The sequence below is a fragment of the Acomys russatus genome, chromosome 16, assembly GCF_903995435.1.
Source record: "Acomys russatus chromosome 16, mAcoRus1.1, whole genome shotgun sequence".
In the NCBI taxonomy this organism is placed as follows: domain Eukaryota; kingdom Metazoa; phylum Chordata; class Mammalia; order Rodentia; family Muridae; genus Acomys; species Acomys russatus.
Window position 1 is genome coordinate 45,291,586 of NC_067152.1, and position 565,663 is coordinate 45,857,248.

Here is a 565,663-nt window from a genome sequence, read left to right on the forward strand (position 1 = left end):
GTGCTCTTAACCTCTGAGCCACCTCTCCAGCCCCAAGATAATAAACTCAAAACCACCCACCAATATCCATTTGCCCACTGACCCACACGTCAACCCACTCACAACATACCCCCGCCCCCCACCATTCAACCATCCGTCAACCCAGAAGAGAAGCTGTTTCTGACCCGGCAGGAGAAGCAGGGTTGTGAGCCCAGCAGCGAGGTGAGAGGACAGACCTGGCTGGTATCAAGAACAGCAGGTCCCCTTGACGGGATCCAGACCTTCCGTGATTTAGTTAGTATGCCTGATACATCCTTGGGCCTGGTTTTCCTGAAATGATTGTCATATCCCCATGTACTCAGCCAGCCTGTGTCCCGTGGGGTGGCTCCTTTTCTTCTCTTGGGAATAAGCCATTATCAGTCTGTGCTGCCTCAGTGGTGCCAGGTAGAGAGTGTTGCCTGGACCTCCACCCTGGGGCACAGTAACTCTCCACCTTCAACATGGATGGAAAAGCTGCTTATAGCCAGGCAAGGTGGTGCACACCTTTAATCCCAGCACTGGGGAGGCAGAGGCAGATGGATCTCTGAGTGTGAGGCCAGAGGTCTACAGAGGGAGTTCTAGAACAGCCAGGGCAACACAGAGAAACCCTGTATTGAAAAGCCAAAACCAAAACAAAACAAAACAAAAATGGCATCTCCCAGGGCAAGACACAATCTAAAAAACCACCTGCTGCGCATGACACAGGGCAGGACAGGCTAAGCTCGACACCACACAGGACAGGACAGGCTAAGCTCGACACTGCACAGGGCAGGACAGGCTAAGCTCGACACCGCACAGGGCAGGACAGGCTAAGCTCGACACCGCACAGGGCAGGACAGGCTGAGCTCAACAGCCATCTATTTTCTCACAAAACTTTATTGGTTCTGAAAAAAATGTTCTGCTTTTTGACCAGAATCTATTTGTTCATTCATCCATGGACACGTTTTACCCATCCACTCCCCGTTCACCCACTCACATCTATCAACGTCCATTTATCCATTTACCCATCCACCTATCCACAACTGAACATCTAGACCCCTACCCACCCACCTACCCATCCACCCACCCATCCATCCATCCATCCATCTATCCATCCACCCATCCATCCATCCATCATCCATCCATCCACCCGTCTACTGTCCCACCTATCCACACACCAAGTGCTCTAACTACCCACCCATCCACCCATCCATCCACCCACCCATCCATCCATCCATCCATCCATCCACCCATCCATCCATCCATCATCCATCCATCCACCCGTCTACTGTCCCACCTATCCACACACCAAGTGCTCTAACTACCCACCCATCCACCCATCCACCCATCCACCCATCCACCCATCCACCCATCCACCCATCCACCCATCCACCCATCCATCCATCCACCCGTCTACTGTCCCACCTATCCACACACTAAGTGCTCTAACTACCCATCACCCACCCATCTATCACACACACACACACACACACACACACACACACACACACACACACCCCTTCCACATCCATGCTGAATTCTCTTTTCAGGCCTGCAGCTAAGTGCTGGAGGGTAGAGGTGGTCCCAGCTTTCCCAAGTCTCCAGCTCTGGAAGGTACTGTGTGTTGTCATGGCAACTCAATTTCTCCTGTAAAATCCAGTCAGCTTCTTCTCCAAAAACAATGTGGGGACAGGCAAAGGCCAGAGCACCTGACATCAAATTCCTTGGCTTCCTTGGCCTAGTTTTGGGGTGGTGTGCAGCAGGGACCGAGACTGCCAAGATGTGCTGCAGGTGGTGCCTGGGCTCCCACACCAGGGAGTCAAGTCCGTCTCTCTATGAGGTGGTACAGACCGCCTTGATGGATTAATGGGTCTAAATGTCGCAAGGCCCCTGATCTATGGCCCATATTCCCTGTACTCTGCATCAGGCCCGACTCTCAGAGGGAAGCAGGGTAAAATGAAAGCCGCTATTTTAAAACAAGAGGAGATCACTGTGACAAAACAGGGATGGCAGGAAGAGTCGGGTGTGGCAGCGCTCAGTAGCTGAGAGGGCAACACCACCCTCTGCCCTTCAGAGCCCAGACACAGGGGACTCAGCTCATAAACCCAAGCCATAGCACTCGGGAGGCAGAGGCAGGCGGATCACTGTGAGTTCGAGGCCAGCCTGGTCTACAAAGTGAGTCCAGGACAGCCAAGGCTACACAGGAAAACCTTGTCTCAACCCCCCCCCCCCAAAAAAGCACATATGCTCTCTTCTAGATACAGATGCTGGGGTTCTAAATAAGGCCACTGTGGCTCAGAGAGAGTGAGCAGACTGCTCAAGGACACACAGCCAACGCTGAGCCGACAAGGCCGACAGCAAATCCAGCATTGCTGCACTCAGCAACTTAGTGCCATTGGCTCAAAGCCGCCCTGAGTTCCACGTCACTGGCCACTCTGTGGAGCATGTGAGGCCTGGAGCTGTGTCCTGTCCCCTGCAGGCTGGCTCTGGCTGCGCCCAGCCCCCACGCTGCCCCACCATCTTTGTTCGTCTGTTCCCCAGCTGTTTCCACCAGCAGCACCCAAACAAGCCCCACCTGCTCTGCTTCCAACCTTCCTGTAGGCTGTCAGCCAGTACAGCACGTCCCTGAGCATGTACACTTGGCGGCCCTCTCTCTGCATCTGCCATGCAAGCTGGGCCGTGGGGGAAAGGGCGTCCGGGGAGACATTGACAAAGGGGTCTTAGTGTTGGCTGAGTCATTTGTGTCACTGTCACATGCTCCCTCTCTCCCTAACACAACCACTTCCCTGAGGGCCCAGGACCGTGGTGTCTTTTTAACCTTTCCAAGGAGACAGACAGATTCCAAGGGATCTCTAAGCTGTGAAGAGAGCTGACGGGACCCTGAATCCAGAGCTACTTCTGTGTCATTAAAGAACCTGGCTGCACGCCAGGCGGTGGTGACATATGCCTTTAATCCCAACACACGGGAGGCAGAGGCAGGTGGATCTCTGTGAGTTCGAGGCCAGCCTGGTCTACAAAGTGAGTCCAGGACAGCCAAGGCTACACAGAGAAACCCTGTCATAAAAAAACAAAAAATAAATAAATAATAAAAAAAATAAAAAAGGAATCTGGCTGCTCGGGGCTCTGGAGGAAAGAGACAAATGCTGGCACGATAAAACAAACCCACTAACCTGAAATGAACAAAGTGGCACATTGCTGGTAGTGAGGAGGAGAAGTGCAAGTTCAAGACCAGTTGGGCTGTATGTAGAAAAATTTGCAACACACACACACACACACACACTCCATATCTATATACCTTGTGACATAGAACATTCTCCATCTGTCAGCTGCTTCTGTGTAACAAATACCCCACCAAAGAGGCTGCCTTCACGGCATGATTAGCCATTGTCAGTGACTGGCATATTATTGATGCATTGTGAGCCAGCTCCCTGCACAGGACTGGGGTAGTGTCCACACACCAGGACACCTGAGTCGGGTAATCGGCTCTGTTTAACTCCAGGTGGAGTCCCATTTTTCTTGGGAAGATGATGGCAGAGGCACCTTGCAAGCCTACCTGTAGGCTGCACTGACTGCCAAGTGAATCTGAAGTTCTAGTTTCTAGTCCCAGGACAGAGAGCAGGAACGCAGGGAAGAAAAGAGGACAACTCTACTGCTTTCTGGAACAGTCCAAAAGAAGCTGGGTGCTTGTTGCTACCCCCAGGGAAGGAAGCATTGCTTTCTTCACACTTGGGGGTACCCTGACCCTGTCTCCCACACCCACCATCACAACTGACAAACACAAAGGAGCACACAAAATCTGTCCTGTGTGAGGTGATCCTCATAGCATCTTCAGCCCCGCCCTCCCCCAGCCTTCCTAGGGAATGAGAGCTTCTGTCTGGAGCTAATGGGTATTACCAGAGCGCCACAGGCCTGAGGGGAAACTCAAGTGTTTGTGGATGGGAAGCCATGCTGACAGTTCTGGGAGGAAATCTCGAGCTGCTGAAACGATGCCCAGGTTGTGGCTGTCAGCTGCCTCCACTGCCAGGCTTGCTCTTTCAGGATGTGTGTGCAAGTGCAAACGTGTGTGCATGTGTGGGTTGTGTGCAAGTGCACTTGTGTTGCTTATGTTGGAGGGTGCTGCAAGGTCTCCTTGCACCTTGTTTTCTAGGTAAAGGGCCCCGATCACTGAAGAAAATCCATCTTACTGTGTAGGGACACCAGAAGCCTGTTTATCTAATTTTCACACACTGCGTGATCTCCCATCTTGACTCTAAGTAGGATTTATATGTCCCCAGACGAAGGTGAAGCCAAGAGGCTGCTTCACTCACAGGAGGCGGTGCAGCCTGCCCAGGGCTCAACACACACTTAACACAGAGGCAGAAGACAAAGGGTTGTTTTCAGTTTAAAATCTTTAAGCTGGGGAAGCTTGGGAGATGGCTCGGTGGGCAAGAGCACTTGCCGTGCAAGCTTGAGGACATGAGAGCAAGTCCTCAGAAGCCACATAAAGTCTAGACACATAGTGTGCACATCTGTAATCCAATGGCGGTGAAATCAGGCTCTATCTCAAATAAAGTGGAAGGCGAGGTTGTCCTCCGACCATACATGTGCCATGGGCTCATACATTCACACGTGCACACACAGACACATTTACACACACAGAGAGACCACAAAACACACACACACACACACACACACACACACACACACACACACACACACACACACACACACTTCTAATGCTTGGCTACATGAAAATCTGTTTGTGCTGGATAGTTTTATGTCAATAAGCTAAAATCATCTGAGAAGAGACCTCAGTTAGAAAAATGCCTCCAAGCTGGGTGTTGGTGGCTCACACCTGTAATCCCAGCTCTCAGGAGGCAGAGGCAGGCAGATCTCTGTGAGTTCAAGGCCAGCCTGGTCTACAAATCGAGTCCAGGACAGCCAAAGCTACACAGAGAAACCCTGTCTCGAAAAACAAAACAAAAACAAACAAAAAAAGAAGTAGATACCAGCCCAGTGCGCCAGTGTGGTGGCAGAGGCAGGTGGATCCCTGTGAGTTGGAGGCCAACCAGAACTATTACCGGGGGCAGGGGGGGGGGAGGGGATACCCATGGCAATCACTTTTACTTAAAGAATGTTAAACATAAAACTAGATGTGCAGCTGTGCTCCTTACTGCCACCTCAGGAGGCGTGCCCAGGAGACGGCAGGGCGCTGGGCTTCACTCTTGACACGTCCCTCTGATTAAAAAGTGGAGAAGAGAAAATATGGGAGGAAGATGGAGCGTTACAGGGGAAATAATGGCTGCAACTGTGGCAGAAACCGAGAACACAGATTACATTTACAAATTTCTCCCCAGTTGACAAGACTCCCAGCCTAGAAGGAATGTGGCACCGGGGAAGGTGGCTGCATGAATAATTCACAAGGGCGGGAATCTGGCCTGGGCACAGAGTGTTCCAGTGGCTAGGGCTTGAGGAGCGGCGGCGAACACGGGTTTTCACTACATCCTGTGCGGTCCTACAGCCATCAGACAGAGCCTGCGGCGAGACAGACAGACAGACCAGACTCCAGTCAGCCTTAACAGCTGGGCTGTCTGCAGCCACCAAGCTGCCTCGCTGCAAATGGTAATTCCAGACAGAGAAACGGAAATTTTTTTGTCCTCTTTAATTTTTTTTTTCCTTCTGATAGTTGCTTTCTGCAGGAGGAGAACCGTGATTTGGGTGGCTGACTACCAGCACGCACCTGTCCCCGAAGCTCCTGTCGGTTATGTCCTGTGGTCGCTGTGCATTGTCTAACAAGTACCTTATAATTCCTGGGGGGGGGGGGCGCGGGTCTGGGGTCCAGGGAAATAGTTCACTGGTAGTGCTCACCACATGAACATGAAGATCTGAGTTCAAGCCCCAGAACACATTCTCTCTCTCTCTCACTCACACACACACACACACACACACACACACACACACCAACGACAGGTGATGTGCACCCGTGATCTCTGTGCTGGGGGTCGGGGAAGGAAGGGGAGACAGGTGAATCTTTGGCTGCCTGGCGGCCAGGGAGGGACTCCATGTCAAAGGAGATGGACAACATCCTTGAAGACGATGCTGGAGGTTGTCTTCTGGCCTCAGTCTGCACCAGCATGCGCGCTCGCACCCCCCTCCCCCGATACACGTGTATATGCATATACACCAACACGCATACACACGCACATGCACCCTCAAACCATGCTACAGTGTTCAGCGCGCATTAGCCCGTAGCCCTGGCCCGGTCCTCTGTGCACACTGCGCCTTCCTTCAGCTGTGAAGAAGACATGACTCTTAAAGCTTTTCACTCTTGCCCAGCCTTTCCTAAGAAGTGCACCCCAAAACAGAAATGAGTAGTTTGGTTTCAAACCCAGGACGAAGGGCTGGGGTGCCTATTTAACACACCAAAGTGGACCTGGCTGTCAGCTTCTCCCAGCATCCCTCAGTCCCTACTTGTTACTGCGCCTGCTGGCAAACCCACCCCCACCCCCACCCTCTACCCTGAACTCTGCAGCCCAGCGGATGGGCTGCGCTTCCCCCAGAGGCTCCTCCCTGTATAATTCAGATATCTTGGTTACCCACCCTTTTTGTACCGTTGGCCCCCAGCTCGGCCTGGTCACATCTACTCTGGGCATTTTGTTGATTGGTCACTGAAGTAGAAGGGCCCAGCCCACTGTGGGCGGAGCTATCCCTAGGCAGGTAGGCCTGGGCTGATTAAGAAAGGCAGCTGAACGTGAGCCAGGGAGCAGCGTCCAGCTGTTTCCGTTTTCAGTCTGCCCTCCAGCCTTGGGTTCCTACATTGGCACCCCTCAATGACGGACTAACCCCTGTGAGGTAAAATAAACCCTTTCCTCCCCAGGTTGCCTTCGGACATGGTGTTTATCATAGCAACAGGAAGCAAATCAAGACACCGTGACAGAAAGCCACGATTTATGCAGTGCTGGGGTCCTAACCCATGGCTTAGTGTACGCGAGGCGAGAACTCTGTCCACTGAGCTACACGTTCCTAGCACCCACTCCTCTGTCCTTTTTATGTACAGTGCTGGGAATCGAACCTAAGGTCTCACATATGCTAGACATGCTTTGCACTGCTGAATCACAAGCTCAGCCTGCGGCATTTTTTATTTTCTCTTAATTCTGCGACGGCAGCGGGCATAGGTCCTCTGTCTATGATTCAACCTTCAGGGACCTAGGAGAGGGAGGAGGGCTGTCAGGGTCAGCAGCAAGCGCCTTTACTCGCTGGATCACGTGGGCGTCTATGTCTATGAGTGTGTGTCCACAAGCGAAGTGCTTATGCATGCACATAGACCATGAAAGAGGCCATTGGACCGTCAGAGCTGGAGCCACAGGGTTTGCAGGGTGCCCAGCTTGTTTCACGAACGCTGGGATTACACAGCAAGTGCTATTAGACACTGAGCTATCTCTCCATATAGCTCTAGCTCCTCCCTCCTTCTTCCTCTCCCCCTTTCCTCTTTGTTTAAAAATTTATTTTGTGAGCCATGCGCGGTGGTGGCGCACACCTTTAATCCCAGCGCTTGGGAGGCAGAGGCAGGTGGATCTCTGTGAGTTTGAGGCCAGCCTGGTCTACAAAGTGAGTGATAGGACAGCCAGGGCTATTACACAGAGACACCCTGTCTTGAAAAACAAACAAACAAACAAACAAACAAAGAAAATAATACTCTTGAGTGTGGTGATACCATTCAGGAGACAGAGGATCTCCATGAGTTTAAGGCCAACCTAGTCAACATGAGTTCCAGGACAATTAGGACTACATAGAGAGACACCATCTCAAAAAAGCAAAAGAAAAAAAATTGAGTCAGGCTGTCTTGTGACACGCAGGCTGGTGACACACTGTGTAGCTGAAGTCACCCTGAGCTCTGACTCTTCCATTTCCATCCGCTGGGTGCTGGGGTTATAGGGGTGCTTTGCCACACCTGGGTTGGGCTGTCATGTCATGGCTCTGTGATTGCTAGGGTTATGTGCAACTCTTCAAGGCAATGTGGACAGTGGGTGAAATTACCCAATAACAGGGATTTTTCACTGTAGTCCCCATGCTCGATAAGAACGAACCCTTAATAAAAATGAGAATAATGTTATTTCTGTTTATCAAGACCTACATGGTCATTGCTAAAACAACAAGTAGATCCATCACCGAGGGTGAGAAACACAGGCATAAATGTCCTTGCATTTTTACAGGGGTGGTAGGGAGAGAAGGGGCAGACACACCCGCCTCAGAGCCTGTGCTTTCCACTGAAGGTGATGCGGAGCCTGTCACCCACTTCCCTTCCACTTCTCACTTCGCTGTCAACAGAACATCTGACCTGCAGAGGGAGGTGGCTTGGATTCTGCTAAAAACAGTAATGATGCTCAGAGAAAAGCAAAGTACCTTGTATCTATTTTAGTTTCCGTTAAACTAAGCATAGATTTCTCTGCAAAGCCCCGGAGCTGGCTGGCCTCCCGTGTGGAAAACAAGAGCTCAGCGAAGCACCAGGTCTCCTCGACTTTCCTGACCTCCAGTCTTGCTCCTGATTTTTGATGACAAAACACATTCTCTGCCCTTGATTGATTCAGTGGAGCATCTGCAATACCGGCGGATGACTTGGCCTGGCCTGCCTGCTGGCCTGAGCACAGGCTTTCTTTGTTGGGATGGCCTTTTAACTTGAGGGAAGGGTCTCCCTGTTGGAGCAGGCCCAACTAAAAGGTGCTGAAGAGACAGACACGTCAGTTCTTTCTGAGCCTCTTACCGAGACTGCCTGTCCTGTGTGCCCTCTCCCCTTTCCCAGAAGCTGCTGTTACACATGATTAACGTTCTCTGAGGCCCGTGTTTGTCCTCTGTATCTTTGGCAGCAGGTTGTCAAGGATTCAAGGATGTGTATGTGTGTGTCCATGTGTGTGTGCACGTATATGTTCATGTGTATACATGTCTCTCTCTCTCTCTCTCTCTCTCTCTCTCTCTGTGTGTGTGTGTGTGTGTGTGTGTGTAAGGTATGGATGCTAGGGGCCAGAGGGCAAAGGTGTTGAGGTAGGGTCTCTTGTTGGCCAGTAGCTGGACAAATATAGGGGGGCTTGCTGCCCATCAAGCCCCAGAGATTTGCCTGTTTCTACCACCCCAGGCACCAGGGTTACAGTGACATACCACCTTCCCTGCAGTTTTCTCTTTCTGTTTGCTTTTGAGACAAGGTTTCTCTGTGTAGCCTTGGCTGCCCTAGAATCTCTTTGTAGACCAGGCTGGCCTCGAACTCACAGAGATACACCTGCCTCTGCCTCCTGAGTGCTGAGATTAAAAGTGTACACCACCACTGCCCAGCCAGCTTTCTTTTTTTTTTTTAAATTATTTATTTTCATTTTATGTGCATTGATGGTTTGCTTGCATGCATGTCTGTGTGAGGGTGTCAGATCTTGGAGTTATAGACAGTGTGAGCAGCCATATGGATGTTGGGAATTGAACCCCAATCCTTTGGAAGAGCAGGCAGTGCTCTCAGCTGCTGATCCATCTCTCCAGTCGCTCCCCCCCCCCCCCCAGTTTTCTTTTTTGAGATAGAGTTTTATTATGTGTGTCTGTCTGGCCTGGAACTGACAGAGAGTGCTGAGATTAAAGACATGTGTTACTGTGTCTGGCACATTTAAAACAAAACAAAACAAAACACATGAGTTGCTGGGGTTTGTGCTTGTAGGAGAAGCTCTTGACTGTCTGAGGTGTCTCTTCAGCATGTCCGTAGAAATGAGCTGCTGCATATGCATCTTCTTAGTCATCATTTATTTATTAAGTATACAGTGTTTTGCCTGCATGTTCCCCTGCAGGCCAGAAGAGGGCACCAGATCTCATTATAGACGGTTGTGAGCCACCATGTGGTTGCTGGACCCTTGGAAGAGCCGCCAATGCTCTTAACCTCTGAGCCATCTCTCCGGTGCGCACCCCGTTCCCACCCCCACTCCGTCCTTCTTCTCTCGCTGGCCAGGTCAGCAGTATTTCTGCTAGTTTGAGATCAGAGCTGGGCCTAGAGCCCTCCCTCCCTTCCTGCCTAACTCTGAGCCCGGTGCTGTCTGTCAGCTCTGGGATTCAGAGGCCCTCAGTTTCTCAGCGCCCTTTATTCATACAGGCAGAGACTGGAATAGACTGTGGGTGAGGAGGTTGTCTCAATGCCACCTCCATCTCCGTAGCCTGTCTCAGACCAGATTTTACACATTTCTGGGAACGTGTAACACATGTTTTGTTATTAATGGTTTCTGTGAGCGGCTTAATGGAAGCTGGTGTCCTTGCTCATGAATGAAGGGACAATGAAATGGGAATCACAGGCCCAGGTGTCCAATTGATCACACGCTGTGGAGGCTGGATGGCCCTGGCAGAAATAGTACCTTTTGCTTTTCCTCAGCCTGTCATTGGCTACATAGGCGCCCTGCATTCTGATAGCCCGGCAGCACTCTTCCAAGGCCTTGTCTGGGCCTGAACAGAATCGTCCAGGACACAATGGAAGATGCTTTCTCTCTCTCTCTCTCTCTCTCTCTCTCTCTCTCTCTCTCTCTTCTTTTTCTTTTTCTTTTTTTTTGGAGGGGATTTAGACAGCAAGTCTCTGTTACATGGAGCTCTGGCTGTCCTGGGCTTTTTGTAGACCAGGCCACAGAGATCTGCTTGCCTCTGCCTCCCGAGTGCTGGGATTAAAGGCTTGCGCTGCCACGCCTAGCTCAGGCTGGTCTTGAATTTACCCTGTAGCCAAGGATGGCTTTGAACTTCTGGACCTTCTGTCTCTACCTCCCACGTACTAAAATTCCATAATAAGCCAGAATACCTACTTCTGTGTTTTGTATGTGTGGTATGCATGCGTTTGTGTGTTTTTGTGGGATGTGTGTGTGTGTGGATGGTATGTGTGATGTGTCTGGTGTGTATTGTGTGTGCTATGTGTGTGCGTATATGTGTGCAGTGTGTGTGGGATGAGACCCAGACATTGAAGGAGATTTCGAGAGAGTGCTATCCCTGTCCATAGCTCTGACTGCCTCTCTGCTCTTAGTAGGCTCGCCTGAGTGAAAACCCACACACTCCACGCCTCTGTCCTCCTGCACCCCATGACTCAGGGGTCTAGGGCAAAGGTACCCTTGCTACCTGACCTCTTTTTTATTTTTGTGTGAATCTTACGTGTGTGTGTGTGAGTTTGTGCAGATACCACCTCTCTTGCACAGTTTTATTTTTGGGGGGGGGGTTGTTTTTGTTTTGTTTTTTGAAACAGGGTTTCTCTGTGTAGCTTTGGCTGTCCTGGACTCATTTTGTAGACCAGGCTGGCCTCAAACTCACAGCGATCCGCCAGCCTCTGCCTCTGGGATTAAAGTAGTGCATCACGACACCCGGCCACAGTTTTCTTTTTTGAGACAGAGTTTCATCATGTGGGTCAACCTCAGGTATTGTTCCTAAAGATATGCCCACCTTGATTTTCTTTTTTTTAAAAAATGCTTTATTTTGTTTATGTGTGTGTTAAGAGCGTGTGGATATACATGTGTGTGGATACCCATAGTGTCCAGAAGAGGGTGTCAGAGCCCCTCAGCTGGAGTTCCATATGATGGTACGTAGCCTGATGTGCGTGCTGGGAACTGAGCTCTGGTCCTCTACAGAATCATCCAGTGTTCTTAACTGCTGAGCTGTGGCTCCAGTCACAACTTGTTTTTCTTTGTGTGTAGGGTCTCTCACAGGCTTGAAACCTGCTAATTTAGCTAGGCATGCCTGTGTGTGTGTGTGTGTGTGTGTGTGTGTTGTTGTACAGGTGCATGCATACCATGCACATATGTAAAGGTCAGAGGACAACCTAGGGCGCTTGGCTCTTGCCTTCCAGCTGGATACGAGGGTCTCTTGGTATTTACCAGACTCCAGCTTCCAGCAGATCTCTGCAGCCTAGGCTTGGAGGAAGAACCCTGTGGGCATGTGTAGAAATACTGTACAGTTTGGGGGCCTTTTCTAATCAAATAATTGATACGGAGACCTATTAGATTTATTCAACAAGCTTTAAAGCACTAGATCTGGGCAGCTAGTCACGTGTTCTAATCCTCTGTGCGAGTCTCTGTTTAGAGTGTAAGACTGAGACCTTCAGAGAGATCTCTAGTCTATGCTCGGAGTCCCCAGAGGGAAACGGAGTCTGATGTCAATGCAATACACACAGGAATTTTATTGAGCCAGCGCGTCGGGGTCTTTCAAGCTGCAGACCTTGAAAAGCAGGAGCAAGTGCTTTTATATATATTTTTGCAAAAGCAGAATTTAGCAGGCTAGCAGGGAGGGGTTAGTACATTTCAGGGGCAGTGGAATAGTTTTAGACACAGCTGGTTGTCCTTGGACCCTGGGCACAGACTGAGACCTTGAGTCAAGTTGGACTTTTTGTTATCTTTAAACATAAGCTAGCTGTCCTTGGGACAAGCTGGACTCCACAAGGGGGCCAGGTAGCTTTCCCAGACACACAGTGATCAGTGATTTGATATTGGTACCTTGGTTTAATATTGATATTGTTTCCTGGACCCTCCAAGAGAACTACATGAAACGCTTCCTACATGCTGGTGAGAAAGACCTGGGACTGCAGCGTGGACTCTCGGGCCAGAAGGAGATTAGACGCTACTGGGACTGTGGTAGGGACTGCCACGCTGTGTTCAAGCTGGGGCCTACTCTGAGGAAGGTGTCTGCAGGAGACGAACCCAGGCTGTAGTGGTAAGGCTACACAACAGTGGTGCTCTCTCACTCAGGGGAAGCTCGCTATACCTTGGCATCTTTTTTGTTTGTTTGTTTTTCAAGACAGGGTTTCTTTGTGTGGCCCTGGCTGTCCTGGAACGACTAGTTCTGTAGACTGTGCTGGGCCACCAGGTCCAGTTTTCATACCTGCTCTTAAAGGCATTTTTTTTTTTTTTTTTTTTTAAAGACAGGGTCTTATACCTGGCATGGTGGGGCACGGCTTTAATCCCAGTGCTCAGGAGGCAGAGGCAGAAGGATTGCTGTGAGTTTGAGGCCAGCCTGGTCTACAAAGCAAGTCCAGGACAGCCAAGGCTAACACAGAGAGACTCTGTCTCAGGAAAAGAAGAAGAAGAAGAAGAAGAAGAAGAAGAAGAAGAAGAGGAGGAGGAGGAGGAGGAGGAGGAGGAGGAGGAGGAGGAGGAGGAAGAAAAAGGTCTTACTCTGTAACCTAGGCTGGCTTAGGCATCTTCATAAGCTAATTTTCTCCTTTCAGTAATAGCCTTTGATATTATCATCCAAGCTTTGCGGTTCAGGATCCTAAGACTGAGATGGGCTCTTTCGTGTGCTTGGACTCTAGCTAAAGGTTAAGCGTGCCTCACGAGCAGCCTGGTTACACAAGGCTGGCTCCGCTTGTCACATTTAGTTTATATTCTCATTGCGCCAACACAGTTCTCAGTGTATATGACAATAACCGAGAGCTGCTGAATTGAAACAGAGAAGCAACGCGGGAGGCTTGCTTCCCTGGGCAGACGCAGCAGCTTTAGTCGTTTGCACCCGAAGCCGTAGCAAATAATATAATTATCAGGAAATGTGGTAGATCTGTCAAAAAATTCATACTCGTTGAAATCTTCCTTTTTTTTTTAAACGGAAGTATTAAAAAGAAAGCCCCAACAGTCTTATGTGTCTAATATCAATGGTTCTTTTTTAAGGCTTAAAAAAAAAAAAAAAACTACCTTTAAAAAAAATCAGGATGAAACAAAGTGGTCTTTTTCTTCAACGTAAAGGCTGGAAGCTTTGTAGTAGCAAAAAGCTTTTAAAAAAAATAGCTGAGCGGACATAGTTTCAATCGCCGGATTGATTTTTGCAACACGTCTACTTTATTAGTGGAGATCCACTGAGGAGAAAGGACACGGTAACCCCGGCAACGAAGCAGGGGGAAGGGGTACTAGCCTGGGTAGAGCGATGAAAACGCTTGAAGAGGTTTGGCTTATTGGACACGCCGTAGACAGCGGTGCATGCTGGGTCCTGGCAATATGGCGTCCTCCTTGGTGTGCTGATGAGAGGAGTTTCACTGTGTCTCCAGAGCAGAGGGCAAACGTCCCCTGACCAGTTAAGCCCAGCGTCCCGGCGTGGTCCGCAGGCCCGTGGGGCCGGTGTCTCGGGACTCGTTCCCGGGCAGGGGAGGGCCAGCGCCGGCCGGGCCGCGCGGACGGGCACGATGGGTCGGTCCCGGCTTGGTTTGCAGCCCCTCGGGCGAGCGCGGGGCCCGCAGGGCTGAGAGCCGCCGGGCAGCCCCGCAGCGGCCCCAGCCCGGCCGGAGACCCGGCGCTGCGAGCGGGGATCCTCCGAGGCGTGGAAGGCCGGGAGCGGGGCCATCGCAGGCCTCGGGTCTCTCCCGGTGGACGGTCCGGCTCGCCGCGCTCCCGACGGCCGCCGGGGCCGAGGGTGGCCTGCGACAGCGGCGCGCGTGTGCCGGCGCCGCCCCGGGGGCTGCGGGCTTGCTCAGCCCCGCCGCGCCCCCTCCGACTTCCCGCTCCCAGTGAGTTTTTGCCTCAAGGATCTTCGGACGGCCCTCCCCACACAGCCCCCGATTTCTTCTCCTCCCAGCTTCCCGTTTCCCTGTATTTTATTTCATTTTATTTTTTTACCAGTACTGGCACACACTAGTTTTTAAGGCTGGAGGTTCTCGAGCGCTTGCTGCCCAGGACTCCCCCTCCCCCCCCTCCCCTGATGGAGTCGGAGATGCTGCAGTCGCCTCTTCTCGGACTCGGGGAGGAAGATGAGGCCGACCTTACAGATTGGAACCTGCCTTTGGCTTTTATGAAAAAAAGACACTGCGAGAAGATTGAAGGCTCCAAGTCCCTAGCGCAGAGCTGGAGGATGAAGGACCGGGTAAGTGGGTTCCCGTGGCACCGTTTGGACTTGGTAGTTTTTCCAACTAAGAAAGTTCTGAGCAAGAACAGCCTCGCAGGGAAAATGCTGGTGTTTCGAAGCCACATGTTGCACGTTAACTAAAAATCAAAAGCTGTCCCATACTCTGCTTTTGGTTGAAAATAGATAGGGCTGGTATGGCTAATGGCTAGTCGTTACTCAGCGGGTAGCATCAGTTCAAACGAAGTTTTTTTAATTCAGAAAACAAAACAAAACAAAAAACCAAACAACAAATTAGGAACTATTGCTCCACAGATACTTACATGCCTTTTAATACACTTAATAGCACTTAGAGGAAGACAGTTTGGGAAATAATACTTTCACCTATATGATTACTTTTGTAGTCTTTTTTTTTTTTCCCCCCCTTTCAAATAGCCAAGTTGATTGAAGGACACACAGATGTCTGGTCCAGTATGTTGGGAAACAGGATCTTGGAAATGTTTAGCCAATAACAGATTCAGGCAAAGTTATTTTAAAGTTGCAGCAGGTTTCATATCCATGTATGTGACTTCTTGTTGCTGTAACTTGGAGACAAAATTTCTTCAGTGGAAATTATTGAGCAAGGGGTAGATGATAGGTTGGCGCTTGGGTCCAGGGTTAGCAGCTCTCACGGTGTGGGATGGAGTGTCATGGGCGCAAAGACACCGTCCAGCCGGTTTCCTGGCCTAACAAAAGGGTGGCCCAGCACTATCTCTTGTCTGCGCATGGGCACTCAAGTTTTGTTTTGTTTTTAATTGTTTTCTCCTTGTAGGCTTCTTTCATTTGTGTGAACTTTTCAGTATAAAAGAGAAAATTGGTGTTATAATGAATCACTTTTTTATAGATAGTGTGTGTTTTCAGGAAATGGTTGTTTTAGAAAGGTTATGTTGTTGAACACTTAACATAGTTCTAGCAGTGACCAGTGTTTCAATTGTTGATGTGGCCAAATTTTAGAAGGTTTTTGGATAGTTTCGTTTTGTTTTTCAAGACACAGTTTCTCTGTGTAGCCTTGGCAGTCCTGGAACTCATTCTGTAGACCAGGCTGGCCGGGAACTCAGAGGCTAGGATTAAAGGTATGTGCTGCCACACCCAGTTATGGAAACTTGTTTCAGTCAAAAGCAGTTTAGGCTGGGCATGGTAGATCATGCCAGTAATCCCAGCACTCTTGGGGCATTAAGTAGGAGGATCACCAGTCAGTTCCAGGCCAGCCTGGATTACAGCCTGAAATCCCGTCTCAAACGAGAAGAGTAAAAGCAATGTAATGAGTAAAACTGATGGTTGAGAGAGGCTGCATAAAGTCTGTTTTATGGACATCTCCAGTACTAATGAACTAAAAGGGTTTTGAATTTTGTTTTGTTTTGTTTTGTTTTTTGAGACAGGGTGTCTCTGTAGCCCTGGCTGTCCTGGACTCCCTCTTTAGTCCAGGGTGGCCTTGAACTCACACAGATTCACCCACCTCTGCCTGCTGAGTAATGGGATTACAGGAGCGCGCCACTACGCCTGGCTGAAATAAAAGGTTTTTGGTTGTAATGTTTAAATAAAAATTTGTTTTAAACTGGGCGATGGTGGCGCACGCCTTTAATCCCAGCACTCTGGAGGCAGAGGCAGGTGAAGCTCTGTGAGTTCGAGGCCAGCCTGGTCTACAAAGTGAGTTCCAGGACAGCCAAGGCTACACAGAGAAACCCTGTCTCAAAAAACAAAAACAAAAACAAAACCCAAAAACCTCAAAACAAAAAATACATTAATGGATATCTTTTGAACTTTTAATTTTGGCATGACTTTGGTTTTGGAGACAGGGTTTCATGTAGACCAGGCTGGGTTGCTGCCCAGTCAGAATGACCTTGAACTTCTTCTGGTCCTCAGGCATCTACCTCCCTAGTATGGGGTTTACAGGTGTGTGCCAGCTTTATGTGGTGCTAGGGATCAAGCTCACGGTGCGTGCCAAGCCACACTCCACTATTCAGTGCTTTTTTTTTTCTTTTTCATTTCCTGTTTTTTTTTTTGCTGGGGATGGTGGTGGGGTGTGATCTCAGCACTCAGGAGACAGAGTTGGATTGAGGCCAGTCTGCTCTACAGAGTGAGTTCCAGAACAGCCAGGGCTATACAGAGAAACCCCTGGGGGGCGGGGGATAAAAATGGAAGCTCTAAGAATCTTAGTAACTCCTGAGTTTTCTTTTCTTTTCTTTTTTTTTTTTTTTTAGCCCCTTGAGTTTTCTATTTAGATGATCAGGGAGGAAAACTTGCTGCCTCTGGCCTTTTCAAACTGTTCAATGAAGAAAGAAATCATCACTTAACATACTCATAAGTCTGTGAGACTTGGGTGTCTTAGAGTCTTTGTTGACTCTGTTTCTCAGGTGGCCTTTGAGGGGCCTTTTCAGCACGCCGTTCCTGACCATGGGCTGTAAAGTCAAGTGGTGGGAAGAGTTAGAAGGTAGCAGGAGTGAACGAAGCGGCCAGATTGCAGAGGAGTGGGCCAGGCAGCAGCTGTATGAGCCCCTGGCTGCTGGTGTCCCTGGAAGGGTGTGTAGGCCGCAGGTGATGAGGCAGTTGGGCCTTAGTGAGCTCTCTTGTCTGCTCTTTTTGGGTAGCTAGAGAGTTTCCCTTTTGGGGGTGGGGGTGGGACAGGGCTTCCTTGTGTAGTCCTGGCTGTCCTGGAACTCACTGTGTCGACCAGGCTGTGAACACCTGGGATGAAATGTGGTCACCATGCCACCCAGTTTGAAAGGCTTTTTTTTTTTTTTTTTTTTTTTTTTTTTTTTTTTTAGCTGGTCTTGTTTTATAACTGTGGCTGCTGCCTTGGTATTTGCTACATAACCCTGGCTGGCACTGGCCTTGCAGCACACCTCCTGCTTTAGCCTCCGTGAGTGCTAGGATTACAGGCTTAAGACGTCTTTCACCATGGCTAGTTGTTTTTTTTTTTTTTTTTGAAAAAAATTTAAGATTATAGAAGAGATTTTTAATTAACTAATTAATTAGTTAATTAATTTTTTTGGTTTTTAAGACAGGGTTTCTCTGTGTAATAGCCCTGGCTGTCCTGGAACTCTCTTTGTAGACCTGGCTGGCCTGAAACTCACATAAATAAATCGTGTGTGTGTGTGTGTGTGTGTGTGTATGTATTTGTGTTCTATTTGCATGTACACCTGCATGGCAGAAGAGGGTATCAGATCCCATTTTAGATGGTTGTGAGCCACCATGTGGTTGCTGGGAATTGATCTCAGGACCTCTGGAAGGGCAGCCAGTGTTCTTAACCTCTGAGCCATCTCTCTAGCCCCTTTAAAAAATATTTTTAAGGCCGGGCGTGGTGGTGCATGCCTTTAATCCCAGGACTTGGGAGGCAGAGGCAGGCGGATCTCTGAGTTTGAGGCTAGCCTGGCCTACAAAGCGAGTCCAGGACAGTCAAGGCTACACAGACAGGCTTTCACTCTATGTCCCTGGCTAGCCTGATAATCACTATGTAGACCAGGCTGGCCTTGAACTCACAGCTGGCTCTCCACTTGCTTCCGCCTCCAAATGCTGGGATTAAATGCATGTGCCTGGATTATAAATTTATTTAAAAATGTATTTTATTAACAATTACCTATCAGTGTTCTATCTAGTACCCTTATTGCTGATTTCTAAAATTGACATCACCAAAGTTGACTGAGAACTCCTTTGTTTTAAAAAGTTTTTCGAGACAGGGTTTCTCTGTGTAACAGCTCTGGCTGTCCTGGAACTTGCGCTATAGTCCAGGCTGGCCTCGAACTCATGGAGGTCTGCCTGCCTCTGCCTCCCAAGTGCTGGGATTAGAGGCGCGCGCCACCATGCCCAGCTGAAACATATATTTTATTTTTAAAAAATCTGTTCATTTTTATTTTATGTGCATTGGTGTTTTGCTTGCATGTGTGTCTGAATGAGGGTGTCAGGTCCCTAGGACTGGAGTTACAGACAGCTGTGAGCTGCCACATGGGTGTTGGGGACTGAACCGAGGTCCTCTGGAGGAGCAGCTCTTAACCACTGAGCCATCTCTATTATTGTCTAGTGAACCAATAAGTCAGTGAGGGCCTGAGTGTGGGGGTGTAGTTCGGGTGTCTTCATAGCCGCAGGCTACAGTATTCAGTGAGGGCCTGAGTGCGGGGGTGTAGTTCGGGTGTCTTCATAGCCGCAGGCTACAGTATTCAGTGAGGGCCTGAGCGTGGGGGTGTAGTTCGGGTGTCTTCATAGCCGCAGGGCTACAGTATTCAGTGAGGGCCTGAGCGTGGGGGTGTAGTTCGGGTGTCTTCATAGCCGCAGGCTACAGTATTCAGTGAGGGCCTGAGCGTGGGGGTGTAGTTCGGGTGTCTTCATAGCCGCAGGCTACAGTATTCAGTGAGGGCCTGAGCGTGGGGGTGTAGTTCGGGTGTCTTCATAGCCGCAGGCTACAGTATTCAGTGAGGGCCTGAGTGTGGGGGTGTAGTTCGGTTGTTCTTCATAGCCGCAGGCTACAGTATTCAGTGAGGGCCTGAGTGTGGGGGTGTAGTTCGGGTGTCTTCATAGCCGCAGGGCTACAGTATTCAGTGAGGGCCTGAGCGTGGGGGTGTAGTTCGGGTGTCTTCATAGCCGCAGGCTACAGTATTCAGTGAGGGCCTGAGCGTGGGGGTGTAGTTCGGGTGTCTTCATAGCCGCAGGCTACAGTATTCAGTGAGGGCCTTAGTGTGGGGGTGTAGTTCGGGTGTCTTCATAGCCACAGGGCTACAGTATTCAGATAGGGCCTCAGTGTGGGGGTGTAGTTCGGGTGTCTTCATAGCCGCAGGCTACAGTATTCAGTGAGGGCCTGAGTGTGGGGGTGTAGTTCGGGTGTCTTCATAGCCGCAGGGCTACAGTATTCAGTGAGGGCCTGAGTGTGGGGGTGTAGTTCGGGTGTCTTCATAGCCGCAGGCTACAGTATTCAGTGAGGGCCTGAGTGTGGGGGTGTAGTTCGGGTGTCTTCATAGCCGCAGGGCTACAGTATTCAGTGAGGGCCTGAGCATGGGGGTGTAGTTCGGGTGTCTTCATAGCCGCAGGCTACAGTATTCAGTGAGGGCCTGAGCGTGGGGGTGTAGTTCGGGTGTCTTCATAGCCACAGGGCTACAGTATTCAGTTAGGGCCTGAGCGTGGGGTGTAGTTTCGGGTTGTCTTCATAGCCGCAGGCTACAGTATTCAGTGAGGGCCTGAGTGTGGGGGTGTAGTTCGGGTGTCTTCATAGCCGCAGGGCTACAGTATTCAGTGAGGGCCTGAGTGTGGGGGTGTATTTCGGGTGTCTTCATAGCCGCAGGCTACAGTATTCAGTGAGGGCCTGAGCGTGGGGGTGTAGTTCGGGTGTCTTCATAGCCACAGGGCTACAGTATTCAGTTAGGGCCTGAGTGTGGGGGTGTAGCTCGGGTGTCTTCATAGCCGCAGGCTACAGTATTCAGTGAGGGCCTGAGCGTGGGGGTGTAGTTCGGGTGTCTTCATAGCCGCAGGCTACAGTATTCAGTGAGGGCCTGAGCGTGGGGGTGTAGTTCGGGTGTCTTCATAGCCGCAGGGCTACAGTATTCAGTGAGGGCCTGAGTGTGGGGGTGTATTTCGGGTGTCTTCATAGCCGCAGGCTACAGTATTCAGTGAGGGCCTGAGCGTGGGGGTGTAGTTTCGGGTGTCTTCATAGCCGCAGGCTACAGTATTCAGTGAGGCCTGAGCGTGGGGGTGTAGTTCGGGTGTCTTCATAGCCGCAGGCTACAGTATTCAGTGAGGGCCTGAGTGTGGAGGTGTAGTTCGGGTGTCTTCATAGCCACAGGGCTACAGTATTCAGTGAGGGCCTGAGCGTGGGGGTGTAGTTCGGGTGTCTTCATAGCCGCAGGCTACAGTATTCAGTGAGGGCCTGAGCGTGGGGGTGTAGTTCGGGTGTCTTCATAGCCGCAGGCTACAGTATTCAGTGAGGGCCTGAGTGGGGAGGTGTAGTTCGGGTGTCTTCATAGCCGCAGGCTACAGTATTCAGTGAGGGCCTGAGTGTGGGGGTGTAGTTCGGGTGTCTTCATAGCCGCAGGCTACAGTATTCAGTGAGGGCCTGAGCGTGGGGGTGTAGTTCGGGTGTCTTCATAGCCGCAGGCTACAGTATTCAGTGAGGGCCTGAGCGTGGGGGGTGTAGTTCGGGTGTCTTCATAGCCGCAGGCTACAGTATTCAGTGAGGGCCTGAGTGTGGGGGTGTAGTTCGGGTGTCTTCATAGCCGCAGGGCTACAGTATTCAGGTGGATTCAACACTGCATGAGTGCACTTAGTGAGCAGCCGCTTGTCCGCTGCTGGAGTCCTCGGCTCCTCCTGCCCTCTCTGGCTATCGGGAAGAGGCCGACACAGGTTAGAGTGCAGCTGTCCTTTCTGAAGCTGCATGATGAGGAGACTTACAAGGATGTAGAATACAACCACTTGTCTCACTCGTGGTTTTTGAAAATAAACTTATTTTTCATAGAAATGTTAGTTGTTTGCATAAATAATGAGTTTGTAATTACTTTTAAATTAATTCATAATATATTACACTTTAAAATGTTTTACTCTTTAATGCAGAAAGTATTGATGAATGTAACTCATTAGAAAAACTCTTTGGGGGCCTCAGAGACTCTTTAAGAGCATAAAGGGGGATGCTGGCAAAGGTTAGGAGGAGCGCTGGGGAGATCAGGTGATCAACTGACGTCATTGTAGACCAAAGGCCTCACCTAGGCTGTGCTGCTCACTCTACTACCTTCTGTCCGTGTGTCTGCCTGTCTATCTGTCTGTCTACCTACTGATCCACCCCTCCACCCCTCTACCCCTCATCTATATCTACTTCTCAAGACAAGGTCTCTCTGTGTAGCCCTGGCTGTCCTGGAACTTGCTCAGTAGACCAGGCTGGTTTCGAACTCACAGAGATCCTCCTGCCTCCCAGGCGTGATTACCACTGCCCAGCTACCACTCTTAATATCTTGTACAAGGACATTTGGCGTCTCTGAATGGAGCTGACGTGTGCCTGCGAAGCGTATGTGCTTGTGCAGCCAATGCCTGGCACGTAGCCTCATAGCAACCACCAAAGCCCTCCCTTCATAGTTCTAGACTTGTCTTCTTTTGGTGTGTGTGTGTGTGTGTGTGTGTGTGTGTGTGTGTGTGTGTTAGTTACACGGCATAGCTTACTTGCCTAGGAGGATCTTGTAAGGAGACCGCAGTTGGCCTTCAGTATGCAGGAGGCTCTGCTAGCTGTCTTGAGTAATTTCAGAAGGGTTTAGTATGTTCTGCTTTCTGGGCCTTGCTGCCTACGATGCTACAAGAGCACCTAATTATGGCACCGATGTGTGTGTCATTCATGATGTTTATAGGTGAGAGTGACTCTGTTGCCAGGAATACTTGGATTTCAGATCAGATAAGTCACCTGTGTTGGATCCTTGTTATGAAGCAGGAACCTTTCACACTGATAAACATTAACATGGAGGCTGGGAATGTCAGACCTGGGTTTGTGCTTGAGGCTCTGGTAAAGGGCTTGGGAAGGCTGGCAACGGAGGTGGAGGGCCAGTGGAGGGGGCCGGTAAGGGTGCAGAGTCAGGTAACTGCAGCAGAGAGGAGCATGCTAGTGACTTCAGCTGACCTGAGGGAGGTCTGGTCCAGGAATCCGGCTGGGATATGTCTGTATGTGCTGGCTGTCCAGGAGTCACTTCCTCTCTTTCCTTGGCCCTGGAACTCATGCGGTTGGCCCAAGTGTCTCATGGGAGTCTCAGGAGTCAGAGTATCATCCACAAGAGTTAAAAGAATCTGCTTTAAAAAAAAGTGCCATGTTTATTTTCAACAGTGTGCTGTGAATGAATCCCAAAATGGATTGAAGCGTTTCCTCCTCATTATCACCTGGTAGAGATGAACTAGAGACTGAGCATGGGAGCTCGTGGCTCCTGTGTGTGTGTGTGTGTGTGTGTGTGCGTGCGCATTCTAGGCTGCCCACTCACCGGAAGGCTTTTTGGTGGCCAGAGATACTTGTTTCAATACAGCAGGAATTTGACATCTTTTTAAATAAGTGGAAATGCCATTTCAGTAACTCTTTGGCATTTTATGTTAATGCTGTAGCATGTTCTTAGGCCTTGAACCTGTCAGGCCTGGGTGGTGTGACTGCAGAGAACTTGATTCCTTTAGAGGTAGAACAGGAAGGAGCTCACAGGAGATAGCCACTGATAACTGGTGTTAATTTTACCCAGATATTGTTACTTTTTTCAGATGTGTCTTTGTTTCCAGCTAATGACATTTTGTATTTTTAAATTGTGACATAAATTTTAGACTTACAGAATTGGAGACCAATGCCACATACTGTTACCTCAGACTCTGGGCTGTTCTTTCTTTTCCCATGTACCTGGGGATTCTGTACGGGTGGGGCACATGGTTTGGTGCCCTGCATCATTGAAGGGCCAGTTGATAACGCTGTCCCCTTTCCTCTCAGTGTGTCCTAAGAGCAAGGACCCTCTCGTGTAACTGTAGTTACAAACCCAGGCCATTTGTCACAGGGATTTAATACTAGCTTGTGGTGGTTTGGATGAGAACAGCTCTTGTAGGCTCATATGTTTGCATACAAGGTCCCCAGTTGGTGGAGCTGTTTGGAAAGGCCTAGGAGGTGTCGCCTTGTTGGAGGAGGTGTGTCCTTGTTGGAGGAGGTGTGTCCTTGTTGGAGGGGGTGTGTCCTTGTTGGAGGAGGTGTGTCCTTGTTGGAGGGGGTGTGTCCTTGTTGGAGGGGGTGTGTCCTTGTTGGAGGAGGTGTGTCCTTGAAGTGGCCTAAGTTGGTCATGGTGAGGTTTTTTTTTCTTCTTTTTTATTTTTCTGGTTTTTCAAGACAGGGTTTCTCTGTGTAGCCCTGGCTGCCCTGGACTCACTTTGTAGACCAGGCTGGCCTCGAACTCACAGTGATCCACCTGCCTCTGCCTCCCGAGTGCGGGGATTAAAGATGTGCACCACCATGCCCAGCTCTGGCGATGGTGTTTTATCACAGCACTAGAAAAAGGAGCCAGTGCCTACCATTCCCTCACAGTTCACACCTGCGTGTCTGGCTGTGTCGGGGATTACCTTTATTAGCATCCTGTCCCTCCCCAGTCCAGCCTTCCTTACAGAGGAGGGAATTCAAAAGGACATTACTCTTTAGCATGTGTACTTGACTCTAGCGGAGCTTTTCCTTTAGATTTAGACAACTACACTACAGTTACACACACTGAGAGTAAAGGGGACAGCTTTTCCCAGCCTCTGAGTCTTTCTTTCTTTTCTTTTTCTCTTTACTATGGTAAGATTGTGGCTCTATCTAGATACACAGGGACACTGAGAATGTTTGCACTGTTGTGTGTGATGGACTTTAGTTACTGTAGCACATATCAGGAGCAGTAACTGAGGAAGAGAAGGGTTTCTTTTGGCTCCTGGCGCTGGCCTCTCAGTCTGTTACCCACAGCTGGCTTGCTCTGATGCCTGTGATAGGAGAGCAGCCGCATGGAGCCGTAGTCTGCCCCTGGGCAGAGAAAAGAGGGCACAGGGGCTGAGGTCTGTTGCCCTGCAAGTACAAGGCCGTGCCCCACTAACCAGAAGACCTCTTATTAGCTTCTGCCTCTAAAATCTTTCTTCCCAAAGTGTCAAGTGGAGGACAAATCTTCAACACGTGAGCCTTGGAAGGACCCGAAGCTCCAAACTTTGGTGTTATGCTGTCATCACCACCCGCACCTGGAGAGCTGTTTGTTCCACTCTCCGGATTGAAAGCCATAGTGAAGATTTCAACTGCTGTTTTCTTCTCTGCTGGCTCCTAGGCCTCTGCTGGCCGTCCCTCTGTCCACTTGTCTGTACCGCCTTGCTGCCCAGGCCCCTCCTGCTTCTCCAGCTTCAGCCTCCTGGGAACCAGCTGTGTGCCCTGCGTGGCCTGCGTGGCCTGCATGCCCTGCGTGGCCTGTGTGGTCTGCCTTTGCTGCTGTGCTCTGTCTATGAGTTTGTGGACTTTGACATTTCTTTTTTTTTTTTTTTTTTTTTTTTTTTTTTTTGGTTTTTCGAGACAGGGTTTCTCTGTGTAGCCTTGGCCATCCTGGACTCACTTTGTAGACCAGGCTGGCCTCGAACTCACAGCGATCCGCCTGCCTCTGCCTCCCGAGTGCTGGGATTAAAGGCGTGCGCCACCACGCCCGGCTGACTTTGACATTTCTAACGAGTGCATTTTAGTGCCTGTGTCTGTGTCTTTGTCCATATCTCCTTGTGCTTGGGCCAGGCTGTGTCTTTCTCAGAGCATGGTGCTCTGTCCTGCTTGTCTCACGCTGCTCTTTTTTTTTACCTGTTGCTGTGATTTTGACTGGTTTATCGAGGGCTCTTCTCCATTGCTCCTTCGCTGCTTTTCTGACCTTTGTGGATCCTTCTTTCCTCTCCTGCACAGCAGCAGGTTCCGGACTCACCCTGCACACTTCCCGCTTGATCTTAGAAGCTCCCCTTCCCTCCCGGGCCCCTAGTTTCTGTTAGAATGGAGTTGAGAAGCCAAGAGCTGGGTGCTGGGTGTGCACATAGAGGTCTGTGTCGCCGGTGTTTATTTTACATGGACAACTATGGATGCCCAGAGATGCCTCCTGTGCCCCTCTCTACCTCAGGGTACAGTCTGCCCTTCCCTCTGCTAGTGGGGAGCTGGCTCCTGTTCAACATTTGCTTAGACCTGGAATGTGGAGAGTACAAGTTGCCAGTGTGTGTCACTCAGGAAGGCAGCCCACTGAAGAGTTGCTCTTTACCTTGTGATTTGTTTTCATGTGTGTGTCTAGGTTTGAGCTGCCATAGGTGCCCTCTATTGCTCTTTGCCTTGTCTTTTGAGACAGGGTCTCACAGGACTTGGAGTTCACTGATTGGCTTGACTGGCTGAGCAGTGAGCTCCCAGGATTTAACTGTCTGCCTTCCTAGTGCTGGGGTTGCAAGTGTACAGCCACACCCTACTCTTTTATGTGGGTGCTGGGGTCAGAACTCAGGCCCCATGCTTGTGAGGAAGGTGCTTGTTTTACTCTCTGAGCTGTCTCAGGCTCTTGATCTTGCTTTTTGAGCAAACGCATTCAGTGAAACGCAAACGCATGCAGTTAGCTCCATGTTAGTGTCTATATGGGAGGAGCTCTACTGCGTCTGTGACGGATACCGTAGGGCTGTGCTAATGTTTTGTTGGCCCTTCCTGATTTCAGATAGCAGACTCTAGTTGGTAATATGTTTATTACTGGGAGTTACTGATAATTTTCTCATAGTTAAATCTTTCAGAAACTTTGGTCAGATTGTCCCTGATGGGGAAGAATTTTATGCAAGTAGATTATAGTTGATTGTGTAGATGATTTTCCTTTATTTGGTGACTTATGCATAGAGATGTATTTTGAAAGTAGCATGAATATTTTCATAAGTGGAATGACTTTATACAATTGTCTTTATTCAATTGTGAGCTTATTTTAAAGTCTAGGAGTAATGAATCTAAGAAAATATGAAAACTAGTTTTTACCCCAGTCTTTTATAGGAATGTTTATTGCAGCATTCCTTCTCTTTGCTTGGTGTTTGCTGAATTCCAATAACCTGCTGCTCTTTCTCAGAGAAGGCACTGTGTGAATAGAGTGCATTACATAGTAGAGAGTGCAGTGGTGAGGACAGTAGGGATGTGTTTTCCATGTGCTGTTGTGGGAACTTCTCAAATTAGGCTTTTAGTTAAAAACAAACAAGACTTAGAAGAGACTGACACACTGTGATTCCATTTATGTCTTTTAGAAGGTGTGTATACACTAGATTTTTTTTTTTTTTTAAGATAGGGTCTCTCTGTGTAACAGCTCTGGCTGTCATGGAACTCACTTCATAGACCAGGCTGGCCTCGAACTCAGAGAGATCCTTCTGCCTCCTGAATGCTAGGATTCAAGGTGTGCACCACTTGTCTGCCTTATTTATGGAGTTTTATGTTTTTGCTTTCCCTGTACTGTAAGTTTGTTATTATTATTTCAACATAGGACAAAGGGCCTAGCAGACACGAGGTGAGTGCTCTGCCCCTCACATCCCAGCCCCTGGGATTATCTTCATATTGATTAGTTGTAAACGAAAAGGTTACCCTGTATCAGGTCCTCTGTTACTTCCTGTCTCATGTAAGCAGCACCAGCTGCTGAGGTTAAGACTTCTAGTGACATGAGCGCAGGACAGTGACAGGCTTCTCTCCCTCCATCTTTCTGCTGAGGATGTTGTATTTTTTAACTCTGAACTTTTTCTTTTTTAAATATTTATTTATTTTTTTGAGACAGGGTTTCTCTTTGTAGCCTTGGCTGTCCTAGACTCACTTTGTAGACTAGGCTGGCCTCGAACTCACAGTGATCTGCCTGCCTCTGCTGGGATTAAAGGTGTGCACCATCATGCTTGGCTTAAAGATTTATTTATTTGTTATGTATGTATGTTCTGCCTGCATGTACTCCTGCACAGCAGAAAGAGGGCGCCAGCTCTTATTATAGATGGTTGTGAGCACCATGTGGTTGCTGGGAATTGAACTCAGGACCTCTGGAAGAGCAGCCAGTGCTCTTAACCTCAGAGCCATCTCTCCAGCCCCCAACTCTGCACATTTTAAGCCCTACACAAATGTTATTATTATTATTATTTTGAATGTTATTATTTTATTATTAAGCAGTTGATTACTTTTAAACACATTTAAAAAATCAGAAAGTGCCTTTAATTTCCTGTATATTTCTGTTTTCAGTTTATTTCTCTTTGTGTAGCTGAGTTTGAATGTAGGTCATCCTTCAGCCGGGGTCTGCTGCAGTGTGTTACCAGCCTTCTGGTTGGCTGAGGACGTGTTTACTCTGCTTTCTTCCTCCTCTTGCTCCTCTGCTCTATCCTGCTCTTCTCCTCCTCCCTCTCCGCCTTTTCTAATTCTTTTGGTTGGTGCTTTGAGATGGGCTCTTGCTATGTAGCCTAGGCTGTCTTTGCCTTCATGGTCATTCCCCTTGGCTAGCCTCCCGATGCTGGGATTGCAGGTGTGTCCCCTGCTCCATTGTTTTTGTAAGGAGTTTTTGGTTGGATTAAGGACACAGGTTACAGCACTTACCGTTATGTAGATGAGCGGCAATAGTTGATTGTCTAATAAGCTGTGGTGGGCTTCCTTGGACCTAACTTTTCCTCAGTAGTGCTTCACTTTTGAAAAAATTTATTTATTTTTTTGCTTTTTTTGGAGACAGGGTTTCTCTGTGTAGCCCTGGCTGTCCTGGAACTTTGTTTGTAGACCAGGCTGGCCTTGAACTTACAGCGACTGCCTGCCTCTGCCTCCCCAGTGCTGGGTTTAAAGGCGTGTGCTACCACGCCCAGTCTCCCCACCCCCACCCGTCTTTTGAAAAAAAGACATGTCTCGATCTGTAGCCTTAGGCTGGCCTGGACTCCCCGATGCATGCTAGCCTCACTTCAAACTTATGGAGATCTTGCCCTAGTGATGTGTCCCACTCATGCAGGGTTGTGGCTGTTCATTTCAGATTATCTTGCTTTTCACTTTGAATTAATTAATTTGTTATTTGAAAGTATTTTGTTGTTGTGTTTTTTGAGATGGGGTTTGTCTGTGCTGCTGTCAGTCCCAGAACACTCTTGCCTGTCTCCTGTGTATTGGGATTTTCAGTGACCACAGGCACACTTAGCCTGATCTGTAATTTGTAGCATAGCGAGCCTTTCTAGGTCCTCCTCCTCCTCCTCTTCTTCTTTTTCTTCTTCAGATTTATTTACTTTCATGTGCATTGTCATTTGGCCTGCACATATGTCTGTGAGGGTGCCAGATCCCCTGGAACTGGAGTTACAAACAGTTGTGAACTGCCACGTGGGTGCTGGGAATTGAACCTGGGTCCTATGGGAGAGCAGCCAGTGCTCTTAGCAGCTGAGCCATTTTTCCAGTCCCTGAGTTTTGACTTCTTAATTGCTTGTGATTGCTGCAGGGTCATCTTTGGTAGGGGCAACTGTAGATGACACTGCCACATGCGCGTGGCTCCCCCTAGTGCTGTGAGTCATACAGCTTTCTCTACAGACCATTGACATTGAAATTCACTGCATGGACTTGTATAGATTGTTTTTTAATTCTTCACCCTCCCACAGATTATTTATTTATTTTTGTCAGTGTTCCTGCTTCTTCCTGCTGTGGTTTTATTTTGAGGCTGTGCTATCAGGTTATATACACAGGACTTCTTGGAGAGTTGGGAGTCGGGTCATTTGCAAGTGTTTCTCTTCACCCCTAACAGCGCTCCTTACTTCCAATCTCTCTGGCCTCCTTGACACTAGGCCTCAGTTCTCTGTCGTCTGCTTTATGTAGGTCAGCGTTTCTGTAAACAGCTATTAGTTCAGCCTGCTGGTTTTTATTATCTGCCTGCCTATCTGTCTGTCTGTCTGTCTATCTACAAGGTTTCTCTGTGTAGCCTTGGCTTTTCTGAACTCCCTCTGTAGACCAGGCTGGCCTCAACTTAGAAATCTGTCTGTCTCTGCTTCTCTAGCGCTGGGACTAAAGGTGTGTGCCACAAGTGCCTGGCTTGATTTTTTTATCTTTTAGTTGGAGCAATTACTCTCTTTATTTAGTCCTAAATCTGATGTCTTATTTCTACTTTAAAGATGCATTGGAAGTATGTAGTCTTGCTCCTTCACTCTTTCTGAAGTGGCCTTGCCTTCTGTAACAGCTGTCTGGGCAGCACAGAGGAGCGCTGAGAACAGTTACAGCACAAGGCCCAGAAGTCATTTCCTTTGTTTCTTTTTGATCTTTTTCCTCTGCCCCCACTTTGACTTTCAGGACTTTTGGATAGGATTCTTTATTTTAATGGAAAGATTTTTAGAATTTCGTTTCTTTCTTTTATTACTTGGAAAATATCTTTGTTTAGTCCTGATTCTTGAGGGATATTTCCTTAGCATGGGAATGTAGACTGATGTTTCTTACAGACTTGTAGACCCTGTATCACTAAGGGCTTCTAGCTAGGGATGAAGGGCCTGGCAGACTGGCGGGGCAGTGTCCTTCATGCTGGCTGGATCAACTTCTCTCACTGCTTTCAACACATTCCCTGTGTTTTCTCAGGGTGAGTGGGCATTTCTGCCCATTTTACCTTTGGACTTACAGGATTTCTTGAGTCTGTGAGTTAGGACCTTCATCGGTTAAAAAAAAAAAAAAAAGGCAAAAACAAAAACAAAACCCTGGTCTGGAGATGTAGCTCATTTGGTAGTGTTTTCCTAGCAAGCTTCAAGTACTGGGTTTGGTCCCCGAGCATGGTAGAACCGCTGTGGTGTTGTACGCCTCCTATGTCAGCACTCAGAAGTGGAGTTGGGAGGGTCAGGCGCTCAGGATCATCCGTAGGTTACAGGTACATAGACAGTTAGGGGTTAGCCTGGGCTACAGGAGACTGTCTTAAACTCTCCATCCCATCACCCCCAAAGGCCTCAACCACTGATTTTGAAATTCTAGTTGGAAGTATGCCTGTGTGTTTATCTCTGTGCTGTCCTTTGTCCCATGCCTTCTCTCTTGACTGTCTAAGCTACTGCTAGTCTTTTGAATTCCCTTCTGATCTAGGTAATGCTTAGTCGGCTCGGTTTTTATTCGTTTTCACAAATTCTGCTTATTACTAGTTTGCTTAAACATGTGTAGGTGTGCGCAGCCTTGTGGTCCCGGGGTCCTTTAGTTTCAGGGGCTCAGCAATACGACAGGCTTCAGAGGTCGTATTGATTACTTGGTGATTCTGTCCTCTGTCCCTTGGTCCTTTGCTTATGTTGAGCATCGTCCCTGCAGTCATTTATTTCTGTGCTTTTCTGTTTCTTCATCTTTTTTTTTCCTCCTTTGGAGACAAGGTGTCACTATGTAGTTCTTGATGGCCTTGAACTCACAGCAATCCACCTGCCTCTGCCTCTCAAGTGCTGGGATTGAAGGTGTGTGCCAAGATGCTCAGCCTGTGTTTATTCTTTTTTTTTTTTTCGAGACAAGGTTTCTCTGTGTAGCCCTGGCTGTCCTGGACTTGCATTGTAGTCCAGGCTGGCCTTGAACTCACAGCGATCTGCCTGCCTCTGCGGCTCAAGTGCTGGGATTGAAGGTGTGTGCCACCACGCCCACACGCCCGGCGCCTGTGTTTATTCTTATTCATTGTGTCTGTTGTTGTAAGTTATTCCTGTCAGTTTGAAGGAGCCTGAGAAGAAGGGTGTCTGCTTCCTCGTGGGGCCCCTGTTGGCTTCTGCAGGCAGTTGATTCCAGTTTGGGTCACTGTCACTGTCACTATTCTCCTGCTGTGAAAGGCCACCATGACCAAGGCGATTCTTATAAAAGAAAGTATTTACTGGGGAGTTTGCTTACAGTTCAGAGGGTTAGTTTGTTGCCATCGTGATGGAGAGCATGGCGTGATGCAGGCAGACATGGTGAGAGTTCTGAATCCCGAGCCGTAGGCAGCAGGAACGGAGGAGAGAGAGAGACTGGGCTGGTGAGGGGTTTGAAGCCCACCCTTCCACACCCTTCATCCATCCACACCTCTTAGTCCTTCTCATCCTTTCACATAGTTCTGCTCCCTGGTGACTAAGCATTCAGATATGTGAGCCTATTAGGGCCAGTCTTTTTTTTTTTTTTTTGAGACAGGGTTTCTCTGTGTAGCCCTGGCTGTCCTAGACTCACTTTGTAGACCAGGCTGGCCTCTCTCTGTGTAGCCCTGACTGTCCTAGACTCACTTTGTAGACCAGGCTGGCCTCGAACTCACAGTGATCCGCCTGCCTCTGCCTCCTGAGTGCTGAGATTAAAGGCGTGCGCCACCACCGAGGGCTCTAAGGGCCATTCTTATTCAGATCACCGTGGTCCCTTTAATCCTAGTTCATAGCAGGGGTGGTGGTGGGGTTCTTCTAGGACAGGGTCTGGCTGTCCTGGAATTTACTTTGTGGTCCAGGCTAGCCTCTGCCCCCTGCGCACTGAGATTATAGGTGTGCGCTGGCACTCCTGCTGCCCATGGGAGTGCCCTTTTACAGTAAGGGCAGGAATTAAGATATTTCAAAGAGGTCTGTGGTCACGCAGTTGAGAAATGTTCAGTATGTCTCCCTCTACTATGTTCTCCCTACACTAGGCTGGGTTTTCAGTACTTTAAATATTTTTATGAGTGGCTGTGGTGTAGCTCAGTGAGAGCATTTGCCCTACCATGCCAAAGCCCTGGGCACTGCAAAAGAAAAAGACAGCAACTTGGGGCTGGAGAGATGGCTCAGCAGTTAAGAGCACTGGCTGCTCTTCCAGAGGACCTGGGTTTGATTTCTAGCTACCACATGGCGGTTTACAGCCACCTGTATGTTACTCCAGTCCCAGGTATCCAGTGTCCTCTTTAGTCTTTTGTCATTCCTGTGGGCAAGAATTTGAAAGTGTGCTGATCAAGTTCGTTGATGACAGGGAATTGGAAAGTCCAGGAACTGAGGGGTGTGAACACCAGGACCAGCCTGATTCTGAGGATGAAGGGGCAGGGGTGTGGTGGAGTGCGATGGTGTGTTATATCACAGGCTGCCTGTAGAGCACAGTCCCTCATGCTGTGCTGATCCCCAACCACAAAATTATATTTGTTGCTACTTTATAACTGTAATTTTGCTACTATTAAGAATTTAATGTAAGCCAGGCCCGGTAGCACACACCTATGATCTCAGCACTTAGGGAGGCAGAGGCAAGTGGATCTCTGTGAGTTCAAAGCCAGCCTGGTCCAAGAGTCTAGGACAACAAAGGCTGCACGCAGAAACCCTGTCTCAAAAATAACAACAACAACAACAACACAAAAACAAAAAAAGAGAGAGAGAGAAAGAAAGAAAGAAAAGAAAAAGGTAAATATCTGTGTTTTCTGGTGGTCTTAGGTGGCTCTGTGAAAGGGTCGTTCAACCCCCTCCCCGAGGACATTTCAGCCCACAGGTTGAGAACCACTGCTGTAACCCCTCTTCCTCCTCTCTTCACACTTGCCCCTTCCTGCCTTTAGCAGCGTCCTCAGGTGGGCAGAGCCCCTGCTGCACATGCTGCTTCTTCTGCACCTGAAGCTGAGGGTGGAGAATCTTCTTTTTTTCTCCACCCTCTGCTTGAGCAGTATCCTCAGAACTGAGCATATAAGGCTGTTTCTAAGCGGTCGGGAAGTGATCCAGAGCCAAGTGGCAGAGACTGGGAAGGCTCTGAGAAAATCTGCTGGTGCACTCCTAGGCTAGAAAAGCAGCTTCTGAGCCTTTAAGAGGCAGGAGGATCGCTGTGAGCTCGAGGCCAGCCTGGTCTATAAAGCGAGTCCAGGACAGCCAAGGCTACACAGAGAAACCCTGTCTCGAGAAAACAAAAACAAACAAACAAAAAAAGATTTCACTTGGGCACGGTTGCTGAAGCTGCTGCAGCCCCCCCCCCCCCCCCTCAGCGGGCAGACTTGGCTGTTAGTGTTAGAGCCTGTTCTAGGAGATTCGGAGTTTCTGTGTCAGGCAGAGAATGCCTGATGCACGGCAAATGGACAGCAAACAAAGCCCATCTGAGGAGAGGATAGCTGGCTCGCGGGCTCGTGGCCTTGAGGTAGCCATATAGTTTACTACAAAACAGGCTGTCCCGCTACCATTGCTTACCATGACGATGGGCACTTCTCAAGAGGCAGTGTCATCACATTGTTGCCTCCCTCCGCCCGGTGCAGTTTCCAGCACCTTGGAGTTGCTTCTTTTCCATCATTGGGAGTTTAGCCTTGTGGGTCTGGTATCCTCACCTGCTCCGACCTCTGCTCCCTCTTGGCTCTGGGCATGCAGGAGGATGGGTGCTTGAAGTCTGCCTTTATCTTTTTTTTTTTAGAGAATGCATCAGGATTTTCAAAACATCATGGTGCCTGCAGTCTGTATCCACAGTGTTCTGCCAGTGCAGGAGGCTCTGGGTGTGCCCACCTGTCCTGCAGGGTCCCGCTGCTGTAAAGCTGGGTGGTGGCGTTGGCCTCTGCTCAGGGTGGGGTGGCACAAAGAATGACTTGGACCCTGTTCTCTAGAAGCGCTGAGTTCCTTGGCAGAAGGGTTTTGTCACGCGCTCTCTTGGGATTGTCTCTCCTGGAGTGCCTGGGCCTGTCCGGATAAGGAGGGTTAGCTTTTCCTTCTTGGACCTTGGTGGGTAAGAAACTAGACTCCCGATGGAGGCCGCGTGCTCCCCAGCCTCTCTGCTGTTTCCTGTAGGACTCGGCTCCAGCTGGGGTGATGTTTGGGATGGAACTGGGCAGTGCCTAGTGGACCAGGTCCTCTGAGTGCGTTTCATCTTCAGATTCATACTGTTTTGACCTGGGGTCTTCTCAGTCATGGAGGGACTAGGTTAGCATCTTGGTTGTGCTTTGATGAAGTTTACTTTTCATTTGTTAGGACTTTACTGAGAGCTGCTTAAAACTACTCATCTGGGAGTTGCTCGGGAGGGTTGTGACATGTAAACTTTTAATTTGAAAATTTTTCTTTTCTTTTTCTTCTTTGAGGCAAGGTTTCTCTGTATAATAGCCCTGACTGTCCTGGACTCGCTTTGTAGACCAGGCTAGCCTCGGACTCACAGAGATCTGCCTGCTTCTGCCTCCTGAGTGCTGGGATTAAAGGCGTGCGCCACCATGCCTGGCTTTTTCTTTTGAATGTTTAAGGTCAGAACTCAGAGGAACTAAAGTAAAAAAGTAAGGAAATGACTAACTTTGATAAGGTGAGCCAAAGAGTCTGGTGCAGGCTCTCTTGCACTCATGGGAGAGGCGGCTGCTCAGGCACCTGTGTGGTCATGGTGGGTGACAGAGTGAGGCAGCTGGGAGTCGCTGTCCTTTACGGTGGCGGAGCCCTCCCTTCCCAGTGCTCTGTTCTTGCAGAGGCAGCTGACGGCAGCGTTTGGCCTGCCGTGTCTCTGTAGTTTGGAAAATGGATGTCATCATTGTGCTGTTACTTTGATCTAGTATTTATTTAGAAAAAAATTTATCCTGAGAAAATGGGAATTATGTTCTGAACTTTGAATTAAATCAAGGCTTTGGTAGCTGGTGACTCATGAAACTTTATTAAAATAAATGATCTCAGACATGTTGGATATTTACTGACAAGATGTTACCAGAGTTCAGACATTCAAAACGAGCCACATATTATTTATATGGATTCATAAAATACCAAGCAGGCATGAGGCCATGGTGGCTAGATTCTGTACCCTCCTTCAGCCTGCCCATTTTCCTGTGAACACATGCTGAAGCTGGAGAAGGAATGCGCCTGGCAGCGCAAAGAGACCAGGCTGGGGAAGACCTGCTTTCCCTCACCGGCCTGTGCAGTGCTTTAGCTCACTGTTTCTCTCCTCAACAGTCGGATGCACCTGGGGCTGTGTGTGCAGGCTGGATCAGGCTGCACAACCTGGGGTCCCTGTATATTATCCTTGACAAGGTGCCCTGTTTTTGGCATTTGTGTGTGCACGCGGGTGCACGTGCAACTGTGTTTATTAAAGTAAATTCTAGTCAGAGCGGTTTGCTTATTGCAGAAATGAGACATTTTATGTATAATGATTTTTTGGTTTAGATTTCAGAGCATTAGAGTGTGTGTGGGACAAGATCTGTGGTGAGCAGAGGTTTAAGGTTTGTAGTGTTTCTCAAAGCCCTCGACTGAGCCCGTATTCTGGTGCATGTGCAGTGCACTGCTCGTCCTTCACAGGAGCGCAGTGTTGTCTGGAGCCATCTGAGGCGTCCTCAGTTGAGGCTGTGAGTCGACGTGCCAGCACACACATCATTCTGCTGTTTGTGGTGTGTCAGCAGTGCTCGGCACCCAGGCAGACGGAGGGCCTGGCGAGGGCGTGCAGGGACTGTGAGGGCATCAATCCTCTGTCTCTGGCACGGGTTTAATTGTGTGGTTCGATTGGGAAGCCATACTTTAACTTCTGCTTCACCCAGCTTGCTCTCCCCGCACACGCCAGCTTTACACAGGCCTATGTTTCTCAGAAATAGAGCCTGAGAGACAGAAATCCACACTTGACTTGTCACAGACTTTGCTAAATTGAGACTTGCTGAACTGATTGGCTGCCTTTTACCTGTCCAGGTGATTCCCTGTGTAGATGCTGTCATCGTCTCAGGTAACACATTGGGCAGCATTGCCTCCAGGATGTGCCTGTCTTATTTTTCATTTCACTTTCTATATGACCAGACTCCAGCCCAATGCTCCCTTGTCAGAAAGCAGTGAGAATTACTCAGTGTGCACATGGGCACCCCCACTCCCCACTTCCAGGGCTTTGCTTCACACTCTGAATGGGGTCTGCAGGGCTGTTTAAGGTGACACTTGGCCTTCCTGTATTTCTTCTTCTTGGTGCCCCCCTCTCCCCCCAGTGTACACTTGTGTAGTCCTGTTTTAGGACACCTGGGCTGTGTTCACAGATTGCAGGCTCCAGTATTGAAGTGCTGCGTGCTCTTTGGTGGTCTGCTGGAAGGTTTCTTCTGTTGACATTGATGTTCCTAAAGTCTGCCTCACATTTTGGTGCATGACTAGACTTCCTCATGCCTCATATCAGCTCTTAGCAGTTGTCGTAAGCACCATGGTGTGAGAGACCCTAGTAAAATGCTTTGCAAGGAGCTGTCCTCCGAAATGTCTGTTGGATGAAAGCGTTAAGTTGTTAGAGACAGCTTCATCTGTTTTTAACCTTCATGGGTTTAAAATAATGTGGAAAGACGCACACAGCAGCACACAGTGAGATGAGGGTTGGCACAGCGGCTGCTGACTGCCTGCTGCCCTGGTCACACCTGGCTTTGCTTTGCCTCAGTTCCCTCCAGTTACACCAGTTCTTCTCTGAGTGTGACAGGTAGTTTGCCTGCTGTGGGTAGGGCTTTATTCATTTTATATGTTTGCGAGTTTTGCCTGCGTGGATGTCTGTACCACACGTGTGCACTGTCAGTGGAGGCAAGTAGGGGCCACTGGGTCACTAGGACTAGAGTTACAAATGGTTGTGAGCCACTCTCTGGGTGATAGGAATTGAACCTGGGTCCCCAGAAAGAGCAGCCAGTAGTCTCAACTGCTGAGGAGGACTCTTTCTTGTCCCTGCTGTGGAGTTCCATCTTGTCCTGCAGACCCACCGAAGGTGTAAGCCATACCATACTGTCCACTGCCCCACAGTGTTGGAGGCTTTGAGTGCGATCAGCAATGCTGATAGAAACCTTTTCCTGTAATCTTTGCTTAGGACACAGATTTGAGGGCATTCGCCAGGGACGGAGTTTGAGGTGCGCAGGGCTTGGTTTTGGTTGGCTCCTAGCCTTACTTTCTCTACCTACAGTGTCGGTTCTGGGCTCCTGCTTCAGGGCTCCTGCTTCAGCAGCATTCTGACTGTCACTGTGCTTTTGGTGATTCTTAAATTTTTTTCTTTTAAATAATTGTATTCCTTTATGGGGCATAATGTTTGATGTGTATACCCTGGAGTGATCGAGTCACTCTGGTAAATACCTGTCATCCAAAGACACTGAAGATCTCCTGTAGGCTGGGATGCAGCTCAGGTAGGACTCTTGCCTAGCATTGCACAACAGCACAAGTGCAGCAAACCCAGGTGCCGATTGGTTCTTCTGACTGCAGCCGCCACACGGCACTGCGGTGCAGAGCTCACCCACCCTTCCACGGTCTCCCTAGCTCCCCAGGTCCAGCCTCTGTCACCACCACAGTTCTACATAAAAGTGGGGTTCTGTGGTGGTTATGCTTACCTTCCGGTGCCTGGCTTATTGCACTGAACAACTGTGTCCTTGCAATTGGAGTTCCTCTGTGTGGCTCAGTGGTATCTGGTGTCTGTACACGCCCTCTCCTTCATCTGTTTGCCTGCTAATGGGCACTTGGGTCAGCCCCATAGCTTGGCTGTTGTAAAGATGAGTGAGCGGGCACGGGGATATAGGTGTCTCTGACTCAGTCTCAGACGGCTGGCTCCTAGCGAGCCTTGCCCTTCTTCATTGTGGCTGTAGTGACGTGAATGCTCTCTTTCAGGCTTTGTGGCCATTGGCCTGTGCTGTCTGTGATGCGGTCATCCAGAACCTACGCTTTTCTTGCTCTGACATATTCTGTAGCGTGTTCTTCTGACGAAGTGTTGTGCTGTGGCTTTCTCTCACTGTGGGATGTGAGTTTTCAGTCTTTGCACGATCTTTTGATTAAACAGAACAAGCTCTGCTGCTATGGCTCTGATGCATATACGTAGTTTTTTCTGGGATTCATGGATTTGCTGAGCTCTCTTCCTACTTTGAGGTCAGGATTTTGTCCTCTGTCTGTCTGTCTTTCTTAAGAAGCAAGCTTGCTTGCCTTCCTTCTTTCCTTCCTTCCTTAAAAAAAGACTTATTTATTATACATATGAGTGTTCTATCTGCAGGTACGCCTGCAGGCCAGAAGAGGACATCAGATCCCAGTGTAGATGGTTGTGAGCCACCATGTGGTTGCTGGGAATTGAAGTCAGGACCTCTGGAAGAACAGACAGTGCTTTTAGCCATTGATTAATGCTTGATAGTTGTTTTGCATTTTTGGACAGGGTCTTTCTATGCAGCCCTGGCTGGCTTGGACTGGCTGGTCTGGAACCCAGAGAAATCTGCCTGCTCTGTCTTACAAATGCTGGGGAGCTTCATAGTTTGCTGCTTGCATTTAGCCCCCTAATCAGGGTGACAGCAAGTCTCGGTGGGCTCAGGAAATCCGTGTTTCATGTGACATCCTTGTCACTCTCAAAAGTGTCCACCCAGCTTGGAGGATGAGTCACAGAGCCGGACTGTTGGCTTTGGGTGTGGGCAAGACAGCGGCCCAGCCTTCTTTTGCCCCAGAGAAGAGCATGTGTTAGACGCCTTCGCTTCATTCTGCAGCCATGTCTGGCACCAGCCTGGCGTGGCCTCTAGCCTACCAGGTTGTTCTGGAAGTCTCATTTCCCCTAATCTCTGTGGCTTCCTGAAACCTGAAAAAGATAGTTCCATCACCATACGTTCCCCTTTGAATTTAATTTCTGCACAAATCCTAAGTCAGTGGTTAAATCACTGAAAGGCTCCTCGACCCCACCTGAGTTTTGAGTAAATCTGTTTGCTCATGCCTTTGCCTCCACCTCCTCACATTTTCAAGCTTTTAATTTCCACACACAGGCCCTTCACATCTTTTATTTGGATAATTCCTAGATGTTTTACCTCTTTTGCTTGTTTTGTTCTTTAGCAATATAGCTTCTCTTTATATGCAGTGTTTGAGTGTTTGTCTACATATTTATTTGGATTTCTGTAAACAGAGTCACAGTGTTCTGCAGGAATGGCAGCTTTCTTCACTCCATACCTTTCCCCTCCCTTCTTTTCTGAGGCTCTCTATCAGTCTCAACTGGCAATAGTGTTGCAGAATTAGGCCTCCTTAACTTGCACTGTTTACTCTTTCCCATTTGCTGCCATAGCATCTTACTCTATAGCTCAGGCTGGTATGACAGGCATGTACCACCACAGAGTTGTTTTCAAGATAACAAGAACTGTTTTCGTTGGATTTGCGTTCTGGAACTGTGTGCCTTTTGCCCTTGCTGATTTGGTGCAGGGCAGGCACGGCTAGATGGTCCGTTTGTAGGTCACAGGGCACCTGTTCCTTGTGACTGGGCTGGCCTACACTTCAGGAATCGCTTGGCCCCTAGCTAAAGGTTTTGCTGCAGTACTGAAGTCTGCCCTCCTGTCCTCTGGGGGTTTTCTGGCTGGGCAGCCCAGCCAGCGCCTTGGCAGCTGCCATGTTTGAATAGCAAGGCTGTGCTACTCTAGGGCAGGGGCCGGGAAGCTGTCTTCTCTGTTCCTTCTGCCTTTAGGTTTTCAACAATGCTTGTAGAACTTGTCATCTGGGTCTTGGTTTATCCTGTGGGGTGAATTTTTATAATTATGATTTGCTTTTAAATAGTTATCTCTGCTATGGTCTCAAGATTCAGTTTTGGTTATGTTTCTCTAGAATTTTGTCCTTTTTAAGTATTAGCTGAAAAATTTAGTGCCTATAGTTGAACACACTTTAGAAAAACCTGTATTCTTCTTCTTTTTTTTTTTAAACCTGTATTCTTTTGCAGATTTAATTGCTTATTTATCTTGGTGTCTCTGAGACAGGCTTTCATGTGTCACACACCTGCTCGAAGCCTAATGATCAGTCTGCTGAGGGAGAAGGCTGAAGACTGTGGGTGTGGGGATGGGGAGGAGTCAGCGAGGAGGCTAGAGAGCGGCCAGGGAAGACGGGCGCCTTGCCGACCTTTTGTGTGTCTACTTTCTCCTCTGCCAGTCTCTGGTCTTCATTTCCTCCCCAGGTTGGTTTTACTCGTCCTCAGCCTTGCATCTTCTCTCTTGTGTTGCCTCCATAGCTGTCCTTTCACTCCCAAGGCAGATCTGTATGGTCCGACCAGGTTTTGTTCATCTCTTTCCACGGAAATGCCTTGAGGCCAAGAAGGCTGGCACAGCTGCAGCTGTGAGTGACTGAGCAGCTGAGTGAGTGCTGCTTGGGCTGCAGACCCACCAGAGCCCAGCCTTGTGCCATGTCAGGAGCAGGTAGTGGGGCCACAGCTGCTCTATGGTTCAGAGAGGAGGAGCATGTGTGTACACCAGGCCACCCTAGTGACAGACAGGAGAGTCTTGGAAACTTGTGCCTACCATTGTGAACTTGCTGGCTCCCAGTACCTGGAGCCCTTTTTGTTTTTTGTTTTTGTGTTTTGGTTTTTCAAGACAGGGTTTCTCTGTGTAGCCTTGGCCATCCTGGACTCACTTTGTAGACCAGGCTGGCCTCGAACTCACAGCGATCCGCCTGCCTCTGCCTCCCGAGTGCTGGGATTAAAGGCGTGCGCCACCACGCCCGGCTCTGGAGCCCTTTTTGATCGGTAGCTGGTGACAGTGGTGAATGTTTGACATTGTAGTGACATCCGTCAGCCTTGGGCGATCCCTTCGACTCAGTGGCTTCCAGATGATCGATCAGTGCAGCGTCTTCGGGGAGGGGTGAGCAGCAGATGGAGCTGTGCCACAGTGAAGGGGACTGACTCTGCACTGTGGGTGGCCCTCGAGGACTGCTTGCTGAGGTTTTGGTAAGGTCAGAAAGGGCCACCTCCATGTTGAGGGTGGCTTTGCTGTACACTTGAGCTGAAATAGCGGACTGTGACAAATTGAGATAGATTGGCTGCAGAAGCAAAGGTGGCACTGTGGTGACGCCTGTTAGGCCAGCTAGAGAAGAGCGTCACAGAAAATGAGAAACAGCCATTCTTATCAGAGACAAGTTTTATTTGGCAAAATAGAGAGTTTTGAAAAACATGTCATTTAAGTTAACGATAGACTATTTGTTATTAATTTAAAATGAATTAATGAAATTGAAAAACTTCATTTTGATTTCTACTACACTGAATCCTGGTAGCTATAATTTGCAGAAGTGTTTAGGATCCTGTATAGTTTTTAGAAATAAAAATCACACACCGGGATGGTGGCACACCCATCTGTAACCCAACACTCAGGGAAGCAAAGGCAGGCAGATCTCTGTGAGTTCGAGGCCAGTGTGGTCTACAAAGTGAGTCCAGGACAGCCAGGGCTACACAAGGAAACCCTGTCTTGAAACCCCTCTCCCCCAAAATAAAGATTAAAAAATCACTTTATTGTAAGAACTTGCAGAGTCTGGAGAGATGGCTCAGCAGTTAAGAGCACTGGCTGCTTTTCCGAAGGACCCTGGTTCAATTCCTAGCACCACGTGGCAGCTCACTACTGTCTGTAACTCTAGTTCCAGGGGAGCTGACATCCTCACACAGATATACATGTAGGCAAAACACCAGTGCATATGAAATAAGTAAAAAGGTATCATTTAAAAAAAAAAAAAAGAAAAGAACTTGCAAGCAAACTATACTGTGCAGCTAGATGGATGTAGTCACCTAAGCTCTTGCCCAGACACTGGGGCTGTGCTGTGCACCAGCAAGCTCGAATGTAGTGACAGCGGAGGCTGGGAAGGTCTGTGCCTTTGCTCTTCCATCAAAACAAACAAACAAACAAAAAACACCATAAAATTTGAGACAATAAAACTATAAAAACCATTAGTTTTATATCCTCTTCCACAGCTTACGTATTTTCCTTGCATGCTGTCCTTCCTTGTCACCTGACACATCCTTTCTTGTTCTCCCTTCTTATGCAGCACCCACACGTGCGTTTGTTCCCTTATGTACCTTATAGGCTGGAAACCACAAGTGGGACAGGACACGGGTGTTTTCTTGTGAGATTGTGTTCCTCACTTATTCATTCTCAGTCCATCTATTTTCCTTTAAATGTGTGTGTGTGTGCACGCACGTGTGTTTATTTTAGAGCAGGGGTAGTCTGTTCAGTCATGTGTAATTGTTAGAGGCATAAGGGATGTTAAGACAAAAGTTGCTGAGGAATTTGGTTCATGGACAAGATGACAATGCCTTGTAGCTGGTTTTAGAGGCACTAACAGTCTGGTTGGATATTAGCATTATTTATTTATTTATTTATTTTTATTTTTAAAGATTTATTTATTTATTGTTATGGATACAGTGTTCTGCCTGCACATACTCCTGCACACCAGAAGAGGGCATCAGATCTCATTACAGATGGTTATGAACCACCATATAGTTGCTAGGAATTGAACTCAACCTTTGGAAGAGCAGGTAGGGCTCTTAACCACTAAGCCACTTCTCCAGCCCTGGATATTGGCATTTTTGGCCAGCAGAGGTAGACTTGTTTCTGTGTCAGTGTTGGCTACTGATAACTGAGGAAGTGCTTGTTTGGGGCAGAACCTTGTGTTTTCCTGGGTCAAACCTGGTCCACTGCAGTATCTTTATTTCTAATATTAGAAGTCTTAGAAATCCAGATGCTGAGGGAAGAGATGTTTAAGGACAGTGAACAGTGCACAGTGAACTGAAAATTGAAGATTTTAATTAAAAATATCTATCACCCAGTGGCACTTTCCCTTATTGCTCATGTGTGGCAGCTCTGAGACAGTGGCTGCATTGTGCTCCATGGTAACTCTGGGTGGGGAGCGGGGTCCCTCCTGAAGCTCTGAGATGCAAGCCCCGCAGCAGCTGTCCTGTGAGGGCCATCCCTTTGTTTAAGCTTAGGCTTTTGCATATTTTAGAAGTTAGGCACTTGTGAGAACCTTCAGGAAGTGCTCATTCAATGCCTGGCTGCTGTATGTGTCTGAGGGAGCCGGGGGGGGGGGGGGGGGGGGGGGGGTGATAAAAGAGAGAGAGGGAGGAGTGGGGGGGGAAGCAGGGAAGGGACCCACAGGGCCAGCAAGATGGAGGAAACATATCTAGTACACATCAGCAGCAGCCTTCCTCCTCCTCTTTTCACCCTCACTAACTGATGGGTGTGCGAGGTGTCCGGGAGCACTTGGTTCTAAGTTGTTACTGATGGTCATGTGCCCAGGGCTCACATGTTAGGCATGCTCTCAGCTGCTGTTATCAACCTTATACAGGACCTGAAGCTCCCCTCTTCTCAGATTGTCTTCAGGTAGGCAGAGGATTCTGCATTTCTGCTGCTGTGTTGGTTCAGTGCAGATGGGTGTTCTGATTGTGTAAAAGAAAACTCACCCTTTTGCCAGCCCCAGGGTTAGTTCTTTAAGTGGAGATAAAGTCATAGCCAAGCAGATAGAAAGCACAGGTTCCCTGAGCAGGGGGATTGCAAGCACTGTGCCAGCTCTGGGCTTCCAGGAAAAGGAACACGCATGCTAACCGTAGCCCCCTCATGCCCCTTTGGCTGGATCTAGGAACCCATTTATGTCCCTTTGAGACAACAAACTAGGAGTGGCCAGGCGATTGGGTGTCTAGACTCCAGTGCGGAGTTGCCAAGAGATACTGAGAAGGTGGGAGCTGGTGGGAGCTAGAGCTGCCTCAGCACTCTAGTCAGGCCCCCTGCAGCCTGGCTGGGGGCTCCCAGGCTCAGGGCCCTTTGGCAGGGAGCTGTGTGGGAAGGCAGGCCAAACGGCCTTTATGCCACGGCAGCTCCATTGCTGCCTCAGCATAGCAGACCCATCTGGCCAGTTTTGCCTTAACTCCCAGCAGCAGTTGGGGTGCAGTGCTTGGGGGATGCCTTATTGGAGACTTTGTGAAATATGACTTAAGATGTTTTGCTTTTGGAACCATCGTGTAAGTTTCAGCTTGGATAATGATGTCACTCGTTTTCATTCTGAAGCTTAGGGTTGGGGTGTGCAAGGAAGCAGCTTGTACTAGGAGAAGTGATGGTGACTGTGGGTGTGACCATGGCAGCTTTGTTTACATCTCCTACAGTAACATTTGCACCTTATTTCAAGGAAGTGGCTTTCTGCTATGTGCTCGTTCTTACATCCTGCCTAGGTGAGGTCCGGCGGCTATCAGCATGTGCAGTGTGGAGACCGGAGACAGGCTTGGTGCGGTGTCTTCAACCCTCTCTCCCCTCGCTTCCCTCAGCACCACGAGGCTCCACTGCTCTTTTTGTTTCAGATATTTGCCTTCATGTCTTGTTCTCGGATGGGGGCCCAGGTAGGTCTGTGCCTGGGAGTGGCGCAGTAGGACTGGGCCGTCAGTGCCGGGAGGAGGGTGCCGGGTCTGCGCCCCGCCAGCGTCTCAGTCATCCATGCCCTTCTCTGTCTTTCAGTCCTTCACAGTCATGTTGGTGGGCAGGAGCTTCATTTCAAACTCATCTGAGAGGGACACTTCCAGCATTTTAATCCTGGTAGCACTGATAGTGCTTTCTCATATTTGAGTAGACTCAAATGGAGGTTTGAATGCAGCAGAGACTTGGCCTGTTTGCCCAGTTTCACCAAAGGGACATATACTTTACTCTTTTAAAGAATAGTATGTAAATGTATGTTTATATATGATTTACTTTTTTTTTTCAAGATTTATTCATTAATACATATACAGTTCTCTACCTACAGGACAGAAGAGGGCATCAGATCTCATTATAGATGGTTGTGAGCCACCATGTGGTTGCTGGGAATTGAACTCAGGACCTCTGGAAGAGCAGACGGTGCTCTTAACCTCTGAGCCATCTCTCCAGCCCGTGATTTACTTTTAAAAGGTAAAAGTGCTGGCAGTTTAGAGCTGTAAACTGTAGAGACTTTTGTCCTGACGCTTTGGGGTGGCAGTGTGAAGCGGTTGTTTCATTCACTTGGGACCAAGTGTAAGATGCGTCCATTCAAACAGATCAGCAGAAAAGCACGAGGCCTGTGACCTGACTCTGAAGCTGTCCAGCCCTTGGCAACAGAGAAATGCAGAGGCAGTTGTTGACAGGGACCTAGTGGAGGGGTGGGGCTTGCTAAGAGAGGCGAGCATGGGTCTAGGTGTGGGAGGACAGTGATCATAACGTTTGGAAGGAAATGGAGTTCAGAGAGTGGAGGCGGATGGGATGGGGTGACATGGTGGGAGCCCACAGTTGGAAGCACTGAGCATTCAGAGCTGGTGGCGCTGCCTTCACCTGAGTGTAGCATGTGCCAGTAGACGGTACTAATCCAAGTGCCAGCTGGTCTAGCTTAAAGTGAGATAGAGTACTGAAAGAGGAGTAAAGCCGAGTGTACTCTAAGGCATCTCAAAAGAAATAGGCTCATACTTTAGGGGCTTTAGGGGAGTCCAAGGTTACCACTGTGCACACCCCCATCTGTCTCTTGGTGGTGGTGATGGGGATGGAATCCTGGGCCTTGAACATGCTAGTCAAATAATTTGCTGCTAAGTCTTCTTCCCAGCCCTCAGGTTTCTGAGACAGCTGCTCTCAACGTAGGCAATGTAGGCTGGTCTCAAACTTGCTATGAAGCCTAGGGTGGCTTCTAGGCCGTGATGCTTCTGCCTCAGCCACCAAGAGCTGACATCATAGGTGTGCTCTACGGTGCTGGGCTTGAGCTAGAGACAGAGAGAGACAGAGAGACAGACAGACAGACAGACAGAGAGAGAGGGGGAGAGAGGGAGAGAGGAAGAGAAGACACATCCTCTGTGTCGATCTTCAGGTGTTATATTCTTTCTGTCTCTGTCTCTGTCTCTCTCCCGCCTTACTGAACTGGGACTTGCCAAGTGGTTTAGGGTATCTGGCCCATGAGATCCAGGGCTCTGCCTGTCTCCAGCTCCCCAGCACTGGATACAAACACACTCCACCTGCCTGGCCTTTCTTTGTGAGCTCTGCTGACTGAACTCAGCCTGTGCAGCACTTCGCTGACTGGTCACCTCCCCAGCCTTTGAGCTATTTTTGATGCTGTGTATTCTTTCATTGCTTCTTACTTGGAGACAAAAAAGGAATTAAAAGCTAGAAGGTCACACAGCTTATTGGAGTGTGAGAATCCTCACTCAGATTCTGGTCTGAAGATGCTGAGGACAGCAGTGGCTGTTTGCATTCTGTGGGAGGTGCTCTGCATGCCCTGTGGCCTGCCATCCTGGAGACTCCTTACGTTTCAGCTCCGTGGTCATGCACACTTTGTTCAGCAGCTGTTTTCGCTCAGTCATGAAGGATGAGTCTGTAGTGTGTGGATCTACACAGAAGGTCTCATCCATCTCACAGGAAGGGAGGAGCTTTCCAGTGTGGCCCCAGGTATCAAGGTGTGGGAGGGCATGGGGGCTAGAGACCCCTGCAGCTACTGCTGCCTCAGGAGGAATTTTGTCAGCAGCAGGACGGCCCAGCACAGTCCACACTGCACAGCTCAGCAGCAGGACCGTAAGTAGCTGCACACCAGTGAGTAGGGTTTTGCTGTCCGGCACTGAACTCGGAGCCTGTGTTGCTGTCTGCCGGGCCACTGGGCTCCTCTACTGGATATGCTGCTGGCCTGCTGCATCCAGAAGCTTCCATTTATGTGATTGGCTTTCCTTCACTGTCCTTGGTAGCTCACCCTGATTTTGTGACGGTGCTGCCTCCTTCCCTCATCACCTGCTTTGTTCTGTTCTGCATTTCCTAAGACAGGTCCAATGCAGCCCAATCTGAGCGTGTTATGCAGCTGAGGCCGAGCTAGAATCCGTTTCTTTCTTTTCTCTCTTTTGGTTTTTTGACGCAGGGTGTCTCTGTGTAGCCTTGGCTGTCCTGGAGCTTGTTGTGTAGACCAGGCTTGACTGGAACTCACAGAGATCTGCCTGCCTCTACCTCCCAAGTGCTGGGATTAAAGGTGTGCGCCACCACCGCCCAGCTGAGCTTGACTTTCTGATTCTCCTGTATCCACCTCTTGGTGCTGGGATAGCAGGTGTCTGCCGTCACACCTGGCTACTGTGGTGCTGGGATTGAACCCAGGGTCTCCCACAAACCAGGCTAGCCGGTGTTCTTCAGTTTAGCTGCATCCCCACTTCTACACTGTTATTATTATCGTGAAAACATCTCATTCCACAAGAGTAATTTCACTTTTCCCCAGACTATCTGACCTATGGACTTTGTTGAGTAAAATTGAAAATAATTTAAAATCTAATTTGTCTTCTTGTCAAGCCAAGAGAAACCTATCAAGGAAGCGCTAAAGTGGATGAGGGCGTCTGTGCAGCTGTGGGTTATTCGGAGCGTCAGATCCCGCGGCAGGTGTGGTTTGTGATGAAGCGTTAACTTGCACTAAGTGGGAAGCTGGTAATTGCTGGGGTTGATGCCTCTTTGAAGAGTTTTAGGAAGGCTGGGGAGAAAGTTGATTGGTTGTTGTACAGTTATGGTGTTGGACCGAAGGCTCCAAGCCTCCCTTCCCCTATATCCCTGACTTGATGATTCACCAAAGACACAGTGGGCTGGCTTACTGCAGTGAAAGGACACGGGGTAAAGCCAGCCTGGGGACAGGTGTGTGTGGTGGGTCGCAGTGAACTTTGAGGGGCGCTCCTCCAGGCCAGTCACCTATGGCTTCCCCAGCAGTATGTTAGGACAATACATGAAGCGGTTGCACCCTAAAGGCTCCGTAGAGACTTGGGTGCCCATCATGAGTATACCTCTGCCTGCCATGCTCCAGAACCCCAGGCTTCAGAAGGCAGCAAGGCCTCAGCACTGTCCATGGTGCGTACAGTAAAGCCAGCCTGACTGTTGGGAGGTGAGCTGTCCGCAAGCCCCAGCACCTGTACGCGGGCGCTCTCCCGGCAGCTGCTGACTTGACTTTCCCTCTCTTAAGATACAGGACAGAGGAGTCAGAGGTGTAAACAAGGGAATACAAGTGTGTGTGTCACCCCGTCAGACAGGCTCATTAGTTCACACGCGTGTGTGGTGAGTCATGTTCACTAAGAGAAGTAGCAGATATTGGGGCAGAAAAGACTTATTGTTTCTTTAGACTTTTGTGGGAAGTAGTGGCGGGAGCTGAGCTTCTGAGCTGACACTCTGTGCAGACACTGAGTGCTGCCTGGGAGTTGCTTCAATGAGAGCGCCATTGAATTGTAATTAATTATTAAGAACCTATAAAATATATTTGCATTACAAAAGTGGTTAAAGTAATTTTCTCAGTCTTCATAAATTTAGATAATAGTTGTTAAACAAAATAATGAGCTAGTCTTTGGATAGAAGAGGCAAAGATGCAGAAAATTGCCCCAGGAGCTGAGTTGCTAATAACACTGTTCTCTGTGGTTCCAGAATAAAATCCTGCAGGATTGAACACTTGCTTGATGTCTGACTGTGTGCTGCCTACTGCCACACACCTGTCATGATTAGGTTGGGGCAGTTAGGCAGGTGTGTTAAGTTGGCTCTGTGTGAGTTCTCCTGTCACTCTCAGCAAAGCTTCCTAATCTGTTCCTGGTCCATTCTTGGATGAGTGCCCAGCAAAGCACCAATTGAGTGGGTGGCTTTCTATTTTTTTTTTATTTTTTGGAAGGAGCCTTTTTTTTTTTTTTTTTAATTAAAAAATTAAAAAAAAAAATTTACTGCATTGGTGTTTTGCCTGCCTGTTGCCTGTTTGTCAGTGTGAGGGTGTTAGATCCTGGAGCTATAGATAGGTGTGAACTACCATGTGGGTACCAGGAATTGAACATGAATCCTCTGCAAGAGCAGCCAGTGTTCCTATCAGCTGAGCCATGTCTCCATCCCCTGAAGGAATCACCCCATTTCTGTCTCTCAAAAGATTTCATTATTTATTTTATGTGTGTGACTGCTCTATCTGCATGTACACCTGCAGGCCAGTAGAGGGCATCAGATCATAGTGTAGATGGTTGTGAGCTACTGTGTGGTTGCTGGGAATTGAACTCAGGACCTCTGGGAGAGCAGACAGTGCTCTTAACCATTGAGCCATCTCTCCAGCCCTGAAGGAATCTTTTTAATGTTATCTAAACTGCCATCATTTTGCCACAGCCTCTCCAGTGCTGCTATTCTAGTCAGCAGTACCTGGCCTAATGGCTTTAAGAAAAAGTATCTGGGTGAAAGGTTGCTGGTGTGGTTAGTACAATTCATGGTCTTGTGGTGTGGTCCTTACTTCACTGATGGTGCCAGATGCACTGAAGCTGGGAGGCTGAGCCTCAGTCACTAACGCGGCTCCAGTCTTCAGCTATGCAAACAGGAAAGACCAGCCACCTCTCTACTTTAAATTAAGCTTTTTATTTTAAGGTGATGATCAGAGAGTCAGAGTTCAGTGAGAGTGGAAACCCTGTGTGCCTTCCCACCAGTTCCCTCCACTGAAGAACTGCTGTAGCAGCGGTGCAGTGGCACCTGTGAGGCTGAGGCAGGAAGACTGCGGTCCAGGCCAATCTGAGCTATACAGTGAGGCCTGTCTCAAACCAGAACCTTACGCCAAAGCTGTTTCATAGCATCACGGCCCAGATGCTGACACAGACGTTGGCCTTTCACTGTATCACCCCCTCCTTGCTCCCAACGGCATGCACTTGTCAGCCTGGGAGTCATCGGATCCAGTGTCTCTGAAGTTCTGTCATTTCAAGAGTGTTGTATAGATGAGTCATAAAGCAGCTCGCTTTTTGCAGTTGGCTTTTTTCACTCATGAATTTCGAAACATTCATCCACATTGTCCATCACTTGTTCCTATTTATTGCAGGCGCTGTCTGTGGTGTAGATGAACTGCCGTTGCCTAACCACTTACTCACGGAAGGTGCTGCTGTGCACCTACACACTTTTCTCTCTGAGCATTAGTTTTCATTTCTCTGTGATAAGTGCCCAAAAGTGCAGTAGCCTGGCTTGCTGGTGCATGTTTAATTTTCCCAGAAGCCATTGCACCGAGCAGCTGCACGTTGCTGACAAGCTCTCGGTACGTGGCTGCTGTTCCTTGAGTCGGGCTGTGCAGTGAGCCATACTGTTCTGGGCCATACTGCTGCTCACAAGATTCCAGCCTCGGCATCAGAAGCTGTTGGTTCATGCTCAAGCACTCGTGCTCCCCCGGCGCCTGCCGGTCCGCGAGGTCACGTGGGAAGGCTCTTCCTATCCTTCAAGGAGGATGAGAGCTTGTGCTTTCCCCAGGAGCAGTGGGGCAGGCCTGTGTGTACTGCCCACATGAGCTCTTAACCGCTGAGCCAACTCTCTTGGAAATCTCTCTCCAACTCTTGGAAACCACTCGTTTGTATTTTGTTCTGTTTTCTATGGATTTTGCCTTTTGCTTTTTATTTTTCTTCCTTTTAAAATAATAGGTTACCACAAATTGGTGGTATATAAAACACATTTTATCCTAAATGTGCATGTCTTGGTCTTATAAAAGCTTGAAGCTTCAGTGCAGTCAACTTTGTCATTATTTCTTTCATGTACTGTTTTAGTATTTTATAGTACATTTCAGGTGTCCCCCTTCCCCTCCCCTCATTTCTCCATTGCTTTGGATCTTTAGGTCATGAGGAGGTTTTAAAGAGTTTGGGGTTGCTCCTCCCAGTGGGGTCCTGGCCCACCTGCAGTATCAGGTAGATGTAGGTTACTTCACCGTCCGTCGTCACTTCTGGCTAGTTTTTGAAGCACTTTTGTCTGTGTGGCGTTGGTTTCTCTCACTGCTGTTCTAGAACATAACCAGGGTTAGGGTAGGTGGTGTGCAAGTGCAGAATTACTTCCTTTCTGGACGCATCACACAGCCTGAGATATGGACACAATGCAGGCTGTTCCGCCTAGCCCGGCAACTCTTCTCTGCCAAGGCGTGTGTTGTGTGACTCCTCACGGCTTCTACTGGAGTTGGAGACAGTGCTGTTGCTCTTGTGTGCCTGTGTGTCTCACAGTCTCTGCAGAGTGGGCTTGGGGTCTGTATGTCTGTTTGCACTTAGGGACTCAGTCTCTGCACATGAGTCTCATGGAGTTCAGGGTGGGTCACATGGTGTGCCAGAGCTTCTGGTAGCATCCATGCTTTAGAAGACTAGGCTGTGGGGCAGGGGACTGGGCTTGGTTCAGGTTTTAGGAAGCAGTGAGGCAGATGTGACGTGAAGGCTGCATGTTTTGGGAGCTGAGTGTAGCGGTGCTCTTTGTGTTTGAGGTATTTGAGAAGTGAGCAGTGCACACCCTGATTCCTCGCACACGTTGCCATGCAGCTCCTGAGAAGGGCTGTCGGTCCTACAGGGTTTCTCTGTAGATGCCCAGGCTATCCTGGAACTCACTCTGTAGACCAGACTTTCCCAGAACTCACAGAGATCTGCCTGCTTCTGCCTCCCATACGCTGGCTTTGTTTCGTTTTGTTTTTAAAGCAAGAACTATTTAATTTTGTATGTCTTTAATTTTTTCCCCCTAAATCAGAAAACTCATTGTTTGTTTGTGAATGGTGGTGGTGAGATGGCTTGGAAGGTCAGTGTGTTTGTCACCAAGCCTGATGGCCTAAGTTTCGCTGAGACCCCATATGGTGAAAGGCCAGAACCAGCTCACCTGGATCGTGCCCCATGCCTCTCTGCCTCTGTTTCTGTCTCTGCTCTTCCCTCTCTTTGTGTGCCCCTGGCTGTTTCTCACACTCTTCCCCCCTCCCTCTTCCTCTCTCTGGCTGTTTCTCTCTTTCTCCCCTTCCCCAGCCCCCTCCCCTCCCCCCTTTAAATTTATGTATATATGCACATCCTGCTTCTTCAATGATGTTGCTTACCTGGGGAGGTTCCAGGCTGGCTGCTCATGATGCCATCTGGTTTGTTTCTCTGCTCACTAGGTTTCCTTTAGACTAGCCTCACTTGGGAGGGTGCTTGTTCTAGGTGGTTAGACTAGGCTCCCTTTGGAGGGGTGCTTGTTCTAGGTGGTTAGGCCTGTTGTGTAGGGCTGAGGACCGTGGTTTACCAGCTGCTTCTCATTGTAACAGGAGAGCCAGGAATCTACCAAAGAGTTGGCTGTCTGCAGAGCCAGCGTTCATATCCTTGTTTCCGTTGCTCAGCTGAGGGAGTGTAGCTTCCGTAGCTTAGTGCTGAGGAGCTAGAGCCGTTCGGATCCTAGCTTCTCTTTGTGACTGTGTTAGTGAGCCTTGTGGTACTCTAATGAAACAAGCAGAGAGTTTTGTGATCACAGTTCTAGAGTCCAGTCCAAGGGTGAGTGAACCTGGTGCCTTGGGCCACAGTTAACAGAAGCCAACGGCAGAGAACTCACCTTTAATCTTGTGCCAGAGAGAAGAGAGATGACCACGGTCACATAGTACCTCTTTGAGGGCATTCCCCAGCGACAGCGGGCTCTACAGGGTCACAGCACCTCTCCATACCACCGCTCAGAAACAGTGGGCCCTCGGGGCATTCAGCATCTAAGCCATAGTGGTGACTTGATTTATTTTTCTTTTCCCTCTCTCCCTCCTTCCTTCCCTCCCCGCCCCCTCTTTTTCAAGACAGGGTTTCTGATTTGATGTTTCTTTGAAGCCTGTGCCTCCCTACAGAGTAAAGTGAAGTAGCACTACTTTTCTCTGAATTTTTAATTGAAGCTGATTTGAAAATCACTTGTCAAACACGTAAGGTTCTGTATGAGTAGAAATCTGAAAGAGAAATTGTGTGTGTGTGCACGTGCACTTACACACAGCATCTCAGCGTTGGCTGTCTGTGAGGATGGAGCCCTCCCCGGTGTGCTGTCGACCTTCAGTGCACTCCTTCCTGGGGTGTAGCTGTCATCACTGCTCACCTGAGAGTTTCTCGCTGCACACTAGCCTCTATTCCTGGTGGCCCTTGCCCCATTGCTTTCTGTTGGCCTGTGGACTCTGTCCACACTGAAAGTCCACTTTTCCTTTCTAAATGTTCTTCAGTTCTGTCAGGCAGGCCGAGTTCTGAACCTTTATTGGGGCATCATGGGACGTTGGGCATTTCTGGGAGGAAATCTTGTCTGGAACAGGAAGGATGATAACTTGTGCCTGTAGGACCCACAGTGTCTCTAATGAGTCTACTCAGGTAGGAGCTGTGAGTGTGGGTGAGCTCGGTGATTGCCGGCATCCCTGGTCCTTGAGTGCCAGTGACTGAGGGCTGGCTTTGGAGGTCCAGTGGCTTACAGCTCTGAGCCCCGACAGCTAGGGACCTCTTGGCAAGACAGCCTCTTTAGTGTTGTCAGTGCTCAGCTTGGGGGCTCATTGCTCCAGCTAAAGATAGCAGACAGCTCGGCACTTGGCACCTTTTGCAGTCCTTAGCTTCTTTCAGGGAATGTACAGCAGCATCAGGCAGCACTTGCTGGTGCCATAACTTCCCAGAACGCAAGTCAAAAGCATTAGAGTTGTCCACAGTCAGCAGCAGTGGCCCTGTACGCTGATCACGCAGTTCCCGAGGCATCTGCAATGCCTTCACCTTCCCAAAGGCCGTGTTGCTGTCATCCACTCTTAACTTGCAGATGGAGAGTGGGAACCACTGGTGTCTGGTCCAGTGTTTGTCATGGACTAGATCCGAGGATCTCCATACTTCAGGCTGAAGTTTTCATTCTTAGACTTCTCTTTATAGTTGAACTTGCCACCAGTGCCATTATTGTGTGTGAAGTCATCTCCCTGGCACAGGAATCCTGGAATAAATAATTCCGTGAAAAGAGGAACCATTATAGCGACATCTTTTACTTGCAGTGCTCAGAGCGCGATTGTTTTCTGCTGTCTTTGGAACTTGTCTGCAAACAGCAAGAAAGAGAAGTGGCCCAGGGGTTCACCATCAGCCATGAAGCCAACGAACACAATGGGAAGCTGGGCGGTGGTGGTGCACACCTTTAATCCCCGCACTTGGGAGGCAGAGGCAGGTGGGTTTTTGTGAGTTCAAGGCCAGCCTGGTCTACCCAGGGAGTACCAGGACAGCCAGGGCTGCACAGAGAATCTTTGTTTTGAACCCCCCTGTCAGAGAGAGAGAGAGAGAGAGAGAGAGAAAGAGAGAGAGAGCGCGCGCACAGCAGGGTTGACCATGGCTGCCAGCAAGAGGTTGCAGGGGACTACAGTCTCTGCAAAATCTGTCGTGCATAATTCTCGGAAGAGGCTGGCCAGATTGCTCAATAGGTAAAGGGACTTGCCACTTAAGAAAGCTGAGTTCAGTACCTGGAACTATAAAGATGAGAAGGACAGAGCTGACTCCACAAATTATTCTCTGACCTCCTCATGCGGGCTGTGGCATTTGTCCCCTACGCATCTGTGGCTGGCCTAGAACTTCCTATGTATATGTAGACCAGGCTGACCTCAAGCTCACAGAGATCCTCTTGCCTCTTTCCTGAGTGCTGACATGAAAACTGTGTACCAAATTTTTTTTAAGTGAGGAAGAACTAAAATGTCTTTGAGGTGCAGTTTTGAAATAGTGTTGAGATTTCTGCTAGACGTGCGTGTGTTGATGTGGGTGAGGCGAAGTGTCCTCCTCAGCCGTCACCTCTGCTGCACTGAAGGGGCTCCTACCCAGAGCTGTGGGAGGACTGGAGAGCCCCCTCCTTTGTTATGGAGGCTTTTCCCAGAGACACTGCTCTAGTGTGGCTCTGTCACCTTTTTCCTGAAAAGTCTTGCCTCATGCTCTGCCCTCCTGTCAGCAAGGATCTCAGCCAGTGAGAGTCAAAGTCAGGCAAGGCCTGGGGGATGTGCCCGAGCTGAGGAGGTACGGGTCTACCCCAAGCAGCACTCAGGGAGCAGGTTGTGTCTGAACAGGGCATGTGTGGGCTGCTGTGTGGGAACAGGGCAGTGGCCACCCTGAGAAGGGTCAGCAGCAGCCTTCAGGGTTTCAGATGCCTGCCTTGTTTGTGCTGAACTGTTCCTGAAGAGTGCTGGACTGAAGTTCAGTTTGTGTTTGAAGAAAGATGCTCAATCTTGGTATCTCTAAACATGGGGTGCTCAGTCAGTAAGGTGTTGTGAACCTGAGTTTGATTTTTTAAAAAAGATTTATTTATTATGTATATAGTGCACATTAGATCACGTTATAGATGGTTGTGAGCCAACATGTGGTTGCTGGGAATTGAACTCAGGTCCTCTGGAAAAGCAGTCAGTGCTCTTAACCATTGAGCCATCTCTCCAGCCCCCTGAATTTGACTTTAGCACCCATGTATAAAGTTGGATGTAATCATGTGGGCTTATATTATAATCCCTGCACTGGGTAGGCAGACAAGGAGATCCCTGGGGCTTGCTGGCCAGCCAGCCTAGCCTAATTGGTGAGCTGTGGATCAAGGAGAGACAACACATAAGGTTATCCTCTGACCACACAAACACATGCTTATGAAGACCCACACATATGAGCACACACATATGCACGCGCACGCACACACACACTTTTTTTGTCTGTCTGTCTCTTTCACACCTTCAACACTTCCATGAATACACACATCTCTAGATGCCCCCTCCCTTCTTTTTTTTAAGTATATAAATTCAGGTTTATTGGGAGCAGCTCTCGGTAGGGTCACTGATCCCAAAGAACAGTGTTAGGGAAGTCGCCATACCGGGAGAGATAGATAAGTGGGGTGGGGGGGGGGGAGACACACACACACGCACACACACACAGAGTTCTCTAGATGCTTTTGAGACACTGAAAAAAAATTTTTTTAACTACTGTTTGAGGAAGATTGATTTCTTTTTTCTTTCAAAGCCAGGGTCTTGTTGCACAGCCTTGGCATTGTTAACAGTCTTCCTGCCTCAGCCTCTTGAGTGCTGGGATTGCAAGTGTGCACCGCCATGCTTGTCAGGAAACTTCTTTATGATTTATTTTTGTGGATCCCTCTGGAATGTTTGCCTCTTATGCTTGGTTGTCCTTGCAGGTTTGCTGGTGAGGAATGGCTGTATTCAGTCAGCCGAGGCACTGAGGTGTGGATAAAATACAGCCTTTCAATTTGTGTACGACGAGGCCACTTTGAGATGGGACTAACTTAGACTTGTAAGCACGCTAGGAAGAAATTCACAAAAAAGAGCAGCTGTTGAAGTGCCTTCAAGTGTTGGCTGAGGGAAACTGCCTTTGTGACGTTCTGGGCCACAGACCTGATCATGTGCCATGCTTTGCTGCCCATGTTTGGCTTAGTGGTCCATAATCTCCAAAGGATATTCATGTGGGCTATCGGCTTTATCTCCAGGACTTTGAAAGAAATTGAAATGTTGCCATTTTCTATTTCCTGTTTATAATCCTTCCCACCCTTGCTCTATACTGAGGATTTCTCATTTGGAATTCCCTTTGAGCAACTCAGGCAGGGGGTGGTGTTCTGACATTGTTTTCCTGAGATTCACTAAGCCATGGATTTTATGCTGGAGGCAAAATCCACTCCTAGGAGGCTATGCAGAAAGGACCGGCTTCTCAGGCCTTCGGAGGATCCTGGAAGCTGCATCTCCTGGAGAGTCAGTGAATATTGACTCCTTATGACTCAGTGTCCTGATGAGGAGAGTGCGGAACCTGATTTCTGGTCCGTATTGGGAGGGGAGGGACCTATAGCGAGGGAAGCTCACCACGGAGAGGAAGCTCAACCAGGAGCTGCAGCGCAGTGCCCACCTGCCCATCTTGATGGTGTCACCTTTATACTGCTGTGCCTGGGGTTCTCTCTCTGGGGGCCCCACCCTCTCACCACCATGAGGCTACTGTAGCTGATTTCTGCTTGGTTCTTGAGCACCTGATTTGGTGATGTTCTCTACTCTCTCTTTCTCTGTCTCTCTCCTTCTCTTCCTTCTCCTTCCCTTTTGATTCGGCTGGGTATTTCCTAAATTCACTAGGTCAAAACCAAAGCATGGCCATTGCAGGTCATTTTCCGGACCCCGTCTCATAGAACAGTTACCAGCTAGAGCCGTCCACTGCACGCTGGCGCCTTCTAAGCTAACCTCATCCATGCTGGTGCTGTCTTCTAAAAGCATGCGTCCTGCCACGGATGCAGACTTTTTTCTCACTCTGTGGGTGCTGGGACCTTGGAGTCCCTTTGTGAGTCCTGTGGGCCCAGCCAGGGTGCGGCTAGTGAAGCAGCCTCCTTAGCCCCCCGAAATTCATGTTGTTTTTCTGAGTGTGTACGGTGGATGGCACAGCACTGGCTGTGATGGGGAGAGGGAAATGCTCCCCTTTGGATGAAGGACTGGCGCTAAGGAAAGCTGCTAATTCTAATTTGTCAGTAGCACTAAAGCTGCCAATGAACATGTATCAGAAAAAAGCAGTCTCTCAGTAACCTTGGAACCAATCCAGGTTTTAATGAGAGCTTTCCTCAGGAAAGTCAGTTTTGCTTAACTTGACTACAGGGCTCACATTCTCAAGTGAGGGCCCCATCTTTAAAGGCACCCCATCTTCCTAAGCTAGGCTTCAGCCAAAGAGGTTATCTTCTGTGTCTTTCCAGTAGTAAAAGTTGGATTGCATACATACATGCTTGTAAGAAAGCCTATGGTTACTGTGGTAAAAATCATTTTTTAAATCCCCCTTTGAAGTAACATGTGCTTATAGTTGTAATTTGACAGCAGATTTCCTGAAGGACCAGGAACAAAGAAGAAAAAGGAGGCACCCACCTTTCTTTTTCAAACAGTTTTGTGAAATCTTGCATTTTTAATATTACATTGATTGGGGTGTGTGTGTGTGTGTGTGTGTGAATTAGGAAGGACATTTTTTTTTACTAGGTTTAAGTAATTATGATCTCTAGAATAAAATGAGCTGTTTTTTAAAAAAAGGTTTTGTATACAGTTCTTTATTTTGACTCTTAGAAAACAAATGTCTTAAGGCTTCTTGTGTTGGAAGCAAGCTCAGCCAGCAGTCTGTCTCCTGAGTGCTGTGCACAGGGAGGCCTTTGAGGCAGCAGCTGAGTTTCTCACTGGCTGACTTTGATGTTGCAAATTTCCCCTTTGCCTTTTGCTTTCTATTAGACCATGGAAATAGATTTTACAATCAGTGTAATATGAACAGAATTTGGCCTTTCAAAACAGGCACATTTAAAATTAAGTTAGGATTCTGACGTAGAGTAACAAGCAAAACTTGTGAGTTCCAGCATCTTTCCCTTTGTACTCCAGTTCCCACGGAAGGAACAGAGGAATATGAAAAACAAAACAAAAGCCCAGGGGTCTGCTGCTGCTGCTGCTGCTGCTGCTGCTGCTGCTGCTGCTGGAGGGAGCTCCGTCGTGTGCCTCTCTCCTGCTGTCTTTGGATGAGAGTTGGGGGCAAGCTTGCTTCTCCATTCCCCTTCCTTTCTCCTCCCCTCTTCACCGTGCATTCCGGTTCCTGGCTTTCTTTATAAATTATGCACCTCTGTTGCCTCAGCTCACCTCAGGTTTTCCTGATGCTCCAAATCCTAATGAGGACTCTTGAGAGTAGGTGGTTCTGCCCCCAGACAGGTGGGTGGATGGTGTTTTGTGACGTCAGTGTTGCCCCTCAGGCTGGCTGTCTGTCCAGTGTTGCCCCTCAGGCTGGCTGTCTGTCCAGTGTTGCCCCTCAGGCTGGCTGTCTGTCCAGTGTTGCCCCTCAGGCTGGCTGTCTGTCCAGTGTTGCCCCTCAGGCTGGCTGTCTGTCCAGTGTTGCCCCTCAGGCTGGCTGTCTGTCCAGTGTTGCCCCTCAGGCTGGCTGTCTGTCCAGTGTTGCCCCTCAGGCTGGCTGTCTGTCTGTCCAGTGTTGCCCCTCAGGCTGGCTGTCTGTCCTGGTGCTCGGCTGTTTATGTAGGAGCAGCACCCAGTGTGGGCCCAGACCACACGGGCCTGAAGGCTTCGCTTACCCTTGTTGCTTATCTGCACAGTAGTCGTCTGGATTTTAGGTATGGCTCACCCATGCCTTGCAAACAGTAGATGGCTTTGTCAGTCACCAGGGAGGAAGGCATGACTAGGCCCCTGTGACGCCGCCTGAATCCTTTGAATGGCAACAGACGTCCATATGCCTCAGACAGCAAGGTCTGTATTTGGGCCAAGCCTGTGGGTGAAGTCATCACAGTGGAGACTTCACTGTGTAAGTGTTAGTGCTCTTCACCACACGCGTGTGCTCTCGCCGTGTCTGTCATAGTGTCTGACTGTGCCACGAGATGGAGTTGTAGGGACCAAATATCTGAAATTTGAAAAATTCTGAGTTTCAGAACATACCCAGCACCTCCTGCTTTCCACGCCTAGAATCTAAATTTTCCCTGAGGCTTTTGATTGGGATCCAGCCTCCAAGGGTGGCCCAGGGCGGGCAGGTCATGAGGCAGCACTGCAGGGCCTGGGCAGCAAGAGCTTTCTGGACCTTCCCCTGACTCGTGGAGAAATTGAAACTGACTTTCGCTTGAAGTTGCAGACTAGGAGTAACCACTGAAAATCTTAAGTTTCTTTCCTTCCCTCCCTCTTTTTGGATTTATTTTTTGGGACAAGGTCTCTCTAAGTAGCCTTGGTTGTCCTAGAACTCTATGTAGACCAGGCTGCCCTTGAACTCACAGAGATCTTCTTGTCTTTGCCTCCTGAGTGCTGGAATTAAAGGTGTGCACTACCACACTGATTTATACAGCTTCTTGAAATGATATTCTTTTTTATTTTTTGTGATAGAGTCTCATATAGTCCAAGCTGTCCTGGAATTCACTGTATAACTCAGGCTGGCCTTGAGCTCATGGCTATCCTCCTGCCTCAACATCCCAAGTCCTGAGACTACAGGCTTGAGCCATCCTGCTTGGATTTCAAGTGACATTCTTTTTAAATTCAAAATTAACCTCTGGAGATATAACTGTGCCATCTTTCATTATATTCCACGCAGAAAAAGTATTTTATGTCTGAAATGATTATTTTATGTAATATGTTGCAAGTTTTGGTACATTAAATTTGATAGCCCATTTCTATAATTGTATTACTAAAACTATTAGTCTAGAGGTTTTGGAGTAAGGTTGGCATATAAATGAAATAAAATACCAAAAAGACATTTTAGGTATAGTTGAACACGAGAGTCTATACAGTTTATGCCAACATGGTTAACATTTGCAGACTAAAATATGCTTGATTTGATTAAGAATACTTTGTAGTAATCTGTTGTTCAGACGTGAAATCAGTAGCTAGGCATTAGACTAAAACCCATTTGTCTAGTTTGTGTGCTAGTGTACTTGAGGTTTGTGTTATTTTTTATAGAAAGCATAATTCACAGTGTTAGTTAGATATGCATCATGTGATGTGCCTGCTGTTAGCCCCACATGTGTCTGTTCACACTTCCTGCCCAGGCCAGGAGACGGACTCCTGAGTGATGCTCCGTGAGTGCAGGAGGTGCGTGCACTGTTGACAGGTGTGCTGGGCGTGTCACAGGACGGAGAGGGAGCATCATGTTTCCATTCTAAGACTGCACACATGGAGCCAGAGTGAGTGCTGAGTGTCTTCTGTGCCGCTCTCCATCACTCTGTGAGCTGGCAGTCCTGCAGCATGGCTGCACGGGATGGCCTTCCCAGTGCTGGGGCCATAGGCACACCAAGCCACCAAGCCTGAACTCAGGTCCTTGTGTCACTGACTGATCTGCCTGCCGCGCTCTTGAGGGGTTGTTTTCTTTTTATAATTAACTCAGAATATATTTACTGAGAACTGCAATAAATAAATAAGTCAGATTGAATGCTTCATCAGTGTTCTGCCCTCGGCGTGGGAAAGAAGCGGGGGCACACATCATGGAGCTTGCTGCCGAGGGAGCTGGGCAGGCCCAGCCTTTTCCTCCTCCTTCACCTGTGCCTTTGTAAGGTGAGCTCAAGTCGTAATTGAGATGCCCACTAGCACCACGTAATATGCAGGTGCCATTACTGATGAGCTGTGCAGAGTCCAGACTGGTGACTGTGAACTTCCTGGGGTTTGAGCAAAAGAATGTGTCAAGTCACCTAGCCAGCACCTGCCAGAGAAGCTTCTGCCTTCCTCCATGGGTGCACAGGGCTGTAGGGTGAGGTGCTGGGAACACCCAAAGCAGGCTGAGCTTGGCCTGGGAGTTCCATTCCTCAGGTATGCCATAGATACTATGTTTCGCTTTGGACTTGGGGTGGGAGGGGGAGGAGGTTAGTGTAAGGGGTCCTCTCTTTGTAGGCTGATGGCACAAGGAACCAATAGGTAGAGTTCAGCTGTGGTAAATCAGGCAGTCTGTGGCAGTCCCGTGGCTTACTAGGGACATGTGCTGAGATCCTGTGGCTGCCAGAAGCTTAGGCCAGCGTGCGGCCCTCAGCCACTGTTTGCTTATGTGTGAGTGCCTGGTGTGAGATGTGTTTGTCAAGGAGACACAGGGAGTGTGAAGACAGTAAGGTGACAGAACAGTGGAGCAGTCCTGTCAGGAAGGCTCTGCAATGGAGGCCTCCCCTCCACAGGACCCATGAATGTGTGTGTGCATGCCATGCCACAGTGTAGAGTCAGCACTTGGCAGGGGTGATGTGCCCTGGGGAGCAAATGCAGGTAGGTCCCTTGGCTTGGCAGCAAGCACCTCAACCTTGTCCGGAGCGGAGGGGGGGGGGGGGGGGGGGGGAGGGGGCACTCTGTGGTTTCTCTCCGTCTAGTCTGACTGGCAGTTTGCTCTTCCTTTGCTTTGGAACTGTTTCTAAGTCAACAAGCGTTGCTTGGACATAGGCATGGTCATGCCAGGCTGCTAGTGGGGGGCTATGCACCCGAAGTACAGCATGTAGACATTCTAGGTAGAGTCCAGTTAGCGCTTGTGGGCTGCTTATTTCTGGAATTTTCCATGTACTGTTCTGACTGTAGATGGTTTTAAGTAAGGAGCACCGAAGCAGGGAATCACTCTACGTTAGAGAACCTGAGCTGATGGATTGCTGTGTCTGTGGAGAGAGAGAGGGCTGTGATGACTGAGCCAAGCCGTGTTTCTTCAGGAGCCAAGATCTTGTTCCGTAGTTTACGGAGACCTTGTGTGCTCTTTGTTATAGCAGTGGAAGAGACTTAAAACTCTCAGGCAGGACGACAGATGTTTGCATGAAACTCTCATTTTAGCCAGCATGTCCCCTGAGTCTGAAGCACAGTAACTGATCAGCTCTGTAGTCAGGCATGTGTTGGACACTACCTAGAATTGCAGTCGGTATTACTCGCTGATTGATTTTCTTCTTCCCCTCTCACAATGGGGAAAGAGCCTGTTTTCAGGTTTGCAGCAGGATGCTTCTGGACAGCTCCATGGAAAATGCTTTTGGAGGTGGGTGTGCAGGGGAGAGAGGAAGGGCGGAGCATCCTTTTCCCTGAGACCTTTGAGTTCTGTGCTAACGAGCGGGCATTTCTCTAGAACCACGTGGCCGTCTCTAGAAGAGGCCACTGCTGTCCTCTTGTGCTGCTTTAGGAGCGTCATTCTAGACGTGTGCACCACACGGCACGGCTCCACACGCAGCGGGAGGCCGTCTGTGAGGGGGGAAGCGCAGCACAGCGACAGGGTCTGCACACTCAGGAGAACCAGCAGGGAGCCTGTGCAGTCATAGTTAGCACAGTGACGCCCCCAACACACAAACGCACACACACACAGAGTCATGGACAGTGAATCTGCCCTCCAGATGTTCATGAAACAGATAGTCATGGTCTTGATGAGATCGCAGGACTCACTGGGGAAGGAGACCGTAATGCCTCCTTCACTTTTCATGTCATTGGCAGAGTTCAAAGGAAGCGTGGCCACATGGGGAGATGCTGCGTTATCTGTGAGAGGAGAGTATGTGAAAATGTTGCTTCATGTTAAATTTTATTGAAATATTAGTGCAGTTTTAGTTGAAATCCCAGTGGGATTTAAAAGGTGAGTAAGAGGCTGGCGGGCTGGGTCATTGATTAAAAGCATTGGCTGCTCTTCCAGAGGATGCAGGTTAGAGTCCCAGCACCTACATGGTGCTCACAACCACTTGTAACTCTGGCTTTAGGTCAGTGCACACACGTAGCACAACACACACACACACACACACACACACACACACAGGCAAACACCTGCACATGTAAAATTTAAAAATTAAGTGACTGAGTAGTTTGCAGAGCAGGTGAGGACTGAGTAGCCGAGCAACAGAACCTGGCCATCAGTTACCCTACGAGGTGCAGCGGCTCCTCCTCGTTGCCAACTTGAAAGGATTTAGAGCCATCGTGGAAACACGCCTCTGGGTGTGTCTCTGAAGAGGCTTCCTGAGCTGTTCAACTGAGGAGTGGAGACACATCCTGAATGCCGGTAGCACAGTTCCCTGAGCTGGCTTCCCAGGCTGAGTAGAGAGAGGAAGCGCTCTGTGCTTTCTGGCTGTGGATGCCGTGTGACCAGCTGCGTTATGCTTCTGCAGACAGGGCGGACCGCGCCCTCAAACTGTGCGCCAGAGTAAAACCTTCCCATCCTTGAGCTGACTGTGTCAGGCACTTGGTCACAGCGGTAAGGAACTGACTGACACACAGGTGGAGATAAGGTGCTTGAGCATGGCCCGGGCAGAGGCCATTCACCTCCTGCAGACTTGCTGCTCAAGGGTTCTGGGCATGGGTGAGATCAGGAGCACAGTGGGTGGAACTGGGACAAGTGACTAGCTTTTCTGAGGGGAAAGAAGGAGAGTCCTTATCTTGTATCGTTTGTCAGAGCACTATCCAGAAGAGCTAACAGGCAAAATGTGGAACAAATGAAGTGCTGGGGTGAAGCGTTCACCATTCACCATCCACCTAGGAGGGAGGAGCCGAGCCCCGCTTTGATGGAAGGGTGTGCAGGGAGTCTCTGAGACCCAAGGACCAAGTTAGAGAGTAGCTGGGACTGCAGATGGTGTGTCCCCAGCTGGAGATGGGTGCCCCAGGCTTTGAGTACCCGGAGGTGGAGGCTATCAGGTAGCAGTGTGGCTCTGCCCCGTGGAGAGCTGAGCTTGACCTTCTGAAAAGCATAGGGAGCTGCCGCGTGGGAAGTACAGTTCCGACGTGCAGCCTGCAGTTGGCCCGTGTGTGCGCTACATGCATGCAGGGCGTGAGTTGATGGTGGTTTGGAGTGAACACACTAGGAGACATTTCAACCAGGATGCAAAATGAGCGGGGGCTGCTGACTGTAGGTGCTGGCGCCTGTAAGGATGGTAGAGGACGAGAAGGGCTGGTGCTGTGTGCAGACGCTCACCCCCCCCCCCCAGCTTTCCTTTTCCCAGGCTCAAATTCTCAGTCTTCCTCTAGTGGTGGGCGTGCAGGTATGTGTCATACGGTGCTTGATGCAGGGTCCTGATCTCGTAGGTTTCTAGAGACGTTCCCAGCACCTGTGCGCAGTGATGGGCACCGTGTGTGAACAGAGGAAGGATTGGGCTAAGATCTGTGGGGTGGGTGGGGCTGTTTCTTAAAGTCGGAGCCGTGGGAAACAGTAGTTATGGGGCAATGTCGGTCTGTCAGAAAACAGGAAGTGCCAGGTGTGGTGGTGTGCGCCTTTAATCCTGACAGAGTCAGGCTATGCTCTGTGAGTTCCAGGACAGCCAGGGCTACATAGAGATCCTGTCTCAAAAAACAAAAAACCAAACAACAAATGAGCAAAAGCACAGAAAGTACTCAAACAGCAATTGCAAGTGGAGAGAAACATACAGTGATGTGGTGTGGCTGTGTGGAGACAGAGCCCGAGGCGGCTGGACTCTGAGGAGCCCAATGGCGTGTATGTCCAGAGTGCTGAGCCCTGCTAAGAAGAGCCAAGCTATCCTGCCCCTCACCGTGTGAACGGGCTGAGAATAGTGTGCCGAGTGCTTTAAGATGTGTTGGGTTTTGATCACTTGCTTCTGTCCTCTAGGACGGGCTAACCTGGGGTACAGGAGCAGTGCTGCAAGAGTGAGCAGGGCAGTGCAGGGAGCGGAGCATCCTGCTGATGTATCTGGAGTCCATTTTGAAACACTGTCTCTGTTGTGCTTCCAGATGAAGACAGTCAGCGTGGCCTTGGTCCTGTGCCTGAATGTGGGTGTGGATCCTCCAGATGTGGTGAAGACCACACCCTGTGCCCGGCTGGAGTGCTGGATCGGTAAGTGCCACCACCCCCACCCCACGCCCCCGCCACAGGCACCTGACACGTAAGGTGTTGTTTTAGATGTGCTAACCTTTATTTTGTAGTAGAGAAATTTCAAGGACAATTAATAAAATAACAGCTATTGCTGTCTGTATTTTTTCTTTTAAACTTTGTTGGTATGTGGCTTGTGCCTATACGTGGTGTATAATGGTGGCTATTTACACTTTTGAACAATTGAGCAACCCACTTGTATGTAAAGATACTTATAGAAAAGGTAAATTGAGCCATTAGTAACATAAGCACCCTGCCATGTGTTATAGGGGACAGCAGCCGTGTCCGTGCTCGCAGTGTGTGCTCAGGATGGCTTAAAGCAGTTCTAGTTAATAAGGTCATTTAGTCTCCACCAAAGTCCCATCTTAACAGTTCTATTGTATTTATATGTGTGCACACGCCTGTGCGTAGAGCAGTGTGAAGGTGGGGGTCCGTGCTCTCCTTTGGCCCCGTGGGTCCTAGGGACTGAACTCAGGTTGCCAGGCTTGGGCTTTCCTGATGAGCCCTCTTAGTAGCCCCCTGCCTGGTCTTTGAAGCTGAGGAAAATGAGATACACACGAGGGATTTGCCCTAAGTTGTCCTGTGAGCACATGGAAACCTACATAAAGTATGGAAACTGTTCATTTTTAAAAACTGAAGCTGGGCGGTAGTGTCGCACTTGGGAGGCAGAGGCTGGTGGATGGCTGTGAGTTTGAGGCCAGCCTGGTCCATATAGTTAAGTTCTAGGCCAGCCATGTACATTGTCTTTAATAGATGGGGAGAGATGTACAGAAGCCCTCCTTCATGGGCGCTTTCCAGGGTAGGCACACGGCATTGAGCAGCCGGCACCACTGTTTCTATCAGCTTCTTACGTCACAGCTGCAGCTGCCTCACTTCCTAGCCCCTATAAGCACGTTCCACTGTCAGTCTCTATTAGGGGTTTCTTGTTTGAGACCAGTATTGCTATGTAGTTCAGACTGGCCTCAACTTTTTGTCCCCCCACCTCCACCTGCTCTGTATGGGATCACAGGTGGGCACTGCCACACCTGCTAGTTCCTTCAGAAGGCTGCAGGCTTCTCCTAAGTTGAGAACTTTATATTTGGTCTTACTGAGAGGTGGGCCTGGGCTGGGCTGGTGTTTGGACTTGCTTCACCTGCTGCTTGGTGTTTATTGTTTCACACTTTATTAAAAAAAAAAAAAAAGAAAGGAAAAAGAAAAAAAGATTCCCAAAGATGCAGGCAGAGCAGTGAGTGCTTCCCTGATTCTGAGATGAGGTTACCGCTGCCTCCTGAGGGGAGGGACATGGAGATTGCTCGGTCTCTCTAGCACCTCTGACTAGTTCTGCATCGACTGTGGCTCCCACTGGTAAGCCCTCAACATTTGGAGGTTCAGCCCTGGCTCTCTAGTGCCCCCAATGTCTGCCTGGAGGACTGCAGAGGACGACAGCTGCTGTCCTCAGGCTGCAGTGCTTTGTGAGGCATGTTAGGTGCCATGCCCGTCATCGGCTGACACATCCTTTGTGGCTCTGTTCTCGACAAGAGGTGCCTGGGGACCATCCAATCCGGTGTGGGCAGCAAGTGCTTCAGGGTTCAGGCATAGCCAAGTCAGCTGGGCAGAGGTGGCGAGGTGCTTTTGAAGTCTCCAGAGTGGGACTGGCCGCAACCAGAGAGCTGGAAAGGCAGGTCTTGGTGGAGAAGGCCGTGTAGGCTGGGGACACGTGTGGCCGTGTGCATGTCATGAGCAGTGACCGGAGGGAGACAGTAGAACTACGACTTAGGAGGTGTGGGGAGGAAGATGGATGTGAGAACAGAGAAGGGTTGGCCAGTGTGGTGATAGGAGGTGGTGGGGGTGCTGGTGACAGCATCCAGGCTGGCTTGCACCATCTGAGCAGGTCACCAGCAGTACAGTGGGGAAGCGGCACTCGTATGCGGCTAGTTGCCACCCATCCAGTGACTTTCAAATATGTGGCCACCTAGAAGGCTGCAAACTTGTGTTCTCTGTTTGGTCTCAGCATTTTGTGCTGCCACCAGATATCAAAGAAGTGTGCAGTCATCAAGATCCTAGCTTTGTTCATCCCAGCTTCACTCTACCCACCTGCTCAGCGGCTTTGAGCCTTGTTTCTCCTGAGAGGAGCTAACGGTGCCACCTCCTGGCTCAGGGGCCCTGGGGTCGGCTCCATGTGGAGACTGGCTCTTGAGAGCAGCTAACGGTGCCACCTCCTGGCTCAGGGGCTCTGGGGTTGGTCAGCTCCATGGAGAGACTGGCCCTTGACGTCATGCCTCAGCTCCAACACCAGCATTGCACGTAAAACTGCTCTCGTTTGTTTGTGCTGCTATAACAAAATACAGGAGACCAGGCGCTTAGTTAATGATGGAGGTTTATGGTTTACAGTTCTGTAGACTTTAAAACTCAAGGTCAAGATGATGGTAGATGCCTTGTCTGGTGTCTGTTTTCTGCTTCCGAGATGATGCCTTGAGCATTGTCCTCAGTTGGTGGGACAGGGCAAAGGGGTCAAGCTAATTGTTTGCAGCCCAATCCCTCCTTTAATTAAAAACATTTTTTGGTTTGTTTTTGTTTTTTGAGACAGGGTTTCTTTGTGTAACCCTGGCTGCCCTATAACTCAATCTGTTGTCCAGGCTGGCCTCAAGCTCACAGAGATCGACCTGCCTCTGCCCTGAGAGGTGTGTGCCCTCACTGCCAGTGTGTAGCCCTTTTGTGAGGTCTCTGCTCCTGGTGACTTAATCTCTTCCTGTATGTCTACCTCTTGGCACTGTCATGCTGGGGAATTTTGAGGGGCATATTTATGTCTAGTATCAACTGGCGCTTTCCCTTCTACAGGACCCCCCCCCCCCCGCCTTTCTGTCAACATAAAAGGATGCCAAGGGCCCCTTGTGCCCACCTGTGTGGCTGAAGGAGGGCCATAGCAATGTGCCTCCTTTGCTGTTCTTGAGCGTGCTGGCCTCTGGGCTTGCCATGTTCTCAGGGCTGATGTAGAGCAGACGCCAGGTAGTAGAATGCACAGTGTTCTTATTCCACCTAACAAATAGGCCTTTAGCGTAGTCAGTAGATGTTGAAGCACAGCCCAGCGCGCTGCTGGAAGTTGGTGAGTATGGCTGTGGAGCTGCCTGTCCTCTGGAGACGGCTCGGATCTCAGAGATGCGGGCTCAGGAGCCTGAAGAATACCAGGACCTGTATATGCTGGGCTTTGTATTTGCACCACCTGACCTCAAGAGACAGGGAGAATCCCAAGACTGCCTGGAGAGCGTGTCAGTCCATGGCTCTGAGGGAAAAGTGAGGAGACACAGACAGGCCTTTTGCCACTTTCCCCAGATGATCAGGCATGAGCCGCAAATGTCACAGTGAAAGCATCGTTGGCTGGACCCCAGGTGTTATAAGCTCCTAGGGAGCCCTTGCTTTTCCCACCCCTGTTTCTCATTCCTCTGCTTTGAAAACGCTGTTTTGCTTTCTGGAAATGACTCCTGTCTCTTTTCAGAAAAGCAGTGAGAGGCTGTTTGGTTTTATGGCTGACATTAAATGCTATGGCAGTAATACTAACAACAGTCCACTAACCAGTGTGCCCTGTGCATGTTGGGACTGTCTGCCTGAGAGACATGCAGAGCTGCCTGCTGAGCAGAAGCAAGGGCAATGCTGTTTCTGTGTGCTAGCTGGCAGTAGTTTGGGTGTCAAAGGCATGGGGATCCTGTTACTCCACGGAATGGTTTGGGGGACACTTGGCCCTGTTGCTCAGAGGCTCTGTGGATGTAGTGCATCTGGCTTTGATTGCGGAGCACTGCTACTAGCTGGGAGAGGAGGCTGGAACCCCAGATCAAAGCCAGCAAGAGGCCACCCTGAGTGACCTGGGCCTTGGAGAGTGCTGTGGTGAAGGTCACGTGGGCATGTTTGCACAGCAGAACAGTGATTTTGGCAGGCTGAGCTCGGAGTCCCAGGTGGGCACTGGGGTTAGCTGTGACCAGTGGCTCCTTAGGCTGTGGCATCATAGCTCTAGAAGCAGTGGAGCCTCCGCTTTTTGGGACTCGTGGGTTAGAACACTGCGTTCTCTGCCCTGTTGTGCTCGTGGCTTAAGGTAGTATTGCTGTTCCCCTTTGAGGGAGGATCGCACAACCACTGCCGTCTGCTCCCTCACTCCTTTTCAGGGGACATAAACCTTGAGGCTGTATTTTAAGTCTGAGATTTCAACCAACCCTCAGACCCCCTCCAACAGGTTGTAAAGTATTGCAGCTCCTGGTTTTGATCATAGCATAGACAGCACAAGGATGTGATTTGTTCTGTAGGCATGTGGGATATTATGCTTTGGGGGAGGACAAGGCCAGCTGTGGATGGTAGCTTTTGCTCTAGGATCCTATCCATCCCAGTGTGAAGGTCCCAGCACTAGCCAGACCCTGGGAGTGGACCTGCTCAGCTCTCCCTAGCCTTGTGGCCAGGTTTCCCCTGAAGCCCAGTGAGGAGACAGGCACTGCACTGTGGGCACGAAGTATAAAACGGAGGGATGACATTATGATTAATAAGATACAGTCATCAAGAGTGATCCCTAATTTCAAAGTAGTCCTTTTGCTATTATATATTTTCTCAATCAAAAATTAGCCATTCAAGGTTCCACAACTAATTAATGGTGGGGTCCTTGAAAGGCACTCTCTGATTTACACTCCATCCAGTAGGCAGTACTCAGCTAATAAGTCAATTAGCAAATGTTTAAGTGTCTGCTGACACAAGGGCTCTTAGAGCAGCGAGCTTACGAGTCCCTTCTGCTTTTGTATTTTTATTGTGTGCAGGTCGCATACAGGATGCTGGGTGTGGCCTGGACACAGGAGGCTTCACCGAATCAGATTCAGATAGCACCTTCCAAACCCGGGCACCCATGACATCCTTCTCAGAACCTAGAAGCCCACATTCCCGCGGCTGCCATGGCTCCTGGCAGCATGTGTTCTTAGCTGGTACTCATCTGAGTGGGAGTGTCAGGTGGCTCAGCCAGCGTCTTCTCTCCTTTTGGGTGACCTTGCTTTTCAGATCAGGACCTTACAGGAGTCCTGATGGCAAGTCCTGTGGAGAGTCTCTCAGAGTCTTCATGGCGTGTGGTCAGGAATGACAGTGCTTGGTGGAAGAATGCAGTTCTTTGGAAGGAAAGTGTGGCGGGGCGTTGCATCAAGGTATATATGTGTGCAGGGGACAATAAGTAAAGGGAAGGAGAACAGAAAGTCTGCGGTTGCCTGCCTGCCTGGCAGGACTGCAGTGCCCGACCGTGAGCCAGTCAGCAGAGAGCTTCAGTTGTCCTGGGCTAGGGGTGCTCAGCAGCACCCTCTTCTACACGAGGTTAGATGGTGTGTGCTTCAGAGGGTTTCTGTTGAAGGTCTGCAGACTAAAGCGAAGTCAGTGACGCCGACCAGCGGCTCCTCCATCCCCTCCACTGTCCACCTTCACTTCCTCCTCAGTGACGCCGACCAGCGGCTCCTCCATCCCCTCCACTGTCCACCTTCACTTCCTCCTCAGTGACGCCGACCAGCGGCTCCTCCATCCCCTCCACTGTCCACCTTCACTTCCTCCTCAGTGACACCGACCAGCGGCTCCTCCATCCCCTCCACTGTCCACCTTCACCTCCTCCTCAGTGACGCCGACCAGCGGCTCCTCCATCCCCTCCACTGTCCACCTTTGTCATTTTCTTCTCAGCTAGTTCACAAACCAAGTCATACAAGCTTGGGCAACAGTGTTTATCAAGAGAGGATTTGAGCCATGAAGCTGTGACCCTGGGCCTGGCACTGTCCCGCACACCCAGGGTTAATCATGTCCATGATGACGTCAGGTGATCCTAGCACTGCGCTGCTCCCTCCCCCCACTCATTTCTCCTCCCACTCATTGGCACGTTTTTTGGGAGGAAACAAAACTGACTGCAGGGATTTCTAGTAGATCAGAGGTGACAGCCTGTTATGTGACAGCCTTTTTCTGGGGAGGTGCAAACACACACACACACACCCCTACACACACACACACACACACACACACCTACACACACACACACACACCCCTACACCCCCCCACACACCCCTACACACACACACACACACACACACACACACACACACACACACACACACACACACACACACACACCCACACCCTACACACACCCTACACACACCCTACTCATCCCTGATAGGGAGCCCTAACAACTTGATGAATCTGTGAGTTTTATAGGAGTTACAGGAACAGGGGTGAAGGTCACTTATGGGAGCAGAATCGACTCAAAGGCAGCTGCATTACCCAGTCCCAGGGCAGTGTGGGTGAGGGCTCCCAGAAGCTGGGGACCCAGGTGGCTCAGTTGGGCTGAGCCTCTTTCAAGCAGCCATGCTGATCTCTTCTTTCCTTCACTAGCTTGCTCTGGGTTTCCCTCCCTCCCTTTGTTTGTAGCCCTGGCTGTCTTGGAACTCATTCTGTAGAGCAGGCCGGCCTGGAACTCAGAGACCCTGCTATGTGCTGGGATCAAGAGCTTGTGCCACCATGCCAGCTATCTGTTTTCCTAACAGCTAGACTGCTCTGAGAGCGACTTTCCCCAGCCTTTGCTGGTTACTCCTGGGGAAGGAAGGGCCTAGAGAAACTGGACCATTTTAGGGACTTTGGCGCTGTTTCCAGTTGTTTATGCTCTATCTTAAGCTTCCCTGAGGTATGCAATGTTTCACCCAGCAGACTCACTCAGCTGGTCCTTGCCTGTGTGTCAGTGGGTGCCCTGATTGAAGCCACTGGAGGGAGGATAGGTAGCTGACAGGCTACCTCTACTGCACAGCCCTGTGGAGGGAGGATAGGTAGCTGACAGCTACCTCTACTGCACAGCCCTGTGGAGGGAGGATAGGCAGCTGACAGCTACCTCTACTGCACAGCGCTGTGGAGGGAGGATAGGCAGCTGACAGCTACCTCTACTGCACAGCCCTGTGGAGGGAGACCCTTTTGAAGATCACATGTCAGATATTGACAGGATTCATAACAGCCATGAAGTAGCAACGAGAATTTATGGTTGGGAGGTCACCATAGCATGAGGAACTGTATTAAACTACACGAGGAAGCTGAGAACCACTGCAGTATACTGTGAGGCGAACTGAAGGGGCAACCGCAGCCTTAGTTTGAAAGAAGGTGTGGGGTGAAGTTGAAGAGAGGATACTGTCAGTCCTTCCTCCTTAAGAACTAATGCCTTTCTGACCTCCTGACCGCCATAGATGGCTTACTAGAACCACATGCACTGACAAGAGAGGCCAGGCCGACCTCTCTTTCCAAGGGGGAAACCACTTCCTTTTTCTTGCCCCAGATTATCACTCACTGTCGCTGCACGGTTACTGCGGGCAGATGAACTTTGTGCTTCCTCCTATGTCTGTGGTTTGCTCTGTTCACCACAGACAGTGTGGCCTGCCGGTTGAAAGCTTTCTCTTTGTTAGTCTGCACAGGTGCCTTCTGGTGGGAATCCTCAGGCTGTAGCTACAGCTCAGTTGGCGCAGTTCCAGTGTAGCATGTACCAATCTTGAATTTGATTCCCAGCACTACATGGACTGGGTGTGCTGCCATATGTCTCTAATCCTAGAGCTGGGGTAGTGGAGTAGGAGGGTCAGAAAGTCAAGGTTGTTATCAGCTACCTAACGAAGGTCAGGACACTGCATGTCATGAGACCCCATCTCATAAAACTGTTTTAATTTTGAAGGATGTGGTCAGTCCCTGCCTCTTGCCAGCCCTGTGCTTTAGTCATGGCCTATGCGTTGTTTTCAGATGCTAGGATTGTCTTCCCACTGATGTCACATCATGTGTTGGTCAAAGCAGATCTCTCATCATAGTCCTTCCAGGCAGGCCGGGTAGCAATGGCCTCGCACAGCTTCCCTCAGCAGCATGGTGCTGGGGCCTTCTGGTACTTGAATTGGCATTTCCAGAGGCAGAAGGTCCAGCCTGCACTTGAGGCATCCTGTGAGGGTGTTGACACACTTGTGCATAAAGATCCCTTCCAGATACAGATTGTCACTAAGTTTTGGGATTCATCTTATTTTCAAAACTTCAAAGCAAAGCGTGCACACAGAGTCAAATAGTGCTGAGAGCCCTGTTCAGAAAAGCCGCCCTCCCTTAGCAGGGAGGTTCCTTCTTTCTCATGGTTATTCTGGGGCTCCAGTTTACTCACAGGAACGGCACTGGTAGCAAGTCTCTCTGGGGAAGAAGTCTGAGGATGAGACCCTGAAGGTTCCAGGGCCTGGGATCTTGTCTGTGGCAAATGCTGGACCAGATACCAGCGGTCACGTATTTTCATTTGCAAGATGGAGTGGGTTCCATGTTTTCCTTATTCCCCACAAATCTAGCTGGACTGTAGAGTTAAGTTCATGATTATGAATAAAAACTAAGTAAGAAAAAAATTCTGGCTTTTAAAAGATGGTAAACCAGAAATGCATAACAGTTTTCTTAAATTTCAGAGTCCAAGAACACTCTTAATATTTTGTAGAAGGAAGTACAGTCTGTGGGAGCCCGGACAGCACTGACCGTGCATGGCGGCTTCTAGGAATGCCTGCAGCAGTAGGAGCTGAGTGCTGCTGTTCGCATGGCACGTGTATTCTAGAAAGTGAATGAAGTGGGGTTGTCACTTTAAGGAAATCAGCTGACAGAGATAATATTTGAGATTTCAAATAAAACAGTAGGATTTAGAAACTTGTATCTGCCACTATAAGTTGGTGCTGTCTTGATGCAGAAAGCATTCTCTGATATGAGAGGTGTTATGTCAGCAAGTGTGGATCTGTTTTAAACACCAGGGAATGAAATGTGATTTGTATCACTCGGTGAGCCAGTGTTTCCTGGCACAAAGCCACGTGTGGGGGAAACACCCGCCTTGAGTGCCACAGGCCAGCCCCAGCTCACTGCCATGCCTCATCAGGGCAAGTGGTCATAAGGAGATGCCACGGCAGAGGGAAGAGCCACGGCAGAGGGAAGAGCCACGGCCACTGGCTCACTGCTGAAGGGCGGTGAGCGCCACGATCGTCTCCATATGATCAACCGCGACCACAGATGTCAGGGGCAGAGACAGACCAGGCAGAGTCCAGCCCCCATCTGCTTACTAAATACCAAAGACATTTACTGCAGTCACATTCTTCTCACTAAACCTAGGCTGGCTGAACTTGCTGTATAGCTGAGATTGACCTTGAACTTGTGATCTTCCTGCCTCTACCTCATTGAGTGCTGAGATTTCAGGCATATGCTTCCGTGTGTTGAAGATGGAACCCAGGGCTTTATCCCTGCAAACGCTCTGCCTATTGAGCTACGTTTTAAGCCCCTTCTCACTAAATTTTTGAAGCGATCACAATTATTTTTCATCATAAATATTCCTGTTAAAACATAGTGGGTTTAGCTGGGCGTGGTGGCGCACACCTTTAATCCCAGCGCTCAGGAGCCAGAGACAGGCAGATCGCTGTGAGTTCGAGGCCAGCCTGGTCTGCAAAGCAAGTCCAGGACAGCCAAGGCTACACAGAGAAACCCTGTCTTGAAAAACCAAAAACCAAAAACCAAAGCCAAAACCAACCAAACAAAAAACAAAAACCAACCAACCAGACAAACAAAAATAAACCAAAACCAAAAACATAGTGGGTTTATCATAGTTAGTTTAGAAAGTAGTTTATGTATGTGAGTGTTTTGCTGACGAGTGTGTTTGTGTGCTGTGTGAATGCTAGAGGGCATTGGATCGCCTAGAACTGCAGCTCTGGACGGTTGTGAGCTGCGATGAGAGTGCTGGGGAGTGAACCAGGTCCTGCAAGAACAGCAAACACACTTACCTGGTGAGCCATCTTTCCAGCTCCAGTTTGTCATATTTAAATGAGTAAAGGTAAAATAAATTTTCCTATATGAATTAAATATAAATGCTCTTTTTCTTCCCTACCTGCTCATTCTTCATGTAGCCCTGGCTGCCTTGAGCTTGTGGTCTTCCTGCCTGCCCTCATACTTTAATATAGTACATGTCAATAGACAGACGCTCTTGGGGTCATCAGCTGTTTAAAGACTGGCAAGGGGTCCTGAGACAGACAGGTGTGAGCACTGCAGGCCTGGCGTTGTTAGCCTAGAGGCTGCTTCGTCACTAAGCAGCAAACCAGGGATGTCTTTGTGTTTTTGTGCAAGTGGCATTTCCTGTGTTTGTAGTAGCGTCATAGTCTATGTGTAAATTACTCTGTGTTGCTCTTGGCCCCTTCCCCCGTCTCCCCTCCTCTCCAGTCCACCTCTGCACAGGAGGGCTGTAGTTTTACTGTGGAATCCCTGTAGAAGCACAGCTGGGCCTTTCTGATAGTCTGAGCAGAGCAGAGCTGAAGAGAGGGAAGGAGGCAGGTGCCCCCCCAGGAGGGGAGGGGTTACCCTGCCACCGGGCAGGAGCAGCCAGTCCTCCTGTGTTTTGGAGCCTGCTCAGTGTGTTATCAGGGCTGCTTCTGGTTAAGCACTTGGAGGCCTGGATGTGTGTCTTGTCGAAGACAGTTCTGCACCTTGGAAGAGAAAGCTCCATGCAAGTGCTTTCCCAGAGGAAGGTGTGCACATTTACTGAACGCTCTCTTTGTTGCTTCTACAGATCCTCTGTCCATGGGTCCTCAGAAAGCTCTGGAAACCATCGGAGCGAGCCTGCAGAAGCAGTATGAGAACTGGCAGCCAAGGGTGAGCCGCTCTGTTTGCCCCACAGCCCAGCGCGGGGAGCTTGAGCGAGAAGCTCGGCTTCTCTTAGATCACCCAGCAAGTGCCTGCTCCCTGAGGCCTCCTGCCTCCTGTCACCTCCTGCCACCTGCGATGCAGCCTCTTCAGCCTTCCCACTGTAGCGTGTCAGTGGGGCGTCCAGTGGTCTGGTTATCGGGTATAACTTTCCCCTAGAAAGTTTTAGAAAAAAAAAAAAAAACTCTTCCCATCCCACCCTGAGATAGGGTTTCTCTGTGTGGCCCTGGCTGTTCTGAAACTTACGATAGACCAGGCTGGCTTCGAACTGAGGGGTCCGCCTGCTTCTACCTCCCAAGTGCTGGGTCGAAGGTGTGTACCACCACCATCCTGCCTTTATGTTACTCTTAAATCAAGGCTTTAATTTTGCACAGAAAATGAATTTTCAATAATTTTTCTACATCAGCTAGATAGAGCTTTTTTGCCTCAAGTGTTCCAATGTGGGGAAGGAGCATGCAGTACTCACAGGTGCATCTGTTAATGCGCTTAGCTTTAATACAGAAGGCGAGGTTCCTCTTAGGGAGTCAGCTACCAATTAATGCGGCTTTGTTGCTTATCACTTAACAGTTTTTTATTTTTAAAGAAAAATGGTGTGGAATTTAACTGTGCCACATTGCGCATGAGATCTTAGCTGTTTGTCAGCAACCCGAAGACCTTTCTTTTACCTTCCTCACTCACTAGTTTGAAGGTTTAATAAATTTAACAGGAAATTAGAACTTTGAGGTGTTGATAGAAATGTCTTTCTATCCAGCCTTGTTCGTGTGATTCTGGAATCATCTACAAGTGTGTTAGGAGGCGGGCATAGTGAGTGAGCAGGTGGCCCCAGCCGTGTCCTACTTGAGGGTCTGATTTGTTTGACTCGCATTTTGATACAAGCAGGAGGGAAGCAAGGGCTGGTTCTTAGTCCTCTCCACGGAACCCTTGCCCAGGCTCGGTTCTTAGTCCTCACCACGGAACCCTTGCCCAGGCTCGGTTCTTAGTTCTCTCCACGGAACCCTTGCCCAGGCTCGGTTCTTAGTCCTCACCACGAAACCCTTGCCCAGGCTCGGTTCTTAGTCCTCTCCACGGAACCCTTGCCCAGGCTCGGTTCTTAGCCCTCTCCACGGAACCCTTGCCCAGGCTCGGTTCTTAGTCCTCTCCACGGAACCCTTGCCCAGGCTCGGTTCTTAGTCCTCTCCACGGAACCCTTGCCGACCTAGGCGGCTGAGTTGTGAATTACCCACCGACATGGACTCCAGGACTCTCTTGCACGTTATTTCCATATTCTTCAAGTGAGAGAGACTCACACACACTTAGTCTGGTCTCTAGCAGTGCTCTTGGGTAGTCTGTGCTGTAGCTTTTGCCAGTGAGGTGCCTACTGAGGTGCCTTGCTGAGGACTGGAGAGATATTTTGGTGGTATAGTCCTCTAAAAGTAGTTGAGATGCCAGGGTCCCGGTGAAAGAACACCTTCTTTGAAGTTTTTGCAGGGTTCCAGTGTGTCAGCTAGTGGGCAGCACTGCCGGGCGAGCATGGCTGGGGTGGCATTGCTGGCTTCTGTGCTGTGTGCGTGTGGAGAGCGCATCCCTCTGCTCAGCTGCTCCAGCCTTCGCTAGGTCTTCTTTACACCTTTGCTAATTTGTTTATGGTAGAATGTAGTGTAACCACATAATTCAGTTCTTCCAGTTGTATGTTTATAGAATGTTACTAAATGAAAAAAAGAAATAAAAAGGAAAGGACACGTCTGGTCCTGGATTTTGGAGCCAAATGAATGAATAAAAGAAATGAACAAAAGGCAGACCTGAGTGTTTCGAGGAGGAGGGCACAGTCTATTATGGGTGTGTGGGAGAGCATGGGCAAAGGCCAGAGTGGACATGACCAGAATGAGGGGCGAGGGAAGCTGGTGCAGCAGCCAAGGGAGCCTATAGCAGGCTGGGACTGAGGAACGCAGGGAGAGCTTGCTGGCCACTTTTGGCTTTGATGTGCTAAATGGCACCTTAGTCATTTGTTGCAGCTTTGAAACCTAATAGTTGCCAGATTCTTCATGTCTTTTGGTGTCTCGGTGAGTCTCTCTGCTTCTCTAATTGTTGCTTTCTTCTTTTAGAGAATTAGTCCAAGGGGGGTGACCTTTCTGGTAACACATGTAAGGTTTTAGCACATTAGTAATGTTCAGCCCATGTGTGTGTGTGTGTGTGTGTGTGTGTGTGTTGATGGTTATTCACACAGCTTGGCATGAGATAATGTTCATCGTGTGTATGTGTGTGTGTCTGTCTGTCTTGTGTTTATTTACATAGCTTGGCATGAGATTGGGTGTTACCTAGTGTACACTAGCAGGCAGTGAGCAGAGTCTCCAACTCCTCAGGATCTTCTTCTAGGAGCCTTTATTTCTAGGCAGGGTTTCTCTGTGTAGCCCTGGCTGTCCTGGAACTTACTTTGTAGACCTGGCCTCGAACTCATTGAGATCTACCTGCCTCTGTCTGCCAAATATTTATATTAAAGGAATGTGCCACCACACCCAGCTTGTTTCTTTTTTCCTAAACTATTTTTTGTATACGGGTATTTTGTCTGCATGTGTGTGTTTTTTTTAAAAAAAGATTTATTTGTTTGTTTGTTTATTTATTTATTTATTTAATGTTTACAGTGTTCTATCTGCACGTACACCTGCAGACCAGAGGAGGGCACCAGATCTCATTATAGATGGTTGTGAGCCACCATGTGGTTGCTGGGAATTGAACTCAGGACCTTTGGAAGAGCAGCCAGTGCTCTTAACTTCTGAGCCATCTCTCCAGCCCGCCTGCATGTGTTTAACATGCATGTAGTACCCTCTGAGGCTGGGAGAGGGCATTGGATCCCCTAGACCTGGAGTTACAGATGGTTGTGAGCAGCCACGTGGGTACTGGGGTCAAACCTCAGTCTTCTGGAAGAGCAGCCAAGTGCCATCTCCCCAGCACTCTTGTAATCTAAGTCTCTGTAACTCTGCTCCTTGGCAGTGTGACTTAAGGCAGGTCACATTCACATGTGGTCTATGATTCCGACAGAATTAGTGTGAGCCTCGTGCAGGCCGAGGCAGTCAGTGGAGGAGCTGCACTGGAAAAGCTGAGTCTTCCGGTGGTTTCAGGTCAGGGAGAATTGGTTAAAGACAGCAGAGAGTTTAAGGTGGGCATAGTTTCAAGACTAGAGGCTGCTTAGGAAAAGATGTTGGTAAGAACACAGGTAGGATTCTAGTTGGCTTGGTACCTACAGTGGGACTGCAGCTTAGTGAGAGGCTGTGTGTCAGACAGATTTCATATTTTTCCACACCCAGGAAGCCACACTACAGCCATAAATACTAATTTCTTGAATGCCAGAACTGATGCATTTGTTTTATATGTGCCAAAAATGTCTCAGAATTTCCTGACGTGGGCCATTAGTGGGGTTCCTCCATTTTAGAAACAAGCTTAAGGTAACAGATGTCACCATGATGCCTCTACTGGCTGGAGAATATCAAATGCAGGGACGGGCTGTAGAGAGCCTGGTGTGCGTGGCGTGCTTTTCTGCCTAGATACCTGCATATGAGCTGAGGGGTGCAAAGGCCTCTCAGTAGGTGCAGACTTGATGCTGCAGGGGAATTGCAGAGACCATGAGCAGTTACCCAGCTCAGATGTGTGGTGTCAGGTTCCTGGTCCCCACCTGTAGGTAAGTGCCTTTGAGACATTGCAAAGCTATTGTGCACTGCTTCACTGTGCTCTGCAGTGAGGAAGCGAGGTTCATGTGCCGTCTGCAAGACAACAACGGGATGCTGTTACAGTCCAAGCCTCGATGGAGAGACCCCTGGGTTCAGCTTGCTCTTCCTCCCTGTGCTGTATTGCAGCAGCCACAGGGGCAGGCAATCTGCAGTGAGGTCATTTCATTCATGTTTGCTGAAATCACAGCAGCCTCCACGGTGGTGTGGGCGGGAACACAGGGCTCTGTTAATCTCTGTAGCAGGAGGAGCAGAAAACTGACCACAACCTACAGTGCCAGGAGTGCAGGCACATTGCCCGTTTCCTTGCTAGTGCCAAAGCTCCCACATTTCCTCCTTATTTTGTAGCTGCGATGATTCAGAGTCAGATACTTTGATAAAAGTGAACTTGGTTCAGCAGAGAATTTAGAGAAGCCACTGTGACTTTATTTCCAGAAGCTGCCAGGTTCTGTATTGGGCTGTGTTTTCTTGCCTGCCTGATTGAGCCCCTTCCTAAATAATTGATTGGTTTGCCACTGGTAGAATATTTGTTTCTAGTTAAATTTAAGACTTTGCCTTTAGGTAATAAACTTTAGTTTTGCAGGAGAGTGAAGGGAAAACGCTTTTTCATTTGAAAATTCAGCAGCAAAGCCCCCTTGTGTCGTGATGAGCCTCAAGTAGACGTTTTATTGGGAGCTGAGAGCAGGGGCTTTTGGGCAGTTAGGAGTTTGACTGACAGATCGGGTGCTGGAAGTTAGGAGCTGAGGCAGCTCACATGGCCCCCTGTGAGCCTCCTTTCCCTAGAGCCTGAGTGGGAGGGACCATGCTTTGCTTGGGGAGGTCCCAGGCCTTCCAAGTCAGTTACTATTTCCTGTGGGAAGTACAGAGCTTTGGTGCACCTGGCATGGTTGACAGGGAGCTGAAGTGACCACTGAATGGGCTGGACTTCAGTGCACGTGGATGCAATCTCCTGAGCAGCGGGGGTGGCAAAGGTTGTGTGCAGTCACTGAGGGTTCTTCAGGGAGCTGACTGGTCAGTAGGAGCCACACAAGCCATGTTCTGTGGTTGTGTCGAGCAGGTTTTAAGTCCTGTATCTGTTACAGTGGATTTGTAGTCAAGGAATGAAACATGTTTTTATAGATCTTCCTGCCAAGCAGTGGACTTGGGAAGGGGTGTGTGTGTGTGTGTCTCCAACAAACAAGGCTCCTGGGCTCATTCCTCCTCTGAAGAGCAGCCATTGCTACCTTGGTGACAGCACTGTATGCTTGGACGGTACACATGCCTCATGAACTGCTTCTGCCAAGCCGGAGCCCATGAACTGCAGGGACATACATGCTTCTGTCTGTTGGGGTTTCATGCTTGTCTTGTGGGGGTTTAGGCACAGGTGTTGTTTGTAGCGCCCTGTGTTTATGTGTACTTCCTGTTTATGGGTTGCAGGGACCTGGACTTCTGTGCCTCCTCCCTGTTGGGCTGTTGGGAAAAGCACAGCGTACTGCCCAGTGAGCCATGACTTCTGGGCTTGGAGAAAGCCCTCTCCTCCCCAGAGCCCCGAGGGTGGGCACACAGGTCCTACCAGCCTCTCTTTTGGGCTGCTGCTTGTCTGTGCCTGCCTCTGCCCTGAGGGAGGAGAGGGGCCAAGTGGATGGTGCTAGTGCCCCTCCCTAGCCCCAGCCTGAGTTTTGCACTGGATTTATAATGAGATGTGTGCAACTTCTGGCACGGGTCAGTGTGCTCTACCTTACTTGGGATCTTCAGAGTCATGTGTGGATGATCTGAGAAGAACCTAATGTGGCTCAGGGCCTGGGGGGAGCTCAGAGATCATTGTGGAATAGACTGACGTGGGCTGCCTCAGTCTGCAGTGACCACCAGCGGTCACGTCTTGATACGCCATCTGCTCATCTGGGCACAGTCTTGCCATGACATCACTGCCATCCCTTGGTATGCTGCCCTTATGCCATGACTGCACATCCTCCTGGCTTAGTTGGCTTCCTCTGCTAGCAGCCTTCTCTGATTCTCTGTGGAGCCAGAGGTTGGGCATCATCCACCTGTTTGCGTTTCTGTGAAAAACGGCAAATGAGGACTGCTAGCCACAGGCAGCATTGCAGCTGGCTCACTATTGACATGACTCAAAATGTTGTGTGATGCGCTTTGCCCCTGTCCTCATTAAATCTGTAAGATGGCATCTTCTGGCTACCTTGGGGTTAACCATTGTGCTGTGATAGTTTCCCTGAGCTGCTTCCTGCCCAGATGTTAGTAACTGTACCCATGACAAACATTTTGCTTATATTTTTGCTTTGGCCTTAATCATGCTCCATCCTGCACTTTCTCTTTATTTTCTCTCCTCTTGCCCGCCAGCTGAACAGCTTCTTAGTCAGCCCCACCCACACACTTCCTGTCTTCCCTGTCCCTAAAGGCCACGGTGTTGCAACAGCCTTCAGGACGTGGAGCTTAGATCTAAAAACCAGTTCCAAACTCACAGGCCTGAGCTGCCGCTGTAGCTGATGAGAGCACGCAGGTCACCATCTCTGAAGGCTTACACACGCCTCAGAGGAAGGCAGGTTGTGGAAAGCATTCTGCGCTCCTCTGCAGAACACGTCATGCTCCACGGGACTCCAGCCTCCTGGACATGCACTGGCATGACTTGCAGCCCGTGTGTCAAAGGCTCGCTCACGGAGGCAGGTGGAAGAGTTGACACGCGTCCATTTGTGGCTTGGAGTGGGTCCAGCCATCTGCTCTCTGCTCCTCTCCCTTGCCGTCTGCATCAGGTTCTGAGGATTTGCCCTCTGCCCTCTGCATGTGCACTGGCCTTTCTGTCTTTGCCCTGGTACAGAAGGCAGATAGCTTAGTGGCTGTGGGGACCTTCGGACTCATGGCTTTGCTCTGGCCAGGTGTAACGGTGACTCTAACCCTTTACCCAGCCCTCACTGTCACTACTTCATTCTTTTAAGATTGAAAATAGAAGTGGAAGCTGGGGTGGGCATGGTGGCACACACCCTTAATCCCAGCACTCGGGAGGCAGAGGCAGGCAGATCTGTGTGAGTTTGAGACCACCCTGGTCTACAGAGTCAGTCTAGGGTAGCCAAGGCTACACAGAGGGACCCTGTCTAGAAAAACAAACAAATGAGCAAACAGACAAACGGTACATGGGAGGCTAATGGGAAGAGGAGGCAGCTAGTCCTTTTGGAAGCTAGTTGGCCCCAGAGCCCAGCAGATCCTTGATGCTCACTCAGCCCTCTCTCCTTGACTTCAAGGTGCACTCACTGGCGCTCCAGAACTTTCTGCCCCAGAGAATTCCTTCATACTCACCCTCCTGCTTCCTGTCTCTTTGTCTCTAGTGTTGTCTGGAGAGCAAGCACCTTCCCATCTCTGCTGTTAAGTGACTTGCTCAAGATATATTATTTTTACAGCGAAAGAGGGCTTGATTCTTTTCCTCAGAAGCCTCTCCGAGACCCTTCTTTGATCACTTTGCTCCTACTGATAAGGTCAGTGTTTCTGTGTATACAGATTTGACAAAGACACCAAGCGTGTGAAAGACCGAAACCATAGCTCACTCAGCCTTCTGGGATGAACCTGCCTCTCTGGTCCAGAGCGCCTGGTCTCATGGCCCTGAGGAACAGGTGCCGTGGAACAGCTGGAGGTGCTGACAGTTAGGAAGCAGAAGGCGTGGAAGGCCGAGTTTGAGAGGGCCAAGGGGGTCCCCATGTGCTAACTGCACACCCATGTGAACGCTGTAAAATTAGTCCCCAGCTGAATGAGAAAGGGCTGATAGAGGGAGGTCGGCAATGAGGGAATGGATCAGACACTTCCTGGGGTGTCTGAGTTTATTTTGTGAGGACCCATGTGTCATGGAAGTGTGCAAACACCTGAATGTTCACCATAGCATCAGGACAATGCCTTACATGGTGGAACCCAAGGGAGATGTTAAAAAATTGGAATAAAATTTGTATATTATAAAATCTACATTGTGTGCGTGCGTGTGTGTGTGTGTGTGTGTGTGTGTGTGTGTGTGTGTGTGTGTGTGTTCGTTCCGTGTTCTTTATTCATTTTCCACTTCATTTTTAAAGTTTGGGAAGATTGCTCAGTGCCTGCGGCATTCTCTGTGCCAGTGTGGATCTGACTTTAAACTCCTGGAACCCAGGTGGAAGCTGAGAGTGTCGGTGGGTTTTGTAAGAAGCGGAGGCAGCAGCATGGTGGGCGCTGGAGAGACCCTGCTTCCAGGCCTGAGGCAGAGAGTGGCAGAGCAGGACATCTGTGTGCACGCACGAGCGCACATGGACTGCGTATGTGCGTGCACACACACACACCACACACAGGTACATGAGCTTCTGCTGCTGTCTGCCTGGTGCAGTGCCTGGAGGCACGTCATGTTGCTGTGTGGCTCCCCTGCCGCAGGCTGTAGCTCTGTGTCTAGTTGACCTGGAAGGCAGGGCTAGTGAAGCGGGCAGCAGACCACTCCATACCTGACTCAGACTCTGCCCCCGCGGTGTCTGCCTGACCTAGACTCACGGTCCGCCCTGCAACTTGAAAATGTTTTTTGGAACTTTAAAAAAACTTTTTGAAAAATACTCCTTTTAGGGTGAGGCTGTTATTGGTTGTTTGGAAAATGTTGTGTTTTGTTTCTGTTTAACTCTGAAAGGCCATTTTGCTGCGTGTAGACTTTGATGTCCTTGACTTTTCTCAGTCCCGAGGTGTTTCATCTGCAGAGCTTTGTCCTTGTTGGTGAAGCGTTAGCTGTGGGTCTGTGCATTCCGCCACCACGAGCTGTATCCGGCCCCAGCAGTGTGTCCTAGCTCTGCCTTGAAGGTGTGCTGCCTCTGCCTCCTCCCTGGGCTCATCTCAAAGCCTTTCCTTTGGTTTTCTCCATTTGGTAAGATGATGATATTAGGTGCAGTTCATCCCGTCCCTTTGGTCTTTTCGCTGGCGTTGCTTCCCCTGCTGATTCTGTGCAGCCGTCTTGCCTCGTCCTCTCCGTCTCTAGCTGATGTCTGAGAGGCTGCTCAGGCCTACACGACTCTCCTTTTTTCAGTATCTTTTCTGTCTGGGCTTCTGATCTGCGTTATAGTGAGTGTGGTTCTTCCCTGCCTTGGTGTTAATTCTGCTGCATGCTGGGAGACTGTTCCTCCACTGGGCCGTGTCCTTAGGTCACACAAACACTTCTGAGATCTGGATACTGTTAACATTCGGTCTGACTGACATCCTCACACTGTGGTCATGGCGTGCATGGTGGATAGTTAGTTGGCCACAAGGCACATTGGAGAGGGACTGAGTCCTGAGTTCCAGTGTGATCTTTGGAACCTGTGACACAGAAGAGCCCAGAGATCAGGGCACACGGAGGAGACACTACTCCGTTCACACCTGTGCCCACAGCACAGCCCAGGGTGACAGGACACAGAGGGAAGCTGGCTCAGCAAAGTGGCTTCTGTGCTTTTCAGGAAGTGGCAGAATGGCCAGGCAGCACAGGGAGCTGCGTCTTCTCAGACCTGGAAGGATTATGGACATCTGAGTTTAGCTTTTATTGAGGAGCTTTCAGTGAGTGCCAGGTGGAAATCCCATATGAGAAAGCTGCTGGCAGCATTTGCTCCCTTAGCACTACATAAAACAATGGCTCCTTGCATGACATAAGGCATCTTAGATTCTGTGGGAAAACAGCATATATTTTATTGAAAGTATAGGCATAACTTTACTGGGACAGATTTAGGGACAGTATATAAAAATTTTCTTTAGGTCTGCCCAGAGCCCCTTGTGTCACCCCACGGCTGACCCCTGCCTCCACTTCCCAGTTCTTTTTTTTTTTTTCCTGCCCCTGAATGTTATAGATGAATAACTTCTTGGGGTAGAAAGAATAGCTTTGGATGGTGGTACAGGTGCTTCAAGGGACCCATGTGGCTTCCTGTGTTGGAGTCAGGTGTCCAGGGAGCGTACCTGGGCAGGCAGTTCCCACAGGTGCTCAACTGGCGATGGTGGAGCCCCAGAATGCAATGTCCCTTGCTCCCGCCACGCCCCAGCATAGCCACCTCCTCACTGTGTGGGGCCCGACTTCTTACTGGGCTGAAAAGAACTGCACATTTGCCGCTGTCTCTGGGGCAGGCTTCTTCCCGTGCAGGCCCTTCAGTCAGGCCTGGGACTTTCTCCTCAGAGCTAGTGTCTGGCAGGGCGCTGCTGCCGCGGGGAGGGCGCCCTCCTCGTTGCCTGTTGCCCTTCTCGTAGAGAGCTGGCTCGTCAGCACAGGCTTGTATTCCGTGTGTGCTGGGCATGCTGTGGCATCTGCCTGTGCCTGTCTGTCCTGGGACTCAGCCCTTGACACCAGGGCTCCGTGGCCCACAGTCGGAGCCCGGGGCCGCGGCTCACAGAAGCCTGCTCTGTGCTTGCTCCTGCGTGTGCCACATCTTCTGAAAATTTAGCTCGTCTCTTTTTTTCTTAGTGCTACTCTACATTTTTTCCCCTAAGTAGTTTTTAGATGCCATTTACACACAGTAAAATGCCAAGCTAGAGTGTTTAGCTTGATGAGTTTGACGGTTGTGTGCTCCTGTTTAATCAGTACCCAGAACAAGAGCATGAAAACCCACAGACAGTTCCCCACGCCCTTTGCTGTTCTCCCCTCCCAGTGATGCTGGGAACCGAACCCAAGGCCTTGGGCATGGTCGGCCACCCCGAAGCCGTGTTCCCAGCCTTTCTTGGTCTTCCACTGCCTGTCACACGGTTGTTTGCCCACCCTTGACCGCCACACTCTGCCCTTGGCTCTGCTCTCAGCACATTTCTGGCTCCCTCCTGCTTTTGCCTGCATCAGCAGTTCATTCTTTTCATTCTGCTACTGTATGGACTCTGTCCGTGTGCATGAGCCCAATTCATTACTGCCCTCAGATGTGGATTTGGATCAGTCTCGCTGTTTGGTGTTATGAATAAAAAGCCTTTGTGTGGGTATACAGTTTCATTTCTCTGTGTAAATACTGGACATGAGATTGTAGGTCATGAGTGGTTGTATGCTTTCATTTGTGCTTTACAAGCCCATGAAACTGACAAAATGACAGTGATTTTGTTTCCCTTCTGCAAAGGCGGGCTCTGGGGAGCGCCTTGCCCACCTCTCTGTCCTGCACACTGGAGATGTGAGGACATAAACGCCAGGTGCTTGGCTGTCGTTGTGCGAGTTCTCAGGAGATGCATGGATGCTATTCTCACCTCAAGCAGGACACGTCATCACGTTGGGAGTGAGTGTGGGGTGTGTGTGTCAGTGTCTAGTTCAGAAGTGTGTCCACAAATGGATGCACAGTTCAGAAAAGGACTCCATTAACTGCTTTTGCCTGTCACTAGGCTTGGGGAACTAAAGTGTGTGCTATGTTTAACCCTGCCCCATCCATCCTGGCCGAGACACACAGAGGGACAGCCATCCTGGCCACATCCATCCTGGCAGAGGGACACACAGAGGGACAGCCATCCTGGCCACATCCATCCTGGCAGAGGGACACACAGAGAGACAGCCATCCTGCCCACATCCATCCCGGCAGAGGGACATACAGAGGGACAGCCATCTTGGCCACATCCATCCCGGCAGAGGGACACACGGAGGGACAGCTATCTTGGCCACATCCATCCCAGCAGAGGGACACACGGAGGGACAGCCATCCTGGCCACATGCTGTTTGGGTGCTTCTGCGCTTCTTGCCCAGTCCTGCTTAGAGTTTCATGCTGGCCCCTTTGGGTTTCTGGCTCTTATGGGTCTGGATGGAATTCCCCAGTGATGATTCTTGTGGAGCTGGAGTTACCAGTGGCTGGGGACTGTCTGATGTGGGTGCTGGGAACCAAACTTGGGTCTCCTGGGGACTGTCTGACATGGGTGCTGGGAACCAAATGTGGGTCCTCTGGGAACTGTCTGACTTGGGTGCTGGGAACCAAACTTGGGTCCTCTGCAACATCAGTATTTCTCTTGACTACTGAGCCACCTCTCTTTTCTTGGGATGTGATTTGGAATTCCCCATTGAAACACACCTGTTGATGTCAGTGAGAATGTTCCGACTTAACTTAGAACGTGGGACCTGCCCTGAGTGGGTGACACCACACCAGAGGACGGGACCAGGCTGGCTGAGTGTCTTCATTCTTTGCTCCGTGACTCATGCTGCTGTTGCCGTGCCTCCTCTGCTCTGCTGTATCCTCACACAGTGAGTGAGTCAGAGAAAACCTTTTTCACCTCAGGCTGCTTTTGTTAGGTGTGTTGAGCTGCCCCATTGCTGGGGTGAGGAGGGAGGGCATGTGTCTCATTTCTGGTGACTTCCTTGAGAAGAGCTGTTTCTCCTGTGTCTTCCAGTATTAAAAACTTTGCCATTTGGTATTATCTGAGCAGCTATCCTACCTTGAAGTTGGCTGTGAAATAGATTGTATCTTTATGTCTCCTTGCTCTGGGACTTTGGGAAGACTTCCTCCCCAGTATGTAACCTATCAGAGATATAAACGGTGGCGAAGAGAAAGATGCTGGGGCCAATTACCAGTGTCTTGAAGACAAATGCAAAGGCCAGGTGTGCACAGGTATAAGCTAGGTTCCTTTGGCGCCCAACACCCTAGACAAAACACAGAAGGGGCAGAAGATAGACATTCTGCCACGCATCCAGCACAGAAAAATATCCTGGATTCTTACCAAAAGCACCTTGCTAGGTGCTGCAGTTAGTTAAGTGAGAGCTGCTCCTTACATGCAGAGAACCCCAGACGAGCTGGTCACTGGTACTTGCTTTTGCTCTAGAAGCAAAGCCAGGTGAGGTTCCCCAACTGCCACAGACCTGACAGAAAACAGACTGGCAAGCTATCTGGACTTGTGGGAAACAACCTGAGAGCAGCATTTCAGAATGAGAGGCAGTCACACAGTCGCCAGAAGGCCACACTGAATCACTGTCATGCCCTTGATCAGATGCCTGATGGGGCACTGCCTTGTTCCAGGGGAGGCATTGCACTGCTGGAAACACATGTGCCATTTGTACACTTGAGAGTATAGAGCCTCGGGAGCTGTTTACTTACTGTGTGCCTCCTCTGTGATGCATGTCCTCCCCCATGGTGGGAAGGCTGCCAGCTCCTCACCCACTATTGTGGGGTCCTAGGTGCCTGTTGGTCCTGCCAGGACTGCTGCCCCTTGCCTCCAGGCCGCAGAAGATAAAGAGCTGCTGGTGTTGGGAGACAAAAGGGAAGCAGCTGCTCTCTGGGCTGGTCGGTGGCTAGGAATGGCCGCAGGCACCACAGGGCTCCCTCTGCCTCGTAAGAGCTGGTCCTGGAGCACATAGTGAAGGAGCACGGGGCGGACAGAACGTGCATCCTGGAAGACCACCTGAGCCGGGCAGACGCTCTTCCAGACCGGGAGGCCCTCCTCCTTGCCTGCTCAGAGCTAGAAACAGGCCCTTCCTGTCTGGAGTGCAGCCTTCCCACCCATGGCCTTTGTAGGCTCAGACTCTTGGGCCCAGGTGCAGCTGTTGACAAATGAAAGGATGTTTGTGTTTTCTCAGCAACTGACATGGAACTGCTGTGCTGGTTGCTGTTTGGCATCATGGCACAGAGGTGGTGGGAAGGGTATTGGTGGAACTCTGGTGTGAGTGGTTATAACAATAAAAGTAGAAAGCAGCCATGCTTCGTCTGCAAAGTCATTGCTGTTTAGTGAACTCTCCAGGAGTTGCCTTTTGCAAAACAACCAAACAACCAAACAACCAAAACCCTGCTTTGTTCTCCAGTGCAGATTTTAGACCATGTAGAACAGTCGACCCTGATAATGCAGCTTGTAATCCCAACACTCTGAGTGTGGACGCCAGGGTGTCAGGAGTTCAGGGCAGCCTGGGCAACAAGACCCAGTCTCAAACACACAAACAAAACACCACACCAGGCCAGTGCTCCTTGTGCTCTCCCAGGCCTGGCGGGCCTTACACGGTGTGATGGAGTGTATGGGGCAAAGTGGTGTGTGGGTGTGGTATGTGTGTGGATGTGCTGGGGTGTGCAGTGGGGGAGGGAGTGCATGGGTGGGGGTGTATGGGGCTGTGGGGGTGAGTGTGCATATACGATATGGAGGGGGTGTTTGTGTTGTCTGTCTGACCATCTGCAGCATCGGTGTTCAGTCTTGGGTGTTTTTCAGCATGATTTCCTCCTCTCTCCCTCCCAGGAGGGTGAGGCGCTCTTGCTTCCTCTGCCTAGTCTTCCCTTATCGCCTTCATGTGGGCAGAGGTTGGCACCCGAGGACCACTCTGTTCTGCTTTCTCCTGGGCGCGCTCCTATTCCCCCAGTGTGTGTCCTCCCTTGTCTTTCCCTAGCTGGACCTCCGAGACGTGCTCTGGCTGTCCCCTCCCTCTCTCTCTTGCTCCTTGCCTGGAGCTGCTCCCTCTGGTTTGCTTTTGGTTTTTTTTTTTTTGGCCGGGGGGGGGGGGGGGGGTTGTTTGTTTTTGTTTTGTTCTGTTTTTTCAAGGAAGAGCTCCTCCTGATTCTTGCAATCATATTTATAAATGTTAGGTGGGGAATGTTTCTTCCTGCCTGTCATCTTGGCAGGTCAGAATGCTCTCTAAATATTACTGGGTTCTTGTCCCCTTTCCTCCATAGCGGATGTGTCTGCCTCCCTGTCAATAGCTCTGAGTAAAGACTAGCTTTAAGGGATGTGTGCAGTGACTCACACAGGTTATGAGGGATGGCTGGCCCAGGGCGTGCTGGGATAGGAAGGGGTCTTTATGGAGAGCTTTGAGAGCACAAGGTGGAGATGGGGCAGGGGAGCTTTTCGTGCCTGTGCCTGAGCTTTCCACTCTCCCCGAGACTCACCATTACTGTCCTGTGGTCTTCAGTTTTGCCTTTGTCCCCAGAGGGTGTCATGTGGTGGTGGAGGATGGTAGGTGGTGTGAAGAACGGAGGCCCTGCCCCCTGCTTCAGTCCTGACTACAGGCGAGGTTGCAGAGTTGCTGCTGTGGTGCTAAATGGCCTTGGCAGAGCGCCAGCAATTATCCATTTGTATGTGGGATCCTTTTTTTAATTTTAAAATACAACCATTAGTAGGTTGATTTATTGTTCCTTTTTAAAAAGGGCTGATACCACAAAATAGGTTTTTGAGTAAATACTTAATAATTAAGGAGTCTTCCTCCAGATTCAGACACTGTGGAGGAAGTAGGGCCCTGAATTTTCCCTCCTGGCTCTGCTAAGATTGCCTCATCCTGCTGTATGGAAACAGGGTTTGGCTGAGGCCTCTAGGGAAGAGAACAGTAGTGTAATAAGAAGAGCTTCTCAGTCACAGCGAGCGCTCCATGGCGATCATGGGCTTGAGCCTGAGCTCAGTGGGCTGGAGCCCCATGTGTGCCTAAGCCCTGGGATGCAGAGAGGGCCTGTCCCTGAGCTCATTGGCTAGCCAGCTAACAGATCAGTGCCAGGTTCAGTGAGAGACTGTGCGTCAAAACCTAAACCAAGAAGCGAAGTGGAGAGCGGTGGAGGGGGGCATCTGACTCCGACTGGCTCCTACTCAGGCACGTGTGTGCAGGGCACACCCCACCCCCAATAACGACAAGATCTTCAAGAACGATCCCCTCGGAGCGTCGTGTTAGGTCTCCAGCATAGGGGGCAGCTGGCTGCTACCACATGTGCGATGTTGTCAGTGGGTTCTGTCTTACTAACCTCACTGTCCAGGATGGCTGCGAGAGTGCGGATCTTTGCAAACTCCTTCTGTCTCATAGGGAGGCAGGGCCCATGATGTCCACAACTCATCCTTTGAGGAAGGAAGTCTACACTGCTAGATAAGGGCGGGGTGGCGGCCCGGCGGCCACAGGGTTAGGAACGCAGGATCTGTTCTCAGGCAGGTGGGGAGTTAGGCGGTGCTACCTGACCTAGCCCCGTGCTGCCTGAGCTCCTCTGCTGCCCAGGGTCAGCTGTGATCATGCCGCCACACTGACAGGGGATGTCTTGTTTGGGTGGCTCCTTTAATCGTTCTGAATTGGCTGTAAGTGCAGAATCTCTCCAGATGGGAACAGATACGTGGGCTGCCCACTTGAGGCAGGTCACCCTGCACCCCGACCCACCCACCCACCCACCTACCTACCCACTTCCACTTGAAATGAGGAATGACCACCTGGCTTTGAAACGGGGACCAGGCTCTGCGTTGAAAGCATGGAGGAGCGTGGGGGATGGCGACGAAAGTGACTGCAGCCCAGTCTGAAGTGCAGCGTGAGTCCTTGCTACCTATCTCTGTACGATTTCTGATTTATGGCCCCTCAAGGGTTCTGTTTGTTTGTTTGTTTTGCCTGTAGTCACTTTGTACTATGTTGCAAATTTTGGAAAATTACCTTTGTCTTGACTTTATTTATTGCATTCCAGAGAAGAATTTAATTGGAGGAGACTGCTCGGAGGCTCATAGACTTTTGTAGATTAGATACATAAATACTCAGTTTTCTCCCCAGTTGAAGGAAGTGCCCTGGCCCTGAGCACTGCTTGGCAGTGTTCTTCAGAGTAAAAGAAAATCCTTTTTTATTGTGGAAAGGTACTGTGCCTGTCTAAGAGTGGGCCCCTCTCATGCCATGGACATGCTTTCCCTTTACTGGGACAGGTATTATGTGACTAAGAGTAGGCCCTCACCTGTCATGGCCCTGGTGTCACCTCACCTCCTCCAATCTGTGCAGCTCAGGCTACACGCTTGCCTCAGAGGCCACTGCAAGCAGTGAGAACGCGCATGCAAAGCAGCCACGTGCGGCTCTGAGTGCTTTCAGCCATACTGCTTAAGATAGAAGCTTTTAGTCTTTTATTTTTCATTTATTGTATTTAATTTTTATATAAAATATAAAATTATCCATATTACAGAGTACCATGTAATATCTTCTCAACACACACACACACACACACACACACACACACACACACACACAAATAATTTATGTTTTGTTGAGACAGTGACTCACTCCTCTAGTCCATACTGGCCTTGAACTTGAGGGTTTTTTTTTTTGTTTTTTTTTTTAGTATTTATTTTTATCGGTGTTCTGTCTGTATGTCTACATGGCAGTGTTGGATCCTGGAGTTTTAGACAGTTGTGAGCTGCCATGTGGCTGCTTGGAATTGAACCTGGGTCCTCTGAAAGAGCAGTCAGTGCTCTTAACCTCTGAGCCGTCTCTCCAGCCTGAACTTGAGGGTTTTTTGTTTGTTTGTTTGTTTAAATCATCCAACAAGAAGCCATAACTTTATTAGTGATAGACCCAGTACAAGTGTCAAGCCAAGCTGCAGCTCCACTTCTCAAACACCATTGCGGGGCATGGGGTTGTCTTGCTGTCAAATAGTTATATTGTTAATTCCATAGTAGCATTTACGGTACCATTGCTGTTGTCTTTCGGGGCTCAGACCACTTTTGCTCTGGAGACGTTCGCTTGTGACATGACTGATTCTATGTCCTTAACTTCCATGTCTGTTTCGTCAACCTCTTCCTCTTCACTCTCCACTTGTACAGTTGGAATCTGAGTATTTTCTTGAATGTTTGAAATAGCTTCACTCTGAACTTTGAACTTCTCAGCAGCTGCTAACTGTGCTTGCTGAGACAAATCTTCAATCTTGGCTTCCCCCAAAACTATGTAGCTATCTGAAGCTCAGCTCCTGCAGACGTCTGGTTTTTTTAGATTTCTGGGTAGTGACTCTGGTCACCCCATGACCTGTGGAAGACCCGGCTTGGGCATTGCCTTCCTGGCCGTCTTTTCACCCCGAGTCTGCTCTGCTTTACTGACTGGGTCTTCATCCATTTCAGCAGCTGCCGCCAGCTGGGCTGGCTGTGTGGTTGTCTCTGTGGAGCCTTCTTCCTCAAGCTCTGGCACTGACTTGTCACTGTCAGATTCTGTCCCCAACCCTGTCTCAGCCTGAGGCTGTGGCAACTCCTGCTCCATAGCAGGGATGGTTTCTGTGGCTTCACCAGGCATTTCGAGCGGAGGACGCAGAACTAAGATGGCGGCCGAACTTGAGATTTTTTTTTTTTTGAAGATTTATTTTTGTTATTTACACAGTATTCTGCCTGAATGTGCCTGTACGCCGGAAGAGGGCACCTGATCTCATTATAGATGGTTGTGAGCCACCATGTGGTTGCTGGGAATTGAACTCAGGACCTTTGGAAGAGCAGACAGTGCTCTTAACCTCTGAGCCATCTCTCCAGCCTGAACTTGAGATTTTGATACTCAAACTCACCATTTTAAAGATCTAGTCTTGCCATTCTCCACAGTTGTGTGGAGAGCAGGGACTGACTCTGACATGAACTCTGGTGTCCCATATTTGACCACTTCCCCTTGGTGGGGAGGCCTGGTGGCACTCAGAGAAAGGATAAGCAGGCTACCAAGATGAGACTGGATAGCCTATTGCCATATAGTGGGGGAGGAGGTCCCCCTTGACCTAGGGGAGGGGAATAGGGTGAAAGAGGGAGGGAGGGAGGAAAGGGAGGATACAAGTGATGGGAAAACAATTGAGTTATAATCTGAATAAATTAATTTTAAAAATCCAGTCTTGCATCCTTGGCTTAATGCTTCTTTCATAATGTAAAGCAGTCCAGCTTCACAAGGCCAAGGTCTCCACTGTGTCTGTAAAGACTTCACCACTCAAGACCCAGAGCCAACAGTCACAGCAGCTCCAGCTGGAGTCCTCCAGAGATGTGACAGGTCTTGCCACTCTGCACCACTAGAGCTTGTGATATACTCCTGTGGGCTCTAGAAAGGCCTTGGTGTCCCGACCCTCCGGGTCTGCGCCTGTAGGACAGCTCGGTTTAGGCTGAAGCTGACTCTACCGCATGCCCACAGTCCCCATGTCTCTAATACTCTGGGCTCTTTGCTGTGGTTTAGACTTCAGCTGTATGCAGCAGCCTCCATGTCTGCAGGGCTCTGACCCAGCCACACTGAGCCTGGCCTCAGCTTCTCTCCCTGACCCCCAAATCTTGTATCTTCTATGTCTTCAAACTAGTAGTATGGATGGTGCTTACAGTACTGTCTAGTTTTGTTCCCAGCTTGAGAGGCAGTCGGCTCTCCTTGGCCACAGCTGTGTCAGCTTTTGCGTGCTGACCCAGAGGAAGTGATCAGGTTTCCTCTGACAGTGCTGATCCCTTTAGCAAGCAGAGCTAGCTGCTTGGCTCCCTGAACTCTCTTTGTCCGAAACGTGAAACTTGTCACACACCTTTTCCTCCATCAAACAAATTAGTTTGTTAGCTGCTGTTGGACTCAACATCATCCGGGGAGGTCTCAAGACACAGGCGGAACGATCCAGACTCTTGGCCACAGCATCACACCATGACCCCAGCGAAGTTCCTCTCAACGCCTGAAAGGTCACGGCCAGGCCTCCACTGTCCATGCTTCTCCCAGCACCTAATCTTCTCTCTTCTCGGCTGCCCTTTAGGTTCTACCCACAGCACTCAGCTGATTTGCCAGCACAAAGTTCTAGACTCTTCTACATTCCTCACACAAAGCAGTTCCAGAGGCCTTAGAGCCACTTGGACAGATTCGTCACAGCAGTGACCTCACTTCTTGGTACCAATTTCTGTTTTAGTGTCATTTCTTATGGTTTTGATAAAGTGCTCTAACAGAAGCAGCCGTGTCTCTGCTGTTGACTGTGGCTGTGAAGTGACTATGTGCCTCGAGTTCTTGCTGCCTTGACTTCCATGCAATGATGTTCTCCTTTCCCCTGTGGGTCACATTGTCAGGATTTTGTCGCAGCAGAAGAGACGGGGCAGGAGTCGTGTCCCCCTCGCCTCTCCGTCCCTGTCCTCATTCCCTCAGTTCCATAACTGTAGCCAGGCCCTTTGTGTTCATGCACGTTTTTTCTTCAACCCTAACTGCAGCCTTTTCTTTTGCTTATTGATTGATTTTGATTGATTGATTGATTGATTGATTGATTGATTCAAGAAAGGGACTTGTGATGTTGCCCAAGCTGGCCTGGTACCTGGGACTCAAGTGATGCTCTTAGTTGGTTGGGCCTTCTGAGCAGCCGTACTGCAGCCACACATCCTCACACCCGCTGCTTGACGACCACATCATCTCTAACATTTGTCATTTCTTTATGGTGAGTGTGATACTTTGAATAAGAATGGTCTCTTGGGGCTGGAGAGATGGCTTAGAGGTTAAGAGCACTGACTGCTCTTCCAGAGGTCCAGAGTTCAATTCCCAGCACCCACATGGTGGCTCACAACCATTTATAGTGAGATCTAGTGCCCTCTTCTGGCATGCAGGTGTTACATGCAGGCAGAACACTGTGTACATAATAAATAGATAAATCTCTTTAAAAAAAAAAAAAAGAAGAATTGCTCTATGGGGTCATATGTTTGAATGTTTGATCATCGGGAAGTGGCACAGTTAGAAAGGCTCAGAAGGATCAGGAGTTGTGGCCTTGTTGGAGGAAGTGTGTCCGTGGAGCAGGGAGGGGTTGTGGTTTTAAACGCTCATACTAGACCTGGTGTTTCTCTGCTTTGTATGGATCATGATGTAGCTCTCAGCTAGTTCTCCAGCACCATGGCTTCCTGCTGTCGCACTCCTGCCGTGCTGGACGTGTACTCGCCCTCTGAAACTGTGAACAACCTCCAACTGAATGTTTCTGTGCCTTGGCTGTGGTGTGTTTTCACAGCAGTAGAACTGGGACTAAGACCATAAGCCTAGTTGAAATCTTTCTTTTCTTGTTTTTGAGGTCATGGTACCAGGCAGTGGTACCATCGCAAGAGTATAGCACACTGCTATATCTATTCGCCCTGCTGTGCACAGCCGGAAGCCCACACAGCCCACACAGCCCACACAGCCCGCAGCCCACACAGCCCACACAGCCCACAGCCCCCAGCCCACACAGCCCACACAGCCCACACAGCCCGCAGCCCACAGAGCCCACACAGCCCGCAGCCCCCAGCCCACACAGCCCACACAGCCCACACAGCCCACAGCCCACAGCCCACACAGCCCACACAGCCCACACAGCCCACACAGCCCACAGCCCACACAGCCCACACAGCCCACACAGCCCACACAGCCCGCAGCCCGCAGCCCACACAGCCCACACAGCCTGCAGCCCACAGCCCACATAGCCCACACAGCCTGCAGCCCACACAGCCCGCAGCCCACAGCCCACACAGCCCGCAGCCCACACAGCCCGCAGCCCACAGCCCACAGCCCACACAGCCCGCAGCCCACAGCCCACACAGCCCGCAGCCCACAGCCCACACAGCCTGCAGCCCACAGCCCACATAGCCCACACAGCCCGCAGCCCACACAGCCCGCAGCCCACAGCCCACACAGCCCGCAGCCCGTAGCCCACACAGCCCACAGCCAGCAGCCCACAGCCCACACAGCCCGCAGCCCACACAGCCCGCAGCCCACAGCCCACACAGCCCGCAGCCCACACAGCCTGCAGCCCACACAGCCTGCAGCCCACAAAACCCGCAGCCCACAGCCCACACAGCCCGCAGCCCACACAGCCTGCAGCCCACACAGCCTGCAGCCCACAGCCCACACAGCCTGCAGCCCACAGCCCACACAGCCTGCAGCCCACAGCCCACACAGCCTGCAGCCCACAGCCCACACAGCCCGCAGCCCACAGCCCACACAGCCTGCAGCCCACAGCCCACACAGCCTGCAGCCCACAGCCCACAGCCAGCAGCCCACACAGCCCACAGCCCACACAGCCCGCAGCCCACACAGCCCACGCAGCCCACACAGCCCGCAGCCCACGCAGCCCGCAGCCCGCAGCCCACAGCCCACACAACCCGCAGCCCACAGCCCACAAAACCCGCAGCCCACAGCCCACACAGCCCGCAGCCCACACAGCCCGCAGCCCACAGCTCACACAGCCCACACCCACACAGCCCACAGCCCACACAGCCCGCAGCCCACACAGCCTGCAGCCCACACAGCCCACACAGCCTGCAGCCCACACAGCCCACACAGCCCGCAGCCCACACAGCCCACAGCCCACAGCCCACACAGCCCACAGCCCACAACCCACAGCCCACACAGCCCACAGCCCACAGCCCACAGCCCACACAGCCCGCAGCCCACAGCCCACAGCCCACAGCCCACAGCCCACACAGCCCACAGCCCACAGCCCACAGCCCACAGCCCACAGCCCACACAGCCCGCAGCCCACAGCCCACAGCCCACAGCCCACACAGCCCACAGCCCACAGCCCACAGCCCACACAGCCCACAGCCCACAGCCCACAGCCCACAACCCACACAGCCCACACCCACACAGCCCACAGCCCACACAGCCCGCAGCCCACAGCCCACACAGCCCACACCCACACAGCCCACAGCCCACAGCCCACAGCCCACAGCCCACAGCCCACACAGCCCACAGCCCACACAGCCCGCAGCCCACAGCCCACACAGCCCACACCCACACAGCCCACAGCCCACACAGCCCGCAGCCCACACAGCCCACAGCCCACACAGCCCACACCCACACAGCCCACAGCCCACACAACCCGCAGCCCACACAGCCCACAGCCCACAACCCACAGCCCACACAGCCCACACAGCCCACACAGCCCACACAGCCCGCAGCCCACACAGCCCACACAGCCCACAGCCCACACAGCCCGCAGCCCACACAGCCCACAGCCCACACAGCCCACAGCGCGCAGCCCACAGCCCACACAGCCCACAGCCCGCAGCCCACACAGCCCACAGCCAGCAGCCCACAGCGCGCAGCCCGCAGCCCACACAGCCCACAGCCCGCAGCCCACACAGCCCGCAGCCCACAGCTCACACAGCCCACACCCACACAGCCCACACCCACACAGCCCACACCCACACAGCCCACAGCCCACACAGCCCAAGCCCGCAGCCCACAGCCCACACAGCCCACAGCGCGCAGCCCACGCAGCCCGCAGCCCACACAGCCCGCAGCCCGCAGCCCACGCAGCCCACAGCCCGCAGCCCACAGCCCACACAGCCCGCAGCCTGCAGCCCACACAGCCCACAGCCCACAGCCCGCAGCCCCACAGCCCACACAGCCCACAGCCCGCAGCCCACAGCCTGCAGCCCACACAGCCCGCAGCCCACACAGCCCGCAGCCCACACAGCCTGCAGCCCACAGCCCACAGCCCACACAGCCTGCAGCCCACAGCCCACAGCCAGCAGCCCACACAGCCCACAGCCCACACAGCCCGCAGCCCACGCAGCCCGCAGCCCGCAGCCCACAGCCCACACAGCCCGCAGCCCACAGCTCACACAGCCCGCAGCCCACACAGCCCGCAGCCCACAGCTCACACAGCCCACACCCACACAGCCCACAGCCCACACAGCCCACAGCGCGCAGCCCACGCAGCCCGCAGCCCACACAGCCCGCAGCCCGCAGCCCACGCAGCCCACAGCCTGCAGCCCACACAGCCCACAGCCCACAGCCCGCAGCCCCACAGCCCACACAGCCCACAGCCCACACAGCCCGCAGCCTGCAGCCCACACAGCCCCAGCCCACAGCCCGCAGCCCCACAGCCCACACAGCCCACAGCCCACAGCCCGCAGCCCACAGCCCACGCAGCCCGCAGCCCACAGCCTGCAGCCCACACAGCCCGCAGCCCACACAGCCCACAGCCCACACAGCCCACACAGCCTGCAGCCCACACAGCCCGCAGCCCACACAGCCCACAGCCCACAGCCCACACAGCCCACACAGCCCACAGCCCACAGCCCACAGCCCACAGCCCACACAGCCCACAGCCCACACAGCCCGCAGCCCACAGCCCACACAGCCCACAGCCCACACAGCCCACAGCCCACAGCCCACACAGCCCACAGCCCACAGCCCGCAGCCCACACAGCCCACAGCCCACACAGCCCACAGCCCACACAGCCCACAGCCCACACAGCCCACAGCCCACAGCCCGCAGCCCACACAGCCCGCAGCCCACAGCCCACAGCCCACACAGCCCACAGCCCACACAGCCCGCAGCCCACACAGCCCACAGCCCACACAGCCCACAGCCCACACAGCCCGCAGCCCCAGCCCACACAGCCCACACAGCCCACAGCCCACAGCCCACAGCCCACAGCCCACACAGCCCACAGCCCACACAGCCCGCAGCCCACAGCCCACACAGCCCACAGCCCACAGCCCCAGCCCACAGCCCACACAGCCCACACCCACAGCCCCAGCCCACAGCCCACACAGCCCACAGCCCACCCCACAGCCCACAGCCCACACAGCCCACAGCCCAGCCCCAGCCCACACAGCCCACAGCCCACAGCCCACACCCCACACAGCCCAGCCCAGCCCACAGCCCACAGCCCACACAGCCCACAGCCCACAGCCCACACAGCCCGCAGCCCACAGCCCACAGCCCACAGCCCACACAGCCCGCAGCCCACAGCCCACACAGCCCGCAGCCCACACAGCCCGCAGCCCACAGCCCACAGCCCACAGCCCACACAGCCCGCAGCCCACAGCCCACACATCCCACAGCCCACACATCCCGCAGCCCACAGCCCAGCCCACAGCCCACAGCCCACAGCCCCAGCCCACAGCCCACACAGCCCGCAGCCCACAGCCCACAGCCCACAGCCCACACAGCCCACACAGCCCGCAGCCCACACAGCCTGCAGCCCACACAGCCCACAGCCCACACAGCCCACAGCCCACACAGCCCGCAGCCCACACAGCCTGCAGCCCACACAGCCCGCAGCCCACACAGCCCACACAGCCCGCAGCCCACAAAACCCGCAGCCCACAGCCCACACAGCCCGCAGCCCACACAGCCTGCAGCCCACACAGCCCACAGCCCACACAGCCCACACAGCCCGCAGCCCACAAAACCCGCAGCCCACAGCCCACACAGCCCGCAGCCCACACAGCCTGCAGCCCACACAGCCCGCAGCCCACACAGCCCACAGCCCACAGCCCACACAGCCCACAGCCCACAACCCACAGCCCACACAGCCCACAGCCCACACAGCCTGCAGCCCACACAGTCCACAGGATGTCTCACTCCTGTCTGTCAGGTCCTTGTCATTGCTACTCGGTTAGTTTTCCTCAGGGGTTTAAGAAAGCTGTCAAAAAGGAAATGGAGGTTTGGGCCACAATGCAATTCCATATCTGAAATTTTTTTTTTTTAAACAAAGTGGGGAAATTTTCTTTCTTTCTTTCTTTCTTTCTTTCTTTCTTTTTTTTAAAAAATATTTGTTTATTTATTATGTATACAGTATTCTGCATGCATGTACACCTGCTTGCCAGAAGAGGGCACCAGATCTCATTGTGGATGGCTGTGAGCCACCATGTGGTTGCTGGGAATTGAACTCAGGACCTCTGGAAGAGCAGCCAGTGCTCTTAACCGCTGAGCCATCTCTCCAGCCCTGAAATTTTTATTATTTGGGGATAGTTTTATTAGGATGGAACCAAGGGCTTCATGCAGCTGAGACACATGGTCCACCACTGAGCTAAACCCTCAGCCCTGCCACACGAGATACAAAATTTCTGGAAACGTAAAGTTTTTCGTAATTTGCTGCCAAAACTCACGTAGTATCTAAGGCAGCCCCAACGGGCATAAAGCTATTTTAGAAGAACAGCAAAAGCTGACTGAGCCATTATGATGGCACACACCTGTTGTCCCGGTGGTCAGGCGGCACAGCTGAGGATTGCCCTTCTATGCTAGCCTAGGCTACATAAGATATTCTGTCTCAAAAAGTCAAAAGAAAAACTCAGCTGACGTGACAATTCATAATTTTATGCATAGAAATTTTCATGTGTTTTTGTTTATTTACCATCACTATCTGAAAATAAAATTCCAAGCCTTAGAGCCAGGACAGGTGATGACCTAGTTTGCACACTTGTTTGCATCTTCTGGTGGAAGTCAGCACTGTGGCAGGGCTGGAAAACCCTGGTGTGCAGAGACTCGAGGCCTGCACTGAAGCTGGCCACACACTCGGCTGACAGCTGGGAGGTGCCCCCCACACACAGTGTTGATCATGGTGTGCTGTGCTGTGAGCTTACTGTGCTGAGAGTGATTTTCCTATCTTAGCAGTGCTGTCCTGCCCTTTGCAGCCGTGCTGCCTGCTTCACGCCGGGCTTTGCTTGCCAGGACGCAGTGCCTTGCAAGCTCTCGGAGCTTATCTCTCCTCTTTTAAAATCTGGCAAAGTTACTCTAAAACTGTAGTTTTCCCACTTCTTCTCCCTCTGGGGACATTGTGGGCTTCACTTCAGAGAACTCTTGGTCAGCTTAGAGCATTTTAATGGCTATTTTGGGGGCAGGGTCTAGTACAAAGTCTCAACTCTTCAAGTGAGCACAAAGCTTCCTTTTTGTCTGGTCCTGCTCCCCATGTCTGCGTGGCTTCTCACAGTCCCTATCCTCAGCCCTGCTTTGAGCTTTCTGGTGTCCTTGACCTTTCCTGTAGCTTTGCCGGGTGGGCCTCTTTTGCCTCTTTGACATGTGTTTACACTTCCAGTCTCACCTTTGATGTCATTTTCTTTAGAAGCTGCCCCTGAATCTGTAATCTTGATTACCTTAAAAACAGCAGCCGCAGCAGCAGCAGCAGCAGCAGCACCCAAGCTAGGTGTGGTGGTGTAGGACTTTAATCCCAGCACCCAGGAGGCAGAGGCAGGAGAAACTGATTTGAGGCCAGCCTGGTCTACAGAGTGAGTCCAGGACAGCCAGGGCTACACAGAGAAACCCTGTCTCAGAAAAATTAAAGAATACCCAAATAAGCCCTAGGAAAGATGCCTGCTGCTTTGTTCCCCATAGCGGCTGTTCTTGCTCTATAAGGAAATTGCATTGTGTTTTAGTCACTTCTTTATTGCTGTGAAGAAACACTATTACCAAGACAACTTATAAAAGAAAGCATTTAATTGGGTCTTGCTTATAGTTTCAGAGGTTGAATCCATGGCCATCACAGCAGGGAGCAAGGCAGCAGATAGGCATGGTGCTGATGCACTGACTCAGAGCTTGTGTCCTGATCTGAGAGTAGGGGTGGGGCAGAGAAAGCAGGCTGGGTCTGGCATGCCGGCCCTAGTGGCACACCTCCTCCAACAAGGCCACACCTCCTAGTCCTTCCCAAACAGTCCTACCCATTAGAGACCAAACATTCAAATGTATGAGCCTGTGGGGCACTCTCTCTCAAACTGCCACCTTGTCTGGCTCTACTTTAGTTTTAGAGTCAGGGTCTCTCACGTTCAGTTGAGATCTCACTGACTTTTCAAAACTAGGTGGTCACTGAGCCCCAGGGATCCTCTTTTCTTTACCCCAAGCTCTACAGACTGTGGGCATGGGCCATCACACCTGGCCTTAGCAAATAGCCCATGGCCCTAAGGGTGTGAGCCGAGGTTCTTGTGTTTGTGCAGCAATCCCTTTACTGACTGAACCATCCCCACCACTCAGTTGATGCCACCTGTAAGTGTGCATGCTTCCGCAGGTGAGAGGGATGGGCGAATTCCATTTGGGAATCTGTACTAGATTTGCCGTGTTTCTGAATATTGAAAATTACTTCAAAATTAAAAGTAAGATGTCGGGGAGATGGCCACTGTGTGTCCAAACCTGGCCTGACTTCAGCCTGTGCTTAGGAGTACCTCATACCTGGACCAGAGTATTGGCTGCAGTGCCCAGCCTTGGTTTCTTCCTCTGCTGCCGTGCTCATGCTGCTCCCTGGCGGGCTGTGAGGAGGTTTGAGATAGGGTTTTACTCTGTGGCCTGCTCTGGACTCCGCGCTCTTGAGGATTCTCCTGTCTCAGTCTCCTCAGTGCTAGGGATTCTGTGTGAATTGGCTTCTCTGGTGTGTGTCATTTGCTTTCTTTTGTATTCTGGTTTGTGGCTCCCTCCCTCTCCCTTATTTTCAATTATATATACCTACCTACCTTCCTTTCTTCCTTCCTTCCTTTCTTCCTTCCTTTCTTTCTTTCTTTCTTTCTTTCTTTCTTTCTTTCTTTCTTTCTTTCTTTCTTTCTTTCTTTCTTTCTTATAGAATTGAGATGGGCATGCTGGATAAGGATTGTACCCCCAGTCCAAATTATATATTTTTAATTTATAAAATATTGATAGAGATTTGCACATCAAGCATGTGTAACAGTTGCCTCGCTCTCCACCATCTCCACTGTGTCCACACGCTCTAGGAATGTCGTCTTTCCTGTGTTTGTTTAGTCTTTTTTCTTTGGATCATTTTTACACACGGACATCACCCTGCGCACACCCCTGTGTACTCTGCTTTTCCTGGGAGCCATTCATACCTCTTCTGGGGACTTTAGTACTCACATTTAGAGTTGGACACTCCATCAGTATCAACCACTGTCCTGCACAGGCCCCTAAGCATGCTGGGAACACTCCACATTCAGGTCCCTGTTGTTAAGGGTTGCCTCTGAGGTGAACCATAGTGTCACTGGGCCATCTGTTATTTCGTGTTAGTCCCCCCCCCATTTGTATTAATAATTTTGTTTACATTCTCTGAGTTCCTGGGTGATAGCGCCAATATCCTTGTATTCCTCGCTACCTCACACTGAGAACAGAGCTGGGGGTTCTAGGTGTGGAGTGGGTTTGCATTCCTCTCAGGATGACTGAGCCGCCCTGTGAGCATCTCAGGGACAAATAAAGGCTAGAAGTTCATTCAGAGTAACTCAATCAAACCTTTACAGTTCCTCATGACATCACATCCACACGTGCTGTACACGTCTGACACCACATGACTCAGTGAGTTGATGCAGAGCCAGACGTGGTGTCACACACCCGGAATCCCAGCATTCAATGTGGCGGCAGCAGGTGGATCCCTAGAGTTCCAGGCCAGTCAAGGTTACATAATGAGACCTTGTATCAACAAAAGAAAAGAAAACAAAATCCACCAAACAAAATATGCAGCTACTACAGAGATGTGATTTAGCTTGTTTGTATTTGGAGTGTCTCATGCCTAGATGTGAGGTCAGCGCCTGCTGCAAGAACACGGCATAGCCCCACAGCAGCCTCTCGAGCTGGGCACTCTGTGGCCCCAGTCTGTAGGTTAGGGTCAGTGTAACCGTGTTTTGTGCCATGGAGTGAAGACAGTAGTAAGACCTGGGCTCACACTCTGAATTCACTTCTGCAGAGTCAGACTTTCCCCAGGTGTGTCCACCTCCTAGAAAGTGTTCTCCCTGGCCAGGTTGGAAAGACTCCAGCTGAGTGATGAGTGAGGTGCGGGTCTGCTACGCTTGGCCTTACCAAACCAGACCGCTGCAGTTGAGCCTTAGACTGTTCTACTTTGGATCCTTAAATGTAATTTATTTTGAATCTTGAATGAAATTTATTTTAACTTTAAAAGCAGGGCTGCAAGGGCCAAAATCACATGGCTTATTGCACCTGCCAATTCTAGTTAGTTCTGATGGCCGCTCTTCTGCTCTTCTACCTCAGTAAAGAGAAACAATCAACTTCTGAGCCTGTCACCTCAGCCGCCTCTCAGTGCTGAGACAGAGTCTTGTGGTCTTCTTCTTCCAAAGGCCTCAGGACAGGCACTGTCTCGGCACATGGGTCATTTAGCACCCTTGCCAAATGTCGCCTCCTGCCTTGGATCCGCACTCCAGCCTCCCTTCAGAGCCTCACTCAGGTCCCTGTGCAGCCTTTGCTTCCCCTCTCAGCCATGTCTCCCAGCCTGGCGGCTGCGCCACTCCCTGAAAATCCCATTCCTTCATCCTGCAGGCGCCTTCTCAGGAGGCAGCACTTCTTCTGTACTGCTTTCTGTAGACCTAGGTTCCACCCATGCTGGCTTTCTCTGTGCATGCGTTATGTGTTCTGCATTGTCGGTACTTTATCGTTGGTGGAGCAAGGTGGGGTATCCATGTCAGTGGTGTTAGGTATTTGGCACATTTCTTCCTGCTCATGTGTGCTCAAGTGACGCACCATACCAATTTTAGAGGAAAGGAAAGTGGAGGGTCAGTGCAGGTCATGTGATGTCCTGTGACTGGAGGCGCAGGGCTGCCGTGCAGTGTTGCTGTGTTAGCATGTAGCACACACTGAGGATGGCAACTCAGAAATGTGTTCTACATAAGCACAGCTGCTGTGGCTTCTGAAGCACCAGGTCACCCATTCTGTTCAGATTAGGGGTCCCCTCTACCCAGAGCCCAGTGCTTCTGGACTAGGGGCTCATAAGTTTCAGATCTGAGTTCAAGTCACTGTAAAGTACTTTCTAAATGTTCTTGGCTCTTAGCGTTGAGTTTTGAAAGTTGTCAGTTCATGGTGATTGCAGATGTGTTCGAGGTTTTCTGATACAGGCAGGAACATTCATTCATCTGCTCATCTCCATTCCCTCCTACTCTTTTCTATGTGAGTCAGTGTGTTCAGTGTCTGTGTTGGGGGAAACGGAATTCAGAAGGGTGCCCCAGACTGGAGGAGCATGAGGTGGGAACGGTACTGGAAGGTGAACCTGGCAGGTGACTCTCAAAGGCCCTGAAAGCACAAGATCGCAGCTCAGGAGAGGCCAGGCTATAGGAAAAGCACAGAGAGAAAGAGGCCCCGGAGCTGTGTCCCCTGGGGGAAGAAGCAGGGCCACTGGGCTGCACAGGCCTACAGGGTCACGGTGCCTGCCAGCTGCGCACTAAGCACTCACTGCCCAAGAAAGTGCTGTTGGCGCACCAGCTGCTGCGTGGAGTGGTTTCTTTGTTACTTCCTTCAGCTGTCACAAAGGCTGTGCTGTGCTTACACCCTTCCCCTCCTCCAGTCTCGCAGAGGAAGATGTACAGGTACAGAGGAACTAAACAGTTGCTAAGGTCACAGGCTGTCATGAGGTTTCGCCTTGCTGCCTGCTCTCCCTGGATCAGCAGCAGTGGCTGTGGTTCCCACATGGCTGTTTCAACAGCTGCCGTTCAGGGTTCTGAATGAGCGATCTGTTTTCTTGTTTTGTTTTGTTTCTCTCGTAATGGTGAGGCAGCTATAGTGCCACACATTACACCCTGGCAACTGCCCAAAGCGAGAAGGAAGGCGGAACAGCCACCCTTTTCTTATGGAAGAGAACTTTGCTCCAGAAACATTACTTCTTCTGGCCGTTGTGGTCTCACTGGTCAGATCTGATGCCTGAGGGCCTGCCAGCCTTTCTTGAGAAAGCCCAGGAAGTTACTAGGGTGATTCCTCTGCTGATTTGTCACTCTCATTTTCTGCATTAGTAGTTCTAGGGCAGGGGCACAGATGGTCTCTGCTGAGTAAGCTCATGCGTGGAAGCTCAAGTCAGCTGCTGTCCCCAGCCATGGCACCGTGGGGAGTCAGTATGTGGGGTAGAAATGACACGTGATATGTAAAACACAAGACCTTTTCTGGCTCTCATCTGCTACAAATAAATGGGCACTTTGGGTTTTGGATATGGCCTGGCCTAAAAATAGTGCTTACAGTGCTTCCACGCATTTATCAGTTGTCCCTGTGTGCTGAGAGCATGTCTGCAGCATTTTCAAGGCCGTAGGCTGACCTTAGGAGTCAGTAAATGTCCTGTCCTCAGACACCTAGCAGCTGGTCAGGGACACCGTGCACTTTATGTCCCCATTGGCAGCAGTGTCCCCCTGAGTCTGTGCAGCCCTGTAGGGAGAATGCTCTGCTCTGCAGCGGCAGGCAGCGCCCATTTTGTCTTCCAGCCACTGGGGCCCAGGGCGAGCAGAGGAGGAGACGATGGGCCAGTCTGCATTGTTGCTTAGGTGACGCTGACTTCCAGGATCCTGCCTGCATTTCAGCTGGGACTCAGAGGGGCCCTGGGTGTTTTCCATGTTGTTGTGCAGAGAAACCAAAGATGCTCACACACTTGACACTTTCTCTTTGTGTGTGGCCCTGGAGATGATTGTTAAGCCCCCGAGTAGCAGTTTGCATGCATGAAATGTGTTTTCTGGAATGTGTCTGTGTCTTGCATTCCTATCACAGTGATAAAATGCCGTGACCAAAAGCAACCTGGGGAGGAAAGGTTTTATTTCATCGTGGACTCCCGTCCCTGGGGAACATCAGGCTAGGCCTTCCAGTCAGGAAGATAAGGGGCAGGACCTGGAGCTCAAGCTGTGGAGGAGTGCTGCTCACGGCCTGCTGCTCATGGCTTGCTCAGCCTGCTTTCTGATACACTCAGGACCCCTTTCCCACAGTGGCCGGGGCTTCCTACATCAGCCAGTAATGCAGAAAGCGGCAGACCCCGAGCAGCGTGGTTGGGCATTCTCTCAGCTGTGGTCCTCTCTTCCCAGACGACTCTACATGATGTGCAGTTGCCGTGCCAGCCAGCACAGCCTGCTTTTGCTAAATGCACTGTAAAGATTTTTACCCAACTGGATGCCTCCCTCATATATCTGGCTGCTCCTGGGAAGGCGCCTCATGTGAGCATGTTTGGTCTGGCCATGCTTTGTCCCTGTTGAGAAATGTCTGCTCATTTGCCTGTTTACTTGTGGTTGTGTATATTTGTAAACTTTTTGTCTTGAGTAATTTCTCTGTGTCCATCCTCAACCGCCTCTCACCCACCTGTTTGCCATCTTCTCATCTGGCTCGTGTCATTCCATCTGTAGTGTAAGTATTTCCATCCATGCCTAAAGGTAAGGGGCTCTTTAAACATGCACATCTGTTTGCATCGGTTACAGATGAGGGCATCGCCGACTGAGTGGTCTGCTCTGCTGATCGCAGCCTTAATCTTTTAGTCAGTCTGTCCTGTGGCCTGTTCCACGTTCTGTCCTTTCCTTAAGTGAACTGATCAAAGAAACGGGCTTCTGTGCGTCCTGTAGAACTTAATGTGTGTGGGGGTCTGTTGACCCCAATGGTAAGCCGCACTGGCACCTGCCCCTGGGATTCCTCTGTGTGACAGGTAAACCTGGAAGCTTGTGCAGACTCTGGTGGGCAGGAGTGACACTGCAAACTTCTCATGGTGTGTGCTTGTGTTGTGAGAAGCTAGCACAGTGATTGACTGGCTGAGGGCGTGGGGCATGCGTGATAAGGACACAGTGCTTCTGTCCTCACTCCTTGCTAGGTAACCAGGTAGTTTCTGTACACCTCCTCGCCTCTTACTGCATAGCTTGAAGTCACTACATACAGGGAAGCCAGTGCTTACTGCCCTTTCCATGCTAACTTCAAAGTAGCAGGAGGTTTCTCATAGGTAGCCGGCGAGGGGTGAGGGCATGTGTGCGGCCTAGCCCTGCAGTGTGTAGTCGTCGGCATTCACTGTGTGTTGCCCCTGACAAATGGGCCCTAGGCCTTTTGATGCAGGCCCAGGAGTCTGTGACTGCTCCTGTCCTGTTAGGTCTCACAATCAGAGCACTCTGCTCATTCTGTGCATCTTCTGTCCCAGGCCCTGAGGAGTCCCTATCTCTGAGGAGTCCCTGGTTTTCTGTTCGCTTGTTTGTTTGTTATTTGTTTCTGGTTTTTTCTTTTCTTTCTTTCTTTCTTTCTTTCTTTCTTTCTTTCTTTCTTTCTTTCTTTCTTTCTTTCTTGTTTGTTTCTTACTGAAATGTGATATTTACAGAACTTAATCCCCAGCCCCAGGGGTGCTTTAGAGATAAAGCCCACTATGAGCCCTTCCAACTCAGGATTAGGACTCCAAGACTTCTTTTTGATCTGTGGTTTCTTCTTCCTTCTCTCTCTCTTTTTTTTATTTTTTTTTATTTTTTGGTTTTCGAGACAGGCTTCTCTGTGTAGACAAGGTTGGCCTTGGAACTCACAGCGATCCGCCTGCCTCTCCCTCCTGACGCTGTGATCAGAGATGTGCAATAGCACCTGCCAATCCTGGGGCTGGGTTTGTTTGTTTGTTGTTTGGTTTTTCAAGACAGGTGTTCTCTGTGTAGCCTTGGCTGTCCTGGACTCACTTTGTAAACCAGACTGGCCTCGAACTCACAGTGATCCACCTGCCTCTGCCTCCCAAATTCTAGGATTAAACCGGCAATCCTATGGTTCTTGAAGCTGTGCTTTCCCTACCTGTGAACGTTCCGGTCTCTCATGGACCCCAGCATCCCAGTCCTCCCTTAACCCTGCGCTGTACTCAACAATGTCAGAAATGATGGCAACCGTCCCACTGGTGGCCTTTGAGAGCTGTCCTCAGCTGTGTGCTCGCCTCTGATGCCAGGGGGCAGGTGTGGGCACTTTACCTTGTGTTATGGTCCCCAGGGAGAACTCTGTCTTTTCAACAGCTACCTGGGTGTGGAATCAAATCTGTTGTGAGGGTCCAAGAATCGCTGAGGGAAGACCCAGGCTCGAATGCAAAAGCAAAGAGCGTTTATTCTGCAGAAGCAGCTGGTGTGTAGGGTCAGCAATCCATACAAAATGGCGGCAACCCTGAGAGGAGCTTGCAGGCTCCTTTTAAAGCCAAGTAGGGGATTTCCAGCAGTGGTCATCCAACCTTTGTTAGGCTTGGTTGGGTTCATGTAAAGGGTACATGTATGCTCCCGATGTTCCAGCCTTGGGGAAGGAACGATCACCTCATATCTAGGCCAGATGTTGGGGTAGTCATTGATTGGTTGCCCCTTTCCTGAGGCTTTTTCGAGAAGTCTAATGAGGCTTTCTGGGAAACCAAAAGCTAATGCTCAACTTGGTGGCCTGATTCAAAATGGAATAGGCTTGGTCTTCTCGCTATTTGTTTGATTTTGCTTACAACTTAAGAAAAATTATTTTCTTAATTTATTCTTAACCTCTGGAGAGATGACTCAGTGGTTAATCCTTTTTGCTGTTTTTGCTGCAGAGGAACTGAATTTGGTTCTCAGCACTCACACGGGAGCTCACAACCACCTGTAACTCCAGTGGGTAACTCTGCGGGTGCCAGGCGTGCTCATTTAGACTAACATTCATTCATAAGCCTTTTTAAAAATTAAAATTTCCTCTTTTTCTGTGTATGTGTTTCCATCTGAATGTACTTGTGTGCATCATGTGTGTTCAGTGCCCACAGAGGCCACAAGAGTGCATCAGATCCCCTGAAAATGGAGTTGCAGTCAGCTCTGAACCACCTGACAGGAGTGCGCTCAGAACCAAGCTTAGGTCCTCTGCGGGAAAGGCAAGTGGGCCGAACTGCTTAGCTACCTCTCAAACTTTTAAGGTCTTTAATAGCAAAATTAGGTTTGCTTTGTAGTTATGAAAAGTTTATCTCAACTCCAAAGTTGAGATAGTCAAAGACGTTAGGAAAATCTGGTTGCTAGTCCTGTTTTCTAGCTACCCCCCCCACTTCCCCCAGCAGGCAACACTTAAATATTTTAGTCATGTGTGATGTGTACATAAGACTTGTTTCCTTCTGTCTTAAATAAACGGTGGACATTGTGCACATGGCTTTCTTCTCAGTGTTTCTCTCTATATCAGATTAGAATTCAGGTCCTCATTAGAATTAAAACTCTGTTCTTTGTTTGTAGGTTGGTTTGGTTTTTTGAGACAGGGTTTCTCTGTGTAGCCTTGGCTGTCCTAGACTCGCTTTGTAGACCAGGCTGGCCTCGAACTCACATCAGTCTGCCTGCCTCTGCCTCCTGAGTGCTGGGATCACAGGCGTGCGCCACCACGCCCGGCTTAAAGCTCTGTTCTTTTTCAAACTCAGAGCTGTTCATTTGGGCTTGTGCTTTGTTGTGGAGGTGGACACACCCCTGCATGTTGTAGGGATAGTTGCAGGCTGGCCTGTACTTTTTAGTTGGTGGTTGTGACAACCAAGCACACTACAGATGTCACCGAAGTTCCAGGGTGGGGCTGCAACTAAGAACAGTATTTCCAGTGTCTACATGGGGCCTTCCCTGTAAGTAGGTCCCAGGAAGTGAAGGGAACCCTTTATTGTGCAGTAGCCTGATTTACAAGCTGGAGTTTCTCTTTTGGGGGCTTCTGTTTCTTTTTCAAATCAAGGAGGATAGAATTGTTGCTGAGTAATGCCTAGAGGGAAGAGAGACACTTACAGATCCTCTCCCTTCTGCATCAGTGTTGCTAACAGCTGGATGTTCCTGCCAGGCTCACAGGGCAGAGCCCCTCTGTGTGGCCCCTTTCTTCCTTGTGTCCTGTGTACTGGAGGCGTAGAGCCTAGGGCCAGGCTGAGTGGGGTGGATGGACCATAAGCAGGTAGGCCTGCCTGGCAGATGTGCCTTTGTTCTGCTTGTTCCTGCTTCCTCCCATTTGCACAATATAAAAACTCTGCACCGGTCTACTCTGGTGCCAGAGCTGTAAGGCTGGAACCTACCTTTTGGCTTTGAAATTGCTTTGCCATCTGTGTGCTGTGAGACCTCCTGTCTGTAAAGCAGGGAGTGCCACAGTCTCTGTCCTGTAGTGTGGCGGCAAGAGAAAAGGGGGGATGGGAAGAAAGCCCCCGAACGTACCTTGCCACTGGCTGCCCACCTGCCCAGGGAAAGCACTGCCACACTAGTAGGCTGTCCTGTGCTCTTCAGGGGTTTCAAAGAGAAAGTTTGTAGGTTGGATGGTGCGTAGGTCACTGGCCTGGGGCTGAGCGGAAGCCGGAAGCCGGAAGCCTTTCATGGAAGTGGCTCCTCGCCTTGGGTGCACCTGCTCCTCTCCTCTGGAACTCTCCATGGCATACACAGTGCAGCAGAAAGAGCTGTCACATTCACACAAGGGGAACAAAAGGGGGCATCTCTGGTGCTTTTGGAACCAGGGTCATCTTTAGCAGTCATTTCAAACGAAACACATAGCTGAATGGTGGTGGCACACACCCTTTAATCCCACAGTTGAGAGGCAGAGGCAGGTGGATCTCTGTGAGTTGGAGGCCGTCCTGGTCTACAAAGCGAGTACTAGGACAGCCAAGGCTACACAGAGAAAGCCTATCTCGGCGGGTGGGTGGGAGGAGGAGTCACATGAAATACGAAGACCAGATGCACGTTCCAAAGAACGATGCATGAGGCTGGGACCAGCCGAAGAGTGGCCTGTTTCCTCTGAACTCAATCATTCTAAAGGCTCATTGGAAGTCCAGGGACTCCGGCCGCAGAGGTGTCTGGCCAAGGCTAGCAGGTGAGCTGGAGGGAAGGTGGCTCAGGGATGCTGAAGATGCCATGTCCATCCTCTGTTGCTGTGTGAGCAGCTTTGCTTGGTGGTTTGTCCAGCACCATTTCCCCACACCCCAATCAGGCTATTGGCTGAGCTGTAGCCAGCTGCCATGGGCCTTGCTACTGTCCCAGCAGCCTGGGGTCTTCAGGCCTCTGGGTGCAGCCCAGGCCATTGCTCACATTGCAGAGCCCCAAGGGGTCCATGTACAAAGCATGAGCTAGTTTGTTTGTTTTCTATGAAGGCATTGAGGTGGGAGACTGGGCTTGTGGTGATGGTACCAGAGGAAAGGGCACACAGAACAGCACCTCCACGGGAGTCTTGTTCTGAGAGTGGACATAGTGCCTGAGTTACGTAATATCTGCTCTACAGTCAACTCCAAGGTCTACGTAGAGACTTCTGAGCACTGGCAGAACACCCAGCTAATTCAAGGCAAAGGGTTGGTATAAAGTAAAGGTAGTCTAGGTGTGATTCACCCACACATGTGACATGTGCATCGATCCAGAGACAGGATCCGAGGGCGCATGTGTGCATGGGTTCTGCTTGCGTTTTCCTGTCTCTCCCCCCTGCTGCCACATCCCCCCTACACCCTCACCCCCCCCCCCCCCAGTGGCAAGTCTGTGCTGTGGAGGTCCAGCCTATTATAGTATTCCTGGGTGTATGAAAGGTAGGCGTGCAAGCACCAAACAGCGCTCCTCTGTGCTATCTGCCTTAGTGTCTGCCTGCAGGTTCCTTCCTTGAGCCTTGTCCTGACTTCCCTTCCTGATGGATAGTGAGCTCTAAGAAGAAACAAACCCTTTTCTCTCTGCTTGCCTTTGGCCATGGTGTTTACCACAGCAATAGAACGCAAACTAGCACAGCAGGAAAGCCAGAGGAAGGACCAATGGCACGGAACTGCTTTTCACGGGAGAGATCTGCCTCTGCTGGACTTGGTTGGGAAGATCTCTTTGACCATCGGGATTGGGCTGAGTGCTGCTGGGATTCCAGGAAACAGCCTGAAGACCGGCGAGGCCAGAGCAAGGAGACAGGGAATCTTGCTGTGTGCACTTGTGTGTGTTGGTGTGCTCCCTGCAGGAGTGCTGTGTGGCTCTGGATCTTCATGGCTGTCTCTCTCCAAAGGGAAAGGAAGCGATTAACAGAAGACAGCCATGTCGCTAGCCGAGAGGCTCTTTACTCACCTGCTCAGCTCTGCTTGCTCTGCCACCATGTTTTCCCCTTTGTTTTTTTTCTCCTCACTTTCCACTCTTGAAGAGAAATCTAAAGGTTATGTTCTGACATATGGAATGCACTGTGAGCCCTAGCCTTTGCAGGAAAGAACTGTCCTGATGGCTTTATACCCAGGTTCCTGTTGGCTTTATACCCAGGTTCCCCTTTTAAGGGAGCCCTCTCCTCTGCCTGCTTACTTAAGGCCTTCCTGGGTCTCCCCAGAGACACACAGTGTGTCTGGTATAGGAACCCATCCTCTGGGTACTGCCTAGGGCTGGAGAGCTGCCGCTGAGGTAGTGGCTTAGCTGATGGCTGTCTGATGAGTGGGTGAGCTGGGTGCTTCGGGATGCGTGCGGGGGCCTGTGCTTCTTACGGCATTCACTTTGAGCACATGGGCTTGGAGCAGAGGGCAGCTGTCAGGGAGCAGAGGCCTTGTTGCATTTACTGCTGCTCTCCAGCTCAGCTGGACTGACTGGTTAAGACAACTCCCAACAAGGAGGAAACGGGAGGCTCTGAGCCCTGCTTCAGCCTTCCACCTGCAAAGGCTGGTGCCGCTACACTGCATGGTCTATTTATTTAAGAGAACCATTCCCACAGTCCTGGTTGAACAGGACAGTGGTGCTAGACAGTGGTGCTAGAAGCCCTACAGCAGCAGAAGACACACTGCCATGCTGCGTGCGGTTTCCAAGCCCAGCGTGGGGTTTGTCAAGAGGAAACTTACTTGAGTGGAGCCCTGCCCTCTTTCTCTTCCCTCATGGCTGTGTCTCTCCTTCAGGCTACACAGCTGTCTACATGGTTGGAGGCAATAGCCTCCTCACACCTGGCACCTAGTCTCTGAAGTCTGCCCTGTGAGAGCAGGAGTCAGGGAGCAGTGAAGGCACGGGAGGCACTGCAGAGGTGCGCCTCGGGAGTCCTTCCTAGACCTCACTAGCATGTGGAGCCCCGCCGTGTCTGTCAGAGCCGGCCCTGGGAAAGAGATGGAGGCCAGAGCACCAGGCTTTCTTTGCACCGTCCTAAGTTCCTCAGGGTTAGATTCTTTTCTTCTGTTGCAGACTCCAAAATCCCCATGAGCTGTTTTATTTCATCTTGAGCTGTGCTTTTCAGGAGGAATACCTAACTCGATAGGTAATGTTTTAGAGACTTGTTTTGTCATTTTGTGTGCCAAAAGAAAATGCCCATAAACTCCCCAAACTACTGCATGTTTCCCCTGCTGCGGTGTCTTTCACTCCATGGAGCCGTTTTCCAGGCATCCTCATTTTGAAACAAAGCCTTATGTGGTGTGGTGACATTTAATTTAGTGTTTCTCATTTCAAAGCCCTTAAAAATATTAATTAATTCCTGTCAACCCCCAGGAGGCACATTATTAATATCCGAAGTGCCTTTCATGCTGGTCCATTAATGTGTCCTCTCAGTGTGATAGGTAAGAAAGGAGGTTGAATCTTTTTTTTTTTTTTGCAGTTGCACAATATAAGACCTTGTTAGAGCCAAGGTCAGAAATAACGAATCCCTAATTTTACTAAGATGCTGGAGTGATTCCAGCTCTGTGGCTTTGGGTATGCTGTGGAGAGCAACACTTCTGTTGAGGGGTGCTGTCTGGAGGCAGGGGCTGAGTTTTCAGTGGAGCTTTACAAATCCAGCTCGATAGCTGTGCAGAGGTGCACAGGGTTGAGAAAAACTGCTCGGCAGAAAAGAGATAAGTGAGAGCAGGGGGCTCCGCATGTCCATGGCCGTCTCCACCAGTAACTGACGGTCCACATGTGAACCCAGACACTGCCTAACACATGGGCATTGCTCCTGGGGGGCAGGGAGTGTCTCATTCTGCAGTGCTCTCTACTTTATGTGGGGTCTTTCCCTCCCTCTGTCCCTCCCTCCCTGTCCTACCTTCTATTTTTGAGACAGTGTCTGTCGTCCTGGCTGTCCTGGACCTGGCTCTGTGGACCTGGGTGGCCTCAGACTCACAGAACCCGCCTGCTTCTGCAGGCCCCACCACTGCATGCCTGGCTTTGTGCAGGGGTGCTTCTGTAGTTTACCACAAGGCCGTGTCCCGCTGAGCCGCTCGCCCTGCCCTCCTCATCGCTCTGACAGCTGAAGTTCTGAAGCTCTTTGGTCCATTACGATGAGTGAGTGTGCTGTGCAGGAGCGGGAGGCATACATCTACCCTCTGAAGGCTGGGACCAGAATCTGGTGACACTCAGGGGAAATGTGAATGCTGGGGACAGGATTCCCTTGGAGCTGTGACCATGAGGCGTTGGCCCTCCTGTGTGAAAACTGAGGAAGTTAAGAGTTTCTCTGTGGAAGAGAGTGCTGCGAGAGCATCCTCATGAGCAGTGATGGCATCCGGGCCCTTCGGTCCACACACTTAGAGGACTCAGGGATAAACAGGAGAGTGAGCACATGCATTAAGATTAATTGAACCCCCACCCCCATGTTTTCCAATAAGATTTTGAGGGAGGAGAAAGCTTTTAAAGTAAGTCAGTCTTTGTACCCTCCTGGCTGGAGAGGAGGCATGGCCCCGGTTGCTGCGACCTGAGAGTCAGCCTCTGCCTTCTCTGGGAGCTTCCTTCCCTGCATTCCTGCTCTGCTGGTCTCTCTCAGGGTTCCCCCCACCTGAAGATGCCTCGTCTCCAGGGACAACAGCCCCTTTGCATTAACAGGAGGAGGCAGCTCTGCTGTGGAGACCTGGCCACCTCCAGGGCTTGCAAACCACTAAGATTGAATTTGGTTTATGATTTCCCTGTTATTTCTCTTGGTAGTAAATAGAAACGTTTTATAGAGACATAAATAGCAAATTCTGAGGCCCTTTGACTCCTCTTTCTCAGGCCCCAAAGAAGCCTAGGACAGATGGCCTCTGTGGTGCCTATTAGCATACCAAAGCACACTCTGGCAGCCAGGCTTGCCCAGCCTGAGGCCCCTCTGACCCCCTTCTCCCTACGTGGCCTGCCCTAACCTCTCCATCCCAGGGCTTCACTCTGCTCCCCAGTTTCTCTGCCCAGCCATGCACTCTTGGTCATACGCCCCCCCGCACGCCCCCAGCCCCGCTCTCTTTATACTGCCATGAAATCACCATGCACTGTTGGCCCCTTCTGCACCCCCCCCCCCCCCCCATGCTCTCTTTATACTGCCACTTCTGCCATGCACTCTTGGTCTGTGTGTCCACCCTACACACACACACACACACACACACACACACACACACACACACACACACACACTCCTTTTTGTTTCTATTTATGAGAGTATTTTCCTCTCTATTCTGTTTAGGATTATGTAAGTATATTCATTGGGGAAAAAAGGGGCAGGGCTGGAGAGATGGCTCAGGGGTTAAGAGCACTGTCTGCTCTTCCAGAGGTCCTGAGTTCAATTCCCAGCCACCACATGGTGGCTCACAACCACCTATAATGAGATCTGGTGCCCTCTTCTGGCCTGCAGGTGTACATGCAGATAGAGCACTCTGACATTTTAACAGAAGTATATCCATTGCTTTCCGGATTTGGTTGATTGGTGTAGTAGTGTATTGAGATTTCTTTATTAATAATTTAAGTCAATTTTCCTCCGGTGCGCCACCGACGATCCAGTTTTCATTATGGGCCGCCGCCCTGCCCGGTGTTACCGGTATTGTAAGAACAAGCCATATCCAAAGTCTCCCTTCTGCCGGGGTGTCCCTGATGCTAAAATCCGCATCTTTGACTTGGGACAAAAAAAGGCAAAAGTTGATGTATTCCCACTTTGTGGCCACGTGGTATCAGATGAATATGAACAATCTCTTCTGAAGCGCTGGAAGCTGCCCGTATCTGTGCCAACAAATACATGGTGAGGAGTTCTGGCAAGGATGCCTTTCATATTCCAGTGAGGCTCCACCCTTTCCATGTCATCCGAATCAACAAGATGTTGTCCTGTGCTGGGGCTGACAGGCTCCAGACAGGTGTGCGTGGTGCCTTTGGGAAACCCCAGGGCACAGTGGCCAGGGTTCACATTGGCCAGGTCATCACGTCCATCCGCACTGAGCTGCAGAATAAGGAGCATGTGATTGAGGCTCTGCGTAGAGCCAAGTTCAAGTTCCCTGGCCGCCAGAAGACCCACACCTCAAAGAAGTGGGGCTTCACCAAGTGTAATGCAGATGAGTCTGAAGACATGGTTGCTGAGAAGCGGCTCATCCCTGATGGCTGTGGGGTCAAATATGTCCCCCATCGTGGTCCCCTGGACAGGTGGAGAGCCCTGCCTTCCTGAGGAGGCCTTCCACTGTGATGATCTTCTGTACCCTACCAAATCATGTTCAGTAATAAATCTCACAGCCAGTTTAAAAAAAAAAAAAGTAATAATTTAAGGCAATATCAGAATTAGAATTGATTCCCCAAATAATGGAACTACTGATTTTTTAAAAAAATAATTAATTAAATTTACATCCTGATTGCAGCTTCTCTTCCCTCCTCTCCCCCCTTTCTCCTCAGAAAAGGGGAGGCCTCCCTTGGATATCACCTGGCCTTGACGTATCACGCTGGAGCAGGACTAGGTGCACCTGCTACTGAGGGCAGATGAGGCCTCTCAGCTGGGGACAGGGACCCAAGGCAGGCAGTGCAATCAGAGAAGGAGTCCACATGGAGACCCCGCTGCACAGGTGTTACACGTGTGCGGAGGGCCTGGTCCCATCCCACATGTGCTCTCTGGTGCTTCAGTCTCTGTGGGGCCCTATGAACCCAGGCTCGTTGATTCTGTAGGGTTTTGGGGGTGTCTTTGACTCCTCTAGCTCCTTCAATACTTCCCCCTCTTCCACAGGACTCCCCGAGCTCTGCCTGATGTTTGGCTGTGGGTCTCTGCATCTGTTTCCATCAGTTGCTGGGTAAAGCCTCTCAGATGACAGTTACGTTAGGCTCCTGTCTGCAAATATAGCAAAATATCATTCATAGTGCCGGTGGTGGGCTCTTATGGCCCAGTTCAGTCTGGACCCTTCCAGATGCTTCTGGCTGTACTTTCCCTCATAGCTACAGTAAAAACCTTCTCCTTAACCAAAGTGATTATGTAATTGCTCCTAGGTATGGTGTTAATTTCAAAGATTGGAGGAGAAAGACCACTGACCTAAATCATCACAGCCAAATTACTAATTAAAGCAAGCTCTTTTATTTGCATACACAGGCTGCCTTCCCCAAAGTTGGGTTTTGGAGGTAAGCATTGGATGTGAGGAAGATAAGGTTTTTATAACTCAGGGGTAGGGGATTTCCAAATGGATTTAGTGGCAAAACAGTAGGGGTTACAGGAGCAGAACCAGTTAGTCATAGCAGCAGCCTCCCGACACAAGGACAGGCTTGCAAGGTGGCCTACCACAGCAACAGAGACACGGCTGCCATTCCTGAAACAGGCAGTGCGGAACCATTTGTGGATAAGGTTACAGGTGGGGCAGAGCCCAATCCTTGAGAAATAGATTTAATCATAAACAGGAGTGAACTTAGTTTGTCTCTTCTGTAAGGTGGTTTTTGAGCCTAAGATGGAGGCAGAGTGGTTCTTCGGTGCCCGAGGAGGAGACGGCAGAGAACTACCACAGGCATCTGGGCGAGTCCAGAGCAGGGAGAGCAAACAAAGACGGAACCAGGCCGTGAGAGGAAAGAGAGTGGAGGAGAGAGAGAGGGACTGAGGAACAAGAGAACAGTTTGCTCCGATTTCTTTGGGACCTAACACACTTGATAACCTGTCTTGAGGGAGGCCTGCCTTTCCATGTCCATACTCCCTGTGTGTCACCTGAGAGCCTTCCTGGAATAGGAAATGTCCACCCTGACTCTGAGTATTATCTCCCCACCTTCACCTTCCCTGTCTTGCAGCCTCTGATGGAGTCTTGGGGATGGTCTTGTCCATCTTGTTCTGCTCTGGGGTGTAATTCTGAGGTGAAATGTTCTATACCTCTCCTTTCTGTCTACTCAGATGTGACTCACACCAAAACACAGTCATATGTAGATACAGCTTTTTTCTTTCCTTTCCTTCTTTCTTTTTCCATCACAGACAGCCGGAAGAAGGATCTGCTAAGATGGGATGTCGTGTGTTATTCAGTTTGACCAAAATAGCAACAGTGACTCAGAGGGAACTCCCAGTGTGGGCTCATTCAGAGCCCCTTGTCCAGTGCTCTGTTTGCATGGCAGGTGGGAGCCACACCTCTGAGAGGAGGCGACTGAGAGATGAAAATCAACTCTGGAGCCAGAGGAAAACCTGCTAGCTCAGAGAGGCAGAGAAAGCACCTAGCTGCCCTTCCTACTCCGTTCACATCCCAGAAGAAACCCAAAACCCCCAAAGCCAAAGAGCTTGCTAGCTCAAAGCTCAAAAGCCTCTTCTTATCTACACTGTCTTAAAAAACACCCTTCAACTCTAAGACCCTTTTATACTTTAATCCCTATCACCTGGTTTCTTGCTCTGCCTCTTGACCTAGGGTTAACTTTATCAAATCCTGTATACAGAAAACTCTAGGATTAAAGGCGTGGGCCAGGGCTGAGCCACACCATAATTATCTGTTTACAATAAACAGAAATTTCTTGGATTAAAGGTATGTTCTAGGGCTGAGCCCTAGACAAAAACAAAAAACAAGTTTTTACAGCTCACAATCTTGGGGTTCACAGTGGGATCAAATATCCTGCAACAGGTGACGTCTTGCTGTAGAGTCTGAAGCAGTCTCCAGGGCTGCCATTTGAAGTTCTCCACCCATTTTCACTTCGCATTGATTCTGTGATTTCAGAATGCACTTCTTGTTTGGATGTAGCTGTGGAGAGCATGTAACCAGCACAATTAAAATGATAAACGCTGGCAGCAGGTAGAAGAAGCAGGACCCAGGTTCAGTTCCCAGCACTCACATGGCAACTTGAAACCATTTTTAACTCTAGTTCCAGGGTTCTGGCCTCTGTAGGCATTGTACATACGCAGTGTTTAAAAAAAAAAAATCTGGCTCTGCTGGTGCATTTGGTTCCAGCACTCAAGAGGAAGGGGCAGACAGATCTCTTGAGTTCAAGGCCAGCTTAGTTTACATAATGAGACCTTGTTTTATTTTCTCAGATTTGTATTATATCTGTCTACCCTCTTAAAATTATTTATTAGATTTATCTATTATATATATATATATATATGAATGTTTTCTTGCATGTATGTCTTTGCACCATGTACATGTAGCAGGTATTCTTGGAGGTCAGGAGAGGGCATCAGAACTCTAGTTGTGGATGGTTTTTAACCACCATGTAGGACCTGGGGAATCGAACCTGGTATCTCTGGTAGAGCAGCCAATGCCATTAACTCCTGAACCATCTCTCCAGCCCCATTTCTCTCTTTGAGACAGGGCCTTGCTAGGCAGCCCGTGCTGCCTTAGCCTGCCTGTTGCTGGGGTTACAGACATGTATTGGCACACCTGCCTCAGAGCTGTGGTCTCACTGATCACACTCACACCTTGCTTTGTGGGATTAGGCAGGGTCCCAGTCCACAGTACTGAGTCTGTGTCCTGGGCAGCATCCCTCAGGACACAAAGGAAACTGTCAGGTGACCCAAGGGTGACTACCGCTTTTTAAATTCTCTTGAGAGTGGAGGCTGTGCGTGGCAAACACTGGCTCTACTGTACTGTAGCCCCTTTCAGATCGCCTGGTGTGCAGGCTACTGATGGACGCTGCAGTGCCCAGTCGGCACCCACGTGTCGCTCCCACAGCGCTTTACAGAGTTGTGTTGACATTCGCTTGTGTCACTTTGATGTCAGATAGTATTTCATCATTTGATTTGTTCCTTTACTAATTGCTATAATTAATGTCACTAGCAATCTGGTGTCACTCACAGACTGGCTGTTGTTAGTGTGCCATCAGGATGTAGAGAGGACAAGTGTGCACCCCGTACTGGAGGGCACACCAGAATTGTAAGCAGTGCTGCCCTCGCAGTTCCCTTTAGATGTTTGCACACGGTGGACAGTGAGCAGCATTGGTTCCTCAGACATCAGAGCAGCTCAGGGAAGAGCCAGGCCCCACGCAGGCTGCTCCCTCATCAGCACCCCTGCCTTCCATACAGTGGAGGCGGGCCTCAGAGGGTTGACATGGGCTTTGCACCTCGCACGCTCGGGCCCTCGTGATAGCATCCTGCTTTTTTTATGAGCTACATTCTGATCCTGAGTGAGGAGACCCCGAGAGGAATTTCACTTTGCTGAACCCTGACTGCTCCCTCAAGGCAGGTACCCCAGATTGCCCAGCCCTGCAAGCAGCCCTTCCCAGTGCTCCGTGTGTGGCTCTAATGTGCTTTGCCCACAGGACTTAGGGAACCTGGAGGGACCTTTTAAATCTCGGCTTTCTAAAGCTTTCATATACTGACGTGGACTCTCATGGACTGGCATCCAGAATTGTCACCTTGTTTATTTCTCTTGTTAAGAACTGGTTAAGTCAATTAATTAAAGTAGTTAACACAATCATCTGCAGTCGTGACTTTAGCCTCCATCGTGGCTCCATCCTGATGGAAGTAGTCAGTGAGGCTCTGGCAGATTCCCATCCAGGAATCTAGTAATGAGTCTCAGGTTTGGGGCCTGCAAAGCCCCACTCCTCCAGAGACCTCACATTATGGCTGGAGAAGGGATTCGTATTTGGTTTCATGAACATCTTTCTGTTGTCTTTAAAGACCATGACCACTTGTTCCTTGGTGGGTGCAGATAAGCAGTGTCCCACAGCGCCCACACCACATCTCAGTCCTCTGCTTCCTCACTTGTGGTGCTCACATGTGTAGGTGTCCGTGAGGTGGGCCAGGCTGGGTTCCATTTCCTGCTGTGTCACCTTTTCTTGGCTGGGTGACTTTTGCCTCCCCTTCCTGTTCTGGCCTCTTGTCTGCTGTTCTCTGGACATTCTCAGTGGGTGCTGGCTAACCCTAGCTCATAGCCACATCCTGGGTCACAGGCGCCTTAGATTTCACTTGTGGCTCTCTTGTCTGCTTATATTCCAGACACTTGCTGTGTCTTCCTCAAGTAGTGTTAAGGCATGTCCTTTATTTTGTTTTATTTCCTTATTTGTTTTGACACGGGGTCTTGTTGTGTAGCCTGGGCTGGCCTTGAACTTGAGATCCCTTTACCTAAGTCTCCTGAGTGCTGGGATGAAGGAGCAACCCCGAATGCCCAGTTCTCATTGCTACATTCACCTAGACACGCATATAATGTGCTTTGATCAAATATGCCTGCCACCGTTCCTTCCCCCCATCCCCTCCCCCCTCTTTCCTTATCCCCTCCCCCCTCCCTCCTCCCCCATCCCCTCTTCTCTTCCCCATCCCCTTCCCCCAACACCCACTGCGTTCAGCTGGTGTTTCCTGTATGTGCATGAGTTTGAGACAATCCACTGGAGAGTGGGTAGCCTCCCCAGCAGTCATTCACTCCCCTTCGCTTCTCAGATGGGCCGGGTCTTTCTGAGTGCCTCCCGCATTCATGGTTGGACTTCGGCTGGCCTGATCTTGCAGGTCATGTCCTGCAGCCCCAGACCCTGTGAGCTTACGTGTACAACTTTATTGTCGTGCCTAGCAAATACTTTTTGCTTCAGATATCTATTTCTTCTGCCTGTTAAGATTTTCCCTCAATGACCCTAGTGCTCTGGTCCACTTGGCGCTGAGCATGCCATAGTCTCTAACTCCCCAACTGAGTTTTTCTACTGCAAAAAGAAACTTTTCTGGCCATCGTTGAAAATACACTGATCTATGGTGTAAAGATAAGAGCTCAGGGGACATTTAGCACTTACTACATTCTCTCGAGCAGAATAATAGCATTAGGCTCTTCATTAGGGCCTATGACCTAGCCAGGCAGCCATGGGGTTTTGGCCCAACTAATGGTACCAAGATGGTTTCTGTCTTGTAAAATAGATGATATTATTAATGTTGTTGTTTGTGTGTTTGTTTGTTTTGGTTTTGTTTTTCCAGATAAGGTTTCTTTGTGTAGCCCTGGCTGTCCTGGAACTCACTCTATAGACCAGGCTGTCCTTAAACTCCGTGATCTGTCTGCCCCGACCTCCTAAGTGCTGGGATTTAAGATGTGTTCCCCCACCATCTGGATTGGATTTAAAATCCAACCAGAGGGCTGGAGAGATGGCTCAGAGATTAAGAGCACTGGCTGTTCTTCCAAAGATCCTGAGTTCTATTCCCAGCAACCACATGGTGGCTCACAACCATCTATAATGAGATCTGGTGTGCAGATGTGCAGGCAGAACACTGTATACATAATAAATAAATAAATTTAAAAAAAAATCCAATATCATAAACATAACATCCACAACACTGTTGCACCAGAGTGCATAACATAACATAACATCCATGACACTGTGGCACCAGTGTGCATAACATAACATGACACTGTGACACCAGTGTGTATAACATAACATCCATGACACTGTGGCGCCAGAGTGCATAACATAACATAACATCCATGACACTGTGGCACCAGAGTGTATAACATAACATAACATAACATAACATAACATAACATAACATAACATAACATCCATGACACTGTGGCACCAGAGTGCATAACATAACATAACATCCATGACACTGTGGCGCCAGTGTGCATAACATAACATAACATAACATAACATAACATAACATAACATCCATGACACTGTGGCACCAGTGTGTATAACATAACATAACATAACATAACATAACATAACATAACATAACATAACATAACATAACATAACATAACATAACATCCATGACACTGTGGCACCAGTGTATAACATCCATGACACTGTGCCACCAGTGTGCATGTCTTACCAGGTGAGCTGCCTTTAGGGTTTACAGCTGCATAAGACTGATGATAATTTCTCTTGCTCCTTAGTATGCTTAGCGCCTTTCTACGGTGAATGTTAGACAGTAGGGATGAAGCAAGCAGCTTGACCTCTCCATGTTCTGTGACGCAAGTGTTGTGCTGTGTGCAGTAAGGCCTTGCCTTTAAGTTCTAAAGGTAACCGGGAGTGACAGGAAAATATCTTCAGCAACATGGCAGGATGGAAAATCAGCACACACTACTCAGTAGCCTTCCTAAATGCCAAGAACAAACACAGTGGGAAAGAAATCAAGGAAACAGTCTCGTTCACTGTAGAATTTAAGAAACAAACAACCTTGGGCTACATCTAACTGAGGAGATGAAAACTACACGGCATTGAGAGTCTGCTGGAGAGTAGAAGGTCCTCCGTGCTGACGGATTGGAGGGCAGTACTGTGAACATGGCTGTCCTGCCCAAAGCAGCACAGACTCAGTGCAGTCCTCACCCAAATTCCAGTGCACCAAATTGGAGAGGCAGTCTCAGTTCGTATGGAAACACCAAGACCCAGGGTAGCCAAAACTTACCCTTTAAAAAACAACAACAACAACAACAAAACCACTGTAGGAATCACTCGGGTTTTTTTTTTTTTTTTTTAATTTCTTTTAAAAATCAAATGTCGGTTTAATAAACTGTGTTATACAGAAACATCCACATTACTTTAAAGATCAGGTCCTAATGTCCACATACAGGCAAAGCCTTGCACTGTTTTTCTGTAGGTTCTGCCATAGTTTTGGAGACCATGGCTCTGGCGCCTGGACTGTTTGTGGTGTTCACACCATGCTCTGCTCTGTAATCTTCTTCACTGGGAATTTCCTATTGGAAGTCAGGGTAAAGCACAGAATAAATGCAAGTAAACCCCTTTCCCCATCATTGGCGTCAGCATCCTTGGGACGTTGCCAGGCTCAGCGCTGCCCTGTTGCCCAACTCGTTTCATCTGCAGGTTAGCCCAAGTTTTAACAAAGGAGCCTTCAGAACATTTAGCTGTCAGCTCTGCTCCTGGGAAGCCCGGGTGTGTGGCTGCCTCTGGTAGAGGTAGGATTGTGGTTCCCTGGGCTCATGAGCCCCAACTTTATTATCTTTTTTTTATTGTGTCCACGAAAGGGTGGCCTTTGGTTAATATCCCCTGAAAAGGTGACAACAAACAGGCATGCATGACAACTTAATTAGATACCCTGCAGGACTTGGGGTGTCTGGGAGGCTTTCCCACAGTAATGGTGTTTTCTTAGTTTTTTTGCATGTCCCTTCCCCCTTTTCCTCAGCAGCTTGTTTCATTTCCCAGCAGAGCTTGCTGGTTGTTTGCTGGGGTTGTCCTGACTGTGGGACTCTGGGAGCTGGGTGTCTGCTGAAGGAGGGTGTGTGCTTGTTCAAGTCCCACGCTTCTGCGTTTTCTTGGTGTGCTGGCCAGTTCCCACAGTGGGGTTCCACACAGTTCCTTCTGAGCTAGCTCTCACCTGTTTAACCGTTGTTGTTTTGTTTTGGGGGTTTTCTTAGTCATCTCTATTTGTTGTCTGTGTGTGTGAAGACCCTGATGTTTCTCTCTGGCCTCACCCCTGACATAGCCGTGTCCTGTACGTGTAGGCAGGACTGAGCACCTGGCGCTTCCTTCTCTTTGTAATTCCTCTGTTGCTGCCGTGCACAGGCAGATTTTGTATGCTTCATGTTCTAAGAAGTTTTCAGGGCAGAAGGGTCCCCCATGTCACCATGTGACAGGCTGTCCTTATTAATGTCCTGTGTTATAGTTAAATGTACCGCATGACCACACTCTGTAGCCTGTGTTCACTTTCTAGGGCCAAAGCCTGGGACTACCTGTGCAAGACCAACTGCTGCTCCTTGTGGGTCAGTGTGCAGGAGGACGCTCTCGGGCCTTCCCCTGTGCGTGACAAATATCTCCTTTCTTTTTCCACCACAGGCTCGGTACAAGCAGAGCCTCGACCCCACTGTGGATGAAGTCAAGAAGCTTTGTACATCTCTGCGCCGGAACGCCAAGGAGGAGCGGGTCCTCTTCCACTATAATGGCCACGGGGTGCCCAGGCCTACAGTGAATGGAGAGGTCTGGGTCTTCAACAAGGTGGGCCTGCCTTCCGCCTCCACTTTCCTTCCCCAGAAAGCCTATCAGTGCACAGCTTTGGCTGTACCCTGAGTGTTTCACGCGTGTGTGTTGTATATTATCATGTACATAAACTTTGTATGTGTGTGTTTGGGGTGTGTGTGATATATTATCATGTACACAAACTTTGTATGTGTGTGTTTGGGGTATGTGTGTCCTTGAATGGTCAACGTGGTGTGTCTTCTGTATTGCTCGGGGTCTTTTCTGAGTCTAGAGCTTCCTGTGTTGGCTGGGTTGCCTGGCCAGCAAGCCCCCAGAGACGTCAGTCTGGCCTGCCCACAGTGCTGGCTTCTGCATGGCTGCCAGGACCCCGCGCTCAGCTCCATATGCTTGTGCAGCCAGCGCCTTATGCACCTAGTTCCCGCAGGGAGATGTGCCTCTGTGGTGGTTGATGTGTTCAGCAGCTGTTTGCTACATAGTACCACCTAGCAGCAAAAAGCTAGGGACAGAAGTGGCACTGCGCTGTAACCCCAAGCCCAGTCCAATGGCCACAAGTCACTCAGCTGGTCCCCATGTCACAGCCTCCTAAAACACCAGTACCAGTTGGGGGCCAGTTTTTGAAACACGTGAGCCTCTGATGGGCATTTCAAATTCAAGCCATAATGTGAGTCCCAGGTGGTTTTAAGTTGATGCATTGGGACCACCCTATGGGTGAAGACACGGGGTCTTGGTTCTGCCTGCCCCCTCCTCAGCCCTGGTGCGCACGGCAGCAGTGCAGAGATCTTCCTCAGTGTACTGTGTTGGCCACATTTGGAAAAGGTGCATTTGCAACACTTCAGCTTCCCTGGAACCTGTTGAACATGAGCCCTGCTGACTGGCTGCTGCCACATAGCCTGTCTTCCTTGCTTGTGCCCTGTTGTCTCTCCCAGGGTTTGGTGGAATTCTTTATATTCTAGACAGAAACTCTTCATCATCATCGAATGAACTTTGGGTGTCGTCCCTAAATTCATGGCTTGCTTTCTACTCTGTTGGCAGTGTCCTGTGATGGAGAGGACTTTTTATGCTGAACTTAGCCGGGCAGTGGTGGCACACACCTTTAAGCTCAGGACTCAGTGAGGCCGAGGCCGAGGCAGGCAGAGCTCTGAGTTGGAGGACAGCCAGGGATACACAGAGAGACCCTGTCTTAGGGAAAAAAACCACCCACCTAAACAAACAAACAATAAGTTTTGTGCTTTAATCAACTGTCACTAGGTCTTTAATGTACTCTGAAGAGCCTTTTTCATATATAGCATGAGGTGGAGCTTCTGTCTGTCCTTACAGCTCATGCTGCCTCAGCGCTCATGCCAGCTTTGTTCCCCGGTCAGCTGCCTTGGCTTTCAGGGTTTCCTAGTCTGGGGGACATAAGCACCTTTTGTTCTTCTTGTTGGTGTTTTGCTTAGTCTTGGCCTTTTGATATAATAAGAAAATACTGAATCCATTCGTCTATTTCCATAAGACGTGTGGGGTGGGAGGGGTGGCTCAGCAGTTAGAGCACTTGCTGCTCTTCCAGAGGACCTGAGTTCAGTTCCCAGCACCACACGTTGGCTCACAGCCACCTGTAACTTTAGCTTTAGGGATCCACTATGCACTTCTGGTCTCTACAGGCACCTGCATGCATGTGGCATATATACATATGTATTCCCCCACACACACTCACACACACACACTCACACACTCATACACACATGCTCACACACTCATACACACATGCTCACACACACTCACACACTCACACACACATGCTCACACACACTCACACACACATGCTCACACACACTCACACACACTCACTCACACTCACACACTCATACACACATGCTCACACACACTCACACACACTCACACACACATGCTCACACACACACGCTCACACACGCTCACACTCACACACACACTCACACTCTCACACACACAGTACATAAGAACAAAAGAGCACTTGTTGGCATATGTCATTGCAGTGTTAAATCTTTCAGGCTGTGATCTTCTAAAGTGCCTGTCAATATATGATACCATTTTCTCCATAAGAGTTAAAGTTTCTTAATCTCCTCACTGTGGTATATGGGAAGGATGTTCTCCAAACTCTTAGGGATTCTAATAGTTTCCTGTACTGTCGTTTTTCTTTATTAGTTATGTTATTTGTAGGTCTTTTCTCCTCTGTACCTTGCATGTGTTGTACTTGTTTCCCAATGCTGGCCTTCAAAGGAAGGAAACGGTGACTGGGGCGTTTTGTTTCTTTTGTGGCTCCTTGGGGAAGGTCTGCAGGAGGGTGTTTGCGGGGACAGGGAGGATGGAGACAATCATCAGATTAAGAACTATTCCTACTGTGATTTCAGCTAATCATTAATGGGTGGGCATTGGGCCTTCTGAAGCCTTTGAGTTGGTGTGTGTTGATTAAGAAAGATCTATTCCTACTTGTTTTTGTTTTAATTATGCATGGATGTTGACTTTTGTACAGTCATTGTTTTGATGTGTTTTTGTTCAGCTGGTAGAATGTTTTTCGTCCTGAACCTGAGAAGGTCCTGCGTGCTGCTGTGTGTGTGATTCTATTAAGTGCCACACACCTGCCCTCAGGGCGGCTGCTTGGTCTCTCAGTGCCGCACACCTGTCTGCCCTCAGGACGGCTGCTTGGTCGCTCAGGGCCGCACTCCTGTCCTCAGGACGGCTGCTTGGTCTCTCAGGGCCGCACTTCTGTCCTCAGGACGGCTGCTTAGTCGCTCAGGGCCGCACTCCTGTCCTCAGGATAGCTGCTTGGTCACTCAGGGCCGCACTCCTGTCCTCAGGATGGCTGCTTGGTGGCTCAGGGCCGCACTCCTGTCCTCAGGGCGGCTGCTTGGTGGCTCAGGGCCGCACTCCTGTCCTCAGGGCGGCTGCTTGGTCTCTCAGGGCCACACGCCTGTCCTCAGGACGGCTGCTTGGTCGCTCAGGGCCGCACTCCTGTCCTCAGGGCGGCTGCTTGGTCGCTCAGGGCCGCACTCCTGTCCTCAGGACGGCTGCTTGGTCGCTCAGGGCCGCACTCCTGTCCTCAGGGCGGCTGCTTGGTCGCTCAGGGCCGCACTCCTGTCCTCAGGGCGGCTGCTTGGTCTCTCAGGGCCGCACTCCTGTCCTCAGGACGGCTGCTTGGTGGCTCAGGGCCGCACTCCTGTCCTCAGGGCGGCTGCTTGGTGGCTCAGGGCCGCACTCCTGTCCTCAGGACGGCTGCTTGGTCGCTCAGGGCCGCACTCCTGTCCTCAGGGCGGCTGCTTGGTCGCTGTGCACCGTCTGCTTCACACATGGTTCATTCGGCTGCTGTTTGTTTTAAATCCGTGTTCCCTGGGAAGATTTTCCTTATTCCTGTCTTTCTCTGGCCCAAGTAATCAATATTCTGTGGCCTGAGAAAATGAATAGGGAATTTTCCTTCCTATCAGACTCCTGTAGTATTTGTAAGATCTGAAGCAGCTGACTGCCCGGGGCCAGGCTGTTGTGGCGGCTGGTCTAGGGGTCTGTTGTTGTTAGGAGTAGGTGTCCTTGGCACTTGTGTGTCCAGGGAGTGGCAGTGGTGTGCATTGTTATTGGGGCTGAACACAAGCCCTCTTTCTGTTCTCATTCTAGTAAGAGGCGTAGGTGCCTTTTATCAGTCTTGTCAGGAGCCTAGCTTTTACCTCTGAGGTCCTCCAGAAGGCAGACAGAATGGTGACACATCTCATACACTGTGTGTGCTCTGTGGACCACAGTGGCCCCTGCACACTTGATGCAGAACTCCCGCCCCTGGGAACATGGGTGTTCTCTACCTAAGCACATGGTTAATTGCCAGCAAATGTTACCACCTGCTCCATGCGAGTGTCACACAGAGCCCATGCACACAGCTCCTTCCAGCTGCCCCACAGAGTCTGCCAAGGCTGGCTCCTGGGCCCGCTCTCACTGTGCGCTAGTCTCCCTGACCCTGGGTGCTCCCCCCCCCTTTTTTTTTTTTTAAAAGATTTGTTGTTTATTTGTTTGTTTATTACATATACAGTGTTCTGCTTGCGTGTGTGTGTGTGTGTGTGTGTGTGTGTGTGTGTGTATGTGTGTGTGTATGCACACCAGAAGAGGGCACCAGATCTCATTATAGGTAGTTATGAGCCACCATGTGATTGCTGGGAATTGAACTCAAGACAGTGCTCTTAACCTCTGAGCCATCTCTCCAGCCTTTAAGGAAACAAGACGTTTTTGGTTTGGTTTGGTTTTGGTTTTGGTTTTTCAAAGCAGTGTTTCTCTATGTAGCCTTGACTTTCATGGGCTTACTTTGTGGACCAGGCTGGCCTTGAACTCACAGGAGATCCCCCTGCTCTGCCTCCCAGAATGCTGAGATCACAGGTGTGCACCACTGCACCCAGTGATTCTGGCTGCTGTTAAGGTGAAGTTTTGCTGACCGTTGGCTGTGTCTGTGTGTGGGGCCTCGGTCTGGTCCATGCGTGGTTTGTTGGTGCCTCAGCCTGAGCAAGCCCAACCAGCCCCTGGTTAGTTGATTCTGGTGGTCTTCTTGTAGACTTTCTGTCACCTCTAGGTCCTTTTATCTCCCCCCCCCCCGCCCCGCTGCCCTCACTTTTCCACTAGACTCCCTATGCTTCACCCAGTGTTTGGCTCTGAGTCCCAGCATCTGTTTGAAACCGGAATCGCTGCCGGATGGAGCCTCTCAGAGGACAACTCTGCTAGGCTCCTGTCTGCAAGCATAGCAGAGCATTGTTAATAGTGTCAGGGTTGGCTGTCTCCCATGGGTGGGTCTTGGGTTGGGCCAGGCGTTGGTGGGACATTTTCTCAGTCTCTGCTCTGTCTGCTACACCTTTATCCCTGCACATCTTGTAGGCAGGGTGAATTTTGGATTGAGGTTTTTGTGGGTGGGCTGGTGTCTCCTCCTTCCACTAGGAGTCCTGTCTAGTTAGAGGGTGTCTTCTTCAGTCTCCATGGCCCCTGCTGCTAGGAGACTCAGCTAGGGTCCCCTCATATCCTCCCAGAAGCCTATCCTGACTTAGGTCTCTAGCTTATCACTGAGATGCTCCTGCCCACAGTTTCTCTTTTCTCTACAGACCTCTGTCTCCCCCACATCCCCAGGTCTGATCTCCACCCTTATCTCTCCTTGTGCTCCCTCTCGTCACCCACTGCCTCTGTCTGTTTTATTTCTCTGATGACTGAGTGAGGTTTAAGCCTCTCCCTTGAGTCCTCCTTGTTACTATCCTTGGATCTGTGCATTGCAGTGTGTTTATCCTGTACTATATGACTGAACTCCTTTTACAAGTGTGTACGTACCATGTGTGTCTTTATGGGTCTGAGTTACCTTGATTTGCTTGCAAATCACAGATGTAGCCAATGGGCAGCTTAGCTTCATGTGGGTCCTCCAGTCAGGGGGGCGGGAGCTGTCTAGCAGGGACTCTGTTGCCTGCTTTTTGATCACTTCCCCATGGTGGCACTGCCTTGCCAGGCCACAGGGGAAGAGGATGAGCTCAGTCCTGATGAGACTTGATGAGCTGGTGGGGGGGAGGGGAGCAGGGACGCACTCCTCTTTTATGAGGAATCCGGGAGGGGAGAGGGGGCTACAGCTGGGATATAAAATGAATAAATAAGTTAATTAATTTTTTAAAAAGTTGAAAGCGTGTCAGTGCTGGCACCCTATGGATCAGATGAGATGGACACATACTGTGGTGGAGAGGGAAATTTTTAAAATAAATAAAGAAGTTTTTAACTTATTGGTTTCCTTTGGTAAGTTACCACAGTTGTATCAGTCTTTAAAGATATTAATAGGCCTTTGTTTGCAGAATGCTTTATTGACTACACAGACAGTGAATAGTCTAGAGCCCTTTGTCAGAGACTAGCTCTTGTCTGCAGTTGCCAGGATTGATGAGCAACGATGGAATGCTCTTACTAGCTATGTCCTCGTTTGTGCTGGGTTCCTGTTTGTGTTGGGCCGTCTGTGGTCCTCACTGGTGTGTCTGCCATCCCCAGCATCAGTGTCCTGCAGGTGCTCCTCACTGGTGTGTGTGCCATCCCCAGCATCAGTGTCCTGCAGGTGGTCCTCACTGGTGTGTGTGCCATCCCCAGCATCAGTGTCCTGCAGGTGGTCCTCACTGGTGTGTGTGCCATCCCCAGCATCAGTGTCCTGCAGGTGGTCCTCACTGGTGTGTCTGCCATCCCCAGCATCAGTGTCCTGCAGGTGGTCCTCACTGGTGTGTGTGCCATCCCCAGCATCAGTGTCCTGCATGGTGGTCCTCACTGGTGTGTCTGCCATCCCCAGCATCAGTGTCCTGCAGGTGGTCCTCACTGGTGTGTCTGCCATCCCCAGCATCAGTGTCCTGCTGGTGGTCCTCACTGGTGTGTCTGCCATCCCCAGCATCAGTGTCCTGCAGGTGGTCCTCACTGGTGTGTCTGCCATCCCCAGCATCAGTGTCCTGCAGGTGGTCCTCACTGGTGTGTGTGCCATCCCCAGCATCAGTGTCCTGCAGGTGGTCCTCACTGGTGTGTGTGCCATCCCCAGCATCAGTGTCCTGCTGGTGGTCCTCACTGGTGTGTGTGCCATCCCCAGCATCAGTGTCCTGCAGGTGGTCCTCACTGGTGTGTGTGCCATCCCCAGCATCAGTGTCCTGCAGGTGGTCCTCACTGGTGTGTGTGCCATCCCCAGCATCAGTGTCCTGCAGGTGGTCCTCACTGGTGTGTCTGCCATCCCCAGCATCAGTGTCCTGCAGGTGGTCTCACTGGTGTGTCTGCCATCCCCAGCATCAGTGTCCTGCTGGTGGTCCTCACTGGTGTGTTGCCATCCCCAGCATCAGTGTCCTGCAGGTGGGTCCTCACTGGTGTGTGTGCCATCCCAGCATCAGTGTCCTGCAGGTGGTCCTCACTGGTGTGTGTGCCATCCCCAGCATCAGTGTCCTGCAGGTGGTCCTCACTGGTGTGTCTGCCATCCCCAGCATCAGTGTCCTGCAGGTGGTCCTCACTGGTGTGTCTGCCATCCCCAGCATCAGTGTCCTGCTGGTGGTACCTCACTGGTGTGTCTGCCATCCCCCAGCATCAGTGTCCTGCAGGTGGTCCTCACTGGTGTGCTGCCATCCCCAGCATCAGTGTCCTGCAGGTGGTCCTCACTGGTGTGTGTGCCATCCCCAGCATCAGTGTCCTGCAGGTGGTCCTCACTGGTGTGTGCTGCCATCCCAGCATCAGTGTCCTGCTGGTGGTCCTCACTGGTGGTCTGCCATCCCCAGCATCAGTGTCCTGCTGGTGGTCCTCACGGTGTGTGCTGCCATCCCCAGCATCAGTGTCCTGCAGGTGGTCCTCACTGGTGTGTGTGCCATCCCCAGCATCAGTGTCCTGCAGGTTGGTTCCTCACTGGGTGTGTGAAATTCCCCAGCATCCGTGTCATTGCAGGTGGTCCATGTGTGTGTGCCATCCCCAGCATCAGTGTCCTGCAGGTGGTCCTCACTGGTGTGTCTGCCATCCCCAGCATGTATCCTGCAGGATTCACTTATTGTCCACCTCTCCACTGCTCTTTTCTTCTACCCTTTCCATTTCTTCCTTTCCTTTTTAGTTTTATCTTTTCCGGAATGCATTGTAGTTGGTGTCGTCTAGTATGCAAATATTCTTTCAGAATGGCCTCCCTGCCTAGCCAGTTGTATTTAAGGCTCTCTGTGGCTAGTTAGCTCCGTTCTTTCTCTTTGACCAGTAGCTAGTTCTCCATTGCACTTTCAGCACTGAAAATAGCTTAGTGCCTCCTGATTATTTTCTCAGTTATGAATAATACTCTTCACATGTCTGCTCAGGGGTTACTTATTTTGTGACAGGTTTCCATGCAGCCCAGGCTAGCCTTGAACTCATGGGTCTTTCTGCTTCCTGACTTGGCATTGATTTTTGAAGTTTAATATGAACTTAAGGGTTCAGCTCATGATTGCTGGTGCCATGGTCAGAGCATATTTAGCTTTGTAAGAACTGCCAAACTTTGTGCAAGATGTCTGTGTTACTTGGATTTCCACTGGTGCTGTCTGTGTTGGCGTTACCCGCACTCTGGATTTTAGTCATTCTGCAAACTGTGCAGTGGTGTCTTGTTGCTGGTGAGTTTATAGTTCCTAGTAGTCCGGCCTGTGACAGGGCCTGCTCAGCACATCTTCATGCAGCTGGTTGTGGTACAGACACCTTGTTAAGGTATCTGCTCAGGTCCGGTTTACCCCGCTCAGTGGAAGCACAGCCTGTGTGTGCTGAGCAGCTGCCCCACGAGCCACATCCCGGCCCGCCACTTTAGAAAGAGCAGCTTCTTGGCTTGTTGACCTTTACTAGTTCCCTGCACCTCTTAGATCTTGGTCCTTAGTCAGGTATGTGCTGTGTAGGCATTTTCAGCTGGTGGCTCGGTGTCCTTATTCACAGTGGACATTGTTTTTTTTTTTTTTTTTTTTTTTTTTTTTATCACTGAAGAGTTAGAACAGTTACTCTACAGTGTCCTGGTTCTGATTTAGACTCTTTGCTTCTTTGTGAGTTTTTGTCAGAATCAAGAAAGCAGGTGGAAACCTGTCTTTCAGAGATGCAGCTTTAACTGAAGTCTGGTCCAAGTAAAGAGAGTGGTTGGTTGTTCATTGCAAAGTCGTGCATAGAAATCCGTGGTTGTATTAACACTCACCATGAGAAGAGCTGTGGAGACAGAGGGAGGCATTTCCTGATGGCACGCAGGCACCCTGCCTGTGTCCACACTATCAGTTGAAAGTACAGCAGAACGGGCAGCGAAGAAGACGGAAATCACTTTCTGCTTAATTGGACATCTGAAATCTTTCCAGGGTTTCTTTACTTTAAAACAGATGCTGAATATTGATAGTTAAGCTTTTTCAAAAAGAAAACCTAGGTAGAACTTATTTTTTCCTATTTAAACAGTCTTAGTAGGAACGCTCTGAGCCGCGCTGTTGGTCATCCTGACTTACTAAGGGTGTTAGAGCATTCACCCAACAAGTAGAGCAGTGCATGTTGGCTGGCTGCGCTGAATTCTAGCACTCTGGAGGCGGGGACAAAAAGATTGAGTTTGAGACCAGCCTGGACTGTATATAGCAAGGTCATGCCTCAAAAGCTTAACCCTAACCCCAATCAGAGCCGGCATTGTTGTGGACTGCATGTAGAAATAGACAAGGAGCATGTGTGTGGCTGACCCTAACCTAACCTCCTGTCATTTTGTCCGTCATGGGCTTTCTGGTTGCTGAGGAGGGCCAAACACCAGCTCCTTCTCTGTAGCCCTCTGTCATGTCTCTGTGGTCCTGTGCTGCGTCCGGTTCTCCGTGTTCAGAGACACTGGACCCCTAGGGTCTGAGAAGGCTCATCTCTGGTGTACAATTCTTTTTGTTTTGCCCTTCCCCGTCCCCCTTTCACTGCATTGCCCTGTTGGTTCTTTGGTCCTTTGGTGAATTTTTCTGTTTTCGCGTGATTATCCACCAGAGACAGACTAGTATTTGTCTAGGTTCAGATAACATAAAACTTCAATGATACGGAACAGGCCTTAAAATCTACTGAAATTACCACAGAAAGTGTGTGCTATTATAAATAATACACTGTTGCAGAGAGGTAATACATAGAGGCACTTTGAGCATATTTGTCTTAATTCTATACTTTTCTCCTATAAATTACCAATTATCTACTCCTAGTTTTTCCATGGCTTCAGCAGAAAACCCAAGTTCAGGACTTGAGCGTGTCCTTGGCTTCCACATGTGTCTGTCAGGCAGTTGGTAGCCACAGCTGTAGCCATTGGGAGTTCATGAAATATTCCCAGTGGAGAAGAATCCATCTTCTTGAATATTTCCAACTAGTGTTTAGACCTCTCATTCCTTCTGCGTTGTAGAGAAGGGCTTTTTCTCTGCTTTCAAGTCCAACATGACAGAAGCGGTTCCTGATCTTTGCTTGTGCGCCCACTGTCTTGCCTGCAAAGCCAGGGCCATTTCATATAGAAGGGCAGGCCGTGTCGCAGCTCACCTCTCTCGGTGCGCTGAGTTCTGGAGTTTTCATGGCTTCGCAGTTTAGTTTAGGACACTTTTAGAGTGTTTGTTTGTTTACATCCAGATTGTACCTCCTGCAAGAAATGCCGTCTGAGACTGGCTCTGCTCTTCACGGTGTCTGTGTCACACAGCGTCCCTCAGTGTCTGGCTGCTCTGGAAATAAGGAGTTAAAGCATTGTGAAAACTACTCCAAAGCAGAGATTGTTTCCTGCTGGTTACTGGTTGTAACTCAGGTTAAAGAAAAACTGCTGATTGTGTTGTGACAAGCCAGGATGGCGCAGGGGAAGTGAATGGGCCCCTTCAGACAGGAACAGAGCCCAGGTTAGCAGTGAGCTCTCCTCCTTCCCAAAGACACTCCTGCATAGGTGAGTCAGCAACCAAGTCTTGAACAGTGAGAACCAAGAGGTGGATGTGCATGAAGGCGGAGCACTCTGGGCTGTCACACAAGACCAAAAGGAAGGCACCTCAGCAGGTGCCAGCTGCAAGAAAGTCCATTTCTTTATCAGTTACCTGGCTAATAACACTCTGTCACAACAGCAGAAAACCCTGAGCCAGAGACGGGAGAGACACCGCTCCTATCCGCCTGTAGTTTGGCATTCAGCAGGGAGAGAGAGCTGCCCTGTTGTAAAGCTGGGACTCTGAGTGCCTCCAGCACTGCTCAGGGGCCGCCTCTCAGGCTGCTTCCTTTTCTGCACCTCAGGACAGGAACTGGCCTCTGCTGTGTTTGCATACCTGCTCTCTGAGGATGCCCTCCCACGGTTCTTCCCTGGGTGCTCAGTAGCCTGAGGTAGGAAAGGATGGCTCAGAAATGCTGGGCATTGTGAAGTGGGGCTGGTAAGCCAGACGTGGCTTTCAGTGACTTCCAGGGCGTGGTCACAAGTGAGCTGGAGTGCCTTAGAGTCTGTAAGGCTGAAGGTGCTTACACTGTTGTTTCTGCTTCTGCCTTTCCTTTCTTACAGTTAAGTTACCGTGCACTCTGCAAGTGGCCTATAGATACTGTAAGATCACACACACACACACACACGCGCGTGCACACACAGGCAATATAGTGTGTGGGTGTTTTTGTTTGTTTGTTTGTTTGTTTGTTTGTTTCTTGAGACAGGTTCTCTCTGTGTAGCCTTGACTGTCCTGGACTCGCTTTGTAGACCAGGCTGGCCTCGAACTCACAGAGATCCACCTGCCTCTGCCTCCCGAGTGCTGGGATTAAAGGTGCGCGCCACCACGCCCGGCCCCATGTGGGAGTTTTTAAATATGACATTGTCCCTACAGGTAAGAAGATACCCTCTCTCCTTCTGGTATGGAGCAGGTAGCTGCTGCTTCTGTTGAAACGCAGCTCATAGAGGGATTTAAATGTGTATTTGTTGGAAAATTTATTTGTGATTTTTATGATTGCATTATGCACACCAGACATCATCATTTGTTGAAATTGATACTTTGTGGGAGCGCAGTAGAGTTCAAGACAAAAGCCTTAATTTTACCATGAACTTGACCCCTCTTTTTAGAATGCATTTTCTTACAATGGCAGAAGGCCATCAGCAAAAATTCTACTTCTTTAGAGAAAGCCTTGGAAACTTCAGACTTTTTATTTTCTTTATACATTTATAAAGAAATTCCTTGGTACTGAAAGGTATAGTTACCTTCACCTACATTTTAAGCTTTTTAAAAAAAGATGTTTCTAGAGCCACTAAAAACTGATCATTTGTAAAACAGCTAATGCAGCGTCCCTCTGATTGTATGAGAAAGGAGTGAGGGACTGGGTAGATGCTGTGTGTGCTTACGCTGCCCCCGCAGCCTCTCCTGTTTCCTTCAGCAGACCTCACCTCCTCACCTCTTTCCACTTTGCTCCCTCCTCTCACTTTCTGGTCTGAAGAAGGGTCCTTTCCTGTTCATTTTGACTTCATGTTCACCCCGCAGGTTTAGCTGACAGCCTCACCGTCTCCCCAGGTGCAGCGGGCCTTCCTGATGGGCATCTTAGCCACGGGGGCCGTTTGCAGGTGCCGTGGGCCTGTTCTCTGTGAATGGCGCCACTGGTCACGTCTTAGGAAGCTCACTTTTTCCATTCCTATTTATGCTTGTAAGTGCGGCCATCCCAATGGAACGCGTTCCCTTCCCTGCTGAAGGCAAAACTGGTACTGGCATTTGATTCTGAGTTTCTTTTGCACAGCTCTCAGATGTGACCCAAGCCCTTGTGCGGTGGCATTGTGTGTGGTAAGGAGGGCTGGAGCCGTGAACGCCCTGAGCTTCCGTTACTTGTGCTTGTGAGCTGATTAGCCAGGTGTGTAGCTAGCTGCACTGTAATGGCTCTTAAATTTTTAATTGTGCATACTGATTTCACATAGCTTCATTATAACATTTATTTTTCTTGGGATTCCTGAATATGTGGATAGAAGCACATCCTCACCCTTCGTTGGTTCTCGGAGAGCCCCAGCTGTGTTTATGTGGAACACGTGCTTACATGGGAGCAGTGCATAAGAAAACATAAATCTGATGCTTGGGAGTTTCAGCTTGGTCTCTGTGACAGGCCCCTGAGGCAAGCAGCTTGTGTATTTGGGCCTGTGGCAGAACAGTGCACCAGGGCAGGGCCAGTAACAGCAGAAGTCATTCACCTCACACCCAGGCCTGAGGAAAAGAGCAGGAGCACACTGTCTCCCACTGGCCCAAGGCGTCACACACTGGGGAGCAGGTGTTTAGCATGTGGGGAGCGTTCTCTATCCAAACTCTAGCAGTTTGAACATGGCAGACCTGTGACCTTGTTCCTCGACGTTGGAGCTAAACATGTATTTCCTTTTTGTCAAAGGTTATTTCCTGAGAAAACCATCCCTTGGAGCTACAGTTCTCAATGTCACTCATGGAAAATCACTTTGGCATGGACAGGCTTGTCTCAAATCCACTATTCCCCTGCCTCAGCCTCTCAAGTCCTAGAGTTGTAGGCAAGAGACACCATACCTCACTAGCTTTGTGTGGTTTTGCATTTATACAGATGTTACCAAGTGCTGAACAGCTGACTTTTCCATCCAGGTTTGTGTCTCTGCTGAGGTTGATTCGGTCTGGCTGATGTCTGCTGTTCATGACGCAGGTCCCTTGCTCCTGACATCCGGATGGTTTCTGGTCTATTTTCTTTATAAAGAATCTTTCTGACAGTATATTTATGCTGAAAGTAAAAAACAAAAACACCAAAACAACAACAGCAGCAACAGCAAAAGGACAGAAAACAAGTGCATTTATTCCATGTCAGGCCATGGTGGCTTCTCTGTGCTGTGTAAGGCTGTCAGTTGAACTGTGGGTGGCCTGACACATGCTCCCAGGCACATGCCAGAGCAGGCATCTGGGAACCACACGGCAACATGCTGTTTTCCTGAGGTTGGAGAGATGGCTCAGTGATTAAGAGTACTGACTGCTCTGTGAGAAAACCAGCCTTTGATTCCTAGCACCAACACAGCGGCTAACAATGGTTTGTAACCCATTTTCAGGTGGGATCTGATGCCCTCTTCTGTTGTCTGTGGGTACTGCAGACGTGCATGTAGACAAAACACCCCTACAACATAATTTTTTTTTTTTTTTTTTTTTAAGTTCTCAAAAAAAAGAAAAATTGGGCCTTTCTTTAGCCAGGAATTTTCTTTAAGTAAAAGCCATGTGTTTAAGAACTATCTGTCTTGCTTGTGGATGGCAGCACTCACAGTTTCTGCAGCAAATTGGCATTTTCTACCTTATAAGTGCTATAGAAGATGTTAACAGTCTTGAATGAGACTGGAACTGATAAGACAAGCTCAGTCAGGTCCAGGATGGTTTGAGCCCACATGATGGAGAACAGTCTGCCTTCGGCTGCAGGTCCAGCCGACTGAGCTCTACTGAACTCTGGCACTTCTGTGTCACATTTATGGGGATGCTGGGGAGCATCATTCTGGCTGCTGTGGAACCCTGGCTCTGACAGTGTGGTATTTCCCACTGTAGCCCCGCTGGGAACTGGACAGTAAGTGGGTCCTGATCTGACATAGGTACAGGCCATTCGTGTGCAGTGTGAGCCGAGGGACCGCCTGAAAGTTCAGGGAAGAAATAAATCATCATGTGCCCCATGGTAGCAGGTGCAGCCTGGTTTCTGGCACAGAGGGGACCAGGGCCTTACGCTCTCACTTATGTGTAGAAGCTAAAGGTTTGACCTGGAAGAAATAGAAAGAACTGTGATCACTAGAGCATGGGGCGGGGGGTGGAGTTAGGAGGGACGGGGGGGGGGGGGGCAGTAGGGAAGTCACTTCTGATGTCCCACGGCCCAGCAGAGTACCTGTGCTTGACAGCAAGTCAGCAAACACATCAAACAGCAGCTGGAAAGATTTTTTAATGCTCCCAACATAAAGAGATGCATTGCCTCTGGGGATGCTGAGCCAGTTTAGTGATTGGCGACCACGCACTGCATGCAAGTGTGAAGTGCTGAACTGTGTCCCAAGAGCAGACACACACACTTGTTGGTTAAAGTTATATTTTAAAAGGTAACATAAAAAATATTATTCAGAGTGGGCAAGAATAATCAATAGAGCTGGGCATGGTGGTGCACACCTGTAGTCCCAGCACTCAGGGAGGCAGAGGCAGGTAGATCTCTGTGAGTTCGAGGCCAGCGTGGTCTACAGAGTGAGTCCAGGACAGCCAAGGCTACACAGAGAAACTCTGTCTCAAACAAACAAACAAAACAAAGCAAGCAAAAAAGAATAACCAGTGGGTAAGTGTGCTTGTTACTACTGTGGTAAGCTGAGCTGGATCGCCAGGACCAGCATGGTAGAAGAGAAATGACTCCCAGCAGTGAGCTTGTGGTGCTCGCTGTTCCTAGTGGTGCCACCGCGTGGCCTGGCCACTTGCTGCTTTGGCTTCTCTGTGGTCATCAGGGAACATTTTGGAGCCATGCACAAGCCGCATGTCCTCCAGCAGGGTCTCCTTCCTCGTCTGCAGTCCAGCTGGGACCCCACTGCCTTCTGCTCCACCAGCTGGGCTCATCTGCCTTCCATTTCCCACAGGTGGCTCGTAGTGGCGCGTGCGTGGCTTGCTGTCTGTGTTATGTCTAATAGTATGGGTTTTCTATTATGAAATTATTCCACCTTGGGCCCCCAGCAACAGGATGACTCTAGTATCTGATATGGCCGCCTCCTCCTCCTCGTCGTCGTCATCCTCCTCCTCCTCTCCTTCTTCTTTCTTATAGTTTAAGGGACTTTGAGGCTCCCATTATACCACATGTGGTCTTTCTGATGTGTGCATCATCATTCTTTGCCTTCTTTACAGCTCTTGCAGAGGCTGCAAGTTCCTACAGAAGTCCCTGTGAAATCAACTCTGACTGAGGACATTTCCACACAGATCCTAGGTCCACCCAACATACATACTTAGAAACTAAGACGTGAGCCCTTGCCATGCTCATGACGGGTGTCAGTGTAGTTGGTTGTGGTGGGTAGAGTTGGATACAGTTTTGCAAGGGCTAGCCTGTGCTATGTGGGTCTGTATTTGAGCCCTGGTGTTGTAGAGAATCCAACTTTAATGAGCAAATGGGGAGTGAGAGACTTGAGGCTAGACTAGGCTAGACTTGCAAGGACCTTGCTGGTGCTCTAGAATGGCGCAGGCCCCGCACAGTGTAGAAGAAGGCGGGATTCGGGGAAGCAGATGGACGGTGCTTGAAGAGGTGGCAGGAGCGGTTTCTGTCCCAGGAGAAAGTAACTCTGCTCTGTAGATCGGTCAGAGAGGCCGAAGAAGAGAATCTGCCCATTGGTGCAGTGAAACATGAGGCGGGGTTGGTGCTGAGGGCCCTTGGCAAACCCAAGGAACCCTGCTTCCTCTGAGATAACGGAGCTAGGGAAAGGGGAGGAAGAGAGGGAAAAGAGGGAAGCAGAGGCTGCAGCTGCTCACATGTGAGTCCCCAGAGGCTTGGGGGCGGGGGCAGAACATCACCATGCCTCTCCCCATAGGAACTGCCTCTGACGTAAGACGCTGTGTGTCGAGAAAAGCACCACTACCACAGAGTGTTTGCAGGTGTCAAAAAGGCCAGTAGCAGTCTGTTGGTGTTTCTGAGTTTAGTGCAAGGCCTAGGCCTGGGGGAGGCTACCCAGCCCCATGTCATCAGCTAATGTTTCTCAGCACACCCACTGTCCACATCTGGGAGAAGGTGTGGCAAGTGTGACATGGTAGGACGCACCAATTCCAGCAGCCGTATCTCAGTAACTTGTGGGCCAGTGGCATGTATGGGTTCAGTACTCCCTAAGGGACTTGATGGCACTCCTTTGCTGCATGGGTCCAGGTTTGCCTGTCTAGGGTGCAGCAGTGGGAATGCCACTGTGCTGTCCTGACTGTCCTGCTCTGGACACATGCTTCATGAGGCTGGATCCCAGCGATCCACTGCAGTCCTGCCTGGCCCTCCCTGCATGGTGGCGTGTTGGTTGGTCACCTTTGCCCTCTTCTCTGCTCATTGTTTTTGGCAGTGCCAGCACAGGAGGTGTTTGGCGTTGCCATCTGCTGCATAGTTGAAATTAGAGGTTAGTTTCACTCTTGGCAGAAGTCTCACCAGGGGTACAGTGCATGGGTTCCCAAGGTTGACCTGGCCTTTTGGGGGGTATTCTCTACACTGTTACAGCTGGGATTTCCCCAGCTGTAGCTGCTGATACAGTTGACGCAGTCTTCAGTGACAGTCTGATAAAACAAGTGGACTTTCCCTCTGGGCTTAATATAATCTGTCAGAGAAAGTGGATTTTAATGAATACATTATGTACAACCTATTTCTGGCTCTTTGACTAGGGCTTCCCTGCTCTTTCAGTCCAGGCAGACATGAGGCCCGCCCTCTGCTCATAGGCCCCAGCTGTTCCCCAATCTCTGCTGCACCCAGGTCTTCTGAGTGCTGGGCTGTGCCGCTGCCTGCCATACTGGTCAGGAACAGAGGCATGTTCCCAGTAAGTGTGTGGCTTCTTTGGGTTTTGTTCCTGCTGCCACTGGGTGTTGGTCCCCTAGACACCAAGGCTGTGCTTGCAGGGCCTTAGTTCTGGCCTTGACAGACCCTTGGTGGTCTTTCCGAGATGGTCCTGGGAGCCCCACGTGCCTGTTAGTGAGGAGTAGCTCTCAAAGGCCGTTCTCCTCCTGGTGAGGGGATTGCAGTCTTCTGAATTTGTTGTCTCACGTAAGCCACACAGCTGATGGTTCTGATGCAATTGTCTCCCTTTGCAGCCACCGCAGTTTTCCTTGGGGGCATTTGGCGACATCTGGAGAACTTTGGATGGTGAGGGCTGAGTGGTTCTGGCCTGGGTGGGTTAAAGCCAGGGAGCTGCTGCGCATGCTGCAGTGCACAGTTCTGCACAGTGTATGGGAGTGGAGAAATGCTGCTGTGGGAAATGCCCCTGAGGAATCTGCTTATAGACAGTCTTCAGGTACCACTCCCCACGCGGCAGCCCATTCTGTAGAGGTGCATTAGCCGTCCTAAATAACTAAAGGTGTGGGCCAACAAACACCCATGCAGAAGTTCTAGGGCTCGGTGCCGCGCTGCCTTGTGGGAGGGCCCCAGCACATAGGGAAGGCTCCTAGGGTGTGGTTGGCAGTACCCTGCACCTTCCATGGGTCATGGAAAACAGAAGGGAAGATGGAAGTTGTTAAGGATTTTCCTAATATGTCTGGCCTTCATTATTTTAATAAATCAACACTAACTTGGTGATTTAGAAATTTAAATGTAACTTTGGATTTGGACAAAAGTAAAAAACAGACGTACTTCATCTTATGCTTGTTTGCTGCTTGTGGGACCTGTGTACTTGTACCCGGAACACAAGAAAGATGTCAGTGTCTCGTCGTCAGCAGCTGCACAGACTTGACGAGCTGCGTTGCCATTCCATGGGGCCGGAGTGTGTGGGACATGGGGACAGCTGGCTGCAGCTGCCACAGTCCTTACTGCTTGTGCTGCTCTGCATGCTGCAGGCTTACCTTTGACCCCAGCCAGGGAGAGTTGGGGAGACTTTTCCTGCATCTTTCATGAAGCCTCATTCATATCCTGCAGCTTGGGAGGGACATGAAGGCCTTCACTGAGATCCCAGGACATGCCCACGTCCTCCCTCCTAGCGGTCTGTGTGCACCCTGTCCTGTAAAGAGTCTTACAGAACACACACATTAAAGGAGGAGCTGTGGTGTGCCCTTTCTGAGTACAGAGCCGGTCACAGAGTGGTGCTGTCCTTGATGCACGGTCAGCTCGTGGGTGCTTTGTTGACTTGGTGTGCAAAGCAGTGCTGACGTGGCAAGTGTGCGGCTTCACATCCACGTCCACAACGTTTTTTGGCGGTGGAGGAACACATAAACTGGGGTCGTGTGTGTGTGTGTGTGTGTGTGTGTGTGTGTGTGTGTGTGTGTGTGTGTGTAAAACATCATATATATATATGTATATATATATATGTAGAAAGTACATTTCAAAAATCATTAAGAAGCCATCCATACCTTTCCATGTGACTATTTAGAAAAACAAATTGCACTTACAGTGAGGCACAGCACTCTAGAGTGTGGAAGAACACATTCTACTCTGCTTTTGTGTCAGGTTTGTTCATGTAGTCCTCCTGCCTCAGCCTCTCAAGTAGCTAGGACCATCGGCCCGCCTCCATGACCCCCATGTCTTTTGATTCTTCTGTCTGAACTCTGTGAAGATCCAGGTGAGCTGTACCCTAAGCCTCTTTATTTGAAGGTTTGCAAAGTGTAGGCAGACTTCTGTTTGTCTCTGCATGAAGCCCCTGTGGGCTCTGTTCCCCCTTGACCTCTTATCCTGAGACTGGCCAGCATCCACATCCCAAGGTGAGCATCGAGAACACCAGTTGGGATTGGATGCGGGATGCTGAACTCCAGTCGTTGGCCCGGTTCTGGGAGGATAGTCTTAGCAGCTGAGGAAGCTTGCCGTGTCCTCACCCAGTGTTCTCCTGCATAATGGAAGCCAGAAAACAGATCCCAGGCCACAGTGGGTCACAGTCTTCCCGGTACAAACTTTGAACGCCCTTCAGTGTTCTCTGTGCAAATGCCAGAGTTTCTGTAGGGACATGTGAAAGCTGACACATGGGATGGAATTGTTTGGTTTGTTTTTTTAAGACAGGGTTTCTCTGTGTTTCCTTTGCTGTCCTGAATAGATCTGTAGACCAGGCTGGCCTTGAACCTCTGCCTCCCAAGCACTGGGGTTAAAGGTGTGTACCACCACTGCCCAGGGTTGGAGATTTTAAAATTTGATTAATAGTGACAAATTGTCTTCCAAAATCTTTTTGTTAATTTCTAGTCCCACCGCCTCTCCGCTGTCATGACACATTGTTTCTCTTGCATCTTTTCATCTGCTGAAGAAGCAGATAGAGGTGCAGGTGGGTGTGGGGCTCCCCACCGCCATCGCCTCGCCTCGCGCTGCCGGTCACGCCCATCACCCCGTCCACGGGTGCTGGCTGCCCTTTGCTGGTCCACAGCACGAGGAGCTCACACACCTTCTAAACATACATGCGCTGTCATTTCTGCTCTGCCCCTTCTGGAGCCGCCAGTCATAAGCGTGTGTTTATATCTCTTGTTTCTTTTAGCTCTCTGGATTTTGTGATTTGTTTAAGAAGGTTTTTCTTACACCTAAGTAAATAAAAATATTCTGTTTTTACACATTTTAAATTCACTCTGCTTTTTTTTTTGGTACAGAGACTGTGAGGCAATATCAAATGGTTAGTTAGACTTTCCAGCATCGACCATTGAATCATTTATTCTTTGTTTACTGATTTAAGATGCCATTTCATTACAGTTATCTATGTGGGTCTATTTCTGGGTCTTCTCTCTGTTGATTTGTTTGTCTCACCCTCAATAGCACCAGCCTGTAATTATATAAATTTATGGCCTCTCTATTATCTGGTAGTGCGAATCTCTATTCATTATTCTTTATTAAACTTTTTTTTTCTAATTTTGTGATTTCTCTTCTGCACTTGCTTTAGAATCAGCTTGTCAAATTCCATTAGAGGAAAATCCCCTTGGGCATCTTGATGGGGCTGGCATTGCTGTATAGAGCCATTAGCGGGGGGAACTGGTGTCTTTAGAAGCCTTCTGGGAGTGTTTATTTAGAGAGAACATTTCCAGGTGTTCTCTCTCGGAGTGCTGTGATTGTAAACAGTCGGCCCAATGAGGACAGCTTGGCCAGAGTGTGCTCCTCAGCAGCTCTGGAGGTGGCCACACACTCATCTTGGCAGCACCGTGCCTGGCTCTGCTCTGTAGGGGGCAAGCTCCTGCTGCCTGCCTGGACACTCCCTTTCTGCAGGCCTCGTCTCTGCTGAGCTGTAGGCCACCCCAGAGTCAGTGCTCGTGCCTCTGCCCGGAGCCAGTTGTCTGGCCCAGCACTTGCGCTGGTTATGCCCAGGCGAGAGTAAGAGAGGACAGGGTGGCTTTTCCTTGTCATTGGGTTGATTCGTTTTTGTTTTGGAATAATTGCTTTAAAGTATTGGCTTGAAAGAAGATTTTAAGTATCAGACTAGAACTTTCTCTCCAGGAACTTACCACCAGTTAGGCAAGCAGAACGGTATGTCCAGAAAAGTGTATCACTCTGTCACTGAATGGCAGTATGTCACTGTTGTTCAGGGCCAAAGCCACTTACAAGGCGGGAAGGAAGGGGCGGCGGGGGAGCTTGTGAATGTGAGCTCAACTCCTCAGAGCCCACGTGTGTCAAGACTCAGAGCAGCCACAAAAAAAGGCCTAGGGGATGTGTGCATGCGGCGTGGCTTGGGGGAAAGGAGGGGCCTCCACGGTGGACGTGTACACACTCAGTGTCTCAGGGCAGGGAGGGTTGAATCCAGGGTACATAGGCTGCTGGCATGAACTTGAAAGCTCCTTCTCTGTGGCATTGCTGGAGTGAAATGTCACGGCAGTAGAGGCAAGACTCCGGCTTCCTGTGGCTGCCTGCCTTCCGCAGCGTGCAGGTGCTTGTCGCCCGAGGTCTCGGCATGTGCGTGTAATCTGTGTGCCCTGTGCTTGATTTCCAGAACTACACGCAGTACATCCCTCTGTCCATATACGACCTGCAGACGTGGATGGGCAGCCCGTCCATCTTTGTCTACGACTGCTCCAATGCCGGCCTCATCGTGAAGTCCTTCAAGCAGTTTGCACTGCAGAGGGAGCAGGAACTAGAGGTGAGGTGCTCTACGGCCAGCAGCCTGCGTGCGTGCGTGCGTGCGTGCGTGCGTGCGTGTGTGCGTGCGTGCGTGCATGATACGCTGCAGGGACACTGGGAAGCTGCATCTCTGTGTGATGAAAGGCTGGGTGTGTATTTGATGAGAGCGGGAGAGGTGCTCCTTCACCCGATGTATATCTTATTGTACCTGGTGTCATTTCAATCTGCACGATAAATGGTACCATCAGGAGGGAGGTCTGGGCTTCAGGGGTCTTGCGCTCTAAGCTAGTGTCAGTCTCACAGGTCGCCTGTCCGTCCTAGGTAGTGAGCTCCTTCCTTGCATTGGACTCTTTGTTTTCTCCAGTGTCCTTTGTAATTGTTCTATTTTTTAAAAAGGATCTATTTATTTATTATTGTGTATACAGCGCTCTGCCTGCATGTACGTCTGCAGGTCAGAAGAGGGCATCAGATCACATTATAGGTGGTTGTGAGCCACCATGTGGTTGCTGGGAATTGAACTCAGGACCTCTGGAAGAGCAGTCAGTTCTCTTAACCTCTGAGCCATCTCTCCAGCCCTATTGTTCCATTTTTTCCCCCTTTATGTTTTGTGTTTTTAACTCAAACCACCAAGCTAAGTGGTAAAACCAAACCAGCTACTGGGTGGGTCCACTGTCAGGAGTTGGGGAGTCTGGGAGCTGCTTGGACAATGAAGTGGCAATGTTGCCCAGTGTTTTAATTAATATTTGATGGTTAAATTAAACAGTGAGTTCTAAAGAGAAATTGGAGAGGCAGTTTCAATTAAGAGGCCTCCATCCAGTGGGCTGCACAGAGGCACTAGTGGAAACGCTCTGTGGCCTCTGGGGGCTCATGAATTCTGATTGGTTGCAGCAGGGAGATTCTCAATCCAAGAACAACAAATGGCCTTCAGTGTGTTTCCGTAAGCCTTTCGGGCTCATTCAGTTTTAATGTGTTTGTTCTGTTTTTTACGTTTTATCGGAGGAGAAGACTGAAGGAGTCACCGACAACATTGAATCCTGTTTGGTAGAACTTACAGTTAGCGTGTCTAGTGTTTAATATTTTATATGTATAAATTCAACCCTTGTGTGGAGCCTGCTTGAGACTGACTGATGAACAGAATACCCTTTCCCCTTAAAAGGTGGGCTGAGTGCCACAGCACCACGCTCTGGCCTCTTTTGTATTTGGCAAGAAGAGGAGGGAAAGGCCAGGGTTTGTGTCAGCAGGTTAGTGCCCCCTCATCTCTACTGCTTCACCGAGGTTTGCCCAGGGAGGGCCAGCGTATCAGCAGCAAGCGCCCGGATGCCAAGAGGCAGACAGGCCAGGCATGGTGGCACGGGACTGGAATCCCAGCCCTTGGAGACAGAGGTGGGGGAATCTGTGAGTTCCCGGCCAGCATGGTCTACAAAGCGAGTTCCAGGACAGCCAGGGCTACCCAGAGAAGCCGGGGGAGGGGATCAAGAATGAAAGAGAAAAAAAGAAAAAGAAATATTGTAAAGAGCCCCCACGCCCATTTATAATGTCAATAAAGGTACCAAAGAACCCTGGCAGACTCTAGCAGCCTACTCCTGAGCTGTGGAGAGGCTAGTTAATTAAACCACACTGCGCAGGGACCTCTCCCTTTCCAGCAGAGGCTCAATTACAGCTCAAGCATCTTATTAAACGCCTGCTTCCCAGCACTGTGGTGCTGCTCCGTCAGGACCATGTGTGTTCTTTGTATGTTGCCAAGGATCAGTCAGCTACAAACACTATTCATTTCATTACGTGCAACACAATGATTTGCATACTTCAGTTTTAGAAGGAGGGAAAAAAAAAAAACAGTTTAGTGGACTCATTCATCATGAAGGAGAGGAAATGGAGAAAAATGGTGGCCAGGGTGGTACCTGGAAGGAGCTGCCGTGTTACACCACATGCTTCATAATTAGCTTGGCTTTAATCTTCGTTCTCTTTATAATTACAATGTAGACTGAGCTTGCATTTCTCTTTCGCATTTACTGTTAGTGGTCATTGTTCAGTCTCTTGTGTAAAACAGCGCAAATTAGAATCATAGAATTTTGTAAAATCGGCTCCCATCTAATAGCTTAGTGTGCTCTAGTCGTCTCCTTCTGTGTGGAGCAGTGATCCTCCGTAACTGCCAGCATCGCCTCTTAGCGTATTCTCTCCTGGCTGAACCCCACTCAGGAGGTGTCCGCTGGAGGGAGGGTCAAGGCAGATGAGGTTGTGTGGGACCTGTTTTCAATAACTAAAGACCTAAACTACCACTCTTTCTGTTGCTGAGCTGGCCAGTTTCTTTGAAATTTGCAGTACATTTTGATGCTTCTTGTTGTGCAGCGTGTGACCTGATAAATTGTCAAGTAATTGGTTTGCGCCCACCTTTGGGGTGAAGTGTTTGCTGCTGCTCTGGTTTGCACTTGGATGGGAACGACAGCATCCCTGTGCCTCCTGCCTGTCCCTGTGGCGGCCACGATTCAGTCGGGAAGTATAGCCACAGCGTGTGGGGGAGGGCAGGAAAGAGAGTAAAAATGAGTAAATATAACACTAGAAAGTGGCTGGTTGGACCGCAAGCTCCCAAATAATAAGTGTAAACACACACATGAGTGACATAAATTTTAAGGGTTGATTATCTGCTTTCATTTTCTGGTGGTGTAGTGCTTGCCCTGGGGTTTGGTTGCTGTGCACATCTCTCTCAGAGGAATACGATAGGTACAGGAGAAGGCAGCTTCATAACAGCAAACGTGAATTACTGCAACAGACTGAAGCTTCATCAGAGCCAGGAAATGTATATCTGTCACTCAGGACTCTTCTGTATGTGTTTGTTTGTTTTTTTTAATATCGTATCATTTTGTAATTTGAAAATTAAAGAAAACCTTCAAGTCTCTCTGCTTTCACTGTTCTTTTAAAAAATAAGTGCTTTAATTTTGACTAAAATATTATGTCACTTTTAAAAGTTAAAAGACTGCCAAGTGCTCATTTGTAATGAGTAAAATAGTGAACGAGCCCTTGGCCCCCACCTTCGCAGGCAGGGACACTGTCAGCAAGGTGCCTCTCCTTCCTCTGCTCCCCAGGGGTGCAGGGCACTGCTTCTTTCCTGAAGCACCTCGTTAGGTTGTCTGTGCACTTAACAACCAGAAGCAGAGCTGCCATTGGGGCTTTCTCTTTAAGGATTAGTGGAATCTGCAGGGCCCAACAGCACAAGCCTGTGATCCCAACAACTTGAGAGGCCAAAGAAAGGGGCATTGCATGTTCAAGGCTTGCCTGGACTACGTGGTGGGTTCGGAGCCAGCCTGGGTAAATTAGTCAAAGAAAAGGTAAATGGGCCAGCAAGATGGCTCAGTGCGTAAAGATGCTTGACACCAAGACGGACAACCTGTCTTTGCGCAAACTCCACATGGCTGGAAGGAGTGAGTCAGAAAAGAGGTCTGATGGTGGAGAGACACATTGCTGGTAGCTCTAAATAATGCTTATTTGTATCTGATTGTGCACTCAAAGAGACACTGCAGCTAGTGGACATGTGTTGCCAGTGTCCTCGTCCTCTTGTCCCTGCTGCTCCAGTGTAGGTGCCAGATTTCATTTCTCTTTGGTTTGTGACTTTGGCTGGGTCTTTTGTTTTGTTTTTTTTTAGATGGGTTTCTTAGACTTGGCTTTTTGGACTTACTTTGTAGACCAGGCTGGCCTTGAACTCACAAAGATCCGCCTGCCTCTGCCTCTCCGAGAGCTGGGATTACAGGTGCACCCCACCATGTCCAGCTTCTAGGCTTACTTTTTTTAATATGAACTTTGACTCATTTCTTGGGAATGTCACACATTGCTTTTGCTCGCATTCATTGCTCCCACTGAGAGCAGTCGCTCTCAGATCACTTCATCTCTTCCCTGTTTCCCTGCTCGTTTTAAGTAACCTACTGAGTCACACTTGTCAACCTACTGGGGCCATAGCCTTAACGAAAATCGACAACATCCTCCCCACCCCCCTGAAGCTATTGAGTGTCAGTGGCTCCTCACTGAGGGGTAAGAGCTTGTCAGCCTGCTCTGTGCTAGACTCTTGACTGGCCTTGCACGGGCCAGCACAGCTGCTGTGCGTTCATGAGTGCCATGGATACTCTTCACATCTTCTCTTCCTGTGGTCCCTGAGCCTTGGGTCTGGTGGAGGCAGCGATGTGGAGGTCCCACTTACGGCTCGCTCGCTCTCCACTGGTGCTTGCTTTTTGCACTTTGGTCACTTGAGCATTTCTCTTGCTGTCCACAGCACAAAGAAACTTCTCTGATGAGGTCTGAGAGCTGCAATAATCCACGGGCAGATGTAGACTTAGAAGCCATTGGCAGGGAGGCAGTAGCGGCCTTGTTTGTTAATGATGGCCTTAGCAGCCGTGCTCAGTACCTTCCATGTTTAAGGCTCTGAGTTCCTGGCTTTCTCCTTTGCTTCTTGTCTCCCCAACTGTGACTTCTGTCACCCATGATCTTTTTTTTATAATTGTCCTCTGCCCGCAGCTGTTCAGGTCTCTGCGCCTGCTGTATGGCGATTCTGAATTACATCACTGAGTGTGGGGCTGGGTGTGGGATCCCACCCCAGTTCTGTTTCCTGCTCTTCCTAGAGCTGCCTTCCTTCCCTTGCATTAGAGGCCTCACACTCCCTGGGCTCTGAGTTCCCTTTGCACTAGCATTCCTCACAGCTCCTGCCGACTGTCTGCAGGTTGCCTTCAGCCGCCCATAGCTGTCTGCAGCTCCAGGAACCCTGTGATCTACAGTGTGTGTGTGTGTGTGTGTGTGTCCCTCCCTCCCTCCAGGAGGATGCACGGCAGCAGAAAGCTGATGAAGTGAAAGCTCATGAGTGGATTTTAGGCAGATTGCAGTTCATCTTTTTCACTAATAAGATCTCTAAGGCAAATGATTTACCTCTTGAGCAGAGCCTGCGGGAGCCAGCTGATCCTTCCTCTCTGGCATCTCTGGTGCTGGTTTAGACTCCTGACTGTGGCCTGCTCACCACAGCTTCAGGTGGTTCTTCGGTGTCTCCAGGAGGAGGGAGAGGTACGGGTTAGTGCTGCCTCCTTCATTAGACAGTGAGTGGAGGCTTTCTTCCGGAACCACGGCAGGCCCTGGACAGACAGCAAGGGCTATGAAGGGAGAAGGGAGCTGGGAATGGCCGCTGCATGATCTGACAGTGGCAGCCGCTCTGCGTGTACCATCTGTTGTTCTTCTACATTCCCCATGCCACAACCGGCCTGCACCCCTGACTCCACGCTCTCTGACTCAGTAGAGATGTTCCTGAAAATTCGGTCACACTGTATTCATGCCAGGAATCCAGAGGGACTCCTGCCACCATCCGGATAAAAGTCAAGCAGGGGATGTGTTCAGTCCCGATGTGCACCCTTGGTCTGTAAGCTCGAGCAGCCATGTCGTGAGGGGACCGTCGGTGCCCTGACCTCTGTCTTACTTGCCGTAGCTATAGCTGTGGTAGCTACAGCTCTCACTGCTGAGACCACAGCCTAGGTCGAGTGAGATACACGCAAGTGTTTCCCTCTTGTCCTTGGGGATGGGGACAGCTGTGCTTTTGCATTGTAGAGGCCACCGCACTCAACTTTGTCCCAGGAGGACTCCATCCTGACTGACACACAGAGGGTCCCTGGTGGACTCAGGGGGTGTTTGAGGATGAGGAGAATCTTGTCATGCTGGAGGAGAGCCTTGTCCAGCTCCTCCTCGGTCCTCATGTCTTCTCCTCTCTGGAGACATGCCGCAAAGCGTTTTCCATGCAGCTTCCTGCGCGTTCTCCTTAGGTCTAATCCTGCAGCACATGACTTTTTTTCCTGTCAGACACAGTCCAGGCGTTGCAGCGTCATTGGGTATGGATGACCTGTCTTCTTTGCTGTCCACTTTGGCACCCTGGGTGTGAACAGAAGTGTGTGTTCTCTTATGTTTGCCACTGTAGCTAGGAATTTTAACAAAAATAACTGATGCCATAATCATCCGGTTCTCTCAAAGTATAAAGCCCACAGACTGAGAAATTCATATATTAAAATGTCAAACTCCTTTGCCAAAGCCATAGATAAAGGCCGCAGCGTGGCCAGTGTGGAGTCTGGAGCTCAGGTGGCTGGCTGTGTTCACAATGCTGTGGTGTCACGTGTCACCTGGGAGTTCTTTGTCTTTTTCGGTTCATTTTGATTGTTCTCTTTTGACTTGCGGTCATCTTACTGTTTCTCATACTTACGAGAGAAAAGAGATGAACTTGCCTGTTGCTGTGTGTCCACAGGTGAGAAGTGTTTGCTAATGACCTCACGTGTGGGAGGTGGGTGGCTGCTGCTTGACACTCGGCTACTGCACTGAGGCACGCTGTGTGGGACCCCTGTCCTTTGAGGATTGAGAAGAGCACACACTTCTGTGCTTGTCTGTCACTGTGTCCTTCAGTGTTCCCTCTCCCACCTGCTAATGGAAATGGAACCTCCCGAGTCCCTGTCACTCTCTGAGACTGATGATTCAGTTCATTACTGTTAACCCAGCAGGGCTGTGGGTGACGATGGGCCACTAGGATCCAAATCTTTCTAAGATACTCGGCTCACAAGCTGAAGACGTAGGCTTTGCTGGTACACAAAGACCTACGTGGACCCTTGCCAAAGAAAGATGGCCTCTGCCGTGAAGAGGGCCTACGGCTGACAGGATACAAGGCAACACAGCATGCTCAGAGGTGACTGTGGGCTCATTCTGGTCACCAGGCAACAAGTGGAGGTACTACCGTAGAAAAGTGACGCCTGCCCTGAACTCAGCGTGCAGACAAGCCTGTGTGAAGAGGGTGGGAGGAGGAGTGTGACAGGAAGCCAGGCCTCTTGGACAGCATGGGACAGAGAGCTGCAAGCACGCCCGCAGCATTGGTGATGCGCATCCAACATCAGTGTTACAAACACATGTCCCCTGGGCCCAGAACCTAGGACAAGTCACCAGTGACACTTCAGACCAGCATGCTGTTGTGTCCTTCTGCTACACGCTCTGTACTGTGGCCTCCAAGAACCCCAGCTCTGTGAAGAAGGCATTTGTGATTATGGGCGTCCTGCTGCACCTCACACAGAGGAGCCTGCTATGCCGCTGAGTGTCACTGCATAGTGTGACAAGGCTCCCTCCTGGGGGATCGTGACCCTGAGCTGTCCTCCAGCAGCGGTCAGCTTAGGATGCCTCTCAATGTCTTCTTAACCTGCGTGGCTGCAGAGCCTCCCACATTCCTTCTCTTTAGCTGTTGATCCAGTTCAAGCATGGTGGGAGTGGGATGTGCTTATCATTTCTAATTAATGTGTTCACTGGGTTGTAGAATGGTTTTGAGAGCATTTAGAAGCTGTAACTGCCAGCAGCTAAGTGGCTTTAAAATAATGGACGCTTCGTTAGGGTAAGCTCAGAGTAATTGTGAGAAACTGTTGCTGAACAAGGCTCTAGGAGCCCAGTGGAAGACATCACTGAGTTGCCAACCACCAGAAGATCTCACAGCTTCCAGCCGTCCGAAGCTCGTGGCTGGTTGTTATTGACGATTGGGTACATACAACTGCGTGACCTGTGTGTTAAAAGGCTACTTCAACAGGCTGTCATTGGTGTCCTGTGTCACATGGTAGGCCTGTGGGTACTAATGGGGCTGTGGGAGTAGCATGAGCTCCTCTTAGCTCAGCTCTCTCTGGCCTCTACCTGGACGACGATGTGAGAAGGCACTGCTGAACCCCGAAGAACGCTTCCTTAAGGCAGAACTCCTGAGAAAGTCACCTCAAGACGCCTGAACTTACCTGTGTCTCACCTTGTTAAATGTTGTCACTCATGGTGTGTGGGAAAGGGCAGAACAACTCTGTCTCAGTGGCTGGTTTAAAAACAAGAATTGTAGGTACTGCCCTGAACAGGGGCATGAACCCTGCAAAGTGGCACGTGACCTGGGAGGTGCCTGGTCTTGCTCAGGAGCTGGAGCACCTCCACCCCACAGGGCCACAGCCATGGGAGACGGAACCGATGTCCTCTCTGGAGCTGGTTGCAGTGAATTGCATCTAAAGACGGTTCTGGTGCCTGAGCCTCCCTGCTCCCCAGGAGAGATCCCCTGGGCAGGGGTGTGGCTCCCCGAGTCCCCCAGGAGCCCTGATGCTGCTCCCCAGGAGAGATCCCCTGGGCAGGGGTGTGGCTCCCCGAGTCCCCCAGGAGCCCTGATGCTGCTCCCCAGGAGAGAGCCCCTGGGCAGAGGTGTGGCTCCCCGAGTCCCTCAGGAGCCCTGATGCTGTCTAGATGGTTCACGCTATGCCAGACTGCCTAGTAACTAGTCTCATATGCATGCTGCTCTCTAAAGGCTTACTTCAATTAAAGGGCCACTATCTTAGATAAAAAATAAAAATTCATGTGTACATTGAGCCCTTTGCCTCAAATTTCGAATGTTTTTAAGAAGAAAGTGTCTTGAGTCTGATTATCCCTGAGGCAGAACTGTCATGTACATTCGATGCAGCTCGTGGGTGGTGTATTGGCAGAGTACATCTGAGGCTCACTCACTGTCTGCTCCTAAATGGAGCTCACCTGGGCCCAAGCCCAGCTTCCCACAGTGCCACTTTTTCAAAAGGAACCTAGAGACGTGATTTTAGGCTGTAGGCCACTAGCCATTCCTTCCTACTTACAGTGGTTTCTATTTTCAGTCTGCAGGCTGCCCTTATGTGTCCTCCCTGCCTGGTGGTAGTTAGCAGTGTTTACTAAACAATGCCAGTTGACTAGCAGCTCCAGACATGCGTCTCCAAGGCTTTGATCCTCACTTGAGGACTCTTCCCTTGCCTCTGCTGCTGCCCCAGGATCTTACACAGGTGCAGAGGTCATCTGCTCCCTCCCAGCCCCTTCCCACCAGGCTGGGTGCTGGAGAACGAGTCCTTGCAGTCCCACCTGCTCCCAAGTGCCTGTCCATCAGGTGCCATCTGACGCCTCTGCAGGCTCCAGGGTTCTCACCTGGTCTTCCATGAGCAGATCTGTCCAGACCCATCATCTGTAGACAGGGTTGGTTGATGTGACAGACCTAGAAACCAATTTCTTGTGCAGAGCTATGCCTTTACCTATCTATTTTAGCCTATACAGCCAGAGCACAGAACGTTATTTTAGACATGCTTGCCTTCCTTCTTTCTGTCTTAAGAAAACTTTGGTGGTGTTATTCACACCACTGATCTGAACTATACACATGAAATGGTTCCCATGGTGCCTGGGGTATAGCTTAGCCATAGACTGCTTGTCTAACATTTGTAACACCTGGACTTTGAGTCCTAATAGTGCAAAATGTAAATGTTCCACAGAATTTATCCCTTATTTCCCTAGAAACTGATGTTTTTCTTAAACGGCTTATATTATTTTGCAGTAATGTATATAAGTGTCTGAAGTTTGACTTTGGTCTTAATATTTCTGTAGTTCAAGGGTTTATTGGTAAAGTGCCTTTAATATCTACCACTGGAGGAATTGAAGATGCCGCAGCTGACGTTATGGGCAGTTAAAGGTTAACATTATATGTCCAGGAGCAGCAAGCTATGTGGGTTTTATATAAAAAGGTGCAGAGCACACTGCTAGAAGCCCTGGTGTCGCCGGTGCCAGGGTTATACTCCAGAGGGCCGCGCCCCCCCTCCCCAGCCTCCTGGGTGCTAAGGCTGCAGTCATGTTCTTTGAATCCCATCTCCTAATTGCTGGAGATTATTTAGAATGGAGATAAAACTTAGAAGACAATGGAAGACGTAGCCAGACAGTGTGTGTAAGAGTGCACTGAAAATGCTAAGAGCCTTGCAGCTACACGTTGTCAGAAAGGAGTGCAGGTGGTTGTGAGACTTCCTGACTCACCTACCCACCTCAGTGCCCATGAGGACTGCCTGCATGGCCCTGTCTGGGCTCTGCTGTGGTCCCATGAGGACTGCCTGCGTGGCCCTGTCTGGGCTCTGCTGTGCTCCCATGCGGACTGCCTGCGTGGCCCTGTCTGGGCTCTGCTGTGGTCCCATGCGGACTGCCTGCGTGGCCCTGTCTGGGCTCTGCTGTGGTCCCATGCGGACTGCCTGCGTGGCCCTGTCTGGGCTCTGCTGTGGTCCCATGAGGACTGCCTGCGTGGCCCTGTCTGGGCTCTGCTGTGGTCCCATGCGGACTGCCTGCGTGGCCCTGTCTGGGCTCTGCTGTGCTCCCATGCGGACTGCCTGCGTGGCCCTGTCTGGGCTCTGCTGTGGTCCCAGTGAAAAGCAATGATGTCTTGTCTCACAGGATTTATGACACAAACTAAGGAGTCGATAAAGTAACTACCTAGATGTTCAGGAGGCCGTGTGACCCGTGCGCAGACTGTCCTTATAAATAAATAAAGCTGCATCTGGAGGAGGTTCCTTTATGCACTAAACTTTCTCAGTTTTGAGACAAAACTATATTGCTAGATCCCCAACCAAGATGGGCTGGGTTAAACTGGGGCCTCCACAGTAAGATAGCTTTTCACTATGGCCGAGTCTTAGGCACTCACAGAGGGCTGCTGAAAGCTGCTGGGCCTGTGTAGTCGGTGTCATCTGAGTGTCCTGTTATCTTACTTACCTGTGTGTCATGCAGACCCACTAATGAGAAGTCATCCTGCTTTCTCCTCTGTGGTCTGTCTGCCTTGAGCTGCCTTTGCAGGGCTGATGAGCAGCTTTGGGCCCACACTTTGACACACCAGGGTTTCTTGTCTTCAGTGCCACATGCCTATGAGCAGCTGCTACCATCTGCACCATACTGCTTGCTTCAGGCAAGCCCTGGCTGACAGCTGCTCTGCTTCCTCCAAGCCAGGGCACTGTGGGACAAAATCATTCTGAACATGCGCTTCTCACAAGCACTGTCAGAAGCCGGCCAAGCAGTGTGCACATGCGGCCTCTAAGTCACACTTACAGATGTCACCGGCCAAGCAGTGTGCACATGCGGCCTCTAAGTCACACTTAGAGATCTCACCGGCCAAGCAGTGTGCACATGCGGCCTCTAAGTCACACTTCCAGATCTTACCGGCAAATGCTGGCAGTTCTTATGAGTCTCATTATTTCTGAAAGTGACAGCAGAGCCTGTAGCAGATCCAGTGCTGTCACATGAATGCACCACGTGAAACAGACAGGAGCCACAGTGCACATGTGGCAGAGTCGCATCTGATCTGATGTCATGCATGTTTACATGGCTGCTGCTGCTTTGGTGGCACAGCAAGGCGCAGAGCGCTCTGTGGTAGTGTGGCTAGGTCACTTTTCAGCCAGTCCTGTCCCTTGCACTAAATTACATTTTAAAAGGCTTTCTGCACTGGCAGCTGGACATGGAGCCTCCTCTCTCCGTGTAACCCTAGCACACAGGAGAATGAGCCTGGATACAAAACAAGGACTCCACCGCAAGGAAACAAAGGGAAACAGTTTGACTTGGTTTTATTAGTCAGAAAAGATGTCTGTGCATTGCTGAAGTGCGCAGTGTTTTTCAGTCCTCGTTCCCAGGCTTCCACGCAGTGCGGCCTCAGTCCAGGCGTTTGCCTCAGCAAATATCGCTGAGGAAACCAAACACAGTGTGCTTACCCTGCCTTAAAGAGGCTGTGCCTAAGCCAATGCAAACCACCTGGCTCCTTTCTGAAATGAGTACACATTTGTGGTAGAACAGTTAGAGAAGTCAGCTGTACATAGAAAGCCGTCACCTGACCTGCCTCACTGTGAACACACTCTGCGCCTTCCTCCTGACTCTGTGATGGCGGCCTGCACACTACTATGCTGCTTGGATCTTATGTCTTTTTAGCATCAATATTATATACCTCTGGCCATCTTCCCATGCCATTAAACCCTCCAAAATAAGTTCATGGTAGATTGGGGACTGAATGTAGCATGAAAGGCTGGGCAGCGTGACGTGAGCACTAATACCGTCATGGGTGTTGGGCCACAGAGGAAAGCTTGCCGGGGACAGAGCTCTGTTTTCCTTTTTGGTGCCCAGCGTACCCTCCAGGAGTGTCAGCTAAGCTACTGTCTTTCCGTGCCCTCCTGTAGGTAGCTGCGATTAATCCAAACCATCCGCTTGCCCAGATGCCCTTGCCTCCGTCGATGAAAAACTGCATCCAGCTGGCAGCCTGTGAGGCACACGAGCTCCTGCCCATGATCCCTGACCTCCCAGCCGACCTGTTCACATCCTGCCTCACCACTCCCATCAAGATTGCCCTGCGCTGGTAAGTGTTGTGTAGTCCAGGTCTCCATTCCAGGTACCCAAGGCGTTGTCCTTGTCACAGCAGGATGTCCTGTGTTCTGATGCCACAGGAGCTGGCTGTATGCCTGGGTCTAGGCTGAGGGCAGACGGGGCTGTTTCCCTGGATCTGATCATACGCAGCTTACTGCTTGTGGTGTCCAAAATCACCTTGTGCCCATCCGTGTTCACTAAGGGGGAGAAGCCAGGAATAGTGCTGAGATTAGACTCACCGGCCAGTCCCCTCACTAGGAAGGAGGAGGGCAACTGAAGGAAGTCACTACAGCTCTTGCTTGCAGTGTAGTCTCTGGGTTCACTCTGAGCAGTGAGAAGAGTACTCCCAGGAAGAAGAAGCACTGTCCATGCCTTAGACAATACCATGGCCTTCTCAGCAAGTGCTGTGTGTCCCGTCTGCCACACTGCATTGCTCATCTTTAATACCTACTGTGTGCAGAGCCCTCTCACCGGAGCCGTCAGCTGTGTTGACACTGCTGCAGCCATTGTTTGCTACTTATGGGCTCTTCTTCCTTCCCCCCACGCCCCTCTTCCTCCACCCTTTCACCCCTAACACTAAATGAGAGAGAAGAAAGGATAGAGAGGAAAGAGATCCCTGAGTAAGGTCAGGGGTCAGGGATCAGGAAGAGGACGACGTTATCTATCAGCAGACTTCTTCCTGCTGGGTAGGGTGCTGAGTTAGGTCCTTGGGCAAGTTTGATCTTCACCACCAGGACACCTGATTTCTTCTTGTTTCCTCTTTGTGCACGACTACCCAACCAACCAACAACCCACCCTGCCCCTTGGCGGTCCCTAGCGTTTATGTACCCTCTGAAAAGTTCCCAGAATTGCAAATGTCACACAATCGCAGAAACTATCTGCAGTTGGCAAAACCACGCTCCTGTCTGACATGAGGTAAATCGTAGTCAGCTGCTGTGACGCAGCCGCATACCCCGCACCTGGGATTAAAAATAAAAACATATTCTGTGGTTTGGGGGTTTTGTTGTTGTTTTGTTTTGTTTTGTTGGTTTTTTGAGACAGGGTTTCTCTGTGTAGCCTTGTCTGTCTGTCCTGGACTCACTTTGTGGACCAGGCTGGCCTCGAACTCTGCCTCCTGAGTGCTGGGATTAAACACTATTTCTGTGTTTTTTAAAAAAACAAAAATCCCCAAATTCTCACTACACACTGCAATCTCTGTAAGATGCCTCCCTGCGTCTTCATCATATCAGCTGCAATCTCTGTAAGATGCCTCCCTGCGTCTTCATCATATCAGCTGCAATCTCTGTAAGATGCCTCCCTGGGTCTTCATCATATCAGCTGCAATCTCTGTAAGATGCCTCCCTGCGTCTTCATCATATCAGCTGCAATCTCTGTAAGATGCCTCCCTGCGTCTTCATCATATCAGCTGCAATCTCTGTAAGATGCCTCCCTGCGTCTTCATCATATCAGCTGCAATCTCTGTAAGATGCCTCCCTGCGTCTTCATCATATCAGCTGCAATCTCTGTAAGATGCCTCCCTGCGTCTTCATCATATCAGCTGCAATCTCTGTAAGATGCCTCCCTGGGTCTTCATCATATCAGCTGCAATCTCTGTAAGATGCCTCCCTGCGTCTTCATCATATCAGCTGCAATCTCTGTAAGATGCCTCCCTGCGTCTTCATCATATCAGCTTGGCAGCCCAAACTCAGGCTCTTCCCAAATGCAGAGCAGCTGTAGAGAGGTGTAAACCTAGGCTTGTGGCAGCGGTGTGCTCAGCCATCTGGGTGACTGCAGCCTGAAGCGGTGGCTTGACGTTGTAGGGGAAGGAAGAGCCCTTGCAGCAGTGTGCAGGTGTGTCCTCTCATTCCTATGCAGAATGGACCCAGAGTTTAGGATTAGCCCCAGCACCTTTTTTTGGGGAGCTGCCTTGCCTGGAGGAGGACCACCAATGGTGTGCCTGGGTCCAGGCCTGGGCATGGTCCTTTGCCTCTTGTGGCACGGCCTCACATGACTGAAGTAGATACCCAAGGCATGCACCATCCCTCAAACCTGGACGTGTTGAGAGAGGCAGAGGGCCAGTGTGGGTGTAACGTACATACAGGAGAGCTGTGTGAGGGTGCAGGTAGCCTGATACACATAAGAAAGAGGAGCAAAGGGCCCGAGGAGAAAGGAGTTGGTTCTGTCCAGTTTGAAATGAAAGGTAACACAGGCCTGACTTCTGCTGGAAGACAGCTGAGGGCAGATAGAAGCGCTGCGCTGGGAGCACAAGGGCCAGCATTCCAGGGAGGCAGAGGAAGGAAGGCGGCTTGGATGGCAGAGGCTGGGAAGGGTTCACGTCGAGGGGCCACAAGGAGAACTGTGACCCAGCACTGGGCCAGGCTCAGTGTGCTCATGGAAGAGTGTGCTCCAGCACTGGGCCAGGCTCAGTGTGCTCATGGAAGAGTGTGCTCCAGCACTGGGCCAGGCTCAGTGTGCTCATGGAAGAGAGTGCTCCAGCACTGGGCCAGGCTCAGTGTGCTCATGGAAGAGTGTGCTCCAGCACTGGGCCAGGCTCAGTGTGCTCATGGAAGAGTGTGCTCCCTCACAGCCGCACTGTTGTGTCGTCGTCGTTCTCATTTACCAGGACGAGAACATGGTTGTTTTTCCAGCTGCCCTGGGTGTGTGTGATCACTGAAAGGTTTAGGAGTAAGTGCCCACAGACTGTGTGTGGGCCTAGCAATCCAGGAGTTTTTATACACGCCCCTAAACACTTGCTCCGTTTCCTGGAAGCAGAGCGTGTTACTCCGGGTGGTCCTGGGGGAGGTCAGGCTGAGCACTGTGGGCAGGTGAGACACCGCACCTTGGACACTTCCTCTTCCTGCAGAGAAGAGGGGACATGCCTGAAAGATTTTTTTTTTAAATAGTCACCTTATGCAAGACAGAGAAAATATGTACATTTCCAGACACTTCATAAGCAAGGACTGAGTAGATTCATGGCACGAGAGGCTGCTGTGTTCAGGGGACAGATGTATTTCTCCAGGCCATGAATGAGCACGTGTTTCTTGTGGCAGTGGAGTGTGCCCGTGGCAGCTGGCAGTGGCAGTGGAGTGTGCCCGTGGCAGCTGGCAGTGGCAGTGGAGTGTGCCCGTGGCAGTGGAGTGTGCCCGTGGCAGCTGGCAGTGGCAGTGGAGTGTGCCCGTGGCAGGATCGAGAGGAGCAGAGAATGCCAGACAGGTGTGCACTGCCAGGCCAGCCCCACCAGGCTGCAAAGCTTCAGGAGAGGGCTTTGTTAGGCTGTGGGGACACTGAATGAACTCATCTCCTAGGGCACTGGAGGATAACCCAAAGTGTATATGTGGGAAATTACTGGAGAATTGTATTTAAGATGACGATCCAGGCAATGACGAGGGAGGCCATGCGCCCTCGATAGGCTGTGATCATATCTGGTAGTGTGCGTCAGAGCTGCCAGGGGCACCAAGTCATCAGGGTGCGGGACTCCACAAGAAGACAGGCAACAGCCAGCAGAGGCCAGGGTCACAGTGGAAAAGGAGCAAGAACACAGGAGGGCACAAGTGTCTTGACAGTGTGACTCTGACACATCAGTAAGCTGAGAGGTGAGACCTCCAGGCATACAGGGAGGAGGAGCTAAGTCAGGAGCAGGGTCAGAATGCCCCCAAAAGTAGAAAGTTCCAGCAAAAGCAGGGTTTTTAACTCTAGGATTATCATCCTGGTTGGTAGCTGCACACCCGGCCACATGTCCAGCAAAGACTGTGCCATCATGAGATGAGCCGTGTCTGTTTTACACAGGAGACGTGACTAGGCCAGCGCCTCCCTTATGTCTTCTCTGCTTTTGACCACATGGTACAGTTGGAGCTCAGCAGTGAAAGGCCAGGGCGTAGAGGCGTGCTGGGAGAGATGTGCCATGCCTGAAACCCGGGTTTGAAAAGCCAGTGCACACAATGCCCAGAAGGAAACGGCTTTGGGTTAAAGAAGAAATGCTCTCTCTTGACTTGTGTTTGGTTAGCTTAATTAGCTTATCACTGCTGTTGATGCTGAGACAGCAGTGCTGACCTCAGTCCGGCCTGAAACTGCAGGCTGGGGTTACAGCAGTGTGCCGTGGTGTTGTGCAACTTGAAAATATATCAAAAGTAACAAATACTCAGGCTGACTCCAGTGAGAGCATGAACAGCAAGATGCAGCTCGGGCATGCAGCCAGAAAGTGAGGACTGAGGAAGAAGGCTCAAGGGAGGGTGCAGCCAACAACAAAGACTCAGAGAGACGAGGCTGGGAGCCTGACTCCTGGGCTCTGCTTTCCTCATGGTCTGTGTACTAGTTTTCTCATCTGCTACGGCATCTCCTTGCCCCGCTGTTTCTAAGATTTAAATTGAAATTTAAGATTTGGTTAACAATAATTGCTGCCGGTTAGTGAGCATCAACCGCACCATTGATTGCACGGCTGACGTACGGCAGACACAGAGGGTTGAATGACACCAGCCCTGCTTTCAGGATGAGGACATCTGGGCTCATACCTTGGGACAGACCCAGAGCAGACATTCTGACCTCCAACTGTGCCACCTGTCTGGCTCTTGGTGCCATCCTGCCTGGGGCCCTTGGTGCTGGGTGTCTGCTGTCGCTGTGGTGCTGCTATGGAAGGAGCCAAGACAAGACCCTGCCTGCTTAATCCAGTCAGCACAGAAGCCCACGTTTGCTCCAGTGTACCACAGTTACTGCAAGTCCTGGTCAACCAGTAGGATGACATGAAGTGGGAAGCAGTAAAGGAGGCGTTAAGGCCCAGGCCTAGCACAATGTCCGTCCGTCTCACTGCTGTAGAATGTACATGTCACACCAAGTACATGCAAGTCCAGAGCCGTCTCATTTCTGTCTCTGGCAATACTATTTTCTTTCTCACCACCCATGGAAGTGCCAGAGAGGAGAACACAGCCTTTCCCATTAAAGTGCCACTGGTCCTTGTACGTGCTGCACTAGTGGACTATGGCATAATACCACAGTTTCATGTGCTGGCCGTAACTGCTCTAAAGTCTTTGTTTGTTTGTTTGTTTTTCAAGACAGGGTTTCTCTGTGTAGCCTTGGCTGTCCTGGACTCGCTTCGTAGACCAGGCTGGCCTTGAACTTACAGCAATCCACTTGCCTCTACCTCCTGAGTGCTGGGATTACAGGCATGCGCCACCATGCCCGCCAAAGACCCAGCTTTCTGTATGTGCCTTTGTGTGAGACAGGTTCATACTCTGTAGCTTAGGCTAGCCAGAAGTTAATGGCAATCCTCCTGCATCAGCCGCCCAAGTGCTGAGATTGCAGATATGTTCTTACCGCATCCATCCAAGATTCAGTATTTTTAAATGTTAATTTTCTTCAACCAGAATCTTGACTTTAAAACTTAGATAGAAGCACAGAGGGCATAACCAGGCCACTTAGGAAAGGCCACCATCACATGACAGCGACGCCACATGCATTCTGCAGATTGGTCTTCTTGGACTAAGATGCCTAGATAGTTTGGGAAAGGCCTGTTTTTCCAGAAACGATAGCAGAGCTGCATGTGGGGAGAGTGAGGAGAGAGAGAGCCTTGCGCCTTCAGTTACGCCTTAGGAGAGAGTGAGCACCGCGCTTACTCTGCGTGTGAGCACAGGCTAGAAGCTAGAGGGAATGGGGCTCTGTGCTCTCTCCATGTGACCCCAGCAGCCCCGCTCAGCACTGACGTCATCAGTGACAGCTGCTGCGGACAGAGCCCAGAGCAGCTGCCAGCTCCAAGCAATGCGCTGCTGTATACTGTGTTAAACTCAGGAAGGCTGACCAGGGACCAGGCGAGGCAAAGGCAGAGCAGAGCCACTGTTGCTGGGCACGCACACGCACACATGCACGCAATTCTCTACAAATGGCGTGAGGGCCATGGCGTGAGTGCTTGTGAAGATTGTGGGGGCTGCAGAAACATAGCAGTCACTGCTGCAAACTGCAGTCTCAAACTGGCGTGTTTTATCGTATGCAAATTGTACCTCATTAAAGTTGATTTAAGTGTTTTTAAATGCAGAATGTTGAGTGAGAAAATAAACAGTTCTGGATTTATAGTATAGTACTTTTTAAAATAAATTAGGCACAAATATTGCACAGTGTCAGCCATTTAAATGCATACATATATCTGAATGAAGATACAGAAGGACACATGCTACAGATGTGGGTGGGCGCACAGGAGATTGTGCCCTCTGATTTGAGACTTCCAGTGTCCAGAACAATACAGGTGTGCTGGAAGGGTCTGGGGGTGAAAGGGAACAAGTGTCAAACAGGGGAGGACATAGCATAGACTGGACAGTTTCTCTGGCTACCCACATATATGAAACAGTAGACAGAAGAAATATGGCAGCATTTTTAAAGCCCAGCTTCTTTCAAGCGTACTCAGAGCTGTCACAAGGCCCAATGTAGTCCACAGTAGTGGATGCCAAACAGTAGTGGTTGCCAGACTGCTGCTTAAATAGTGACTGCACTGACCCAGTTTTAGGCACCTAGGTTTTTTGCAAAACATGCTGTTTCCCCCACAGAGATGTGTAGCGAGTGGATGAGTCTACCTACAGAGCAGTTGTCTTTTGGTTTCTGGCTAATCTGATTTTGTAAGCTAATTTGATTTGAAGCTAATCTGTCTTGTAATTTTCTTTTGGCTCACACATCTCTCCTATGTTAATCCATCGTTGCTGGGGTGCCCATCATGGGCAGTTGATGCATCTGGAGGCCTGTCAGGCCGGCCGGCCAGTGCCTGGGTTGTGTATGAGCATGGCTTAAGGGCAGCATGTGAGCTGAACATGCTTTCAACATACATATGTTCAGAAGAGAAGTGAGGGTGCATGCAGTTCAGCTTACAATAGGGCTGTCATTGTCCTGCGATAGTGATGTGATTCCAGGAGACTGGCGCCCTCCTGCCTGACACCAGACAGTGGCAGGAGAGCAACTTTTGTCTGCATTAGGATGCCAGCCATCATCACCTTCTTTCAAGGCCTAGGCCTTGTTGGAAGCTGTGCCTGCCAAACATCCAAATGATCCCATATATCCAGAACAATTGCTTCTGGGCTGCACGCTGGCCAGTCTGTGTCTTCAGACTGTACTTCTTGGCGTTCTAATGTCAGTCTGACTGCTTGTCTGATTTATGTATGCAGAGTATGCCTAGGCCGACAGCTTTCATCAGTAATATTGCCATGTTTCAAAGCTTCCTGTTGTACACAGCTGTGTATTCAACAGTGGACGCTCCTGACCTCCGTGTCAGTGAGTGGTGGCTCTTTTCCAGTGGTGGGGTGTGTATTCAACAGTGGACGCTCCTGACCTCCGTGTCAGTGAGTGGTGGCTCTTTTCCAGTGGTGGGGTGTGTATTCAACAGTGGACGCTCATGACCTCTGTGTCAGTGAGTGGTGGCACTTTTCCCATGGTGGGGTGTGTATTCAACAGTGGACGCTCCTGACCTCCGTGTCAGTGAGTGGTGGCTCTTTTCCCGTGGTGGGGTGTGTATTCAACAGTGGACGCTCCTGACCTCCGTGTCAGTGAGTGGTGGCTCTTTTCCCGTGGTGGGGTGTGTATTCAACAGTGGACGCTCCTGACCTCCGTGTCAGTGAGTGGTGGCTCTTTTCCCGTGGTGGGGTGTGTATTCAACAATGGACGCTCCTGACCTCCGTGTCAGTGAGTGGCGGCTCTTTTCCCGTGGTGGGGTGTGTATTCAACAGTGGACGCTCGTGACCTCTGTGTCAGTGAGTGGTGGCACTTTTCCAGTGGTGGGGTGTGTATTCAACAGTGGACGCTCCTGACCTCCGTGTCAGTGAGTGGTGGCTCTTTTCCCGTGGTGGGGTGTGTATTCAACAGTGGACGCTCCTGACCTCCGTGTCAGTGAGTGGTGGCTCTTTTCCAGTGGTGGGGTGTGTATTCAACAGTGGACGCTCATGACCTCCGTGTCAGTGAGTGGTGGCTCTTTTCCAGTGGTGGGGTGTGTATTCAACAGTGGACGCTCATGACCTCCGTGTCAGTGAGTGGTGGCTCTTTTCCAGTGGTGGGGTGTGTATTCAACAGTGGACGCTCGTGACCTCTGTGTCAGTGAGTGGTGGCTCTTTTCCCGTGGTGGGGTGTGTATTCAACAGTGGACGCTCGTGACCTCCGTGTCAGTGAGTGGTGGCTCTTTTCCCGTGGTGGGGTGTGTATTCAACAGTGGACGCTCGTGACCTCTGTGTCAGTGAGTGGTGGCACTTTTCCAGTGGTGGGGTGTGTATTCAACAGTGGACGCTCCTGACCTCCGTGTCAGTGAGTGGTGGCTCTTTTCCCATGGTGGGGTGTAGAAGCTGCCTCACTTCCTTTTACTTACACTGCACTGAGGTGCATCCTAGATGACATCTTTGGCATGCCAGCATGTGCTATCATATAGGACTGTTCCCTGGCTTCTTGCTATTCATGAGACTGCTGTCCGTATTCATGACACAGGACAGGCTTAAACAGGCTTCGGAAGTCACTCGCATGTACTGCGTGCTGAGCTGCCGCAGGTAGGCACTAGCTCTTGCTTTTGCTAGCCTTTCTCTTCATCATGGGTGATACCAGCTGTGTTGCAGGTAGCCTCCGTGCACGCAGCTGATAAGGACTTCTGAGTCCAATAGTTGTCTGCTGGGAATGGGGACTTGAGGAGGAGGGGCATGCTTCCACCGGTGCTTTGGCAACAAGAAGGGAATGGAGCATAATGTCTTCCCTGTTGGGGCTTCCAACAGCCGGAAGAGGCTGTGCTGGAGGGAACAGGTGGAGGAGGGCACCCTGTGTAGATGCTGTCCTGCTCGTAGACCTGAAGTCAGCTTAGAGGGTAGAGGCAGCCCAGTGCAGCAGGACCTTTGAGGGGCAGAGGGCGGAGATGGCCCCCGGGACACGAGAGACAGGGTGAGGTCCCTAAGCGTGAAGCTTTGTGCCCAGTGCCATGTGGACTGACTCAATTATATCACATTTATATCGTTGTATGCTCACCTGCCATCCCTGCATTCAAGACATGGTGACTTAGAAATACTAGAAATGTATTGCTGGCAGCCTGGAGGCACCAGCGCTGTGCAGGGTAGTGAGTGTAGGGTGAGACGCCTTCCGGAGAGCAGGAAAGCAGTGTCCTCACATGGCGGTGAAGCTGGCTGAGGGACAAGAGCCAGGCCTGGCTGGATGACTGCAGTCCCTCAGGACGGAGCTGCTCCCAAGGCCGGTGCCAGATTGTAGCGTCTGTTGAACGACTCAGGGGAACGTGTGTATTCAGACCGTGATAGCCATCCAGGAAATTAAAGCCTAAATAGGAGAGCGTGGGGTGTAGACCGGGGTCAGTGTGGCCGTGCTCTGCCAAGGAATAAGCACCCAGTCCAGCAGTTTACATTATTAGCTTCTTTATATGACGATGACATTTTCAGTTACAAGCCAGTCTTTAAGAAGCCATGCATGCTGCCATGCCATTGGCTCAGAGCAGCTGAGATCTGGGGACCCCGGAGAGTCAGAAGCCGCAAAAACCATCTCTGCCTCCGCCCCCCCTGCCCCCCCCCCCCTTCACAGGAGTGAGGGCCAAGGACTGCTTGGGCATCACGCAGTGCAGAGGAGGAAAGCACTCCCACTACGTGCATGTCACTCATCCATATGCCCCGCCCCCAAGTAAATAAGCTAGGAAGAGGGAAAGGCAACGCAGGACAACTAAGGGAAGCAGGAGTGGGAGGTGCTCTGGCATGGGGAAGGTGTGGCATGGGTGCGGATCACACTGTGCCTGCCTGCCTGCCTGCCTTGGGAGATGTGGCTTTCCCCTAGGGTCTGTTTGGGACTCTCCCCGGTCACTGGGCATAAGAACTGGCAGGGTGCCCGAGCAGAGCTGAGACACTTGCTTCCAGGCTCTCTGGATCGACCTCACAGTACTTACGGCGACAGGACCCTAAGGAGCCTGTCCCCTGAAGGCCAAGCTGTCGTGTCTGTGTGTGTTGGACCTGAGCTTCGTGCGTGCTAGGAGTGGACTCTACCAGCTACGGCGCCTCACCAGCCCCTGCTGCTGACTCTTACGTACACAGAACCTGCCCAGATGTCAGTGACCAGGTGCTTCTGGCTGTCGCCCAGGTCTAGCCTGTGACCCTGTTTGGCCCTGGAGCTGCCCTTCCTGTCCTGGCCTTCCGTAGGTCTCCCTCGTAGGGCTTCTCAGCATCGCCGCCTCTGCCTGCTCCTCACCCCCAGGCCAGCATGTCTACCACAGCCACACCTGTACTTCAGGCCCCTGACGTGCCCGCTAGCTGCCTCTCGTTGATGAGCCAGTGTGTGAAAGAAACTAACGTGTTTGGTTTCCATTATATACCAAACACAGGTTTGTTTTGGGGTTTTTTGTTTGTTTGTTTGGTTTGGTTTGGTTTGGTTTGGTTTTTCAAGACAGGGTCTCTCTGTGTAGCCTTGGCTGTCCTGGACTCACTTTGTAGACCAGGCTGGCCTCGAACTCACAGTGATCCGCCTGCCTCAGCCTCCCGAGTGCGGAGATCAAAGGTGTATGCCACCACCGCGCCTGGCTGTTTTGCTTTGTTTAGACTCTATAACTCTGGTTTTAAATGTCAGTTGTCCTTGTTTTATGAGTTACCAACAGCTGAACATGAGAAGCCAGCCACCCAGCCCACCAGTCGGCCAGCCACAAGCCTGGGATTTGAACCCAGGATTTCTGGACTTGCAAGTCCTGGTCTTGACCACCACTCTGACTTAATAATTTCACCTCTGTGCGTGGACACATGCCATTCCTGGTGAGCAGAGCCCTTGAGCACGGTGTGAGCAGGCATGGAGGACCTGTCACAGATCTGCCCTGTCAGAGGCAGTGCATTTTGAGCTGAATGGCTGTTGGTGATAATGAGGTCACCTGACTGGGCCCTCTTTATGGCTCCTGATGTTACAGCTTCGCCACAGTTTGTCACCATTGTCCCCACCCCCACCCCAGTGGGGAGGACTGCTGGAGGCTCTTCAGGTGAAAGGTACTGACCTGTGTCACCGTGCTGTACTCCAGCAGTAGGTTTTAATATGTGTGCTAGTGTGGGGCAGTATATTTTGTGAGTGCATGGAGATGCAGTCATTTAAAACATCTCATCCTTTTATGGGTCACTTTTTCTTTTTCTTTCTCACTTCCATGCTCATTGTTAGCCTTGAGGCTTGTTGGAAAGCACCTCCCTTTCTTTTCATGTGTGCCTTTCACCCTCCAAGGTAAGGCACTAGGGCCTTTATACACGGAGGACTGATCAAATCACTGGCCAGAGTTGGAATTGAACGCTTAGGCGTGCGGTGGCCCTCTGCTGGCTGGGTTCTGCTGTGTTCATTGTGCCACAAAGCTCTCCTCGGGCCATTGGCTGTTTTTGAGGCCACTCAGTGGCCAGGGTGGTAGGCCTGTCCCTGCAGGTGCTATCCTGCTAGACAGACTCCTTTGCTTGGTCACCTGTTCCACAAAGGGAGCACTGATTGACGGTCTATTAGAAACAGCCCACATCAGTGTGACTCTGTGGGTCTGAGTGTTACCTGGTCCATTCTTGCCCTAGGGCGAGTCAGTTTTTCTGTAACCCTGTACGGATGGTGCTCTACTTCCCAGCAGTAGAGAGCAGCCCAGGAAGTCCCATGGGATGGCAGCTGTGAGGTCGGGTCAGCCCGTGTGTATGAGTAATGTAATACACTGTAATTTACACGGAGCTTCCCATGCGCCTTTGCCGTAGCTCAGGATGCCCACGTGTATGATTGGCTGGGGACCAGTTGCAGCCTGCCTTAGAGCTGAGCTCACTGGGTGCCCACCCTGCCTGGCTTCCCTGTGGCCTGCTGCCGCTTCCCTACAGTCAGCTGATGTCCGCTGTGGGCTGACCGGGGCTGCCCCTCACAGTGCTGTGATACAGCTGGCCCGGTTGGACTCCTGCTGCAAGGCGGGAGCACAAGATGCCACAGCAACAGCATCCATCTTCAAGATATTAGCCCTCTTTTTCTCTTCCCTTCTGGCGTGGAAAGCTGTTAAACAGTTAAATCATTCTCTAAAAGTGTGGCTTTTCTCACTCACTCGCGCTCTTGGTGGACTGTCCCTTTGTCCAGGCACTGCGTCTGCCCTTACATGGGGCCATGTCCTCCTTTTCTTTCTTGCTGCTACCACTCCTTGCAGTGTGAGCTGTCTAGCACAAAGCCACAACCACCCTGCAAGGGGCCCTGTTTTCTTCAGGCAGGGTGGGGTCTAGGGGGCTATGACAGCCTTTACTCCTTTGTTTGTAACCATTTTTAAAGTTTGTTCTTTGCATTATATTTGGGGGTGGGGCGTGTGTACACCCTGGTGCACATGTCAGAGGACAGCTGGTGGGAGTGCGCTCCTGTCATTCAGTGTGTGGGTACTGGGGATGGAACTCACTTGTCCAGCGTGACACAGGCATCTTCAGCCACCTCCCCGAGCCCACTCTTCTCCCTTTGCCGCTGCTCTTTGGCTTGTGGTGCGTCCTATGGGGCTTGGTGCTGAGAAGCTGACTGGAAAAATGCAGGAGTGGAGATGTGGCAGACGGAAAAGCTGGGATCGGGTGGGCTGTGCCTGCTGTAACAGAGGACACAGCGCCGGTACAGCCTGTGTGTTTTTAGCGCACACAGTAGTCAACAGCTAGTGTCCATGAGAGTCTCTCTGTAGGGAGCAGTCTTGAGTTGCAGTCATGCTGGAGGGGGACGCTGTGCTTTGCACACACTGTCAACATCCACACAGGGACCAGAGGAAGCGTTGCCAAACCCTGAGTCTGTCCTGGGAAAGGCTTTGCCAATTCTTAGGAGTCTGAGGCATTGGGGTCCTTGACACTGCTCATGCCAAAAGTGCGTACTCCCTCAGGACTCCGTCAGCTGACACATCCTTCCGGGATTCCTTGCTTATTCCCTGTCACCTGCTTGCCCTGCCTGGGCCAGTTTCAGGCCCCTGGTTTACTTCTCAAACTCCTTACGCTGTGCCAGCTCACAGCGAGGGGCCTCTGTTCCGGCCGAGCATCACTTCTTCTTCCCTGCCGGATGCACTTGAGAGCCAAAAGCAAGCATGGGGCTGTGTGAGGAGAGGGCGCACAGGCAGGAATGCTTCACTCGCAGTCTTCCTCTTCCTCACTTCTGCACACCGTGCTGCTGTGAGCGACGAGACGGCTCGGCTACCGCTTCATGGTGTCTGCCTTTCCCACCTACGCACTACGTAATTCAGCTAGGTGGATTTCATATACCTTCACACTGTGTTTCCAGGGTTTCCAGGCTAAATATGACCACTCCTTTTTACTACCTGCTACTCTAGTTCAGTATCCCATCGTATTTATAGACGGAAGTATGTAAGCATTTGCCCAGTAGTATAAACTGCAGTGTTTTGTGGCCCAAGGCACCTGCTCCTCTTTTCAGAGCACAGCACCTACCCTCCTTCTGGACACTCCCTATAAGGCATGGGACTCGCACGGCAGGGAGTGCAGCTCTTGGCCTCTGCTGCTCTGAGGCTGGAAGGTGAGACCACCCTGGGTCACTCATGCAAATGTGTCACTTCCAGAGAAGAAACTGTCCATCCCAGGCTGTGATGGACAGACTCTGTTCTGTGGGTGGTGCCCGATTTGAGGGTTTCGTAGGTTACAGTGTGTAAATCACTGTGAGAAAGTCTGCCCCTCCCTACAGAGTTCTCACCTGCTTCTAGAAGCCTCAGGCACCTGATGCGGAAGCCACAGACCAGGAGCGCAGCAGAGGAAGCATTACCAGCCTCCCTCCCCAACTGCCGGAGGAGGAGGAGGAGGAGGAGGAGGCAGATGTTACCACGTGTGCCGTGCGTGCGTGCGTGCGTCACAGCAGGAAGCACATCTAAGTTAGCTGGAAACTAGTCTGGCCTCATTGCCCACTGCTTCTAGAACACCAGATACTGGCTGCTTGTCACAGCACTTCCTCACCTCCCACCCAGGGGCTATTGTTTGACCACTGTTTGTGCTGCCAGAAATTGAGCTCATGCTGGGCGTGGAGGCACACTGGGGAGACAGAGACAGGTGGATGTCTGTGAGTCTGAGGCCAGCCTTGACAGGACAGCCAAGGCTACACAGAAAAACCCTGTCTTGAAAAACCAAAAGAGAGGTGGGGGCGGGGGAGACTACACAGCAGCCAGTGAAGAACCTGGAAGGTGCCGTTGGCTGGAGGAAGCTTGCTCTCTGATGGAAGTTTTCCTTGTCTCTGGCTGGACTTCCGTGCGAAGTCCTAAACCAGCTGTATTAGCCTCATCTCCATCTGCTTCTGTTAAAACAATGTGTTCAACGTCGTAAAGCAGGCGAAATGTCTGGCACCTACCAACTGCATAATTGATGAAAGGTCCATTCAGGAGACATTAAATCCACGCTGCCGACATGGCTGCTCAGATGTGCTCTGCAGTGGGCAGGAGAGGAGTGTGGGCTCTCACCTGGGGCCTCTGAACATCTACATCCGCTGCTGGAGAAACAATGACAAATGTAAACTGCCAGCCGCAGAGGGGCAGTCCAGGGGACACGCCAGCGTAGAAGACGTAGGCATAGCTGCCTTAGGCTGAGGGTGGCAGCTTTGGTTGCCCCGAGCTGGAGCAGAGGTCACAATGCAGGCGGGTGGGGACAGGGATGGTTCCTTCTTGCTTTAGCTCTTGTTTCCTAGACAAATGCTTTCATTAATTAACTTTTAATTGGCAGGTGAGAATACTGTTTTGTCTTTGGCTGTACATCTTGGGCCCCGCCTTTTGCCTCTGCGCTAACACAGGTCACCCTCTCCTGCTTCTGTATGGCTAATTTTCTGTGGGGTTGTTAGGAGTAAAACCTGGATCCGACCCCTCCCCCACCTCAAAAAACGAATTCCTGAGAAATGTTCACATTTTTAATGAGGTGTCTGTTGGTGCACACCTGAAGGCTTGGCCTCTGTTCCCATTTCCCTCGCTGCTCCTGCTGGTAAGGTAACAAGAATGACTAGGCTTAAATTAGATGGAATTTTTTTCAAAAGGGGCCTTCCTCATAGATAGTTTTATTTGCTTGCTTGAGCCAGGGCCTCAGCCCAGGTTGTCCGCGTGTCTTGATCCTCCTGCATCAGCATCCCAAGACCTGGGATTACAGGCCTGTGTCACCTGCCCTCTCAGAGCAGCTGAGGAAAACGCTGATGTCTTCTGGGGGACCTGTGTGAGGCCTAGCCGAAAATGAAAATGTGAGCTTAACTGTGAACCCCACTTGCCTGTGTCCCAGCTTCAGCACTCAGGACTTCCCTTGGGGACAAGGGTTGTTGGGTTAGAAAGGGAAGGAGAGCTATCTGTCTGCATCTCCTCACCTGACCTTTGCAGTGCTGGCCTTCGCTCTGCACAGGAAGTGAGTGAGTGCATGGTCCCAGCCTGCTTGAAATTCCTCCCAGTTTCTTTTCCCACTTTTACTTTGGGTGAGAGTCGGGCCTTGGCTCTGGGCCACTAGTCGTGCCGCAGTTGCAGAGCTCTCTGGTGACAACACCTCAGTCCCTGTGTTGGGGAGCCCCTCGTGCTGTGTTGCTCTCAGCACACCCCTGGCCAGTCTCAGCTAGGAGCAGCTTCTCTTGGCTGCCACTGAGTGGTGAGTGGTGGAGTGTTGGGCTGCTTGTGCCCTTCTGTCTGGTTTGTCCAGGTCATCTCCAACCTCCTCTTGATGGCAGTCCTACAGCTTTGTCTGAACAGGTGAGATGGCAAAGGGGGAAGTGTGGTGGCTGGTCATACAGTTCACGCTAAGTAGTTGTCTCTTAGGAATGTAAAAGAATCATGTGTTTTGTTTGTTTTGTTAACAAGTTCTAGAGTTCATTTAAAGCTTCTACCATAAGGCCACTCTCCCTGCTAGGCAGATGGCACCCCTGTCAGTGTGAGCACCAAGTGTGTCTACGTGGTCTGTGCAGAAGTAGAGGATGGCACCCCTGTCGGTGTGAGCACCAAGTGTGTCTACGGCGTCTGTGCAGAGGTGGAGGATGGCACCCCTGTCACTGTGAGCACCAAGTGTGTCTACAGGGTCTGTGTATTGCCCAACTTAGGCGTGAGGGTCAGAGTTGTCAGATTCTGTGTACCTCCTACAGCAATTGGGCACCGAGCAGTGAGGAGCCTGAAGGTGTCACAGACTGGGGCCAGTTCCGACAAGAGGCTCCGCTGCCCTGCCACGTAGGACCCTGGCATGTGGGAGTATGCCATGAGGCAAGATGTGTTCTGCCTGTGTGTTCAAAGTTTCCTCCCCAGAAAAAGGTGCCTTCATAGGAAGGAGTGTTGGCTTCTTCTTCCAAGTCAGTAGCAGCTGTTGATAGTACCAGGGGGAATTGTGGGCAGGGGTGTGGGGAGGCAGGGGTGCACCTTTGAGAGCTTGCACCCTTCAGACGTGCGAGCTTTGTGGAGTTGGCTAGCCAGGTATTGACTGCCTTCTCTTTATTGGAGGACAGATGTCAACCATTTGAGGGAAAGCTAAAATGGTAGAGCATATGGGGCATAGAGGGGCAGCACTTTGCTGCTTGCTCCTTCCCCCTGGCTGAGGGCTGTGCCTCATCCATGTCTCTTTCTAGTGAAAGGCTTCAGGTTTTTGTTTTTGTTTTTAAGCTCATCTGGTTCAACAGCAGAGAGAGCACCTAAGATAGCAAATGCCTCCCTTCATGTGTGTAATCCTGCTTATAGGCCTAGAAGCTGCCAATGGGAAGCCATTCTGTACAGTCGAAAGTGAAGCCTCAAGTTTGTGAATTAGCACCAAGGGAAAAATCACAACAGCTAAGAGATTGTGCTTAGTTGTTCCTTTGAAAAACCCTGTTCCCCAAGTTTGGCCTCGGGCTCAATATGTCACGTAGGCTGGTACTGAGCTGGCAGTCATCCTTCTGCCTCAGTCTCCTGAGAGCTCAAGTGACAGGAGTAATCCAGTCTACCCAACTGATTAGCGTTGTGTATTTATGCGTTGTTTACTTAATGTGCATCCGTGTTTCTGTACAAGTGCGTCTAGTGTGCCGCTTGTGTGCCTGCTATCTATCCCTGGAGCCCCTGGGACTTACAGATGTTGTGAGCTGCCATGTGGGTGCTGGGAGCCAAACTTAAGCCCAAGTGTTTGGAGAAAGCAAAAACAATTAAGGGAGAAAGGCCGTACTTAAGAGTAAGGCTTTGAGCTTCTCTGAGAAAATGAGGCACACTCAAGTGTGGCAGTGACTCAGGCTCTGTAGGGGAGACACAGGCAACTGGCTTAGCATTAGCCACACGCACCACTTAGATCTCTGAGGCTGCTAAGATCCTTTTGCTTCTTTTCTCTTTTATTTGATAGGCGAGGCTGCTCTGGTAATGACTGTGAAAGCCACTGGGCTGCACAAGGTGCTTAGTACGTGTCCTTCCTCAGAAGTGGGGGTTCTAGTGAGGTGCCTAGCAAGTGTCAGGTCTGCAGCTGGTGAGTGGCCAACTGGACCCAGGGTGAGGGGCCCCTTCCCTGTTCGTGTACCCCCAGACTTCTCTGCCTTTCCGTTTTGCCCAGCTTTATAGCAGCGTTTCTGTGAGTGGAACAGAAGAAAGGATTTTATAGATGGAGGGGAGCTGCAGAGAATAGAAACAAAGAGCTAAAATGAATCAGAGTTCCTTGTGAGGCAGAAAATAGAAAAGGGATTGCTTAGCCTCGGGTCACCTCTGGTATAAGGATTAAAGTGGGCTGGGACCTGATTGTTGGTGGCAGGCTGCAGCTGGCCTGCTGAGGGAAGTGATGACCCCTCCTGCTGGCTCCTGGAAGGTCAGGTAAGCAGCCCAGTTTCTGGCTGCTGTGTAGGACTGCTGTGCAAGGCAAAAGAAAAAAAGAAGAAAAAAGAAAATTTATGTTCAGCCTTGTTTGTATAGCCACTTGATGCAAAACTGTGGCTCCTGGTGAACTGCCACACGAGAGTCCTCCTGCTGGGGTGAACTGCCACACGAGAGTCCTCCTGCTGGGGTGAAGTGCCACCAGAGTCCTCCTGCTGGGGTGAACTGCCACACGAGAGTCCTCCTGCTGGGGTGAAGTGCCACCAGAGTCCTCCTGCTGGGGTGAACTGCCACAAGAGTCCTCCTGCTGGGGTGAAGTGCCACCAGAGTCCTCCTGCTGGGGTGAAGTGCCACCAGAGTCCTCCTGCTGGGGTGAACTGCCACAAGAGTCCTCCTGCTGGGGTGAACTGCCACACGAGTCCTCCTGCTGGGGTGAAGTGCCAGCAGAGTCCTCCTGCTGGTGCCGCCACTCTGCTCTGCCCTCTGGCTTCTCAGTCTGGGCTCATAGACATCACCTCACAGAGGCCAACTCATCTCCTGCATCTCTTCCAACGCCTCAGGTTTCACCTTTGCCCTCTGACTCCAGTGTCCTCCTCAGCTGTTTTCCATGTGCTCTGTGGTTACCAGCTTCTGAAACTGTACATGCCAAGACCACTGCTTCACGGTCCATAGCAGCCGGGCCGGGCAGCGGGGGCTGGCTCTGAGTTGTCATCATCGTCAGTAAGGTGCATACCGTCTTCCCTGGTCCTCCTGCTTAATCGGCTTGTTTCTTGGAAAGCGATGCTTCTGAAAAGCTTCCTATTTGCTGTTTACAATGTTCTCTCTTTGTTGTATTTTGTTTTGGCTTTGTGTGGTTTACTTGTTGAAACTGGCCTTGCTGCGCTCCCCAGGCTGGCTTTGAACTCCTGGGCTCAACTGCCTTCCTGTCTCAGCCTCCCAGCCAGCAGGAGCTTCATTCTTCTGTCCCTTATGTACAGGGGCCTCCATCTGTGTAACAGGCGAGAAATACACAACAACAAGCAGAAAGTGAGACATAGGGCGATAACCACCAGATGGTTATTTATTTATCAGCTATTTTGTTATTTCTTTTTTATTTACTATTTTACACAGGCTTTTGCCTCGTAGCCCAGGCAGGGCTTGAACTTGAAATGATCCTTTTGCCTCAGCCTCCCAAGTCTTTGGTTTACAAGCATGAGCCATCATACCCAGCCAGTTTTAATGGATTATTTGAGTCTTTTTTTTTTTTAAGGTGGTCTTTCTATGTAGCCCTGACTGTCCTGGAGTTAGGCATGCAGACGGGACTGGCCTGAACCGTGTGGAGCTCGGCCTGCCTTTGTCGCCTCGGTGCTGAGATTAAAGGCGTGCGCCACAACACCCAACATGGAGTCATTTTGTTTCTTCAGTTCCTGCCTAGACCTTGGGCTTCATTGTGGAGAAACACCCTCATGTACAAGTCAAGAGGTGTGAGGGTGGCCGCAGCTGTTAGTTCTGGTGTGGGGAACTGAAGCTGTTGGTGAGGGGATTTTGCCGTCCTGATGTAAACATGCTTCCGGTGACCATAGCCTCAGTGGTTTAAGGTTGTGTAATGTCCTTGCTTTAATTCTATATTTAAGAGAACTGTGCCTTTGTGCTATTGTAAAAATGCTAATTTTGCAGTCAATAATCAAATTAGGTTTTTATAACTGTAAAGTATATCAGTTCCAGAGTCTGTTTCAGTATTTCCTCTGACCTTTGACACTGCACCTCCGGTTTTGGAAGAGCCATTGCAAAGCTCGGCTTCTGTGCTCTTGGCTGAGTAGAGGCAGCTCAGTTGGCATGGGGCGGGGGAGGGGGGCCAGCAGTGTAAGATGGACTGTGCTTGCCAGAAGCTTGGTCATGGGACAGACCTCTTTGGCTTTGTTCCTAGCTCCAGAGTGTCACTCTTGATCCAGGAATAGAGTTTGTGACTAAAGCAGGCTCCCTCTGGGAATCCATTGAAAGCCCTGGGGCTTGTCAGGGCCTCTAATTGGGGAATGGAGCCTTATTCTCCCTTCTTGGTACAGGAGACGCTGCACTCTCCAATTAATACTTCCAGCCTCCTGTTGCCACAGGGATCCTTGGAGTCACATCCTGTCTGTGGTTCATGAGTCAGCCAGTGTGTGAGGAAGATTGGCTCCCTCCAGTCTTAGGTTATTTCTTGCCATTTTCTGGCAGCCTTCAGTGCTGACCTCTGACCCTGACTGCTGCTACAGGCCCCGTCTGTTATGTGCGTGTACAGCCCCAGAGGGTACAGCCCTTCCGGTTTTTCTTTTTGGGTTTTTGGTTTTTGTTTGTTTGTTTTTATATTTACCACGTGGTAGTTTTTAATATTTTGTCTGGAGTTTATTATTGCTGTTGACAAAAGACTTAGTCTCTTACAAATGGGCCTGTCATTACTGGACTCAAGATATCCCAGTCAATAAATCTATTGTGTAGAGAAGGCAAAACAATAAGTGTGGCTCACACAGAACTCAGACCCCAAAATGTGTCTCTTGTTGGCCATACTTCCAGCAGATCTTGACACTATTGGAACTGTATATCTGTGCGGATCCCAGGACACGAGGTGCCTGGGGGGGCTAAGCAGAACTCTCAGAAGGTCAACAGAAGGATCTAGCTCAGAGCCTAGCACCAGCCTGGCTAAATTCAGCCTCCAGCTCCTTTATACTGTGAAGGGGCTGTCCCTGCCGTCAGAAATCGGAACCTCGGGTTTATTGGTCTGCTCTTTGAACCTTGGCAGCTCAGCCTGAAGCTCACTTTCTCCCACTGCTTGAGCTGAGACTGTGGCTGGGCAGTTGTCCTCCATGTCCTAGTCCAAGGCAGGAGCTTGTTCTCTTTATCTTTTTCTGTTTTCTTGCCCAATTATTGCACTGCTGCCTCTGTCCTCCAAACCTACTCACCCATAAAGATTGTTATCCTTTTCTCCTGGCCGTGTCCTCACCTGCGTGCTGAACACTGTCTGTGGGCGATATGTAGACATGCATTTTACAAATGCTGTCCTGGTGAGTCCCTTGTACGGCACAGTCATCGTGACTGGGAAATAAGCACAAGCTGCAGACTGTCCTGGCTTAGCTTCTGCCTGAGACACAGGGAGAGAGAGTACCCACCATTGCTCTCTACCAGTGCTGGTGGGCTGCCTAAGAGCTGCCACACACCGTTGCCTGCATCCTAGATGGAGGGCCGCCTCATGTGCTTTGTTACTGCTGCAGCTTTTGAAAGGGGCTACTGCTCTTAATTTTAAACATAGACAGTTCAAGCATTTTACATTTCTCCCACTAGAAACATCAAGCTGTTTTTTTTCCTCAATGATGTCATTGATCCTCTTCTGTTCTGTGCCAGTGGCTGTAACCGGTGGGGGGTGGGGGGAGAATGGATGGCTTCCTGCCTTCTGTCAGCTCACACAAATTAGGTAAAGCCCCACCCCTTCCCTTCTTGCATCTGAGGGTAGATTTGTTCACACATGAGAATCTCTCAGCTCTGGCTCCCTTGACTTTTGATGATTAAAATGGTATAAATGAATCTGTTTCTTTGTCTTCGCTAAGTGACATTTGTGTGCCTTGAAGGCACACATCTACCCCCTAGCATTACACACCCCTCCCTTCCCCTCATTTTTTAAAGAAAAAAATGAAAGGCAGGGTGGAGAGTCCAGTCCACTACAGCAGTTCTCAGCTGGAGTCTTGCGCTGAGTCTCAGGTTTGTGTTGCTCTCTCTCTGGGGGCCAGGCTCCTCTGAGCGCATGCGACCCCTTCCTCCTGATGCTGCTGGCTCCAGGCGCTGCTATACAGTCTTGACAGGCTGGCGATGATGTTTGCTTCTCTGCCAGGACTAAGGAAGCACTGTATTCATTTACTGGGGCCACCCTGTCCCCACCTTTGATTTGTATTTTTACTACTGTATTTTTATTTTGTTTTGTTTTGTTTTCAAGACATGTTTTCTCTGTGTAGCCTTGGCTGTCCTGGACTCGCTGTGTAGACCAGGCTGGCCTCGAACTCACAGCGGTCCGCCTGCCTGTGCCTCCTGAGTGCTGGGATTACAGGTGTGCGCCACCACACCTGGCTCCCTGCTGTACTCATTCGTGTTCAGCGTTCCGCTCATGCCTCTTGTGTTCTCTCCTCTCTCTGCAGGTTTTGCATGCAGAAGTGTGTTAGTCTGGTGCCTGGAGTCACACTGGATTTGATAGAAAAGTAAGTAAGATCTGAGCCCTGGTGGCTTCCTGGATCTGAGTGTTGTCCTCGTCCGTGTCCTCAGAACCCCTCATGAGCGTGGGCGCGTCAGCGTGGTTCTCCCCTTTGATGTGGCTCTGTCCTTGTATTCTCTGATGGAGGCTCTGCTTATGATCATTACACACGTGCTCAGTGTTGGAGGGACTGACAGGCCAGGGTTAGAGGAAATGACAGGAAGCTCAGCTCCTTTGAATGTTAAAATACCGCAGGCTGCGCGGATGCAGAGCACAGTCCTGCCCACTCGGCCCGCTGAAGCTCTGGACTCACCATTTCGCCTTCAGCCATGGCGCTGTCGGGGGTTAACCCTTTCTAGAAGCAGAGGCGGGTGTACGCAGTGTGAGAACCTGTGTGCCCTCATCACCGAGGAGTCTGCCCCTCTCCTGCTCTGACTCCTCTGCCTCTGAAACAGTGTCTCATGACTAAACTTGGCCTGCATTTGATGCCATCCTGACTTGTGCCAGAAGGATGGAAAACTTGGGGAGGGAACCCCATATATTCCAAAATTACTTGCCAGATGATTTTTTTCCAAGGTGTGATACACAGTAGTATATGTGAAAACACCCAGGGCCTGAATTTATTAAAGTAGGCGGGAAAAGCAGATCTACACCAGGGACCCCCAGACGAGTGCTTGCCTTGTGCGTTAGGGAACCAGCTCATGGCCTGTGCCGAGAGCCGGGCTGCTGCCTCCCGACAGTGCTGCTCCCAGTGTAGCCTGCAGGGAGAGTACAGCCGCGCACACGCGGTCGGCCCCCATCACAAGGCAGAGATACGCACTAGGACGCACAGTCCATTGTTGTAACCCCTGAAGGTAAATGCACAAAGAAGTGTGCAGCCCTAGGGGTGAGGGTGAGGGTTGAGGCACAGTCACTGTATAGAAGGCCCTGGATTGGATTCCCCAGCTTTGCCCAATAAAAGAGCAACAGTTCTAATTTCAGCTGCATAGCAAGGAGGAACTTGAAACAGGTGAAGAAACAACAGCATCGAGGAATTCTGACTTTTCCATAAACACAAACAACCACATGCACATCTTACAAAAAAAAGCACTCTACATTTATTACAAAATGCAGCCTGTAGAATACAGTCTAAGAGTAATCAGAATGCAGTGTGGACACCACAAGCAATTCAAGGCCAGTCTTTCCTCTTGGCTTTTGAAACACTATCTATGCATTCACAAACGTGGCAGATAGCATGGAAGAGCAGTGCCTCATCAGTGGGTGCCTGCAGAGCGCATGGAGGGCTCAGTTAACCCTCTGCCAAGCAAGGTGTGGTCCGAGCAGCAGTTTAGAAGCCATACTGTGTTCCATAGCAGCGTGGGGCTGTTGGTGGACAGTGGCTGGGTGGATAGTGGCTGGGTGGACAGTGGCTGGGTGGATAGTGGCTGGGTGGATAGTGGTTGGGTGGATAGTGGCTGTTGGTGGACAGTGGCTGGGTGGACAGTGGCTGGGTGGATAGTGGCTGGGTGGATAGTGGTTGGGTGGATAGTGGCTGGGTGGGCAGTGGCTGGGTGGACAGTAGCTGGGTGGACAGTGGCTGGGTGGACAGTGGCTGGGTGGCTGATGCTTCACAACTATTGGTAATGCTTCACTCGGGAGCCGAGGAAGCTGCCCTCAGTCAGACACAGTGGGAAGAGGCAGGGTCTTAGCTGTCACCTGCTCGGTCACAGTATGACAGACACTTGAGCTGTCTTTCTTAACATTTCAGTGTAAGATTGTGACCCAGGAACACATTTGCTGATTTTCTTTCTGGACTCACTTTGTAGACCAGGCTAGCCTTGAACTCACAGAGACCCACCTGCCGCTACCTCCCTGAGTGCTGGGATTACAGGCGTGCGCCACTGCACCTGGCGGCTTGCTGATTTCCCTAACATCCTAAGTGGTGATAGGAGCCTGGATGGCATGGCGACATGGAGGCACATGCTCAGTTCTGTCTGCTGTGTTCTTACTGCTCACAGATGTTACACACATGTCATCAGGGGGCAGAATAATGCTGCTGCTGAGACCAGGGGCCAGTGCAGCAGACAAGGCTGGGCAGTGCAGATCACCTGCTCCCTGGCAAGTCTTCCTGGCCTGTCTCCACCCTTGCTCAGTCCCTTCTGGAGCCTCAGCGCCTGAGTGATGCTGGAGCTTTCCCAGGGTGTGACCACATGAAAACCAGTGTCCCTAAAACCATCCACTCTGTTACTGGGCCTTCACCCTTGAAAACTGAACCTGAGGCTGAGCGGTTAAGTTAAGTGCTCTTGCTCCATGGTTAAGAGCATTGCCTGCGCCCACAAAGCAGCTCATAACTGCCCGTAACTCTAGGTCCATGGGATCAGCTGCCCTATTTTATTTTGACCTCTGCAGTCATTGCTCACATGTGACACACATATAAACACTCAGGCATGCATGCATACATACACATACATACATACATACATACATACATACATACATACACACACACACATACATATATATATATATATATAAACTAAAATAAATCGTTTTTGAAAACAAAAAGAAGATTGAAACCTATAGAATAATTCAGATGATGTGACATGGGGACCACAAAATGCTGTCAGCAAGAAAAGAGAACACACACACACACACACACACACACTCTACACACACACACACTCTCTCTACACACACACACACACACTCTCTACACACACACACACACTCTACACACACACACACACTCTACACACACACACACACACTCTACACACACACACACACACTCTACACACACACACACACACTCTACACACACACACACACACACACTCTACACACACACACACACTCTCTACACACACACACACACACTCTCTCTCTCTCTTGCAGAAGCCAGTCTCCACGAGTGGCATTCTGAAAAAGCCAGACCTGTGGGATGGGAGAGTAGATTGGTCAGGTCAGGACTGAGGGACCAGCAAGAAGATGTCTGCCGGTGGCCCCGTAGACACCTCTGTATGTAAAAGCCACAGAACTTACACCAAAGGAAGTCATTTTGCTATGTAACAGGAAAAATAAATAAGTTAGCCTGATTGTGGAGTCAGGTAGCAGTGACCTGAAGGGTACTGGCCAGAGTCACTGAGGGCGTAGCAGAGGCGCAGCTGCCATCGACAGGAAGCAAAGCGCAGAGAAGGTCCGGGCCTAGGAGGAGAGGTGGCTTGTGCTGCTTCATGGGCGCGCCATTCCCACTCACTGTTAGACTGACGGCTAGCAAGCCATCAAGCTTGCTTCCCCAGACGGGACCCACAGCCTCTGCCCACCCTATGCTGGTGCTACTGCTTCCCAAGCCAGCAGGGTCAGCGCTTCAGCTCACAGGGTCCTCTTTACTCCTCTCCCTTCTGTGACGAGTAATGGTGCAGAGTTGGTCAAATGCTGAAACACTCGAGGTGATTTTATTCTGTCTTATTTTATGTGTACTTCTTGCGTGTATGTATGTGTACCACGTGTGTGCCTGATACTGGCGTATTTCAGAAAGTGCTGTCAGATCCCTTGAAACTAAAGTTACAGGCAGTTCTGAGTGGCTGTGTGGGTACTGGGGACAGACCTCAGGTCCTCTGTAAGAGTAGCAAGTGCTTGTGGCCACCTGGCCATCTGTCCAGCGCTTCATTTTGTTCGTTCGTTTTTAAGTTAAAAAAGGTAAATGTAATGTATCGGGGTCCACCTAGCTGGGAGGAGCGCTGCTGAGAGAAGTGGGTCTCTGGTTGGATGGTACAACACGGATCCAGGTCTAGTCGTGAAGGTTAACAACAGAGTGATAGCTTCCAAGGAGACTGAAGGGAAGAAAGCGAAGACCTAGATGTCGCTGTCTTCACTCTGCGTGTGTTTAAGGTGTTAACTTGGATCTGAGTCAGGGAGAGCAGGCTATTTCAGTTGGAAGCAGCACAGATCAGCACCTGCAGTTCAAAATGCCATGGTGCTGCTTCCCCGTGTGGTGCTGCTCCCCTGTGTGGTGCTGCTCCCCCGTGTGGTGCTGCTCTCCTGTGTGGTGCTGCTCCCCCGTGTGGTGCTGCTCCCCCGTGTGGTGCTGCTCTCCCGTGTGGTGCTGCTCCCCCGTGTGGTGCTGCTCTCCTGTGTGGTGCTGCTCCCCCATGTGGTGCTGCTCTCCCGTGTGGTGCTGCTCCCCCGTGTGGTGCTGCTCTCCTGTGTGGTGCTGCTCCCCCGTGTGGTGCTGCTCCCCCGTGTGGTGCTGCTCCCCCGTGTGGTGCTGCTCCCCCCGTGTGGTGCTGCTCCCCCGTGTGGTGCTGCTCTCCCGTGTGGTGCTGCTCCCCCGTGTGGTGCTGCTCCCCCGTGTGGCTCGGCAAAGGTTAGAGTGAATGAGAATGGGTGAATCCTATTTATACTTTTGTGCTAGGACAGATTCCAAACTTGAGAATTACACCATCCTAGGAGAAAGCCTGATGCACAGCCCCAAAGCCACCAGCCACGGCCGCTAGGTCACGTTGGCAGCTCGCTTGAGGGTATCACCATTTAAAAGAAAAGGTTTTGGAGTCTCTCCCAATTGGATTTCTGCCCCGTAGGAAGGTTGGTGTGAGAACAGGAAGTGGGCAGCAGATCCCGCTGATGACTGGTCCTGCCAGGCCGTCTTTAGTGTCTTCTGGGTGTCTCCTCAACAGTGCCATCTCGGCTCTTGTGAATCCCAGGGCTTGCAGCCGGTTGGGACTGCTCCTGCAGGAGTCTCTGCATAGCTCCCTGGCATGCTGACTAGCAGTTAGCTAACAGGCTGACTGCCGGTGCTAACCTGTGCCTCACTGCAGGCAGCCCCGCTGCGGGGAGAGTATGGTGACGTAGCTGATGCTTGTGCTCAGCCTGTGGGTGTGGGAGACAGGTGGCACGGCTTGGGGCAGTTTTGAGTGGCCCACCTCCCTTTTGTGTCATCGTTGTGCCCACCATAGTCAATGGTTTCTGTGCAGTCCCTGTGCCTGTGTGGCATTCTGCCTCTGTACTGTCCACCCAACGTCCCTGGTCCACAGGTGCACAGCCAGTGCAGCACTTGATGCCACTGGTGCATCTCCATGCTGCTGAGTTTTTTACAAACAGAAGCTTTGACCCAGTTTTCACAGCCACAGCCTTCTTGGCTCCCCTCGCCACCGTGATGAGAGGCAGTAAAGCAGAGCTGGCTCCAGCCAGGCAGCAGGGTGTAGAGCAGAACCAGGCTTTTGGTTTTGTTTTTAAGTTTTAGTTCATGTACAGGCTTATGTCCTGTATTAGGCCATTTTGGGGGTTCTAACATACAGCACCACAGAGGCTGGAGGCCTAGCCCGGGAGTTAGCACTTGCCTAGCACGGACAAGGTCCTGGGCTCTGCGTACAGCACATGCACTGCACAAAGCAGAACACGGAAGAAGAGAGTTTGGCTAGCTTACCGTTCTGGACCTCCAGTGTCGGAGCGCTGCCTAGTGAGGCCTTACCGCAGGAGTCCCTGGGATGTGCGTGTAACATGGTAAGACAGGGAAGAGAGTGTGTGCGGTGATCATATGTGACTCCTCTAAAGTCCCCAGAGTTCCACTCTCTGGCTCCACCACTGACGTCATCTAACCCTAGCCCTGCACGCCGCTCGGATTCAGTCGTTAACCTCCTTGTACCTCACATGGTGGCTAATGTCAACCCTTGAAGCTCTGGGGACACACTCAAGGCACACCCAAAGCATAGAGCACCCTTTCCTCAGGAAAGACTAGAGGAAGTGTAACACAGAATGGAGGACCATGGAGGCCATGAGGCCCTAGGACGTGTTGAAGGGGGCACTGCTCTCCTGCTGCTGCTGTGTCTCCCCGGCGGTGGTTCTGGAGGCCGCAGCCACCTGGTTTCCTAATCTGAGAGTCCCTTGTGTCATGGTGCATCTGGGTCCTTTGGCTAAGGATGGGTCTCTCCGGTGTCCCTATGGTGTCTTGTCCCCAGCAGTGGAGCCTAGGCACACTTTTCTGGAAGTAGGACCCAGGAGCAATGTTCTAGTGCTGAGAGCATGAGCAGGCTCCTGTGCTTGACATGCTCTCCATACTGTCAGTCCACTCCCCTTGCCCAAGGGACACACGAAGGAAGGTCTCTACAGGTCACGCTTGCACGTCTCGCAGTATAGTGCCCGCCGGGCCAAGCCAGCCCCAGCCCCCAAACACTTAGAAAGCCTTCTGATAGTTTTATCTCTTTAAAAACTTGGCTGAGATGAAGTGACATAGACTAGTTGCTTGGTGCTCTGCTGCACAGTCAGCACTTAAAGTGGCTTGGTCTGATGCAGCCTCCAGGACTGCCTGTCTCCGCGGAGCCCCAGGTGCCAGGGACGAGCAGCAGGTAAGTCTGTGTAGAACACCCAGGGGTGCGTGTTCACCCTGACCGCCTTCCTGCCTGTGCTCAAACCCCAGAGCAAAGGCCCTGCCTCCCCACCCAGGCAGCATGGGTATTCTCTTTAAACATGTATAAGTAGCTGATGGTTTGAGGACCATGAAATATTTCAAAATATATAAATTTTTGAGTAGTTGAGATTTTAATAAAAACATTTGCACGATATTGACAGTGCTGTCGGGAGCTGCTGGGTGAGGTGGGTGTAATTGGCTGGTGGCATACGTAGTCACGTGCCCCTGCTCACTGTGGCTAGTCTACTTTCCCAGAGTGGCGGGCTCTGAGTTTTCCAACTCTCATTTGCATTAAAGCTGACAGGGAATCCATCATCATTTTGACTCCAGGGCCCACGTGGACTCCTGAGTGGTTGTGCTGCAGGCTCTACCTGTGCCTTCTCCAGGTGCAGTGTGGCCTTCACATACAGAGCATGAAGGCCTTCCCGTGCAGCCGCGAGCGTGCCGGCCTGGGACCCACACTGACTGCCGGCACAGATGGTTTGAGTCAGCTGTCAGCACACAGCAGTGGCTCCCTGTCCAGGTCCTGAATTTCAGTCCATTTACTCTGTAGCTGCTCATTGTCCTGAATGAAACCCTGAGCTCTGCAGATTGGTGAGAGGCTACAGAGGAAAGCCCTGCGCGGCAGAACTCAGGAGGCCTGAGTGAGGCCTGAAAAGGTGAAGGGGCCGGGATCTGAAATTACGAAGAGCTTACAGGGCCAAGTGGGTGCTGGGAAACTTCTAGCAGCACTTCAGCACAACTTCAGCCGGGCTTTGCTTAGATATGCTGTTGGATTTCTAGCTTCTTAAAGATTCTGAAAACTCACTTGCATACAGTCTTACACTTTCATTCATCTCATCACATGGGAAGTCCTTTCTGTTAACTCCCTGGTCACACATATGAGCGTGACTTTGGTTCTGGCCCAGCTGGCCGCTATGGCAAGTTACTCTGCACAGGCAGGCTGAGGACAGCAGGCCTCTGGCTGCATTTGTTTCCTTCGTGATAAAATATCCCAGCGAGGAGTGGGCATCTCTCCCCCACATACCTCTCCCTGGAGCCAGCCGTAGGCAGCTGAGTAGCATTTGCACCTGTGTCCTTTCTCATGCGTCCTCTCTGCCACTCACACTTGCTTCTTACACCAACCACCCGTGTTGTGCTCAGGGCTCTGCGGACAGAATGCTTCCAGACGGGAGCCTTGGCTGTCAGGGCAGCATTTCACTGAGCCATGACCCGTGAGAATTGTAGCACCAGCTACATGTAAGAGCCCCTGAAGGCACTACGGGCCACTCTTGTGCTCTTAGGAGGCTGGCTTGTTCTTTCTCCTTTGCTCTTGAGGCTAGGAGTGAGAGCCTCATTGTACACCAAGCAGGAGTGACACCACAGACCACCTTCATGACAGTTGGGTGTGGCAACACCTCCTCTACTATCAGTCAGTCAGAAGTCCGCTCTGAGTTGGGTTGTTATCACTGGAGAAGGGCTGAGCTCCACACTGCTGGCTTGCCAGGTGGAGATGGTGGGGACCGGAGTCAGCTCCAGGGCTTGCCTTGTTGCTGTGCTCTAGATGTGATCCTCAGGGTGCCAGTGTGGCCCCTCTGTGGCCCAGCAGTTACCTGCACTTGCTACTGGCACGTATGGGTGTTCCATTAACTCCAGAGCCGCAAAGCTAGGGAAGGCATTTGTTTTCTGATGAGCTGCTGTGTCTGGAAGGAAGGGTGCGTGAGCCCCCTTGAGCCCCCTCCACTGCTTCTAATTATCTGTATTCACCTAATGCCTGATGAATAAGCCTGTTGCTGCTGCAGCGCATATTTATTTTCCGAGTCCTTTGAGAGAGTGGCAATAAGATCCATGCTTGCAAATTAAGGGACATTTTTCAGCCCTGAAACAAAGTAATGAAACGCTTAAACAGTGCTAGAAATATTAGGGTTCCCAGAAAGCTCTAGGGATCCCACGGATGCTGAACCTGATCTGCAAGGCTGTTAGTATTCTGATCACTGGAGGCACAGAGTGTACAAAAATTATTCATGATTAACATCGATTGTGTAAACACATTCTAAAGAGCTAACGGCTGCATCTGCAGCAGCGCAGCTGCCATTGCTGCCCCTGCTGCTTCAGAGGCTACAGGGCCGCATAGCCTTCAGGTGCCCCCTGCCCTGGGGTGGACTTGATTCTGTATTTGAAATTACATGATTTTTATATTTATAGCCTTTCAAAGCAAACATTTTCAGAATACCTGGTATGTGCCCAGTCCTGTGTCAAGGGCTTTGTATCTATTTCCTTTCTAAAGGGCCCTTGGAGGGTGAGTATTGTCATCTACCTTCTTGGAGCCAGGGAACTGGAAAGGCGGAGTGGGTGAGTCATCTGTACAGTCACTAGCGCAGGAGAGTCCACTGCAGTGAGCATCCGAGTCCTGCCCCGCCCCCAGCACACACTCACTCAGGAAGATAAGTGGGCTTCTCTGTCACAGGCGCAGGGACCACACTTGTAATTTCCTTTGCTGCCCAGACAGAGTCAAAACATGAACTAGTTTTCATTACTCATTAAAAGACACAGGCTTGCTTTTAAAGGTTTCTTTCCAGTACCCTTGTAGCGGCTCTTTATGGTGAAAACCCATCAATTGATCAGCATGCATGGCTCACCAATGCTCTGAGAAACCAGCAATTGACCAGTATGCTCTGGTCACAGTCCTCTAAGCAACCCTCCCTGCTGGTGGTTTAGGATGGACTGAGACAGACAGACGCCCAGGGCCTGAACAGTGGAGACAGAGGCAGTAGCTGGAGGGAGTCTTGAACACTGACAAACAGAAAACGGAATCTCTGCTTGCCACCCAGAGGCCTTGCTCGTGCAGTCGCCTGTGCCCATCACCTCACCTCTAAGTGGGTCACTTAGGCATCTTCTGCTCTAATCCCTGTAAGGGCAGAGGACAGGTGAAAGGTGCCAGTTACCTCTGTGCTCAACACACCACTCCTACAAGAAGTCCATGGTTTTTTCTGGTGGGCAGCAAGAGACTTAACCCTGAGGGACATCACAGGCGAGTACTGGAGAAAGGATGTCAGGACTCGGAGGTTGCCATGGGGTGCCTGAATACCACATGAACTGCTTCCGTTCTCTTCACAGTGGCACCAGAATGCTGGCCGTTGTCATTAGAACAAAGGCCTGTGCGCCCCAGCACAGGGCACATCAGTCTCTCGCTATGGCACTAACTTCATTTCTGCCCAGCTCAGAGTTGTGGTCATTTGAGGCAGAGGGCAGTGTGCCTGCAGGCAGTGTTTCCCCATTGAGTGCAGCTGCCGGGCAGAGCACAACAGGCCGCAGTGAGGAGAGGTTGTGCCTCACCTGGAGCCCTTGACCCACCTTTCTGGTAGCAGTTTCCATTTAAGAGTAGAGTCCTGAGCTTAGCTGTTGTATGGGAAGTCGCTTGTCACTGTGACACACAGCTGTAAAAGCTAGTCTCCCCTCAGCTTTTACCTGTTCCAGATGCATGCACATGCCAGGCCATCTCTGTGCTTTTGTGTGCACATGGTGCTGTCACCTCCAGGGTTAGTATCCACCTGCAGTAACCACACACTCACACCTTCTGATGATCTTGTTCCTTCCTGAGCCTCAGAGCTCCTGTCTGCGGGTGAAAACAATTCTGTCTTGTGTGAAGATGCCATAGTTTCCCATGTGTTTTCATGATTGTAGATCAACATTATCCAGAGACAGTCAGTAAGACACTGGAGTTAACTGAGTTGATGAATTCTGACAGGTGTATGGTCTACTGCTACCACAAGGTCTGCAGTGTTCTTACCTCACCCACCCCACTAACCGCCCTGACCCCCAGCCCGGGCCGTCTTGGGTCTGCCTCCCTGTATGCTGGAGCAGTGGTCTGCAGTGTTCTTACTTCACCCACCCCACTAACCGCCCTGACCCCACTAACCGCCCTGACCCCCAGCCCAGGCCATCTTGGGTCTGCCTCCCTGTATGCTGGAGCTGCTTTTCCAGAATTTCATGGTGTAGAGCTCTTGCGTGTCTGGGTTCTTTAGCTAGTGTAGCCTCTCAGATCCCCCAGGCTCGGTGTGCTGCTGCGTTCCTTAACTGCAAGTCACATGCTAATCTCTGTCTTGCTTCACCTGCTGGTGGTCGTTTGGTTGTTATGCTGTACAGTCAGTCATCTGTGGTCAATTGTGGAAATAGTGTACAAATGCCAGTGTGTGGACTGGCTGGCCATGTCGTAGGTGTGCATTTAGTGCTATAGGAGAAATTGCCTAGCTGTTTTTCATCATGGTGGGCCATCCTTGCAGGCTTGTGAATGTGCTGCCATTCTGGGTCTGTGTCCACTCTTGGGGTCAGCGCTTACAGAGGGCATATGTGCGGTGTCATGGTTTGAACTTTAACTGACTGTGTGTGCTGGGACACCTTCATGGGTCACTGGTGTGTATTCAAGTCTTGTGCCAGTTCTTAAATTGTGTTTCTCTTCAAGAATCCTTATGTTTTTTGGATGTCAGTAGTCAGAGCTGTGTCTGTAGCTTCTGTTTTGGTCTTCAAAGCAATCCTTCAAAGGAAAGCTGCTGTATTAATGGCCTGGGTGCAGACAAAAGCAGGTCTGGTGAGACACAGCCCCGACGGGACACAAGTCAGGCCAGCACTGAGCTTACTGTGAGGGCTGGGCTTCAGTGCCCCCCCCCCCCAAGACACAGCTGTGGATGACAGACGTCCAAAAGCTTGCCGCAGCCTTCAAGGAAGTGGGCAGGTTTTTGAGGGTGAACACAGCACATTTGGTTTGCTGAGGTTGGAGGTACCAGGGACTTGATCTACATGTAATAAAACAGCCCTGTCCTAAGAAGGGGAGAGCAGTGCTTAGTCGCCCTGTGGGTGGGCATGAACTCCAGGTACAACCAGTGACCATTGGTAGAAAGCCAAGACACCAAGACATCTCAGTAGCACATGGTGGGTATCCCCAGGAGTCCCCAGGTGCTTGTTGAATGGGTTTCTTATCAGGAAAGGGTTGGGCTATGTGACTCTCCATAGAGGTTCTGGGGTTCCCAGATCAGGCCGAGAGGGAGTCTGTCGACTTGTACCGAACTCAGAGGCTACCCAGAAACACCAGACTTCAGCCTTAATAGCAGGACCCACAGTCATTATTACAGCAACAGCACGGACAAAGGCTGCATGGACCCCTGGCCACACGGCATCTTGGACAGGCGATCTATGGAGCTGAAACACCACCCCACCCTGCTAATCTGTGTCTGACCTTCGAGCTGTACTCGTGCTAATCAGTATAACCCTTTGACAAGGCTTGGTTTCCAAATGGCTTCAGCTAGTGAAGCTCCAAGTATTTCATAAAAACTTTAGCATTTTAGAATCCATTCTGGTTTAAACTTGCTGTAATTTAGACTGGGGAGTCAATAGTTCTGATATACAGTTGCCCTGCCCACGGACACAGTGTACTTTTCTATTGTGTGGTGTTATTCTGATATACAGTTGCCCTGCCCACGGACACAGTATACTTTTCTATTGTGTGGTGTTATTCTGATATACAGTTGCCCTGCCCATGGACACAGTGTACTTTTCTATTGTGTGGTGTTATTCTGATATACAGTTGCCCTGCCCACAGACACGGTGTACTTTTCTATTGTGTGGTGTTATTCTGATATACAGTTGTCCTACCCACGGACACAGTGTACTTTTCTATTGTGTGGTGTTATTCTGATATACAGTTGTCCTGCCCACGGACACAGTGTACTTTTCTATTGTGTGGTGTTATTCTGATATACAGTTGTCCTGCCCACGGACACAGTGTACTTTTCTGTTGTGTGGTGTTTGTTTTGAAACAGTGCCTCTCTTCATATCCCTGGCTGTTCTACAATTCATTCTGTATACCAGGCTGGCCTTGAACTCACATAGATCCACCTGCCTCTGCCTCCCAAGTGCTGAGATTAAAGGCGTGCGCCACCATGCTCAGCAGTATGCCTATTTTTTATTTTAAAAACTAATCTCGAGCATACTTTGTAGCTTGTTCTCTTTCTGTTGGGCGTTCTCGCCTGTGCAGCTCTGCTAACTACCCTGCTCTGACTGCTGTCCCAGCCTTATTTACATAAGTATTTGTGGCCTGTGTTTGCTGCTTTGTGGGTTCTTCTTCCTTCCATCCTTCTCCACCCCTTTCCTTCACCCTTTCAACCCCCTAACACTAGATAAAAGAGCAAAGGAAAGAGATCCCTGAATAAAGTCAGGGTAGGAAAGGGGCGACATTATCGTTGGGCCACTTCCTGCTGGCTAGCTGCGCCGGGCTCTGTGGGGTGAGGCTGCCCTTCGCCATCAGGACACCTAATTTCTTCTTGTCGTTATTTCTTCTTTGCACACGGCTACTTAACAAACCGCCAGCAACAACCACCAGCCACTGACCCGCCCCACCTCCCGGGCCCTAGCCTTATATTCCCTCTGCAGAGTTCCCAGAATTCCAAACATCATGTCGTAGCAGAAACTGTATGCAGCCAGCAGAACCACGCCTCTACTAGAGCAGGAGACAAATCGTAGTCAGCTGCTGTGAAGCAGCCCCATAGTCCCACACCTGGGATTAAAACAAAAACATATTCTTATAATATTTCTGTGTTTTTTAAAGAAACCAAAACTCTACAGTTGTCACTAGAGGCGCTCACTGTGCTTCATAGTGCTCTCCTAGTAATGATGTCATCTTCCTGCATCCGTCATATGGGGACGGTGCTTTGCTGTTGGTGCTTGTTTCTATTTTATTTGGGGGTGCTGGTGCTCCCCTTCCACCAGCCATCCAACCCTGAGTATGAGAATGAATGTTAGTGGGGAGACGAGGTGCAGGCCGCTTCACGTCGCCCACTGTCCAGGGTCAGTTGGGTTCTTTTGGAGCAGTACTAATCTCCGTCAGTAGCAAACAGAGCAGGCAGTCTCCTTCCAGCCACCACATCGAAGCGTTTCTCTCTGTCCACCACACTGGTCTATAGTCTCTCCAAACTGCTACACACTTCATGCCACCACAGCATGCCTCTCTCTCTCTCTCTCTGAGCTCCCCTGTGTATCTTCCTCAGAGTCCAAGACCACGCCCCTCTCAGTCCACAGGAGGCAGGCTGTGCCAGCTGGCAAAGACCACACCCCGTACAAGACAGTTATCAGATGTGGACAAACTAAAGCCCCACATCTGGGATTAAAACAAAAACATATTTAGTTGGGCGGTGGTGGCGCACGCCTGTAATCCCAGCACTCTGGAGGCAGAGGCAGGCGGATCGCTGTGAGTTCAAGGCCAGCCTGGTCTACAAGGTGAGTCCAGGAGAGCCAGGGCTACACAGAGAAACCCTGTCTCAAAAACCCCCAAAAAGAACAACAACAACAACAAAAACACACAAACAAAGACATATTTATGTACATAGCTGAGTTTACAAAGAAACCAAAATGTCCATTGCACCACCACCATGCTTGCTTTGTGACTGAGTGAGTGATTGTATTTTGGGAGAGGAGGAGGTGTCTCTCTGACCTATGCTAAATGTGGCCTTCCCTTGTATATTTTCTTTCACTATTTTAAGGTTTCTCTTCTTGACTTTTGACAATTTTACCCTGGTGTGTGCATATGGGCATTTTTGTAGGCATCCTCTTCTGTGCCTCTAGCGCTCCCTGGCCTGGTTGCTGTGGGCTGAGTTAGTCGAAGCCCTGTAACCCCATATGCTGGTACCTGCAAGATAATTAGGTTTTAAATGAATTCTTTAGAGTGAGATCTTTGTGAAGAGGCAGGTGGGACGGACTGGGTAGCTGTTCTCTCTGTCTGTGTGTGTTTGTGTGTGTGTGTCTGTCTGTCTGTCTGTGTGTGTATGTGTGTGTGTGTGTGTGTGTGTGTTACAGCTGAAAGCTAACTGCCATGTCCCCTCGGCACATGTATAGCCTTTTTGCTTACTTACTTTCCAAGAAGAATAATTTGAATCATCAGGTATCGTCAACCATTAGGGAAATGGGAGCCATAACCCCCAAGGCCTGTGCACTGTTTGTGGCCTGACTCAGTGGAGCACCGTGGGAACAGCTTCTGTCTGTGTGTTTAGCAGGGAGGGGCCAGTGCCAGTACAGCATTGGGATCACACTCCTGAGACTGTCCATAGGTCACAGTGTAGGCCACAGGTCCATGGCCACTTGGCACGTATGAAGAGGTGCAGTGTGTGCATGTGTCTGAGATGTTCAGGCAATGTAAAACATGATTGGGTTGTGGGAAGGGACACCAAGGCATGTGGTTTGTGCTCTGATTTGGCTTAGGAGAATGTTAACTTACGAAAAGTATTGGTAAAAGTCTCATAAATACCCATTGTCCAGCAAATTGGCGCCAGGCTTCAGCACTATGCCCTGAGCCTTTAGTCATTAGGAGGAAGCATGTGTGCGGCCTGCGTCCATGCGCCAGTGCGGCTTTTGACGGGGCCCTGTGTGCGTCTCAAGACTGAGGATCCAGCCGTTATGCGCTGACCCTGCTTTTCAGAATTGTTTTCAAAGACAATTGCTGGGTTCACCTCCTGTGGCCTTTGTCAGCATTTCCAAATAATGAGTCATTTTTAGTAAGAGAATCCACAATATTCTCCACACAGTCATGCTAGCCATGGTCATTTGAAAAGTAAAGATATGCTTTACCCTGATTGACTTAATCCATTTACATATTTGCAAAAGAAACTTCCTTTCTTAGAAGCTGGCTCTTTTATGGGAGAAAAATGGGTTTTTTGTTGGTTTGGTTTGTGGTGGTGGTGGTTATATAAAGGCTGTGTTTTTAGCAGCTATGTCAGGAAACACAGATAAGCAAAAAGGATTTTTAAGAACAGCCATAATCTGTGCCCTGCCAAGATACTCACTGTTAGTGCTGAGGTGTAGATCTGTCAGGCTGTTTTCTGTGTCTCTGGGCATTTGAGACAAGCACGCCTCATGCCTTTCCACAGCGTCTCAGTGTGCTACAGATTGTTTGCTGCTGTGCATGCCGAGCCAGCCGTACAGATGTGCCCCAGTGTTTCTAGTGGATTTGAGGTGGTGTGATTGTACCATCTTGTGACCGCCTTCCTCTGTCCTTAGCTTGTGTGAACAGGCGTGGTCTAGTGTGATGGTGCATTCTTCCTGGGAGCTGGCGCTCTGTGCACACAGATCACTGTGGTCATTCAGTAGTGACCGTGGCATTGACAACTAAGCACACATGGCCAGACGAGCATTGTGCATTTGTGCCAAGCATGAGGCCAGCCTGCGCAGTGTTGTTAAGGCACAGAGACACCAGCAACATTCTGTGGGACAACACAGAGGTCAGCAGAGACTTTGTAGGCCCTGGAAGACAGGGGAGGTGCTAGGACAAGGTATTTGGAGAGCTTACAGACTGGAGCTGCCCTTAAATCACAAAGTCAGGAGGGCATTCTGGTCAGGCCTGAGAGTCCAGGGATCCCCGTGGGTGATAATGTGATGTTGAAATGAGAAAGTGTAGGTGGGGAATGTAGGAGTTAGCGCCCACACTGGCTGCTTGTCCTGTGGTCATTTCTGTTGCTGGGATAAAATACACTGACTGAAGCAACAGAGGGAAGAAAGAATTTATTTTATGTCTCAATTACAAATTGCAGCTCATCATAGCAGGGAAGTCAAGGCAGCAGGCACTGGAAGCAGCTAGTCACATCCAGTTAAGAGCAGAGAGAGCATGTGCATATCCACGCTAAGCTCACCCTCTCCTTTACACAGGCTGGGATCCAAATTCAGGGAATGGCACCACCCACTTTCAGGAGAGACAGCCCTTCACACACACACACACACACACACACACACACACACACACACACACTTGTCCACAGGCCAACCTGAGCTAGACAGTCAAGTCCTCACTACAGCTCGGTGAGTGGTTGTGCTGCAGGTTGACAGTACAGTTGATTATCACAGGTGGTCCCATTAAGCAAGTAGGAAGCCGGGATCTCTTGTGGTTGCACCTGGTCTCTGCAGCACTCCCTCTTGGGATGTCTGGCTTCTCGTTCTTCCACCTTGCTCAGCAGGAGAGTGTCTCTGGGGTGCCCAGAGTGAGGGCTCACCGCAGGAGCTGAGACAGACGCCAGGACACAGCGTAGGAGAGTTCCTTCCCTGACTGCTTCCCTGTCCCAGCCACTGGGCGCTGCCAACTCTAACCCTGAGTCTTGAGTCTTAGGCGTGAGCGGGAGCTGCCTCTGCTTTCAAGAAGGCCCATGACTCAGGTGTGTGGGCTGCTGAGACTATGCAGTGTGCTAGCACTCTGCCAAAAACTATAAGGAGATTGATCCATATCGAGGAAAGAAAGTCATTGCCTATAGGAATTTATTATCTAGTTACACAGAAAATTACCATAGAGGAGCGGTGGTAAATAATAGAAAGAACACAGGCAAGGGCTTCGAGGAATGAATGCCCAGGCCGCTCAGAGCTGGATGTGTGGCAGAGATCTGCAGGCTTAAACAGAAGCTCCACTGAGCCGTCATGTCAGGGCATCTTGTGCCACACAGAATAGATGGCGCTGCTTCTACAGTGAGTGGGAACCGGCCCCAGAGGACCCAGGCACGCCGACCAAGAAGGAACATGGATAGCATAAGCAAACAAATGGAGGCCAACTCTGGTGCTTCCAGCACTGTGATGTGATGTCAGGCTTCAGAGGAAGAGTGGATGGAGACTGGCCACAGACTGTACGAGCTCAGCCATCACCATGGTCAGCTATTGATAGTTTTGAGGCCTTGAGGGAATTTTCTGTTTGAGTGCATAGAGGGGTCTTTATTCTGCCCTTCAGAGGCCAGGCTGTTCCCCTGGGGAGCGTGGCCAGGCAGAGCTGGCCAGTGCTCGGCCCACTCTTCTCCAGCCACAGGGAAAGTCCCTGCAGAAAAGACATTAGAGACATCTACAGCATTCTCAGCTGCTAGTGTGAATTAGAGGGCCCTGCACGGGGACAGCCTTCCCTGCCGGTAGAAGCAGATTCTTACAGGAGCTTGGAGCTGCACTCACTAGGCCTGGGGAGCGACAGTGCTGCTGCCAAGCCCCTGCTGAGCTCAGACTGTGAAGAAAGAAATACGAGGCCTGTGAGAGACGGGGCTCAGTGATCCGCACCAGTTGATAGCCCAGTGTTAAGTGTGTTCAGAGCTTTGTGGGGTCAGGGTGATTCAGCCAGAATCTCAGACAGCAGGGCAGGAAAGGGGTGCTGTGATTTGGTTTTCCAGGGGCAGGCGGGCCAGTGGTGAGGGCTATAACCAGAGATCAGTGGCGTAGTCAGAGTCAGGAGCAGCAGGGGAACTTGTTTTGTCATTGGCTGAACTATGTATGGTTTTCTAGAAGGAGGAGGAGCACTGTGGCAGCACAGGGGAGCTCTCATGTTGTGAAGTCTTAGCTGATCTTTTTTCCCCTAAGGCCAGAAAGACTTGGGCTCATCAGCTTGCTGTAAGTCTTACCTCCTACAGCCCAGGTCTGCTTACTCTTGGTCCTTAAGACCTTGTGAGGCAGATGGTGGGCCAGGCTGTGTCCAGTTGTTAGCCACTTCTCCCCAAGGTCAAGGACACCCTTGCCTCCAGTCCCAGCCTAAGTGAGAGTGTAGAGAATACCTTTCAGAGAGGTGGCTTGTGCAGCAGCACACATGGCAGCTGCCCAGTTAGTGGCCTGCTGTGAAGCGTGGCATTGAAGAAAGCCAAACCTCAGTGAGGGCAGGCAGCTGGCCCAGCACCACAGGGGAGTTCAGGCCAGGTCCGAGCCCACCCCTGACTGCTGCCAGCGTCCAGGCTGCTTGCCTGCTTCTCCTCACAGTCACTCACCACTTGGTACAGCCCTGTCATGGCCCAGGCCCGGTCTGAGCGTGCTCTTCCCACAGTGAGTATCAGGGCCCAGAAGACTGTAGAGTTCTACTAGAGGCTGAATTGGTACAGGCCCTATGTGAGGAATAGGCAGGAAAGGCTCATGCCAGTGAGGCAGGTTGGCAGGACCATCATAGGAATGAACCCACAGGGCCAGAAGAGACCAAAGGAGGCGGAAGTCATCCAGACATCCAGATGTTGGAAACATACCTAGAACTGCCTCCTCACTGAGGGTTGGATGGCCTGTCTGTCAGCTAGGAGGAGAAGGATGGCTCAGGAATAGAGTAGTGGACGACAGTCTTGCTGAGTGCAGAGGTCGTGATAAGGGGGAGCAGGGTGAGGAGAGAGTGGCCCAAAAGGAAAGTGTCAGATGGCCATTCCAGAACTGTCCCACGCTGAGGTCACCGCACAGATGGCAGTGAAGACACGCAGAAGTGCTCACTGGATGGCAGCAGGTGATCAGCAGTGAGTGATAGCCTGGGTGCTGAAGTCAGGGAAGATGAGCCCTGGCAGGACACCAAGCTGCAGGGGAGCACAGTGTCTGTGGGAAGATGGGAACGAGATGGGAATAAGCCCTTGTGCCGGCAGCAACAGCGGGAGGGAGAGCTGAGGAGGCGGCTTGCCCCTGCCAAGGAGGTATGTGGCTGCCACTGCATATGCTGTGCAAGTGTGACCCGTTTATTTTAGTCCTGTGTCGCACATAAGGTTAGTGTTCGTGACTCAGAGCCGAGACACAGGATGCAGAAGCTGCCCAGCCACAGCACAGCTGGGACTAGAGTTTGGCTTCTCATCTTTCAATCCTGTGATCACTTTCCACATAAAGTTTGTCCTTGGTTAGCACCGAGGAGTTAAATTTTAAAAGAGCCCCTGCGCTTGTTAATGGACTTTGTGGGGGCCTAGAGATGCTTCCCCAGTGGGGTGTGCTCTCAGCCTAGACAATCTAGCTACTCGGTTCCCTCCGGGTCCTGCTGCAGCCTATGACCTTCAGATGGGCTCCCAGCTTCTCTGTCAGGCAGAGACATAGCTCCAAAGGACAAGGAGTGGGCTCACCTCCACCTTTGTCATCCCAAGGACCTGTCTGCAAACGAGCCGGCAGCCACATCATTGCTCAGTCAGTCAACATGAGAGATTTTCATATCTATCTGCAATAATTGGGCAGATACCTTGGCTATGTTTTCATGGCGGTCTCAGGGAAGATAGGGGGTTTTCGGAATGCGATGGGATTCTAGTCCTGATTGTCACACATGAGAGGGTTCTTTTGTTTTCATGTAACTGAGTGACCCAGACAACACAGGCTCTGCTCTCCGTGGCTGTTCAGTGGCTGAGGCTAGGATAGGGATTATTGCTAGCTGCTTCTTACTGCCTAGAACAGCCTCTGCTCACATCCCAGAGCCTGCACCTTCGAGGTACGTGGGTTCTTACTGGTAACTGTCTGCCTTAGAGACAGACCATGGTCAGACCGTCTCTTTGGTTTATATAGGCCCTGTACATCTCCCCAGAACTCTGATCACTGCACTAGACAGCAGCCCCAGGGTGCTGTCTCCTTAGGGCTAATCTTCCTAATACCACTCAAGGCTGAAGAGAAACGAGCAACAAAGAAACGGGAGTCTCAGCTGTCTGTGTGGTTCACGTGGGGAGTCTCGGCTGTCCCTGTGGTTCACGTGGGGAGTCTCGGCTGTCCCTGTGGTTCACGTGGGGAGTCTCGGCTGTCCCTGTGGTTCACGTGGGGAGGGTTCTCATATATCGGTTCAGAGAGTAGGGCGGGCCGTCCCACTGCGCAGGGAGGCTCTTCCTGTTGTCCTCCTGCGTGTGTTCTGTGTGATCTTGGCTGTGCCGTGTTTGACTCACTCCCTTGCTTATTATGAAGAGCACACTGCCCTAGTGAGGTGTCCACAAGTAACCACTGAGCAGCCAGGAGCCATTTCTCTGTGCTAGTTCTACAACTTACTCAGTCACGTTGCTTGTTCTGGTCACATGCTCTACTTCTGGCTCGTCACAGCTTTAACAAAGCCACACTCTGCCTTAGTACAGCCTGTGTTTGTGGATTAGAATTAACTGAGAGGCCAGGTGTAGTGGCACGTGCCTTTAATCCCAGCACTCAGGCAAAGGAAGGTGGATCGCTGTGAGTTCAAGGCCAGCCCGGTCTGGTCTACAAAGTGAATTCCAGGACAGCTAGGGTTACACAGTGAGACCCTGTCTCTGAGGGGGAAAAGAATTGACTGATGGCTGGGAAGCTACACACTGAGATAAAAGACAAGAGTCTATAGGGTCCCAGTGTGGATGCTACCTCTTTCCCTGAAGTTTGCTGTAGTTTTCTTCAAACCTTCTCTTAAGTGCTGTGACCCAGGGTGTTTAAGTGTATGCTTATTGCTTAGCTGTGGGTCAGGAAATGACATAGCAGGCCTCTTGTTGGAAGAAGTGTGCACACTGTGGACGCTTGGTGGTCACTTACCTTTGGTATTTGCTCATCTAAAGGTAGGCTCTCCTGGCACTGCCTGGGGCTGTGTGTAATCTGAAGGTCTGAGATTTCCTTAGAAGATAAGTCTTTGCTACTGAGCTGGCTAATTTGGGAATGGATGGCACACCATTCATTCAGATTCGCCTGTCTGACCTTTGCTCCCAGCTTCTTCAAGGTACGGTGTGCTTTGAAGCCAACGGCTAGCCACAGTGGCAGTTCTAGGGTAGGGCTCACTGCACCAGGAAGACCAGCCTGAGGCAAGAGGGTTTGTAAGTCCCGTGGTATTAGTCCTACTGCAGGCTGAGCTCAGTGTAGGCTGTCAGCAACCAGCCATTCTCTGCCAGAGCGCCAATAAAGAAGGCCTTGTCCTAACCCTAACCCTAACCCTTGTCCTGTTGTGGTCCGAGGGGCTCTGTGTGTGTTGTCACATGGAGAGAGAACACAGCAATTTCTGATATCTCCTGGCACTGTCCTATGAGTTCTCCTTGGCTGAGGTAGCCACTTTTTCTCTATAGTAAATGGTTACCTAAGGGGACAGCGTCCCGTGGCCCTGAGTGAGCCACTTGAGCAGTTTGGAGAGCCAGCCCCATATTTGAATTGTTGTCCGTAGAAGGCAATCAAGACACACTGGAGAAGAGGCTGCTTGGCTGCTGTCTCTCTGACACTCGGCGAGCAACCGTGAGAGCTCAGATGAAGAGCCTTGCTGGGCAGTGCTTTTGCAGTCTTAAAAGTGGCTTCTCTTTGAAGGGATGCCCCACCCTCACATAGCTCTGTGGGGGGAAGTCCAGGGAGAGTGGGCACCTGCTTTCCCATGATTTCCTATACCCCCCTGTCCTGTGTAAACAGCTGATGGCCGTGGGTCCAGTACCAGACACACCTCTCCAGGTAAGGAGAATCCTTTGCTCAGAGTAAGGCAAGCCAGTCTGTAGCACCCCATGCTGAGTCCCCTCTGGACCTTCTTTCTCCTTAGTAGTAGACTACTTAGTGGTCCCGTACATGGCCAGCACTGGGCTCTGTGGCAGCATTTCAAGCTTTGGAAATACACCTGACATGACTGTTGTCCGTTGTCTGTGCCCCACCCCCGCACACACACTTTTTTCTGCCCTATCATTAAGCCTCCTGAGTATAAGGAATGTTTTATTTCTAACCCAGACGGTATGAGTGGCAGGTAAGAGCTCACTGCGTGGCTGTGATGTAGCGGCTGCTTCTCTGCTCCTGAGTCTTTGTCTGAGTTGTTCTTCGTACTGACAGTACCATCAAGTGGGGACTATTATGGGAACTATTAATCTGCTCCACCTTATAAATAGCACATCACACTCTAGTCTCAACCAAATCACTGTGAACAGTTTCCTTCTGGGAGGAAGAAAGTTTCTAGTCAGTTATAATTAAACTTGCTACCTAGTGGGTAAAATTTAGCTTGCTGCAGAGCAGAAGGAAGCTTGGCCACACCTTAGGGCTTTGAACCACTCTGGTCTCCAATGGACACATGCTTGCCACAGGCATGGATGCTCTGCCTGTCATGATGCAGAGTTCTGCTCCTGGGCTAGCACCCAGCACAGCCCAACTTCACCTCCCTTTCCATAGTGGAAGTGTCCACCCCCTCCCCAAGCTCTGCCTTGAGTGTCTGCAGCCTTTGCACTGCCCGGCTCTCCACCCATGCATGCGTGTTGGCTTCTTTGCTGTCCTTTCCACTGGTTGCCACTCTTACTGGTAACAGGGCCTTTGTGGACCACTAGTCCCTGTGCGGGGCCTGTCTGGGGCCTCAGGACTGGTTGAGTGACTGCAAGGTAAGTAGACTGTGCACACAGGGTAGAGTGTTCCTCCTCAGGACCTCTGCAGCAGGGAACCCAGACACGGTTGGGCAGGAAGACTGCGAGCGGTGTGGATCCCTTGACAGCACAAGATGTCTTTGAGCCTAGTTGGCTCGTGCTGCGTGTGTGGAGCTGTGCAGCTGTGTGTTGCCAGCTGTGCTCAGTCCATACACACAAGGGCAACAGGGAAACTGTCGGCGTGTCTTCATGCAGAGGGTTGAGGGTGAGCCCCTGTGTGTCTTGTCTCCTTGAAGGGGACCTGTGGAAACTATGGGAATGTCAGGGACTCTAGGAGGCGCTCCCGGCCACAGCCCATTCTGTCTTTCCTTTCACATCTGTTCCCTTCCTGTTCTGGTAGCCATGGTGGCACTAATGCAGATGCCATCTTGTCTAGGATTCCAGGCCGGCTGAATGACCGGAGGACCCCCCTGGGTGAGCTGAACTGGATCTTCACGGCCATCACAGACACCATCGCCTGGAATGTGCTCCCTCGGGGTGAGACTCCATAATCAAACAGGATGAGTGGCTCCTCTGATAAGAGAGCGCACAGGGCCTGGAACTGGAAGAGGAGCACACCCCAAGGAGGGTGGGCATGTGGGTGCTGGGACGTAGGCTCAAATGCTTAATGGCAGATAACAAGCTCCATGTCAGCCTTGTTCTCACCTCAGCAGGCCAGGGCTCGGCTTCCTGAATAAATGTTGGCCCTGCCCTTGTCTTTGAAACTACAATTCCTGCTATAAAAACATGTGTGTTCTTTGTTTATAGATTGGTTGGGATTTGGATATTTGTTCATATATAGGCCGATACGTGCATTATGTGTATATACTGCCAGTGTGTCAGTCTCGACTTGTCTGTAATAATTTTTGATAGGAGAAAGTTTGTGTGATTGGCTCCCAATGCTGGGCACAAATCACTGAAGATTCCTTGTTATTTTTTTATCTGCCCTCAGATCTCTTCCAAAAGCTTTTCCGACAGGACCTGCTGGTGGCAAGTTTGTTTAGAAATTTTTTATTGGCGGAAAGAATCATGAGGTCGTACAACTGCACCCCAGTAAGCAGCCCACGACTCCCCCCAACATACATGCATGCCATGTGGTAAGTGTGTTCGTCTGACAGTTCTCATGTGCTTGAGTTCCTAGTGTGTGCTTCCCTGCTCTGACATCATGGGCAGCTGGGAACCATAAAAGTACTCTGATCTGGGGAGATGTGGCAGCAGCCTGGAGACAGGAGGGGGCTTCGGCAGAAACAGCCTTGGGCCTCACATTCCCCAGCTGATTGGAGCCATAAAACCGTTAGGTGGAACCTTGTTAAAAGAACCTGGTGATTGGAGACAGGCCTTAAGTTTTGGGGGTTAGTTTGTTCATCTTCCTAGCCAGCTTCCCATGTCCTGTCCCTTCTCTGTTTCCTGAGCATGTAACCAGCTGACTTAGGCTCCTGGTGCTGTGCCCACCGAGGTAGACCACAGCTCTTACTAACTGAGAGTCATTTGTACTGAGAAAGAAACTCACCCAAATTTATTAAGTGAATACAAGATTTCTCTCAAATCTAAAGCCACTATAATCTTTAATCACTGGTCATAATTTCCTCACTGTGGCCACAGCCTATGCCATAGTCATAACAGTAAAAATAATACAATGTGGGGCTGGAGAAAGGGGTCAGCCAACACCATGTGGTAGCCTGCAGCTGCCTGCAACTCCAGGTCCAAGAGATCCTAGAGCCTTCTCTAGCCTCTTCTAGCATTGCACATGTGTGGTATACATACATACATACATACGTACATACATACGTACATACATACGTACATACATACATACGTACGTACATACATACATACATACATACGTACATACATACGTACATACATACATACGTACATACGTACGTACATACATACGTACATACGTACATACATACGTACATACATACGTACATGCATACGTACATACATACATACATACGTGCATACATACATACATACGTACGTACGTACATACGTACATACATACATACGTACGTACATACGTACATACATACGTACGTACATACGTACATACATACATACGTACATACGTACATACGTACGTACATACATGCATACACACGTACATACGTACATACATGCGTACATACATACATACATACGTACATACGTACGTACATACATACATACGTACATACGTACGTACATGCATACGTACATACATACATGCATACGTACATACGTACATACGTACGTACATGCATACGTACATACATACATACATACGTACATACATACATACATACGTACGTACATACATACATACGTACATACATACATACGTACGTACATACATACATACATACGTACATACATACATACGTACATACATACATACGTACATACATACGTACGTACATGCATACGTACATACATACGTACGTACATACATACATACATGCATACATACATACGTACATACATACATACGTACATACGTACATACATACGTACGTACATACATGCATACATACATACATGCATACGTACATACATACATACGTACATACGTACATACATATGTACATACATACGTACGTACATACATACATACATGCATACATGCATACATACATACATACGTACATACGTACGTACATACGTACATACATACGTACGTACATACGTACGTACATACATACGTACATACATACGTACATACATACGTACGTACGTACGTACATACATACATACATACATACGTACATACATACGTACGTACATACGTACGTACATACATACGTACGTACATACATACATACATGCATACATACATACGTACGTACATACATACATACATACGTACATACATACATACATACGTACGTACATACATACGTACATACATACATACGTACGTACATACATACATACATGCATACATGCATGCATGCATACATACATACATACATACGTACGTACATTACATACATTACATACATACATACACACATACATGCATACGTACATGCATACGTACGTACATACATGCATACATACATGCGTACATACATGCGTACATGCACACATACGCACATACATACATGCATACATACATACGTACGTACATGCATACGTACGTACGTGCATACATACATGCGTACATACATGCACACACACATACATACATACGTACATACATACATACATACTTGATGTAGCTTTTTGTATTGTCAACTTTTCATTACTTTTTAAAAGATTCATGTATGTATTTTATGAATATGGACATTTTGTCTGTGTGTATGCCTACACTCCAGAAGATGATAGATCCCACGGGGCTATGGTTATAGCTAATTATAAGCTGCCATTTGAATACTAGGAATTGAACTCAGGACCTCTGGAAGAGTAACCAATGCTCTTAACCACTGAGCCATCTCTCCAGCTCCTAAGATTTATTTTACTTTTGTTTTGTTGAAACAAGGTTTCATTGTATAGCCTTGGCTGGCCAGAAACTAACCTTGTAGACCAGGCTGGCCTTGAACTTACAAAGGTCTGCCTCCTGAGTGCTGGGATTAAAAATGAGCAACACCAGCCAGGCGTGGTGGTGCATGCCTTGAATCCTAGCACTTGGGAGGCAGAGGTAGGTGGATCACTGTGAGTTCAAGGCCAGCCTGGTCTACAAAGTGAGTCTAAGGCAGCCAAGGCTACACAGAGAAACCCTATCTCAAAACGCGCGCGCGCGCGCGCACACACACACCCCAGCAGCGGCAGCAGCACCATGCCGGGGTTAACTTTCTATCACATAACAGAATAGCCGACGCAGTAAGCTTGCAGGGAAGCACACTCTGCTGAGGGTCATGGCTTCAGGTGTTTGTGTCCGTGGTCTTTTGGCTGCCTTGCCTTTGGATCTGTCTTGAGGTAACACTTCCTGGTGGGAACACATGATGGAGCAAATTATTCACTTGTAGCCAGCTGGAGAGAACAGAGGGAAGGGACAGGACGGGCATGGGGCCCAGGATCGCCTTCCAGGGCCTGCCCCGCTGCTCTGGCTTCTTTCCTCTAGGCACCACCTCCTAAATAGTGTCATGGGTCCTTTGTGGGACATTCCACGTCTAACTGGCAGGACTCTCCACACAAGTAGAAGTCGGTGGATCCCAAAATGAAATGACAAAAAGAAGTCTTTATTCACATTAGTAAGAGAGACCCTGAAGACCTTTGTACAATGTTGCAAAGTCGTGTATTTTAGTAGACACATACCAACTTTCACCTAGCACTAGAATCCGAGAGAAGCAGGAAGTTTGTAAACTCACTGCCTCTTAAATACTCAAAACTAAATATTCTTACCTGTTGGAGAGAAGCCAAAATGTGTAGTGTCCGGCACTCACATGGACTATAAACAGCAACACTTAAAACACACATTCTGCATCCTTTAAAGCGTGGAAATGGGCTGCTAGGAAGGAGCAGCCGTGCCAGAGTGCAGAGGGCGCACTCCGGAGGGAGGAGAGCGGAGGGAGGAGAGCGTGCACTCTGAGAAGCCCATGGCGTGAGAATGGCTGCCTGGGGCACAGATACAGTAACCGCCTGAGAGGACGCATCCTCAGAATGCCCCGCCTTCCTTACACCTCACAGAAGGGAGGGGGGCTGGGTGCTCGCCAGGCGAGGCAGGAGACTGCAGTCCAGACCCGATGTAAGTGCTAAGTGGGTGTGGAGACCCACCTGTGGTTCCCGTCTGAAAGTGGAGATGCCGGGCAATCCTCCAGAGACCTCTGAGTTTGATCGAGAGACATTGTTCCTGAGAATGATGTGGAAAAGTTCCCAGGAAGATCCCTGACACCATCTCAGAGCTCCACTTTCACACTGAATGAGAGTGAGCACACTTGCACGCACGCACGCACGCACACATGCACGCACGGGAAGGTGGACGGAAGCAACAAGAGGACGTGTGGGCCAGAATACTTGCAGCTCCCCACAGCACTTTTCTCAATGCTAGCCTCCACCCGCCCCAAGGAGGGAACTTTACAGGTAGAATGAGAGGCAAGGGTGGGCTTCTACCCTCTGTGTGCAGTCAGTGGAGAAGGGACCCTGGGAATCACCATGTCTGCATACAGCTGGGCAAGGAAGCCTTTGTCTTCCGGGGCCCTGCCTCAGCACGCTGGGCACTTCTGGGGCCCTGACTCAGCACACTGGACACTTCTGGTATCAGAACTTGTAGGTCCTCACACTGTAAACTGTGGCCCTTCCAGTGCCTGTCTTAGCAAGTTCCTGTAGAAGTTCCTGTAGATCAGAAGACGTGCCTCAGTTTCTCAGCTTCTACATATCTATTCTAGAAAGCATCTTTTCTTCTATCACAGTGATCATATCCAGTGCTGCTGCGTGGAAAGAACCCTGCAGCTCATGCCAAAGCAGTGCCCGCTCCTAGGCTGAGGAGGAGACCTCAGCTCAAGGGAACAGAGAGGGAGTCAAGTCGGTACCTCCTTCCCCCATCCCCCAGCGGGACAGTTCTGACGATGAAAGTTAAGATAGAGCTGTTGAGGAGAGACATAGGGTCCTCGATCCAGCGAGTATGTGGGTCCCACCAGTGAGAAGCCTGGAGCAGCCTTCTCAGAGAGTAGAGCAGGGCGTACCTTCAGTGGCCAGCGCCTCGTTGTATGCATTAGACCTTTTTCCTGATCCAGGCCCACACTGTGAGCATAGGCCATTGTTAGGACCATGAAGAAACCACTTAGGCATGCAGCCTCGCTGGAGAAAGTAAAGCGTGGAGATGCCACAGCAAACCAGGAAGTCAGAGACCTTGAACAAATGTGCTGAAACAAAGATTGGCACTGAAAGTGTTCTCTGTCAAAACCACACAGGGCTTGTAGGCTCTGCTGACGGGCACATTGTTGGTAAGAGGCTGTCTCTCCAGTCATCTCCACACAGAGCTGGGGAGTTAGCAAAGAGCTGAGTGGGGCTTCCTGGCCTACAGTTGCACAGTGTTAGCATGGCTTGCTTGCTGAAATCATCACTTAGCACTATATCCAAATTCTGGGGACAGGTCCTCCAGGCAGAGTCCTCCAGGCTCAAGTGCACATCTTCCTAGGAGGCCCTACATGACCCTCCTGCAGCTCCTCCCCCCTAGCAAGGACATGGAGGCTCCAGCCAGATGAGCGCATAGCCCCATCTCCCAGCTGACCCTGTTTTATTGGTCAGGCTGTGGTGGTGGGAAGGGCCGTTGGGGTTCCTGTTTGACTCTGAATTGTAAGGACTGTCTCGCAGGGTAAAGCATTCCCTCCCTGCGAGGGCTCCCAGCTGGAGGCTGTGCTGTGGGTACAGTGGGCAGGGCCAAAGGAAGCAGCAGCGGGGTCCTACAGAACAAGGGGCAGCACGTAGCTTAGCTTCCTGCTGAGGCCGCCAGACAGGAGTGTGTCAACCCAGACCCAGGGGACAGTGGCTTACACCTACTTTTCAGCCAGTTCAGCAGGTCCAAGAGGACAGGGACTCTGACTGACAAGGACTCAGAAGGCTGGCAGCGGCTATTTTAAAAAGTCCTCACCAGGCGCACATTGAGGGTCGCCCCGCCTAGTGGGGTGAGGGGAGTCGGCCTCGCTGTCTGTCTCTCATGTTGTTATATAAAATATGCTAAATAACACATTAAATGACACCGCATGTGTCCACAGTACAACTGCTCTCCATGCCACAGTCTGTCATACACAGAAAAAGGCTGAAGAGAGTCACAGCAGGCTCCAGACAGGACAGCAGTGACACTCACCTCTTAAAAACTGTTGGCGATTCCTTTGAAATTAAAGGCCTCTTTGGAGATTTCCTATTCCTTTGAAACAGTAAGTGCTGTTTTGTTTTGTTTTTTTAATTGAATCCTTATAGTTAAGGCATTATTTGTCATAAATAAGACTTAGAAGCAAACGTAAGAAATAACGGGGCATTTCTTTGCATGATTAAAAAAAAGTATAACTAGCAAGTCCCCTAAGGTTTAGTACCTAGACGTGATCTCATGTGATATTTTTCACATGATGTAGAAAGGGCTCATTAAAAACCCACGTTGGCTATTAATTCACATCTGTTACACAGAGTTCTATGCGCAGTACTGCACAGCCAGGGAAACACCCAACCCCAAGCAGTTGCACTGTAAGAGTCATTGATCCACTGCGATGGGCTGCATGTGCCTTGCAAGAGTGTAAGCAGCCAGCACCAAGCAAGGTGAGCAAGCACCGGAACAACCAGGGCCCAGGGCTGTGCCGAGCCCTGCCTTCCTGGTGCTTCACAGCTGCAAAAAAGCCTAGCCCTTCACCCAGCAAAGTGACAGCAACAGGGAGGCCCATCCAGAGACAAGCTGTGGGCCAGGGTCTGACAGCTCCATGAGCTGCTGCAGGCTGGCCATCTGCTCCTCTCTCATTCTCTCTCAGCCCGTACTTGGCTAGGCCTTCAGATCCTATTGCGCTTCCATTTCCTGTCCTGTAGGCTCCAGGCTAAGGTGCTCAGGACTAATGCTACTGTCTGCTGAGACATCAGCCTCTGTTTGGTGTTGCTTAAGGAATTGCAGAGATCCAAACCATGGGAGGTGGGGGCCTACTGCAGAGTCAGTGTATGGTGACTCCGGTCTTTTTTTTTTTTTTTTTTTTAAGATTTGTTTATCTATTATGTATACAGTGCACATCAGATCTCGTTATAGATGGCTGTGAGCCACCATGTGGTTGCTGGGAATTGAACTCAGGACCTCTGGAAGAGCAGTCGGTGCTCTTAACCACTGAGCCATCTCTCCATCCCCATAACCCCGGTCTTACATGGTATTTGCCTGTTGTCTTTTGAGTGTTGGGGATCAAACCCAGGATGGAGTGTTGGGCAGTGTCCTGTGCGTTCAGTTGGCTCCCCAAAAGATGAGTTAAGGAGGACTCATCTGAGCTTCTGGATCAGAGGGAACTGAGGAGTCGGTGCCCCACAGAAAGCGTGCCTACCTCACGCCAGGTCTGCAGGCGGCTAGGCAAGGAGCCAGGGCAGCAGCTATGGGGACTGAGAGATGTCCTGGGCAGACGTGATGTGTTAACAGGACTTGGTGACTGGGTATATTGTAGCTCCTGGCATCTTAGGGGAAGTCAGTGGACAGCTGGAAGCTGAGTAGGGTCAGGAAGGGAGAAAATGGCTGCTGCTGATTGAGCACCTGTAACTCTCTTCCCTGAAGGCTAGCAAACATGGTCTCACTGATCCTCCTCTACTTTCGTCCCATGCACATCATTTCCTTAACTTTGCATCTAAGAAGATGAGGGTCTAAAAGGTGAGACTTGTCCAAAGACACCCAGTACCTGGGGCTGAGAGACAGTGTAATTCTAGCCAGGCCTCAGCCTCCCCAGGGCCTGCATTGCTCAGTTCTGTGGGAGGTGGGATGGCTGCCAGGGAAGAGGCGCTCATACAGTAGACAGCAGCTTCATGAGAAGTGATCTGTGTGGGCTGTTGAGAGAGTGATGCCAGGAGCTGCACGTCACCTAGGTGGGGCTCTGGGCTCTGTCCATCGTGACTCCTCATTTGGAGGTAGGGAAGATGAAGCGTGGCTCCTCAGGGAGTGGGCGCACTGCCAGCATTGTCTAAGCAGGACTGAGTGTCTCAGCACCCCCTTGTATGCCCAGTTCACTCAGTGCTTCCTACATGTGGGTGCTGGGTACAGATGCTGTTTGGCTGATCCGAGTGTGAGCTGGACCCCGTGGCAGCAAATCTGCCATGGAACTCAGAAGAGGAGAGGGAACAAGAGGGCAGCTGGCCGGTTGACAGTCTGGAAAGGAGCATGCGTGGAATACACCTGTCCAACAGAACAGCTGCACAGCCAGGACGACTGTGGACTGTAGACATGGCGAGAGCAGCAGCCCACAGCATCAAATTCACCCACCACAAAAGTCAACCAGACCATTCAATTTTTGTTAAATAGCAAAATTTTCCTTTTTTTTTTTTTTTTTTTTTTTTCTTTTAAGATTTATTTATTGTATGTGACTGCTTTATACCTGGAGGCCAGAAGAGGGCACCAAACCTCATCATAGATGGTTGTGAGCCACCATGTGGTTGCTGGGAGTTGAACTCAGGTCCTGTGGAAGAGCAGGTAGTGCTCTTAACCTCTGAGCCATCTCCTCAGCCCTTTTTTTCCCCCCGCTTTGAGACAAAGTTTGTCTGCAGCCCTGGCTATCCTGGACTTGCTTTGTAAATCAGGCTGGCCTCGAACTCACAGCGATCCGCCTGCCTCTGCCTCCCAAGTGCTGGGATTAAAGGCGTGCACTACCACACCCAGCTAGTACAGTATTTTTAAAAACACTCTGAGAGCCTAACTAACCATATCCATAAACTACCTGCAGCTCCCAGTCAGCTGTCAAGAGCCAGGCTTCAGGTGCCCCCGACCTCAGCACAGCAGTGAGAAGGTGTCATCAGTGGCTCTGGCCAGCCCCTTCCTGCCTGAGCCAATGCAATCTGGACAGTGTCTAAAAGTCCTTTCCGATTTTAAAATCTTTTGCCTGACATCGTGGCTTTTTCTCTATGCCGAGAAGTGCCACATCAGCATGTTTGAAGGTCTCATCACAGAAGCCAGGAGGCTGCTTTCTGGGAGAGAGCTGTGCCTCTGACACCTGTTCTCTGGGGAGGTTTGCAGTAATTGCAGGGCCAGAATGAGTGGGGTTGGAGAGTAAACACTAGTCAGTCTCATTCTGGGCTGGAAATTACATGGTGAAGCCACTTTGACCCATGGCCAGTGTTGACATTTGCTTCAGAGTCTGGGAAAGACTGCATGGAGCGGGCGACAGACCTTTTACTGACAGGGCCAGCACAGCAGAGATGCATTTCCACAGTGCATCCTGGATTTCCTGAGGGGTGGGCCTGACCTCAGCAGAGCTCTGTCTCTCTAGGCTCTGCTTGGCTCCAGTGCCCCCAGCCTGGCTCTCTAAGAGGTCTTCTAGCCACTAAGACACTTGAGAATCTAAGTTGCCAAGTAACCGCAACCTTCAGAGGAGCTAGTTGAATGGCTAGCCATCCTCTCCCCAGGCCTTTCATCTAAGTGCTGGTCTAACACTTAGTGCTTTCTCACAGCTTGTAAGCCGTGATCCCCTTGCCTGCTGCCACCGTTTCCCAGTGTGGCCAGACATCCTTCAGTTTGAGATGCTACTTGACAAAACTGTTTCCTGGATGTCAAGGCTCCATGTACTTAGAACAAACCCCATCTCAGAAAGGCTCTCCACTTGCATTGCGTGTCAGTGGCTCACCTCATGCATTTCTGGCCTGGCGGGCTATGTGGCCATTGCCTCCTTCTTGGGCCTTGGACATCTTACTTGTATTTCCCAGAGACGCCTCTGCACTGCCTCTCCACCAGCCCATATGCGCTGGGATGTCTCTGAGAAGCACTGCTCCTTGAGGCATCTGGTGTGAGTCTGTTGTCCCAGCATCTCCTGCACGCTGTGCTGGACTGTCCGCATTTCAGCAGAGCTCTCACCAGCCAGTCACCCTGGGATCTGAACTGAGAGAGCCTTCTGGGAGACCAGGAAACGCTATGGTGGCACGACACAGTTGGAGTGGGGTGTATGAGAGCATCACCCAACGCGCACTGTAGATTAACATGTGAGCTTCCTTCCCCAAGGGGCAGGCTTCCCTGCTCAGCTTTGTTTGCTTAGACTAAACTGAATGAGAAGCCAGGCCAGACCACCATGGTCCCAGATAGGGCAGGAAGAAGGAAGCCATTCAGCCTCATGGTGACCTTTGTTTCTGTGGACTCATTCACAGGATAGCTGTGCTCGGGGAAGAGAAAGCACTGGTCCCTGCCAGAAGCACTGTTACCCTGCAGACCTAGGGTGTGCAGCAGGGCCACCTTCCAGAGACCCTGTTGGTCAGAGGAACCTTCTACCATCTAACTCACCTTCTTCTGGAATGCGTTGGCATCCACGCTCCCAGGGCCCATCAGCTTCCCCTGTTGGCCTTGGTCCTGTAGTTGTGTGCCACAGAGCAGGCTGGATGGCTCCCAACCCTTCCTCTCCTGTAGACCCACCGTCCTACGCCTCTCCCCAGCTGCCTGGTCATGTCCCAGGGTGTACGAAGGCCCCGTGGGACAGCATCCTCACTGCCTCTGCCTCCTTGTGACAACTGCCCTTTTTTGAGGCTGGGCATGAAGTCCTATGGTCACCCAAATCCTGCCCCTTGAAAGAGGGTGAGAAAAAGAGGTGGGGCATGGCCCTCACAACCATCTATGATGATGCCTGGTGCCCTCTTCTGGCCTGCAGGTGAACGTGCAGGCTGAACATTGTATACATAATAAATAATTTTTTTTAAATGTTCAAATTATTTTTAAAAAAAAAAAAAAAAAAAAGCCGGGTATGGTGGTACACGCCTATAATCCCAGCACTCAGGAGGCAGAGGCAGATGGATCGCTGTGAGTTCGAGGCCAGCCTGGTCTACAAAGCGGGTCCAGGACAGCCAAGGCTACACAGAGAAACCCTGTCTCAAAAAACCAAATAAATAAATAAAAAAGAAAAAGAAAAGAAAAGAAAAAGAAGTATGGAGCCACACCTACCTCTAAAACTCTGCAGCTCCACCTGAGGGCCAAGCCACTGCAGGTTGAGCTTCTCCCAGGCCTTGGCTAGGCATCAGCATGGAAGGATGACTTTGGGGGGGAGGTGGCGGAGGTCTCGGTTCTGCCATCTGTTGCCCCAGTGATAAAACTCTTCCCATAGTGCTCAGGGCCTGTGCTCCTCATGAATAGATGGCGGCACATACATCCCTGGGGGCTCACAGGGAAGGAGGCAGGAATGAGCCTCTGGAATAAATAATTTAAAATCTGGTTATTATATCCTTGGGTGGTGATGGAGAGGCTGCGTCTCTAGTGGGGGGAGGGGGACAAAGCCTAACAAAAACCAAGGCTAAACCATAAGCAATGTGCATTTCCACTCTGCCTCTGAAAGCATAAGCAGTGCATGTTGACACTCTGCCTCAGAGGCAAGGGTGGGGGCAAGGGGGTGATGAAATACTCAGAGCCTGTTTCCTGTTTAATTTTTGATACAAAACCATCAGGGAGTCGTTCTCCTTCACTCTCAATTTCAGGGGTCCTGAAACCTTGCATTTCTCTGCGGTAATAACCTGTGCTTTTTGCTTTGATTGATCCGTGCAGATGGAGCCCACGCTAGCTCGGAAGGCTTTCCTCCAGCCCACTGCCTGGGCGCTTGCCATCCTAGGCCAGTTTCCTGAAAACCCAGGCTCTTCCTGGTGGTGACTCAGCAAGCAGCTTAGAAAGCTCCCCACTCCTTGTCGTGTAGGGGAAGCCTAATTCAGATCAGCTGCACTCATCCTCTCCCCTCCAGCCTGCCCCCATCACCTCAGCCCTGCTTATCTCTGTCAGAGTCTACAGAACCTCCCTGAGGGAGCCAGTGCAGACACCCCTTACTCTTCCCAACCTCTGCTCCTCCCTAGGTGACACAGAGAGAGCTGGTGTGCCCAGGTGACCCAGGGAGAGCTAGTGTGCCCTGGTGACACAGAGAGAACTGGTGTGCCCTGGTGACACAGAGAACTGGTGTGCCCAGGTAACACAGGGAGAGCTAGGGTGCCCTGGTGACACAGAGAGAACTGGTGTGCCCAGGTAACACAGGGAGAGCTAGGGTGCCCTGGTGACACAGAGAGAACTGGTGTGCCCAGGTGACACAGGGAGAGATAGATGGTGTGCCCTGGTGACACAGGGAGAGCTGGTGTGCCCTGTGACACAGGGAGAGATAGATGGTGTGCCCTGGTAACACAGGGAGAGCTGGTGTGCCCTGTGACACAGGGAGAGATAGATGGTGTGCCCTGGTAACACAGGGAGAGATGGTATGCCCAGGTGACACAGAGCTGGTATGCCCGGCTGACACAGGGAGAGATGTTGTGCCCTGGTGACATGTGGAAAGATGGTGTGCTTGGGCACTACAGAGAGAACTGGTGTGCAGCACAGCTGCTGTCATGGGATTTTATAGACTGCTTTTTCACTTGTCCATAGCTGAGAATCCCAAATTAAGACTTTATAAATTTGGCTGAATTGTAGCTGAGGAGATGCAGGCAGCTTTAATCAACTGATGTTTGTGCTCATCAGAGGGCAGATGTTGTGCTAAGGGTGAGATTGTTACATAACCTTAGAGTTTAATGGGAAATGCCCAGAGAGGGTGCTGAGGTTGCGCAGCATGCTCTGCACTTGTGAGAGTGCCTCTCCTGGTCCCATCTCAGCCCAGTGAGCTGGTAACAGGTCTGAGGGACTGGAGCTGTCTTAGAGCTTGTCTGCCAGTGGCCTTGGATGTTCTTAACAGGTTTTCTTCTCTTTGGTGTCTTGAACAGGCCTTTTCTTCTCTCTATCCCCCACAGCTACTCTGCACTGTGCCTTCGCCTTAAGCCACACCCCCTTTGTTGGCTTTCATCAGTCTCCATCAAGCCTTTCACACAAGTGAAAAAACCTGGAGCCAATTTCCTGTCAAAGGAACTGTGTGGTAGCCTCAGTTCTCCCAGAGGTGGAGGCAGCCATGCCAAACAGGGTCAAATGTGCCTGGGATTGTGATGGCACGGCAGCATGGCTGCTGAGCCTCAGCACATGGATGTTTGCGTCTTACCTCTCTGCACCCTGACTGGGCTCCAGCTAGTGCTGTCAGCTGGCTGCAGACACGCAGTCTTCTTCCTACCTCGCCTCCCCCTTAACTTCTTCCCTTCTAACTCCTGAAATTGAAAGTTTTCATTTGATTAAATTCAAGCCATCTTTATAGAGTTTAATTGCAATAATTGACTTTGCTTCTATCTCAACAAAGAGTAGATGTCTCCCCTGATGCTGTCAAGCACCCATTCGCCTGCGGTGGGGGGTTTATTGAGCATCTGGGAGCTATTTACTGCCCAAAGTTGGAGCCACTTTTGATTATCTCCTGATTGCCTCTTAATTCTGTCAGCAGGGAAGGGCTGCCTGGGAATGAGGGTTGTGGGCGGGGAGAGGCGGGAGGGGAGGATAGTGTGCGCGGGAGGGAGGGTTGTGGGCAGGGGGTCAGTGTGCACGGGAGGGAGGGTCGTGGGCAGGGGGGACAGTGTGCGTGGGAGGGAGGGTTGTGGGCAGGGGGTCAGTGTGCGTGGGAGTGAGGGTTGTGGGCAGGGGGGGCAGTGTGCATGGGAGTGAGGGTCGTGGGCAGGGGGGACAGTGTGCGTGGGAGTGAGGGTTGTGGGCAGGGGGGGCAGTGTGCATGGGAGTGAGGGTTGTGGGCAGGGGGGGCAGTGTGCATGGGAGTGAGGGTTGTGGGCAGGGGGGGCAGTGTGCATCAGAGAGAGGGTTGTGGGCAGGGAGGGACAGTGTGTGTGGGAGTGAGGGTTGTGGGCAGGGGGGACAGTGTGCATGGGAGTGAGGGTTGTGGGGGGGGGGCAGGGTGTACAGAAGGGGCTCCATTAGGGGATGGGACACAAAAGGAGGAACTTAGTTTCATCTTAAATCTGTCCTTTTGAATTTTAAATGTTTCCATTCTTGTCTTGATACTTTATTAAGACATAGAGAAAATGTGCCCCCTTGCCTCCCAGCATGCAGTCTCATTAGTCTAAGTAGAAATAACAGATCTCTTTGAGTCTCCCCGGAACTTACCAGGGAGAAGAGACTGCTGTTGCAGAATGAGAGAAGTCAGCGCATGTGGCTGCACAGAGCTTCCGCCTGCAGTTCCTGTCAAGGGCTGTGCCTCTCTGACTGTCTATAATTCAGCCGAGGCCTTTTTCTTATCTCAAGGTCCCATGGGGATGGAGTTTTACTTCACAAATAGTAAAGCTTGCTCCCGAAGAGACAGGGCCCATGAAGACTTATAACCCCAGTCTGCGGAGCGGCCATGTTAAAGACCTGCATAGGCACCCACAAGTGCCTGGCACTCGGAGTCAGGGCCACCAGGCCTGTCCCCTTCTGATGGTGCAGTACAGCAGGAGCCCTGAGTGCTGATGATGTCAGCAAAGGCGGGCAGAATGGGGTGAGGGTGGGGCCTGTTGTTGCGGCACTCTTGTAGCCACAGAGGCCCAGGAGGAGGAACAGAAGGGGCCAGGGTTTGAGGGGTGCCTAGTAAACTGTGGCTGAGCTTCGGACTTCAGAAACTGGCTGCAAAGTATTGGTGTATTTCAGACATGGCTACTGGTCCAGTGATGGAACTAGGCTCAGGAGTCACCAAGGAAGGTGAGAGTCTGCTTTAAATGGCACTTGAGGGTGTCACTGAGGGAGAGTGAAGACCGCCATGCTTCAGCGCACACACAGGAAGACAAACTGAGGGAGACACACGCCATCCCTGGGGAAGCAGCCACCTGAGGTGCTAGAAGTGAGGACCAGGGAGAGCTGCTTCTTGTCCGAAAGGATGGTTAGAAGAGACAGCATTTTCTGTGCCACACCCATTAAGGGGTTAGGACTGGAAAGCCATGTTCCTGAGTTGCTTGTATAGCCACTCCGTGCTGTTTGCACAGTGTAGGCAGTGGTGCTGTTGCAGGAACTGTGGCAGGGATGAGTGAGTAAGGGCTCCTGGGGCCCAATGTGGACACACTGCTTCGGCCTCCAGCCACTGGTCCACTCTATTTTCCACATGGCTAGTTGTTGCAGATAGATGGAAAACGCCAAACTGTGGACCAAAATAAATCCTTCTTTCCCAAAAAACGCTTCTGTCAGGTGTTTGGTCATAGGGAAAATAAAAGTATCAGTACCTCGGTAAAGAGGGACGAACAGCAAGTTAGGCCTCGCGAGGCCCATAGGCCCCGGCGTTCCCTGAAGCTCTGTGTAAGCTGGAGGAGGCCTCTCCACCAGCGAGAGGGTCTGCCTACACATCAGGCGCACCAGGCGGGCCAGCGAGAGGGTCTGCCTACATATCAGGCGGGCCAGCGAGAGGGTCTGCCTACATATCAGGCGGGCCAGTGAGAGGGTCTGCCTACATATCAGGCGGGCCAGTGAGAGGGTCTGCCTACATATCAGGCGGGCCAGCGAGAGGGTCTGCCTACATATCAGGTGGGCCAGCTCTGGAGCAGCTTTGTGATGCTTTCAGGGAACCAGAGTGGGTCTGGATTCCTGAAGCTGTGCACAGAGGAACTGGAGGACCTGGTCAGTCTGAACTGGGGGCTGTGGTACCTGCCTGTGTGAGCAAGGGTACCCCTTCTCTGAGCACCTCAGAAAGACAGATGTGTGGTAACCACGTAACTCAGGGGAGAGCAATAGCACCAGATGGTGAGTGTTCACAGGTGTTTACTTGGCTCCACATCCATGGGGAAGCTGTGCTGTCGGTCTTTCCTCTAAGTCTGAAAATGATTCAAAGTTTAAAACTATAAGAAATCAATAAAATTATATTCAGTTACATGCCCAGGCTTTTGAACTCTCTGCCTGTGTAGCCCACAGTGCTGCTGTCCTCTTCTCGGCCCTTCAGCAGAAGCCTGAGGGGAGGGGCACCTGGCAGAGAGCCTTACGTAAGTGCAGCCAGCCTGCTCCCAGACACGGAGTCCCTGTGTCCCCCCATTATGTAAGAGGAAGTGCTTATGAAGCTGCATAAATCATCCTGCGCTCTGAGCTTCAGAGCTCCAGAAGAGTAGTCCGGAGACGGGCTGGAAGCTGGAGCAGGGAGTGGGCGTCCACCTGCCGGGGCTGCAGGCAGCGCTGTCTGCCGAGCACCAGATGTGTTGTCAAGGGCACGCCAGCTCAGTCAGCGTGCTGAGTAGTGCCTCGCGCCATGAGAGACTGAGATGGGCAAGCCTACCTGCCACAGGGACACCCACACAGCTCTAGCCTCCTGGGCCAAGGCCAGGTCCCAGCCATGCAGACAACAGGATGCTGGGGCCTAGCCGTCTAACACGCAGGGTGGAGCACACTGACATGCCCTGGCTTTCTGGGTAGCAGGTCCACAGCCAGGCCGACCACCCAGTCAGCCACCACAGGAACCCCAGCCACTTGAAGCAGCAGGTTGTGTGTTAGGGAGGGTCATGACAGAGTCAGGAGCCACCGTAGGCAGGTAGAGTACATCACAGCAGCCACCCACATCACGTCCCTCTAGACTTCCTGGGTGCCAGCTTCTCAGCTCTGGAGACCTCTGAGCCAGCCACTTGTCCTGAAGGCTGCTGTCCCCTGGCCCTGTGGTCAGCCTGTGAAGGCCTCACTCCAGGGCTGCTTCCCTAACCTTGCGGTGCCTTCTGCTCTCTCCCCAGGCAGGCCTGGGACCTTGCTGTGGACATTTGCCTCTCTCAGCTGCCAACCATCATTGAGGAGGGCACTGCCTTCAGGGTGAGTCCCCCCTTCAGAGAGCCCCTCCCCGGACATCCTGTGCGTCTTGATGGAATACCTAGAATTCTGGGTGTCAGGGATTTAGTTCACCTATATGGAAAAAAGATGCAGCTAACAGATCAGGCCAGCCAGAGAGACTCATTAGGTTTTGAAATGGTTGACTTTTAAAGGCTTTCTTGGCCCTGATGTGTCTGTCTGTCACTGTCATAAATCAGCTTTCTTTATTCAGCCTCCCCCCTCTCCCAGTTAGCTTATGGGTCTTCTGGTGCTTGGAGGTACGTCTCAGCCCAGACATTGCAAGTAGAAGCTGAGCAGCTGTATTGGCTGTACCTGGTTTGCCTGTGGCATGTACAAGTGGGAGGCACTGTCCAGCACCTTCCTTGCAGCCTCTGAGAACCCCCTTGCTTTTTTCTTTTGTGAAACATTACACCCACCAGGTCTGACTAAATCCCTGTCCTCAACCTCAGGAACACAGTTCACAGCACCAGTTAGAAATGGGGAACACAGAAGTAGGCCCAACACATTCATGAAGCTGAGATGACATAAGGCCTGTGAGGGTGAGAGATAGGCTGCCAACAACATAGGGTCCACCTCACACTACTCAAGAGGCCATTGGACTTCAAGACCAAGAGCCAGGCAGTGTGCGTTCTGTGGATCAGTGAAACAACCACCCTGAGCTTTGCTTTACTCATTTTGCTGCTGATGCTGCTGCTGCTGCTGCTGATGCTGCTGCTGCTGCTTGAGACAGGCTCTTTCTACATAGCCCTGGCTGTCCTGGAACTCACTATGTAGACCAGGCTGGCCTTGCACTTACAGAGGCATGCCTGCCTCTGCCTTCTGAGTGCTGGGTTACAAGGTGTGCACTAACCCAGCCAGCCTGGATTTGGGGAAACGTAGACTTCAAGGGTTGTGTGATGCCTGAATGAGTTAATACCCTAAGTTGCTAAGGACAGAATCTACACTTACGATAGGCCCTCATATAGGTCACTGCCCAGGGAAAACTGCCCACTGACAAGTGAGCCAGGAGCAGAGAGCCTGTAGCCTGGAGGGACTCTGTCCCCAACTTGGACGTGTTCTTCAGCATGTCAGCATCCTGCTGCAGAGTCACACTAGCACAGGGCACTCTAGCTGTGTAGGCTATGCTGGCTCCCTAGATGTGCCCTGAGGGTGAGACATCAGGGTCTCTTGATCTCCTTTGTCAATATTGCTCTGCTCTTCGTTGCATGTTTGGGGAGAGGGCGATAACATTTTATTATAGAAACTTTCAAGCCTCCAGCAAAGTTGGAAGGACTCTAGAGCCAGCAGCCATACTGCCATGACTGAGTTCTAGTGTTAGTTTTCATGCAGCGTCCTCCTGTGCCTGCAGCGTGTGTGTGTGTGTGTGTGTGTGTGTGTGTGTGTGTGTGTGTGTGTGTGTGTGTGTGTGTGTGTTGCCGTGCCTGAATGCTCTATAGCGTGTGCTCTCTGTGTCTGGCTACTTCCACAAACAGTACTTAACTTTTCTGGCGTGGGAGTTGGGGGTTAGAGACAGAGTTTCTCTGTGTAGCCTTGGCTCTCCTGGACTCACTTTGTAGATCAGGCTGGCCTCAAACTCACAAGATCTGCCTGCCTTTGCCTCCCTCAGTGCTGGGATTATAGGCGTGTGCCACTGTATCTGGCTAATAGTATTCTTTTGATATGCCCATAAGCCCTTTGCATAGAAAGAGTGATAGTGTCAGCAGCCTCCAGAATGGTCAATTTGTGGTCCTCACAGTTAGTGCTCGCTGGCCCAGGGACTGCGCAGCCTGAGGCAGAGGGAAGCCAGTCATCCTATTGTACATGGCACTAAGATATTTACCTTCAGCCAGGCTCAGTGGCGCAGTCAGGGAGGCAGAGGCAGGCAGATCACTGTGAGCTGAGCCACACAGAGAAACGCTGTCTATGGCTCAGAGGCTAAGAGCATTGGCTGCTCTTCCAAAGGTCATGAGTTCAATTCCCAGCAACCATATGGTGGCTCACAACCATCTACAAAGAGATCTGGTGTCATCTTCTGATGTGCACATGCAGGCAGAACACTGTATACATAATAAATAAATCTTTTATTTTAAAAAAAGATATTTACCGTCATTTCTGGGCTTCAGGGGAAGTACTCTCCCCACACTGACCCCTAAGTTTTGAGCTCACTACAGACAATCCCACTGACACGGTCCCTGGGTGATGCTGACTCCTGTGTGTGCTTGGGGAGCACAGTACTGGCTGTTTGCTGGGGTGCTGGTAAGACAGCACCAAACTGCATGGGTGTTTAGTAGATGCTACTGGATAGCTGTCCACACCGTCTTTGGTTCATACCTCCTACTGTGCAGGGTCTGGCTCCATGAACTGAGTGATAGCATGTGCCCCCGCCGGCAGGCTAGCAGAACGTGGGTTCCTGTCTTCTGGGAGGTCTATCTTCATATGTCTTTGTGCTGAGCTAATGTGGCTCTGTCAGCGTCCTCTGTCTCACTGTGAATATCTCTTACTCTGCAGGCTGCATTTTCATATTTTTACCTTTTTTTTTTTTTTCTTGTTCAGCAGACATCTTTTGTTGAACAAATTCCTATTTAGTAAAAATTTTTAATGACTAGGGCCTTGGTTGCCTTGTCCAAAGCCATCCCGACTTACCTGAGGCAAGACCCCCAAATACCTCTGTCTTCCCCTCCAGATTTGTGCGTAGCTCGTGTTTCGCAGCTTAGCCACCCATCCATAGTCCCTGCATGGGAGGTGTGCCGGGAGCAGAAGTGTTTGCTGCCCATGTGACATCTGCTCTGAGTGTCATCTCATTGGACCTGGTGACCATCTGCGTGAGCTGCTTCTAGCTTCTCTTCTCTGTTCCATTGGCACTTTGTCCACACCAGGGACACAGTTTTGATTCTAAACTGTTCTAAAGAATGAATATTCCAAATGTTGGATTTAACCAATAAAGACTCAGGAGCCAGTTGCTGAGAGGAAAACCTGCTATCTCAAGAGAGGCAGAGAAAGCACCCAGCTGACTTCCCTCCTCAGCTCACATCTCAGAGGGAAAAAAACAAAAAGCTCACTAGCTCAGCTGACAGCCCAGGAAGAAAAGCCAAAAGACTAAAAGCCAAAGAGCTTGCTAGGTCAAAGCTCAAAAGCCCTCTCTTCTTGTACATGCTTTCTTAAATACCCTTCTCTCAAATACCCAGCTACTTAATCCTGTCAGCTGGTTTCTTGCTCCGCCTCTTGACCTAGGGTTAATTTTATCAAATCCTATGTACAGAAAGCTCTTGGATTAAAGGTGTGTGTAAGGGCTGAGCCACAGTATAATTGCCTGTTTACAGTAAACAGAAAGCTCCTGGATTAAAGATGTGTGCTAGGGCTGAGCCACACCAAACAAAAAACAGGGTTTTACAGTTCACAATCTCAGGCTCACAATGGGATCAAACACCCTGCAACACTAAACATTTACACGTGTTGCTGAAGCTGCTAGTCTGTCCGCCAGCTTCATCCTTTTCCAAATTTGCATCAGTTACTTTTGACCCTTTGTGCTTCTGTGTGACTATTATGGTCACTTGTTCATTTATTTATTTATTTATTTATTTAAGGTTTATTTATTATGTACAGAGTGTTCTGCCTGCATGTATGCCTGAACACCAGAAGAGGGCACCAGATCTCATCATAGGTGGTTGCTGGGAATTGAACTCAGGACATCTAGAAGAACAGCAAGTGCTCTTAACCTCTTAGCCATCTAGAACCTTCTACCTATTACTGAGTTTGTGGAGAATCCTACATTCAGCTGGGGAGTGCTGATATCTGTAATACTGAAACTTCTAATTGTCGAATCAACACAGCTAAATTATGGTTTTTATTTGTATATGTGTTGATCTGTATGTCCACTTGACTGAATTCATATCCTTATATGATGGTTGGCCTACAGCTTACTGGAGTCATCTCAAAACCTTGTTCCCCTCAGAACAAAGCAATCGAGGAAGCCTGGAACTTCTCATGGCCATCTAAGCATTGGTTGCCTTGCAGCATGCTTTGCCCTGCCCTCCCTGCAGCGCCAGCCTTCCCACAGTGCCCTCACCCCATTCTCAGTCCCTTGCCCGCTCCTTTTCCATCAGCTTCCGTATTTCACTGCCCTCCCAACTCTAATTGCCCATCTTGGTCTCCTTTCCCTCCATGCACAACGCATGCCTCTTTTCCCCTGGGCAGCTGCCTCCTTCCACAGTGAGTCTGCACTGGAGCCCCCTCTGTCCTTCTCCTCTCTAGCCATGCTTTGCTGTATCCAAGACAGATGTGAGTGTTTGGGATGGCCTCTGTGTCCCTGAAGTGACCACAGCTGGGTCATAACCTGAGTCCTGCTTGATTCAAGTCACACTCAGCATTGCTGAGGACATCACTGGTCTGCCTTACAAAGCCCAGATAATCCTGCTTTCTCTCCAAGACTATTCCCTTCACAGTTTTTTGGGACATTCTACCTGTCTCTTTGGCCTCTAGAGGCCCAACTCAGTCCTAGGTCCTTTCTCCAGAGCTTCCAAAAATAACCAGGCCAAATGTAGTGGTGCACACCTGTAATCTCAGCTCTCAGGACGCTGAAGAGGGAAGATGGTGAGCTCCAGAGGGACCCTGTCTCTCCAAATAATAATAGCAGTAATAGGAAAGAAATGCTGGCTCTGTGCTAAGATGGCCTAGCGTTCTTGCAAATAGGTCTGCTGCTCTCGCACAAGGCTTGAGTCCAATTCCCAGTACTCGCATTGGGTGGCTCACGGCTGCCAGCGGTGCACTCGCTCATGGGCGTTTGCGCACGCTCGCGCTCTCTTGCTCTCACACACACACACACACACACACACACACACACAGAGAGAGAGAGAGAGAGAGAGAGAGAGAGAGAGAGAGAGAGAGAGAGAGAAGTAAATCTTTAAAAAACAAGATTTGAAATCTGTTGTAGATTCGTGTCTCTGGCCAGACTAACTGCCCATGTGTGTGTCTTTCCTGGAGGGCGTGGTAGACACCACATGCATAGTGTGCACCCAGGCTTCCTCCTGTCACAGCCTCCTGCTTACTGACAGGAACATATCCAAGCTTCAGACTTCCTCTCTCTCCAGTTCAGGCTGTTGACAGACTGTAAGACCTGTTCCCTCCAGTCTGCCCTTCGCGATCACTGTCCTGTGAGAACTGAGGAGTGAGGGTGCTGTGAAGAAGCCTGCCTCCCTAACCAGACCGTGTGCTTTCCCCACAGCACAGCCCATTCTTTGCTGAGCAGCTGACGGCATTCCAGGTGTGGCTCACAATGGGTGTGGAGAACAGGAGCCCCCCGGAGCAGCTGCCCATTGTCCTCCAGGTCAGTTGCTTCCCACAGGCCTGACTAGGCACCTGTCCCATGGACGAAGTGCTGGGCTTCAGGCAGATGGTGCATCAGCGCCTCTCATCTGATCTGAAGTCAGTAGATGCTTACTTACTCCCCGTGGCCTTTTCCTGGCAAAGCCATTGAATTCCCTTCTTCCTCCGCCAATTAAATATGAATTGGGATAGATCACCACTCCGTACTCCTCCTGCTTACACGTCAGGAATTGATTCGGTGCTGCTGCCAGTGAGCTTCACTGTGGTACAGACTGTTGGCATCGCCACCTCCTTTTTGGAAGGACATGAGATGTAAATTTGTCCCATGAGGAGAGAATGATGCCACCAAGCAAATCCTAACAGCATTCATTCTCCTGACCAGCACCAGCGTGGCACAGCAACCCTCCTTTGCTGTGGTCCTCTAAGAAACAGTACCTTCCGCGTGTGCTGTAATTCATGAGCAAACTGGTCTGGGTGTGGGGGACCCCTTTATTGCTGCTGACTTTTGGTTACTGAAATGGCATGGGACAGGGATATGAATAGTGGATTAAATGTGTGGTTGTGAGAGAAGCTGGTGAGGGGGGTTGTGAATAAGAAAAGACCTTTTACTCTGGCACCACTAACCCTGTCAGACACTAAGGATTCATAACTTATTGTAGAAGCCAGAAAATATTCTTTCTCAAGTTGTGGGGTGGTTGAGCTCAGGGAGAAGCTGTGGAAACCATGAGAGGGGCACCATCTTGGAAGGTAAGAAGCCATTGCACATCCCTGGAGGAGTAGAGGACAGGCTGCCCTCCCAGTGGGAGGTACAGAACTTGCCAGGGGCCACCACTCCCCACAGCAATTATCAAATTACTTTTCTCTATAAAATGGGCCATGGGTCTGATTTCCACCTGGCCAAGGACATTGCCTTGCTCCCTTCACTCTGATGGACAGCCATCCATCTTCTGGGCAAAGTGCTCAGAGCACCTGCCGTGCAAAAGTCTCTACCCCATAGCACACAGTGCGCCACACCCGATTTCTACCTCAGGACAGCCAGCCTTGCAGTCCAGGGGGGCAGTGGGGGGTTGATTCACCTATTTTAGAACGTGGGTGTCTCCCCACCTAGAGCCCCCGGAATCCCAAGCAGCAAAACAGGAGGCAAGAAGGAAGAGCGCACACAGACAGGAAATGTTAGCAATAGCCTGTTCCTGCTGAGGTGGGGGCCTTTAAAGAGTGACCATGGGGCAAACGGGAGGTGATTTTATTGCTACTATTTTCCTGACATTATGAAAATAATTATCCCTGTTCCTCTTACATATGTCTAGATTAGTTTGAAGACCATCCTGGGATTGCTGGGTAGCTGTAAACTATAAGCAAATGTTTTCAAAACAAAATAGCAACAGTAGGCCAGAGCCTGCAGAGGGGAGGTACCCACGTGATTTCATAAGTGGCAGCAGCACTGGGGGTTCTCCAGGTCACCTGGGTCACCACTTGGCTCTCTCTTCAGCTTGCCTCTTATTGCGGCAGCACAGCAGAGTAAAGCTGGTCCTCCCCACAGCAGGGCTGCAGCGACAGGAATGCTAATCCAGTTCTTTGGGGTCTGGCAAGCAGTCCTTTTGTAAATGGCTTTTATCGACTTTATTTTTCATGTTCCATTTACAACCCACACTCTCAGGGAAAGAGAAGACCTCTAGAGCCAGCCTGATGCCAAAACATAGAGCACTAGCTGTGAAAAGAACATGAGGCACTTTCCATGTGATCTCCCAGGCAGATGTAAGCAGCAGGCCTCTACCTCGTGTAAGGCTCTGTCTCCCCAGCCCAGTCTGACTCAGGGTGAGCCCGATGCCTGAAGCTAGGGAAGAGAGAAGGAAAGACTGAAGGAAGGCAGGAGCGCTAGGTGCAGTTCCACAAGGCCCATCTGGCCTTCATCACTGTGTCCTGAAAACCCTTATTGCTGCCAAAGCCTGGACCGGCTCTGTTAGAAAGGGAGGAAGCATCTTACTACAGCTGGCAGGGATCTCTTTCCAGGCCCCGGCTACTCCTGTGAGCCGTAGTGAATTTTCCCACCCAGTAACAGAGGCATTTACTGATGGTTGGTAGGTGCACCGAGAGGGCCCACTGGGCTCTGTTGAGTTGCTGCCCCATCAAACAGTAACATGGACTGAGCTCTCCCAGCCAGCCTGTTAAAAATGACATCAGAAAGAAGAGAGAATGTTTTTCAGCTGCTATGTCTTCCAACTTGTGGCTGCTGACATCTGTGGCCACCATCACCTTTCAAGAAGCAATCCCAAAGAGTGTGGGCCTTTCTGGTTTTGTGGGGGTCTACCTGGGACACTCCATGACTGGCTTCCCCTCCTCAGGGGGCAGTTGGACAGAGCACCCAGACAGAAGAAGAAAGAAAATGGACATCAAACCAGAAAGGCAAGAATGGTCTCACTGCTGCGGATCACAGGCATTTCACCTCAAGCGTGTTTGCTATCGGGGCCTCTTATTTCAAATATAGTCTGGGCCTAAAAATGCCAGGCTGTTGTCAGCAGTTAGGACAGTGACCGCGTACCACCACATGTCCACCCTGTACTCCATGATGGTGCTGCCCTCAGAAGTTCCTGGGTCACCTGCTTGAAGGGGGGCCTTCCCCCCCAGATCCTCAGTTTCTTGTCTCAAGCAAAAAGCCTGAGCACTGTTTGTACCCAGTGCATGAGGCAAACATGGATTGCCTTGACAGGCCGTGCACCACCTAGAGTCTGTGCAGTCTCGTTTGCTGTTGAGTCCCACACTCCATGATGAACAGGAGGCAGAGCCTGTCCCTTTGCTGTCATCTGTGATAAGGAGTTTGCTTCACAGTTATTTTTTAACTTTAAGAAACTATTTATTTATGTATGTATGTATCTGAGTGTTCTGCCTGCGTGTATGTCTATGCAACATGTGCACTGACTGTCTAAAGCATGGATTGTACAGGAGGCAGCCCAGCTAGCAAAAGGAGCCATTGAGCTGTCAGACCCCTCTGGGGCCACCAGCTCTCACCGGAGCTTTCTTAGAGGGGTGGCAATCAAGTGTCATCTTGTTGTGGTTCAATATCTTTCTTGCTTTTCTAGGTGCTGCTAAGCCAGGTGCACCGGCTGAGGGCCTTGGACTTGCTGGGACGCTTTTTGGACTTGGGTCCTTGGGCGGTGAGCTTGGTGCGTGCCATCAGCCTTACCTGGGGGAAGGGCGGCAGAGGTTAGCCTCAGTGGGATCATCTGTGAACTCCACTCACGTCATCTGGGCTCCCCTCTGTCTCTCTGGGGCTTTTGTCATTGTCCCATCTGGGTCAGACTTCCCAGTCAGGAGCCCCAGGCAGGGTGGTGTGTGCCTTCCATGCTCTTTTCCTCCTAGGAAGCCTGTACCCTCACACACTGGGATCTAGGCACACTTCTGAACTGTTCTTCTGGGTCCTCATTCTGCAGGCAGAAGTAGAACCAAGCAGTGATCCATGTTCCCAGCAGAGAAGCCGTAAGGACATGGAAATGGCAGGGAGAGCACTGCAGACTGAAGGGGCTGCGAGCCCTCTGCCAGCTGCAGTATGGATAGCTTGTTTGCCTCCATTTGCAAGTAAAGGGTTAAGACAGGGACTAAAAAGAAGGATTAGTGGGTCAGGAGCCTGAGTTCAGGTCCACAGCGCGTACATAGCATTTGGTGCCGTGGCCTGCGTCTAGGGGACGCATTGGGGGAGGCAGAGGCAGGTAAATGGATCCCTGAGAATCATTAGCGGCCAAATCAGCAAGCCCCAGGTTTAGTACAAGACCATCAGAAAACAGGGTGAGGTGGTAGAGGAAAACCCCAAGTCAACCTCTGCTTGCCTTCCTATACACACACAAGTGTTCCCAGCATATAAGATGTATACACACATACACACACACACACACACACACTTTACAATAAATTAAATAAATGAAGTTTAGACCAGTACTGATGGAACAATAGAAATTTCATATGAATTGCTTATTTCACATTATAAACAGTCTGCTGCAGGGTGCTATGGGATGAGCCGGTTAGCACTCTTCCCATTTTTATTAATTAGATGTTATCAACAATGAGTGATCATTTCCAGGCTAGCATTGAAGGAGGAGGGGAAGCCTAGAAGTAGGAAGAATAACCTGAAGGAGGAAAGAGAAAAGTCTAAAATTGGGCAAAAGATTCCAACAATGGTCCATCCAGCTTGGCCCTGTAGAGGAAGGCCAGTGATGCTGGCAGCTTGAGGAGTGACATGCGACAAGCGGGCACCAGGGGAGGGCCTCATGGCTGTGCCGACTCTTTACCTCCAGGCCCTGTCGGTGGGCATCTTCCCCTACGTGCTGAAGCTGCTTCAGAGCTCCGCCCGAGAGCTGCGGCCGCTCCTTGTCTTCATCTGGGCCAAAATCCTCGCTGTGGACAGTGTGAGTAACCTCCGTCATCTGCAAGGGTAGGAAGCCATGCTCTCTCTGCCTGTGGTCCTGAGCAGGCCTCACCCCACCTGACAGTGACAGCCCCCTCAGAGGTTTTAGTGTGGCGGCTGCTCTTATGTTTCCCTGCCCTTCCAACACTGTGTGCCTGCAGTCTGTGCTGCCATCCTTCCCAGGCCTTCTGTCTTACAGAACTGAGTAAAACTCCTCCAACATCCATCTCTGGTGACCAAACCAGCCTAGTCTCTGCCAGCTGCCAGGTCACATGTCTGTCCCCTGTGTGTCACTTCTGTGTCCCCTGTGTGTCCCCTGGGTCCCCTGTGTGTCCCCTGGCACCTGCACCCTGACTACACCCTGATCATTCTTAAGGCTGTTCTCTGTGTTCCTGACAATGGCAGCATCCTACCTCCCCCTCATAGCTCTGTCCCACCACACTATTTTTTCCCTGTTCCTGAACACGCTAGCACTGCTCCTGGAGCCTACCACCTGTCCTGTCTTTACCCATGCTGTCTGTAGCCCTGGGCGGACCTTAATGGACCTTCTTTAGGGGACTTCCCAGCCCCAGCACTTTCCGGTTGTATTATGCACAGCCCCTCACATCTGGCTCTGCAGCCATTTGTGTCCTCCACAGAGATCAGTGGTACCTGTACTCAGAGCTTTGTGCTAAGGTCTGTAGGAGACAAAAAGGCTAACTGTCCTTGACCTTAGAAGGCTCATTGTCCCTAGGGGATACAGGCGCAGAGAGCTTTTTAAAAATATAAATAAAACCTCATTGTGGGGCCAGAGTCACTCCTTATAGGAGCAGGAAACACTGGAAATAAAGATGACAAAAAGTGAAGTCAGCCCAGTGAGGCATGAGTGGGGCTGCAGGTGTGCCATCATGACAGGGGTGGGCTGGGCTGACACTTCAAACAAGGCACAGGAGTAAGATCCACAGTAGTGTGAAGAGGGCAGGGGTAAAGTAGTGTGAAGAGGGCAGGGGGTAAAGTAGTGTGAAGAGGGCAGGGGGTAAAGTAGTGTGAAGAGGGCAGGGGTAAAGTAGTGTGAAGAGGGCAGGGAGTAAAGTAGTGTGAAGAGGGCAGGGGTAAAGTAGTGTGAAGAGGGCAGGGGTAAAGTAGTGTGAAGAGGGCAGGGGGTAAAGTAGTGTGAAGAGGCCAGGGGTAAAGTAGTGTGAAGAGGGCAGGGGGTAAAGTAGTGTGAAGAGGGCAGTGGTAAAGAAGTGTGAAGAGGACAGGGGGTAAAGTAGTGTGAAGAGGGCAGGGGGTAAAGTAGTGTGAAGAGGCCAGGGGTAAAGTAGTGTGAAGAGGGCAGGGGGTAAAGCCGTTGGCTGTGCGTAGCCTAAGAAGTAACCTCTGCTTTCTGAAATGGGCCCAATGTGAAGTAGCTCACAGGAGTGGGTGGAAGGGAAGAAGGTTCTCTGAGGAGGGGAGCTGTGGGGACTCTGTGTGGCACAGATGGGCTGCTGTGAGCGGTCAGGATTTGGCCAAGCTAGTGGTCATAGCCTGTGAGATGCTTGGGTGCAGGTGTGGACAGCAGGCTCAGGGCAGATGGAACTGACCTGTGGTCAGGCTGCGTACAGAGCTGGCGGGGGCGGGGTGTGTGTGAAGAGGGCACCATCAGCAGTCACTAACATTGCTTATCTGCTTGCTTTTGAGACAGTCTAGAATTTGGGATCAAAGAAGTCTTTCACAGGGTCGCATATCAGATATCTTGAATATCACATATTTATATTATGCTCCATAAAGTAGCAAAATTACAGTTATGAAGTACCAACAAAATAATTTTCTGGTTGAGGATTAGCACAACATGAAACGCTGTATTTAAGGGCTTCACCTGGCTCCTGGTCACGTCGTCATAGGTGTGCACATGTGTACAGCAGTACACAAGCAGTGTGTAGGAAGAGTCCATGTTCCCACATCACCCTCATGAAATGATTGAGAAGAAAATACAGGAGTGACGGGGTCATGTTTCTGACTGTGCGCAGCAGAGGGGAGGCCTGTGCTGGCTCTGGTCTGACTGTGAGCAGGAGGACTAAGTCACTGCAAGTCTGGGAAAGGCCCTGGTTTAGTGCTACAGGTACTGCCTTTCCTGTGAGGCGTGGAGAGCAGAGTAGGTGGTCGTGGACAGCTTTTATTCCTGACCCTCCTTCGCCCAATCTCCCACGTGCTGGGAATGTCACTGTGGGCAGTGGTGGAGTGTTGCTGTGGGCCGTAGTGGAGTGTGGCTGTGGGCCGTAGTGGAGTGTGGCTGTGGGCAGTGGTGGAGTGTGGCTGTGGGCAGTGGTGGAGTGTGGCTGTGGGCAGTGGTGGAGTGTGGCTGTGGGCCGTGGTGGAGTGTGGCTGTGGGCCGTGGTGGAGTGTGGCTGTGGGCCGTGGTGGAGTGTGGCTGTGGGCCGTGGTGGAGTGTGGCTGTGGGCCGTGGTGGAGTGTGGCTGTGGGCAGTGGTGGAGTGTGGCTGTGGGCAGTGGTGGAGTGTGGCTGTGGGCCGTGGTGGAGTGTGGCTGTGGGCCATGGTGGAGTGTGGCTGTGGGCCGTAGTGGAGTGTGGCTGTGGGCCGTAGTGGAGTGTGGCTGTGGGCAGTGGTGGAGTGTGGCTGTGGGCCGTGGTGGAGTATGGCTGTGGGCAGTGGTGGAGTGTGGCTGTGGGCCGTGGTGGAGTGTGGCTGTGGGCAGTGGTGGAGTGTGGCTGTGGGCCGTGGTGGAGTATGGCTGTGGGCAGTGGTGGAGTGTGGCTGTGGGCAGTGCTGGGGTGGAACCTGCATCTCGTGCATGGCGGGTGAGCATTTTGCCCACTGAGCCACATCCTCAGCCTGTCCCCAGGGGGCTTTTCATTCCTGGTCACCAAAGTTGAGACCTGGGCTCCTCTTTGTGCTCTGTCACTGTGCCATGTCTACAGGACTGTCACTTGTTCGCCCTGGACCCTGGACCTTGTTACGCCATATTCTTTGTTCCCCTTTCCTCAGACACCAGCCTGGAGACTATAGGTGCCACATCCCATAGTGTGCCACTGTCTGTCCTGCCAGTGTGCCACTGCACAGTCCCTTTCTTTCCTCACTGCCTCAGCCCACACTCTGCTCTGACCTTTCTCACTACAGATCCCTGAGCACCTGCTCAGCGCCTGCCTCCTTCACCTCCCCTCTCAGCGCGCACTGTGCTGGGCCTGACACTCAGCTCCCTGAATAAGTGCCCACGGACAGCTTCCGTGTGGTGCAGGCTGTATGAGGGAGTTTTCCATCTGGAAATCACAGTCACTATTACCATGGTGCCACCTCCATTGCCTGTCACCTTTATTGACGTTTGCTTCCTGACCTGCCTGGTGAGGTCCCTGTAGTCTCTTGGGCTGTCTCTATAGAGCATCGGCCAGCCTGGTGTGTCGCCTCTAATCACAGCTCTCTGGTTTTAATGGCTTCAGCCCAGCAGGACCCTAGTGCATGCTGAACAGTTGCCATTCTGTACACATCCTAGGCAGCTCCTGCATTTTGAGTCTTCCTGCTGGAACACTCCTCCTGCCTCGGCTCGTCTGGGGATGAACTTGATGTTCTGGCCTCACTCACCTGGCTGCTCCTTATACCCTGTAACAATCAGATGTTCCACCATGTAATCTGTTAAGTAACATGGCCACAGCATTGGATATAGAGAAAAGGACAGAGGTGAAGCTTCCCCCGCTTGTCCCAGCACCCTCTCTCACTCTCTGGGCTGTCACTGGCCTCTCTGAACATTCTGCCAATGTGTCTGGGCTCTCCACCTCCAGCAGCGAAAATGTAACCAGCAGGGCCATGACCTGGAAAGCCCTTTTGCTAATTTCAGTGTAACAGGGTCCCTCAGGGACCAGCTTACCTGTGTTGCTGAGCTCCGTTCTTGATGAACCGGAAGCTTGCTTTCATGGCTCACAGGGGCCATACCTTTTGGCCATTTCTGTTGTACCTTTATTCAGACTGACTGAAAGACCAACGTACATAAACAAAAGGCTTTTCCCAGGAACTCATTTTTAAATGGCTTTTCTTCTACCCCATTATTTTCATCCTCTATATCAGTGCGCTTAGAATTGGCTGTGAAGCCACATGGAAAGGCTCCTGGAGTCTGCCATGCAGCAAAGGCAGAGCACACGCGCAAGGCAGAAATGGCCACCGAGTCTGGGACTGTGGGTGCCAAGCTTCAGGCCTTTGTTCAGACTCTGAGTGGGACATGGAGCATGCTAGTGCTGCCTGAGCACAGTGAGCCAGTGTCGTTATCATGGTTATCAGCTTCTGCTAGTGCTGCCTGAGCACAGTGAGCCAGTGTCGTTATCATGGTTATCAGTTTGGAGTGCGTTTTTATTTGTCTGTTGCTTTGGTTTGGATTCAGTATTTTTGTGCCTAAAGATAGGTATAGCTGCATTTGAAATGTTAGGAGTCAGAAAAGCCAGTGGCGTTTCCTAACAGGGCTTCACCATGATTATGGTCACTGACATTTCAGTTGGCCGCCATGTTCCAGTAGGTGGAGAATGTTTCTCTCCTAGACACACTGGTTCCTTGCACCCTGGGGCTGCAGGCAGCTGTGAGCACAGCTGTTCTGAGAGCAGACACAGCCGTGACTCACAGTGCCCCACGCGGAAGGCTCTGTGGGAAAAGGTGTGCTGTGGTGCTCAGCTGGAAATGCCCTTGCCTGCAGTGTTGTAGTGACTGCCTGCAGGCACAGGACCATCATCCTGTGAGTCAATTTCCCAACCAGCTTGTTGCACCCTGTTATTTAACAGCAGTCATGCTGCTGGGAGACATTCTGAAAGGTTTCCTGTTGAAGCTGAGCCTCATTTCCTCTTTTCTGACTTTGGCCATAATTCCCAGAGACAAAAAAATTCCACGTGTATTTAAGCAGCCTCTCCTCCCCTCCTCACACCAGGCCTCCCTGCTCGAGTGGCACATGCTCTCTACCAAGCTCAGAGTGCCCCATGTCATTCCAAGTTTGCCACTGTGAGGGTCCATAGTGCACAGCACGCTACAGAGGAAGTGACCTGTGGTCCATTAGTACATAATAGTGTAGAGATTAGATGCCTTGTGGTCTACAACACATAGCACTACTCAGATGTGGCACCCTGTGGATACAGACAAGCCTGTTGCCAGCGCTCCGCCTTGCCGTGCTACAGGTACGCAGTTTTCTGCCGTGCTGCAGCGGTCTGAGAAGAGTAATGCCCACTCAGGCTAGACTCTGCTAAAAGCTTATAGGGTTCTCTCCCAGTTGCCTGAGGAACACTGTGTGCCACTCTCCTATAGGGTCTTGGAGGACCCAAGCATAGGGCAAGAGCCATCCAGCCCTTAAGATGGGTTTAGACCTGAGATGAATGCAGCACCCATGCCAAGAAGTTTCCAACCACCTGTACCTCCAGCCCCAAGGGATCAGACACCTGCTTCTAGCCTCCCACATGCACATGGAAGCCGTGTGTCTGCACACGCAGACACACAGGAGAAGCCTTGGGGGGATGTGGGCAAAAGAGAAGCAGGACAGTGTGGAAGGGTGTAAAGAATTAGTTGCCCTCTGGCTGAGGGGCAGCGCACATTACAGCACCGCCCTGGGCACGGTGCCTCTGCAGCGCCTTGCCGCAGCGTCAGCTCTCTGTAGAGTCCCTCCCTGTGCCTTGTTATTCTACTTTGTCACTGTTGTCAAATGACCAGGCAGGTGACAAACCAGGAAATAAGACCTATAATGAGAAGAAAATCGATCTGTGGAAATCTGTTCAAAGCTGTCACAGATGGCAGACAAGGACGGTAGAGCTGAGGTAGACGTATGCTGCACACCATCAGAAAAGTCACCAGACAAATGTCTAGAAACGAAAACACATCAGGCAGTCAACAGTGAGTTCAGCCTCACAGGAGAAAGTACTAATGAGATTACATGAGAAAGGAGTGTTCTGGAAATTTGAGGAGTATCATGGAGCCACGCAGCAACTGCAGAAGGTACCACCTGTTGCGTTTTCCCTGTGAGGGACATAGCTATATTTGAAGAAGGAATGACTACATTTTTTCAGTTTCAATGAAAACTGTAAATCTCAGATCCAGGAAGCTCAGCACACCCCAGCCACACACAGTGTGAGGAAGACTGCACCAACCACTTATGACCAAACGGCTACAACAGCACAGCCAATAAGAAAAAGCAACAGGTGGGCAAAGTTTAGGACCACAGCAGACTTCATAGCCAAGTTGTGAGAATGGAAAAAGCTGGCCACGCAACAACATCTGAAAAAAACACTGTCTCAAGGATGGAAGCAGCCTAGAAATGTCAGGCACACCGAGAAGCCCCCAGGTGTCTCGCTGAGTCGTGATGGCAGTGAGGGCTCCTGGGTGAGTGCTGTGTGGATGTCTGGGTCGTCTTCCCCCGACACTGAGATCTCCTGAGGAAGGTGATTGTGTGAACATTAATACCAAGTGTGTCCGGGGGTACAGCAGAAGGAAGGAGACTCCGGTCTGCGTGTGGTGGGAGGAGACAGGTGGAAAGGAATCCACTTACTTGGCTCTTACACTTTAAGGTGGCCTGTGTCCCCTGCGTGTGGACTGTTAACAGTGTCGAACAGGGTTTGTCCAGGGGACAAGGCCCTGGGTTCCATTTCCAGCACCCCCCAAAAAAGAAACAGATAACCCTTAGGACACCACAGGAATTGATGACAGCTGTCTTAGTCAGGATTACTGTGGCTCTGATGACTCGTCCATGACCGAAAGGGAAATTGGAGAGTGATTGGCTTGCATGTCTGCCGCTTTGTGCATCGCTGAAGGAGGGCAGGGCAGGAACTCAGGCAGGCCATGGAGGGTGCTGCTCACTGCCTTGCTCCTGTGGCTTGCTTAGCCTGCTTTCTTTTTCTCTCTCTTTTTGTAAAAACTATTTATGTATATGAATGCTTTGTCTGCATGTAAACCTAAAGTCCAGAAGAGGGCACCAGATCTCATTATAGATGGTTGTGAGCCACCATGTGGTTGCTGGGAATTGAACTCAGGACCTCTGGAAGAGCAGCCAGTGCTCTTAACCTCTGAGCCATCTCTCCAGCCTTCAGCCTGCTTTCTTATAGAACTGGGAAGGCACCACCCGCAATAGGCTGGGTCCTCTCCCATCAGTCACTAATTAAGAAAACGCCCTACAGGCTCGTCTACAGACCTGTCTTATAGAGGCCTTTTCTTTCTTTCTTTCTTTCTTTCTTTCTTTCTTTCTTTCTTTCTTTTCTTTCTTTCTTTCTTTCTTGTTCTTTCTTTCTTGTTTTTGTTTTTCTTTTGTTTTGTTTTTCGAGACAGGGCTTCTCTGTAGCCTTAGCTGTCCTGGACTCGCATTGTAGACCAGGCTGGCCTCGAACTCACAGGGATCTACCTGCCTCTGCCTCCCGAGTGCTGGGACTAAAGGCGCGCGCCCGGCTGGAGTCGTTTTCTTAATTGAGGTTCCCTCCTCTCAGATAACTTTAGCTCCTATCAAGTTGACATGAAACTGCCCAGCACAGCAGACCACAGAAGACAATCTCATGCACACGTCCTAGTGCAGTGGAAGGAAGGCAAGAGAAGAGCCAGAAATTGGGGGAAAGCCGAGTGTCTGAACTGTGCTAGGTCAGTAACTAAGACACGCGCAGGCTTACACCGCGGTAGAGGAGAAGAGTGTGGCTAGACGCCTGAACTTGACTGTCGCTCAGTTGGGTCAAGAGTCACCTAGAGCCAGGGGTGGGGACAGGGTTAGCCCAGCATGTGGAAGGCAGAGGCGGGTAGGTCTCTGTCTTCACACTGTTCAGGACATGTAGGGCCTCCTCAAACAGCAGCAAAGGAAGCACCTAGGACTGCAGCGAGGGACACCTTTGACTATATCTTCTAGATATTTCTAGAAAGGATTGACTGGGAAAGAAAGACCTGCCCTTAATGTTGGCTGCAGTGTGCTCTAGTGAGGGGGAGAGAAAAGGCAGCTGGCCTTTCTTTCCTTTGATCCAAGCAACACACACACACACACTCTCACACACACACTCACACACACACACACACACACACACACACACCGTGATGGACTGTCCCGGCCAGCCAGATAACCCTTTCTCCCTTAGGCTTTTTCACATCAAAGCAATAAGAAAAGTAACTAATGCAGGAGGGGTTGTCCAATTAAGTAAAAAGTAAGAAAAAGCTCTGTGGCGGCCTACAAAAAATATAATTTTTTTTCAATAAAAAGACACGTGGGTTAAAGGTAACAGCTAGGAGAGGGTATGCCAGGCTACCATGAAGCCAAAGAAGGCTGCTGGGCAGGGCCGCAGTCGGTTCTGTGTGGTGCAGAGGAGGCTGTGGGGAGAACACGTCAGGTAGGAGTGTAGCTCCCTGATGGAGAGTCGCGTGCCTTGATGATGAGCAGAATAAGTAGAAGGAAGAAAGCAGCCAATGGAGATCAGATGTCACACTGCACACATTACAGCCAGTTAAAGACATTAAATCATGCAGTGTGCTCTACAGCTGTGGGTGGGATGGCACTCTGTATCAGTGTCTGTGTGTGTATGTGTTCATATGTGTGCTTGTGTGTACATGCATGTAGAGGCCAGATGTCAACATTAGGTGTGGTTTTTTTCTTTTCTTTTCTTTTCTTTTTTTTTTTTTTTTTCCTTTTTGGATTTTTTGAGACAAGGTTTCTCTCTGTACCTTGGCTGTCCTAGACTTGTTTTGTAGACCAGGCTGGCCTCGAACTCACAGAGATCCACCTGCCTCTGCCTCCTGAGTCCTGGGATTAAAGGCGTGCGCCACCACCGCCTGGCAGGTGTGGTTTTTTCCAATCACTGTCAACTCTCACTAAACCTGAAACTTGCCGATTGGCTATGCTAGCTGGCCAGCAAACCTTCAGGATCCTCCGGTCTCTGCCCTCTCCTGTGCATTCTGGGATTGCACTTGCACCGTGCCATGCCCAGATCCTTGCGTGGGTGCAGCAAGTACTCTGCTGATTAAGCCGTCTCTCCAGGCCCCAAGTAATCATCAAAGTACAGAATGTGTAAGATAAATGTGTAATATGTATTATAATTATAAATAGCATTTATAATTTAATATAATACACATGTAATTATAACTATGAAATACAATTTTAATAAGCTTTTCAAAGAGGAACTCTTTTTTGGTGCACTATTCCTGGAGGTACTGCAGTACCAGACTGACATGTAGAGTGGACAGAACAAGCCCCCACTCCAACTCCTGACTCCAAAAATCCCTTTACTTAGTACGTTGTCTTTGGATAGAGGACATATTAGAGCAACTGATGAGAACAGAGAGTACACTTGATCTTAGCCAAAAGGTCAAGAAATAGCTTTATTTTTTTCTTTTCTTTTCTTTTCTGGGTCTCACTAAGGTAGTCCTACCTGGCATGGCACGCACTACATAGATCAGGCCTCAAAAAGAGCAAGTTTGATTTTTTTCCCCCCCCAGGCACAGTGGCACACTTCTTTAATCCCAGCACTCGGGAGGCAGAGGCAGGTGGATCTCTGTGAGTTCGAGGCCAGCCTGGTCTATAAAGCAAGTCCAGGACAGCCAAGGCTACACAGAGAAACCCTGTCTCAAAAAAAAAAACAAACAAAAACAAAAAACCAAGACCAGGACAACGAGGGCTGCACAAGAGAAACCAAAAACAAAATTTTCCCCATTAAATGAAAACCAACTAGTCTTTGGAGCACAGCGAAGCCGTGCTGCGGCCCTAAGTGCGTGCATTAGGAGGGGGAAGCTCAGATTCCGGCCTCAGTTCCCACCTAGGGTGTTAGTGGAAGAAGAGCACAGGAGAGTGGGAGAGTGGGGACGGAGAAAGAGGCAGTACAAGGAAACGTGGCCACCCTGTGGAGAATCAGTGCTAAGGGCTGGTTCTCCAGACACATTGCTGGAGGTAAGGAACATCACTCAGATTGGGAAGCAAACACAGAAAGAAGGTTCTGGAATCTGGAACAGCAGGTGATACCGCTGACGGTTCTAAAAGGATGAGAGGTAAATATTGTGAGTGACCTTGACAGACAGGCTTGTTCCTGACTGACACAGAAGACTTGCTGAAGAAGAAACAGCTGATCTTAGTAGCTCTGTATCAGGGAACACCACAAGTCCAGATGGTTTCCATGGAGAATTAGGAAGACACATATGGTATCAGTATAGCCCTTTCTGTATTGCTCCACGAGATAAGTAACACTCTGATACCAAAACAAAACCAGACAAGCAAACACAAGACACTGTAGACCTCAGGAGCACACAGAGATTAGAGAACCTCACAAGAGCCTCAGTGCGCAGGCCGGTACAGCTCAGGTGCTGCAGTGCTAACCGTGAGAGCGGGAGGATGTGGCACAGGAGCAGGGGCGAGGGCCATCCTACTTCAGCACTGAGGACATGGGAGCAGGGGCGAGGGCCATCCTACTTCAGCACTGAGGACATGGGAGCAGGGGCGAGGGCCATCCTACTTCAGCACTGGGGACATGGGAGCAGGGGCGAGGGCATCCTACTTCAGCACTGGGGACATGGGAGCAGGGGCGAGGGCCATCCTACTTCAGCACTGGGGACATGGGAGCAGGGGCGAGGGGCATCCTACTTCAGCACTGAGGACATGGGAGCAGGGGCGAGGGCCATCCTACTTCAGCACTGAGGACATGGGAGCAGGGGCGAGGGCCATCCTACTTCAGCACTGGGGACATGGGAGCAGGGGCGAGGGCCATCCTACTTCAGCACTGAGGACATGAGAGCAGGGGCGAGGGCCATCCTACTTCAGCACTGGGGACATGGGAGCAGGGGCGAGGGCCATCCTACTTCAGCACTGGGGACATGAGAGCAGGGGCGAGGGCCATCCTACTTCAGCACTGGGGACATGGGAGCAGGGGCGAGGGCCATCCTACTTCAGCACTGGGGACATGGGAGCAGGGGCGAGGGCCATCCTACATCAGCACTGAGGACATGAGAGCAGGGGCGAGGGCCATCCTACTTCAGCACTGGGGACATGGGAGCAGGGGCGAGGGCCATCCTACATCAGCACAGAGGACATGGGAGCAGGGGCGAGGGCCATCCTACTTCAGCACTGGGGACATGAGAGCAGGGGCGAGGGCCATCCTACTTCAGCACTGGGGACATGAGAGCAGGGGCGAGGGCCATCCTACATCAGCACTGGGGACATGAGAGCAGGGGCGAGGGCCATCCTACTTCAGCACTGGGACATGGAGAGCAGGGGCGAGGGCCATCCTACTTCAGCACTGGGGACATGGGAGCAGGGGCGAGGGCCATCCTACTTCAGCACTGGGACATGAGAGCAGGGGCGAGGGCATCCTACTTCAGCACTGAGGACATGGGAGCAGGGGCGAGGGGCATCCTACTTCAGCACTGGGACATGGAGCAGGGGCGAGGGCCATCCTACATCAGCACTGAGGACATGAGAGCAGGGGCGAGGGCCATCCTACTTCAGCACTGGGGACATGAGAGCAGGGGCGAGGGGCATCCTACTTCAGCACTGGGGACATGAGAGCAGGGGCGAGGGCCATCCTACTTCAGCACTGGGGACATGAGAGCAGGGGCGAGGGCCATCCTACTTCAGCACTGGGACATGGGAGCAGGGGCGAGGGCATCCTACTTCAGCACTGGGACATGGGAGCAGGGGCGAGGGCCATCCTACATCAGCACTGGGGACATGGGAGCAGGGGCGAGGGCCATCCTACTTCAGCACTGAGGACATGGGAGCAGGGGCGAGGGCCATCCTACTTCAGCACTGGGGACATGGGAGCAGGGGCGAGGGCCATCCTACTTCAGCACTGGGGACATGGGAGCAGGGGCTAGGGGCATCCTACTTCAGCACTGGGGACATGGGAGCAGGGGCGAGGGCCATCCTACTTCAGCACAGAGGACATGGGAGCAGGGGCGAGGGCCATCCTACTTCAGCACAGAGGACATGGGAGCAGGGGCGAGGGCCATCCTACTTCAGCACTGGGGACATGAGAGCAGGGGCGAGGGCCATCCTACTTCAGCACTGGGGACATGGGAGCAGGGGAGCGGTGCAACCAGGCTCAGTGGGAAACCAAGGAGGACACCTGATGTCGGCCCTGCCTCCACATTCACTGCCACACACATAAGTCACACACAATCAAAATCAATCTCTCTCTCTCTCTCTCACTCTCTAATAAATAAATAATACATCCTGCCTCAGTAGGTTTTCTTTCAGGATTGTCAGGGTTTTTAAAGCTGTGAAAGTGCGTTTTACTTGCCAGCCTGACCATCTGGAACAGTGGCTCCCAGCCTGTGGGTCAGGGCCCCTTTGGGAGTTGCGTATCAGGTGTCCTGTATTCCAGACAGGAAGTAGCAGCGAAGTGCTATGATGGTTGCGGATCACCACAGCTTGGGGAACTGTATTAAAGGGTCACAGCGTCAGACAGTGAGAGCCACTGCTCTAGAGTCAGCTAGGAAGAGTCCCGGTGAGGGCCATCGGCAGCAGGCTGGCTGTGGCGTGCTGGGGGATTGCCTTGGTCCTGAACTGTGTAAGGATGAGGACAGGCGCTGGGGGTAAGATGCGGCATGCTGCTCCCACCTGCGACTGCCGCTCCAGTTCCCGCCTGGGCCTCCCCACAGTGATGGACTGTGGCCTGCAGCTGTAAGCCAAACGAAATCTCTCCCTTAAATCTCTTTGTCAGGGTGTTCTATCACAGAGATAGATTAAACTAAGACAACCATTAAACGTACTAACCATATTAACAAAAGAAGAAAAAGCCGTATAATCTGAACAACTTTCAATTGGTTTCCAGCACCTATAGCAGGTAGCTCATTAGCATCTATAACTCCAGCTCCTAGCAGATAGGACGCCCTCCTCTGGCCTCCAAGGACACAGGCACATATATACACATAAATAAGTAATTTAAATTTTTACCTGGGCTGTGGTGGTGTACACCTTTGATCCACTCTGGAAGCCGAGTCAGGCAGATCTCTTGAGTTCTAGGCCAGCCTTGTCTACAGAACAATTTCCAGGACAGCAAAGCTACACAGCGAAATCCTGTCTTGAAAAACAAAAGCAACAAAACAAAATTAAATAGAGAAGATTATAAAAGAGAAAAGAACAAAAAACTAGTAATGGAGGGGAACCTTCTTGACTTTGACATTTACACCCACTGTGGCCCATCACAATGACAGACCAATGCTGAACTCAGAGACAGGGCCAGGGCGCCTGTCTTCACTGCTTGCCTTCAGTCTTGCACTAGAAATTGTCAATTGTACAAAGCAAGACAGAGAAAAAGACGCCTGAGTTGAACAAGGGAAGATAAGTGTTGTTTTGTGATCTAACAGCGTGTGATAATCTGGTTGAATTCTTTTAAAGATGTATTTATTATGTGTACAACATTCTGCCTGCATGTGCGCCTGCCCGCCAGAAGAGGCCGCCAGATCTCACTACAGATGGCAGTGAGCCACCATGTGGTTGCTGGGAATTGAACTCAGGACCTTTGGAAGAGCAGCCAGTGGTCTTAACCTCTGAGCCATCTCTCCAGCCCTGAATCTTTTTTGTTTGGTTGGTTTGGTTTGGTTTTGGTTTTGGTTTTTTGAGGCATGGTTTTTCTGTGTAGCCTTGGCTGCCCTGGACTCGCTCTATAGTCCAGGCTGGCCTTGAACTCAAAGTGATCCACCTACCTCTGCCTCCTGAGTGCTGGGATTAAAGGCGTACACCACCACACTGGCTATGAATCTATTTTTTAAACCTCTGCAGAACATACGAAAATATTACTAAGTTTGTTAGTTATAAGAGCAATATACAGAAAAATGAATTTATATCTTAATATCATTAATCAACAATTAGAAGTTGAAATTAAAATAAAGATGTCACAGATTCATAAACATGAAATAAAAGCAAATTCTAATAAAAGATCTATACATCTGAATACTGCAAATGCTACTGAAAGGAATTAGGAAACATCTGAGTCAACAGGAAACAGACTGTGTCTAGGACCTTGAGTCCAAAATTCATATGGAAATGGGCAGAGGACCCACAATGACCAAAACAATCTTGAAATCAAACAAAGCTTCTATATTTCTATAAATTCGAGTCTATAAAGTTCAACTCAAATTCAAGGCTTACTCTAAATGTATAGATTACAAAACCTAACATGACAGCTAGGCACGGTGGTGCACACCTTTAATCCCAGCACTCGGAAGGCAGAGCAGGCGCATCTCTTGAGTTTGAGGCCAGCCAGGTCTATAAAGTGGGTCTAGGACAGCCAGGGCTGTTACAAAGAAAAACAAAACCTAATGTGACATCAGAGTGACTGTTATGGGATGGAATAAAGTGGGTAAGTACACCCACACACATGAGGCAGAGAATCAATTTCAACAAAGGCTCAGGAAAACAGCTTGTCTCCTCCACTGAACAGGTGGGACAGTTGGATATCCACGTGACAAAAAGTGAACCATATTAAAAATTATATCAGAGCCAGGCGTGGTGGCGCACGCCTATAATCCCAGCACTCGGGAGGCAGAGGCAGGTGGATCGCTGTGAGTTCGAGGCCAGCCTGGCCTACAAAGCGGGTCCAGGACAGCCAGGGCTACATAGAGAAACCCTGTCTCGAAAAAAACCAAAAAAAAAATTACATTAGAATGGAGCCTAGTTCAAGTGTAAAACTCAGTACTGTAAGACTTCTGGAAGGATGCGTCAGGGAAAGAGAACTGACCACTGATACAGCTGACGGGGTTGGTGTTGTGTTGGTGTTGTTTTCATACAAGACCACAGCGTAACTTCATGCGTGGTCTTGATGAAGGCGAAGTGTCTTCTGTCAGCAGACAACGTGAGCATGAGCAGACAGGCCACAGGTGAGCATGCAACAAAACCTTTTCAAGATAAGGTCAGAGGTCAGCTTGCAGGCATTGGTTCTATCATGTTGGTTCTAGGGATCAAAGTTGCCCTCAAGCTGTCAGGCTTGGCACCAAGTGTCCATGTCCAGCAGCTCCACTCAGTTCCTGCTTGTCACACAGACTTACATCTTAACATCTGTAGCAGCTTCTTGGAGAGGGAGCTGACGTTGAGACTGCTTCTGTCATCAGCCTCTCACATACTGGACACACAGGAGGAGGTCACCACACCAAGCTCTGTTCTAGTAGTTTGAAACTGGACACTTGGCAGATGAGTAAGTCAACTTCCCCAGACGTGCTAACTGGAAATTAAAACTCACTCCCTCTCACACACAAACACACACGCTGTCTCACACACACACACCAACATAAACGTTCTGCTTAAAAGATGCAGGTACTAGATCTGTGTGTACTATGTGGCTCCATGTGTTTAAAACTGCAGAAGGCATGAGCTTGTCTGTAGTCAAGGGAGGCAGCTCAGCTACTTGGGGCCAGGTGAGGGAAGGGGCAGGAACATGTGAGAAGCTAGATTTAGCCTTGGTGGCGGTGATAGCTTCACAGTATGCACGTGCCCTGGGTTTTAGGTCTGTGTCGTGACTTGCTGTCCTTTATTAAACTGATGCTGCAAGGTGACCTAACGCTGCCCTGGACCTGACCCTAGACCAAAGCCAGAGGCCATAACACACAGCACATGAGCATAGTGAGCAGTGGGAAGGGATTTGTGAGTATGGAAGGAAATGCCCTCTTTGTAGGAGGGCACATGTGCACAGAGGCCTGAGGTGAATGTCAGGTCAGGTCAGGGTTAGTGTTGGGTTGGTATTCCTGCACTGTTACAGCATATGTGTTCTACGTCCCTGACCCTAAGGGTCTGCTCCCGCTCCATCTTGTGGGTCTTTTCTGTCTTCCTGACACTCCAGATTAAACACACAACCCTAAAAATTTGAAGCTATGATCCACTTGTGAGAGAGGACATGCCTGCTTGGTTTTAATAAGTTCCCCAAGTGTTGTTATCATCTGTCTCTCTGCTAATTAACAAGAATAAGGGAGGGAGGCAGTTAATTAAGGACTGGTGTAAGCTGGGTTCCAGCTAATTGAGGGTTTTTTCATAGACAGAATTAATGTGCAATTCAGGCAGACCTTCCAAATTACAGTTAATAAAGTTTTATTTATAGCACCACTGGGGAACGTCAAGGGCACAGTGTCAGAGAATGTGGGGAAACACTGTGAGTTGGAACTGATGGCATAGTCCAAAGTCAGACATACAGAGGCTTACACTGTGTGCATACGGTCTTGTCCTCAGGAAGGGCTTCCATGGGAAGACAGCTGGGGACGAGGTGGGATTTTCTTCCTTCTGCCTCTCTGGCCTGTGAGTCCTTTACAGTCTCCCAGTGTGTGCTGTTTCCTCTGCAAACCTATTTTTCTCTGAGGAAGTTTGGTCAGGTCCTCAGCCTCACTTCTCCCTGTCCCCACAGTTCACATTCGCCCTTCACATGGGCAGAGCGCAGCTGAAAGAGAGTTCAAGGCCAGCCTTCTCACTGTTGCTTGTGCCTCAGGTCCCAGGCTCGGGCACCGGAACTTCCACACTGGTTCTGCTGGCCACTGCAGGGGCTGCCCTGGGAGGAAGGCGGGCACGCTCCACCTGAGCCCACTCTTGTGTCCAGAAACCTGTGCTTCCTGTCTGCTAAGCTTTACAGAAACCTGAGATGATAGTCTTCTCTGTCTGAGGCATCTTAGTGGACATTTATCACCACTGAGTCCCTTGTTGGTGCCTTAACTACACCATCCAGCCACCCATCTCACCTCAGAATTTCTCCCTCAGTCCACCGCCCCTCTGGTGGCCATGGCAGCATGGGGCTTGTCCCCAGGCCTGCACAACCCTCTGGTGGCCATGGCAGCATGGGGCGTGTCCCCAGGCCTACACAGCTCCTGCAGCATGTTTGCCTCAGGACTCAGCTGGGTAGTGACAGACTGGAGGTGGAAGACAGATGAGTGCCTGTCACATGTGCCCTGCTGTGTGTTAGCGGCCTTCTCCCTCCAGAGTCACCACTCCCCTCCCCAGCTTTGCTGTGCTCGGGACAGCAGTTTGGGGACATGCTGGGATTTGCTGCAAACACTGTTTAGTTTCTTTAGACACTTCTGCTCTGTTTAGGACCCGAATGTGGATCTGTGTGAGTAGTGGGGAGCGAGGTTCATTATTTATTTAGACATTGTATTAGTTACTTTTCTGTTGCTTGATTAAATGCCAAGGCCAAAAGTGACTTAGGGGAGAAGGAGCTTACCTTGCCTTGCAGTTCAGGAGTGAGCCCTTAGAGAGGGAGGGGGGAGGAGCCCAGTACCAGAGGCTGAGGCCAAGGTCACATCATCAGCCATGGATATGGACCAGAGAACAAAAACCAGAGCTGGAAAGGCTATAAACTCAAAGCCCACCCAAAGATATACTTCCTCCTCCTCCTCCCCCTCCTCCCCTCCTCCCCTCCTCCTCCTCCTCTTCCTCCTCCTCCTCCTCCTCCTCCTCCTCCTCCTCAGGGCTCTACCTCCTGAGGCTTCTGTGACCTCCCCCCAGTGGCAGCACCGGCCAGAAGCCTCATTTTCAAACCATCAGGCATCTTATAAATCTGTTTGGGATGGATTTAGTTTTATACTTCTGAGTTTTTCTAGTCTCCCTTCTCTGTAGTGAAGCCACATTTCTTCCTGGAAGCTACCTTCATGGGGGCATCTCTTAGGTCTGATGGGACAGAATGGAGACGTCATCCTCGCTGCCACTGTGACAGTCACAACTGGTGGACAAGAGTCAGGAACATGCTCACAGGAAAACTGAATAAATGTCTTCTCTCCCTGCCACCTCCTTCATGTGATTACATTGCTTTGAGGGTACGGTATGGCTGGAGTATAGGTTGTAGTCTGCAGAAAACCAGTGAAGGGAAGGGCAGTGTTAGGGACACATGTCTGCAGAAACCTTTGCTTTGTGCAAGGCCGTCAGCAAGGCTAGAACACTGTGGGAAGGCACCGAGCGCTGTGCATGATCCTCATGGGAAGTTCCCCCCAGTGCAGGCATACATCATGAGCGGCACGTGTCACAAGCCTCAAGTGGTCAGGGTGTGCTACCTCAGGGCCGCAACAACTCACGACACGGATTAATTGTCCTGCTAGTGTAGCCAGGAAAGTAGAAGTACAGGTGGCCAGCCCCACGCTGTGTGCTGTCGGGGTCTGTGCAGAAAGGAGCTTTCTGGTCTGCACCAGGCCGCACCAGTGCCCCTCCCCAGCTGGGGAGGCTGAATAGCCCCAGACAAAGCTGCAGGAGGCCTTTCTAGCTGAGCTGCAGTGGGGACTGGAACAGCAAGCTGGGGTCTCTAATGGGAGAAGGACAAGATGAATGTCCTCCTTCAAGAGGACGCAGGAGTCACCTCCGATCGCCTCAGGCTAACGGCACCAGCCGTGACTAATGTTGGTATCAAGGCTGGTGGGTAAAGGGCTTCTTTCACAAGCCTCAACCTGCGCTTAACCCTGAACCCTACATAAAGGTGCAGTGGGAGGACCAAGAGCCGGCCCCTGACCTCCACAGGCGTGCCGTGGCATGGTCGCCCACACATGCATCATATATGCACACAATAGTAAGAAAGAAGCTGGGCACACCTTTCATCCCAGCACTCAAGAGGGAGAAGGAGGCAAACCCTGAGTTTGAGGCCAGCCTGGGCTGCGTAGTGAGTTCCAGGCCAGCCAGGGCTGCGCAGCAGGAAGGAGGAATGTGGCCTCAGTGCCAGGCCGGGGCCTGTGTGACAGTGCTCTGTGGGACCCTCAGGCACAGGGCAAGGCCTATGTAACAGAAGCCATTCAAGGCACTGAACTCGATTCTAGGAAGCAAGTGACTTCCAGCCCCGCTTCTGTGTATAGTGGGGTAGGTTTGGGTCTGGGAAGCCCAAAGGGTCCATTAATACTAATAAAGGAACTTTGTGAGGTAGGAGTTTAACACAGAAGTCAAGGAGACAACAGCTGGGAGATTAGACAGGGCGAGCCGCCTGTTGGTGGTAGGGTCGTAAATCCAGGAATAATTTAACTTGAGATAGGGAAGGCTGCCACAAACAACACCTTAAAACATTCCTGAGAGACATAAAATCAACTTGAGCTAATAAAAACATACCCTGCTCTCTTACAGAAGGGTTCTGTGTCATAAGCATGTCAGTGTTCCCTCTTAATTTATAACCTTAATATAATCCTAGTAAAATTACCAGTGGGCTTTTTTTTCTGGAGCTAGACAAACACAGTCTCGGTTTCATGTGGAGAAATAAGTGGGAAGAGGCAGGGAATCCTGGCTAGGCGGAAGAGTGATGGAGATCCTGTCGTAGACACCAGTTAGCTGTGACGCAGCAGTAATGAGGAGCGGCGTGGACCAGGCCTCACAGACACGTGCACCGGTGGGCATTACAGAAGCGGTTCCCGGTGGATGCTGCGAATGACAGTGGTAGCTCCTCAGGTGTGCAGCTCTTCAGCTGTGTGGGTAGAAAAGCCAGGAGGCAGCTGTAGTTTAGATGGTGAGTGGCTCCCAAAGCCGCTGGGCAAGGCCGGGCCGAGCAAAAGTGCTTTGAGACCGTAAGAGGTAGGGCAGCTGGGAGCTCTTAGGCCGTGTAATGGAAGCTCCATCCTCCTTCCTCCTGCATCTTCCAGCACGTCTTCCTCACGCTGAGGTAAAGCCTCACTGTAGGCTCAAAGGCAGCAGGCCAGCCAGACACCAACACCATCATCTAGAACAACACTTTTGTTTTGTTTCCTTTTATTTTTCTTTTTTTACATATACATTTATAGTATTACACATATATACAATAAACTGCATATAGCAAGAAGAACTCGTTTTGTTCTTTGAAACAAGGTCCTTCTATACAGCCCTGGATGGCCTGGAACTCCATATATAGACCAAACTGGCCTTGAACTCACAGAGAACCTCCTGCCACCACACCCAGCCCACTTTTTCTTCCTTTTTTTCTTTCACTTTCCTTCTTTTAAGTTGAGTGTATAAGGTATTTTATCACAGAGACAGAAAGCTGACTGACAGAGATTAATTATGCACTTTGAACAATAGGATTTAAAGAACTAGCTTCTTTAAGTAAAAATAAAACCATAAAAACATTAAAAGAGAAATCAGGTAAATTCTATGTTAACTTGGGCTGAGTGCACTTTTTAAACCACAATTCCAAATTTAAATGCCTTTGAAAAGAAATTTATTTGACTATAAATAAATTTTATGTAGGGAAGTATTTAAAACTATGCAACAAGTAAAAAGAAAAATGGGTTCCCTTATGCATAAGGGCTCCCACAAACACAAAAACCCTACCAACAATTCAGTTAGCAAGTGGCCAAACCGAGTGCAACAGGAGCTAATGAAGAGGCGTGTGATTTTGAGCACCTGTTGCTTTTATGAGTTCAGTTCCTAGAACTCATGGCAACTCACCACCATCTGTAACTTCAGCTGCGGGGGTCTGACGCCCTCTTCTGGCCTTCTCAGACACTGCACACATGTGCTCACACATGCATGGGACGAACACCATTCATAAAATAAATCTTTACAAAAGTTGATGCAAATGGCTATTGACAGTGTGGGGTTGCTGTTTTTCCTAAGTGCACAGTGAGGCTGGTTAAGTCCACAGTGCTATGGGCACCTACAGAGATAATATTAGGGACTGTAAAAGGGGCAAGGAGCTGCCCATGAGAAAAGTAAGGGTGCGGGATCAGATCTTTACACTACGCCATAGATTGGCTTGAAACAGCAAGAGACAGCCCAACTCTGCAGCTAAAGGGACTTCCACTCAGCAAGAGCCAGTCCCTGACTTGGCCACAGAAAAAGGATTACAGTGTGAAACAGAGCTAGGCTTATTAGGAAGGCATTTCAACATGTATTTAAGCACTTAGATATGCAGAAAGGCACTCAGGAAAGTAATGCAGCGCGCCTGAGGGCTTACAGAGTCCTGCCTAGTGTCTCAGCAGTGGCCAAGTCCCCGCTCAGAGGCTCGCTGAGAAGCCTCCTTTGCTTTGCTTGGGTTCTGATAAATGAGACAGTACATGGCTCCAGGGGCCTTGGACAGGATTTCAGTCTGACAAAATAAAGCCTTAGGTCACAAGGCCACCCAAGAGGGTAAAGATGGAGCTTTGGTTATAAATGGGATTTCCAGCTGAGAGGGAGAAGTCCACATAATGCTCAGCCTCCAGCAGCACCTTCTCCTATTTTAACCTTCCTACAAATGTCTCTCTTAACAGGAATATGGTCCTGTGTCAGCAACCTGAACAGCAAATGCGAGCCACACAGAGGTTTTGTTTGTTTGTTTTGTTTTTTTAGATTTATTTGTTTATTTATTTATTACGTATACAATGCTCTGCCTGCATTAGGCCTGCAGGCCAGAAGAGAGCACCAGATCTGATTATGGATGGTTGTGAGCAACCATGTAGTTGCTGGGAATTTAACTCAGAACCTCTGGAAGAGCAGACAGTGCTTTAACCACTGAACCATCTCTCCAGCCCCCACAGAGTTCTTGATTTTCAGCTGGCAGAGACTTCAGCCAGTGCCCCTTTCCCCTTCCCAATTCTCCTTGTCTTTCTATCCTGCATCATGTAACAATAAAATTTTTTGAAAGAAAAAGTAAGAGCCAGGCCCTGGAGAAGGGAGGTTTACTCACACGGCTGGTCCACAGCCCGCTTTGGAGCGTATTCACCTTTGCCCTCTCCTCACCTTCCTCTCCTCTCTCTGGTCTCCTGGAATCCTGAATGAGGCGTGGACTGGGTTTCATTGTGGCAGAGACGGTCCACCAAGAAAGCCCCATTTTCCAGCCTTCCCTTCTTCCTTCCTTCTCACTCTAGCCTTATTTATTTCGTCATTGCTCCTGACCCTGGAAAGCACTGCTTAGCAGAGTCTGGGCTGGGCTTGGTGCCCCTCCTCCATCACAGAGCAGGACCTGTCTGTCACTGGTTTCCAGCTCTGCTGGGCTGCAGCCGTGCTTCCTTTCCAGCTCAGTGAGGCTGCTGGCCTAGGACACACACAGAGCAAGTGGAGCTGCTGGGGGAGGGGCGCTCTGCATGCAGTGCAGCCAACATACACATGGCACCTGTGAGCATCATGTGTGGAGAGCAGCCATAACGGCTGCTTGCCAGCAGTGTGACAAGCTTATCAAAACAGAAATCTTTTAATATATGCCTCATAATCAGCAGACTCTGCTTTTGAAGGCGTATTAAAGTGATCCTTTCAGATCTTCTGACTTGGGAGGCTCAGACGTGGAATTAGTAGGATATGAATTAATGACAGTTCATTACTCTCAGATGAGCTGTGCTTCAGGAGCTCCCTGTAAACGTGTGGGCTTTGATTTGACTTGTCAGGGCTCCAGTTTGAAAACAAAGAAAGGTGTCTTTCCTCCTGAGCCACAGCGTGGCCTCTGCTGAGGCAGACATAGGGGGTCCGTGGCTCGGGGGGCCAGGCCTTCATGACAGGTTGAGGCTTCCAGTTGTTTGTTAGCTGCCTCGACTAAAGCCGGGACTGTATGATACGTGTGGCTGGGTGAGCAGAAGCTGGCCTCAAAGCCTGCCGTCTCCGTCCTGTCTAAATACACCTCGCAGAGCCAGGGCAGCGTTCGCCCCATGTGCCGGCTCATCATCACCGTACCACTGTGAGGCATTCTTCTGGACCCTGACAAAAGGAGGGTGTTGAGGGGTGTTCACGCTGAGAGTCCATGCGATGGCCGCCTGCCTCTGCGAAGGGCTCAGGACCAGGCTGCTCTGGAAAGTTAGGGGGGGGTCCTTAGGCAGGGTGTGCCATTCCTCTTTCTCATCTCAGTTCTCAAGGCCCAGGCTGGGTTCTTAGAGGGTCTCTGAGCTTAGAGCAGAGCTTTTTGGAGCTGTTGAGAAGGTGGTAGGCACGTCACCCTGAGTGCTGGTCCCAGAAGGCCTTGGTGTCTGTCCCCACAGTGCCCTTCATTCATGGGTCACATGACTCTCTAGACTATTCCATCTTTGTGCCACTCAAGCCGAGTTGTGAGAGCCTGAGATTGAACCATTCCATCTTTCCTTTCCTCCTCCTGCCACCTCCCACAACATCACCCTCAACTTCTGAGTTCATGAAGAACCAGACTTTCAAGTATGCCCCCAAATCAAGCAGCCTAGTGGGAGGTAGGGCCAGCGGCAGAGCAGAGGCCATCAACAGCCTTCTTTCCCAGCTGGGCCAAGGCCTCAGTCTCTCCTCTATTCACCTTGAGGAGCTTGTATGACCAGGACCTATGTGACTGACATCAGCTCTGATCTCACTCCTGTGTTCACCTTCTTCCTGAATGGATCTGCCTGTGTCTCCGTCTCTAGTGTGTCGCACTCCTGTCTGTGTGACCCACCTCTTCAGGGAGTGACGTGGGTGGTAAACACCCCTGCCCTTCCATCCCTTCAGTGCTTTCCTCACGTCTCTGCACTGTTTCTGTTCTGTCTGTGTTACACATGGCCCCCACCTCTGCTCTCAGCCACAGCGAGCCTGGACTTGTTTGTTTTCATTGCTGTGGTAAAGTACTTGACAAAGGCAACTTATGGAAGAAAGGATTTATTTGCACTCCGAGTTCAACGGCACAGTCCATGGTGGCGGGTCGTCATGGCAGCAGCATCATGAGGCTCAGGCAACTGGCTACACTGCAGTCAGATGCAGAGAAGGATAAATGCTACTGCTCGGCACATGACCTTTGTATGTAGTAGGACCCCAGGCCATAGGAGGCTGCCACATGTTAGAGAGGCTCTCTGTCTCCTGTAAGCTCTAGATAGCTAGTGGCCACTGTTAACAGTGCAGCTGACTGTGGGCCTGCAGTCGGGCTGCACTGTCTCTTGTGCGCAGCTGCTGGCTTTCAGTGCTTCCTCGCCCCTGGTCACCTGCCTCTTCCCACCCTATGTTCTAGGACTGGCCTGTGTTTCCTTCTTCCCATCCTTATCTCTGTCTTTCTCCTTAATTCTGCGCTGTTGTCCTCCAGAAGGCATACCCCTCCCTACCTTCCAGCTCCCTGTGACTTCTTAGATGTTGCCAGCACATGTATCATTGCATAGCACAACTGTCTGCTCAGCTGTCTCCCTCAGCAGTTAAAAGCAGGGCTTGACTGACTCTGTCACTAGGCTACAACCAGTGACTGCACAGGCAGGGCCTCCTGTATGTGGCACGCAGTGACCACACAGATGGCATAGTGGTCACAGCAAGGAGTCAGCAAGTTAGAAAGGCTGCGTCTCTGGGGGCTTCTTAGTGCTTCGATTAGACCTCGAATCCTAGAGCTCTTTCTTCACTTAAGGGTGAGGGTGTCTAGGGGCTCCCATTAAAGTATTCTATGGCATGAATCCAGACAAAATCCTTAGAACTTCACAGAAACAGCAGTACTGCCAAGCATCCTTTCGTGGACAGCAAGAGGAAGGAGCCTGACAGGAAGAGGGGAGGGCAGGTGAGGGAGCTGACTATGAACCTGAGAGGACTAGACTCTAAACGACACCAGGAGCATGAGAGAGAACTGAGGAGGGTGGGGCTCCTGCATGGTCGGGATTGCCAGGGGGGAGCTTGACAGTGTGCTCAAACTTTGGGGTTATGACCTGTGCCCCACGTCAGGTCCAGCCACCCACCCTCAGAAAGCCAGTGCCGCACGCCTTTGATCCCAGCACTTGGGAGGGAGAGGTAGACGGACCTCTGTGAGTTCGAGGCCAGCCTGGTCTACAGCTCAAATTTCAGGACAGCCAAGGATACACAGGGAAACCCTGCCTCAAACACTCCTCCAAAAAAAAAAAAAAAAAAACATTAAAAGTTGAAAGAAAAAGGTGTATTCAGTATGGCCACACTGTGAAGAGAAACAAAAAGATACAGAGAAACACCCACCCCCACCCCCATCTCATTCCATCTTCAGGATCCAGAAGTGAGATTAAAGTTTAAATAGAAGGCAAAAGATTTACACATCTAAGCAGAACCAGTCAAGCGTCTGTCCCACCCTCTATTGGCCCATCTGGCTTTTAGTCTCAGCATGTAAAGTGGTCTGTATGAAGTCTCTGGAACACAGTGATCCCTCTGTCTGGTACCTTTTTTCCCCCTGAGACAGGGTTTCTCTATGTAGCCCTGGCTGTCCTGGACTCACTTTGTAGACCAGGCTGGCCTCGAACTCACAGAGATCCACCTGCCTCTGCCTCCCAAGTGCTGGGATTAAAGGTATACCCCCACCATGCCCAGTTTACAAGTGTTTCTTTAAAATTTCTTCATTTCTGGCTCTAGAGAGTTGGCTCTAGAGAGTTGGCTCAGTGGTTAGGAGCACTTGCTCTTGCAGAGGACCCAGTACCTACATGGTGGCTCACAACCATCTGTCCTCTAGTCCCAGGGCATTCGTACCCTCTTCTACCCTCCTCAGGCACCAAGCACACATGTGTTTCACATTCTTACATATGTATAATCAATCATGCAATCAAAACATTCTTATACATAAAAATAATAAACTAAAGATGTCAGAATACCTTCCTTTCTGCCAAGCTGGTGAACCTGGGCGGAAGCTGGGAGGCTGAGAGGAAGGTGTCTGTACTGAACACAGCAGGGAGAGCCAGGGTGGCGAGCATGTCCCTAACCCAGCTGCCGGCAGCCTGGTGGCCAGAGGCGTTGAGAGGAGTGGTGTGCTTTCTTGTGAGAACTAGGATTCCAGCCTTCTCCTCATGGGCAAGAGCCAGAGCCTTTTCCCAAGGGAAAACTGGGCTTGCAAGGAAAGACGGGTAGTAATGAAGTAGTCCTGCATGTCTGCATGCTCCCGCTTCCTAACACGCGCACGGCGCCGCCCGCTGGCTCCCGCACTCACGGCCTCTCTTCTGTCTCCTTCTCTCTCCAGTCGTGCCAGGCTGACCTCGTGAAGGACAACGGCCACAAGTACTTCCTTTCCGTCTTGGCAGACCCGTACATGCCGGTAAGAACTGAGCCACACTTCTTTCTCGGGCAGCATGGGATTGTCTCCACGTGCACACTAAGGTTGCCGTTCCTCGCTGGGGGCCAGGTAGAGAGGTGCTGTACACAGTTACACATGGGTGGCCACTTACTGCCCACGCTGTGTGCTGCTCCATTTCCTCCTGCCCCAAGTGAGAATCTGGTCTTCCTATGCCAGTTGGTCATCTGCCATTGCATCTCTCTGCCTAACCGTGGCATCTCCGTTACCTAGAACCTGTACCCTGGACAGAAGGACAGACGAGTGAACACTTGTATGTCTGCAGTGTGGCGCCTCAGGTGCCTTGATGGTCCTTTAACAGAACAAACTGTTGGCATGCTTTACTGAAGAAAGGAAAACGTTGTTTGAAAGTTTGGCTTTCGTGCATACTTTTTATTGTATTGTTTTTAAAATTAGATGAGCATAGGGTAGATGGTAGCTTTCTCGCTGGTTTTACTATCACCAGTGTCTTTAGTCGCCCTCCCTCCAGCTGCTCTGCGTGGTGCTGTGACAGAACAGCCGGCCTCGCTCACTCTTACATACGGCTCCTGGAGCCAGAGTGTCCCAGTACAGCAGCAAATTGTCACTCTGAGATGGTGGCTACAGGGGGAGCTGTTAATGTAAATTCTTCCTCTAGCTGTTTGTTTGCTTTAAATGAAATGATGCAATTTTTAAAGAGAAAGGAAAGAACAAAGCTGCCAGCAAAGTTGTAAGCGGAACTGGTTTGCTGTGCGGTGGGCAAATGGTACTAATGTACTTTACCCAAGTGATGTTTACACACCGTCAGAGGCAGCTAAGTCTGTCGTGACCCATGTTCTGGAAAGAAGACCTTGCCTTCCCTTCAGAGGAAGTAAGAATATAAACTAAAGGAAAGTGAAAGCTCTGAACTGGCTGACCTGGCCTGGGCAGCCACACTTTCACTGCTCAGACCTGAGAAAAAGAGACCTTCAAACACCAGAGAAGAGAAGAGCCCATCGGGGCCCAGTGGGCCGCAGTCATTGCACCACAGTGACCTCAGAACACCATGTGTTACACAGACCCTATGTAAGATAAAAGGCCCTGAGCAGTCAGCACTGCCAAGAGAGACAGCGCTGCTCATGCCAGGAGCCTGCAGGATGTCCTGGCCCTCTGAGAACCAGCAGAACTTACCTTGCTTCTGCGACTCAGCCTGCACCACTGAGGGCAAGGCCTGAGTCTGCACTGCCCTTGGTTGAGAGCCACAGCGAAGTAGCTGCTGGGAAAACCACATCTGGGTCTCAAGTCTGTGGTCCTGATGGAGCAACCCTAAGCATTCCTACAGAGCTTCTGCCCTAGAGCCCAGGAAGCACAGGCCTGAATACCCCGAAGGGAAGGAGGCTACTGTGTCAACACACAAGAGACCTAGCACCCCAAGAAAGAGCCAAGGGGGCTCCCAGAAAAGTCCCTGAGACACAAGCAGTCAAGACATTTGAGGGTTGCTGGATAAAGGCAGTTTGGCTTAATCCTGCCGGTCAACCACTATGTTTTCTTCAGAAACAAAGTCCTGCCTGCTGTAAGAAAATAAAATTTGCTTTTTACCTATCCTTTAAAATGATCACTTTTAAAAATAGACAAACTTGGGGATATGGAGTACAAGCTTCCCCCCAACCCCCATGTAAACCTCAGGAGGTGATGGCTCACAGGGCTGAAACACAGCCAGGGAGAGAATCAGTGAGCACAGGTGGGGATGGCCATTGTCGCTGACGGAAGTCCGGAGCGCCGCAAGGGAGGCAGTAGAGGCACAGCACCTGAGCAAACGGCAGCTGGAGCTCACAGAGCTGAAGAAAAGCATGCACAGAGAACCCTGGAACCATTGAAAATGCATCCACAGAGACGCAGCGTAGTCAAAGTGACAGGTGCCAGAAACATAAAGAAGATCCCCAAAGCAACCGGGACACAGGGAGCCTCGGAGAATGCCAGCGATGGGCCTGGCACGGTGGACAGTCCTTCCAGCCACTGCGATAGTATGCTGAGTGCAGACGTAGAATGAGGGCTGGGCGCTCCTCCACAGTGAAGACGGTGGCCTGCACTCTGTCAGTCAACTCAATGGACGTCCCCATAGGAAAGCAGCCAAGAAGCCAGTGATGTAAACATAGATAGTTGTTACTAGGAAGGGTCACGGGCAAGAAGGAATATTGGATCAGAGCAACCCTGAGAGCCTGGCCCCGTCCCAGGGGACATGGGACAAGTCTGTTGATGTGCGTGTGGAATGCATGAGACACTGCGAGGAAGCCATCGTGGGCTGGTGGCTTTCCAACCATGGAGACAAGGACAGGCAAACGAAGGGTGATCTGTCCGGTAGACTAGAGCTGAAGCAAAGTTCAGAGTGCTGCATTGGTCTTGGCTACCAGTGTGCTCGACTAGAAAGACGTGCACAGAGGGGAAAGCGTGGGCGCTGGGCCTGGCAGAGCAGTTAATACCACCGGCCACCCTGTCTGCCATGACAGAGGGCAGTGGAGCAACCTGGGCATGTCCTGTGGCCTTAGCACCCAAGGGAGCGCCTGGTCCATGTGTGCAGACCTTTAAAAAGGTGTATGCGAGGCAAGCGGTGAAGACAAAAGGTGCGCAGTACTTAGAAAGGTGAGCCCGCTGTGAAGGTGCACAGCCACAGTGCATTTTGTTTTCCAGGCTGAACATAGGACCATGACGGCCTTCATTCTTGCTGTAATTGTCAACAGCTATACAACAGGACAAGTGAGTATCACAGCAGCTCCAGCCACCAAAGCCCCTCCAGGAACGGCAGAAAGGTGACTTGTCTCAAATAGATTCCAGGAGAGGGGCGCGGCCCAGGCCATATTTGCTGAGGGAAGTGCTGTTGGGTGGTCTGTGGACCTTCCTGTCAGGCAGCAGCAGGGCTGGCGGGACTCTCCACAGAGGGCCCGTCTCTCCTTAGCTCCGCATTGAAGGGCAAATGGGAATTGGCAGGGTTAGTGTAGAGTGGACGAGAGGCAGCTGCCACCCTCGTGAGGTCCTTGCTCCAGCCCTGGGTACAAGGGCAGAGGCAGCTGCCACCCTCATGACATCCCTGCTCCAGCCCTGGGTACAAGGGCAGAGGCAGCTGCCACCCTCGTGACGTCCCTGCTCCAGCCCTGGGTACAAGGGCAGAGGCCAGTCACCTGTGTCCTGCCTGTCTAGGAAGCCTGCCTGCAGGGGAACCTGATTGCCATCTGTCTGGAGCAGCTCAGTGACCCACACCCCTTGCTGCGCCAGTGGGTGGCCATTTGCCTGGGAAGGATCTGGCAGAATTTCGATTCCGCAAGGTGGTGTGGCGTGAGAGACAGTGCCCACGAAAAGCTCTACAGCCTCCTCTCCGACCCCATCCCTGAGGTGAGTTGTCCTTGCAGAAGTGCCTCCACGCTGGGTCAGAGTGATGGTTGGGACTAGTGTGCAGGAGCCTGCCACATCCAGAACCTGTAGAGCCGTGCACAGAGCCCACACTGGGCCACTGAATCACAGTTTGACTTTCCACTCATACTGTGCCACCTCTGTGTAACTGGGGATGCTACAAGATTGCACAACACCAACTAAGTCTTAGAAACAAGTTTGAACCATTCTGTACTGCACATCCTGCGGGCCAGGGCCAGATTATCATCAGAAGTGGCGGGGAGACACAGAGACAGACAGACTATCAGAGCCTTGTGCCCCATGGTTAGTGCAAACTGGAGAAGGTGCTGGGCACTGCCTGTGGCGTGCTTCTTTCCATGTCCTGTGTGTATCTAACCTGGTCCCCTGCTAACAGCACAGGGGTGTGTGTGTGTGTGTGTGTGTGCGCGCGCGCTCGCGCGTGTTGCCAGCATGATTGTCTGAGACAGGTTCAGGTACTCCATTCTGGGAGGTGAGCTGTTGAAGGCGCAGATGACATCCCACGTCACTAGAACACATAACACACAGGTTACAAAATCATTTTTGAAGCAAGGAGACCAAGTTATAGACTGGTTGGCCGCTGTGGGAGTAGGGGAGCCCACTTTCATTGTCAGAAATGATTGCTGTGTTTTGCTAGTGAGCCAAGGGTCCAGGTGGAGTGTGCAGTCCTGGCTGTAGCTTGCTGGGTGGTTCTGACTCGCTTGGTGTACATATCATGTCAGATCGTGGCTAACTCCTTGAGAAATCAGAGCCCCCTTCCCCAGACATGCTAAGGACAGGTCCATGCCCATCTGTCTTGGTCTTGAGCCCCCTTGTGGCCTTGGAGAGCCCTGAGAAAGTTAGGTATCAACCTGTGCAGTTACTGCAAAAGGCAGAATATTTCTTGCAGAAAAGCTTAAAATGAACTTGCCAATAAATCTTGCAAATTGTCCAGGGAGGAAATGCATACAGTAGCGGGAGGACCTGTCCTGTCTCCTTGAGAGGTATCACCTTCTCAGGCCCAAATTCTGCCTCACTTACCTACAAGTGACAGCCACTTGCCCTGCCAAAGGAACTCCACATTTGGATTTGTTGGAGACAGCCCCAGACTTTTTAGCTGCTGACCGGCATCCATGAGAAACATCACAAGGCCTCCAGCCCCGAGACAAGCCAGTTCTTAAAGTCCACAGGAGTCTGCACTGGAATCATCTATGGAGGGTTTTTTAGTGATGCTGGTCCTTTTGCTTAACTGGAAGACAGTGGCTTGCTTCCTCTGTCCTCCAGACTTGTCTCCTAAGACAGACAGCCTCCTGTGTGAGCCATATGCAGACTGAAAGGAGTTTAGGGTGCACAGACTTAGAACAGCCACACCCTAACTCTGCAGTGTAACACCTATTTCCAGATTAGGAAGAGTCTGGAGCCCCATGCGTGTGGCTCACTGGGCAGCAGTGGCTCATAGCCTGGCCACTGAGAGCCACTGCACTTCCTGGCACTCCTCTGACCTCGCTCACCAGGTGCTTCGCGTCACTGCCCCTCCGTGACCATCCTTCACTTTCCGGGTAGTGTGGGGTTGTTTGCACACTGTTGCCCTGGTCCTCCTCCAGCCCTGTGTGGGATGCTTCATGCTGCTCATCATGGAGAGGAAGGCACTGGCTCTCCTAGTTGGCTTCTTTCCCCAAGCTCACATGGCCTTGGGAGCTAAACTGAGCTGAGGTCCCCAGGTACCATGCACAGCCCAGTGTTATTTCCTGTGGGGACTGTACCCTTGCTGGTCTCCCTCCACTTAGCTTCTCTGTCTCAGAATGGACCCACAACTTCCCCTCCATGGTTCAGCCCAGCCCACCTTCCGCCATCAGCTCTGAGCCAGTCCTCTCCAGAACCTTTGTCTCCTTCAGCTCTGTAATGAAAAGCCCACTGTGCAAGGTAGTCCGCAGACTCCAACAGAAACCCTGTCCCCTCTTCCACAGCCAGGTCATCCCTGCCTCCACCTTCAGCTCCCTGGCCATACCCACACACACCTTCTCTGCTCATCAATACCAGCGTGGCTCTGGGCCTGGAGAATCGTGCAATAAGTGTTTGTGAAATTGAATTGAGTTGAACTTATATGAACTGAATTGAATTAACTTGCAGACAGCCTCGGCAGAAATGCAGATGGCAGACACGCCAGCCGTGGGTGCCACTCTTGATTCCGTCTCCTGCCTTGCAGGTCCGATGTGCAGCTGTGTTTGCCCTCGGCACCTTTGTGGGAAACTCTGCCGAGAGGACAGACCACTCTACCACCATCGACCACAATGTGGCCATGATGCTGGCCCAGCTGATAAATGATGGGAGCCCCATGGTCCGGAAGGTATGTGGGTGCCAGCTCAGTGGCCGAAGTAGGGACCCACGGCTCTCCCCGAGTGCCTGGAGCTGCATCAGCGCCGAGGGCCTCCTAGTCCACCTATGTGCATCGTTTGATCTTGCATGCTGCCCCTCTTTTCACAGTGTGTCCTCATTGCTCGTGTCTGCTCCCCTGGGGCACTGAGCTGACTGGCCCTGCTTCAGCCTTTACACAGTAGCCAAGCACATGGCACTGGCTGTCTGTGCAGTGTCTGACCCCTTACTCTATCTTTCACTTGCTTATAGCAAGGTCTTATTTCTTAGCTCCCAAAAGCTCACACCTCCATAAAAAGATGGTTCCACGTGGCCTTGATCCCCTGTCCTCCCCAGCCCACACGGGCCTTTGAAGTAAATGCTCTGGTTTCCTGCTGAAGTGGAAGCTGCTGCTAGAGCCGAGAACACATATGAGGTGCTCAGTCCAAACTGTCCAGGTGCCCACGGTGCATGTGCTGTCACTGAGCCTTCAGCATCTCTTTTCTTTTAAATGATTTATTTCTTTTTATTTTATGTGCATTGGTGTTTTGCCACCAGCCTCAAAATGTTAGGGGCACATCAGAAACCGACCCAAGTCACCCCATACCTCATCTTCTTAAATCACGTAGTGAGAAGCCATGGGAGGCAGAGGCAGGCCAGCCAGAGCTGCATACATAGTAAGACTCTGTGGCTTATGAGAGGGAAAGGCCCCTTGTCATCGGTCCTGCTACTTTCCCGTGCTTCTGACGAGCATCGTCTTTAGACCTGCTTCCTTCATCCTGTGCCCAGTTCCTCCCCTTCAGTTCTTCCTCATGCACACAGCTGACACAAGCTAAGGACCAGCTTTTTCTCTAATTGTCATTTAAGATTCTTTCCAGGAGCCAGGCACAGTGGTACATGCCTTTAATCCCAGTATTTAGGGAGGCAGAGGCAGGCTGATCTCTGAGTTCAAAGCCAGCCTGGTCTACATAGTGAGTCCAGGACAGCCTAGGCTACACAGAGAAACCCTGTATCGAAAAACAAAAACAAAACAACAAAAAGATTCTTTGCAGAGTATGGGAGGCTTTCTCCTTCATTCCAGAAATAATTTAAAATAAAAAGGGAAACTGGAGTGCCGGAGACCTGGCGTCAGGAGAAGAGTGGTTCCGAGGTCCCATTGTGGCGCTGTGTCTGTCCCTTCTTGTGCTCTCTTGATGTCCCTTTGAGGAGCTCAGTCCTTGATTCCAAAAGGTTCCAGCATGCTTCACTTCATCATTGTGGGCTGCACTGTATGGGCTCAGTGGACTGCAGAGATGCCTGCTGTCCTCTCTCCTAGGACGCCAGGAGTTTGCGGCTGGTCCCAGGTGGGCATCATGGGAAAGGAAGTCTTCCTGCCTCTTCCTGCCTCACTTGTTTATCCATCCCTGCACTTTACATGCACAGGCTGCCTGCACAGGCCCTGGTGTAGAGGTGGTAACAGCCCATCTTCTACATAGTCTGGCTGAGCAGGACAAGCCAGGTTTGGGTGAAGACACGGGAAGCTGCGTCACAGGGTGGCTGGAAGTGCTAGATGAACAGTCACAAGGCTCGGCCCTGACTTACGGTGGGAACTGAGTCTCCAGGGAAGCACAGGGAGGGACTCTACAAAGGTCCAGCTGGCGTCATGCTGTGCTCAGTGCTCAGCAGTCAGCACGGGCAGGCGGGCAGCAGGAGGGCGAGGCTGGTAGTGCCCAGTGTGTCAAGGTGTTGTAGGTCTTGTAAACCTTCAGTAACACTTTAGGAAACCTGCTTGCTAACAGGAGACTCTACCACTCAGAAGCCAAGTAGATAAGGCAGTGAAATGTGGGGAGCGGCCATGTCAGAGAAGAGTCACGATCAGTTGGTCAGGAAGGCTTTGGTGAGGGGGCTAGCACCAACAACTTCAAGATGCCAGGGTTAAGAACCCCATGTCAGGGGTCAGAAGATGGCTCAATGGGTAAGAACATTTGCTACATGTTCAAACCTCCAGCACCCACATAAAAGGCTAGGCATGGCCGTGAGCACCCACATAAAAGGCTAGGCATGGCCGTGAGCACCCACATAAAAGGCTAGGCATGGCCGTGAGCACCCACATAAAAGGCTAGGCATGGCCGTTGAGCACCCACATAAAAGGCTAGGCTGGCCGTGAGCACCACATAAAAGGCTAGGCATGGCCGTGAGCACCCACATAAAAGGCTAGGCATGGCCGTGAGCACCCACATAAAAGGCTAGGCATGGCCGTGAGCACCCACATAAAAGGCTAGGCATGGCCGTGAGCACCCACATAAAAGGCTAGGCATGGCAGTGAGCACCCACATAAAAGGCTAGGCATGGCAGTGAGCACCCACGTAAAAGGCTAGGCATGGCCGTGAGCACCCACATAAAAGGCTAGGCATGGCAGTGAGCACCCACGTAAAAGGCTAGCATGGCAGTGAGCACCCACATAAAAGGCTAGGCATGGCCGTGAGCACCCACATAAAAGGCTAGGCATGGCCGTTGAGCACCCACATAAAAGGCTAGGCATGGCAGTGAGCACCCACATAAAAGGCTAGGCATGGCAGTGAGCACCCACATAAAAGGCTAGGCATGGCAGTGAGCACCCACATAAAAGGCTAGGCATGGCCGTGAGCACCCACATAAAAGGCTAGGCATGGCCGTGAGCACCCACATAAAAGGCTAGGCATGGCCGTGAGCACCCACATAAAAGGCTAGGCATGGCCGTGAGCACCCACATAAAAGGCTAGGCATGGCCGTGAGCACCCACATAAAAGGCTAGGCATGGCCGTGAGCACCCACATAAAAGGCTAGGCATGGCCGTGAGCACCCACATAAAAGGCTAGGCATGGCCGTGAGCACCCACGTAAAAGGCTAGGCATGGCAGTGAGCACCCACATAAAAGGCTAGGCATGGCAGTGAGCACCCACATAAAAGGCTAGGCATGGCAGTGAGCACCCACATAAAAGGCTAGGCATGGCAGTGAGCACCCACATAAAAGGCTAGGCATGGCCGTGAGCACCCACATAAAAGGCTAGGCATGGCCGTGAGCACCCACATAAAAGGCTAGGCATGGCCGTGAGCACCCGTAACCCCAGTAGTGGAGGAGATGGAGCTGATCAGGAAGCTCCAGGTCCAGCTCAGACCGTCTCAAGTAAGGTAGAGAATGAGAGGAGGCCCAGCAGCAGCCCTCGGCCCCACACACATGCGCACACAGCATACACAGACAGCAGGGCCTCCGGAGCCACTCAGGATGCTGGCGCTGACCCCAGGACTGGCCCCCCTCTTCTCACGCCCTGTTCTTTGTTATGGGGTTTCCTGGTGTCTCCCAGCTTTGGACCTGAGGATGTGGCTGTGAATATGGCCATAATATGGTCCAAAATATGGAAGGAGCTACTGGCTCAGTGGCCCTAGAGAGTGAGAGACACAAGGCCATCAGGGCCAGTGGCTCATAAGATGAAACACTCCATATAAAAAGATTACCTCAGGGACTGGAGAGATGGATCAGAGGTTAAGAGCACTGGCTGCTCTTCAGGAGGTCCTGAGTTCAATTCCCAGCACCCACATGGTGGCTCACAACCATCTATAACAAGATCTGGTGCCCTTTTCTGGTGTACGGGCAGGTGTACATGCAGATAGAGTGTGCGTGCGCGTACACACACACACACACACACACACAAACACACACACAATAAATCAATTAAAGAAAAAAGATTACCTCTTGGGCTGTGAAGATGGCTCAGCCGGTAAAGTTCTTAGTGTAATTTTGAGGACCAGAGGTTGGGTCCCCAGCACACATGTAAGTTCTGCAGAGCATGGTGGCCTGCATTCTGCAGGTAAAAACAGAAAATCCTAGAGCAAGCTAGCTGAATTGGCTCTTCCTGAATACACAAGGTGGAAGGAGGGTGAACAAGAAAGGCATCTGATGTCTGGCTCTGGCCTCCACTTCCATATGCAATGTACAGCGCACACAGGACAAAAGGTCATCTCTGTCCTGCATTAGTGGTGGAAGAAGCAGCATGGTGGCCTGTTGTCTTTAATTCCAGCACTGGGAAGGCAGAGACAGGTGGATCTCTTCAAGACCAGCAAGCCCGGGGGGCGGTGGGGAGCGGAGGCTAGACTGATGGCTCAGAGCTTTAGAGCCCTTGCTGCTCTTGCGGGACCTTAGTTTGGTTTCCAACACCTACATCAGGTGGCTCATAATTTCCTATAATTCCAATTTCAGGGGACTCCAACACCTCAGCCCCCTCTCACACCCACACTAATGTGCACAAAGTTCAAACAAACTCATAAATATAATTTTAAAAATATTTTAGAAGATAGAAGTATACTTCTTGTTGACAATAGCCAAATAAGTTTTAGTTCGGTGAGTCTTTAATGAGGTTAATTTGCAGAATTTAAAAGTAAGCAAATTCATATCAGCCCTCACGTTACTCTGAACTTTAGTGTGTCCCTAAAGTATAAAAATGATCTGTCAAGCTGGGCGTGGTGGCGCACGCCTTTAATCCCAGCACTTAGGAGGCAGGGGCAGGTGGATCACTGTGAGTTCGAGGCCAGCCTGGTCTACAGAGTGAGTTCAGAACAGCCAAGGCTGCACAGAGAAACCCTGTCTTGAAAAACAAAACAAATGAGCTGTCAGTGGCCAGGCGACTCTGCCTTGCTTGGGCCTATACAGGCCTGAAAAGGATGTAGATTGAGAGTGTCCCTGTGGGGCATTTTTCTGGGCCTCACGCTGCTCAGATACTTATTAATCTTTGTGTGAGGTAAGACAGATCCACAGGGCAGCTCCCTGCTGCTCACCTTCCTCAGCCATGTGCATAGCTCAGACTCACCCTGATGGACATGCGCATGGAGACACAGTGCTGCTGATGGGAGTGTGCAGTGTGCACTGAGTAGAAGGGCTCAGCAGTGTGGAGTACAGTGCTGCCTTTAACAGCCAGCCCATCCAGGACCACTGAGGCGGTCCCCACTGCTCACCAGTGGGTATGTGGGAAGGCACTGTGCACCAGCCTGGCCTGCTCCTGAGCATCGCTGGAGGCATTACCCATGCTCTAGGCTAGGTCCCTCGGGCAGGCCTTCTGTGTTCTGGGTGAACTAGGGAACATTCAGTACATGCATTCTGCTGTCAAAGGCTTGCTTTGTGCAGACGCGGAGAGCCTTTGTCCTCGCTAGGCACAGTAAGGACACTGGGTGTGAATGACATCCCTGGCCTTTTCCTTAAGTGACAGGCACAGCCCTGATGGCCGTCTGTGGACCAGAGTGCCTTGGTCTGGATCAACTGCTAGGGCCACACCAGCTTCTTCCACTTTCTGTGGGTGTGAAGGGAGAACGAAGTTACTAAAGACAGGCACAGGCTCTTCCCCAGCGGGCCAGTGGGTTCTCGCCTACTGGGTCTGTCTAGGAACATTCATCCCTTGCAGAGGTAAAGAGAATTGGCTCCATGCTGATGAGTCACCAGCCTCAGGTGACAGCGTCTGTGAAGATTCAGTGGGCCCTCACCCTTGGTCTAGTCTACCTCAGCATCTGAGGATGTGGAAGGGGCAAGGCAGAAGCCTCTGGCCTGAGCTACATGGCCACCGAGTCCCTGGGCTTAACAGGGAAGCTATAGTGGGTCTGAATGCAAAGCCGTTTACCATCACATTTCATGCTAGGCTGAGGCTTTAGGGGCATGGACGAAGCTACAGTGAGCTGTTGGAAAGCCAGCCTGGTGCTTGCGAAGTGCAGCCTGCAGTCAGCGCCTCGGCAGCCACAGGGCAAAGGGCTCCTGCAGACCTGCGTGCTCCTTACAGAGGGCAGTGCTCACGTCCACAAGCCTACGTTCCGCTTGTTTCCTTTTGACTTTCAGTCTCTAAGCACTTCAGTGTGGTGCTAAACTATCATAAACTACATTTAAGTCCTTTCTAGCTGTCACATTTCAACTGAAGGACTTTTCTCCTTCCCTCTAGTGACTGGAGCCTATTATAGCTAAGGCAGCTTCACCCTCATGGGTCCCTATGCCTCAGGTCTCTAGCTCGTCCCAGAGATGTGCCCCTCCCCTCATGCCCGGTTCTGGTTGTCTCTCCCAGTACTCTGTCCCCCAACCTGACCCAACCAGGGGACCTGCATGGGACTGGCCTAGGCCCTCCACACACAAGTTACAGTTGTGTAGCTTCCTTCCTCTTCATGTGGGACTCCTAAAGGCAGGAGCACGGGCTGTCTGACTCCGCTCCCTGCCTTCGGGACCCTCTCGTCTGCTGGGCTGCCTTGTCGAGTCTCACCGGGAGAGGGTATGCCTGGTCTTACTGCACAGCAGTATGCCAGGCCTGGTTGATTTCAGTGGGGGGCCTCCCCTTTTCTGAAGAGAAGTGGGAGGCAGGGGTAGAGGGGAAGGACTAGGAGGAGAGGAAACTACATTTGGGATATAAATTTAATTAGTTTAAAAAGAAAGAAAGGATGCTTCAGCTTGTCAGCTGTGCCTACGGTCCATTGGATCAAAAGGGCCGGCTCAGCCAGGCTCCTGAGCCCAAGGGTGGGGTTCATGTTCAGGAAGCCTTGGGTTGGCAGTTGCTGCCTGGCAATGGCTGAGCAGATTAGGTAGGCTTGCCCGGCTTTGGGGGACACTCTTCAGCAGCCACTGGCTTGCTGCCTTCACAGCCCTATGTCCACTGCCCTACGTCCCCTGCCCTACGTCCGCTGCCCTATGTCCCCTGCCCTTCTGCTCCCAGTTGTGCTGCTGAGCACAGCCTTATTCCAACCCTCCCTTTCCTCGAGTCACCTTGGGCATTAGCTTGCAGACCTGCTGTCCAGTCAATTTCCTGCGTCTGTACACATAATTGTCCCTTCTCCCTCTCAACAGGAGCTGGTGGTGGCTCTGAGTCACCTCGTAGTTCAGTATGAGAGCAATTTCTGCACTGTGGCCCTGCAGTTCATGGAAGAGGAAAAGAACTACCCCTTGCCTTCTCCGGCAGCCACAGGTACAGCAGCTCCTGGGAGCTCCACCTCCTTGCTGCCCTGCGCCCGAGCTGCCAGTGGCCTCCGTGCAGCCGGTCTGAGCAAGGCTTTCTGACACAGCTCTGGGGATGCTGGGCTCCTGTGCTCTCAGTGGTCTCAGGGCTTTAGAAGAACACAAGCAGAAGGGCCGGGCAGCCTCTGGCTCTCTTCCTGCCTTCGTATCCTTCTTGGAATTCAGATCTGGGGACATCTCGAAAGGCGGCAAACCTCTGCCGTGGGGCGTGCTGAAAAGGAACATTAGCTGCCTTCCTGTGATGAGTAATTGAGTCACATTGTTGTAGGCTTCATGTTTCCGTGAGTCACGTTAGGAAGTGCATCTTCTCACATTTGTCCTTTTTGCTGGAGAGTACAGTCATCTCCTCTGTTCCTGTTTCATCACCGTCCCTCCAGATCCAGGAAAGAACTCGTGATCAGTAACAAAGCCTTCCTCCTTCCAGTCAGCTGGGGAGGAAATGAAGCCCGAGCTTACTGGGTGGAGGCAGCCAGTGAGGTCAAAAGGCAGCTGCCAGAGTGCTGGGCTCCTGTCAGGCCCAGGGCACTGACATCACCTGTTGCTACCTGCCACCCAAAGCAGGGATGGCCTCAGAGCCACTCATGCTCTCTGGTCCATGCTGTCTTGTGATGCAGCTCACATGGCTGCAAGCAGTACCTTGTCCCACGGAGTCCCACACTCACATCAGCTGAGTGACATGAAGGCCCATCTACCTTCAGTCTTGTCTCAGCAACACCAACTGTCTTTGTTGCCATGGCTGCAGACTCCAGGCGTTCAGCACGTTCCCATCCTGAAACCCATTGCTAACTCTTTCCTTTCCCCTCTTTCCTAGAGGGAGGGAGCTTGACCCCAGTTCGAGACAGCCCTTGCACCCCCAGACTCCGTTCAGTGAGCTCCTATGGGAACATCCGAGCCGTCACCACAGCTAGGAACCTGAACAAATCTTTGCAGAATCTGAGCTTGACAGAAGAATGTAAGATGCTAGAAACCAGTATTTGGGGTGGGAAGGTTCAGTGTGCTCTTTATGAGACATTTATCAAAAATGCTCCTGGGTCCCTCCCTTCACACCGCTCTCCAGAACATAGGCCCCTCCCTTCACACCGCTCTCCAGAACATGGGCCCCGCCCTTCACACCGCTCTCCAGAACATGGGCCCCTCCCTTCACACCACTCTCCAGAACATGGGCCCCGCCCTTCACACCGCTCTCCAGAACATGGGCCCCTCCCTTCACACCACTCTCCAGAACATGGGCCCCTCCCTTCACACTGCTCTCCAGAACATGGGCCCCTCCCTTCACACTGCTCTCCAGAACATGGGCCCCGCCCTTCACACCGCTGTCCAGAACATGGGCCCCTCCCTTCACACCACTCTCCAGAATATGGGCCCCTCCCTTCACACTGCTCTCCAGAACATGGGCCCCTCCCTTCACACTGCTCTCCAGAACATGGGCCCCTCCCTTCACACCGCTCTCCAGAACATGGGCCCCTCCCTTCACACTGCTCTCCAGAACATGGGCCCCGCCCTTCACACCGCTCTCCAGAACATGGGCCCTGGTGTCCTCCGTGCCAGCCTGACAACTGGCCAAGTGCTCCCGAGTCAGAGTCTTCCTCCCTGATATTAGCATAGCCCAGATCAGTCAAGGTCATGACATGGACCTTCTACAGTCAGGCCAGGGCTTGACTGTTCACAACCTCAGTTTCGGGGAGCAGGGTCTGCCAGTTTGTATGCTCACATTTCAGTCATGCAGGATGTTAACCATAGACCCTGACCTCCTTCCTGTCTCTGGCCAGCGGGCAGCGCAGTGGCCTTCTCCCCTGGGAACCTCAGCACCAGCAGTAGTGCCAGCAGCACCCTGGGAAGCCCTGAGAACGAGGAGTACATCCTGTCCTTCGAGACCATCGACAAGATGCGGCGTGTGAGCTCCTATTCAGCCCTCAACTCCCTCATTGGTGAGTCCTTGCCTTGTCCGTCTGTCCTGCTGCCACCTGCATGTCTCCCCTTGCCAAGGGTTTGCTCTACCCCAAAACAGCACGTGCCTTTGTTTGCTCAGATAAGTAAGCCAAAACCATCTCCACTGGATACAGAAGAATAGGGTTAACTGGAGCTTGAGGACGTGAGGAGAGCATTTTGCAATGGGACCGTATTTTACAGGCTGGTCCAGGGATATGTGACTTGCTGGCTTTGCCAGGCAGAAAGGCTGCCAGAGGAACCCATCTGTCTTTCTTGCGTTCCTCGTGTGTGCCAGTGTGAAGCTCTCAGCTAAGACACCTGCTTATCACAACCAGGAGGAAGTGGGGTGCTGCTGGGTTTTGGTCAGCTAAGGCACCCTGCTTATCACAACCAGGAGGAAGTGGGCTGCTGCTGGTTTCTGGTGGGCAGAAGCCAAGGATACTGTTCGCATCTCCTGCCAGTGCCCAGGAGAGGCCTGTAATACGCTGTGGGAGATCGAGAGCCTGTTGCATAAGGCAGAGGGCCCTCAGTGCTCCCCTGCTGAACCTCTACCAAGCCCAGCAGCTTGACCCTGCACTGCCCACAGTTGGGGTTTAATGACCAGCATTCTCTCTTATTCTGCCATGAGTGGTAACTTCTGGACTTTACGACATCACACAGAAAGAGAATTGGCTGGATTTTCTTGCTATGCGCCTCTGCTCATCCTCAGACTATAGAGTTGAAATGTGAGCCCTAAACAGGCCATACTTGTCTTGTGGGTCATCTTGGTGAGACCCTGTGTGACATGCACAGTGTGGCCTGGGTCCCTGGAATGTTCCTCTGACTCAAGGACTGGGAGCCAGGGCCTCGTCATAGGACAGCTCAGCCTGTCTCTTTGCTCTGTCTGACAAGTGAATGCAAGCATTGTCCTCAGTCTTTATCTTGGAGATGGCAGGGTTAAGGGAGGGATCGTGCTGTGTTGGGGCCACAGCAGATGATACGCAGCAGCTTCTGTAGCAGCCCCCACGTGGCTGCTTCACCCTCCTCTGCCCACCCTCTCAAAAGCTGGGAACAGTGTGTGTGCACATGTGTGTGTGCGCATGTGTGCTTGCCTGTGTGCATGCGTGCAGGAAACAAGTTTTATCTGTGTACCATTCACATCTTAGAAAATGGGATGTGCTTGCAGCTGAAGAGACGGCTCAGCGGTTCAGAGCACTGGCTGCTCTCGCAGAGGACCCAGGTTTGGTTCCCAGCACCCGTGTAGTAGCTTATAACTGTACATGTCTCCATATAGTTATGGGGATCTGATACCCTCTCCTGGGCACTGCAGACACCAGGTATACACATGGTATGCAGATACATTTAGGCATGACACCTATACACATAAAAGGAAAAAAAATATGAGAGAGGCAGTTTCAAAGTGAATATAGTTTGGGGAGGAAAGGAAACCGCAGCCTTCTCCCTGTTCAGCGTGGTGGTGCCCACATCCACGTGGAGACCTCACAGCCTGTGCAGTGTTTAAGAGTCATAACTTGTAGAATCCATTTCTGGCAACACTTTCGTGCTTAAAGCCAATTTCTTCTTTCACTTCCACCGAAGAACAGCATTCTCTTTAGTCCTTCTCCGAATATTGCAGAAAAGTTTTTAAAACCACGGCAACTTCACAGCACACGTTGCGCCTGTTCCCACAAACGCAGATCCCCTCCATATTCCCTGGCTCCTCTCCCAGCTCTGCCTTATCAAAGAGCTCCCTGAGATGGCCTGCTCTCTGGCTCTGCAGTCAGCTGACACAGCAGGGCCTGGCGCAGTGGGAGCACCAATCTCCACTCACCTCATATGTGGCTCTTTGATGTCACCATTCCTTTTGTTGCCAATAAGTCATGGCCTGATGACCTCATAGATCCCCTGGCCTTTGATCTAACACTGCGTCATGCACCTGTGGACCAATGGGGAGTTCTTGCATGCACTCCCTAGCAGACCCAGCCTGGAGCTGGCTCACACCTTCCTTCCATGCGGCTCTCAGCTGGACAGCTGGACTGTGCACCCCTGGGCTACCCCCTCGCCCATGAGACTCGATGTGATCTCGGCTTCTCTATGCCCTCCTTCCACAGAGCAGAGCAGGGTGCTCTTTCGAGGCCAGTGTCCCTGCTTGACAGAGCATCTCTTGTCCCAAACTGTACCTAGACTCATGGCTGCCATTTTTATTATCAAATTTCTGAAGAGCTGGGATTTTTCTTTAAATGCTATTGAGTATGTGTGTGGTGTGTTTGTAGCTATCTCCGTGCCACAGTGCACATGCGGAGACAAAAGGACAACCCTGTAGAGCCGGTTCGGTGCTCCCGCCTCTAAGTGGGTCTGGAGTCTAACAGCGTATCAGGGTTACACCAGAAGCACCTTCTGCTGACTGAGCCGTCTGGCTGGCCCCATGCAGTGGGCAGCCTTCCACCTGGCTCCCTGTGTTCCTTCCTAATGCCCACCCATGAGCAGAGGGCAGCACAGGGTGGATAGGAGCTGCAGGGGTGTGATGGTCCTGGTCCGGGCTCTCGGGGCCAGCTGTACAGCACCCTCCTTACTCCATGAGAGTAGTGCCCACTCTGCACGCAGCCCAGGCCATACCACTTTGAACTGTGGGCAAATGCTCTGCCAAAGCTCCAACCTCAGGAGGGGAAGTGGTGCCGCTGTATACACCTGCCTTCCTGCCTGTCACCTGCACCTTCATCAGACAGAAGAGAATCTGTCTGGAGACTTGAGAGGGACGGATATGGTCTCACTTCAAAAGCGCTGGGAGCCTCAGAGGACAGGGCCAGGGTTTTTACAACTCCGCTGAGCAGTGACATTTTATAACATGTTGAAAATGCATCACCATGGTAACAGATCCAAGGGAGAGCTGCTAGTGGAAGGAGCGACAGGAGAAGGGACTCACGGAGCTTCCCTCACCCTCACCCTTGCTGCTGATCCAGAGGCCTCCTCTAGTGTGCACTCCAATGGGAGCCTAAGCCTAGGAGACTGCAGTGGGGTGGGACTTAAATCTCAGGCTTCTACCTCACTCAGTCAGGGGCACAGTGACTCCAGAGAGAAGACAGCAGCCAAGAGCCCCTGAGCCCCCTGTGAGTACTGGTCGGTCAGCATAAAGGTGACAGCCAGCCATTATCCTCCTCTGCTTGTCCCTGTCTCCCTCCTGTCGGGGAGTCAGAACACCCCGATTCTTTTACACCCTGGCCCATAGGTCCCGTGAGGTGCTGAGTGAGGTCAGGGCTGTGCTGGCGTGTGCCCCGACGAAAAGGAACCCAGCAGGGATCTGCCCAGCCAGCACACGCAGGCCCTGCTTTGGTCCCCAGCACCATGGGGTAAAGTGCCCACGGGAGCTGTACGTGCTCTGAATGGGGGCCCACACCTATGAACATGATTCTTCTTTCCAAAGGAGCCTGGGTTAGTGGGTCATACAAGGATGCTGAGGGTCAGCTAGAAAGACCATGTAAATGCTCTGGGCGCCACTAGAGGCAACAGTTGCAGCCATACAGGTGGGAGGAGGTCAAAGCAATGGGCCAGCACAATTCTCCCAAAGGCTGCATCAGGCCAACAGTGTGCACTTGGAAGGAAACCTATCACTGGATTTACTCTGAAGCCCCAGAGCAGAGTCCACGCACACACACCACCACCCCAGCCTTGGAACCTGTGTTGCTAAAGATGAGCGGAAGACCTGGCCATTTTCCAGGTCATCGGAGGACCTGACCTGACTCGGCCAGCTCTTTGAGCCCCTAGTGAGGACTCGCAGCCCTGTGTCCAGTACAATCCCTTTCACTGTGGGTTCAGAACCAGCTGCAGAGCATATTCCATCATACGCAGTTTGAAAGCTGTGGCCGTTGCTCTGAAAATCAATCCTAGAACATCATGGTCTTTTATTACTTCTAGTCTAGACATGAAAATAGATCCATGGTTCTAGGGCTCAGCGAGGGGAAAGCCCAGCTAGGCCGGGCCCAGCTCCTGCCTCTGCTTTGAGGCAGAACTCCGCTTTGATGTAGTCCCCATGGGCCCTGATCCCCCGTGAGAGGCCAGCAGGCTGTGTTTTGGAGATGTTAAAACAGGGCAGGCCTTTGGCAGGGAGCCATGGAGAATCACCCCGACAAAGCAAGGGATGACATGAAGTCAAGAGGCAATTTGTGATCCCAGCTTTGCTCACTAGAAAAAAATGGTGCTCCCACCACAGCTGACAGTGTGAGCCTTAGAGGTTGTGTTCTCTGTTGTGTCCTGAGCAATTTTATGTAGAACTCAAGATCTACAAAGAACGCAGTAATTGAAACAGTTACTTTAAAGTAGACAGTAACATTTTCAGATGTCTCTCCTCTGTGTCCTGCACACTGTTAGGCCTTCCTGGCAGGATTCTGCGGGTTCCTGATTCTAAACAACTCGGCAGAGTAGCCTGTGCCTACACCCACCACCCAGTGCATGACGCTCCGGGCCGCACCTGTGCCCTCCCACCCTGGTCAGTTCAGGAGGAGCACAACTGCGTCTTCATGTTTGGTCCCTCCCTGCCCTCCACCAGCCCCCGGCCAGGGTGGCTCCCCAGTCTGTGACAGGGTCCCACATCTGAGTCACACAGGCTTACCACAAGCAGCTCCGTGTCACTCCCTGGAGGATACCTGGGCACACCCGTGGCTTCTCTGTGAGCACTTGCTGTCAGCTGGAGAGGGCTCCAGCTCCATCAGAGGGGCCAGTTCCCTGCTTCTCGGAGACGGCGCTGCATGCAGCGCACATGGCATCTTTTCCTTTCTGAGTGTCATACATGGGGACCTGTCTCTTGAGTACACTCAGAGCCCCTCCACCTCCTCTCAAGAAGGCACAGAGATACGGCTGCTGCTTGGCAACTCCATGTCCCAGAGCAGGAAATTAGTTCTGAAGACATTTGCCCAGAGAGATTCTGGGCTGATTGTGCTAGTTTTCCTAGACTTTAGTTCGGAGCTGTGGAGTTTAAGTTGAAAAGTTGGTCCACTGTGTCTGAGCTGCAGCCACACGAGAGAGCGCGGAGTGAGCAGGCTGCTTTCTTGGCTTGTCCCTGCGCTGCGCAGCCCACGCTAGAGTGGGTTTCTGTGTTGTTTCATATTCCACCACATCCAGGTTTGCCATAGGCCTTGGGCTCCTGGCACGTGTGCCTACCTGGCTCCTACTGGACTCAAAGCTGTGACCAGAGCCAGTACTGTGAGGGTCTGAGGAACTGCTGAGTGCAAGCCTGTGAGTGCGCCATGCCCACGGTGCCACTGCAAGACATTGTGAGCTACCGCCTGTCTCAGGGCTGCAGACATGGCTAATGGTTAGAAGTGCTTACTGCTCTGGCAGAGGACCCGGGTTCAATTCCCAGCCCCACACAGGAGGTCACAGCCATGTGTAACTCCAGTTCCAGGGCATCTGGTGCCTCTTTTGACCTCTCTGGGTTCTTACATATGCATGGTGCATACACACTTTCCCAATTTAAAATTTTAAATAATTATTTTTAAATGCCTGCCTTATAGCTTATCCTCTTGGTGATAGACAGTAACACTTCCAGTACCTCAGTAGGGAGCCATGGACTGAGGAGCCAACAGGCAGCCCTCTTGGTGAGTGGGTACACACGGCTGCCGTGGTTCAGGCCTCAGTCCAGGATTAATGGAAGTTGGATTCACCTTGAATCTACAGGTGGTCAGTGTAGGTCCCGGAGCATTAGGGGTGCACATGTGTGTTGAAGTCATATGCACAGTTCACCCTCACCCAAACCCTCCCCAGTCTGACTGAGAACGTGAGTGTGTTCAAGAAGCCCATTCTGCTAAAGCGCTCCCTGAGTGGCACTGTGTCCCCTGACGGCCTGTCAAGCAGGGGACATGGGGTGAGGGCTTGTTGGAATCTCTTGCTGCTGTGGAATAAGTTACCCTAAAACACATGGTGGAGCTGCCTTTGGCTGTCCCCCACCACTCCAGCATGAAACTGACTCCACTCATGCCGACAGTCGAGCGGGACACCATGCTCCATCTCAGCTCTCTCAGCTGAGGAGCCACTTCTAGGGTCCCTGCGTTCCCTTTCTCTCTCCCATCTAGCATGGAATGGCCCAGCAGCCCTAGGCCCTGTCGCCCATGCCCCCTTCAGGTTCCTGGGCAGGTTGCCCCTTGCAAGCATCTCAGTTTTCATGTATGCGTCTCCAGAGGCTTGGTGTTTCCATCCCCTGTGAGCCGCAGACATGCTCCTTAACCACCCCCACCCCCCACCCTCACCCCCACCCCCACCCCCACCCCCGCCTGCCTTTCCTCCTCCACTTACGTGCTGAGGGAACAGACCCGCATTGTACGTCTTCCTGTTGTCCTTCAAGCAGCCTGGCCTGAAGGCCCAACACGCTCACTCACATACTTCCTATTGAAGTGCGCACCGGGCCTTCCCTGCCCTCAGTCATGGTAGGAGCAATGCCTGCCTTGACAATTCCCCCGGGCTTACATAGGATTGAGCAACCTTCACTACGATCCTTGGGAAGCATGCCTCTTCCTCTGGCTCTCGGGGGCCCTGTCTTGCCTGAATTTGCAGCACAAGACTGTGCCGAGCACCTTTGGGTGAGACGGGATATCCTTGGGGCAGATGTTGCATCATCTGCACCCTATGATTCCCTGGGGACTTAGAGCTGTGCCGGAACAGGGAGTGAACAAGAGGAGGTCAGCAAGCCACAGGCACAGACCACATGTGGAGTGGGCCGTGGGCAGAGCCTTATGGTGGCACGTACCTTTAATCCCAGCCCATGGAAGGCAGTGGCAGGTGGATCTCGGTAAATTCAAAGCCAGCTCAGTCTACAGAATGAGAGTCCCAGGCCAGAGGAGAGAAATAGTGAGACCCTGTTTCAAAAAGAAGGGGAAAAGATAATGAAAGATGAGACCTGTTTATTGCTAGAATTTTCTTTTCTTAAAAACATTTATCAATTGAGTGCATTTGCATGTGTGCGTGTGTGCATGGTATGCATGTGGCAGAGGAGGAGGGGAGTTCTCCCTTCCACCGTGTGGGTGTGCGAGCTGAGCTCGGGCCATGAGACCTCATGGCAAGCATCTTCAAACTGGGAAGCATCCTGTAACCCAGGCTCTAAAGTTCTCATTTCGGACAGCATGGGGTGTTCAGAAAACTAGCCTCCTCCAAAGCCGCCATCACATGCACAGGGGCTGCTTGCTACTAAAACATCTCCTGTTTCTCTTCTCTAGGAGTTTCTTTTAATAGTGTTTACACTCAGATTTGGAGAGTCTTACTGCATCTGGCCGCTGATCCCTATCCAGATGTTTCTGATTTGGCCATGAAAGTCCTCAACAGCATTGCTTACAAGGTATGTGTGACACTGTCACTGAGCTCCCACAGTACTCAAATCAAGAGCTCCAGAGAAATCCAGGCTACGCCAAAGCTTAAAAAATAGAGCTTTGAGCAAGCATGTTGAATTTGGAGCTTCATAATAAACCCTGACCTTTATTTGCACTGTAGCTGCAGGTGTAGGGCTGGCACTGTGTTTCATGGCCTTTGTGTCTGGTGGTCTGTAGTGGTTTCCCCTCCCGTGTCTCCAGGGCCCATAGCGACAGTCCTGGGCTTCTGTGCTCGCCAGTTTTCTGTTGATGTCACTTCCCGCTTGACTTAGCTGCTTGTGTGTATTCACTTGGCTTCTTCTGTTCTGAGCTTTTTGTTCTCATTGTCTTTCTGTTTGTTTGGGTTGTTGTTGTTGTTTTGTTGTTTTTGTCTGTTTTGTTTTGTTTTTCGAGACAGGGTTTCTCTGTGTAACCTTGGCTGTCCTGGACTCACTTTGTAGACCAGGCTGGCCTCGAACTCACAGTGATCCACCTGCCTCTGCCTCCCGAGTGCTGGGATTAAAGGCGTGCGCCACCACTGCCCGGCTGTCATTTCTTAAGGTAGAAAAGCGTAGTCCTTGGGGATTATCACCTCCCATTCCTTGTTACGTGCTCTGGGAAGTCAACCTAACCCTCCCCTGTTCTTTTCCAAGATGGGTAGATGCTCTTCCACCCAGGAGCTGAGGAGTGTCAGGCAGAGGTTCAGGAGACCTTCCCTATGGCCTGGAGGCTCCTCCTCCCTGTGTTCTACCCTCAGATCCCACCCATCACCCTCTGCAGCTTGAGTGTTCTGTCGCCCTTAGAGCTCTGGGCTCCCCTTCTCTGCCTCACAGGTAGATGGTGGCTACAAGCCACTGGCCCCATAAGCTGAGGTAGTTGTTTTCCATCTCTGAGAGTCACCAGCCCCTGTACATGTGGCTTCTGGAAATAGTTGTTTGGTGTTTTTCTAACTGTTTTTAAGTTAGATAGTTTAGCTTTCATAAGTAGTGCAAACTAGAAGTCATTCATATGAATAAAACTTGTTATAACTTTGTCAAACTTTTGAGCATGCAGAAAAGTTGCAGTGAGCATACAGAGAAAGGCTGCCTGCCTGGTGCTCAAGCCTCAGCCGACACCATTCCTGGGCAGTTGTCCTCAGGTGTCAGTCGGTGGGAAAGGGCCAGCGGCCATGCTTTTTCATTCCCCATGAAGTATGGGGCCCTGTGCTGGTGCTGTTAGCTCTTCACTGGAAATGTGTTCTGTCTTCTCCTTGCCTGATTGAAGTTGTCTCGCTGTCTGCAGCTGCTGCTTCCTCGGCTCCTGGTGTATTATACACAATAGCCACAGCCTCCCTGTGCCCAGCTTTAAAAGGCTGCAGTGGTCAAGCTCACCTTTCTGTTAAAGCAGCACTGTGAATACCACAGCGTGTGTTCTGGGTTTTCGGTTCAAGATGAGGTCACGTTTATGGGTATCCTAAGCATAGGCTTGTTGGACCAGGGGAAATATTGCTGTTTTTCCTGCCCAAGTAATCTTCCAGTTTAATGCCAAAGTGTTGAGTGTGCCCAGCGTGGGATAGCCCAACTTGTTAAGCCCAGCCTGACTTGGCCTCCTCCTATGGAAATCTAGCCCCCCTCACTTCCCAACCTGATTGCACCCACCCTCAGGGACACTCCACCCAGTCTGCCAATACCAGCCACTGGCCCAGCAAAAAACTAAAGGTTTCATTCTTTAGTAAAAAAGTAAACACTTGTTACAATTTGAGGCCAAAGGAAGGCAGGCAAGGGGATTACAGGGAAAAGGAGGGAAAGGAAGGTGAGAGTCTGGCTGGAGGAAAGACTGCCCTCCCGACGAGAGCTGTTAGGAAACATCACTCCTACCACCCAGCACTACCCTTGCACACTCAAGCATCTCCCACCCAGTACAGTTTCTGGGTGTGTGTGTGTGTCTGTGTGTGTGTGTGTGTGTGTCTGTCTATGTGTCTGTGTATGCGCGAGCGATTCCATGCCATAGCCTTGAGATCAAAGGACGGGGAATTGAATTGGTTCTCCCTTTCTACCACGTGGGTCCCTCAAGCTTGAGTCTTTAAAATATTAGTTCTAGGGTAATCTTCCTAAACGTTCATGTGGACATTAAGCCTCAGTAATTTAGTTTATGTTCAAAGTTTGTAAGCAGTTCCATTCCCTCATCACAGCTCCTGGCACAAAGGCACCTGGCGGCTTATTACTCTTTGCTGTTGGAGGCACAAGGCAGCCTCCTGACCATGCCATACTTACACAGGCTGCATGGCTTAGGACTTACTGAGGACATTTTACCCGGTTGGCTCAGCATCTGGAGCGTATTGGTCATGCCAAGTCAGAACTCGGCTATCTTTGTGTATCTTTCAGTGAGTTGGTGGATCTGCCTTTACAGATACTGTGCCTGAATTACTTAATGCCCTAACCCTGGAGCCCAATACCGAATTTCATGACACAGCATCTTTTAAGAGCTTCAAGTACACAGAACAGTAGGGGGCGGCTTTGACATCCCAGGTCTGGCTTTAGGGTTGCAGCTCTGACTGGGAGGCCCATGCTCTCCACTGTAAAGTACTGTGCTTCCTAACCACCACCTGCCAACCTAAAAAGCAAGCTAACACTCGCAGCACAGTACTCTGTGAGGAAGCCTGAACCCCCAGCAAGAGAACATTTGACCTCTATGTGTGTTCTGCTACAGTGACAGATCCCAGTGTGCACATGCCACCAGTGGAGATGCACCACAGCCAGAGTTGCAAAGACCAGCATGGACTGCCCTGCAGAGACTCTGTGTCTGTGTGTGTGTGTGTGTGTGTGTGTATGTGTTTAGAATAAGCACTACTGAAAAATTCAGGAACCTAAACATAGAAATTCTTTTTGTATGTGTCATAATTTTAATTGTAAAAGATGCCTTGTTTTCTCCTCTAGGAACTAAAGAGATTATATTTCACTTTATAAAGAAATGAAGCTATTTTGCATTATTTAACTCTGAAGCCAAACTTTCATTCATAAGTCTCAGAATGGCCTCATTACTAGAATTCTGCATCCAGATGTAGATGTTGCTGCTGGCAATGTCTGAGGAGCCTGCACTGCTTCCCAGCCACAGCCCGATTGCATGCTTACACTCCTCCTTCCCAAGAATGTCAGACCACACAGAGACAGAAAGAGGACACAGCAGCTCCACGGAGCCAAGTGGCCCCGTCAGCTCTTGTCCTCTGCCCTCTCCTGTACTGAGGATGGAGGAGATCAGAGGCGCAGCTGTAGCATGGGTGCTCAGATATTGGGGTCAGGAGAAACGTAAATGCAAAGAAATGTAAGCTCACCTAAGCACAGCAGCACAGCCTGTGGACTCCCTCCCCCCCCACCCCCCCCCCCCCCGCCGCAGGATCCACGCCTTCATCAGGACGCGTGCAGACCAGGCACGCTGGAAATTGGACACTAAACCTTAACCAGGGTGAAGGGTTGTTCAGCACAAGGAAATGAGGCCTGAGATTCGCAGAGGTGCGTGGTCAGAAGCTCACCACAGGAAAGCTCCATTGGGCTGTCGGTGGAGCGCTTACCACCATGCACAGAACCATAGGCCCATCCCCAGGACCACACAAAACTAGGAGTGCCAGCCCATAATGCCAACACTAGGGAATGGAGGATGGAGGGTCAGAAGGGTAAGGTCGTCCTCAGCTAGCTAGTGAGTTCAAGGCCAGCCTAAGATGCAAAAAGTAGCTCAAGTGAAAATGTTGTTCTAGTAAGCATGTTAGAACCTGGCCTCCCAGGAGGCTGTGAGCAGGGGAGAGTGTTGAAGGCAGCCTGAGCCTGTCGCAAGGGGGAGGCTGTGAGCAGGGGAGAGTGTTGAAGGCAGCCTGAGCCTGTCGCAAGGCTGTCTCTCCTTTCACTCGGCTTCCTGGAAGCGTTCCGAGCATGACACACAGCGAGCCTTGTTGAAGCAGTCTTGAGTAGAAACCACTCTGCGCTGTCTGACAGGCTACTGCAGCAGGCCAAGCTGGAAGCCATGGGCTCCTGTCTCCATTCCTGTGTTCGGGGAGGGGAGAGTCCCGTGGGTTTTTCAGGAACCCACTCTAAAGCTTCTGTCTCCCGTCATCTGCCGTGTTGAGAAGGCACATTTTAAACTCAAGGCCTACACTTAACTCTTTTCCTTTACAGACGTGAGGAAGCATGTGGCTGTCAGGCTAGGGGGCAGGGAAGCGGTGCCTGGAAACTCTTGGGGGTTTTTTGGGTTTTTTTGTTTTGGGTTTTTTGTTTTTTGTTTTTTTCTGAAGACAGTTTCTCTGTGTAGCCCTGGCTCTCCGGGACTTGCTTTGTAGACCAGACTGCCCTTGAATTCACAGCGATCCTCCTGCCTCTGCCTCCAGAGTGCTGGGATTAAAGGCGTGCACAACCACGCCCGGCTTAGCCTGCAAACTGTAAACGCCAAGCAAACATCTGTGAAACGTGTGCCACTCTTGCTCCACTCGCTACTCCTATTGGAGTGAAGCGCAGATTGTCTGGGAAAGGGTGCTGTCTGCGTAAGTGCCTTGTCAGGTGGCTGTATTGTGGAGACATTGTTCCTGCTAGTGGGCACATGATTTAGAAATGTGGGGCCTGGACAGCGACCCGCAGAACAGACCTCTCCCAAGTTCTGTGGGTCTGACCATCTCCCTGGAGCTCTAAACCACAGGTGGCCACTGTCTGCTGGCATCTTCCTAATATCAGGGTCACAGTTCTCTGAGGAGCCTGCAGAGTCAGCTACAGCTTTGAGGGAGAAGCTTATAGCCACGTTGGCACATGAGTGTTGTCGACAGACACAGTCGGCATCCCTGCCAACACTAACCAAACCATTGGCCTGCAGGCAGCTCCACAGGCTGATGAGAGACTCCCTGCATAGACGCTCAGACCCTGCACACCTCTGTGAAAGGTGTGCACAGAGCATGCTGGGACCAAACCTGTCCCTGAAATGTGGAAACTAAAAACAGCCCAGGTCATGTCTTCCCGTAGATTGTTAAGTCCAGAGTGGCCACCCAGGACTCTGGGTGAAGCCAGCTGCCCCATCAGCAAGCCAGACCTGGCCTCTAACCTGCCTCACCCCTATGCTGCCAGCTTGCCCTTTTCCCTAGTCATTGCCTGCCCTGGAAAGGACTGTGTCCATCCTCATAGTGTGTGAGGATGAAGGAAAAAGTGCGTGGCAAGGACGATGTGCTTTATCTGGTTCTGGGACAGTGTCCAGGACCTGTCACATGCTAAGTCTGTGCCCAGTCACCAGCTGCACCCAACCCTGTGGTGAGGCTTTAAGACAGAGCAGCAAGTCAGGAGTGGTTTGTCCTGGAAAGGGAAAGTCCATGTGCTTCCTCTTCCTCTCCTGCCCCCTTGCTTTCATGGGCCCCTGTGAGGAGTGCCCAGCAGCCGCAGCTCTGTCTGATGACCTAACACACTAATCAGACAGTAGCACTGCTTGACCCCAGTACACCTGCCTGAGCCACAGCTGGCAGCTGAGAGCCAGCAGGATAGGTGTAGTACTGAGGACAGGCCCTGGGTGGCCTTGGTGCAGGGGAGGAGCCTTGAGCACCTGGCATCTCGGCTTCTAGGGCTACTGCCAGGGACTCCTCCCTGGGCCAAGCCTCACGGGCTGTCCCGAAGAGCAGCCCCTGTCCTCTGTCACCTTTGGGGGTCCCTCCTAGGGCTCTCACTGGCCTCCCTCGCCATTCCTGTCCTCTGTCACCTTTGGGGGTCCCTCCTAGGGCTCTCACTGGCCTCCCTCACCATTCCTGTCCTCTGTCACCTTTGGGGGTCCCTCCTAGGGCTCTCACTGGCCTCCCTCGCCATTCCTGTCCTCTGTCACCTTTGGGGGTCCCTCCTAGGGCTCTCACTGGCCTCCCTCACCATTCCTGTCCTCTGTCACCTTTGGGGGTCCCTCCTAGGGCTCTCACTGGCCTCCGTGGCCATTCTTCCTTTGCTCTTTTAGGCCACAGTGAATGCCCGGCCCCAGCGAATCCTCGACACCTCCTCTCTCACCCAGTCAGCCCCAGCCAGCCCAACCAACAAGGGCATGCACATCCACCAAGTGGGGTAAGTGGCTTGCTGAGTCCCTCCTCTGTGCTGGCCCAGGCGCCACATCATTGCCAGGTCCTTGCTCTCCTCTCCCTTCTCCTTCCCTTCTCCACTCCCCTCCCTCCCTCCCTCCCTCCCTTCTCCCTAAGCACACACCACATGCTAACGTCTTTGTGCTGGGTGCCCCTTTCTAGAATCTTCCCTGTCCCAAGAACACTTAATTCATTTGCACACAGCATAACAGGAAAAGTTGAACGAAGCCTGCTTTCTGTGGCTTTGGAATTTTTTCAGAGGACCTGGGTTCTCTATGTAGGTGAGCTACAGGACGGCCCACTCTGTTACGCCAGGAAGCAGTGTGACTGAGCACATCAGCTCGGGTTGTTACCTTGTCCTCACTAACACCTGCCAGGAAACGTCCAGCAAGGACAGTCCTCACTTAGCTTTGGCATGCCGAGCTTGGACATTCCTGGGAGAGACATCTCCAAGGGAGAGGGCCTGGGATCTCACCTGTGCATAGTGACCCCTCAGTAAAGTGTGCTGTCTGCTCTTCTCCCAACTGCAGAGGCTCCCCACCAGCTTCTAGCACCAGCAGCTGCAGCCTGACCAATGATGTGGCCAAGCAGACTGTCAGCCGTGACCTGCCCTCCAGCCGCCCGGGTACCGCAGGCCCCGCAGGAGCACAGTACACCCCTCACTCCCACCAGTTCCCTCGAACACGAAAGATGTTTGACAAAGGCCCTGATCAGGTATGCCGACCGACCGGCATGGGCTGTTTTGCAGCCCCTCAGCGTCAGAACAGGGTGCTGGGGACTTTGCTTTTCTGACCTTCAACACGATAGCTTAGTTTGGGATCATTCTGTTCCCATAACATGGTGCCAGCCCTTGTCTGAGACACAGTGGGCCCCAAGTCAGCACCCTCTGCTCTCCCTCGAGGTCGGCTCATCTGGTGGGCCACTCCATGACTCACAAGAAGCACGTGGGGTAAATTTGCTTTTCCCTTCTTAGGTAAATAGCAGTCCGTCTCCCCTTGATGTGGCTGCTGCTCCTCAGTGTTTGTTCTGAGTGGCTTGTTTGATTATTCTACAAAAGCAGGCGCACTAGAACATGGTTCAGGAGAGAGGAATATGCTACTGCCCCAGGCTGTGAGAGCCACAGAGATGAGCCCCGTCCTGTCACCCTCTGCACAGGAGAGAGGTGTTCGGGGTATCTCTCAGCAGTAGAGGGTGTCATCTGGGAAGAAAGGAGCCACAGCCTGGAGCAGTAACACACACCTGGAATCCCAGTACTCAGAACAGAGAAGGACCATCTGCCACGGTATGGTCCACTGGGACTGTTGTCCTAAGTTAGGCATTCTTTCAAGTATAAGAAGCAGAGGGGCAGCCAGCTCGCGGCCAGGAGCCAAGGCAGGAAGATGAGGACTCCAGGCCAGACTGGGCCATGTAGTGAGATGCGTCCTCGAAGACTAAAGTCAGTATAGGAGCAGTGAGATGAAGGCCCGCCCTCCTGACTCGGCTCCTTCTCACACCCCCTCAAGACCACAGACGATGCAGACGATGCCGCTGCACACAAAAGCTTCATCTGTGCCACGATGCAGACTGGGTTCTGTGACTGGAGTGCCCGCTACTTCGCCCAGCCGGTCATGAAGGTGAGTCCTGTGTCCTTTGCCGCAGTGGAACCTTAGGAGTGCACCGCCAGGGCCTCAGTGCCCCCGCCGGCGGCTGGGGGCCTTCCTTCTGCCTTCTCCTTGCCCGTGTATCCCCAGTGTCAGCCTTGGTGTCTGATCCTCGTTCCTTAGACTCACTAATGACACTAAGCCCCATCCTGTCCCCATCTTTGTCTCTCTGAGCCCGGTTAGCGCAGCTGGAAGCTGTGATCTGAGCAGGGGGGCAGGGATCTGTGGGGTGCGGCCGAGCTCGGTCACGGTCAGCTTCACCTTTGGTTTTTGTGGCTCCTGTCGTGCTTTGCTTGCTGTTGGAGGGTGACACCAATTGTTGTCACAGTACAGGTGTCAACACTTAAGACAGAAGAGCCAAGGCAAAGACCTGCCTGTCAAGGACGTGCCAGTATCGCATGTCACCTTGTCCCCACTGGCAGAGTCTAGCGCCCCCATGGAAGGGTGTGCTCAAGTCTGTCCTTGGGCCACGCTTGGTGACTTAGCACTCTGGGACTCTGCAAGACTGTCTCCTGGTCCTGATGGGCACGACTAGAGATTGGTGCCTAAGCTAATGGCCCCAAACTGACTCTGGTCAGTCTGTCTCCGTCTCTATTCGAGGCTGCAGAGATTAGCTCTTGGTTCTTAGGACATCTTCTCCTTCCTGCACATTGACAAGTGAAAATGGAGAACATCAGTTTATCCTTAACTGTATGTCTAGCTAGATGCCCAGTAAGTTCCCTGGAAACCATCTGGACTCACTCACAGCATCCCCTGCCTTCCTCTTCCCATAGTGAAGGCTGGTTTGCCACGCAGCCATTTTTTAGCACCTTCAGCAAGTGATAAAGTTCTGACTTCTTAAGTGCCTTTGCTGGGGGAAGTGGGGGGTGGAATTCCTTTCCAATTTTTTGAACAAGAGCTGGAGAGGTGGCTCAGCTGTTAAGAGCACTGGCTGCGCCCCCAGGAGACCTGAGTTTGATTCTCAGCCTCCAAGTGGTCTCTCTCAACCATCTCTAACTTTGGTTCCAGGAATCCAGTGCCTGCTTCTGACCTCCATGGGCACCAGGCACATATTTGGTGTTCAGTCTTAGATGTAGGCAAAATACCCATGCACAAAAAAAATTTTTTTTAGTATTTAAATAAGCATTAAAATATAAAATGGCCAAACTTCCCACATCTTGAGCCACAATTTTCTTCAAACTAATCATTGCTTTGTTAAGATGCAAAATAATTCAAAAATAATCAAATATAGATGGTCTCTATGAGTCCTTATAAAAGCAAAAATTGAGATCCACTGAAATGTTAAACAGAGGCTGGCTGGTTAAAAATTCTGAAATGGGCCTGGCTGGGCTGAGGGTGTAGCTCAGAGCTGGACAGATTCCCTCTTGTACTAGAGGCCGCACCTTCTATCCCAGGACCACCAAAGATAAAATAAAATACTAGTGAAGAGAAAGTTATGAAACATTTAATCATATGCTATTGAAGCTATTAAGGCTTTTTAACAAATTTGAAGGTTAATTACCAGTCAGGTGTGGTGATGTGTGTCTGTAACCCAAGCACTCAGGAAGTTGTGACAGGGTCAGCCACACCATAGTTGAGACCCTATATTAAAACAAAATAGATTTTAAAATACATAGCATAAGAAAATGCTGATGGCAAAAGCTTTTAGACAAAGAACAAGAGCTGAACAAGCCTCTAAATGACAATAGTTCCATAGGCCATTGGGACCCCAAGTGCTCATGGGAAATCCTAGAAGGAACTCGGTGACCTCAGACACCTTGATGGTGGTGGCACTGAGTGTAACTTTCTTGAATCCGTTTTTGGCACCTGCTCTCTCGATCCAGGCATGAAGGGTAGGAACGTACGGAAATCAGCACAGTTTCCCAGTGTTGGGCAAGCTGTAGGAACAAGAACAGGTCCATGGCCACCCACTGCACTTACTTCCCAGTGGCCATGTTGTCCTTACTCGGGGAGTGCACCCTTCTGACTGCTGGGACAACAGTTGAGGCAGGAAGGAGGGTGCGTGGTCTGGACTTTACGCAGTGAGCTAGAGCTGCCCGATGGTCAAGAGGTGACATTGGGAGCTGGGCATGGTGGCGCACGCCTTTAATCCCAGCACTCAGGAGGCAGAGGCAGGCGGATCGCTGTGAGTTCGAGGCCAGCCTAATCTACAAAGTGAGTCCAGGATGGCCAAGGCTACACAGAGAAACCCTGTCTCGAAAAACAAAAAAAAAAAAAAAAAAAGCGACACTGGGAGCATTCACACTGGGCGCCTCCAGAATCATCCTCTAGAGCCATGTGGGCCATTAACCAGCAGTAATGGTGATTTCCTGGGACACTAATGACAATCTTTTCTTGAAGGCCTTTCTCTGTTATCCCTGTATGGTTAATGGGAGGAAGGGCACAGGTGACTCAAAATGCATTGCCCTGGGACTTAAAATTGAACTCTGTGTTCGCAAAGGATTGTTTATAGTGTGCACACGACCCCTGAGAACAGGGCAGTGGGTGAGAGTCCTCAGAGGCTGGTGACACTGGCTGGGCCTGATCCTGAGGAAGGGTCAGCTCAGCATAGACTCTTTAGTCTTCTGCAGTACATGGGGGTGTGTTGCCACCACAGGAGTCAGAGGCATGGACACTGCACAGGCCATGGCCAAGAGGATCCACTTGACGTGGTTCTCAACCTGTGGGTCTCAGCCCCTTGGGATTGAATAGTGTTTTCATAGGGGTCATATATCAGGTATTTTGTGTGTTAGATATTTACATTGTGACCCATAACAGAAGCAAAATTACAGTGATGAGGCAGTGATGAAAATAATATCGTGGTCAGGGTCACCTTAGCATGAGGAGCTGTATTAGAGGGTCGCAGCGTCAGGCTGAGAACAACTGCTCTAGGACCTCCTGCCCCACACAGACACAAACCACAAGGAACACTTGGCAGAGGAGCAGATGGCTTTCCTGAGACCCTGACTAGCCTGTCTCAACACTCTCATTTGGTTCCAGGCCTCAGTGGCTCCACCATCACAATTGGTGTTCTCTGTGATTCTGGGTGGCAAACTCAGTCTCAGGACTGAGGGACTTGAATAACCTTCAAGCTTTCAGAGGGGGCGGGGCTTGCCATGTCTTATTTGGAAAGGCGTCCCCACTTGTTCCAGGTGGTATAAAGCACTGGTTTGTAAAACCATCTCATGGTGTGTTGGCGTAACGCTGCATCAGGACCTGCTGCTGCTAGACTGCTCACAGGCAAACTGGAAGTCCTGAGGACCTCCAGGAGTAAAGAACTTCAGAGTGGGAGAGAAGCCAGAGCAGAATGCAGAGAGGAAAGAAACACTCTGTGTGGACCAGTGATTGCCTCGTGGCTGCAACAAAACGCCTAATGGGGGACTCGAGGAAAGACGTGAATGTTGGCTCACCCTCAGTGTGCGGCAATCATGGCCGAAGGAACATGAGGCAGGGTCCTTTGTATTCAGTCAGGAAACAGAGACAGCTGCTGGCACTCAGCACTGTTTCTCCTTAGTGTTCGGTCCAGGACCCCAGGCATGAGACGGTGCACCTGGATCTAGGTGGCTCTTCCCCCCCAGTTAACCTCGTCTCAGTATCACTTATAGTCGTGGTGTTGAAGTATTAGCCATCTCGTGTGACAGCTCCGTCCAAGTCTGTAGGAGCTGCGGGGAGAGCCCTCTCCCTGTGCCATAGTTCACAACACAGCATTAGTGACAGACTGTTGTGCTCTTAGAAAAAGAAATTACTGAATTAGTTTTGAATAGGAATGTTTTCTTCTCTTAGTTGGCAAATTTCAAGCCTGGTTCTGTCCAGAACTTGCCTCATAAGGGAGTATGGGAAACAAAGGTCCTCAGATGCTGTGAGGTGGGGAGTGCCGCTCTCCCACACGGAGATCAGCCAGGTGCTGTCACAACTAAGTGCTCTTTCCCCTAAACCAGTGGTTCTCCTGAGGAGGGCATCCTTAGAGTCCCTGAGCGTGTGCATTGCTACGCCAAAGCTGTGCTGTGTAACACTGTTTGTAATACTCAACAACTGCAAACCAAAACAGAACATTAGTTAAAAATAATCATTAAAACGCCACATGCATACACTGGGGGGATCCACACAGCCATTAAATCAGTGCCTTGTGTGTCTATGTGAGGATGGTGTAGGACACTGTGTCTATGTGAGGATGGTGTAGGACACTGTGTCTATGTGAGGATGGTGTAGGACACTGTGTCTATGTGAGGATGGTGTGGACACTGTGTCTATGTGAGGATGGTGTAGACACTGTGTCTATGTGAGGATGGTGTGGACACTGTGTCTATGTGAGGATGGTGTGGACACTGTGTCTATGTGAGGATGGTGTGGACACTGTGTCTATGTGAGGATGGTGTGGACACTGTGTCTATGTGAGGATGGTGTGGACACTGTGTCTATGTGAGGATGGTGTAGACACTGTGTCTATGTGAGGATGGTGTAGACACTGTGTCTATGTGAGGATGGTGTAGACACTGTGTCCTATGTGAGGATGGTGTAGACACTGTGTCTATGTGAGGATGGTGTAGACACTGTGTCTGTGTGAGGATGGTGTAGACACTGTGTCTGTGTGAGGATGGTGTAGACACTGTGTCTGTGTGAGGATGGTGTAGACACTGTGTCTGTGTGAGGATGGTGTAGACACTGTGTCTGTGTGAGGATGGTGTAGACACTGTGTCTATGTGAGGATGGTGTAGACACTGTGTCTATGTGAGGATGGTGTAGACACTGTGTCTGTGTGAGGATGGTGTAGACACTGTGTCTATGTGAGGATGGTGTAGACACTGTGTCTGTGTGAGGATGGTGTAGACACTGTGTCTGTGTGAGGATGGTGTAGGACACTGTGTCTATGTGAGGATGGTGTAGGACACTGTGTCTATGTGAGGATGGTGTAGGACACTGTGTCTGTGTGAGGATGGTGTAGGACACTGTGTCTGTGTGAGGATGGTGTAGACACTGTGTCTATGTGAGGATGGTGTAGGACACTGTGTCTATGTGAGGGTGGTGTAGGACACTGTGTCTATGTGAGGATGGTGTAGACACTGTGTCTGTGTGAGGATGGTGTAGACACTGTGTCTGTGTGAGGATGGTGTAGGACACTGTGTCTGTGTGAGGATGGTGTAGACACTGTGTCTGTGTGAGGATGGTGTAGACACTGTGTCTGTGTGAGGATGGTGTAGACACTGTGTCTATGTGAGGATGGTGTAGGACACCAGAGATGCCACTGACCCCGATTCTTCAGAAGGGAGAGAGAGCAGTCACCACACAGTCCACAGCTCTGCAGCACAGAGGCCTTCCTAACCCCTGCCAGGTCACCTGCTGCCCGCAGGCTCAGCCACTGACCTCCAGCAGAGATGCAAGAACGTAGAGACAGGCCGTGCAGTGCCCACGAGGAGAGCACAAAGTAACCCGTGAGCCGCTCAGCTCCCTACACATCAGCCATGAGAGAACAGAGCTGTATACCTTGGCCTCTGCTATTCTGCACTTGAAGCGTGGAATTCATTTAAAACCATAAAAAGCCCAAAATTGTCAGGCAAGTGCTGTCAGGAGACAGCCAGTCATCACGGGGCTCACCTCTGAGCAACCAGATGTTAGAACAAACAGAAGCAGAATGTGCAGTAACTGACAAAGCAATAAATACAGAGCAGGGCACCGCAGCTCATCCTGTAAGTCCCAGCAAGTGGGAGGCAGATGGAGGGAGATTGTCAGGAGTCTGAGGCCAGCCCTGGCCAATTCCAGAACACCCTGGCTACAGAGTTAAGCCCTATATGTAAACTATTACAATTTAAACCAACAAAAATGTGATTTTAATTAGAAAAAGAGCTCTAAAAGTTAGTAAATTTCCATGGCACTGTGAACAGTAGTTTATAAAAAAAAGTAATTCATTTTTTAAAAAACCAATAAATTAAAATACAGGGACTAATGAGAAAAGTGGAAAATACACATAAAGAGACAAGGAATTTCAGCCAAATTGGAAACTAAGAAAGTCAAAAGAGGGCCAGTGAGCCGGCTCAGCAGGTGAGAGTGCTGGCCACTCACCCTGGCAACCTGAGTGTGCCCCTCAAACCCCACGTGGTCGAGCTAGAGAACTGACTTCCACAGTTGGCCCCCAGATTCTGCTGTGTGTTCGGCCTGATGCAAACACACACATCACACACATCAAGGAGGTTCTGGAAAACTTAAGGTTGCTGCGTGCTGGTGGCGCACTCCTTTAATCCCTGCACTCAGGAGGAGGAGGAGGCACGTGGATCTCTGTGAGTTCAAGGCCAGCCCAGTCTACTTAATGAGACCCTGTTTGAATAAACAACAACAACATGTGTCAGTGCAACTGGCAACCCTGCTGTTAAGATGGCTGTGCCCCTCAGAGCTGCACTCCCAAGCATCTCTTCTTGAACACTGACAAGGTAGACACTGAATGCCTATGGCTATGTGAGCAAAGACCAGACAAAAGAGTAAAGAAACAAGGAAGCTCACACTTGTGCTCAAGACTTAAATGCCTGTGCTGATCTGGACATGCCCAGCGTCCCTCCTGTGACTACAACCATGGCTCAGAAAGAGACAGGCCTTTACCCTGCAAGCTGGCCTGTTCTCTTGATTACAGACAGACGCCCTGAGTCCTCTTAGCTGTTAAAGGAAATAGGCTTTGCTTCTCTCAGTCACTCACAAAAGCTTTGTAGTTTAAAACATTGCATATACCCAAGGAAACTCCTGAACAGTTTCACCAGTTGCTGCCATTTGACTCTGTTAGTGTGTAGTGTCCCTGCAGGCTCATGCACTGAGAGCCTTGGTTCCCAGCTAGAGGCACTAACTTGGGACTTGGTAAAAGCTTGTAAGTTGGAGCCTCTGGGGGCACACCCTGGGAAGATGGCACCTCATATCCATCCCCTGCTCCACCACGTGCTTCCTGCCATGATGCCCTGCCTCACTGCAGCCCCAGAAGCGATGGGCTGAAACCTCTGACACCTCCTGTGTACTCAGGCCAGCGTCCGCCTCCGGAGTGTCAGGATTGCAGCCATGGCCACCATTCCTGGTTTCCCCTTTTCTTTTGCGCTGTGTATGTCAGGGTTCATGGCCACTGAAGTCTGACAAAGCTCAAAGGAAGAAGGATCAAGTGTGGTACAGAAACACAGCTGTAGACTCTCTGCATCACACTGTGTAAAGACAGCGTCAGTCTGATACCAGCTGCATTGCAGGGGAACAAACCGCAGTCCAGTGGCCCCAAAGTCCTTGGCGCAATATTGAGGAGGAAAAGTGCACTCACACACTGCTGAGCACAGGGCCACCCGTGCCAAGGTGCCTCAGCAGTAAAGCCAGTCTCCTGAGTGAACATGGAAGACTGAAGGAAGACACATGCACAGCTGTCTTCATGGCTGCAGAGAAAGCATCTGACAGAGCCCAACAGCCATTCGTGACTTAAAGCCGCAAATTCCTTTGCCTCGTGCAAGACACCGACAGAACCCTGTGTTACATCATTCTTGTCAGCAAAAGATGTCAAACAGCACAAGGTGAGGATGTGTGGCCTACCAGAGGCCCAGGACCTGTGCTCATCAAAGCAAAGACGCGATGCTGTAGGGAAGGGGAGACAAAGTGCACGCCTACAAATGCTGCTAGGGTGAGCTGAGTTCAGGAGGCTTGCCAGATGAGAGGTGTGCTACAGAGTCACCTGCACCTCTGAGGAGCAACTAGAAACTGAAATGTGACATCAGTGGCATTTGCAGTGACACTACAAAACAGAAATGCCTTGGTATAAATTTAAAACACTGAAAATTATAATGCTATAAAATAAATGGGAGTGGCCTTGTTCATACATGGGCAGGCTCAGTGGCGTACAGGTGCTGGGCCAACCTAAGTGGCCACTGAATGCAGTTCTGACCAAAGTTCAAGTACAACTGTTTTGGCAAAAGTTGACCAACTTAAAATATGGAGAAAAGCAATGAAACTTCAAGAAATAAAGAAATTATGCAATAGAACAAAGCTCCAGGGCTCACACTGTCCTATTTCAAGCCAGTCAAGTTAATAGTGAAGATGCGTGTGGCACTGAGCATTGTTAGAACACACAGATCAATAGGGTAGCATAGGGAACCTGGAGATGGCGCCACACAGGCGCAGGCCATTGATTTCCAGCAAAGCTGTGAAAGCAGTCTAATCAGAAAAGGCATTTCAAAGAAACGGCCTTATCCCCGCCTTATGCCTTACCAGCAAGTAACACAGAGTAAATTGTGGCCCAGTGTGTGAAGCCCGAAACTGTAAACGTTGTGTTAGGTGGAGCTTTTAATGAGATACAAAAACCACGAACCGTCGGAGAGAACAAAATGATGACTGGACTCCATCAAATAGACACTCAGCTCACAGGACCGCCCTCCGCTACACAGGACGCACAAAGCCCTGTTGTCTTAGCTCAGGTTTTCCTGTTGTGATGAGCGCCATAGCTAAAACAACTTGGACAGGAAAGGGTTTATCCTTTTGTTTTGTTTTGTTTTTTTGAGACAGGGTTTCTCTGTGTAGCCTTGGCTGTCCTTGAACTCAGAGATTCACCTGCCTCTGCCTCCCAAGTGCTGGAGGAAAGGGCTTATTCAACTTAAACTTACACCAAAGGAAGTCAGGACGGGAACTCAAGTAGGGCAGGAACCTGGAGGCAGGAGCTGATGCAGAGGCCATGGAGGAGTGCTGCTTACTGGCTTGCTCCTCATGGCTTGCTCAGCCTGCTTTCTTTCTTTCTTTTTTTCTTTTTTAAGATTTATTTATTTAGTATTATGCATACAGTGCTCTGCCTGCATGTACACCTGCATGCCAGAAGAGGGCGTCAGATCACATTATAGGTGGTTGTGATCCACCATGTGGCTGCTGGGAATTGAACTCCAGAACCTCTGGAAGAGCAGTCAGTGCTCTTAACCTCTGAGCTATCTCTCCAGCCCTCAGCCTGCTTTCTTATGGAACTCAAGACCACCAGCCCAGGAATAGCCCCGCCCACAGTAGACTAGGTGGCCTCGCTCCCGCCCCACTCAATCACTAATTAAGAAAATGCCCAACAGTCTTGTCTAGAGCCAATCTTATAAAGACATGTTCTCAGTTGCAGCTCCCTCCTCTCAGGTGACTTTGGCTATGTCAGGTTGACATAAAACCAGCCAGTGCACCCTGGTTCTGTGAGTAAAGGACTTTGCTACCAAGCCAGGTCCTACCTGGTGGGAAGAGACCACTTCAGCCAATTCTTTTTTTTTTTTTTTTTTAATATTTTTTATTTACTTAATTTTAATTTATGTGTGTTGGTGTGCGGGTGTCAGATCTTGGAGTTACAGACAGTTGTGACCTGCCATGTGGGTACTGGGAATTGAACCCGGGTCCTTTGGAGCAGGCAGTGCTCTTAACCACTGAGCCATCTCTCCAGCCCTTCAGCCAATTCTTGAAAGTTGTCCTCTGACTTCCTCATGTGCACCATAGCATGTGAACCCACATACACACACACACTAAGATAAATAAATGCTTAAAAAATAAGAATCACCTTTTAGAGCTGGAGTGATGGCTCAGAGGCTAAGAGCACTGACTGCTCTTCCAGAGGTCCTGAGTTCAACTCACAGCAACCACATGGTGGCTCACAACCATCTATGATGAGATCTGACGCCTTCTTGTGCCTTGCAGGTATGCAGGCAGACAGAGCACTGTATACATAATAATAAATAAATACATCTTTTTAAAAAAATTAAAAAAAGAATTGCCTTTCATTAAGAAAACGAAGTCAAACTGGGCGGCAGTGGCACACACCTTTAATCCCAGCACTCGGGAGACAGAGGCAGGCAGATCTCTGTGAGTTCGAGGCCGGCCTGGTCTACAAAGTGAGTCCAGGACAGCCAGGGCTACACAGAGAAACCCTGTCTCAAAAAAAAAAAAAAAAAAAAAAGGGAAAAAAAAGAAAATGAAGTCAGCCAGGTGTGGTGGCGCACACCTTTATCCTAGCACTGTGAAAGTAGAGACAGGCAGATCTCAAGTCCCAAGGCAGCCGAGACTGCATAGTGAAACCTTGTCTCAAAAAACAGAAAGGGAAGGAGAGAAAGCTAAGAGAAATTTTCAGTTACAATTTTTAAAGGTAACTGAAAAAGATTGTGTATTAGTTCTACATGAGGGACTTCCAAAGTTGATAAGAAAAGCAGCAACACCGCTTTTGCGGGCAGAACTGTTTCATAAGAGGGACGTAGCTGGCAGAGGAGCGCACGAGGAGATCCTCAGCAGTCAGGGCGGCACCCATGAGTCCGTGGGCTTCGGCACCCACATTTCAAGTTACAGGATCTGAAAATTGTCCGTTCCAAGTGCTACAGAGGACAGGAGCCTCTGAACACTCAAGCTGGGTATCGCAGTGCCGCATCTTGCAGCTGTTTTCACAACAGGATGTTTGGTTGCGTCCTGTAAGTAGATGAAACATGACAGACACCCCAGGGCTGCCTTGCTCCTGGCAGTCTACCCAGAGAGGCCCCCACGTGGCAGTCTGTGTGTTCACAGTAACGAGAAGTGTCATAGTCGTGCTGTGCTGAGCGAAAGGTTCTGTGTGGTCTGCGGATAAGCCTGTCCAGGACAGACAGGAGCATGGGGTCAGAAGACAGGTCAGTGCTTTGTCCACCAGCGCCCGAGGCTGAAGGGCAGACTGGACAAGGAGAGGAGACACATAAACATGCTGGGCCACTAAGCTTTTGACTAATCCCAAAACCGTGCCTAAAGAGGGTGAACTGGCCACATGTCAGTCAAACCAACCTGACTGTAGAGAGGACGCTTTCCCTACTAGCGCTGAGTGTTGTCAGAGGGTACAACTGCATACAGACCGCAGGCTTGAGCTCTGATCAGCGCTGCCGAGCCCATCGCCTGCCTGCTTGCCCACCGTGAGAGAGAAGTTAGTGAGTGTTAGTGAGTGGGACAGTAACAACAGAGACAGATCCCTGTCCTCACCGCACAGGGAGGACTTGCTCTTTCTAGTCTAGTCTTGGGAGCAGGGTTTACACCGTCCCTTGGGGTCTCCCCACCTTTGCCTTTGCCCAAGCCCCTTCCAATCTTGATAGCCACACTTCTTGACACTCCTGATCCTTACTGATTCCCAAGGCACCAAATATCAAACATAGCCCCAAGGTCCAGACTCCACACAAGGCCTGCACACATGACGTGTCTTGCTGCCCTGTGTTGAGCTCCAAGCACTTTGTGACCAGAAAGGGGCTGGGCCTTGGCTTTCAGCTCCCTCTCTCAGCTGCCTGTGCCTCCCTAGGAAGCTTCAGCTGTGATTGGTCTTTCTGAGAAGCCAGGATGTACAGAATTGGCATATCACATCCTAATTGGGTGGCACTGTTACAGCCCGCATCCCTCTAGGAACTCGGCTCAGAGAGGACCCCAGAAGCTAGGCCTGGGTGCTTGCTTACCAGAGGGACTATTACTCAGAGCAGAGATAAATGAATGAGAGAGAAAGGGGGGGAGGGGAATACGCCGCCACAAGAAAGGGGGATGGGCCGAGTGGTGGTGGCACACTCCTTTAATCCCAGCACTCCAGAGACAGAGGTAGGTGGATTGGTATGAGTTCAAGGCCAGCCTGGTCTACAGGGTGAGCCCAGGACAGCCAAGGCAACACAGGGAAACCCTGTCTTGAAAAACCAAAAAAAAGAAGGGCTGATGGTCTGTTGGCCAGGCTCATCTGGTCCCTCCATCCTGAGAGCTGGTCACCTCCAGTGGCATCAGCCTGTGCCTTCTCACAGTGCACTCCCTGCTTCCCCTCACTGTACCTTCTGTGCTTTCGGCTGCCTGTTCATCCTGGGAACCTGGTTCCAGGGCTGCCTATCACAAGTATAGCAGGTCGGCAAGAGAATGCTCACTTCTATGTACCGGGTGAAAGAGGCAGCCCCACCCCTCGCCCTCGTGAGGCAGTCTAGGGCCTGGACTCTGTCAACCAGCAATAGCTCAAGTGCCAGACTGTCTGACACCCTCCAGGCTTCCATGTCTGTGCCTGTGCCTCCCCCAGTGTGGCTCTTCTAGGCCTTGCTTTGCTCTGTTTTGTTGTCTTTGGAGCCCTGGTTTGGAATCCGCCCTGGGTCCATCCCCACGTGTGCAGCAGCAGCTCAGCTGCCTTCGAGAGCCGCTCCAGGACCTGGAATCCCACTCCCTCAGGCCCCTCTCCCTGCTCCAAGCACCGTTTCGACCTCTCCTTTTAATCTGTTCCCAGAGAAACTGGGTTTCATTAAAGCGCCTCTTTCTTTCTGCACACTTGGGCCTGCTGGAAGCTGCTCCTGACTACTGGTCTCCGTCGCTGGTCGTTTTCCGTTCTTTTCTGATAAACTCCGCATCATCAGGAAATGAAACTCATGGGTCTGAACCCACATCTGCTGCTGGGGGACGGTTTCTAGACCAGCAGCCATTCACAGAGATGTGGTGCTGTCTCCCCCGTGCCCAGGTTGTGTGTCCTTGGCTGCTGATTTTGTTGTTGTTGTTGTGTGTATTTCTTTGCAGTTATTGAGAAGAAAAAGAGGGGTGCATAGCAATAAAATACTGGAAAAGAACTTCAGTTCTGTCTGGGGTCCTCTTCCTGGTGCTGTTTTCCTCAGGAAGCAGCTGACCCCTCTGTCCGTGTCTCAGCTGGAAGGAAGGAGGCTCCTGTTTTGTTCATTGATTGCCTCGGTGTATGGGGAGTTTAAAACTAACTCTCGGCTTGCCAGCAGGGACTTCAGGAAAAGAAGGAAATACCCCTGTTCACAAGTGTTCACAAGCAAGCACAGCTGCCAGCCAGCACGTCGCCTCTGTGTGGCTGGAGGCCTCCCCCTGCTGGGGGTCTCAGGAGCTCCCCCTGCAGGCCCACCTTCTCCCATCAGTGCGCTTCAGCCAGGGCTCAGGCTTGACCCAGACCTCCGATGCAGTGTAGCCCCAGCTGGCCTGGAGCTCACCATATAGACCACATTAGCCATGAACTCGGGGTGCCCCACCTGCCTCAGCCCCACACATGCTGGACTCGTGGGTGGGTGCCACCATACCCAGCTCAGAAGTGACTGTCTTGGGGTTGCTGAGCCTAACCCAGTGTTTTCTGTCCTTACAGATCCCTGAGGAGCATGACCTAGAGAGTCAGATCCGCAAGGAGCGGGAGTGGCGGTTCCTAAGGAACACTCGGGTCAGAAAGCAAGCGCAGCAGGTCATCCAGAAGGGTAAGCACACAGCGGCACCACCCAGGGGACTAGGCCTGACTGATAGAGACAGCTGGAGCAGGGAGGGATGACACTGGGGAAGAGGAGGCCACCTCAAGGGGTGGTCTCCTCAAGGACTTTCCTGCCTTGGGGTCTCAACAGAAGCAAGTCCACACTAGCTGATCTTCAAAGCAGCACTCTTGTTATTGTGCATTTCCAGGCCCTGGGAACCCACATCTCACCAACCCCAGGCTGTGCTTTCCCTGACTTTGCTCACCTTGTCCACTTTGCCCTTGAAGTGGCCACTGGCTCCATTCCTCCCAGCCCTGACAGCCACACACTCACCTGACCTTCCCAGATGTGGAAGCCACATTTGCCTCCTTACATGTTTCTGCTTCCAGCCTCATGGGGGCAGTGTTAGCGATCAGCCGAGGACAGTGTGTATGCTGCTGTGAGAGGCTCAAGAGCAAGCTGACAGCACATTGCATCCTTGTGCTCCTCAAGCCAGGAGGCCATGCAGGGAATAGCACCTTCCCTCATCCAACAAGAATGAGGGCCAGCCTACCTCACCCTAAGACCAGGGCCCTTAATCTCCTCTCCCCACCACCCAGGACGCAGCCCCACAGCTCTGATGATTGCATGAGAATGAAAGGTGGGCGCCATTTCCTGTCAACGTAGAGGTAGCTATGGCTAAGGGTCAGTGTGGTCAGTCTCCGGCCTTCTCCCCTGTTCCTGTTCCACAACTCAGTTTTGACCATACCTCCCTATCCTCTGAAATTAATCCTTAGAAAATAATGACCAGTTACTTGTTAAATTAAGGTCGAGGCCTCAGAAGACAGACTATCTCTACCACTGAAACAGAGGTCCATGCCAGCTTCAGCCCCAGGCCTGCCTCACTGAGTACCTGCACTTCTTGCACAACCCTGCCAGTGTCCCCTGGGACCTGTGCAGCAGGCCCTTGGGTGCCTGTGGTGCTGACACAGTCGTTGCTCCTGCTGTGGAATCATGCTGCCTGCTTATAGGTGCTGGCATCTCATAGCCCAGTGTGCAGCCCAGGAACTACTACTCAGGGTGTGCAGCTGGCTGGCAAGCACCCGTCCACAGCACCCCCTCTGCACTCTCCTGGATAGCGAAGTCTCCTTAGGCCCCCAGGCCAGGTCAGCTAGCCAGGTTAGTTTCCTGATACAAGATTGGGAACTGGGTCTGGTCCACACAGTAACATCCTGGGGGCCTCTTGGTCCCATTGCAGAGGCAACACGAGCTGGCATTTCTACTCAAGCTGAGACATATGAGTCAGGCGGGGCTGGAAGACGGCTCAGTAAGTAAAGTGTTTGCCGCACAGCGGTGAACACCTGAGTCTGGGCCCCAGAAGCCACATAAAAAAAGCCAGGCACTGATACATGTTGGTAATTCCAGCGTGGTGGAGCAGAGACAGCCTTCCTGGCCAGCCAGCCTAGCCTAAGTGGTGAGCCGCTGTCTCAAAAACAAAGTAAATGGCTTCTGAAGCATGACACCTGAGGTTGACCCCACACACACACATACACACACACACACACACACACACACACACACACACACACACACACGTGAAGTCAGTGGGGTTACCCATCAGGTAAGACGGAGATGGGTAGGTGCAGTCAGTGCTTCCTCTGTCCTCCAGGTTCAGGGTCTAGAGTCAGTGCAGGTTTGTACTTGTTTGACAGCCAAGGACATACTGGGGAAGATGTCAGTAAGAGAGGTGGGGAAGGACACCCTCCTGGAGGCTTCAGCAGCAACAACAAATATAACTAACCCTGTGCCACTGCAAACCAAGGAGCAGCACACCTGGCTAACCGTTTCCCTGGTGCTGTCACCGTGGAGCCCCTTGTGTAGCATGGACACAGGGGGCGTGGGGGAGGCCAGCTCGGAGCTGGTATCTGCCAGCACTAAACCCACCACTCTCCACGGGATCACATGTGGGCCTCCTGGCTAGATCAGAAAGCTTTCCACTCTACACTCAGGAGCTGTCTTCACTGGCCACAGAGATGTGTGGTCCCTGAAGCAGCCCAGATACACACAGGTCCACACCAGGGTCTGGGGCCAAGGCAGAAGGTGCTGTCCTCCCTCCTCATTGCTGCAGCTGTGAAGTGCTGTGCACATGGTGGGCATCACTGCCCACAGGCCGCGGTACAGCTGCTGGACGCTGCATCCTTAGCTGCCTTCTGAGTCTTCTTAGCAAGTTCCTGCAGAGCCAGGAGGGGGCATGCTGTTGTTTTTGCCTAGCTGCTTCCCAGTCTCAAGGCTCTAGAACCTCAACTAGAGGGTGTGGTGGCAGCCACACCCTCCTCCACCCTGAAGTCCTCAGCACTGTCTTCAGACTCAAGGAAGCACCTCGCCTCAGAATATTACTGCTTTCAATATAAGAAGTGCTGATCAAAGGCATGTCAGTCTCTGCCCAGAGCTGTGAGACGGAGCCAAACAAAGGCATAAGCCCCGGAGCTGTGCACGCACTGGCTAAAGCTACCTCTTTTCCTCAGCACGTGCTTTCCCCTTCTTCAGCCCCACTAAAGGCAGTGTCAGTGTTGCTGTAGATGAAAGGCTAGCACCCATTATCTCTCACAGGCATCACCAGACTGGATGACCAGATATTCCTGAACAGGAACCCCGGCGTCCCCTCCGTGGTCAAGTTCCATCCCTTTACACCGTGCATAGCTGTCGCTGACAAGGACAGCATCTGGTAGGCATGGCCCCAGTTCACCCTGATGTCTTCTCTCTCAATTGCACCTCTTAGAAGGCCCACCCTTCCTGGACCTCACCTGGCCAAATCCATTACTAAAGAATACGCCAGAGAGTTTGTCCCTTGCCTGTTCTGCAGAAGCAAGTGGGTGACAGAGAGCCCCTGAGACGGTGGGGTTTCGGGTTGTTTTGTTTTACTTTATGTGCACTGGTGTTTTGCTTGCGTGTGTGTCTGTGTGAAGATGTCAGAACTCCACTGAGTCATCTTTCCACTCCAAGAGAATGGGGTTTGATTTATACTGGGCTCTAACCTGGTACAATGAGGAAATTGTCCCATTTTCACAGGTTCATAGTAATGCCTATAGACCTCCCTTTTCTTCTTCTTCTTCTTCTTCTCCTTTTTTTTTTTTTTTTTTTAATAAGTTGTGGTAAACTGTGTGTAAGAGGAAACTGGTGCCAGTGTCTCTGAATACTGTGAAAGATGCCCCACCACCTCCTCCAGAGCAGTCTCTCCCATACTAACGCTGTACAGGAGACACCAATGGACCCCTCCCCTCAGGGGCCATGAGCCCCAGCCTCTTTTGTCTCTGAACTTGACGCCTGAGCCACCTCCTGAGGGTGGAGCCGTGCGGCATTTGTCCGTTTGTGAGTGGCTTCCTTCTCTCACTTCATGGTTTGCTCATACTGCCGCACACATCCCCATTTCCTCCTCCTCAGGCCCTGGCGACGTTCTGCTGTAAGTTCTCCCACACTGTGTTTGGCTGCTCAGGGTACTTGGGGTGTTCTGTGAATGCTGGCGTAGGAACATCTATCACCTCAGGTCCCCGCTTTCAGTGCCTTGGGGAGTGTACCAGAGGTGGAGTGTGAGTCAGCCTCTCCCCAGGGGCCACGCGGTAACCCTCCCACCCGCTGTACACAAGGCTCCTCACTCACTGCCCAGTTCCTGCTCTGCTCTGATGTAACCACCCCGTGGGCATGCAGCAGTATCCCACTGGGGGCCTGGCTGTGTTTCCCTAGTGACTGTCTTTCTGTCACCTCTTATTCCTCCAAGCTTTTGGGACTGGGAGAAAGGAGAGAAGCTGGACTATTTCCACAACGGCAACCCTCGGTACACCAGGGTCACCGCCATGGAGTACCTGAACGGGCAGGACTGCTCCTTGCTGCTAACAGCCACAGGTGAGGAGGACGGGCGTGGCCCTGGGCTGGGGCACGTGGCTCTCCCATCTGTCCTTTTCCTCACAGGTCCACGTCATTCTGAAGTGTGAGCTGAGGAGGAACAGGGCTTGAAGACAAGGCAGGATATTGGTCAGGGCTCCCTGAACCTCCCACAACCTGGGGATGCCATGTCCGCCGCTGCCCTCCAAAGCTTCACGGTGGACCCGTGGGAGCTCCAGATAATACATGCGAGCAGGGGAGGGCACTGTAGGTCATCACCACAGGCCCATGCTGCCGCAACCTTCGGCACCATCAGCTCCCCTACTCCCACGGCCACACAGGCTCCTGGACCAGGTCCGTCCACCTCTTGCAGGCCAGCTTCCTTCTTCCTGAAATGGCCTCACTCAGTTTTCTTGTTTGTTCTGTTTAACTTTTCGTCTGAAATGTCTTAATGTCATGATTGTTTCTGAGCATCAGCCTCCAGGTCTCTCTCCCTAGGTTGGCAGTTGGTTTGTTTTTGTTGTTGCTTTGTGTTGTGTCCCTGTGTTTAAGACGAGGTCTCGTGTAGCCTCGGCCAGCCTCGAGCTCACTAACTAGCCAAGGCTGACCTTGAACTCTGATCCTCTTTGCCTCTTATCTCCCAAATTATGGAATTACAGCTGAGTGTTATCCTACCTCATGTTCTACAGTGCTGTTAGTTGAACCCAGGGCTCCATGCTTGCAAGGCAGGCACTCTGCAAGCTGAGCTACATCCCAGCGACAGCTGCTCTGGGTCAGGGATAGTTGGGTGGTACAGAGCTTGCCTGGTATCACAGAGCCGGTGTTGTTCTCCCCAGCACCACAAAAACTACACTGTACAATCATAGCGGCGCTCTGGCCTCCTGCTATGAGAAGGCTTGTCAGGTAGAGAAGGGGCGCAAGGCTAAGGAGGCGCCCTGAGACTAGCGCTAATCCGCAGGCCTGGAGCACGCCTTAGAGCGATGGCTCTCTGTTTACACTCGGAAGGGGAAACAACTTGCAGCCAGTTAGTCCAGCCACCTGACAGTGCAGCCCTAAGTGGTACGGCTGATACCCAGAGGCAGGACTCAAGTCCCATAGCCCAGGACACAGCAAGCTGCCACATCCATGTGCACGGGTCGGGGAAGGACATGAGTGGTGCTGGCGCTCCTGCAGGTGCTCCCCGAGAGTGCCAGAGGCTGGCAGGTCACAACCTGAGTTGTGCTTGTCCGAGTCAACCAGTGTTCCAGAGCCAGAAGGCCCTGGTGGATGTGTGGTCACTGGAAGGGTCACTTGATGCTAGAGTGCATGGCTCGTGTGTATTGGGGGCATTGAGACCAGCGAATGCTGAGCCGCCTGGAGTCTGGGTTTTTATGGCCTTTCAGAGGCTCTCTTGTCCTTGCAAACTTTTTAGTGTCTGCTTTTGATTGATGTGGGCTGCCTGCACCCCAGGGCACTGCCGGCTACACCCAGGTGCTCAGCGTCAGCGCCAGCACATTCTGGTACAGGACATTGAGCAGGAGTGCCTCCATCTTGTTTTAATGTTCACTGAACTGACAGAATGCCACATCTCCTTTTTAAGTGAAGTCATGGCCCCAAAAGACATATATGCAGTGCCACCTCAGGACCAAAGCCAGTCCTGTGACCCATGGCATTAGCACTATCCAGGAGTGGCCTATGCTCTGTGGGGGTGGGGACCCTTGAGGCACAGTTAAGGCTAGAAGAGAGGTCAGGGTCAGATTGAGAGTCTCAAGGCACCGAGTGGGAGAAAGTGGAGAAAAGAGGAGGAAAGAGAAGAGAAAAGGCTGGGGGTGGGGGATGAGGCATCAAAGTGGCTGGAGTCACCCTCCCAAGGCCAAGGCTATAGAATGGCCATCCCTCTTTCTAAGCCTCGGAAAGTGAAAAGGATGTGTCTCGTGTGCTTTGGTCTGGAGGTCCCATTAACTGTCCTGCGCTCCCTTCTGTCAGGCTGATGTGCAGAGCACCCACAGCAGTGTGGGCAAGGGTGAAGACCCCAAAGCTCTGTGCTCTAGAAAACTAAATCTCACACACTGAGAGACTGGACTAGGGGGAAGAACTGGAGAGGTGAGCCAGCTCTCACCGGCTTCTCCACCACAAGGAGAGCGTGGTCTGTGCTGTTGGCTCTGGGAAGGAGAGGTGGCCTTGCCACCAAACCACTGACAGGTGGCCTGCTACTCCCAGTGCTGGAATCTGCCATGGTCCTGTCTCTCTTCTCTTTACTGCTCAGAGCACTGCAGCTGTGACTCAGAGACCACAGTGGACACAGCCTCCAGGGCATGAGTAACACTCAGAGCACTGCAGCTGTGACTCAGAGACCGCAGTGGACACAGCCTCCAGGGCATGAGTAACACTCAGAGCACTGCAGCTGTGACTCAGAGACCGCAGTGGGCACAGCCTCCAGGGCATGAGTAACACTCAGCACACTGCAGCTGTGACTCAGAGACCGCAGTGGACACAGCCGCCAGGGCATGAGTAACACTCAGAGCACTGCAGCTGTGACTCAGAGACCGCAGTGGGCACAGCCTCCAGGGCATGAGTAACACTCAGAGCACTGCAGCTGTGACTCAGAGACCGCAGTGAGCACAGCCTCCAGGGCATGAGTAACACTCAGAGCACTGCAGCTGTGACTCAGAGACCGCAGTGAGCACAGCCTCCAGGGCATGAGTAACACTCAGAGCACTGCAGCTGTGACTCAGAGACCGCAGTGGACACAGCCTCCAGGGCATGAGTAACACTCAGCACACTGCAGCTGTGACTCAGAGACCGCAGTGGGCACAGCATCCAGGGCATGAGTAACACTGCCTCTCTCCTTCCCTAGATGATGGTGCCATCAGAGTCTGGAAGAATTTTGCTGACTTGGAAAAGAATCCAGAGATGGTGACTGCGTGGCAAGGGCTCTCAGACATGCTGCCAACGACACGAGGTAGGCCAGGCTCTTAGATGTGCTGCTGAAGCACAGGTGGGGCTTGGCTCCTCACAAGAAGGCCATCTGGGGCTGTGAAAAGCAGTTCTGGTGCCTCCAGGACAGCCATCCACTTCTGAGTTCCCAAAGTCACGTGGTGATCTCCCCTAGAAACCGTGAGAGCAGGTGACCCTCTGGGATCCCAGGGCTCTGCCACATCTCAGTTTGGCCAAGGTGAAGGCGCCACTGCGGTGGCCACACATGGCTTGGAAAACGGTTGTTGCTGGCTGAGCGCGAAGGCTGGCATGGTGCCAGCTGTGTGCTTTCCCAAGACCACTAAGTAGTGATCTCCTGGGTGGAGGAGTCTTGCCGGCCTGCACTGGCAGGACCTGTGGCCTCCAGAACCATGAGAAGGGAACGGAGTGGCCTGCAGTTTCCTTGTGGAGGTCTGAGCTGGCTGAGATGAAGAATGAGAGGAGGCCGAAGGGTGTCAGCGCTCCCAAGAAATGCTCGGGGCTGTTCCTGTGGTTGGCCCTCAGTCGTGCTCAGGAGTGCTCTGTCACCACTGAGGACGAGAGACGAAGAGACTCTGTGTGTGCACACGAACCAGCTCCTGCCCCCATGGCTTCTACTGAGTTAATATCACATGGGTACACTCAGCCTCTGGCCACACCTATGTCTGTACCACCAGAGGTGTGCCTGCCTTGTGGACAGAGCTGGATTTACAGACACTTTGCTCTGATTGAGGTGGACCGCCATGTGGACAGAGTGTCCTTTGGAGAATTCCTGAGAGCTGAGCCAGGTTGCCTAGTGGCTACGTTGCTGCCTGGATCCCTCAGTACTGGGATGGTAGCACACAGTGCTGCACCTGGCCAAGAGCTAGGCTTCACGATGCTCGCCTGCTCTTGCTCTCCATACTGGCCCTCAGGAAATTCTCTTGAGCGTCTCCCTGAGCTAGAGGGTACTGGCGGCATGTGTAGAACCCCTGTTCTCCTAAGAGAACTAGCACCTTGGTGTTCTGACTTGGCCTGGAAGCCACTGAAAAGTGACCTGCTATTTGTGCCTGGACATTACAGAAGCTGTATTTGGTGGACAGAGATTCTGAGGCCCTGTTGTCCTGTGATTCAGCACCACGGGTGGTAGAGTGTATAAGGCTCGGAGAGCGCAGAGCTCACCTGGGCTTGTTGCGCCAGCCTGGGCTTACATGAGTGAGGGCTTGCCCAGGATGTCCCCATCTTGCCTGAGCCACTGTTTGACATAGTGACCCATGTGTTTCTCCAGGAGCTGGGATGGTCGTAGACTGGGAACAAGAAACTGGCCTCCTCATGAGCTCAGGAGACGTGCGTATCGTCCGCATCTGGGACACTGACCGTGAGACGAAGGTGCAGGTGAGATGCCCAGCCTCTAGCAGGTCCCCACGCTTCGCCAAGATTCGCCATGCTCCCGCTCCACAAAATAGGTCCCATCATAAAAGACAACGAAGACCTGCGGCCTCCTGGCCAGCACCATCAGTGACTGCTGCCCAGCTAGCTGTCTGTGGGGAAGCAGATGAGGAGGGGTGTTTTGCTGGTAGGCAAAAAGCTAATTACCTCCAGATCCACATTGATTGTGGCACTTTGACCCTGCACTACAGCATGATTAAGCCTATGCTAATCCAAATTATTTCCAAATATTGTTTTCTCCCTGCAAATTAGGAATACCAGAAATCAGTAGGGTGAGACATCTTGAATGAGAAGGGTTAGTTGTTCAACTGTCTGCATCTGTTTTCTTACCCTGTGGTGCTAGACACAGAAGGCCAGGCCTCGGGCCCGTATCTGTGAGCACCTCCCTGAGCTGCCTCTGAGCCCGAACTCAGCCCTCCTTCTCTACCTAACTGTGTAGACCAGGCGGCTCCGAGCTCTCCTCTAACAGAGTGCGTTGGTTTTGCCTCAGACTCCTGAGCTTCCTTGCCAGGGTCCAGGGTTACCTACCTCCTGCAGGTCCACGGCAGAATTAGAGACACTGTGAGGACAGCACTTGTAGGTAGCTGAGGGACATCTGTGGCTGATGCCCAATGGGGCACAGAACAGACTGGGCCTCAGTACTCTCCAGCCTGCCCTGCCAGAGTGGAGGCATGGATACCTCTGCAGAGCAAGGGGCAGAGACAGGCAGGAGGAACAGGAGCTGGCGGGACGTGAGGCCTGTCCACCTGCTGGAAGCCCCACGATGCCACCAAACAGTTTAGGTTAAGCACTGTCTTTCAAGGTCCCTGCCCCTACAGGGAGACAGTGCACTGTGTGCAGGTACAGTACCCTCCTCAGGTGCCGCCATTACGTCAGCTGCAAAGGCAGGAGCGTGGCTCTCTCGTGCCCCCCCCCCCCCCCGGTTCCCGTGGGCCCCTCTGAGGCTCGCCCCATCTGATTAGAAAGCTCTTTTCCCTCTGAGGCCCATCTCCAGCTCCCATTCCTTCCTGCTTCCATTCATCACCCCCTGTCCTTCTGCCATGTTTACGGCCACCACGGGGAGCAGAGCAGCGGTTCCTCAGCTCTTCCCTGGCTAATTAGGGGTTTGAAGAGAGAGCTAACGAGGCTCCCTCCCTGCCAAAATATGCTTCGTCCTTCTTTTCAGGAAAGGGACGTGTTACTAGAGAGTTTAATTGGCACTGAGAGCCAGGCATCCCCCCAGCTGCCTTCCAGGCTGTGCCCAGGCACGGGCTCACAGGCGCAGGCTCAGGGTAGGTGCTCAAGCAGATCAGGGCATGCCTGACGCCCTGTGAGCCCTGCACCACCCTTGACCCAGTTTCTCTGGCCTATGATAGCCTTGCAGGTAGAGACCAGTTTCTCAACCTGAGAGAGAAGTGGGTGTGTCCACAGAACACACGGAAGCCAGCTGGAGGCTCCTCACTGCTCTCTTTTTGGGCTTAGGACATCCCCACAGGTGCTGACAGCTGTGTGACAAGTCTATCTTGTGATTCCCACCGCTCACTCATTGTGGCTGGCCTGGGTGATGGATCGATTCGTGTCTACGACAGGAGGATGGCACTCAGTGAATGGTAACTGCCACACCTCCCTCTCCTTAGTGCTATCCGAGCTCCTTTCGGGTGGCAGAGGCCGCGTCATTGCCAGTAAAGGGTCTAGATTGCTCTATGGGTGTGAAGTGTCTTCAGCAGGGCCCAGTGGCGCTCTGACGCCAGGCAAGATGGCAGTCACAAGGGCTAGAGAGACGGTTCAGTGGAGCCAGCCGTAGCCTTTTCACTGCCTGGCATCAGTTGTCTCAAGAGTCCTATGTCCTGCCTGTCTTTCAGAGAAGGCCTGTTCAAGCTGACCCCACAGAGACAGAAAACACAATAGCCTTCTCACTTAACTGCCCTCTTGGCAGGACCAGGAGGCTCTCCCCATCCCAAAATGGTCCCAAGACTTCAAGGCCAGAACTAGGGAATTGGAGGCTACAGAAATGAGGGCCTGGTACAGCCTAGCTACTGGCTCCATTCCGGGCGGCTCAGCCTAAGGGCAGAACTGCTAGGCCCAATTCATGCCACTCCTCCCATCCCACCCTCCCTGAAATTCCCTGGGCTCTGTGGGAGGAACTGTGCTGAGCTAGCCCTGACCGTACCTTCCTCCTGTAGCCGAGTCATGACTTACCGAGAACACACAGCATGGGTGGTAAGGGCCTACCTGCAGAAGCACCCCGAGGGCCACATCGTGAGTGTGAGGTAAGGTCAAAATATACACGGGACATTTACTGTGAAAACATTATTTCCCCTCCATTGGTATTTAAACAGCTAGGGACATCTGGCATTTCAGGGCAGTAATTGACTCTGCTCTGTGACTGGCTAGAAAGGTCAGAGTGCAGAGAGAGAGAGAGTGTGTGTGTCTGTGTTGTGTGTGTGTGTGTGTGTCTGTGTCTGTGTGTGTGTGTGTGTGCGCGCACGCATATGTGGGGGGGGGCACAGGGCTGAAGGAGGAGACGGGCAGGCAGGTGTGTTCCTCCTGGCAGCACACCCGAAGCAGGCTGGCCGCCCCAGCAGACTGCCTTGTCGCCAGCCAGCCTCTGCACATAAATTCAGGCCTGCTGCTCAGTAAATACTGTGCTGAGAGCAGCGAATCTTTATTTGCCTGTTAAAGAGACAGCAAGGCATAATTTACTACCGCAAGGCCACCATTTCTTGAGAGAGATGTTCTTTTTCCCTCCCCCGTCTGTGGCATAAAGCAAAGCACAGTAACTCTCTTGGGATGGACATTGAAGCAGAAGGCCGTGTGCCTCGGTGAGGTGACCTGGCCTCCCTGTGCGTCCACCAGGCTCCCTCTGCCATCTTCTGCCTTTCTGGGCTCCACTGCGGCACTCTGCTCCTGTCCCTCCTCCTAGCCTCTTCTCCAGCCCTGGTGTGTCATGCTTTGTGTGAGCGTGGCAGCTGCCCTCAGTCAGTCCTCGCCTTCTCCAGCTTGAGAGGGCCAACTTGAGGGGAACCTGGCTGCCGAGGCTGGCCTTTCCAGCAGGTGCAGGTGGGCGTGGCCACTGCCCTTCAGAGCCAGGCCCCTCCCACGGAGCACCCCAAGGTTCCCACCAGCAAACATCCCTGTCCCGCCTCTTGCAGTGTCAATGGAGATGTGCGCTTCTTCGATCCTCGGATGCCCGAGTCTGTAAATGTAATGCAGATCGTGAAGGGGTTGACAGCCCTCGACATCCACCCCCAGGCCAACCTCATCGCCTGGTAGGTGCCCTGCCTCCATGCAGCCCCCACTTCTGAGCAGAGCACCCTTTCAGAATGCACAGCATGTCCTCCATGGTGCCTTGAAAGGACTGCCATGAGATGAGAACAGACACCTGCCCTCTCGGCATCTCTGGGGACGGGCCTGAGAGTAGCAGATGAGTAGCCACCTCCTGCCTCAGGGTGACACAGAGGTGAACCTCGAGGCCTGTGGCCCCACATGCTGTAGCCGTCCGTCCCCGGCCAGCCCCTTGGCCCATCTCTCCCACACCACAGGAGCAGAAGCTAACACCCTGACCCTCTTCCTGTCTCTGCCTCAGTGGCTCCGTGAACCAGTTCACAGCCGTCTACAGCGGAAACGGGGAGCTGATCAACAACATCAAATACTACGATGGCTTCATGGGCCAGCGCGTCGGCGCCATCAGCTGCTTGGCTTTCCACCCGCACTGGGTCTGTGCATTCCCTCCTGGGTTCCTGGGAAGCGGGGAGGGGTAGGGAGGCCTGGGCGCCTCCTTCCTGGCTCGGCCTGGGAAAGCATTGTCCTGCCTCCTCGAAACCAAACCAATTCATAATACTCAGGTGAAAACAGACAATACACAGAGAGAGAAGCAGGTCGTGTCCAACAGAAGAATGTCACCCGGCACCTGTGTCCATAATTGTCACTCATGTGGACTGTGTGTTGCTTAGGGTTTCACAGAGTAGGCTCATGGGAGCCTGTGTGTCGCACTGCTGAAGTGCACAGCACCAGATTCCCAGAACTGTCCACTGGGACAATCCTGCAAAGAGGCTGCAGGGAATTGTGGGTAGTATGCAAATCACCTGTAATGGAATTTGGATGATACATCATTCCTGCTAGAATCTGGCAGTTAATGACCCTTATTTCTGTGCTGTGTGGAGTTCAGAGTTATTATTGTAGTTAACGCCCTCCCCGCCACCCCAACTAGCTCTGGGCACAGAACACAAGCAGCCTCACCCCTTCCTCCAGCCCCAGTGCCGATAGACCAAGGAGCCTCACCCCTTCCTCCTGCCCCAGTGCTGACAGCGCAGGCAGCCTCACCCCTTCCTCCTGCCCCAGTGCTGACAGCACAGGCAGCCTCACCCCTTCCTCCTGCCCCAGTGCTGACAGCGCAGGCAGCCTCACCCCTTCCTCCTGCCCCAGTGTTGACAGCACAGGCAGCCTCACCCCTTCCTCCTGCCCCAGTGCTGACAGCACAGGCAGCCTCACCCCTTCCTCCTGCCCCAGTGCTGACAGCACAGGCAGCCTCACTCCTTCCTCCTGCCCTAGTGCTGACAGCACAGGCAGCCTCACCCCTTCCTCCTGCCCCAGTGCTGACAGCACAGGCAGCCTCACCCCTTCCTCCTGCCCCAGTGCTGACAGCGCAGGCAGCCTCACCCCTTCCTCCAGCCCCAGTGCTGACAGCGCAGGCAGCCTCACCCCTTCCTCCTGCCCCAGTGCTGACAGCACAGGCAGCCTCACCCCTTCCTCCTGCCCCAGTGCTGACAGCACAGGCAGCCTCACCCCTTCCTCCTGCCCCAGTGCTGACAGCACAGGCAGCCTCACCCCTTCCTCCTGCCCCAGTGCTGACAGCACAGGCAGCCTCACCCCTTCCTCCTGCCCCCGTGCTGCGGCTCCTACCGTAGCAGAGGCCCCACTCACGTGCTTTCTGCTCTCTCCCTCGCAGCCTCACCTGGCGGTAGGAAGCAACGACTACTACATCTCTGTGTATTCGGTGGAGAAGCGTGTGAGATAGCAGCTCCTCGGACTCCTGCCAGGCTGCAGCCAGCCTCTGCTGTACATAGTGAACCAAACTGCTCAGGACGCAGTGCCCACCTACCTGCCCACCCTGCCAACCTCGGCTCCTGACTTGGCCATGGCCAACTGAGGAGGGGGCTTGCACGTCTCTTTCTGTCTTCACTGTAATGTACAAGTCCAGAGCAGGGGAGGTCTGACGCTGCTCCCCGTGGAGAACCAGCACCCAGGCACCAGGGCCTCTCAGTGCTCCACGGTCCTTCCTGCCCTGCTGTCTTCTGAGGCTTTACAAAGGGACACATTTGGTTTTTCCATGTGATCAACGCATTAGTTGCAAAACACACAGAACCCTGTAGAAAAGCTGTGGTGAGGCTCCTGCGGGCTGTGGCCAAGCCCCACTGTCCTCTCACTGTGTGGGCAGGAACCCCTCAGAGGAGGCTGACCAGTGCTGGAAAGTGGAAGAAAACAACTGAGGAGGGAGAAGGGAGAAGGGAGGCCTCTCCTGCTGCCTAAGATGTGAAAGTCTGAGCCTGGCCCCCCCGAGAGCACTGAGGCAGCCCGGCACCCCCACCTCATCACTGGGTGTGTCAGGGTGGAAAGGCCCCCCCTCCTGCACAGCTGGACCTCTAAGGTTCTGTCTGGCGCCCTCACATGCGTTGGTTGCAGGAGAGGACAGATGAGCCAGGTCTGTCAAGTTCTGAAGTGCTTCTCTCCCGTAGGGCAGTAATAGTGGCCACTACCCCATCTCCCTGCTTGTGCCACAAACAGGCACACACGCATGCAGGCACACAGCCTCCCCATCCATGCACACGTGGGCGCCCTAGTCTTCCTGCCTGTGCATACTTGGGTGTGCATGAGTGCAGGTCCACAGTCTCCCTCCTGCACACACATGGGCACTGTGGCCTGGCACATGCACTCACATGCTGGCCTCCTTACACACAGGACCCTGGAGGCATGTGAGCATCAACAGCTCCGTTGGTGGTGTGACTGCGGTTGCGTGGTGCAGTCTGGTGTGGAAAGAGTTCAGCTGTGTCCTGCTGTGCCTGATGTGTCTGTGTGCACATGCACGTGAGGGTTCATGGACAATGCCAGCCCTGGACGGACATGGCATTGCTGAGCAGTTGCACACAAACAGGACGCAACACAATGATGTTTTGAAAAGCATTTTCCATTTTCTCTGGGAATCAGGATCTTTCAGAGGAGGACAAAGTGGTTTAATCAGTTCTGCCAACAGGAGCCCAGGGACACAGGTTGGGACAACTAGGGCAGAGGCTGGGTCCCTGCACCGTGCTCAGTGGACCTGTTTTAGCCAAGAGCATCTTCCATGTGATAGGATCCCTGCAGGCAGTGCTGAGCTGACCACAGGGACAGATGGGGATGGACAAGAGGACAGGAGACCCTTGTAGCACCCCTGGAAATAAACTCTCCCACCACAAGGGGTCTGGAGGAAGTCTCACCCCGTGCGTGCCTGGGCCACACAGCAGTCTGGAGTTAGGAAGGCCTTGGCACCACCTGACCTCCCATGTTCTGCAGAGTGTTCCAGTGGGTGCCCGTGGTTCAGCCCAGGGCCACATGAAGGGCTGGGGTTGCCTCCACCCTGGTGCAGCCAGTGTTTGCATCTTGCCCACGGGCTGGGCCTTCACAAGTCTGATGCGAAAATTCAATCATGAAGCTAACCAAGGCTCAAGAGAGCGCTGGCCTAGAGTTCATTGTCTCTATTTATTTTACCAAAATGAGAATTGAAAAGGACTGACAAGACACGGAACTGCAGTGGAGCTCAGAGCAGTGACAAAGTGTTAATAAAGAGCAAAGCCGAGAGGAGACGCCCTGCTGGCTGAGAACGGGGACTGGGGGGTCGGCCCAGAGGGCTGCACGGTCATGGCTTCCTGGGGGGGGCAGTCTTGGCTGTGTGAGTGAGTGCCCCAGGACAGGACCACTGTATCCAGCCCTCCTGGGCTTGGGTATAAAGGAGATGTGGTAGTTGCCATGGATACCTTGCGGCATCGTGACTGGGATTCCTGCGCCAACTCCAGGCTTTTCATTAATGAGGTTGCCCCGCGTTTACACAGACCACCTTTACGGGGCCATCCCTGTTTTCCTGTTAGCTTTGTTACTTCTCTCAGTAAGACCAAATACTCGTGCAAAGGGGGGAAGAGGTGGTGCCCCAGCTGTGGTCCATAGGCCTAAAGCTCATGTAAGTGTGGGGGCCTAGCTTTCCCACTGGGGAGAGCCATAGGGCTCCCCCAGCCGCGTTCATGCTGGTCATGTCACACCCCCACCCCGCACGTGGCCACATCTCCATCTCAGGTCTCAGCAGACCCTCCCCACAGCTCAGCCAGAGGAATTGGCTTCTTGGGTCATACTGATCTGATCCCTGGTCAGATGGGAACCCATGTGTTCCCAGAGAGTGGAAGGACACCTCGGTTGAGGCAGGAGTGAGGGGCAAGGAGGAGACTTCAGAGGGCCAAGAGCACATAAAGGAAGTGAGCTATCCCAGCCCACATGTTGAAGCCCTGGTCTCCCCTTCCCCCAGCACTTCAGTCTAACTGAAAGTGGAAACAGGGTCTCTACACTGGCCCTCAAGTCAAAATGAGGGCATGGGTGCCAGTAATCCCGTCCAACTGTCCCTGTGAGAAAGCAACCGGGCAGACGCACAGGGATAGCAATGTGTAGGCACAGGGAGACTGCTTGTCCAGCCAGTGTTAGTGGTCACTGGCCACAGTGGTCTGCTACAGTGATGCTGCCAGCACTGACAACCAGTGCTCTGCCCATGAAGCTCTCAGCCCTGCACTCTACCCATGTATCTTAGAGGTGGGTAGGAATCGCACATGTGAGCTTCAGACATCTCATCAGAACTTCCAAATTGGCATGGTACCAGGAAAATGTCAGTGGACCCGTGTGGAAGAGCCTTTGGCATGGTACAGCCAACAGCACCCTGTGGACACAGCACCAGCTGGAGCCAGCTCTGTGGTTCCTTGGCTAGGAGAAAGAAGAGCCTGCTTCCCACTGCTGCCTCTCCATGCCTCCCTCTCCGGTGATCCTCAGACCTGTAACCAGGCCTCTGTTCTCCGCTCTGCCCTCCCTCCATCTTAGAGGAGCCTCACGCACCGGCCCTTTGCCTCAGCTACTCCTGGGCGTACTTTAGTGTCCTCGAGTAACCTGGGCCTGAGATTAGGCCACCCACTGGGAAGATGAAAAAAAAAAAAGGCGGCGAGGATACGAGAGTGCCCTGCACACTGGTGCTGCTACAGCAGTGGTGAGCCGGGTGAGGGCTACGGGTCTTCCTTCACTGCCTCCTGGGCTCCAGAACATGTCCTGGTGTGTCACCAGGGGCTCCATACACACTCGGCCCATCCTCTTCCATCAGCCTGCACAGCCCCGCCTCCAGTTTTCCATGTTACCCCTGACCCGTGAAGACAGGCCAGTTAAGGGAGCCAGGAAAGAGTCTGTCCTCCACCCCAGCCCATCCCTTCCACCCTCCACACAGCAGGGCTATAACAGATTTGGAACAGAGCAAGGCTCCACTAGAATTCCAGGAACCTGTCCTTGGGAAGTCTCTGAAGCCATCATGCCATGGCAGCCCCTCAATGCTGTCGTACCATATGGACCTACTAGGCCCAAGAGCCCGGCATCATTGGCATTCACGTGCCCCTCATATGTAGCCAGGAAGACCATCCGCCACCAGACAGGCAGGCAGGCCTGACAAGTCCTCAGGGAGGGAACAAAGCATCTTGCAACTTGACAGCCCTCCAGTGTATTGGACAACCTCAGCTGAGAGGTAGGCTCCCCTCGAAGGTGTACGGAGATGCCTTTACCCAATGGTCTCATCCCAGAAGGCAGGCTCAGGGCGACTGGCGTGGAGACAACATCTACAGCCTCTGACCTAAGGGCCTAGGGCTTCCTGCATAGCACTGAGGGAGGTGAGACACACAGAGCCACCACGTGCCTGCCTTTGCCCCACAGAATCAGCCCTGCAGCCTGTGCCAGTCCTTTGCAGATGGTAAGTGTCAGGAGGAGTCACCAGCTGCAGCTAGGGCCTCAGTCACATGGGGGCAGCTTCATAGCTGCACCTGTATCAGTGGGGATGAGACAGCCCAGCCACTGCTCTCAGAAGCCCACTGTGTGGGGTGGGTCAGGCCTCTGCCTGTAGGTGGAGCAGAGGCCATGTGAGTGCAGGCTGCAGGCCAGCACCCCCATCCTCATGGGAGATACTTTCCCAGAGAGCTCACACACTCAGGAAGGGTCTAAAAGGCTGGATACGGGACAGGAAGGCCCAGAGTCTGTCCTGTGCTGTGGCATGGGACCGTCCCCTCGCCCAGCTTTGGGCTGAGCCCAGCTTCAAAAGGGCTGAAAGCAAAAGGACCCGATGGTGCTTTTCCATGAAGCCCAGCCATCTTCGGGACCCACCCTGTGGGCTTTACAGAGAAAGTAGCCAGCTAGGGTCTGGAATCCACATGAGGCCTTATTCTGCAGGGGGCAGAATGACACTGACAAAGAGCCATTTGAAAGGGAGATTAAGAAGCCAATTCCAAAAATAAAAGATTATAAAGGAAAAAAAATTTTTAAAAGAAAGAAAAGAAGCCAATTCCACTTAAAGCAGCATGCAAAAGAAAAAGATTTCTAGTTGTTGTGGTGGTGCACTCACTCCTGTAATCCCAACATGCGGGAGGCAGAGGCAGATACTCTGTCTCAGAAAAAAAAATTGGAAATCGTGTCTCTTATATGGGCGTAAGAGCTAGAATCCATTATAAAGACCTAATAAACCAATGTCTTTCTTTTTTTTTGAGGCAGGGTTTCTCTGTGTAGCCTTGGCTTTCCTGGACTCCCTTTATAGACCAGGTTGGCCTGGAACTCAGAGATCCACCTGCCTCTGCCTCCCAGAGTGCTAGGATTATAAGTGTGTGCCACCATGCCTGGCATAAACCAATATCTTAAAAAGAAACCAATAAAGAACTTGATTAGACATCTAGCTGAAGAAGACAACAAATGACTAGCCGGCACATGGAGATGGCACCTGATAATACAACCGACGTACTGGGAGATGCCATCTCATACCTGCCAACATGGCTTTAATCTGGAGATGGAAAGTAGCATCCTTCCTCAAACTCTCACCATGGAACCTGTAGAAAGTGGTTTGGTGTCTCTTCAAGAAATTCAGCAGGGAGCCATGGTACAAACCTGGAATTTCAGGGCTTGAATATAAACCCCAAAGAAACAAAAGCACATGACCACATAGAAACCTTGCAGGGGAAAGGGACGAGGGCACTGGAGAAACAGCTCGGTTGAGAACCCTGGCTGCTCTTCCAGCCAGTTCAATTCCGGGCAACCACATGGTGGCTCATAACCATCTACTGTGACATCTCATGCCCTCCTCTGGCCTGCAGGGGTACATACATAAGAAGTAAATAAACCTTAAAAAAAAAAAAAAAAAAAAAAAAAAAGAAAGAAAGAAAGAAAGAAAAGAAAAGAGAAAGAAAGAAAAGAAACCTTGCAGGCATGTCTACAGGATGATGGTTCATAAGGCAGTAGGGCCCAGATGATCACCAATGAATAAATGGATCAACAAAACAGATGAGAGGAATCATGTTTAGCTCCCTTTACCTCCTCTTTCCACCACATAAGGACAAAGCCTCCAGGCGCTGGCTTAAGAGACAGAGCCCAGGCTGGCACCAGACACTGTGCCCACTGAAGCCTGGACCTTGGACTTCCTAATGTATAGAATTGTGTGGGCAGGACAACTTGTGGTAGTCTATCCTGTGGGGCCCAGGGATTGAACTCAGGCCATCAGGCTTGGCAGCAAGTGCCCACACCCACTGAGCCATCTCACCCCTCCAGCCCTCTACCCTTCCCTGTTGTCTCAGATGGGCTGGATTGGGCTTGGCTGTTGGGTCTTTGGTTTGGTTTTAGTTTTGGTATTTGCAACAGGGTTAGCCTAGTCTCATCTCAGACTCTTAATCCTCCTGCCTTAGCCTTCTGAGTTCTGGTTTACAGGTGTGACTCTGTGAGATGCAGTTAGCTGGGGATGCACTATGGACTCTCTATACCAGCCAAGATTTTTTCCTAAATGGCATCTGGCCCACCCACCTGAATGACCAAAGGTTGTGTCACCCTTCATATCGTGACCACCCATAACTGCCAAAGCCCTCATCAGGTCTGCCCTCTCCTCTCCATCCCTGCCCTGTCACCTGCCATGCTGGTCCACGCTAGCCTGTCCCTGCCCCACTCCACACTGTCCTGAACTGCCGTGTCTGATGATCAGGCTTCTGGGATCAGATGTCACTTCCTCGGGGAACCTTCCCTAACTACTGGCCCCCAAGTCCCTCCACCGAATCACTCACCACCTTACCCCATGTCCCCCAAGCCACCAAGGATAGGTGCCAAATGGATCAGTGATCAGAGACACTGATAGGTAAGTGTATGAATGGGGGGTGGAGCAAAGGAGTGGGTGAGCCAGCCTTTTGATGACTGGATGAGTGAGGGGTGAATGAAAAAGCTACTTCACCAAATGCAGCCGCGTCCTGTGACAAGAGCCTCTGCGAGGAGGCTATTGGGCTACCCGGTGGCTCGTCGGTTGCTTGTCCTACAGTGCCACTGTGTGGTTTCCATAGGGGTTGCCACCACCTGCACTAACGAACGCGACGTAACATCTCAGAAGAAGCAGGCTAAAAGAAAGATGTGTACAATCCCCTGCAATCCAGCATCACCCACTCTCTGAGTCCCCAAAGTATTAAAAGAGGGGGGACTTTCCTCTGTCCCCCTGAGCTCCCTCAGAGCAGCCTTTCCTTCCCTGGAATTTCCTTTAGAAGGCCAGGTATACTCAAGCTATCGCTTCCAGCTGGTGACCCAGGTCATGCTGTAAGTAAGCAGGTCTCTCCCTGTCCGCCCTGTCCAACATCCACCCTCAAGCTCAGGCCTCGTCTCTAGGATGTGCTGTCTTCTGACTCCATGGTGTTTCTTGGACTTGTCTCTCGTTATCTGCTACTTAGGTCACTGCCTCGTTAGTCTGAGCCTCAAGGGCCCCTGGACCACTGGAGGCATGGCATAGCCCTCCTGCCCCTCCGCCGTCACTCCCCTGTAGCCCGCCTACATTCTGCCTGCAGCACACCACTCGGTGCACGTGTAATTTCCAGCTGTGGCTCCCTGGGGTCTGCTCACCAGAGCCATGAGTCAGCATGCACCCATGAAAGCCACACACCAGGCCAGGCGTGGTGGCGCACGCCTTTAATCCCGGCACTCGGGAGGCAGATGCAGGTGGATCTCTGCTAGTTCGAGGCCAGCCTGGTCTACAAAGTGGGTCCAAGACAGCCAAGGCTACACAGAGAAACCCTGTCTTGAAAAACAAAAAGAAAAAGAAAAGAAAGAAAGAAAGCCACACACCTAGATGACACGGTGACAGGGAAGCACTTGTTTGAGACCAGTGTCCTTTCCCTCCCAACTTCTTCTCCAGCTTAGCTGTACGCTTCCGGTCCCTGGAGCCCACAGTTGGCTCGGGTAAGGAGGTAGGGCTCCCACGCTAGGTCAGTCAGTCATGATACGTGGGTAGACTGTTGGCCTACACTGCAGCATCCAGAGCCCTTTTCCAGGAGTGCTCATGGAGCCTGAGAAGGTAAGCTGCCCCCGTCTCCTCCCTGCTTCCCGCCCATAGATGGAAGCTTGCCTGGAGAAGCCAGCATGGTCAGAGGGTGAAATGAAGGAAAATGGTTCCTGTAACTGCCAGTTCAGGTGCCCCGCTCATCCGGGCAGAAGGGACCACCAAGTGCCAGCAACTCACAGGCATCACACTCACACTCCGGCTATCTCAAGTGCCACACGTCCTTTTGAACCCTCTGTTAACTGCCCCTCCCCCTTCACATCCCTGCCCCAGACTGTCTGGGGTGGCTCAGCACTGAGTAAGCCCCGGTGCTGCCCTATGCTGCAAAGCTGGGAGCCATGAGGAAGAGCCAAGCTAGACTCCCTATAAGAAGCTCTCTGGGTATGGGAGCGGTGGAAGAGAGCAGAGTCTGTGTTGCTGTCTTAGTCTGGCCCTCAAGGCCCCACCAGGACCACTGGAAACACTGCATCTATAGACCTGTAGCTGCCTATAGCCTTTTGCACTTTCACCTACAGCCCACCTGCATCCTGCCTGTAGCCAGCTTGCATCTTTTTCTTTCTTTCTTTCTTTCTTTCTTTTTCTTTTTCTTTTCTTTTTTTTGGGGGGGGGTTGGTTTTTTGTTTGGTTGGTTGGTTGGTTGGTTGTTTTTTTTTTGTTTTTTGTTTTTTTTTTTTTTTTTGAGACAGGGTTTCTCTGTGTTGCCTTGGCTGTCCTGGACTAAGCTGGCCTCGAACTCACAGCGATCTGCCTGCCTCTGCCTCCCGAGTCCTGGGATTAAAGGTGTGCACCACCACTGCATGGCCCTGCATCTTACTCTTTAGTGCACATGTGTGACTAGCAGCTGTGTCCCTCCCCTGACTTCATGTTACCTGAGTCTGCAGGCCTGCGTCTGTGGCCTCTTGGTGCTCCTATAGCTGCCGTGGAAGCTGCTGTGCCCTGGGGTCCGGGGATGGGACTCCCCAGCCTTCATGGCCGCCCTGGAAGCTGCTGTGCCCTGGGATCTGGGGATGGGACTCCCCAGCCTTCATGGCCGCCCTGGAAGCTGCTGTGCCCTGGTATCTGGGGATGGGACTCCCCAGCCTTCATGGCCCCAACTCCTTCAGTGATTTTGAGGCACAAGGTTCTCAGCATTAAATATCCCTTAGATGGAATATCCAAAAGGATGCCTCAGAAACAGCCTCACAGAGAATCCAGCCCTGGTTACCCAATGCAGCAAAGGCTCTGTTACACTATGGACTGAGCCATTTTCCCTAGAACTCAGCTTGATGGACTGGTGAGATAGTTAAGACCACTGGCTCCTCTAACAGAGACACACCCAGTGGTCGCTCCTAATCATCTTTAATCACGGTTCCATGGAGGGCATCCAATGCCTCTGTGTGTGTGTGTGTGTGTGTGTGTGTGTGTGTGTGTGTGTGTGTGTGTGTGTACCAAACAAAAAGCCCAGTACCTCAGAATGTGTCCTTATCTGAAATAGGGCTGTCGCAGGTACAGTTAGCAAAAGCCTTAATCCGATGTGATGTGATGATTCTGTATAAAAAGGATTTGGACACAGATACTGGGAGATGTGGCGTGAAGGCGGAGGCCGAGATCAGATGATGTTCCGGCAGCCAGGCAGTGGAAGATTGCAGTGTGGCGCCTTTGGAAGCCAGGAAAAGCCTGGTGTGGCCTCCCACATAGCTTGCAGAGTTTCCTCCCTGGATTCCTCTGGCTCTTTTCAATTCTTTTGGTGTTTCTGACCCCAGGGCTATGTGTCAGGATACCTGCTTCCTACCCTGCCTAGTTTGGCATTTCATTACACCCTGGTCACCCCTGGATTGGAGTCCTTCTGGAAAGCAGGGCTGGGCAATCAAGGAACAGCTCAGAGCAGCACCAGGGCGGAGCTCAGGCCCGTGGGGTGTGATGCTGGTGTCTGCCAGCACCAGGAAGATTGCATTTTTAGAATGACATACAAGAGGTTTTAAATTCTCAGTTCAAGACAGAGTGAGAAAACCAGAGACACATAGGGCTGCTAGAAGAAAAAACCAAGTTTCCTGTGGCAGGGCTGCTGTGCCTGCAGATCACAGGCAGGCTGTACCCTGCAGGGTGCAGGATTACAGGGTAAATTGAATTCTCAGCCTCTGCAGGTCATCTGTGCAAGAGTTGGAGCAGAAAACCAGAAAACACCGAGACAAAGAGAATAGAGGGGCTGACAGTGACCTCTCGCCATGGACTCCTCCTCATGCCAAAGCCGTGCGCCCTGCTGCAAGCTGCCTTGCTTGTAGCCCATACCTGTGGTAGCAACACCCTCTGGAACTTGTCATTGCCTCCCATCTTCAGTCCTGACAGAATTGATAACTAGCTGAGTCCTGTCACACACACACACACACACACACACACACACACACACACACACACAGTTTTGCTATCTGACTGGGTAATATTAGGGAAATGGACTAAGAGGCCACAAAATCATAGTCGCTGTCTCTCTGTTTTTGGTTTCGGTTTTTCAAGACAGGGTTTCTCTGTGTAACAGCTCTGGCCATCCTGGACTCTCTTTCTAGACCAGGCTGACCTCGAACTCACAGAGACCTGCCTGCCTCTGCCTCCCAAGTGCTGGGATTATAGGCGTGTGCCACCACACCCGGTGCTACTGTCTTTCTGAATTTGTACAGCTGACGCATGCTCCAAGCCCTGGACTCGAGCGCTGGCTTGCCTGTCTGTGGAAAGCCCAGGCTGTTTGCTTGTCTATGACCGATACAGTTGTCCAACTACAGTGTATCAGCTCCTTAGCATAACAGAAAGAAAAAAGAGCTGTGGGGTTCTCCGGAAGGAAGGTAGCTAAAGTCAAGCCATCCGGAGGAAACCTCCATGCCTTTCTTGCCTCCCTAGGATGCAGCTGTATTTGTGCGTTTTGCATCTTTAGAACAAAATCCATCAGAAACCACACAGAGCAGAACAGGCTGGTGTGGCCTCATAGTTTCAGGGGTTTCCCTGGCCACAGCAGCAGGAGTGAGAGGCAGCAGCTGTCCACAGTGGGGTGACCAGGAGCCAGAAGGAGGCCAGACCTGTTAACCTGCAAAGGCTTGTCGCTAGTGGCCAGGGGCCGACACTTACAGGCTCCACAGCCCACCTCTCCCATCATGTCCACCAAGGAGGGAATGAGTGTTCAATGCTTGAGCCTCCTGGAGTTGGTTGTATTCCATTGTGGCAGCACAGCATTCACAAGGGGCCCAAGAAGCTTGCCAGCAAGGAACCTTCCAGACCAGAGATGAAGGTGTGAGGTGTTGTTATCCCAATGAGTCCCTGATTCCTCAGGGGCCTGGAGCAGCAGGCATGACAAATAGGGCTGGGAAGGCCTCTAGCCATTGTGAATGCTTTGGAGCTAGGGCCAACAGGCCACGCACAAAGTGCCTCAGTGCCAGGCTGGGGACAAGAAGCACATGTCCTGTGAGCCTGGATCCCTGAATTCAGATTCCTGAGCCCGTGCCAACGCCACCATAGCCCGGTGTCTGTAATCCCAGGACAAGGAGGATGGGAGGGGCGACAGGATGTCTAGAAGGCCAGGAGCCAGCTAGCCCAGTGAACATAACAATCCTGCCTCAAACAAGGGGGAGATAGGACCCAGGGTGTCCTCTGACCTCTACATGTGCACAGGGGCACTGGCACGCCTGCACTCACATGAACACACGTGCTTAAAGCGGGGTGGGGTGGGGGAAGGGGGGTGTGCAGACCTCAGTTGGAAGCAGGAACTCTCAACACAGCTAGCCAGCCAGTACCCAGTGCTATGCAGATGCCCCCTCAACCTTCCCTCTGCCTTCTTAAGGTACCAACGAGCACCATTACAGTTACCATGGCCACTACCTTAGAGCAGGTAAAAACAACAGGCACAGTACATTCCCCTCACAGATGTGGGTTTGTGTAGCACTTGTCAGGGACGCTCATCTCTGCCCTGCAGACCTCAGCTGCGGTAGCACACACACGCTAGGGGGTATCCCCTCTGGCATGACTCACTGCTACAAGTTCAATCTCAGTGGCTTGTCTGGGGCTGAGATAAAATAACTGCCAGAGACAATTTAAAGAAGGATTTGTTTCAGAAACTCCAAGTTGTAGTGCTTGGCTCCACTGACTCTGGCCCATGGTAAAGCAGGGTGTCACCTGTGCGAGAGCAGCTGCTCGCCCCACAGTGGAGACAGAGGACCAGGGGCAGGCGGAACCCTCAGGGCCACTCGCCAGTGCCCTTCCTCCAACTTAGCTCCATTTTCTAGACTTCCCACAACCTCCCCCAAATTGGCACAGGTGGGGTGTATTGTGAGAGGCGCTTTACCGGCAACCACAACAGTCCTGACTGGCTTCTCTCTCAGGCTGGGTGGCTGAGTTTCAAGAACAAGCACACAGAGGTTCCAGAAAGAGACTGTTCTGCGTCTGTGACCTGGACTTAGAAGCATCACGAAGGCCCTAATCACAGGCTCACTGTGTGCGTGGTGGTTTCTCTTCAGAAACTCCCTTCTGAGTCAGCTTTGTGAGGTTAGCTGGGCCCTGGAAAACTTCTCTGGAGAGTGTACTGTTGGGCTCTGTCAGCAGAGGGCGCTGGAACTGCAGGAGGTCTGGAGGCAGAAGGGGTTCCGGCTTGGGCTCTCTCTCTCTCTCTCTCTCTCTCTCTCTCTCTCTCTCTCTCTCTCTCTCTCTCTCTCTCTCTCTCTCTCTCTCTCTCTCCCTCTTTCTCCCTCCCTCTTTCTCTCTCTCTCTCTCCCCCTCCCTCCCTCTCTCTCTCTTTACTGGGGTTTGGACAAGACTTCACATCCTAGCCCCAGTCCAGCCCTCCTTTGGGGGCCGAGCACCCTCCTACCTCTAGCCCTGCAGCTCCCAGTGGACCCTCTTCAGAGACCCCCCACCTCTATGGGCGGCTTCTCACAGACTCCCAGCAACGGCATGGACTGTCAGACGGTGCCTCTGGCCATACATGGCCCTTTCTGAGTTTTGTGACTAGCCAGTGCCTCTCCTCCAAAGCACCCTTCTTCACCAAAGACAGCAACACACCCCGCCCCGCAGTGTCCCCAGACCGGGCAGATCGTTCGCCCAGACCCTGAGCAGCTTGCCACGGTTAGGTCAACCAGGCTTCGGTGTCACGGTTCTGCCCGGGCGACCAGTACAGCTTCTGTCTCTTTCTGGAGCCGCACAGAAGCTTCATCACGGCCCTAGGAGACGTGTATTCTGAGATGGACTTGTAATATCGGACTTGAGATGGCCTTGGAATTGGGCTTGAATATGCTACCGAGCTTCTCGCCTATGGGAATTGGGTGCCCTGTCCGTGCCCTGTGTACATTGCCTCTAAGGAAGCCGCTTGCACTGGCTGGTGGTGATAAGGGGCACTTACTGGGACATGGGGTCCAAGCAAACGCTGCATGTCACCATCACGTGGCAGCAGGGTGAGCATGGTACAGAGGCCCCTGCGGTCACTGGGCATTCACAACAGTCACCAGGTAGCTCAGTCCCTAAGTTCTCAGCTCTAAGAAGCCAAGCACTCCTTGCCCCCGCCCTGGGGGTTTCTTCCTTCTCACGGCTGCAGGACCAGTTGCTGCAGGCCAGGGCTCTTGCTTTCAGGCACACGAGGTGAGCAGCTGGCTACAAGACCTCCTTCCTGAAAGTTAGGACTGTGGTTTAGGGTGTAGCTCGGTGGGGTGTAGCCTACAGAGATCCTGGGACCTGTGCCGAGCACCAGGGGGGAAGTTAGGACTTCTGTGGTAGGACAAGAACCCTGAACTCAGGGGGACACTGCACTTATGACCTTGGGCCTCCCAAATCACATGAACCTTCTCCAGCCAGCAGCGGCCAAGGGACCTGGAGCCCCACACTTAGGGATCTTCCTATGAGCCCACATGTGACAAGTTCTCAGGGGTCCCCAACCTCCTTGAGGACCTCCACAGCCACCTTCTGTTGCCATGAGGCCTCTAGTTAAGTCCAAGGGGCCAGGTACATGGTGTGACGTGGCAGGAAGTGGCTTGGAACAAGAATTGGAGGGTGTTTTCCTGTAAAGGGCTAGAGGGACAGCTGTAGTGCACACAGCACCCCAACACTCCAAAGGCTGTCTTGAGTTTAAGGCCCACCTGAGCTACAGCAACACAGAGCCTCAGAAAAGAAAGAGGAGCAAACACTAAGCATTTCATAAAGAAACAAGGCTTCTATGCCTGCCTTTTCTGTTCTTCTGGTCCTCTGCCTCTGTGTATGTGTGCGTGTGTGTGTGTGTTTGTGTATGTGGTATGTGTGTGCTTGTGTATATGAATGTGTACATGCATGCATCTGTGTGTGATGTCTGTGTGCTTGTGTGTGGTGTGTGTGCATGTGCGTATCTATGTGGTGTGTGTTTGCTTATGTGTGTCTGTGTGTGTGCATCTGTGTGTGATGTCTGTGTGCTTGTGTGTGCGTGTGTGTGTCTATGTGTGCTTGTGTATATGAGTGTGTACATGTATCTATGTGTGATGTCTGTGTACTTAGTGTACTTATGTGTGCTTGTGTATATGGTATGTGTGTGTGAGTGTGTGTGAGTGTGTGTGTGTGTGCACATGTGTATCTGTGTGGTATGTGTGTGCGTGTGTGTGTTTGTGTGTGGTGTGCATGTGTACGTTTATCTGTGTATGTCTGTGTCTGTGTGTGTTTGGGGGGTGGTGTATGTGTGTGTGAGTGTGTGTGCATGTGTATGCTTGTGTGTGTCTGTGTGTATGTGCTTTTGTGTATGGTGTGTGTGCGAGTGTGTGTGTTTTACAATCCTTTTGAAATATAGAAACCTTACTGAGCATGGTGGCTCACATCTTTAATCCCAGCACTTGGAATGCAGAGTCAGGTGGATCGCTGTGAGTTCAAGTTACACATAATGAGTCCCAGGACAGCCAGGGTTACATAGCATGACACTGTCCCAAAATTAATAAGTACATATATACACACACTTTTTAGCTTTTGCGTGCAGGGGGAAGGGAGGGCACTCAAGCTGGTTTTGGCTCACAGGCCATAGTTGCCGAATCCTGGCTTACAGACTGCAAGAATTCAGATATTTTCAGCTCTATATTGGCAGAGAACTAGGGCGAATGTGTGGACGTGCTTCCAGAGTGTTAGACTGGGGAGGCTGAGTAGAACCCTAGCCGGGCCGCACCCCTAGCTACATTGCTGCTTCCCGCTAGGCGCTAGGGATGCCATCGGTCGCTTGACAGACCAGACCTCAGTTAGTGACTCTGGCTATCAGGACATTCTAGCACAGGGTGGACAAGAATGGACAGAGGAGCTAGGTGTGGCAGTGCCCTGAAGCCAGTATCTGTGCTTTCCAGGCCATCTTGGTCTGCACGGTGAGTCCCTGGACAGCCGGGCCCTGCACAGTACCTCTACCCCACACCCCAGAGCATGGCCTTCACTCGGTCTCGAGAACCGCACAAACCAGAAACTCCAGCTCCCTAGAAAGTTCCACAGTGCTGCACCGCAGGGACAGGTACCACGCCTGAGATGTCAGGAGCCAGCTGGCCCACAGAGCATAGAAACTAAGATGCAACAGCTAGCCACCAAGGCAGTGGCTGAGCCTGTTTAGCAGCTGCATGTACAGCGCCTGGAGTAAAGGACTGGCTGTGACTCAAAGCAAAATAAAACAAAGCCAGCTCTCTAGAAACTACTTCTAAGTGGCAGACGGAAAGAGCAAGAATCCTAGGTCTGGAAGCCAGAGCCTGCCTCAAGTCAGACTTAACTCTCCTCTCCGGCTCTCATGATATATACATATATAGTTTGTTTGTTTGTTTGTTTGTTTGTTTGTTTGTTTTTTTTTTTTTGGTTTTTTGAGACAAGGTCTCTCTGTGTAGCCTTGGCTGTCCTGGACTCACTTTGTAGACCAGGCTGGCCTCGAACTCACAGCATCCACCTGCCTCTGCCTCCCCAGTGCTGGGCTTACAGGCATGCGCCACCACGTCTGGCTCTCATGCTATTCTTTTCTAGGTAAAAGCAAGTCAAACTGGGAGCCTCTTACGGCTGAAGGACCACAAGAGGCGTTGGGGTGGGGGTAGGAGCACAGGGAGGAAAAATGCAGGCAGCTCAGGAATCAGAAGGTGCTGGCGGCTGAGGGGTAGTCACGGGGTTTACATGATTCCTGATGTCTGGAGCCTGAAGGTGACGCTGAGCCCAAAGCTCAGAAAGGTGTAATGAAGAAGAAGAAGGCTTAGCAGTCCGCACAGCCCCGACTGTCCATGTACTGCCCTCTCTAAGGGCTGGTTACGCCGGGGAAGCAGGAGGGCCGCCTCCTGGCTAAGACAGTGAATTCAGGGCAACAGCGCACCCTCGGGGGCTGTTACGATGTAGGGCCGAGGCATGAGCGTCTTGGCACCCCAGTTAACTGACCAAGGGCCTAAGAGGGCTGGATTGCATCAGCACCAGCAACAGCCCAAGACCCCAGGAATGAAAGTCGGACCCCTGGGCTGGAGAGATGGCTCAGAGGTTAAGAACTCTGCCTGCTCTTCTAAAGGTCCCAGCAACCACATGGTGGCTCACAACCATCTGTAATAAGATCTGGTGCCCTCTTCTGGTGTGCATACAGGCAAAACACTGTGTATAAATAATAAATAATTTTAGAGAGAGAGAGAGAGAGAGAGAGACAGAGAGAGAGAGAGAGAGAGAGAGAGAGAGAGAGAGAGAGAGAGAGAGAGAGAGAGAGAGAATATGTCGGACCCCTGTGCTGTCTCCCGAGCCCTGACCAGTGAGGGGACCAGGGGATGGAGGTGACAACGCCGGGTGCCAGGTGCACGTCGTTTCGCAGCATCTCCGCAAGCACTTGTAGGTCCAAAGCACTGGCACTTCATGTTCATCGCCAGCAGGGTGGGGCACCTATCTGAGGTGCACTGAGCTAACCAAAGGTCCCCGAAAGGGGAAGAGAGGGCGTTCGCACCATCGAGGAAGTCCAGCTAGGCGGCGCGTACTCGAAGGACGAAGCTGCTTCGCGTTCTGCGGCGCGTGGCTTCTTGCGGCCGCCGTAAGGCGGGTGGAGTACGGTGGCCGCGAGGCGGCGGCGACGGGCTCGGCCGGCCGGCTGGCTCGGGGCCGCCATGGGCAACCTGTTCGGCCGCAAGAAGCAGAGCCGGGTCACCGAGCAGGACAGGGCCATCCTGGTGAGGGACGGACGGCGGGCGAGGGGTGGGGAGGAGGGTCCCTCGGGGGAAACTGAGGCGGGAAGCGGAGCGAGCCGCGCTTCCGGTGCTGTCGCGCGCCCAGCTGCAGACACACCTGGAGCGGCCGCGGCTCGGCCCGGAAAGACCCGGGTTGTGTGCAGTGGCTGAGAGCCGGGGAGGAAGCCGCTGGCAGCCAGTGGCCTGGGCACCTAAAGCCACAAGTTACAGAAAGTTCCTAGATAAAGAGCCCGGATAAAGAACCCGCGGGCGTGGCCGCCACCAAAAGGCTCAGAGTGATTCTTACAGGGAAAGGTGCGCGCCCCACCCCCAGCGCTGCAGCCTCAGGGCAGAGCCGGCGGCCCTCGGGACGCGGCCCTCAGTTTCGCTCTAAGTAGAGCTGTCACAGAGGTGGGTCCCGCAGACAGGTGGGGCTGCGCTGCCGTGAGGTTCGGGGCTCGGGACACCGCGGCCAAGCACCCGCGGGAACAGTCCCAGGGAGCCTCGCCCCACCCACCGCCGCCGCCTGCTCAGATTGCTCGCTTGGTCTCCTGAGCGCCGCCTGGCCATCCTGCAGCTCCGGCCGTTGCCCCTGATACTTTGTGCACAGCTGGCCCAAGTAACCACCCAGGAAGAAAGAGCACAAGAGCCTAGCCACGGGGTCTCCAAGCCGGGAGCGTGGGAACAGGGAGCTCTGTGTCACGCGCGGCTGATGCCCGCTGGGGGGCAGGCGCTGTAGAGAACACTAGGTGAAGGAGGGGGACCCGGAAACGTGGATCACCCACCCCCGCCGGCGGCTGACCTATTTCCCCGGTCACCTAGAGGTGCCAGTTCCCTTCACTTAAAATGGTCTGCCCTGGAGGTGTCATCCTGTGTGTGAACTGTCATACTGGCCACAGTTGAATAGTGGCCATGCATGCCCTGTGGGACACACAGTGAAAGGCGGCAGGCGGGCAAGTCCTGCACAGATTGCCAGATGGCTACTGTCCGTTCAGGTGGACGACACTGGAGACAGGGAAGGATCATTCCTGGAGGCGGCTGAGGCAGGGGGATTGGGCAACACTGTCTCGAAAGGAAAAAAGAAAGGTGGGAAGGGTGGGGTGGAGGACGGATGGTGGCAAGCAGCCTCGCATTCTCTGTCACATTTGAACCTTCCGGGGCCTGGTGGCCACTCGAGTGACCCACAGAGCTTAGGATGCTGGTCTTCCTGTGTCTGGGGTCACGCCGTGACTGAGCAGGGTGCAAGTCTCCTCCGTGGCACCACAGGCCTTGGGGGCTGCCAGCTGCATCCGCAGTGTAGAGCTGGATAGTGCCCCATGTGCTCTGCTCAGAAGGGGTTGCCTGGCCCTTCCTGACCACGCTGGGGCTCGGCTGAGCGGGCTGCGCTCCTCCTGTCTCCCCAGCAACTGAAGCAGCAGCGGGACAAGCTGAGGCAGTACCAGAAGAGGGTCACGCAGCAGCTGGAGAGGGAGCGGGCCCTGGCCAGGCAGCTGCTTCGGGATGGCAGGAAAGAGTAAGGGGCACTTCCTCGGGAAAGGGGTGTGGCGGGAGAGGAGTCGTTGCCCTGGAGCCCCAGCCAGGGCAGACACGGTGGCTTTCTTCCCCTGCAGACGGGCCAAGCTGCTGCTCAAGAAGAAGAGATACCGGGAACAGCTGCTTGACAGGACAGAGAACCAGATCAGCAGCCTGGAAGCCATGGTAGGCAGTGGCCAGGAGCCTTTGCTGGGGACCTGAGTGCCTGGGCAAGGGGGTTGGGGCTGGGCCACCCCAGGGTGGGAGGTGGAGAACAGGTCAGGTGTGTACATCCCAGTGCTGGGGTCAGGGCTTCCTGATTTGCCCCTGCTGGCTGAAGCCACTGAGGCAGTCAGCACCCTTTGAATGTCCTCCAGCACTTTCTCGGAAGGGTGGGACATCCTGTCTAGTGCCGGAAGCCTGTCAGCCAGCGGGTCCGACCCAAGCAGGGCTTCTGACCGCTGCCTGCATCTTTCAGGTTCAGAGCATCGAGTTCACGCAGATTGAGATGAAGGTGATGGAGGGGCTTCAGGTGGGGAACGAGTGTCTCAATAAGATGCACCAGGTAGGTCCTCGTGCGGCCTGGCAGGGGAGTGGGGCTGGGGGGGGCAGTGGGGGTGGGCAGCGGAGCTGAGGGGCCCAGGTGGGCAAGGGAGTTTGTGACAGATCAGGACCTGAGTCTAGCTGGGCTGGGGGATGTGCCAGTGTCTGGCAGGGACCAACGGGACTTGAGGCAGGTGTGGCACAGCACAACTTTTGACCTGGGTTCACTGGTGCTGTGTGGGAGGGAATGGAACAGGTGCCTACCTCCTCTCAGGGCGCAGGAAGCAGTATGGGTGTGGTGAGGGCCCGGGCGGGGAGCCACAGGCCAGAGGTTGGGTTAGCTGCCTCTCTGGGTCTCTGAGTGAGGTCTTAGGGTATTGTGTCAGGCCAGCAGAGGTGCTGCCTTCACTGAATGCAGAGGAAGTCTAGGCACACCCCGGGAAGGGTTTCCAGTTTTGACCTGTTTTACTCATAATTGTCAGGGTTGTTCTGGGTCTGGGAAGGTCTGGCCAGTGGAAGACAGGTCTGGCTCAACGCCAAGGGCAGGCCCACTTCCCCAGCTTAGTTGAAGGAGCCCTTGCCATGGGGCTGTCCTGGGCCTGCTGAGCGGTTGTGAACCCTCCTCATCCGCAGGTGATGTCCATAGAGGAGGTGGAAAGGATCCTGGACGAGACCCAGGAGGCGGTGGAGTACCAGCGGGTATGTGTAGCTGGGCACAGGCCCACCGTTGCCGGGTCAGCCCGTGTGTGGCTGGCCACTGCTTCCCGGGGGAGCCCAGAGCCCCGGCAGGCCTGCTCCTCAATGCCTCTCTTCTTTCCACAGCAAATTGATGAGCTGCTGGCTGGGAGCTTCACCCAGGAGGATGAGCATGCCATCCTGGAGGAGCTGAATGCAATCACTCAGGTACAGGTCCCCCAGGCTGGCTGGTCGCCAGGGGGACGGGAGCCTGTAGACCTCTGCTTGGTGGTGTATCCAACTGTATTACATTTGAGCCCAGAGTGCATTTCCTTCCCACTGTGATTGCCATTTGTGCTGAAGCCAGGCTGCTTCCTCACCCTGTGCTAGCAGCTGGGAGAGCTGGGGGAGGGGGGATTTGGAGCTGGCCCAGCAGTTTGCTGCAGGCACTTGTGACCTGTGTGTGGACAGAGAGGAAACTCTGAGCCTGCCCTGCCCAGTCAGCCTGCGCTTTCTTTCCTCCTGTGAGTGGGTCAGTGGAGTCTGGCCCTGGGGCTCTGCTGTGCTGCAGCTGTGACTGGTCCCCTCACCTCAGCCGTGAGCTCTGTAGCTATCAGACTGGACTTTTTACCTGTGTCCCCAGAGCCACCTGCTGTCCGCAGCCCGGGGGGAACTGTGGGAAGTTGCTCTTTGGGGCCTGTGGCTGCCCACGTGCTAGGGCCGGGAAGCTTATGAGCTCTGCGAAGAAGCTCTGCTTGGCCCTTGGGGGCTGTAACCGCCACGGCACTTCACAGAGGAAGCCAGTTGCAACTTCCTATCCCCAGGGGCTCAGCATACCCTGGGCCACCTCTGCAGTGGACACCTGTGAGGACGCTGTCGCTGGGGGAGTGCAGAGCCAGGCTTCTGAGCAGTGGGCTGGCGGCTGCTGCTCCCGGAGGGCAGCTGTGGCGGCACACAGCCAGCTCGTGCCTCCCTGTGTTTCTTGCAGGAACAAATGGAGTTACCAGAGGTTCCGTCGGAGCCTCTCCCCAGCATAAACCCAGGTATCTTTGCATTTCGTGTGTGTGTGTGTGTGTGTGTGTGTGTGTGTGTGTGTGTGTGTGTTGGTCTGAAGGAACATACCCAAGTCTCAAAGGGAGCAATACACTGCGTTCATCTCATCTTGTCCACTGGCACCTCCCACAGCACAGTGGGGACAAGCCTGTGCTGAGCCCAGGTCAGTGGAAAACCAGTGCCCGGCCTCCAAGAGAGCCAGACCAGCTCACAGAGGCATGTCACTCATTAGCCCTGGGGGAAGGCTCACCAGCCACTTGGGCCCTGAAGGGCTTAGACTCCCCAGTTCCAAGAGTCAGTGGAACTCACAGCCTTGGACAAAGCTGCCCCTGAAGGACCGTGGCCACAGCTCAGAAGCCTCCACCACACTCCAGTCAGGGGTCAGTGGGCACTCAGAGTCAGGGAGTTTCACCTTCCCCCATGTTCCTTGTCACTTCTGGGAGCTCCAAACTGCCTGAGGCCTAGTGGACAGGCTATGCCCCAGCCTCTAGGTACATCTGGCTTCCTGTTTATAAATCGCCTCCTCTGCTAGGCCCACTCCTCCCCTAGCAGCCCCTGGCCTCATCTGAAAGCTCTCTGTGCTCGTTAACAACTGTTTTCTCCACAGAAGCCCCTGCCAAGGCCAGACCCAGGCAGGCAGAGCTGGTGGCAGCTTCGTAATGTGGCCTCTCCAGGGACTCACAGGGATTCCTTGAGGACTGGCCCATAGAGCCTTTGGCTGCGTGTCAACCCTGCGGGCTCCCAGGAAGCCTGAAGGACCAGACTGGCCAGTGCTGGTGCTGGTGGCTGAAGCAGCAGCGTGCACGGCCCTATGCCAGGACCCACAACGCGCCCTTCCCAGCTGAGTCTGGATGCTTCATTATCTTGCTCTCATTCTGGGTTAAGTGGACACTCCAAGCCCAGCCAGGCCTGGCCTCAGGCAGCTGTGGTTCCCATGGTGGCCACAGCCCACCATCCCTGGTGCTGTTGTCATGGCTGCCCAGCCCGTGTGACCTGCGCTCTCCTGTGAGGAAGCAAGCGCCTTCAGACCTTGGTGTCCCACTGCTTCTTCTCTTATCCCCGCTGCTCGCATGAGCTGATGGGGGGCTTCAGTTACGGGGTTCTTACCTCGCCTGGCATCCTGACGCCCCTCAGGTTGCTGTAGGCTAGTGGCAGAAACCCTAGGATACTGGTGTCCTCCAAGCCCCTCGGAGCCTCTTGTGTTGGGGGAGGTGGACCAGGGCCGTGCTGCTGAATGGACAAATCGAGGAGCCTGACTTGGGAGTCTGTTCACAGAAGAAAGTCATCTTGAAGGTGGTGACGAGACCCTGTTGCCATGGCGTGTGCCCCATGGAGTCCTGGACACACTAGGCTGCCAACCCCCTGGGCACCAGGAGGCACAGAGCTTGGGCGTGACCTCCAGAGCCCTGGGCTGGTTTATTACAGACAATCTGAGGAACACAGGGCCTCACGTACCTTCAGGGCCCACCAGGAAAGGAGGGCGGCTCTCTTCCTTAGCCCAAAACAGGTCAACCCCAGTATTAAAGTTGACCCCTGCATGGTCTTTGGCCTCTTGGACTTAAGTTTGGTGTCTTGGTGTGGTTCCCTGCCCAGGAGCGGTTACATGGGTGGGCTGAGCCAGCCCTAGTCACCAGGCCTGGCAAAGCCGGGGCTGAGTGCCAGATAGGTGGTAGGGGAGGGAGGCCTTGGGCTCCTCCCTGTGGCAGGTAAAGTCAGGCTCCGAGGGTAACCTTGCTCAGCAGCTGTCATCAGGGTAGAAAAGGCAGCTCTCCGGCCACTCCACGTGTGCGTGCTGCATTGTTCCCATGCATGAGGCTGTAGTCAGGGCTGCCAGAGCCCAGGCCTGGGGCCTCATGTCGGAGAGACTGACTGGTGTGGGGTTGCAGTGCACGTGGCAAGCCTCGTTCCTGGTCCACAGCTGGCAAGTCCCTCCATACTGCAGCCTCCACACACAGCCAGGCTTAGCATTGCTGGGTCTCAAGGTCTCTCAGGAGACAGGGGGACCTGAGTGTCCAGGCTCAGCCTCCACCCAGACCCCTGAACAAAGTGTGGGTGCAGCTTCTCCCGCAGGGCCTATGGCCACCAGTAGGGGGCTCTGCCTGCCTCTGTTGCTGGGATGCTTGGTCATCCTGAAGGTTGCAGTAAATCCAGTCCTGGGCACACCCACACCCTGCAGTCCCTCACTGTTGAGGTGACAGATTTCTGCGGGCAGAGTGCCAGAGGCCCAGGTAGGCCAGGCTCCCTCCAGCTCTCCACTGTGTCTCACCTGAGCCAGGCAGAGGCGCAGCCGGTCACTGAGGGAGCTGCCATCGTGCCAAGGCAGCCAAGGGCCATGTCACTTGGGTATAAATTTCCTTTTGGGGTTTTGCTATGGCCACTCTGCATGTGCATGCTGCATTCTTTACGCACATGAGGCTGGTAGTTAGGGCTGCCGGACCCCAGGCCTGAGGCCGCCTGTGAGAGAGAGTGACTGGTTTGGGGTTGCAGTGCACATGGGACATGTGATATCTGATACACAGCTGGCAAGTCCCATCCACCTGCAGCTGCCACACACAGGTTGGGGTACGCTGCCTGCTGGCCTCCCTGACCCATCATGTTCCCCTGTCAGCCAGTGTGGGTGCTGTAGCATCCATGCCAATCACATGCTAAGTGCAGAGCCTGTGGTAGAGCTGGGGTCCTGTCAGACACAGTCTGGGGACTCGGAGGTGAGCAGGGGTGCTGTGAATGGGGCCACATGGGCAGGTTGGGGCAGAGGGACTACAGGGCACACGATAGCATCGGGCTCCCTGGGAAGACGCCTCAAGCCTAGACATCCACACAAGGGAAGAAGGCTGGCTCAATGGGTGAGCGCACCTGCACTAGGAAAGGGTGTTCACAGACGAATGACACGTGTGCTTGCTTTCCGACTGTCTCAGTGAAGGGAGGTGCAGAGCCCAGCATGGGCCACTGACGCCTTGGCACCTCGTCGCCTTTGTGTGTGAGATCTTCAGGGCAGGGTCCCCACATGCTTCTAGCCCTTAGAGGGAATCCTGTAGGCTGTTCACCCCAATGCAAGTTACATGCATCCAAGTCCGGCATGGCGGCTCTCAGCCTTGTAATCCTAGCACCGGGGAGGCGGAGGCAGGAGGGACACAATTTCCTGACCAGCTTGGGCTACGCTGTGAGCCTTGTCTGACACGCAGAGGTTTGAATGCTACTGCCGGGGTGGGAGGTGGAGGGTGGAAGGGTGTGTGTATGTGTGTCTGTGTGTGTGTTGTGCACCTGCTTGCACTTTCCTGCCTCTCATAGACCCTGGGTTTGGTGTAAGAGATACATTGTTGCAGAAAGAAATGACGACTGTCACCGCTGGGGCTGCAGGCACCTGCCACACTGCAGCCCACCTATCTTACTCTGTTACATTGTTTCTGTGTGTGGTGCCTGGAGCATATGTGGCGCTCAGAAGTCGTTCTCTACCATGTGGGGCCTGGGACTGAACTCAGGTCTTCATGCTTGGTGGCAAATGCCTTTAACTACCAGGGGGCTCAGCTTTACACCTGCCTTAGTGTGGGCTGCTGTAGCAGAGTGGCTGCTCCTCAGCAGTTCATGAGGAACAGCTCTGGAGGCTGGACATGCCAAGGCTGCTTCCACCTAGCTGGTAGCGAGGGGCAGGACACCACGCCCCATGATGGTGCGGCCCCTGTGGCCTCTCCACTTTCTTCCTTTGCTCCTCCCCAGCATCCAGCATTTGCAATCTTTCTGCCCGGCCTTCCTGGGTGTCCCTGAGGCGTGTGGCTTGAGGGATAGATAGGGATGAGCTAGCTCTCGCCCCAGCTCTCTGGCCAGCCACTGCGCCCACCTCAGAGAGAGGCAGTGAGGCTGAACCGCACCTTGTCTGTTCATCAGAACAGGAGCAGGTTCCGCTCAAGGCCTGCGACCTGTCCTAAAGCTACCTCCAGCACAGTCCCAAGACAGATCTTGAAAGGACAGTTCTCAGCTTCACATGGGAACACAGAACACCTAGGGCACCTAAAACCATCCATGGCTCAGAGGAAGAGCACTGGCTGCTCTTCCAAAGGTCATGAGTTCAATTCCCAGCAACCACATGGTGGCTCACAACCATCTATAATGAAATCTGGTGCCCTCTTCTGGCCTGCAGGTGTACATGCAGGCAGAGAGCTGTATATATAAATAAATAATCTTAAAAAGAAAAAAAAAATATTTATTTACTATGTATACAGTGCTCTGCCCACATGTGTGCCTGCACACCAGAAGGGGGCACCAGATCTCATTATAGATGACTGTGAGCCACCATGTAGTTGCTGGGAATTGAACTCAGGACCTTAGGAAGAGCAGCCAGTGCTCTTAACCTCTGAGCCATCACTCCAAGCCCCCGCCTTTTTAAATAAATCTTTTTTTAAAAAGAAAAAACTTTTAAAAATGTATTTTTGCACTTTTTATTTATTTATGCATATGGGTGTTTGCCTGTATGTATGTCTGTGCAGCACGCATGGTGCCACAGGACCCAGAAGAGGGTGGTGGGTCTGCCGGGACTGGCGTTAGAGACTGTTCTCTCTCCAGCCCCCAGTCACCTCCTACTACTGTCAAGTGGCAATTAAACTTAACCTGGGCCTTACGGGGAAGCAGCACCGAGTGTGGCAATCACAGTGACTAATCGTGCGTCAAAGCGAGTTACTGCGCACTGTGTCTGTGTAAAGCACACAGACCTGAGAAAACAGCGTTGCCCCCGTTAAGGCCGCTCCAGCTCCAGCTCCCAGTTCCGAGGGCTCATCCCAGGACTTCGTGCACTCAACCCCTGAACCATCCCCAGCTGGGGTACGGCCATTCTGTCGCTCTCCCGCCCCTTAGCCCTGGAGACCACGGCTCTGTTCTCTTGAGGACGTGACATAGTAGCAATCACTGTGTGACCCTTCTAGGCCTGTCGCTCTACCAGGGCCTCTGTCGATGACCCAAGTGCTGTGTGCCCAGGGTACGCCCCTTTGTGTTCCTGGGTGACAGGCTCTGACACGGGCGGCCCTTTCACATTATTTTTTCTAGGGCTGCCCGCTGCTGTGGCATGGGCCCAGGTGTGCACCCAGCCTGAGGGTCAGCTGTGGGGCCTACAGCACATTCTTTCTCTTCCCCTCGAATCCTCAGCCAGGGAGGGGTTGCCATGACGATACCGCAGGCTTACAGGGAAGCTGCTTTCTCTGGTCCCTTTCTTCCCAGGGGTGGGCAGACCTGTGGATCTGGGCTCAGGCTGCTGGGCACCTGGATCCCAAGACTCGGGGACACCTGGCACTCTGCCATGTTCCTTATCAACATCTGCCAACTCTGTGGCAAGCTTGCCAACCTGCGAGAGAAAGGGCGGCTACCCCAGCACTGCAAAGCCTTCCTGAGGAGCCAGACATCCCTGAGCCACCCATGGTCTCCAGCCTCCATGAGGGATGTGACCTCCTGCCAAGTACCTGAATGCCACCCAGGGTTCTGTCACCCCAGGTTTCTGAAAGATGGTCCTTCCTCCCGTCATCCCAGCAAGGCCTCACAGGGCTCCTGGTGGCAGAGTCCACTGAAGATGTTCACGTTCTGAGAGCAGCAGCCTCTCACAGAGGAACCGCAGGGCTCCTGGGCACTCTGGGGGGATGGCACCCTAATTCTGTGTCCTGTGCTCAAACTGTAGGCTGTGGCAGCTCTGCGTGAGTTCAGATATTTTCACAACCTCAGAAGAAACCCTAAGGCCTTTAGCTCACTCCATGCCCTGATCTGTCCCCTCTCAACCCGAAGCACCCACTAACCTGTTGCTGTACTTTCCCCTTGTGGTGTGGATGTGAGACATCCCCGACAGGGCCAAGGGGGCAGACGGCTTGCGGCTTAAAGGCGAATGCCAACAAGCACTCAGACGGCCCGAGTTTGAGGCCCTGAAGCTGACTGGTGAAGGATATCTTATTTCAGTGTGAGTCCTGAGATTGGGAAGTATAAAAATAATGTGTCTTTTGTTTGGCCTGGTTGATCCCTAACACACACCTTTAATCCTAGAGTTTTCTGTACACGGGATTTAATAAAGTTAACCCTAGGTCAAGGGGTGGAGGAAGGAACCAGCTGGCGGGGATTAAAGAGTAGGCGGGACTTTGAGTTGCTGGGTATGTAAGACAGGTGTGTAGTAAGACCCTGTCTCAGGAAAACCAGAGCTGGGTATGGTGGTGCATGCTTTTAATCCCAGCACTGAGAAGGCAGAGACAGGTGGATGGATCTCTGTGAGTCAAAGGCCAGCCTGGTCTACATAGAGACTTCCAGAACAGCTAGGCCTACACAGAGAAACCCCCGTCTCCAAAAACCAAGCCAAAACAGAAAACCCAAAACCCAAAACCACCAAACCAAATGAGCTTTCCCCATTGAAGTATCCTAGCAGGCTGTCAGCTCCACGGCAGCCAGCCCCACAGCCTCCCGTATTTGTCTTGAGATTGGGAGGCGAATCCTCCGCGGCTTCATACTCTTAAAAGATTGTTTGGGCTGTTATGGGCCCTGGGATTTCCATATGAATTTTAGGACAAACATCTCAGTTTCTGCAGAAGCCAGATGGGGCCGCGACAGAGACCGCAGTCAGTCTGTGGATAAAGCTACGGAGCCCTCAAGCCTCTGGAGCCTCAGCTCTGCGAGTGTGGGTGCACTTGTTGTTTTCTTGGGTCTTTTCTCTCAACGGTGTTATCTTTTTCAGGGCATTGGTTTTGAACTTTTGTTAAGTTAGTTATCCTTTGTGTATAGTGCTCACGTAAGGGGCGCGCCAGTGGCTTTCTACTGCTGTGACAGAACGCAACAACCAATGTAACTTACAGAAGTGAAGGCAGGGTTTGTTTGGCCTCACAGTGGAGGGAGAGTCCACAATGGTGAAGCAGCCGTGGCTGTAAGAGCAGGGAGCTCGCATCTCCACCCATGCTCAGAGGTGGAGGAAGTGAACAGGGGTGGGGCCGGACTGTGAGTTCTGGGAGCCGCCTCCCCTTGATGCTCTCTCCAGCATGGCTCCACCTCCTAAACGTTTGGGCCCCACCCAGAACAGCACGACCAACAACGTTGGTGCTGCTCAGACATCTGAGCCTTGAGGTGGGGTCTTGCTGAACTGGGAGCTCTCTTTGGGATAAACCAGTCACTGCCCCCCAGTGCAGGGGTAGTGGGTGCGTGTAACCATGGTGATGTGTTGCTGAGGATTTGTGTTGACACAGGGTCTCTCATGTTGCCCTGGCTAGCCTAGAAGAGACACGTCTTTGCCATGCGAATGCTGGCGTTATGTGTGCCCCCGCTGGCATGCTTAAGTTTGTGTGTTGCTCTGTGTTCCACACCTGAACGGCTCGGGCTCCAGCAGTTTTCCTAGCCTTTCCATACAAAGGTCATTCATGGGCAAACAGGTGGTCTCTGTTTCCAAGCTGCTGTTTTCTGTTCCTGTCCTGTGCCTGCCTGTCCTGGGCAAGCCCCTTTGTAGGTTTTTTTTTGGGGGGGGAGGGTGGGCAGCCCCACTTTGTTTCCCTTCTACTCCCAGCCCCAAGAAAGCAAAACCAGGACATAGCCACCACACAGCGCAGTCCAGTCCTGGGCACGGTAGGGCCAGGACTGAGAGGTTAACCCTAGTTTCAGTTTCTGAGATGGACTCTGTAGCAGAGGGCATTCGGGGATGTGGCCGATGGCTCTGGGGCACACGGGTGTCAGGCTGAGGGCGATGGGTCTGTCAAGGTATGCTCTGAAGCTGGGAGAGATGCCAACAGGGCAAGTGACAACCAACATTCAAAATGGGGCCACCGCTCCAGCCAGGCCAACCTGGTTCTGTGTTGCCAGAAGAACACAAAGGCCTGTGAGGTTCAGCAGGTGGAGGTGCTGGAAGCCTGGGGACCTAAGTTCGATTCCCAGAACCCACTTAAAGGGGGAAGGAGAACTGATTCCACAAACTTGTCTGAAGACCTTTACATGTACTGTGCATGACACACATGCATGCCCACCCATACACCCACACACCCACACTCTCACACACATACCCACACTCACACACCCCCACTCACACACCCACCCACTCACACACCCACACCCACATACCCACACTCCTCCCCTGCCAAACAATAAGAAACATAAAAGTAGAATCTGAGACACGTGACTTTTTCCAGGGAGACAGGAACAGACATCTGTTTATCTAGGGCGGGGAAAGATAAAAACCAAGTTTCACATGGGGTTTTATTGGGGTCACACACAGAGCCATGGGGCAGGACCCTCCCAAGAACAGGGAGACTCCAGCAGCCACCTCATTGAAAAGCCTACCACCTTGAAAACTGAGGGGTTCCTCAGAACAGACTTCCCTGACAGCAGTTGCTCGCTTTCAACAGCCTTGGGGGCCTTCCCAGCCTGGGAGGGAAAAGGCTCCTGGTTACCAGCTAGATGAAACAGCTCACCAGCCCACGAACGCCAGTGCGGCCCAGGAAGTCTGCTTTGGTGGCAGCTTGAAGCTGGTGACCACAGCTCACTGACCGGCAGATGCTCCTGCGCAGGGACATCTCCCCTGCTATGAAGGGCAGGGCCTCCCTACGCTGCTTTGTCAGGCTCCGGTCTGCAGCAAGTCTAGTAAGGGCACAGTTGCTCTCACTTTTCACCACAGCGCCCAGCTGTACAGGGACCCACACACTCAGGTAACAGGCACTCCCAAAGCTAGGGTGAAGGATGAAATGGCAGCAGCCTCGGTGATTGCGATTGCCCAGGAAACACCAGCTACCCAGAGTTGTCGGAGCACGCCTTTCCTCAGGGATGCCGCATGGAAGACCTGAGTCTGTCTTTCTTTCTTTTCTTTTCTTTTTTCTTTTTTGGGGGGGGGGGGTTGAGACAGGGTCTCTCTGTGTAGCCTTGGCTGGCCTTGAACTCACAGAGATCCACCTACCTCTGCCTCCCAAGCGCTAGGATTAAATGTGTGCACCACCACGCCCAGCCCATGAGTCTTTCTATAGTGACAATCCCAGAATATTCTCAGTCTGTGTTTAAGAACCCTTTGGGTTTGGGCTGTTGTGGTGGCACATACTTCTAATGCCAGCTAAAGCAGGCAGGTCTCTGAGAGTTCCAGCCCAGCCTGATCTACCTAGGGAGTTGCAGGGCTACCTAGTGAGACCCTGCCTCAAAACAGCCAACCAACCAACCAGCCAACCAACCAGCCAGCCAGCCAGCCAGCCAGCCAGCCAGCCAACCAACCAGCCAACCAACCAACCAGCCAACCAACCAGCCAGCCAACCAACCAGCCAGCCAACCAACCAGCCAACCAGCCAGCCAACCAAAACCCACTTTGTTCTCTAGCGGTGACCAGGGTCCCCTGGTGCCTTGCCTGGGGACATTTATTTGGGGGGGGGGAGTATGTAATATGTACCTACCGTAATTTCTCCACACTAAGACTCACAGCATTTAGCTTACACTGGGGGACGAGGTTAAAAACATTTATTCTTACATTTTGTACACGTGTGTGTGTGTATGTGCTTGCACCTGTGCATGTGTGTGTGCGTGCTTGCGTGTGTGCAGGTACCTGTGGAAGCCAGGAGAGGGCACCAGATCCCAGCATCTGGAGTCACAGGCAGGGCTGAGCTGCCCGGTGTGCATATGGGGACTGACCTCAAGTCCTCTGGAAGAGCAGCCAGTTCCCTCACCCTGAGTCATCTGTTTTGGAGACACAGCCTGGATCAGGACTGGCCTCACGGGTGTGGCGATCCTCTGTTCAGCTCAGCCTTCTGTTGGGATGACAGGGATGGAGGCCATGTCCCAGCCAGCCCTGGCTCTCCCTGGCTGTATGAAGAGGGCAGCCGTACTTTTGTTCCAGTTCAGACAAAGATTGACACAGACCACAGTGAATGACTCATGGGATTGGAGGCCACATAGAAAGGCATTGGCTCTGGGTTGGAGCGATTAAGCGAGCTTGCTGCTCAATTAAGGACCAGAGTTCAGATCCTAGCACCCACAAAACGAGCTAGCTGTCCCACAAATGTCTGTTGCTCCAATTCCAAGGGGTCAAGCCCTCCCTTTGGAGGTGAGCAGGTATACTGGTGACAAGAGAGCACACACAGAGACTAAGTCAAGCCAGACAGACAGGCTGACTTCAAACCGTTCATCCGCGGTGGCGTGCATCCCCTCTGGGCTGGTTTTCTCCTGTCTGGAAGCATCTTGTGTGGACTGCGTGCTTTACAGGAGCTCTCTGGTCTCCTCTCCTCCCACAGCTCTTCCCCAGGCAGGACTCAGGTTCAAAACTGCACAGCAAAAAGGACAGTTGAACCTGGGTGGGGGACACCTGAGCTGTGTATCCTAGGAAAGAGTGAACTCGGGACAGACCCTACAAGTCCCAGGCTTCCCCTGAGTCACCTGTGACAGGGACAGACCCTGAGCACAAGCTAAGGAGGGACCCATGAGCCGCTGAAGGAAGCAAAGCCTCAGGTCTGAACTAGCTACTATGATGGACTCTAGAGACACAGGGGAAGAAAAAAAAAAAACATTCCTGAGCAGTTAGTAGGATTGGAACAGATTCCACATAGCATGACAGTCAAACTATCCAAGTTGCAGCCTCAAATAACTTGTCACACAAAGGACAGCGAGGTGCATCTGATAGGGACGCGACTACTGCCCAGCTGCCCAGCACTTAGGTGTGCTTGCTGCTTTTCCAGAGGATCTGAGTTCGGATCCCAGTACTCACAGCAGGTGGCCACAACCTCCTGTAACCCGAGCTCCAGGGGACCTGCCACCCTTCTGCCCTCAACCTCCTGGGCTCAGCGGTCCCCACACACAGCAAATTAATACAAATAAAAATAAATCGTAAAGGACAGGAGAGCAGATGGAGGCAGGGTCACCACACAGATGATCTGTCACAGCCGCCTCCCAGGGGCCAAGGCAGACACCCCGCAGGCAAATGGAAAGGTGAGGCTTCTCAGCTGAAAAGCAGAAGCTGCAGATGAAGGCAAGATGGCAACCCCACATCTGCACCCGCTCCAGGGTGAGAGGTTCCAGGGAGACTCAGTGGCGGGGTCCCAGGAGTCTGTGAGCTGGGCCGCCCTGGCCACTTGGGCAAGCTGCCCGGGCCTGTGCGCAGCTCAGTCTCTAAGTCTTTGCTTTCCGAGTGCCGTGACCTGGATCTTATCCCCAGAACTCACATTTACCACGCTGGGCACAGGGCTGTGCGCTTTAATCCCAGCTAGCTCAATTGGTGAGCACCAGGCCCAAGAGAGGCCCCATCACAAAAGTTTTTTTTTGAGGAAAGACACTCAAAATTGTCTTCTGACTCCCCAACATACACACACACAGACGCATACCTGCACAAACACTCTGTCAAAGAAAAAGAAATAAAGACTATGGCAGAAAAATGAACCATGAACAAAAGACTTCACGGGCTTGGGGGCGCATGCCTTTAACCTCAGTACTCAGCAGGCAGAGGCAGGCAGATCGCTGTGAGTCTGATGCCAGCCTGGGTTACAAAGAGAGTTCCAGGACAGCCAGAAAGATTACACAGAGAAACCCCGTCTTGAAAAACCCAAAAGGGGCTGGAGAGATGGCTCGGTGGGTAAAAGCACCGCCTGCTCTTCCAGAGGTCCTGAGTTCAATTCCCAGCAACCACATGATAGCTCACAACCATCTATAATGTGATCTGATGCCCTCTTCAGAAGATAAAGCACTTGTCTGCAATTAAGTAAACTAAACAAATCTTTTAAAAAAAAACTTAAAAAAAAAAAAAAGCCAGGCAGTGGTGGCCCACACCTTTAATCCCAGCACTTGGGAGGCAGAGGCAGGTGGATCACTATGGTCTACAAAGTGAGTCCAGGACATCCAAGGATACACAGAGAGACACTGTCTTGGAAAACCAAAAAAAAAGAAAAAACCGAGCCGGGCATGGTGGCGCACGCCTTTAATCCCAGCACTCAGGAGGCAGAGGCAGGCGGATCGCTGTCGCTGTGAGTTCGAGGCCAGCCTGGTCTACAAAGTGAGTCCAGGATGGCCAAGGCTACACAGAGAAACCCTGTCTCGAAAAACCAAAAAAAAAAAAAAAAAAAAAAAAAAAAAAAAAGAAAAGAAAAGAAAAAGAAAAACCAAAAGGGGGAGTAGGGCAGGGGTGGGGGAAGACTCAAGTTAGTGAAAGACATCAGTTTACAAATTCAAGAAGTCTATTGGATTTGTAAAAACTTTCTGAATTTTACAAATTGAACTCGTAAAAATTCAAGGAAAACAGTGAGTCCACACATCACAGTCAATGTGACAGAAACCAAATGCCACACAGCAGCCACGCACAGAAAAGCTGCCGGCAAGAGAGAGGCCAGGAGGCTGAGGGTTTTCATCAGAACCAGCTGGAGGACTGCAAAAAAGCTGAAAGAGAAGGCGCTTCCAGAGTGCAGTGAGCAGAGACCTCAGAGAGCGGAAGCCAGAAGCCGCTGTGCAGCCCCGCCCCAGATATGCGGGGAATGTCGCCAGAGCTGGTCCTCAGGAAAAAGTAAGCTGGAGGAGGAGGCTATGAATTCAGGAGGCTGAGGCAGGGAGAGGTCAAGATTGAGGCTAGCCTGTGGTCATAGCCAGACTGTCTCATAACAGCCAGCTGAAGGCAGAAACAGTGATTACAGTGGAGAAACAGGGAAAACCCTTTTCTGTTTAAACAGCAACATATAAAACATACAAGGCCCTTACAGCAGCAGGTTCCCTGATGAGGGCTCTCAGAGAAAGAATTCGTACTGCACGTGGCTCTGACGTCAGCCACGACGGGACAACGTAAATAAAGGTGTATGTTTCCACGTGTATGCTGCAGTCTCCAGAGTGATGATTAAACTACCAGAGCATCTGCTGTGCCAGCAGCTTCAGATGCTGAGGCAGGAGGATCTTAAGTTGGAGATCTGCTAGGGCCATACTGACTTCAAGGCCTGCGTGAGCAATATAGCGAGACCTTGTTTCAAAAGAAAAAGATGGGGGTGAGTCTCCGTGGAGGAGCACTCGTGAGCTATTGTGGGGTCAGTTTCTAGCACCACAGAATTACAATACTCAAAATCAGGAGAGGGTTGCTGCCAGAAAACCAACAGATAGTTAAAATGGAATCTGAGAAGACTGCAAATGCATCAAGAAGCCAGGAGGCAGGAGCAGAGACAGAAAGAGCTGTGTGTGTGTGGGGGGGGGGGGGGGGAGGCAGCCAAGACCTGTGAGTTAGTAGACCCCCAAGCCATGTTAATGTGCTTTTTTTTTTTTTTTTTGGTTTTTGGTTTTTGGAGACAGGGTTTCTCTGTGTAGCCTTGGCCATCCTGGACTCGCTTTGTAGACCATGCTGGCCTTGAACTCACAGCGATCCGCCTGTCTCTGCCTCCCGAGTGCTTGGGATTAAAGGCGTGCGCCACCACGCCCGGCGTTAATGGTTTTTGAAAGACTTAGTTTTGTTTATGTGAGTGTGTGTGCTGCATGCGTGGGGGGCCTGGTGCAGCCAGAAGACGGCAGTGGGCCCTGACAGCTGCAGTTCCCGGCGGTTGTCCGTCCTGATGTGGTGCTGGGAACTGAACTCAGTCCCTCTGGGAGAACAGCAAGTGCTCTTAAGACCTGTCTCTCGCTGGGCGAGGTGGCACACGCCTTTAATCCCAGCACTCGGGAGGCAGAGTCCAGGACAGCTAAGATAAACATAGAGAAACCCTGTCTCGAAAAACAACCCCTCCCCAAAAAGACCTGTTTCTCCAGCGCCAATATATTAAAAGAAAATAACTAATCTGTGAGAACCATGCATGTGTGCCATGTGAGAACCTTGGCTTGTTTTTGTTTTTTTTTTTTTTTTGTTTTTTTTTTGTTTTTTTTAAGGAGGAATGTGGAAGACTTTGGCTGGAAAAGCAGTTGAACTCACAGCAGGGCTTGGCAGACCCTGGAAGGCAGGCCTCAGAGGGGTGTGGGCTGCGGGTCACGCAAGAGACTTAGGGAAAAGGAACTGTGCTTGGTTGGTTTTGTTTTGAGACAAGCTCTGTGCAGCCCTGGCTATCTTGGGACTCTCCATGTAGCCCAGGCTGGCCTCTAATTCACAGAAATCCATCTGCCTCTGCCTCCAGAGTGTGTGTGCCACCACACCCAACTGGAAGCAAAGGGTTTTTATTTATTAAGTATACAGTGTTTTGCCTGCATGTACACCTGCAGGCCAGAAGAGGGCACCAGATCTCAGTATAGATGGTTGTGAGCCACCATGTGGTTGCTGGAAATCGAACTCAGGACTTTTGGAAGAGCAGCCCTTAACCTCTGAGCCATCGCTCCAGCCTTGGAAGCAAAGATTTTTCAACAGCAACTTGGCTAGAGGCCAATTTTGTGATATTTTGGCAAAGAATATGGCTGTTTTCTTCCCCTGCCCTAAGAGTTTGCCGGAGGCTAGATTTACAGCAATGGACTACTTTCTTTGGTCACAGAACGCTGTCACATGGTTATTAGGACTCACACTCATGGGGCTACGACGAAAAGGGGCAAAAACACACTTGAGATGCAGTTTAAAAGGAAAAGAGCATCAGGAAATCTAATGTTGGAGCCAAGGCTTGTGCTGAAGACAGGAAAGAGAGGCCAGCCCCAGGGCAAGAGCCCAGCCAGCTAAATTCCAGCCTGTGAAAGGAAAAGGTGGGCAAGAGACAAAGGTGAGGCTCAGGGCTTGTCCCAAGCAAGCAGCCAACTTGGCAGTGTCACCAAGGGGTTGTGGAGTTTTCCTCTGTGGCTATGGAGAGCCACTGAGGCCAGAAAACAGGTTGCAGCACAGTCCCCGAATGAGAGCCCTTTGAGGCCATCGCACGGAGCAGGAAAAGCCTGGGCTGCTAGAGACCCCAGATGTCAGTGTGTGAACTGCAGGCAGGAAGTGGAACCAGCTGAAAAGATGTATCTTGAGGCCGGGCATCGTGGTGGCGCACGCCTTTATTCTCAGCACTCAGGAGGCAGAGGCAGGCAGATGTCTGCGAGTTCGAAGCCAGCCTGGTTTACAGAGAGAGTCCAGGACAGTCAAGGCTACACAGAGAAACCCTGTCTCGAAAAACCAAAAGAAAACCAAACCAAACCAAAAAAACCCAAAACCCAAACAAAACAAAACAAGATGTATCTTGAAGTCAGCAAAGCTGGGAGGGTGAGGCCACGCAAGTCCTTTGACAGCAGGATGGAGTTAGTTTACCATGCTGGGGTTCAGCCCTGCTTTGGGTCAGTATTTTATCACCGTGCCCCCTTTCCTGTGCCAATTCATGTTGGAAGTATGTGATCTGCCTTTTGAGTTTACAGGGTTACAGCATTGGCTTGAGTCTCAGACAAGCCTTTGGACCTTTAAACAGTGTTGAAATGTTGGGGAAGTGTTGGGGCGTGTGTTGGAAGAGCGTGAGTGGAATGGGTTTGAGGTTCCGTTCCCAGTGTGTCCTCTCTACCGTCTGCCTGGGGTACAGGATGTGAGCTCTCAGATGTTCCTGTCACCAGGGTTTCGCTGTCATGGACTGTACAGCCATAAGCCCAGTAACAATAGTTATTATTACAGAATCTTGCTGTGTACCCCTGACTACTCTGTAACTCACTATGTAGACTCAGAAAGACTGGCCAGACCTCTGCTTCTCAAGTGCTGAGATAAAAGGCGTGTGCCACCACACCTGGCACAAAAGCTTTTTAAATTTAATTTATTTTTTATTTTTGGTTTTTCGAGACAGGGTTTCTTTGTGTAGCCTTGGCTGTCCTTGACTCACTTTGTAGGCCAGGCTGGCCTCAAACTCATAGTGATCCGTCTGCCTCTGCCTCCCGAGTGCTGGGATTAAAGGCGTGTGCCACTACACCTGGCTGTGAAAGTTTTTTTATTTAAGAAGTTGTTTTGATCATAGTATTTTATCACAGCAATAGAACAGTAACTAAGAGACCCTGCCTCAAAATAAATAAATAAATAAATAAATAAATAAATAAATAAATAAAGCCAGGCATGGTGGCGCATGCCTTTAATCCCAGCACTCGGGAGGCAGAGGCAGGTGGATCGCTGTGAGTTCGAGGCCAGCCTAGGCTACAAAGCGAGTCCAGGACAGCCAAGGCTACACAGAGAAACCCTGTCTCAAAAAAAAAAAAAAAAGTTACACATGGCAAACAGACTTCCACTTCTACATTATTCTCATTTAAGGAAAACCAATCCTCCAAGAACTAGCAAAGCACACAAAAATACAACAGTCCACTGGGCATGATCACTGTGAGCTTGAGGCCAGCCAGGTCTACAAAGCGAGTCCAAGACAGGCAAGGCTACACAGAAAAACCCTGTATCGAAAAACCAACAAAACAAAACAAAAAACCCCAACAGTTTTCTCCACAAAAGCTCCAGAGAGCACAGCAGCGACAGAGAGGGCAGCGTTAGGACTCTAGCAGGATAGATAGCAGAGATGACCATCTGCAGCTGGCACCTGCCATGTTTTGTCACACTGGGCTTAATGACAAGCCTAAGGTCTGAGAGGCCTTTGACAAGAGTGGAGGCTGGGCTGAGCACGCACCACACCTTTAACCCAAGCACTGGGGGCTCAAGGCAGGCGGATCCCTGTGGTTTGAGGACAGCCTGGACTACACTGAGATCCTGTCTCAAAACAGAGGACTAGCCTGTGCTTCAAGACGGACAAGCTCCCGAGTGGTGGGAGGCAGTAAAGAGTAGAGCGTTGGCTTCCCGTGCACAGGAAACGCAGGCTGGGCCTCGAGGCACCCTCATGGCCGGAAGTCCTGGAGGATGGGTCTTGAAAGCAGAAGGCGCCAAGCAGCCCTCCAGCCAGCTCAGTGCCTCCAGCTTGGAGTGAGGAGGCCAGCAGCTCCCTGCAGGGGCAAGTTAGAGCTTTACCATCCTATCGGAACTGCAGTGGCGGGAAAGAGTCCGTGGAGCTGCTGCCGTGTGCACAGAAGCAAGGCTAGGCTCTAAATCACCTTTACTTACACAGCTGGGGGAGCGGCTCAGCTGGGAGAGCCTTGCCTAGTGCGCAGATGGAGCTCTTCCCGAGGCCCGAATGAACCAGGTGCGGGCACACATCTGTAACCCCAGCTCGTAAGAGCCAGAGGCAGGAGGACCAGGACTTCAAAGTTATCCTTGACTACATAATGAATATGAGGCCAGCCTGGGCTACGCCTATCTCTCTCTCAGAAACAAAAAGGCTAGAGAGACGGCTCAGCAGTTAAGAGAATATGTTACTCTTGCTGAGGACCCAGGTTTGATTCCCAGGATCCCATCTGTCTTGAGAACTTGATGCCCTTTCCTGATGCTCTAGGGGGTTCACATACACACATGCAAGCAAATGCTCCAATACACAAAATCTTAAAAACAAACCAACGACAAATATAGCTTTATTTGCAAAGACCTGTGGTGGTCCCCAAGCTGCAGTTTGGAAGCCTGTGGCCTGGCACCACCAGAACCTAACCCATGACACCCTGGAAATGTGTTTGGTGACAAAATACACTGAATGCAGCAGCCACAGGCCCAGAACCCACTTCACATCGTGGTTTTTTTTTTTTTTTTGCTTAAAAAGAGGAAACAATTGAGAAAACAAGCAGTGGTAACGGAGATTTCCAGCTGAAGCCAGACTCTGTGTGGCAGCTGTGAGACTGCACACGGCAAGCCTGGCCGGCGATGAGTCTGGGCCCACAGCTGGTGACTCAGACCTGGTTGCCTAGGAATGAACCTGCTGTTGTGGTCCAGTGTGGCCAGAGGCCCTGGGGCCTCATCGGTGCTGGAACTGGGAGGGAAGGTGGAAACTCCCTTGGCCTGGCCTGAGCTAGCCACAGGCATTCCCTCCCCAGTGCCTGCCAGGGGCTCCAGGCTGGGAGTTAATGCGTTCTTAGCCTTGTCGGAAGCACACTTCTGCTGGGCAGCAGCCCTGCTGCTCAGCCCGGTGCCACCACCCTCCATCAGCCCAAGATCTCAGGGCTATCGGACAAGGTGAGATTGGAGACTGGATTGGGTATGGTGGTCCACACCTTTAATTCCAGCACTCAAGACAGAGACAGGCAGATCTCTGAGTTCAAGGCCAGCCTGGTCTACAGATTGAGTTCCAGGGCTACATGGGGACGTGGTCTCAAACAAACGTACAGCTTCCTGCTGGGCCCGTGAGAGTTCCGTGGTGGGAGGCTCTTGTTGCCAAGCCTGAGGCCTGGAGTCAACCCTTGGGACTCAATAGGGGCGAATCAACTGAGGCAGGTTGTCCTCTGACCTCATTAGTGTGGGAGTCAGCCAGAGTCTGCCAGAGTCAGGCCAGTCTAAGCTCCCTTGTTTATGAGGACGATGAGATAGGAGGGCTGTGTGCAGGGGGTGGTGACAATGGAGCTGCTGTTGCCAATGAAACTGCCGGTCCTGAGACCAGGACTGGATGCTGTAGCTTTTCAACAGGCTCTTGTGGCAGCCGCTGCGGCTCCAGCCTGCCGGCGTCAGCAGGCACAGTTGCTTCCTACCAGGAAGATGCTGTCTACTGCTCCACTGGGAGGAGGGGGGGAGTGGTGGGGGGACGGACCCACCCTGCCCAGCTACTTCACCCCTCGATCTCAGTCCTGGGGTGCTGTCACCTGGCAGGGAATGACCAAGCCCCCTCTGGGTGCTGCCCCTTGACCCTGCCTGTGCTAACCTGGGGATGTCCCCTCACCCCACTCACATGTCTGTGTCCTTGGGGATCTGTCACACTTCCTCAAGAGCAGAGATTGTGAGCTGTGACTAGGTGCAAGCTGGTTGTCACCAGGTGCCTACAAGCTGCCTCCAACATGGAGTGCTGAAGTGAAGGCAGGATCTCCTTTTTTATTTGTTTGTTTTTTGTTTTTTCTCGAGACAGGGTCTCTCTGTGGAGCCTTGGCTGTTCTGGACTCGCTTTGTAGACCAGGCTGACCTCGAACTCACAGAGATCCTCCTGCCTCTGCCTCCCGAGTGCTGGGATTAAAGGCGTGCACCACCATGCCCGGCTGGGTCTCCTTCTTAAAAAAGAGAAGACTCCTGTCCAGTTCAAAATGGTCATCCTGGACTTACAGAGTAATCCACAGGATCAAAGCTAAACAGACTCGGGGGCTATTTATTTATCTGTGTGTGCATATGTGTATACACACACATTAACTGCACATGTGTACACACACATTAACTGCACATGTGTGTACACACACATTAACTACACATGTGTACACACACATTAACTACACATGTGTACACACACATTAACTACACATGTGTACACACACATTAACTACACGTGTGTACACACACATTAACTACACATGTGTGTACACACACATTAACTACACATGTGTGTACACACACATTAACTACACACGTGTACACACACATTAACTGCACATGTGTACACACACATTAACTACACATGTGTACACACATTAACTACACATGTGTGTACACACACATTAACTATACATGTGTACACACATTAACTACACATGTGTACACACATTAACTACACATGTGTGTACAAACACATTCACTGCACATGTGGCAACAACAAGTACAGAAGAGATCATGAATGTGGGAGGGGTAGGGTAGACTTGGGGAGAGCATGCTTTAGGAGTCGTGTACATTCAGCGTTCACAATGTAATAAAACCACCACACCTCCCCCACCACCCCACCCCCACCACCCCACCCCCACCACCCCACCCCCATCACACCACCCACCACACCACACTACCACACCTCCACCACCTCCTCCACCATCACCTCCACTACCACCTCCACCAGGAAGGAAGAGGCTGACAGGCTCCTCATCAGCCACCAGGGAAACGGGAACTAAAACCAGTAGTTCCAGCTCACGCTCACACTCACCAGGGTGGCTATGCTTAAAATAACAGGGGAAAGGTGTGTTGAGGAGGATACAGGGAGCCTGGCAGCCTCATGGGTCCCCGAAGAGAATGTAAAATGGCAGCCAGCTCCTATGATCAGTTCTGGGCTGAGGATGTGGCTCAGCTGGGAGAGCATTTGTGCTGCTCAGCGTCCCAGGCTCGGTCCCTCATGGCACAAAACACAGCCAAGCTTTCCATCCCTGCACTCCCACTCCTAGCACTTGGGAGGTGGCAACCGGACGGGGAGTTTGAGGCCAGCCTCGGCTACATGAGACCCTATCTCAAAAACAAAAGAACAATCGACCAAAACTCAAAACAGTAACAAAACATGCAAGGGAAAAAAAAAAAAAGATTTTGAATTGGGTAGACAGATGGCGGTGGGTACAGGTTATTTAAAAAAAAAAACGGACAGAACTGAACACCTTAGTCAGTTGTAGGTGAACACATGTGAGGCAGTTTTCTCAGAAGTACCAGGCTTGCAGGTTTGGGAGCTGCCCGCCCCGTCCCGCTTCCCCAGCCGTCCCCCCACCCCCTCTGCAGGGCTCCTATCTGTGACTTTCCACCAGGGGGCAGTGACGGGAACCCACAGGAGGATAGAGAGGATTCAGGGAGTCCTCCAGCCCCGGCTAGGCAGAGGTCTCAAGAGCTTCAGTCTATTGTAAAACCCAAAGGCATGAGGTCCTAGGAAAAAGCAGACAAGCTGGCTCTGCTCGGTCTGCCCCCAGGTTAACAGCGACAGTGGACACAGTGCTCGGAACATAGCACCCTGACTCGACCACCACCACCACCACCACCAACCTGTCTGAGGAAACTGCAGGGTACCACAGCCCAATTCCAGGGTTCTGGAGCTATGAGCCTGTGTCCTACGAAAGCCTGGGTCCTGAGATCCAGAGTATGGCGTTTTCTCCTTGGGACCTCTAGGCACCCAGGAACACTGGGAAAGCACCGAGTCCAATGGCACCATCTTCAAGGCTCAGAAAGCCAACTCCTCAAGCTGTGCACAAGAGATTTTGTTGGCTCCTGAAGAAAAACTAAAACAAAAAAAATCCTCCAGCTTGAGGGGAGAGGTAACAGCAGATTCCAAGGCACTTTGGCAGCTCCGTGTTTCCGCCAGCAATGGATACAGAGTGGTGTTTGGAAAGGCTGTAGCCGACCTTTGGTTTGACGGGGGTCGAGGGGCCGTGGGGTGTGTGTGTGAATTTGAGCCATGGTTCCCTGGCAGGGGCGGAGTATTCCTTTCATATGGGCAGGGGACAGCTGGTTTTCTACAATCATCTGCAAAGATCTGTCTCTCCACCTTGAGAGAAGAAGTGAGCCCGCAGGAGCAGACATTCCCAAGCCTAGACTGCAATAGTTTCCCTCACAATCATCTTCCTTTCTGACCAGACGTGCCAGGAGCACCATCCCAGCCCTTCACACTCTCGGTGTTAGGACTGCCTGCCCGGCAGGGTTTGCAGATGGCTCTGGGCGCGCATGGCACCCTCCCCTCTCGGCCTGGTGGGGAAGATGCAGAGGAGGCTGGAGCTTTGGCCTAGCCAGCGCCTTAGCTGCTCTCTGCTTCTCCAGGGGCCACACCTTCCTTCTGGAGCTGGTCAGGCCTTAGCCCTTGGCCAGTTCCCTCAAGGCTGTCTCTTCCAGAACATCCCAGGGGAGCCATGGGGAGTAGTGTGTCATGCAGTGGGGCGCAGCCCTCATGTCTCTGGAGCACTCACCATGCCAGGGCTGACTCTTCTGGGTCCCAAAGTGAGGGAGCACTGCGTGTGTCATGACACAGGGTAGAGGAGACACTGGCACTGTATGCCTGAGAGCAGTCCAGCGTTGTGTCTGCACACCAGTAAGCCGGACTCACATCCTCTGCTAAACCCTAACCAGGAAGACCCCTTCTAGGTAGACTTAACTTCTCAGAGAGCAGGAAGAGCCTGTATGTGGCTTGCTCTGGAAGGCCACGAGCCAGCTGGGGGATTGGCACTGGGGTTACCAGAGCCACATCAGCTCCTGTTGAAGGACCGTGGGCACGAGGAGTCAGTACCATCCCAGGCCACCCCTCCTGCAGTACCAGGCAGCAGGGGAGTCTCTAGCTTCTGGGAGGCACTCTGCTCGTCTTCCCCCTGTTGACATGGGAACACCAGGCTTGTATGGACAAGGGACCTCTCATGCTCTGTGCTGACACCATAGGACTGCTGTAAGGGAACTCTGGCCAGTTGTTCATCAAGCCTACCTCCACTTTGTGTCGTGTGTGTGTGTGTGTGTGTGTGTGTGTGTGTGTGTGTGTGTGTAGGTAAGATCTGCAGCAAGAAAATTCCAGATTTCAGAGTTGAAGACAAGATTTCAAAATCTGGCTTTAAATAAACATGGGATTAAAAAAAAGAGAGAGAGCGTACACGGAGCCTCCAGCAGCCAAAATTAGCAGCAGCCAGCCCTGGGCAGGGAAGCCATCTGTGAGCGCGCGAAAGCAGCAGGAATGTGTCTGGGCGTCTCAGGCCGGTAGGACCAGCTGGGGACGGCGGCGGCGCTGCGGTGGGAAGGACCTGGGGGAGGCGAGCCAGGGCTCGGGGCTGGGCGCCTTTTGACTTCAGGGTCTGGAGAACAATTTCCTCCACCACGACCTGAAAACACCTTTAGACGTGTTCAAGGCAACTTAATTTAAGAGGCAGAGCAATAAGAAAACAAAGGGGCTTTTCGTTTGGGGTGGGGGGCTAAGTGAACAGGAAGCAAGGTTTGGTTTTCATCTTTCCCCAGGGAAGCCAAGTGACGGCTCTGGCCTGTGGGGGGCGCTCTGCAGAACAGGAGGGCTCGGCCAGGCCTGCCTGTGCCTAGGCGGCTGCCGCCGCCGCTGCTGCTGTTACACAGCGGTCTTGCTCTGACGACAGGTTCACTTCTGCTCCGTTTCTTATTCACCCACCTATGGCACAAGCCTGCCACAAGCTGAGTGTGTACAGAAGGCATGGGTGTCATGTTGCCAAGGGCACTCACATGCCAGCACTCTAGGCTTGGTCTGGTGTAGGCTTGGACTGCAGGCCCCTCCGACCCACCTTGGTACCCCTGAGGTGCAGAGGGCGCCACTGCAGCCTGTCACCTGCCCGAGTTATTTAAGTCTGCATTGTCAGTTAATGTATTCTAATAGGCAAGTGGGTGACCGAGCTGGCAGACGCAGTTTGACGCTCAAGTGTAACAAGAGAAAAAGCACCCAAGGAAACTTCCAGGCTTGTTTGCGCCCCTGCACTCACCCCCGCGCTACCTCCCACAGGCACCTGGAGTCATGCTGATGTGATGTGCACATTACATAAGGGAATGGCTGCTGGGGAGGCTACCCCCCTACACCAGGGCGACAGGGTAGGATGGGGAGGCCACGGCTGGGGACAGACCTTGGCTAAGAGGACAAAGGCAGGGCCAGGCAACTCTCTGGAAAAGCCCGAAAGACCATGCTCACACCTCCATCCTCCAGGCGGGCGCACCAGGAGAGGGCCCTGTCTGGTCCTCTCCTCCCAGCCACACTGTATGTTTGAGAGGGAACAGGAGATGCCAGAAATGGCCAGGTGTGCAGGGCTGACCAACAGCAGCAGGTAGGGCCCACATGGTGGCTCAGGAGAAACAAGCTCCAAACCACGTTAGGTTAAGAGCAAACCTGAGATGCTCTCGAGGAGGAAGGGGGGAAGCACCCACATCTGGGTTAGCTCAACTGCTCGCTAAACCTCAGTACTAGCAGGCAGCACAGACAAGGCACAGCGCCCAGCACCCTCTGACCTGCAGCCTGGGGCCCCACACAAGGTCTTTTGCTCCACATTTCCTCATTCAGAGCAAGGATGCTCTACATCCTTTTCTTTTTTCTTCTTTGGAGTGGTACCCGGAGTCAAGCCCAGGGCCTCAGACATCCTAAGTCTGCCCCTGAGCCCACCTAGCCCCTGCTGTGAGCTTGTCTTAGTGACACTTTTACTACCACTCAGGAGCCACTGCTCACGCATTAACTAAAGTCCACAGTTCACTTAGCCTTCTCCAGACATTACCTAGTGTCCTCTTTCTGTCCAGCACCCAGTAGGACTCCAGGGGACCCTCAATCTCTCTGCCCTCAGTTGTGATGGGGACACTGGTCAGGGGTCTACTGTGCTGCCCCTGCTGGGCTTGGAGGGGAAACAGAAGAGCGAGAGGGAGCAGTCTGGTCAGGGCATCACCGGTCCGGTCCATAAGCCCAGTGAGTTGTGCACATGGCTCCTCCCAACACTGCTCGGCACCCCATCTCTGCTTCAGGGGCATGGGTGGCTGGGGAACCTGCCCAGGAGCCACGGCAGGGTCTGTCCCGCCCATGCGAGCTGACTGGCTAGTGGAATGGGCTCTCTAAGCCTGGGTCTTCCCCTCATCTGAGCCTTGTCAAGGTCAGGCCTCACCCTGTCCTCCGCGGTGGCAGACTGTGCCTTGACAGCCAGCTGAAACTCAGGTAGCTGCTGGCACCTCAAACAGGCTTCCTGCTGGTGGGAGTGAGATTTCTACCTGGAGCGCTCAGTACATTCTTGCTGATAAGCTTGGAGCCACCAAGCTGGCCAGCCATTAAGACTGTCCTGACGCCTGAAGGCCCCACATACAAGAATGCTTCTGGCTGGGCATGGTGGTGCACGCCTTTAATCCCAGCACCCGAGAGGCAGAGGCAGGTGCATCGCTGTGAGTTCGAGGCCACCCTGGTCTACATAGCGAGTCCAGGACAGCCAAGACTACACAGAGAAACCCTGTCTCAAAAAATCAAAACAAAAAAGAAAAAAAAAAAAAAAAAAAAAAAAAAGAATGCTTCTGCCCTCGGGTCTGGCCTGGGCACTGGCTATGCAGAGAGGAAGCACTCAACACAGGCGAGAAGGGTGTAGAGAGAAAAAAAGGGAAGGCTTTTTTCTTCTCAGAAGTCTGCCTGTGCCTGTCTCTCTCCTACTCTAGAACTTTCTGGTTACCCATTACAAAAGCTTCAATCCAGGAATGAAAACAGAATTCTGATTGGGAGATCCTTCCCTTGGGAGAGAAGAAAAGCTGCCAGGTGGAGGTGGGTGCGGTGGGGGGCCAGGGAGGGCTCTCCCTGAACAGGCACAGGTCTCCCACCATCTCTGGAGACCTTAGACAAACGGCTGCCCTCCTAAGCCAAGCTCAGGAGAGTGTCCGAGGATGGAGGTGAAGGTGGGGTAACAGTCTGCTGGGGGTCACTTCCCAAAGGGGAGCTTCTGCTGAGCACAGACTCCTAATCCGCGAGCCTGCCTTGCCAGGAGGACAGCTTGCTTGAAATGCAAAGGCTGTCATCCTGTAATTAAATCTGAGACCCCCCCCCCTTCCTACATGACGCTGAGATGAAGCCACTTATATAACTAACTAAAAATAAGCTTGTAGAGACATACACACTGGCGCTCCCCACCCCCAGCCCGTCTCCAGAGCTGCCCATCCTGGACCATGACCTGCAGCACTATGGATCGGTGGCTGTTTCTGCCTTGGACCTGGGCTCAGCGTCACACGTGTGGAGGGTGCGCACATGGGTTTATGGCTGGAGGGCTGCAGAGGGAAAGCATATGGACACGGGGCTGTCTCTGTTCCCAGTGACTCTCCCACAGTTGCTCCCATCCACCCTTGGACTACTAGTGAACCCCACTCCCGCCTCAGCACAGTATAAGAACAGGGGTGCAACAGACGGTCTGGGAGGGTGTGTTGGCGGGCGGCCGCCACCCTCGGTGACACTTCTCAATATCCCTCCTGGGAAGGTGCAGGAAGAGCCGATGGCAGTGGTTCCGCCTGGACAATGGTTTCCTCCACCCGACAGACAGAGGTGCGGGCAAGCCCACCCACGGGCCGTGATTTCCCAGCTACCAGGCTGCTGAGCCTTTAGGAAAGTAGGCAGATTCCTCAGCCACCCATGTAAGGAATAGGATGGCATCTGTGACAGGCTTTGGACAAAAAGGAGTCAGGGACATAGTGGCCTCCTACCTCCACTTGGAGCCAGTGTCCTGCGATCCGTAAATACCCGGCTTACCATGTGCCTACCCACTTGGCAACCTGAACTCTGGCCGTTGCTGCCCCCCCTACCATTAAAGGGGTCAGAAAGGCTTCAGGGAACACTGCTGAGGTCTGGACTCCCGCCCAATAGAGAGCTGAAGGAAATCTGTCCTTGGAGACTGGATGTGGACACAGGTCCTGTCTCTCTCCTGTCCCCTGCCCATCCCACAAGGCAGTCCTGTCCGTGCCTGCCATTGGTCACAGTGCACTGAGGAGCTGCAGGCAGGATACAGACATTTCCACTCAAGTGTCCTGACTCCCCTCTTCCCGCTGTGGGCTTCTGTCACAGCTGGCCTGCCTCCTGCCACATGGATAGGCCTGAGGAGTCTGTCACCCGTGTGAGTGTGTTCTTTGCACAGAAACAGGGTGACTGTGGGTAGGCAGGCGCAGCAGAGAGTCTTGGGATGATGCCGAAGGGGGAGTGGCCCAGACCATGGGAACCTTTCTGGAGGAGCCCCTTGCCCCTCTCCCAGAGAGACCTCCTGTTTCGTTGCCAGTCTCCATCTCTCGTTCTCCTCTGTGGCCCTGAACTTCTGGGGGCAAGCACGGAGGGGCTGCCGCTGGCCCTGCACACCAGCTTCCTGCTGGCTTCAGCAAGGGATCGGCGTTTGGCAGTAAGGTTAAGCGCACGTTATACCACACTGGTCTGGATGGATAGGGAGGGGGACAGAGGGGCAGCTGTGACCAGCCAGTTGCATGAGCAGTGTTAGACAGGCCCCGACCTGACAGCCAGCTTCAGCTGGCTTTCTGTCACTTGGAAGAAAACAGATACACAGGGATGTACATTGAAATGACACAGAAAAAAGAGGACACGCCGGCACAGGGGCCAGTGGCTGAAAGAACAGGCAACCAAATCTCTGCTCTGTGCTTCCTCCCACCTCCTTTCCCCTTACACATGTAGCAAAGTGAATCGAGGCTCTTCTGAGTCCCCTGCTAACTGGCCGAGGCCTGACGGCCGCGCAGTGTATCTGTGTCCTCTGGGTTGTTGACGGAGTGGCGTGAGCAGCTGTCCAGGAAGCGGATGCAGGAGTGTTATGTTTAATTAAAAGGAAAACATTCAGCTCTGGTGTTTTACAATGTAAAGCAAATAATCCCTCTATGTTCGTCTAATTTATGTAAACAGTTCTCCAAAGGAATCGTGTTGGAATCCCATGTGCCAACCAGGTCAGTTTCCTCAGCCAAGCCTTTACCCACCACCAGCCACTGGGCAGCCCCAAGCCGCGCTGGGAGGCGCCTCCCCAGGAGCTTTCCACCCTCTCCGGCCCCCCATTCTCTGCCACCTCCACACCCCAGAACACTAGACCCAACTGTCGACTCCCCGACTCCCCCACACCCCCGCACAGCGTCTGCCCACTTCAAGGATCCGCCCGAGAGCCCACCCAGTCCCGACCCAGCCTCCAGCGTTCGGGATCCTCCCTCTAGAATTCAGCACCCTCCTCCTCCGTCTCCACCCACTCCGGCCCGGGGCGTCCTCCCTTCCGGAAGCTCGCCTCGCCGACTCACCTGCAGTAGCGCGGGAGCCACCGGCTCATGTCGCGCACTCCTGCGGGACCACCGAGGGCCGGCAGCCCCGATCGCAGCCTCCCGAGTGCAGCCTCCAGGCGCGCTCGCGCCGGTGCCACCCGCACCGCCCACAACCCGCGCTCTCTCTTCCTGCGCCACCCCGCCCCCGCTTCCCGCCTCCAGCCCGGCTGTCGCTCCAACCCCCTCAGGCAGCTCCGGGGCCTCGGCGCGCGCCGCGCCTCCGCCTCCCGGCGGCCGGCCAATCGCCGCGCGCAGCCGGCCTCCTAGTCCCGCCTCTAGCCCCGCCCTTCGCCCCCGCCTCCGAGACCCACCAATAGGAAGGACGGCGCAGGAGCGGGCCTGGCGGTTGCCTAGCAGCGGCTGGGCTGGGCGGGGGCGGACAGCCGGGGGCGGTGATCCGGGCGTGGCGGGGGCGGGGCCCCGGGGGCGGGGCCGTTACGGGGCGGGACCTCGGGCGGTTATAAAAGCAGCGGCCGCGGGGCGCCGCGCTCTGTGGTCCCGGTCCGCGCGCCTTTTCCTGTTGCTGCAGCTGTCGCCTTCCTCACCGCCGCCGGTGCCCCTTGCTCTGGTCTGTGGTGTAGCCGGGACCCAGGACCATGTCGCTTTCACGCTCGGAGGAGATGCACCGGCTCACGGAAAATGTCTACAAGGTGAGTTTCCAGCGCGGCTCCGAGTGTGCCCCTAGGTCTTCAAGGCCCGAGCAGGGCACCGGCTCCGGGACTGCGGGTGGGGTGGACCGATCTCCGGTTGGTCACAGGTGGCCGCGCCGGCCCAGGGTCCTCACGCCCGCCGCGGCCCGCGCGGTCCCCGAGCACGAGTGGACGCCTCCACCCCGACGGCGCTGCTCAGCCCCCGCGCGCTCCCTCAGCACGCCTGCCTGCCCCAGCGTCCGGAGGGACCGAGCAGTGCGGGGCCTGGGCTGCTCTGCGACCCGGTCTGGTCCACCGCACCCCAGAGTGAGGGGACCGCCGGGGAGCGGGGGCGGCGTGGATTGTTGCAGGCTGCCGCGGTCGGTCGCCCTGCGCTTGTTTGGCGCGGTGGCACCGTGGGGCTCCTCTAGGCGCTGTTATGCCAGTCTCTGGGCACTTTCTCCTCAACGGGCTTTTCCCTTTCCACAACTCCTTTACGGATGTTTAATGGACGTGGCCCAAAGTGGGAGGTCGAGCGCGGACAGGTTGGATGGGTGGACAGATAATCCATCATCTTATGTAACCGCAGAGGGAGAAGACTAATTGTGTAGGAGGCTGACGCGCCTGCTTTTGCTTCTGATATGTGTTAAAGAGTCGCATTTACATCCTCATCTGTGAAATGACAGTTTCTCAAGGAAGAACTGCAGAGCCTTTCCCAACCCTCCCCCGTCCCCGCTCCCGCAAGCCCCCTGTTGTCATGTCTATGCCTTGGGTACAGATGGACCAGCCATTTCCCATTTCTTCAGCATGGGTTCGCACAGTCCTGGCCCCTTACCCCCCAACAGCACAGCCTGGGGCTCCCTGATGGCACCAGGCCCACTGCAGTTGCCAGTGACATTTTTCTTTTTTTGTTTTTTCTTTTTTCTTTTTTCTTTTTTTTTCTTTTTCTTTTTTTTCTTTTTTTTTTTTTTTCCTTTTTTCTTTTTCCCCTTGAGAGAGAAATCCCTGCCCTGACCGGTCCATGGCAGCCCTCTTACAAAGCTATGCTTTATTTCAAAACTGTGTCTGAAGGGTAAGTGAAAGGCTTGCAATTAGAGTCGCTGCTTTTTTACATGGAGTTGCCTGTTCATGGTTCAGTGGGATTGCGCTCTGCTCTAGAGCAACAGTTCCTGGTTGTATGACCAACCATGGCTGCCTCTTTGCAGGCAGTGGCCTGTGAAGCCCTCCTAGCTGTCAGGCTCATTCCAATGCCAGCAGCAGACGGAAGCTTCTGGGGTGGCCCCTTAGGAGTCCAGGGGGCAGATTATACCGTAATTCATCATTTAATAAAGACTTTAAAGTTGTGGTTCCATGTGTCGAGGAACCCTGAAGGTGGGTGGCGGGGCCGAAGGAGCTCCGAAATCGTGTCCAGGCTGCTGGCACACAGGATTCCGAGCAGCCTTTGGGTTTTTACAGTCAGTGTCCGTACACCTCTTTTGTTGCTCTGTGGGAGCACATGCTGTTGGGGTGGGGGCGGGTTATTAAATTATTAGTCATTAGTTCCATTACAGTTTGCTCTGAACTGCAGGGAGTGGGAGAGAAGCACCGGTCACAGTCTTCCCCTGTTTTTTGTTGTTTGTTGTTGTTGTTTTGTTTTTTTTGTGCCGCTTCTTCATTAAAACCATTAAACAGGAACTTCCAAGGTGAGAATTGTGTGGCTTGTGAGGAGCAGCAGCTTGGCTCTGGAGAATCCCGTGGTTCTCCCTAATAAACCTCCTGCCTGGGCAGCCAGCCTGCGCTTACAGCTCCAGGCTTCACCACATGCCGCTGTGATTTATCCAGATGTCCGTCGTCCCCCCCCCCCCCCCCCCCGAGTCGGGGCTGTTGCAGCGGCAGAAAAGCTGCCCGGATCGCAGTGCTTGGGGACATCCACAGTGGTTGCAGGCTGCAGGCTGCGGTCTCACAGTGGAGTGAGTCACTGTGGGTCCTTTGCTGTTTGGGGCAGTGGTTGGTGCGGTGATGAGAGCTTCCTCAGCTTTTGAGGTGAGGTGCGAGGCACAAGGGCTTTCTTGCAGTGTAGGCAGGTGGCTCTGGGACCCTCTGGGGGCCCAGCCTCTGAGCCTGACTCCTGTGCTCAGTTCTCTGTTTGTCACTGAGGAGTCAACGGTGTGTGGCAGCACTAGTAAAGGTTGTGCAGCTTTGGCATGTGGGCCAGGGAGCTAGGCAGCCCACACAGAGGCACAGCCACCAGTGTGCAACTCTAGGCCGGTCCAGCCAGTCTGCCATGCTGTCTTCTCCTGGGACATGTGGTGGCTGACTCCCTATTCTAGGGGTTAGGGTTAGGCTGGTCAGTGCTGGCACTACCTCTTGGGAAGGCCAGGCTGTGGCTCTGTTCAGTGTCACCGGCCATGCGGGCTCCGCTGTTTGCTTTGGCCCTTGCATCTCTTCAGCTGCAGTTCTGAGTGGTATTTGCCTTGGCAAAGAAGGGTGCTTGTCCTTGGCCCTGCTGATTAAGAATTCAAGAATAAAATGTACAGTTTTGATTTTCCTCCTGGAAGAATGCAGACTTTGACCTCTTTCCTGGTGGCTCAGTTCCCTTGGGAGCTGTGTCCTCGGGGAATTTCATGAAAGATGAAGGGAAGAAAAACAGGACAGTTTCGTGACGTTCACCGGGAGCTTATCCACAGGCCTTTGGGCCCTGCAGAGGCGGGGAGCCTTAGGCAAGGAAAGCTCCTCCCTCCGTGCACAGGCAACAGAAACTGGAGTCTGACTTGGCTGGTGTTCACTCTAGGTAGCACCTGGATTGGGCATGAATTACTGGGGGCGGGGCCTACTGCCCAGGTGAAAGAGTGTATTTTTAGAATGAAGTCAGCCCAAAGCCTCAGAGCCCTACTGGGTCCTTCTGGGTGTACAGAAGTGACTTCAGTAGCTTGATGAGACCCTGGTGGGATGAGACAAGAGGGTCAGATTATCTGGTTTATTGTTGTTTTCAAGACAGGATCTCACTGCATAGCCCTGGCTGTTGTGGAACTCATTATGTAGATCAGGCTGGCCTCAAACTCACAGAGATCTGCCTGCCTCTGCCTCCTTAGTGCTGGGATTAAATGTCTGGGTTTTTTTTTTTTTTTCCAAATTTTTATTTGTATGCTTGTGTGTGTGCATGTGTGTGTGTGCATGTATGTGTGTGCATGTTCCACAGCTGTGTGTGTGTGTGTGTATGTGTGTGTTTGTGTGTGTGTGCCACAGCTCCCGCATGGCGGTTAGACGACAACTTGTGAAAGTATGTTCTCTCTTACCTACTAAGTGGGTCCTAGGTTGAACACCAGCTGTCAGCTTAGTGGCAAGCTCCCTCACCTCGTGAGCCTTCTCAACAGCCAAAGGAGGCTTTGTTGTTTTATTGTTGACTTTCTGAGACAGTTTCAGGTAGGCTAGGCTTACTTCGATCTCATTGTGTAGCTGAAGATGATCTTGAACTCCTGATGCTCCTGCCTCAACCTTCCAAGTACTAGAATTAGTAGGCACATACCTCTATGCCTAGTGGTTTCTCAAGATTATAGTCCACAGAAGCCCTGGCCCTCTGGGTGCCACCCTTGAGGGTGGCAATCACTTCTTCAGGAACAGCACTGTCACTCTCTCTTGATATGCAGCCTGGTAGAAGCAGTTCGTGGTGTTGTAGGGCCTTGGGGCAGCATAGTTGGGACTGTTCCCAGCGGCTACCTGGTCATCTTCCTCACACCGTGGCTATTGGCCATGCTGTAGCCATGCAATGAAGGTGGCAGGTACCAAAAGTCTCCTGGATCAGTTGAGCTGAACGTCTGTACTACGATCTGGAAGGGAGGAGCCCACCACTCTTCCTCTCACTCCTTTAGAAGGGTGCTAGGGAAGCTGTGGGAGCACGGGGCCATAACCTCTCTGCTCAGACCAAAGTGGTACTTGTCCCTTGTTTTAAGAAGGGCAGGCTGGGATTCAGCGGTGAGGCGGGGCTTCTCACAGGGACTAATTGGCAGAGCGTGCCTGCTGCTGCCAGGAGAGAGGCCACAGTGCTGTGTTCCTTTCTGTGCGCACGTGTGTGTCCTCCGTTTTCATTATTGGTGCTCCTGGGGCAGGCCTATCATGGGGAGGCTGTGTCTGCTCTCATGGCGTGGACTGTCTGTGCCTGTCTTTTGAGCACTTCCTTCAGGTGTTACCTGCCCTTGTCCACCACCAACATCTTAGGGAGGGAAGTTCAGATCTTGTCTCCTTTGTAGAGCAGCCAGGGTAACAAAAGGCAGCTTGTTTGTCATGCTGACCTCTGAGTTGACCAGCTCTGCAGCCCATGTCCCCAGGCCATGGCCTGTAGGTCATCATAAGTCTGCTGGCTTATGAAGTGCCTAGTGCTTAGTGCATTGTTGCACGCAGTGTTTGCTAGAGGGGGTGAGCACGATGTTCCAGGGGCACCTGGGGCTCTAGGGCGCTGTCGTCTTTGTGCCCGGGCCATTTTGGAAGAGTGCTTGCCTTCGCCTGCTGTGTGGTGGATCTTCCCTGAAGTGTAAATCTTTACTGGGGACACTGGCTTACGGCACACACTGACTGACTAAGCCGGCCCTGAGGACACAGTGAAGGAAGGTGGTGCTACTCCCAGTGTTCCGTCAGTAGGAGAGTGCTGGATGCATGCTGCCGGAAGCTGCGGCCTCGTTGCTCTTGTGTCCTAGGCTTGTAGCTTCCGGAGCGCAGCCCCTGAGGTCTGCAGTCTACCCTTGGTTTGGCATAGGCGACAGGATCTTGCAGGGGAGGGTCCAGCTCCTTAATAGAAACTAGATAGAGGAGGCAAGCCACAGGACGACCAAGGTGCGCGCTGAGTGACTGTGAGCCCTACTCAGGACAGCTAGGTGTCACCTCAGGGGCAGGGGGAGGTGTCTTTGCTTAGCCCCTCGTGGTCCCTTCAGTATCCTGGTCTAGCGTTGCCTGTGGCTGTCATTGTGCAGACACCTGGACAGCTGATTGCTACTGGTGCCTGGGCTTGCTCTCTCTATCCTGGTGCTCCCAGCCAGGGCCTTCCATCCTGGACCTAGGGCTCTGCTAAGGCCGCAAGGTAGAGAAGCTGCACTCCCCTGAAAGGCCCGTGCTCGGGCCAACTGGGCGACTGTCAGCTTACCCCATTAAGCCCAGTGTTACACTGTGCTAATGTTGTGATCCCTGCCTGTGCCTGGAATAATTACTGATGGGCGTGGACCACACTGGCACCTTCCTTCAACCCCCTGCCACCCCCTGCTCTGAGTCATCTCCAGCCTAATGGTGCCAGTACAGCTGCATGATGACTCGAGGAGCCTCAACCTCCAGAGGTCGAGGGGCGCAGCTGCATCCCTGAACTGTATACTGGGAAGCTTCAGACTACAGGTCCAGGGGAAGCCTGTCCTGGCCAGTCTGAACTGCTCCTCAGACTCCTTCCTGCATGTACCATGCCGCTCCCTGCGACCAGGGTGGCGTATCCCCCTGATATGTCCCAGTGGCCTGGGACAGTGGCCAGGCTCTGATGGGGACCCAGCAGCAGTGGCGGCTGAGTGGGTCTCATCTCTAGGCTGGGGAGAGGTGATGTTGGAATTGCCATCTGCCCACACAGGGCCTGCTCTTCAGCCCTTGGCCTGAGGAACATTGGCCCAGCATGTGCTGTTTCCCTGGAGGCGATGACCCAGGTGTGTGGCTGGCAAATCAGGTCAAAATGTTAGCAGCAAGAGATTTGTCCTGCTGGGTCCTGGAGTCCCTTAAGCTTGGTCCCTTGCCCGGTGAGATTAGAAAGCAGGGGTGGGAAGAGTGGCCAGGGTGGCATAGGGAGGGTGAAAAGGTGGGACATGCACTGATGGTTTTCAAGGAGTCACCTTGAGAACCTAGGGCAGGCCCAGGCTTTGTGTCTGTGTGGGCCTCTTGCAGCTGAGTGGCTGCCAGCATTGACAGGAACCCCTTCCCGGCCGGCTGTAGTGCAGTGCAGATCTGACATCCAGCCCCCTGAACTGCTCCCTGCCTCCCAGCCCTGGCCAGGGCCTCCTCTGCCTACTCCAGAGTGAGCGGCCATAAAACAATGTCTGCTCCTTGGACTTGGGCAGCAGCGGAAAGCCTTGCTGGCCCTTTCCCACTTAGCATGAATCCTAGGACAATCCTGGGGTCCATGGACACTGCATGGCCAGTCTCCATGTCCTACCTCAAGGTGAAAGCTCTGAGTCCTGTTTCCTCTGGTGGAAGAGGAACACCTTCTGGTCTAGGTGCAGGAGACCCCAGGAGGGAGTGAGAGGAAGCGTCTTCCAGCTTGGGGTTATAATTTCATACTTGCTGCAGTAGTGTGTGCATGTGCATGTCTCTGTGGTGTGTGTGTGTGTGTGTGTGTGTGTGTGTGAGAGAGAGAGAGAGAGAGAGAGAGAGAGAGAGAGAGAGAGAGAGAATGCATGCATGAACGTGTGTTTTGAGACAGGGTCTCGCTATATGTAGTTTTGGTTGGCCTAGAACTCTGTGTGTGGAGTTGGAAGTCATGGAGACCCGCCTGTCTGCCTCCCCAGCATGGGCCGCCATATTGGACTGCAGCTGTTCTGTTAGGATCACTCAGGGGCTGAGTGGTAGAGCATTTTCCTAGCATGTTCACGACTCCCACAGTGCTGGGGAGTGGGGTGGGGAGCTGTGACATAGTGGCGCATGCCTACCGTCTGAGCTTTTGGGGAACTGAGGCATAATTCCCTTGAGTTTCAGACCATTCTGGCCTACACAGTGAGTCCCAAGTCAGGCAATCTACAGGGGGAAGCCTGTCTCAAAAAACAAGATGGAGTGTGAATATTAACTCTCTCTCTCTCTCTCTCTCTCTCTCTCTCTCTCTCTCTCTCTCTCTCTCTCTTCCTGAGACAGGGTCTCTCTGTGTAGCCTTGGCTGTCCTGAAATCTCTTTATAGACCAGGCTGGCCTCGAACTCACAGTGACTCTCTTGCCTCTGCCTCCCTGAGTGCTGGGAATAAAGGCGTGCGCCACCGTGCCCGGCTCTAGATTTTTCTTTTCAACCTTAGGATTTCTCTAATGTTTTGCACGTGCTATTGCAGGGCTGTGTAGGATAAACGAGTCATACAAGTTCATTGTTAGCTGATCAAACCCCGGTCACGTCCATCACTAGTCTACCTTTATCACAAGACTGATCAAACCCCGGTCACGTCCATCACTAATCTACCTTTATCACAAGACTGATCAAACCCCGGTCCTGTCCATCACTAGTCTACCTTTATCACAAGACTGATCAAACCCCGGTCACGTCCATCACTAGTCTACCTTTATCACAAGACTGATCAAACCCCGGTCACGTCCATCACTAGTCTACCTTTATCACAAGACTGATCAAACCCCGGTCACGTCCATCACTAGTCTACCTTTATCACAAGACTGATCAAACCCCGGTCACGTCCATCACTAGTCTACCTTTATCACAAGACTGATCAAACCCCGGTCACGTCCATCACTAGTCTACCTTTATCACAAGACTGATCAAATCCCGGTCACGTCCATCACTAGTCTGCCTTTATCACAAGACTGATCAAACCCCGGTCACGTCCATCACTAGTCTACCTTTATCACAAGACTGATCAAATCCCGGTCACGTCCATCACTAGTCTACCTTTATCACAAGACTGATCAAATCCCGGTCACGTCCATCACTAGTCTACCTTTATCACAAGACTGATCAAATCCCGGTCACGTCCATCACTAGTCTACCTTTATCACAAGACTGATCAAACCCCGGTCATGTCCATCACTAGTCTACCTTTATCACAAGACTGATCAAACCCCGGTCATGTCCATCACTAGTCTACCTTTATCACAAGACTGATCAAACCCCGGTCACGTCCATCACTAGTCTACCTTTATCACAAGACTGATCAAATCCCGGTCATGTCCATCACTAGTCTACCTTTATCACAAGACTGATCAAATCCCGGTCACGTCCATCACTAGTCTACCTTTATCACAAGACTGATCAAATCCCGGTCATGTCATCACTAGTCTACCTTTATCACAAGACTGATCAAACCCCGGTAATGTCCATCACTAGTCTACCTTTATCACAAGACTGATCAAACCCCGGTCATGTCCATCACTAGTCTACCTTTATCACAAGACTGATCAAACCCCGGTCATGTCCATCACTAGTCTACCTTTATCACAAGACTGATCAAACCCCGGTCACGTCCATCACTAGTCTACCTTTATCACAAGACTGATCAAACCCCGGTCACGTCCATCACTAGTCTACCTTTATCACAAGACTGATCAAACCCGGTCATGTCCATCACTAGTCTACCTTTATCACAAGACTGATCAAACCCCGGTCACGTCCATCACTAGTCTACCTTTATCACAAGACTGATCAAACCCCGGTCACGTCCATCACTAGTCTACCTTTATCACAAGACTGATCAAACCCCGGTCACGTCCATCACTAGTCTACCTTTATCACAAGACTGATCAAACCCCCGGTCATGTCCATCACTAGTCTACCTTTTATCACAAGACTGATCAAATCCGGTCACGTCCATCACTAGTCTACCTTTATCAACAAGACTGATCAAATCCCGGTCACGTCCATCACTAGTCTACCTTTATCACAGACTGATCAAATCCCGGTCACGTCCATCACTAGTCTGCCTTTATCACAGACTGATCAAACCCGGTCACGTCCATCACTAGTCTAACCTTTATCAACAAGACTGATCAAACCCCGTCACGTCCATCACTAGTCTACCTTTATCACAAGACTGATCAACCCCGGTCACGTCCATCACTAGTCTACCTTTATCACAAGACTGATCAAACCCCGGTCACGTCCATCACTAGTCTACCTTTATCACAAGACTGATCAAATCCCGGTCACGTCATCACTAGTCCACCTTTATTCACAAGACTGGATCAAACCCGGTCTTCCTCACTAGTCACCTTTATCACAAGACTGATCAAACCCCGGTCACGTCCATCACTAGTCTACCTTTATCACAAGACTGATCAAACCCCGGTCACGTCCATCACTAGTCTACCTTTATCACAAGACTGATCAAACCCCGGTCACGTCCATCACTAGTACCTTTATCACAAGACTGATCAAACCCCGGTCACGTCCATCACTAGTCTACCTTTATCACAAGACTGATCAAACCCCGGTCACGTCCATCACTAGTCTACCTTTATCACAAGACTGATCAAACCCCGGTCATGTCCATCACTAGTCACCTTTATCACAAGACTGATCAAATCCCGGTCACGTCCATCACTAGTCTACCTTTATCACAAGACTGATCAAATCCCGGTCATGTCCATCACTAGTCTACCTTTATCACAAGACTGATCAAACCCCGGTCACGTCCATCACTAGTCTACCTTTATCACAAGACTGATCAAATCCCGGTCACGTCCATCACTAGTCTACCTTTATCACAAGACTGATCAAACCCCGGTCACGTCCATCACTAGTCTACCTTTATCACAAGACTGATCAAACCCCGGTCATGTCCATCACTAGTCTACCTTTATCACAAGACTGATCAAACCCCGGTCACGTCCATCACTAGTCTACCTTTATCACAAGACTGATCAAACCCCGGTCACGTCCATCACTAGTCTACCTTTATCACAAGACTGATCAAACCCCGGTCACGTCCATCACTAGTCTACCTTTATCACCAAGACTGATCAAACCCCGGTCACGTCCATCACTAGTCTACCTTATCACAAGACTGATCAAACCCCGGTCACGTCCATCACTAGTCTACCTTTATCACAAGACTGATCAAAACCCCGGTCACGTCCATCACTAGTCTACCTTTATCACAAGACTGATCAAACCCCGGTCACGTCCATCACTAGTCTACCTTTATCACAAGACTGATCAAACCCCGGTCATGTCCATCACTAGTCTAACCTTTATCACAAGACTGATCAAATCCCGGTCACGTCCATCACTAGTCTACCTTTATCACAAGACTGATCAAATCCCGGTCACGTCCATCACTAGTCTACCTTTATCACAAGACTGATCAAATCCCGGTCACGTCCATCACTAGTCTGCCTTTATCACAAGACTGATCAAACCCCGGTCACGTCCATCACTAGTCTACCTTTATCACAAGACTGATCAAACCCCGGTCACGTCCATCACTAGTCTACCTTTATCACAAGACTGATCAAACCCCGGTCACGTCCATCACTAGTCTACCTTTATCACAAGACTGATCAAACCCCGGTCACGTCCATCACTAGTCTACCTTTATCACAAGACTGATCAAATCCCGGTCACGTCCATCACTAGTCCACCTTTATCACAAGACTGATCAAACCCCGGTCCTGTCCATCACTAGTCCACCTTTATCACAAGACTGATCAAACCCCGGTCACGTCCATCACTAGTCTACCTTTATCACAAGACTGATCAAACCCCGGTCACGTCCATCACTAGTCTACCTTTATCACAAGACTGATCAAACCCCGGTCATGTCCATCACTAGTCCACCTTTATCACAAGACTGATCAAACCCCGGTCCTGTCCATCACTAGTCTACCTTTATCACAAGACTGATCAAATCCCGGTCATGTCCATCACTAGTCTACCTTTATCACAAGACTGATCAAATCCTGGTCATGTCCATCACTAGTCTACCTTTATCACAAGACTGATCAAACCCCGGTCATGTCCATCACTAGTCTACCTTTATCACAAGAATGTGCATCTTAGGTGCAGCAGATAGACACGATTCTATAGAAAGATAAGGTAGGACAGTCAGATAAGGTCTTCAAAACCCTCAGAGACTTGCAGAATATGGCATTTAAAGATGCTTTTATTATTTTAAAGATTCACTGACAATGAGACAGGTTAACTCCTGGCAACACCCAGCCTACATCAATGAGGATGATGAGCATCAAAGAACCTCCTTATGGAGATGGCTTCAAATGTGGCAAACAAGCCACTGGGCAAAATGTCCTCATTTCTACCACAGACAGAATTCTGTCTGAAAAAAGGGCAAGCTTGGATGCAGGCAGAGTCGACGGCCAGACTCTGCCAAGACAGGGTAAGCAAGTCCTCAATAGTTCCTGCCTCTCAAATATGTCTGTCAGATATATTGGGCCAGAAGGCTGAAGAAGATGCTCCAACATTATAGAGAGATTTGGGTGACTATTCAGGTAGCAAACTGTCTCTCATCTTCTCAATTGGAAGCTACTAACCTGCACTCCCGGCATACTCAGGTAACCAAGTTTATTCCTTCTCAAGACTCTGATGGAGTTGAAGACCAGGTAGCTTAGTTTTACAAGGAAGCTTAGTTGTTTAGGGGTTAAGATGTTTTTAGGTCTAGATAGATGTTTTAAGTTGATAATAAGATGTGATAAAGATTGATTTACATTCAGCATTTTAGATGCACCAAGATAGGAAAGATGTTTTCTTCAAAGCTGTCAAATACAAACAGCCAAAACACTAAGAATGTAACATTTATATAATTCCTGATTGTGTCATGGTTCTTCTTGCTATAGGTAATCTATTGTATATATGTGTAATAATATAAATGTATATGTAAAAATGCTTAATTAATTAAAAAACAAACGAACCTTAGGATTTCTCCAAAATGTACATGCATTTGAAATCACATATTTCTGAGCTGCATTTAGCTCAGGGATGTCAGCTTCCAAGCTACCTGTGCTAGCATTTTTGGTTGCTGGCGTTTTGTGGTTTCCAGGCAGCAGCCAAGCCGCTTCATCCTCCTCATGGTCTTGTAGACTGAGTACACAGTCCTGGCAGGGCAAAGTCACCAAAGGAGGTTGTGCAGATAGAAGGGAGCTGGAGGCAGAGGTGCCTGACATGGACCAAACCTGGGTCCCTCTGCACACTGTACCCCTCTCCATCTTTTACAGAGGCTTGTGGAGCCTGCCTCTACCCGGAGTGACCAACCCAGGTAGCTGAGACTGCTGTCCATCCTCACCTCTGCTAGACCCATCCTGTCCTGCGACTGGGAGTCTTGGGCCTTGGTTATGAGGGGAGTAGGGTAGAGAGGTGTTGTGGTCAGACCAGTAGCCTGAGTCCCAGCCCTGCTTCAGGAGAGGGACGGCCGGGTGCTTAGGGCTGGACCACTGTGCCAGCACTCAGCCCTGTGGCTCCACGTTGTGAGAGGCAGATGTCAGCATAAGGGCCTCAGCTTTGCAGTCTGGTCCCTTCTTGCTGTTCACCAAGGCACAGCTCTGCAGGTCCCGCGTGCGTGCCTGCTCTGTGAGGGAGCATCAGTGGGGTGCAGTAGCACATTGGCATCATTAGCTGGTAGGAAACTGGGCAGTGCTTCGGACCAGGCTTGACTTGAGTGCTGGTATTTCAGGCTCCTGTGCCACCACGTTCTTATCACTGGTCGCCAGAGCCATTATCCCACAGGACAGAAGGTTTTTTTAGAGGACTGTTAGTGCTGCAGGGAGGGGTGTCCAGCCAATACCTTGGCGCCAAGGGTCCTGCATTGCTGTCTGTGCCAGTATCTATTGAGCCAGCACCTGAGGTCCTAGGAAAGAGAGATAGTTCCAGAGCATTCCAAGGCTGCCTCCAAACTTACATATTACTAGTGTGTCTTCCACCAGTGGGCCTAGCCCTGGTCCTCAGCCAGCATACTCATGGGAGAGATGGCCCAGCGAGGGCTTTCCATGTTCTCAGGCGTGAGCAGTGGTCAGGTCTCTTCTGTAACCTGCAGTAATGGGAAGACCGAGCACTAGCCCTGCCGTGCTGGATGTGTGAGCAACCCAGCTCTGGTCAGCTCAGGACTGAAGTGCACTACTACAAACTGATGGCGTAGGCAAGACACGGGTCCTCAAACAGACCTAGGAGATGAGGGTGGGGCAAGCAGTTTCTCCTAAGACCTTTCCTTGGCAGGCAGATGGACCTGGCCCCCTCATATCCTCACATGACCATCCTTCTGTGTATGTGTGTCGTGGTCTCTTTCTACAGACTGGGTTAGAGCCCTCGCCAGTGACTGTTTAACCTTCCTGACCTTTAAAGACGCTCAGATGCAAACAACGGGGCCTAGAGGACAGGCCTAGCACATTGCTGCCGTGGCGTCATCTGCCCCACAGTTGGAGGGAGTGTCATCCTTGGGTCTGTCTGTCTCTATCATGGTGACCTCTCTTTCTAGGCTAATTGTATTTCTTGTTCCTTCCAATTTAAGCAAATTACAGCCCTCAGCTTATGTCAGTGGATCCCCAGGGCGCCATGTATAATGTGAAATTAGTATTCAACACCCAGTCAAGAGTCTGGATCCAGGAACCAGGCTTGGTGGCGCACGCCTTTAATCCTAATGCTTGGGAGGCTGAGGCAGGCGGATCTCTGTGAGTTCAAGGCCAGCCTGGTCTACGAAGAGAGTCCAGGACAGCCAGAGCTGTTACACAGAGAGTCCCCCCCAACAATAACAAAACAAACAAACAAACCAAAACCAAACCAAAGAGTTTGGCCCCAGCCTAACAGTTTGAATGTGGCTCTTTCTGCTCTGGCCACCCGTCTACCCAATGATAGGATCTGTGACCCAAACCAGGTAGCAGTCGTGGGCGCTGTCTGTTGGGAAGTTGTGCTTTTGTGGAGGTTTGGATGAGCAGAATGCTCCTGTCGCAGGCAGGAAAGATGTGTTTAAGCTGTTTGGTTTCATGTCCAGGCTGCTGGAAAGACGGTTGTTGACCAGCCCCTGTGGGGTGGCTGCCACACACAGCAGATGGTACAGACCTGGCTTCTGGATTTCCTGGGGTCCACTGGCCAAGCCCCTCCAGCACATGCCAACCAAGGATTCCTTTGCATTGGGCCTAGGCTAGGTGCAAGGCCCTGGTGTGGCCTTTGCCTTTGGTGACCTTGTGCAGGAGAGGTCAGTCTTAAGGGTACCCGGAAGCTTTTAGAGACTCCGGAAAGCTGGGAAGGGGTTCAGTTGTCAGAGGTCGCTAAGAGGAGAGTAACTTGGGGGCAGTTGTGCTCATCTCTGTACCTCCAACTCTCAGCAGGAGAGTAAGTTGGACCCTCTGTCCCCTGCGCTCTTAGCTTCTGTGGAGACTCAGCGATCCTTCACAGGTGGACGTGTGAGGCTGCCGGCAGGCTCCGTGTCAGCGGTGTTGCTGCAGTCTCAAGTGGTGGTTCTGGTGCTTCCTGCGCCGGCTGGGGACAGTCAGGGGTGATAGGAAGGGGCCCTTTTTTCTGGCTCTTCCTGATGGGAGGCCACCATGCCTATCACATTCAGGCAGCCTGCCAAAGACACAGAGTCTCTTTCTTAATTTTGGCAGCTTCTCCAGGGGAGCTATCAGATGAGAAACTAGAACCAGCACATTAGGGTAGGGGCGGGGGCTGCCATGCGCAGACTCTGCGGGAGCCCAAGGACTCTTGGAAGGTACTGGGGTCTGTCCATCTCTCCTCTGCCCTTGTGGATATGATAGAGCTTACTGCTCCTTCAGGAGCTGGGAGTCTAGTCCTCTGTTCTGGAACAGTCCATGCTTCTCTTCCTGCTTCTCAGGAAGACACAGATCTCCACAGGCTGCTAAGGAGGCCGTGGCTAAGGGCTGTGTGCAGGAGGATTCTCATTCAGTCTGTTTCTTTGTCTCCAGAGACAAAGAGAACAGAGAGTGGTTTGGCCACAGCCGTGGGCAGGGGCACACTGCAGCTATGAGGTGTGTAGGCTGGTTGCTGGGGCTACCCTGCTCTTGTGGCTGAGACTCCTGTCCCCTTAACTCTTCCTTCCTTACTCCAAAGCCTGATTCCTTCCAGAAACCCAAACTTTTTTTTTTTTTTAATCTAAAATAATGTTTACACATTCCTACCTTTTTTTACTCTAACCAAGCAAGGCACAGCTCAGGCTCAACCCCCTCCAGGCCGCCCTCTGTGCTCACTTAATACCTGGATTGACTTTATTCCCTAGGCACAGGATATCCTAGTCAGGTCTTGCTGGGTGTCCTGCAAGACCACCTGCTCTGGAGCTACAAAGCTGTCTGCTTTTCCCGTGAGTCCTGGCCGCAGGGGTGCAGCCACGTGATGGGGACTGAGCTGGGTGTGGTGGCGCACGCCTTTCATTAGCACTCAGGAGGCAGAGGCAGGGTGATCTCTTTGAGTTCCAGGCCAGCTAGGGCTACGTAATTAGACCTTGTATTTAAAAGAGGAAGGGGTGAGCTGCAAGACACCCTGCTTGCTAGAGTCCTGGCAGAAACACCACAGTCAACTTGACTTGAGCTCTGATAATCTTTGGTGGGTTTCTTGAAGCCCTAGCCCTTTCAGGATGTGTTCCGTAGGATAGTCCCCTGTGAGTTTGCAGGCACCTCAGAACCCTGCGTGGCCCAATAAATCCCAAATGAGCAGGTGAGTAAGTCAAAGAATTCTGAATCTTGATTTTTTTTTTTTCTTTTTTATATTTTTAGAGACAGGATTTCTCTTGTAGCCTTGGCTGTCCTGGAACTCACTCTGTAGACCAGGCTAGCCTTGAACTCCAAGATCCACCTCCCTTTGCCTCCCAAGTGCTGGGATAAAAGGCGTGTGCCTCTGCTGCCGCCACCCCCACCTGCCCAGCTTGTTTATTTTTGCAGGGTCAAAACTGCAGCTTCTGCTTTTCTCCTTTGCGCTCCTGGGTGTTGATAAGGAGGATGATCCCTTCCCCAGTAAGCAAGTCCTTCCCATGGAGAGCTGTGCTTAGCACCTGCCTGGCACAGTCCCACACAAGAGCGTGTGACCTCACCCGGGAGGGACTGGGTGAGGTGGGGCAGGAGCAGGCACTAGGGGTGAGCATGGCTTACTGTGTCAGAATGGCTTCCACACAAACTCTAGACTAATGAGAGATCCCGCCCCCCACATGTGTAAACGTGGGTATGCACCTGTATACACACACACCCCAGGTGGATTCCCCTCATTGTCAGCAACTGGATTTCTTTATAAGGTAGCTGGAAGTTAAGCGACCCAAAGAAAGGTTGTGGCTTTGGCCAGGAGCCTGGAAAGAAGCCACCTTCAGAGCAGGCCCGCTTTTCCAGCCAGGGCCGGTGTTGCTATGCAGACCTGGAAAGAAACTGCCCCTCTATGGCCTCCTCCGAGCATCAGCCTAATGGAATGCATGTCCCTGGCAGCGCCTCCAGGCCAAGACAGTGGGACCAGTGTGCCCCTGGCGGACTGGCTGCTCTTGAGCAGGTGGAAGCTGTGGCCATGCCTAGGTGTCCTAGCTGGCACGCCACCACCCACACTGCACAGCTAACTCCCTCTTGCATTCCTCCAGTATGAGCTCAACTGCACTGAGGAAGTGAAACCTCACAGCTGCCCTCTGTGTCACGGGAGGCATGGCAGGTGGCTCCCCGGCCTGCCTTACTTGGCTTTCAGTGGTTTCTGGTGTATTCTCTTGTCATCATTCAGGATGGGCCTCAGAGGACTGGTCTGGGCTAAGCTTCCTCTTCCTCCAGGAAACCCCAAGGGTGTTCCTACAGCCATGCTCATGGGTCTACTCCTAGGGTTTTGCCATGTAACGTCCCTGCCTGGTTCCCCGGTACTCTCTGCATTTAGAGTTCAGACAAGGTTCCCCAACCCACTGTGCGTCCACCTCAATGTCCTGTCCCCTGTGCCTGCCTCTCTTGTCTCTCCAGTCAGGTCCCAACTAGCCTCAGTTGCTGCCTGGCGTACAGAACACAGGAATTTGGCCCTGGCAGGAGCCTCCTTCCTTCCTTCATAATCAGAGGGCTGAACAGCAGGGAGGCTCCTCTCAACTTCCTCTTTGACCCTTGACTAAAATCTGTGCAGCCAGGGACCTTTTAGTGTGTCCAGCTTGGCTGCACTCAGGTCCTCCCGGCTTCCTATGCTGACCAAAGGACGTCACTACACCCACTTCCTCTCCTGTTTGCTCCTGTAGCTGCCTCAGTGCAGCTGCCCTGGCCTGCCTACCGCTCTCTCAGTCGTGGCAACTGCTCCTCTCTTCTTTTCTCTGGCCTTTGCCCTCCTGTCCCCAACTCTGTTGGCGCCCTTCTGCCTTCCCTCCCTGCTGGCTGGCTGTGGGACGGGACTTGGAGGTTGGCTGGTTGCTGAATGCTCATTGTGTGTGTGGACTCTGGGCTAGCGTGAAGAAGGGACCAGGAAGGCAGGGCCACCAACGCTTTGGCTGCCAGGCCCACGTGTGATGGGCATGAGTGAGTGGCAGCTTAGAACTGGAGTCTTCATTCCCCAAAGTGTGAGGGAGGGTACCCTACTGTACCTCAGGGCAGGCCGGTGCAGAATGCGTCCAGGGTGCGTTTTCTAGAGCCAAGTCCCATTGCGGGCCCTGGCCCTGGTGTCCTTAAATATCCTTCTTCTAGGCTGGTCCTTCACTGAGGCCACAGGTTGGACTGAGTTGGTGTAAAGCTTGGTGGCTTCTCTTCCTGTTATCCTCAGGGAGAGTCAGGCTTGTAGCATGGCACTGTCCCAGTGGCCTAGGGTGTGGTCCGGTCAGGTTTTCTTTCAAAGTTCCTGTTGGGGTCTCCGCTGACTGGCGTAGGCTGTTGACAGTTTGTGGGTTTTCTGCTGGTAGGATTCTCATTTGGCTGCTGTTTGTGTGTGCCTGTTTTTATGCCATGTAATTAAAACATTTATTTGGCCTTCACAGTGAAAATCTAATTTCTTGAGTCTAAGAACTGCCGATATTGGCACGGGGAATGCCGTCCGTCGGGCAAACAGATCTGGAGCCTGTTGGATTACTCATAGCATGGTATTTGTAAATCAGGCTGTGCACTGCTCTAATCAGAGCTGATGTTGGTAATTGGTGTGTTGAGTTAGGGTGGTGGCGTGGGGGGCGGTCGCTGAGCGTTTGTGTGTGTGGCCGGCGGGTGGCCTCCCACAGCTGACTCAGCCCCGCCAGCCAAGTACTGGTGCCTCAGAAGCCGGCCTGTGAAGGCTGCCTGTGCCCTGAGGCCCCGCTCTGCAGACAGCCCTCTACTGCAGGCCCCTGCGCACCCCAGGGCGCAGTGTTCCCGATCCCATCCAGCCCGGTGTGGGGTGACTGGGGTGACGTTGCTCTCTCTCTGTTCTTTTGTAGAGCATCATGGAGCAGTTCAACCCCAGCCTCCGCAACTTCATCGCCATGGGGAAGAACTACGAGAAAGCCCTGGCAGGTAGAGCTGGCCCCTGGCTCGCATGCGACTTCCTTCCAGCCTCTTAACGCCTTTTGCTCCAGACACACCTGGATGAGATGAGCAGAGAGTGTACCCACGTGCTCTGAGTGTGAGCCTGCACTCACCGTGACCACAGGCCCTCGTCACGCAGGATGGTCTCTGTGCCGGCAGCTTCTGTGCCAGCGAGCAAGCTGCTTAGAGACAAGGGTGTAGATGTCTGTTCTTTAGAGTTGTATACAAGTATAGGATTGGGTTTGGTGCTGTGTGGGAACAGAGGATTTTCCCGCTTTAGTCTCACAGTCCTACCAAGAGTCCCCCCAGGTGCGCTAATGTATTCTGCTCCAAGCAGGGCTGACCCTGGAGTAGTACCATGGCAACCATCTCCTGAATAACCCAGAGGCCACTGAGGTGAGATGTGGGAGGAGAACATTCCATAGTTCTGGCCTATTGGAACTCAGAGCACTGAGCCAGAGCCCTGAGGGCTGGCCTCCGATTTGATTTTGCGAGACAGAGGAGGATGTTGGGAAGGCTCCCCTTTGCTTTCCTATGGCCACTGCCCCGCCCTTCTCTGCAGCCCTGGGCTCAGTAATATAGCCCTGTAGGGTGCCAGAGCTCATGAGTTCAGATTCTGGCCTAGAGGGGCTTCATGACATCCCGTCCCCAGGCTGTGAGTCACAGGTTGCTTCAAGAAGTGCCCACAAGATCCTGGGAGACAGCTCAGCTTACTGGGAAGGTGCTTATCCCAAGAGCATGGTTTCCTAGCACCTGTGCAAGTTCCAGACATGGCCACATGTACCCGCAGCCGCAGCGAGGTGGGCATGGCCACAGGTGCCTGCAGCCGCAGCGAGGTGGGCATGGCCACAGATGCCCGCAGCCACAGCGAAGTGGGCATGGCCACAGGTGCCCGCAGCCACAGCGAAGTGGGCATGGCCACAGGTGCCCACAGCCACAGCGAGGTGGGCATGGCCACAGATGCCCGCAGCCACAGCGAGGTGGGCATGGCCACAGGTGCCTGCAGCCGCAGCGAGGTGGGCATGGCCACAGATGCCCGCAGCCGCAGCGAGGTGGGCATGGCCACAGGTGCCCACAGCCACAGCGAGGTGGGCATGGCCACAGGTGCCTGCAGCCGCAGCGAGGTGGGCATGGCCACAGATGCCCGCAGCCGCAGCGAGGTGGGCATGGCCACAGGTGCCTGCAGCCACAGCAAGGTGGGCATGGCCACAGATGCCCGCAGCCACAGCGAGGTGGGCATGGCCACAGGTGCCCGCAGCCACAGCGAGGTGGGCATGGCCACAGGTACCCGTAGCCATAGTGAGGTGGGCATGGCCACAGGTGCCCACAGCCACAGCGAGGTGGGCAGGGACAGGAAGGACTGCTGGCCAGCCAGCCTGGCTCCAGGTTCAGTGAGGGGACCTTGTCTCAAGGGAGTAAGGCAGATAGCGGCAAAACAGACATGTGACATCTTCCTCTCACCTCTCCATGACCCAGCAGTGCACACCCCACCATACACATAGGGACACACAAACGCAGAAGAAGTGGCTGCGTGGAGCTGGGGAGAGAGTGTAAGTGGCACCCAAGCATGAGTTCCTGGGCTCTAACCCTCAGCACCCACGTAAGAGCCGTGGTGCGCAACTGCAGCCCCACTAGTGCTGGAAGAGGCTCCACTGCAGGAGGTGGTGTCCGCCCCTCTTCTGCTTTGTGGTTTCTTTCGTCTGTGGGGTGTTTTTGAGATGATCTTGTTGTGTAGCTCAGACTGGGCTCATACTCTTCTGCTGTCCCCCTGCCTCAGCCCCTCAAACATTGAGGTTACAAACCCTTGCAGCCATACCCAGCCTTTGCTCCCACACTCTGATGCCTGGCTTGCCCCCAGCTTCCCTTGTGTGCTAAGATGAGTTGGCCATCTCTGTCTGGTTCTAATCTCCTGGAAGAAGCCTCTAGAAGTGGCAGCACAGTGTGGAGACCAACAGTGAGGCTTCTGGCCTATGTCCTAAGTGGCCCTGTTATCTCTAGGCGTAGCACATGCTCTGATTCTCCCAGAAAAAGAACTTTCTGGGACCTTGAATGTAACCAGCTGGGTTTGGCCTGGTCTGATTTTCAGGTGGACTGTGTGTGAAATGGGAAGGCTTGGGTGGCTGACACAGTCCACACCAGTGATGTCCCCTTCCAAAACCCTTCCCTGTGGGTGCGTGTTGGCCTAAGCCCGAGGAGCCATGAGCCTTTCTGCCCTGGTGTGGCTATCCTCCACCACTGGACTTCTGTGTGCAGGTGTGCTCATCTGAGGTGTGGTGTCCTGCTTGGCGGGTGTGATGGAGTAGCAGTCTCCTCAGTCTTCTCATCTTTGATGTCGCCCTCCAGCCCCCTGATGTTCAGGCGCTGATTTCCTTCCAAGCGCTTCTGGCTCTCCCTTGTGTTCCTCACGTGGTTTTCAGGGCTGTGTGTGGACAGGCTGGACGGTTATTTCCTCTTCCTGTTGTCTCTGCTTGTCTGGGCTAGGCTCGGCCTCACACCACCTCAGCCCCCAAGTGCCTGGCGTCTTTGTTTCTTCTTCCATTTGTTTCATGAAGCCCACCCTCCCAGGCAGCAGAAGCTCCTCAGCCCCCTCAGCCTTGCGGGGACATGGTCTTGTACAACAGAACAAATTATGTGCACTTAATCAAAAACACAGAAACTGTGACAGAGTGCTCAGTTACAAGCCTCAGAGTTCTGTAGAAAACAAATTAGACATTGTAGCGGTGCCGCTGGCTCTGCTCTCCAGACCTGGCTGCCTCTTCCGTCCTCCTTGCTTTGCACAGTCTGAAGGACAGGTGGGCGGGACCTTCCTCAGATGAAGGACTGTGCCAGGCACTCCAAAGAAGTCTAGACCTAGTAGCTGGGTATGCTTGTTCTGTCAGCAGCAGCTACTGGGCTTATGGGAGGAAAGAAGCAGGTCCCGAGCTTTCCACAACCAGGCCACCAGTGCTTCTGATACCCAACAGCCCCTCTGGCTACCACAGTGCAGATGTGATGCCTTTAGCCTGCTTTGGGCAGTGGTGCCTGCTCCTGGGTAGGGCCTTTTCTGAGACTGAAGACAGCGACTCTCCTATCAGTAGCCCCTGCCTTCCAGATCTGCCTTGATCTTGCTCAGGGTCTGTAGGCGCTTTGTCTGCTGTAGTACACTTAAAGGCGCACTCCCTCCCCCTCGCCAAACAGCACATGACAGGGCGCCACGCTCCACAGTTTGCCTTGAATAGCTCTGGACCTGCACAGCACACTGTGTTCTTACAAATAAAAGGAGCCCTCGTGATGGCGGTGGAGTAAGGAGTATCAACAAGGAGCCGTGGTGGCCGCAAATATGATGGAAGCTCTCCTGGAGCTCGCCCAGGCCTGGGTGGGGGTGGGCCCTGCTGCCGTCCAGGTTCTGTGCGGCAAGTAACCACTCTCCCCTCTCCCCTCTCCCCTCAGGTGTCACCTTCGCAGCCAAAGGGTATTTCGATGCTCTGGTGAAGATGGGGGAGCTGGCCAGCGAGAGCCAGGGCTCTAAGGAACTTGGTAAGGCCCTGGGCTGGGGAGAGGCCCTTAGAATCCCCAGGATTGATGGCTGTTCCCAGGCAGGTCTGGAGCCCTAGGTGTTGGATTGAAGACCAGGCTTTATCTGTTAAATAAGAAAAGTAGTTTTAAAATGGTGGAGCTGGTGAAGGGCACTCTCTATTTAAAGTGGAATGTCCCATGTAGCCTTAGGGTATTGCTTGGAGCTCACCCTGACGGACTGTCACCCCTGAAGAGCAGGGCTGGGCACAGACAGACACAGGCAAAGCCACATTTAAAGACATTGTGACCAACACTTAAGTGGCACATACAGGGGGCTTATGTGGAAAGTTGGACTAAAGTGGACTAACATACTGAGTCGGTCCTGGCATTAAAACAAGTGAAAAGAGTGGTACCCCTGGAGGGTGCACCCCTCCCCCACATGTCTACAAAGGTCATATTATAGGAGGCATGGGAAGCACTAGAAGGCTGCTCCCAGGCGGTCTTTACTCCTGTGCTTGCTGTGTTTACACAGGCTCCTTTCTGTGAGGTGACATTGCAAGCTGGGCTTTGATGGAACCCATGCTTTCTTGGCTTTCCTGAGCGGAGATGAGGCGCTGATGTGGCTGAGGTCTCCCTCATATGGATGTTGGGCTATGAGGCAGGCTGTGGTGTCCGGGCTGTGGTGTGCGGGCCTTTGTTTATCTGAAGCCCTCAGGCTCGCCTTGGACACTGAGAAGACTAAGTTGGCCTAGAACCACGTGGTTTCTTCCAGCCATGGACACAGAGGATACTCTTCTGCTTCTGGCCTCCTTGTCCATGGAAGCCTCCCTATGAAGACCATTCCACTATGTGCAAGGACACCAGGAAGATGTGCTCAGAAGGAAGTAGATAGATAGGCCCTGGGAGAACCAGGCAGTGAGGTTTGGGACCAGTAGCTTCGTTGGTCTAATAAGAAACCTGGGTTATATTGGCAGGTTGGGGGAACTGAAATTTTCTTTTCTTTCTTTCTTTTTCTTTTTCTTTTTCTTTTTTTTTTTTGTTTTTGTTTTTGTTTGTTTGTTTGTGTTTTTTTTTGGTTTTGGTTTTGGTTTCTCTGTGTATCCTTGGCTGTTCTAGAACTAACTGTGTACAACAGGCTGGCCTCAAACTCACAGAGATCTGCTTGTCTCTGCCTCCTGAGTGCTGGTATAAAAGGTGTGCACCACCACCACCGTCACCACCACCACCGTCACCACCACCACCACCACCACCATCACCACCACCTCCACCACCACCATCACCACCACCACCACACCGTCACCACCACCATCACCACCACCATCACCACCACCATCACCACCATCACCACCACCATCACCACCACCACCATCACCACCACCACCACCATCACCACCACCACCATCACCACCATCACCACCACCACCACCATCACCACCACCACCACCATCACCACCATCACCACCACCACCACCACCACTCCACCACCATCACCACCACCATCCACCACCACCATCACCATCACCACCACCATCACCACCACCACCACCATCACCACCACCATCACCACCATCACCACCACCACCACCATCACCACCACCACCACCACCACCACCATCACCATCACCACCACCACCACCACCATCACCACCACCATCACCACCATCACCACCACCACCACCATCACACCACCCCACCATCACACCACCACCACCATCACCACCACACCATCACCACCATCACCACCACCATCACCACCATCACCACCACCATCACCACCACCACCATCACCACCACCACCACCATCACCACCACCACCATCACCAGGCTGGAATTCTTTATGCATATGTTAATTCCAGCTCTCAGACTTGTGCCGCGGCCTGCAGGAAGAGACCCTGTGTGTACACCTTTGCCTGCTCTCGCCCCCACTTGTCCTTTTGTGCCTCTCACAACCAGACTTGGCACTCAGCTATGCCACTCCCTTGTTTGAGGGCACTGAGACCCACCAGGTCCTGTGACCTCCAGAGTTTGTGAGAGGCTGCTGTGTTGACTAACACAGTGGTGGACCTGCCTGGGTGGCAAAGGTTAGGCTGTATATGGCTGCAACCCACCATAGTGGTTGCACAGGGAGGAAAGTAGGACTCCATTGCTCTCGCCAGCTGAGGGCTCTAGTAGTGGGAATCTCTGCCTCTTGCCGATGCAGTGCTAACTGGGAGACTTTGGCCACTGAGAAGTGAGGGCTGTGGGTGCTATAATAGGGATGCCAGGTGCCACACTGGCCAGGCTTGCAGGCTCTTCTGTCTGGTAAAGACAGTGGGGTGGTGGAGGCCTTGATTGCAGGGTCTCATTGGCAGTGGATGGCCAGTTCTGGGTTTGGTGGCCATATAGAGGCCCCACAATGGAGCACCTGAGCCAGGGTTCAGGTAAGCAGTTCTGAAAAGGTACGCTTCTTCACAGTCTAGTTTTTTTTTTAAAACTCCTCTGAGGACTCTGTGAGGAGGTTCTGTGAGCCCCACATGTCTATGTGAAAAGGTCATTTTCTTATTCTGTGCCAGACCACCAAGGGCTCTCTCTGTGCTCACGTGGAGGGTAAGAGTATGCTTAGAGAAAAGTCAGGCACTAAAAGCCCCACATTGAGCATAGGTGTACCTGGGACTTCTGGAAAATTCCAGAATCTGTTGCTGGTGTTCCTTGGACAGACGAGCACTACAGGACTGGGTGAATAGCGGGAAAGGCTCGGGGCTTTGCTTTGAACTAGCGAGCTTCTGTTTGTGTGTGGGCTTCACCAAAGCCTCTTGGGGTGGCTCTGCAGAGAATCCTTCCTCAGTGTGCTGCAGGGCTGGTCAGCCAGGCGTCTGCCTGCCTCAGATCTGTTTCTTTCAGTAATAAGTTTATTGGTGTGATCAGCATGCCTGCCATACAGTTCGCCACTGAAAGTGGACGATGCGCTGGCCTGGGCGGCTTCTAAGTCTGCTCCCTTTCTCTGGCTCTAGCTCCAACTTTTCTCTAGCGTTGCGATGACAGCAGGTGTCAACACACCTGGCCTGTCCGGCTGCTCATGGCCAGTGGCCTCTGCTGTGTTTGCTGTGACCAGTGCTGCCTTGAGCACGAGGTATGGGCTGCATTTCATTTCTCTTGGGCAAATACTTGGGAGTGTAATTGCTAGAGCAAATGGTTGGAATTTGTATTAAAGCAGCACGGCTTGGCTTTGCTTTAAAAATAAGTCATCCCTGCTACCCGCCCCCTCCCTGCCCACGTCTCCCACTCAGTCAGCTGCTCTGCTCTATGTGCTGTTTGTCTCCAAGCATCTAGAAGGCAGGTTCATGCTGTCTCTTCTTCTTAACTGTATGCTAAGGAATTCTTAGGATGGAGTTTGCTTTCTGACACCATCCTCTCATCTTACCCAACAGAACTATTAAAATCCTTACTCAAATCAATACACAGTGCTTTATGGTAGTAGTAAATGTCCTCTTCCCAGCTGAGACCCACAGTCCTTTGGGAGACTGCTCGGCTTCACTGCTTCATTGGGGATAAGCATCAGGTGCACGTATGTGTGCGTATGTGTGTACGCATCAGCACACACGCTGTGTGGAGTCTCCTGTGTGCACGGTGGTGAGCCTGCCATTCCTCCCATAGTGAGACCTGCCCGGAGCCCTTCCCAGTCTCTAGGCAAGCACTGATGGGCTCTCTGTGATTGCAGGACTGGTGGAGACTCAGTGCTGCCATCAGGGCTGCGCTCTCTCTGCTGGCCCCTCTTGCAGACTCTGAGGTCGTGCCACGAGTCTATAGTGTGGCTCAGCTCCTCATACCCTCATCTGCTGAGGGTTCTTTGGGCTATTTCCCAACTAATGATGTTCAACATCTTTTCACATGCTTATTTGCCATTTATTTATCTTTAGTAAAATACGCACTGAAGAGTGAGGTGTGGTGGTGCACGCCTTTAATCCCAGCACTTGGGAATCAGGCGGATCTCTGAGAGTTTGAGGTCAGCCTGGTCTACAGAGTGAGTTTCAAGACAGCCAAAGCTACACAGAGTGAGTCACATCGTGAAGAAAATCAAAAATAAAATAATAAATATTTTAAAAATTATTACTTATTTATTTGGGGAGAAAGTAAGCACGTGTGACAGTCCAAAAGCTACTTCAGGCGGGGCGGTGGTGGCACACACCTTTAATCCCAGCACTCGGGAGACAGAGGCAGGCCGACCTCTGTGAGTTCGAGGCCAGCCTGGTCTACAAAGTGAGTCTAGGACAGCCAGGGCTACACAGAGAAACTCTGTCTTGATAAACAAAAGAAACAAACAAAAACCAAAAAGCTACTTCAAGGAGCTGATTTCTTCTACCCTGTGTGTTGCCAGGAGCAAGCTAAGTTTGTTAAGCTTAGTGACATGGGCCTTGCTGAGTTGTCCACCAGGCTGGCCTTTCATTTTGTGATTTTCTTTTCCCGTGATGCTACGAATGAGGCTCAGAGTCTCAAGCATCATATGTTGTGTCTATCTGTTTGACCATGTATGGAGGATGGCTTTGTACTACCTGCACCTCTCAAGAGCCGGCACTGCGGGAATGCACTAACACGCTTGGCCTAATGGTATTTTTAGGAGGAAAAGCAGTTCAGTTTTAATTTTGAATTTAATTGTTGAGTTTAGTTTGGTACCTTATTGGTTTTTATTCTGATTCTGGTCATGATCTTTATTATAACAACTTCCTTTTCTCTGGGATACATTATAGCCCTTCATATTTTCCTTTTATGGTAATTGATTTGCTCCCAAACCACGGGCCATTTCTGTTGTTCATTCTCCGGGTTCATCTATTTGTTCTTCCTCCGTCTTGGAACCCGTCGCGCCTCCCACCTTCTGGTCACCTGGCTTCCCCGCAGGTGGAGCCCCTGTTCTCCACGTAGCCTGTGCTTTGTTCCTGTGTTGTTTTGGGGGGAGTCTTGTTTATCCTTTAAGGTTCCAAGTGGGGAAAGGGGAAGTGGTTTGGATATTTCCCGGTCTCAGGCTGGCGATTCAGGCAGGGAAGGATCTTTGCTAGTGTCGAATGCGTCGTCCGTCATCTTCAACGCCTTCTAGTGGTGCTGTGGAGTTCAATGCTGTTTTCATTTTACTCTGGTTCTTGGTCTTCACTCCTTGGAAGCTATTAAAAAACTTTATTTACTTATTTATTTATTTTTTTGAGACATGGTTTCTCTGTGTAGCCTTGGCTATTCTAGACTCGCTTTGTAGACCAGGCTGGCCTCGAACTCACAGCAATCCACCTGCCTCTGCCTCCCAAGTGCTGGGATTAAAGGTGTGCACCACCACCACCCGGCTAAAAAACATTCTTGATGCTCTGCAGTTACCTGGCTGCGTTTAGGGGTGGGGATGGGGACAGCCTCGGTGGTGTGTGTTCTGCTTGGTCAGGCCTCCTAGCTGAGGAGGACCGGGAGGCCACTTAGCAAGGTGAAGGAGAGGAACAGGGCATGTGCTTCTGCAGAAATGTGCACAGCCTGGAGCAGGGTGGCGAGCTGCAGAGGGAGGCAGAGCTTTGGGTAACCAGGGCCTTGTAATAGTCCTTATGTCACAAGTGTCAACTACAGCAAGATGGGGCGAGGCGGTATTGGCGCACACCTGTCATCCCAGCACTTGGGAGACAGAGGCAGGTGGATCGCTGTGAGTTCGAGGCCAGCCTGGTCTACAAAGTGAGTCCAGGACAGTCAAGGCTACACAGAAACCCTGTCTTGAAACTAACAAACTAACTAACTCACTAACTAACTAACTAACTACAGCAAGATGTATTCTGTGTCTGTATCACTACCAGCAGTGGATGCATTCATTTTCACTGCTGTAGAGTATTCCGTAAACACACAACCAACCATCTGTTCTCCTGGTTATAGTTGAGTTGTTCAAGTCTGTTTTGCTGTTGTGAGCAAGCTGTTTTGTAGGAAAAGCGAGACTCAGCCCCTTTAGCAGATCAACACTCCCACTGTGAAATAGGGCTTGCTGGCTTCCCAGTGCCATGCAGTGGTGCTGAGTGTGTCTGTTACACACTTGTAGACTGTGCTATCAAGTGCATGCTTGTGCTTTGACATGTTCTGTCTTGGTAAGCCAGACCACAAAATCATGAGATGACAGCCTCTGCACCAATTAGTCTTAGTAGTAGGCTTTTTGTTTTTTTTATTTTTGGCTTGTTTTTGTTTTTCTATGTAGCCTTGGCTGTCCTAGAACTTGCTCTGTAGTTCAGGCTGGCCTCAAACTCATAGAGATCTGCCTGCCTCTGCCTCCCAAGTGCTGGGATTAAAGGCATGCACCACCACCTCCCGGCTTGTAGTCTATTTTTGATACTATTTGGTTTTCTCCTCCTGTCTACTCTTTGCTCATTTCTAGCCACTTGGTTATATGTCCAAGGCAGGCTGGCCCAGACATGTAAGGTCCCCACTGTCTCAGAGGTAAGTCAGAGCTCTCAGGGAATGTAGCCCCTTCCAGGGTGAAGAAACCGCAGGTCTGCCCAAGTGTGGAGACACTAAACAGGCCAGCTTCTGTTGGCCCCTAATTGATTGTTTTCAGGGTTACTCCTTCTCTTTTGAGACACAGTTAGGCTGTATTGTCTAGGCTGGTCCCCTCCCTCTTCAACCTCTGAAGTATTTGGGACACAGATGTGCACTACCTGTGGGTGCCCTAAGTGATCAAATCTTGACATCCGGCAGAGTGGACCTATAAGCCCACCCGTTCACTGTGGGCCGCTTTCCAGCCCTTTCTGGTCTAAGGTCCTGGCTACACAGGGCAGGGGTTGGTTATCAAGCATACAGACCTAACCTGGCTAGTTCCCTCCTTCCTCCTTTTTCTGTCTGCCCCTCCCCCCTGCCCCCTGCCCCCTCCCCCTCCCCCTGCCCCCTTCCCCCTCCCCCTTGCCCCCTGCCCCTGCCCCCTTCCCCCTCCCCCTTGCCCCCTTGCCCCTGCCCTCTCCCCCTCCCCCCTGTCCTCTGCCCCCTGCTCCCTCCCCCTGCCCCTCCCCCCTGCCCCCCTCCCCCCTTCCTTCCTCCCAGTACTTCTTGTCTTTGCTTTTCCACGTAGAGTGATGCCAAGAGAAGTGGCTGTGGCTCCTGCTCTGCTCACTGGGCAGACAGCCTTGTTAGTGATGTGTAGGACCCCAGATGCTGAGGACATCCTGCCCTGCCCCCTTCTTTCCCTTTAGAACCTCGGGCTTCAGTTTTTTCCTGAACCATGAGGGTGACAAGCAGCCTCCCCCAATACACACATCACAACCCCCCCAATACACACACATCGCAGCCCCCATACACACACATCACAGCCCCCCCATACACACACATCACAGCCCCCACACACACACATCACAGCCCCCCACACACACACATCACAGCCCCCCCATACACACACATCACAGCCCCCCCATACACACACATCACAGCCCCCCCATACACACACATCACAGCCCCCCCACACACACATCACAGCCCCCCACACACACACATCACAGCCCCCCCACACACACACATCACAGCCCCCCACACACACATCACAGCCCCCCCATACACACACATCACAGCCCCCCCATACACACACATCACAGCCCCCCTCCCATACACACACATCACAGCCCCCCCATACACACACATCACAGCCCCCCATACACACACATCACAGCCCCCCCCACACAACATCACAGCCCCCCACACACATCACAGCCCCCCCATACACACACATCACAGCCCCCCCCCCCCAATACACACATCACACAGCCCCCCCATACACACACACTCACAGCCCCCCACACACACACATCACACGCCCCCCATACACACACATCACAGCCCCCCCATACACACATCACAGCCCCACACACACACATCACACACAGCCCCCCTACACACACATCATCACAGCCCCCCCATACACACACATCACAGCCCCCCCATACACACACATCACAGCCCCCCATACACACACATCACAGCCCCCCCATACACACACATCACAGCCCCCCCATACACACACATCACAGCCCCCCCATACACACACATCACAGCCCCCCATACACACACATCACAGCCCCCCCCCATACACACACAATCTCAGCCCAGCCCCATACACACACATCACAGCCCCCCCATACACACACATCACAGCCCTCCCATACACACACATCACAGCCCCCCACACACACACATCACAGCCCCCCCGCCATACACACACATCTCAGCCCCCCATACACACACATCGCAGCCCCCCACACACATCACAGCGCCCCCATACACACACATCACAGCCCCCCTCCCATACACACATCGCAGTCTTACAGACTCCCCTCCTGATGCCCAGGGAGCCACTTTTGCTTCATATGATCCCCCAGAGCCACCTCTTTGTTCCTTTTCTTTCTTTTGGAGCGAGTGAACGGCCTGGGCAGTGCCAGCCTTTGATATTCACTCTTTCTGTACTACAGACTCTGGCCTCACAGTCAGGGAAGGGCCTGGAGCTGGCAGACTCATGCGGGGGCCATCCTCTCATCTCCTCTTGGAGTGGTTTTTTTTTCCCCTGCAGTGAGAAAGTCTGCAGCCTGTCAGCGCTTTACTTGGATATAACAGCCGGCTTAGTCAGGGATGGAGGGCAGCTCTGAGCTCTGCGTCTTCACACAGCCCTTCTGATGCCCTAGCCTGTAGCCACCCACTTGCTTGTCTGTGGTTGCCTCCCGCCTCTGTCAGAGTATGCCCTGGTGCCAGGTGTAACTGGGCAGGTAAGCCTGTGCCTCCCTGTCACTTTGGCCTGTGTGTGCTTGGGTGCCACTTCCGCTTTCTTGGGACATTTGGTAATGGGACTCACCAGCAGCTTGGGACAGCGTGGGTATGCAGGCAGGTCTGAGCTTCAGGCTGCTCATGAATTTGTGGAGAAATGTACCTCTCCCGAGGCCTGATGCTGGGCAGGTGGAGCTCAGAGACAGTTCTGCTGTGTGCATTCACTGAGCCCCACAGAGGCTCTTACTCCTTCACCCTTGACTGAAATCTGGGATTTTCTAAGATGCAACAGCATCTGTCTCTCTGCTCCATAACTCGCTACAGCTGGCAGCTCTGGGCTGGCGCTGGGGACACAGAGCAAGGCGTAAGCCACTGCATGCCTTGTTGCTGGGCTTTAAGGCACCCACCATGGATGCAGTTCTGGTGCTTTGTGTATGTGAATGGCACCAGTGCAGTCTGTCTCAGCAGCAGCTGGACTGTCCATCATGTATTCCCATTGTGGACTGTGCACCAGCCTGTTGGACAGCCACCTGCAGCTCTTCATCCCAAGATGACTGGGGGCATAGACCTGGGCTGAATCTGAGGCAGGGAGCGCTGATGTTCATGGTAGGGCATGCACACCTGAGGCGCAGGTGGACAAGTGCTCAGGTGTTCTGTACTCACCCTGAGGAGTAACCTGCCCTTGGCCCGCCCTTGCCACTGTATAGTCTCGCGGACTTTGGAAGGTGTGTGAAGTTAGACAGCCACGAGAGTGAGCAGGGCACAGCCTGGCTGGGAAGGACTCCCGTTCCCTCAGGAGGCCATTGAGGCAGTCTGCGTCCCAAGGTCTCAGCGTGGCTCTGTCCACTGAGCTGACTGTTCGTTTCAACCCTTGCCTGTCTCTGGAGACTTCTTTTGTATTCTTTCCTTCAAAGGGCTGCTCGGCACCTGCCAGGGCCTGCAGCACTCCTGTTTGTGATCACAGGGACTTGTGTGTACTTGCTGAGAGCCCCAGGCCTCAGCTGGGGCCCTACTGTCTGCTAAGCCTCCCAAGGCTCCAAGGGCAGTTAGCAGATGCTGTGTGCTGGTCACAGGGATGCTCACAGACAGGCAGCTGCAACCAGCCATGCCCTACCTGGGAGAAGAGGTACCGGAGCCACGGCATCGGCTCTTCTCTCAAATCAGGCTCACTCAGACAGCTGTACTGGGTGGCCCTGGGCATCAGGGCTTTGGCATATAGGGGGCTGTAGACTTTTAACCCCAACAGGCCTTCAAGCTGTCCCCAGTGGCACCCATTGGCATAGGTAGTTTTGAAGGTGACATTGGTTGGGCTGCAGTTTATTAGTGTGGCTGTGAGGTGGTCTGGCCGTGTCCTGCCTCTCCTAGGTCAGGCGGAGCTCATCCACACCTCGTCAAAGGACACATCCCCCTCCCATTTCAGAGTCGGGCTGTGGTCTCCTGGGCACGTGACAGCAACTGTTTGGATGTGTCACCAGTTGTCAGGCCTTAGCAGCACAGGCTCCATCCTAGAGACTGCTAAATAGATGCAGTTTGGAGGCCTCAGTGAAAACCACTCACAGGCAGCTGTGTTCATGTACATCCCCCGAGCAGCCTGACTCTGAGGTCCTGTCTGGGCCAGCTGCTTGCCTGGGATCGGGACAATAAAGGGATGGAGGGCCTGGCGATGCTGGCATGGTGGGGCTCCCCCTTCCTAGCCAAAGACACCAAGTCCCCCTAGTTCTCTCTCCTGTCTCTGCAGTAAAAGGTGAGGACTCCAGCCAGGGGCCCGTGTTTAGTCCTAAGAGAGCACCACGGGAGTTGCTGGGCAGCTGTCAGGCATTGAGACTCAGCTGAGGCTCTAGGGGCTGCCAGCAGGGTGAGCTCAGGTGGCCAGGCCTCTTGTGTGGCAGCCCCCGCCACCCTGCTGAGAGCTCTGTGGGCTCCACCGAGGCTTTGTCTGGAGAGATTAATAGCAGTCTGAATTGGATTTGTGGGAACCTGGGCAGCGGCTGTGTGACAGCTCGAGAAGACTCAGCAGGTGTCCGTGTTCCTCAGCTCTGGGTCAGCTCTGTGGTGGGAATATTCATAAAGACAACAGCAACAGGGCTGGTGGCCGCAGCAGTCGCTTTCCAATGGGTGGTTCCCAGCTATTTCTTGACAATGAAGGAATAGCACTGTCACCTGGCCGGAGTAGGGTAGGCTTGGGGCTCAGCCTGGGGCCCTGCAAGGACAGCTGGTCACCTCTGCTGGCTCTGCCCCTGCTCAGAGAATCTTGCCTCTGCCTGAGTCCTAGGGCCACAGCAGAGGTGGGGTTCATTGGCTCTTTCTTTCTTTTCTTTCTTTCTTTTCTTTTCTTTCTTTCTTTCTTTCTTTCTTTCTTTCTTTCTTTCTTTCTTTCTTTTCGAGACAGGGTTTCTCTGTGTAGCCTTGGCTGTCCTGAACTCACTTTGTAGATCAGGCTGGCCTCAAACTCACAGCAATCCGCCTGCCTCTGCTTCCCAAGTGCTGGGATTAAAGGCATGCGCCACCACGCCCAGCTTCATTGACTTCTTCAAGCCATCCTCCCTTCCATTAGTCCAAAGACCCCCAGAGATTCCGCTGAGCATAAAGACCAAGTCATGAGGACTGGACCACCCCGCAAGCCTCACAGGTCAGTGGTTAGTCATGTGCCCCCAAGTCAAAGTCTGTTTACCACATCCGCTGTCCCTGCGTTGCAGCACAAGCTCCAGGGAGGGCTAATGAGGGAGAAGACCAGCTGCTCATTTTTCAGCCAGCGGTTGGCACAGGACCCTCCAGGAGTGGCCAGCAGCCTCTGCGGCAGGTCCCTTTCCCCGCCCTGGGCTTCCCCAAGACAGTGGTTGTCAGGAATATGGGCCAATGAGGCACCTACATACGGACCACAGCAGCTTAGAGAATGGGGACCCAGGCTTCCCAAGATACCTCTGCGCTGAGCAGAGATGGGCCACTGGATGCAGCAGAAACATGGGCAGGTACAGACAGGGCCAGTGATTGCTAGCAGCAGGACTGGTTGGAAGTCTGGTCTAAGATGGAGAGGTCTGTGTAGCCCTGTCCCCTAAAGAGCAGCTGTCACAGAGTTAGGTCATGTCTCAAAAATAAGATTAAAACAAAAAAACGTCCAAAGGGGGAAAAGTAGCTGGGCTTGGAGGCTCATACTCGTGACCCCAGCCCTGGGGAAGCCTAATAGAATGATTGTCCAGGGTTTGAGTCCAGCCTCAGTGGCTCCTGGCCAGAGCATCAGAAGGGCTGTGTGAAGATCCTCGGGACACATGAGATTCTATGTCAGAAAACTAAAAGAGGACTGGAGAGGTGCCTCAGCGGTTAGCCTGGGTTTGGCTCCTAGCATCCACATGGTGGCCACAACCATCTGTAGGCCTACATTCAGACAAAACACTCATACGTATATATAAAGTAAACCTTTAAAAAGTGTTTAACTAAAAGTTACAGGTCCTAACTTTTGAATCACTGGAGTCTTTTAATAACTGGAGCTTGGTTATATTGTCCTTAGTGTATGGTATGCTTTGGGAGCAGTTTATCCCTGACTGGGGTCTCGTGAAAGTAGCACCTCACTGTAGAATGGCTCTGCCACGCCCCGGGTAGACTAATGCACTGATGTAAGTGTGTCATAGACAGGAGTGCAAGCCCCGCCTCTGAAGTGTCAGAGGATATTGAATGCTGGGGAGATGAAAGGTAGACTGGAAATCAGTCATCAGACAGGCACTGGTCCATAGGACCGCAGCCCTCAGGAAGGCTGTTTCTGAACTGCCCATCTACCTTTGACCCTCAGCCCACCTGCTGGAATCTTTGTCAAATCCCGAAGGTAACTGGGTCCCAGGATGGATTTGGAGGTGTTCAGCTGAAGTTCCTAGTGCCTCCCACCGCTGTAGCACATCTTTCTGCACAGGACACAAAAGCTATTAGATCTTTGCTCTGCCGAGCATGTGAAAGTGCTGACGGCCTCGGTGCCTGTCCCTGCTGGGCTTCCTGCCCTGTGAAGGAACATCCTCATGCCATCCCAAGCCCAACCAGAGTGTTTCTGGATATCCTGCATCCATCCCTGTTCCGCAGCACTGGGGTGCCTGCTTAGGATGCGGAGATGATGCCACATGAGGCTGACAGAGTCGCATTGCTCACCAGGGTCTCCCGAGGTACTCTTGTCTCCTTGAGTCAGATGCCTTTAAGGGGGTACATTTGCCCAGAAAGAATGCTGTGGGCAGGAGCCTGTCCTCTCATACTGAGGGTCTAGTTTGCTTTACCAAAGAGCTTAGTCACCATGATTGGGAGTGGGAACATGGCAACTTCCTTCTCTGGTCAGACCTGAATCTCCTCACAGACATTAGGGAGAAGAGCAGAGAGCCAGCACTGAGGACCAGCAGGTCTTGCTGAGATGACCTCTGGTGGGCCAGGGCAGGGAGGGGCCCCGAGAGCCTATTCCTGACGCTGTTGGAGCTGTGCTAAGGCTCCGGCTGCTCACCTCTACAGGGAGGACATCAAGTCAAGTCCCACCGTCTTTGCCTCTGCCACCGTGTGTTTTGTGCAGCAGCCCCTCACTTTGCGTCCCATCCTTGGAAGACATGTGGTCCATAGCTAACCAGAGCACACTGAAAACTCTCAGGTGGAAACAGTCCCTGTGGTCCAAGGACCTGAGCAGGCAAGATGGAAGTAGTGGCCAGTGACTCAGGACAGTGGTGACACCGGATATAAGCCTGGACTTGGCCCTGCCTCTCCCTGCTATCCTCAAAATCCCTAGCATCCATGGTCCAATTGTTGACACAACACGGGCATCGAGGGTAGCTCTTTGGACTTGTTTTGTTTCAGAGCAACATGACTGTAAGCTCTGCTGTCTACTGTCATCACCATGGCAACGCAGCCATCGATTTTCCTTTGGTCACCCCCTGGCCACATTCCACTCTAGCCTTTCCGTAGATGGTAGAAGAGCGTCTGAGGCGCTGGTGTCTGGAGTAGCTGAGGGAAAGCAGGCTTGGTAAATGCGGGGCGGGGGAGAGGGGGCTTGACTGTCTCACCTCCTGTCCGCCCCTCTTCCTTCCCTGTGGTTTTAACAGCACGGTGCCCTGGCAGCCCCCTCAGCTGTCTGTCTTCACCTAATGAGAGCTCTATATTCAGGCCTTGTTCAGGCGTATGCTAATTAGCTCTCAGAGGTGCCTTTCCGCTCTAGAAGCCACCAGAATAATTGAACATTATGGATATTTGCTCCAGAAGGCTCTGGAAGGTGATGTATAGGTACAGCCAAGTTTGAGCAGCTGACCCCTTGGCGTAGAGCTCTTCTGCCACTGGGGAGGGGATGACAATCCTGGCTCCTCCCAGAATGCCTGGGGTGCTCAGCAGTGAAGCAATGTTGTGCCTCAGTGCCCACTGATAACACTCTATACCACAGAGGTCCTGCCGCCAGGTCCCCTACCCTGGGGACTGGGGCTGACCTAAAGGAGGCCTGTAGCAGCTCAAATCGCCTGAAGGATGCAGACGCCTCCTCTCCAGGCCCTGCAAAGCTCCACCTGGGCTGCTGGCTACAAAGACCAGTCTCCTGTCTTAAAGACTTTGCATATGGAGCTTTTCAGGCACTTCTGTGCCAAAGAGAGTCTGAGGAGGGCCTGTCCCTCTCCAGCATGGTGCACACTTGCCAGTGCTAGAGCGTCTAAGTCACAACTGTCTCCTTCTGGGATGGTCTTCAGATGCTGGGTAAGATTGGGCTTGCATGGGCTCCTGTGGCCATTGGATCCAGTTTCCTGAACCTTCATGTTTTGGCTGATTCATCGGTCTGGTTTTGTTTGTTTTCTTTTGGGGAGCCCAGGAGCAGAGTCCCTGATGGTGTAAAACACTTAAGCTCTTCTTGATCCTGATTCCTGCCAGCTGGTTCTTCCGTGAGGTGTAGAAGGCCTGGCCCAGGGTCCTGTGGAGACCCAGCACACAGGACTTCTCACCGACCTTTGGCCAAGTGGGCGTGCCTTGGGGTCTAGCTGAAACTCTGTAGGTGTCCTGCCACACTCATGGTGGAAGCATCTCAGAGGGCAGTGTGCAGCCTCCGTCTCTGGGAGGGGGCACAAAAGGGACCTGCCATTTAGAGACTCTGGAGGCTCCTCTCTCTCTCCTCTTTTTCTCACATCTCACTCACCCTCACTGCCCAGAAGAGGGGGCTGTGGGAGGAGCAGCCCTCGCAGGGTGTTGCGCCTCTGGAAGCGGAGGCAGAGATCAGTAGGACCTTGCCCAGCAGGCTAAGCAATCGCCTCCCCAGACCCAGAGTCAGGAGCCCTATTCCTAAAGACTCTGGCATCAGGTATAGTATCCATGCATTGCTTGGACGCCCGCTGTCTGTCAGGGCCTGCAGCCATTCCCTATAGGCCCCGAAGTTGAGGTCTATTACCCAAGCCACCCCTTTCTGCATGTGGACAATTTCAGCCAGCCGACAGCAAGAGAAGACTAAGATCCTCACTGCTAGGGAAGGTGGTCAGCTTGGGAGACAGTGGCCTCCTCCAAGGGCCCTTGTTGGCCATCCCCTTGTGTCACAGCTGTCCCACTCACTCTTTCACGCTGCCTGTAATCCCTAGGGTCTCCTGGTCCTGACGCCCCTACTTCTGACAGTTTCTTGAGCAGGGCAGGTTTTGAGACTTTGATCACCTGAGTTGCCTGCCTGGCTGGCGGCCCGGGCCCATGGCACAGGTGAGTCCAGACTCTCACACTGCACATGGAGTGGGATGCCCTGCTCTTCCACAGAGTGCGCCCGGCCTGCAGTCCAGCACTCGGCACTACATCCTGCCATAGCTTTACTGAGGAATCAGCTCGGGCCTGGGCTGTGTTAGTAGCGGTTCGCTTTTGCGTTAGTTTATTTTGTATTTGTGCATTCCCGCATATGTTCCAGAGCATTAGTGTGGAGGCAGGAGGCCAGCTCTCAGGAGCCAATTTTCTCCTTCCTCCATGTGGGTCCTGGGGAGTAGACCTAGGTCATCAGGCTTAGTTGCAAGTGCTCTTCCCACAGAGCTATCTCACTGGCCGATGCTTCCCTTCTAAGCTCAGGTCTGTATGGAAATGTCACCCTGTCTCCGGCTAGGCTCAGGGCCCTCCTCTGGGGCCTGGAGGGTGGGTGGGTGGAATCTGGTCCTCCTCCATCTCTGTGTGACTGTAGGTGGCGGTCCGGCCCATGGTCACAGGCTCTCTGTGTGACTGTAGGTGGCGGTCTGGCCCATGGTCACAGCCTTTCTGTGTGACTGTAGGTGGCGGTCTGGCCCATGGTCACAGCCTTTCTGTGTGAGTGTAGGTGGCGGTCTGGCCCATGGTCACAGGCTCTCTGTGTGACTGTAGGTGGCGGTCTGGCCCATGGTCACAGCCTTTCTGTGTGACTGTAGGTGGCGGTCCGGCCCATGGTCACAGGCTCTCTGTGTGACTGTAGGTGGCGGTCTGGCCCATGGTCACAGGCTCTCTGTGTGACTGTAGGTGGCGGTCTGGCCCATGGTCACAGTCTCTGTGTGACTGTAAGTGGCGGTCCGGCCCATGGTCACAGTCTCTGTGTGACTGTAGGTGGCGGTCCGGCCCATGGTCACAGGCTCTCTGTGTGACTGTAGGTGGCGGTCTGGCCCATGGTCACAGGCTCTCTGTGTGACTATAGGTGGCGGTCTGGCCCATGGTCACAAGCTCTCTGTGTGACTGTAGGTGGCGGTCTGGCCCATGGTCACAGTCTCTGTGTGACTGTAAGTGGCGGTCCGGCCCATGGTCACAGTCTCTGTGTGACTGTAGGTGGCGGTCCGGCCCATGGTCACAGGCTCTCTGTGTGACTGTAGGTGGCGGTCTGGCCCATGGTCACAGGCTCTCTGTGTGACTATAGGTGGCGGTCTGGCCCATGGTCACAAGCTCTCTGTGTGACTGTAGGTGGCGGTCTGGCCCATGGTCACAGGCTCTCTGTGTGACTGTAGGTGGCTGTCTGGCCCATGCTCACAGCCTCTCAGCTTCACCCTTCCTTTCCCTTCAGCACCGTGTCATCTGCACAGTATAAGAACACTGTAGTTTCTGAAAGGAGAAAGTAGGGCAGAATGTTTTAACTTTTTTTTATTACATTTTTATTTATTTTCAGGTGCACATGAGTGTGCATGGTGGTGGTGGGGCAGTGTCAGAGGACAACTTGCCAGATCAAACTCAGGTTGTTAGGCTTGGTGGCAGCGCCTTTATCTGCTGAGATTTTTGTTTGTTTGGTTGGTTAGGGGTTTGGTTTTTGTTTTTTTCTGGTTTTTTGAGACAGGGTTTCTCTGTGTAGCCTTGGCTGTCCTGGACTCACTTTGTAGACCAGGCTGGCTTCGAACTCACAACAGTCCGCCTGCCTCTGCCTCCCGAGTGCTGGGATTAAAGGCATGCGCCACCACGCCCGGCTCTGCTGAGATGTTTAACTGGCCTAAGACTGAGTATTTCAAGGTGAAGTTATAGGAAGCAGAGTGTAGGGGCCACTCCTCCGTTACAGAGAGGTGAAGGCCCTGGTGTGCTGGAAGGCGGATTGTTCCCCACTGCCTCACCAGCTTCCCTGGCACAAGTAAGTGGAGTGCTGGCTTACAATGGAAGAAAACTGAAGGTGTGCCCGAGAGCAGTGTGAGCCTCAGTGAAGTGCTGGGCCAGAAACGGCCATTTCTGTGCTCTGTGGGCTTAAAGCGGACTGGTGGCAGCCATACTGAGCATCAGGGTAGAGGTGTCACAATGTGGCAAGAAGCCCTTGCTCCTGGGACACAAATGCTGGCCTGGGAACAGAGTCATAGTGTCAGCAACTGGCTGAGAGAAACTATGTGCACACAGTTAACATTTCAGACGAGGAGAGCTAGACAGGTGGGCCTGCGCTGGCACTCAGAACTGTGGTGAGGGCTAGCGATATTCACTGCACTGTCCCTGCAACTTTCCCGTAGACGCTAGAGGTGGGGTGGGAAGAGTGTGTGCCCTGCCTTCCTCTCAGCCACAGAGAAGAAGCAACAAAGCCACAGCATCCCCCTTCTGATCTCTAGGCAACTTCCTACCGTGTTGATCCAACACTGTTTCTGGGAGCCCCTGGGAGCAGCTGTAGAACCAGCCTGCCCGGGATTCACCCACAGCTGTAGCCAATGGTGTGCTGAGTCCCCCGCTGCCAGCACTCGGTGTCCCAGGAGAAAGACTTCCTGGTGCTTGCCAAGTTCAAGTGGAAGGCGAGGTCTGCACCTAGGCTGGGTTTAGGACTGGGAGGAGCAGCAAGGCAGGTCCCATGGCTGCTGCCTGAGGCCTCTGCCACTGTCGGGCACAGGTGTCCCCGAACCTGTGCCCTGTCCCTCCCCTGTGACTGCACGTCCCTCTCCTCTCCCCTGTTCTGTTCCCAGTCTCCATGGCCACTCCAGGCTTCCTCACACTTCCACAGAGGCCCTCTCATGTGTCACCCGGGCGGTTGTGACACCTGGATCTAGTCAGGGACACCTGAAATCTGCGGCTGTCTGCTGCTCCCTCAAGGCTATTCTTCCCAGCAACTCTGTCATCTGTTAGGTGCATTTGCCATGTCCAGTGCCCTTGCTGTGTCCTCCGCCTTGCTTTGGCTCTGCAGGCTCTACCCCTGGTACAGACCCTCTTCAGCCTGACTCCCACCTGAAGTCCTACTTGAGTTTTGAGGGTTGCCCTGGAGTCTGTCTCCCTTACAGCCTTTTCCTTCTGTGCTGAGCTCACTGGGCGCCCGTGGTGCCTGTACTGCCCCTCGGGTCCACCTTGTCCTTCAGCCCCTCAGCTACTAGCCAGCCTCAGACTTGATGTGCAGCCGTCACGGTGTCTCTGCCTCTGCTGTGCTCACTGCTCCTCCTGCCGCAGGCCCTCAGTACCAAGCAGTAAGGGTGTGTGTCACACTGGGTTTGTATAATTTTCAAATCAGCCTGAATCTTTGTCGGCAGCGGTGGAATTACTTAGGACAGGACTGAGTCCTGAATCTCCCAACCCAGCTTCTGGCCATCCCAGCTCCCGCTGAGTGACAGCCATCAAGCACAAGGCTCCCGAGTGTTGCCAAGAGCACCCAGGTCACCCACTGGGAGGAAGTTGAGCCTCTAAGAAGAACCGTTTCCTTGCTTTAGCGTTACACTGTCTAGGATTAGCCAGGCGAGGGCTTTCAGGAGAGCCTAGGCCAGCTCAGGCCCCTCGCCCCTCCCTCTAAGAGGGTTCCACCTCTCTGGGGAAACTCTGAGCCTTCTAAAGTTTCTCCCGTCTTTCCACACTGGCAGAGGAAAGACCCCCACAGCCTGCCAGTAGCCCTCCTGGCTCCATGGCTGAGAGGCACTCAAGAGTGTACACCAAGCCTGGCGTGGTAACACGCACCTTTATCCCAGCACTCAGGAGCCAGAGGCAGGCAGATCTCTGTGCGTTTAAGGCTAGCCTGGTCTACAGAGCAAGTTCCAGGCCAGCCAGGGCTACATGGTGAGACAGTGTCCTAAGACAACAGAAGAATGTCCATCAAAGGCGTTGGAGCGAAGAGGGCAGGACCCTGGCTGCTCTCCCAGAGGGCCTGAAATAGACTCCACATATAGAAAGAAAGGGGAATTATTAGAGTGACTTACAGGCTGTGGTCCAGTTAGCCCCAGAATGGCTACCTACCAGTGGAAGGTCCAAGAATCCAATAGCTGTTCAGTCTACCACGCTGACTGTCTCACCTGGTCCTCTGTGCCCACCAGGATCCTGAAGGAGTCGGCTCTGATGCCAATGAAAGCAAGCAGCCTAGACACGTGGTCTCTCCACCCGTGGAGTATCAGTTGGCCATGGAAAGGGCATCTGCGGGGTATGCTGGTGCACACTGTGATCCCAGCACTCAGGAGGCAGAGGCAGGAGGCTAGCAGTGCAAGGCTCTCTAAAGCTATACAGTGATTTTGAGCCTGAGGGCAGCCTGAAATACATGAGATCCTATCTCAGAGAAACAAACAAACAAAAGGAAGGGGAAGAGGGTGTTCTGGCCTCTGCTGCAGCACAGATGGGCATTGTAGGTGTACCCAGTCCCTGCGTTTTCCCCCTAAGAAGGGGGACATTCTCACATGGACTGAACTGCATACTAACCCTCCAAACATGAAGCCAGGCCGCTAATAGTACCAGAAATCTTTAAAACTGAGCCGTTGGGGTGACATGCAGAGTGACTCATTAGTGGCGACCTTTCAGCTACCTGACTCACTGTAAGTTGGTAGAGGTTGAGGAGGGCGTGCCCAAGGCTGCCTGCCTGCGTTTTTAGACTTGTCCTGAGTGACACGTGTTGTCTCTGGCACCCACATGTACTTTTGGGGGTCTCTACCTCAATTCCTAAGTTCCCAAGTTTTGGGGTCCTGGAACTCTCCTGTCCCCAGCCCATCATCACCCTAAGTGACTGCTTCCTTACCTGGATGTGCTAAGGCTGACTCACTGCCCTGGTGTGCCAGGGGCTTCCGTCCCTCTGGGATCTCTCAGGCCAGCACCCTGGGATGGGCCACCTGCTCCAGTCAGTCCGGCTGACGCTCCACTCCCTGAGAGGTCATCAGGCGGCAGCTGTGTCTAGAGATTTACCGCCTAGTTCACTGTTTGTTCTGGCACTCTGGGCCTCCTTTCCCAATCTGATCCGGTTTTTCAAGTTTAGGTCCCACCTGTCCTGTGGCCCCAGAGCTCTAGGTCCCCAGGGGATGGGTGGATTCTGCCCTGGCTGAGGCTGGTTAAAAAGCCTCTTCCTGGGGCTAGAGAGATGGTTCAGTGGTTAAGAGTGCATGCTGTTGTTACAGAAGAGGAAGAGCCAAGTTTGGTTCCTAGCACCCATGTCAGCAACTAACAGCTGCCTATAACTCTAGCCTCAGGGGGATCTGACGACCTCTTCTGGTCTCCAAGAGCATCTGCACTCAGGTACACACACACCATAATTAAAAACAAAAATTTTTTTGTTTTGTTTTGTTTTTGTTTTTTGTTTTTTTGAGAGGACTTTTCTGTGTAGCCTTGGCTGTCCTGGACTCACTTTGTAGACCAGGCTGGCCTCAAATTCACAGCAATCTGCCTGTCTCTGCCTCTCTAAGTGTTGGGATTAAAGGTGTGTGCCACCACACCCAGCAAAATAAAAATCTTAAACCGAGTGGTGGTGGCATATACTTTTAATCTCAGCACTGGGGAGGCAGAGGCAGGCAGATAGATCTGTGAGTTCGAGGCCAGCTTCTACATAGCAAATTCCAGGACAGCTAGGGCTGTTACAGAAAGAAAAATAAATAAATATAGTCTTTAAAAAGAAAGAAAGCTTTTTCCTCAGCAAAGTACACCCAGGAGGATCTTTGAGCAGAGGAGAAGGTGGGAGGTCATGGAGCCCACAGTGAGGGCTCAGCCTCTGCTTCTCTGTACCTACTGGCCTCCAGCCCCTTACTAGTCTTCTTGGATGCGAGGACTACACAGGGGCCAGCAAGCGAAACTTCTAGGAGCTTCTGGCAGATATCAGTGCCCTGCCCGGTACTACCTCCCCTGCAGTGGGGTGCTCAGGGTAGCTAGGTGAGCTCACGGCACTGCAGGGGTTAAGTGCTGGTGGTTGTGCGCACTGCTCTGCTGCACGTGTCTTCTCTCAGCTACTTGTAAAATGCAGTTTAAAAATTCACCATGTGGGCTGATCTTGCACAGCACTAGCTTGCAGGTAGCTCAAGCCTCCATGTGCATATGATATGATTGCTTGCATGCTCATGCACACACACACACACACACACACACACACACACACACACACACACACACACACACACACCCTGTCCTGGTCCATGCCCACTAGGTCTGGGGACAGGCTGCCTAGTTGGGGCTCGGCTGATCAGGACGCTGCTCTGTGTCTGAGTGTTGACACAGCCCAGATGGAATGGTGACTTCTGTTCTCTTGGATCTGACACCCATCACATAAACAATATCCTATGAGAAACTTCATGCACCTGAGAATTACTGTTCCCCTTTAAGGGTCTGCTGTTTGATCACACCGCTCTCCACTGCTCGTGAGTCAGTGTGTACCGCTCTTGGGGATAGGGGGTATCCTCTGTTCTGTCCTGAGCCTAAAGGATGTGGTCAGAATTGAGGGCACCAACCTATAGGGAGGCGTTTAGATACATGCATGGCTGTCTGATTGCACTGCCCCATTCCTCCCGCCTGGACTCCATAGCCCTTGAGGAGCTGGGTGCATGGGCACTGTCCTCAGGAAGGGTGAACCGAAGCTGCCAAGGGCTCAGGCAGCGTCTCCTGCTCAGGCCAGACTTCATGCCCATGGTGGTCATCTGCTTTCCACTGGGGAAAGTCACAGCCCATTCCCAGGGGTCTGTGGGGCCTTGAGAGCCAGGAGGTAGATCCCAGGCCCTCTCAGTCATGAGACTGAGATCAGGCAAAGCCCAGAGTGCTTCCCTGGCACTTCCTTGTCACGGTGCCTGGTCTTAAGTCAGTGCACAGTGTGCCTATGGTCATTGGACTAAGAGGGCTCCCAAGCATCTGACCTCCCTGGGCCCCAGATGGACTCCCAGGGGGAAGCTGAGGTCTTGGAGAGAGGTACCCTGCAGCTAGGGCTTCTGTTGTCAGGGGATTTCTTTTGGTTTCTAGCTGGTGATAGTAGATGGCAGAAGAGGGGCCCCTGGAGAGGACAGTCCTGCATCTGGAAAGACTCGGGGTGCAGCTCAGCAGCACACACTCCAGCTTCCAGGCACAGGCATAGGCTCTGTGTCCATAGGACCTGGGCGGGGCCTGAGACTCCTCAAAAAGGAGGCAACAGATAGTTGCCAAGCAAGCAAGTGGAGCTAGACTGCTTGCTTTCCCTACAGAGTGAGAAGTTTGCTCTACGGATGAGGTGCCTGTGGCAGAGGGCGGGCAGGCTTATTGGTCTTGGGTAGGTGCCTGTGTACCTGACCCATTACATGTCCCCTGTGGCCAACTAAGCCTGAGCCCCTGAGCATGACTCGGGGTTTCAGGCCCCTGGAAAAAGAGTTAGGGTCTCAGTGACAACAGAGGATATGTGATGGGTCAAGAATACAGGGCACCTAACCAAGACCCTCAGGGCCTCAGCTCTAGGCATAGAGATGGGCAAAGCCGGGCATTAGTCCAGCCTGGGGTGTGTGCCACAGGCAAGTAGGTGTGACCCAGGTGATGTGCGGACTGGAAAAGCCACGAACAGCATCGCCAGCTGAGCTGCTGAGCCCCTGGTGTCTGACTCTTCCCCTTCACCGTAGGTCAAGGCACATCAGTGGTGATGTGCTGAGAAAACATTTCTGGAGTGCTCTGTGTCAGTGAGCCCAGGCCTCCTGCTGAGCTGCCCCAAAGCAGCAGTCCCCCTTCCTGCCAGCTGTGAGCCCAGCAGCTCTGCCGACTCCAGAGTCACTGGCATGCCATGGGTAAAAAGGGCACGTTCTGCCACAGCAAGTGGTTCTGAGGCCACTTTATCTTCCAGGGGCTGGAGCCAGGTGACGAGCCAGGCCCAGAACACCATTCAGCGTTTTACTTATTTTCTCATGGAAACTGGCAATGAGGCCTTGACTGTGTGTGTGTGGGGGGGGGGGGTTAGTTCCCTGTGCCCTGCTCTGGTGTGGGGCTCAGGACATCATGGGCTTCAGTGTGGCCACCTGAGCTCCGCACAGATGCCAGGCACTCAGACTGAAATCACTCATCATTTTGGACTTTTCTGTTTCCCTTTCCCCTCCCATCTGGTGTTGTCTCCCAGAAGCTCCTCATCTAGAGTCCCAGAACTCCTGTGGTGCCCAGGTTTTAGCCCTGGTGCAAGCACACTGACTGGAAATATTTAACACGCTTTCTTCCCTCCAGGGGATGTCCTCTTCCAGATGGCTGAAGTCCACCGGCAGATCCAGAACCAGCTGGAAGAGACGGTGAGTTTGGCCTTTGGAACCTCCCCGTTGGGTTCAGGGAGCAGACACAGATGAGCAAAGCATCAGGTGTCACTTGAAGAGGACTGGCTGTGTGCTTTGGTTGTGTGTCTATTTGGAACTTCCATAGTCGTGCAGTCAACACTCAAAGCCAGAAAAGGAAGGGAGCCGGGGTCTCGCGAGGGGTCAGTGAGAGTCGGCGCCATGCAAGAGTCCCTGTGCCTTGGAGATGGCCCGAGCCAGGTCCCGCTTAAGTCAGACATCTCTCTGCATTCAGGTCCTTGAGGCCTTTGCCTGAACGATTCAGCTGACGGAGGGTGGTGGGAAGCAGACCGTCAGAGCCTTGAGAGCCGTGATTATTTCATATTATGTCCAGTCCTCACCCTGAGAGCCTCCTGGCTCCGCAGGGCCTGCAAGGCCCTGAGAGGTTCTCTTATGTGGTGCCAGCGCCCAGGCTTCTCCTGCACCTCAGAGCTGCCTAACAGTCTGTTCCCTCCCCGTGTCCAGCTGAAGTCTTTTCACAATGAGCTGCTCACGCAGCTGGAGCAGAAGGTGGAGCTGGACTCCAGGTATCTAAGTGTAAGTACACCCCGGACCGCGCCTGCTGGGCTGCCATTGCCAGGCCTGCCTCTGCCCGTAGATCTGTCTCGTAGGCCTGAGGGTTAGTCCCCTCTGTGCTCCCGCTTCAGTGGCATCTCATGTTCTGTGCGGCTCCCCTGCCCCTCAGCCCCTTGTCATATAGTTGATGACTTGGCTTGTACTACAGAAGTGCCTTGAGTGGCCTGTTCGTGCCTTGCTGTCCTTGCCAGCTAGCCAAGGCCGCCGTAGTGTTCACCGCATGAGTGTAGGGCTTCGCATCTACTCTCAGGCCCAGGAATGAGGCCAGGCTGCTTCACAGGCTAATTTTGGTCTCGGAAATTGGGGATCTGTCAGAGGAAGACGAGGAGGAGGTCCACAGCTGTGGCCCCCTGCCTCACTCTGACCAGCTGGAACCTGCTGTGGCTGGGGAGCTGGAAGTGGGGAGGACTGAGGAGGGAGCACCAAGACGTCTGTGAGGCTCATGGGCCTCCATGGTTGTATCATGGACCCCCAGGCTGCACTGAAGAAATACCAAACCGAACAGAGGAGCAAAGGCGACGCCCTGGACAAGTGTCAGGCTGAGCTAAAGAAGCTCCGGAAGAAGAGCCAAGGGAGCAAGAATCCCCAGAAATACTCGGACAAGGAGCTGCAGGTGAGGTTGCTGCTGCTGCACTCGGCAACTGAAAGTTACAGGAGCAGATGTGACCGTCTGTCAGGGGAGCGCTCCTGGGTGTGGCAGGGGGCCTGGATTTCTGGAGTGAGTCCCATGTCCTTGAACTAGAGGGATGGTTAGCTCAGCAAAGACGCTAGAAAGGGTCTCGGCTACCAACCAGGAGCTCAAACTAAGTCCTTCCCTGTCCCTCTGGATTCCTGCCCAGTCTCGGTCATCTGTGGCAGATGGCCCTGGAGGCTTCCAAGCACCGCAGGTGTTGTATGCTGATCAGGTTAGGATGTTGTGGCCAGACTGGCACTTACATCAGAGCCATGGGCAGCGTCCTAATGCTGAGTAGGCCTAAAGACCCCTTACCTACTCTTTTTTGTTTGTTTGTTTTTTGTTTTCCAAGACAGGGTTTCTCTGTGTAGCCCTGGCTGTCCTGGGCTCACTTTGTAGACCAGCCTGGCTTCGAATTCACAGAGATCCGCCTGCCTCTGCCTCCCAAGTGCTAGGATTACAGGGGTGCATCACCAGGCCTAGCTTCTCTCACCTACTCTTGCAGCCCTAGTGGTACAGATAAGAAGGGATATGACAGCGTGCCCAGTGTCTGTAGAGGAGGCACCAGGAAACGCAGACACAGGGCCTGCAGAGAACAAGGCATGGCTCCACGGCCTGGCGTCCCACGCTTACCTGTAGCATCAGGCAGCACCCAAGGCGTGTGCTGTCCCTCTTGTGCCCACAGTGCCTCTGGCTTCTCCCCTTGGCCCAGGAGAATGGGAAAGGCTCGGGGCAGAGCGCCTTCTTTGATGGCGATGTCACTTGGCGAGTGAGCCGCTCTGGGGTGGCCTGGTAGGGGGTGTCCCAGGCCTGTGGAGGGCCCTGCCATGAGCCCGGCTGCTGTGAGGAGAGAGCAGGCCCGGGCAGCACTCCTCACGTGACGTTGCTGCGATAGCAGGGTGTGCATGTCTGTGTGTGTGGAGGTACAGTCCTATTCAGGCACACTCGTGTGTAAGTAGAGGCCACAGGACAGCCTGAGGTGTCGTTTCCCCGTAGGCTCTTTGCCCCTTCTTTTTGAGAGTCTCTGGCTGAGTTGGAGCCTGCCCAGTAGGCCAGGCTGACTGGCCGCCAAGCCCAGGGAGCCACCCGTCTTTCCTTCCCAGCGCTCAGATTGTAGGTGCAGACCACCACACCTGGGGCTTTTTAGTTGTTTGTTTTTAATGTGGGTTCTGGGGTCCAAACTCAAGTCTTCATACTTGCAAGGCAAAACTAAGAGCTAAGCTCTCTCCAGCCTGCCTTAGTCCTTTTTAATGACCTCCTGTGACCCATTGCTGCCTCCAAGGACATATAACAGACTGCGCTGTCACAGAGGGGCTGCTCTGAGCCATCTTGAGTTGTTCTTGAACAGACATAACCCCGCTGCCTGGGAGGGGAGCAGGCTCCTCGGTACAGATGTGAACCATGCAGGAGGACTTCTCATGCGAGTGCACAACCTAGAGGGAACCTTCCGGAAACCAGCTTGGTAGCCCAGTGATGGGGCTGCCTACAGTACAGTGGGTTTCAGTAACATCTGCAGACCTGTACAACCACCACGCCAGTCAGTCTGCAGCAGTTTACCAACCTTACAAAGAGCCTCGTATCCAGCCATAGTTACCCACATCCACCCCGACTCCCCACCCCCATCACCTGTTCCCCCTTCCCAGGAAAACCTACCTGCTTTCTGTCTCTATAGCTCTCCCTGTTCTAGACATCAGCTGTGAATGAGTCACACCGTGTGACCCTGAGTATGGCTTCTTGTACTGAGCGTGTTTTCAGGGTCTGTCCATGTTGATTGTGGGTTCGTCACTCCCTTTCACACACATGGAAGGTGCCTCCTGCTGCCCGTGAGGATGCTGTGGGCACTAAGCACAGAATGCACGGCAGTAGACCCAAAGCTGCCGTGACAAGTCATCCTGACGACATGAAGGCATCTCGCGTAGTAGAACACGGGTGCCTACCCCACAGGCATGACTGAGTGCATCAGCTTAGCTCTGCCAGGATGAGAGTGCTTATGCCCCTCTGACACGTGTCCGCGTAGACTGGCCAGCCGTGAGCACACTGAGGAAGGACGGTGACACTGTGGCCAGTGGTGCCTGCCCAACCTCAGTTGACTGAGAAGTGAGAGAGCATGGCCCTGGGTGTCAGGTGATCAGAAGGTGGCCTCAGAGTGGGGTCCTGTGCAAGCCGCTGGAGACGACAGGAGCGAGGGCTGTGGTGGCGATGGTGCCCTGGGCTTGGGTGCCCTTGGCCTTCTTACCGCCACAGCTGGCACCCGCTGGCCTGCCTTCCCCGGGCACAGCCTCCAGGTCCTCTCTGAGCCTCGTTTTCCCTGTAGTTGAGATCAAGCTGTCTGTGTTTGGCCTTCTCCTGAGCTCGGACAAGAAGCGTGTGGCACTCTCCTCAGGGACCCCTTCTCCACCTCTCCAAACCTGCGTCACAGAGAGTCTTGTCTCTGAGGGAAGCAGCACTTCAGCCCTTAGCAAGCAGAATGTTTCACATCAGTGTGTTCCTCTAGGCAAGGCCATGTCCTGTGCTGCTGCTCCTGTGCTCACCCAGTCCTGTCAGTTTGGGTCCACATGGATTGCTGCTGCTGCTGGTGGGCTGTGTGTGGGGAGTGGAATATTAGAGATTGAACCTAGGGCCTATGTGTGCTAGACAGGCGCTCTACCTCTGAGCTACGGCTGCCTATACACCTACATCTGCAGGTAGACAGTGTTTCGCTGTTGTCATTGTTTAAATAGAGCTTGCCTAAGTCGCCCCGGCTGACATTAACTAAATCGCTGCAACCCAGGCAGTTTTTGGACTTGGACTCTTCAGCCTCGTCCCCCCACAGGGCTTTGCGCAGGCCCGTGGCACCAGCTCAGACTGGTTCCTCAGTGCCAAGAGAGCACCAGAGACAGTGCTTCTGACACCCAAGCAGGCAGCCTGTGATATTCTTGGAGTCTCTCACCTCACACCTCTGAGGGTACAGGGTGTTTGATGTACGGCTATCCTGGTTCCTCTGAGCTGAGTGAAGGTACGCTGGCCACCATATTGGAGTAGCCTGTCAGCCTTGCTGGGGTGCCTTACCAACCGGGCTACTCAAGAACTCCTATCCCTGGTGCGGGTCCTGCAGGCTCCCAAAGCCTTTGCAAACTTGGCCAGGGATTCCGTCTGCCCTGTGCATAGAGAGTGGCTGCTGGCAGCTGAGCAGGGATCTGAAGGAAGGAAGTGCCTCAGTGTGTGAGCTGAATGGAGCCCACCCCCCTCCTAGGCCTGGACCCCACCAGTGGCTGCAGCCCTGCTCAGGCCCCACCACCGCAGGCTCCCAGGGCTGCTGTGGGTCTGTAAGGCTGCGGCAGGGGCTGTGACTAGAGAAGAGCCTTTGCCGCCTATGGTTCCCGATCTACTTCCTTCTCCTAAGCTGCGCTCCAGAGTAGGGCTCAGCTAGGGCTTCGAGGTCTTTGCGGGCTCTTGGACTGTTATGTCTACCAGACCCCCACATGAAGGGCGACATTAGCAGAGGTGCCCACGTTCTGTTACATGGGTGGGGCAAGGTTTTGGGTTTTTTTTTTAGGGCTCCTGGAACTACTGCTTGAATTAACCAGGAGGGTGGAACTTTACTATTGGGAATTGACCCCGTACCCTGAAGTGGCCTGAGTGTCTCAAGGCACAGAAGCAGAGGCCTTGACGCAGCTCATCTGTTATTGCAGCCTGGAGAGGCTTCCCCCCTCCATGTTTTTTGTGTACCTTTCTCCACCCTGCATGCCCCTCACTGGCCTGGCCAGACCAAACAGGGTCAGACCATGGTAAACACAGGGTTCAGGAAGTCAGATGTAGGCTGGTGTGGTTGTCTGTGTGGAGGACATCCTGTGACAGGCACACGTCACAGCTTGGGATGTGTGAGCCTTACCAAAGCCTGGAGCCTAACAACAGCCACCATTGGAGAAGGAGGTGCATGCGTTTGGCTGCTTCAGTCCCAGCAGCCCTGGTTGTGTCATTTGCTGACCCTCAGTTGTGCGTGTTGAGCATGGTTCTCTTTCCCACCCCTGAAACGTGAACAGTGTTGTGTCAAGACCTGGTCCCACTGGTCTAACAATGGGGGCCCTGGGTGGTTGGTGCCTGGTGCAGCAAGAACACTTCCTCAGCTGCGAGTGTAAGAGTTCTTAGAGTTCTTGGGAACAGGAACTGAGGTGGGGGGGGGGAGAGCACTGAGCATCAGGGGGCTGAGGCTCTGGAGCTCATGGTAACAGGCCCAAGCCCTTCAGGAATGCTGACCTGGTAAACAGCCCCACTATGTGCTGATCCCCCGCCCCCCACAGCCTCCCTGTTTCTGGGCTCTGCTGAGGCTGGACCACTTAGGATAGCGACTTTTGCCCCAAGCTGGACTGAGGACAGGCTGTTTACCGGAAGGGTGGTCACTGAACACAAAGGTTGTAGGATCTAGAACTGCTTGGGGCTAGTGAGATGTGAGGTTCCCAGACTACCCAAGGGAGGGAGGAGACACTAGCAGCACTGCCCAGGTTTGCAGGTGATGGCTGCCTGGGCTCCCGGCCGGACTAAGCCCAGCGTGGTTAAGAACTGCTCAGAACTGAGCTTGCAAATTGAGAGTTCCACAGAAAACTAATTTTTATTCTAGGTCAGAGAATGGGAGCTTAGAAGCATGCGGGGCACTAACTGGGCCCAGTGCCCTGACATGGCCCCTCCAGCACATTCTCTCAGCACAGGGTCACCAACCAGGCATTGGGAAGGACCTGCACACATGAGGTGGGGAAAAGTGGGGTGTGGCCTCTGTCCCCAGGTCAGAAACTGACGGATACGACTATCCCTTTAGGACTTTCGGGAAAATGAAAAGTAAAAGCCACACTGAAGCTTTAGGGCAAACCCAACTCTCACTTTCCTCTCAAGGAAGGACCTGTGACTCAGCTACTCTCTGGTGAGTGGGGGAGACCAGCCTCAGAATAGGAGAGGTGCCTAGCTGCCTTCTGTCAGCTTTGTCCTCCCTCCCCTCCCCCCAGGGATGAGGAGGGTGTAAGTGGCCGCGCTGGCTGCTGTTCTCAAGGCCTCTGGTAATTCTAATAGCAGCTGCCTGACCCGCTGATAGCCCAGGGGCTCCTAAGCAAAGGGACTAAGGGGCTGTGGTGCTGCCTCCCTTCCCACCTTGTTGTTCATAAGCAGCCCTTACCCAGCACCCTGGGCAGAGCTGGGTGTGCCCTTGCGTTTGGGCTGAGAATCTTTCTGGTTTTGTCACGTTTGACTCCTCCCCCAGCTTAGCTCTTGTTAGAACAAGGCAGGCACAGGTAGGAAGCTGTCTGCAGATGACAGTCTTCTGAGAATGTGACACTGCCTTTGCCTTTCCTGCTGTGTGACTTGCCATCCCCTCCTTTAACCAGCCCTCGCCCCCCAGAGTACCATGTGTGGGGAAGCAGGGATTAGCAGGCTCTGTGGGCCAGGGGCTGCCAAAGTCGTGGCAGTGGCCGTGGGGAGCAGTTTGTCGTTCCTCACCCTGTGCTCACCTTGGGTGCGGAGGGAGAGGCAGCTGAGACACTGCCTCATGCTGAAGCCCCAGAGGCCACGGAAGAGCTTACAGGGAAGCATCTGGAGTGGGTTAGGCAGGCCTGGCACCGTTCAGGGCCACCCTGAGTCAGGTCTGACCCCGTGGAAGGCCCTGGAAGGCCTCTGCCTGACCCGCTGTCCATACAGAGTCCTACTGTTGGCAGAGAGCATACCAGGTTCCCTATGCAGGACAGCCGTCCTTGGTCCCCTGTGAGATGACATGAAAGGGAAGCAGGTTTGGGCTCGCTGTACTGAAAGGGGATCTGATCCATATCCTAGTGGGCGCCTGCCTTACAAGTGGCTGTGGCACCTCTGGGGTCTTCATTTGTGTCCCTTTGTGGAATTTGCCTGTTCTAGGGGCCTGAGAGAAGGGAGCAATTCCTTCTATTTAAAGGGCTGTATAATTAACAAAGCAAACACAAACTAACCATAGCTGAGATCTTCACAGAGTTATAATAGCAGAGGCTGGCCCGCCCAGGGTGTAATGTGCAGGCCTGGCCTCCAGCGAGGCCTCACACTAACATCATATGGTCAGATGAGGACAGCTGCCAGGGCTTGTCCTTACAGTGCTGCAGCTCATGCTACCCTGGGGACCACCCAGAACTGCACCCAGCCCTTGGCTGGCCTTGGCTGGCCTGTACCACCTGGGTCCTTTAGCAGATGGTTTTGAGGACTGTGTCCTTGGAAATCAATGGTCCTGTCATCTGCCAGCCTGTGGGCGAGATACCCCGCAACTCCATCCACCCGTGGTCAACATCTGTTGGCCCCTGCACTTCCCTCCATGCCAGGCCCTTCAGACTGGGAAGGCCTTCCCTTGCCTCAGGGTTCTTGCTGCTGCCTCCCACTCAGCCCAGCCTTGGGGTTCTGACTTGTCTCCTTGGGAGACATGAGCCGCAGTAGTAACCGTGGGACCACGCCTCATGGACCCGTTCATGCGCTGCAAGGGACCTCGGCAGTCCAGGGGTTTGACAGCCTCAGTGGTCATTGGATTGTGGTGAACCACAGCAGCTTCAGACTTTTCTAGAACATCCTCCCCCCCCCCCCCCCCCCGAGTCACCGGCTGGCTCTGGAGCAAAGACACACTTTCCAATCACTTCTGTCTTCTCAGATTACAGGGCTGTTCTGCCGGGGTGACTAAGTGGGAGCGTTTCTCTGTGGGTCTTAAATGCTTTCAGTTGGGCGTTTCTATAGTGCCGTCTCCATAGCACCCAGCTAAGCAAGGAGCTATGAGGCAACATGGGGCGGGTGGGGACAGCAGGAACCTGGCCACTGGGGGACAGGCTTAATGCCATTTTAAATGGCCTGATGCCAAGCCATTGGCAGTGCAGGCTCAGGTTGTGTTCCGTACTCTGTGCTTTCCAGAAAGCACGGACGCTCCACTACACTGGAGTGACCTGCTCACTCCATGGATTGAGGAGTCTGGACACCTGAAGGGCATCCACCATCTGTCCCTTGTCCTCTACTGTCCCCCTCCATGCCAGGGGACACTTCACTTGGCCCAGATTTCCAGGATCTTCCTGGTAAAACTGTGGGTTGTCTGTGAGGAGTCAGTGGCCTGGAAAAGGAGGTCAGGGAAGTCGGTTGCTATTCCTAGACAGAAGTGGCAGCCACTTGTCACTGGGAGCTTCGTTGTGGTGCTGCCCAACGCCTTAGGACCAGTGCTAAAGCTCGTCCTCTCCCAGGTCAGACAGGAGCTGATGATGTCAGCCCAGGTAGGTGTGTGGTCCAGGGCTCTTCCCTGCCTCCCAGCTGGGGTTTTTAACAATCCCTCTAAGTGTGCTGCTCTGACGCCCTGTCTTCTCCACTTTCACTGACCACCCCATGCCCAGGTGTGACCTGTGCAGTTACTTTTATTTCTTGGGTGCAGAAGTAAGTGGAAATCTTAAAAATAAACTGCCATGCCCTCCTAACTCAGGCTGCCAGACCCTGCTAATGAGGCCAGGCCTCACACCACTGCCCTGCACCCCAGGGAGCTGAAACTCTCCCTGTGAAGGCAGTGCGCAGCCTACAAACCCAGAAATCGGGTGGGCTGGGCTAGCTTCAGGCCTCAGTTTGGAAGGTGCTGTTCTCGGGGCAAGGAGACCCAGGGGGCCTTGTGGCCTGGTTTATGTTGCTGTCCTAGGTGACCGTTCCAAGTGGTGCTGCTTGTCACTGGCACCCTCTCCTGTCCGCTGTCACAGACCCTCAGCTCTCCTTGTAAGACTCTGCTGCTGAGCCCCCCTCTGGCTGCTGTTGCCCTTGGAGAGGGCAGTGACCCCAGGATCTACCCTAGCCTCAAGACTGTGGACATTCCTGAGCTGGCCACCAAACCGAGTCTCTGTGTGTGTGTGTGTGTGTGTGTGTGTGTGTGTGTGTGTGTGTGCGCGCGCGCGCGCGCGCCTGTCTGTGTGCCTGTCTGTCTGTCTGTTTCCCTGTGCCCGAGGTCAGGTTTAGGAGAAATTGCTCATAGCTTGCTTGAGCCCTGAAGGCCGGAATGCGCCAATCTCAGATCATTGATGGCCTGGGACAGAGTGAGGGAAGCACAAGGCTGCTGTTGGTGCTCCCCCCAGCACCCCCCCACACCCCACCCTCCCACCCCCCACCCACCCCCATGATGACTGGCAGTGCGTTCCTCTCCTTCCTGACCCTGAGAGCACCTGGTGCCACCTCGCCTGTCTTCCCCAAAGCTTGGGGAGGAGCGCACACCCAGGCTGAGCCTCCTCCAAGGCTCCCTGGAGCCCTCCCAGCACAGCTCCTGTGGGGGCAACAAGGCTGAATGCCCCACCTCCTACTTCCCAGAGGACCCTGGAGTGCAGAGGAGGTTCAGGGAGCAGGAAGCCCTGGTAGGCGCATGTTGCATAACCAAAGGAAAAGTACTTGGCGCTGGAGAGAGAGGAGGATGGGAGAGGGGGAGGTAATGGCTCTGCCATCACAACAACAGAACCCTGTCAGCCTGGAAAGTCACTCTCACCTGCTATTCTGACTTTTGTCTTTAAAGACCTGTCTTGAGACCTTGTAGCTGGGCCCTGCTACCCCTTGAGAAGATAAAGACCTAGTCTCAGGCCGCTCGGGCTGGTCCTGCCAGGAGGCAGGGCTAGAGTTCAGTGTGAGGGGCTGCAGGAACAGAAGCAGCAAAATGTGTGGGTCTGGTGACGAGGGTAAGGCAAGGCCTTGACCTTGGAGAGATTGGTGCTGGCTGCTAGACAGAGCTGGTACATGCACCAGTAGCATTGGTGAGGACCAGCCCCCACCCAGCTGGGCTTCCCCCTCTCCTGCCCCTCCAGCTGAGCCCTGTGTGGGGAGACGCTAAGGGAACAGCCTGCTCCAACCCCCTCTGTCGCCCACGGCTCAGCCGCCCACCCACGCTGAGTCAGAGCTCCGAGGTGGCTGTGAGTCAGCTGTGAGCGCCCTGGCAGCTCAGGCCTGCCCCCTGCTGGAAGACGGCCACTTTAGGAAGGGTTTCTGCAACAGCTGCTCCGGGGCAGCGAAGCTGGCCCAGCACTCTTCCTGCCTGGCGGGGTGGACGCAGCCTGCGCTAGGGAGGTGTCTCAGGTGTTCTGTAACAGAAAATTTCTGCCCATCCCTGCATGTGAATAGGCCCCTTCCTTGGGCCTATTTGATTTAAGCCGTTTGGTTATCATGGTAGGGGTTAGCTATAAAACCAAGTTCCACACACAGCTGCCGGGCCAGGTGTCATGGAAGTCCAGTAGGGAAGTTAGAGGGGTAGGCATATCCTTCCCAGAGACAACGCGTTGGGCCGACCTGCCACTGGTGCCTATGCGTTCCCCATCTCAGGAAGAGCTGAAGGAAGCTGGCTGTGGTGGCACATGCTTGCAACTCACTTGTGCCTCTCGCCTGGGGCACTGACACCCATCATGATTTTTCTCCCAAACTGCCGCTTTCCTGATTTTCTGCCTATGGTTGACTTTCTTACAGTGTGGCTCTTTGTCTAGTAGTTTCTTTCAGTGTGACTGTATGTTTTGTTTGTTTTGTTTTGTTTTTTCAAGACAGGCTTTTTTTGTGTAGCCTTGGCTGTTCTGGGATCACAGGTGTGCACCACTGTGCCTGGCTACTTGTATCTATTTTTGAAGCTTTCTTTCAAATTGTGAGCTACATATTGTGAGATACAAGTCGCCATTCCAGTCACCAAGTGAACAGTGCAGCGCTGACAAGATCTCAGGTGTCATAGGTTAAGCCTCCTGGTCCTCACACAGCTGAGGAGACCTTCCAGGATGCTGGGAACACTGGCGTGCAGTGCTACACCTTTGGCTATGCCGGGATGGGACCCAGGCGTGTGGCAGCTGTTTGCTTTATTCTTTTTTCCTTTTTTGTTTTGTTTTGTTTCAAAACAGGGTTTCTCTGTGCAGCCTTGGCTGTCCTGGACTTACTTTGTAAACCAGGTCAGCGTTGAACTCACAGTGATCCTCCTGCCTCAGCCTCCCGAGTGCTGGGATTGAAGGCGTGTGTCACCATGCCTGGCTTGTTTTATTCTTACCATATTTTTATGTTGCTGGGGGGTGAAACCCAGGGCATCTCTTGTGCTATATGCAAGTGCCTACACTGAGCTACACTTCCAGTCCAGGATGCCTGTCTTCGCAGGATGTGTCAGCACCTCCAACCACCCCCAAAATCTCTTTGCCGTCCCCACTAACTGCCAGCTGCCACCTCACCTGATAGCACCTTCTCCCCTCTTGTCTCTGTGACGTTGACTTCCCAGAACTCTCTGAATCCTCCTAGTCCTGTCTTGGCACATTCAGGTCTGCAGGTTTGCACAGGTCTTGGGCGCTTTTTGACAAGAGCCTTTCCGGATAGGTTATGTTTCTCCCAGAAAGCGCAAGCATGGTTGGGACATGACAGCTGTTTGTGACCTCAGCACTCTAGATGAGGGGGTGGGGCGGGCAGTGCCCTCGGAGCTCTACAGAATCATTTGACCACACAGCTCCCTGGAGCCAGCATATGTGTGAGGACCAAGGGGGCCTCACCAAGCCACCCAGGTGAAAAGGCGTGAGCTAGGTAATTTTCCAGTTTCTGTGAGGCCCCTCCCCCAGGCACACCCTAGTCCAGTGACAGTGACCTATCTGTCTCTAGAGACAGTACTCCATAGGATACTCTGAATGTCCTTAGTCACTTTCTCTGGAGACCACTCTGTGCCTCTGCTCAAGCTGAGAAACACTAGGTGGCACAGCTCTAAGAAGCTGCCCTGTTGTCTGTGACGCCAGGACATGGGGGAGCATTGCAGAAGGCCCTCCGCTCCGACATTTCTACACTGTGTGCAGCTGAAGGCCAGAAGGGACTGACTTGCCACTGGTGCCTTATCTTTGCCCTTCTCAGGAGAAGCCCAAGGAAAGCTGGAGTTAGTGGCGCATGCTTGTAATCCCAGGATGAGAGGCAGAGACAGGAGGATTACCTCAAGCTAAAGGCATAACTAAGTTGTACAGTTCAAAGCTAGCCTGGCTACATGGAGACCCTGTCCCAGAAGTGTTGGGGAGATGGCACCTGTCACCGAAGGATAAGGACCATACCTCTGACCCCCTAGCCCCAGCTCTTGGACGTGGAGACAGGGCACCCTCAAGGCAAGCTCTGGGTTCAATGAGCTGCAGGTCCCATGGGAGAGCCTGTTTCAGTAGAGTGATCAAGGGAAGCCAGCGTTGGCTTTTGGCTCCGCGTGCATGCTTACGGATTCACGGTGCGTGCTTACAAGCCCAGAGAGCCTTCCACCTAGGTCCACCGGAGACCAGACCCTGGGCGTGGGTAGGCTGCAAGTGCGGCCTGCATGGAAGTTGGGCCTGCCTTCTGTTGACCAGTCTGTCCCCTCTGCCTCCTGCCCACAGTACATCGACGCCATCAGCAACAAGCAGGGTGAGCTGGAGAGCTACGTGTCTGACGGCTACAAGACAGCACTGACTGAGGAGCGTAGGAGGTTCTGCTTCCTGGTGGAAAAGCAGTGTGCTGTGGCTAAGAACTCCGCTGCTTACCACTCCAAGGTGAGCAGTGCCGTGTGCAGCAGGCTCTCCTGCTCAGTGCAGCCCGCCTCATCTGCAGGAGGGAAACTAGCTGTTCACAGATCCAGACTGTTTCTGAGCTCCCAGAGCGGGTACTGATACTGAGACAGGCCTCAGGCTGAGGAACACAGTTCTGAGGAAGAGTTGCCAGGTCAAAAGGCATGGCAATTTGAATACCTACGTTAGAAATTGCTAGACGTTTTAGGAGACTGCAGCTGACTGCCTGCTGAGGAGAGTCCAGAGTGGGGCGGGTTTGGGGATTTCTAAAACCACCTTTGGCTTTTCTGCTCCAGCCAAGGTCTAGACTGGTGGCACGCTAGGGAGGAAGTGACACTCAGCCCTCCTGCACTCTGGAAGTGTTGGCTTGACACCCTCACTCAACCCTGATTAAGTCTAGCAGCACCTGGGTGGCCTCTGGGCCAGTGGCTCTGCAGGCTGTGACACTGACGACTTCTAGCCTCTAAGGCTGGGGCCATGCCACCAGACATCTGGACCTTCCTGGCCTAATGTCCAACAGCTGCCACACTCATCCCACATCACACCCAAGTCTCTGGCTCTGGGTCTCTCCTCTCCGCCACTTCAGATGGCTTCACATGGGTGTCCTCAGAGTCACTCCTTGGCCCCCACTTTCTCTGGTGCCATCAAGCACAAGGTTTGTTGTTTTTTTTCTTTTTAAAGATTTATTTATTTATTTTGTGTATACGAGTGTTCTGTTTTCGTGCACACCAGAAGAGGGAATCAGTCCATTACAGATGGTTGTGAGCCACCATGTGGGTGCTGGGAATTGAACTTAAGACCTCTGGAAGAGAGCAGACAGTGCTCTTAACTGCTCAACCATCTCTCCAGCCCATTACTAGGCTTTTGGTGGGCTCATGGACTCAGCCATCCCTGAGTCCTCCATGACTGAGAAACCAACCTCCTTCCACTGAGTCTAGTGAGGGCCCCTAGTAGACACCTCCCCCTGCTCCTTCTCCCATCACAGGACACACATGCACGCACGCATGCGCACATACACTCACTTCCTGTGAGGAGCTGTGTCTTCAGAATGGTCTGCCGTGAGCCCTGTGTGCGCAGCCTAGGCCCTGGGCACTCAGGGCGGACGTGACCCTCAGGGATAGGTGAGTGCACCCTGTCATGCACTGCATCCTAGGAGCTGAAGTGGAGTCAGACTGTGTCCCCTGGAACATTCAAGGGCTTACATGTAACTAGGCGTTCAAGCCAACCACGAAGCCCCTGGTCATGGCCTTGTGAGGGAAGGTGGTCTCCAGATTGGCAGGATTCACACTAACATATGTACTCACACATACACACGCTTGACCAAGAACCTCGGCTTTGGTCCTCAGGGCCACCTGGGTTATTCCAGCTGGAAGCAGGTACACAGCTAGGTCAGAACTTCACCTGTGTCCTGGGAGACATGCTGTCTGTCCCCTCAGCCCCTGCTGTGGAAGGAGCTGCTTGAAGTTTAACTGGATGCAGCTGCCAGCACAGCTGGCCCCCTTGTGGGTACCAGCTTTGTGTCGTGTTTGGGAAGAAGATCTCTGACCTCCCTAGATAGGCTGCTTGCGGCCACTGAAGACACCTGTGCCCGGTTGCCAGGCACAGCTGCACTGCCCACTCAGGCCTTTAGGTTTCTAACTTCAAATAGACACAAGACCCTAAAGTACAGCTCAGTCTCTTGCTGTGCTCCCTCCTCCTGTGCCCCAGAGGCAGGCTGAGCGCTTGGCCCCTCTCCAGACAGGGGCCACCTTTGCACGTCTCAGCCTCCTGGCTGGAGCATCACTGGCAGCTCTGTCCTTCTCCACTTTCATGCCCCCTCTCGCCTGCCACTTGGCTCTTCCCTTGCTGCCGTGTAGATGCAGGGTGATGGTGCTCAGTGGCGGCCTCTGGACTGTGCTGTGGGAACCTGTGCTGCTCCTGACGCCCTTCTTGCTCTGTGTCTTCCACTCCAGGGCAAGGAGTTGTTAGCTCAGAAGCTGCCTCTGTGGCAGCAAGCCTGTGCCGACCCCAACAAGATCCCAGACCGTGCCGTCCAGCTGATGCAGCAGATAGCCAGCAGCAATGGCTCCATCCTGCCAAGTGCCCTGTCAGCCTCCAAGTCCAACCTGGTCATCTCAGACCCCATCCCCGGAGCCAAGCCCTTGCCAGTTCCACCTGAGCTGGCCCCATTTGTGGGGGTGAGTCCTGGGCCTTCAGAGGTTCTTGGGGTGGGAGCGCATCCTCTGAAGGGCAAGCCCAGTGTGCTGAGCCCAGGCCCCTGTGGTGGGCGCAGGGCCACTCCCAAGCCGGCTCCCAGCGACGCCCTGCCCCTGCCTCTTCCTCCAGCGGATGTCTGCTCAGGAGAATGTTCCTGTCATGAATGGCGTCGCAGGCCCGGACACCGAGGACTACAACCCCTGGGCTGACCGCAAGGCTGCCCAGCCCAAATCCCTGTCTCCCCCGCAGTCTCAAAGCAAGCTGAGCGACTCCTACTCCAACACGCTTCCCGTGCGCAAGAGCGTGACTCCGAAGAACAGCTATGCCACCAGTAAGAGAAACAAAGGCTTGTGCGTGTGCGTGCGCATGGCTGTGGGAGTGTGTGTAGGTCTATGTATGAACACGTGCTTCCGCATGGTATATATGTGCATATGCCTGTGTGCATGTCTACAAATACCTGTGGATGGTACACGCATGTGTGAGCATGTAGTGTGTATTGATTGGGAGTGTGCCACGATGGAATGAGACAAGGATCCTGTCCTCGCAGACAAACAGGCCGGAGGGTGGAGGGGGCTTCCGCTGATCATGGGCAGCTCCTGTGTTTGGTCCATGACCGCTGCTAATGCCTACATCCCGGCTCCGTCTGCTGTGCACAGCCGTCTCTCACACACACCTGTTGTCTCGGCAGCTGAGAACAAGACACTACCACGGTCAAGCTCCATGGCAGCTGGCCTAGAAAGGAACGGCCGCATGCGGGTCAAGGCCATTTTCTCCCACGCAGCTGGTGACAACAGCACTCTGCTGAGCTTCAAGGAGGGCGACCTCATCACGCTGCTAGTGCCCGAGGCCCGGGACGGCTGGCACTACGGCGAGAGCGAGAAGACCAAGATGTAAGCACCTGCCCGCAGGCAGAGTTTGAGGCTGCCTGCCCACTTGAGCAAGCATAAGGGCTCTGCGGCACTCAGATGGACATGCTACATCAAATTGTAGGGTCTCCTGCTGGAAACAAGCGTGACAGATGATCACGCATGCCTCAGCTTTTCTCTACTGAGCAGCCAGGCCACTGACTGCTACTTCTGTCGCTGTGATTGGTCAGTCTTTGCTGTTATTTGGCCTAGGACATGGTGTTCTGACTGCATCTGTGCTATGCCACACCTGGCCATTTCCAAGATGGGGGCCTATGGTAATATGTGGAAGAGCAGACTTGACCAGCCTGAGACAGACACGCAGACGCACACACGCACACACACACACACACACACCACCACCACCACCATCAAACTCCTGAGTAGCCTTTGGCAGTGTCACACAGTCTCAGGGCCACCCGGCTCTGCCTACTTTAACACCTGTTACAGGATACGGAGTGCACAGCCCGGCCCTGGCACCACCGGGAGGCAGCCTCCACTCCCAGGAGAGCAGCACTTGTGTTTGGGCGTGTCTTAAGCCCAAGTGTCTAAGCAGCTGTGGCCAAGATGAGGCATAAAATGAGCTTTGCTGTGGCCCAGCAGCAGCTACGTGCTGAGCAGGGAGCCACAAAAGGGTCTCTGAGGAGTAGGAGGCTGTACTTGCCTCTGTCCCAGTGCTCTTCTGATAGCTATGACCATCGGGGTGGTGCGCTGTGTGGCAGGTGAGGTACCCACGGCTCCACCAGGCAGGGCGGCTGGGCTGCCTCGCCCTTGGAGCTGGCTGCTGGAACGCAAGCACTACCCTTCCACATTTGGGTTAGGACAGGCTGGGGAGCTGGTGGGACTTGGCATCCGACGGTGGTAAACAGGGGCACATACCACCCCGTCGTGCATCTGGAGGGCCTATGGGATGGACCCTGGACTCTCACCTGGAATCTTTCTTATAGGCGGGGCTGGTTTCCCTTCTCCTACACTCGGGTCCTGGACAGCGACGGAAGTGACAGGTTGCACATGAGGTGAGCATACTGACTAGGGCAGGGGCCTCTGGCCACAAAAGTGAGCAGGACTTCTGGTTCTTTCTCTGCTCCCTAGAGCCATCTATCTAATAGGCCCTACTGCATGCTTGACACTCAGGGAGATGGGTCCCAAGAGCCCCGGGAATGCTGGGAAGAACAGCAGGTGCAATGCAGGGCCATTGTTAGCCAGCCCATTGTGGTCCGGCTGTACCTCCACTGCCAACCTCCTAGAGCAGGGTAGGCAGGACCCTGAGTCTCTAAGGTCTCCTGACCCTTGGAGACTCCCAACTGTCCCCGGGAAGGTGAGTGGCTGCTGTCACAGGGCTTCACCAGCAAACATTTGGCAGTTTTCTCCTGGGGCAAGGTGGCTACAGGGGAGTGCCTGTGAGGTCACTGGCTGCTGACAGCCCAGTGGAGCTGAGGAAGGAATGGGGAAGGGGAGGGGTACCTCCAGAGAACGCTGGCGTAACCACTGAGTCTCTCGTCCCCACAGCCTGCAGCAGGGCAAAAGCAGCAGCACAGGCAACCTTCTGGACAAGGATGACCTGGCCATCCCTCCTCCTGACTATGGCACATCCTCCCGGGCCTTCCCCTCCCAGACAGCTGGGACTTTCAAGCAAAGACCCTACAGTGTGGCAGTTCCCGCTTTCTCTCAGGTGAGGCCTGGGGGCCTGGGCCTGGGTTGGATCTACATGGAAGGAACATGGGCTTGGCTGGCAACGCTTAGAGGATCCTCCAAGGGCCTCACTTGGTACTCACTAACTGCTGTCTGGGCCTCTTGGCTGACAGGCCTGAGGTCGAGGCTCTGTGGCTTGCGGTTTTAGCCACACACCTTACCAGACTTAGTCTACTCACTACCCTCTGCTAGGTGTGATGTCGGGGCTTGGGCATGGCTGGCCTGGGGTCACCCTGGACACCTACTGCCACGCAGGGCCAGAGGAATTCATGATTCAGAAACTCCTTCCATGAGAGCTACAGGGTGCTTAGTCACATCCAGCTGGTATTGTGACCTGCTGCCGCCCAGAGCTTTCTAGTCAGCTTGAGGCCATAGGTAGCCTCTTAAGGCCTTTAAGCCCTGGGAAGAGTCCCTGGCAAACTCCTGTCAGAGTATCCAAGCTAGGTCAGGCTTTGAGTGTAGGACAGAGCTGTGGGGCTGGACAGTGGCTCCTGTAACTTGGGAGAATGATGTTGGTTTGCTCTAGCCTTGGGGCAGAAGGAACAGCAGGGAGGCAGGGTCTCCACCTGGACATAGAAAGAGAACCTACCTACCATTTCCAAGTCTTGGGCCGCCTGAGAACCATCATGGTGTCCCAGTAGCTGAGGGGTCCTGTCAGCTGCGTGACCCGAGGATGTTGAAGGCAGGTGAGACCCTCCTTTGGCTTTACCACTTCCTGACCTAGAGGGATGGCTTTGGAATCGCTGCCTCCAGGGAGCCTGCTGGGAGCCTCAGCCTGAGGAGGTCTAGGTTGTAAGTGGTCTTGTCTGCCGCCTTCTGGACCAGGGCTGCTCTGGGACTGGTGCTCAGAGGTGGTGGCAGCTGCCTAGTCTCACCTGGCTGGAGGTACGGACCTTGGGCATAGGCCAGTCTCTGGGCAGCGATTGGCTCAAGGCTGGGAAAGCCAGGGGTGGGATCCCAGCACCGCTCATGCCATGGGCTGAGCCCCCCTGTTGGAGATGGGCAGCTCTCTCCAGCTCGCCTCAGTGCATGCCCAGGGTGTCTCCGCCTGAGCAGCATACGCAGCTCTGAGCCACCCCGGGCATCGGGGTGTGGGCATCCTTCCCATTCCCCCTCCTTCCGCCACCTCCAAGCTCAACCTGCCAACGTCCCTGGCCTTCCAGGAAGGGCCGGGACCCCTGGCCTCCCTTCACCGGCCCCACAGAAACTCTTTGTGGGGGAAGCCATGAAGTGGTGTGTCCTGTGGGTACAGAAAGCTCCCACGGTCCAGTCTACCTCTGGCCAGGTGGGAGGTGTCCCTGTCAGTGTGAGAGGTCACCACATCCATGTCACCATTTGGAACAATAGTCTCTGGAGAGAACCCCCAACCACGGTGACCAAAGAGAGGTGGGGAAGGGGCCAGCCTCCTTGGGACCCCATCCTGGACCTTAGCAGGGGCATCCGGCCAGCAGGTCCCACCTAGCAGCTACCACTCAAGGCTGAGGACACCTGTTGCAGGCATGAGAACTGTACTGGGGACATATTGTCAGGAAGGGTGTGGACCTCAGTTTCTGATTGCTCTGTGTTTGGTCCTCAGGGTCTGGATGACTACGGGGCACGATCTGTGAGCAGGTAAGAGGCTTTGGGCTTCACTGGGCCTTTGGGTGGGTGGGTTGCCATGGCCTTGGTTAGGGCAACCTCTCCCTTGGGACCTAGAGAGTGGCTTTTCTTACTCTGGGAACCCTGCCACCCTGAGACTTGGACCCACTCACCCCTCCTGGGCTTCCACTCCGCTCTTCTCTGAGTAGAGCGAACACATCCTCCGTCCTGCTGCTCTAGTGTCTCGGCCTGCTCTGTCCATCCCAGCAGGCAGGGCAGGGTTGGGGAAGGTCGTCAGCCCACCTCAGGCCTTCCCCCCAGAACCAGGTAGGACCCTTCCTAAGGGCTGGAGCTGCTACCCGGGGCACAGTCTTGTCCTGGGTTCATCATCCTCCCAGAGGCCAGGGAGCCTGCCGGGCAGCGGGCGGCGGGCGTGCATCTGGGCAGCTGTGCTGTGCTTTGTTCCACAGTGGCAGTGGCACGCTGGTGTCCACAGTGTGAGGACGCTGACCCCAGGCAGCCGCTCTGAAGAGCTCCCCCAGTCTCCACCGGTTCCCCTCCTCAGCTCTCGTTGGTTTGTTCTTGGGTTGTTCTCTTTCCCACCCGCTCCTGCCTTTTGGTTGGTGACCCCAGACTCTGAAATCCCCCAGGGTCCATGGTGCTGCTCCCTGCGCCCCTGTGCTCACGCCCCCAACAGGTGTCCCCAGCCTTGAGCATTAGCTGCTAGGTGGGACCTGCTGGCTGGGTGGCAAAGCAGCGTCCTCACCTGCTGTCCCAGCCCTGTGGTGTTCATGGCCCACATCCCTTTTCTAAGGCTGGCCATGAGCCAGGGCTAGAGTTTGAAGAAACAGAAAAATCTTTAAAAAAGAAAAAAAAAAAGAAAAAAAAAGAAAAATAGGAAAAAGAACTATTTTTTTCCTGAAAACAAAAACAGATATGCATGGCCTCCGGTGTACGTACTGTTATTCTGCATCTGACCCCCAGAGTGCTGGCGTCTTCTAGAACATGAAGGGACTTAGGGTCCTGGGGGGGCCCAAGCCCAGGGACCTTAACCTGCCTCAGGCCCCTTCCAAGGGCTGCGCCAAGAAAAGGGACATGGGCACTTGGGTGCCTCCTGAGGAAGCTGGCCACTCCTGTGATGGAGGCTGCAGCCCCAGCCAGGCCCTGCCCACCCACAAGCCAGGCACCGAGCTTCTCTCCTCCTCGGCAGATACTGCCAGGCAGATGTATGTAGGACAGAGTGTGGCATCCCGACACAGGGTGGCGTTACCTCATGCAGTGCCCTGGTGGGAGCTGGCGGCAAGAGCAGGTGCTGCCCAGGCCACGTGCGAACATTCCAAAGACCTCAAGACCAACCCCACCCGTCCATACACAAACACACACACTTTAGCCAGACTTTGAGGGAGTCACAGCTTCCTGTTGCCCCTGGGCTGCAGAGGGCTGGGTCTGCGCTGCCAGCCTGGCAGGGCTGTGGGGAGAGGCGGGCCCTGGCCTGGCTCCTAAGCACTCTCATCTTTTGTGTGTCTTGGTGACTTTAGAAACAGGCACACTGGACTCAGTGGCTACTGGTTTTGTCTCTTCACACACTGAATTCTGGGCAGTGGAGCCCAAGGCCCAGGGGGCTCAGCCGTGCAGCTGGCGGGAGCCCTTGGGAAGCTGCAGACGTGCCTCTGATGTGGTTAGCAAAAGCCTTCCGCAAGCCTGCCGAGGACTAGGGCGTGGCTGGTCCAGTCTGACAGCAGCAGCTCAGACACAGACAGACCTGTTTTATATTTAAGGAAAACACAGCCAGGACGTGGACCTGTGTAAAGAACTTTCTGTGTTCTAATTTTGCTAAAAGATTTCAAATCCAGGGGATTCCATGTGCAATGGTGAATGTAGACACAAAGCCGCAAACTTGTATGAAGATGTAAAGTGCTAAAAATATTTTTTTCCTTTTTCCCTTTCCTTTTTTTTAAAAAAATCTGAACTGTGCCCTGTACTGCAGTTAATTGTTGGAATAAAGGTTTTATTTATTGCACTGAGTTGGTTTGGTGCCTCCTTCAGCTCCCTGGCACGTGTTGGGGCTGTACGGGCCAGGCCACGCCTCAGTGCACCCCAGCTTGCGGCCCATCTGCAGTCTCTCTGCAGGTCGTTTCCAAGAACAACCTAGGCCTGCAGATAGTGCGAGCCTGGCTCGCTGTAATGGTGACCCTTGGGTGGCCTACCGCTCTGGCTGAGAAAGCAGGGCCTAGAAGGGCTCGGTGCAGGCTCTAACAAGAGTGAGCGCTGCCTGTGAGCATGTCCTTTAGTCCCCTTCTCTGCCCAGCAGGTGACCGCAGGTCCCTTCCTGGCTGCCTGCACCTACTCCTGTCTGGCCTTCTGCTCCCCAGTGTCCTGTACCAATAAGCCTTGTGTTTCCTTGCAGTGCTGATGTGGAAGTGGCCAGATTTTGAGCTGTCCCTGACTAGCGTTAGTAAGTTGCCCTGGTCTTTTCCCATCTGTCTGCATCGGTAGTGGCTGTGGGCAGGTCCTCTGGCCTGAGTCAGGACAGCCTCCACAGGAGGGGCCGCTGCCTGGCGGGGCTCAGGGGTCTCTGAGATGCCTTGCTCTGGGGTGCTGGGCCTTCTTTTCACCAGTTCCCTCCTGGGGCTGTGGTTTCTCCTACCTTCCTTCTGCCTGGAGGCTTGCGGTTCCAACTCTGCCCCGTCGCTGCCTTCGCTGCTGAATATGGGGCTGGCTCAGATCTGTTCTCTCCTCCCCTGTTGGGTGGGTGTAGGGTGCCACAAGGGATTGGTCTTGAGTCCAGTTGTTGAGTGCCACAGCTGACCAAGCCTGGGCCTAGGGTGAGGGAGACCTTGCTATCAGCTCTTGCCTCTTCTTGTTCCCTCCACTTCCCCACATGGCTAGAAGATGCTGGCCAGGCTGCTTTCCCCTTGGTTCTGGAGAAGTGAGCCGAGGTGGACCACTCGGGGCAGGGAGGAGGGCCCTGCTGTGCAATGTCCGCCATGGAGGAAGGCGCTTCTGTTCCCTTCCCACACCACGAGAAGTCATGACCTGTGACCCTTAACAGGAGTGGTCATTATCTCCCTGAGAGCCACAGCGATGTAGTCCAGCCGTGGGCAGCCAAACCCAGAGTGCCTCACCCTGCTGTCACCGTCTTCCTGGGTATCTGTAACCTGAGTTCCGTAGCTCTATGGTCACTGTTGGCTGAACTTTGCAGAGGATGAGGTACCTTAGCTGACTCTGGGCTGGCCACACTCTCCTGCCTCTGTCTCCACACCCAAGACATTCTCCTGGAGGGAGGCCTACACCTCCTGCCCACGCCTGCCAGACCCTCTACCCACCACCCACTGGGTCCCACTAAGCCAGTTAAGAGCTATATCATCCTCAGCCTCCAGAGGCATGAGAAAAAGCTCAGCGAGGCCAGTGCAGCCTCTTCCCAGGACCAGGTCCCTTGTGTGCGCTAGAGCTGGGGCTTAGGTGTGGTGGACCTAAGGCAGAATGGGCTTGCAAACTCGGCCCAGTGCCGCTGCATGGCCCCCAAGCATGGCCACAGTCTGCCTTGCCTTCCAGCTCACCTAGTGGAGGTGAAGCGGGTGTCCCAAAGCTACCCGTGATTGTTGAGGGGTATCCCTCACGTGCAGCTTCAGCCTGAACTTAGGACTGCAGGATGGTTGCCACCACCTTTGGCTAGGTTCTGGGAGTGTGCACAGGCCCCCACAAGGACTTGTCCTCCATGGCTAGCGTCCATCCTCATCCCATGGCGGATGAGGAAGGCAGGCTGTGTGGCTGCGGGGAGTTGGGCCTCTCGAGGTTTCCCATCCCCAGCGTGGTTCTTAGGTGGCTGAAGGTCTGGAGAGGGACTGACGCAGGCTCTGCTACCCAGCCGCTGTCCCACCATGCTGCCTCAGCCACATCCGTCCTTCATAAAGGCCATTTGTCATCCCTTGATGCCACGGCCTGGGTGCCTGGTCCTCCTCTCCTTGGTTGATACAGGTTTGGTTGTTGAGTCTTCCCACCCTCGGTGACAGTCTTTGCTGGGCACACAATGTGCTGGCCATGTCCCCTGCAGGTTGATGTCACTCGTCTGCTTGAGTGTCTTTAGAAGTCCCCAGAGACTGGTAACTGGACATGTACAGAGCAGGACTTTGCAGTGGCTTTAGCGTCTGTGGATGCTTCTCTGTGCTCCACATGCCCCATGGCTTTGTGGGGAGGAGAGAAGGGCACATCTGAGAGCTCCTGGGTAGGGCACTCTGCCTCTCAACCTGCATGCTGGTCCTAGCTGAAGACAGAGCCAGCGAGTTAAGGTCTGAGCTACACAGGGCAGGAGCAAGGCATGTTCAGCCATTCTGCCCTGGGACTCGGGCGGCCTGCTTGTTGCTCTGCTCTGTTCCATCCCCTCTGCCCACTCCAAGTCTCCCCAGGGCTGGGAGCCCTTCTGTGGACTCTGGAGTGGGCCAAGGGCAGCCTGGCCATGGCAGGGTGTGTGTCTCACTGCACAGGCAGCTCCCCTGCAGCCATCTGCACAGAACAGAGCACAGGAGCAGGCAGGCATGAGTAGAGCTCTAGCTGCAGGCAGAGTGGACAGTGGCTTCCAGCAGAGGTGAGCAGCGGGGTGTGGGGGAACAGACACCACGTGTGAGGAGACAGCCGGCAGGACCCCATGCCTCCTCCTGCTTCGCCTTTTAAAACCTGGCAGTCCAAGTGTTTCAGATTGTTAGGAAATGTCATCTTCAGCAAAATGTAGGGTGAGACTCTACCTGTGTGAGTCTTCCTGGGAAGCCTGAATGGAGAGCCTGCTCGCCCACCCTGGGCCTACCACCAGCCCAGAGGTGACCCCGGTCCAGGTAATGGATGTAGAGCCAAGCTCGCTTCCCCGGAAGTGCCGTCCTGTGCCTTTCGAGTCCCCGTGTCCATGCGCCATTTGTGCTGTCGCTATGGAGCTGCCTGGCCCCTCCCACATGCTTCCCTGTGCTGTGCCCACTGGAGTGGGTCCTCCCAAGCCTGACAGGGACTGCGGAACAGGCTGCCGGGAGGGCCGGGCCGGCGCAGCCCGTCTGTGCTCATCTGTCTCATTTCCACTTCTTGTCTCGAGTCTTGTTCATGTATCAGCTGTGGCCCGAGGGGCACATGGGTGGCCCAGCCACCACTCGAGGAGCTGGCTAGTCCCTTGCCAAAGGAAATGGCCATTTGGCCAAGGCAGTGGCCATAGTATCCATCTCCAGCCTATGGAGTCGGGCATGTGCACCTCATGTTTGTCATGTCTGCGTGTCTACGGCCTCCTGTGGCACCCCGCATGCCTGGGCTGGTTTCTGTGACCTATTGAGCTGTATCCTCTGTGCACAGGAGCAGAACCACTCCTTGGGCTCAGCCTGGGCCTGGGGGTTTACCAAACTATGGCAGGCGCACGCCTGTAATCCCAGCACTTGGGAGGCAGAGACAGGCAGATCTCTATGAGTTTGAGGCCAGCCTGATCTACAAAGCAAGTCCAGGACAGCCAAGGGTACACAGAAACCCTGTCTTGGAAAACAAAACGTTGTCTGGTCATCCACCCCAGCTAGGAAGGGCACAGCTAGTCCTCAACATCATGCCCACCCTGCCTGGAGCATGTAAGGCGACAGTGGGTCGCTGTGCTAGGGGCCAACAGGTCTTGAGACAACACCCAGCTCTAACCCCTGCTCCAAGAATGGCGCATTGGGATCTAGTACTGGGGCCCCAGGGAGTAGCCTGGTGGCTCAGTTTAACCAGGGCACCTGCCCAAACTGAAACTGCTCTTCTTTCCCCAGGAATCCCTTCGCCAACATCCATCTGAAACCAACAGTGACCAATGACAGATCAGCCCCTCTGCTCAGCTGACCGGCTCGTCTGCGCAGCCACTCCATCCCCACCCACCAACTGAGGGTAACCACGCTGTGTTCCCGGCTGGAGAAGACTGTCCCTCCCAGCACTGCCTCACACCAGCCCAGCCTGGGCTGGATCCCAGGTGTCCTTGGTGAGGTGTCTTCCTCAATGCCCGCTGGCCATGGGTGTGTCCCAACAGAGGGGCCAGCGCTCAGGGGGCCAGGCATCTCTGACCCCAGCTGTGGAACCTTGAGTGCCTCTGAACAGAAAGAGGGCACCTGTCAGCTTGTGGCTGGAAGGGAGCCTATTCTCACTGCTGACTTTTTAAAAACTTTTGTTGTTGTTGCTTTACTCACAAGTGTCTGGTCAATAAACATGCCCCACTGTGTGCAGTGTGTGATCTGTTAGCTTGGTGGCATGACCAGGACAGGGTGGGGTGCAGCTATACCCGGATAAGAGTGATTGATCATGAGCACAGCTACGCTGCTGCACAGGGGACAGCCGTGCCCAGCCCAGCCCTCCAGCTGCGTCCCTGCGTCAGCTAAAATGTAGACCCTTTCTAAAACTCCGTTATCTCTGGATGCAGCGCTGTGATGAGCTCAGCTGGTGGCAAACATCCTAGACTCAGAGAAGACCCAGGCAGCCACCTGCCCATTAGGTATACGGGCTAGCCCACCTACCCACCAGGTAGGCACACAGGCTAGCTCCAGGAAAGGGCAGACTGAGTAGGGAGCACAGGAGTCCAGTCTCCTGCCTCTCCCTGTGTGGCTGCCAGGCACTGGGATGGCTGCTCTGGGAGGTCTCCTTTCATCTGACCTAAGACAGCCATCTTCAGGGACAGGGTACAGTTGGAAGGACCTCACTTGGTACATGGGGATGAAAGGGCAGAGGTGACAACTGAGTTCCCCATCTACCGCCCTCCAAGGTGTTAGCTATAGACAACCCCCCCCCGCCCCAAAAAAGAAAACACAAGCACAAAGGCTTTTTTTTCTTAGCTTGGTTTCTCTTAAAAAACAAGGAACAAGAAAATCATTGCACCAGCGTCCTAAGCCTCAAACTAAAAACAAAAACAAAACTAAACAAAAGAGCCCTGCCCCACCCCCAAAGCAACAATATACTTTACATGTCTTTGGCAACAATAACTTAGAATCACCCCATCTCCACTCACTCCAGCAAGGTACAAAAATATTCCCTGTACTGCCCACCCCAGCCCTGTTTTCTCCCAGCCCTGCCTGCAGGCAGGAGCCCCACAGCAGCTGTAGGGTACACTCTGCTCTCCTCTAGCCACCAGGGTGTGGAGCAGGCACTGCTCTGCGAAGGAGAGTTGCCTACACGACCCTCAGAGGGCATCTCTGGGGCAGTCCGGCCTCTGGTCCTCGGCAGGACCTAGGCTGGCGCAACCCAGACACACCCCGTGGGGAAGGGCTTCCGCAGAGGCAGGGGATAGCCACAGACTCTGAGATAAGGGCTTGGAGCCCAGGGGTCCGACTTTGCTCTGAGCAAACCTAGACCCAGGTAAGAAGGGGATGGGGGGGCACCCAAAAGGGACCTGTGGGCTCAAAGCCACCTTGAAACCTGGCCAAGTATCCTTTGAACACATGGCTAGAACCTACCCAACAGGGCGTGCAGGCCTTTAGGCTGCATGGCCCTGGCCTGAGGCCAGTTCACCACCAGCAGCCATATAAGAGAGGCTGGGGGGCGGGGGGTGTCCGCCCAGGAGTGGAGGGACACCTAGGGGCCCAGGGGTCCTTCTTGATATGCTTACAGACACCCACAGGCCCTCAGGCCACAGGGGCTAGCAGCAAACCCCAGTGTCACATTTGCCATCAGGGCAGCACAGAGGAGGTGCACAGCCCAACACGTCCAGGGCTAGATACGGGCCTCCCATCCACCTGCTTCTCCGGGATGCTGTGGGGTGCCGATGGTCCCCATTCGTTCCCAGTCATCGTCCTTGTTGCTGCTGGGACAGGACGGCAGGGGCTCCAGTGACACCAGCCTCCAAACGGTGGAACCACCTGGGTCTCAAGCCTCTGTGTATCGGCCCCCAGCACCTGCCGCTGGGCCTGGTAAAGGGGTGCTATGTGAGAAGGTGGACACAGGGTCCCTCACACCAACACTCACCCGCCCCCCACGGCGGCCTGGCAGGCCGGTTTCTGGATGGAGGACAGACCCGTTTCTCCTCCCCAGGTCTCCCAGATCCGGAGCCAACAGTGTTTAGCAAATGCCCTTCCATGTCTGTGTACACATGGAAACTGAGGTCCACACAAGGAGGGCGGGGTCAGAGTCATGCAGTCGTCTCCTTGTGCCCTCAAGGCTACCACAGCCAAGGCAACTGGAGAAGAGGTACGGGGTCGGGGAGAAACAGGGAGAAAGGACTGGTCAAAACTGTGAGTGGGCTATGGGCGGGAAACCTAGCAGATGGCTTGACAGGGTGGACTATGGCACCACCACCACCTGGGAAAAGTCCCAAGAGGGACTCCGGGCAAGAACCTCAGATCAGAGATACGGTAGGAGTAGAGAGCGCCATGTTGGGAATGTTCTAGTAAGTTGTGGGAGGCTAGGGCCCAGCAGCCTGCCGTGGAGGATAGAGTGGGCAGAGGGTGGGCAGGTCCTGGGGCCCAAGAGGTGGCAGGCCACCTAGGATGCCCATTCACGGTGCCCCTCTGCTCCACCTCAGCCCCTCCACACTCGTACCTCCCACCGACTGGGCATCTGAGTCGGATACGTGAGTGATGGAGAAGCGGGAGGCAGGTGTGGGTGACACCTTGAACCGTGAGAAAGGCGTGGCTGGCGTGGGAGGCGTGGCCAGGACAGGGTCCACAGGGTCCAGCGCCGTCGTCACCAAAGCATCCTTGCCAGGCACCAGCGGGAAACCATCATCCCATTCGAACCTGCTGCCTGCAAGTCAGGCCGCGGAGTCACGTTTGTTATGTCAGTCCCCAGCCCCCACTTCCGGGAGGATAGCGCATTTTGAACCCAGCCCGCCCTGTGATGGTGATGTTACACTCTGGCTCCCGACACTTGGCTCACTCACCCTGTTCAGGAGTCTTGCTGTCTGGCAAGTGGTCAGGCCGCCGCGGCAGGCCAGGGGCACTGGGTGAGCTGGGGTTACCCTCCAGGAACGTGGGGAGCGATTCCTTCGTGTTGGGGAAGGGTTCCCCTGGCTCTCGGGTGGGGCTCTCCTGGAGGGGCAGAGTACCGTGTGACTCGGGCTGCCCACCCCCTCCTGGCCCTGCGCATACCCACAGCAGCAGCCCACCTGGTCGAAGAGGTAGACCGTGACGTCATCAAAGAAGGACACAGCCTTCTTCTTGCGGTCCAGGTCCTCACAGAAGGCCTCCGACAGCAGGCTGGGCATCTTGAGCAAGCTGCGCAGATTCCGGGCGCTCTGGCTCTCGGCCACCACCACAGGCACAGCTGGCGGCTCCTCCTCGCTGTCCTCACTGGGCTCCTGGACGCTGTAGCACCGGAGTTCCTCATCAGATTCATCGCTGTCCTCGCTGTCCTCTTCGTCCTCTGGCCGGCCCTCCAAAGCTCCAGAGCGGCCAGGCAGGGCCAGGCTAAGCGGAGATCTGGGTGTGCTAGGACTCCCCATCCGCCCCAGCTGGGCTGGCCCTGACGACTGTCCTGGGGGACCCTGGGACTCCACGCCATCGCCTTCTGAGCTCAGTGGGACTGAGGTCAGCAGGAAACATTTGGAAGGACCAGGCACAGGCTGCACCTCAACTGGGCCTTGAGCCCCAAGAGGCTCTGGCCTGGGGCTATCTGGCAAGGGCTCCTCTGGCTGCTGTGGGGTGGGCAGCACCTCGCTGGGCACCTCTAGCCTGGGGAAAACCTGTCCAGACTGTTGCCCTGGGCTAGGTGGGCTCTTCAGATCTTGTTCCTTCTGAAGGTCCTGGACCACACTGCACTTCTCAGGGCCAAAAGTGGGTTCGGACTCCGCGTCCAGGTCCGAGAAGTAGGCAGAGTCTCGGTAGGGGTTCTTCCTGCTGAGGCCACCGAGGGAGGCAGAGAGCAGAGTCTCGGGCCCGGGGCTCTCACCCTCTGAGGCTAGCTCGCCGAAGGCCTCAGGCTCAGTGGATTCATGGGCGTCCTTGAGCACAAACTCGGGAGACTCATGGTTCTCTGTGTCATAGCCACTGTCCATGGCACGGGGCTGGCCACCAGGCGGACCAGCAGCCAACGGGCTCAGGACCTCACAGCCACCATCGCTGGCTGAGGACGGGATGTCCAGAGAGTCCAGGGAGTCAGGGGTCCCCACCTGCCTCTGCAGACAGCGCAAGGCTGGTACCATGCCTGGCTTCTCAGCATGTGGGCCGTCGCTGGGCAGGTCGGAGAAGACTCCTGACGTGGCCTCAGTTGTGTCCTCGTCCTCACTGCTGGGCGCCTCTTCCCCCAGAGAACCGAAGCTGCTATTCAGGGTGGGGGCCGGCTTAGGAACAGTCACCCAGCTGCCAGCAGTGGGTGTGGGGGAGGCAGGCAGGATGTCGGGGGCACTTGCCTCCTCTGAGGGAAGCGAGGCCCCTTCGTGGGATGGGGAGGGAATAGAAGGAAGGGGTAGGTGGGGCTCAGCGGAGCCCTCAGCCTCCTGGGCAAGTTTGGGTTCCACATGGGGGTCGCCATCCCCGCCCACTGCCGCCTCTGTCCAGGGGGAGGTGATGAGGCAGGCGGCAGGTGCCAGGCCTTTGGCAGGACACAGAGGAAGCAGGCTGAAACAGCGGCTTGGCTCCTGACCAGGGGAGGCTGTTACCAGCCCGGGCAGAAATTCTCTGGGATCCTCCTGGGACAGGGCGTGGCCCAGCTCAGGGGAGGCCCGCGGGGTCTGCTCTAGGCTGGAGCAGTCATCCCTGTAGCTGTCGGTGAAGCTGCTCACGTAGCCAGGATCCCAGGATTCCGGGTCCCGGCTGCCACTGTTGTTGTTGGCTGACGTGTTAGAGCTCCAGGGTCCACACTGAGCCGCCCTCCCCACCGTTCCCTCCTCCGGCTCCTCATCACTGGGGGAGGGCTGGGCCCCGGGACTCCCAGAGGGAGATGCACCCAGTGGGTCATCGAAGAAGGGTGGGCAGAACGTGGCCACACCCCAGTCTACATCTTCAGCCGGCAGCATCGGGGTCCCAGGGGAAGGCGAGCGTGAGGGGCAGGGCGGCTCTTGCCTCCTGCGTGAGTGGTGGTCGCAGGGGCCCCACAGTCCTCCGGCAGGAGGTGGGTGGCCCAGCAGTGGCTCCATGGCGAGGGGAGAAGCAGTGGTGCTCTCCTCCGAGTTGTCATCTTGGTCGACCACGGCGTGGGGGCCGGGAACACAGCCGGCACAGTCTGGATCATGGCCAGCAGCGGGCACCGTCCCCTCTAGGCGGATGAAATACTCACTACCCACTGAGGGGCTGTGGGCACTGAGGACAGGCACCACCCCCGGTGGCGAGCTGTCGGGTGCACACAGCTCCTGCAGGCGTGCTGGGGAGCCTGGGCTGGGCGCACCCCCCGCGGGTAGGAATGCCTCGGCGCCACAGCCAGCCTCCCACTTGTATTCGAAGTTGAGGCCGTGGCTCGTCTCGGTTACTGTCAGCACGTCATCACTGTCCACGTGAAAGCCGTCGCTGGTGAACTGCTCCAGCAGCGGGAAAGACGAGGCAGCAGTGAGCTCAGCAGGGACAACCGCTGGGCCACTGGAGCCCGGCCCCAGGCTGGCGCTGCCCCCAGGCCGCAGGGAGCGCCAGCGCCGCTCAAATTCCTCCTCCGACTCCGTGGTGCCCTTGGCACACAAGTAGGACAGCAGCAGGTGAACCTCTTCTGCCGTGGGCCTCTGCTCTGGCTGCAGCCAACAGAACTGCATCACCTCGTACCTGCCGGGAGGCCCTCATGGGTGGCCCTGGCCACATCCGGAGGCGCGCAGGCCTGGAGTGTAACCTGCCCTCCGGGGATAGTCAGTTCCCCCATGCTCAGGGTACCCCGGGGAGGTGGGGCGGGGCAGTTAAGGCAATCTCCCAAGGCGGACCCAGCAGCCTAGGAAGGGGTCAGGGTCAGGGCTGGATGTTTCCCGGGATCCCCAGTGCCCTGTTCAGGCTGCAGCCACCCAGAAGCCATGTAGAGGTGGACCGCCCAGCCCCAGGCTGTGGAGTTCAGCCACCTGCGCCCCTCCGGCCTGCCCGCCCAGGGTGGTAGGGGTCCTCACCAGCGATCAGATAGAGTCAGCTGCAGCTGCGGCTTAGGCAGCTTAAGCTGCTGTTCTCGGATTGCGTAAGCCAGAACTTGCCGGTCCGTGTGCTGGGGGTAGGGCTGCGCACCCAACTCAAAGAGCTCCCAGATGGTCACACCCAGGGACCTGCGGAGGCGGCCGCAGTGACACATGGCTGAGCATTACTGCACAGGACACCTGGACACCTGTCATTGTGCCGGCCTCTCCAGGTGTTAGGCTCCTTACACTACAGCCGTCCATCTCTAGTGGCATAAGTGCAGCCCAAGGCCCGGTGTCCCATAAGGACACTCGGCCTACAACGGCAACTCACATGGGTTTGTTTTAACCTAAATGTGCACTCTGGCCCCAGGATCGGGCCGTATCAGTTGGTCCCGTCCTGGAGGCAGGCCCCCTACAAGTACAGGGACCTCGGGAACCCACCATGTACAGTGAAACTGGTAGCCCATGAGTGACTCCATAAGGCCACAGGGTGGCAGGCATGAGCACACTTTCTCCGGGTGACAGTCGGCACCTTAGCCAGAGGAGGAAGTGGGAATGTGTGAGGGGAGGGGAGGGCAGAGCAGAGCTGAAAGCCAGAGAGTCCCCACTACAGAGCAGCTGAGGAGGCAGTATCCCAAAGCTCCCCCCCCCGCCACCCCCAGAAGCCAGGCCTGTGCTCACCACACATTGCTGGTCTTGGTCTGATCTACCACCAGCAGGTTGCCGTGCACCTCGTCCACCAGCTCAGGTGCGATCCAGCGCAGGGGCACCCACAGCTGGTCAGCAGTGACGAGGTAGTCTTCCTGTAGCACACGGGGACAGGGCAGGAGTCAGCTCCAGTCAGTCAGTGCCACCCTGTACACAGGCTCTGCCTGCCCTCACTCACCCTGTATTTGCAATGTGACAGGCCGTAGTCACCAACCTTCACCGTCAGGTCAGCCGTTAGCAGGCAATTCCTCAGGGCCAGGTCACTGCGGGGCGGTAGGCAACATCAGCAAAGAGTGCGAGCCTGAGGATGGGCGTCCAGCACTAAGGGTCCTTTACCCACAGCTGGGTGGTTTGGCTTCTGGGCACAGCCAGGCAGGCAGACAGGAAGGAATGTCTGAGGGGCTACCTGCTTGTGTCCAAGCCTGGCTCCACACCCTGCACTGGTTATTTTGGAAGGCCTGTGTGGACGGCACCGTGAACACGGCAACACATGTCAAGACAAGGCTAGAAGGTGGTCAAGGCTCGCCAGCGCGGTACTACCTGACCAGCACTAGAACGCCGGCCCATTCCACCCTCCTCGTGACCTACCCAGCGGGGACCCCAAGGCATAGAGCAAGGTATGTCTGCAGCCAGCGTCCTCTCAGGACCGTCGCCTTTCCAACCCACTGCTCTACATCAGCACCCACATCCCCAGGAGGTTAGAAGTGACGAGGGAACCGAGGCCTGGAGTATCTCGGGGGGTCCTTCCAGCAGCCAGAGCCCGAGTTCTGGATCGTAGGCCCGCCCCACTACAAAGCGCTGGGGCTGAGGTCTAGAGCAGGATGGATCACAAGGCACCCTTCTGCAGAGTCTGAAAGTCACCCCAGGACGACCTCCAGATCAGTGGCAAGCCCGGGATGCCAGCTTTTACCCTCCTGCCTGGCTGGAGGCCACTTGAGTGTTTGGGGCACAGGACAGCAAAGTGCTATGGGGTGTGCCTGAGTCACCATACTGCTGTTATGCTGAGGGCTCTCTGGGTGAAGATAGAGCCACCCTGGCCTGCCTCTACCTCGAGAGGACTATGCCGGGGGACAGCTGCAGGGTGGGGCAGCTGGGGCTAGCAGCAGGCAGGGCGGGAGGCTGGCAGCTACCCTCTTCAACAAAATCACTGATGCTGGAGTCGTCTGTGTCCATCACTCAGCACCAGGATATTGTTGGGGAGGACGGCCTGTGCAGCGTCGGGGCTGGCTGGGCCACTCGTCCATCGCCACGTCTTCCAGCACGTGCCCCCCGGCTCATGCGGGGCTGGGCATCCAGAGGCAGGACAGAGCCACCCCTCCCATTGCAGGGCCAGCCCATCCCCTCCCTTTATGGCCTGGGGGGAAGGAGGCTGGGGCTGATGTGGGGCCCAAGTGTGGCTGACCAATAGCGTACACAATATGGATTTCTTCATTTAATTGTCTGCAAGGTGCGTTTCAAACTTCAGTCTTCACAATGTATTTATGGTCTCTCTGCATAGCCCTGGCTATCTGAAACTCACTATGAAGACCAGGCTGGACTTCAACTCACAGAGATCCACCTACCTCTGCCTCCCGAGTGCTGGGATTAAAGGTGTTAGCCACCATGCCCAGCTAGTCTTCACAATATTACAAATTATAAAATTTCAAGCCGGGCGCGGTGACGCATGCCTGTGAGCCCAGCACTGGGGGAGGTAGAGAAAGGCAGATCTCTGTGAGTTTGAGGCCAGCCTGGTCTACAGAGTTTAGGACAGCCAAGGCTACACAGAGAGACCCTGTCTTGAAAAGCAAAAACAAATTATAAAACTCCTTGCAGAGTGGCTATTTGATACTGCGTGGATGAACTCTGTTCATAAGGCCCAAAAAGTGGGATCACCGCTTGACTTTCCTATACAGAGGCATTCTGTCTGATGGTCAAGGCACGAGGGGACCAGGGTTTTGTGGCCATGGCCTGGCTAGTCTCACCAGCCCTCACCTGTGAACGTAGTTATGACGATGTAAATTCAAGACCCCACATGCCACCTCGCATGCCATGCGCTGCAAAGTCAGGGGGTCAGGCGCCATGGACTCTGTCACCCGGCAGCTCCGGAGATAACCTTTGAGGTCCCCCTGCCGAGAGAGCACACAGTGGCCCGCTAGCTGTAGCCACCAATACAACACAAGCCTGCCACCCACCCCAAGAGGGTCGGCTGGCAGCCCTGGTGTTCACAAAGCCTGTGTCTCCACTCTGCCAGTGTCCTCAGCGAAAGCAACCTCAGCCTGGAACTGGAGGGCGAAGGGACCAAGGCTTTGCCCCAGGAGCTGTGTTAGCCCTGAGGCTGAGCTGCCCCCACAGTGTTGCCCCTGCTGCTGTTGGCTCACCCTCTTTAAGAGGCCTCCTCTGAGAGAGAGAGACAAAGAGACAGACAGAGAGACAGACAGGGAGACAGAGATAGAGGGAGAAGGAGAGAGGGTGCACAGGGCAGGCACTAGGGCTCTACTCTAGGAGGCAGAACAGAAGAGGAGCCCAGCTCAGGCCTCCCACTCCCCTTCGGGCCGACAGGTCAGAACAGGACCTGGAGAAGCAATGCTACTTCCCCCAGATTGCCACTTACCAGCGGACAGAACTCCATAACCAGCAGGTAGGGGGTCACCTCAGCACACTGGGCCAGGCACTGAAGCAGGTTGCTGTGCTGTAGGGCCCTAGAAGAGCCCACGGGCATCAGAGTTGGAGGGCAGGAGAGGGCACAGCCAGGCCCCAGCACAGCCCTTCCCTCCCCATAACCCCCCCCCCCCCCGTGCTGGTCCCCTGCCCCGCCCCTCCCCCACCACACCACCCACCTGTAGGGCTGCGCCTCCTCCAAGAACTGCATCTGCTCCTGCACACTGGCGCTGGCCTTCAGCTCCTTCACCACCACCTGCGCGCCACTGACGCCCGAGTGCACCTCCCCCAAGAATACCTGCCAGATGTGACAGGCATCACCAGGGCCCCTTCCAGTCTCCACAGGAAAGGCCGGTTGGTTCCCAGGGCCTCAGATGGCCGTACAGCTCCCCACCAAAGCCCTGGCTAGAACGCTCAGCCCTGTCCACCTGCAAGGCTTCCCTTCTCTCACCCTCTGGGGTCCACAGCGGGGAAAGGTCCGGGTGCATGGTCCAGCCTAGCGTGCATGAGAGAGAGTCCCCGCCCACACCCTGCCACTGCCAGCCCCTGAGGTCTCCTCACCTTTCCAAACCAGCCATGGCCGATCTCCTTTAGGTACAGGAGGCTGTGCCGGCCCAGGTCCGCAGACTTGAGAAGTCGCACTGCGGCAGAACCGAACCGGAGACTCAGGAACTGCTTAGCCCCAACTCCTTCCCTCCCAGGCTCCCCGGGGTGCCCCAGGGAGCTTCCCCAACTCCCTCAGCCAGGCTTGAGGGCAAAGGCCATCATCTCAGGCTCTGGTGGCTGCTGTCAGCTGAGCCGTAGATCTCAGCCTCCATCCAGGCTTGTTTCTGACCAAGCCCGGGGAAGGGTGCCCAGACAGCAGGGCCTGGGAAGCAGTCTGGATGAGGCAAGAAGCCCCGGCCCACCCCCTAGCCCTGCCACAGGCTGGCATTCAAACAGCAGTCACACCAAAGCCGCCTTTGTTGGGGGCTGCTTGGCACAGCCCTGTACGGGACACACTGGACCCATTCTCCCTGTAGGCCAGGCTGGGTGAAGTCAGTGGAGTAGAAGGGCCAGCGTGGGCACGGAGGGACAGGCCTTAGTGCACCCACTTAAGGCCCCTCAGATTCTCTGAATTCTGCTCCCACGCCGATAGTCTAGCAGGGCCCAAGGGAAGGCCGCAGCCCTCGGGGACTAAGAGACTGAAGGAATGTCGGCTTTGTGCCCAATTCATGGGAGAGTCTCACTGGGCCCTGTGTCCTAGGACTTATGCCCTGAACCCCAGTCTGGCTGGATGCCTGCCTCCCACCCTGGGGTCTCTAGGACCTCAGTTATCCCGAAGCAGGCTGAGGGTCCTGACAGCGGGATCCAGGGCAAGGTGAGGGCGGGAGAATGCCTGTATGTTAGGAGTTAGAGGCAGCGGCAGAGGCTTGGGGAGGCTGACCCATCTTCACTCCAAATTTCTTCCTCCCTGAAGGAAGATGCCCCACAGAGCTGAACAGTGGGGAATGCACCTCTGCCCTCTCGGTGTCTCTGCGGGACCCCGTCCTCTCTCTCCCAGGAGTAGGGGCCAGTAGGATCTGGGGGGGACGTGTCTCACACACACCCTTGCCTCTGGACTCACAGGTCCAGACCCAGTTCAGGGTGCAAGGCTTCTAGCCAGCTCCCACTCCCCCACTCACGGTCTACAGCTAGGAGATGCCCAGGGCCTCCAGGAAGGTCCAGACCCGTGTATGGCCAAGGCTGCCTGCCTCGTGCTAAGGAAAGCTGCAGGCCTCTGAGCCGCTGGATAAATGTGTTCATGACATGGGCCTTCGTGCCTGGATCCTGACTGGACTTTTGGACTCTCCCCTACGAGACTCAACGGGCCACAGGGGCATGCAGCAGTGTTGGGCCAGGCTGGTGGCTAGAGGGCCTATCTAAGCTTCTATGGGCTCAAACCGGTTCTGAGAGCCCGAGCCTTTGGTGCAGGCTGGGCCCTTGATGGAAAGAATTGTGTTGAGAGCCTGGTTGAGGCACGGAGAGTGGCCAGCGTTTCGCCACAGTTAAGGAGGCATTAGGGCCAGGGACATGCTCAGCCTGACAGTCTCCTCAGCATCACTGGAGGCATCAGATGGACAAGGCACAGCCCTCGGCTAGACATGCATACTGCAAAGGCCCAAGAGCCGACTGTGGTAGAGGTGGCCATAGTCCCAGGCACCCACCTTGATGAGGGCATTTGCCTGTCACACCCAGAGCAAGGAGACCAGAGGGAACTAACCTAGGAGGAGAGGCTCTGGGAGGAAGGCAAACAAGAGGGGCAGGCAGAGGGCAAGGGCGCCCCAGGAAGAGGCCCTGCTTAGGCATCCTCTCTTTGCTGTGTGGGCAGACCCTGTTTGGCAGAGACAATGAGGCCATGTTCCTCCAGGGTTGGGCACAAGGGAGCAGAGTCTGGGGTTAAGCAGAGACAGGCACATAATCCCAAAGCCAGAGTGCTAGGCCACCTATGCACAGCAGCCCCTTGGGTGGAGAAATGACAGACACAGGCCACCACTCTCAAGGCTGCTGAAAGCTGGCCCTCAGGTCCAGGAGGAGGGTCCACGCACCATCCAATATAGCCCAGCCTGAGATGCCTCGGCCTCTCACTGCATATATCCCGTGTCCCCACCCCACACTGTACCCGCTTCAGGCTTCCACGCCCTGCCGACCCCAAGACACAATGGAGTGGAGAAGACAGGCCCACTCACCTGAGCGACCCGGCTGCTTAGCCATCGGCAGGGAGACCTCCGTGAGGGGCAGGACATACACATCGGGGCCGTTCTGCGCAGCTGCAGCCGGGGAGCCCTGCTCCGAGAAGTCGGCCACATACTCATCCCCTTCAGCATTCTCAAACTCCTGCAGGTTGGGCCAGCGCAGGTGGATGGTCAGGCCACACGGGGTCAGCGAGGCACAGCAGGCTATGCTATGAAAGGCCCGTTTCCCCAGTGCTCAACCGGACTAAAAATGGGATGGTCACTGCACACCTGTCCATAGGCTCCGACTCCTCGGGAACACCATCCCATGAGGAGCCAAAGGCCTCAGCCAAAGGTGGGGCTGGCAGCCTAGGCTGAGTCCTGCCTGGGGGGAGGGCTAGAGATAGGGTTCAAGGGGCAGAGGCAGAGCTGCCCTTCACAGAGGCTGTCACAGTCCCGACAGGGCTTGGAACAGATTTACAGACGAGAGTGGGGGGTGGGGGTGGGGGCTCCATTGCACCTCCCTGGGAAAAGTAAACAGTGTCCTATCCCTAGCTGGACAGGAAGCAAGGAACCCAGGGACCTGATTGACGAAACCCCCACACACCCCACCCCTGCTCTGTCTAGATCACATTCTGAGCAGAGTTAGTCTGGGATGGGCCACGGCCACGAAGGGGTGGCCCCATGTCCCTGGTGGCTAGCCCAGGTCTGCTCTATGGGCACAAAGCCACTGACACCTGTGGCAACTCTCCCTCTCCAGAGCCCAGGCGACCCCCTTAGACTGTCCTCTGCCCCACACACCTGAGCCTGCGATGCCCACCTCCCCCTCAGGATCAGCCATTACCTTCCCTTGCCACTGCCAGAGAGCCAGCCGGGTTCCCCCAGCACAGCGGGAGATCAGATAGCATAGCGTGAGCATCATCGGGCTGTCTGCCCCTGCCCAGGGCAGCCCCAGCAACAGGGAGCCCACTGAGGAAGCAGGAGGCAGTGACCCTCCAATCAAGGCACACTGGCCCCGGAATGTTCTGGGCACCATGCTCCCGAGGAGGTGAGAAGGGTACGGGTGGGAGGGGCTGTGGTGAGTCCCTGTGTGGGGCTTTGTTCTCAGGGCCCGAGGAAGGGCCTTGCTACACAATGGCCGCCTAAGCCTCACCCTGGGCTCCCACCCCCACCTCAGCAACCTCTCAGAGTCCTCTTTCCTTGACTGTCCAGCCTGCTGGGTGCTTGTGGTCAGGAGACTTGTCCCCTGGGGTAGGGGCACCAGGGCAGGGAAAACCTGCAAGGGTGGGGCGGGGGGCCGTTACCACACTGCTGCTTAGGCACTCAGCTCCCTGGTCTGGCTGGGGTCTGGGCATTTGGTGCAGGTTACCAGATAGGAGGTACCCCAGATACAGATGGGCACGCACTGTGCTTGACCACAAGCCCTCCTCCCACCCTGACCTCCTGTCCAGCCTGCCACCCCACGTGGGTGCGGGAATTACCAGAGCTCTGTCCAGGCCTTAATGTGCTGACAGGCAAGGCCACAGCCCCCGCAGCCCGCAGTGGCGCCTCCTCTCAGGGAGAGGGGCGCTTAGCTTCATGCTTTCTGCCCTGCCTTCCTGCTTAGAGCCACAGTGTGAGAGGAGTGGGCACAGAAAGATGGAAAGAGGAAAGATGCTGGGGTGTGCCTTCATCTTCATCACTAGAGTGGAGGCCTCCACTGAGAAGTCTATCCTCCTAGGGAGACTGCAGTGAAGGCACAGGACCTTCAGCGGACACGCCACAAAGAGTGTGGCTGCCGTGGCTGCAAACAGGTGCCCTTGTTCCTGGAGCTCCCAAGTGATGATGTGGGCACCAGGGAAGCTGTCTGTGTGGCTTCGCTTTCCCTCTGCCTCAGTGAGGCAGGGCTGCCTCTTCGCTGTGAGTCAGAATGCTCTAATGAACCCCTAAAGGCTCCCTGACATCATCTCAGCTTCCCTAGACCTGGACAGGCCTGACATGGTGCTAGGATGGGACAGCGTGAGGCCATGTCTACAAAGGGGGGCCCTAGATGAGGGACAGGGGATGGGGCCCCAGGAGCCGCCAGTAGAGAGGATACCAGACAAGGGGTTCAGTTGGTCCCCAGGAAGCTCCAGAAAAACCAGCCACCATGGCAGCCCCAAGATAGAGGGGACCTGGGGGTGGGGGGGGTAGACACAACACCCCTTGCAGCTCTTATGCAAGGTCCTCACCTTGAACCCAATGCCGCCCTTCTTACAGCACAGACAGGCCAACATGAGGACGATGACAGTGAGAAGCCCAGAGAAGGACACAGCCACCACAGCGAGGGATGATGACCAGGACAGCTCACTGAGTGGGGCACCGTCTGCAAGGAAGCAGAGCACAGATGTCTCACCTCGGCCTTGGCATGTGACCCCTTGCTCTGCTCCTGCGCCTGGACACGGCCTCCAGCCAACCGACCCAGGAAAGGTGGTGGCCAGAGCTAGTGAAGTGGCCGGTGTGGGCTCTGCCCCCAACCCCAAAGCCCATGGACGCCTCTCTGTGACATCAGGGTCTTAGGCCATACAGGGACGCACTATCATGGCTGGGGAGATGGCTCGGCAGTTCAGAGCACTGGCTGCTCTTCCAGAGGACTTGGGTCCAGTTTTCAGCACCCACACAGTGGCTCACTAACACCAAATCCAGGGGATCAAATGCCCTTTTCTGAACTCCACTACACACACACACACACACACACACACACACACACACACACACACACACACGGCACACAGACATGCATTCAGGGGGGAAAAACAGCCACGCACTCGAATTTTTACTTAAGAAAAATAAGATCCACCCTTGTGTTTCCAGACTCCACTCACACCACTCAGCTCACTGTGGGGGTGAAAGGCCACTGAGGGCCCTGGAAGTCGAGGGACATCAAAGCAGTAATTCTCCTGCAGGCACTAAGGAGTTGTCCGGCTTCTGCTGGGGAACAAAGTGCCCTCATCTGGTCCTCCCAAGTCCCTTGGGGCTGCTTCTGACCTGGGAGAGCAGGTCCTTTTTTAGCCCCTGATCCCAATGAGGTGAGGAAGCCAAGGTGCTCAGGACAGCAGAACACAACCCCAGCCCCTCACGCTGAGCATCCAAAGCGGGGAGCGGGGGGCACGGGGGAAGCCAGCTCTGGCGTCTCCAGCTGGCTTCTGGGGCCAGCCCAGGGTGCCCACTGGCTTGAGAATAGCTCTGCCTCCTGAGCCTGCCGTTCCTCAGCATTCAGGCTCCGAGTCACCCTTTGTCCTCAGAGGTCTTCTCTATCCAATCCTCTGATAACCTACAGCACCCCGGCTCCTGTGGGTGCTGAGTCTCTGCAGCATTAGCCACCAAGGCGGCGGCAGTACACACTCGGGCATACCCCAGCTCAGCGAGGATGAGGCCATGGGGCTTCTGGCTAACAATGCATCTGGGAGGGCTGCCTGGAGGAAGTGGGGGCCTGAGGGTCCAAGAGGAACAGGGGCGCTTGTGAATACTTCCTACCTCACACCTAGAGGGGAGAGGGTCCTTGCGATCCAGGCCGGGCTAAGGAACAAGGGGGCAGGGGCAGCTGGCGAGGCGGGACGTGGTGACACCATGCCAGGGTAAACAGCCAGAAGCTAAAAGTCCATAGAAGGCAATCACATTGATGGGACCAGCCCCCATCCTGAGCCAGTGGCCTAGACAGGCACGGTTCCGGGCATGCCTGCCACATATGTGCTTTTTACACACGTGGTCCTACATGTATGCGTGTCAAATACTCCCACCTTATGCAAGTGGTACTGCGTGTCACATGAATGTAAGCATGGAGTCCATCATATGTCTGACACAGGAGTGAGCACCCTTCTGCATCTCCAGGAAACAGTGAGCCCCCTGTGGAGGACGCTGTTGCCATGGTAAGCCATCTCTCCTCTCTCCTTCTGGTGTGGCTATGGCATCAGACCCTCCCCTCCCACGCCCACTGCTACCTGCATTCATGGGCCCACCTGATGGCGCTGAGGCCTGGGGCTGGCATCCAGTACCTCAGTCCATTCCTTGCTGAGTCCCTGGGCTGCACGGGCATGTGCCAGGTAGAAGCCACCCCGGAAAGGGCAGAGCTCAGCTTGCACTGCAGCCCTCGACCTGACTGCTCGTCAAGGCCACTGGCTTTTCTGTGGGTCTCCTCAGACCTGCAGCAGGCCCTGGCCACAGAGGGTTGTGGCGAGAGATGCTCTGCAGGCCTGTGGGAGGCGTGGAGGTCCCTGTGCTCACAGATAAACACTGGGGAAACCGGGAATGTAGCACAGAGGGTTGTCCCCTCAAAGGAAGGTATGCGTAGCCCCAGAGCTGGCACCCAATGTGGGGCTCAGCCCTCAGAGAAGGTAAGAACATTTTCCTTAAATAAAAGCAGTGGGTAGGGGGCCAGTCCTCTCACGCTAGGAGCTGGGACACTGAGCGAACTAACATGGGCTTGCCTCGATCCTCTGAGACAAAGCATTTTGTATAGTTACTGGAATGTTTGCTAAGACCCAGGGGGGCAGAATGATCAGAGCAAAAGCTTTTCTACAACTTTACCCAAGTGGCTAAAATTTAATCCTTAATTTCCTGAACAAAGAACCTCTGATACTAATAATTGGAAACACATAGACATTAATGTAAAAAGAACCCATGAAAAGGGGGGGATCCCTGTTAATTAGCTGGACATGGTGGCGCACGCCTGTAATCCCAGCACTCGGGAGGCAGAGGCAGGCGGATCTCTGTGAGTTCGAGGCCAGCCTGGTCTACAAAGTGAGTCCAGGACAGCCAGGGCTACACAGAGAAACCCTGTCTCGGAAACCCGCCCACCCCCAAAATCCCTGTCAATTATTTTTCAAGCAGGACCACACCTTGGGTCGTTCGGAGGAACTCAGGTGATGCTCATCCCCAACCTTAGAGGGAGAAACGGGTCTTCAAACCCAGACTCCGCAGTTCATCTAAGTTGGGGTAGCAGTTTACTGGGTGGCCTGAGGGGAGATCAGAGTATTCCCATCACGGTGGGTAGGTGGGTAGCTCTGGAGGCCCAGTTCACACATCCTCACCCAAAGTGGGTGTCCTGAAGGAAGGCTGAGGCCTGATGTGAACTTAGCATGTGGAGGGCAGAGATGCCTTGAGAACGGTGCCCAGCCTCACCTGACAGACAGGGAGTGTCGCAGAAGGTCTGGGTGTGCAGGGCGTGCAACAGAGGGAGGAAATGCCGGGGTGAGGTCCTTAAGGGCGCAGTCTAGTAAACGGGACGCGCACGAGGAGCTTGGGACAGAACCCTGCCTACAATTGGGCTTTGCTGATTTTGAAGTTTTCACCTAAAATTATTTTGGGCACAGCCTGAGAGTCTCTTACATCAGACTGTCTGAGAAATGTAGTAAACTAGAACCTTCCAGCAAGTTCTTCCCCCATGGAACTATTATGCTGTGATAGCGTTCACACGTCTGTGTCCTTTACAGTCCTTCTGAGTGCCCTGTTATGGGGTGGGGGGGAGTCTTCCTCGAGCTCAGAATTAAAATTGCACTTAATTTTATGTACCTTATGTAAGTAGCCTTGGGTTTTAAACCCTTAGAAGTTAATGACTATTGTTAATAAAATAGGTTTTGTTTGTTTGTTTTAGTTTTGAGCTTGCCTTGGTCTGCCACAAATGATCAGACCCGAGGGGGCTCACGAGAGCCTGTCCCCTATTGGGGGCGAATTTTACCCAGAATGCCAAGCACACTTAGCAGTGGTGATTCTCACACCAGCTTGACCTCTGGGACTCAGGCTGTGACTGTGTGCTCTGGGTGCACTAAAGTCGTGCACCGGTGCCACCCCCTAACCAGTCGGCTGGAAGAGCTGCCCCAGGCATGAGGCCTGGGGGCTCAAGGAAAACCCCATCCTGTCACAGCTGGAACTCGACTTTGTCAAATGGCTCTTCGCTTGTTTCCTTTCTTTTTTGTTTTTGTTTTTCGTTTTTTTTGTTTGTTTGTTTGTTTGGTTTGGTTTGGTTTGGTTTGGTTTTTCAAGACAGGGTTTCTCTGTGTAGCCTTGGCTGTCCTGGACTCACTTTGTAGACCAGGCTGGCCTCGAACTCACAGTGATCCACCTGCCTCTGCCTCCCGAGTGCTGGGATTACAGGCGTGCGCCACCACGCCCAGCTCATGTTTCCTTTCTAAGACTCCCAACACAACTAAGAGCTGACCACAGCCCGGCTCATATGAGCAAACAATTTAAAGGAGTTTGCAATTTATAGAATATTAATTATGTTACTGAAATCTCTTGTGAAACAACACCACCAAATAGTAAGACAGCAAATTAAAAAAATAAAAACAAGGCCGGGCATGGTGGTGTATGCCTTTAATCCCAGCACTCAGGAGGCAGAGGCAGGTGGATCGCTGTGAGTTTGAGGCCAACTTGGTCTACAAAGCGAGTCCAGGACAGCCAAGGTTACACAGAAAAACCCTGTCTCAAAACACCAAAAAATAAAAAATAAATAAATAAATAAAAACACCCACATGCACCCACCTAAGTCCCCACATGCTATACAGCATTAAGTCATGCTAACTTTAAAGCTTCTCACTTTGGAGGATGCCCTAAAGCACTTTGCCCTAAAGGAGACACAACTGAAAGTATTTGTTAATGCCGGGCATGGTGGCGCACACCTGGAGGCAGAAGCAGGCGGATCGCTGTGAGTTCGAGGCCAGCCTGATCTACAAAAAGCGAGTCTAGGACAGCCAAGGCTGCACAGAGAAACCCTGTCTCCAAAAAAAAAAAAAAAAAAAAAAGTATTTGTTAACAGAAAGAGGTTCTAACATCAGGGTGGGGCTATGCTGTGTCTTTCCAGGAAAGGAGCCCAGTCCCGGATGGCTCCCACTCAATGCATCCAACCCGGACAGCATCCAGGAGACCACCGGACAAACGACGCGTCTTCAGATAGACCACAAACCCATCAAGGGGAGATGTCCCAAGAGGAAGAATAAGCCAGTAACTTAGGGAGACATCAAGGACACAATACCAGTGACCTGAAAATGATGCTAATTCTCAGCTTTTCACTGCAGAATCCAAATGCTTTTTGTCAGGGGGATAAAAGGCAGGCCTGTGACAGGACATAATAAGATGTTGTTTTCAGTCTTTTTTTATTACCAGTCCCAAGAGTGACTGCTGGTGTACAAAGAAATATGGCCTGTATCGTTAGTGAAACGACTAATATCACAGCAAACATATAAGCAGAAATTAGTCAAGAGACGATAGAATTGGGAACCACGTTTGTACAAGACAGAGCTACTGCAGATCATTTGCTGTTCGAGCCTCACGGTGTTTGTCAACAGTTTCCTGGCATGCGATGCTTGCATGTGTCAGATTGCGCTCATAGTGTTGATGAGCTAATGATCCGCATGCAGAGATAAACAAGATCTCTCGTGGCCTTCCACCGGCCATCGTGGTTAAGATGGCTGCCCCCTTTCGTCGGGCCTCTGTTAGCTGTTTGTATGACTCTGTTATGCTAGCCTGTGTTAGTTAGAACGTGCAGGCAACGAGGCCTCTAGAACAGCCTCTTCTATTCAAGAAATAAAAAGGAAAGCGGGGCTCAGTGGCACACGCCCCTGCTGCCAGCACTCGGGGAGTCAGAAACTGGCGGATGGCTGTGAGTTCAAGGTCAGCCTGGTCTACCAACAGGGTCTAGGTCAGCCTGGTCTAGGACAACAGGGCTACACAGAGAAACCCTGTTCACCAGGACTCTGAGAGCACAGATGGAAACCCAGCTTGGCCACACTGACTGGACCTCCCCGCCCACCTGAGGATCAGGCCAACCACCCACTCCAAACCTACACATTGATAAAACCGTACGTGGCTTTGTTGTTCCTCCAGCATCTCAGGGAGTGTGTAAAAGCATCGGTCACATCCAGATCTTGGCTCTGTGAGGTCATCAGCGCCTCCTACACAATCCTATGCTAGTCCTCGCCGGGAGAGGCCCACCTCATGGGCACCCCCACCCCTGGCCATCCCCCACAGGCACATCCTCCATGCCTCCTCACAGGGTGGGCTGGGGGTGGGGGGTTTCCAGAATTCAGTACCCAACAGTGTGCGTGCAGGCCCCAAAACACTTCAGTCAAGAATTCTGTCTGGCAATCTTGCCTACTTGCACCCAAACCTACCGCCACACAGACCCCCCCAGGGCAGCCATGTTTGTGTTGCTTCCTTGCCTCTGAAGTGGCCTATGCCCCGGAAGTTGGGCAATGCCGCTACCCTCAGGACATGAGTTCTCACTCCTTGTCTGTTGTTTTTGGTTTCGGTTTTGTTGTTGTTCTTTGTTTTGTTTTGTTTGTTTCTCTGTGTGGCCCTGGCTGTCCTGGATCTTGCCCTGTAGACCAGGCTGGCCTGGAACTCACAGAGATTAGCCTGCCTCTGCCTCCCAAGAGCTAGGATCAAACACTTGTGCCACCACCCAGAACTCATCTGCTATTTGTGTCAGCCTCCCAACTTCCTAGATTCTCAGGGAATTGAGCCATGTTGAGGTAGTGACTGGCTTTGTGTGTCAGGACTCTCAGGTTTGGTGGGAGTGCACCTGCAGTTGGTGGGGTGACCCCAAAGCTGCCCACCTGCTCCTCCCTCAGGCCTGCAGCTGTGTCACCAAGCCTGGCCAAAGAGACTTTGCAGATGATCTTCTCACAGCCTCCAGGGATGACTCCTCTACTCTTGGTGTCTGCCAACAGAAGTGACTTTAACCTTCTGACCCTAATTGTCAGGGAAGCGAATAAAAGCAAACACAACGGCCCTTCTAGCTGGTACCATCTCCGGTGAGGCAAGCCAGAGGTAGCACTTGCCTCAGATTCCCCTGCCTGCCAGGTGACACAGGACAGGCCACATGAGGAGGAGAAGGTACCCATAAACAGGAAGGCAGGCCTTGCCAGCAGGGCAGGTCTCTGAGGGCCCTGGTTGGCTCACAGTGTGATGGGTAAGGCTGGCTGGTGGCCAGTGCTGACGATGGGCCTCGCCCACCGCTCCCTTCTTTTTGAATGCTAGGCAGACAGACATTCTATGCCACTGCCTGGAAGGTTCTGGGCAGAACAGTTGGCCTTTCAGGTCACACGCACATTAGCTGGGCCAGACTAACCCCTCAAGCCCCCACATTCATCATGTGCTCAGCCACTGTCCTGCCCTGGGAACATGGGGACCAGCTGAGGTGAAAGCAGGAGCGGGAAGGGCCAAGGCCAGGCGGGGAGGACAGGGAGGCCCCTGCAGTGTGGTGAGAGCCCCCGAGAGCGAAGGCTTTCCATCTGGTTGTGTCTTCCCAGGTAGCCCTGCTTGTCCAGCTCTGCCCACGTGGTCCTGCCCCGACCTGTGAGTCCCTGTCCAAACCCACGTCTACACTTTTGAGGAGCCCAGGGTCCAGACTATCTGGGGGCCAACTGGCCGCCTGGGTCTCTTTGTTGTACTCAATTTAGGTCACGGCCGATGGCCTACTCCTGCCACCAGGTGGCGATCCCTGGAAATGTTACAGTGTTGGTTGAGCGGTGTCAAGAGCTTCCCAAGGACTTGGTAGGGGTGTGGAGGAACCAGGGGGCCACTTGAGGCTGGATGCGATCCCCGGCATCTAATGTATGGGCAGACTAGAGAGGTGGCCTGCTGGAGGGCAAAGATTGAGGACACGAGTTTGGTGTGCAGCATCCGACACACAGTCCTCCCTAGGCCGCTGGGAAGTGACTGCCCTTGTACCAGCTGTGCCGGGCTTCCGCCCACCTGTGTGGTGACCTGCTGTAGTAGCCATTCTGTCATGCCTGATGCCTCTGGGCACCCCATGCCGTAGCCTTGTCGCCAAACACCCTGGGTCTGGTTCGAAGGCACAATGCCTTCAGAGCAGTAAGGAAAGGTAGGGACCCCACAAAAGTGGCATCTGGCTCCCAGAACTCAGTCCCTGATCTGACAGGTCCCTCTGAGGGCCCCCAGGGAGGGGCGGTGCTCCCAGGCCTGCAGGTGGGCAGTGCTCCCAGGCCTGCACGTGGTCAGGGGCTGGTGGCTTAAGCTAGCTGCTGAGCCAGCCCGGTGATGCCCCCACTCATGGCTCCATGAAAGGGGTTTTGGGGTACACTTTAACTGTCACCTCAGGGCCCTCAGTCACTGTGGTTGTCTCTCTCCATCCATTCCAGGGTCTCCCTGAAGAAAAGTGTACAAAGGGCTGTTTAGCCACTGGAGTCTCCATGCATTTTCACAGGTGACGGAGAGGCTCCTGGTCAGAGAGGAGATGAGCGCCCACCTGCCCTCTATGGGATGGGTTGACCTAAGGCCAGCAAATATGAGTCCACCAGCCAGGAAGCCCTCCAGGCAGGAAGGGCAGGTGAGTCAGAGGCTGGGTCCCAGAACACACCGAGTCTGCTTCTTCCCACCACAAGGCCTCGGCCTCCCTGACCTGAGAGTGAGGGGCCTACCACACTGCTCTGAATAGGTGATGGAAACATGTCTCCTGGGCCTGATCTACACCCGTCTCCCCACAGGGAAAACCCCGCTGCCTCACCTGAGGACGAAGCCTAGGTTGGTCCCCCTGGGCCCTGGGCCAGTTCTCCTAAGAGGGGGCTACCCCTCCCTTACCACTCTTGAGTGCAGCCCCAGGCAGCAGGGGCACGGGGGAAGGGAGGGGGGAGGCTTGACTTGGGGCCAGAACCCCAAGCCACAAGAACAACAAGGGGGCTGCGCATGGATGTTTAGGATGCGGATGATGGGAGCGCACAGACGAAGGGCGTGGCCACCCACCCACCCACAAGACGAGGAGGCTGGTGTGGTAGCCTGTGGGGAAAGGCACATCTTGCTACTGGAGTCTTGACTTTCTGGCCCTTGACCTCCAGGGTCTGAAGAAGCTGCCGCCAGCCATCAAGCAGGCCCGGGTGCGTCAGGCACAGTGTGAGGCCTGGGCACAGATTGAGCCACTCTCTTTCACACAGCAGAGCATGCCTAGAGTGAGCACCAGCCAGCTGAGGGGAGCCAAAGCATGCCTCCTCCTCCTCCTCCTGCTCCTCCTCCTGCTCCTCCTCCTGCTCCTCCTCCGGCCTTATGCCACCCTCACACTGGGGCAGGTGCTAGGGGACCAGAGAAGGAAGAGCATCTGAGAGCTCTGGAATTCTTTAGAAGTGGTTGCCGGCATCTGTCCTACCTACCCAGGGACAAGGGGCTGTTCCTCCAGTGACACAAGACTTCCATGCCCACCCACATGAGGTGAAGCACTCCTCCCGCCCCGCCCGCAGTAGCAGATCTGTCTTCTTCAGTGACATGAAAGTCCCGCACAGTGATGAGGCTCTTGCCTGTAGTGATGCAAGGCTCCCTTCTGTAGTGAGGACTCTGGAATTTTGGTTTCTTTTTCTTTTTTTCCCCGAGACAGGATTTCTCTGTGTAGCCTTGGCTGTCCTGGACTCGCTTTGTAGACCAGGCTGGCCTCAAACTCACAGTGATCCACCTGCCTCTGCCTCCCTGAGTGCTGGGATTAAAGGCGTGCGCCACCACGCCTGGCCCGGAATTTTGGTTTCTTTAAAAAAACACAGCAACATTATATGTTTTTGCTTTTTTTTTTGGCAGGGTTTCTCTGTGTAGCTTTGGCTGTCCTGGACTCCCTCTGTAGACCAGGCTAGCCTGGAGAAGACCAAGATTGCCCAAAGGAGCTCAACACCCCTAGTCAGCAGGAAGCAGCCTAGTGATAGCGCCGCCACCCCCTTTCCCTCCAACCTTTTTTTTCCTCCTATTTGGTGTTGGGGGTGAAAAGGATGGAGAAGGGTGAAAGAGAAAGGAGCCCACAAAGTAGCAGATGCCGGCTCCACCCCTCCAGTGACATGAGGTTGACTTCCTATGACATCAGGACCTGCTGTGACCACAGGTTGACTTCCTATGACATCAGGACTTTGTCCAGTAACACAGTCTCTCTTCCAATGATGCAAGGCTCCCCTCCAGTGACACAAGGCTCCCCTGCTGTGACACAAGGCTCCCCTCCAGTGACACAAGGCTCCCCTGCTGTGACACAAGGCTCCCCTCCAGTGACACAAGGCTCCCCTGCTGTGACACAAGGCTCCTCTCCAGTGACACAAGGCTCCCCTCCAGTGACACAAGGCTCCCCTCCAGCGACACAAGGCTCCCCTGCTGTGACACAAGACTCCCCTCCAGTGACACAAGGCTCCCCTCCAGTGACACAAGGCTCCCCTCCAGTGACACAAGGCTCCCCTCCAGTGACACAAGGCTCCCCTCCAGTGACACAAGGCTCCCCTCCAGTGACACAAGACTCCCCTCCAGTGACACAAGGCTCCCCTCCAGTGACGCAAGGCTCCCCTCCAGTGACGCAAGACTCCCCTCCAGTGACGCAAGGCTCCCCTCCAGTGATGCAAGGCTCTCCTCCAGTGACGCAAGGCTCCCCTCCAGTGATGCAAGGCTCCCCTCCAGTGACGCAAGGCTCCCCTCCAGTGATGCAAGACTCCCCTCCAGTGATACAAGGCTCCCCTCCAGTGACACCAGGCTCCCCTCCAGTGACACAAGACTCCCCTCAGTGACACAAGGCTCCCCTGCTGTGACACAAGGCTCCAGTGACACAAGGCTTCCCTCCAGTGACACAAGGCTCCCCTCCAGTGACACAAGACTCCCCTCCAGTGACGCAAGGCTCCCTCCAGTGACACAAGGCTCCCCTGCTGTGACACAAGGCTCCCCTCTAGTGACACCAGGCTCCCCTCCAGTGACACAAGGCTCCCCTCCAGTGACACAAGGCTCCCCTGCTGTGACACAAGGCTCCCCTCCAGTGACACAAGGCTCCCCTGCTGTGACACAAGGCTCTCCTCTAGTGACACCACGCTCCCCTCCAGTGACACAAGACTCCCCTCAGTGACACAAGGCTCCCCTGCTGTGACACAAGGCTCCCCTCCAGTGTCACTATTAGTGACAGTATCTCCTTCAACATGAGACCACCCTCAATAACATGCGGAGCCTTGCCAATGATCCGGGGCCTCCCCTCCTCTTTGCCTTGTGTGGCCTCAGTAACTAGGATCCCCTGACATAGACTCAGCCTGGACCACAGCCTAAAGTATTCCTCTAAGTACCCCCAAAGTGGGTGTGGATAAGAAAATCAGCAGATGAGAGCTGGAGCTAAGGGGGCCCTTCATTCAGCCCCTGAAAAGAGGGTGTGCACATGGTCACCCTCAGGGTTTGGAGGTGAACCCTGGATTCTCACCATGAAGTGACACCACAGTCTGTGGGTTGCAGAGGATGGAAGGACTGAGGTCAGAGTACCCCACACTCATCCTGCCCCCTGCTGCAGAGGCAGGAAGTCACACCCTTTAAAAAGGACGGAAGGCTATAGGATAGGGAGCTTGCTTTGTCACATGACACAGCTGCCATTCAAGAGGATCAAATGGGGAACCGCCAGAATCAGTCTAAAGCAGAGGAGCCAGCATGTGGTGCGGGATTGGCTGTCGGAGCCTCCTACGCCTGACTGTCCAGCACGCCTAAGTCAATCACACAACAAATACAATATTGGAGGCAGGGCACAGGGCGTTCGGCAGCACTGGGGGTGACCCGGGGCCTCATGCATGCTCACTGGGTGCTATTCCACTGAGCCACACCTCAGCTCAGCTTCCTCAAGGAAGATGGAATGTTTTAAACTAAAAATCACAGAAGCAGGGGCTGGAGAGATGGCCCAGAGGTTAAGAGCCCTGTCTGCTCTTCCAGAGATCCTGAGTTCAATTTCCAGCAACCACATGGTGGCTCACAGCCATCTATAATGAGATCTGGTGCCCTCTTCTGGCCTGCAGGTGTACATGCAGGCAAAACACTGTATACATAATAACATTTTAAAAATCACGCCAGGTGTGGTAGCATAAACCTTTAATCCCAGCAACTCAGGAGGCAGAAACTGCATGGCTTCATTCCACGTGTGTCTCATGTTGGCAACCGGGAGCCAGGCGTGGTGGCACACGCCTTTAATCCTAGCACTCAGGAGGCAGAGGCAGGTGGATCTCTGTGAGTTCAAGGCCAGCCTGGTCTACAAAGCAAGTCCAGGACAGCCAGGGCTACACAGAGAAACCCTGGAGAGATGGCTCAGGGTTAAGAGCACTGCCTGCTCTTCCAAACAACCCGGGTTCAATTCCCAGCACCCACATGGCAGCTCACAACTATCTGTAACTCCAAGATCTGACACCCCCACATCAACACACATAAATTAAAATAAAATAAAACATTAAAAACAAAACAAAAAACAGGGCTATGTAACTTACATCAAACACCCAGAGCTAACCCTGCCAACCCTGTCTTTAAAGAAGCCAAGAATGGCATCCAAATCCCTACCTTAGGGTCTCAGAGCAGCACTGTGCACACTCCACGCCTGTGACATTCAAACCGCAGGGGTTGGTGCCTCAGCCAATCTGTCCCTCTGCCATTGTCCTAAGGCCTCAGCCTGGAGTACAGCTGGCTTCCATGCCCCTCTCTGGAGGCCATAGACACCTGCCCCTGCCCAGGCCTTTTCTTAGGCCCAGAACCTGGACCTTTTGCCAGACAATGACACCCCCATGACCACCAGACATGAAGCCCATGTGGGCTCCATGGCTCCTCTAGGACACTGGCCGTGTCCTTGAGGGCACAGTAGGGCACAGCTGTGGAGAGAGTGCTTTGCAGGCCAGGGTGTGAGCAAATGCAGGCAAGCAAACTCACATATTCACACATATTCACATACACTCAAGTGTGCACACACACTCACTTGTGAGCCCACAGATAGATGCCAGCACACACTGAGAACACTCACGCAGCACTCTCACATCCACTTACACTCACTAGCTCACACTCGGGCACACGCATGCACACTCAGATACCCACCTTACACCCAAGGGCACACATAAATGTACTCGCACTCACCACACACAGCTACCCTTAAACATGTGCACACACTCATATCTTCACACCCTTGTGCACTCACTCTGCATGCACAAGAAGTTGCTCATGCACACACTAATGATGCTATTTGTACACATGCTCGCTCACATCCTTACACTCAAAAGCACAAGCATCCTCACATATTTTCACGCACACCTGATTCAAACATCCATGAGAAGTCACAGGGACAACAGCCAGGAAGGAATCGGCTTCTCCAGTCCTGCAGGGGTAAAGGGGTGCTGTGTGTTGGCAGTTCACTCCTCTGAAAAACAGGAGTGAGCCATGTGTCCCGTGAGGACCGCTAAAAACCACTGAGGAGGAGGCAAAATAAAACGCCTCTCAGAGCCCCAAAAGCTCCTCCTGGTCTGGTTCTTCTGCAACGAGCACCGTGAAATGTCACAAGTGAGGTCCAACCCGCAGAGCCATAGGTGGGTTGAGAGTGGCACCAGGATTCTTGGCGGGGGGCAGGGTGGGGGAGGAAAGTTCTAGAACCAGACAGACACTCTGCTCGCTCAGAGGCAGTGACCACTCCCTGTTCCTCACCATTGCGGGGATCTTTACAGAGAGCAGGTGCCCACCTAGGCTAGAGGCGCTATGACAGCTCTGACTCAGTGTCTCCAGTGGGCCCGTGCTCCTTCCCAGACCTACTTCCTGTCCTGCTCCAGGAAGCCCCCGCCCCAAGCCTTGTTCCTCGCTGTCCACTCACAGACGCCACCCAAACAGTCCTGCAACAAAGGCCACACTCACACAGATGCGCCTCTGGGGACTCCCTTCCCAGAGGTGTGGCAGTTACCCTGGCGCAGGGTCTCAGGGGCAGTGCCAGTGTCAAGGACAGCGCATCCCTGATGCCACCAACGCAGCTAGGCTTCGTCCTGGAGGTGAGACCCCTGAAGCTCGTGATGCAAAGGGAAGAAGCTCAAACAGGAAGGAAGTGGCACAACCAAAGCAGGCAGAGACTGAGCTGGGAGCCACAGGCAGCCTAGGTGCCCAGATTCAGAGCCAGGACCTGGTGTCTGTCCCAGAAGCCCCTTCCTGGTTCCTGCTGGAGCCATAATGGCGTTCAGGGGGTCCTAGGCAGAGAAGGGAAGAGGAGGCAAGTCTTGTCCCCGCGTGGGACATGGGTTCTCCTCGGGTGGTGACACGGAAGTCAGTCCAGCAATCTGAGCCTAGGCCCCTGGCACTACTGTGTCCTTTTACCGAGCTGGCTGCTTGGTTCCTGGTTCACAACCTTCTTGACCTCCCAGGATTCAGGTAGTGCCCACAGGACACCCCAGGCCCAGAGCAGAGGTACACAGAGTCTTTTCACATCCGCCTGGGCCCTTCCTAGGCGTTCCTTCTGCCCTGACCACCAACCAGTAAGGAGGAAACTGAGGTGGGAATAGCAAGGTGTAATGGCCCCCCAGGAGGTAAGATGGCATTTGAGGGCACTGTGAGAGAAGACTGTGCCTTCAAAAGCCAAAGACTTAGCACTGTCTGCCCAGTGCCTCCCCAGCCCCGGCACACAAGGCAAGTGCTGGCTGCCACACAGAATGCTGGGCGTTGCGCAAAGATGCTGGGTCGGGGGCGCTTGAGTTATAGAACACCTTCCCCAGACAGCAGACCACTGCGCCCAAAGGCTACACAGTAGCTGCAGCCAGATGAGGTGCAACCAAGCACAAGGCATCCTTAGGCCAGAGCCCACTGTGTTGTACACAGACCTGCTGCCCACCAGGGTTTCCAAGCAGGCCTTCCACTGCCATGCCTGGTGCTGAGGAGCTGAAGGGAGCAAGTCCAGCTTGGCAGGGCTCTAGGGACAGCTGGCTGGCAGGTGGATGCGAGAAAAAGACTACATGGATGCCTGACCTGGTTCATTACTTCCAGGCCCTGGATGGGATCCAGGAGGGACAGGGCATGGGTGAGACTAGTGCTGGCACCTTGTCATCTGTGGGAACATGGAAATAAAGTAACCATCTGTACCCAGAAGCCTAAGAGAGCAGTTAGGGGCAGGCTGGAAGGGTGGAAGGGTCCTGGGAAGGTCCTAGGATAAGGTCCCAAGGTGCTCTGGGGAGGAGGGTGTTACATCTTCACACTTACATTCAAATGCTTATGCACATGTGCACTTAAACAGATAAACACGTGTTCCCAACAGCTACACCTGTCCCTGGGTCATCATGCACTTATGCCCAAATACACACATGAACACACATTTACATTCACACTTACACAGGCATGCACACTCCGCCCCCAAAAGAACTCCCAGGGATCTGCTGCGAGTGTCCACGCCTGTATTCTCACCCTAAGGCTCCCATGAGGCACATACTGGGGGTTAACACCACCCCCTCTACTCTTGCACTGAATCCACCATCCACTTGTTGCAGGGACCCCCACAGCACCCCCTGGCATTCTCCTGCAAGACCCCAAAGCCTGCCTTCCTGGACCCTCCAGAGGTCACCTTGGAATCAAGTCCACCAAGAGGACTGAAACAGAAGTACGGTCCACCCCACGACGGTCCACACCATGACGCTCAAGGTGACATCACTCCCACCTACACATTTCAAAGCTAGAGCCAAGTCTGGCCTCCGAGCCCCTCCCCCTCATCCCTCTCTCTGGCATGTCCTCCCCAGGCCGGCCGAGGGTGGAGTGGCTATTCAGCCTATCCATGTGTCTCCCATCTGAGAAGGCTCTGACAGACAGACAGACAGCTCAGACGGCTTGACGAGAGCGACAGGGTCATAGCTCTGTTCCCAGGCTGCCCCTGGCTGGCTCCACACAGCTTGTCCTCATGTTCCCAGGCTGCTCCCAGCTGGCTCCACACACAGTGTCTGTCCCTTCTACAAGGACATGCTCCAGCCCCCCGGCCTCCTGACATCCATCCCTTGGCCTGGCTTTCTGATCATCTTGGAAGCCCCAACTCTCGCACATGAGACGCCCAACCTCAGCTGCGGCTAGCCAAGCAGCAAGCCCACAGGTCTCCAACGACTGACAAGCAGGCAGAACACACACGGGCTCTCGCTGTGTTTAGACAGGACGTGTAAGGGAAAATAAAGCAGAGATGGACACGGCAGTTCCGGCTCCTGAGCAGCTGCCACGGTGCCACCCTCGGCAACAGGAAGCTCTGGGGAGACAGCAGGGCAGCTCCATGGCCATGGGCTGGACAGGAGTAGGCCTGTGTGGGCAGGGCAGGCCTGGGGCAGTAGTGGGTCATCCCTTCCTGTCACCCTCCCTCACGAGCCAGCCAGGAAGTGCCTCTTGGCAATGACTAGTGATTCCAGGCAGCTCCAGAACAAACAATGGCCTGCACCAGTGGTGCCCGGGAAGTGGTCAATTGACTGGTCAACGTGGCTCATTGGAGAAAAGAGGGTAAGTGTGCCAGTGCCCGGAGCAGACACTCTCACTGTGGCCTTCAGGCTGGCCAGAGCATCCACTGCATTGTGGTCACCAGACCGAACAAGATGCATGGAAGTAGACAGGCCAACAGCTTCCACTACACACACAGCTGAAGAGGGCAGACCAAAGCTACAGATGTGTCTACAAAGGAACCAAAAGCAGGGATTTAAAGCTGGGCAGTGGTGGCGCACGCCTTTAATCCCAGCACTCAGGAGGCAGAGGCTGGTGGATCACTGTGAGTTCGAGGCCAGCCTGGTCTACAAAGCGAGTCCAGGACAGCCAGGGCCACACAGAGAAACCCTGTCTCGAAAAACCAAAAAATTAAAAAAAAAAAAAAAAAAGAACAGAGATTTATAGAATCCACAGAGGGGCTTGGGGTAGCCAGTCAGCCTCCCTCCAGGGGCCATCAGTGCCTCAGTGCCCATGGACAAGCATGCCAGGCCACCACACTCCTGGGATGACACCCTCTGTAGGGTCAGAGGAAGCCGATAGCAATGTCGGAGCCATCCCCTATGGTATGTGCTCATCAGAAACAGACCAAGGAGCCAAGGCATGGGACTATGATGTCATGAGATAAAGACGGGGGTGAGGGGTGGAGGGAAGGGGTTGGAGGGGTGATCAGTGGGACAGGGACAGCAGGGTGCTGAGAGAAAATGAGGGGCCATGGCTAACTGTTGTGGGGTGATTATTAACAAGTCAACACGTTCTAAAACCTCACAACTCTAAAAACACTAAAAGCCACGAACTCTATGCTCCCACAGAGGAATTGTGTAGTATGCAAATTAAGTCTCAATAAAGTGAGAGGAGGGGCTAGTGTGGGAGGGAGGGAGGGAGGGAGGGAGGGAGGAAGAAGAGGAAAGGAAAGGGGGACAGGGCGGAAGAGTCTTTCCAAGATACTCACAGGAACAGCACCATGACAGACAGACAGACAGCCAAAAGCTGGACAGAACCCACTGCTAACTCGCAGAGCAGATGCCTCTAACTGTCTGTTCCTAAGGTGTGGGTGACACATCATGGCCTGCAGAGGCCTGGGGCAGCCATAAGGTGGGTCTGTGGGACAGGACCAAGGGCCTGCAGGGGCCTGGAGTACGGTCACGTGGGTGTGTCCAACTGGACCGAAGACACAGAACCCTGTGAGCATCTCAGCATATGTGCACCGTTTAAAATAGTTGGGGGACTCGAGAAAACCTAAACATGGTGCCCCACAAACAGCCCCATGTCTCCAGAAAACAAATCGAAGAAATGTGACTGCTGGCCAGACACACTGCGCCCCTCTTACCCAAGTCAGGCCACCCAGGTACCCTTGCAGCCAGTTAGAGGAAGGCATGGGGTGCAGGATCGGCTGGGTGAGGTGTTGAGGGTAAACACGTGGCCCCCTGTTGCGTGTTACTGGCAACAGCCAGCCACAGGGCTCAGTCGTGAGCTCCTGACTGGGACACACCATTCCTGGATTCCCTCCGGAGCCCCGCAGAGAGTACAGGGGAAAACACTACTGAGCAAAGGACCCTATTTCAGCTTTGCAAAGACTAAGGGCAGCCCAGTGTCCACAGATGCTCCACGGGCCTCAGAGCTCAGGGTGGCCTTCATCAGAGCCCAGTCTGGGATACTGGCTCCCCATGCCGCCAGACTCCCGGGGTAGGCAGGTGGTCCTACAGGGAATCCAAGGCCAGCTGGTCAGGGCTGCCTGACTCCATGTGTTCACATGGTGTGTGACTGGTGCTGTACTCTGCCCCTTGACCCTTGACCCCTTGACCCTTGGGTGATGCTATAGCAAAGAGGAAGGTGTGGCCATCCCCACTGTGAGAGGTGCCTGCTTCACCTGCCTACCTGTGGCAGGTGACCCTGCCTGCCCAGCCCACCTACTACAGAGGCCCTGCCCACTCTAGGGGCTACCATGTCTTCCTTGTTGGATCAGAGCTCTGATAAAACCTTGTCCCCAACCGCCCTGGGCTGGCAGGAACAGAGTCGCCAGTGTCCTCCCAGAATCCCCACAGACCACATACCGGATCTGGGCGCTGCTCCTATGGGGCTCCAGCTTTGCTCCGCCCACAGTGGTCTTCTGGAGAGCTCCCCAACCCCGCCCCTGACCCTAGTCCTGGCCCTGATGGAAGTAGGCAGGGGGTGCCACGTGACTGCCTCCTGTGACAGTCCTCAGGCATCCACCCAGACCTTCAGCCTGGGAAGGGCTCTGGCTGTCCTCATTTCCTCTCCAGGCTTCCTGAGCTGGGGGTGGGGAAGGCCACAGCCACTGGTCCCACTGCCACTGGTTCCTCTGTGACAGGCAGGCAGGGCCCAGCCTACAGGGGGCCTGAAATCAGAGCCCCAACAGGCACTATGACCCAGATTATCACGTGACAAGGGTCAAGGGTGACACAGGAGGTCTCTCCACCATAGACATGGCTCTCAGCCTACTGCTCTCTCCATTTCTCCATCCTACCAGGGAACAAGACAGTGGGGACACTGTCCTTTTCACAGAAAGAGGGACCCGGATGATGGTCAGCACCAGTTGACCCCAGTCCCTGTCCCAAGAGCCATGGGAGGACAGCAAGTGATCACAGTTCCAGGAGGAGGGCCTGACAGAGAACTGGGCACAGCCTGCCCTCAGGAAGTGCTCCACGGGTGCAGCCCGGGTGTCAGAGACAGCAAGGACCATCAGGACCCACCATGGACACACACACACACAGGGAGAGCTGCAGATTTGCCACCTCCTGCCTTGACCCCTAGGCCTGAGGGGATACTGCACCTATGTTCTGGGAGTGCCTGGGCAAAGATCCCCCAAATCGGTGGCTTCTGTGAGGATGGGTCTTTCCTGGCCCAGAAGCATGTGTGGCCTTGCTGGCCCTTCCCGTTTGGGGTCTAGGTAGTCCTCCGCTGTGTCTCCTTCACTCCAGTCTCCACTTCCTCTAGCCTGCACCCCACCCCCATCTCTTCCCATTTCTGTGACCTCTTAGCAGGACATCTGCCGCCGGATTTAGGGCTCACCCTGCCTCCGAATGATCTCACTTTTACAAATAATTTCCGTAGACCCTCTTTCTAAGCAAGGCCCCACGGTGAGGTTCTGTGTGGACACGGAGCTGGCGATACCTCTCAAGGAGGCTCACACTTGCAGAGCCCTTAAGGTGGAACAGTGGGGCCCAGCAAAGAACCCTGTGTTCTCGAGAGCAGGTTTCCCAAGAAACCCCACCGAGGTGCCTGGACACACGTGTGCACACAAGTGACATGTGTGCATGTACACGTGGACATAGACACGCCTGTGTCCTGCCAACCTGAACGTTCCTGCCTCATTCGCCATACGGGAGGTGTGTGTTGCCAGCTGTCCAACATCCGTGTCTGCGTGTGCCACACATGTAGCTGGCATACTTGTGGGTCTACAAGCCGTGGCATGAGGAAGAGTGGCAGAAACCCCACACATAGCCCTGCCCCACGGTTCTGTGACTTCCTTGGACTGGCTCCCAGAGGAGCAGCCTGTATATAGCCACCGCCAGCCAGGCCACATGGGTCCTTTGCCAAATCACCTCTCAGCCTGGTCACCCGTAACCTACAGGCTTTAGTGAGTCATCAAGATGAAGTCATACTGAGGTGGGGGGGTGGGGTGGGGTGCCTAAATCCAGAGGCAGCACCTGTACTCAAGGTCCAGGCTATGGAGCCTGGTGAGTATGATGCTGAGACTCGGTGGTAACCACTCTTCAGATTTTAAGCACATCTGTGAGCCAGCGGCTGCTCCTGGGGACAGACAGCCTGTCCCATTTCCAGGGCCCCCTCTGGCACCCATCCGTGTGCCGCCACAGCCACCATAATCCCAGGAAGGCCAGCCCTGCACCCACGTATGGACAATGAGGGAGCAACCATCCCAGAAGGTACAGCAGACTCTTCCTTAGGAGCCTAACACAGGGTGAGGACTTGGGCAGGGACCAGGATGTAGGCTGAGAGGGTGGACACATTGGGCAGCGGGGCACAGTGCAGGGTAAGCAGGCAATGGGGACAGCAGAGTGGGGCTGCCGTGCCCTCCCTGAGCTTCTGCAAACAGCCAGTATGGCTGCCAGCTCCAGACCCCACCTGCCTCAGGCCAGACCCCAGCAGAGGCCACCTTGGCCAGCCTTGCCTGGTGTTCAGCTATGCTCAGTGTTCCACGTCACCACGTGGCTGCCTTACAGATAAGGAAGCTAAGGGCCAGAGAGAGTCAGACGTCAGGAAGTGACCAAAAAGTACGTGTAGGGGTGGTGCTAGGGCTCCCCCAGCCCCAGGCTGCAGGGCGGCCTCAAGGCATCCTGGGAGTGCAGGTTCCTCCACGGGAACCGAGTCCCCTACACCACTGCAGCTGGCACCAGGGGCAGTACTACATCCTAGCAACCACAGCGCCCTGACCGAGGCCTGGCCCATCCTAGTTCCCTTAGCTGCACCGGACACACCAAGGAGGACAGTGAGAAACAAGGCCATCCCCCTGCATCAGTGCCAGATGCCACCACTTACTCAAGGTCATTGGCTCCTACTCCTTCCAGCTGCTCTTGTCTTCCACAAAGACCCCGTGACCCTGGTCTCTTGGTTTCCGTGCTCTGCCTACCTGCAGACCTCAAAGAGACTGAAAGAATGGCCCCAGACCACACAACAAAAAAGCCACTGGGCCAGGTCTGCCAGGAAACTCTTCATGACAACCTACATTCCGGATGCCAGGGAACAGGGCAAAGACTAGGACTTCGCAGGGGCCCCTTCTGGGTGCTTGTCTGGCCAGCACATGACACCCTGTCCTGTCCAGTGTGGTAGTGGTGCCGCGGCGTGCATCACACTAACGGCCTCGACCTCAAAGTCATCCGTCAGTCCTGTAATGCTTGGAGACCTGGCCATAGGTGCAAGGGATTGGCCCCGGGAACTGTCAGGGGAACATGGGGCCACCCATAAACACACTCTTCAACCACTGCGAATGCGAGCCTCCTTTTGAGTGTTGGTGATCTAACATGGACCAGCTCAGACAGACCATCTTTCCCTATTTTGAGCATGGAGAAACGCCATTCAGCCTCCATAGGCGCAGGGGCTCTGTGCACACACCTCCCCACCCCAACAAATAACTCACCAGGCACCTCTTCCCATTTTCCAGATGCGGAAACAGAGGCCCACAGAAGCAAAGACAGGCACAGGGACTCTGGTGGAGGACAGTGGGCTTTGAGCTTGGATTTAGTGGGAGAACCATGGGCCCCATATTTCCTCACCAGCACCCACAGGTCCAGAGTTTGTTGCCTCAGTAAGGTCCCCTCCCCTATCACCAGCATCCAAGCCCGAGCGTACACCCTCAGGGCAGCAGGAGCATGATGTCCACAGGATAGAGGCCTCAAGACATCTCCTCTTGCTTACAACGCTTTCTCCCCTTAGATCATTAAACCAGCACACTGTAATTACACGGACCGACTGCGCAAAAGCGCAAGGGCTGCGGGGCCTGCTGTTCCTCCCAGGTGGGGGAAGGGTGCTTATGTCCTGGATACACTGGAGGAGCAAGGGGTAACAAGCCACCTGGGCAGGTCTGGGCACCCCCACACACACAGACTACAGGAAGGGCAGCTGGGAGGGTGCAGGGATTCCTCCCTACCATGGCCTTAGCCTAAGAGCTCCAAGGCCACCTGGGGGGGAGGAGCCGCCCACTGGAAGGACCAAGATTTGCCATGGGGGACATCCTGAGGCCTGATGCCCCTGGATGTCTGTCCCCAAAGGTGGTCTGGGCAGCGGCTGCTTCTCAAGGCCACCTCCACTCCTGCCCTGGCTTTAGGGGGTCGCTGACATCACTGCTAGGTTCTGTGCCTTCAGCCGGATGGTGGAATGGTGACCTCCGAGCCCCTTGGCTCACCCAGGAAGTCATTTCTGAGCAAGGGACACTTAAACAGCACTAAGTGGAGTAGATAGCTCCCACCTGCTCCCCTCCCCAGGAGCGAATGCCTTCAGATGCGGCCCTGCCCAGGGGACTTGGTACATCACCGCACACTCTGGCCCCACTCCAGGTGGGAGACCCAGGAGAGCTATCACGTGTGAGCTGGGCTTTGTTTGGGCTGTGCAGCCCAAGCCAAAGCTCCAGGGGCCTGAGAGTGGGACTCCAGGCTCCTGGACAGAGGTTCATCTCCCCCCCAGGCCTAACCATCAGAATCGGGGTTAGTAGCAGCCGCTCTGGCCCCCTCTGCACACCACAGCTGCCCGGCCTGGCCAGGCAGTCATGGTAAACACATTATCCCTGTGCCCACCAGCCAGGAGGATCAAGAGGCCCAACCCCAGGTTCTGTGCAGCCCCATCTCTCTAGAGTGGAATCTCAGGTGGGCTCATGGTAACGGCCCTCCTCGACCCCCACACCCACCACAGGCTGCCTGGGAAGGGGGACACGCTGGCTGGCCAGGGATTTGCAGAAAACAGCTCCGGGTTTGGGAAGGGGCCTTCCACACCAAAACATGGATCAGCAAGCTCCCCCAGCAGGCCTAGGCTCCCGCCCTGCCTTGCAGAACACCCCTCACCTCCCCAGGGCCCTGAGCCCTGGCAACCTCTCTCCGGGACACCTGGGGCCAACACAGGCCCTCTTGTCCCAGTTACCTGTGCCAGGGAGGCATCCAAAGAGACAGAGGCTGATGCTGCCAGCCAGCGCTGAAGGGGCCGGCTGTGCAGGGTCTGGCCCCAAGGCCTGCCCACCTCCGGAGACCTGTAGTGGGTCCTCGCCGGTCCCTGTTCTTCTGCGGGGACTCAGGGTGGAGAAAGGGTTAATTTCCAGGCAAAATGGGAAACCGTGGCTCCAGCAGCATCATGTCGGCAGTGGGGAGACAGGTGGGGGGGCAGCCGCAGCCGCAAGGCCGCCTCCGAGGGCGCCGCGCGCGCGGACTCACCCGGGTCGAAGTGGGAGCTGAAGGCAAAGCTGGGGTTCAAGAAGGACGACGACATGGCCAGGGCCAGCAGCGAGAAGGGCATCCCCGGGGCGGGCGCTGTCCTTAGCCTCAGAACGCCGGCGGCCTGGGCCGGCGTTCAGGCATCATCGCCCGGCGGCCTCCGCAGGTGCGGAGCGCACGGCCCCCGCTCCTAGCGCCCCCAGCCACCGCCGCAGCGCGGGCACCAGTGGGGGCGGCGACAGACGAGGCGCCTCCGCCCGCCGCCGCGGCGCCGCGGGGCTCCGGCTGGTGCAGTCCGAAAACACGCGGGAGCGCGCGCGAGGTGGGGGGGGGGGCGGGACGGGGACGGAGCGGGAGGGGGGATGGAGGAGGGGGCACGGGGGCTGCGGGGTACGGAGCGGGGACAAAGCAGGGGATAGGCACGCAGTTCGGGGGACAATGGGGGAAGGAGAGGGGGCACGGAGGCAGGGGCGCTACGGGATGAGAGGATGAAGACTGAACAGCGCAGGAGCTAGGCAACGCGGAGGCTGAGGACATGGAGCAGGGACAGGGGCAGGGGCAGGGGAGGAGCACGGAGGTCGCAGAACGCTAAGAGATGGGGAGGGGGCACGGAAGCCGGGCCTTCGGGGGTGGGCAGAATGAAGGCTCAGGGGCACGGAGGCAGGGGCACGGAGCGCGCAGATGACGGGGCAACCGAAGGGGATAAAGACAGGAGGTACGGAGGCTGGGAGAAACGGTAGCGGACAGAGGCTGAAGGAGGGACATACAGGTTGTGGGACACTAAAAGATGTAGGCTGGGAAGAAGGCACAGCGGTTGTTGCTATGGTAGCTGTGGAGCACGGAGTGGAGACACTACCATAGAAGGGACACCCAGGTCCTGGCATACTAAGAGTGTGGGCGGAGGGACCGGGTATAGAGGCCTCCGCTACCGGGATGGAAACTGGAGGGCACACAGAGGGAGGGGCATTGAGGCCGAGTGTTGAGATGGAGGAGTTGGTACGTAAGTGGGTGGGGGATTTGAGGGAGGGAGCCGGATGGATGAGGGTGGTGAAGGCCAGGGGAGGAGAGAGGCATGGAGGTCGGAGGAGGCTGAGAGGAAGAAGCCCTGAATGGGGGGGGTCGACCGAGACGACTGTGGGCGGCTCAAGAGGTCACTGAGGTCGTGGTGGTTGTCACAGAGGCCAAGGGTCACAGAGGAAGTTACAGGAGTGGACACGGAGGTTCGGAGCTGGGGTCCTGCTGAGTAGTGGAGGGTGCAAGGAGATATGTGGGGGACCCAGGAGCGCAGGGACAGAGGGTCACTCTAAGATTTGAGGGGGTGGCTTGTCGGGAGGAGCTTGCACAGGTTGAGGGGGGGGGGACGCCGTTTTTGCACTCTGCTTGCGGCTGTGCCATGCAGTGATGAACAGCTGCTGCCCCACCCGCACAGAACAGCCGGGACGCTTGGAGCAGGCGGTGGCGGTGGCGCCGGGCACCGACGCTGTGCCCTGCGCCCCTCCTCCTCCCACCGCTGCGCCATCTTGCAGCGCTGCGACGCAGCTGCGGGCCTGGCAGGATGCAGGCGGAGGCACGAAGAGGGGTTGTCACCTGCAGCTCTGGGGTCCTGGACAGCCAGCCATACCTACGTTCATTCACTCTTGGGCTAATTACATAGCCCCTTAGGGCCGGAAGTTGGAGAGCAAGGGGACTGTGCTAGCTGGAGGGGCCCTGTCAGCAGGAGGGCCTAAGGACTGAAGGAAGAGGAGGTGTCTGGGCAGAGGGTCAGCAAGGTCAGAGGTACCAAGGCCTGGCCTGATTTTTCCAAAGTGGCCACTGTGAAGTTTGGGGTGGCCGTCTCTGCCTATGTTGTCAGCAGAACACCCAAGACTGCTTACCTGGAGGGCCAGTAGGCTTTTGGGTTGGCCTTGAGCTCATGGCTGGCTAAGCATCAGAGGACATCCCCCCCATCCTCTTGGAGCCCCAAGAAAAGGGTAGTGAAGGCAGGCCTGGCAGTCTTGGAGGATGCAGTTATCACTGGCCCATAATCGGCATCTTCTCACGCCTAGCAGGGCAGCAAGTGCCTCCAGGTAAGAGGACACTTAGTGTGTGGCTCTCCCTGTGCCCTGACCAGCGTTGAGACAAGGTTCCCGACACCCTTCAGGCCATATACAAAGGCCGCATCTCGTTCACACCTAGTTGGAGGTTGGTTGGGCAGGGACCACGTGCCCGCCCGCATGACTGTGGCCAGAGCCTTAGGACCTACACTATAGCATCACAGAGACATTGGCAGCTGATGCTGGGTCATGTTCTGTAGTCCTGCCCCATGCAATGGGTGATGGGGTGCCAGGGGGGCCCTTCCTGGAAGCAGCTGGCCTCAGGGGTGTGGCCTGGTAGGGGTGACCAAGGAGATGAAGGCAGAGAGGAAGCCCAGGGAAGGAGGAAGATGGGAAAGAGGAGGAAAAGCAGACCAAGAGCTCTCAGGGGCGCAGGGTGAGGGGCCAGGCCTAGAAGAAGGGAAGGTAAGAAGGCACCTACCTCGGAGAAAGATGGGGGCGGAGCACCAGTCTGCAGACTGATAGACGAGGCTGACGTCACACAGTGCAGTCAGAAGTGAAATGCTCACACGTGCTGCACTGATGGGGAAGGACCACAAAAATAGGCCAGTCAGAAGGCCACAGAGGCTATGGTTGTTTACAGGAACGTCCACAGCAGTCGCAGATGGGGATTGTCAGAATCCCTGGGGAGGGGAAGTGCTGGGGTGACCACAAGCCTTCTTGTGGAGGTGATTTTTTTTTTTTTAAAAAATGTTCTGGAATTAGGTAGAAGTGAGAGCTACAAGGCCAGTGAACACACCAAATAGCTCTGACCAGACCAAAGGCCACAACAACAAAACCCTACTGAATCATCAACTTTTAAAAAGACACATTTATTTATTGTATGCGCACGAGTCAGAGAACAGCTTTGGGAGTCACTTCTCTCCTTTCATCGGGTGGGTTTCTGGGGTTAAACTTGGGTCATCAGGACTGCAGGCGAGTGCCTTTCGCCACTAAGCCATCCCTGAATTGTAGACTTTGTTTGTTTGTTGGTTGGTTGGTTGGTTTGACAGGGTTTCTTGTGTAACAGCCTGGGCTAGCCTGCAACTCCCTCTATAGACCAGGCTGGCCGGGATATCACAGAGATCTACCTGCCTCTGCCTCTTCAGTTCTGGGATTAAAGGTGTGTGCCACCACTGCTTGACTTTAAACATCTGATTCTTGTGTCTTCACTTTTGGAAATTCGAGGATTACAGCTGACCACAGCATTTCACCCAGCACAGTGGCGGCGGGGTGGGGGGGGTGTCTTACAGTTTCTTTTGGGGCGGGTTGTTTTTGTTTTTTGAGTCTTACAGTTTTTTGTTTTTGTTTTTTTTGAGTCTTACAGGTTTTGACATCTCAATAAAGCTGGTGGGAACCTAGTAACCTAGTAATTATGTCTTACTGCAATATTCTTTTTTTTTCAATCATGTATTTATTTTTCTCCACATTGGTGTTCTGCCTGTGTGTATGTCTCTGTGAGGGTCTCAGATCCCTGAGGATTAGAATTACAGACAGTTGTGAGCTGCCATTGGGTGCTGGGAGTTAGACCCAGGTCCTCTGGAAGAGCAGCCAGTGCTCTTAACCACTGAGCCACCTCTCCAGCCCCTCAATGCAATATTCTTTTTGGTTTGGTTTGGTTTGGCTCTTTTTTTCAAGACAAGAGTTTCAAAAAAAAAAAAAAAAAAAAAAAAAAAAAAAAAAAAAAACAAGACAGGGTTTCTCTGTGTAGCCTTGGCTGCCTGGACTCAATTTGTAGACCAGGGTAGCCTTGAACTTACAGAGATCTGCCTCTGCCTCCCGAGTGCTGGGATTACAGGCGTGTGCCACCATGCCCGGCTTGTAGTATTCTTAAAGAATCAATTTTTATGTTAAAGAACCAAACACAACAAGTAAAATATTCCATTTTTCATTGACTGCAAGAGCAGAGAGGCAGCTGGGCCCCTGGAGCCTGACGCCACAGCCAGCACTCACTTAGACTCCACAGCCAGGGCACAGGCAGCACCCAGGCTCCACAGGCAGCACCCAGGCTCCGTCCTGCCTCCTTCTAGCCATTCTCACAGCAGGAGAGGCCTAGTGCCCTTGGTAATTTCTCCAGGCACCACAGCTCCATCACAGCAAAAAAGAAAAGTGCCCTTCATTAGCACAGGATCCAAACTTTCCTGCATCATGTTTTCTTCCTGACCTGGGCCAGCTCCAACAGGGGCCCCTGTGGCCGACTGGGAGCACCTGAGTGAGCACCCAGGGAGGAGGCATGGCTGAGGGAGGAAGGCATGAAGTAGGAGCTTGGGGGAAGGGGGTGTCCTGGGAGTGTCTTGGGGCTGCCAGAACAAAAGGACACAGATGGTGGCTTGAAACCACAGGACTAGCCCTTCCCCATCTGAAATCAAGATGTCAGGAGGGCTACATTTCCTTCCAAGGGCTTCTGGCCAGGGTCCTTCCCTGTTCTCCTGGGATTCAAGTGTCCTTCCTTGGCTGGTCTCAGTGTGACTCCAATCTCTGTCTCTGTGGTATGCGGTGTTCTGTGTGTACCCTCACAAGGCCAGTAGTCACTGGATTTAGAGACTACCTTAGGCTGATCTCTCTCTCTTTCTCTCTCTCTCTCTTTCTCTCTCTCTCTCTCGTGTATGTGTGTGTGTGTGTTAGTGTGTGTTTGTGTAAGAGTCTGTGTATATGCACATGTGAGTGTGTGTTTGTGTAAGAGTCTGTGCATGTGAGTGTATGTGTGTGAAACTGAGTGTGTGTGTGTGTGTGTGTGTGTGTGTGTGTGTGTGTGTGTGTGTGTGTGTGTGTGTGTGTGTGTGTGTAGTACTGCGGTCCTGAGAATCAAAAACCAGGGCTTTACGCATTCTATGCTAGTGCTTGGCCAGTGAGTTGCACCCCAGGCACTCTACAGCCTTTAAACCCCAGCACGTTAGCATTTCTGTGAGGTAGCTAAGCTTCCCAGAGGCAGCAGACAAACCTGTGTGCTGGGTATCACAGTGGACATTCCTGCCTGGAACTCCTACACCCCTACCTGGAAGGTCCACACCCCACCACGGGTACCTCTATGCACATCCCCAGCCCAGCCAGTGAGCCTCCTGGGAACACAGAGAAACTGAGACATTTTTGTACATAGCAAGATGAAGCTGGGCCTGGGATCCCAATCCACTCCTTGATGCTGACACCGTGGGCCCTAGCCTCTGTGGAGGATGGGTGGAATATTAGGGGAACCATTGTACTCACATTGTCCTTGTCTTGGGAGAAAGTCCTGCCTCTTCCCAACAAGCCTGGAGGAAGCTCCACCTACCACAGCTGTGCTGACATGGGCCAAAGAAACAGCCTCTCCAGGGAGGGAAAGCTCTTGCCCAGAGCTCAGAGCTAGTCAGGAACCATCCCGCTCTCCCTGAGGGGAAAACCGTGCTCTTAGGCTGAGACCTGACTTGAGGGCTCCCTAGGAGAAAGTGTCTTCCCCTTCCAGTTCCAATATGTACTGGACACTGGTGTGGGGAGGCAGGCTGCTGGGGACACTGGTGTGGGGAAGCAGGCTGCTGGGGACACCGGTGTGGGGAGGCAGGCTGCTGGGGACACTGGTGTGGGGAAGCAGGCTGCTGGGGACACCGGTGTGGGGAGGCAGGCTGCTGGGGACACCGGTGTGGGGAGGCAGGCTGCTGGGGACACCGGTGTGGGGAGGCAGGCTGCTGGGGACACCGGTGTGGGGAAGCAGGCTGCTGGGGACACTGGTGTGGGGAGGCAGGCTGCTGGGGACACTGGTGTGGGGAGGTAGGCTGCTGGGGACACTGGTGTGGGGAAGCAGGCTGCTGGGGACACCGGTGTGGGGAGGTAGGCTGCTGGGGACACTGGTGTGGGGAGGTAGGCTGCTGGGGACACTGGTGTGGGGAAGCAGGCTGCTGGGGACACCAGTGTGGGGAAGCAGGCTGCTGGGGACACCGGTGTGGGGAGGCTGCACCTGCTGCTGCTCCAGACAAGAGAGTAGGCAGTGTGAGCTCCATGACAGCATCCCCAAGGGGACAGGGAAATAATAGTGTAGTGCCCCCACAGCTATGAAGTAGGTCCTGTGGCTCTCATAAGCCAAGGCCAGGGCTGGGACAGAAACAGCAACTCCAACAGCAAGAAATGAGCCTGGGGGTGGGGGGTGGGCACAAGAGGCAGGCTTCTGCCAGCCGAGGGCAGGGCTACTTCTAGGAGTCTGGAGGGATGGCATGGCTCCTGTCTCTTGCCTCCCCTCCCTGGCACCCTCAGCCAGGCCAGGTGCTGCTCCTACAGCGTCCCCTGGGGACATTCTTTTCTTTGGCTTTTGTTTCACTGAAAACGTCAGCCTGGTATGTTGTTGGACACCTGCAATCCCAGCACTGAGAAGAAAGTGGCAGAAGGATTGTGGCAAGTCTGAGGCCAGCTTGGTCTACATAGTGAGTTCTGGACTGCTCAGAGCGCCGTCTCAAGCAAACAAGAGTAAATGTATTACGTAGGGACCTGGGGCATGATTCCGTCAGCCTCACAAGCCTGGGGATCCCAGTCCAACTCCAGCCTCGGATATCAGGCATGGTGATGCATACAGGCCAGCCCAAACGAAAATAATGAGAAGGAAATAAAACCGCCCCTCCCCACTCTGCATAGTACCGGTGAAATCCACAGAACGTGAAATTAACCATCTTAAGGCGGAGGAACCAGTAGTATTTACACATTCAAACCACCAAGTGAACATCACCACTGCCCACTGAGGAGCAGTTCGCTCATCCCAGGAGGAAACTGTCCCCAGGAAACACCCAAGGCCCAGCCCCTCCCAGCCCCAAGCAGCTGTGACCCCGTTCTGTCCCTGTGGGTTTGCCTATTCTGGACATTACTTAAAAATAGAGTCCTGCAGCATGTCACTCAGTACGGACTTCCCAAGGCTCTCACACGGCAGCCAGCGTATGGCAGACTCTTCCCAGCAGCCAAAGAAATTCCATGGTTGGGCTGGGCTGTATGGCTCTGTGTGTGTGTGTGGTGTCTGTTGTTTATGTGTATGTGAGTGTGTGTGAGAGATGTGTAGGTATGGTATATGCCTGTGAGTGTGTGTGTGAGTGTGTGTGGGGTGTGTGTATGGTGTGTGGTGTGTATCTGTGTCTGAGTATATCTGGTCGTGTGGTGTGTGTCTGAGTTTGTGGTGTGTGTGTGGTGTGTGTCTGAGTTTGTGGTGTGTGTGTGGTGTGTGTGTGGTGTGTGTCTGTGTTTGTGGTGTGTGTGTGGTGTGTGTCTGTGTTTGTGGTGTGTGTGTGGTGTGTGTCTGAGTTTGTGGTGTGTGTGTGGTGTGTGTCTGTGTTTGTGGTGTCTGTGTTTGTGGTGTGTGTGTGGTGTGTGTCTGTGTTTGTGGTATGTGTGTGGTGTGTCTTGTTTGTGGTGTGTGTGTGGTGTGTGTCTGAGTTTTGTGGTGTGTGTGTGGTGTGTGTTCTGTGTTTGTGGTGTGTGTGTTGGTGGTGTGTCTGTGTTTGTGGTGTGTGTGTGGTGTGTGTCTGTGTTTGTGGTGTGTGTGTGGTGTGTGTCTGTGTTTGTGGTGTGTGTGTGGTGTGTGTCTGTGTTTGTGGTGTGTGTGTGGTGTGTGTCTGTGTTTGTGGTGTGTGTGTGGTGTGTGTCTGAGTTTGTGGTGTGTGTGTGGTGTGTCTGTGTTTGTGGTGTGTGTGTGGTGTGTGTCTGTGTTTGTGGTGTGTGTGTGGTGTGTGTCTGAGTTTGTGGTGTGTGTGTGGTGTGTGTCTGTGTTTGTGGTGTGTGTGTGGTGTGTGTCTGTGTTTGTGGTGTGTGTGTGGTGTGTGTCTGTGTTTGTGGTATGTGTGTGTGTGGGGAGGTTATGTGGTGTATCTGTGAATGTGTGTGGGGTGTGTCAGAAGCAGCTGCTGGTGCCTGGGAGGAAGCACGGCAGAGGAGTATCTTCTGAGACAGAAGCAGGGGTGCCAACAAGGTCTCTGCACAAGGTGACAGGTGCAGATGGACAACCAGGGAAACTTCTGGAGTGTCTTTAGCTGACCGGCATGACAACCCTGCAGAGAGCAAATGACCTGCGCAAAGGTCAGTGAGGCAGCTGGGCGCTGTGGCACAGGCACTTAATCCCAGCACTCAGGAGGCAGAAGCAGGCAGATCTCTGTGAATTCAAAGCCAGCCTGGTCTACAGAGCAAGTTTCAGGACAGCCAGGGATGTTACGAACCCGTCTCAAAAACCAAAAAGAAACAAAGAAGGAAAGGAAGAGAGAGGTGAAGAATACAGGATCAAACAGGGACAGACTGCTTATCTGGAAAGGTTAGTAGGTTCTAGAATGGGTGGTGGTGAGGGCTACACAGCACTGGGGATGCGCTGAAAGCCATGGAATTGGTATTTTAAAAGGAAGGTGGCCTGGGGGCTGGAGAGATGGTTCAGGGGTTAAGAGGACTGGCTGCTGTTCCAGAGGTCCTGAGTTCAATTCCCAGCAACCACATGGTGGCTCACAACCATCTATAATGAGGTCTTGTGTCTTCTGGTGTGCAGTTGTACACGCAGATACAGCATTGTATACATATTAAGTAACTTTTTTTTTTTTTTTAAAGGAAGGTGGTCTGCCGTTAACTTTTCCTGTTACTATGTTCAAAAACCCAACAACAGGCCTTGTAAGGGAGGAAGGATTCACTGTAGCTTTCCTTTAAGGAGCTGCAGGACAGTCTATCCAAGCCCTGCCGTCAGGGACTAAATTTGCGTTTAAGGAACAGATAGATTGTAGCCAGCCTGGCAGGATGAAGACACTGAGACTGTGAAGAGACATTTGCATCCCCCGTCCCCCTGGCTATCAGAGGGTGACGCCAGGAATCCCAGGGAACTGGAATTTCCCCAAGAACCTCACTCTGGGGAAGGACGGGGCTGAAGCCTGAGGAGGCTGCCCCGCATCTCTGCAGCAAAGACCGAAGCTGAGGTGGGACCACCTCACGGTGGGACCACACTTGGGTACTGCTTAGTTATGCCCTGGCTGTCCACTTTCGGTAAAGTGACAATTGGTGTCCCCTCTCCTGTTCTGAGCCATGTCTTTGACGTCTTCCTTGCAGCTCCAGGTGGCTCCTTTCACCAATGAAATTTGAGTAGTCTGAGCCTCAGTGCCCTCCACAGAAGCCAGATATGGGGCGTGTCTCTTTTTTTAAAAATTGTTTTATGTGCATTGGTGTTCTGCCTATAAATTCTTCTGTGTGAGGCTGTCAGATCCTGGAGTTACAGACAGCTGCAAGCTGCCATGTGGGTGCTGGGAACTGAACCCAGTTCTTCTGGAAGATTATCTAGTACCATAACTGCTGAACTCTCTCTCCAGGCCCAGACTGTCTGTCTCTGTCTCTGCTCTCTTTTATTCTTTCCTTTTTTGGGGGGTTTTGTTTTTGTTTTCAAGACCAGATCTCACTATGTAGCTTTGGTTGTTCTGGAATTTACTGTGTAGATGAAGGTGACCCCCAATTCCTCTGGAAGAGCAGTCAGCCTCTTAACCACTGAGCCATCTCTCCAGCCCTGGGGCTTGTCTTCTCACCTTCCTGCAGTCTCCTGCACAAGGTTAACAGTGGAGTCAGCCTGGGGGCTGCTGTGAGGGTCACTGAGGCCACGGCGGGGGCCCAGCAGTGGCAGGTGCACCTTCATTGTCACCTGCTGTAGTCATATCAAAATGACTGCCTTCTTTATTAGTGAGGCAAAATCCCTTGTACCACAGCTTGGTATGTCACCATGAGGCAGGGACAGGGACCTCTGAGGGAAAGCCACACTCCTATGGGACACAGCACAGCTTCCCCTCTCCCCACCTGGTCAGCTCAGAATGACCACTAATAGGTGTCAGCCTGGGTTCCAGGCTCCAAGCTGCGTGAAGCCATCTGGCAGTAGGTGATAAGTAACTAGTGTTCACAGCCAGCCAGGGGCCTCCTTCCTAGGGGTGGGGGCGGGGACAGGAATGACTGTGATCTTGAGAGAGGGTGTGGCTTGGACAAATCCCTGTATAATCTGGGATCCCCCCAGTCATGAGAGCCTGCTAGGCTGAGTCTACCTGAATGTGGCATCTGCCTTTCCATGGTGCCCCCCTCCTCTCCACTGAGCTGGGTAGCCACACAACAGGGTCCTGTCTGCCCCTCTCTGGTGGCTCCCACTGCATGGCCCCTCCTGCTAGCGCCTTTGCCTTGCAGCCACCCAGGGCTCCAGGTCTGGGTTCCAATTTGTGACAGTAGTCAGCATTCCTGTCCAGACACCATGGAGGCCAGGTGCTGCTGATGCCCAGGCTCGCCAGCCTAGTGTAGATGTGTCAAGTGCCGGGGAGCCCCTTGGAGTAGCCAGTACTGAACTGGTGTGCCCAGGAGTAGGTGAGGGATGGCTGCAGCCCCATGATGTAAATAAACTGAGAAGACACAGGTGTAAAACTGTGAGTCCCCAGGCCGGTCAGCACCCCAGACTGAATGGAAGCCTGCCTTAGGGAGAAGGAAAGCTGGAGCATCGGATTCTGGTGACCCTTCCCGCTGGTGCTGCTCCTGAGTCCCAGGGAGCCCTTCCAAAGGCAACTTCATCAGCTCAGTCTCAGACGTGCACTCATAAAATCTGTGGGTGTGAATGGGGGTGCCCAGAAGCTGGGGCGGCATGGGGAGTCTGAGACCTTGCTCACTACCCTCTGGCTGCTGGAGTCGCCTGAGAGCTGTGTGGTTTGTTGTTCCGGGGGCAGCAGGGAGGACACACACTCTCAGGACATAGTAATGCTGGGGACTTGTGCGGTGGCTGGCAGTCTCTGAAACTAGACAACGGATGATGGGAGAGACATGGGGATCTGGAAAGGGCCGAGGTTATTTGGGGAGCCTTGCATTCCCCCACCAGACTGGACAACACAGCCTCACTGACAAGGTCACTGGAGCTTTGTATAAACAACGACCACAGGGTGCCACTGCCTAGCTGTGCCCACCCCTTCCTGCCTGGTCCAGTAATGTCACAGGCTTAAAGGCAGCTAACCAAGGCGTCTACTCAGGCTCAGGCTCTCAGCTGTTCTATGCCTGTTTCCCTATTGAAAATGGGAGGGGGGCCGGGCGGTGGTGGCACACGCCTTTAATCCCAGCACTTGGGAGGCAGAGGCAGGTGGATCGCTGTGAGTTCGAGGCCAGCCTGGTCTACAAAGTGAGTCTAGGACAGCCAAGGCTACACAGAGAGACCCTGTCTCGAAAAACCAAAAAAAAAAAAAAAAAAAAAGAAAGAAAATGGGAGGGGGGGGGGGCGTGATTACAGGGCACCTTTTCTTTTCTTTCTTTCTTTTTTTTTTTTTAAGATTTATTTGTTTATTATTTATACAGTGGTCTACATATACACCTGTGGGCCAGAAGAGGGCATCAGATCACATTATAAATGGCTGTGAGCCACCATGTGGTTGCTGGGAATTGAACTCAGGACCTTTGGAAGAGCAGACAGAACTCTTAACCTCTGAGCCATCTCTCCAGTCCAGGGCACCTTTTCTTTAAAAAAAAAAAAAAAAAAGGCCAGGTGGTGGCGGCGCACGCCTTTAATCCCAGCACTCGGGAGGCAAAGGCAAGTGGATCTTTATGAGTTTGAGGCCAGCCTAGTCTACAAAGTGAGTCCAGGACAGCCAAGGCTACACGGAGAAAACCTGTCTCAAAATAACAAAAACAAAATTTATTTGTATTTATTATATATACAGTATTCTGCCTGCATATGTGCCTATCTGCCAGAAGAGGGCACCAGCTCTCATTATGTGGTTGTTGGGAATTGAACTCAGGACCTTTGGACAAGCAGCCAGTGCTCTTAACCTTTGAACCATCTCTCCAGCCCCAGGACACCTTTTAAAAGTAGTCTGGTGCCAGGCAGTGGTGGTGACGCCTTTAATTCCAGCACTTGGGAGGCAGAAGCAGGAGGATCGCTATGAGTTCGAGGCCAGCCTGGTCTACAAAGTGAGTCCAGGATGGCCAAGGCTACACAGAGAAACCCTGTCTCAAAAAACAAGAAAGAAAGAAAGAAAGAAAGGAAGGAAGGAAGGAAGGAAGGAAGGAAAGAAAAAGTCTGCTGTGAATCTTTGAGGGTCTCTGTAGAAACTGGGGGACTTGCTCATAAATGTTAAGGGGAGCTTCAGCCTGCTCCTCCCAGGGTGCCATCCTCACAAAAGGGGCATCTTTTACCACATCTAGGAAGTACAAGGCCTATCTCACAAAACTGGGGTATTTCCTACAAATCAGTTTCCAGCTTTAGAACTTTCTTTCTTTTCTTTTTTGGTTTTTTCAAGACAGGACCTCTTTCTGTAGCCTTGGCTGTCCTGGACTTACTTTGTAGACCAGGCTGGCCTTGAACTCAAAGTGATCCGCCTGCCTCTGCCTCCCAAGTGCTGGGGTTAAAGGTGTGCACCTCAGAACTTTCTAAATTGATCAGCTGGGCAATGGTGGTGCATGCCTTTAATCCCTACACTCGAGAGGCAGGGGCAGGTGGATCTCTGTGAAGAAAGCCAGGGCTACACAGTGTGACTCTGTCTCGAACAACAACAAAACACAAAACAAAAACTTTTTTTCTAAATTGATCAAGAGAAAAAATATTCGAAATAAGTAATAATGCCATGACAATCCCCTGCCTGGCAAGGTCCTTGTGGGGTACAGTGAGCCTAAGCCCCAGAGGGCATTGCCAGAGGCAGTTCCAGTAGGCAACTGAGAGGGCAGACGCCACGTACCAGGGAAACAGAAAAAAAACACAAATGAACACTGTCCCGTGTATGTTGGGGACACAGTGGGGAAGAGAGAGATGAACCTTCAGGTAGTGTGCCCGCCTGCCCCTCTGCACCCTTCAGGTAGGTGTGCCCGCCTGTCCCTCTGCACCCTTCAGGTAGGTGTGCCCGCCTGCCCCTCTGCACCCTTCAGGCAGGTGTGCCCGCCTGCCCCTCTCCACCCTTCAGGTAGGTGTGCCCGCCTGCCCCTCTCCACCCTTCAGGCAGGTGTGCCCGCCTGTCCCTCTCCACCCTTCAGGTAGGTGTGCCCGCCTGCCCCTCTCCACCCTTCAGGCAGGTGTGCCCGCCTGCCCCTCTCCACCCTTCAGGTAGGTGTGCCCGCCTGTCCCTCTCCACCCTTCAGGTAGGTGTGTCCGCCTGTCCCTCTCCATCCTTCATTCCCACTTCCCTGTGAGCACCCTGAGGACAGTCCATCTCTGGCTGGGGGCAGTGGCCCTGCATCCCTCACTCAACCCCTAAGCTCCCTTCCCCCATCTCCCCTGCGGCCTGTCTGGTAGTCATAGCAGCTGAGGCATGGTAGGTGCAGACCGGTGCAGCCTCAGATGAAGCCAAAGTGGGGTGTGCTGACAGGTAAAATGCCTGCAGGCAGGATGCTGGTGCTGTTAGCTCTGTCTCGGGGTCCATAGGCTGGCAAGGCCCCTGGCACCCAGTGCTCTCTCATGCTCCAAGTGGGCTCCATCTCGTGGTGGAAACACCACCTGAGTGCTCATTGTCCATGACAAGAACCTGTCTGGCTGGCTGTCCAGAAGCACCAGGGGAGCCACACGGGTGAATGGCACCTTGCCTCTGCTCATGGGAAGTGGGTGGCTTCCTTTAGTGCTCTGCTAGGAAGATCTGACCCCAGGGCCTGTGCAGGGTCGCCCCTCAGCCAGGCTGCTCCAGGATTGCATGGAGAAAGAACCCTGCTCATGCTGCCCTCTGGGATCACATTCCAGTGCAGCTGACCTCCACTTCTCACAAACCTCACTGGCACCTGTTTTCCTGCAGGTCCCACCTCCCAGCACAGTGAGCACCTGCCACGGATTAGACTAAAAGACATGGCACTGTGAGATACCAGGAAAGGAAGGCTGCAAGGCAGGTGTGAAGGCCGTACATGTACATTTCCCTGCCAGACACTTTCCAGTTGGTGGGGGGGGGGTCAAAGGTCAAGCAGCTGTGGAGGGTGACGAACCATCTCTCAGGTGTGTTAGCACCTGTGTCTGCTGCCCCTCCAGGGTTAACCAGGATTAGGATAGAGAACCTGGCCAGTGCTCAGACTGGAACCCACCTTCTCACCCAGGCCAGACTGAGGACATCACACACACACACACACACACACACACACACACACACACACACACACACAGGACATCACACATACAGGCACACAGGATAGGGCTGGAGCAATGGCTCAGTGGTTAAGAGCACTTGATGCTCCTGCAGAGCACCTGCGTTTGGGTCCCAGGATACACGCAATGGCTCACGACCATCTGTGACTCTCCTTCCAGGGAGACAATGTCTTAATGTCTTCTGTTCCTGTGGGCACCATGTGCTCTCATGATGCACAAACACTCATACACTTAGAATAAAAATAAATCTTTAAAACAAAATTCAGGAGTCAAGGACAGCCAAGGTGACACAGAAAAACCCTGTCTCAAAAATTCAGGACAGTCTGGGCTACATAGTAAGACCAGTCTCAAAAAAAAAAAAAGTAAAAAGAAACAAAACAAAACCAGACAGATGAAAAACAACAAAACCAAAAACAGGTGAACCCACTGCATCAGGAGTCACCAAATACAGCAAACTGGTCTGCAAGCCACCCACAGCCGCTCTGTCGTGATGCTTAACTAGGCTACAGAGGCTGGAAGCAGAGTGGAAAGACCCCACACAAACACAAGGCAAGGGAAGCTGGGTGGCTAAACTGCCAGAGGACAGAGCAAGGCAGAAAGAAACCAACAGGGCCACAAGTGACTCAAGATGCCAAGAACCAACCAGATCATGCAGAGAGAGGTAGCACTCTATATCCAAACCTGTAGCACATTCTTTTCTCTTTGCATGTGTGTGTATGTGTTGTGTGTGTGTGCGCCATGAATACTTACATGTATTATTCACGCATGTAGAGGTGCATGGATATGGAGGCATGACGTAGATCACTCTATTTTTTGATGCAGGGTTTCTCAACTAAAATCAGAGTTCCCACACAGCTAGCCTGCCTGGCCCACTGCCCTCCGCATTCTCAGCACTGTTACTGCAGGCACCATGCGCAGCCCCCAGTTGTGGAATGCTTCCCCCCTCCCTCAAATGTCTCCCAGCAAAAACCACTGTAACACAGGTTTATGTTCTGTGTGAGCAGCATGCAACAGTGTATATGCAGAGGTCAGAGGACAACTTGTGACACTGGTTCTCTTCCACTTTACATGGTGCACTGGCTAGTTCATGCCAACTTGACATTAGCTAGAGTTAAGGAGAGAGGGGATCCTCAGTTGAGAAAATGCCTCCCTTAGATTAGGCTGCAGGTGAGCCTGTAGGGCATTTTCTTAATTAGTAATAGCTGTGGGAGGGCCCAGTCCATTGTGGGTGGAGCCATCCTGGTTGGTGGTCCTGGGCTCTGGAAGTAGGCGGAGCAAGCCACGGGGAGCAAGTCAGTGAGCTGCACCCCTCCACGGCCTCCAGGTCCCCCGCAGCCCTGACTTCCTTGGATGAACAGTGCTGAGGAAGGTGGGTGAATAAGCCCTTTGCTCCCTCTGTTGCTTCTGGTCATAGTGTTTTACCACAGCAATAGTGACCCTGACTGAGACAGGTGGATTCTGGGACTCAGGGTGATAGGCTTGTGTGACGAAGGTTTTACCTGTTAGGCCATCTTGCCAACCCAACAGAACCATACCTCAAGGCAGGATCCAGACCCTGAGGCTGACCTCAGCCGCCTCTTGTGCCCAGGCCCTCAAGCACTGTGGGCCCTGAATTCACATTTGCCTCAGGCTGAGCGCACAGCCTTATACCAGGTGCTGGCCTCTCCCTTCTGGTCTGAACCCCTCAACTGTAAGCTGAGTTCCCACATACTGAGCTACTAGGAAATGCAGAGTAAGACCACAGCATACACAGTCTTGTGCCCAGCCTTCTCTGAGGAGCCCAGGCACAGACCAGGCCAGGGACTCAGTCAACAGGTGGCCCTGTGCAGAGGAGGCATGGACGGGTCAGGCCCTCACAGGCAGCAGCTTCTAGGAAACAGCAGAGTGGACTGGTAGCCAGCTGCTGCTACACCCAGGGGCTCTTCCAAGGCACTGGCTCCAGGCCATGACCTGCCTGGGAAGACCTCTGCCTCCCATGTCAGGGCTACAGCCTTTGCTCCCCATCTGTGTAGACAGGCCACCTAGGCTGCATAGTATCAACAGCCTATCAGGCAAGGCAAAGGGTACTGATAGGGTCTTGGTTTCAAGCCCCAACATCCTTGAGGTGGCTCACAATTGCCTGTAACTCCAGTTCACAGGAATCCAATGTTCTTCTCTGGCCTCCGCAGTGCCAGGCACACAGGTACTGCAGACAATTACACACACGCGTACGCGCGCACGCGCGCACACACACACACACACACACAAACACACTTTTAAAAAATGAATAAATAAATATAAAAGAAGACGACGCTGAGGTTTCTGGGCTGGGCTAGAGGCAGAGTTCCTTCCAGGTGAGTCCTCTGTACTCTGGAGAGGCCAGGGTAGGGACAAACGGCCAATGGCTGCAAGCTGCTGCCCTGCCAGCTTGGACAGGTGGGAGGAGAGAAAGGTAAGAGTCGGAGCTAGTCCTGCAGCCATGAGCAGCACTCCTGGCCATGCCGCGGGGCTCCTAGTGGTCCCCAGGCCCCTGTCCCAGCCCCTGTCCCCCACACTCCTGGCCATGCTGCGGGGCTCTCAGTCGTCCCCAGCCCCCTGTCCCCCACACCTAACAGCAGAGAAAGACAAGCAGATGACAGGAAACACTTAAAACAAAAACACAAACCCATATGATTTTACTATGACCAGCTTCAGGCCTGCCGACAGCAATGTCCTGAGCACCGGGCTCCTCGAGGGCGCCTCACACACCAGCTGTTGTCCTACCCTTAGCCTGGGTCTTGACGTGACCTGGACACCGGCTACAGGGCTGAGCGTCTGCCTCCGCCTTGTTCCTCATCCCAACGATGACATCACTTGGCACTCAGAGCCGGCCGTCTGTGTTGCTCCAGCAGCTCCTCTAGGTGGTCTGCCCGCTTCACTGCAGCCTGCAACACATTTCCGTCAGGCCCGCGATGCCCCTCCCCTAGGCAAGACCACCGCAGGCCCACAGAGGGACCCACCTCGTGCTGTTTCCGGAGACTGTTCACGGCCTCCTCCTTCTTCGCTAAAGCAGTCTTCACCCTGCAGTGATGTGCAGTGGGCTTCTGCGCAGCCCCAACTTCAGACCCAGGTCAGCCTGAAGGGCAGCCTCCTACCCTCTGGTCAGCCCTGCTGACCTGGACCTGAGCAGCTGGCCTTCGGCCACTGTCTCCATGGGAACCAGACCCTAAGGTCGTTTTTTGGAAAGGAGGGGGTTGGGGCAGGGTGTAGGTGTGAAGTCTTCTCATCTGAGGCACCTAGGCGGCCACCCTCAGCTGAGGAGATCCTGGGTGCCCACTGCCACCCTCTCTGGCCCTCTGCCAAACAACACCTGTTCCAGTCAAACCCCGCCCAGCCCCTTGGAGAAGCTCACGTAGGTCCTTGCCAGCCTGGAGACACTCACTGCTCCAGAACTGACACCCAGGGGGAAGACCTAGCTTTCCTGGGAACAAAGCTGGACGCCATGAGAGCGCCTGCCCATGGGCGACGCCTGTGCTATGTGGAAGACAAGGGGGTGCACGGTGGCTCCCCACCCCCACCTGCAATCCTGACCACCCACCTCTGATGCACCTCATCCAGCTCCATCTGCTGGCGGGCCTGCAGCTGGGCGAGCTCTGCTTTCACCCTCTGGTTCTCCTCCTGGGCGGCTGCCAGCTGGTCTGCAAACTCCTGTCGGACCACCTGGGCCAGGTTGGCCCGCTCTCCGCACAGCCGTGTGTTTACCTGGGCAGCAGGGAGGCTGTGAGCAGGTTGGCAGGCAGGAGGGCTCTGATACAGAACCGGCCGGCCGGGGCTACTCACCTCCCGCAGGTCCTCCAGCTCCTTCTCCTTCTGCCGCAGGAGGGACTGCAGGCGCTCTTTCTCCCCTTCGGCTTCCCCCAGGCGTCCCTTCAGCTCAGTGCACCGCTCCTGAAGTTTCCGCTCCGACTGCTCCAGCTCCGAGAGCTCCGTTTCATACTTTTCCCGCACACGCTTCACACTAACAGGCAGAGCAGGTGGCGGTGTGGGGACAAGCTGCTGTGCCCACTGCCTCTGCCCTGGGCCGTCCGCTGCATGTGGAAGTAAAGGCAGGAGGCAGCTCACCGGCTCTCGGCTGCCCTATCGCTCTCCTCCTTGGCCAGCGCCATATCAGCCTCCAGCCGGTGGATGACCAACTCGATCTCCTGGTCGCGGCCTTTTCGGATCTCCTCCTTCAGCTCACGTTCCCTGGTCAGCAACCATGCTTCCTGTAGGACACACAGCTGTCTCAGAATCTGCTGCCAGGAGGGCGGAGGACAGGAGAAGCTGGGGACAGTGCCAGAAGCAGCCTTGCCAGGGAGAAGCACAGAGCAGGGTGACGGCTCCAGCCCAGGCCCCCAGGCCCCAGGAGGACCGCGTCTTATTTTCAGGATCTCCTGGGATGGGCCCTGGGTAGTATGGCTCCTTAGCCAAGGATGCCACCACTGCAACAGGCTGTTCCTCTCTCAGAGAACTACAGCCCAAGGAAACCGACGACTACTGTCTGCTAGCCAGGCCACCTCAAAATGACAAACCTGCCCTGTGGCCAAAGGACTTGCAAATTCCCAAGAGGAAACACCAGAGGCCAAGGTGCCGTGGTTAATTTAGAGGCATGGCCTAGTAAATGCTTATTATTAGGCCATAATCATGACAGCGGTGTTATCTAAGCCACTATCCATCATTATGACTGACCCCTGCTGTATTTTAGAATAGCCTTGGCTCACCCGGGGCAGGGCAGATAGTAATCCCCTAAGCTACCTTGTGCCGTGCCACCTGCTTCTAATGATGCCACTGAGCCACCTCCCAGCCATAACTCAGATATGTGCTAATGTCGTCCATCCAGCCCATGGCAGCTGCCGGCTCCTTCTTCTGTGCCTCTCTCTCTCTTTCTCCCCAAAAGCCCTCTAACCTTCGCCACAGCTACCTTCCCCTGGCCCTGGCAGGTACTGCCTTTCTTTATTAGTCAAACAGGTTAAACAGCAATACTTGGGGTATGTGAGAGTCTGCAGTAAGAATCTCGGGAGGCAAGCACTTAACAAATAGAAAGCACTGGACCACAGTCCAACACCAAGGGGCCTCAGGGCCTGCGTATCAGCTGACCCTGACAGGCATGGATGGAGTGACTCCTGGAGAGCAAGGACAAGTCCTCTCAGGTCTCCAGGCTGCCGGGCCTCATTTCCTCTTGTTCTAACTCTAAGCTTCCTGGAGCCGCCTGTGCACGGAGCAGCGGAGACTCAACTGCTAACCCCACGAGGAGCAAGGCCCCAGGAGGCCCTGACGCGCAGCCCACCCTGGCTGGACCTACCTCCTTCTTGGCACAGCTGGCCACCCACGCCTGTCTCTCAGCTTCCAGCTGGTCCTTCAGGGCCTTCAGCTCCGTCTGGAGGGGACAGACCATGAGTGGCCCTCATACCACTGGGGTCAGGCAGGAGAGAGCCCTTCCTCCACTGGAGCGCCAAGGCGGGTGGGACGCCAACCTGGTGCCTCCGCTCCTGCTCCTCGTGGCTCCTCTCAAACTCAGCTCTCAGGGCTCGAGTCAGCGCTGCGGTGCTCCCCTCCAGCTGCTGCCTCAGCTCCTCCAGCTCTGCCCGCTGCCTGCAGGCCAGAAGGCTCATTGTGAGAGGGGCCGGGTAGGCTGGGCCACCGTGCCGAGGACAGCCCTCAGTGGCACCTGGCTGTCTGCTGGCTCAGTCGCTCCTTCTCCTCAGCCACCTCATTGTAGAGCCGCCGCCGCTGCTGCTCCAAGGCCTGCTGTTCCTGCTCCAGGTGCTGCTCAAGCCTGCAGGGTAGCGAGCATGCTTACACCATGGCAGGGGCCCGCGTCAGCTCACAGGGGCCCTCTCTCAGGTGAGTTTGTGTCTTACTGTACCCTCATACTGGCCTCTCTTTGCTTAGCCCCACTCTCAGGTGAGAGCCAGGCATCCGGTTCTTTGGCCTGAGCAAGCTCCTGCCATGACTTGTGGGAGAGCACAGGTCGGCCAGATGCTGGAGAGGGCCAGTGGGTCAGGTGAGAGGAGAGGACAATCTTAGAGGACCTGGCCTGGAGGCACTGACAGTGAAGGCCGGGCTGTCCACTGGTCACTGGTGCCTAGGCATACTGACTCACTCAGCCATGTCCCCTGGTCACCAAGTCTCAGGCTCTGACATCACAGCCTGGTCACACCTTAGAGTGGTGAGCCTGAGTGAGGGAACGAACTGGACTCTCCTCTGCAGCAGGGCAGCCAGCCTGGGCATGAGTGCTGTACCAACAATCGCCTGTGAACCCACAAGGGGGCCTCACACCACCGGCCTGGCAGGCAGACCGCACAGGCCGCTGCTCCAGGAGAAGCCTGCAGAGCCTCCTACCTCTGCTGGGCGCGCTGGCGCTCTTGCTGGCCCAGCGCCTCCTTCTCGCGCTCCAGGTGTTCCCGCAGCTCTTCTGCCTGGCGCAGGTGGCGCTGTGCAGCCTGCTCGTCCCGCTGCTGCAGCTCGGCCTCGTGCAGGGCCCGGAGCCTCCTCACCTCCTGCTTGTGCTTGGCGATTAGCTTCTGGATCTCGGGCTCCAGACCTGCAGGGTGGGGTTGCAGCACAGAGAGGGCTTCAAGGCCCCTCCCACCCAGCCTCCGCCCCAAAGCACAGCAAGCCTGTGGACTGTGGACTAGAGCAGGGAGACACTCCAGAGACCTAGCCCCAGCCGCGCCCTGGAGCCTGTGGTACAATGGCTACCCGGTCTCTTGGTGCTGTGACCACCGGCTCCCCCAATGACATGGTGTCCAGAATCCCGGAAGAGGACTCACCCGTGAGGCCAGGCTGAGGTGGCCCCAAAACTACCTAAGGGTCCAGAGCTCCTTCATACCAACTCTGTCAGCCTAAGGGGCCCTGGAACTTCTTTGGTAGTTTCCTCTGCTTTCTACAGTGTGACCTACGTGCCCTGATATTCCCACACCTGGCTCCAAGAGGCTTCTGTGAACTGGTAGCAGCAGCTGAAATGGGTTTGCATCTGCCTGCCACAGGCTGCCGTCACCAGGCCTCACCCAGGAGCATCTATCGCCGCTGCATGTAAGACTCAAGTTATTGTTCTCTCTGAAAACTGTCCCCAAGCACCACAAGGGTGGAGGCCCACCTCTGACTGTGATTTCCTTGATCTTTTTTGTTTTCTCATTGATCCACTTCTCGCGGCGGATTTTCTCAGTGGCACTCATGAGCTCTTTGAGTTTCTTAATCTCCTAGGTAAAGAATGCAGAGGTGGAAGGGGCACCGAGCCCCCGTCCACCTGGGCCTGGATGCCGCAGAGCTCCTTCCTCTCCCCCATCGGGTGGGGACCACCCTACCACACATGTTCCAGCCTGGGGCACCACATAGGGCAGTTACAGCCACTGGCTTGTAGAAGTCCTGTCCCCAAGAGGAGCCCACAACCACTGGAACTGAGGATCAAGGGGACACAGGAGGGAGGGAGCCCTCTGCCCAGGAGCTGGTGTGCCTTGCATACAGGGCATGTCTTCCTAAAGATGTCTCCAACACAGATGCTAAAGACACAGGGACACTTACAGCCAAAATGATTTATGACTTTGCGTTAGCAATTCTCTCATCTCCAAATCTAAGCAACAACCCTCAGACATTCACCTCACCGCACTGCCTACGGAAAGAGATCCCTTAACCCTTACACCTTGCACGTCACACGCTCTAGCAATGTAACTTAGAAAGCATGAAGCTGGGCACCGGTGGCGCACACCTTTACTCCCAGCACTTGGGAGGCAGAGGCAGGTGGATCACTGTGAGTTCGAGGCCAGCCTGGTCTACAAAGCGAGTCCAGGACAGCCAAGGCTACACAGAGAAACCCTGTCTCAAAAAACCATTTAAAAAAAAAAAAAGGCAATGGGATTGTACATACCCCCCACTGTAAAGGAAGCCTGGATCTCCCAGAGAAGCCCACACTTACACCTGTAGGTCTCTTGAGCCTAAGATCTACATGACAAGTCTTTTAGGGGGCTGGAGAGAAATAGCTCAGAGGTTAAGAGCACTGGCTGCTCTTCCAGAGGTTCTGAGTTCAATTCCCAGCACCCACATGGTGGCTCACAACCATCTACACTGGGATCTGCTGCCCTTTTCTGGCCTGCAGGTGCACATGCAGGCAGAGCACTATATACATAATAAATAAATAAATCTTTAAAAAATAAAAACAAAACCCCAAGTCTTTTAGTGAACTCCAACCCTGCGCTTTATACTGAAATTCTTTTCGAGGAAGCCAAGGACCCTGCTTTTGCCTGAGAGGAAGGCCCCTAATGGGGAAGAGAGTTCCTCAGGTGGCTGCGGACTGCCTAGAGACATGACCCCATTCCTGCTCAAGCTTATGGACCACCCGAGAACACCATGTGGTCTCCCAGCCTGGCTGTGGGCTTTGGGCACTGGAGTCTCTTTAAGCAGAGTCAGCCCACCATCACTTGGGGTCCGGCTCCAGGCTATGGTGGCTTCAGGGACATCAGGTTTATGCTTCAGAGAAGCACACACAAGTGGCTGAGTCAGACTTTAACCAGATGCTGCTGGCCAGTCAGGGAGGAGCTGGAGGTGCCTGGTGCAGCTAAGCTGAGCAGACTGTTTCTTGGGATATCACTGAAGTAAGCCAAGCTTGGACTCCTGGGTCCATGGCCACCATCCTGTGACAAGGACCAGGTAGGCCATGCATGTTTACCTGAGACATGGCAGCCTGTACCTCAGGACCTGGCCCTGTTGAACACTTGGATACAGTTCAAGAAGAGGAAAAGGCAACACACACACACACACCTGGGTACAGTGGCACATGCCTGTAATCCCAGCACTTGGGAGGCAGAGGCAAGTGGATCTCTGTGAGTTTGAGGCCAGCCTGGTCTACAAAGGGAGTCCAGGACAGCCAGGGCTACACAGAGAAACAAACACACAAACCAAAAAACCCACCAGGCCAGGAGGTGGTGTCACACGCCTTTAATCCCAGCACTTGAGAGGCAGAGACAGGCAGATCTCTGTAAGTTCAAGGTTATCCTGGTCTACAAATGGGCTGTTATACAGAGAAAGCCTGTCTTGGACACCCCCCTGCCCCCCAAAAAATCTCAAGAAGGAAAGGGAGTGAAGACCAAGGGGAAAACGGCTGGCAATCCTTCCCACTGGTCCCCAGAGCACACTGCCACGTGCCCCAGGGAGCTTGTGTACAACCTGATAGCAGCCAGGGAGCTCACCAGTTCATGTTGCTCCTGCATTTGGGCCACACGCTCCCGACACCGCTGGTCTCCTTGCTTCAGCTCGGTCACCACTGCCTCGCACTTCTCACTCAGAACTTTCTTGTCTTCGATCAGCTGTGATGGGGGTGGGGTGAGGCTCTGGTGTCCACCCTACGGTACCCTCGCTGGGCCAGCCAGCTCTAGAACAGTCCTGGGGTGGTCCCCCCGTCAGCACTGCACTCCGAGGAGGGATAGTGACACCGCCCTGAGTCTGGGTCCATCCCTCTCACCAGCGCCTCCCTGAGCCAGGTCACCTGGTCAATGAAGGACAAGTGCCGCTGGATGGTGGCCTCATAGTGGTCCTGCTGCTGCCGCAGCTGCCGGCTCAGCTCCTTCTCAGTCTCCTTGACACGCCGGATGGTGAGGTCACGCTGTTGCGTCTGCAGGAGTATGCACAAGAGGTACTGGCATTGTGTCCCTGACAGACACCAGGCCCTGGGCACCAAGGGCCACATCGGGGAGACGGCAAAGACGCAGTGCAGGGGATGGGCCTGGCTGGGGCGTCTTGCGTGGGAGGCGGCGCGCTCACCAGGGCTCTCTGCAGCAGAGCCATGGCCTGCTTCTTCTCCTCCACCTCCAGCTGCAGCCGCATCATGGACGCACCCCCGTCGGGCCCTGGTTCCGGGGCCCTTGGGCCCGCCTCCAGCACCAGGCTCTACAGATACGACAAGCCTCAGGCAGGCCACACGCTACTGCCCACCTGATGCCACCCTCCATGGGGAGTCACTACAGGCCACCCTGCTGCGAGGGAACAACTACACAGGACATCTGGTCATGGGACGGTGGGTGGCAGGTCCACCCACGCAGACTCAGTGCAGAAAGAGGGCTGTGGCTGGGACGCCCAAACACAGGTCATGACCTTCCCACCCCCACGAAACAAGACATCCCTGTGCTCAACACAGTCACGGCTGTTCACTCAGGAAAGGCAACCCAAGGAGCCCAGGGACATCAGGACTGTCTGCCTGGACAGGAGAGGAGCCTGCCTAGACTGTCTAGAGAGGAGCCCAGGGTAGGACGTGGCAGACCTGTCAGCTTTCACCTCTTCAGAACTCAGGAGTGGGACCACTTGCTACATAGGGGCCTTGTGAGTGACCACTTCCCACTGGGAGCCCCACAGGTGCCCGGGGCTGACCACCTCCCGCCGGGGCGCCGGCCGCTCCTGTCCTGACTTCTCCATCTCATCCAAAAAGCTCATGATGCTCTGCAGCTTGGCCTCTGAGAGCAGAGTGCCGTCCTCAGGTGGGCCGGGGTGTGCGCTGAGCTTCCCGAGTTTCTCCAGGTTGTCAGCTGTCAGGGACTTTGCATCATCTTCCTGCAGGTGGCCCAGCATCGGGGGTGTCAGGGGAGCCTGAGAACTTGAGGTCCCTCAGGGACAGTGGGCATTGATGTGGGGGCGGGGGGAGCCTGGACATGGATAGAAATGCCTCCCTAGGTGCTCAGACCTCTGAGAGAATTGCTACAGCAAGACAGATGTGTCCCCTCGTGGGTCACTGTGTCCCACCCTCAAGGAAGGGAGAGCAGAGGTCAACAGGCCGCTTGGTCCTTGTTAGGGTCTCAATTAAAGCAGGAATACAGTGGCACCAGCCTTCTCTGACCGGTCTGGAGGCCTCCTGACCTATATGGATGGTGTGAGTGCCCAGTGCCTACGCACCTCATCAGTCCAGGCGTATCTGTCCTTGTGATAGGTCTTGGGGCGGGGCAGTGGCTCAGGCTCCTCCTCCAGCAGCCTCAGTGTGTCTAGCAGGTCATCCAGGGTTGCTTTGGCCCTGGCCTTACTCTTGGTCATGCCCAACACTTCAGAGTCTTCTCTAGCTACATTCTGGGAACGCCTGTCCTGCAGCAGACAGGCGGGGAGGGCCATGAGCAAGGCCAGTGGTAGCTGAGAGCCACACCACGTACATGGCCTGCCCCCACGTACATGGCCTGCCCAGTGGGCAGGGCCTTTGTACCCATTTCCCTGGGCCAGTGCGTCCACTACACTCAAGATGCTGCCCAGTGCCACGCTGAACAGTCCTGTTGTCCCCTTTAATCTTCCATAGAGAAGGACACAGGACCCCTCCCCTGGTAAAAGCAACTTAGCAGGATTCCAGAGCAGTTCTGTGAAACCTCGCCCAGTGACATCACCTGGCTGCTGTTTTGCGTCACAGCAGGAGCCCTCTCAGCATCCTTTCAGACACAAGGGACCCCAATGCTGAAGAGACAGCCCAGGCATGGACTGTCCCAAAGCCAAAGTCACAGGGGAAAGGGTACCTGTGGCCTGTCCTCTGGAGACGGCTGGGGCTCAGGGGATGATTCAGAGGCAGGAGGGCAGGGGTCTCCAGGGCCTGTGGGGTGTATGCTGGCACCTGTGAGACAGAACACAGTCATCCCTCCCAGGGCCTGAACTCAGAGGTGAGCCGGGAAGGAGCCAGGTATAAGCCCAAAGAGACACCGAGGGGCCCCTGGCCTTCCAGGGTGTAAAGCTGTTGGGGAGCAAGCACGACCCCAGAGCATTGGGCCGCGGTAGCACAGGTCCCACTGCTAGGATAATTTGTCACAGCCTGGCCATCCTCAAGTGCAGCACTGTAAGTGACCCTGGCAGTGGAGGTGAGGGGTAAGGATCTGGGGCTGAGATCCCAGTTCTGCAGGTGGAAGTCCCCATGCCTTGGCCACATGAGGACTGAAGTCTGGCAGAGCCTGCAGCCTCTTCCCATCATAGGCCTCCCAGAGTCAGGTGGGCTGAGAACCACTCACCAGTGTTGTTGGCCTTGGGGTGGGTGGTGTTGACGTGCACTGCGGGTGCATGCACCTGGGTTGGTCGAGGCCGCTCCAGTGCTCTGGCCTCTGGCCTGTCCTTAGGCAGCCTGGGCTCAGTCTCACCTGCCTTCTGGGCCCGTTTCTGCTGCAGTTCCTGACAGAGGAGCATCTCTCAGCAGCCCCCTAAAGCAGGATGTCCCCTTACGCTGTCACAGCCCTGCTACCCCGAAGCTCAGTGTTCCCAAGCACTAGTGTCAGGCGGTGGGGTGATACCTGAATGGCCACCTGCCTGGCCTGGCGGGCCTTCTCCTCCCGGGCCTTCTTCCTTGCTGCCTCCTCCTGCCGGTGCAGGTCCAGAAGGTTCCCACTACTCAACCGTTGCCTCTGCTCCTGCCAGGGAAGCCAAAGCCACAAATTTACAGAACTGGAAGATCACTAGAACCCTGGGATCAGCTGGGAGGTCTGCAAGGACCCCGGGGCGAGCTGGGAGGTCTGCAAGGACCCGAGAGCCCGGAACCCGCAGAGTCCGCTGGCAGAGAAGAGGTGAGGTCCCTGAGACAATGAAGCTGCTGCCTTGGCTCCATAGTGGGCCAGACAGGGATCTGCACAGATATGCCACAGGGAGAGACAGTGCCGTGGCACTTAGCCAGGGGCTTGCTCAGGGTGTCATCCTGGCATTGGCTGGTCTCCTGACATATCAATCCAACAGCAGCTTCAAGGACCAAATAGGTCCCATGGAGGCCATATGCGCCTGTGGGTAATTCCAGGTCTGAACTCCATTTAATTTGTCTTAAGAACTGCACTGTGTGCAGTGAGACCCTGAGGACTCCACCCAGCCCTCGAATGAGCTTAGGTTGGTTTACACAATGACACTGACCTCTCGCTTGGATGCCAGCAGGTGCTCGAGGCTTGCTGCTCCTGCTCGGCGCCTCTGTACCTGGCAGCGGTACCAGCGCTGAATGGTGACCGCAGCCTGGTTTACCTGGTGGATAAACCTGTCCAAAGAGCTAGACTCAGGGCCAGAAGGGGTCTCCGCATCCCTTTGCCCCTAGAACAGGAACCTGTTAGTCAAGTGTTCAGGTGGCTATACACGCCCCTTTCCTGCCCGGCTATGATGTGCAAGGCCAGCCCTTCTAGATTTCTTTAGAACCTCAACTCACCCTCCTGGAAAGCTGCCCAGGGGGCACTAGTGTCAGTCTACGGTAGATTTGGGTGGCTTTGTGCTTAGTCATCAGAAAGTGAAATGGGCAGCTGGGCGTGGTGGCGCATGCCTGTAACGGCAGCTGGGCATGGTGGCACACGCCCGTGTAATCCCAGCACTAGGGAGGCAGAGGGAGGAGGATCTCAGTGGCAACTGGCTACAGAGTGAACAGTGGTGCTTCCAGGTGGCAGGGTGCTGCTTGCGAGCAAAAGCAAGCACCAGAAGCTCATGCTAAGCACAGAACCCCACAGTGTGCAAAGAGGTAAGAACATGACAGCACATGAGGCCAGCAGGTCAGTAGTTGCTAAGGTCGGGGCCGAAGAGGAGGCAGACAGGGTGGGTGGGCCAAGGGAACTAGGGTAAGTTGAAATAGCCTAACTACTTTTATTGTTTCTTATTTGTGGGTTTCATGTTCTGTTTTGAAGACAGGGTCTCTCTATGAGCCCTGGCTGTCCTGGAGCTAGCTATGTAGCTCAGGCTGGCCTTGAACTCACAGAGACCCTCCTTCCCTGTCTCTCGGGTGCTGGGATTAAACGTGTGTGCCACCATGCCCAGTCATTTATTTGTTTCTGAGACAGAGTCCCATGCATTCCACTCTGGCCTCAAATTTGCTCTGTAGCTGAGGACGCCTGACTCTCTCACCTCTACTACCCAAACACTGGGAAGGCAAGCATGTGCCACCATATGCATCTGTCAAGTGGATACATTTTAAAGCTAAACCCTTGGCCGGGGAGAAAGTTCAGTGGTGCAGATCTCACTGAGCACATCCAAGCCTCTGGGTCCCAACCCAGCACTGCAAGAAAACATGTAACACCTCAACAAAGCTGATTAAACAAAGCCCCAGGACCCTGGCTACAAGGGCTATGCCTAGGTCCATTTACCAAGGAAGACAATGGAGGGTCAAGCACTTCCTGCTGCCTGCCACAGGAGCCCTGGCTCTGCCATGAGGCCCATCCACAGTGGAGCGCCAACACGAGGCTTTGGGGAGCTGATGGCTCCTGGCCTCACTGCCCGACACCCTCCCTCCCACTGTCTACTTGTAGGACCCCCCTCCCTTATGCTCAACCCTGAGTCACAGGTCAGGTGGGTGGTCGGATGGAGGTCCTGAGGCCACCTGGGAGGCTCCAATGCAGCTATTCAAGCACTAGGGGTCTAGCAAGGAGCCGCCAAGGCAGCTACAGAAGGCCCTGCCTGTGCCCACCCCGAAGCCCCAGAGGGCACTGCCAAGGACAGCCCCACAGGCAGGTGCTTTTGTTCTCCTCAGTCTTTTATCTTCTTTCTGCTAAATGTGCTTTTAATCACTAGTTTTACGGAGGTATAATTACCATGCTATAAAACCCTCCCATTTGCAGCATACAATCCAATGCTTTTTGAGGCAAATGCACAGGGCTGTGCACCCATCAGCACAATCCAATTCTAGAACATTCCCATCACCCTTAAAGAACAATCCCTGTGGTATCCTGGTTCCTGCCAAGTCCCAAGCAACCGCAGCCGCTTTCTCCATATCACCATCATGTCTCTGCATTTTATATGCCTGGAGTCTCAGCACATACGGTCTTCCCACTCATGTCTAAAAACCAACTATTATAAGTGGAACTGCTCATCACTGGGGTCGGGGGTCCCAAGCCCCTCGTGCCCCCCCATTGCCCCACACTCCCCACCCCGTTCCCTGTGAGCAGTCACCTCTCAGCTTCCTCCTCAGTCACCTCCTTTCGCCTCAGCAGACCTGTGCTGCCCCGGGTGGAGTGACTGCCACTAGAGAAGTTCTTCCGAGGCCTCCTGAAGTCACCGCCCTCACTGCCCTCACGAGCTGCTGCCTTGACAATATTGCTGAGAAGACAAAGAGAAGCCTAGCTCTGCCCCCAGTTCCAGGCAGGGTCCCCGAGCCATCCCATGGCTCCAAGCCTGGAGGCCCACAAACCATGGTGCAAAACTGGCCCTTTACCTCCACCTTGCTGGTCCCCAGAATGACCTGTACCCCAAAGTCCCACTGGCTGGCACCTGGGTAGACGTCCTTTACATTTTAAAAGCAGAAAAAGGTTCTCAGTACAGGAGTCCAGAGGCAGACCCCAGACTCTGAGGGCCACTGACACGGGGTGCAGGCACCTCTGCTGGTCAGTTACCCTAACTGTGGTATCCTTTTGCATCTGTCTGTGGACAGGAGCTTCCTCCCGGGATCCACCTGGGCGAGACCTGAGCTTCCCCACTTCACTGTTCTCTGCAAGAGGCTGCCTTTGCCCAGATGGGACCAGCAGCATCGCTGGAACCACAGCCTGTCCCAGCATCTTCACTTGCATGCACTGTGCTCTCTCCCTGGGCCCGCCCCTAGGCACAAGCTTCCTGTGTGCATGCAAGCAGGCCTTACTTGAGGGAGGGGGCTGTCTGGTTGGAGCTCTTGGGGGGTGACACCTTCTTCGAGGAGGCATAGTGGTTATGCACCATGGTGGTGACACAGTTGCCCACGGCTCCTTTGTTGCTCCTGCCAGAGACACCAGGAAGGGATGGGGTTGGAGGAGACAGCCTTGCAGTGTAAGACTGGAATGAAACTCTCAGTGCACACTGTGGCAACGACCAAGCACTTCTGGGGCCCCACAGCCTGCACCCCAGTGGCCAAGCCGTTTTTGGGTAGAAGAGCCCTTTCCTGCACCCAAAGGAAGTGGGCAGCATCCCCCAGCCCCCGAGGGCAAGAGAAGCACACTTGCTTTGGAGGTGGCGCCTTCTCCTGGTCTATCTGTGAGGTCACAGCCCTCAGGCTTTGGTCTGTCATGTCCCTGGTGAGCATGACCCCAAGAGTGACACACACACATCTCTGACACAGGCCCACCCTTGGCAGGCAGATTGGGAGCCCCAAGGTGACACAGGACCACCTCTCAAGCGAACCTTCTAAGGTGGGGGTACAGCTGGCCCTGAGGGAGCCTCCTGGGCCTGGTATGTCTGGAAACGCAAGTGACTCAGGACTCTAGAAGGAAAGGCTGCCCCAAGGGTGTTCCAGGAGGCCAGGAGGGCTGCTGGGCCTGAGCATAGCTGCTGCCCTTAAGCAGTGGCCAAGGGTCCCTTCTGTGCAAGATACCACCTCATGGGCTCCTCCTGAGGTTGAGGGAAGCCATTCAGTCAGCCACTGACTTCTCCATTCGTTACAAATAGCTTAATCCAACTACATAAAAGACAAAGGAACAGAGTTCCTGGACCAGGAGTTATGGTGGACTGATACCTGTTGTTAGCCGTGAAGCTGGGTGCCAGGGCACACTCCTTTCTTCGTGGGCCCAATGCAGAGTCAAGGGTGCTGGGACTCTGGACACTGGATGGCAAAGCAAAGCTCCTAGGCTGGTCATCCTGTGGGCCACATGGACACTTCTCAGCCTGGGACACAGGGAGCACACCCCAATACCAACAGCAGGCCCTTGGGTATCATGAGGCAGCAGACACAATGCCCCAAGGGGCCTGTGTCAGGATCACAGCTCATCAAGCCCAAAACACACCCTCCACGCAGCTGTTGCCCCTCTCTCCACGGAGGCAGGAAGGATGTGGAAGAAACCAGCGGGGATCCTGGCAGAACACCAGGATTCACGACTGCCTCACGCCTACCCTTACCAGGACATTCCACGTGGCTCCCTTCTCACTGGATGCCTTGCTAAGACTGGCCACCCGCCTTCTCCCATTGGTGCCACCCTCAAAGAGCATCAGGAAGTCGGTGGGCTCTGCTGGCCTGTGTCAAAGAGAGGTGAGCACACAAAGTCAAGTGTTAGGGCCACCAGGAAGGAGGTAGGCCTACGTCTTACAGAGGGCGGGAGGGCGTGGCTCCAGGACGGGGGGTGGGGGGGGGCCTCGAGGCTGCAAGCGCTTCTGCTCTTGCATGGAACCCAGGTTTGGTTTCCCACAGCTACACAAGAGGCTCACAATCCCTGTAACTCCATCCTCAGATGACCTGACAGCGTGTCCTGGCCTCTGAGGGGCAGGACCCCAGATGACCTGACAGCGTGTCCTGGCCTCTGAGGGGCAGGACCCCAGATGACCTGACAGCGTGCCCTGGCCTTTGAGGGGCAGGTGCACTTATGGTGCACATACATGCATATAAGCAAACATACATTAAAAAAAAGTTTTTTTCTTAGCCCTGACATACATTCCTACCTGACAGAGATGGCTCAGGTCTGGACAAGGTCTGGAAGCCTGGAAAGTCTGGGTAGCTACACTGAGCCTGAGGACCAAACGCCTCGAGACATGTGGCTTCCAGCTACGGCCACTACCCTGATCTCCCTACAGACAAGAGCCACATGGCAATCAGCTCAAGAGTGTCACTGGCAGCAAGGAAGATGAGCTAGTTGGCAGGAAGTCCCCCAAGTAGCCATGGACATGCGATGCCCCAAGGTCTGAGCCTGATGGGAGGGAAGGCACCTGGCCCAGTGGCCTGTGTGAGGCACGGAGCTCTGAGGGCAAGTACAGGCCGGCACTGGGTGACACAGTCCAGCAATACAGAAGAGGGAAGCACTGGCACACTGGCCCACAATGAGCCCGGAGAGCATCACTCTTGGCAAGCTCCTGCATCCGGCCACACCTTATCTGGTCTAGTCAGAAGGAAGGCCCAGGACAGGCAGATCCACAGGCAGAATGCAAACTCGTGGCTGGTGGAAGCTGGAGAACACAGAGAGCCTTAGCAAGTATGAGTCCTCTAAACAGGGCCATGGTGAAGACGGCACTGAAAACAAAAGTCTGGCTCAGTAGCCAAGCGCCTGCCCAGTGCACGCACAGTCCTGGGTATTCTTGACACAGTTATAGGCCAACAAAGTAGACAAACAAAAGCAGCAAAGTTGGCATCACTAGCTCCAGACTGTCATCTCCACACACCCTACAGAGAGAGGGAGGGAAGATGGGCAGCCAATTCCCAGAAGGCTCCTCAGCTGCGTCCTGTCTCTTCTCAGCCTAGACATACCCTGTCAGGGCAGACTCCACACCCGTTACAGGCTTCACCCATCACCCCTGACAAAGGCCAAGGCATGGTGTTGGCATCACCAGCCATGTTGCCAGGCCACAGAGGAAGGTACCATAAAATCCGCTTTCATGTAGAGATGGGTAGCCTCATTCTACATAAACACACAAGGCAGGAAGGTAAAAGCGGGGAGACCATGTACCCTGGTTCACGAACAGTGCTGGAGACTAGACAGGACGCACTGTTGAAATCCAGAAAGGCCCCTGGGCACGGAGTCAGCACTGAAACCCATCAGAAATGGTGGGGGGAGGGCAAGGGGGGAGAAGACCCGGCACACCACGGCAGGGACTGCAAGGCCTAGACTATCTAGCAGGAAATAGGCAAGGTTCTCATGGACATGGGTTGGTGGAAGTTGGCAGAGCTCATGAAAAGATCACAAAGAAAGGACCAGAGGGACCACAGGACTGAAAAGGAAGCTCAGCTCTTCTGTAACAGGCAGCATTCAGTAAGCACGGGCACAGAGGGACGTGAGAGAGAATGGGGCCAACACAGTAAGATATCAGGAGGCCCTCCACAGGGCCACGGCACCAAGTGACAGCACAGAGCCACAGCTGAGGCTGAAATGCCCCTATTCATTCAGTCCCAGCTTGCAGAGCCTTTAGGAAGTGGGCTCTGGATGGTAGACTTCTATGTCAATATGGGGTAGGCCTTTGTAGGCTACACTTCCAGTTTAGCATGTCCCCTTCCACTTCTGTCTGCCACCATGCTGCCATCACAAGCTCCCACTGTCTGCAGACAGCCATGCAAACGTAAGGCATACAGAAAATCTGTGGGAAGAGGAGAGCTGTTGCTGTGATAAATGCAGCCACGCCGACCTTGGGAACTGGTGTGTGAAACCGACTTGGAAGGTTGGAGCTGTAGGCAAGAGAAACCCTAGAATGTTGCCAGCAGGGCCAAACATGACCAACAGTCAAGACAGCTGGTGGGTGCGGTGGGGTGGGTGGGGTGGGGTGGGGCAAATGGGAAGGACCTTCCCTTGTTACATCTGGCTACATTTTGCTCCAGTCCTGGAATTTTAGATAGGGATGAATTCAAGAGCAATAGACTGATTTATTTGGCAGGAGAAATTTCATGGCAGCATAGTCAGATTTAAATTAAAAGCTGAGAGAAAAGGCGGGTATGGTGGCGTACACCTTTGATCCCAGCACTTGGGAGGCAGAGGCAGGCGGATTGCTCTGAGTTCCAGGCCAGCCTGGTCTACAAAGTGAGTCTAGGACACTCAAGGCTATACAGAGAAACTCTGTCTCGAAAAACAAAAAACAAAAACAAACAAAAAAGCCTGAGAGAAAAGAGCAGAGGATCAGGATCTTAAAGACATGCAGTTGGTAGAAGGGGATGTCAGCTTAGAGAGAAAGGTCACACAAAGCAGCACAGTTGGAAGAGGACACATAGGAGCCGGAGTGGTGGACACCTGTAGTCCAGCACTCAGGAGGCAGAGGCAGGAGGATCTCTGTGAGTTTGAGGCCAGCCTGGCGTACAGAGCAAATTCAGGACAGCCAAGGATGCACAGAGAAACCCTGTCTCAGAAAAAACCTGGATAGCAGGAAAAGTTCCTTGAAGGCAGATCTCACTGTCAAAGTAAATGTAAACAGTTCAAGACAGACGTTGGTGGGGCTGGAGACATGGCTCAGTGGTTAAGAGCACTGGCTGCTCTCGCAGAAGACCCAGGTTCAGTTCCCAGCACCCACATGGTGGTTCACAACCACACTTAACTCTAGGTGCAGGAAATCTGACATCCCAATTCTGATCTTTGAAAAAAAAAAAAAAAGACTTTCATTTGAAATGATAATGCCTTTATTGAAAGAAAGAAAGAAAGAAAGAAAGAAAGAAAGAAAGAAAGAAAGAAAGAGCGAGCCAGCCCTGTAGAGTCCCAGGGATGCCCGCTCCAAGATAAGCAGCAGGCAGACTTTCCCTGCTTCGGTGGCTGAGGCGCCGGCACCTACGCTAGCTGTGGCCCGATGGCGCCCAGATGCACCCTGAGCTGGCAGAGCCAGGTGCTGCCCACACGGTGGTGGACTACAGCGTGCAGACTTCAAGAGTTGTAACGGCCAAGGGGGCTAGGCTGTGTGCAGTGAGGGCTGCACGGGGCACTTGAGCAAGCTGGCAGGAAGCTGTCATGGTAAAGACAAGGCTGCAGTCTGGACCCCAGAATGTGTGTCCACGCCTTCTGGAGCCAATTGAATACATTATGAGCCCCCAGCGCCAGATCTGGCTGCAAGACTTGCTGTGTGCCCTGCTGGGTGAATATTCCTTGCTGTCCCGCGTTTTCCGTTTTGGAATATGAATCTTACTCCGTGCTCTGACACGGTAAATATATGTAATTTGCTTTGGGTTTTTTTGTTTTTTGTTTTTGTTTTTTACAGGGTGTCACTGTTACAAACCATAGCGACTTCTAAGTGGACAGAAAGCACTTTATGTTATAATACAGTCAGGAGCCTATGAAGAGAGGGCGTGGGAGGCTGTGGCTTAACAGGGATATATCTGGCGGCACCAATAAGGCTAGAGTTGTGCTGGAGTTTGCTGTCAGCTTAAGGAAATCTACAAGCACCTGGGGACCGGGCCTTCAAGCGCGGCTCTGTGAGCTCGTCTGTGTTCCATTAGTGTGAGGTGGGAAGACGTGTTCAGTCTTTCTTCCCACTGTGGGAAGCACTATTCCTTGACTGGGATCCTGGACTGTACACTCGGGAAAGGGAGCTGAGGCGCACACATCTGCCACCCTTTGTGATCAGCTGCCTCGAGCTCCAGCTATGCTGACGTCACCGTAGTGACAGAGGGGACCCTTGAAGTGTGATTCAGAATGAACACACTCTTCTTTAGGAGGCTTTCGTCAGGTACTTTATCAAAGCCAACAGGAAAAGTGCTAACACAGACATCCAAATGCTAACAAAACTAGGCCAGGCTGGGCATGACAGCGCACGCCTTTAGTCCCAGCACTCGGGAGGCAGAGGCAGGTGGATTGCTGTGAGTTTGAGGTCTACAAAGTGAGCCCAGGACAGCCAAGGCTACACAGAGGAACGCTGTCTCAAAAAAACAAAAACAAAAACAGAGGCCTGCTCTCCAACAGCTCTCCAGACCCTGCAGAGGTTTCCTGGATATGTCACTGAATGAGCATAACCACCCCGCACACACACACCACACGGGCACACACACACCACACGGGCACACACACACCACACGGGCACACACACACCACACGGGCACACACACACCACACGGGCACACACACACCACACGGGCACACACACACACCACACGGGCACACACACACCACACGGGCACACACACACCACACGGGCACACACACACACCACACGGGCACACACACACCACACGGGCACACACACACCACACGGGCACACACACACACCACACGGGCACACACACACACCACACGGGCACACACACACCACACGGGCACACACACACCACACGGGCACACACACACACACCACACGGGCACACACACACCACACGGGCACACACACACCACACGGGCACACACACACACACACCACACGGGCACACACACACACACACACCACACGGGCACACACACACACACACCACACGGGCACACACACACACCACACGGGCACACACACACCACACGGGCACACACACACACCACACGGGCACACACACACCACACGGGCACACACACACACACCACACGGGCACACACACACCACACGGGCACACACACACCACACGGGCACACACACACCACACGGGCACACACACACCACACGGGCACACACACTCTGCACCAGGCCCCCTACACACACCATACAGCAGCACACCCACACCACACAAACAGTACACACCATGAATCCTCCATAACACGGGCCACACATGAAGCCTACTGCACAAATCCATACGCCTCAGAATCTGTGAGTACATGGTTGAGTCTCACTGCTGCTTGTGGACAGGCCGTGCAGGAGGCCTCACTGGTCCTCCTCAGATCAGTAGCACTGGCAACGGCGGGCTCCCCAGCACTCAGGCTCCAAGACAGCTATGCTGGTTGACAACAGGCATGGGGCCCAAGTGAAGACTCCGAAGTCCCAATACTGACGCCTCCCACTAACACTCAAAGGGCAGGAGAGGCTACAGTGGGAAGACGTGCAGATGCAGACCCACAGGCACCTCACTTGCACTGCTCACCTCACCAAGTTTCCAGAGAAGCTGTGACAAAGAAGAGGTGGAGGAGCAGGTGGGACTTACCCAGAAGGCCCAGGACTAATGTCCAGCACAGGTGTAGCAGGACAGGACAGATGCATTTGGCTGTCCCTACCCCTCCTAACCCTCCCAGCACAAGAGAACAGAGTGGGACACAAAGGCCAGACAGTGTGAAGGTTGCCAGATCCCCATGCCCAGCAAAGACCACAACAGATGGCGCTGCAGGAAGGGCTGGGTACCCAATGGGACAAGAATCACCTGAGGAGGTTGTGGGTGGCCGAAGTCACAATAGGTTACCTGGGGGAGGTGGTCCATGACTGGTTGACCTGTGTGGTACTGTTAGATCTTCGAAGGTTGTTGATAGCCCGGGATCCCCCAGGCCCCGGGGCCTCCTGCAGAAGGGAAAGAGAGAGGGGTTAGGCACTTGGCAGGTTGCTCAGCACCAGGCCAGGCCTTGGAGAAATCGCTGGGGACAAAGAGTTCTAAACAAGCTGGAAGTCCCTCAAGTGGCACATGGGTTGTAAGTGGGAAGACAGAACGGGGACAAGCAACAGCAGGCCTGGGCGTCAGTGGGTGTGGGGGAAGGGCTCCAGTTCTGGAGGGCCTGGGGGTACTGTCCTTCACCGCTGCAGCAGGGACGGCCCAGGCGGTAGCACAGGGCTCCGGCTGTGTCTACTATCAGCAGTAAGCCTAGCGTTCCCAAGGGGTGAGCCGCTGCACTGCAGGGCCAGGGAGAGAAAGCAGGCGAGTGAAGCACAGGCCATCCACAGACCAGGAGCGGCTCCAGTACCCAGCAGCAGGCTCACTGCTCCCTTCTTTGGGCCTCTGCACTTTAAACAGTGGAGCTGTACAACAATACATCAACAGCCATGGTCAGGGCGCCCTCTCCTCAGTACATCAACAGCCACTGCACCGCTGATGGTCAGGGTGCCCTCTCCTCAGTACATCAACAGCCACTGCACCGCTGATGGTCAGGTGCCCTCTCCTCAGTACATCAACAGCCACTGCATCGCTGATGGTCAGGGCGCCCTCTCCTCAGTACATCAACAGCCACTGCAATGCTGATGGTCAGGGCGCCCTCTCCTCAGTACATCAACAGCCACTGCAATTCTGATGGTCAGGGTGCCCTCTCCTCAGTACATCAACAGCCACTGCATCGCTGATGGTCAGGGTGCCCTCTCCTCAGTACATCAACAGCCACTGCAATGCTGATGGTCAGGGCGCCCTCTCCTCAGTACATCAACAGCCACTGCATTGCTGATGGTCAGGGCGCCCTCTCCTCAATACATCAACAGCCACTGCACCGCTGATGGTCAGGTGCCCTCTCCTCAATACATCAACAGCCACTGCATTGCTGATGGTCAGGGCGCCCTCTCCTCAGTACATCAACAGCCACTGCATTGCTGATGGTCAGGGCGCCCTCTCCTCAGTACATCAACAGCCACTGCATTGCTGATGGTCAGGGTGCCCTCTCCTCAGTACATCAACAGCCACTGCATTGCTGATGGTCAGGGCGCCCTCTCCTCAGTACATCAACAGCCACTGCATCGCTGATGGTCAGGGTGCCCTCTCCTCAGTACATCAACAGCCACTGCATTGCTGATGGTCAGGGCGCCCTCTCCTCAGTACATCAACAGCCACTGCATTGCTGATGGTCAGGGTGCCCTCTCCTCAATACATCAACAGCCACTGCATCGCTGATGGTCAGGGTGCCCTCTCCTCAGTACATCAACAGCCACTGCATTGCTGATGGTCAGGGCGCCCTCTCCTCAGTACATCAACAGCCACTGCATTGCTGATGGTCAGGGTGCCCTCTCCTCAATACATCAACAGCCACTGCATCGCTGATGGTCAGGGTGCCCTCTCCTCAATACATCAACAGCCACTGCATCGCTGATGGTCAGGGTGCCCTCTCCTCAATACATCAACAGCCACTGCATTGCTGATGGTCAGGGCGCCCTCTCCTCAGTACATCAACAGCCACTGCATCGCTGATGGTCAGGGCGCCCTCTCCTCAGTACATCAACAGCCACTGCATCGCTGATGGTCAGGGTGCCCTCTCCTCAGTACATCAACAGCCACTGCATTGCTGATGGTCAGGTGCCCTCTCCTCAGTACATCAACAGCCACTGCATCGCTGATGGTCAGGGCGCCCTCTCCTCAGTACATCAACAGCCACTGCAATGCTGATGGTCAGGGCGCCCTCTCCTCAGTACATCAACAGCCACTGCAATGCTGATGGTCAGGGCGCCCTCTCCTCAGTACATCAACAGCCACTGCATCGCTGATGGTCAGGGCGCCCTCTCCTCAGTACATCAACAGCCACTGCAATGCTGATGGTCAGGGCGCCCTCTCCTCAGTACATCAACAGCCACTGCAATGCTGATGGTCAGGGCGCCCTCTCCTCAGTACATCAACAGCCACTGCATCGCTGATGGTCAGGGCGCCCTCTCCTCAGTACATCAACAGCCACTGCAATGCTGATGGTCAGGGCGCCCTCTCCTCAGTACATCAACAGCCACTGCAATGCTGATGGTCAGGGCGCCCTCTCCTCAGTACATCAACAGCCACTGCATCGCTGATGGTCAGGGCGCCCTCTCCTCAGTACATCAACAGCCACTGCATCGCTGATGGTCAGGTGCCCTCTCCTCAGTACATCAACAGCCACTGCACCGCTGATGGTCAGGGCGCCCTCTCCTCAGTACATCAACAGCCACTGCAATGCTGATGGTCAGGGCGCCCTCTCCTCAGTACATCAACAGCCACTGCAATGCTGATGGTCAGGGCGCCCTCTCCTCAGTACATCAACAGCCACTGCACCGCTGATGGTCAGGGCGCCCTCTCCTCAGTACATCAACAGCCACTGCATCGCTGATGGTCAGGTGCCCTCTCCTCAGTACATCAACAGCCACTGCACCGCTGATGGTCAGGTGCCCTCTCCTCAGTACATCAACAGCCACTGCACCGCTGATGGTCAGGGTGCCCTCTCCTCAGTACATCAACAGCCACTGCATTGCTGATGGTCAGGGCGCCCTCTCCTCAGTACATCAACAGCCACTGCATCGCTGATGGTCAGGGCGCCCTCTCCTCAGTACATCAACAGCCACTGCACCGCTGATGGTCAGGTGCCCTCTCCTCAGTACATCAACAGCCACTGCACCGCTGATGGTCAGGTGCCCTCTCCTCAGTACATCAACAGCCACTGCATTGCTGATGGTCAGGGCGCCCTCTCCTCAGTACATCAACAGCCACTGCATCGCTGATGGTCAGGGTGCCCTCTCCTCAGTACATCAACAGCCACTGCACCGCTGATGGTCAGGTGCCCTCTCCTCAATACATCAACAGCCACTGCATTGCTGATGGTCAGGGCGCCCTCTCCTCAGTACATCAACAGCCACTGCATCGCTGATGGTCAGGGCGCCCTCTCCTCAGTACATCAACAGCCACTGCACCGCTGATGGTCAGGGTGCCCTCTCCTCAGTACATCAACAGCCACTGCATCGCTGATGGTCAGGGCGCCCTCTACTCAGTACATCAACAGCCACTGCATTGCTGATGGTCAGGTGCCCTCTCCTCAGTACATCAACAGCCACTGCATCGCTGATGGTCAGGTGCCCTCTCCTCAGTACATCAACAGCCACTGCACCGCTGATGGTCAGGGCGCCCTCTCCTCAGTACATCAACAGCCACTGCATCGCTGATGGTCAGGTGCCCTCTCCTCAGTACATCAACAGCCACTGCACCGCTGATGGTCAGGGCGCCCTCTCCTCAGTACATCAACAGCCACTGCACCGCTGATGGTCAGGGCGCCCTCTCCTCAGTACATCAACAGCCACTGCATTGCTGATGGTCAGGGTGCCCTCTCCTCAGTACATCAACAGCCACTGCATTGCTGATGGTCAGGGCGCCCTCTCCTCAGTACATCAACAGCCACTGCATCGCTGATGGTCAGGTGCCCTCTCCTCAGTACATCAACAGCCACTGCATTGCTGATGGTCAGGTGCCCTCTCCTCAGTACATCAACAGCCACTGCATTGCTGATGGTCAGGGCGCCCTCTCCTCAGTACATCAACAGCCACTGCATTGCTGATGGTCAGGTGCCCTCTCCTCAGTACATCAACAGCCACTGCATTGCTGATGGTCAGGGCGCCCTCTCCTCAGTACATCAACAGCCACTGCATCGCTGATGGTCAGGTGCCCTCTCCTCAGTACATCAACAGCCACTGCATTGCTGATGGTCAGGGCGCCCTCTCCTCAGTACATCAACAGCCACTGCATTGCTGATGGTCAGGGCGCCCTCTCCTCAGTACATCAACAGCCACTGCATTGCTGATGGTCAGGGCGCCCTCTCCTCAGTACATCAACAGCCACTGCATTGCTGATGGTCAGGTGCCCTCTCCTCAGTACATCAACAGCCACTGCATTGCTGATGGTCAGGGCGCCCTCTCCTCAGTACATCAACAGCCACTGCATCGCTGATGGTCAGGGCGCCCTCTCCTCAGTACATCAACAGCCACTGCATTGCTGATGGTCAGGGCGCCCTCTCCTCAGTACATCAACAGCCACTGCATCGCTGATGGTCAGGGCGCCCTCTCCTCAGTACATCAATAGCCACTGCATGGCTGATGGTCAGGGCGCCCTCTCCTCAGTACATCAATAGCCACTGCATCGCTGATGGTCAGGGTGCCCTCTCCTCAGTACATCAACAGCCACTGCATTGCTGATGGTCAGGGCGCCCTCTCCTCAATACATCAACAGCCACTGCATCGCTGATGGTCAGGGCGCCCTCTCCTCAGTACATCAACAGCCACTGCATTGCTGATGGTCAGGTGCCCTCTCCTCAGTACATCAACAGCCACTGCATTGCTGATGGTCAGGTGCCCTCTCCTCAGTACATCAACAGCCACTGCATTGCTGATGGTCAGGTGCCCTCTCCTCAGTACATCAACAGCCACTGCATCGCTGATGGTCAGGGTGCCCTCTCCTCAGTACATCAACAGCCACTGCATTGCTGATGGTCAGGTGCCCTCTCCTCAGTACATCAACAGCCACTGCATTGCTGATGGTCAGGTGCCCTCTCCTCAGTACATCAATAGCCACTGCATCGCTGATGGTCAGGGTGCCCTCTCCTCAGTACATCAACAGCCACTGCATTGCTGATGGTCAGGGTGCCCTCTCCTCAGTACATCAACAGCCACTGCATTGCTGATGGTCAGGTGCCCTCTCCTCAGTACATCAACAGCCACTGCATCGCTGATGGTCAGGGCGCCCTCTCCTCAGTACATCAACAGCCACTGCATTGCTGATGGTCAGGGCGCCCTCTCCTTCCCCCACTTTCCTGACGGCAGTCCTACATTCTGCACACTGAGGAAAGAGATGAGGGAGGGTCTTGTGCTCACTAGATAAACATCATTAGCCCAGGTGCAGGACCCCCCCCACCCCCCTAGACACAGCTGGCTCACTCCACTGTCACATATGTGGTCTGCCCCAGTGACAAGCTGGGTCTCTTGGGATTTGAAGGCCTGCCCAGAGCAAATGTCCTTCAGAACCCCAATGAGATGAGTGACAAGGACCAGCAGTAAAGTGAGGCCCGTCCGGAGGAGGTCCTGGCCAGGTGGGGTAGCGCCATCCTACCAAACAGACGGCTGGATCGTTCCCACAAGGAGAGGACCTGGCAGCTTTCTCCACCCAGAACTGGGCCACACAAGCTGTCACTGAAGGAAAGACTGGCCTGATAGGACTGCTCTCAGCAGGAGGCCTGGGAGAAGCTGCTGAGGGTCCAGGAAGCCACACAGGACGCCAGCCCTGCAGCAGGGGTCCTCGACAACACTGTGTCCACGTGGCAGCAGACCTTCGGCCCACATATGTGGCGCAGGCTCGCCACTGTGTTTAGGGCTCCAGGGCAGTGGAGGGCTCCAGATAGGAGGGTGGGGGACCAGAGTCATGCCAGTCTGAGCTGGCCATCCCTCTGTCAAGGCAGGCGACTGGTCTGACACCCCAGGTTCTTCCTTGTTTCACGGCAGCAACTTGTCCAAACCAAATGTCCTTTACTAGAGTGCTCTCTCTGTCCCAGAACTCCACTTGAGCAATGAGGCCTACCACACCTGACACAAGGATGGCTCAGGAAGGAGAAAGAAGTGACCTTCTAGCAGGAGGGGAAGCTCAGGCCACCAGTCAGCCCTTCACCCTCAGCAAGGACCTGCTTCTCAGGTACAGAGTCCAGACTAGACTTGGCAGCACCCAGGTCACGCCTAGGCTCCTCCCACCCAGAAGCTCAGGCCAGACTCAGGCACAGCCCTGGCTCCCAAAGCACTTGATTCTGCTCTTGGCCTGCCACGAAGAAATGCCTAGCAGACAGCTGCTTTGGGTTGCTAGAGTCCAGCACGGCCCCTCATGGTCACCCTAATGGATTTCTTTTTCTTTTTCTTTTCTTCCCCCTCCCTGCCCCCTAAGATAGGCTTTCTCTGTGTAGTCCTGGCTGTCCTAGACTTGCACTATAAACTAGGCTGGCCTCCAACTCAGAGATCCACCTGCTCTGCCTCCTGAGTGCTGGGATTAATAGTGTATGCCACCAGGGCTGGAGAGATGGCTCAGAGGTTAAGAGCACTGTCTGCTCTTCCAAAGGTCCTGAGTTCAATTCCCAGCAACCACATGGTGGCTCACAACCATCTATAATGAGATCTGGTGCCCTCTTCTGGTGTGCAGGAGTATATGCAGGCAGAACATTGTATATGTAATAAATAAGTCTTTAAAAGGGGGGGGGAGGGGCCATGCGCCACCACACCCAGTCACTCCGTGGATTTCTGAGTGACACTCCTGACCCAGGCCCCATGGAGGCAGGCTGGGAAAGGGAAGGCTGTTCTCCCCAAAGCCCCGACCCGACCCCTGCCCACCTGCTGCCCACCCAGTTTCTACAAGGCCAAGTAGCTCGTCACCCTCCCACTGGTCCACCCGCTTGAAGAACCAAAGAAACCTAAAGACATTGGAAGAAGAGGGGCAAGGCCGGATGGCAGAAGGATGTGGGTCTGCCACAGCAGAGCCGACTGGGCTTGTGTGGTCCAGTTCCTCCCTGCCCACAGGATGGCCATGGATATGAGATATATGCTCTTATGAGGAGAGCAGATGCCACCCCAAAAGAGCCCTGGCCCCCACACTCACCAGAGCCTTTTTTCTTGGCTCACTGGCTGCAGCCACAGACATGGAGCGGACAATGGACTTGGTGGCCGAGGCACTGCTGGGCCGCTGGGACACTGGAGGAGGGAGGCCAATCAGACTCAAGTCCACCCCCTCTGGGGCGCCTTCAGGAGCAGCACTGGCGGTCCGTGAACTTTTCATGGTGGATCAGGCTGGCCCTGAGAGAGAAAGGCACAGTAAGTCACCACGGCAGGGGCTGGGGATGTAGCATGGTGGGAAGGCGCCGGGTGTGTAATGCCTGTAGTCCTGGTACTCAGGAGGACCAGAACTGCAAGACCATTCTCAGCCTAGGGAACTCAATTGGAGGCTAGCTTGAGCCCCATGAGATGGCCCAGTAGCTAAGGGTGCTTGCTACTCTGCCAGAGGGACAGAGCTTGGTTCCCAGCACCCACGTCAGCCCTCATAATGCCTCTAACTCTAGCTCCAGGGGACTGACACTCTCTTCTGGCCTCAGTGGGCACAGACACATACACATAAGAGTTTCACTGTGTAGCCCTGGCTGTCCTGCTGTCAAGGAGGAGGAGGAGAAAGAGGAGGAAGAAGAAGAGGAAGAGGAGGAAGAGGAGGAGAGGAGGAAGAGGAGGAGGAAGAAGAGGAGGAGGAAAAAGGCAAGACAAGATACAATGGAGGAATCTCAGCCCTTGTACTCACCACCTCAACTAGCCCTGGATGTCTGGGCCTACCTGCCAGCAAACTCTGAAGCCACCACTAGGGACAGGGGAGCTCAGCCAGGGGCACTGGGAAGCAAGACTGGGCAGGAGCAGCAGGCCGCGGTGGGTGTAAGCCTGGCCCTGCCACTTGCCCCAGTTCTAGGCTTTGACCAAGGCACTGTACCTGCTCAAGACAATTCTCCGCATTCTAAAAAGTGCACCCCCTTCCTGGGCCGTTCTGAGGTAACTGTGACTTCGAGGTTGGACCTTGGAGATTCCTCAACAGCCTCTGGCTGCTCTAGCAGGATGTGGGCGCGTGAGTTTCTGTGTCATCACATAACATCTGTGAGCTTTGGGGACATGGCACCCTGCTAGCTCCCTTTCAGGGCACTCTTGCACGCTCCCTCACTGGCTCTTCTCACCCCTGAAACTCCAAGGCCCGCTGGGCTCAAACCCACATTCTCTCCCCTATCCAGCCTCTCACCTGCTGACCACGTCTACTCCAGCCACTAGGTCCTTACACGCATGCGCACGCGCACAGCAGCCCTATGTGGCCAGGGCTCATCCCAAACCGCTCTCAGCTCACTTCACAGGGCAGAACAGAGTGAGTCTGAGCACGGAACACGGCCAGCTCCGACCCTGTCCTCTGCAACCATTTTACACTAACCAAACCTGCCTTTCCGCCGTCCTCGGACCTAGGCCCTGCATCCCGGCACACCTCTGCGTCTGCAATCCCCCTGCCTCCACAACGCCCATCAGTTTCCCTTCCATCAGACTGTTTTGTTTTTACTCTCTCTAGGACACCCTTGAGACAACAGGGACCGTGCAGTGTCAGCCCCTGGCAGGGAAAGCACAGAGGTGAGAGATAGGAACCTGGGACAAACGCTTAAGTGACTACATGCCTTTCAGGGTCCAGGGACCCTAGAGCGTTAGCCAACATGGTCTTAAAGTGAGGCTGCCTTGGTCCTGCAGTCCAGGTGTGTGTGGTGGTGGGCAGTGTCCCTACCGAGGCCCAGCGCCCTCAGTTACACATTTCAGGTTGTGTAGGTGAAACCTAACACCGTCCCCTTCTTGGCACTGGCTACATCCTGGTGGACTCTGGTGGCTCCTGAGCTGGTGGACACACGGCTTTCCTAGCACCACGTGCAGCCAGTGAGGTTCTGGGCGGTAAACACAGCCTCTCCATGGAAACCTACAAGCCAGATGAGGGGAGGCTGGGAAGGCCAACCTCACTCTGGGCAAAACCCTGTCGCTCGCAGAACCCGGAGGGGACAGGAGCCTGCTCTCGGGCCCTGGGGGGCTGGCTGACCCGGAGCGGATAGGCAGGACCCTCCGCGGGCGCCCCACACCCCCCCCCAGGCCTCTCGGGGCTTGCGGCAGGGGTTCCCAGCCGCCCGAGTGGACCCCACGGCGTCATCCCGGGGCGGGGTATATAGGTACTGGGCACAGGCCGGCCTCCCTGCAGGGCCCGACCCCTCCCCGCGAGACGCCCCTCACCTGCGCGGGCCCGGCCTGCGGCGCAGGGCCCGTGCGCTCTGCCTGTCGGGAGCCGCTGCAGAGCCACCCGGGGCCCCACGGGGACCGGCGCGGCCTCGGCCGTGGGTGACAATAAAGCGCCGTCCGTCCGCAGGGGCGAGTGGCGGCGGCTAGCAACCAGCCTGGCGCCTCCTCCGCTGTCCGTCACGCAGGCCCCGCCTTCGCAGCGCTCGCCGCCCAGCGATTGGCTCTCCCGGCGCCCGCTCTGACCACCGGCTGGCTCATTGGTTCCGGCGTGGCTGCCTGTCAGGGGGCGGGGCCTTAGGGAGGCGGAGCCTGCGGGCCCTTGCACCTCCCGCGGCCGCGCTTCCAGAGCCTGTGCCCGGCCCCGGAGGACCACCGCGAGGAGGAGGAGGAGGTGTCTGCGCGCCTCTTTCCGTCCTTCCCAAACTGCTTTTCGGAGAAGCTTGCCGAGTCTCCTCCACTCGCTGCTAGAGTACAGTTGTGGGCTCTCCTCCCTCTGCCGAGAGGACTCAGGGCATCGGAGCTCAGATGCCCACTCCAACAGAAGTTACGTTAAGTAACCATTCTATAAACTCAAACGCTTTAACAAATTATCCGCATGTATTTATTAATGTGTGTGTGTGTGTGCCTTGCACGTGCTAAGCAAGAGCTCTGCCAGTGAGCCTCAGCCATTTCTGTTCTAAGAAAGGGACTCACATAGCAGGTAACCCAGGCCGTCGTCAAACTCACAATATGACTAAGAATGACCTTGAACCCCTGATCCTTTTGTTTTCACCTCCTGAGTCTGGAATGACAGGCCAAGTGCCGCCACAGCTGGCTTCCACCCCCTCGGCCCCCTTTTCCTTTTCCTCTTTAAGATGGTGTGTGTGTGTTGCCTGCATGCACATTTCTGCACCATGTTGAGGCTGCTGGAGGTCCTGCAGCTAGAGTTATGGATGGTTGTAAGATACCCTGTGGGTGCTGGGAACTAAAACCCACGGTAAGTACTTTGTGCTTCTGAAACCCTGGTGGCCTCTTTTAAAAACTTAACAGAAAGGTTTGATTTAGACATATCTAAATCCACACCCTCTGGTGTACAGAACCTCCCACTCAGATGGAGTCGCTCTTCCACCACGTGCAGCCCTGTAGAGCCTTCCTTGCCTAATCCCCGCTGCTTTGGGCACCAGCTGCCCTGGAGAATGTCAGACTCCTGTCCCCCACTGGCGAGCTTGGGGCGTCATCCCGCTCAGAGCTCCAGGCTGTCGCCAACATGTTACTTATCTCTAGAATGACCCAGCGATTGCTCTGTGCTGAAAGCAGCTGGCTTTTGTGTAAACATAGGTTTTCACTTGTCTTCTGTAAATTCCTAGGACAGCAATCAGTGCTATTTAAAAAACCACCAAAATGTTTTCCAGACACTGCACATGACCAGTGTCCTATAAGCTCCAGTTGGTGTCTGGTCCCTCAGCTCTCAGAGTGTTTGGGGTCTTGTTTTAGTCACATTAATAGGTGGGTGGTTTGTAGGCCACGTGGCTTGCTTGCGGTTACCTGCTAGACGCGGTGTGAGTGTGCTTGTTTGTGTGTGCTCATCCACCCTGCATTCACCTGGGGTCTGGCCAGCTCCTTTACCCGCTTTGGGTTTTTGGTTTTTGTTTGTTTTTTGGTTTTTCGAGACAGGGTATCTCTGTGTAGCCTTGACTGTCCTAGACTCTCTTTGTAGACCAGGCTGGCCTCAAAGTCACAGTGATCCACCTGCCTCTGCCTCCTGAGTGCTGAGATTAAAGGCGTGTGTGCCACCACGCCTGGCTCGTCCCTTTGATATTTTTATTCCTCTACAAGGCCTTAGCATGCAGCCCTGGATGGACTAGAACCCCCTATGTTGACCAGGTTGGCTTCATAGAGAGCCATCTCTCTGCCTCCTGAGTGTGGAATTAGGGGGCACACCAGCACACCTGGTGTTCTAGATCCTTAGGCTGTGGCTCACTTGAAACTTTTGTCTGAGGTATGGGCCAAGGTGTTTTAAATATTTTTTTACACACTGACATCTCCAGCACCATCACTGGAGGCTACCACCTCCCCCTGAACTACTGTGATGCAGAAAACCACCTGACCAAAGGTGTGGCTCAGCAACCTTGGCTTGTCAGCACACGCAGCACGCCAGGTTCTACCTCCAGGATGTGGCTGCTGTTGTTGGGCCTATTTGTGTAGGTTTTACTTGAGACCTGAACAATACCAGTCTTGGCTAGCACAGCTGTGGTGTGAACTCTGTCTTTGGGACGTGGCATTTCATCTTAAAACCAGCCACAGGAGACTCTCAGTATCAAGTGTGTTGCCGTTCCCTCATAGGAGGGAAGGGATTGCAAGCGACACCCCCCACCCTCTGCCCCCATGTCAAGAGTTACTAGGGAAAAGGCACTCTTCCATGGTACACTTACCACAAGCCTTGCCCTGCTCTGCAGCCCCAGTGGAAGAGCCCGGTTCACCAGCTGAACCTGGAAAAGCTGCACTGCAGAACCTGTAGGGAGAAACACTTCTTCCCAAGATTTTTTTTTTCAGAGACAGGGTTTCTCTGTGTAGCCTTGGCTGTCCTAGACTCACAGTGATCCTCCTGCCTCTGCCTCCCAAGTGCTGGGATTAAAGGCGTGTGCCACCACGCCTGGTGGCTTCCCAGGATTTTCCTAACTACTGCTCTCTGGTGTTCCCTGTGACCTTAGGTTAGTTCATCACTGTATGAAACACTGAGCTGAGGCCGGGCGTGGTGGCGCACGCCTTTAATCCCAGCACTCGGGAGGCAGAGGCAGGTGGATCGCTGTGAGTTCGAGGCCAGCCTGGTCTACAAAGGGAGTCCAGGAGAGCCAGGGCTACACAGAGAAACCCTGTTTCGAAAAAACAAAAAGAAACAGAGCTGGGCTACAGTTCTGCAGTCCAGCACTTGCCCAATACACACAAGGCTGCGCGTTTCACACAGCTCGACTGTGGACTCTGGTGGCGTTTGGGACACCACCCCTTTGGGCATGCTGCCTCGGCAGCCGTGTTCACTGCCCATGTGTGAGTGGTGCAGCCACCACAGCTTCTGTGCAGACTTTCTTCCTGGCCCGTAGCTGGCGAGGGCAAAGCAGCACCACTGAGCTGTTCCCCCAAGCTCTCCAGGATCATCTGTGCTACGCAGGAAAGGGAGTCCTTGAAGTGTGCCCTGATTAATAAAGAATCAGCCAAAGTGGCACAAGCTGTGTAAACATGTTTATTGGGAAAGTGCAGTGGCAGCTCCACAGGCTCTTGACAGGAAGGCTCACTAGACCCTCCCAGGCTCTGCAGAAAACAGCTGTGGCAAGCCAAGAGTCCAGAGCTGGGCCCTACAGGGACTGACACTGGAATTGGCCATAGGGCACTTGGCTGAGGAAGCTGAAAAGCCCCACCCTTCAGCGCCCTACCCTGAAGGCTGTGGCTCCCTGCTGCTGTGACCTCTCTAGAGGAGGACTGGAGATCAGAACCGTAGCTATGAACCAAGTCAGTGTTCCCAGCCCTCAACAAGTGCTCGTCTGAGGGGCGGGCAGACAGGGCTTGCCCAGGGCACCCGAGGTCAGCACTGCAGCCCTGATGTCTGCCAGTTGCTACCATAGGAATTCAAGTCCATACAACCATTACCAGCACCTAGCAAAGAGACAGGTGGACAGGACTGAGGTAGCCTCTGTTGGCCTCTGCGTTCAGCCTCCTAGAGACAGCAGCATGGGGCAGAAGGCTGTGGCCAACAGCCCTGGGGAAACACTGCCCTGCAGCTGTACTGTACGAACCTCTGAGGTGTCTCCAGCCACCGACAGACTGCTAAGGCCTGTGCGGGTCTTGCCAGGAGGAAGAGGGAAGCCAATTTCAGGGGCACGGCCAGAGAGTCAACTTTCCAAGAAGCAATGGGTGTGCAGACATCTTCTGCGGCCCCCACTGACCCACTTCCCCACACTTCTACCTTAGCTGGTTGGCAGTCAGGGCCCATGTGCCCTCTTCAGCGACTGTTCTGAGCAGTGGGTGGTCCACCCAGGGCTCACCTGGCTCAGAGACTGCTGTATCCCTTCCTAGGTGAAAGGAAGGGGCCAGAGGGGACAAGAAGACACTCAGGAACTGAGGTGACCATGAGGCCAGGAGGTCCTGGGGCCTCCATGAGAGCCAGAGGGGACTGTACAGTGGGGTCCAGACAGTCACATGTTTAAAAATGCAAATGCTGATGGCTCTGAAACTGAAGCTTCTGTGGTCGCCTTCTGTAAACCTGGCTGCAGATCCTGGGAGCTGGGACAGGGCAGGCGGGGGCAAGCCACCAGCTCCATGCCAGCAAACAAAGAGTTGGGGCTCCACATGCTTGAGCTGGAGCTGCCCTTTGGGGTGTCTGTGTTCTCTGGGCTCCGCTCAGATCCTGTCCCCTGTTCACCAGAACATGTTAATTGGGTTCTGACCTCACTGGCTCCCTCCAGAGCTGACAGAGGAAAGGTGTCTGGGGATGGCGTGGGCTCAGGACTTCTGGGCACAACTGTGGTGGAGCTAAGAGGCTGGAGGAAGACCTGGCTTGCAGGCGGAGGCACAGGGCTGGTCAGCAGGTCAGCTGCGCCCAGAAGGGCAGCTGCAGAGGTCGGCTGGGCACAGGGCCTTAGAGCAGGGAGCTGCTGTCCACAGGAGGCTTCAAAGTGTCTCAGAATCTGGAGGAGAACAGGAAGGAATGGGGGGTCTCGTTTAGTGCTGGGAACAGTGAGGGACAAGGCTCGTCTCCTGTGAGTGTAGGCAGGGACACAGTGTTGTCTGCAGCTGAAATGGTAGAACACAGGAAACAAGTCCTACTAAACAGATGGATGGGCAGCCTGAGCCTCAGAACCTTCAACCAGGCGTCAAGGGAGCTGACGGGACCAAGGAGACCTGATACACCTGGTCACTCTGGACACATGTGCCTGTGACGTCACCCAAAGCTTACTTGGTGCTGTGATAAAAGTGAGTTAAGCGGTGCTAATGGCACAGCCAACCTGGGCTGTGTGGCTGACACTGCAAGTTTAGCAGCAAGAGAAAACAGGAAACCTCAGGTATGTGGTGCATGCCTTTAATGCCAGCACTCGGGAGACAGAGGCAGGGGGATTTCTGTGAGTAGAGCCCGGCCTGGCGAGTTCCAGGCAGGCAGGAAGGGCAGGCATGAGGGGAGCTGGAGCAGCGGGGGTGTGGGGGTGTGTAAATGGCCGCCAGAGGCGACCTTCTGGAGAGGGTTGAGCGTGTGCAGGACACAAGGCGGTGAGCCAGGCTCAGAAGCGGTGTGAGTGGGTGGGTGGGTGGGTGTCCAGGCAAGGGAAGAGGCCAAGGCACCCACAGTGCCAGAGCTCAGGGAGGTAAGCACCACCCACTAAGCAAGGCTGTGGGAATGCGCCCATTGAGTGCTGACCAAGGCCATCTAGGGCCCCTGCCAGGTAGTGAGCTCTGAGACAGGTTCTGTTGCTCCCAGGGCCCAGTGCCCACCTTGGTGGCTCTGTTGGTCACAGGTCCAGGGTTGCCTGCACCAAGTTCCTGCAGCTGCTGCCTGCAGAGGAGGAGGACATGCTCCTGCGGCAGGAGATCAGCACCTCCAAAGGCGGCGATGGCACACAGCGCCCTCTGTGGGCCAGAAGCAGGGGAGGGTGGGAGTCAGCTCTCCAAGGCTCCTCACAAGGAGGCCTGTGTGTGGCCCCACCCTTCGGCTTGGAGTAGGAGCAGACAACTAAACACCCTACCCTCACCCTACTCCCCAGGCTGACCTTACCCCCACCATCTGCACCGTGCTCCCCAGGCTGACCTTACCCCGCCATCTGCACCATGCTCCCTAGGCTGACCTTACCCCACCATCTGCACCGTGCTCCCCAGGCTGGCCCTGATCAGCCAAGGACACCCTCCTGTCTTACTTCACCCCCACAGTACTTGCTCCCTCACACATGCAGCAAGCTCACAGCCTCACCATCTGCTCACACTCACTGGTCCCGACCAGCTGGCGGAGGAGAAGCTCCAGCACAGCCTCACAGTTGAGCAGTCCACACCTGCACAGGGAAGGGACATACGGGAGGAATTGGGGGCGGCCACAGCCAGTTCCCTTCTCCCTCAGGGGACAGGCGCAGGTGGGCAGCTCACTCTTTGATGAAGTGTTGTGTCTCCTCACGGCTCAGGAAGACACGTGGCCCCTGAGTCACAGTTCTTACTAGAGTCAGCTCTTGCTGGCAGTCATTTGGGGGCATGGCCTCAGCCCTGGAAAAAGCACAATGACATGGCCCAGTCAAGACATCAAAGTCTCAGGTCGGTGGGTGGGGCAGCATCTCCTAAGCTCCCACACTGCGCTAAGGTACGGCCTGGAGGTCAGGGAGGCTGTTGGCAGCCCCTCCGCAGAGGTGGCCACCTATCCCACATACCTTTCTGCCAGGTCCCGGCTGGCACCAGAGTGGCTGTCACTGCCAGACCGACTGCCTGAGTCTGAGGCCCTGCTCAGGTTGCTGGTGCAGGAGGAATTCTGGGAACTAGGACCACTGTCCAGCTCATCCCAGCCCCCTGCAGGCTGCCCAGGCTGGTGTTTCACGGCTGAAAGAGAGGGGAATGGCAGGCAAGGCCCCAGTGCTCTCCATGGCCTTACGCCACCTCCTTAGGGACTCTGAGCTCACAGGGCAGGCCCAGAAACCCCAGCACTCAAAATGGGGGAGTGCCTCCTGCCAACCAGGGCAATCAGTTTATCTTTATATCTGTGTGTGCCCCGTTCCCTGCCCTGATACATGACATGAAGGAGCCACCTGGAACTCCAAGGGTGGCAACGCTTGCTTCCATACCTCTGGACCCCAGGATGGCCCCAGGGAGTAGATTCCTAGAGTTGGGAAATGTGTGGCTAGCTGAGGGTGTCACTGCAGGCTGGTAGGTATCACCACGTGGGAAAGGTCCCTGGGTGCTGGGGTTTTCAGGCCCAGAACGCACTGCATTAGCCACAACCTCTGCAGCCCTCTGGATCGTAGAGAGGAAGCTCTCACCCGCAGAGCCTGTGCACAGAGGAGGCGGCATCAGCAAGCTGAGGTCATGTCAGCACCTCAGCCCTCCTCCCTGACTTTGGCCACCTTCTCCAGGATTGGGCCAGGGCCACTGTCTGCTCAGAGCTGGGGAAGGAAAGGCGCGGGCCGCAGGTAGAGCAGAGCGGCAGTGCTGTGCTCTGGACACTTGGCCTGCAGCAAGCAGTTCTGCTTGATGGATGTTCTGGGGGGCTGCCCTGGGAAGTGAAACGTCCTTGGCTCTTCACTCAAAGGGGTACAAACACAGTAGTGTCATGGGCTCATGCTTGCCTAAGAGCTCCCTGAAGAAGGCAGGTTAAAGCATCAGTCAGAGGCCCACAGCAGTAAGGACATAGCTGGATCTCAGCCTCAAGGACAGCTGAGATCACTTGCTCCGTCTAAACAAACTTCAAGTGTCTGGTGCACAGTCCTCATACATGCTACCCTGTCACAACCTGTACAGATGACCCTCGAGGGCCTGTCATGGCCCGGACCATTGCCTCTCAAGCAGCACAAGAGGCCACCACAGCTGGCTGGCTCCAGTCTAGCATCTCCTCCCTGTCTGTCACTCTGTCATACCTTCCTCTCAGCTGGGCAGAGGACACAACACAGGGGCACGTCCAGGAGGGTATGAGTCCACATGTGGTACAGTTGGGGGACAGCTAACGGTGTCAGCAAGGCCTGGCCCTGATCCCTTCATATCTCTACCAAGGGCCCTGCACCTTACCTGTCCGGCCCCACTCCTTAGTGTAGCCAAAGCCCTGGAGAGCACTGTGAGGTCTGGCCTGGGCGCCCATGCCTAAAAGACACTGGGATCAGTGTAGGCCTCCCCCAGCCCTGCCTACGTGGACGCAGACATCTAGGACAAAAGGGAGTCTCTGATGGCTGAGGTGGTCACCAGTGTGGCATACCTGCTGGAGGCAGGACCTGGGGCGGCTGGGACGAAGGCAGTGGTATGGCATCTGAGAACAAGGTGCTACCCAGGTCCTGAAGGAAGAAGTGGAACTCAGGGTCCCACCTGAGCCTGCTGTTCTGCCCACCTCGCCAGCACAGCTGCTTTAGACACCTCCCCTGAGCTGTCCAAGCAGGCCCCAGGGCCAGAGCTCAGCAGGGAGGGGAGACCTGGGTCCTCTGTACCCAACACAGACACTCTGTACTTGCTCACCTGCGCAGCTGCCCGCACTTTCTGGTAGAGGCTATTTCCATGAAGAGGATCGGGGGGCCCTGCGAAAGCTGCAGGGCAGAAGACAAACAGATGGGGCAGGCTGAGCCTGGGCACTGCTTGCTACCCACAGAGCAAGCGTTAAAACCCAGCCATCCCAGACGGGATATCCCCTAGCCCACCTCCTCAACGGGGTCGGGATCTAACACTTAACATTTTTTCCCTTGACCACTCACAGTAGCAAGTCAACCATCTAGCTCCAAGATAGGTAGCCACTGTGTCTGCCAGTGACCCCTGACCTCCCGCACACGCTGGAGCTATGCCTACCTACCCGCTTTCTTGGGTCCGTTCTCCTCAACCCACCTTTCCTCCACAAACCTTTCTGAGGTTTGTCAGGGCCTGAGGTAGACCTGAGTTCTCTATCAAGGCCTTTCAGGTGTGGCTTAAGCCCTGATTCCCAGGCCAGTTCAGCCTGGACTAAAGTCCCTTTGCTAAAAGCCTCCCTCATAGAAAATGAGGTTTTCTTATGTCCCATCAGGCCATGCCCAAGCTTTCCTTGGCTCAGGGCCTTTTCACACACTGGACAACACCACAGCAGCCCTACACATTCCTGTTCTCCTCATCTTTTCAGGGCTAAGAGCCATTCCTCAGAGAATCCTTAGTGGGCACCTCCAGCACAGACACCTTTTCCACATACAAGCCCGGACCAGTCAGGGCCCAAGCACAGCAGCCAAGGGTTGTGCCTCCTGACCCTAGCCCCTGCTTTCCCTGGGCACACCTGTGTCTTTCCATACCTGTGGCTTCCTGGATGAGAGCAGAGTTTCTTCTGAGGATGAGCAGGAAGGAGGAAGAGCCATGACCACACAGGTAAAGCAAGATCTTCAGCACCTGGGCAGATTCAGGGGCTGGCAGCTGTGGCACAGCACAGGCAGCACGCTAACTGCCCTTCCCCCTGCCCCCGCCCGCCCCTCAGGGACTCACCTTGAGCTTCACGTGGCCAGAGTTACTGTCCAGGCGGTTCAGGAGGTACTCCAGCAGGCACTGGCTGCTGCCCAGCGACTCATGAGAAATTTCTGAGTCATTTGGGTTAGGGAAGAAGCAAGCTGACACAAGCTGAGACAAACTCGCCCTCCTATGACCACAGGCCTTCTCAGGCCTCAGTCCATGAGGCCCACCACCACAGGCTTTGGGATGTTTAGGGTGTCCTGGTCTCTACACCATTGGTATTGCGGTTTTTAGGTGCGCCCCTGCCACACACATCTGGATACTAGGGAAAAGAAGTCGTTGGTGGTCCTGGGATACCGGAAGACCCGACCCTCACCTCCGCAGCCCTTCCTGCCATATCAGGTCCGCACTGTTTACTGAACACTAAGCCTCACCAACGAGAAAGGCGCAGAAGGATACTAGCAATCTCTTCAAACAGGTAGCCCGGACACGGGACGTCATCGTCTGAGGTCCCCTTCAGGAGAATGGGGAGCTAAGGGGAGTGAGGACCATGGTGAGATGCTATCTTACACAGGGTGGGTCCCAGCCACTGCTAACGGGTACGGAAGCAAGCCTCGGGCTCTCTGATGCTAAAACTGCCCAGGAAAAAGCCTAAGCGGGAGCAGCCAGGCTCTGCTCTGGCGTGGAGGAGTGGCCCAGGAGAGGAAAATCAATGAAGGCTCTCTAGGTCCAGGCGGGGGTCAGCCCAGCTCTTACATTCATACGTGTAAAGACATTTTAAACACACGTACTTAACAACCAGCAACAGCAAGAACCTCAGAGCCTTGTGTGTGCTGGACGGGTGTGCTGTCAGCCTTTCTGAGTAACGACCCGACGGGACAGAATTGATTTGCCTGACTGGCTTCACGGTTCCTAGAGAATGGCTCACTTAAACTTTATATAGTTGCGCTCGCGCACGATCGCACTGGCTTATTTACTGGCCTGCCTGTTACTCAAAGTACATGGCGTCTCTTTGGTTGAAATCTGGAGACACCTATTTCTCATCACTCAGTATCTGGACAACAGGATGGGGTTTAGGAAGATTTAAGACAAGGATGCAAGCCGGGCGTGGTGGCGCACGCCTTTAATCCCAGCACTTGGGAGGCAGAGGCAGGTGGATCACTGTGAGTTCGAGGCCAGCCTGGTCTACAAAGTGAGTCCAGGACAGCCAAGGCTACACAGAGAAACCCTGTCTCGAAAAACCAAAAACCAAACAAACAAACAAGACAAGGATGCAGACACTGCCTCAGCCATGCTATTTGTCCTCAGCGCCTTTGAGGGAATCTGCAGGAAGGCAGCTGCAGAGTTTAGTACTTTAAGAACGTGTCCCGGCCCTACGAGAGAGGCCTCCTGTAGCACGAACCCTTAAGGAAGGTCCCTGCGGCCACCCAGTGCCCTCAAGCTCCTGTCAGAAAGCCCAGGGACGTCAGCAGCTGTCAACATCCTCCCTCACGCCTCCTGTCCCCCCGAGATGAAGCAGCCAGGCTCTCCGTGTCAAGTGGGCCCCGCCGGAGATCGCCCGCCGCCCTTGGGCTTGTCCTCCGGCTCGCTCATCCTCAGCAGCTGCCGGACAACCTGTCCCGGGCGCCGTGTGTCAGGGACCCGGCCAACTTCACTCACCCTATGTAGGAAGCTCAGGCGGTCCCGCAGAGGCGGCGCTGCCGCCATGGTCCAGGTAAACTCCCAGCCTGCCCCGCTTCCGCCAGGCTTCGGCCCTCCAATCGGTGCGCGTCTCCGCCTCCTCCGGCCAATCGCTCGCAGGAGGCGGGCACAAGGGGGGGAGGTGCCGAAAACATCTTCGCCTTACCCAATCCGAAGTCCCAGTTAGAGACGGACAAGGATTAGTGCCAATTACAGAAGCACAGGAAGGCAACTCTGACCAACCAGGAAACAGTATGAGCGGAGGTGCCGGATGTTCACGCAGTCAACTCCGGAAGGGGCGGGGCAAGATGGCGGCGCCCACAGGGGCCTGGAAGAACCGCTCATGTCCGCCAACGGAGCGGTGTGGGGGCGCGTGCGGAACCGTCTCCGAGCCTTCCCGGAGCATCTGGCGGCCTGCGGAGCCGAGGTACGGAGCGGGCCGAGCTGGGCCTGGAGGGTGGCCGGAAGCGGGGAGGGAAGGAAGGAAGCGACAGCCCCCACCACCGCCGGGTCTTCCCTCAGGCCTCGGCGTACGGCAAGTGCGTGCAGGCCTCCACCGCCCCGGGAGGCCGCCTGAGGAAGGACCTGTGCGTGCGCGAGTTCGAGGCGCTGCGGAGCTGCTTCGCCGCCGCGGTAGGTGGGCGCGTCCCCCCGTAGGGCGAGGCCAAACATCCTTTTTGCTACCAGTCAGCCTCCAGGAGGGATCGGTGAAACGGGGAGGCCTTTCGTTAACTGCTGGCACTGTTGCCGAGGCGGGCGGGCGGGCGGGCGGCCTGGCCGGACCGACCCCAGCTCCCTGCACTCGCCCTCTCGCCCAAGTCCCTGTGCGACGTCGTGGGAGGGCCCTGCTCGGCATGCCTTCCACCTGGGAGTGAGCGCAGCGGGGCGTGGCCGGGTCTCACTGCAGCGCGGGAGAGGCGGTGACCGCCGCTTAGGTCCTTGGTCCTGCCTGATCTTGTGCCTGTGGCCCCTCCACTTCAAGTCCCCTCTGTCTTTGCCTTGCCATGGCCCCTGTCAGTTGCCGTCTGTCTCACTTTCAGTCTCGTAAAGGTAGCCAAAGACTCGGAGTATTGAGTTGATAAAACCCTAGAGGAATAGTGAAAATGGTGGAACAGACCATAGTGAATGTTCCGAAACAAAACTGGTAGGTGCTACCAGATAATAGAGACTTTGGCCTGACCCCCTCCTGGGCGCTGCTGATTGATACCAGTGCTACCGGAAGCTGCTAATGCAGAAAAGATAGGGCCGTTGGTGAGGGACACAGAGAAACCATGTCTCAAAACAACAAAAAAGCCAGAGCGAAGGGGGCGTGGTGGCATGCGCCTTTAATCCCAGCACACTCGGGAGGCAGATGCAGCCCGGTCGCTGTGAGTTGGAGGCCAGCCTGGTCTACAAAGCAAGTCCATGACAGCCAAGATAACACAGAGAAACCCTGTCTCAAAAAACTTTTTAAAAAAGATCAATAAAGTAAGTCAGGATTCTACAATAGCCTTAGGCAGAAAGCAGTGTGTGGGAGAGGTAACCGGTCCTTGAGTTTACTCCAGCCCCGCCTTACCTATCAGCCTTTGGCTAGCTTCCCGTCAGAGGCTGCCAGTCATCAGGTGTTGCACTTTTCTTGTCCCTTCTGACTTGAGCCCTGCCTTCTGGCAGCTTTCCAACCCTGTGTCCCTCCCTGGTCGGGGAAGACAACCAGACAAGCCTTCCACTCTGTGGTTGGTGGCCAGCAGCTGTCATTGAAACCGTGGACACGCTCCCAGTGTTTATGTTTCTGCTTTCTGTGGTGTGTGGCTGGCAAACTGTTGACACCACCTCCTCCTCTGCCTGCATCTCATGTGATTGCCCCTCTGACCCTGCCCTGCACCTGGTAGCGCCGGCACCCAGTCACAGTATTAGGTGGCCTCAGGCAGGGACCCAGCGCACACACCCACGTACACACACTTCAGGCCTTAAAGCCTTTTGGGACTGTGGCATTGGATGTGGCTTTTAAGCCATCTCTAACTTGGGAATAAACAAAACGCTTTCTCTTTCAGGCCAAGAAGACCATGACGGGAGGCTCCTAGGGGGCGCTGATGGCACACAGGAGGAGCTTTGGGGACTGACAGAAGGTGTGGGCAGCTTGAGCCTGGGCGGGGGCAGGGTCTGTTTACCAGCAGTGTGCATGAGGCTCTGGATTTGGTCACAACTGTAACATAAAGAGCAATGGTGGTTATTTAATCTGGCACAGGCTCAGACTTCATACACAGAGCATGGTGTAAGGAACTGGTCTCCCCAGGACAGGATATCCAGAGCATACCTACACCCCCACCCCAGCCCACCCCACCCCAAGGTCTGGGCCATAGAACTCTGCCCCAGGGCCCTCATTAAAAACTTCTCACCAAGGGCTGGAGAGACATTCAACAGTTAAGAGCACTTGTTTGTCGTTTAGAGGACCCAGGTTCAGCCGCCAGCATCTATATGGCAGCTCACACTATCTTTAACTCCAGTTCCAGGGTGTCCAACACCCTCTTCTGGCCTCTGCAGGAACCAGGCCCACGTGTGGTACACACACATACGTGTAGGCAAAACATATAAAATTAAATCTTAAAACAAAAAGCCTACTATTCTCACCAAAAGTCTATAGTCTAGGTCTGGCACCCAGGCCTCGATCTGACTGCTTATGAGAAGGGCACACCAGAGACAAACACAGCAACAGCACAAGGGAGAGAGCCCACGGGATAAGCAATGCCCTATAGACAGCTGTCCAGGGAATTGGGCTTTTCTGGACAAAAGTCAACAAGGAGGGTCTCCTTGGGACCTGGAGTGAGGGGACAGCCATCCCTGCATCCTGTCAAGGGTGATGGCTCCTGGCCTGCCTTCTTTCCCTCCTCTTTACATAACGAGCTTTACAAAATTTCAAAGCAAGGGCATCTAACGGCTACTGTGGAACTGGCCTGCCTTACCTGGGTGAGAAAACCCATGCTTTTTAGTTTGGGATTTATTCAGTGTGTATGGGTATTGTAGCTGCATGTGTGTATGTGCTCTCTCTGTGTGCCTGGTGGCCAGGCAGGCCCAAAGGCATTGGATCCCCTGGAACTAGAGTTAAACATAGTTGTGAGCTGCCGTGTGGGTGCTGGGAATCAAACCAGTGCCCTCTGCAAGAGCAACAAGTGCTTCTGTCCAATCTAAAGGGACCTTACTCTGGGCAGGCCACCTCTCCTGCTGCTGCCACGGCAGCGGAGTGAGCGACTGCCAGGGATTACGCATCATTCTCCACAAATCAGAAGCTCTACCTACTGTTTTTACCCACGTTCTGCGCTCCCAGCCCGAGACCAGCCTCCCCGGCGGTCTTGCCGCCAACCTGCCCCATCATCTTGAAGTTGTCATGAAAGCGCACTGACGGTAGCTTCTTACATCTTCTCTCTGAAGACTTCCAACTTTGCTCCAGCAAACTCAGGCTCCCTCAAACTTGTCTGGCAAAACATTCTCTCATTGTCTCGTCATCCTCCATCCTAACCTGAGGTGGCAGACAGATGCAGGCCTGCAGGGCCTCCTCCCCAGTCATGGTTCCACCATTTGCTTCTCACATACACACTGTATTCCCAAGGACTACTGTTAGTGAAATCTCGGTCCCCAGCTAGTTGGTGTGCTTTTGGGAGGTTCTAGAAACTTCAGCAAGTAGGTCATTGCAGGCATGCTTTTGAAGCTTGTGCTGATCCCCAGTTCCTGTCCAACAGGACATGGGAAACCTCTACCATATGCTGTGAAGTGCTGACCCGCCGCACAGGCCAGGCAACCACAGTACTAAGAATGAGCAAAATAAATCCAAGTTGTGGTCAAGTCCTCGGGCCACAGCTGTGCAGGCTTCTTCGGCCTTTGCGCCTGCAGTATTCTCAGGCCTCCAAACTCAGGCTCAAGAGTGCCGCCTACAGTCGAGACAGTCACTGTGGCTGTGTCAGCCTCATAGCCACTGACTGTTGAAGCGTGCAGTCGGTCCGTGGGGCGGCTGGAGCAGATACTGAGACTAGGGGGTTTATAAAGAAAGCAATGTAGTCTTCACAGCCTGGGAGCCCAGAGGTTAACAGTCAGGGCTCAGGACTGCTGAATCTTCACTGGGCCAGCGAACACAGGACGAAGGTTGCCTCTGCCTCCTGAGTGTCGGGACTGAAGGTGCGCAGCCCCACCCTACACCACTCCAGCCATCTGTTCTTTTGAGAGCTTGAGCTCCTTTGTATTTCCGCCCCACTCCGTTGCCCGGGGAACAGAAGCATGCATCCTGGCCTGGTCGCGTGCCTACCTGTTCTGCAGTACCGTCCTGTACAGGTACCACATCCCAGCACCTTGTACCAGGTGGGCCTGACCCCACACCCACTAAAGGCTCAACTGACAGGCTACCCCGCCCCCCCCCCCCCCCCCCGCCTTTACAGGACCCAGCGGGAGGTTCTGTCTGCTTCAGCGCTTCTGCAGTTCAGCAGCAACACATAGATCTGTTTCTAAAGGAAGAAGTGCCCTTACCTGAAGGCTGTGGGTGGCCAGGAGGAAGAGCTGGGGACAAGGACAGCCCTGCTCAGTCTAGGACAGTCGACTGTTCTCAGACCAGGATGCCAGAATGGCCTCAGGGCTGTTGAGCTGTGAGAAGCCCAGTGCCAGCAGGGTGACAAGAGTCCTAGTCTGAGAGGATGGCCAGAGGCATCTCACACCAAACAATGGTGTATTTGGAACAGTTTTTACCCAGAAGCCATGGGAAGAAGCCTACGACCTGCCCTTCACTTGCGCACCTCTTCACTGGGACACCACCCCTTCAATGGCGCACCACCCCTTCACTGGCGCACCACCCCTTCACTGGCGCACCACCCCTACAATGGCGCACCACCCCTTCACTGGCGCACCACCCCTTCACTGGCGCACCACCCCTTCACTGGGACACCACCCCTTCACTGGGACACCACCCCTTCAGCGTGAGCCACACTTGGTCCTGCCCAGCTCCTTAGGGTAGCAGCAGTCACAGAGGGCCTGTGAAGTTTGCAGCACTGTCACTCTCTGGGTTTTCAAGCTATCCAACATCATCTTTAAAAATTGTTGGGCCTGGTGTGGCGCACGCCTTTAATCCCAGCAGGCAGAGGCAGGAGGATCTCTGTGAGTTTGAGGCCAGCCTGGTCTACAAAGTGAATCTAGGACAGCCAAGGCTACACAGAGAAGCCCTGTCTTGAAAAACCAAATTTAATTAATTAATTAAAAATTGTGACAAAGAGTCGGGCATGATGGCACACACCTGTAATCCTAGCACTTGGGAGGCAGAGGCAGGTGGATCTCTGTTGAATTCGAGGACAGCCTGGTCTACAAAGTGAGTCCAGGACAGCCAGGACAGAGAGACCCTGTCTCATTAAAAAAAAAAAAACAAAACAAAACTTATGACAAGGGCTTGAGAGATGGTTCAGTGTTTTGGGGCATTTATTCTCACAGAGAACCCAGGTTTGGTTCCCAGGACTGCTATAGTGGCTCACGATTATCCACAGCTCCTGCTCCAGGGTATCTGCCACCCTCTTCTGACCTCCAAGGGCACACTGCATGCATCTAGTGCAGAGACTGGTAAACAAAGCACTCATGTGCATAAATAAATCTAAACTTTAAAAATTATAATATATTTCAAGAGGTACAGAGAGCACACACTGAGGTGTGGCCAAGGCCATATATTATGACCCACTGAGGTTCAGGGCAGGGCTCGGGGACAAACCAGGTTCTTGTCCCTCAGCCTCACAAGTGCCTCACAGGGCTAGAGAGTGAGAAAATAAAGACCATCCTCTACTCAAAGACAACAGGATTATGTCTTCCTGCTTGGACTCCCAGGAACACGGCCCTGACTGTACCACTGGCCAGATGGCAGCTCCACCCTCTGAGCAGATGCAGAACAGATAAGACATCCCAAAGCCTGCCCTGTGGCCAGCCTGTGCTTCTTACCAAGGGGATCAGCATGGCACAGGGAGCTAAGCTATCTGTGGGGCCCCCAGCTCCACTCAGCTGACGATGGCTGGGGAATGAATGGACCCCATGACCTTGAGCCCTGGCCGGTATCAGCCATGAATTGGTGGGTTTTCCTTTAGGTAAACCAACTTGACTCACTAGATGTTAGTGACATTTTATTTTTTGTTTCATAATCAATTTCAAAGAATGTGGACGACGGGAAACGAGGAGAGCCATTACCTCCTTCCCTGGCCCAGGTCAAGTCATACCCACCCCAGGACAGACAGATGCTGTTGCAGCTTTCCCACACCATGGAGAACACAGGACACATCCATCAGAGTGGCCAGCTGACACAGGTTAGATGAAGATTGGCAGCTTCACAGCCATCTGCCCTGTCAGAGCTGCCACTGGCCGCACCGTGGGTCTGAACAGACGAGCTGCTGCCGTGCAGCATCAGTGTGGAACCTCAGCACGGCTGTTCCTGGGCTGGCTCAAGGCCCGGACCATATTTGGACTAGTGAGTGCTTTGGCATAGCCTTGGGGTGACAGGGCGTCTAGGGTGGGGTGGCAGGTCAGACTTTCATGACTCATCACATGAGAATGTGGCCTCCAGCTGCAGTTCCACCAGAGCACGCCAGCTGTGCCCGACACTGGACAGCGGGTTCTCAGGCCTCCTCTCCACCTCCAGGCAGCTGCCTGATCTGCCGGCTATGGACCACTTGCAGGGCGGCCCCTGCAGCCTGGCGGAGCTGGGTGTCCAGAGCACTGCGCAGGTCGTTCACTTGTACGTCAGGCAGGGAGTTAAAGCTAATGATGACCCCATCCTTGGGGGCCGGCTCCTTCTCGGGATGCGAGGCAAGGTCCCGCCGTCTCCTCCGGAGGTCAGAGCCAGCCTGCACTTTTAGGTCTCGGTTGGGTTTGGCGTTCTCTGGCTTCTGACCCTCAGGCACAGCTAGTCTGGGCCCAGAGTTAGGATCTGGCCTCTGCTTTGCCTCCTGGATGGCAGCACCCCCCTTTCCCCTGGGCTGGTCCTCAGCAGGTATGTGAACCCCTCGGGGAGCCTCACTTCTTACCTCGAGTTGAGAACCCCGACCTTTGTCAAAGCCGTCCTGGAGTTCCTGCTGAAGCCTGGCCCGGAGCTGAGAGCCTGCACCTGCTGGCCTGCTGGGTGGGCGCATGGTGGGCCCAGATCGCCTGGACTGCGTGTGGGGGTCCTGAGCTTCCGCCCCTGCCGAGGGCTGGGCAGCCTCTTTCCAAGTGTCAGCACCAGGGGCCATGGCTTCCCTTTCAGTTTCCTTCCCCTCCTGGGAACCGCCACCAAGGACAGCTTGGTGCTGCCTGGCAACTGCCTCTGCACGCTGCTTCTCTGCATTCTTGGGTTCCCCAGCAGGGTCTGGCTTGAGCGCTGGTCCCAAGTCCCCTGGGACCTGCTCCCTCACAGCGCCAGCTCCAACATTGAGCGCAGCACCTTTCTGATCTTCTCGCAGCTTTGCTGGGCCCCCCTGGGGCTTCGTATTAGAGACACCAGCAGGAAGGTCAGCAAGGTCTCTGCCTGGCACCACCCTGGCTTCCCCCAGGGAGTGCTGGCCCATCTCTTGGGATGGAGCAGGGCGACCCCTGGGAGCTCCAAGCACAGGGTTCAAAGGCTGTGAAGGGTCTTCTTCCAGTGTCTCCCCAGCATGTTCATCCAGGGCCGCCTCCTGGCCTCTGAGTGCAGCCGCCCCGGGCTCTGGCTGCATGTCGGCTGCAAAGGAAGGTGAGTGTCAGTTTAGCCAGAGACATGAACACACACTGCTGATGTGCTGACTGAAAAGAAAATTTCAAGCACCTAAGATTCTTGAGAGCTGGAGAGCCAGCTTGACAGTTAAGAATGCTTGCTGTTCTTGCAGAGCCAGAGCTACAGTCCCAGCACCTAATCCGGCAGCTCACAAGGGCCTGTAACTCCAGGTCTAAGGGATCTGACATCCTCCTCTCCCCTCCACACACAGACATGCATACTAAAAATACATAAACCTATATAAGCGAGAGTCGCTCCTTCCGCACCTCAGGCTGAGACCCCGGCCTGTCTGGCTGCCTGCTCCCCGGGGCTGGGTCCTACCTACCAGGCTTAGGCCTGTCCTCCTCGTCCTCCTGCCGCTGCTGCCGGATCTCCTTGTGCTGCTCCTCGATCACCTGGAGCAGCTTCTCCTGCTGGTCCAGGAGGCGCTTCTGCTGCACCTGCTGCTCTTTGATCACCTGCAGCAGCACGGCATGGTCCAGCATCTCTGCCCTCCCAGCTTCTGGTGGGGACACATGCAGTCAGTGCACGCCACACACCTGTGGGACTGCTGGCCTCGCACTGCAGACAGTGACCCGTGGGGAACCGGGCCTGCCGTGCCCTATCAGCCACACCACCTGTGTCACCCCAATCCCACTGGCACAGCAGTGGGGCACTTAACCACAGCCCTAGCCGCGAGCCCCAAGGACAGCTCCCTGGCCAGCAGCGGTCCAGCCTGCTTCTCCTCCCCTCTCGGTGGATCAGATACACTGGCACAGCCCACATCCCTGTCTGTCGCTGGATGAAAATTCATGTCCAGATAAAATCTGAGAAGGAATGTACCAGAAAGTTAGTTGTAGGTTCTCTGAATTGGGTGCTTACTTACTACCTCTCACAGTTGCTCTAATTAACTAACACAAGAGAAAATAAACCTACAGGTCTTTAAAAAAAAAGTTTTACTATTTAAAAAAAAAGTGTCTTCTGAGATGAAGAGAACCTTAAAAACAAGAGTCTGTGGAGCATGAGCAGCTGTCCGTGTGGCCTGGACACGTGGGCAGCCCCAGGGAGCGAGGGAGCTCCATCTTATCAATGGAGGGGAAGAGACAGGAACAGCACGGGAAAGATGAAGACCCGCCTGTTCAAATTTGCTGTGTCCTATCCACGCAATACTGGTGGCCACCCACAAGTGCAGCAAGGGCTGGCTGGATTTTCACTGGACCAGTTATCTGAAGCAATCAGCCAGGGCAGGTTAATTTTCACAACTCGTAACACTTTCGAATTAGGCATCTTCAGAAGTTGATAGGTTAGGGACTAGGTATCAGAGCATAAAAACATCTTGTGTGAGGTGAGGATGGAACATGTCTTTTAACTGTAGCACACAAAAGATATAGGCAAGCAGATCTCTGTGAGTTCGAGGCCAGCCAGGGCTTCTCAGCTCCAAGGTGCAGGGCACACACTCACAGGCTCCACTCCAGTAACTAGCTGAAGCAGTTATGAACACACCCTAGGGCCTCCCCCAACCAAACCCCTCAGTGGCCAGTGCAAGAAAAGAAAGGCAGGTTGGACCAAGGAGAGAATGCTGGGGGCCCGCCATGAAGAGAACAGAGTTGACTTGAGTGGCTTGGGAAGGAAAGGCCTCACAACACAGGGCTCAAAGCAGTGTCCCCACAGGCCACCTCACCCTGACTGCACAACCACAGAGCTACCAGTTGTATAAAGACACAGTTACACTAAGAACAGGGCTCTAAAAGAGCCGGCCCCATGCCTCATGTACTCCTTAGCAGACTAGCCATGAGTTGGTTCTGGGAGAAAGGTACAGTGTCCAGCTGGAAGCCTCATGCAGCAAACGTTAAAACTGCATGGTGACTGGCTTTTCTACAGAACCTACCAGAGACAGGTGTGCACATAGGTGGAAACCCCCACACTAGACACAGTGGGACCTATGGACACAGGCCACACACACAGCAGCAGGTAGACTAGACACAGTGGGACCTATGGGTGCAAGCCACACACACAGCAGCAGGTAGACTGGACACAGTGGGACCTATGGGTGCAAGCCACACACACAGCAGCAGGTAGACTAGACACAGTGGGACCTATGGATGCAGGCCACACACACAGCAGCAGGTAGACTGGACACAGTGGGACCTATGGGTGCAAGCCACACACACAGCAGCAGGTTTAGACTGGACACAGTGGGACCTATGGGTGCAAGCCACACACACAGCAGCAGGTAGACTAGACACAGTGGGACCTATGGGTGCAAGCCACACACACAGCAGCAGGTAGACTAGACACAGTGGGACCTATGGATGCAGGCCACACATAGCAGCAGCAGGAACATGCAGCCCCAATCGTGTCCCTAGCTCAGGGTTAGGTTACTTAAGGACACCATTCCGCTGTCCTCTAAGGAAAAGGCCCCAGGGGCTGAGAAGGAAGAGGGAGCTGGGGTGTCAAGGACCCCACCTGGGGGGCTGTGCTATGTCTGGAGGGGGCCGCGCCTGGGGATGGACACATCTCCATGCAGGGCACTCGCGGGCCTCCACACGCATGCTTCTTTTGCGTCACAGCCCTGAGCCGTACCTGCGACTAGCTTTTTAATCTCAGCTGTCCGTCCCATTGAGAGGCATATGGAAGAGAGGCACAATAGGAAACCATGAAAGTCTCTTCTCCAGAAAGAAAAACATCAAAGATTCAAACATGTTTTGGTGACAGATAACAGAAACTGGAACCAACAAACATAGCCAGAGTAAAACCAGAGGCAAAAAAACAAAACCCCTCAAGTGTCAGAAAGTTTTCCCAAACAACTTGTGAGCGCCAACCAAGCAGAAGGGGCCTCTGGGTTCTGGCCCCCCAGGCCTGCATATCAGCCTGGAGCAGTCCCATGTCAGCTGTAGTAGCTGGACAGCTGCTCGAGGCTGGCCTTCAGGGCTGCATGAGAAGCCAACCCTTGAGGTGGGGGATGGGGCAAAGGGGGAGGAGCATGAACACCCAAGGCAGGCCCAGCTCAGAGCTGCCCAAGGCCACTGCTGGGATCCAGGAGAGCCAAGCAGACCACCGCCTATTCCCAGACAAAGCACCAGGGTCAGACCAGGTGCGGGGTCAGCTGGAGGCCTCCTGGGAAGGCCACCACTGCCTCCCCTGAAACACAAGAAACACACGACGATAAAAAGTAAAAATGGGCCGAGCATGGTGATGCACGCCTTTGATCCCAGCACTTGGAAGGCAGAGGCAGGTGGATCGCTGTGAGTTCAAGGCCAGCCTGATCTACAGAGCTAGTCCAGGACAGCCAGGGCTACACAGAGAGACCCTGTCTCTTGAAAAACCAAAAAGAAAAAAAAAAAAAAAAAAAAAAGAATTCAAAATGGACATGGAAGGTTAGAGAACTCCGGGCAAGTCAACCCCCGAGAGCTTTAAGTGCCAGGGCAGGCCACAGGGTAAGCTGCTGAACACCCGTGCCACCCCAGCCTGACTAGTGCACAGATCGATCCACCTAAAGCCTTCAAGGGAGTCTTCACACCTGCACACAGAGCTGGCCCTTCGCACCTGGGCACCGAGGCCTCCCTCCAGCCTTTAAGTGGTGGAAATATTAACATACTTGCTTTAAGATGAAATTAAAATGGCAATTAAGGCCACGTGACCATGTGACACTTTTAAACGGCAAAAAAGGGAGATAAAAACAGTCCTAGAGAGGCGCTAGAGGAAAGCTACTGGTGGGAGGTAACGGGGGTCACCAAAGGTGTGTCCTTGACTTTTGTGCCAACAGAGGCAGGAGGGATCCAGCAGCACCCACCCCACCTCATTCTGGGGCTCCTTCCAAGGGGCTAAGGCCAGCCTCACCTTCCAGCTTGCTCCCTGCCTGGTCTCCACCGGGTTGCTCGGCCTCCGCCTGCTCCCTCTGATCTGCAGCCTCCGGCCTCTGCACAGGGAGACCCTCCTTCCCACCTGCACACAGGGAGACTCAGCTGGTTTGTTGGAAAGTCAAAAGTTTGGGGGTGGGGTGAGGAGCTGGCAGATGGTTCCTAAAATGACTCCATAACTAGCGCCCCCCCCCAGCGCACTTTATATTCAACCTGATTATTACCAGGGAAGTAATACAAAAATATTTAACAATCGCACAGGCTGATGGCAGCAAGCCAGTGTTAACTACCTTCATCAATTAAAATGCAAGCCCCGCCCTGACCAGCTCTTAGCCCGTACTTAGCAGTGTGGTAACTGTCGAGTGTTCCTGCACTGTCCCCTGTGTGCACCCAGACACACGAGAACAGCGTGGCTCCTGACATTTAGTGGCAAACAGCGGTGTGACAGGTGTCACAGAAGCTGTCAAGAGACAGGCTGCTGAAGGGGCCCCTACACCCACACGCTAATCTTGTGAGAAGAGAGCGCTGGGGGCTGAGAAGGACCACCCGTTTCTGCTGCACCTACCAAGGGAGTTTCCTGAGGTGGGCTCCGAGGAAGCCGACACTCACCAGCATTGCTCTCCACAGCACTCTCCATGGGCTTCCATGGGGCCCCTCCAGCCTTCTGTGCGGCCTCCTCACCATCACCTGCCACCAGAGCATTCTGCTCCACAGAGAGCCTGGCCTGGGGGACTGGATGCAGATCGCTATTGCCTGGTCTGGAGTCCTCCTTCCCGGGCTGCACAGGTGGCTGACCATTTGCTTCTGGAACCTTCTGAGGATGTTCAGCTTCCCTCACTGCCAGTGCTTGCTCGGGTCTCTTCCCTTCCTCTCCCCTCTCAGGCTCCTGCTTCTCCCTCTCGGACTCAGGTGGGGGTGGTGCCACTTGGCCCCTGGCCCCAGGGTCTCCTTCATGTGGGAGCCTGGGGGGTGGTGCCACCTGGCCCCTGGCCCCCGGGTCTCCTTCATGTGGGAGCCTGGGGGGTGGCTTTTCCTCCTCTGGCCCTTCTCGGTCTTGACCTTCGTCCACAAGCACTCTGTCATGAGGAACAGGAGGCTCATGGCGATGGGCCTCACCCACAGGGACAGCAACACCTGGAAGGAGACAGGAAGGCTGAGGAGCTCAGGGTGAACAGACACCCCTCTTTACCTTCCTAGGGAAGCTGCACTGGCCTTGGGCTCTCAGCAGTGTGGCCCGGCTGCCTCCACAGCTATCTGAGGACTGACGAGGTTCCTAGAATGTTAAAGTTACAAGAGGACCTCAGTGGGCAGCTATCTTGGCCAGGGGGAAGGCAGAGCACAGGGCAGACATGCGAGCCCCTCACAAGGCTGCTTAAGCCTTTCTCTGCCAAGGCAGCCTGTGCCACCTAGCCACTTACCCTGACCTGGGCGATCCAGCTGTGCGGCTTCCTGCTTCTCCTTGGGGGCTTCCCCTCCAGCTACATCCACTGGGCCCTTAATCTGGGCCTGCTCCAGCGCCTCTTTGTCCTCTGGCGGCTTTGGCTTCTCTTGGCCATCAGCAACCTCCATGGGCTCCTGGTCTACAAGCACAGGACAGTGAGCTCAGGCTGGGTCGCTCCCTAGGGTCAGGACCACTTGTCGAGCTAAGTGGAGGCAGGTTTCTTCCTATGCTAGCGTGGTTATCAGCTAAGCGGCACCGAAGCCTTTTTATTCATGATGAAAAATGTCATAATTCAGTTTATACCTGTAGGTAGGTGACACTCTATACAATACTTGCCCACAACCACCAGGTGGCAGCATGGGCACGCAGCCAGGCAATGTCCCTAGGGTCTCCCAGCAGGAGCCAAACCAAACCTGTCAGCCCTCAGGCACAGGCTGAGAGGCTTTAAAGGATACAGCTGGACAGCCCAGTCAACCTCTTGCTGCTGGTGGGGGAAATTACACCACAGGGTGAGGACAAGAGAGGCTGCCAAAGGGGCCTTCTATGTCCACAGCAGAGCAGGGCCACAGAACTGGAGAAAACTAGCTTCTCTGAAAGAGACTACTTTTGAGATCTGGGGATCTAGCTCAGTAGGTAGCATGCGTTGGCCTCGGCCAGGGTTCAGTGCCAGCATAATATAAACTAGGTATGGCACTAGGATGACGCCACAGTACGTCACACACACATGCATGCACACAAACTCAGTATAACGGACGCAGGAACATTATAAATTCAGGTAGTGCTCTTAACCTCTGAGCCATCTCTCCAGCCCCAATGACAGCTTCTTGCTGCCACACTCCAGCAAGGTCCTGGGCTCTGCCCACACACAGGAATGGACCAGTGAGGTAGCACGGCACATGCTCATCTGCTGCAGTCTTCCCTAGCAGACAGACAGACAGGCATCCTGCCTCACAGATAGCAGACAGCAGCTCCAAGGGTGTCCTTCCTTCCTTAGTGAGAGAGGGCCCAAAGGCCTGCCTCCTAGGGCCTTGCTTGTGGAGCCAGGCTCACTACAGACTTGAAGTCCTCCCTTGTCTTCCCCCACTCGGCCTGACTTCCAGGCTTGAGGCTGCTTCCACCTGAGGGAGCTGGACAGCAGCTCCACATCCCAATGCAGCTCTGCTGGCCGCTGGCCTCTCCCACTGTCCCTGGATGTCTTGTCTGGTGGAGATGGGGATGCTCAGCCCTGGATGTTGGCATCCAGCACAGAGATGCTAAACCCTGTCCTGTGGATGAGCTCCTTAGTGCTGCAAGGACAGCCCCATCTTTAGGGGCTCAGCAACCCAGCGTGCTAAGGAAGTTAAGAGAAAAAAAGGGCCTAACATTTTTCTCAAAGTCAGCGCCTGCTCTAGGGAGCGTTCCTAACAGCCGGGTTCTGCTTTTGTCTCTAGGCTTCTGAGGAAGGGACCGCTTGCTGAGGTCTGACTTAAACTCAATCTTGTGGGCTTAGCTCTGTAGCTCACCTTTCCAAATATGGCTCACACCATAAGCTCCTGAGAGCTGGAGGGCTGGGCTAGTGGCTGGGAGCACCACTGTAAGGCCTCCATGCCAGCAAGGGTGCCTCCGCTCTTCATTCTTGGTTCCTCCTCAAACTAGCATGTGCAGTGGGGTGCACAGGAAGCCAAGGCTGCAGCCCTTGAGCAGCACCAGAGCCCTAGTGCACACAGGCCTCAAGTAAGACAGCAGCTACCCAAGGGAACCGTTCTAATTCAGCAGGTCCTGTGAGGGCCACCACCTCAGGAGAAGCCAGGGCAATGAGCCCACTGCCTCCCCCTGGCACACCAGCAGTAAAACTAAACAAGATTATAGTAGAGGCCAGGAGCATGTGACACAAGGAGCTTTAGAAACCTCACCAAGGCACAAAGGCAAGATGACAGGCCCGTCAAGAAGTCAGCCAAGGAGAAAGGAGCTCCTAGCAGCAAGGTCTCTCCCGGGGGTCAAAGGTGCTGGGGCCAGGAGGAGTGCCCAAGGCAGCAGCAGGCGGCGGCAGAGAGGGAGTGATGACAGGAAGATGGAGCCGGTCACACACTGGAGGAGTGTCGCGTACAGCTGTGTGCCTGACTAGCACCCACAGGACCTCATGGCTGCCAGTATGTTCTCCTAACTTCTACTTTCCACTAACGAGTGCTGCCTCCCCCGGCCCCCATGCTGCAGGAGAAAGGGTGCAGGCTTTAGCTGAGCTGCCCCATGCTGCACAAGGTGGGTGGGGAAAAGGCACAAAAGGAAGCGACAGTGTTCAAAGAAGCAGCCAGAAACACCACAAAGTCCACGTCGGCCCCCAAGACTGTCTAGGGAAGCATCGGGCACAGAGATAAGTGGCCTAATTAGACATTTTAAATGGATAATTGTCTTCCTGAGCTTTCACAGGGACTCAGCCAGGCTCACCAAAGGCCCAGGAGGCCAAGCATGGGGCCCCAGGCTGCACCTGATGGTCACGTGTGTCATGTGAGTGTACGGTGCAGTCACAGCACATGCTGGGCTCTCACTAGAGCAAGCAGATTCCGTCTGTGGCCCCATAACATCAAAGAGACCAATAACAAGGCTCTCACATCCTGATGTGCAGCTGACAGGGCAGTCAGAGAAGGCCCTAAGTCCCAGCCCTGCCCAAACGAGGCAAGCCCTCAATTAAGTGGGAGGCTGGGTGGCTGGAAAACAGAACTGGCTAAAAACAGCCGGCATGTGGCTCTGAGAGGAGCCATGTGTGTTCTTACAGACTCATGATGAAATGCAAACCAGATGCTGCCTCAGAGGGCGCAGGTGAGCGGCGGCCTGTGTGTGCTACAGAGCTGGGGCCCAGCTGCTGGCTACGACTAGAGGCTGCACAGGACAGCCACAGGAGCCTGGATGTGGACGGAGGAGAAACTCATTATCAGCCCAGCTTCTGCTGGGGTGACCTCCGAGCCACGATGGCCTCGCTACCCACAGCAAGGGGTTCACCAGGATGCCATGCTCACCGTCCCTTCCTTTCTGTGTGGTCATTCCCATGTCCACACCTGTTCTCTGTCTAGTGTCACCGGCAGTGGCATCAGATTGGTTTTTCCAGGAGAAATCTTTACCAGCTGGGATGGGCACACAATGTGCGCCCCCTTCCTCAAGCACGCTTCTTCTAGTCCACTCGGCACACACACATGGCGCTCTGCAGCCTCCTAACACGCCATCTTCACCCTGAGAACCCCAACTATCACCAGGGTGTCCAATGGTCCTGCCGTCTTCTTAGCCCCTTGATTCCTGGATCTGGGACAGGAGGGCCTTCTCTGCCTTTGCCAACAAGAGGGCAGATGAGAGCATGCACAGCTACGCAAACAGGCAGAGGAGAGCATGCACAGCTACGCAAAGGTCTGGGCTGAATGAGGGTGGTGGCCCGGGAGAGCAGCTTGGGGCAACACTACGGTGATGGCACTGGATGAGGGGCCCCCAGGGAGGACAAAGACCCAAGGATCCCTAAGAGCTCAGGAGTGTGCAGCAAGCGTATCCACTCGAGTGCCCTTCAATAGGACCTTCTCTTCTGTACACTTCAGGCATTGTCTCTAAGGCAGGCGACTAGCCAGACCCTCCACAATGGCCCGAAACCTGCCAGGGAGGATGGGGCCCTTCCCCTCAGAGCTAGAGCTAGACAAATGTTTCATAAATCTGCACCCAGCCCTCACTGACTTTTAGCCTAATGTGTGACACCCACCACTACCCACCCATTACAACGCCCATACCTGCTGCCACTCACAGCTACAAGGCAGCCATGGGTAATGCTTGATGGCTAATGCTGGGCCTGTGTTACCCTTACCAGCTATGCCTGGGACAGCTGGGTGCATCAACCATCGTAAACAGACATACACAGAAAGTAACTCTGAAAATACACATCCTGTACCCCTGTGGCACGGCCACAGGGCAGGAAGATGGGGCACCATCAAGGCTTGCTGAGGTGGCTTGCCATTGTGTGAGGAAATATGGCCAGTAAGTCTGGCAAAGGTAAAAAACGTGAAACAGCAAACGAAGCTGAGACATACTAGCTGGCTTCATCAAGGGGAAAACTGGCTCAAATTTACATTCTTAAAACAAAAAAATTAGGCAACATCCAAAAATGTACTTACTGTTCGGTGTTCACAATCGCCAATCGTGGAGAGCTGAGACCAAGCTAGCACTGTGACATCCCCCATGTCACCTGCAGAGGTGGCAGCACACTGGCCAGCCTCCATGTAGAGAGCATACCTTCATGGGATGGAGTTGGTGGAGCCCAGGCCTAGAACCCTCACTAGCTTCATCACTCATAGGACAGAGGCTACCAACAGAGGACCAGAACCCTTGAGGCAGACGGGTTGCTTGGAAAGCAGTACTCAGGACCCTGAGCTGATGCTTAGACACTCGCACTGACAAAGCTCAGGGGTTGGGGAGGCCTGTGGTATAGACTGGGGAGGCCTGTGGTGTAGACTGGGGAGGCCTGTGGTGTATACCTGACAGCCGGGCTGCCTCCACCTTCATCCCGCCCGCGGCATCTCCTCGCCGGCCTCCACGAGCTTCTTGCGTCAAGTCCAGAGGGGCTTCTTCACTCACAGACAGGGTAGTGAGTGTGCTGACCACCAGGATGCCCAGGCCGACCCAGAGTACCACCTGGACCAAAGACCCCAAGATAGGAGGATTGATGACAGTCCCTGTCCCCAGCTGAAGCTATGGAGGCTCAGAAGCCCCCTGGAAGGGGTGGGGCTCGCTCTTCCTTTTTCTGACACAGGGCTACATAGCCCAGCCTGGCCTCGAAGTCATAATCCTCCTGCCTCAGCCTCTTGAGTGCTGGGATTACCTGTGAACTACCCATAGGGTCAGGCTGAGGTCAAGTTCCCCAACCACTGAGGCAAGAGAAGCAAGACTCTCCGGGCAACCACCCAGCTCAGAGTGGTGGCCTGTGCATGCCGCTCCCACAGGACCCGGCAGCATGAGCCTGTGCAGCGGATGTGGGCCACACAGGTTAGATAGCCTGTGCTCACATTATCCACATCAATGCTGAAGAACAGCTGAACACATCCGCCCCGGCAAGGGGGGATACCCTGCCAGGCTAAACAGGGGCACAGTGCTCCACCTCTCCTCTGAGGAGGGAGTGGCCATCAGTGCCCCAGAGCTACATGCAATGTGCTGCTGACTTTCTCGGGGCCTTCCCCTCCTCAAGTGCCCTAGACTGATGGTAAATTCTGTGGCTCTACAAACCCCTCATCAAGCCGCCTAGACACCTGCTGAGCCCCCTCCCCTGTGTGTCTGGGATGCTCCCAGTACAGCGCCGCCTAGACACCTGCTGAGTCCCCTCCCCCGTGTGTCTGGGATGCTCCCAGTACAGCGCCGCCTAGACACCTGCTGAGCCCCCTCCCCTGTGTGTCTGGGATGCTCCCAGTACAACTGCCATTTCTGCCCTGGCCTCAAGCTTCTGCTGCCACAGTTCCGCAAGAGGAACCAGCAAGGTGGCCTCCTGCTTAGCTAGAGGACCCTCACTGTTCCCTGCCTTGATGTCTCAGAGCCAAAACCCAAACAGCTCTTCTGAATGGCCTCGTGACTCTTACAGATTTGTCCTGTTTGCGTGTCTACACGTATGCGTACCACCTGCATGCCTGGTGCCTACAGAAGACAAAAGAAGGTGCCAGATACCTCTGGAATTGAAGTTACAAGCAGTCATGAGCCACCAAGGAATGGAATCTGGGTCCTCTCTAAGAACGGCAAGTGTTTTTAACCACTGAGCCATCTCTCCAGCCCTGGCATACTTTTAAAAAATAAGCAAATAAAATTGGCAACCAAGAGCTAGGAGATGTTCCCAGGCCCAGTGCAATCACAGAAGACTGATCTCTACAGCGAGGAAGACTCAGCACTCTCAGTTTTTTGTTTGCTTTGTTTTGTTTTTGAGACAGGGTTTCTCTGTGTAAATCTGGATAACCTGGACTCACTCTGTAGACCAGGCTGGCCTCAAACCCACAGCAATCCACCTGCCTCTGCCTCCTGAGTGCTGGGATTAAAGGCGTGCGCCACCATGCCTGGCACAACACTCTCAGGTTTTAGGGAAAGCCCATCTGTGGGCAGATACCTGCGCTGGTCTGGCACTCAGCAGCTAGAGCCTAGTGTGCCCCACGAGTGTGCGGGGCTCCTTCAGAAGCCTCCGGCCCTTCTGCCAGGAACTGTGGCTATCCAGTGTGCCAAAATAAATGTGGGGACACTGTCTTACTTGTACCCCCTTCAGTCAGCACATATGCTGCACAGGACTGAGGGATTCAGGACCCCTGCCCCACCCAAAACTCTTTTTTTGTTTTTGTTTTTTTTTCGAGACAGGGTTTCTCTGTGTAGCCTTGGCTGTCCTGGACTCACTTTGTAGACCAGGCTGGCCTCGAACTCACAGCAATCCACCTGCCTCTGCCTCCCAAGTGCTAGGATTAAAGGCAAGCGCCACCATGCCTGGCACCCGAAAAACTCTTTTCTTAAGCTCTGTGGAGGCCCAGCTTCCTGAAATTCAGCATACAAATCTTCCCCATGAAGAAGAGTCAGGGAGCAGTGCTTACTGGATGACAAACAGCAAGCTCAGCGTAATGACAGGTCACAGCCTCCAGGGGGCGCCAGCTGCCCAAGGAGGCCATGGTGGGAGCTAGCACACTGATGCCTGGCTGGTGCTGAGGCTGTCACAGGAGGCAAACTTTGGAAATTCCTCAGGGCCCTGATGACCGCTGTTGTGCCTTCGTGGCCTGTCCTAGGCTGTCCCTCTGTCTCCAAGGCCCTCATCCCCTAATCCCGGCCAGCAGAGAACAGAAGCCAGACTCTGAACACAAAGGTCAGGGGTCAGGATGGAAGTTTAAGTGAGTCACTGAAGAAGCCTTGAGATGGCATCGCACCATGGTCTGTGCCCACAAAGCCCTTCTCGGGTGACACCCACTGGACAACAGAGCCAGGCTCCCAGGCCACCGTCTAGCCCAGCTCAATACAGCCCATATGTCTCCAGCTGATGGCAGAGATGATTTACAGAAGACCCAAGAAAAATGCTTTTCCCTAAATGCACTTCCACCCACCAGTGGGCAAGACAAGGCCTTGGAAATAGTAGAGAGTGGGGCGGGAGACAAAGGGCTGCTGCTCTGTCATGGAGTCAGAGTTCTGTGAGGAGAGCAGAGCCCGCGGACTCTGACAGGCCCTGGTGCTCTCTCTCCTGTGCACCCAGTCAAGTAGGGTCTCGTAACGCTCTGGACACTTGCAGGTCATTTTATGTTAGTTGTCCCAATGGGAGCTGTCATTTACCAACTCCATGGGAACAAGGAAAGGTAACATCTCACCCATGACTCTGAACGATTGACTTCAACCTTCAGCTTTTGGAGTTTAACAACAACAACAACACTTAGAAAACAAGAACGTTGGCCTGCTGATGCTGAGAGGCAAACTCCCAGTACAGGCCTGCTGTGGTTGCCAGGTGTGGTGGCACACACCTTTGATCCCAGGGAGGTGGAGACAGGGGAATCTCTGTGAGTTTAAGGCCAGCCTGGGCTACAAAGCAAGTTCCAGGACAGCCAGGACTATGTAGGGAGACCCTGTCTCAAAACAAAACAAAAAGAAAAATCCCTATTATGATCTGCCTCAGAAAACTAGTTCATATCACAAAGTTCTCAAGACAGAGCAGAGCTGACAAGAGGTCCTCAATTTCCACCTGCCCTCCATTTCCTGAGGACAGGTGGGAAAGCCAGATCAGAGCGCAGAGGCTCACTGAGTCGGTAGTAACGGTGTACTCCAGCTCAGAGCGCAGAGGCTCACTGAGACGGTAGTAACGGTGTACTCCAGCTCAGAGCGCAGAGGCTCACTGAGACGGTAGTAACGGTGTACTCCAGCTCAGAGCGCAGAGGCTCACTGAGACGGTAGTAACGGTGTACTCCAGCTCAGAGCGCAGAGGCTCACTGAGACGGTAGTAACGGTGTACTCCAGCTCAGAGCGCAGAGGCTCACTGAGACGGTAGTAAGTAGGGTATTCCAACCACAATCTGTGGGACCCAGAAAACAGACCCAGTCCACCTGTTGCCCGAGGCGCTCCTACCTCAGGCTGCCCCCAACCTCCACCCTGATAACAGATGCTGGCTCCCGCTCTACAGAGCACAGACGAATTTCTTGAGGGCAGGGAAACGGCTCTGCATGCTGTGAGGGTGTCTACTGGACACACATCCAGCCTCTGCTGAGCCTGTACTCATCCTGACACACATATGTGCAAGCTGTGGGCTCTGTGGGCACTGGCCTGTCTATGCAGCTGCTGGCCCGGCCTGCCTCGCCCTCGGTCACGCATGCCCTCTCCTCTGCAGCAGCAGCAGATCCCAGGCTAGAGCTCCAGACCTCCTCAGCTTGAGGGAGTCACGGGAACAAGGCTCAGGACATCAGACAGTCTCCTTCCTGTGCTGAGCAGCCTGAGCAGTGAGTGCACCTACGGAAGCTCTTGGTCACACGTTTGCCAGAGCCAGAAGAGCACATGCTCAAACAGCCCTCAGTGCTGCTGAGCAGACAGGCAGAGGCTTCTGTTAGTGAGTGCAGACAAGCCGGAGCATACCTCCTGGGTGGTGTAGGGAGCCTGAGCTGGGCTGGGCTGAGGGTCAGCACCCCCTATCTGCCGTGCAACACAGTGGTACAGTTCCTCTGGAATTCTGAGCAAGAAAATCCAGCCCTGTCTTCTAACAGTCAGCTGCAAAGAAGGCTAAAAAGCCAGCTCAGGGCAGCCTCAGGCCAGGGAGAAGCCCAGCCTGGCTCCCCGCACTGTGCCACAGCTCCCTGCAGCGGAAGAGCCGCTTTTGAAGCAGGGATCTTGGTCGATAAGCAGGATCCGGTGTGCCAGACATCTGATTTCAGAACACCCTGCTGACGGCAATTCTGGCATCGATCCACCTTAATGTGGTCCAGAGCCAGCCAGGAGAAGAAACACAGATCCACCCAGTACAGTTCAGCTCAACCTTGAGAAGTACAGGGGGGGTCTGAGCAGGGCCACAGACCACAGACATCCTATAGCCCCACTCTCTCCTCAAGGAGCCACCCAAGACCGCAGCGCCATGCGGGGCCCTGACTCCTAACACAGTAGAACCCTAGGACTGGGCAGAGACAAAACAGCCCATACACTTGAATTTCAGAGACAGAACGTACCCAAGGCCAGGCCCCCCGTTACTCTACGCTCCATGGCCAAGCACCTTGACTAAGGGGCCACCAGGTGCTCAGCCTCAGGCAGCCTCACTCTGGTGGCCACAGGGCAGAAGCTGACCTGCTGACAGCACACTGCGATGTGCACAGGTGTGCCTGACTCACACTTGCCCAGGAGCAGCTGCTTCCTGAGAGGGGCCAGCAGGGCCTTTTTTTGCTGGAGTAGCCCACACCTCTTGTAAGCGTCCCTGAGGCTCCAGCGCCCCCTGCTGGTTTCATGGCAGGAGAGCCTCAAATCACAACCTTCAAGGCCAGCCAGCCTGCCTCAGATTAGAGAGAAACCTCAGCTCCTGGGTGAGATAGGGTGTTAGGTTACTGTTCACCAGGCTCCTTCACAGCAGCTGCCCACCGGGCACGAACTCCTTTTCTGGCTCTTTGTGAGGTCTCTGAGCAGAGAACAAACACTGCACTGAGCCAAATGCTCAGCTTGTCCCGTCTGCTAGTAGGTTCATGGCACAACCACAGCCTACTCCTGCCTCAGCCCGAACGGAACTCAAGCATTCAAGATCCTCAGAAACATAGTTAAACTGGTGCACACCAGGCCTTGGCATGCTGCAGTCTGTGTGTCTATGATGCAGCATTCAAGCTGTGGCCAGGCCTGCTCTTTCCTATACATGAACCCAAAAGGACAGCCAACAGGCAGTCCCAGCAACTGTCCACTGCCGCTACAGAACCATGACAACAGCACACAGTGACACACACAGACAAAAGAACAGAAAAATAATGATGGGAAAGAAGGAAGTGAACCTTGAGATCCAGGGATGGCTGAACAGGAAAAAAATGACTGAAGGACCCACAGCTTCCCTGCACACACTCAGCATGCCGGCAAAACAGATCCCTACAGAAGCCACGCCCACAAGACACAGAAGCCACACCCACAAGGCTGGGCACCAGACAGAGAAGACCTGTGACAGCTGAGTCATCACAGCCATAGCCACCTGCTGCACAGGAAGTTCGTTCTGTGCAGGGCAGAAGAGCTGCTACACAGACACATTCTGCAATTCATCTGTTGCATTAATGAATTCCAAGGAGAACAAAAACAAAAAGCAGACAGGTTTCTTACACTAGTTGATTCAAATCTCATTCATAAAGTAAATCAAATACTGATAATGAGAACAGAGGAGGGGGAGGAGACTTTAGAGAGCCAGGCGTGAGGTCATGAGTCTTTAGACCCAGCAGCACTAGGAAGGCTGAGTTCTGGGAATCCAAGGCCAGCCTGGTCTACAGAAAAAGATCCCCACCAGCCAGGGTCACACAGTAAAACAATCTTAAAAAAAAAAAAAAAAAAGGAAGCTAGGCGGTGGTGGTGCACATCTTTAGGCCCAGCACTCAGAAGGTGGAGGTAAGTAGGTAGATCTCTGAATTTGAAGCCAGCCGCGTCTATAAAGTGAGTTCCAGGATAGCCAGGGCTGTTACACAGAGAAACCCTGTCTCAAAAAAAAAAAAAACAAAGGAAGGAAGGAAGCAGGGAAGGAAGGAAGGAAGGAAGGAAAGGAGAGAGGGAGGGAGGGAAGGAGGGTTAGACAATGAATCGCAGGTCAAAACGCAGCAAGTGGGGCTAGGGCTGTGGCTCGATTGGTAAAGACATGGCCAAGCACACACATCGCCTTAGGTTCAATCTCTAGCACTATACTTGGGAGTCAGAGGCAGCCGGAACTGAGGCTTGGGGTCATCTTTGGCTACTTGGAAGGTTTGAGGCCAGCCTGGGATAAGTCTCTGTCTCAAAGCCAGAATATAAAAAACAAATAAAAGGCAGTAAGTGCTGTGATGCCATAATAAAGAAAACAGTGAGGAAGAAAGAGCCCAGCAAACTAATAGATCCCCACCCAGACTAAAACCAGGAATGAATCATACAACGCCAGGACCCTTCTGTGAGCTCTGACCCGACTGGCTTCTCTAGAAGAAAAATAAAGCCTTTTTTTATTTTAAGTAATTTTTTTTTTTTTTTAATGTCCAATGGTGTTTTGCCTGGTGTGTGGGTGTCAGATCTTGGAGTTACAGACAGTTGTGAGCCGCCATGTGGTTGCTGGGAATTGAACCTGGATCCTCTGGAAGAGCAACCAGTGCTCTTAACCTCCGAGTCATCTCTCCAGCCCTTTTTTTTTTTTTTTTTTTTTTGGCTTTTTGAGACAGGGTTTCTCTGTGTAGCCCTGGCTGTCCTGGACTCACTCTGTAGATCAGGCTGTGCTCGAACTCACAGAGATCCACCTGCCTCTGCCTCATGTCCTCTGGGGTCAGAGGTTACAGCTGGTTGTGAACCACCATGCAGGTGCTGGGTCCCCCTCAAAAGCCACAAACCCCATGAGCTGCTGGGCCCACCCTCCAGCCCTGGCACAGTCTAACTAGGGTCCCTCCCACCCACTCTCTCCAAAGCACCTGATGAGGCTAAAGCTAGGGCCTGACACACTAAGAGACAGTGAGTCAGTCTCCTTAGCCTCACTACCAAATTGCTACAGCAGAAAAGCTGGTGTCACCGCTGTCTTCCCACTTAACTAGAAAGTCAACAAGTGGAAGACATGGGCAGAGGACTCCCGGGAACACAGGTAAGCACACAGGGAAAGGCTAGACATGCTGCCCAGGACACTCGGTCGTGGAGCCAGACAACACAGCCCACAGTCTGGACTCCAGAATGACTCACCGAGCTGGGCACTGAGAGCTGGGAGCACGGGCTCCAGCAGCCGCAGCCTGAAGGGGAGAACAAACGCCATGCCGTGTGCGGCCAGGTGTTTGCCGTTCTCCTGAGGTCTAAGCCAGCAGAGCAGAGCGTGAAGGAAGAGCAGCTGCCAAGACGAGAGTCACGTGGGATAATGAGCAGCAAGAGGCCTGAGATCCAAGGAAGCAGGGCACGGGGTTACCCAAACTGTCACGGGCACACCAGGAGCCACAGCACTTAGAACCTCTGTGTCTCTCTAACTCAGAGTGAAAAACACTACGCATTCCAGGAGACAGGACTAAACCACAGCAACCAAAGGACCAAACACAGACCATCAGTCAGTACTGAGGGCAGCCACTCTGAGAGTCACAGTGGAGTCACACCCTGATAAACCAACCTAACTTGAAACTACCTGAAGTTGGAATAACAGCTACGGGTGCGGGCTTAGTTCCCCTCCTGTGGCTGTGGTGAAAACACCCTGACAGCAGCAACTTAAGGGAGAAGAGGCTTGTCCCGGCTCACAGTCCCTGCGCCCTGGGGCAGGAAGCACAGGGAGATTAGTGTCCCTGCTCTGCTCACTTTTCCTCCTTCTATGAAGCCTGGCACCCAAGGCCAGGGGTGGTCCTGGCCCACTGCTAGAATGATCCCTCACAAGCATTCAGAGGCTAACCCAATCTAAATAACTAGGGAGGCAGAGGCATGGTGACAGGACTCGTCCCCAGCTGATGGCCCGCCATGGCAGAGGCATGGTGACAGGAGTGTGAGGCAGCAGGCAGGAAGCAGCTCATGGGATGGCGGTTAGAGTGGCCCTTCCCACAGCCAGAGGCTTGACTGCTATGTGACTCCATACCCTGTTGACAAGCAGTACTGATCATCACAGAGACACCCCCACCAAGAGCAGAGTGGAAAAAGCTAACGTGAGCAGAGCAGACTAAGGCGGCTCCAATACCACTCAGGGACAGTATGCACAGGTGTGGGCACTTCACGAGACAAGGCATCAGCAACAGCACAGCCTCAGGCGGAAGTGGGGACCAGAGAGCTTAAGGACGGACATAGCCTACAGTTAGGGACTACTGTAGTTGGTGTGCGCTGAGCATTCACACGAGCAGGCCGTGCACTGGACCTTGACGCACAGTGCAGCCACTGGCAAAGGGCGGAAGCGTGGCAATGCGTGCCAGGGTTACTAATCCCCAACCATCTGTAAAGTGCTATGGCTTGGATTTGAACACCCCAAAAGGCTCGTGCTGCATGCTTGTTCTCCAACTGATGGAACCAGTCCCCGAGGGAGAACAGGCTCACAGAGGCTTTGCCTCTATCAGGGCCGAATCAATCCCATGACTGAGGGCATCATGGTGGAAACCCTGGGAGGGGCGTGGTGTTCCTCCATCTCCTTTGCCCTCTCTGCTTCTTGGATGCCACAGATGAGCAGCCTCTGGCACACACTGCCATCACTGTAACAACTGTAAGTCAGACCTAAGATGGGACCAAGGACCACAGCCCAAAACGCTGACACTATGAGCCAGGATAAATTCTCCTCCTCCTCCTCCTCCTCCTCCTCCTCCTCCTCCTCCTCCTCCTCCTCCTCCTCCTCCTCCTCCTCCTAAGCTGCTCTCATAGGCATTTGTCACAATGATGAAAAGTCTAAGAGGCTGTGGCCAAGAGAAGAAATCAGCGGGAATCAAAAGCCCTGGGAGGAGCTAGAGAGAGGCTCAGTGGTCACAAGCACACACCACTCTCTCAGAGGCCTGAGTTCAGTTCCCAGCGCCCACATCAGACAGCTCACAACAGCCTAGACTAAACACACACAAACCCACATAAACACACATAATTTAAAACAAAATAAATCTTCAATAATAGAAAGAAAATACTATGAGGGAAGGATGCTGCTGCCTCTTCAGTCTAATCTTGTTGAAAATGTCAGCAATTATTCTGGAAAAACCAAAAGGCCACTCTAGGCGTTGACGAGCGTGCCAAAGACCACAGACACGAAAGAACACCTGAAGAGGAACAGAGTGGACAGCGCCCCCCACCAGCCACAGAGAAAAAGCACAAAGGTTCGGCACAGGAGGCAGGCAGCACAGGAGGGACCTGTCACCAGTGAACAGAGGCACCCCAAGAGCCTCAAACAGACAACAGGGGCTGAGAAGGACACAGCAGGGGACAGTGGATCAACTGGACAGCCACATGAGCCCCACCTCACTTAAGTTGATCCCAAGTGGGGTGACAGATAAAAGCCACCAGAATAGATCTTTAGAACTTGGGGTAGACAGACATTTCTGCTTTTCTTAAATAGAACCAAAAAAGCACCAAAGAGGGGAAAAGTCAATAAACTGGGCCAAAGTAAAATTTCAGAACTTGTCACCAAAAGATGTACAACAGCAGGTCAGGTGCCTCACATTCTTCCTGTTTCACAAACAGCCGTCAAGACAGCTCGGCAGGCTAAGGACACAGGGTTCAGTTCCCGGCAGCCACACAAGCCTCACACTGTCTGTAGCTTCAGTTCCAGGGGTCTGACACCTCTTGCCCCCATGGGCACTAGGCACTCTCATACTCATACATTAATGAATTAGTTTAGAGTTTAATGTGGCCGTGAGACAGCTCATCACATGAAGGTGCGAGCTGCAAAGCCTGACAGTTGGAGTCCAATTCCGAAACCCAGACGGTAAGAGGAGAGACACGAATCTCACAAATGCCCTAGGCTCCGCAGGACAGCGTGCACGCGCACGTACGCGCGCGCGCACACACACACACACACACACAAGAAATACATGTAATTAAGGGAGAAAAGAGACGGTCTTTTTTTGTTTTGTTTTGTTTTTTGTTGTTGTTATTGTTTTTGTTTTTCGAGACAGGGTTTCTCTGTGTAGCCTTGGCCATCCTGGACTCACTTTGTAGACCAGGCTGGCCTCGAACTCACAGCGATCCGCCTGCCTCTGCCTCCTGAGTGCTGGGATTAAAGGCGTGCGCCACCACGCCCGGCTGGAGACGGTCTTTATCAAGAAAAAAGTCCAGGGTGGTGGTGGCACACTCCTTTAATCCCAGCACTCAGGAGGCAGAGGCAGAGGCAGGTGGAGTTTGAGGCCACCCTGGTCTTCAGACCAAGTTCCAGGACAGTCAGGACCACACAGAGAAACCGTGTCTCAAAAATAAACACATAGTTAGATAGATAGATAGATAGATAAGACAGACAGACAGACACAGCCCTCGTGCAGTGACTTGGCTAGCACTCAGGACAGGGACCATGAGAGCCTCCTGTGTCAAGCTGGAGCCACAGCAGAGACGACAGGAAGCTTGAAATGCAGGCTTAGATGACGAGAGGGGTCACAGGGAATTTTGGGGTACCAGGATATTCAATTCACCTTGGGTGGTTTCTGGCTGGGGTCACTGCTCTATGTCAGGACTGTGGTCTCTGCACATCCGCTGCACCCCTCTGTGAGTGCTCGCACACATGCATGTGGAGGCCCACGGTGCTGCCAGGCGTCCTCTTCAGCTGCTCTCCACTCTACTGAGGCAGGGCCTCCCGCCGAGCCCGGAGCTCTCCGAGTCAACCAGTCTGGCTACCAGCCTTGCTCCCAGAATATGTCCTCTGTGTCCCAGGAGCTGGGCTTCCCATGGGCCTGGGACTCCGAACTCTAGCCTCGCACTCGCACAAGCGAACTCTAGCCTCGCACTCGCACAAGCGCTTTACCACTGTCCACACCACACTTCTCCTAAATACCCGCCAGTGCACATCAACAGGGAAACGCTCAACAGCTCCCTAAAAAATGGCAGAGTACAGGCAGTTCACAGAGACAGAGCATAACTGGCATTTGTGCCTATGAGACGATGATTCCACTCACTCTGTGAAAGCCAAGGAGAGTGGGGATGAAAATGTAGACATGTGACAGACATGCCTTGGATCTGTGACCTCACCAGGCACAGAGTGAAAGGTTCTCATTCTGACCAGGAATCTCATTTCTGGAATATTTTCTATAGACATATTCTCATGTATGTGGAAATACCTATGGGCTGTTAACAGCCAAAGGCTAGGTGGCTATGTGGGAGGCTAGAATTATGAGATTTCCCTGAGGTGAACTCCTAGGAAACAGGCAAAAACAGAAGGCAGTACTGGATGCTCGCCCATGGTTGAGGAACAGCCTGCCGTGGATGTTAAGCACAGATACCAGGGAGCTGCATCACCAAAAGACAAACAGAGAAGCTGGAGCATGCGCACACACGTGCACACACATCATCTTCCTGGGGCACCCCGCAACTGGAGCAGTGTGCTCTCTGTAGGAGTGAGTAGTCACATGTGAACACGCTTCAGTGCCTTGTGCTCAGGTGAGGAGGAGCAAGCTTCCCCTGGGGAAAGCCCCGGTACACACGGAGTAGAGACTGAGACACCTGTTTGGCCTGTTTCCCACTAGCTTCTTTTGTGATAGACACTGGGAATGAGTGGACAGAACCGGTCTGAAGCCGCTGGGGTTCAGAGACTGTACTCTGCTACCCCTCCCTGACTAGACTGAGCAGCCAGGCCATGGGGTGGGCAACACTCACCTCTATCCACAGGCCAGGTGCACATGGCCTAGGGGAGGGGCACACTCACCTGGGCTGAGGGGGCATTCTTGTGGGCTTTCTTATAGATCAGAGCCGGGCAGATGAAGCAGATGAGGCTCCCCATTGTCGCCCCTGTGAGGCCAAGTATGGTTTCCACTGCAAATGAACAGACAGCACGGAGTGACCTGGAGACTGCGCTCACATGGCCTAAGGTGGACTGGGTCACTGTAAAGACTGCCTGAGTGCCAGTGACCAGACATCTGCTGCATCCAGGGGGGCTACTACCACCTCCACCTTTCTCTTCCTCCTCATACACTAACATTTGTCAGAGCAGAGCATCCTGGGAAATTCCTACAGCTCATCTTTAAATGGCCAACCATAGGGGGTTTCCTACCAAAATCACTGTTGGCTCCATGCAGCCTAGTACATAGTACCATCCCTCGGCAAGTGACCTAGTGCCTTGTCCTAAGATGTGTGGAAAGCTACCATGTGCTGGCTGCTGAAGCCGCTGTTCCTGTGCTTCATGACAGCAAGCTACAATGCTCCGCTGAGGAATGGGTGTGGCTGGCTGGCTGACTGACAGCTAAAATGCTCTGCTGAGGAATGGGTGTGGCTGACTGACTGACAGCTAAAATGCTCTGCTGAGGAATGGGTGTGACTGACTGACTGACAGCTAAAATGCTCTGCTGAGGAATGGGTGTGGCTGGCTGGCTGACTGACAGCTACAATGCTCTGCTGAGGAATGGGTGTGGCTGACTGACAGCTACAATGCTCCGCTGAGGATTGGGTGTGACTGATTGACTGACAGCTACAATGCTCTGCTGAGGAATGGGTGTGGCTGGCTGGCTGACAGCTACAATGCTCTGCTGAGGAATGGGTGTGGCTGGCTGGCTGACTGACAGCTACAATGCTCTGCTGAGGAATGGGTGTGGCTGACTGACAGCTACAATGCTCTGCTGAGGAATGGGTGTGGCTGGCTGTCTGACAGCTACAATGCTCCGCTGAGGAATGGGTGTGACTGACTGACTGACAGCTAAAATGCTCTGCTGAGGAATGGGTGTGACTGACTGACTGACAGCTAAAATGCTCTGCTGAGGAATGGGTGTGGCTGGCTGGCTGACTGACAGCTACAATGCTCTGCTGAGGAATGGGTGTGGCTGACTGACAGCTACAATGCTCCGCTGAGGATTGGGTGTGACCGATTGACTGACAGCTACAATGCTCTGCTGAGGAATGGGTGTGGCTGGCTGACTGACAGCTACAATGCTCTGCTGAGGAATGGGTGTGGCTGGCTGACTGACAGTTACAATGCTCTGCTGAAGAATGAATGTGACTGACGGACAGCTACAATGCTCTGCTGAGGAATCGGTGTGACTGACTGACAGCTACAATGCTCTGCTGAGGAATGAGTGTGGCTGACTGACTGACAGCTACAATGCTCTGCCGAGGAATGAGTGTGGCTGACTGACAGCTACAATGTTCTACTGAGGAATGGAATGAGTGTGACTGACTGACTGACAGCTACAATGCTCTGCTGAGGAATGAGTGGGCTGACTGACAGCTACAATGCTCTGCTGAGGAATGAGTGTGACTGATTGACTGACAGCTACAATGCTCTGCTGAGGAATGAGTGTGGCTGACTGACAGCTACAATGCTCTGCTGAGGAATGGGTGTGACTGACTGACTGACTGACAGCTACAATGCTCTGCTGAGGAATGGGTGTGGCTGGCTGGCTGACTGACAGCTACAATGCTCTGCTGAGGAATGGGTGTGGCTGGCTGACTGACTGACAGCTACAATGCTCTGCTGAGGAATGGGTGTGGCTGACTGACTGACAGCTACAATGCTCTGCTGAGGAATGGGTGTGGCTGACTGACTGACAGCTACAATGCTCTGCCGAGGAATGAGTGTGGCTGACTGACAGCTACAATGCTCTACTGAGGAATGAGTGTGACTGACTGACTGACAGCCACAATGCTCTGCTGAGGAATGAGTGGGCTGACTGACAGCTACAATGCTCTGCTGAGGAATGAGTGTGACTGACTGACTGACAGCTACAATGCTCTGCTGAGGAATGAGTGTGGCTAACTGACAGCTACAATGCTCTGCTGAGGAATGGGTGTGACTGACTGACTGACAGCCACAATGCTCTGCTGAGGAATGAGTGGGCTGACTGACAGCTACAATGCTCTGCTGAGGAATGAGTGTGACTGACTGACTGACAGCTACAATGCTCCGCTGAGGAATGAGTGTGGCTGACTGACAGCTACAATGCTCTGCTGAGGAATGGGTGTGACTGACTGACTGACAGCTACAATGCTCTGCTGAGGAATGAGTGTGGCTGACTGACAGCTACAATGCTCTGCTGAGGAATGAGTGTGACTGACTGACTGACAGCCACAATGCTCTGCTGAGGAATGGGTGTGACTGACTGACTGACAGCTACAATGCTTTGCTGAGGAATGGGTGTGGCTGACTGACTGACTGACAGCTACAATGCTCTACTGAGGAATGGGTGTGACTGACTGACTGACAGCTACAATGCTTTGCTGAGGAATGGGTGTGGCTGACTGACTGACTGACAGCTACAATGCTCTACTGAGGAATGGGTGTGGCTGACTGACTGACTGACAGCTACAATGCTCTGCTGAGGAATGGGTGTGGCTGACTGACTGACAGCTACAATGCTCTGCTGAGGAATGGGTGTGGCTGACTGACTGACTGACAGCTACAATGCTCTGCTGAGGAATGGGTGTGGCTGGCTGACTGACAGCTACAATGCTCTGCTGAGGAATGGGTGTGGCTGACTGACAGCTACAATGCTCTGCTGAGGTGTGGCCCTGAATTTCTAGGCAGTCTTTAGGATACCAGAGAAAATGCGTGAGACTTGGAGAATATGTCCCTGGGTCCCCATGTAACAAGAAGAACAGAGTAAAACTAAGGGCAGAAAAGAGGTAGCAGGGCCAGGCATGGCGGGGGCTGCCAACTTACCATTGGGGATCAGGATTCCACCAACCATGGTTCCAAACACCACCGAGAGGGTGAGGACTTTAAACCGGAGCGGGGGCATGTAACCTCCAGCAGTGAAGGTTCCATCTTTTTGCTACATGAGAGAAAACAAAAACAACTAGGTTTGAAACGACCACTTTCCAGTGGCACAACGCCACACAGGGCCCTGCCAAGCGAGCCTATCTCTGCATGCAGGCGGCGAATGTCCCAGCATAATCAGATTTGGCTGAGCAGCTTTAACGGAAGGCCAGGAAAACCGTGAATGCCGCACTCCAAAACAGAGTCTTAGACACACTAACTAGACGCAAGAGTGGAGACTCCAGACAGACAGCCCTGTTGAGTGAGCCAGCTGCTCCTCAACTTGCAGCTTCAGAGTGTATGTTGAAGCTCTACATGTACACACGCACACACGCAGGCGCTCACACACGCACACATGCTAAGCTGTTATCACCATTCCCAGCACACCCAGAGTGGGCACTTCATTTCCAAGTCCAGGAAGGAAGAGTAGAGAAGGCTCTGGTGTGGCCCAGCACCCGCACACATGGCACACGTGGCACACAGGATGCTCATCTGAGCTGTGGCAGCACAAGAGCTGTTGGCCTCAGAGTCCCACACAGCCCAGCCCTGCCAGCAGCAGCTGTGTGGCTGTTTCCCCTCTCATAAGAGAAGTATCTCCCATCACACTGCCGATCCTCACGTGAGCTAACACACAGGACTGGTGGGCCATAATGATCACTTCCGGGCTAGGAACAACTGAGCCATCCAGAACTCAAATTTCAAAGCAGTCTATATCCGTAGGATAGACCAAGGCAGCTGGGATCTTCACTGACTAGGATAACAGTTTGCACATAACCCAGGAGTCCCAGTCACAGCACACTGGAAGTTGAAAGACATTCTCTAAAGTGGGAAGTGGGAACGTGTGTGCAGACAGGCAGGCAGGCAGGCATCCCTGAGGGCAGGCAGAAAAGCCACCAACAGAAGAGCATCCACAAGAGGGATGAGCAATGAGGAGAGGTGCTGTGGGTTTCCATGAATACCTGGAGAAATCCATGGAAATCCCAGTAAATCCATGGAAAACAGAAGGAAAGGAGGGAAAGTAACACTGTAAACAGACACAAACATGGGCGAGCGGCCACTGCATGTGACGGAGTCGGAGCAGGAAGCAAGTGAACTAGCTGCCTTCCTTTCGGTTTTTCAAGACAGGGTCTCTCTGTGTAGCCTTGGCTGTCCTAGACTCAGTTTGTAGACCAGGCTGGCCTTGAATTCAGAGATCCACCTGCCTCTGCCTCCCGAGTGCTGGGATTACAAGTGTGTGTCACCACGCCCGGCTGGCAGTGAACTTTCCTAATACTTCCTCTTGTTCTATTACTGATGTTTAACTTTATGGAAGAGCTGGCCACCAGCACTCGGGAGACAGAGGTGGGCAGGTCTATGTTGAGTTCAAGGCCAGCTTAGACTACATATCAAAGTCCAGACCAGCAAGAGATACATAGTAAAATTGTCTCTGTCTCAAAACAAAAACAAAACAAAAGAAAACTTTGCCAAAGAAGGGAGGCCTGCCAGGTATGGTGACTCACGCTTTAATCCCAGCACTCAGGAGGCAGAGGCAGGCAGATTGCTGAGAGTTCGAGGCCAGGCTGCTCTACAAAGTAAGTCTGGAACAGGCCAAGGCTACACAAAGGAACCCAGTCTCAAAAAACAAAAAAAAAAAGAAGGGGGGCACTATGCAGAAAACACTAATGCCGTCCAGTCTGAAGCCCGTGCACACCAAGCTCACGTTAAGCAATGAGAAGTGGTTTCAGCAACCACTGGCACAGGTGCAGCATGATCCAGGGTGGAGCAGCATGAACCTATGGCCACAGAGCTGGTCTCATCCTTGCCCCTGACGGGACAAAGTCCTAAATTCTACCTTGCATGGCATCCAGGTGTATAACCACTAGCAGAGGCAGATCAAGAGGCAGGATGTGAGAGGTGTCCCGTCTTCAAAACTGAGCCTCTCCTGTCATGGGCAGCAGAGTCAGCAGGAAGGAGAGGCACCGTCAGGACAGGAGCCGTTTCCCCTGGACTCTATGTGCTGGGACCACCACCACTTCCCTCACCCTGAGTGCTTATATGACCTTGTATTTCTGGCCACCAGGAGCCCTGGCTGATCAGACATCAGGCATTGGAGCAAAAGCTGCCACCGTAGCAAACTGCCCAGCTGGTAGGGCGGGAAGCCTGCAGGTGCACGTGAGGCAACCCAAGGTCAGCAGCAAGCAAGGAGCAGAGAGCCTCTGAGCTTCACCCCCGCGTCTGAAAGCGTCTTGTGAAGGGCTTGACGTGCACGCACTGTACGAGGGCTGTACCAGCACACTACTCAGAAGTCACACCGCAGCACAGAGCACAAGCCCGTCCCATGATGCCAGCTGTGATCAATGTGAACCTGGGTCCCTGCCACAGCCTCCCCAGAACCACTCCACGGCCCCTCAGACTTGATGTTGCTAGCACTAATGCTGGCAAATCCAAGAGATGAATTGAGTTGCCTACACAGCTGCCATGGCCCACAGGCTGCTCTTCTGTGTTCTTTTTACCAAGGTTAATCTGAGCCATGCCTTGTCAGGGGGCTGGGAGTGCAGCTCAGGAGCAGTGAGTAAGCTTTAGCACATATGAGGCTCAATTCCTAGCAAAAAAGGAAAAAGAAGAAAAAAAAAGGAAGGGAGGGAGGGAGGGAGGGAGGGAGGGAGGACGGATCTCTATTAAAAACACTCTGACAGGGGCTAGCAAGAGGGGTTCAGCATGCAAAGCAGCTTATCAACAAGTCTAACAACTTGAATTTGACCCCCAGAACCCACATGGTGAAGGGAAAGAACTGGGTCCCACCAGTGTGACCTCTGACCTCCAGTCACACACATGGCATGTAAGCCCACAACCAGCACTAGGTAAAAACCTAAATTACAGACAGACAACAAACACCAGTTCATCTCACAGGGCATGGTGGCACACACCTATGGTCCTAGCACTCAGAAGGCAGAAGCAGCCTGGAAAACATGGCAGACTCCACTCAAAATAACCCCAAGACTTCATTTCACTTCATCTGTTTGGACCAGCAAGATGGTTCATGAGATTAAAAAAGCACTTGCCACAAAAGCCAGACAACCTGGGTTCAACCTCTGGACCCACAACGGGAGAATCAGCTTCTAAAAGTTGTTCTCTGACTTACACACACACACACACACACACACACATACACACCCAGACACATACACAGAGACACAGACACACACACGCACAGACAGACATGTGTGCACGCCCCCACCCACACGCCTTGTTTATTTCTAACTAGGAAATGCTCCACCCACCACTGCCATGGCGACAGAGGTAGCCCAGAGAATGAAGGAGGGTCGTACCTGCTGCTCAAACAGCAGTGTGCTCAGGGCCTGTCTGCACGGGAGGATCATCATGGGGAAGCCCACGGCCACAGACATCACGAAGCCCACTCGGATCATCTCAGTCACCAGGCTGGAGGGGAAGTGGATCAGCACATTGCCTGCAGTGGCATCAGTGAAGCTGACGTAACCAAAAAAGCCCACCTGTCAGAGGAGGAGACACAGCAACGTGGCTGGCTCTGTCACTGCCAGTCCACCACCAATCACTCTGTGACTGCCTGTCTGCCTGCCCACCGACCTGTCTTTGTCCCAGACTGCCTCAGAAGACCTCCCCAAGGAAGCTGGCATAAGCGCCTCCTCAGAGACAAGAAGGTAAGCACTGCTCAGCTCCTCAGCAGTAGGGCACCTGCCAGGCAGAGGCAGACTGCTGACACATATCATCAACATAACTTCAGCAGAAACATAAATGAGACAAGTGAAAAGGAAGGTTCTAGAACACCTCCTTCAGAGGACCCATGCTTAGTCTGGTTTCAAACTCATTCAGGAGCTGGGTGTAGGACCTGTGATCTCAGCCTTCAGGTGGCATACACAGGAAGGTGAACAGAGTTACAGGCCAACCTGGGCTACATAGTGAGACGCTGACTCAAAAAAAATCCTCATTTCAGACAGCATGATGGTCATGGATGCAAGGCAAGCTCTCTACCAACTAGACTACTTCCTATCTCTAATCTTATTTAAGGACAACACATGGAAGGCAGGTGTGGTATAATCCCAGCTCTTGGGAGGAGCAAGCAGGAGGATCGTGAGTTCAAGGCCTAGGCTACACAATGAACTCCAGGCCAGGTTAGCTACACAGTGAGACCCTGTCTCACTAAGCAAACAAACAAATAAGGCAGGTATATTAAAAAGAATAGCTGAAGGGGGCGGGGGAGCTACCGAGAATGCTCAAGATGTTTGTGGATTGGGGTAGCTCGTGCACCCTAGTTTCTTTTTAGTGGAACTGCATCTCTGTAGAGCATTACAAGCCATAGGGAGGGTTACAGCCAGCCACGTGGAGCCAGCCCTGGCCAAGAAGCCCGAGCTCTTCAGGCTGCAATGCCGACAGAACTGAAGCGGTGGTGCAAAAGCAAGAGGATCACCCCAGATTTGAGACCAGCCTCGTCTACACAACAAGTTTCGGGCCAGCCAGGAGTACAAAGTAAGACCCTGTCTTTAAAACTAGACAAAGATGCAGCATGGTCCAGGACAGAGCAGCTCAGGTGCCTGGGCCCACGGAGGTGAAATGCTCTGGATCACACAAACACAGCGCATCTACGTACACCAGCTGGCGTGGAAAGGGTGGGGGCCAATGGTGTGTCTGTGACCCCGGAAGATAGACAGCACAGGCCACACGGGGTCCTGAGTACACTAGGCAGCCTGCTATACAGTGTGCACCAGGGAGCGGGCGTGGACAGCTCCTACCATGACATAGAAGGCAGTGACCACGTTGAGGGAGGAGGCAAATATGGAACTCATGGTCTTCACCGATGGCTCGTCCAGACTGTCATAGGTGGGCAGGACCTGGCTGTGTAAAGACAAGCGAGTCACACAGACTCCAGACAAACAGCTCTAGAGCCACCCCCGCCCCTCCTGACGACTCCAGGACCTCTACCAAAATGGCCCGGCAGCAAGCCTCCAGCACTTCCTTCTCAAAACACCACAGACCATGATTCCATGTGGACACCTTAGCAGTGCCTTATAAGGAGCACTGCTGTGGACTGCAACGTGACTGGGCAGGGGATGAACACAGATCTGAGGAAGGAGCAAACAGAAGCCAGTGCAGCACCACGGCCGAGGGAGGGGAATGTTACACACACCCAAGGCTAGCTGGCTGCAGCCGCCTCGGCACCATGAACAGACACAAAGGTGAGCACGGACAAGGAGACAGCCTAGGCGCAGTTCCAAACTCACAGCCTCTCACCAGTGTGGTGAGTAAACTGGCTTCTGTCCTAGGCCGGTGCTACTGGGCAGGACGAGGGACCCAAGTCACTGGTGGGACAGGGATATGACACTCTCATGAAGGCTCCCTGCGAACAGCACATCTGAGCACTTGGGACAGAAAACTCAACTGAGAGGAACAGGCAGGATCTGGGCACCTGCAAGGTGTGGGAGCTAAGCCTGAAGTGAGAGCACAGAAGAGGAGAAGACGAGCTCATCTGAGATGACCGGTTAAGACACTAGCTAAAGAGCTAAGCTGGAACAGGAGAGAAAATCTGCTCGCCTCCCTCAAGTACTCCCAGGTGGCTGTGGGCTTCCAGGACAAGAGCAAAGGCACAAAGGAAGGCTGACTAGGAAAAACCAGGCACGTGGGTGTGTGTGTGTACAACTGCACACAAGTGCATGCTGGAAATCAGCAACAACAAACAGAACAACATAAGGACCAGCAGAGCCACGCCCAAAAATGTCTTTAAAAAGTTCAAGAAAAGCAAAGAGCAAGACCAAGTGAGAGGGCCTGGTAAAGGGAAGCTGAGACCCCTGCCGCCCCCAGGCTCACAAGTCAACCTCAGCAGAAGAGGCCGGTCAGGAGGAAGCAAGGCAGCCGCACCCTGAACAGCTTCAGGGACACAGAGGGGAGCTAGCATGAGTCCTGACTCAGCTCAGACACGGCAACAGCTTCTCAGATGCACATGTGCATATGTACATGCACACACACAAATGCACATGCACATGCAGACACACACACACAGATGCAAATGCACACATATGGATGCATACACAGACGCACATACACACATATGGATCTACATACACACACAGATGCATATACACAGATATGTATGCACAAACACAGACACACACCTAGGAAGATGTTCATGCACACACAGATGTGGGAAAGAATAAGCCTTGTCACAGGTGGGAGCAGTCTTGGCGGGCTTTACCCTTGGGGCACCCCATGAATAAATACCTTGTGACAGACTGAGTGGAGCTATCCTGGGTCTGGAATTCAGGAAGCAGACCTGGGAACCCCACCTGGACTATTGTCTTTCTAATGGACCCTCACCAGGAGAAGGAGACGGTCCTTCCCACGTGACTCAGGGAGTTGGGGAAGAGAGAACAACAAAGCCAGCTGGGCGGGGGAGCGCAGAGAGAGCCAGCGGACCAGCTGGACCAGCACGCGGGCCAGAGAGACACCTAAGGACCCGTCCCGTGGAACAGCTACCGGAAGGCTCACTCTTTTGTCCCTTTAACCTTTTTCCTTCTTGTATAAGCTAGTTGGGTTGTATAATAAAGTTTAATTGCTAAGAAACAGTCAACACACAGATACACACCCACAGATGCACATACACACACAGATGCACATACACACACAGATGCACATACACACACATGCACACATACACACACAGATGCACATACACACACAGATGCACACACACACACACAGATGCACATACACACACAGATGCACATACACACATGCACATACACACACAGATGCACATAGACAGATATGCATGCACATACACACACCTACGAAGACATACATACACACACAGATACACACACACACACAGATGCACATACACACATGCACATACACACACAGATGCACATACACACACAGATGCACATACACACAGATCATACACACAATGCACTACATGCACTCACACCAGATCAATAGACAGATATGCATGCACTACACACACCTACGAGAACATACATACACAGATGCACACACACACACAGATGCACATACACACATGCACATACACACACATGTACATACACACACAGAGGCACACACACAGATGCACATACACAGATGCACATACACACACATGCACATACACACACAGATGCACATAGACAGATATGCATGCACATACACACACCTACGAAGACATACATGCACACACAGATACACACAGATGCACATGCACACAGATGCACATGCACACAGATGCACATATGCACATACAGGCAACAGTGCTGCAGGCGTATGTGCCTGGACACAGTAGAAAGGCTGATCCTAGGCTTTCATCCAATCCCAACTGCCCCGCCCCCTTCAGAGAGCGCCTCTGCAGCATCGCACAAGTCTTGAGGTGACCTCACTACCCCTAGGCTGAGAGCGAGATCCTGGGTGACTGTTCCACCACGGCTGTGCTCAATGCAGCCATTTCTGGACCCATGATGACAGTTCTGCATAACACAAGGTTCATTCGCCAAGATATAAGATCCTAAGGGCCAGACAATGCCAGAAGAACTGTGCGAGGCACAGGGTAAGGGGCTGGCCACCACCCCAGCAGGGACAGGGTAAGGGGCTGGCCACCACCCCAGCAGGGACAGGGTAAGGGGCTGGCCACCACCCCAGCAGGGACAGGGTAAGGGGCTGGCCACCACCCCAGCAGGGACAGGGTAAGGGGCTGGCCACCACCCCAGCAGGGACAGGGTAAGGGGCTGGCCACCACCCCAGCAGGGACAGGGTAAGGGGCTGGCCACCACCCCAGCAGGGACAGGGTAAGGGGCTGGCCACCACCCCAGCAGGCATAGGGTAAGGGGCTGGCCACCACCCCAGCAGAGACAGGCCCTCTGGTCCAGGCCACTGAGGGAAGAAGACCCCTGTCACCTCACCTGGCAAACACTGCAGTGCTTACAGCCTGGGGACAGTATATGAGCAACATAGGAAGAGGGCACATGTCCCAGACCCCCTCTGGAAAGGAGATGAGCCCTGCACTTGGACAGCAGGTGTGTCTGCCCTCCTGGAATCTAACTCCCACTAAGAACCAGCCCACAGATGAGCACCCCCTGCCCCCCGGCCTGTCTGGCAGCCACCATCAAGACAACCCAACTGCAGGCTTATTTTCTATAAAGCAAACACACAGGCAGAAAGGACAAGTGGTAACTAGGTACACCGCACAAGAATGTAACTTCTGTCACTGATGATAATGGGGACATTAAACAGCGAGGCTGGAGCACGTTCTGATGGAGATAGAGCTGCCAAGAGGGAGCCGGTAAGTGGGAAGTGACGATTTGGATCTCGCATGTGGGTGTAAACACAGCAGTGTGAGCAAATTTTCTCTGTCACACTAGCTTACGATTGGCACAATACATGCCCACTGACACCCCAGGAGGGGGTCTTCTTTGCCAGCCCCCCTACACACACGCTGAGGGTCTTTTCCCATCCATGTCTGATTGGCGCTTACTGTTCCCACCCGGGCTTGCCTCACCAGCTCCTGCCACTCTGGCGGAGAAGGTAGTGCTGCCATGACGGTGGCACAGCCTGTCCTGTGCTCACAGAGCCCCACATGCCAGAGAGCCCACCCGCACACCCAGGACTCAGAGACATCCTAGCAACAGCCTGAAGTCAATGTTTGTGTAACGTCTTTTTAAATATTCTCAGAAGAACAGCTA

At 52.9% G+C, this 565,663-nt stretch overlaps 8 protein-coding genes, 1 long non-coding RNA gene, 1 other non-coding gene and 2 pseudogenes across 17 annotated transcripts in view; 6 read left to right on the forward strand and 6 right to left on the reverse strand.

Annotated features, from left to right (window-relative positions):
* Positions 1 to 14,555: 14,555 nt before the first annotated feature.
* On the forward strand, positions 14,556 to 312,580 carry Rptor (regulatory associated protein of MTOR complex 1). Its single transcript, XM_051159180.1, has 34 exons — positions 14,556 to 14,805; positions 64,618 to 64,720; positions 75,309 to 75,391; positions 125,834 to 125,992; positions 146,940 to 147,086; positions 159,052 to 159,227; positions 181,046 to 181,105; positions 203,921 to 204,021; positions 204,476 to 204,620; positions 220,648 to 220,723; positions 225,942 to 226,043; positions 229,120 to 229,203; positions 230,329 to 230,439; positions 256,083 to 256,157; positions 258,819 to 258,884; positions 259,326 to 259,517; positions 261,739 to 261,879; positions 268,711 to 268,828; positions 269,690 to 269,830; positions 270,648 to 270,806; positions 277,989 to 278,107; positions 284,058 to 284,161; positions 284,706 to 284,889; positions 285,678 to 285,788; positions 298,864 to 298,969; positions 301,550 to 301,664; positions 302,715 to 302,839; positions 305,655 to 305,759; positions 307,020 to 307,126; positions 308,642 to 308,769; positions 309,343 to 309,429; positions 310,312 to 310,428; positions 310,746 to 310,875; positions 312,108 to 312,580. The coding sequence occupies exons 1-34, from the start codon at positions 14,644 to 14,646 to the stop codon at positions 312,174 to 312,176; spliced, it is 4,008 nt and encodes a 1,335-aa protein (XP_051015137.1). The 5' UTR covers positions 14,556 to 14,643; the 3' UTR covers positions 312,177 to 312,580.
* Positions 92,237 to 93,011, reverse strand: LOC127200747 (nascent polypeptide-associated complex subunit alpha-like; annotated as a pseudogene).
* Positions 116,687 to 117,426, forward strand: LOC127200746 (60S ribosomal protein L10-like; annotated as a pseudogene).
* Positions 131,987 to 133,154, forward strand: LOC127200753 (uncharacterized). 2 transcript variants are annotated; one of them, XR_007832049.1, is made up of 3 exons: positions 131,987 to 132,125; positions 132,415 to 132,654; positions 133,086 to 133,154. It is a non-coding gene; the product is annotated as an uncharacterized LOC127200753 (long non-coding RNA). The 2 variants fall into 2 exon arrangements; XR_007832048.1 differs by lacking the exon at positions 133,086 to 133,154 and adding an exon at positions 132,845 to 132,903.
* Positions 239,523 to 239,711, reverse strand: LOC127200920 (U2 spliceosomal RNA). The gene has a single exon (XR_007832136.1). It is a non-coding gene; the product is annotated as a U2 spliceosomal RNA (small nuclear RNA).
* A 16,212-nt stretch (positions 312,581 to 328,792) lies between the features above and the next one.
* Chmp6 (charged multivesicular body protein 6) lies at positions 328,793 to 334,093 on the forward strand. Its single transcript, XM_051159195.1, has 8 exons — positions 328,793 to 328,876; positions 330,277 to 330,386; positions 330,484 to 330,571; positions 330,864 to 330,950; positions 331,562 to 331,627; positions 331,751 to 331,831; positions 332,592 to 332,646; positions 333,264 to 334,093. Exons 1-8 carry the CDS (start codon positions 328,814 to 328,816, stop codon positions 333,314 to 333,316), a joined length of 603 nt encoding a protein of 200 aa, XP_051015152.1. The 5' UTR covers positions 328,793 to 328,813; the 3' UTR covers positions 333,317 to 334,093.
* A 26,345-nt stretch (positions 334,094 to 360,438) lies between these two features.
* Baiap2 (BAR/IMD domain containing adaptor protein 2) lies at positions 360,439 to 430,962 on the forward strand. Of its 5 annotated transcripts, XM_051159186.1 has the most exons (15): positions 360,439 to 360,604; positions 378,579 to 378,654; positions 382,096 to 382,182; positions 405,637 to 405,698; positions 406,203 to 406,274; positions 406,789 to 406,926; positions 418,311 to 418,463; positions 420,431 to 420,655; positions 420,804 to 421,005; positions 421,363 to 421,564; positions 422,527 to 422,595; positions 423,089 to 423,251; positions 424,848 to 424,882; positions 427,257 to 427,304; positions 430,618 to 430,962. In XM_051159186.1, the coding sequence occupies exons 1-14, from the start codon at positions 360,551 to 360,553 to the stop codon at positions 427,282 to 427,284; spliced, it is 1,566 nt and encodes a 521-aa protein (XP_051015143.1). In that variant the 5' UTR covers positions 360,439 to 360,550; the 3' UTR covers positions 427,285 to 427,304; positions 430,618 to 430,962. The 5 variants fall into 5 exon arrangements, with proteins under 5 accessions (XP_051015143.1, XP_051015141.1, XP_051015144.1 ...); XM_051159184.1 differs by lacking the exon at positions 427,257 to 427,304; XM_051159187.1 differs by lacking the exon at positions 427,257 to 427,304 and having other exon boundaries at positions 420,924 to 421,005.
* A 1,531-nt stretch (positions 430,963 to 432,493) lies between these two features.
* On the reverse strand, positions 432,494 to 468,186 carry Aatk (apoptosis associated tyrosine kinase). Of its 2 annotated transcripts, XM_051159183.1 has the most exons (14): positions 467,956 to 468,186; positions 445,093 to 445,226; positions 442,898 to 443,045; positions 440,751 to 440,830; positions 440,369 to 440,487; positions 440,143 to 440,230; positions 439,524 to 439,657; positions 437,731 to 437,815; positions 437,526 to 437,647; positions 436,842 to 436,991; positions 433,932 to 436,512; positions 433,707 to 433,854; positions 433,367 to 433,570; positions 432,494 to 432,735 (listed from the first exon to the last, which is right to left on the reverse strand). In XM_051159183.1, exons 1-14 carry the CDS (start codon positions 468,035 to 468,037, stop codon positions 432,695 to 432,697), a joined length of 4,116 nt encoding a protein of 1,371 aa, XP_051015140.1. In that variant the 5' UTR covers positions 468,038 to 468,186; the 3' UTR covers positions 432,494 to 432,694. The 2 variants fall into 2 exon arrangements, with proteins under 2 accessions (XP_051015140.1, XP_051015139.1); XM_051159182.1 differs by lacking the exons at positions 432,494 to 432,735; positions 433,367 to 433,570 and having other exon boundaries at positions 433,684 to 433,854; positions 467,669 to 468,183.
* A 16,509-nt stretch (positions 468,187 to 484,695) lies between these two features.
* On the reverse strand, positions 484,696 to 513,875 carry Cep131 (centrosomal protein 131). Its single transcript, XM_051159193.1, has 25 exons — positions 513,721 to 513,875; positions 511,538 to 511,725; positions 504,677 to 504,771; positions 498,811 to 498,925; positions 498,431 to 498,552; positions 497,585 to 497,698; positions 496,903 to 497,049; positions 494,896 to 495,013; positions 494,292 to 494,408; positions 494,016 to 494,172; positions 493,533 to 493,627; positions 492,934 to 493,116; positions 492,418 to 492,594; positions 491,812 to 491,937; positions 491,537 to 491,662; positions 491,241 to 491,357; positions 489,155 to 489,257; positions 488,398 to 488,599; positions 487,724 to 487,831; positions 487,530 to 487,647; positions 487,358 to 487,432; positions 486,139 to 486,281; positions 485,857 to 486,034; positions 485,615 to 485,778; positions 484,696 to 485,097 (listed from the first exon to the last, which is right to left on the reverse strand). Exons 2-25 carry the CDS (start codon positions 511,712 to 511,714, stop codon positions 484,887 to 484,889), a joined length of 3,288 nt encoding a protein of 1,095 aa, XP_051015150.1. The 5' UTR covers positions 511,715 to 511,725; positions 513,721 to 513,875; the 3' UTR covers positions 484,696 to 484,886.
* A 3,925-nt stretch (positions 513,876 to 517,800) lies between these two features.
* Positions 517,801 to 524,547, reverse strand: Tepsin (TEPSIN adaptor related protein complex 4 accessory protein). Its single transcript, XM_051159194.1, has 13 exons — positions 524,485 to 524,547; positions 523,285 to 523,357; positions 522,862 to 522,953; positions 522,675 to 522,768; positions 521,884 to 521,951; positions 521,630 to 521,705; positions 521,446 to 521,517; positions 520,509 to 520,712; positions 520,101 to 520,266; positions 519,826 to 519,939; positions 519,656 to 519,734; positions 519,184 to 519,318; positions 517,801 to 518,384 (listed from the first exon to the last, which is right to left on the reverse strand). The coding sequence occupies exons 1-13, from the start codon at positions 524,530 to 524,532 to the stop codon at positions 517,893 to 517,895; spliced, it is 1,713 nt and encodes a 570-aa protein (XP_051015151.1). The 5' UTR covers positions 524,533 to 524,547; the 3' UTR covers positions 517,801 to 517,892.
* A 259-nt stretch (positions 524,548 to 524,806) lies between these two features.
* Ndufaf8 (NADH:ubiquinone oxidoreductase complex assembly factor 8) lies at positions 524,807 to 526,579 on the forward strand. Its single transcript, XM_051159190.1, has 3 exons — positions 524,807 to 524,932; positions 525,028 to 525,138; positions 526,536 to 526,579. The coding sequence occupies exons 1-3, from the start codon at positions 524,849 to 524,851 to the stop codon at positions 526,563 to 526,565; spliced, it is 225 nt and encodes a 74-aa protein (XP_051015147.1). The 5' UTR covers positions 524,807 to 524,848; the 3' UTR covers positions 526,566 to 526,579.
* A 4,371-nt stretch (positions 526,580 to 530,950) lies between these two features.
* Positions 530,951 to 565,663, reverse strand: part of Slc38a10 (solute carrier family 38 member 10) — a 48,391-nt gene continuing 13,678 nt past the window's right edge. The window contains exons 7-18 of one of the 2 annotated variants that reach the window (XM_051159191.1): positions 561,731 to 561,833; positions 560,291 to 560,473; positions 556,887 to 556,998; positions 553,944 to 554,050; positions 541,984 to 542,140; positions 537,477 to 537,638; positions 537,075 to 537,192; positions 536,668 to 537,020; positions 536,039 to 536,143; positions 534,782 to 534,805; positions 532,545 to 532,721; positions 530,951 to 532,186 (exon numbers count right to left, since the gene is read on the reverse strand). In XM_051159191.1, the coding sequence (XP_051015148.1) occupies positions 531,108 to 532,186; positions 532,545 to 532,721; positions 534,782 to 534,805; positions 536,039 to 536,143; positions 536,668 to 537,020; positions 537,075 to 537,192; positions 537,477 to 537,638; positions 541,984 to 542,140; positions 553,944 to 554,050; positions 556,887 to 556,998; positions 560,291 to 560,473; positions 561,731 to 561,833 (2,680 nt within the window). In that variant the 3' untranslated portion in view covers positions 530,951 to 531,107. The remainder of the gene's footprint in view (positions 532,187 to 532,544; positions 532,722 to 534,781; positions 534,806 to 536,038; positions 536,144 to 536,667; positions 537,021 to 537,074; positions 537,193 to 537,476; positions 537,639 to 541,983; positions 542,141 to 553,943; positions 554,051 to 556,886; positions 556,999 to 560,290; positions 560,474 to 561,730; positions 561,834 to 565,663) is intronic. The other variant, XM_051159192.1, reaches the window with a different exon arrangement.

Excerpts from the sequence above, each read along its gene's own strand:
- Rptor (XM_051159180.1), top strand. The coding sequence starts at position 14,644 with ATGGAGTCGGAGATGCTGCAGTCGCCTCTTCTCGGACTCGGGGAGGAA. Across the intron at positions 147,087-159,051 it reads AGAGGGAGCAGGAACTAGAG|GTAGCTGCGATTAATCCAAA; the intron begins GTGAGGTGCTCT and ends GCCCTCCTGTAG. Across the intron at positions 307,127-308,641 it reads ACCGTGAGACGAAGGTGCAG|GACATCCCCACAGGTGCTGA; the intron begins GTGAGATGCCCA and ends TTTTGGGCTTAG.
- Chmp6 (XM_051159195.1), top strand. The coding sequence starts at position 328,814 with ATGGGCAACCTGTTCGGCCGCAAGAAGCAGAGCCGGGTCACCGAGCAG. Across the intron at positions 330,572-330,863 it reads TCAGCAGCCTGGAAGCCATG|GTTCAGAGCATCGAGTTCAC; the intron begins GTAGGCAGTGGC and ends TGCATCTTTCAG. Across the intron at positions 330,951-331,561 it reads GTCTCAATAAGATGCACCAG|GTGATGTCCATAGAGGAGGT; the intron begins GTAGGTCCTCGT and ends CCTCATCCGCAG.
- Baiap2 (XM_051159184.1), top strand. The coding sequence starts at position 360,551 with ATGTCGCTTTCACGCTCGGAGGAGATGCACCGGCTCACGGAAAATGTC. Across the intron at positions 382,183-405,636 it reads CCAGGGCTCTAAGGAACTTG|GGGATGTCCTCTTCCAGATG; the intron begins GTAAGGCCCTGG and ends TCTTCCCTCCAG. Across the intron at positions 422,596-423,088 it reads AGTGACAGGTTGCACATGAG|CCTGCAGCAGGGCAAAAGCA; the intron begins GTGAGCATACTG and ends TCGTCCCCACAG.
- Aatk (XM_051159183.1), bottom strand. The coding sequence starts at position 468,037 with ATGCCCTTCTCGCTGCTGGCCCTGGCCATGTCGTCGTCCTTCTTGAAC. Across the intron at positions 437,816-439,523 it reads CGTCATAACTACGTTCACAG|TGACCTGGCCCTGAGGAATT; the intron begins GTGAGGGCTGGT and ends ACCGCCCCGCAG. Across the intron at positions 433,571-433,706 it reads CAGCAAGACTCCTGAACAGG|GCAGCAGGTTCGAATGGGAT; the intron begins GTGAGTGAGCCA and ends CCTGACTTGCAG.
- Cep131 (XM_051159193.1), bottom strand. The coding sequence starts at position 511,714 with ATGAAAAGTTCACGGACCGCCAGTGCTGCTCCTGAAGGCGCCCCAGAG. Across the intron at positions 504,772-511,537 it reads AGCCAAGAAAAAAGGCTCTG|GAGGCCCCGGGGCCTGGGGG; the intron begins GTGAGTGTGGGG and ends TCCCTTCTGCAG. Across the intron at positions 491,663-491,811 it reads CTCTGCTGCAGAGAGCCCTG|ACGCAACAGCGTGACCTCAC; the intron begins GTGAGCGCGCCG and ends ATACTCCTGCAG.
- Tepsin (XM_051159194.1), bottom strand. The coding sequence starts at position 524,532 with ATGGCGGCAGCGCCGCCTCTGCGGGACCGCCTGAGCTTCCTACATAGG. Across the intron at positions 522,769-522,861 it reads CTGGCCACGTGAAGCTCAAG|GTGCTGAAGATCTTGCTTTA; the intron begins GTGAGTCCCTGA and ends GAATCTGCCCAG. Across the intron at positions 521,518-521,629 it reads CCAGGTCCTGCCTCCAGCAG|GCATGGGCGCCCAGGCCAGA; the intron begins GTATGCCACACT and ends AGTGTCTTTTAG.
- Ndufaf8 (XM_051159190.1), top strand. The coding sequence starts at position 524,849 with ATGTCCGCCAACGGAGCGGTGTGGGGGCGCGTGCGGAACCGTCTCCGA. Across the intron at positions 524,933-525,027 it reads TGGCGGCCTGCGGAGCCGAG|GCCTCGGCGTACGGCAAGTG; the intron begins GTACGGAGCGGG and ends GTCTTCCCTCAG. Across the intron at positions 525,139-526,535 it reads GGAGCTGCTTCGCCGCCGCG|GCCAAGAAGACCATGACGGG; the intron begins GTAGGTGGGCGC and ends TTTCTCTTTCAG.